The sequence below is a fragment of the Chiloscyllium plagiosum genome, unplaced genomic scaffold (genome assembly GCF_037043375.1).
Source record: "Chiloscyllium plagiosum isolate Xiang-an unplaced genomic scaffold, Cpla_swu_hap1 HiC_scaffold_19, whole genome shotgun sequence".
Taxonomy (NCBI): domain Eukaryota; kingdom Metazoa; phylum Chordata; class Chondrichthyes; order Orectolobiformes; family Hemiscylliidae; genus Chiloscyllium; species Chiloscyllium plagiosum.
Genome location: NW_028270157.1, coordinates 6,607,902 through 7,155,154, shown reverse-complemented (window position 1 = coordinate 7,155,154; position 547,253 = coordinate 6,607,902). Strand labels below are relative to the sequence as shown.

At 42.9% G+C, this 547,253-nt stretch overlaps 3 protein-coding genes and 1 non-coding gene across 7 annotated transcripts in view; 2 read left to right on the top strand and 2 right to left on the bottom strand.

Annotated features, from left to right (window-relative positions):
• Positions 1-16,308: 16,308 nt before the first annotated feature.
• trnav-aac (transfer RNA valine (anticodon AAC)) lies at positions 16,309-16,381 on the bottom strand. The gene has a single exon. It is a non-coding gene; the product is annotated as a tRNA-Val (tRNA).
• A 22,529-nt stretch (positions 16,382-38,910) lies between these two features.
• LOC122559325 (homeobox protein DBX2-like) lies at positions 38,911-55,348 on the top strand. Its single transcript, XM_043708694.2, has 4 exons — positions 38,911-39,251; positions 44,468-44,563; positions 50,382-50,581; positions 54,705-55,348. Exons 1-4 carry the CDS (start codon positions 38,948-38,950, stop codon positions 55,002-55,004), a joined length of 900 nt encoding a protein of 299 aa, XP_043564629.2. The 5' UTR covers positions 38,911-38,947; the 3' UTR covers positions 55,005-55,348.
• A 50,325-nt stretch (positions 55,349-105,673) lies between these two features.
• Positions 105,674-466,157, top strand: LOC122559324 (protein kinase C-binding protein NELL2-like). Its single transcript, XM_087997004.1, has 20 exons — positions 105,674-106,144; positions 107,368-107,496; positions 151,966-152,116; positions 164,607-164,780; positions 171,240-171,336; positions 179,858-179,930; positions 182,082-182,164; positions 188,454-188,582; positions 192,286-192,388; positions 212,153-212,244; positions 217,962-218,064; positions 220,745-220,873; positions 257,611-257,736; positions 319,922-320,044; positions 346,360-346,455; positions 418,393-418,533; positions 419,351-419,544; positions 432,458-432,634; positions 456,897-457,121; positions 465,617-466,157. The coding sequence occupies exons 1-20, from the start codon at positions 106,093-106,095 to the stop codon at positions 465,665-465,667; spliced, it is 2,448 nt and encodes an 815-aa protein (XP_087853130.1). The 5' UTR covers positions 105,674-106,092; the 3' UTR covers positions 465,668-466,157.
• A 71,129-nt stretch (positions 466,158-537,286) lies between these two features.
• Positions 537,287-547,253, bottom strand: part of tmem117 (transmembrane protein 117) — a 471,225-nt gene continuing 461,258 nt past the window's right edge. For all 4 annotated transcript variants that reach the window (XM_087997005.1, XM_043708698.2, XM_043708702.2 and 1 more), the window contains exons 7-8: positions 542,426-542,555; positions 537,287-538,291 (exon numbers count right to left, since the gene is read on the bottom strand). In XM_087997005.1, coding sequence (XP_087853131.1) covers positions 537,603-538,291; positions 542,426-542,555 — 819 coding nt within the window. In that variant the 3' untranslated portion in view covers positions 537,287-537,602. The remainder of the gene's footprint in view (positions 538,292-542,425; positions 542,556-547,253) is intronic.

Genomic DNA, 547,253 nt, shown 5'->3' with positions numbered 1-547,253 from the left:
AGGCGGCGGAAGAATTGTTCGATGTCACTCCGTGTATTGAATTCATTGACCCGAGAACGTGTGGGAACGAAGGTGAGACCTCTGCTGAGGACTGATCTTTCATCCTCAGAGAGGGGCAAGTCTAGAGGGATGGTGAGTACCACCCAGTACCCTTCCACCGACACCCTCCTTCGACTGACCGAACTGGTCCTCACCCTGAACAACTTTTCTTTCCAATCCTCCCACTTTCTCCAAACAAAAGGAGTAGCCATGGGCACCCGCATGGGCCCCAGCTATGCCTGCCTCTTCGTAGGGTATGTGGAACAATCCATCTTCCGCAACTACACTGGCCCCACCCCCCATCTTTTCCTTCGCTACATTGATGACTGTATCGGCGCTACCTTGTGCTCCCACGAGGAGGTTGAACAGTTCATCCACTACACTAACACCTTCCACCCCGACCTCAAATTCACCTGGACAGTCTCGGACTCCTCCCTCCCCTTCCTAGACCTTTCTGTTTCTATCTCAGGCGACCGAATCAACACGGACATCTACTACAAACCAACCGACTCCCACAGCTACCTGGACTACACCTCCTCCCATCCTGCCCCCTGTAAAAACGCCATCCCATTCTCCCAATTCCTTCGTCTCCGCCGCATCTGCTCCCAGGAGGACCAGTTCAAAATACGTACAACACAGATGGCCTCCTTCTTCAAGGACCGCAATTTCCCCCCCGACGTGGTCGACGGTGCCCTCCACCGCATCTCCTCCACTTCCCGCTCCTCCGCCCTTGAGCCCCGCCCCTCCAACCGCCACCAGGACAGAACCCCACTGGTCCTCACCTACCACCCCACCAATCTCCATGTACAGCGCATCATCCGCCGTCACTTCCGCCACCTCCAAACAGACCCCAGCACCAAGGATATATTTCCCTCCCCTCCCCTATCAGCTTTCCGTAGAGACCACTCCCTCCGCGACTCCCTTGTCAGATCCACACCCCCCACCGACCCAACCTCCACTCCCGGCACCTTCCCTTGCAACCGCAGGAGGTGCAACACTTGCGCCCACACCTCCCCCCTCACCTCCCTCCAAGGCCCCAAAGGAAACTTCCATATCCGCCACAGATTCACCTGCACCTCCACCCACATCATCTACTGCATCCGCTGCAGCCGGTGTGGCCTCCTCTATATTGGGGAGACAGGCCGCCTACTTGCGGAGCGATTCAGAGAGCACCTCTGGGCCACCCGGACGAACCAACCCAACCACCCTGTAGCACAGCATTTCAACTCCCCCTCCCACTCCACCGAGGATATGCAGGTCATTGGACTCATCCACCGCCAAACCACAACAACGCGACGGTCGGAGGAGGAGCGTCTTATCTTCCGACTGGGAACCCTCCAACCACAGGGGATGAACTTGGACTTCACCAGTTTCTTCATCCCCCCTCCCCCCACCTTGTCTCAGCCGAATCCCTCCAGCCCGGCACCGCCTTCCTGACCTGCAGTCTTCTTCTTGACCTCTCCGCCTCCATCCTACTCCGACCTATCACCCTCACCTTGACCTCTTTCCACCTATCACATTTCCAACGCCCCTCCTCCAAGTCCCTCCTCCCTACCTTTTATCTTCTCCTGCTGAACACTCTCTGCTCATTCCTGAAGAAGGGCCTGTGCCCGAAACGTCGAATCTCCTGTTCCCTGGATGCTGCCTGACCTGCTGTGCTGTTCCAGCAATAAAGTTTCAACTTTGATCTCCAGCATCTGCAGACCTCACTTTCTCCTCCTTAGACTGTGACCCCTGTTTATGGACTCCCCAGTCATTGGGGATATCCTTTCTGCATTTACATAGACTGGTCGTGTTAGAAATTTTTATATTACTATGAGACTCCTCCCACACCCCCTTACCCACCATTCTTCTAAGCTCCAGTGAATATAGTCATAACTGATCCAATCTCTCCTCATACATGAGTCCTGCCATCCCAGGAATCAGTCTGGTAATCATTTGTGTACTCCTTCCATAACCAGAACATCCTTCCTCAGATAAAGAGATCAAAGCAGCAAAAAATACTCCATGTGCGGTTTGACCAATGCCCTTGATCAGGATGATGAAGAGTTAAGCCTGAAACATTGACTCTTTTGCTCTTCAGATGCGACCTAACCTGCTGTGCTTTGTCCAGCGCCACACTTTATCGACTTTGACTCTGCAGCTTTTGCAGTCCTCACATCTCTGAGTTGACCAATGCCCTGCACAATTGTAGCAAGACATCCATGCTCCAAACTTCACTTCTACACGTATGGGAATATTGGAGAGTCCCTGTATCAGAAAGTCTAGAAACATTTACTTTTTACTTTGGTAGTCAATATTTGGCATGATTTGATTTGATTTATTATTGTCACATGTACCTAGATACAGTGAAAAGCTTTGTTTTGCATGCAGTATAGGCAGATCATACCATGTGAAGTGCATTAGGGTAATAGAACAGAGAAAAGGGAATACAATGTTACGGCTGCAGAGATGTGCACAGAGAGTGAGATCAACATGTAAATTTGAAATTTGAGAGGTCCATTCAGAAGACTAATAACAGTGGGGAAGAAGCTGTTCTTGAAACTGTTGGTACGTGTGTTTAAACTTTTGTATCTTCTGCCCAATGGAAGAGGTTAGAAGGGATTATAACTGGGATGAGAGGGTCTTTGATGATGTTGGCTGCCTTCCCAAGACAGTGAGAAATAAAGTCAATGGAGGTTGGCTTTAGTGATGAGGACAGCATTTCTGCTTTAAATGGGAAAACTTCAAGGACTACATGAAGGATAGACTAACTTTAATGCTCACTACGTGTTATTTTTCCCATATGTGTGCAGTCAATCAACAGTGTTGCTTGTTACAATCATGCAAGCAGCAGGTAACACATCGACAGTTGTCGAGATTACTTACAGTGTGGAAACAGGCCCTTCGGTTCAACAAGTCCACATCGACCCGCCGAAGCGCAATACACCCAAAACCCATTCCCCTATATTTACTCCTTCACCTAATACTACGGGCAATTTAGCATGGCCAATTGACCTAACTTGCACATTTTTGGACTGTGGGAGGAAACCGGAGCACCCGGAGGAAACCCACGCAGACACGGGGAGAATGTGCAAACTCCACACAGAGAGTCGCCTGAGGTGGGAATTGAACCCGGGTCTGTGTCACTGTGAGGGGGGTATGGGTTAATCATGAACCCAATTTCAGGACTGTCAAATCGAACTCTCTGCAGTTAAAGAACTAGTTTGAAGCAACGAGACAACTGATATTTCTACATCGTCCCAATATCTATGTACCAGTTTTTTTTGTTGTTCGATGTAAAATATTTAGTGATATAATTTTAGAGCTTCTCATTTACTGCTTGTTTGTCTGTTAGAATTCTTTGATGTAATTGGCTGTTTGAACAATTTAATGACAGATCTACACAGCGAATCCCTATTAAGAAGTAACAGAACCAATTGCATGAAAAACAAGTGGAGAAGTTATTACCATCAATATTGCTAGAGCTGTCAATACAACCTTCTTTGAGGTAGACAAGATCAGAGGTCACATGACACCAGGTTATATCCAACAGGTTTATTTGAAATCACAAACTGTCAGAGCGCTGCCCCTTCATCAGGTGAAGAAGAGACTGAGCTCTGAAAGTTTGTGATTTCAAATAAATCTGTCAGATTATAACCTGGTGTCGTACGAATTCTGACCTTGTCCACCCAGTCCAACACTGGCACCTCCATCCACATCATTGAAGTGAGCAGCAAACCCACTTGTTTTGCCACTGACTGCAAAATCCATCACATTTATATTCCTGAGTAGGTTGAGAAACTCTGGATAAAAAAGGAGCCATTGACTGATTGTGGGACATCTCTTAGGGCTGTGTTTTACAGACTGTCAAGTGTGATAGCCAAGTAAAAACAACAAAGTCAATCTTGCATACTTATTGTGGTGTTAGCAATGTGACTGCCTAAATGGAATAATTTGTTTGTGCTGGTTTTTACTGGATGAGTTTTTTCAGGCCGTTGCTATGCAAGTTCCTTTACTCCACTGTTGATGTGTGATTCCAGTAGTAAAGCTGATCAGTATGAAAAACTGATCAGTATGAGGAGAACTGCAGTTGCTTAAAATTTAACATGGATTAAAGCAAGTGGTGACCCCATTTGGAATTATAGGCAATGCATTGCTTCGAAACACTCGTTGAGACCTTTGTGGCCATTTTACAGCACCAGATGGCAGTATATTTCAATGCAATACCCTGTTCAGAGGCTGCAAATTACATGCAGGACAGTATTATTCTTATGAACCATTGCTGAACAGTCACTTTAATGTGTCACTCTGAGAGGTAAAAACCGTCACCAGTAAAAATGCAAAGAGTACACCAATGTCTAATCAAATTTCTTTTTTTGGAATTAAATCAGAACCACAAATTGAATGAGAGATTTTTAACAAAATGCTTGTTTAGCAATTTTTCAGTTATATCTTGTAACTATTTTGGTTCGCAATTTTCCTCAATTATCTTCTTAATATCCAAAGAAAGAGTCTCAGGTGGATATTATTTTTAAAGTCTCACCCAAGTATTTCTCGCTCTATAAAAAAACTCTGCTAAACGTTCAGAAAATGTTACAGTCATTCCCAGCTGTTCAGCTGATGTAGATTAGAGGCAGCCCACATGCATCACAGAACTCAGATGTTTTTCTAATATGCTTGCGTCCACCTGTTTCTGTTTGGACAACTGCTGTTCACCGAGAATAATTCCTCCCACTGTACTGTCGGCCAGCAAAGTAATTATCTTTTCTCAGTACGGATGGTCTGGTAAAAGCTGAGAAAATCAGCTTGCTCCTGGGGCAGCCAGGGTCATGTAAGGTAACTCCATTGCTAATTAGTTATAGCTTTGGCCTATTCATCAAACACACTTGATGACTTGATAATTGGATCACAGGATAGAGTGACCCTGTGGATTTGTGCTTCACATCGCCCCTAATGTAAGGTTACGGAGGTCAATCCCTACCAGTTCAATCTGATTCACGTTATCCAGGCTTTGCCAGACCGCCGTACAATGAGGACTCTTCGCAAAGATTTGTTGGCGCTGCACAGACTTCCCACAGCCATAGCCTAACCACAGCACATTGTCCATTCTCTTAACAAATCCTTTTATTTGCTTTGTCACAGGATCTGGGCATCGCTGTCTACGCTATCATTTATTACCCATCCCTAATTGCCCCAGAGTTAAGAGTGAATCACATTGCTGTGGGCCTGAACTCATGTGCAGGCCAGATCAGTTTCCTTCTCTAAAGGACATTAGCACGCCAGATGGGTTCGCCCTCAGCAATCAGTAATGGTTTCATGATCATCATTAGGCCCTTAATTCCAAAGACTTACTTAACTCAAATTCTATCGTGACCGTGATAGGACTTGAACCCTGGTCCCCAGGACATTATCCAGTTCTGAAGAAGCGTCATTATACTCAAAACATTAACTCTGTTTTCTCCCCCTAGATTCTGGCTGACCTGCTGAGTTTCTCTAGCAATTTCTTTTTTTGTTTTGTTTCAGATCTTCAATATCCACAGTTCATTGTTTTACATTACCTGGGTTTCTGGATTAATAGTCCAATCATAAACTAGGCCATCACCACATTCCACCCCCTCCCCCCAAACCCCCCACAACCCTTGACCAGACCTATGTTGATGTAATTCATGTCTTAGCACAAAGCTGCCAGCATTCACTGTAATTTCTTCATTATTTTCTCGTATTCATCTGATTTCTCGCGTGACAATACTGTAACTTTAAGATGTGTATTTTGTCCTTTTTTTTGAAGAGAAGTTTTAAGGCAGAGGTACTGACCTGTCTACCAGAGCCACAGCTTGTGAAGTCTCGGGGCATTTTTTAAAATTGGGAACAAATTGGGTGTGGTCAACTCCCACAGAACCAGGATTTTTAGATTAGCTTTCAGCAGTTGCTGTTGGGGTCCTGAAGAAGTGGAAGATATTTTCTCTTTCTGCTGGTTACAGCCAAAAGCTGGGGGATTCTCTTCCTGGGCTGCAGGATTGCACATGAGACAACCTGTTTTCTGAATTTGCCTTTTGCCAAGGCTGTGTTTATGGGATGTTACTATATTTGAGCATTTAATTAGTAATGTTTACTGTATCTATGGCTCTGTTAAGTTTTCAAACAGAGTTAAGTTATTCCAATTTCTTCTTTCTTTTGTTGTATTTTACCCATAGTGAATGAATAAACCAAATTTACATCTGGTATTTTGACCAATTGAATTGCATCTGAATGCAACACCTTACATTTACCGTTAAAATAAGAAAAGGTGAGGTTCTAGACTTCCTTCTGTATATTTTGAAGGGGTTGGTCTGGTCCCTAACACATTGCAACTGCAAAAGCTATTTTTATGTTAACATTCAAATCATTCACTATGACACATTATAAGAACATGACAGTGAATGAAATAGGAGCAGGGAAAGGTCTTTGGGTCTGTGGTGCCACTCACTGTCGTAAGATCATAGCAGATTAGATCCTGGCCCCAACTCCACTTTCCTGCCTGAACCTGTGGTATTTTCCCAGATAATTGCTCTTGGCACCCTGCAACTTTACCAGTGCATGTGGTACTGGATAATGGTTGTTTCAGGTAGTTTCCCGCCACCAATCTTCCTTTGTCTTGGCCTATCTAAAGTGATTAGTGGCAGAGGATACACCTGTATTGAGGAGATACTGCTCTTAGATAACAAGAATATTTATTACTCAGCCACAAAAACAACTACATTCGATCAGGTATCATAATAGAACTTGCTGGAGCTGGTACAGATTCATCTGCTCCCTTCAAAAGCTGGAGTAGAATTCCTTATTTCCACTCATACGCCATGTGTGACATCAGTAAAGAATGGATGGAGTCAGTGTAACATAAACATTAACCCATTCAGCACCATTATCTTATACAACATTACCCATAACCTATGACTACACTATGATTCAAGAATCTGTCTAATTTAGCCGTGAACATTTGACAAATGATCATCTTCAATTCTCAGGGGTAGAGAATTCCAAAGCTTCACAACCCTCTGAAGTAACAGATGTATTTTCCTTAAAACAATGCCCCCTGGTTCTGGACTAAGTGGAAACATCCTCTCATAATTCACCCTGTCAAGACCCTTCCAAATCATATCTGTTTCAATAGATCACCCCTCATTTTTCTAAACCCCAGCAAATGCAGGTCTAACCTGCTCATCCATATTTCATAAGAGGGTGGCTCAGTGGTTAGCACTGCTGCCACACAGGATGAGGGACTCAGGTTCAATTCCAGTTTTGGGCAGCTGTCTGTGTAGAGTTTGCATGTTCTCCCTGTGTCTGTGTGGGTTTCTTCCACAGTCTAATGATGTGCAGGTTAAGTGGGTTAAACATGGTAATGGGGATAGAATGCTCTTCTGAGGCTTGATGTAGGCTTGATGAGTCAAATGGCCTCTAACTGCACTATAGGGTTTCTATAAGACAAAACCCTCAATCCTTGGAGTCAACCTAGTGAAACATCGCTGAAAAGCCTCCACTGCATCTTGCATCCTTAAATAAGGAGACTGCATTATATACAGTACCATAGATGTAGTCACAGCCATAGAGTTTTTACAGTATAGCCAATCACTTCCTCGCTGGTCATCAAACATCCATCTACTATAATCCCATTTTCCAGCACTTGCTCCATAGCTTTGTATCAGGAAGGCATGATAAAGGGCTTTTGCCTGAAACATCGATTTTCCTGCTCCTTGGATGCTCACTGATCTGCTGAGCTTTTCCAGCACCACACTAATCTTGACTCTAATCTCCAGCATCTGCAGTCCTCACTTTCACCATAGCTTTATAAGCTATACCATTCCAAATGTTCCCCTAAATAATTTTAAAATGCCTTGAGGTTTCTTGATTACACCATGCTTTTAATGAATGAGTTCCAGATACTGACAATGTTTTGGGTGATAAGAAAATTTGCTCAAATCCCATCCATATCTCTTGCTCCTTACCTTAAACTGTGCCTTTTGGTTACTGATCCCCTACTAATGGGAAATGTTTCCCCCTTTCTGCCCTGTCTATGCCCGTTAGGCCTTTGTACACCTCAATCAGATCCCCTGTCAGCATTCAGTGTTTTAAGGAAATTAACTCCAGTATATTTAGTTTCTCTTCAAAGGTGAAAGACTCCAATCCCGATAAAATCCTGGTGAATCCTCTCTGAACCCTCTATCAGGCAACCCCACCCTTCCTGTAGTGCAGTGAGCAGGCTGCAGGCAGTACTTCAGCTATGGCCTAATTAACATTGTGTACAGTTCCATCAAAGCCTCCTTGTTCTTGTGCTCTCATCACTGCGTTGGCATCAATGCCTTGTACAGTTGTAACTCCAAAACTTGCTACACCCCTAGCCAAACTGTTCCAGTACAGTTACAATACAGTCACTACCCAACAATATGGTATATTGCCCAGGTATGTCCTGCATGCAAAAAATCAGATCAAATCCAACCCAGCTAATTGCTGCCCATTAGTAAATAAAATGATAGAAGGCATAATCAACAATGCTATCAAGCAGCATCTGCTCAGCAATAACCTGCTCAGTGATGCCTAGTTTATGTTCCGCCAGGGCCACTCAGCTCCTGGCCTTGGACAAAAGAGCTGAATTCCAGAGGCGACAGCAGGGATACAGCTCATGGCATCAAGGCCACATTTGTCCAAGTGTGGCACCAAGGAGCCCTAGCAAATCAAAGGGTATCAGGGTGTAAACTCTCTAGTGGTTGGAGTCGTATATGGCACAAACTAATGTGGCTGTGGTCATGGTTGTTGGAGATCTGACATCTCAGCTCCTGGACATCTCTGCAGGAGTTCCTCAGGGTGGTGTCCTTGACCCAATTACCTTCAGCTGCTTCGTCAGTGACTTTCCTTCCATCATAAGATCAGAAGTGGGGATGTTCACTGATAATTGCAATGTTCGGCACAATTCATGACTCCTCAGATACTGAAGCAATCCATGTTCAAATGCAACAAGATCCAGACAATAAGCAGGCTTCAGCTAAAAAATTGGCAAGTAACATTCACGCCACACCAAAATCCAGGCAATGACCATCGCCAAGAAGAGACAATTTAACCACAGCCCCTTGACATTCAATCGTGTTGTCATCACTGAATACCCCACTAACAATATTCTTGAGGTTACCATTGACTAGAAACTCAACTGGATTTGCCACATAAACAGTGGCTACAAGAGCAGATCAGAGGCTAAGAACACTGTGATGAGTAACTCACTTCCTGAGTCCCCAAACTCTGTTCACCGTCTACATGGCACAAGTCAGGAATGTGATGGAATACTCCCCACTTCTCTGGATGGGTGCCTTCCAACAAATTTAAGAAGCTTGACACCATCCAGGACAAAGCAGCCTGCTTGATTGACACCACACCCACAAACATCCACACCCACAAACATCCATACCACCACCCATGCTCAGTAGTAGCAGTGTATGCTATTTACATGATGCACTGCAGAAATTCACCTAGGCTCCTTGGATAGCACCTAGCAAACCCACAACCACCTCTACCTAGAAGGATAGGCCAGAAGATACATGGGAACACCACCCCCTGCAAGTTCCCCTACAAGCCACTCACCATCCTGACTTGGAAAGATATGGCCATTCCTTCAGCTGAGTTAAAATCCTGGAATTCCCTCCCTAATTGTGGATCAATCTACAAAACGTGCACTGCAGTGATTCAAGAAGGCAGCTCACCACCCCCTTCTCAAGGGTAACTAGGGACTGGCAATAAATGCTGGCCAACCAGTGATGCCCAGGTCCCATGAATGAAAAGAAAATCCACTGATATTATGTCATTACAAACATGAAGTTAAATGAAGGGCAAATAGGAAAGTATTTATGTGGATTGCGACCTGTGGTTTACCTTCGGTTCAGGAATCCTTTGTCTGTCTGCTCTTTCTCTCCAAGAGACCTCCTTCCAATGAAGATACCCTTTTTTCAGAAAGGGCATGTTGACTACTCCAACTCCTCTCTCACTGTCGCCACCTGTTGCTGGAGGTGCCAATACCTTGAGACCATAAGGCTTTCTATAGGTATACCAGGAATAAAAGAATGAATAGGGTAAGTTTAGGGCCAATGAAGGATAGTGGTGGGAAGTGTGCATGGAGTCAGAGGAAATAGGGAAAGCGCTAAATAAATACTTTTCATCAGTATTCACACGAGGAAAAAACAATATTGTCAAGAAGAATACTGAGATACAGGCTACTAGACTAGATGGGATTGAGGTTCACAAGGAGGAGGTATTAGAAATTCTGGAAAGTGTGAAAATAGATAAGAAAATAGATAGATTTCAGTGAGGCTTTTGATAAGTTTCTCCACGGTGGGCTATTGCACAAAATACGGTGGCATGGGATTGAGGGAGATTTAGCGGTTTGGATCAGAAATTGGTTAGCTGAAAGAAGGCAGAGGGTGGTGGTTGATGGGAAATATTCATCCTTTAGTTACTCACCTAGTGGTGTACCACAAGGATCTGTTTTGAGTCCACTGCTGTTTGTCATTTTTTATAAATGACCTGGATGAGGGCATAGAAGGATAGGTTAGTAAATTTGCAGATGATACTAAGGTCGATAGAGTTGTGGATCATGACGAGGAATTTTGTAGGTTACAGAGGGACATAGATAAGCTGCAGAGCCTGGCTGAGAGGTGGCAACTGCAGTTTAATGCAGAAAAGTGTGAGGTGATTCACTTTGAAAACAGTAACAGGAATGCAGAGTACTGGGTTAATGGTAAGATTCTTGGTATTGTAGATGAGCAGAGGGATCTCGTTGTCCTGGTACATAGATCCACCCAGGTTGATAGGGTTGTTAAAAAGGCATACAGTGTGTTAGCTTTTTCTGGTAGGAGGATTGAGTTTTGAAACCATGAGGTCATGTTGCAGCTGTACAAAACTCTGGTGTGGCCGCACTTGGAGTATTGTGTACAGTTCTGGTCACCGCATTATAGGAAGGATGTGGAAGCTTTGGAAAGGGTTCAGAGGAGATTTACTAGGATTTTGCCTGGTATGGAGGGAAGGTCTTACAAGGAAAGGTGAGGGACTGAGGCTATTTTCGTTAAAGAGAGGAAGGTTGAGAGGTGACTTAATTGAGACATACAAGATAATCAGAGGGTTAGATAGGTTGGACAGTGAGAGCCCTTTTCCTTGGATAGTGATGGCTAAAACGAGGGGACATAGCAATAAATTGAGGGATGATAGATATAGGACAGATGTCAGGGGTAGTTTCTTTACTCAGAGAGTAGTAGGAACGCATTGCCTGCTACAGTTGTAGACTCGCCACATTTAAGAGCATTTAAATGGTCATTGTATAGGCATATGGATAAGAATGGAATACTGTAGGTTAAGTGGATTTCAGATTGGTTTCACATCTTGGTCTTCCACCTGTTTCAAGATAGTTATAAAAGGGATCAAAAGGAGAGAGGAGGAAAATGTTCTTATTCAGCGAGTTGTACTGAGAAGTCTGTTATGTGACAGGTTGGTGGAAGGCATTAAATATTAGGTCTTTCAAAAAGGAATAGAGTTGAAAAGGGGAAATGATATGCAGGGCTCAGATGGAAGTGGAGGGTGATGGGCATAAGTGATTAGTTTGTTCAAAGAGCCAGTGTGGGTATGATGGGCTGATAGGCCTTCTTCTGTGTTGTCTGATTCTGTTTCATTGCTTTGAAGTAGATTCCACTTTTTAATTGGAACTCCCATTGACTTTCTCATTTTCTAAACTCTCGACTTTGTGTCTTCACCTGTTATAGTACCATGTTGATTATTAATATCCTGTCAATTCCCACTTAACTTACACAGAAATGGCATGCAGATAGTGTCCTATACTAACGTCCTAATTTCTGTCAGCCACTTCAGATATTAAAAAATATTTTGAAATGGTGAATGATAAATGTAGCGAGCAGTGAAATGTACATTGCAAAATGGCTTACTTTGAATGTTTCTATGAGGATAGTGGCCTCATACTGGACTGAATCCGTCTTATTGTCACTTCATGCCTATTGACTCTTTATTGACTGGCAAATTGAAAGCGACAATAACAGGAGTCATCTGTATTATAATAGAAATGTTCCTTTTCTAAAAGGATAACGTTTGCATCCAAAACAGGGTAATTCTTGTGTTTTCTTTTTTTAAAAAAACTTTGCGTTTAGTGACATTCTCATCCCTTGTGTTAATGCAAGGTCTATTGAGCTTTAGCTCATGCTCCATTACCCTCAGTCTGTGACTGAATGTGCATAAAGTTCAGGGGTCTTGAGCACAGTGTGAAAAGGCAAGAGGTTTCACTCTCACCCTCGGAGCTCATTGGAACTCCATCTAAACACAATAAATACTTGCACATTATCAGGGCTTGCACTTGAGAATATTTACTAGATTAACAGCCTGGTGTCACGGGGAATTCAATACACCATTACTGCATCTCACACAGTGAACCAGTCAAGTGACTGACAGATCTGGTGATAAGTGGTACTCAATGGCATAAAACTATCACTTTTTTGCAGGGCAGATTGCAATTTGTTTGTTTTTCTCTCCAATTAGGGATGAAACAGAAGCAAATTTGTATAAGGTAGAAAGGAAAGGGATACAGACTTGAGCAGAAGACTTTAAATGCACAGGATTTTACTTCCCCATTGCATATATCATCACTACATCACTTTAAAAATATCAGAAGGTCTTTGTGGGTAGTTGCTTGAAAATTATTTTCTGATAGTTGATGCTAACAGCGGAAATATCAAAGGCCACAACTGTGTAATTTCCACTGAGATAAGGGACAGAATGATGGATTGTAATGTCCTAAACACTAGCAAAGTCCCCACGATCCCATGAAATGTCATTCATTCAGAAATCATAAACTTGTGGCAGCATGATGAGATGTCAGGTTATTTACATAACATTTTATATGGTTAATACATGAGTCTAGTTTTAAAATATTCTTATCAAAAAGCAAGCCAATATATTTTACATCAACAGATGATTTTTTTTGTTTGCTGGCATTAAAAATGGTAATTTCGTTTAGAACTGTTCCACATACACATTGAATGCACCTAAAATCACCAAAGCCAGAATCCTAATGAATTCCCATTTAAAATCCTTCCCTGAACTGCAAGCAGTGATCTGAAACAAAACTCTTTTTGGGACATTATAGTCTTAATCAATTCAATTCTTCTATTCTTGAAAGCCCAGTCTATGGTTCACATCTTCACCCTAAGCCATCACTGACCTTTTGTACCACTGGAAGGCAATAGCTTTATCTGTATAATATAGACTTTGTGGTTATGAATTATTATGTGTCGTGTGCATTTTACACTTTTCTTGAATTAATAGTTTCCATCTATTTCCGCTTCTTCCCTTTTTAGAATAAGAATGATGACTTTCCTGCCTCAGTTGCAAACTCAGTGAGCTCAGTTGCACACCATTCACTAGAGAAAGCCTTCACTGACAGATCCCACTGAACAAAGCACCATAGAAAATCCTCTTGCACTACCACAGGCAATAGGCATGGAAAGTGATTTTTCACATTAGCAGTAGCCTGTTGAAAAATTTAGGCAGGGCAATGTCACTTTATTTTTTTTTCAGTATCTTTAGCTGTGGGCAACTTTTAAATGAGCCTACAAGCAACCTTTGGCTTTCTATCACTTTAACAATAGAGCAATTTGTTAAGGACAATTTTACAACACAGCATGTGGCTTCCAATTTTTTTTTCACATTACAATGTGGCCACTGGCTGTTCACAGCAAAACTTCTATGGGACAAAGATTTGCCCCGTTCATACAGCACCATTAATAATTCAGTTGTGGATTAAGCAGAGTGTACATGTTGCCTGCAGCATCAAATGGATGTGTTGCAATTTGATACACTACAATAAAACATAGTGACAAATAAATTATAGGAATTGCTTTGTTACAAACGTATCACTTAAACCAAACCTTGCCTTCCTTGAGCATTGGAATCTCAAACAGCAGGTTTATGACCCAGGGCTTGATTGACAAACAAAGTTGAAAATCCAAGCTGGATGATTTCACTTGTCTCTGTCTAGGTCACCTGACTGACAATTCAATCTCCGGGAGCAGGGTGGGATATTCAGACTGTATCATCCACGCTAAAGTGCTCCTCCTATGAAGGAACAACACTGACAGTGACTGTAAAATGTCGTGATCCAACTGATGGTACTGTTTTTAATTTTTAGGCAAAGCTTGAAAGTAAAAATATAATCGAGAGAAGAAAACACCACTTGGCATGTTTATAATTAAGACTTTATAACAGGAAAGGATTAGTTGTTTTGATGTTGTTTTGATTTTTTATCTCTCCGCCCCGGAAGCTCCCTGCCTCCATTCCTGATGAAGGGCTTTTGCCTGAAACGTCAATTTTCCTGCTCCTCGGATGCTGCTTGTCCTTCTGTGCTTTTCCAGCACCACTCTCATCTAGTTTAGATGTTACAATTTATGTAACACACAGATACAGACAATATCTAGTTCATCCGTACTAGATGGACTCCATGGGACAGCGGGTAGAAACATAGAAAATAGGAGCAGGGATAGGCTATTCAGCCCTTCATTTTTTTTTTGTACATTACACAGTACTGTTACATACAAAAGTGCAGACAATACAGACCCAGCAAGCCCCCAAGACTCCTGTTTATTTTTTTTTAATTCAATCTTCCACTACCTGGAAGATAGGAAAACACCCGAGTGGCCAGTGACAAGCAGTGCCCTTCACATCAAAGGGAAATCAGCCCTTCATTTTTTTTTCTTTGCATGGGACTGCTGCGTGCAGCACCCTCCACCCCAGATCCCCAACATTCCTATTTTTAAATATATAATTTAACCCCCACACTACCACCTAAGTGCGGTAGTGCTTATTTTTTTTCCCCAGCACCCATGGTGTATGTGTGCAGGTGTGAGACACAGTGAAAGACACAAAGTGCACGAATCTTTATTCAAATTCCACCACCAGGAAGATAGGAAAACACCCGGGTGGCCAGTGACAAACACTGCCCTTTCAGCCCTTCATTTTTTTTTTCTTTTTTTTCTTTTTTTTTCAATTTCCACCACCAGGAAGGTAGGAAAACACCCGGGTGGCCAGTGACAAACACTGCCCTTCACATCGAAGGGCAATGCTGTGTGATCAAACCATAATCACCTGTTTATTTTTTTTTCCTTTTTTTCTTTTTTTTTCTTTTTTTAAAAATTTAACCCCCACACTACCACCTAAGTGCGGTAGTGCTTATTTTTTCCCCAGCACCCATGGTGTGTGTGTGCAGGTGTGAGACACAGTGAAAGACACAAAGTGCACGAATCTTTATTCAAATTCCACCACCAGGAAGATAGGAAAACACCCGGGTGGCCAGTGATAAACACTGCCCTTTCAGCCCTTCATTTTTTTTTCCCTCTATTTTTATTAACCCCCACACTACCACCTAAGTGTGGTAGTGCTTATTATTTTTTTCCCCAGCACCCATGGTGTGTGTGTGCGCAGGTGTGAGACACAGTGAAAGACACAAAGTGCACAAATCTTTATTCAATTTCCACCACCAGGAAGATAGGAAAACACCCGGGTGGCCAGTGACAAACACTGCCCTTCACATCAAAGGACAGTGCTTTGTGATCAAAAACAGTGAAGGGGAGGGGAGGGACTAAATCAAAATAGAGGGGTCCCTGTTTATTTCTTTTTTATTTCTTTTCTTTTTTTTTCTCTTTAACCCCCACACTGCCACCTAAGTGCCAGTGACAAACACTGCCCTTTCAGCCCTTCATTTTTTTTTTTTTTTTTTTCGTGACTCCTGTTTATTTTTTTTTGGGAGGGAGAAATTGCAGAATTTTTTTTTTTTTTGTTTTAACCCCCACACTACCACCTAAGTGCGGTAGTGCTTATTTTATCCCCAGCACCCATGGTGTGTGTGTGCAGGTGTGAGACACAGTGAAAGACACAAAGTGCACAAATCTTTATTCAAGTTCCACCACCAGGAAGATAGGAAACACCCGGGTGGCCAGTGACAAGCACTGCCCTTTCAGCCCTTCATTTTTAAAATTTATTTATTTATTTATTTATTTTTTTCCCCCTTTCTTTTTTAACCCCCACACTACCACCTAAGTGTGGTAGTGCTTACTTTATCCCCAGCACCCATGGTGTGTGTGTGCAGGTGTGAGACACAGTGGAAGACACAAAGTGCACCAATCTTTATTCAATTTCCACCACCAGGAAGATAGGAAAACACCCGGGTGGCCAGTGACAAACACTGCCCTTTCAGCCCTTCTTTTTTTTAAAATAAGCAGTTTCTGCCCAGTTTCGAACTGGGGACCTTTCGCGTGTTAGGCGAACGTGATGACCACTACACTACAGAAACAAGCCACAGCCTGCCCTGTTTCTATTTTTTTAAATTTAACCCCCACACTACCACCTAAGTGCGGTAGTGCTTATTTTATCCCCAGCACCCATGGTGTGTGTGTGCAGGTGTGAGACACAGTGGAAGACACAAAGTGCACCAATCTTTATTCAATTTCCACCACCAGGAAGATAGGAAAACACCCGGGTGGCCAGTGACAAACACTGCCCTTTCAGCCCTTCATTTTCTTTTTTTTCTTTTTTTTTCTTTTTTTTTTCCCTTACCCCCACACTACCACCTAAGTGTGATAGTGCTTATTTTATCCCCAGCACCCATGGTGTGTGTGTGCAGGTGTGAGACACAGTGAAAGACACAAAGTGCACCAATCTTTATTCAATTTCCACCACCAGGAAGATAGGAAAACACCCGGGTGGCCAGTGACAAACACTGCCGTTTCAGCCCTTCATTTTCTTTTTTTCTCTTTTTTTTTCTTTTTTTTTTCCCTTACCCCCACACTACCACCTAAGTGTGATAGTGCTTATTTTATCCCCAGCACCCATGGTGTGTGTGTGCAGGTGTGAGACACAGTGAAAGACACAAAGTGCACCAATCTTTATTCAATTTCCACCACCAGGAAGATAGGAAAACACCCGGGTGGCCAGTGACAAACACTGCCCTTTCAGCCCTTCATTTTTTTTTTTTTTGAGAAGACTCTGAATCTCCTGTTTATTTTTTTTTTCTTTTTCTTTTTTTTCTTTGTTTTTTTTTCTTTTTTTCTCCCCCCCTTTAACCCCCACACTACCACCTAAGTGCGGTAGTGCTTATTTTATCCCCAGCACCCATGGTGTGTGTGTGCAGGTGTGAGACACAGTGAAAGACACAAAGTGCACCAATCTTTATTCAATTTCCACCACCAGGAAGATAGGAAAACACCCGGGTGGCCAGTGACAAGCACTGCCCTTCACATCAAAGGGCAGTGCTGTGTGATCAAAACAGTGAAGGGGAGGGTAGGGACTAAATCAAAATAGAGTTGGAGGGAGAAATGATGCACTCCACTCCCTGCGGCGCCCACCTCTCCCTGAACAACTCCAGGGTGTTGGTGGACACCGCGTGCTCCTTCTCCAAGGACACCCGGGCTCTAACATAACCGCGGAAGAGGGGCAGGCAGTCGGCCCTAACGACCCCCTCCACGGCCCGCTGCCTGGACCTGTTGATGGCCAGCTTGGCCAGGCCCAGGAGCAGACCCACGAGGAGGTCTTCAGACCTGCCCTCCTTCCTCCGTACCGGGTGCCCAAAGATCAGGAGCGTGGGACTGAAGTGCAGCCAAAAACAGAGGAGAAGGTTTTTCAGGAAATCAAAAAGGGAGTGCAAACGCCCACACCCAATATATTTTTCTTTTTTTTTTTTTTTTTAGTGCCTCTTCCCCAGAGAGACCGGGGGGGATTTTTTTTTTTTTTTTTTTTTTTTTTTTTTTTTTCTTTTGTTGTTTTTTTTTTTTTCCCCCCTTTAACCCACACACTACCACCTAAGTGCGGTAGTGCTTATTTTTTCCCCAGCACCCATGGTGTGTGTGTGCAGGTGTAAGACACTGTGAAAGACACAAAGTGCACGAATCTTTATTCAGTTTCCACCACCAGGAAGACAGGAAAACACCCGGGTGGCCAGTGACAAACACTGCCCTTCACATCAAAGGACAGTGCTGTGTGATCAAAACAGTGAAGGGGAGGGTAGGGACTAAATCAAAATAGAATTGGAGGGAGAAATGATGCACTCCACTCCCTGCGGCGCCCACCTCTCCCTGAACAACTCCAGGGTGTTGGTCGACGCCGCGTGCTCCTTCTCCAAGGACACCCGGGCTCTAACATAACCGCGGAAGAGGGGCAGGCAGTCGGCCCTAACGACCCCCTCCACGGCCCGCTGCCTGGACCTGTTGATGGCCAGCTTGGCCAGGCCCAGGAGCAGACCCACGAGGAGGTCTTCAGACCTGCCCTCCTTCCTCCGTACCGGGTGCCCAAAGATCAGGAGCGTGGGACTGAAGTGCAGCCAAAAACAGAGGAGAAGGTTTTTCAGGAAATCAAAAAGGGAGTGCAAACGCCCACACCCAATATATACAGCCCTTCATATCTGCCCCATTGTGGTGATTGGAATCATGGCCAGGTGGATCTCATTGACTGTGAGATTCTTGATTGGGCCTGTTAACCTGGGACAATCAGGAAAGCCCTGGCTGACTGATATACACAGGAGATTCAGAGGTCTTCTTAATTTAGGGGACTGACTCTGTGTTGGCTGGTGTTACAGTCAATATGTTACTGTTAGTTTCTGCTTCCCTTTTTTTGGAGGGGGAAACCTGACTTCTGAGCTGGCTGAATTATTTAGCCAGTTTGTTAACTGGCATTCCTTTGAGTGAGGACTGATTGTTAAACTCCTGATGCACATAATGTGTTTCAGGTGTAACTCAGTTCTCATTAGGGGGTTGTTGTTTCACTGGCTGGTTACAGCCTGTGTTACTCTTTATCCTTTTCTCAAAATGAGAAATGTTAATCTTGTGGTAGGGCTTAGCCCTTGGACTCTAGTTCTCTTTGGTTTTTTTTGTATGTGTCTTCATGGTTTTTGGTGTTTGGACTGAGCCCTTGTGGAAGACGTACATTTTACCAGAGGAGCTGTTCCTGTGGGGAGGCCTAGCCCTGGGACTGGGCCTCTGAAGATTGAACACCTGTGTGTGTGCACTGGGAGGTGAGCACTTGCTGTATCCTGGAGAAGACCTTTCCTTCAGGAGTGGACCAAACCCCTGTGAGTTAACTGCACCTGTACTATCTTCCTCTGAGTGGGCCTGGTTTTCCAAGGCTGGGCTAGGACTCCATGGAGACTGAACACCTGTGTGCTGTGCATTTGCTGCCTTCAGGAGTGGACTCTGCCCTCTGGGGACCCTGTTTTTTTTTTAGCAGTGGACTCTGCAGTTTGGAGTGGACTCCATTTTTGACAATACACCTCATAAACTGGAGTGGACTCCATTCCTGGGAATGGACTCTATATTTGGACTGTGCACCAGAAAGGACTTTTTTTTTGGTAATTAACTGTTTTGTGGTGTTTGTTGGGTCTATCACCTGCACTGTCTTGCATGTCCCTGGGTCTGGCAGGCCTTGCTGGGAGGCTCATGGGTCATCCTGAAAGCTGTCACCCCGAGAGCCGGAGGGTGGGTAGGCCATCCTGTGAACCTGAAGGTTGGTAGGCTGTCCTGAAAGCTGGAGGGTGGTAGGCCACTCTGCTGCCAATTGCCCCAAGAGCCAAATGGTTGGTAGGCTGTTCTGAGCACTGTTGTCCTGAGAAGGTGGATGGCACAGTGGTTAGCACTACTGCCTCACAGCACCAGAGACCTGGGTTCAATTCCCGCCTCAGGCGACTGTGTGGAGTTTGCACATTCTCCGTGTCTGCGTGGGTTTCATTCTGGTTCTCTGGTGTCCTCCCTCACTTCAAATGTGCAGGGTCGGTGAATTGGCCATGCTAAATTGCCTGTAGTTAGGTTAAGGGGTAAATGTAGGGCATGTCTGGATGGGTTGTGCTTCAGTGGGTCAGTGTGGACTTGTTGCACTGAGGGGCCTGTTTCCACACTAAGTAATCCTTTTTTTAAAAAAAAAAAGTTGATCAGGACAGGCTGTCCTAGAGGTGGTCAGAAGGTGTCAGAGCAGCTGAGAGCCAGAAGGTGAGTAGGGGCAGGCTGAGATCTAGGTAAAAACAATGACTGCAGATGCTGGAAACCAGATTCTGGACTAGTGGTGCTGGAAAAGCATAGCAGTTCAGGCAGCATCAGAGGGGCAGTAAAATCGACGTTTTGGGCAAAAGCCCTTCACCTGTATTCCTGATGAAGGGCTTTTGCCCAAAACATCGATTTTACTGCTCCTCAGATGCTGCCTGAACTGCTGTGCTCTTCCAGCACCACTAATCCAGAATCTGGTTGAGATCTGTAAGGATTGTGGGCTACCCTGCATGCTGTTGTCCCTGTCTTAGAGGTGGCTGGAAGGTTTGTCAGGATAGCCCACTGGCTGGACGGCACATTGGGGTGGGTGAGAGCCCAATGGTATGTAGGGGCAGACAGAGCCAGAACGTGGGTAGCCGTCCTCAGTGCTGTCACTCTGGGTGGGCACCAGGGTGGGCTGTCCTAGAGGTGGTCTAAAGGTGCTGAAGGTAAAGGTGGGTAGGCCATCCTGACCGCTGTCACCCCAGGCGGCTAAAGATGTCAGGGTGGACTGAGAACTGGACGGGGCTTAGGGTGGACCGAGAACCAGAATGTGTGTGGGGGCGGGCTGCCTTAGAGGCCGGAAGATGGGAGGGATGGGGGCTTGCTGGGTCTGTATTGTCTGCACTTTTCCTATGTAACAGGATTGTCTCATGTACAAATGTCATTGTTAATGTCTTTTCATATTTGAAACTGGGATTTGAGGTTTGTCCTCTCCCTGTAAACTGGTTGAACGGTAGGGTTTGGGGCCTGGCTTTGATGCTCCTCTCCCTTGTAAAATTGCTGTTGTATACAGCTGTAAATGTTAACTGTTTTTCTGTAAACTCTTTTGCAATCGTTTTTAATAAAATTTTAAAAAATAGAGGTTCCCTTTGATGTGAAAGGCACTGCTTGTCACTGGCCACTCAGGAGTTTCCTTTCTTCCTGGTGGAAACCAATTAAAGACTTGTGCAGCTTGTGTCTTTCTCTGTATCTCACCTGGGTGCTGGGGGGAAAAAATAAGCCCTCCTGCAAGTAGGTAGTAGTGTGGGGGTAAAATTAAAAAAAAATATATAAACAGAAGCAGCAGGGGCTCTGTTCACTATAGGAGCTGGCTCTGAGCTAGTGTGGGTCAGTGCCACATTTTTAAAAAAAATAAACGAGATTGTTCTGTTTACTGAGAGCTGGAGAAGTGTCAAGGACTCTGTGTAGATAAAGGGGACTTGGTGATGAGATAATAGCCTCAAAAAAAAAAGCAATAAATAAATAAACAGAGGTTCAGAAGGTCTTCAGTCTAGAGACTGGCTTTGAACGAGCTGGTCACAGCCCATGTAGAGTGCACATGTAAATCGTTACCTTCAAACATTTAATACATTGTCTGAGCTGAGGATGACACTATTATTAGAGGCCACCTTGAGAATGTAATTCTGTGATTTACATATTAAAGAACCTAAACCACCATATCCCATTCTAAAAAGATGAAAGACTTAAACAAATTTAGATTAAGATCTGTAACTTGGTTTTGTGTGCTTTTTAACTAAAGTTGCTTAATATATCATAACTCCATGACACTGTAATCCTTTTGCTATAAATTCTGTGTTGTATGGTCATGTTCCACAACCATCTGATGAAGGGGCAGTGCTCCAAAAGACAGTATTTCCAAATAAACCTGGTGTAGTGTGATTCTGAACCATGTAAATAAAGGGTGACTTGGTGACAGGATACTAGACTCTGCAGTTATTTCACCCATCATTCAATATGGTCTTGGCTGACCATCCAACTCAGTCCCTATTCCCATTTTCTCCCAAACCGTTTGATGCCTTTAGCCCTAAGGACTATAACTCCTTCCTGAAAACATTTAACATTATGGCCTCAATTTCTTTCGGTGACAGAGACCTCCACAGGCTCACTGCTTGCTAGGTGAAGACATTTCTTGTCATCTCAGTCCTAAATGGCCTACCCCATATCTTCACAATGTGACCCTCTGGTTCTGGACTGCCTGGTCATTGGGAACATACAGTCATAGAGATGTACAGCTTAGAAACAGACCCTCGGTCCAGGCCGACCAGATATTCCCAACCCATTCTAGTCCCACCTGCCAGCACCTGGCCCATATCCCTCCAAACCCTTCTTATTCATATACCCATCTAAATGCCTCCTAAATGTTGCAATTGTACTAGCCTCCACCACGTCCTCTGGCAGCTCATTCCATTAGTGTATTACCCTCTGCATGAAAAGGTTGCCCCTTGGTTCTCTTTTATATCTTTCACCTCTCACCCTACACCTATGCACTCTAGTTCTGGACTCCCCAACCCTAGGGAATAGACTTTGTCTATTTATCCTATTCCATGCCCCTCATAATTTTGTAAACCTCTATAAGGTCACCCCTCAGCTCAGGGAAAACAGCCCTAGTCTGTTCCGCATCTCCCTGTAGCTCAGATCCTCCAACCCTGGCAACATCCTTATAAATCTTTTCTGAACCCTTTCAAGTTTCACAACATCTTTCCAATAGGAAGGAGACCAGAATTGCACGCAATATTCCAACAGTGGCCTAACCAATGTCGTGTACAGCTGCAACATGACCTCCCAACTCCTGTACTCAATACTCTGACTGATAAAGGAAAGCCTACCAAACGCCTTCTTCACTATCCTATCTACGTACGACTCCACTTTCAAGGAGCTATTAACCTGCACTCCAAGGTCTCTTTGTTCTGCAACACTCCCTAGGACCTTACCATTAAGTGTATAAGTCCTGCTAAGATTTGCTTTCCCAAAATGCAGCACCTCGCATTTATCTGAATTAAACTCCATCTGCCACTTCTCTGCCCATTGGCCCATCTGGTCCAGATCCTGTTGTAATCTGAGGTAACCGTCTTCACTGTCCACTACACCTCCAATTTTGGTGTCATCTGCAAACTTACTAACTGTACCTCTTATGCTCACATCCAAATCATTTATGTAAATGACAAAACGTCGTGGGCCCAGCACCGATCCTTGTGGCACTCCACTGGTCACAGGCCTCCAGTCTGAAAAACAACCCTCCACCACCACCCTCTGTCGTCTACCTTTGAGCCAGTTCTGTATCCAAATGGCTAGTTCCCCCTGTATTCCATGAAATCTAACCTTGCTAATCAGTCTCCCATGGGGAGCCTTGTCGAACATCTTACTGAAGTCCATATAGATCACATCTACTGCTCTGCCCTCATCAATCTTCCTTGTTACTTCTTCAAAAAACTCAATCAAGTTTGTGAGACATGATTTCCCACGCACAACGCCGTGTTGACTATCCCGAGTCAGTCCTTGCCTTTCCAAATACATGTACATCCTGTCCCTCAGGATTCCCTCCAATAACTTACCCACCACCGAAGTCAGGCTCACTAGTCTATAGTTCCCTGGCTTGTCTTTACTGCCCTTCTTAAAAAGTGGCACCACGTTTGCCAACCTCCAGTCTTCCAGCACCTCACCTGTGACTATCGATGATACAAATATCTCAACAAGAGGCCCAGCAATCACTTCTCTAGCTTCCCACAGAATTCTCGGGTACACCTGATCAGGTCCTAGGGATTTATCCACTTTAACCATTTCAAGACGTCCAGCACTTATTCCTCTGTAATCTGGACATTTTTCAAGATGTCACCATCTATTACCCTACAATCTATATCTTCCATATCCTTTTCCACAGTAAATACTGATGCAAAATATTCATTTAGTATCTCCCCCATTTTCTGTGCCTCCACACAAAGGCCGCCTTGCTGATCTTTGAGGGGCCCTATTCTCTCCTTGGTTACCCTTTTGTCCTTAATATATTTGTAAAAACCCTTTGGATTCTCCTTAATTCTATTTGCCAAAGCTATCTCATGTCCCCGTTTTGCCCTCCTGATTTCCCTCAAGTATACTCCTACTTTCTTTATACTCTATTAAGGATTCACTCGATCTATCCTGTCTATACCTTACATATACTTCCTTCTTTTTCTTAACCAAGCCCTCAATTTCTTTAGTCATCCAGCATTCCCTATACCTACCCGCCTTCCCTTTCACCCTGACAGGAATGTACTTTCTCTGGATTCTTGTTATCTTATTTCTGAAGGCTTCCCATTTTCCAGCCGTCCCTTTACCTGCGAACATCTGCCTCCAATCAACTTTCAAAAATTCTTGCCTAATACTGTCAAAATTGGCCTTTCTCCAATTTAGAACTTCAACTTTTAGATCTGGTCTACCCTTTTCCATCACTATTTTAAAATGAATAGAATTATGGTCGCTGGGCCCAAAGTGCTCGCCCACTGACACCTCAGTCACCTGCCCTGCCTTATTTCCCAAGAGTAGGTCAAGATTTGCACCTTCTCTAGTAGGTACATCCACATACTGAATCAGAAAATTGTCTTGTACACACTTAAGGAATTCCTCTCCATTTAAACCTTTAACACTATGGCAGTCCCAGTCTATGTTTGGAAAGTTAAAATCCCCTACCATAACTACCCTATTATTCTTACAGATAGCTGAGATCTCCTTACAAGTTTGTTTCTCAATTTCTCTCTGACTATTGGGGGGGTCTATAATACAATCCCAATAAGGTGATCATCCCTTTCTTATTTCTCAGTTCCACCCAAATAACTTCCGTGGATGTTTTTCCAGGAGTATCTTCCCTCAGCACAGCTGTAATGCTATCCCTTATTAAAAATGCCACTTCTCTTCCTCTCTTGCCTCTCTTTCTATCCTGGAACATTAAGCTGCCAGTTCTGCCCATCCCTGAGCTATGTTGCCATGCTTCCTGCATTTACCCTGTCTAGTTCTGTTAGAATTTTATAGGTTTCTGTGTGATCTCCCTTCCTCAATCTTTTCAATCCCGGTGAGTATAGTCCTAATCGGTCCGGTCTCCCTTCCTGCGTCAGTGCTGCCAACGCAGGGATCAGTCTGGTCGGAGGTGGGAGGCTATCAAAAGGTTGTGAGAAGGAATTGGAGTGTGGGAAGGTGTGACATCCCCGATGCCTTCCTGCCTCCATGATGTTTTGTGAATGGGGCAAATATGACAGGCTGTATGGACACCAATTGGGATCCTTAAGTAAGGGCCTCATCCAATTGGCAGTGACATTCTTCTGACAGTGAGGGGTATCCTCTGAAAGAAGTGATGTTTGCCTTTACTCCAAGAATCACAGAATCCTTACAGTGTGGAAGTAGGCCATTCAGTCCATCGGATGCACACCAGCCCTCCGAAGAGCATCCCACCCAGACCCCCCCCTCTGCCTCATCCCTATAATCCAACACTTCCCATGGTTAATCCACATCCCTGGACACTATGAGCAATTTAGCATGGCCAATCCACCTAATCTATACATCTTTGAACTGTCAGAGGAAACCGGAGCACCTGGAGGAAACCCACACAGACACGGTGAGAATGTGCAAACTCCACACAGACTGTTGTCCAAGTGTGGAATCAAATCTGGTCAATGCAAAATGTTGTAGGCAATCCTATGGATTGCTGAATTACTTATTTTTTAATTGTGTTCTTCAGAGGTTTAATGATCATTCGGCCAGTAATACAAATTAAGGACAGTCCTTTAAGAGGCAGTTAGCTTGTGAGGAAAGGCAGTGTGTCAATATCAACAGCTGTTTTCTTTCACTTTTCCAGTAAAATAAAGGAGTGTGGTACTTTGCAGGCAATTAATTGTTCCACTTCTATTTGACTTTCAAACAAAAACAAAAAACTCAAAAATAATACTTTTTAAAAGATACCAGACAAACATTTCCCAGAATGAAGCTAAATGGCATTTCTCAGTAAGTCCTTGTTAATTACATTGCAGTCATTAATCCTATTCAGTGAACATCACAAGGACATCAAATGCAATGGTAATAGCCATTCACACTGACAGCTGCTTGTTAATACAGAAGATACACAAAAGTCATAGTAAAAAACACCTATAATTAAAATTGCATGTTCTTGGAACAGTAATATATTCGACAGTGATTACAAAGTGTTTTTTAAACAAATGTCAGTGTCAGTTATTGGCCAGAAATTGCAGTGTTTCACTTTCAGAGTTTATGGTGTCACCTACAAGCCTCAATTAAAATTACAGCCTTTCACCAGTCCCAGAGCTCCATCATTCCACCTGGAACAACTTTGATTTTGGCTGACTCCTGTGAAAAGGAGTCATTAATTCTAGATCCTTTGAGTTACAAAATTGTATTTTATCCAGTGTTCATTTATATGCTTAAGTAAATAATCAACACACAAGACACAGCCAAATCAGCATCAACAATTATTACAGAAAAATGGAACTATAGAATATTACAGTAGGGCATTAGGGATCTTGTGGCTTAGAGGTAGTATCTCTACCCCTGGGTCAGAGGATCAGCACTCAAAGTCGAAAAGGGTATCGCTGGGAAAGCACATTCCTGATGAAGGGCTTATGCCCAAAATATTGACTCTCCTGCTCCTTCGATGTTGCCTGACCAGCTGTGCTTTTGCAGTGCCATGCTTTTCGACTCTAGTCTCCAGCATTTGCAGTCCTCACTTTCTCCCAGGTCAGTATTCAAGTCCTACCTACCACAGATGTGAACTGGGCTGGTTAGCTCGGTTGGCTGGATGGCTGGTTTGCAATGTGGGATAGTGCCAACAATATACGGCCATAGAATCATAGAATCCCAACAATATGGAAACAGGCCATTTGGCCCAATGAGACCACACTGACCCTCCGAAGGGCATCCTACAGACCCACCTCCCCCCACCCTATCTCTATCCCTACATTTCCCATGGCTAATCCAAATACCCTGAACATCCCTGGCACTATGAGTAATTTAGCATAGCTAATCCACCCAATCTGCACATCTTTGGATTGTGGGAGGAAACTGGAGCACCGGGGGGAAACCCATGGAAACATGGAGAGAATGTGCAAACTCCACACAGATCGTGGCCTAAGGCTGGAATTGAACCCGGGCCCCTGGCGTTGCGAGGCAGCAGTGCAAACCACATGGGTTCAATTCCCAGCTGACATTACCATGAAACTCTCAACCTCTCTCATCTCCTGAGATGGAGAGACCCACATGTTAGAGCACCATCAGTCTCCATCTGTCCAGTGAGAGAACAGCCCAATACTATAGAAACTATACCCATACCACAGACTTATGTCATAATATGTCAGAGCAGATTGATTTTAAAAAAAGAACAAGGGCATTTGATTTATTTTGGTCCTCCACTGGATCATGCAAGAACTGTCTACTTTCCCCCATGTGTCTTTTTCTAATTTACTCAAAATTTTAATTATTTTGAAAGCCTCTAAAAACATTTCAGTCAATGATTTCCCATTAAATGTAGCTTGTAATGCGAACTTGGTTTTGCTCTCCACAGATACAACCTGACACAGGACATAGAACATAGCAAGTACAGGCCCTTCGGCCCACAATGTTGTGCTGAACGTGGCACCAAATTAAACTAATCCCTTCTGCCTGCCCTTGGTCCATATCCCTCCATTCCTTGCACATTCATTGAAAAGTCCCTCTAATGGCCTATTGTATCTGCCTCCACCACCATCCCTAACAGCATGTTCCAGACTCCTACCACTCTCTGTGTAAAAACACTCACCCCTCACATCTCCTTTGAACGTTCACCCCTCACACCTTAAATGCATGCCCCCTAGTATTAGACACTTCAACTCTGGGGAAAAGATTCTGATCGTCAATCCTATCTGCATCCCATAATTTTATAGACTTCTATCAAGTCTCCCCTCAGCTTCTGCCACTCCAGAGAAAAAAAACATGAGTTTTCTAGCCTCTTCTTATAGCTCATACCCTCTAATCCAGGCAGCATCCTGGTAAACCTCTCCTGCACCCTCTCCAAAGCCTCCACATCCTTCCTGTAATGTGGCGAACAGAATTGAAGGCAACAGTCTAAGTGTGACCTAACCAAAGATTTATAACACTGCAACATGACATCCTGATTCTTGTACTCAATTCCCTGACCATTAAAGGCATGCATGCCATTTGCCTTCTTTACCACCCTATCTATGTATGTGGCCGTTTTCGGGGAGTTATGGATTTGAACCCGAAGATCCCTCTGTACATCAATGCTGTTCAGGGTCCTGCCATTAACTGTATACTTTTCCTTAACATTTCCAAAGTGCAGCGCTTCACACTGACCCAGATTAAACTCCATCTGTCATTTCTCCACCCACATCTGCAACTGATCTATATCCTGCTGTATCTTTTGACAACCTTCTGCACTACCCACAACTTCACCGATCCTTGTATTATTTGCAAACTTACTAACCCACCCACCTACATTTTCATCTAAGTCATTTATATGTATACCACAAACAGCAGAGGTCCCTGTGGAACACCACTAGTCACGGACCTCCAGCCTGAAAAACACCCGCTGATCACTACCTCTGTCTCCGATGGGCAAGCCAATTCTGATTCCATGCGGCCAAGTCACCTTGGATTCCATGCATCTTAATCTTCTGGATGAGCCAATCATGAGGGACTTTATCAAAAGCCTTACTAAACAAAACTCCATGTAGACTACATCCACCCTCATCGATAACCTTTGTCACCTCCTCGAAAAATTCAATCAAGTTGAAAGTTTGTAGGATATTTTGTTTTACTTTCAGATTTCCAACTTCTCTGAATAATAATTGTATGGATTTGTTTTTGTTAGAAATGTATAAACTTTTTATAATGAAACCTCTGGGAAATTATCCTTTAAATTCAAATTTATCTACACAGGGTGCAGCTGATGGCGCTTGGCTTGCTTTTGTAAAATGCATTCACCGACTTAAGATTTCCAAGCTCTGTACCTTGCATTGATCTTTAGTGCAGAGTGAGAGGCAGGCAGCTTGTGGCAGTGGGGAGATCTGAAGGAATGGACACATCACTGTACAGTCCTGAGCTACCTCAACATCACATCCACAGCAAATGCCAATAGCTTATGTAGCCAACGCACTGCAACTAAATGGCCATGTGTGAAAGTCAAAGGGGAGCAGACTTTAGTGGGTGAAGGGTCAGTCAGGGTGTAATGCCACAGACACTTGTCCGACTCCAGTGCAGGATTGCCTACAGTCAGTCAGGCACTTTGTCTGAACATAGAACATTACAGTACAGTATAGGCCCTTCGGCCCTCAGTGTTGCACCAACCTGTGAAACCAATCTGAAGCCCTTCTAACCTTTACTATTCCATTATCATCAATATGTTTATCCAAAGACCAATTAAATGCCCTTAAAGCTGGTGAGTCTGACCAGGGATCCATGTCTTTCAACCTGGGGATTGGGCCTCAGTACAGTCCTGCAGCTCAAATCCATCCAACCTGGGCATTACAGGTGGGTCAATGAGACAAAGGGAGGGATTGAGTATGATGGAAGTGCTTGCAAGTGCAAGTGGTGATGCAGGAGTCGGAGACAAGCTAAGGTGGCCCCAGTGAGTGAGCAGGAAATTCAGAGGATGAAGTGGGTGAGAGCTGACAGAGGACCTGCTGCATGCAATCGCCAGTCCTTTAGTCGGGTAGAGATGTGTGTGCAGAGGCAGCTTAGGAGTGAGTGACATCCCTGTCTGTGTGAGACAACAAGGAGAGGATGTTGGCACGCACATCTCTGGAGCATGAAAGGCTATTGACCCACTCGGCTGGGTGTTCTTTTTAACCCAGGACACAGCACTGACCTGGGCTGCTCTCTGGGTCAGGGCTGGCTGTGTTTGGAGGAATGGTCAGCTGGATAAAGGATGGCTCCCTTCTCTGCCATACTGCCCACCAGCACCTGTAAACCTTCCTTGCTGGGCCACGTTCTTGGTGATAATGTTCAAGCAGTGCAGTGAGAGGGACAGTTCCTGGTTTGCAGCATCTGAAGTGATGGGCAGTTGGGCTTTAACCGTGGTAACAGCAATGTGCACACCGCAGGGTCCCAGCAGTGGTGAGCAGTCTTACCTCTCCTACCACATGGTTGTACAAGAAAAGAGCCAATGACTACATTGGAAACAGTTCAGAGAAGACTAAGACCGGGAATGATCAGATTGTCTATGAGGAAAGGCTCGACAGGCCGGGCCTGTATCTGCTGGAGTTTAGAAGAGTCAGAGGCGACTTAATTGAATCATATAAGATCCTGAGAAGATTTGACCATCTGGATGTGGGATCAATGTTTCCTCTTGTGGGAGAATATAGAACAAGGGGTCATAGTTTAAAATAAATTGTCACTCGTTCAAGACAGAGATGAGGGAACATTTCTTTGCTCTCAGAGGTTTGTATGTCTTCCTCAAAAGGCAGCGGAGTCAAAATCTTAAAGTATCTATAGGGCAGAGGTAGAATGATTCTTGATGACCAAGATGGTGAGAGATTATCAGGGGTATGCAGGAATGTAAAGTTGAGGTTAAAATCCGATCAGCTATGATCTTATTGAATGGCGGAGCAGACTCAAAGGGTTGAGTGGCCTCCTCTTGTTCCTTGTTTGTGTATAAAGAGCACTGTTACAAAATTAATGAGGTAAGGACAGGAACATTGTTGCTCTGAGCCAGAACTCATTCAAAGTTCTCACTCGACAAAGAGAAAATGGGAATATTTTTCCCATAATCAAGACAAGGCTCACAGTTCATAGCTTTTGCTGAAATGAAATATAGGAGGGTGAATGGTTAGTTGAAGAATGATACTCGATTTTAAAATGAAGTGGGGAAGTCAAAGACATTGACCTGTTTGTGGGGGCAGTGTCCTTAAGTATATTTAAAGCTGAAATGTATTCTTGATCAGTCGGGGAATCAAGGGCTATGTGGAAATTGCAGGAAATTAGACGTGAGGAGTGTTGGATCAGCCATTATCCTATTGAATGGCGAAGCAGGCTTGAGGGGAGGAACAGCCTATTCCTGTTACTATTTCTAATGATTTTATGCACTTATTTATTGTGACATTTTTATTCACAAAATTACTGACTGCTCAAGTTTATTTGAGAAGTCTGCTGAAGGAATTTTCTTTTGATTTGAATGTTCTGCTTTTCTCCACAGTGAAGTTTGACTTAGAGACACACTCACACTCCTCCTAATGGATATTTACAGAAGGTCAGATGGCAAATTACATGGTAAGATCCAGAGAGAGAGAGAGAGAGAGAGAGAAAAATCAAATATTGTCTGACAAGAACAAGTAACTGATAAGAAGTTCATAGACATAATGGATGTGATAATTGTCTCAACTTTCAGCATAACTTTTAATAATAACTGATGCTTCGAAGACTCAAATATCTCAAAGTTGCCCTTCACAATTTTAGAAAAATATTTTTGTTGTGCATTTCAAACGATTATTTGATTAGAACTTCAACAATGCACCAGGTACACCTACACCAATTAATTAAAGTAACAAATGCACTTAGCATTTCTTAAAGTAAGATTTAAAAAGAAAATCAGCTATTAAAGTATCCCATCATCATGTCATAATCATAAGTCATTATCATCATAACATTTCCATTATACAAGTGAAGGAAAGGGATTATCTGACACTACATGCAATTGTGAACTGGTAAAAATCTGATCAAGTCCTTCCAAACAATAGGTAAAAATTTCATAGGACCCCACTTTCTGCCAAATGCCTCAGAAATCTTTGACTTGTCATACTCTGTTTGCACATGGCTATTTCTTTTCCCATTTAAATTCTCTTCAAGATAAAGTTTGCTCATTTTTATTTGAAATGGACAATGAAGAACGGACAACACATTGTATGTTTGTGGATTGATTTATTCCTCTTGTGGCCATACATTTCTTTTTCAAACAAACTCTAAGCAATGAATTGTCTTACTCTATGAACTGGTACTGCAGAAGGATATACAGTTTTATAATATTTAGTCACCTCCAGGGGTCTGGACGTGCTAAATGGCTGGACGTGCTAAAAACTGAAATGTAAACTAGAAACAAGCAAATTAACTTTAGTTTGATGTGGACTGTAACGGAGTACAAAATTATCAGGGAAGGTGGGTTTGAAGATGACATTACATCAACTGTAGCAGTTGCAAAATATTTGACATTACATTTATACATTTATTTTTAATCTGGGCCCAAAGTTTCTGTTAGTTTGCTTACTGAAAAATCTGGCTGATGTTGATGAATCCCATCCACATGATGATGGCATTATAAACACACGTTACATAAAACCGTCAGCCATAGGAACAAAAGGAGATCACTCATTCCATTGAGTAGGTTCTGCCATTCAATGTGATCATGACTGATCTGATAACCTTCAGCTCCACTTTCCTACCATTTCCCCATTACCATAAGGCCATAAGATATAGGAGCAGAATTAGGCTATTTAGCCCATCAAGTCTGCTCCACATTCAATCATGGTTGATATGTTTCTCAACCTCATTGTTCTGCCTTCTCCTGATAACCCTTGATCCCCCTTACTAATCAAGGACCTATCCATCTCTGTCTTCAACATACTCAATGACTTGGCCTCCACAGCCCTCCATGGCAATTTGTTCCACAGATTCTCCACCTCCTGGTTGAAGAAGTTTCATCTCATCTCAGGATTGTCCCTTCACTCCGAGACTGTGCCCTCAGGTCATAGTCTCTATTACTAGTGTAAATATCTTCTCGACATCCACTCTATTCAGGCCCCTCAATATTCTATAAGTTTCAATAACATCCTCCTTCATCCTTCTAAACTCCATCAAGTACAGACTCAGGGTCCTCAACCACTCTTCGTATGACAAGCCCTTCATCCTGGGATCATTCTTGTGAACCTCGTCTGGACCTCTTCAACTCTTCCTTAGAAAAGGGGCCCAAAATTGCTGGAAATATTCCAAATGCGGTCTGACCAGACCCTTACATAGCCTCAGCAGTACAACTCTGCTCCTGTAATCTAGTCCGCTTGAAATGAATGCTAACATTGCATTTGCCTTTCTAGCTGCCAACTGAACCTGCATGTTAACCTTAGAGAATCCTGACCCTTCATTCTCTTACTGATTAAAAATAATCAGCATTACCTCAGCTTTGGATAAACTTGGGTATACAACAGTCCTTTGTGGTAAAGAACTAGACAGATTCACTACCCTCCATGAGAAGAAACTTTTCCTCAACTCTGTCTTCAATGTGCTACCCCTTATTCTGAGATGATACCCTCTGGTCCTGGACTCTCCCATAAGGCAAAACAACCTCTCTGCGTCTAACCTGTCAAGTCCTCCTCAGAATAAGCCTAAATTGAATTATAATAATCTTTAATTCTGTCTTCAAAGATTTCAGATGGAAAGCTGGTTCTGAAAATGAATCTGGGTGTCATTTCCAAATCAGAATACAGAACCAGACGAAGTTTTCCATTTGTGTGGTTGTTTTGGGACAAATTGAGCTAACTTTTATTGGTCTATAGTGGACACATTTTAAAACCAGTTAAATGTTTGAAAACATATAATTTACTAGAAACAGACTGGTGTACCCTAACAAAATTAGCAACTAGCTCCATATAAATTGTAAAATCATTTTCAGTGTTTTAGCATCATATTACCCATCTAGAGGGGAATTGCACCCACTTACAGGGACAACAAATACCCGCTTTAAAATAGAAATAGAAATTGCTGGAAAAACTCAACAGGTCTGTCAGCATCTTTGGAGAGAAAACAGAGTTAACATTTCGGGTCCAGTGACCCTTGCAATAATCCCATTTTCATTGGATTAGTAAAACTGTACCAATTACATCAAAGTTTTTTTATTGTAAAATTAATTTAAAAACCACAGCCTAAAATGCAAGTTGATTGCCCTGGGTTTACAGAAGATTTTCTGTTTGTGATGATGCATATAAATTTGCATGGCAACTTGAACCAAAACGTTCCTTCAGAAAACAACACAATTTTAACAACAGTTTTTATCTAACATGTTGATTGAACCCAAAGCTGAAATTATAATGCATAATGTCTAATCTATAAAGTACTTACAGGAATAGAATTTATGGAACTCATCTTCACCCTGAAACAGACTATCCACAGTCTACATAGATGCTCCAGTAATATACTGCAATATCTAAGGCAATGTTCTAATGATGAATTGTTAAATGATTTGAACCTGTAGCAAAATTTATAAACGGAGGAATTTTTTGCCAAACTTTCCCACTAGAATATACTCCAACAATATACTGTCTAACAGTTCATTCACATCATTGCTAATCCTTTCATTCGGAAGATTATGGGTTCAAGGCCACTCCATAATTTGAAGACATAAACCAAGTCTATCACTGAAACATAGTACAGAGAGGTGCAAACGTTTGGGGGAAATGTTAAACTGATGTTTATTGAATTGAATTGAATTGAATTTATTGTCACGTGCACAGTGAAAAGCTTTGTCTTGCGAGCAATAAAGGCAGATTACAGAATTAAGTAGCGTAGGTAGTAAATAATAGGTAAACAGCGGCAAAAACAAAAACACAGCTTCAGGCGAATGTTAAGAGTTTGTGAGTCCATTCAGTATTCTAACAACAGTAGGGTAGAAATTGTTACGAAACCAGCTGGTGCGTGTGCTCAGGCTTCGGTACCTCCTTCTTGATGGTAGAGGTTGTAGAAAAACATTGCCAGGGTGGAATGGGTCTTTGACAATGCTGGTGTCCTTTCCTTGATAGCAGGCCTGGTAGATTAGATTACTTATAGTGTGGAAACAGGCCCTTTGGCCCAACAAGTCCACACCGACCCGCCGAAGCGCACCCACCCAGAACCATTCCCCTACACCTAATACTACGGGCAATTTAGCATGGCCAATTCACCTGACCTGCACATCTTTGGACTGTGGGAGGAAACCGGAGCACCCGGAGGAAACCCATGCAGACACTGGGAGAATGTGCAAACTCCACACAGTCAGTCGCCTGAGGCGGGAATTGAACCCAGGTCTCTGGTACTGTGAGGCAACAGTACTAACCACTGTGCCACCGTGCCGCCCATGGATTCTATAGATGGGAGGTTGGCCTTTGTGATTGTCCGGGCCGAGTTCACCACTGTCTGTAACTGTCTCCGATCTTGAATGGTACAGTTGCCATACCAGGTAGTGATACATCCAGGAAGAATGGTTGCAATGGCGCACCTATAAAAGTTGCCAAATTTCCTCAGCTGCCTGAGGAAGAAGAGATGTTGTTGGGCCTTTGTAAGCAGTGCGTCCACATGAAGAGTCCAAGAAAGCTTGTTGTGCATGACCACTTCCAGGAGCTTGACACTCTCCATTCATTCCACTTCTGTGCTGTTAATGTGTGTGGGTGGGTGGGGTGGGGGTGGGGTGGGGTCATGAGTAATATCCAGCCGTAAGTCAATAATGAGTTCCTTGGTTTTGACGGCATTGAGAGCGAGGTTGTTCTCAGTGCACTATTTTTCCAGGTCTTCCACCTCCCATCTGTAGTCTGTCTCGTCACCATTTGAGATTTGACCAACTATGGTGGTGTCATCAGTGAACTTGTAAATGGCATTAGTCTGGTATTTGGCAACACAGTCATGGGTATACAGCAAGTACGTACTGTAAGAGGTTGAGTATGTACCTCTGGAGGGCTCCAGTGTTGAGTGTTAGTGAGGATGAAATATTGTCTCCAATCTTCACTGATTGTGGGTCAGGAAACTGAGGATAAAATTTATCCCTTAACAAAACCAGTAAAATAAATTTAAAACCGTAGTTGTTGGAAATCAGGAACAAAAGCTGAAATAGTTGGAGAAACTCAGCAGGTCTGGCAGCATCTGTGGGGAGAAAGCAGAGTTAACATTTCAAGTCTAGTGACCTTTCTTCAGAACAGATATATTTAAGACACTGGCAATAAGTGTACTCTATAATTAGTTTGAGAGTGAGAAATGTGGGTCTAAAATTATTGTTTCAGTGCCCCTTCTTCAGACCCTTCAGAATAAAATAAATTACTTTGTCTTGGGCAGTTTTTATGACCTCTGCATATAAATTAGCTGCTCTTTATGAGGGAATGGTTCGCTCAGCTGGCTAGATTAATTTATCTCTGAGAGATATTGGGATGTTTTCCATTGAGTTGAACACTTTAATTGGGCTTAGTCCATATTTTTTGATGATGACAACAACAATTTAGAAAAAATGAATTGGAGTAAACAGCAACCCGATGTAAACTTCTGTTCCTGGCAGTGTTGTGCTTATCCCAATGAGTAAATAGCGCACACCTCCGCTGGTGCTGCATCGCTTATAACGGGTGATTATCCCAGTGTAGCACCACTATGTGTCCCAAATTAACATTCACTTCGATGTAAAACTGGTCAAAAGTTCATTTAATTAACAGTTTCAATCAGAAAACGATGTTGGTAGCATCAGTGCCAGTGTAAACTCCGGGTTCGCATCTATAACATGATTTTATGACATAAATTAAACCAAATGTCTCCCGGAGATGTAAGCGCAGTACTGGTTTACTGCAAAGTGTAGCAATGATGTTAGAACATCGGTTCTCAAAATGACCAGCAGATTTTCCCTTTTGTCTCGTTGTTTGTTACTTTAACAAATTCAAATAAAGTTCGTAATGAAGACGTCAAAGAAGCAGCAGGATTTTTTGGAGAAATCTCCCCCCCCCCCCCCCCCCCCAAATCCCTGAATCGATACAAATTATTGATGGAGAAGGTTTGAAAGAAACAAAAAGGGAATTTCACTGAAATGGCGCGAAGACGCTTATGGAAGGATTGCCAGGTATTGACCAACTACCTGAATCCTCCAGTGATAACATCCAATACCCCAAGGTTTTCCCGCTGAGAACTGCCTTTCCACTGATGGTCAGGATGGACTATTTATTCAAACTTAACACCATTTCTCACTGTTAACATTCACATGGAGAATGAAGCATAGCATTGCATCGTGTCGCTAGTCTTTTAAAATACAAATTAGATTTTTAAAACAATGTCTAAATCCATAAGGAAGGTCACGAGGGGCATAGAAAATAGGCCATTCAGCCCTTTAAATCTTCTCCACATTCCAATCTGACCATAGCTAATCTTCCAACTCAGCCCCCACATTCTCCCAATTATCCTTTTAGCCCTAAGAAATAGATAAATAAATGAATACCTTTAAATAGTAAAAAAAAACTTCTCAAAGAGTGTGTTCAGGTCATGTACCAAGATGAAAATTATAATGTGGACAGTCATATCACTTCCTGAACATTCAAATTAGATTATCGCATTTCTATGGGTATGTGGGAGAGACATATAACCAGAAACGTTAATGAGAAATAAATGTAACCAGAGATGTACGTGATATTTATCATTTAGCTATGCCTTAATATACGCTTCTCTCTTTAAAAGTCGATTTTATTTCCAATTCCCAGTTACTATTTGACGAGGCAAGCAGCGATTCTAACGAGTTTGAGACGGTGACCATTTGGGGAAATTGAACTGGAGTCTAACTTTAGCACAGCCTGGAGTGTTGCTGATAACGCAGACTGGCAGCATCTAGTTTCTCAAGAGACAAGTCTCACTTTCATCACACGCTCACAAACCAGCGTCGGTGAAACACACACACAGTTAAAGTTTTACTCCAGATTTTACTCCAGTTTGTAACATCCTGATTAATATTTTATTTGCTATAAATTAGATTAACAAATTGGAAATGGTTTCAGAGATATAACTGGAAACAAAACCATCAAAAGTCTTAGGATTCCAGCCAAACACAATTTGGCAATTAATGTCTGGGGCAAATGCTTTTGGGGAACGATTTCAAATTGAACTAATTTTTATTGGTCTGCAGTGGAAAAAGTGTGTAAATATTTGAAAAAAAAAACACCTAAGAAACAGACTGGTGTAATCCAGTAAAATTAGCAAATAACTTCGTACAAATTTTAAAATAATTTTCAGTATTTTATAATATTACCCATCTGGAGGAGAATTGAACCAACTTCCGGGAACAATAAACACGCTCTTTTAAAATAATTGGTGAGCTAACCCCATATTTAATTGGATTGATAAATCTGCACCAGTTTCATCAAGAATTTTTTCATTGCAAAAATCACATGCAGTTATGTAGATCGATTGCCCCAGTTAGCAAAGCAGTTTCTATTTATAATGATGTATATAAATTTGCATGACAATTTTAAACCAAACTTTTCTTCAGAAAATAATTCAATTCGAACATTCGCTGATTTAACCCAAAATTTAAATTATAACGCACGATTGTCTATTCTGTAAATTATTTATAGGAATAGGAAATAACAAATATTCATAGAATTGGTTGGTAATACACAAAAACAGAAATTACTAGGGAAACTCAGCAGGGCTGGCAGCATCTGTGGAGAGAGAAGCAGTTAACATTTCGAGTCTCGCGACTCTTCGCCAGGAGGCAGTTTCAACTTGCTGAGTTTCTCCAGCAATTTCTGTTTTGGTTTCTTTCAGATCTCCAGCGGTTCTTCGGTTATTTTATAGGATCTTGATCACTGGACTCGAATCATTAACCCTGCCCCTCTCCCTGTCTCTCTCTACAGATGCTGCCAGACCTGCTGAGTTTCTCCAGCAATTCTCTGAGTTTGTTTCAGATTTCCAGCATCCGGCTTTTCGTCTTATTTCATACAACTTGTGAGTTCCTCGGGATGGGAGAAAACTTGCAAAGGAAAAGTTGTGTGGAAAAAAAGAGAGTAAATGAAGCATTTGAGTAACTTGCTAGCTTGAGAAAGGATGAGTGAACTTTTCCTTGAGTTGTAACGCTGCTTTGTGACAGGGACACACCTTCCGGACCCTCACAATGACATTGGTCATAGCTTTCCAAAGAATCACATGGAAAGTTTCGGGCCAATTGCATCGCAGTTTGTATTGAGAAAGCCATACTCCCTCCAGACTTTACTCCCCCTCCAAAAAAGTTCCAACATTCAGAACAGTCACTTGTCGCTCGCACCTTTAGATGTATTTGTGTCTGTAGCTGCTTGGAGTGAGAGGCTATCTCTCCACATTGGACTTGCTCTGTGTTGCTCACTCCCATCATGTTCCCCAGTCTGATCCCAACACCGTCAGTGTCCTGGGAAGAACCGGCCTCACTCCCTTTTCTGAACTCACCACAGCTGCCCGCGTTCCACAACTTGGGCAGAAGTTTCCTCATTGACAATTTGCTCCGGGTGAATGGCCCGAGCGCTGGAAACCCTTTCCCAGTGAAAGTGCCCCAAACTGCGGAACAAATCAGTCCCTCGGGAGGTCCCCGTTCAACAAGACCCTCCTTTCAGCAGCTCGTTAACCCCTCGCCTGCGCCAGCCACCTCCAGCACTCAAACTGCCTCCTACCCTGAAATAGGTAAGATTTCACTTCTTTATTTACTCAGCAGACCACATCAATGTTACCACAATTTATCAGTGCTGCAGTATTTTTGACAGTGCCATTTCTGAATTAAATCTTGTGTTTGCATCTGACCTGTAAGTGTGCCATAAACAGATGCCCCTGTTTTATATTGCTGCTGCTATTTAGTAAAAAAAGAGCTCTGTCATGGGCTGACTTGTAATATTTGGAAATTGCCCTTGTATAATTTTGCAATTTACTTCATATTCTAAGCCAGAGTTTGATGTAATTTTATTGCAATTTATTTAAATGCTCTTGCAGAAAAAAATAAAATAAAATTCCAAAAGCTAACAGTACAAATTACAGCTAAATTGCAGGTTGTGTCATTTTGGCACTGAAAGTGAAGCAAGTAAACGGTAACACAAAAGTAGTGGTATGAATCAAAATTAAGTTATTCTGAATCCAAGATGACTGTCCCAGGGTACTTGCCAATTGGGCTTCATGCTGAATGCAATGTCGTTCCAGCCCACAACAAAGCCATTATTCGGGTCTCCTAGGGCAATTTAGAACTCTAATGGAAATAGGAACACCCATGTCATTTCTACAAATAGAAATAAACTTTTAAAAATGTACATCTGTGTGAGGACAGGCACTGTAGTGTTTGTGTCTCTGATACATTGACCTGCCTGTTATTTCCATAGGTACAGGATAACCTATTGTATGTCTGACACAGAGTCTACAGCACAGAAACAAACCCTTCAGTCCAACCAGTCCGTGCCAAACAGAATCCCAAACTAGTTATTGTATAAAACATGAGTTGACGAGACTCTTATAGCACAGTGGTAATGCTCCTACTTCTGGGCCAGGAGGTCTCTGTTCAAGTTTCACCTGCTCCAGGGTGTGTAATAACATCTCTGAACACAATAACCTATAAACCACGAGTTCCCTGGGGAGCTCAGTTCTGTCAGTATGACACACTTAAGTTAAAAATCACACAACACCAGGTTATCGTCCAATAGGTTTAATTGGAAGCACTTGCTTTCGGAGTGCTGCTTCTTCATCAGCTACCTTCTCCCCAGCACCCCCGCCCCCCCCCCCCCCCCCCCCCCCCCTCCCCATTTATCTCTGCACCCTGGAGGCTCCCTGTCTCTATTCCTGATGAAGGGCTTTTGCCCGAAATGTCGATTTTTCTGCTCCTCGGATGCTGCCCCCCCCCCCCCCCGACCTGCTGTGTTTTTCCAGCACCACTCTGATCTAAACTCTGGTTTCCAGCATCTGCCGTCCTCACTTTTGCCTAGTTGATTTTTAACTTTGTACACCCCAGTCCAACACCGGCATCTCCAAATCATGACTATGACACACAGCATTGTTACTTTCTGCAGCATCACTGAAACTTGATTTTGCCCATTTCAAGCTTGTTTCTAAATTTAGAAAGCTGGCCTGATGTTGTTTGGATCCACCACATCGATACATGAAACCAAAAGAACAAAAAGCACCATTCTATAATTCCTGACACGATCAGACAGTGTTCATCCATTCTGACAATGCCATATATCCAGTGACGTTTCTGAAACACCACCAGGCCAGCTGCATCACCTAATTTGGAGAAATAGGTTCAGCTTTACATCAAGACGAACTATGGGATGTCGCCAAGAGATGTGAGGTCTCCTTGTGAAGATCATCATTGTAACAAAGTTTGAGATTCCTTAGATGTGTATTTGGAGTTCAGCCAACTTCTTGAAAAATTTGTTTGTAATGTAGCCTGCACTTGAATGGAACAGGAGTGTTGCAGATTGGTGCACTCCAAGGTGCAGAACAATGTGCAGAGGCATTAAAACTTGGAGCAGCTGATGGGAAAGGGCAATTGGGAAAAGCCACCTTCCCTGAGGGCTTTCAGTGACAGAGAGGCTGGAACATTGGTGAAACTGCTCCAGCTGTATGGTCACATGTAGTGAAAACCGTAAATATTAATTGCAATTGTAAATCCAGTAACATGCAGTGTCGGAAGAAATTGAATTGGTTCACACATTGACGTAATATCAACTTTGGAATGTCATGTAATGGACATTTATAAATTTTATGAATGAAATATATTTTGGGAGGGGAGGGAGCAGAAGTTTAGATGAGGAGAAGAGACTCGAAATATGCTTGTACACTTGCATAGACCTCCATTTTCCTTAACCAGCAGTATAATTTAGATCCATTTGTAGCAACCCCAAAGTACTTTTTGCAAGTCACAGAAATGTCTGATGATATAAAACAAAATACTGTGGATGCTGGAAATTGGAAACAAACATGGAAAATGCTGGAGAAACTCAGCAGCTTTGGCAGCTTTTGTGGAGAGAGAAACCGAATTAATGTTTCAACTCCAGAAAACTTTCTTCAGGATGTGAATGAACAGAACGTGTGATGACACGTGTTATACCAAAAAAGGGACTGGGGCTGTATTAAAAAAAAAAATCCCCAAAAAGGTGCTTGAAAACTCATTCAAACAACTCCAGCATTTGCACAAAGAATGTAAGCTTTCTCTTGAAAATGCACTTTAACTGATAAAGGTTGTTTAATTAATGTCGCCTTTGTAATATTTAACCAGCCAAGTTATAAAGTTTAAACTTCAATCTTACCCAAAATTTAAAATGCCATTTAAAAAAATCCTGCTGTAAATATATTTCTTAAAAATTGAAACAAAATCACAAATTATAAAGAAAATTTGAGTGACGGAGACAATAACACACTGGAAATATTCAGCTGTCTGACCATCCAACATTAATTTTCCAGACGCTGATCAATCTGTTGTGTAGTTTCAGCATGTTTTTTTCCAAATAAATTGGAACATTTCATATGCTTCCCTGCAATATTCATAAGTGAGCCAAGGGGAATATTTCTCTATCATTCAGATGAAGTCATGGATTACCTTTAAACTTGATGGTGAAGAATAATTTAAACATTGATCCCTGCAGTTAAACTACAGACTCCACATCAATGCAACATGGCTGTAAAGTGATAATAGATGGATGTAAGTTGTCTCAAATTAAACAGGAAGTGATTTCCTCTATTGGGCCAGTTTCATTGTTTTGATTATGTTTCGGTTTCAACTGTTTTTCAATGTCACATTTCAAATGTTTACTGGAGCAAGTATTAAAGAATAATAAGATGGTTCATGCTCTTAAAGATTTCATAGGATTTGTTTGTTGGGAATTGGAGCTCGTCTGTTCTCGGCTTACTTCCAGATCCATGATATTAAGAATTAAAAGCAAAGAACCCTGAGAATATATCAGAATCTCTGTAAAGGAACCCATGAGGGAGTTCTGTGCACTTTGGCAAATAACCTCATATAAGTAGATTTATCACTTTCTTACTGAAGAATGTAAGATGAATCAGCCTCTTATGCTTCAAAGTTAATGTGGGCATACCTTTTAATTGTTTTTTTATATATACTGTGAAAATATTTTGAAGTATTTAAAGGTACCTACTTTGAGCCTGAATTCATTTTTTAATTTCCAGACTACAACCCAATGGATAGAGATTCATCAGATGCTGATATCCCATACTTGATCAGTTTTCTTAGGTCTGGCTAAGCATTTTGATTAACAAAACAAGTAGGTCACTGTATTAATGCACCAGTAAGACTCCAAGACCAAATAAGATGCACCCAAGGATACTAAGAGAAGAAAGGATGAAAAATGTGGAGGTTCTGACAGTAATTTTCCAATTATTCATGGATACAGGTTTCTGCTGAATGACTGTAGAATTGCAAATGTTACATACTTAATCAATAAAAGATCAAAAAGATATGCCCAGTAACTACAGACCACTCTGTTTAGGCTTGATGATAGGAAATGTTTAGCAAATATGATTCAGGACAAAATTAACAACCAGTTGGGCAAATACAGGTTAATTAAGAAAAGCCACTGAGGCAAATTATGCTTAATAATTTGAGTTTTTTTGATGAGATAATAGAGAAAGGATGGATATGGTTGATGTTGTGTACATGGACTTCTAAAAATTTGAGAAGAATGAACAAAGTTAGAGATTGTGGAATAAAAAAGACTCACAAAATGGATATAAAATTTACCAAGTGAGGGAAAGTAGACAGTATCAGTGACTAGTTCTGGTTTGGATCGGAGGAATGGTTATAGTGGGGTTCTGCAACGTATTGGTGCTTGGATTTCTGCTTTTCCCTACAAAAATGAATGACCTAAACATATGTATCTAGAGCTCAATTTTTGAAGTTTGATTATGAAATAAAACTTGAAAATATTGTGAACGGCAAGAAGGAATTGTTAAACTTCAAAAGGGCATAGGCTGTGTGGATAAGTGACAGATGAAATTTAATGCAGAGAAATGTGAAATGATTCATTGTGTTGGTAAAAGAAGAGAGAAACTACAAAATAAAAAGTACAATTGTAAACAGAAAGCAGTAGCAGAGGGATCTGGGGATCGATGTGCACAGATCCTAGACAGTGACAGGAGAACTGTGCTCCCTGGAATTGTGTTTTTTTCACTATGTGGACAGTAGAGTTCTATAAGCAATGGTGACTCTGGGAGCCAGAAGTCAGTGTGTTAGCATGTTGAACTTTCTAGCAGCTCTGCGGCTGTGTAGCTTAGAGAGAAAGTGTGATGAGAGAGAGTGTGTTCGATCACCCTATGAAGTTTGTATGGTATGATCTGCCTGTACTGCACGCAAAACAAAGATTTTCACTGTACCTAGGTACATGTGACAATAATAAATCAAATCACCTAAAAAAGTTTAATAAACTATTTAGAGTGTAAAATGCTAGTCTGCCTTAAATTGGATATTGCGCCTCATTCTTAGCACCACACTTTAGGAAGGATGTATAAATGTTAGAGAAGATGCAGAAAAGATTTGTAAGCAGGGTTCCAAGGATGAGGGACTTCAGTTCCCTGGGACTACAGGAAAGTAATGGTGACATTATGGCCTGAATGGTCTCTTTCTGTGCTGGAACCATTCTTTAATTCTAAAAATATTGACTGCTAAGAATGCTAAACACCCAACAACAAAAAGGCTTACACAATGCAATGTAGTGTAACACACCCAAGAAACTCAAATTATTTTGCTCTTTGTTTTACAGCACATGTTGAGACACTAGAGTTGTGCAGAATATTTCACTGTTAATCAATTTGAGAAATATTTTTGTAGCTTTTATCATTTTAGGTTGGGTGAAGTACACTGAACAAACTTATCTCATTTTGTTCTGGTTTAATATTTGTAGCTTTATCCAAATGTTTCCTGCCGACTTTCCCCCAGGTCTTCCTGGCTTGCTGTGGTGGGTCCTGTCAGCAGTCGATCTCCCCCACTGCTTTTCCGAGTAAGTTTTTGTACGGCATCAGTAATGCTTGATTTGTTTTGTATACCGTAGCAATACGATTTCATGTGGTCTGAAAAATGATTACAAGTCAAATGCCACGTTTCAGCCTCACAATTAACGTGTCAATGTATTAATAACTCAGTCTTCTCCTTAATATTTTTAAGTTTCCAAAGACTTGTGTTCTTTACAATAGTAATGCAAAATTTTTTATCTTATTTAAAATGTATGAAAGTAATCTATTGTTTAACGCTTAATCTAATCCAATGTTTGTACTATAGTAATTATATCTCAATTTACCCTGGAGGGGTAAAAGATAACCTATATTTAAATTATTTAAAATCAATAACATCCTAAATAAATTAGGGGAAGGATTAGTATCTAATTAAATATTAAATTCATTCAACACATTAGTGATACATTTTGTGATGTTTGGTTTTCTGAAGGCTTTAAATCAAATGACTGTTGAGTGAATTCAGATTTGCAGTGACTAAATAGCTTTAAAAAAAAAAACAACTCAAAAGAAGAGTTGCCAACTTGAATGCTTCTTGACAAGTGAAGCAGCAAATTCTGGCTGTTTAATGAGCTGAGACTCTCTGAGATGTTTTCAGGGGGCTGCCACTTTCCCACAGAGCGTTTTACATGGCTGTGGCTGCTATACAATGGCCAACAGGACCATGACCAATTGCCACTTTCACTTTCTTCATCCACACGCGACCTCGTCACTATTTTTTCACAGTGCAGATGAACTTTCCAAATCAGCCTACATTAAGAAAACACTGGAAGGGGGTCAAGTAGCCTTTCGTACTGCCATAAATAAAGCTCTGTTTGCAAGTCTTAGCTTCTGTCTGTCACATTCCATTTGGGGGAATTCTGCAAACTGCAATCATTGAAACATAAATTAAATTGACTTTTATAGACTTTCTTTAACAGGTCTGGGTAGACCGTTATGTCCACCTGAATACAAGTCAGTGGTTGAACAGAGCTTAGAAGCAAAGACATGGATAACTTTTCTGATTGTATGATTAAATCTCCATCCAGCCAAAAACCCTCGCTCTCTCATCCCAACAACTGGTTGCTGTTATATTGGGCTCCTTACAGGGGAAAGGTGCTTCCAAACCTATAACCAGGAGCAGAGGAAAGTCAACAGAAAGCAGGCAGGGAAAACAATGTAGAATTGGACAGAATGTTTAGCAGGCTCATGAAAGCAGAATGGGAGTAAGTAATGGGTAGAGATTTTAGAAGGTACTTTCAAAGGGTAGGGATATAGTGGCCCAGAGAGGGTTTGCTCGTGATGGAGCAACAGGGGCAGAGAATCTAGAATTGACCTACAACCAGAGTAGTGCAAATATGGGCATGGGACTGAAAGTTAGTCTCAGAAATAGGATAGGATGAGGCATTTAAAGGAAGACAACTAGGTATGTTTAGGGATTTGGGGAGCTTGGTAAGATCCAACCAATGGAAACTCAAGCTTCACTCAGGGAAGGCTATGACAGCAGCATTATAAAGGATTTACAATGCATAGAGGATGAAAATAGTGGGATGAGGGAAATGCTGTGGTTTGAAAAGTTACCAAATTCTGACGTGCTAAAGATATAGGTTAGATTCTCACTGGTACTTCATAAATTGCAGTAAATGGAGAAATTGCTTTATTAGTTCTTGGAACATTAACTGATATTAGTCAGCTCCAGTAAGTGGGAAAATTAGTGTTTACTTATTGTCTATTTTGTCTTCATGGTGTAGTATAGGTTCCTCTATAACTTGTTGGGTCAGTTTAATAAAGGAGCTGCTGTAAAAATAGTAAAGATCCTTCTCCATTGACTATCAATCTTTCTGCATTTGTGAAACTTGTGAAATTAATGTAGTTGAAAGAACTGGAGTTCCTCAGGGTAGAGTCCGATGTCCAACCATCTTCAGCTAATTCATCAATTACCTTCCCTCCTTCAAAAGGTCAGAAGTGAAGATGTTTGCTGATGATTGTGCAATGTCCAGCATAATTTGCAACTTCTCAAATACTGAATCAGTTCATGTCTGAATTTAGCAAGACCTGGACAATATCCAGTCTTAGGCTGACCAATGACAAGTAACATTCACACCACACAAATGCCAGGCAATGACTATTACCAATAAGAGACAAACTAACCACTGCCCTGTGACAGTCAACGGTGTTACTGTCACTGGATCCCCCGACTATCAACGTCCTGTGATTACCATTGACAAGAAACTGAACTTAACTAGCCACATAAACACAGAAACAAAAACATAATTTGCTAGAAAAGCTCAGCAGGTCTGGCAGCATCTGCGAAGAGAAATCAGAGTTAACATTTTGGGTCCAGTGACCTTCTTCAGAACATATAAACACAGAGGGTACAAGAGCAGGTTAGAATCTAGGAATCTGCAGTGAGTAACTCACCTCCTGACTCCCCAAAGTCTGTTCACCATCTACAAGGCACAAGGCAGGAGTGTGACAGAATGCTCCCTACTTGCCTTGATGATTGCAGCTCCAACAACACTGAAGAAACTCATCATAATCCAAGACAAAGCAACCCTCTCGATTGGCATCATGTCTATAAATATCACCAGAGACTCGGGAGCAGCAATATTTGCCATCTGCAAGATATAGTGCAGAAATTCACGAAAGGTTCTTAAAAAAACACATTCCAAATCCGCTACCATCCAGAAGGACAAAGTCAGCAGATACATGGGAACGCCACTCTCTGCAAGTTCCCCTCCAAGCCACTCACCATCCTGACTTGGAAAGAAATCGCCGTTCCTTCACTGTCACTTGGTCAAAATCCTGGAATTTCCTCTCTAAGGGCATTTTGGGTTCAAGAAGGTAGCTCACCCCCACCTTCTCAAGGACAACTAGGGACATGCAATAAATGCTGGCCCAGCCAGTGATGCCACATTCCATAACTCACCAAAAACAATCTTACAACTATCTAGGGGTTGTTGCAGATGGGTTGATACAGATGTCAAACATATAATGGATACATTAATTATATTGCACTCTTACCTACACTAATGACATAACTACATAAAAATGATTCCTAATGTCAGTTATGAATGTAATAGCAATTTAATATGTGCTTCACCTTGACTTTCAGTAACATTAAGCTTAGTTTCATGAATAAGATCTATTTACATCCATTTTTGCATTAAATTGGCTAATTAACCTATTATTCGAAACTTCTTTTCTACGTTTCACCTCCTTATAATTTTTTTCAATAAGATTTTAATTTAAAACTTCTATTTGCTTGATGTTGCAGGCCACATAATGTTTTAATTAATATTTAATTTGTGTACAGATATGTAAATAAGACTTCCAATGAGTTTCATGATTGGATTGTTCTGATGGTTCATGGCAATCATAGCTCTCGATACATGTGTTTCAAAAATTTATTGACGTTATCATGTAATGTAAAAAAAATTCTGAAACAATCACCTCCAAACAAAAAGATGGTTATAGGATAATCTATTAATTAGTGTCTATTTTAAGAGACAATATCAAAGCTTAAACACATGAACGAAGAGACTCTAGAATCGATGCCCTACAGTATGGAAACTGGCCCTTCAGCCCTACAAGTCCACACCGACCCTCTGAAGGATATCCCACTGTTTTAAAAAATTCTCAAGGTCAGGTTCGTAGGAGAGTAGTCTGACACAGAACAAACGACCAAGAGGCGAGACTGCTAGAATATGGGCATTTTATTCCCCGCAGCGTCGCACAACGGGTCTGGCTTATACTCACTCTACATGTTACAAAAACTGGGAGCCGTCAGTTCTCGTAGAGCGGTTGCCAACAACCCACGCTCGGCGGTTAAACGTAACCCCGGAGCAGACTCACCGAACTGGAGACTTTTCCAGCTGATATACTCCCTTCCAGATATAAACATTCATGTGAACAGCAGAGCAAGGCTAAAAAACACATTCCATTCTGGTTACATACAGATAAGAAGATTCACACGGGACTAAGCAACACCTCCATTCTGGTTAGATTCACACATGTATTGGGACATAATTTTTAACCGTTTCACCACATTCCACTGCTTGGAATTTTACACCACACCCACCCAAACCCATTCCTCTACATTTACCCCTAACCGACACATCCCTGAACACTTTGGGCAATTTAGCATGGCCAATTCACTTAACCTGCACATCTTTGGACTGTGGAAGGAAACCAGAACACCTCGAGGAAACCCATGCAGACACAGGGAGAATGTGCAAACTCCACATAGACAGTCACCCGAGGCTAGAATCAAACCCGGATCCCTGGCGCTGTGAGGCCATAATGCTAACCACTGAGCCACCACGCCTCCCTCTAGCTTCTGCCTCACTGTTGTTAGACTTCTGAATGAACCTTGCTAATTTTAAATTTAATGTTGATCTCAAAGTCTGTGAGAAGATTTGTAGCTCGGGTGCTCGTTGTTGTGGTTCTGTTCTCCGAGCTGGGAATTTGTGTTGCAGATGTTTCGTCCCCTGTCTAGGTGACATCCTCAGTGCTTGGTAGCCTCCTGTGAAGCGCTTCTGTGATCTTTCCTCCGGCATTTGTAGTGGTTTGAATCTGCCGCTTCCGGTTGTCAGTTCCAGCTGTCCGTTGCAGTGGCCGGTATATTGGGTCCAGGTCGATGTGCTTATTGATTGAATCTGTGGATGAGTGCCATGCCTCTAGGAATTCCCTGGCTGTTCTCTGTTTGGCTTGTCCTATATAGTAGTGTTGTCCCAGTCGAATTCATGTTGCTCGTCATCTGTGTGTGTGGCTACTAAGGATAGCTGGTCGTGTCGTTTCGTGGCTAGCCACACATGCAGATGACAAGCAACATGAATTCGACTGGGACAACACTACTATTATAGGACAAGCCAAACCGAGAACAGCCAGGGAATTCCTAGAGGCATGGCACTCATCCACAGATTCAATCAATAAGCACATCAACTTGGACCCAATATACCGTCCACTGCAGCGGACAGCTGGAACTGACAACCGGAAGCGGCAGATTCAAACCACTACAAATGCTGGAGGAAAGATCACAGAAGCGCTTCACAGGAGGCTCCCAAGTACTGAGGATGTCACCTAGACAGGGGACGAAATGTCTGCAACACAAATTCCCAGCTCGGCGAACAGAACCACAACAATGTTGATCTCGCTCTCTGTGCACCTTCTCTGCAGCCGTAACATTATATTCCTCACTATTACTCTAATTCACCTTGTATGGTATAACCTGTCTGCATTGCACACAAAACAAAACTTTTCATTGTACCCAGGTACATGTGACAATAAGAAGGTTCATACAGTTTGCTGCAAAACAGAACACCAGTACAATATTTAATTCCACCTTCCATCCGTGCATGAATTTATTTTAAATTTGGTTTGTTATAAACAGGCGACTTTGCAAAATGTGAACCTAAAACAGTTGTTAAAAATGCCTGATACACTGAGTAATAAAGACAGAATTTGATTTGGCCAATCAAAAGGAATCAAATTCCAACTGGGATGGTCACAAACTACAAACTCTGCAATTGCTCATCAATTATAGATCCTTAAATTGGCTTTGGTAAGAGTTACCTGCAATAAATAACATGGATTATCAAGTACCCCTGATGGAATTTGTTTAAACCACAGAAATAGGAATAGGAGTAGGCCATTCGGCCCCTCGATCCCACTCCACTCCAATTTGTGTTCCCAGAGCATTAGCCCACAGCTCTGCTAGGCCAGTGACATTCCAATCAGCTTCCCCAAAGATTAATTAGTAAGTGGGAGTTTTGCAGGTCAGTTCTGAACATTTCCTACAGACCTAAAAATGTTTATTATGCTCTTTAGTTAGCAGCACTTTCAGGAGCTGTGACTTTCAGCTTTGGCCCCAGGTTAGTCACAGCAAAGTGCGAAGAGGAATCCTACGGAGAGTGGTGTTTTCTGAGGAACAAAGGAAAGCATTGGAGAAAACCTTTCAGAAACAGAAATACATCAGTAAAACAGACAGGAAGAAACTGGCCACCCACCTTGGGCTGAAAGATTCACAGGTATGATCTTTTAGCATTGATGGGATCAGTTTGTTTAATTGGCTGGTTTGCTCTCGCTCTAATGAGAGACCAGTCCTTTGGAGTTCCAGTACCTTTTTGTCAGCATCTTAACCCGCTTGGTGAGCAATTAATAGAAGCACCAACTTACGTTTATACAGCATGACTTTGAAGTAGTCAAAAGTTTCGAGATGCTTCCCAGGAGCATTAGGAAGGAAAATGTGACACTGAGCTGCCTGAGGAGATATTGAGTTCAATGATCAAAAGCTTGGCCAAAGAAGTGGGTCTCAAAGGGTGCCATAAAAAGGGAAAGTGAGGCAGAACAGAGAAGTATTGACAGTGTGTTCCAGATCTTGGCGTCCAGACACCGTTGGCGGAAAGTTGATTAAAAGATATCACGGAACCACAGAATAGTTACAGTGCAGAAGGAGGCCATTTGGTCCTGTACCTGTTCTGGTCACTAGTGACAATATCCTGTTTCTTCCCCATCTCCCTGCGCTCCATTTCCATCCAAATAACCATCCAGTGCCCCTCTTGAATGCCCTCAGTTGAATATGCCTACCCCACAGTGTATTCCAGACCCTAACTACTCACTGGGTGTTAAAGGTCTTTTCCGCATCACCTTTGTTTCATTTGCACATCACTTTGAGCCTGTGCCCTCTTCTATTTATTTTCCTTTACAAGCAAAAACAAGCTCTCCCTATCTAGTCTGCCCGGCCTACTCATGGTTTTGATGTCGTGATATGATCTTTATGGTCATTGTTTGTTTTTCAAGACCATGATAGGCCGTTTGGCCCCTTGAGTCTTCTCTGCCATCCAATAAGATCATGGCTGATCCAACATTCTTCACTTTCCTTCCCCTTCCTCTGTAACCCTTGATTCCCCGACTGATCAAGAATCTATCTCAACCTTAGGTACACGCAGGGACTCTGCTGAACAATCCTCTGTGACCAGGAGTTCCAAAGACTCCTTGAGAGAAGAACTTATTTCTCAACTCAGTTTTAGATCGGTGGCCCTTAATTCTGAGATTGTGCCTTCTGGTCCTAGATCTTCTATGAGGGGAAAGCTCCCTCTCAGGATACAACTTCATATGTGCAAAGTTTGCAGTAGTAGTAATATACAGCAGGGTCACTTTCATGTTGTAAGGAATATTAATTACACAGAACTTTAAAGGTGGCTGGATTTTACAGGCCTAGCTTTCCAGAAGATTAATTCATGATATGCTCGATTGGCTCCTGAACCACACACTCCCCTCTCCTGTTGGGTGAGCATGTTAGGCAAGTATATGTTAAACTAAGTGTGATTGGGGGAAAAGCCCCTGTCCATGTACACTGTGCATTTATTTCCTTAAACTGATGGATGCAAGGGCTGCTGAAGATGTTTATTTCAGTGTCAAAGTCTGTAATCTTGTTGTCAAGGCTGGTGTTGGGCTCAGCAATCATGAAGGAAGCACAGCCAAAAAGGAAGGAGAATGGACATTTTTCAGCAGCATGCTTTAGCAAAATACCTCAATGGAGGACAGAACATCAGCCTCCAATGTAGCATTGATGTTGGATAGATTACTTTACATTAGATTAGATTAGATTACTTACAGTGTGGAAACAGGCCCTTCGGCCCAACAAGTCCACACCTACCCGCCGAAGCGCAACCCACCCATACCCCTACATTTACCCCTTACCTAACACTACGGGCAATTTAGCGTGGCCAATTCACCTGACCTGCACATCTTTCGACTGTGGGAGGAAACCGGAGCACCCAGAGGAAACCCACGCAGACACGGGGAGAACGTGCAAACTCCACACAGTCAGTCGCCTGAGGCGGGAATTGAACCCGGGTCTCTGGCGCTGTGAGGCAGCAGTGCTAACCACTGTGCCACCGTGCCGCCCACGGTACTCACTTTGTTGAGAGTGGGTACAAATCTGCTTTATTCGATGTTTGCCCTAATTGGAAAACCTAGACGTTTTTCACAACTGGTTCAATTGCGAAAGCATATCTGGGAAATCTACAAAAGCTTGGGATTTCAGAGGTGCTCCGTATCGATCGATATTGTGATTCAGGAAAGGAGCTCATTTACTGAGACATCATCTAAGCATTTTACCCAGAGATAAAACCATTAGGGACCTGGACCACAGGAAATTTTCCACTGTATTGAATGCAGATAAATCACATCGCTAAAGTGCATGGTATGCAACTGTTTACAGTGCTACCAAATTGGGTTATAATTGCTCAAAAGCAATTTTAGTGCAGATGCTGGAAATCTGAAATGAAAACAGAGCATGCTGGAGAAACTCAACAAGTTTGGCAGCATCTGTGGGGAAAAGGAAGAGTTTTAAGTCCAATGTGACTCTTCAGAACTGAAGCGGTTTTTCCAGTGTTTTGTTTTTTTCTGCATCCCACCAGTTTCCATGCAGTAACATGACCTCAAACATCCTCATTTGTTTAGAGGACTGAGTGGTCATTGTTACAATTCTCTTGGAATATGTCATTACTTCCCAATGACTTGTTTAACCTTTATTGTGGTCCAAGTAATGAAGACTATACCCGGTCAAGGCAAAGATATTGCAGAACCTGCCAAGACTAAACTTCAAATGCACATCTTCTTTGATGTGCAATCATGAAGAATATTATCTAAACTCTGACGCAAAAGTTCATTTTCTGATGAACTAAGTGAAATTTGTATACGATATTACATTGGGATTTTTTATCAGGTTAGATTAGGTTCCCTATAGTGTGGAAACAGGTCATTTAGCCCAACAAATCCACACCCACCCTCTGAAGAGTAACCCACCCAGACCCATTTCCCTCTGACTAATGTACCTAATACTATGGGCAATTTAGCATGGCCAATCCACCTGATCTGCACATTTTTGGACTGTGGGAGGAAACACACACAGACACGGGGAGAATGTGCAAACTCCACACACAGTCGCCCGAGGCTGGAATCAAACCTGAGTCCCTGGCCCTGTGAGGCAGCAGTGCTAACCACTGAGTCACCGTGCAGTCCATTTTGTTTATTTCTTAATCTAATCACTGTCATAACAGTGAATAATGCCAATTTCCACTTGTTGCTTTATAAATTTTACTTTAAACAAAATGAAGAAAGAATGTTTGGAATGCAAACACGGTAACCCTCACAGTCAGAAGTGTATGGGGGGTCTGTCAGGATGCTGGGGTCAGTGAGGAGTGAGGGGGTGAGACAGTGATTGTGCAGGGTGGTCAGTGTGGAGCGTGTGGGGTATCAGGATAATGTGGCATCAATGAGGTATGTAGGGGTCAGTCAGTAGTTGTGAGGGGTCAGTGAGTACCGTAGGGGTCAGTCATGACTTTGGGGCATAATTGAGGGGTGTTAGGTTGTCAGTGAGATCAGCTGCCTCCGTAAAGAGTAGGCTCAATCCTTATATGAGCTGTGGTCATGAAGACCTATCTCCGCATCATCCCCATGCTTGTGGAGCAGTACCCATTAAGATTGTGTCGGTCTCTGATGGAGGGAGATGTTTGTGAACTGTAGTTAATTACCTTACCAGTCAGGAGCAAGGGCTTTAACAGGGAACATTACACCATTTTATAATGTTGTCACAATTAGCTGTTTAGTTTAAATGCAGTATTTAACTTGAAAAATTGTATCTGTTTACTACTTATCAGAAAAGTTTAAGACTTCTAAATTGAAAACATTCCATCCTAATTCTTCCCAATGATGAAATTATATTATTTTGATTAAGCTGCCTGTATAAAATGCAAGCTTAGTCTAAAACAGCCAAATCCTGGCTATCCATTGCTATTGCAATGCTAATACCAATGCTATGATGTGGAGATGCTGGTGTTGAACTGGGGTAGACAAAGTTAAAAATCACACAACACCAGGTTTATTTGGTGGTACAAGCTTTCGGAGCGCTGCTCCTTCATCGGGTAGCTACTGGGGCAGGATCATAACAATCAGAATTTATAGTTAAAAATCATAGTGTCATGCAATTAAAATGATACATTGAACAAACCTAGATTGCTATTAAGTCTTTCATCTTTTAGAATGGATTGCAGGTTTCGGTTCATTAATATGTAAATCTCAGAACTTCTTAAAGTCACATTCTCGAGGATACTAATGCTGTCTTTGACATTTTCAACTCGAAAGGTAAAAATATGGTTCCAGAATCGCAGAATGAAATGGAGAAATACTAAGGAGAGAGAGCTGCTTACACAAGGATGTCTGTTTGAGCAAACGTTACAAGAGAAATCAGTTTCAACTTCTGACAACGCCATTCCAAACGTTCCTGACAGAAAAGCAGCACACGTAGGACAGGCTTCGATGTGCAAATATGCCGCCATTTCAACAACTTCTCAGGATGGTCAGGCTGCTGAGAGCAGAGTGGCAGATCTGAAAAGAGAGGTAGCTCTACATTCTGACTCTGTGCAGCACAAAAAGGACACTTGAACCTACTTCCCAATGGTTCCCTAATAATAAACAATCTCAGTGTTAATATCCTATTTCATATGGTCTGTGTCTCTGGCTTTACTCAGTGCTTATGAGGACTGCACTTATTTGGACACATTTTCAGCTGTTACAACACCAGTACATGAATTATAATGTGTCTTCAATAATGCTGACAATGCAACTTATCAGGTGCCTTTAAACATTGATTCAGGCAAAATGTTTTTAGGAAATGTGTTGACTGTAAAATATGAATACAGTTTTTACAAAGGAATGATATTCTTCAAATTGAATTTGGCAAATGTAACATGTTGTGCATGGACTATGTTTCTTGTATAAAAACTCAACACAAAATAAAGCAAACTTTAATATAGCCATAAACCGTGTTTTGAAGTTTAACTTCAGCAAGCATTTTATAAAAGTGACTAAACACAAACATCAATATGATATTTTCCAGGGGGGTATGGCCAGAAAACTATATCAGTCTTTGAGGTATCGAGACTGGAGATTTGCAAATATCCCACACTTGTTCAAAAGAGGAGAAGCCCAGTAACTACAGGTCAACCATTTGATCCTTGGTGCTAATTGAGGTCAAAATTAATCCTCACTTGTACAAATGTGAATGAATAAAGTAAGGATTTAGTCAGACTAAACTGTATTTAACCAACACTGAGCTTTTTGATGAGATGACGTAGAGGATCGATAAAGGTAATGTGGTTGATGCAGTATACACCGATTTGTAAAAAGCATTTGACAAAGTCCTGTAAAACAGATCTGTCAGTACATTCAGAGCTCATGAAACAAAAGGAGCAGCATCAGTATGGATATGAGATTGTTTCTGGCTACTCAGACTGAGTGTATTGGTTAACATTTGCTTTTCATTGCTAGAGGAAGGAATGCTAAGTGGTTACCCAAGGTTCTGTGCTAGAATCCCTGCTTTTACTGATACATATTAATGACCTGTCCTGGGTGTACAGAGCACAGTTTCAAAGTTTTGACACAAAACTTGCAGGTATTGCGAACTGTGAGGAGGATAGTGATAAACTTCAAGAGGACATTGGCAAAATGGGCAGATGAAACCAAATATGTAGGATTGTGATGTGATTTTGTGAGAAGAATTAAGAAGCAAAACAAAATAAAGGGAAATATTCAACAAGGAGTGCAGGAACAGAGGGACCTGTGATTTATGTGCACAAATCATTGAGTGGTTCAGTGAGTGATTGATAAGGCTAATAGCATCCTGGACTTTTAAATAGGGGTGCGGTGTACAAATGTAAGGAAGTTATGATATAAAATGCTGATTTGTCCTCAGCTGGAGTATTGCATTCAGTTCTGGGCATCACACTTTAGAAGAGAACACAAAGGCATTCAAGAGGTTACAGAAAATCTTCACAAGAATATTAACAGGAGATAAGCAAGTTCAGTTCCATGGACTGAAGAAGCTGGTCTCCTTACAGGAAAGAGTATTGAGAGGAGGTTTAATAGAGGTGTTCAAAGTCATGAGGGGAGCTAGACAAGGTGGATAGAGAAACACCATTCTCATTGGACCTCAGGAGTTAGTTTATGAGGAGAGATTTTAGAAATTAGGCCTGCTTTATCGAGAATTTACAAGGTTATGAGGCGAAGTCTGATCAAAGTCTTGAAAATATTAATAGGAAAAGACAGGGTAGATAAATATAAACTATTTCCACTGATTTGGGAGTCTCGACCCAGGGGCATAATACACTATAAGACATATGAGCAGAATTAGGCTATTCTGAGAATTAGGGCCAGACTGTTCAGGAGAGATGTTAGGAAGCACTTCTCCATACAAAGGTGGTGGATGGTTGGAACTCTCCTCCACAAATAGCATTGATGTGGATCAATTGCTATTTTTAAATCTGAGATAGATAACCTTTTAGCAAGCAAAAGTATCAAAGGATATGGGCCAAAGACAGGTATATGGAGTTGGACCACAGATCAGCTATGATCTCATTGAATAGTGGAATAGGCTTGAGGGACTGCATTGCCTACTCCTCTTCCTATGTTGAAGAAGGATCAAGAGTTAGTAGACATTGGACTTGTACAATGGCAGCACGGTGGCTCAGAGCGCCAGGGACCCGGGTTCGATGCCTGCCTTGGGCAACTGTCTGAGTGGAGTTTGCATATTCTCCCCATGTCTGTGCGGGTTTTCTCTGGGTGCTCCAGTTTCTTCCCACAATCCAAAGATGTGCAGGTTGGGTGAATTGGCCATGCTAAATTGCCCATAGTATTCAGGGATGGGTAGATTTTGGTGCATTGGTCTGGTGTAAATGTAGAGCAGTAGAGAATGGGTCTGGGTGGGTTACTCTTCGGACAGTTGGTGTGGATTTGTTGGGCCAAAGGGCCTGTTTCCATACTAGGGATTCTGTAGGGATTCTATGATTCTAACAATTAATGGTAGGCCCCTGGGTGGTCATAAGGGGCATAGATCAGATGAATAGCAACGGTCTTTCTCTCTTCCCGAGTTCAAAACTAGAGGGCATATTCTTGAGGTGAAAATAGAAAGATTTAAAAAGGACATGAGAGGCAACTTTTTTACACAGAGTATGCTACATGTGTGGAATGAATTGCCAGAGGAAATGGTGGGTGCGGGTGCAGTTACAATGTCTAAAAGATATTTGACTAAGTACACGAATAGGAAAAATTTGGAGGGATGTGGGCCAGAAGATGGCAAGTGGGACTAGTTTAATTTGGGAACATGGTTGTGGTGGACTAGTTGAACTGAAGGATCTATTTCCATGCTGTGTGACTCTATAACTCTAAGGCGATTGGAAAATAAACTGCAGTGAATGGTTAGGATCTGAAAAATGCTGCTTGAGAATGTGATAGAGACATGGCGACTGAATAATTATCTGAATGGAAAAAAAAAGGCTGGTGAAAAAGCAGATAAGTGAGAGAGATTTTAAAGAGACACGAGGGTCAAATCTTTTACACAGAGGGTGGTTCGACTGTAAAATGAACTTCCTGAGGAAGTGGTGGGTGGGGGTACAGTTACATTGTTTAAAAGACATTTGGATAAATACATCAGTAGGAAAGGTTTGGAGGGACATGGGCCAGGAGCAGGCAGCTGGGACTAGTTTAGTTTGGAATTATGTTCGGCATGAACTGGTTGGACCGAAGGGTCTGGTTCTTTGCTGCATGACTCTATACCTTTGTGAAGAGTTGAATTCCCCTTATAACGAACCAGCAAAGCATGATGGACCAAACAACTTCCTTCCATGCTATAATGGTTATATGATTCTAGTCTGTTACCTTAACCTCTATTGTGGATTTTTTTATTGCATACAATGACCTATATAGCAATAGTGACTGCAATCTGAAAGTGAATTGTTGCTTTGGAAGGACGTCCTGACGGGGAACTGGATAACTTCAAGTTCCAGGTTTTGTGCAGCAGTCAATCTAACAAAGTGACTCTAGGACATAGGCTTCCAGTGGGAGAAATGAGGGTCCAGCATCATTCAATGTAAATTCCACATTTGTCCTGTAAACTCTGTTTTTCTCTCTCTCCATAGGTGATGCGTGATTTCAGTTTTGATTAGCTGACTAGGTTTACTGCCTGCTTTCCTGTGCTTGCTCCTTGCTAATGAGTAGCTTTCTTACCTCATCTATAACTGGAGGCCTCCTGTTTTAACTTCTTCATATGTTTCCCATTGAGCCATTGGAAGTGATCAGTAATCCTTACACTGGATCTTTTTGCTAACTGACCTCTTTGTTGCCCTTCCCTCACACAACAGCGACCATGTCCAGGGGGAGTCCCCAGAATTGTATCTGACATTTAACAAAAGTAATATAATTCACTTGCCCTTTAAAAAGCAGGGTTGATCACAGCTATTTGAGGAATGAAAATGCTCAATGTCATATTCAAGACACATCAAAGATAACACAACGATATTCCTGATGAGCACGGCACTTTCAAATCGTGATTAAATTATAAATCAATCATCCTTGAGAGGAAAATACTTGCTGCCAGTCCTTTGGGAAGGATAGAGGGCAAGGTAGAAATCAGCTTGAAATCAGTGAAATGGAAAGGTCACCATAATGATTGTCCAGCAGCCAGCAGAGTAAACATTTGTACGGGGGAAACAAGTACTCACAGGACCATGCAGGTCTACAGCATAGAAAAAGACCTTTTGGCCCATCATGTCCACACTAGTCAAACATAGTCACCTAAATATTCTAATCCCATTTTCCGACACTTGTCCCACAGCTTTGTTTGCCTTTGCATCACAAGAGCACATCCAAACACTTCTTCGATGCCATGATGGTTTCAGTCTATCACCCTCACAGACAGATCCCACCACTCCCTGGATGAATAGGATTTTCCTCACATCCCCTCTTAACCTCCTGCCCCTTACCTTAAATCTGTGCTCCCTCCACCCCCTCCTCAGTCATTGATCCCACCACCAAGGGGGAACGTTTCTCCTTGTCTATCCTACATCTGCCCTCATAATTGCATATATCTAAATCCTGACCCCTCTCAATCTCCTTTGTTCTAAAGAAAATAACTCCAGCCTATCTCTCATTGTAGCTGAAACTCTCCAACCCAGGTAATACCCTGGTAAACCTCCTCTGCACCCTCTCCAGTGCAAACACATCCCTCCTATGATGTGGATTCCAGACAATGTTCTAACTCTCATTTTGCTAGGCATCTCAGGGGGAACAGAAGTCAACCATTACTTTTCTGTGGCATGGACTGTCACGCTACATGTAATCCCAACATATTGTTCTGTATTTGTAAAATCTTCCTTACTGTTCTGTTTTAACACCATTACCTTGATAACATGTCATGATCTCTCTACCTTAATTAGATTTGTACAGTTTTGGATTACTTGTTACTTTGGTTAGACCCTCAGCATGTGGCTCTTATACCTATCATGTTATTCCAGTCATTTGGTTTGTCTCCAGCGCCACTTTATTTTTAACTTTTTATAATTATCTCTCTGCCTTAATTAATTGGATTATAGGTCACCCCCTTCACTTACTTGCCAGGTGCTGACACTTTACTCACACCATCTGACACTTTTGATCACCTGCCGAGACTTACTATTCAACACTCCAGTCACACCATTTCGTTTGATCTCTCTGCCTATAAATTCTGTGGTCTGTGTGCATTTCTTCACTTCACCTGATGAAGGGGCAGCATTTCAAAAGCTTGTGATTACAAATAAACCTGTTGGACTATAATCTGGTATTGTGTGACTTCTGACTTTGCTTCTGTGATATGAGTCAAGTCACCATAATCTTACCAGGCTGCAAGGTCGCTCTCTTTCTAGAAAGACACATCTGTTGGTGATTTAACTTGAGGGCCACAAAATCTCAGGAGAGGGGAGAGGTTGAGAAGGTGAGTCCTTTATGGTAACCTCAGCTGGTGTGAGAATTGAACCCATACTTTCAGCATCGCACTACTTTGCAAACCAACCATCCAAGCTAAACCAACACCCTGTGATGGGAGTGAGCAGTATTACACCAAATATTTAACTGTGATTGTTCTTTAACAAGTTTGAACCCTATCAAGAGGATTCAAAGAGTCCCTACAGTTTGGAAGCAGGCCATTTGGCCCATCAAGTCCACACCAACCGTCCCAAGAGCATCCCACCCAGATCCAACTCCCTACTCTATCCCTGTAACCCAGCATTTCCCATGGCTAATCCATTGAGCTTATACATCCCTGGACACTATGAGCAATTTCCTATGGCTAATCCATCTAACCTGCATATCTTTGGACTGTAGAAGGAAACCAAAGGATTTGAAAGAAACCCACGCAGACATGGGGAGAATGTGCAAACTCCACACAGACAGTCACTCGAGACTGGAATCGAACCTGAGCCCCTGGCGTTGTGAGGCAGCAGTGCTAACCACTGAGCCACCATGCTGCCCAAAAATAATCTGAATTTGGATTGTTCACTCATAATTGATTGATTCCTATTTCAAACATTTCCTAGTGCAACAGTTCTAAGAGATGTTCAATACATTTAATTGAAATTTCTTTTTTAAAAATTGCTAATCAACCAATTGAGATATGTTATTACATAAACCCCTGACACAGGTGAGACTTGAACCTGGATTTTCCTCTCTCAGAAGAAGTGACACTACCACCATGCCACAAAAGCTGGCAACAAGATATTTAAAGCTTATTTGAAGGTATTTAGATGTTAATCAAACTAGAGAGAAACAGAGCTTGCAGGACAAAGTTTCCACTCAGGTGACTGATGAGAAAGGTGAGAAATGTGGAAAAATATGGTGAAGATGAAAAATTCAAAATCTCAACATCGAGAACATTTAAGATCTTCTGCTTTACTCTAGAATCTCACTCTTGAGTGGCAACTATCTTATATCTGTCACTTAATTACCCATTGTGCCTCATAGAAACATAAGCCTTCGAGCCTGCTCCGCCATACAATATGATCACGGCTAATCATTCAACTCAATACCCTGTTCCCGCTTTCATCCCATGCCCTTTGATCCCTTTAGTCCAAAGAACATTCAATGTTTTGGCCAGAACCACTTTCTGTGGTGGAGAATTCCACAGACTCACCACTCTCTGGGTGAAGACATTTCTCCTTATCTCCGTTCTAAGTGGCCTAATCCATATGCTTGGACTGTGACCCCTTGTTCTGGATTCCATGCTCATTGGGAACATTCTTACTGCACTTACTCTGTCTGGTGTGGTTAGAATTTTTTTGGTTTCTAGGAGATCCACCTTCATTCTTTTAAATTCCAATGAATATACTCCTAACTGATCCAGTCTCACTTCATGCATCAGTCCTGCCATCACAGGAATCAGTCTGATAAAGCTTCATGGCTCACTCTCCATAGATAGAACATCCTCATATACACACACTCACAGCCACACACACACATGCACACTCAATCTGCCACTCCTACATGCGCACACATATAGGTTTATGGAGTGAATTTGTTTCTCGAAATTACATTTTATTTTTCTCAAAAACTGCATGAATCCATGTAAAACTCTGTAAAACTATACAGAGGGTTTGTCAGTCTGACATAGCATTGGGACACAGACAGACTTCATACCTATTGTATAAAAAGCTGAGCTATCTTAAGAATGGAACTTTGGACAAGTTCTGGGATTTATATATCAAAGAACAGAAACCAGCATCTCCCATTCTAAGATTGTTTACTGTATCACATCTCCATGACACTGGACTCCTTTAGCTATAAGTTCTGTGAGCATGATCTTAACCTCCACAACCACCTGAAGAAGGAGTGGCACTCTGAAAGCTAGTGCTTCCAAATAAATCTGTTGTGTGATTTTTAACTTTGTCCACCCTAGTCCAACACTGGCACCTCCAAGTCCAGAAAGACAGTTATGCTTCTCACCTCAATATCATAAGCAGAAGTATAGTGATGAAATACAAAGAATCTCACTAAACAAAAGAATTCACAAAGACATTGTAATCTGCGACCACACAATAATGAAAAAAGTCAATCATGAGAAAGACAACCTCTGGTTGTGACCAAAGTCAGCATGAAGGAAAGGTGAAGAAACTATAAAATGGGGAATCAGCTTTGGGTAAGTCTGAACGAGTTCCTTCGTTAATTTAGAGTTGTAGTGCCTACAAATGTGAAATCTGTTTTCAGCTGTTAAACTGGCACAGTGTGAGAGCTTGTGGGAGTTCTGTTATAATTGTAACAATTTCTTTCCAGTTAGGTTTCGTGAGCAGGAATAAAATAGTTTGCTTGAAGTGTTCTTTGGAGAGAGTTTTGGAAAAGTTTAAACGGAAACATTGACAAAATAATGATGACTCTCAGTGTTCGGAGTAGAGTTTGATACATCTAAAAAGGACATTTAATCTATAAACATCATTAGTATTTAGTGAATTGGCTTTGCTCATTAATCTATAATATTCTCCAGAGGAGAAGCCTTTAATGCATTTTAAATTCATCCATTTTATAAACGGGCTTTGCAATTGGAACAATACTATATGATTTCTCAAAGGACCCACAAGCCACAGTATGCCCTCAATGTATCTGAAATTTTGAATAAAGAAATGATCTACTGACTAATGACTGTAATGAATGGTCTATCATGCTCAGTGCTGGATTAAGAACTTTAAGCTAATTAATACACTTGAATGTACTTTGTGCCTTCATCAGCTCTCCTACTAGTAACACACTGCTTCGCATTGTTTACATTTCCTTTTGTGACGGTAATTAGGAGCTAGATTAATACTAATCAGAGAACATTATGAATATTCATTTAAAAATCATTATAAGGAATGGCTGTTGACATTTTCATCATAGTTGGGGTTTTTTTGTTGCTTTCATGCCCTTGTTAAAATTCATGTTCCACAGTATGGTGTGAAGAGAGCGAAATAGGAGAAATGAAAAGGAAAAGTGATGAATCAGGATTGAATTAGGTACAGAATGTGAAATAAAACAAGGAAGGAAAGATTGGATACTAAATAAAAATCATAAGAATTGTGGATGCTCATAAATCTGAAATAAAAACAGAAATTGCTGAAAAAGCTCAGCAGGTCTGGCAGCATCTGTGGAGAGAAACCCGAGTTAATGTTAGGGTGTAGGGAGGGTGTATGGAGTAAATGGTAAGTGGGGATTCAGGCCCAAAGAGAGAGAAGAACAATTGGACAGACAAAAGAGTGGATAACGATCTGGCTGGGAGGATGAATAGCTGTTAGCAAATACTTTGTCAAACACCAGGAGCAACGGTGAATTTAATGATGGTGGACAAGAAAACAGATTGGATCAGAAATCCCATCAGACAGAGGAGAAAAACTTCTTTAAGGTGGGCATACCTAGAAGAGAAGTAGCAGTGAGTTAAATACTCAATGAAAATTGAAAGAATTGCTTGATGCTGTAAATCAGATACAAAAACAGAAATTGCTGGAAAAGCTCAGCAGGTCTATCAGCATCAGTGGAAAGAAATCAGAGTTAACATTTCAAGTTGAGTGACCCTTCCTCAGAACGGAAAGAAAGATTGGATTTAGAGTGAGTGAAGAAAAAGAAATAAAGGGAAAGTAAGGAGCCCATTGCCCTTCTGCTGAGGCCACAAGTAAAAATAGCAATTTGAGCTCAAACTACATATTCAAAGCTGACTCTAGGTGTTTTGAGTGGGACTGCATGCTCCTTGCAATCCCTTTCCCCCAGTTGGGATGCAAACAGAGTGTTTATTTTATTGGCTTTGCTCATTAATCTATAATATTCTCCAGAGGAGAAGCCTTTAATGCATTTTAAATTCATCCATTTTATAAACGGGCTTTGCAATTGGAACAATACTATATGATTTCTCAAAGGACCCACAAGCCACAGTATGCCCTCAATGTATCTGAAATTTTGAATAAAGAAATGATCTACTGACTAATGACTGTAATGAATGGTCTATCATGTTCAGTGCTGGATTAAGGACTTTGAGCTAATTAATACACTTGAATGTACTTTGTGCCTTCATCAGCTCTCCTACTAGTTTATGGTGTTTGCTGTCACACCTCAATTGTAATGATATGACATATTTCGGGGAACATGGGGGGCAGAAAGAAAAATAATTTAATTTGATATTGCACATTTCACAACCTTAGTGTACTTTTCAGCAAGTTAAGTATTTTTGTCATACCATCATCTTGGTAATATGAAATTATTAACAAACAACAAAATATTAAAGCATCCTCTTTATTATCATTAATTTTAACTAAACTATGTAATAACAAAGAGATCTTGATCTATTGGGCCAATGCGTTGAGGAGTGGCAGATGGAGTTTAATTTGGATAGATGTGAGATATTGTATTTTGATAATATGAACAAGGGCAAGGCTTATACAGTTATTGTTGGGGCCTTGAGTAATATTGAACAGAGAGACCTAGGGATTCAGGTACATAGTTCTTTGTAACTTGCATCACAGATAGACAGGGTAGTTAAGAAGGCATTTAGCACACTTGCCTTCATTGCTCAGACCATTGAGTGTAGGATTTGGGATGTTATGTTGAGGTTGTAAAGGATGTTGGTGAGGCCAATTTTAGAGTACTGTGTACAGACCTGGTTTCCCTGTTATAGGAAGGTTATTACTAAATTGGAGAGAATTCAGAAGAGATTTACAACGATGTTGCCAAGACTAGAGGGTCGGAGTTATGGGAGCCTGGATAGGCTGGGACTTTTTTCACTGGACCGTAGGAGGCTGAAAGGTGACCTAATTGAGGTTCATAAAAACATGAGGCGCATAGGATGGTGGCGTTCAAAACTAGAGGGCATATTAAGGTGAGAGGAGAAAGATTTAAAGGGAACTTGAGTGGAAACGTTTTCACAGAGTGTGGTTCGTATGTGAAATGAACTGCTAGAGACAGTGGTAGATGCAGGTACAGTTACAATATTTAAAAGACATTTGGAAAAGTTCTTGAATAGGAAAGGTTTAGAAGGATATGGGCCAAATGCAGGTAAGTGGGACAAGTTTTATTTGGGAAACTTGGTCAGCATGGATGAGTTGGACTGTATGACTATGAATCAAGTAATACTTAGTCTGTTGAAAGAGTGAGAGCTAAACTAAGACTTGAAGATTGAGAACCAAGCAACACAAATATATTAAACTTTCAAAGAAATTTTCTTAATTCTGCTGATCGTTCTGAGTTGCATATTTTTGCAAGGTTTGGCTCTTCCAGCATCATTTCCAATAGCCCTGTTGGCATTGCTGGGAAAATGACCATCAGCAAGCCATGTTGCTTGCTTGATCAACAGCTTCTCAAGTCCTTGATAATAAAGGAATCACACCTTTAACTAGCCTTCTCCAGGATCATTGTTTTGAAGATTATTTTCTATTTCAATGTTTTGTTGAATGAAGCTTCATGGCTTCAACTTGTTAATACTTTTTATTTCTATCATTTAGTCCAACACGTGGAGTGCATATTAAAGGCTATTTTTAGGACAGTTTTTTCAAAGTATGTAACCAACATCCTGCAACTGACTTAAGAAAGCTAACAATGAGATTTAATTTAACTTTGATTTCCTGGGAGTGGAATGCAATTCTAATCATGGGTAATTTTAATTTTGTTCCCTTGAGCAAACCAGGCAATGTCAAGGAATTTGTGAAAAGTACAGAGGAAATGAAAAACAAATCAGAATGTCAATGACAAAGGTATTTCTAATTTTCCCCTTAAGGTTTAAACAGCAAGTTCAAAATCTCACTAATAGAGTTGTAGAGTCATACGACACAGAAGGGGCTGCACTGACACTAATCCACACTAATCCCACTTCCTAGCATTTGGCCCATAGCCTTGAATGTTATGATATTTCAAATACTATGTATGGCATGACCAATTGTACAGATCATCAAAATATTTTATGAATAAAGTATATTTTTGAAATAAAAGAAAACTTTTCAAGAACCTTTTAAAGGTTGTGAGGTTTTCCACCTCTACTACCCTCCTAGGCAGTGCATTCCAGATTTTCACCACCCTCTGGATGAAAAAGCTTTTCCTCAAATCTCCTCTAAACCTGCTGCCTTTAACCTTAAATAATGCCTCCCTTTTTTATTGATCCATCCAATATTCCCTGCTCTAAAGAAAACAATCCAAGCTTATCCAGCTTCCCTTCATCGCTGAAATGCGCCATCCCACGCATCATCTGGGTGAATCTTCTCTGCACCCCCTCTAGAGCAATCACATCCTTGTGGTGACCAGACTCTTACTCCAGCTGTGGCCTAACCAAAGTTCTGTACAGCTCCAACATGAACCCCCCCCCCCCCCCCCCCCACACCCCCCCTCCGCTCTTAGAAACTATGCCTTAATTGTTAAAGGCAAGTAGGCAAAAGTGAGGACTGCAGATGCTAGAGAGTCAAGAGTGTGGTGCTGGGAAAGCACAGCCGGTCAGGCAGCATCTGAGGACCCCCATCTACTGCCCTCTGAGAAAAAGAACCGGAAATGACATCACCAACCCAAGGAAATGTAAACACATAAATAGAAAGTGGGACATAACACCAGTGCTTCATCGAAGGCTCACTGATGATGTTACCTAGTATGCTGAAAATGAACCTTACAGCTCAGCAGGCAAACCTACATCCAGAGCTTCCAATTTCCTTTCCATCCCTGAGAAACTGGATGGTGACAATTCCCAGACTGTTGCCATGACTTGCGGTGTGTTTGTCCAAGCCTTCATTCAGTACTGTCTTCTTCACAACATCTCTGTGGGTTCCACAGGCACTCTCCTCCTCCAGGTTTGTCCAAGCCCGTTGGCATTGGGAAACCACCAGCTTCACTACATCAGGCCCATTCTCGGACACACCTCATACTCCACCTCAGGACCTCACTTTGAAGCTTAGGGATATCCATGACCTGCATGCTTTGGCCAAGTCACTTTGCTCGCAGGGGCACATGCATTTTGTGCCTTTGGGGAGTGGCACAGTGATTAGCACTGCTGCCTCAGAGTGCCAGGGAGCTGGGTTGGATTCCACCCTCGGGTGACTGTCTGTGTGGAGTTTACACATTCCCCCTATGTCTGTGTGGGTTTTCTCTGGGTGCTGTGGTTTCCTCGCGCAATCCGAAGGTGTGTAGGTTAGGTGGATTGGTCATGAGAAATTGCCAGAGATGTGCAGGCTCAGTGGGTTAGCTATAGGAAATGCAGGATGGGGAGGGGGGTGCTAGATGGGATGTTCTTTGAAAGGTTGGTGCAAACTCGATATGCTAAGTGGCCTCTTTCTGCACTATAAGGATTTGATGATCTACATATGATATGTCTCTGTGGGTCTTAGCTTTACTTCTTAGCATTAATTGACTAAGACTAGCAGCTGACATGGCAAAGATATTGCATGTGCTTCACTCAATGTCCAATCAAAAGATGTGACATTGACATAAAACGATGCCCTTATGTCCACCTCCTTGATAACAAGTCAATCAGATGTCCATGTACCAAAGTCAAAGTGGGTAATCCTTTAGGGTTAATTGGGGCAACAGTCATTCAAGGGGTTCATTGATTCCATTTGACCGTTTAGCCATAGCCAATAGGCCCTTTGCCCTACCTATGACTGTGGGTCTGTCTCAGTCAGGGACCCTTTTTTTCAGTGATGGAATGAGGGTAACTGTGGGTAGGCCAGCAATTATTTCCCATCCCTAATTGCCCACAGGGCAGTTAAGAGTCAACCAACCACATCACTGTGGATCTGGAGTCACATGTAGGCCAGACCAGGTAAGGTTGGTCGATTCCTTCCCTAAAGGACATTAGTGAACCAAATGGATTTTCTAACCATTGACAATGGGTTCATGGTCAACATTAGCCTCTTAAATCCAGATTTTTATTGAATTTAAATTCGACAATCTGCTGTGGCAGGATTTGAACCCGGGTCCCAGGACATTACCTGGGTGTCTGGATTAATTGTCTAGAGATAATGCCGCAAGGCCATTGCCTTCCCCAGCTTGGGCACAATCAGACCTGCAGGTCAAGTGCAATCTGTCCAGTAATTGCAGGTATGTCAATTGTGGAGACATTGGCCCAGTGAGGCAAAGGGGTGGATTGAGTATGATGACCATTAGGTAGTTTAGGGGCAGATGGGTGCTGAGGTAAGTGCAAAGGGCAGGCTTGATCAGTACCTTTGGAGAATGAGGTGCTTGAGAGTAGTTGAGCGGACATGATGTGTGCAGTTGAGAGTATGGTACTGGAAAAGTACAGCAGGTCAGGCAGCATCTGAGGAGCAGGAGAATTGACCTTTTGGGCAAAAGCCCTGCAGATCATGAGCCTTGGTGAGAGACACGTGCACTGGCAGAGTCAGAGTGAGCGTGTGATGGAGAAGAGAAGATCTTGCCCCTGGGAACACAAAAGTCATTGACCTTCTTCCTACACAGCTACACATTCTGTTTCCCCTGGGACTGTCCACTGAGCCCTGCTCACCATCCTGGTGCACATTGACGCTGTCTGTTGTCATGGGCTCCTATGCCAATGCACAGGGTACAGCACCACCCGTGTCTCCACCACACCATTCACCAAACCAAGGAGCTAGGTTGCCTTCCTGGGGCATTTCCTTGTGGATAACAAAGAACAAAGAAAATTACAGCACAGGAACATGTCCTTCGGCCCTCCCAGCCTGCACCTATCCAGATCTCTATCTAAACCTGTCAGCTATTTTCAAGCATCTGTATCCCTCTGCTCCCTGCCCATTCATGTATCTGTCTAAATACATTTTAAATGATGCCATCGTTCCACTTCTACCACCTCCGCTGGCAACGTTTTCCAGGCACCCACCCCTCTCTGCATAAAGAATTTTTCTCCTCTCATTTTGAATTCGTGACCCCTAATAATTGAGTCCACCACTCTGGGAAAAAGCTTCTTGATATCCATCTTGTCCATAACTCTTATGATTTTGTAGGCCCCCTTAACCGTCGTCTTTCTAATGAAAATAATCCTAATCTACTCAACCTCGCTTCATAGCTAGTGCCCTCCATACCAGGCAACATTCTGGTGAACCTCCTCTGCACCCTCTCCAAAACATCCACATCCTTTTGGTAATGTGGCAACTAGAACTGTATGCAGTATTCCAAATGTGGCCGAACCAACGGTAACGTGACCTGCCAATTCTTGTATTCAATACCCCGTCTGATGAAGGAAAGCATGCCATATGGTTTCTTGACCACTCTATTGACCTGCATTGCCACCTTCAAGGAACAATGGACCTGAACACCTGATCTCTCTGTACATCAAATTCCACAGGACTTTTCCATTTACTGTATAGTTCGCTCTTGAATTGGATCTTCCAAAATGCATCACCTCACATTTTTTCAGATTGAACTCCATCTGCTATTTCTCTGCCCAAATCTCCAATCTATCTATATTCTGCTGTAGTCTCTGACAGGCCCCTTCACTGTCTGCTACTCCACCAATCTTAGTGTCATCTGCAAACTTGCTAATCAGACTACACATACCTTCCTCCAAATCATTTATGTATATCACAAACAACAGTGGTCCCAACAACAGTGAAACACAACTGGTCAGAGTTCTCCATTTTGAGAAACTCCTTTCCACTACTACTCTCCGTCTCCTGTTGCCCAGCCAGTTCTCTATCTATCTAGCTAGTACACCCTGTACCCCATGCAACTTCACTTTCTCCATCAGCCTACTATAGGGAACCTTATTAAACTCATTACTGAAGAGCACATATATGACATCTACAGCCCTTCCCTCATCAATCAACTTAGTCACTTCCTCAGAGAAATGGTACAGTATCACGAAGGGCAGTTCATGCCTTCTAGCCCCTGAAGTGCTGTGAAGCTGAGTTTTTAACATGGTGCTGGTGGTGTGGACATTCCCAAGTCCAGGCAGCGATGAGATCTTCCAGGTCTCCTATTGAACAATTCCACGAGATGGATACCAAAAAGGCTGGTGGCATAATCAATGAGATGGAAAATGAAGGGTTGTTTGAGAAAAGGCACCATGGGTAATGGAAGACTGAGCGATGTGAAACTCATTCCAAATGCTCAGCCAAGAGAAAGGGAAAATTCTCCACATTGTCTTCCTTTATGTTGAGTAATATCAGTGTTGATAGTTTTAAAAATGCTCCAGTAGAGTTGTTTCAAAATCCACTTCATTTAATTCCCATTCCCTTTCATTTAGTCATAGAGTCACATAGTTTTACAGCATGGAAACAGACCCTTCAGTCCAACTCGATCATGCTAACTGGATATATCCAAATGCGGCAAGACCAGGACAATATCCAGACTTGGGCTGGTAAGTGGCAAGTAACATTGGCACCACACAAGCACCAGGCTATGACTATCTCCAATAGACAACCCATTCACACCTTGATCTTTAATGGTGTTACTATTACTGATTCCCCAACTATCAACATCCTGGGGGCTTGCCAATGACCAGAAACTGAACTGAACTCGTCATATAAACACAGTACCCACAAGAGTAGGTTTTACTGTGGAGAAAGAAATGGAGGCTACAGAACTACGGGAAATAAATGTCAATGCTTTGCAAACAGTTCACGTTACAGAAAAGGAGTTCCTGGAGGTCTTTGAAAATATAAAGGTGGATAAATCTCTGGGACCTGATCAAGTGTATTCCAGGACTTTGTGGGAAGTTAAGGAGGAAATTACAAGGCCCTTGCAGAAATATTTGTATAATTGATAATTACAGGTGAGGTGATGGAAAACTGGAGGGTGGTTAATGTTGTGCCTTTGTTTCAGAAGGGATGTAAGGAGAACTGTAGGCCTGGGAGTCTGATTTCAGTGGTGGGTAAGTTGTTGGACGTTATTCTGAAAGACAGGATTTACATGCACTTGGAGAGGCAGGGAGTGATTAGGGACAGTCAGCATGGTTTCCTGCGAGGGAAATAGTGTCTCACAAACTTGATTGAGTGTTTTGAGGAAATAACCAAGAAGCCTGATGAGGGGAGAGCGGTGGTCATTGTTTACTTGGATTTTAGTAAACCTTTGACAAGGTTCTGCATGGTAGACTAATTAGTAAAGTTAGATCACATGGGATTCAGGGTGCACTTGCCAATTAGATACAAAAATGACTTAAAGGCAGGAGACCGAGAGTGATGGTGGAGGGATGTTTTTTGGACTGGAGGACTGTGACTGCCAGTGTTCTGCAGGGATTGGTGCTGGGTCCACTTTTATTTGTCATGTATATAAATGATTTAGATGAGAATATAGAAGGCATGGTTAGTAAGTTTGCGGATGAAATCAAAATTAGTGGTATAGTGGACAGTGAAGAAAGTTATCTAGGATTATAAAGGGATCTTGATCAATTGGGTCAATGTGCTGAGGAGAACTAGATGGAGTTTAATTTGGATAAATGCAATGTATCGCATTTTGGTAAAACAAACAAGGGCAGGACTTATACAAATAAAGGCCTTGGGTAGTGTTGTAGAACAGAGAGACCTAGGGGTCCAGGTACATAGTTCTTTGAAGTTAAGAAGGTGTTTAGCACAGTTGCCTTCATTGCTCAGACCTTGGAGAACAGGAGTTGGGACATCATGTTGTATGAGACATTGGTGAGGCCACTTCTGGAATACAGTGTGTAATTCTGGTTGCCCTGTTGTAGGAAGGATATTATTAAGCTGGAGATGGTACAGTAGAGATTTACCAGGATAGATTAGATTACTTACAGTGTGGAAACAGATCCTTTGGCCCAATAAGTCCACACTGACTCTCCGAAGAGCAACCCACCCAGACCCATTCCCCTACATTTACCCCTTCACCTAACACTACTGGCAATTTAGCATGGCCAATTCACCTAACCTGCACATTTTTTGGACTGGGGGAGGAAACCGGGAGCACCTGGAGGAAACCCACGCAGACATGGGGAGAATGTGCAAATGTTGCCGGGAATGGAAAGTTTAAGTTATAAGGCGAAGCTAGATATGTGAGGGTTGCAGTTAAAGCAGTCTGTGAGCGATTGTGAAACAACAAAGGCCCTTTAACGCACTAAATGTATATCCTATTTATACAATGTTGATACTGAATTGTTACAGCGCAGGAGATCATTCAGCCCATCGTGTTTGCACCAGCTCTTCAAATGAACTTCGTCATTTAGTGCCAATCTCCTGCACTTTCCCCATGTCCTTGCAAATAATTGTCCATTGTCCTCTTGAATACCTCAGTAGAACCTGTGTCTTCCACATCAGAACATAAGAGCTAGGAGCAGGCCATTCAGCCCCTGGAGCCTGCTCCACCATTGAACTCATCTTGGCCTCAACTGCACTTTCCTGCCCCTTCACCATTACCCTTCAACCCATTACTAATTAAAAATCTATCTATCTATCTCCTCCATAAATGTATTCAGTCTCCCAGTAAGCATCGCTCTGCAGGGCAGTGAATTTCGCAGATTCATGACCCTCTGAGAGATGTAATTTCTCCTTATCTCTGTTTTAAACTTGCCACCCTTTATCCTAAACTATGACCTCTTGTGACAGGTTATCTCTGACAGGTTAACAATTTGGAACGTTAGCTTTTACTTCTGAGTATTTCCAACATCTTCCAGGGTCTTGTCTTTCTGTCTGCACACTAACCACTCGGCCACTAGATGGCACCATGATAAAAGGTTTGCTTTTGTGAAAATCCAAATGTTGAAATTTCTCTTTTCAGATTTCAAAGAATGTCTCAGCAACTTAGATATTAATCATTATTGCAATCGCGTTTATCTGCAAACCTCTCTCTCCCTTCCTTGCTACAGCTGAAGCTCTATTGTTCACCTCTCTGGTACTTCAAATCATTGAGTTGGAGAAACTAAGATATCATTTTCCAATAGTAGAGTTATTGCTACACAGCTGAAGCTGACTCAGTTGTTTCTACTGCAGGTCACCACCATAACTGCATGCAGTGATGACATTTTAAAATAAGCACTGTTGGTTATTATTCATCTTGTACATTAAAGGGCCATGTTTGGGAAACTATTTTAGCATTGCAATATTACATTGCTGCAGGAGTTATCAACACAGCAAGAATTCAGAATAGGAGAAAGTGAGGACTGCAGATGCTGGAGATCAGAGCTGAAAAATGTGTTGCTGGAAAAGTGCAGCAGGTCAGGCAGCATCCAAGGAGCAGGAGAATCGATGTTTCGGGCATGAGCCCTTCTTCAGGAATGAGGAAAGTGTGCCAAGCAGGCTAAGATAAAAGGTAGGGAGGAGGGAGTTGGGGGAGGGGCTTTGGAAATGCAATAGGTGGAAGGAGGTTAAGGTGAGAGTGATAGGCCGGAGTGTGGGTGGGGGCGGAGAGGTCAGGAAGAAGATTGCAGGTTAGAAAAGTGGTGCTGAGTTTGAGGGTTGGGACTGAGACAAGGTGGGGGGAGGGGAAATGAGGAAACTGGAGAAATCTGAGTTCATCCCTTGTGGTTGGAGGGTTCCTAGGCGGAAGATGAGGCGCTCTTCCTCCAGCCGTCGTGTCGCTATGGTCTGGCGATGGAGGAGTCCAAGGACCTGCATGTCCTTGGTGGAGTGGGAGGGGGAGTTGAAGTGTTGAGCCATGGGGTGGTTGGGTTGGTTGGTGCGGGTGTCCCAGAGGTGTTCTCTGAAACGTTCCGCAAGTAGGCGGCCTGTCTCCCCAATATAGAGGAGGCCACATTGGGTGCAGCGGATGCAGTAAATGATGTGTGTGGATAGAATTCAGAATAGTCAATATCAAGTTATCTACTGAATGTGGTGTGCATTATTCTCATTAAGCACAAACACTTTAAAAGGCTGTATATGAGATCACAGCATCTGCAAATTTAAAGTACAGAATAGACACTGCAATTTCCAACGCAATAGAAATTTTTAAAATGAAATAAAACAAAGAACAGCAGACACTAGAACTCTTCTGAAGATGGATCACAGGACTCAAAACATTACTGCTGCTTTCACTCCAAAGGTGCTGCCAGACCTGCTGAGTTTCTCCAGCAATTTCGGTTTTTGAGGTAAATTAAATAACTTGTTTTGAGGTTAACAGTGAAGCACTAAGATGTGATTGCAGATAAGATGACAGTTAGTTACAACACAAAGGACTGAGGGAGAGTACATTTGAACAAAAGAGATGTCTACATTTTCTGGCAAGGAAGCTAACAGAGAGTGTATAACATGACTTTGTGATTACAGAAATCTCTCATACTAAAACTTGATAAGTCTAGATGGAATTTTAAGGTACCTCTGGAATTGTTAACAAAGCAATGACTGAGATGTCATGCAGTTGCTGCCAAATTTTACCTCTGTGCTCCTCCAGTAAGAACATAAGATTTTGAGGCTTGGATACCCTATACAACTACATCGGCAGCTCCCCCCCCAAAAAAAAAAATTGCTGACAGAATATTTTATATCTTTCATGGTTCACTGAAAGACCAGTGACAGTACAATAGCTCGGGCATTTTGAAGGGATATTGTTGCTTCACAAAAGGAAGGAGGAGAAGAGGTTTAAAGTGATTTGTAAAAGAAGCGAAGGGTAAAGTGAGGAAATATTCTTTACTTGGTGATTAGTTAGGGTCTGCACTGCACTGATTGGAAAGATGGTGGAGACTGATTCAATTGAGGCATTCAAGAGGGTATTGGCTGGTTACTTGGATGAAAAATAATGTGAAAGCAGGAGATGGCCACCAGGAAATGATGCTTGTTTAAAGAGCTGGAGCAGACACAATGGGCCAAATGGCCTCCTTCAGTGCTGTATCATTTCTTTGATGAGTTATCCAGAAGGCCACATCAATGCCCTGGGTATATGTGTTCAAATCCCAGCTGGTGGAATTTAAATTTGACTCACCAGCCGGTTTCACAACAGTTTCTACCCTACCGTTGTTAGAATACTGAATGGACTCACAAACTCTTAACATGCGCCTATACCTGTGTATTTGTTTTTGCTGCTGTTTACCTATTATTTACTATCTATGCTGCTTAACTCTGTGATCTGCCTGTATTGCTCACAAGACAAAGCTTTTCACTGTGCCTCGGTACGTGTGACAATAAATTAAATTAAATTCAATTCATATTGTGGAATTGAAAGATCGTCTCAGTAATGGGAGCCATAACAACTATCATTGCTAGTTATAAAAAACTTCATCTGGTTAAGTCATGTCTCTTAATCATTTATGTTTATCTGGTCAGGTCATGTCACAGCAATGTGGTTGACTCTTAACTGTCCTTGCAAATGTCCCAGCAAGCAACTCAGTCCCAGGGTCATCAGGGATGTGCAAGAAACGCTGTTCTTGCCAGCAATGCTCACATCCCATAAAACAATAGATTACATGCAATCACAGACTTTTGTGTAGCACCAGTCCATCATGGAAACTTTGGGCCGAATGGCTTATTTCTGCTATAAGTGTTTTGATACTGAAAGTCCAATATTAATTATCATGATTAGACACATCTTTACGTGACCACTTGTCTGTAATCTTCTAGATTCAATTAAACACCAACATAGTGAGAAAGAGAATTGAGATTTCATGTCCAGTGACTCACCTTTAGAACTGAAAGGTCCACTGATGCAGCAATTTTTGTGTTTTTTAGTCTGAATATGAGCTCGAAACTGGACACAGATCAAAACTTCAAATCAAAATTAAATCATTAATGACACAATTTCTTGGCACTTAAAGTTAAAATAAATATGGTTCATTATTTTTCCTGGTTTCTTAAACCCTTTAAAACTCAGATTTAAAAAAATTGAGTTAACCCTGAGCAATTATAATGAAAGAGAATAGTGTTTACTGTGCCTAAACAAGTCCCAAACAATGAAACCGAGACTCTATGTGATTACACCAGGAAGCACAAGGGGTCTTATGGAGTTATTCACTATTCAAGAGATTACTGTTATCGGATCCATGCTCAATTATCAGTCTGCGAAATTATTAAAAGGTCTAAATTGTTTATAACAGTACTTTTATTCAAAGTTTATATCTTACATTCTGTTTAAAATTTTAACATTTTCCTTGGCAAATTTATTTCCCCAAGGCATTAACAGCACAATAATAGTCTCACAACTCTTTACCAGCCATTGAGCAGAAAATAGGAGCGAGAGTGATTCTCAATAGGAGCGAGAGTGACAGGGTAGCTGTTATAGGAGACTTTAACTTTCCAAATATTGACTGTGAATACTATAGTTCAAGTACTTTAGATGGGTCAGTTTTTGTACAATGTGTGCTGGAGGGTTTTCTGACACAGTATGTAGACAGGACAACGAGGAGTGGGGCCACATTGGATTTGGTACTGGGTAATGAACTCGGGCCAGGTGTTAGATTTGGAGGCAGGTGAGCACTTTGACGATAGTGATCACAATTCAGTTATGTTTACTATAGCGATGGAAAGGGATAGGTATATACCACAGGGCAAGAGTTATAGCTGGGGGACAGGCAATTATGATGCGATTAAGCAAGATTTAGGATGCATAGGATGGGAAAGTTAACTGCAGGGGGCGGGCATGATTGAAATGTGGAGCTTATTCAAGGAACAGCTACTGTGTGTCCTTGATAAGTATGTACCTGTCAGACAGGGAGGAAGTTGCTGAATGCAGGAGCCGTGATTTACTAAGGAAGTTGAATCTCTTGTCAAGAGGAAGAAGAAGGATTATGTTAGGATGAGATGTAAGGCTCAGTTAGGGTGATTGAGAGTTACAAGGTAGCCAGGAAAGATCTAAAGAGGGAGCTAAGTTGAGCGAGTCAGGGACATGAGAAGTTGTTGGCGGATAGGATCAAGGAAAATCCTAAAGCTTTCTATAGATATATAAGGGATAAGAGAATGACTAGAGTAAGATTAGGACCAATCAAGGACAATTGTGAGATGTTGTGCGTGGAGTCAGAGGAGATGGGGAAGCGCTAAATGAATATTTTTCGTCAGTATTCACATTGGAAAAAGACAATGTTGTCAAGGAGAATACTGAGAAACAGGCTACTAGAGTAGATGGGATTGAGGTTCACACGGAGGAGGTGTTAGCAATTCTGGAAAGTGTAAAAATAGATAAATCCCCTGGACCAGATGGGATTTATCCTTGGGTTCTCTGGGAAGACACAAAGAGGAATGCAGAGCCTTTGGCTTTGATCTTTATGTCGTCATTGTCTACAGGAATCGTACCAGAAGACTGGAAGATAGTAAATGTTGTTCCTTTATTTAAGAAGAGGAGTAGAGACAACCCTGGAGATTATAGACCAGTGAGACTTACTTCAGTTGTGGGTGAAGTGTTGGAAAAGTTTATAAAAAATAGGATTTATAATCATCTAGAGAGGAATAGTCAACACGGTTTTGTGAAGGGTAAGTCGTGTCTCACAAACCTTATTGAGTTCTTTGAGAAGGTCACCAAACAGGGGGATGAGGGTAAAGCGGTTGATGTGGTGTCTATAGATTTCAGTAAGGCGTTTGATAAGGTTCCCCACGATAGGCTACTGCACAAAATACGGAGGCATGGGATTGAGGGTGATTTAACGGTTTGGATCAGAAACTGGCTCGCTGAAAGAAGACAGAGGGTGGTGATTGATGGGAAATATTCATCCTGAAGTTCAGTTACTAGTAGTGTACTGCAAGGATCTGTTTTGGGTCCAGTGCTGTTTGTCATTTTTACAAATAACCTCGATGAGGGCATAGAAGTATAAGTTAGTAAATTTACAGATGACACTAAGGTTGGTTACAAAGGGACATAGATAAGCTGAAGAGCTGGGCTGAGAGGTGGCAAATGGAGTTTAATGCAGAAAAGTGTGAGGTGATTCACTTTAGAAGGAGTAACAGGAATGCAGAGTACTGGGTTAATGGTAAGATTCTCGGTAGTGTAGATGAGCAGAGAGATTTCGGTGTCCATGTACATAGATCCCTGAAAGTTGTCACCTAGGTTGATAGGGTTGTTAAGAAGGTGTATGGTGTGTTAGTTTTTTTTGGTAGAGGGATTGAGTTCCGGAACCACAAGGTCATGCTGCAGCTGTACAAACCTCTGGTGCGGCCGCACTTGGAGATTTGCGTACAGTTCTGGTCACTGCATTATAGGAAGGAGGCTGAAGCTTTGGAAAGGGTTCAGAAGAGATTTACTAGGATGTTGCCTGGTATGGAAGGGAGGTCTTACGAGGAAAGGTTAAGGGACTTGAGGCTGTTTTCATTAGAGGTTTGAAGAAAGTCGATAGGTGACTTAATTGAGACATATAAGATAATCAGAGGGTTAGATAGGGTGGGCAGGGAGAGCCGTTTTCCTCGGATGTGATGGCTAACACAAAGGGTCATAGCTTTAAATTGAGGGGTGATAGATATAGGACAGATGTCAGAGGTAGTTTCTTTACCCAGAGAGTAGTAGGGGCTTGGAACGCACTGCCTGCAACAATTGTAGGCTTGCCAACTTTATGGACATTTAAATGGTCATTGGATAAATATATGGACGAGGATGGAGTAGTGTAGGTTAGATGGGCTTCAGATCGGTTCCACAGGTTGGCTCAACACTGAGGGCTGAAGGGCCTGTACTGTGCTGTAATGTTCTATGTTCTATGGAACAAAGATCTGTGGAAGCTGGAAATCTGAAACAAAAACAGAAAATGCTGGAGAAATTCAACAGGTCAGGCAGCATCCCAGGAAAGAGGAGAGAGGAGGTAATGGTCAAGTGATATTATTGCTCGGCTATTAGTCCAAAAGCCCAGGGAATATTCTGGGGAGCAAATTGTTGCAGATGCTGGAATCTGTCCTGAAAACAAAAAATGCAGGAGATCACAACAGGTCAGGCAGCATCCATGGAACGAGAGCGAGCCAACGTTTCGAGTCACGATGATGCTGTAATTTTCTGGGGATCCAAGTTCAATTCCTACCACAGCAGAAGGTGAACTTAGAATTCAATAAACACCTGGAATTAAGAGTCTAATGATAACTATGAATCCATTTCCATTGGTCAGGAAAACACTATCTAGTTCCCAAATGTCCTTTAGGGAAGGAAACTGCCATCCTTGCCAGATCTGACTCCAGATTCTCAGAAATGTGGTTGACTCTTAACTTCCTCTTGAGGCAATTATACATGGGCGATAAATATTGGCCTAGCCATGAGTGTTCACATCCTTTTTTAAAATTCATTTACAGGCCGAGGGTGTCATTTGCTATGAATTAATTAAAAGAAAGAGAGTAACTGTGTTGCATCAAGTGGCTCTGGGTGATGTGGAACTTCTGTGTTGGTTCATCCTGTCTATCCATCAAGACCTCCAAATCTCTGCCGACAGAGATGGGGCACCAATTTGCCCACGTATCTGCCAAGCCTGGGGTAAATGTCAGGAAGTGTGTGGGGCAGCTACGGAACTGACTTTACTTGGCTGGGTACACAACTGGCTTTTAAAGATGGAGTGTTGTTCTGGAAATGGTGCGTGGGAAGGTGGGCTGGATATTGGAGATGAAAGGTGCCATGGGTAAGGTGGGAAATTAACGAGGCAGGTTTGGTAAGATTGGGTGAGAAATCTTGGTGGGTTTCACTTTGAGAAACCGCCAAAATAACCTGATGCAATTTGAGCTTAGCCAAAACATCTCATCACATTCACCCCCAATTGCTGCCAAGTGGCTTCTCTATGTAAACGTCCCGGGGATGATCAAAATGAAGATTTAAAATACACAGGAGGACATTCAAAGCTAATTGCCCAGTGTCATAAAATCACAGATAAAATAATTGCAAAGGTGTGCTATCTTACACTACCTTCTGGAATATACAATGGAATTTTGAGTTTGGAATGACATTTAAAGACCAAGCTTCTGCACATGCACTTAGACTCGGTTCAGCTGATTGTAGCAAGAGGAGTGAGGAGAAGTTGCAGTCCTGCTCTCTCTGTGCCTTCCTTCTTCACTTTAACAGCTAAGACTTGACAGACCTTGATCTGCTGGGATGTGAACTGTGTTCATTTCCTTGAAAGCAGTCGGAGAATACCACAGGATTAAAAAAAATACTCAATTCCCCGAGCATTGTCTCTGGAAGACCAGTAATGGGTGGGATCTTCATGTGATAGTTTCAACACCATTTCCAGTGGATCTAAGTTTATTTTTCTCATGGAGTACAAGAGCATGGTGTAAATTGCTCAGGTGGGATTCAGGGCAGTAATGGCCTGGGGGTATTATCACTGGACTGAGACTCAAATAATATTCTGGGGACCTGGGTTCAAATCCCACTACAGCAGATGGTGGAATTTGAATTCAATAAAAAATCTGGAATTAGATTAGGTTCCCTACAGTGTGGAAATAGGCCCTTCAGTCCACCAAGTCCACACCGACCCTCCGAAGAGTGAGCCATTTATCTCTGATTAATGCACCTAACACTATAGGCAAATTAGCATGGCCTATTCACCTGACCTGCACATCTGTTGGAATATGGAAGGAAACCGGAGCACTTGGAGGAAATCCACACAAACACGGGGAGAATGTGCAAACTCCACACAGACAGTTGCCTGAGGCTAGAATCAAACCCAGGCAGCAGTACTAATCACTGAGCCACCATGCCACCCTAATTAAGAACCTAATGTTGACCATGAATCCATTGTTGATTGTTGGGGTAAAACCCATCTGGTTGTCCTTTAGGGAGGCAAACTGCCGTCCTTACCTGGTTTGGCTTACACATGATTTATTGACTCCGAACCGTCCTCTGGGTAAGTAGAGATGGATAATAAGTGATGCCAGTGATGCCCACATCCCATGAATGAATAAAAAAAAACCCTGAACTCAGCAGAACTATTTCAACTTAATGCCATTTATTTGGGATGTGATAGCCCTTTCGAAATTATTGGGGCCTGGCCAAAGTCCATCCCCAAATGAGCATCACCCTTGCTTGAAGAACTGTCATCCGCTCTGAAACCAGCAACAGCTGGGAGCATTTAGAAATATTCTGAGGACATGTTAAAGCACTTTACCTTGTACGTTAAACCAATACTTTTACTTGTGCATCGAGATATCGATGTGGAGCATCTCAGGCTCTGCACGTGCATTGTTCCTGAAGTTGTTCAGTTCTGAAGAAGGGTCACTGGACCTGAAATGTTAACTCACTTTCTCTCTCTACCAGATCTGCTGAGTTTCTCCAGCAATTTGTGTTTTGCTTGTTCCTGAGGCTGCTTGTTTCTGATCATGAAGTAAGGCTTTTAAGCGCCTTATTTATGGTAAAACCCCTTTATTTATGTCAGTAGCGAATTATCAAATGCAGCTCTCGAATTTCATCTTTAAATTCGCTCTCCTCACATCCTTGCTCTGCTGAGCTCAGAGTCACGTGATCATCATTTTCATGAATCCCATTACATCAAAGTAAGCACTAAATGTACGTTTTTATTTTCATAAGGCTTCAATATCCTTTACGTTCTCAAATTATGGTGGAACTGGGCATTTATACCTGCCATAGCTTGGACAGAATTGTTCCAAACTCGAATAACAGAAGGTACAGTACTCTGAAAACGCTGAAGATTAATTCTTCTCTGATGGATATGATCACCAATACTTGCAGTTTGTATGACAGATGTATAAATGGTCTTAAGCACATTTCGTCAATGGTCTGCAGTCTTTCCACTGGCACGTTTGGGGGAATCTGTATGAGAAGTAATTTTATCCTGTTGCTATTTTTTGATCCTGAAAACTATTCTGTGCCATCAGGCCTCTGATTTATTACTTTCCGACATATAGTAAGTTCCATTTTGTACATCTAGAATTGAGGTGGATTGGCGATTAGAGAGGTGACGGCATTTCTTTAGGTGATGTGTTTTTGGTGCAAGGATCGCACCTAGTCAACTGGACTTTAGAAGGCGTCAACCCCTTCTGAATCATCAGCATATATCAGTTTGACTTTATTAAACTATTCCCTGTACTTACATCCATAATATATTTTGTTTGGCCTGACAAGGGAGAGACATTTCTTTTCTACATAATTTCACAAATCATCCTTATGTAGCCACTAGTTTTGCAGAAATGAAACTGCTCCAGTTATGGGATGTGATTTTGATCCATTCTAAATGTTTATCATGTTTGGAAGAGAATGTCTTATTGAATTCATAGCTTTTTCATTTCTTACAGTACAACATGTGGGAAAAACAATAACCCCCAAGGGATTGCTCTGGCTCAGTTTATTTTTTCAGCGCTTACTCCCATCCTGTCATCCTATATTTCTTTGTAAGACATTATGAAATAATAATACTAAATGAAATGCAGAATGAATGATGATGCTTTCAAAATGTCACTAATTACAAGAGGTTAAAGTGGTAACTGTGATCCATAATTGCAAAGCAAAGAAGTTGGATTGATCTCAATTTGTCCAATTATATGTGAAATTTCGTGAAATCGCTTAGTAAGTAAAAATAAATTACAATAATTCTTTTAGTGAGGTAAAATTAATCACTTGTTTGACAGTAACTCAGATATCTTATTTAATCAAGGATGTCTGTCATTTTGCTTCTTGTCCTTCACCTCCTTGTATATTTTCATTGAGTGCTTCTTGGTGAGATACATATTTATACTGAATGTTTTACACTGGAGCTAAAGTGGGAAGGTGTCATTACGTTGAGATGGCAACAAGATGTGTGTAAGATGTTGAGAGGCATAGAGAGAGTGGATAGCCACCGACATTTCCCAGGGCAGAAATGTCTATCACGAGGGTGCATAATGTTAAGGTAATTGGAGGAAGGTTTAGGGGAGATGTCAGAGGTAGGTTCTTTACTCAGAGCGTGGTGGGTGCGTGGAATGTACTGCTAGCAGTGGTAGAGTCAGATACATTATGGCTCTTGGATAGGCACATGGATGATAGTAAAATGTAGGGTGTGTAAGTTAGTTTGATCTTAGAGTAGGATAAAAAGCCAGCACAAATCAAAGGCCAAAGGGCCTGTACTGTGCTGTTCTATGTTCTATCTTCTATGGAGGAGTCTATGTAACTGGCATTTTGGACAAATTCAAGGGTCACAATTTTTCTTGTTTATTATTGTTTAGTATTATTATTCTCGCGTTTGAATCTACGCTGGTTACTTGAAATATTCAGAAACTAGACAGGGAAGTAAAAATACATCATTTTAGTCTTTCACTACTGGCAAAAACAAAATTGTCATCTGATTTACCACTTTCCACGTCATTAATTCTGATTAACTAACTCATTTTATTTCGTGATTCTCTGTTAGATTTGTTAATTGTGACTCTCCAAAGCCTACAGTATATCACTGATCTGGTTGCTGCTATAAACTCTTCTCGTAATTACTGATAAATATGTCATAACTACTAAAATTTATGTCACATCTGCATGGGTTAATTTGCACTTCAATTTTAAGTCCTCCACTCATCTGGTTATGATGCATAAAATGATAGAATCGTGATGCAAGCAAAGACCATTGTTTACTCTTGCCCAAACCTATCCAGCATGGTAGATTTGTACCAGAAAAGAGGCTGGAATACAATGGGTTAATATTTCAAAGATTGCCAGCACCATGTTAGATTTCAGATTACCTTTGCTGATATATTTTCTAGCCTCAGTCATTCAATCTTTTTAAATGGGTCCCCTGAAGTCGAGTTCATTGCAGTTCTAGGTGGCTCATTAATCAAAGGAATAAGACCATGTATCTTTTACAAATAAAGTACAATTGATCCCTTTCTGTTCGGTACTCTAGCTGTTTTGTCTTTGCTGAGATAAGGAATGATTGTAGGTTTTAGCCAAACAATTTCACAAAATTATACAACAGTTGATTAGCACATTGGTGTGGGAAGAATTGCGTATATAATACAACACCACTGACAGTTTATTATAATGATCTCTGTTACAAAGCGCCTTTGTAATTCAATTCAAAATCCCAATGCAGTTACAAGTAGAAAACTCCTCTCCTTTTAATGGAATATTGCCATGGAAGTAACATTTCAGAGTAGAAGGGTTCCACTGCACTGAATTTAATAGAGAGATAATTTCAATAAATAATGTTCCAGGCAAAATCATTAGATGGTGTGGGTTACAGTTTGTTTGGAGTTACTCCTCTAATCTAATTTGAACCCTTTATAACTTCTGATTAAAATATCTGAATTGGATTGTTGCTTGAATGACAGAATAAAGACTACGAAAGGAAACAATGCTCATTTCACCGTTATGCATTTTTCTGGCCAAATATATACAGAATAAATAACGTGATATTCGTGTGATGGTACATTTGGGCTGAGAACAGTAACTGCAAAGAAGGACTGTTAACTTGAAGACTCCTGTTATAAGGTTGAGGATCTGCCTTCCTGTCATGATGACAGAGAACACATGTTATTATTGTTATGAACTTGAGTTATAAAATAGAGTATTTTTAGTTTTCTGTTCTATGAAGGAGACTTGTTTATTTTTAAGGATCAGAAATCCAGTGGCTCCAAACAGCATTCCCAAGAAATCATGTGACAAAAGTTAAATGACCAGACAAGCTATCTAGTGAGACAATTTCAGAGTTATGACCAATGGAGAGTTATGACCAATGGAGAGAGAGGTTAGAGGCCAGGGGCAGATTCAGTTCAGAAGGAAAATTCTCTACGGAAGGTTCCAGGCTATCAGAACTGGAAAGAACTGTTAAGCTTTTTTAGCAATCCACGTATAGAACATAGAACATAGAACAATACAGCGCAGGACAGGCCCTCGATGTTGCGCCAACCTGTGAACTATTCTCAGCTCGTCCCCCTACACTATCCCAAAACCATCCATGTACTTATCCAAGGATTGTTTAAATCTCCCTAATGAGTTGACTACATTAGCAGGTAGTGCATTCCATGCCCTTACCACTCTCTGCGTAAAAAACCTGCCTCTGACATCTGTCTTAAATCTATCACCCTTCTTCAAAATCCTAAATCAGATAAAAGACGAATCTGGACGATATATTCTGATTAAAGCCCTTATAAATGGAGAGGAATATGGGATTTTAAATTTGTACTGCCCCCCGGCACACCCCTTTAAATTTATAATGGAAGCCTTCTCAAAATTGATGGCTCTTGGTGCCCGTCATACAATTATAGGGGGAGACTTTAATTGTATTATGGATCCGGAAATAGATAGGATTCCCAAGAGTACTGCAGGAGTATCTCCCAGATCTAGACAATTGGTGGATCTGAACAAAGAATTAGGATTAGTAGATGTATGGAGTTGTCTTCATCCACAGTGCAGAGATTTTTCTTTTTACTCCAATCCACATAAATGTCATACCAGAATTGATATGTTTTTTGCCCCCTCGATTTTTTTAAATTCCATATCATCCTGTAAAATAGATAGTATAGCAATTTCCGACCACGCTGCTGTATATATGGAAATCGAAGCGAGGAACAACGGGACATCCCCTCGGCATTGGCGTATGGACCCCTTCCTAATGAAAGATTGTAAATTTGTAAATTACTTCTCTCAAGAATTTAAAACTTTTTTAGAAATTAATTCAGGTACAGCTAGCAACCCATCAATGATGTGGGAGACCATCAAAGCTTACACGTGAGGTTTGATCATCTCCTACTCAGCGACCCAGAAAAAATTAAAGGGAGAACAATAGCGCCTGCTCGAAGCTCGCTTAAAAGCAGCTGAAACAGCATACGCTGATAGACCTTCTATTATCAAATTGCAAAGGATTATGGCCCTTAGGACAGCTCTAAACACTACGCTTACCCAAATGGCTAAGAGGGAAATATTATTTGCAAAACAAAGGTTATATGAATTTGGTGACAAACTGGGTAGATACTTAGCATTGCTTGCAAAGAAAAAAAAGGCCCCTCAAACTATTACGTCTATCAAGGAAAGTACGGGTATTTTGACTCATGATCATAAAAGGATTAATGCAATCTTTAGAAAATTTTATTCTGATTTATATAAATCGCAGAATTGTGAAGACAGGACTAGGAGGATGCAACCATTTTTTAAAAATTTGACCTTTCCGGACCTAACTCCGGAACAGGTATCGGTCTTAAATGCTCCCCTAACAGTCCAAGAAATACTTGACGCAATCAGGCAACTTCAGAGCGGTAAGGCACCTGGCCCAGATGGTTTTCAAGCTGAATTCTATAAAGAATTTATAGAAATATTGGCTGGTCCACTTATGGACATGTATAACTATGCATATAGTCAGGGCTGCCTCCCGCCTTCGCTGAAAGAGGCAAATATCTCTCTTACGCTTAAAAAAAGGAAAGGATCCAGAAGATTGTGCGTCATACAGACCAATATCCTTGCTAAATGTAGATTTTAAAATCCTTTCTAAAACGTTAGCATTGAGACTAGAAAGGGTACTCCACATATCATAAAGGAGGATCAGGCGGGGTTTATTAAGGGCCGTAGATCATCCAATAATATTAGAAGGGTTTTGAATATGATTCAAGCCTGCCATCAGGGAAAGATACCAGGAGTAGTGGTTTCATTAGACGCGGAAAAGGCATTCGACAGGGTTGAATGGTCATATTTGTTTTACACATTGGAAAGGTTTGGCGTTGGAAAGGTGTTTACCAAATGGGTCTCAACATTCTATAGTGATCCCAAAGCAGTTGTGGTTACCAATGGATTAGGTTTGGATAGCTTCAGTGTGGGTAGGGGCTGCTGTCAGGGATGTCCTCTCTCACCATTGTTATTTACACTAATAATTGAACCACTAGCAGAAGCTATACAGGCTGATCCTAATATAACGGCCCCAAGGATTGGTACAGGTAAACATAAAATTACCCTTTATGCAGATGATGTTCTTCTATTCCTCAGTAATCCTCTGATGTCCGTACCTCACTTAATCCAAGTTATTAATACATCTAGCGCATTCTCAGGCTATAAAATTAATTTCTCAAAATCGGAGGCTATGCCAGTGGGTGGCCTTGCTATGATACCTCACTTAGTGGACGGATCCCATTTTCCCTCTCGTTGGTCCCTGGAGGGTTTCTTATATTTAGGCATTTTTATTACCCCAGTATTTGGTCAGTTATACAAGGCTAACTTTGTGCATTTACTGGAGAGGATAAGGCAGGACCTCCAGCGATGGGGAGACCTTCCAATTTCCTGGCTAGGTAGAATAGCACTAATTAAAATGAATGTCCTGCCCCGTCTCCTATACCCTATGAGAATGCTTCTGGTGATGCTACCGAGGCTGGCACTACGTAAATTATATGGCTGGTTGGGTTCCTTTATCTGGAATCATAGATGGCCCCTCATTAAGCTGAAGAAGCTACAGCTGCCACAGGCAAGGGGAGGATTGGACTTCCCAGATCTTAGGAAATATCAGTTAAGTTCCCTATTAAGTTACATAGCTGATTGGGTCTTGTCTGATCCGCAATCAATCTGGCTGGACATCGAGGCTTCTCAAGTAAAATGTCCACTTATTAACCTTTTATTTTCGGCCAAGAGGAAAATCTTTACGGATCACTGTAAAAACCCTATAATACTAAACACAATTAAAGCTTGGAATATAATGCGACAAAATGAGGGCAACTCACATAAAACATCCCCCTATGCGCTGATAGTAGGAGCATGGGGATTCCAACCGGGGTTTACAGATGCCACTTTTAAACTCTGGAGATCCAGGGGTATCTCATGTCTAGGGGACCTATTTAAAGATGGGGTCCTGAAGTCTTTTGAACAGCTGCGTCAGAAATTCGGATTACCTAATGGAGACCTCTATCGATACTTCCAAATTCGAGATTATATACAGAAGCAGGCTACGTTATTAGATAGTCTTTATAAATCAGATAGAGAATGTAGAGTACTACGACCAATGGGAGTATCTTCCGTCAGTACTATTTGTCATTTACTACATGATGAAGTATCGGGAGATATGGACAATCTGCTTAAAACATGGGGTCAGGAATTGGGACTAGAAATCTCTATAGAAACGTGGAATGACATTTGGGAAAACGCCAGAAGAATCACCATCTGTAACAAAACTCAGGCTATCCAGCTGAAGATACTTCATTGGGCCCATATAGCACCGGATCGATTGGCAAAATTTAAGGTAGGAGCATCTCCAATGTGTCCCAAATGTAAAACAGAGGTGGGCACTCTTGTACATTGCCTATGGACCTGTCATAAGATCCGTAGATACTGGACTAAAGTAGCAAGTACCCTGACAGAAATTTTAGGAACGGAAATTAAAGTGGACCCTGTATCTCTCCTTTTGGGCTTTTCAAACTTTCCCTCCCTGGATATGCACGGGAAGAGACTATTTTTTATTCTCTCTTTCTGTGCAAGGAAAAATATTTTGGTAAACTGGGTGGCTGAGGGTCCCCCTGGACTTTCAAATTGGCACAGATTAATTATGAAATGTACTCTCCTTGACTTCCTTACAAATATGGTGCACCGAAAGACCGAATTATTTTATAAAATATGGCAGCCCTTCTTGAATTACATAAATACAGATATTTCGGCTATCCTAACAAGGGCTTTTATTTAATTGAGATTACAAACCTGGCTGGTCCGGGGCCCCTTGGGAGAGGAATGCCGCACGAATACGGGTTTTATCATATCTGATGTTAACACATCCCGAGCATGTATCTCACTACCAAATTTCTATGTTATCTGTTGTTTTTTTTTTGTTTTGTTTCTCTTTCTCTTATTTGAATAATGTAAGAGACTTAAATATACACTCTGGTTAGTTGTAGGTTACTTTAGTAGTTAGTTGAGTTTTGTTTTTTTTCTTCCTCGGTATTTTTCTTTTGTTAAATTTTGGTTATTATATATTTAAGATTTAATTGTATATCAATGTTTATACTTGAGAGTTTTGTTTATTTTTGTAAACCTGTAAAAATGTTAAATTTCTAATAAAAATATCTATTAAAAAAATCTATCACCCCTCAATTTGTAGTTATGCCCCCTTGTACACGCTGATGTCATCAACCTAGGAAAAAGACTTTCACTGTCTACCCTATCTAATCCTCTGATCATCTTGTGTGTCTTTATCAAATCCCCTCTTAGCCTTGTTCTTACCAATGAGAACAGGTTCAAGTCTCTCAGACTTTCCTCCTAAGACCTTCCTCCAGACCAGGCAACATCCTGGTAAATCTCCTCTGCACCTTTTCCAATGCTTCCACAACCTTTCTGAAATATGGGAACCAGAACTGTACACAATATTCCAAGTGTGGCTGCACCAGCGTTTTGTATAGTTGCAGCATGATATTGTGGCTCCAGAACTCCATCCCTCTACCAATGAAACCTAACACACCGTATGCCTTCTTAACAGCACTATCCACCTGGGTGGCAACTTTCAGGGATCTATGTACATGGACTCCAAGATCTCTCTGCACATCCACACTACCAAGAATCTTTCCATTGCCCAGTACCTTCCTGTTATTCTTCCCAAAATGCATCATCTTACATTTAGCTGCATTGAACTCCATTTGCCACTTCTCAGCCCAATTCTGCAGTTTATCCAAGTCCCCCTGCAACCTGTAACATTCTTCCAAACTGTCCACTGCTCCACCGACTTTAGTGTCATCTGCAAATTTACTGATCCATCCACCTATGCCTGCGTCTAAGTCATTTATCAAAATGACAAACAGCAGTGGTCCCAAAACAGATCCTTGTGGCACACCACTAGTAACGGGACTCCAGGCTGAATATTTTCCATCAACCACTACTCACTGCCTTTTTTCAGAAAGCCAGTTTCTAATCCAAACTGCTAAATCATCCTCAATTCCATGCCTCTGCATTTTCTCCAATAGAGATAGGGTTTGTAATACCTTAAAAGTTACACAAAACTGGTTTGGAATATTCACATGCTTTTTTTTCAGGGTTTGTAAGCTGATTAAATGTACAAATTAGTTACAGCATTTCTCCACATTAAATGTACTGACAGACTGAATGATGGAGTGATTTAGCATTCTTAGCCAGTGTCGCTGAGGGGACATAGTATGGAGGGTGACACCTCAGCAAGAGATGAAGAGAAACCAGCTGAATGGGAAACAGCCTCACAGATATAGACTGGACTCAAATTAGCCCCTCAAAGATGATAACTCACATACTCATCTGTCACAGAGTGTGTCACGCAATGATATATTGTCGGAGAAAAATAAATTACTTCCACAAATGGAAAGAGACTTCCATTTGTATCTATTTTTCTTAACAATGCTCATATATTTTATGGATGGAAGATGTAAGTTAAATATTTTGTGGATTCATTTGAATACATACAAAAGTTTTATAGGTTTTGGAAAATATTGCACCGCTACTAATATTTTTGAGGAGGGGTGTGTGAATTTTACACAAAGTAGATGGAACTTTCAACTCATCATAACCTTTTATCTTTATAACTGCCTCACCACCATAATGTTCCTTTAGAAGTCTTGGAAACCCAGGCTTTGCAGACCATGTACTTTATTGCAGTCTTTAATGATAAGGAAGTTTGATCACATGGATAAACTGTACATTTATTCTGAATAAATTAAGTTCGATCCCAACTTTTCTGGTTACTTACTTGAATTTATTTCACATGAAATGGTGCACAAGGCATTTTCCCATAGGTCAGCATTTTTCAGTTGCTGAAGAAAATACTGATGTTAAATTAGCTGTGGACTGGAAAAATGAGTTGTAAGGCTGAAATGTACAATCTTTGACCTTAAGACTCATCCCATCCAGTTTCTTCCAGACGAAGGGAGTTAAAAGGGCCTCCGAGTGACAGAAACCTAAGTTCTGAGGATGGATCAAAGAAAGTTAAGATTTTCAGCCTTGAAGAGAAATTACTAAGAGGTGGCCTTAGGTAAGATGGTTAAAGGCATGGAAAAAAGCGTGTGAAAAATTGCCAAGCTATTACTATACGCATGATACAGGCTCAGATTGGGAAAAGGGAAGGTTTAGAACCGATAGCAGTGAGTTTCCCTCACAAAAAAAGATCAATATGTCAAGCAGGCTATCAGATAGAGTGGAAAAGATGAAAACCATGGAAACATTTATCAGCCAATTTCATATGAGAATGTGGAGACTTTCGAATATTCTGGATGGATGTATTAAGAAGGGTTGAATGATTCTCTCATCTGTAATTATCTTGTGATAAATCATGTCCTTATTTTTTAGTATCTGATATAAATTACACTGGCAAACAATTACTTGGTTGTATAAATCATTCAATTGTACTTAACTGGAGTAAAATGCACACCAACCATGAAATTGAATAACAGATGTTCAGGTATTGTCTATATTTAATGCAAGAATTCCTTTTTGTTCTATTTTGGTATATTCATATAGAAAGGTGTATCGTATTTCTTGCCCTCCCTCAGTGAGAGAGAGTGAATTGGTCTTTCTCTGTCCTGCATATTCCTAGCATCCTTTGAGTGCATGGATTGGGAGTTCCATAGATTTAGGAGGAAGCAACTTATTATGAGCAAAGGTTTGTCCTTCCAAAGGTAACAAACTGCAGCATAATTATTTTTGAAGCCTGGACTACAAAGATGTGGTCAGTTCTGAATTGCATAACCTGTGCACTGGGGTGAACGTATAACTATCTGTCATGTGTAATGCATTAGTATCTATTCCATTCTTTAGTCTTTCCTGCGCATGTTATTTCCTGTAAAGTTCAGCTAGTGGAGCATCAAATGCAGAACAGAAACATAGAAACAAAGAAGATAGGAGCAGGAGTAAGCCATTCCACCCCTCAAGTCACCTCTGCCATTCGTTATGATCATACCTGATCATTGAGCTCAATATCCTAATTGTGCCTTTCCCCCCTATCACTTAATCCCTTTAGCCACAAGAGCAAAATCCTTCTTGAAAACACATAATGTTAACCTTAGCCACTTTGTATGGCAGTAAATTTAACAGGCTCACCACTCTCTGGATGAAGACATTTCTCCTAGCCTCTTAAAGAACATAGGACATTACAGTGCAGTTACAGGCCTTTCGGCCATCCATGTTGCACCACTGTGTGGAACCAGTCTGAAGCCCATCTAATCTACACTCTTCCATTCTCGTCCATGTGCCTATCCAATGACCATTTAAATGCCCTTAAACTTGGTGAGTCTACTGCTTATCTTTTAAGTATGATTAGTTCTGACTCTCCATTGGAAATATCCTTTCTGCACCTACTCAATCTAGTCCTGTTAGAATTTTCTCGGCTCCTATGAAATCCCCCCTCATTCTTCTAAACTCCAGTGAATACAAATCTAACTGACTCAATTTCTCCTTACATGTCAGTCCTGCCATCTCAGGCATCAACTTGGTGAATCCTCACTGCACTCCCTCTATAGCCAGACCATCCTTTCTCAGATAAGGAGATCAAAACAATATTCCAGGTGTGGCCTCACCAATGCCCTTGTTAAGTGCAGTAAGACATCATTGTTCCTGTTCTTGAATCCTCTTGCGATGAAGGCCCAAATACAGTTTGCCTTCTTCACTGCTTGCTGCACATTCATTCTAACTTTCAGAAATTGGTGCACAAGGGCATCCTGGTCTCATTGAACATTCCCCACTCTTCATTTACAGCCATTCAACTAATAATCTGGCTCTCTACTTTTGCTACCAAAGTGGATAACCTCACATTTATCCACATTATACTGCATCGATCCAATCACTCAGCTCGACTAATTTACCGTGAAGCATCTCTGCATCCTCCTCACAGCTTATTCTCATATCCAGCTTGCTGTCATCTACAAATTTTGAGATATTACATTTAGTTCCCTCATCTAAATCACTCACAAATATTGTGAATAGTTAGGGTCCTAATACAGATCCCTGTGGTACTCCTCTAGTCACTGCCTGCCATTCACATAATTCTCATTATTCCTTCTCATTACTTCCTTTTCACTAGCTAATTTTCTATCCATTTCAATCCCATGCTCTTTAATTTTACACATTCATCTCTCATGTGGGACTTTGTTGAAAGCCTTCTGAATGTCCAAATGAAACACATCCAATGCCTCCTCCTGATTTACCCTATTAGGTACATTTTCAAAGAATTCTGGTAGATTTGTCCCTTTTGTAAATTGACGCTGACCATGACAACAGCCGGTGACAAGAGGTGTTCCACAAAGCCCAGTGTTGGGATCACAACTTTTCCCTTTATACATCAACAATCTAGATGAAGGGACTGAGAACATACTGGCTATGTTTGCAGATGATACAAAGATAGGTAGAGGGACAAGTAGCATTGAGGAGGTGGGGTGGTTGCAGAAGGATTTGGACAGGTTAGGAGAGTGGCAGATGGAGCACAACATGGGAACGTGTGAGGTCATGCACTTTGGTAGGAAGAATAGAGTCCTGGACTATTTTCTAAATGGAGAGAAAATTCAGAGATCTGAAGTGCAAAGAGACTTGGGAGTTCTAATCTCTCAAGGTAAACTTGCAGGTTGAGTCAGTAGTTTGGAAGGCAAATGCAATGATGGCATTTATTTAGAGAGGACTTGAATATAAAAGCAGGGATCTACTTCTGAGCTATATACAGCTCTGGTCAGACTACATTTGGAGTATTGTGTGCAGTTTTGGATCCCATATCTCAGGAAGAATGTACTGGCCCAAGAATAAGTTCAGAGGAGGTTCCTGAGAATGTTCCCAGGAATGAATAGCTTAACATATAAATTTGAGGACTCTGGGTTTATAATCAATGGAGTTTAGAAGGATGAGGGGGATGTATTTGAAACATACAGAATACAGAATGGCCTGGACAGAGTGGATGTTGGGAAGATGTTTCAATTGGTAGGAAAGACTAGGACCCAAGGACATAGCCTTAGAGTAAAGGGAAGACATTTTAGAATGGAGATAAGGAGAAACTTCTTCAGCCAGAGAGTGGTGAATCTATGGAATTCATTGCCACAGAAGGCTGTGAAGGCCAGATCACTGAGTATATTTAAGACTGATATAGATAGGTTCTTGAATATCAAGGGGATGAAGGGCTAAGGGGAGAAAGCAGGAGAATGGGGTTGAGAAACTTATCAGCCAGGATTGAATGGCGGAGCAGACTCAATGAGCTGAATGGCGTAATTTCTGCTCCTATGTCTTGTGGTCTTATGCATTTATGTCTGATGAAGATGTGAGGAACAAAATGCATTTGTCATTAGAGGTGCCAACAAATACCCTGATACTCAGAGAAGTGCTAAACACCCCTACCAGAGAACCATTTACACATTTTAACATAAATAGATCTTGCAGAAAACCTGAGGTCAAAAGACCTTGGTAAACAATATATGTCTCTTGAGTGTTACCCTGTTGAAAATTAACTTGAATTTTCTCACATAATCACCTTATTCTACACGCCACAAAAATACTAATGGTGACGTCAGGCTAACTAAAACTCGAGTGAAACGTTCAATTATCCTGACTTACTATACAATTCAACAAAATGTTCTTGTTGAATGTAATAAAGTCATTAACTCTTTATTATGCAAAATCTCCATGCTAATAGTCCACAGTTTAATAAATCAGGAATTAGGAAATATTTCCCATGATTAATGGAAACCATGGTATCCACTGCTAAAGCCTTTAATCTTTATTCATACCATTGCTAATTTCTCTGAAGTTCATGTTCTGCGATATTCATTTTAATTCATCTTTACCAGACAGTTAGCATTCAGATCATGAAACAAAAACAGAAATTGCTGGAGAAACTCAGCAGATTTGGCAGCATCTGTGGAGAGCAATCAGAGTTAATGTTTCAAGTCCAGGGACCCCTCTTCAGAATAGATTATATTCCTTTAGAAAATATGCAGCATAGTAACCTGAATATCTAAGGAGAATGGCTTTTTTTCTCATTAAAAAGGAAAAATTCGAATTGGCTGAAACATATTTGGAGCTTTGGAAGCTGAGAGTGACCTTATGGAAGTTTATAAAATGATGAGGGGCATGGATAGGGTAAATAGACAAGGTCTTTTTTGGGGCGGAGGGGTAGGGGATTCCAAAATGAGAGACAATAGGTTTAAGATGAGAGGCGGAAGGTATAAAAGGGACCTAAGGGGCAACTTTTTCACACAGAGGGTGGTGTGTGTATGGAATGAGTGGACAGAGAAAGTGGTGGAGGCTGGTACAATTATAACATTTAAAAGACAGCTACATGAAAAGGAAAGGTTCAGAGCAATATGGTCCAAATGCAGGTAAATGGGACAAGATCAGTTTAGGATACCTGGTCAGCATGGATGAGTTGGACTGAAGGGTCTGTTTTCATGCTGTATGATTCTATGACTCTATGAGTTGTCACTTTTGTAAATCAGAACAGAGACTTGTACAAGAAAATTGACACTTGTTTCCAGTTTCAAGCCAAAGAGCCCTTAAAACATCGGGATCTTATTTTAAAACATGCTATATTATTCACTGCCTCCCTGAGAAAGCAAGGCATTTGATATCCATATTAGGAAGGCTATGAATGTTCCATGTCAAAATGGAGAACGGAAGACTAGAAAGCAAAATCGTCAAGCCAGAAAATAATAATGTAAAGGGTAAACTGGAATAACAATGGACCAAGTGGCACTGAATTATCCAGAACAGACAAAGATAGGGGTGGCATGTTGGTTCAGTGGTTAACACTGCTGTCTCACAGTGCCAGGAACCTGGGTTTGATCCCATGCTCAGGCGACTGACTGTGTGGAGTTTGCATATTCTCCCCGTTTCTGCGTGGGTTTCCTCCGGGTGCTCCGGTTTTCTCCCACAATCCAAAGATGTGAGGTTGTGTGGATTGGCCATGCTAAATTACCCATAGTACCCAGGGCTGTGCAGGCTAGGTGGATTAGCCATGGGAAATGCAGGGTTACAGGGATAAGGTGGGAGAGTTGATGTGGACTCAATGGGCTGAATGGCCTGCTTCTGCACTGTAGGGATTCTGTGAATTGAATCATAAGCAGGTGAAGATAATGTCCTCCAAAATGCCAATTGTACGATACTCAGTCCTGAACAGTCGCCTAAGTTTGTCAACTTCAATATCTTCTTAATTGGCTCTCAGGATGTGTGTGACGTTCTTCAATCATTGTCCACCTATTCATAGCTGTCTTGAGAATACAGTGATGAGCTTTCTTGAATTGATACAGTTCCGATGGTGACAGTATTCCCACAATTGTTAAATATGCTGAAATGCAAATTTTAAATTAAGTAGCAAAACGTCTTTCAGAGATTTATCAGAGTTTTATAATAAATTTATATTTAACACAAACTTTAGTTTCCATCCTTCCCTTCTGCACCCCTTGCCCTGTTTGGAAGCCAACTTCTCACTCAGGTAGAACATAGCTCCTTATATTAGGAAATAAATCCAATCACCAAAGCACCCACCAGAAGCAGTGTGACAAGAGCCAAAAGTCAAAAACTAAAAACCAAAGAGGTGAAAACAAGGACAGTTAACCCAAAAATGGTGTTTGAGGGATAAATAAAGATCATTAGTAAGCACTGTCTGCATCCTCTCTGAGGACACCCAGGTATAGACACAACTGTGAAAAAAACCACCTCTTCTTTCTTTTAAACAATAATGGTTTCACAGTCATCAATAGATTTCTGATCCTGTATTTTTGGATCCTGGCTTGTTGGGATTTGAATCTAGGTTTAATCTGTGACAATACCACTGGGCCATTGATTCCCCATCAAGCATCCAGCTTTTAGATTGTTTTATTTGGTTAGGCATGATATCACCTGGAACAAGTGAAACTTGAAGCCGAGCTTCCTGCTCTAGAGATAGTGGCACAATGAATTGCATTGAATTGAATTTCTTGTCACATATACCGAGGCACAGTGAAAAGCTTTGTCTTGCGAGCAATACAGGCAGGTCACAGAGTTAAGTAGCATAAAAAGTAAATAAACACAGGTACAGGCAAATGTTAAGAGTTTGTGAGTCCATTCTGTATTCTAACAACAGTAGAGTAGAAACTGTTACAATACCGATTGGTGCATGTGTTCAGGCTTCTGTACCCTCTCTCTGATGGTAGAGGTTGTAGAAAAACATTGCCAGGGTGGGATGGATTTTTGAGAATGCAGGTGGCCTTTTCTTGACAGCGGGCCTGGTAGATGGATTCTATAGATGGGAGGTCAGCCTTTGTGATTGTCCGGGCTGAGTTCACCACTCTCTGTAACCGTCTCTGATCTCAAATGGTACAGGTGCCATACCAGGTAGTGATATATCCAGACAGAATGCTTTTGATGGTGCACCTATAAAAGTTGGCAAGGGTATTTGCCGTCATGCCAAATTTCCTCAGCTGCCTGAGGAAGAAGAGACGTTGTTGGGCCTTTGTAACCAATGTGTCCACATGAAGAGTTCAAGAAAGCTTGTTGTGGATGACCACTTCCAGGAGCTTGACACTCTCCACTCGTTCCACTTCTGTGCTGTTAATGTGCAGGAGGGATGAGTAACATCCTACTGTAAGTCAATAATGAGTTCCTTGGTTTTGCCGGCATTGAGAGCTAGGTTGTTCTCAGTGCACCATTTTTCCAGGTTTTCCACCTCCCATCTGTAGTCTGTTTTGTCGCCATCTGAGATTCGACCGACGATAGTGGTGTCATCAGTGAACTTGTAAATGACATTAGTCTGGTATTTGGCAACGCAGTCATGGGTATACAGTGAGTACAGTAAGGGGCTGAGTACTGACCCCTGGGGACTCCAGTGTTGAGTGTTAGTGAGGATGAAATATTGTCCTCAATCTTCACTGATTGTGGCCTGTGGGTCAGGAAACTGAGGATTCAGTTGCAGAGAGTGGGGCTTAGGCCGAGATCACTAAGTTTAGTAATCAGTCTTAAGTCGATAATAGTGTTGAAGGCTGAATTGTGGTCAATGACTAGGATTCTTACATAGCTGTTCTTGGTGTCAAGATGTTCTAAGGAGGAGTGAAGGACAAGTGATATGCATCTGATGTGGATCTGTTGCTCCGATAGGCAAATTGGAGTGGGTCAAGAGTAGTGGGTGGCTGGAGTTGATTAATGCCATGACCAACCTTTCAAAGCTCTTTGTAACCACCGAAGTTCGGGCCACTGGACGGTAGTCATTGAGGGACAGGGACAGTGGCCTGCTGCAGGGAGAGGTTGAAGATGTCCGAGAAGACCTCTGCCGGTTGATCTGCGCATGCTCCGAATGCACGGCCTGGTACTCCGTCTGGTCCCATCGCTTTCCTTGGATTCACACGAAGGAAAACTGACCTGACCTCTGATGCAGTGACTGTTGGGATAGGTTCATCGGGGCTTGTCGGAACAGGTGTTACCTCTCTGCCGAAATTCTGCTCAAAGCAAGCACAGAAGGCATTGAGGGATATGTCATCGTCTGCTATCTTGCACTGCACTACAAGAGTCCTTGAAAGAACCCAGCTCATTTTCTTTTGCTGCTCAGAGATGTTATTACACACCTCTGGACAGTTTCTTTCTAATCACCACTAAATCACCTGTGCTTCAACTTAAAAGCAGGATTTCCATGCAAAGTCTGTCAGGGGCTATGCAATGACAACGAAAGTGTGAGAAAGCTAAGGAGAGAGAGAGGGGTTAATTCAAAATGGTGTTGGAGGGGGAACTAAGGTGCTCCATCCCCAGTGGTGCCCACCTCTCTCTGTTGGTGGACCCACGTGCTCCCTCTCCAAGGACACCCTGGGCACAAACGTAGCTGCAGAAGAGGGTCAGGCAAGTCAGGAAATATGGCTGTCCTCGGCTTACTGCTAGAACCTGTTGATGGTCACCCTGGCCATGCCCAGGAGCAGACCCATGAAGAGGTCCTTAGACTTTCCCTCATCCATCCACTGGGGAAATACAAAGCCTGTTGAACATTAAATGCTCTCAAACAACTCTGAAGCCGTTGCGATTTACACTTGCCTACATATCTAAGACCAGCAACAATACTGTTCAGCCCGAGTTATTGCTGGTAGGATAACCCAATTTTCTTTTAATTAAACTTTGAAGTGATTTTTTTGCACGTGGGTGATTTTTAAGTCATTTCAGCGGACATAAAAAGTCAGCATTATAATGGGGTTTGTGTCCAATGCTGGCTATTTGTATGATTGACAGCCTACCTTTACTGAAGCACGTTATTAAAATGGTTGATTTTTAAAGTAACCTGTAAGCTTCCTTACTTATTTTTATGACTTGGACTACAAATTACCAGATTTATTGATGATGTTGAGGTGCCAGTGTTGGACAGGGGTGGACAAAGTCAGAAGTCACACAACATGGAGCAGTGCTCCGAAAGCTTGTGATTTCAAATAAACTTGTTGGACTATAACCTGGTGTCATGTGACTTCAGATTTATTGAATACATTTTCACAAGAGTGGCATGCTAGTCCAGTATCTTAATCATTGGATGATCATGTATGCATAAAGAACTCAATGATCTGACTCTGATTGTAGTAGAACTACAGCTTCTGATAATTCGAGTTGAAGTTAACTAACTGTTCAAAATTGACAATTGAACATATGGAACGCAAGAGACCATTCAGTCCACTGTACAGGTGCTAACCTGTTGGAAACAAATATCCAATTAATCTCATTTCCTGACTGTTTCCCTGTAGTACTACAGCATCTTCCTTCTCTAGTATTTATCCAATTTCCTTTTGTGAGTTACTCTTTCCACCTTGCACCGAGACAGTGTATTTCAGATTACAACAGCACACTGTGTAAAAAGAAACATTCATTGTCCCTCTCTTGGTCATTTATCTCACACCGGTTGTGTGATTTTGCTCTGATCAAACTCTCTGTCAGAACACACACAAAATGATGCTCCTCTAGTTGCATTTGTATAACACCTTTCATGATCATTGGACATCCCAGCCACTGAAGTGTGGTTACTGTGGTAATGTAGGAAATGCGGCAGCCAATTTGGATGCAGTATGGTCTCTCAAACCATTCAGGGTAATGATCATATAAAATGTCTCTGTGATGTTGAGAGATAAATATTGGCATGGACATTGAAGGTGGAACTCGCACTGCGTGTCTTTGAAATAGTGGCATGGGATCTTTTAACATGTCCTGAGAGGAATTTAGATCTCAATTTAGTATTTCCACCACAGGAGGAGTAAAGAGCTATCCTTCACTTGTGCACTCAATTTCCAGACATGATCCCACAACCTTGGGATCAGTAAAAATTAGAATATGTGGTATTGGATCCACAGGATTGTTGGACTTTGTTTAAAGAAAATCTCAGCTCTGCATTAGAGAACAGTTAAACTACGATCCATTCTGTGTCAAGGCGGTGTGAAATAGTAGCCTCCAGAAAGCCTGGTACTGTTTGGCTGAGCTGTCAGAACAGGACCTTACTCCTAACCTCTTCCTGCCTTTAACCCCTTGATGTGATCTCAGTTGAAATCACTTCCACAGGGAAGTGGGGAATAACTTGGAGATTTAGGTTGATTCCTGAGCAGGAAGGGGAGGAGGCCATTCAGTCCTTTGTTCTTTGCTCAACCATTCAATCCAATTGGGCTGATCAGTGCCTCTATTTCATTGACCACCCCGAGCTCCACATAAACACCATCTAAGCAAAACAAAACTATTCATCTCAGTCAAGAAAGTGCTAATTAAAATCCATAACCTTTTAGAAGAAACATCCCTTGATGATTTGTGTGCAATGCTACTTTCATTTTCTTTGATCAATAGAGCAGCATGGTATATGTTTGCTGACTCAGGGAGATCCCTATATTGCCCGCTGATGTTTCATCCTGAGCTGATTCCTTGGAGTTTATCTTATTCATGGCAATTTGTCACTGGCACTCACTCTCAGGGTCAGGCTGAGGAGGTCACAAATCGGCCTCATCTGGAAGTGGCTATCTGATGTGAAGGTGCCGGTGTTGGCCTGGGGCGGACAAAAATTAGACAACACCAGGTTATAGGACACTCTTCCTACTGCCCCCTCGACCATGCTTGAGGACACCTCTTCCTACCGCCCCCTTGACAATGCTGAAGCCAAGCGCCAACTTGAGGACACCTCTTCCTACCGCCCCCTCGACCGTGAACCCACACCCCATCACCAAACCATTATCTCCCAGACCACACAGAACCTCATCACCTCAGGAGATCTCCCACCCACAGCTTCCAACCTCATAGTCCGGGAACCCCGCACTGCCCGGTTCTACATCCTTCCCAAGATCCACAAGCCTGACCGCCCTGGCCAACCCATTGTCTCAGCATGCTCCTGCCCCACTGAACTCATTTCTACCTACCTCGACACTGTCCTATTCCCCCCTAGTCCAGGAACTCCCAACATATGTTGTAGACACCACCCACACCCTCCATCTCCTCCAAGACTTCCGTTTCCCTGGCCCCCAACACCTCACCTTCACCATGGATATCCAATTCCTCTATACCTCCATCCGCCATGACCAGGGCCTCCAAGCCCTTCGTTTCTTCCTCTCCAGACGTCCCCAACAGTACCCTTCCACCGACACTCTCATTCGTTTGGCCGAACTAGTCCTCACCCTTAACAATTTCTCCTTCGAATCCTCCCACTTCCTCCAGACCAAAGGGGTAGCCGTGGGCACCCATATGGGCCCCAGCTATGCCTGTCTCTTTGTTGGCTACATAGAACAGTCCATCTTCCGTAATTACATCAGCACCACTCCCCACCTCTTCCTCCGCTACATTGATGACTGCATTGGGGCCACCTCGTGCTCCCGTGAGGAGGTTGAGCAATTCATTAACTTCACCAGCACATTCCACCCTGATATTAAATTTACCTGGACCATCTCTGACACCTCCATCCCCTTCCTGGACCTCTCCATCTCCATTAATGACGACCGACTTGATACTGACATTTTTTACAAACCTACCGACTCCCACAGCTACCTGGATTACACCTCTTCCCACCCTACCTCCTGCAAAAATGCCATCCCGTATTCCCAATTCCTCCACCTCTGCCGTATCTGCTCCCAGGAGGACCAGTTCCACCACAGAACACAACAGATGGTCTCCTTCTTTAGAGACTGCAATTTCCCTTCCCACATGGTTAAAGATGCCCTCCAACACCTCTCGTCCCACATCCCGTACCTCCGCCCTCAAACCACCCCTCCAACCATAACAAGGATAGAACGCCCCTGGTGCTCACCTTCCACCCTACCAACCTTCGCATAAACCAAATCATCTGCTGACATTTCCGCCACCTCCAAACGGACCCCATCACCAGGGATATATTTCCCGCCCCACTCCTTTTCACCTTCCGCAAAGACTGTTCCCTCCGTGACTACCTGGACAGGTCCACGCCCCCCTAAAACCCACCCTCCCATCCTGGCACCTTCCCCTGCCACCGCAGGAATTGCAAAACCTGCGCCCACACCTCCTCCCTCACCTCCATCCAAGGCCCTAAAGGAGCCTTCCACATCCATCAAAACTTTACCTGCACATCCACCAATATCATTTATTGTATCCGTTGCTCCCGATGTGGTCTCCTCTACATTGGGGAGACTGGATGCCTCATAGCAGAGTGCTTTAGGGAACATCTCCGGGACACCCGCACCAATCAACCACACTGCCTTGTGGCCCAACATTTCAACTCCCCCTCCCACTCTGCCGAGGACATGGAGGTCCTGGGCCTCCTTCACCGCCGCTCCCTCACCACCTGGAGGAAGAACGCCTCATCTTCCGCCTCAGAACACTTCAACCCCAGGACATCAATGTGGACTTCAACAGTTTCCTCATTTCCCCTTCCCCCAGCTCACCCCAGTTCCAAACTTCCAGCTCAGCACTGTCCCCATGACTTGTCCTACCTGCATATCTTCTTTTCCACCTATCCATTCCACTCTCCCCCCGACCTATCACCTTCATCCCCTCCCCCACCCACCTATTGTTCTCTATGCTACTTTCTCCCCACCCCCACCCTCCTCTAGCTTATCTCTCCACGCTTCAGGCACTCTGCCTGTATTCCTGATGAAGGGCTTTTGCCCAAAACGTCGATTTTACTGCTCCTCGGATGCTGCCTGAACTACTGTGCTTTTCAAGCACCTCTCTAATCTCGACCCAGGTTATAGTCCAACAGGCTACCCATTCTAAAAGATGAAAGACTTAACAGCAATCTAGGTTTGTTCAATATATTGTTTCAGTTGCATGACACTGTAATCTTTTGCTATAAATGTTGTGTCTTATGATCCTGCCCCACTAGTTACTTGATGAAGGAGCAGCACTCTGAAAGCTCATACTTCCAAATAAACCTGTTGGACTCTAACCTGTTGTTGTGTGATTTTTAACTTTATCTTAGCCACGACATTAACATTAGAATCCCTACATTGTGGCAGCAGGCCATTCAGCCCATTAGGTCCACACTGACTCTCCAAAGGACATCCCAGCCAGACCCACTACCCTACCCTACCCTATTCCTGAAGAAGGGCTTATGCCCGAAATGTCAATTCTCCTGTTCCCTGGATGCTGCCTGACGTGCTGCACTTTTCCAGCAACACATTTTCAGCCCCTACCCTACCCTACCCTACCCTACCCTACCCTACCCTACCCTACCCTACCCTACCCTACCCTACCCTACCCTACCCTACCCTACCCTACCCCTGTTACACTGCATTTCCCATGGCTAATCCACCTAACCTATACATCTCTGGTCACTATGGGGCAATTTAGCATGGCTGGTCTACCTAACTTGCACACCTTTGGACTGTGGGAGGAAACCAGAGCACCCAGAGGAAACCCACACAGACACGGGAGAATGTGCAAGCTCCAGAGTTGCCGAAGGGTGGAATTAAACCCAGGTCCATGGTGCTGTGAGGCAGCAATGTTAACCACGGAGCCATTACACTGCCCAGAATTATGCAGAACCCCATCCTAACATTTGGCCAATGGAGCTAACCAGCCAAGAACAGAAATCGCAGGGGGAACTCAGTGGGTCTGGCAACATCTCATAGAGTCATAGAGCCATAGAGATGTACACCACAGAAACAGACCCTTCGGTCCAACCTGTCCATGCCGACCAGATATCCCAACCCAATCTAGTCCCACCTGCCAGCATCCCGCCCATATCCCTCCAAATCCTTCCTATTCATATACCCATCCAAATGCCTTTTAAATGTTGCAATTGTACCAGCCTCCACCACATCCTCTGGCAGCTTATTCCATACACATACCACCCTATGCGTGAAAATGTTGCCCCTTAGGTCTGTTGAAAATCTTTCCCCTCTCACCCTAAACCTATGCTCTCTAGTTCTGGACTCCCCCACCCCAGGGAAAAGACCTTGTCCAATTACCCTATCCATGCCCCTCATAATTTTGTAAACCTCTATAAGGTCACCCCTCAGCCTCCAGCGTTCCAGGGAAAACATCCCCAGCCTGTTCAACCTCTCCCTATAGCTCAGATCCTCCAACCCTGGCAACATCCTTTTGTGATTCCTTTCAAGTTTCACAATATCTTTCCGATAGGAAGGAGACCAGAATTGCACGCAATATTCAAAAAGTGGCCTAACCAATGTCCTGTACAGCCATAACATGACCTCCCAACTCCTGTACTCAATGCACTGACCAATAAAGGAAAGCATACCAAATGCATCTGTGCAGAGAAAATAGAGTTTACCTTTCAATTTCAGTAAGCCTTCTTCAGAACTGGACTCAACATGTTAACTCTGTTTCTCTCTACACAGACACTGCCTGACCTGCTGAGTTTCTCTAGCAATTTCTGGTTTTCTTTGTTTGTGATCTCCACAGCTTTTAGTTTTGTTTGATGTAACCAGTCCCTCCCTTAAAGGCCTACCTCTCTCCTTTTAAAACTACTTCCCTCTGTTCTGGATTCCTCTACCAGGGAGGTGGTGCCATAATGATAACAGGGTCGCTGGACCTGACTAATGCTGCAGAGACATTGGGTTCAAATCCCAGTACGGTAGCTGGTGACATTGTAAATCGATTAATAAATCTGGAATTGAAAGCTAGTCTCACGAATAATGACCAGAGGTGCTATCAATCCTCATTAAAAAAGCAATCAGGTTCGCTGAAGTTCAAAGGGTCACTGGGAACTTCAGGCTTGCTTTCTCTCCACAGATACTGCCAGACCTGCTGAGTTTCTCTAGCGTTTGTTTTTAGATATCCAAGCTTTTGTTTCAGCTCTGTATCTGTGAGATGGCATCCCTTTAAACATTTTGAACAACTTTATGAAGATCGACCTTCTGTTAGAGGTGAGATCTTCTCCAAAACTAACCGGTTAAACCCTGGACCAAATCTGTGGAAGGGGGAAGTAAGTTTGGACAGAACCCCCTCTCCGCCCTTGCACGATTCCATCAGACTGAAAGCGCGATATGGCCAGGAAGCTGAGAATATAGCCTGGCTGCAAAACCAGGTGAAAGAAGGTAAGTTCCATCATTGGGTGGTGGGTGACATACTTGGTTTATCTGTGCTGGGTGTGACGGAGTGAGGGGGAGGGACGGGCAGCTGGAATTGTTAGCCATGAAATAAAGAATCAGATTTTATCGCCGAGACTCTCTCTGATCTTGAGTCAAAGTCTTCTGGCTCTGGGGCTGGAGAGGAATCACTCCAGGCGCCCTAAGGGAAGCAGCTGGATGGATTTGGAAAGGTTTCTGGATGCTGAGAGCTCCACTCCTGTGAGGAAGCCACCAGGGGATGTAAATAGCCCTGAACTGCCAGTTGTTCTCTCTCTCTCTCTCTCTCTAGTTGCAACAGAACAACGTGTCTCCCACCAGCGTCGCTGAAAGCGTCAGAGCCTCAGACAGAACACATTGAGTCCAGTGGCTGTCAGCTCCCAGTCTCTGCCCCGATTTGCCGAGCGATGCTGTGAGGCTTGGGGATGCGCTGCTGACGGTCTCCAGCGCGTTTCTGTCTCCTCAGGAACAGGTCTCCACTTCAGCCGGCTCCCGGGCGCTCCTGACCGAGGGGAGAGAACCGGGAGATGATGGACTAACGGGCTCCACTCTCTCTCTCTCACACACACACCCCTCCACACGCAATGGCCCCCGCGATCTTCAGGAGTCTCCTCGCACTTGTTCACATCGTCCAAGGTAAACGGCGCCTGCTTTTCCCCGGGGCTGACAGAGCCCCGGAGTTAGACCCGGAGTGAGTAAGGGGGTGGGGGGGGGGGGGGGGGTGCGGAGGTAGGATTCACAGCCAGTGTAGGGAGATGTAGGCACGGACCCTACAGAGATGGGCAGGAAGGAGTCATCCCCAGGTACAGAGAGTCAGCGGTGAACACATTATCAGATAAACAGATAGATCGAGTGAGCAGCTAGAGGGAAACAGGCAGTTACCGACCTGCAAGGCTTTTAACTCGTATATGGACAAGAGATTTATAGATACATAAGGGTCGACATCAAAACATTGATTACACACCATATAGATGGACAAGGGCTTTTATACTGTATTGATGCAAAATGATCTGAATTAATATATAGATAACGCTAATTTATATATAGATATATAGATTAACACTAATTTATATAGATAGATATATAGATTAACACTAATTTAACACCGTAGCAACGAATGTGTTTTAATACTCTATAGATGTACAGGGGGCTTAAACTACATATAGATTAGCATTGATTTCTCATCCTGTATATGGTCAAGTGCTTTAACGCTCTGTAGCTCTCCGAGGGGTTAAACAACGTATAGATTAGCATGAATTTCACACCCTATATATGGACGTACTTTAATCCTCTATCAATGTACAAGGGACTTAAACAACACATAGGTAAACCTTGATTTAACACTATATATGGGTGTGCTTTAACTCTCTAGAGATGTACGTGAGGCTTAAGCAATATATAGATTAGCTTTCATTTAACACCCTGTGTATGGACAAAGGCTTTAACACGTGATGGATGTACAAGGGGTTTAAACAGCAGATAGATTCGCAATGTTTGAACAGTGTAGTATCCTTCTGGTCAATCAAACCAGTGGGCAGGCTTCTATTTCAGAGAGTACTTTTTTGTTGGGGTTATTTGTAATGCAGCCCTCTGTAAGGTTGGACAGGAGGCGATTGAGGGAGACTGGAAATGCGAAGCAATGGGAATGTATCGGGAATGGGAGCGAGATGCACTGAATTGCTGTCGCTTCCTCAATGCGAGTGACGTGAAAGTTAATAAAATATATACGAATGGGTGTCTGTGGTCGAGTTTTGTTTCTGTTGTTTGGAATTGGTCGGGTCTGGTTGGAATCAGTGACTTGTTTCTCATTCCCACCTGAGCGATGATGGGAGGGGTAACTGACGGCTGCTTGCTTTCAGTTTTAGGGTTCGGTGTTGATCCAGCCCAGGAAATCGACGTTTTCTCTGCATTGCAACTGAGCGATTCAACCGAGGGCATCGTCCAGGTCCAAGGATTTCACAGTGGAAGCCGGGCATTCCTGTTCCAAGGTAACAACATAACGCTGACAGAGTCGCCACTGAAACCCAAAACCAACGCTGGAGGTTACACGCGTGGGCTTTGCTCTCGCCCTGAAGTACACGAATTCGAGAGAACGTGGGGTTAAAAAGCAAAATACTCTAATCTGAAATGGTAATAGAGACCGCTGGAGAAACTCAGCAGGTGTGGCAGCATCTGTGGAGGGAGAAACAGAGTTAATGTTTCAAACGCATGGATAAGAGTCATACCAGACTTGTAATTCTGCCAGACCTGCTCTGTGTGTGTATGTGTAAATACAGGGTTAATCCAGACAGTGAGAGTGGGACTGTGCTTGCATTGCGTTAAAATATTAAAACAAAAATAAATTGTGATTCCTTTATGCTTCCGAACGAAACACATCAATGATTTATCGAAACTTTCTTCCTTGCGCTAGAAATAGCCATTAAATTAACCCAAAGCCATAAAGCTGGTCACTGGCATTTTCTTTACTAAGAACAGAGACCAGCCTGGTCGAGCAGGTTCTCCAGATCTCGGGTTACTCAGCTCAGAAACAAAAAAATTGTACCCCTCGATGAGTTGGCAAATGCTGCTCGAGAATAGGAAAGAGAACAAATAAAAACAAAATCCCACAGAGAAAAACATTTCTGTTTGGACAGAATTGGACCGAATCATTTTTTGACAGGATCGTTTACATTGAACCCTGTTATCCTTCTCCACAAACAGCTGGAGTGACCCTAGATTCCTACCTCTGGAGATTTTTTTCTTTAGACTACAATGTGCGCCAGTTACTGTCGTCCGCTTGCCCGGGAATGACATTTCCTTTGTGTGGGGGCCGGTTTATTAAAGTTTCCCTGTAATGTTCGGAGGGTTACATCTTACATTTAAAAATAAATCCTCACGTGAGGTGGCAAGGTTATTTTCTTACTGCCCATCCCTAATTGCCCCAGAGGGCAGTTAAGCGTCACCCACGTGTAGACCAGACAGGTGAAGACGGCAGATTTCCTTCCCTGAAGAACATTAGTGAACCAGGTGGGGTTTTATGACAACAGACCTCATTGTCAAAATGCAGATTTCGTTTGAATTTCACCATCTGCTACGGTAGGGTTTGAACCTGTGTCTCACCATATCAACCTGAATGTGTTAATTATAATCTACTGACATTACCACCACCTCCCATGTAGTCAATGACATATTGGCCTAAAAACAAATAAAAGATGTCTAAGTAGAACAAAGAACAGACCCTTTGGCTCACCATGATTATACCGATCATGATCTCATTTTAAACTAATCCCATCTGCCTGCACATAGTCCATATCCTTCTATTCCCTGCCTGTTAATGTATCTTTTAGAAGTTGCTTTTACATCTGCTTGTACCACTTCCCTGAGCAGGTCATTCCAGGCACCCACCACCCTCTGAGTAAAACACTCGCCTCACACATCTCCTTTAAACCCCCCACCCCACTCACCATAAACCTATGTCGCCTAGTATTTAACATTTCCATCCTGGGAAAAATAAGACACCGGCTATCTGCCCAATCCATGCCTTTAATGATTTTATATACTTCTTTCAGTTCACCCCTCGGCCTTTGACAAAAACAATCCAAATTTGTCCAATCTCTCCAAATAGTTAATAACACTTCAATCCAGGCAACATCCTAGAAAATCTCTTTTGTACCACTCCACATCGTTTTGATTTGATTGATTATTGTCACATGTACTGAGATACAGTGAAAAGTACTGTTTTAATGTTAACCAGAGAAACCGTACCATGCGTAAGTACATCAAAGTAATAGAACAGAATGAAGAATATAGTGTTATAGCTACAGAGAAGTGCAGAGAAAGGCCAACTCGAACATAGGAGAGGTCCGTTCAAAAGTCTGATAACAGCAGGAAAAAGCTGTTCTTAAATCTGTTGGTACGTGTTTTCAAACTTCTGTATCTTCTGCCTGATTGAAGAGGGTGGAAGGGAGTATACCCAGGGTGGTGATTATGTTGGCTGCTTTCCCAAGGCAGCGAGGAGTGTAGATGGAGTTAATGGATGGAAGACTGGTTTTGTGATGGACTGGGCTGCATTCACAACTTTCTGTAATTTCCTCTGGTCTTGGGTACTGCAGTTGCAATAGCAAGCTGTGAAGCACCTGGATAGAATGCTTTCTATGGTGCATCGACAAAAATTGGTAAGGGCCAATGTGGACATGCTGAATTTCTTTAGCCTCTGAGGAAGTAGAGATGTTGGTGTGCTTTCTTAACTGTAGCGTTAATGTGGATGGACGAGGACATCCTTCCTATAGTGTGGTGATCAGGAATACACACAATACTCCAAATGCAACCTAACTCCACTGTGACTATAAAGTCACAGTGATTTTAAAATATCCAACTTAAAACCTTAGCATTCCTGATTGTATGTGCTTACTGTGCACAAGTTGGCTCCTGTGTTGCCTTCGTTAGAACAATGACTACACTGACTGGCTGCGATGTGATAGTTCTGAGATGTCATGGAGTTGTGAAAGTTGGAATACTAATATAAGTTTCTCCTTTGCTCAGCACAAGGCAGCATTAAGATTAACCTTTTTTAGATGTAGCTATCTAATCTCTATACTTTGGAAGAAAACAAAAATTGCTGGAGAAACTCAGCAGGTCTGGCAGATTCTGGGACAGAAAAACAGAATCAATGTTTTTGAGTCCGATGGCTCATCCTCGGAACTGGTTCAGAGTTCTGATGAAGTACAACTGGATCTCAAACGCTAACTCTGCTTTCTGTCCATGGATGGCACCAAGTCCTGCTGAGTTTCTGTAGTAACTTCTGTTTTTGTTTCAGATTTTCAGCATCCGCAGTTTACTCTATACACAGGAGACTTCAGCAACACTAAATACCACTTACAGCTATGCTTCCCTTCTCTAGTAAATAATGTTAACTGCTTTTACTAAGCAAAGTTTGATTAATAACAGTTGAGAGAAACACCTTGGAATGTATAACTTTAATTAAAGGTCCATATAAGTGTAAGTTTTTGCAGGTTATCAGAACTAAATCAAAATGGTGGACAAATGGTGCATTTTTGGCATAGGCATGTTCGCCATGACTTCATTACCAGAGAGTGATATTACTGACAAAACTAATGTTTATTTCACAACTTGAATTGCTCTTGATACAGTGTGGGAGTGTGGGGAGGCACTGTGTTTGAGTTCAGGTGGTAGTGATGGTTGGGAAAGTGGCAGTGGGCAGAGGCAGGAATAGGGAGACAGCTAAAGTAATGATTGCTTTTCCCACCAAAATTGGAGAAAGGATATTACAAACCATTTCAGCTTTAATGTTGCAGAATTTACAATAACATTCAACTTACTGCATGTTCTACTCAATATGATTGCTATGGTCTTGATACCTACAAAGCACACTCCATATTAGGCGTGCAGCTTGAGGGCAAACATTGGAAATTATCCAAAATACAATGGAAATAAACTCTTTCTCTCTCTACCATGTTCCAGTCTGAAATGCCATGATGTATTTACAATTCTTTTGATTCATTATAAGGCCCATAGCTTGAATCATTCTACAGCTTCCAGCCCCTTGGTGATAGGTCATTCGTGATAGGTGATCTTCCCTCATTCCAGTCCGCCAGTGATTTCTTCAGTCTTTAGTGCATCCCTCAACATGTAATCCAGGACTTTGGAATTTGTCAGTCTGAACCAAGGACAAATATTTGCACTGGAAGACCAGCAAACCATGAACAGACCAAAGAGCATCTTGCACGGAATTGACGCTCTTCCAGGTATTGTTGATGTTTGTTTTGCTGGGCACCCTTGGGAGCAGATAACCCTCGTCATGGAGTGCCTGTGATAAACCTCGACAAAAACCATTGCGTCTCTCTTCAAAATCTTCATTGCAAAGGCATATTCGACAAGGAGCTGAACAACAGTCTCTTACTCACTGCACCCTACTCAAGATCAGTATGTGTAGGGTGGTGATACTCTGAGCATACAGAATGGATTTGATAGAAAGGATAATTCTTACCACCAGGCACTGTATGTTTTGTTGCTTGTTTGTAAGTCCTGGCAATGAAACATTCTGCTGAATGTATTTGGCAAAAATCTCAATGCAAGAGCTGAAAAGAATAGGGGAGAGAGGACAGTCTTCGCTGATTCCAGATTGGATCAGAAAGTTTTGTGCTTCCCACTTGGTGATTGAAACTGCACCCCATTTGTGTAGAGCAGTTGCATCAAATTCTGGATGCCATCCACAAACTGCATTTTGGAGAGCACATCTGTCAATGAGGTGTGTAATATTCTGTTAAAGTCATTCTCCTGGTCCGGGCTGATGAGGCAAGTATCCACTCTCTTGTCTCCATATCTCTCAGAGACCTTCCTGCAAGGGTGAGTTGCCAAGCCTGCAGCAGACCTGACCCAATTAGACCCAATTGCCCTCGGCTGGAATGTTAGAGTTAACATGTGAGATGAACCACCAATTTTTAATTTCCTCCTTCTTCTCTTTGTGCGTGTAGATGAAGGTGAGGATGTTTTTCCTCATGGATTCACATATTCTCCTGAAGAGAAGCATTCCCTTGCAGCCTCTAGCTGGCTTTGGCCAAAAAATGTCACACAGAGATGAATGCAGCTAGGCCCAAGAGACAATGCTTCTGAGAGGTTTACTCTTCTTAAAGGACTTGAAGGCCTTAGTCAGCTCATCCTGAATTGGCAGTTCGTCAAGAATCGCACATAATGAGATCTGAGACCTTGGTGAAAGAGGTCACTCTCTCTGTGGGTTTCTCATTGGACAGTTTGGCTTAAGAATATTTCCTGATCCTCACACTCTCAGACTGTGATGACTTTATTCAGCCACTTCATCCTTCAGGCTGCTGATCACAGAGCTCTCTCTCTCTCTCTCTCGCTCTCTATCTCTCTCTCTCTCTCTCTCCATACCTTTCTGGGAGAAGGATGATGTTAACATTACTGCCACACAGCACCAGAGACCCAGGTTCGACCCCAGCCTCAGACGACTCTCTATGTGGAGTTTGCACATTCTCCCTGTGTCTGTGCGGGTTTCCTCTTGGAGTGAGCCTCTGATAGAAAGAAACTCACTTATGTTGTAAATAGGTATAGAAAATGGATTTTCATCTGGGTAAATCTTTGATTGGCAGGAAGACAGGTTTCATGTGCAATTAAGAGCTCCATGGGGTCTTGAAGCTGGAAGGCTAATCAGATGCTGTCTCACCCTGAGTGAGGCAGTTGTCTGGGGTATAACTAACAGAGATGACTCCTCAATATGAAGATGCCCTCTCAGCCACTTTTCAAACAAGTTAATTTAAGAAAAGCACACAGAAAAAAGTGACAAGGCCATTACTATGTGGATCTGGATCTGGGTCTGGGTCTGGGTTGGAGGAGTGGGAATTTGGAGGGCGATGGAGGTGGAAGCTGACACACAGGATAATTTTTGACTTTATCCAAGTAAACCTGTATGGAGAACTGGCACCCCCCCCCCGACCTGGCACCTTTTAGGGAGTTTGCACCCGCCCCCCACACTTCACAACCACCCCTGCGCTCCCCTTCCTCACCCCTTTGCATCAGAAAACAGGTAAGCAATCACAAAATCCAGTGACCTCCTTAATTCATCTTTAACAAGTCACCAAATACCCTCAACTGCTTGTCTGCCAGTCGGGGAAATGGGTGGTATTTCTGAGCATGGCAATCATGCTAGATGTTGGAAACAGTGCCCTGAAACTGACACGTTACTGCCAATACTGGAATTTCCAGACCTCCCCGCAAACTCTGCCTATGTCCTTGATCTCACTGGGGGCCACAGAATCAGTCCTGTACCTTTATTTCTAAAGCAATTGCCCCATATGCCTTCCTAAACCAGCTGCAAAGACTTGCATACATTCCCAGTCTTTGTTCCTGCATCACGTTTGAAATTGTGCCATGTTGTCGATATTGTCACTCCTTGTTCTTCCTCCCAAAATGAGTTACATCAGCTTTCTCCATGCTGTACCTTATCTCTCACGGTAAAAACAATGACTGCAGATGCTGGAAACCAGATTCTGGATTAGTGGTGCTGGAAGAGCACAGCAGTTCAGGCAGCATCTGAGGAGCAGCAGCAAAATCGACGTTTCGGGCAAAAGCCCTTCATCAGGAATAAAGGCAGTGAGCCTGAAGCGTGGAGAGATAAGCTAGAGGAGGGTGGCGGTGGGGAGAAAGTAGCATAGAGTACAATGGGTGAGTGGGGGAGGGGATGAAGGTGATAGGTCAGGAAGGAGAGGGTGGAGTGGATAGGTGGAAAAGGAGATAGGCAGGTAGGACAAGTCCGGACAAGTCATGGGGACAGTGCTGAGCTGGAAGTTTGGAACTAGGGTGAGGTGGGGGAAGGGGAAATGAGGAAACTGTTGAAGCCCACATTGATGCCCTGGGGTTGAAGTGTTCCGAGGTGAAAGATGAGGCGTTCTTCCTCCAGGCGTCTGGTGGTGAGGGAGCGGCGGTGAAGGAGGCCCAGGACCTCCATGTCCTCGGCAGAGTGAGAGGGGGAGTTGAAATGTTGGGTCACAAGGTGGTGTGGTTGATTGGTGCGGGTGTCCCGGAGATGTTCCCTAAAGTGCTCTGCCATGAGGCGTCCAGTCTCCCCAATGTAGAGGAGACTGCATCGGGAGCAACGGATACAATAAATGATATTAGTGGATGTGCAGGTAAAACTTTGATGGATGTGGAAGGCTCCTTTAGGGCCTTGGATGGAGGTGAGGGAGGAGGTGTGGGCATAAGTTTTACAGTTCCTGCGGTGGCAGGGGAAGGTGCCAGGATGGAAGGGTGGGTTTTAGGGGGGCGTGGACCTGACCAGGTAGTCACGGAGGAAACGGTCTTTGCGGAAGGTGGAAAGGGTTTGTTTCACCAGTCTGTCCCTGTTCTTCTGAATTTTTTATAACCTGCAATTTTTCTTACTATGTCCCTGTCTTTTGTATCATCTGCAAATTAGGCTTTCAGATACAACTCCAGATCATTATTATATATCAAAAGAAACATTTTCTTCCAGTCTAACAGACAATTGTTCACCATTACTTTCTATGTTCCCCCTGTTCCTTGATTTTTATATCCATGCAGTGACAGTCCTTTTAATCCCATGAGCTTCAATTGTGCTGAATGGTTGATTATCTGGCATCCTATGAAAAGCCCTTTGAAAGTCCGTACATTTATCATCTACATTACACTCATCAATCCTCTCCATTACTTCATCAAAGAACTCAATCAAGTTAGTCAAATATGATTTGCCTTTAAGGATCTGTGCTACTTTCGTTTATTAACTCATATTTTTCCACTGAATTAATTTTTCTAGACATTTCCCCACCCCGATGTCAAGCCATCTGGCCAGATTTATATCTCTCCCCTTTTTTGAACATGATATACATTTGCAAGACTTCAGTCCTTTAGCACAGCCCTCATAACTAAGAAAGATTATGGACTTAGCCACTGTAAATCCCATCATTTATTCCCTCAGTAGCTGGGGTCAGACTGGAATTTTTTTTCTACACTGAGCACTGCCCATCCTTTAAGTGCTTCTTTTTTGTCAATTTTTATTTTATTAATTTCTCTACTGCCTCTTCCTTTGCTACAATATCTGCAATAGCCTCTTTAGTGAAGATAAATACAGTGGTCATTTCATGCCTCATTCATGACATCAGCTTCCACATAAAGGTTCCCCTTACAAACTCTGCTGACTCCTTATCTATTTTACCAATTAGATGTTTATGAAATATTATAACTTTCCTTCAGTATTACCCACTAATTAATTCTCATACACTCCTTGCCCCCTTTTCAATTCTTTGTGCTTTTTGCCTTCAGCTTTGATGTTAAGTGGCTACAAACACAGTATTCATTATAAGCCTCTAATTTCTGTTACATGTTGACCTCGATCTCTTTACTCATTCATAGAGCTCTAACTTTGCAACTCCTTTCTTTCACCGTCAGGAATGTACCGGGTCTGAACCTGAACTCGATTGTCTTTGAAGATCTGTTGCTCATTTACTGATTTAGCACCCGACCTGACTATATTCCACCTTGGCCAGGGCTCTTTAACCCAGTGAAATTATCTCCCTTCTGGTTGAATATTTTCACATTTACTTTTTGCTTATTCTTTTCCATAATTACCTGAAATCTAATGATCCTGGGAACGCTGCTTCTCAAACATTCTCCCACCTGAACAAACTCCTGCCTCGCTTCATTCCCCAAAACTAGATCCAACTTTTTTCCTTTCCCTGTTTGGTTGGCAACAGGACGACCAAAGAAATTCTTATGCATTCCAAGAATTCCTCCTTTCCTTTGGCCTTTGCATCATTTTCTCAGACTTTATTAGGATAATGGAAGTCTCCCTTTATTGCTACTGCAAATGTTGTTGTATCTCATTGCAACTTCTCTGCAAAATTGCCTCCGCTAACTCCTTCTCATTATTTGGTAGCCTAAATTATAAACCAGCAGTGTAATAGCATCTTTATTGTTCCTTGTTCCTGATCAAATGGATTGTGCTTCTGATTTCTCAAGTAAACTATTCCTTTCAAATGTGTTGCAGTATCATCTTTGATGGACATTGCTATTCAGCACCTCGGTCCTGATTTTCTTTCCTTCCCTATTTTGTTGGGAGCCAATTTGCTCAGTTGGCTAGATGGATGGAACGTGGTTCACAATACAGCTAACAGCATTGGTATTTGATTCCTGTTCTGACTAAGGTCGACTTGGGACCTGCTGCCTTGCCCTGCTCCGAGGTTGTAAGGCATTAGGAAATGGCACACTAGGAAACCTCAGTGGACAATGAGCGAAGGACCTGAGTGAATGATCTTGCATTGATACGTCTTGGCCAGGGATAGCAAAGCTGAGATTTAGAGCTCTGTGCATTAAAAATGGGGATGGGAGTCTATGAGGGCAACTGACTCCGTGCCTCTGCTAATGATCCAGCTCCAAATAACTATGTACCAGCAAGCTTCTTGAACCTTGCTATTGAAGCTCCTACCCCCCCACTTCTCTCACTCCCCTGGACCCCTCAAAACCAGGAGAGGCTGGCAGCTCATGGATCCGAGAGATTACTGCTGGAGCCCTAGGCCTTAGGGGTTTCAATGGCAAGAATGGCAGATGAGATGGGATTTGTGGAGCGATAGGGGTACGTTACAAGGGCTGGGCTGGCATTCTGCAGGCACCTCCTTGTCCCTTTATCTTTGCTCCCTATCCCCCAGATTAGGGCAAATCTTTTAGCCCAGTTGGCCAGTTGAGCTGGTTTCCAGTTGGGAACCAGACAGCTTTCTCACTCGCCAGGGAGGCAGGCAGTTTTGCCGGAGATAAGTTGAGGAGGGTCCTAACTGTCCTTCTTGCCCAACATTCAATTATTGAGGAGCTGCAATGAGGGCGGATATCTCTCTGAGGGCAACTTGCCCTTTTGCCATCTTCCACACCACCTCCAGGGAGGAGAACATCATATGTTTACCCTTGTTCTTGTTTGAATGTAGTCTCAGTCTTTACTTTATATCATAACCTTATGTGATCACTTGAAGCTGTACCTCACTAACTTTATTTAAAGTGTTCCATGCATTTTCGCTTAATCTAAATCCGTCTTTGTCTAATCTCCATTTCCTCCATCTGAACCCTTGAGTTTCTGGGTCCATTCTTCATTTTCATGGTATTTGTCTCTCCTTTGTGCACTTCAAATCCTTTGTGCACCAAATACCTTCTGCTCAATGAATTAGCCTAATAACTTTGTGACATGCGTTTCAATCATATCCCATGGCACCACTTAACCTCTGTGTATACTCACCGGTCATTGTTGTAGTATAACCGGCCCATTTTGTACAGGTTGTTCCTTACCAGAATGGGCCCTATTGAGCCCTTCATTGCATTCTAAGACACACTATGGTGCAAAGTAGATGGTGAATTTGCATTCCAAAAGTAATTTATCCAAGATCATTTTCACTTGATGATGGGACAGCAAAGTATGACTCCGTAGCAGATCAGTCACCAATGATGAACCCTGCTTTATTTTCCTTCCCTCTGAAAATAAGAACACAAGGAACAGAAGCAGGAGTAGGCCATTCAGCCCCTCAGGCCTGCTCCACCATTAGGTACAATCATGGATGGTCTCATCTCTGCTTCAAATTCACTTTCCTGCCTGCTCTCCAAACCTGTTAATCCATTAACAGGGTGGAATAGTGCCTCAGTGGTTAGCACTGCTGCCTCACAGCACCAGAGACCCAGATTCGATTCCACCCTCAGTCGACTGTCTGTGTGGAATGTGCACATTCTCCCTGCATCTGTGTGGGTTCCCTCTGGGTGCTCCGATTTCTTCCCACAGTCCAAACATGTGCAGGTAAGGGGGTTTGGCCAAGCTAAATTGCCCCATAGTGTCCAGGAGTGTACAGGTTAGGTGGAGTAGCCATGGGGAATTCAGGATTGCAGGGATAGGGTTGGTGGAGGGGGGTGCTCTTCAGTAAGTCAGTGTGGACTTGATGGGCTGAATGGCCTGCTTTCACACTGTAGGGATTCAATTACTAATTAAAACTCCATCTATCGCCTCCTTAAATTGAAACAGTATCCCAGCATCCACCACATTCTGGGGTCTGGAATTCCACAGATCCACGATCCTTTGGGAGAGGTAATTTCTCCTCAGCTCCGTTTAGAATCTGTCACCCCTTATCCTAAAGCTATGATCTCTCAGATTGCCTCACATGAGGAAACATCCTTTCTATGTCTGCTTTGTCAATCCACTTTAGCATCTTTTATACCTCAGTTAGACCTCCCTTCAATTCTTCGAAGCACCAGAGAGTATTGGCCTAAACTGCTCAATGTCTCTTTGTAAGACATACCCCTCATCTCTGGAATGAGTGGCAATCTAAATTGATCAATTTGCATTCCCAAGGAAAAATGACAACTGACCCTGTTGTAGAAAGTGCTTTGAGAATTTTAAACCTTAATAAGACACTCCATGAACATATATGTAGTGTCTTTCTCTATGGAGGTCTTTGGCTGGTGCTAAAAGGTAAGGCAATAGTTCTGTTTTCAGGAACTTCAGGTTGACTGTTTAGAAACAGGATTTATTCAATTTCAAAATATGGTGTCCAGGGTGATTGGATTGCCATGACTTTGAAAATACTGGAATATCAGATCATATTATGTAAAAGGAAAATACTGCGGATGCTGGAAGTCTGAAACAGGATAAGAAGAAAACTCAGCATCCATAGAGACAGAAATAGAGGTAACGTTGCAAGTTCAGCATGGCCTTTCTTTGGAACTGTTGATTACATGCCTCTAATGGACCCCGTGACATTTTGCAATCAAAAATTTAAAATTGTAGGGCTATGAAGAAAGATGTTGTGAAACTTGAAAGGGATCAGAAAAGATTTACAAAGATGTTGCCAGGGTTGGAGGTTTGAGCTATAGGGAGAGGCTGAATAGGTTGGGGCTATTTTCACTGGAGCATCGGAGGCTGGGGGGGGGACCTTATAGAAGTTTATGAAATCATGAGGGGCATGGACAGGGTGAATAGTCAATGTCTTTTCTCCAGGATAGGGGAGTCCAAAACTAGAGGACATAGGTTTAGGGTGAGAGGGGAAAGATTTAAAAGGAAACTAAGGGGCGAGTGTGGTACGTGTATGGAATGAGGAAGTGGTGGAGGGTGGTACAATTACAACATTTAAAAGGCATCTGGATGGGTACATGAATAGGAAGGGTTTAGAGGGACGTGGGGCAAATTGGACCCGATTAATTTAGGATATCTGGTCAGCATAGACGAGTTGAACCGAAGGGTCCGTTTCCGTACTGTACATCTCTCTATAACTAGGTAAAATATGGGGGCTGTTTGGATTAGCACTTCAAAATGCTGTCACAGAAACAATGGGCAGAATGGCTTCATTTCTGTGCTGAATTATTCAATCAATATATAATGATGGGCATGTGATCCTCCCTGAGTTATTTTCCCATATTTGTGGCATCCACACAATTGTACAGCTGAAGATGTATGAAGGAGGGAAATGTTTTTCCTGTATTTTTATTGAAATGCTATGAATCATTTTGGTTGCTTTTTTGTTGTTTATCAACATTACACCAAACCTACAGCAGCACAAAGGGTTATCATCTCCTGCGCTGGTACACTTCTGTCCTTACATTTGAGAAATGAACAAGAGAGTTGTTAAAAACAGACTATGACTAGGATGGACCTTGTGTTTAACAATGGATATATGAGCTTAAAAGACAGGACATGGAAATGAAAATGAGGCATGAATAAATGATTCTTTCTCTAAATGATGTCCCACTTCACAACTTGATACTAACAATAAAGGATGGCCGAGGTCAAATATACAAAATATAAAGTGGAAAGCAAAGGAGAGTGAAAACAGACATTGGATGCATTTTATGTGAAATTACTTACTTTGCATCATGATCAGTCACAGACATAAATCCCAAAGGACTGTCTTTTTTAGGGGATGTGTATTTTGCACATGAATTACAGTGAGCAAAGGAAGAGATTGGATGAGCTGAAATAAAAAAGGAAATGGACAAAGAAACATAAAGAGACCTGTGAAATTTTGCTTAGTCTGAAAGAAAACAGAGAGGGAGATGTGAACTGCACTTTACCAACATGGACAACTTTGCCTGAGCAATAGATAGCAAAGAATAGAAATTGAGAGCAGGTGACAGGAGACAGGCAAGAATTCCATGAAGAAAGAACAAAGGAAAATGGGTGTGGATCGACCGCATTAATATTTATAAATGGCAACACAATATTGTTTGAATTTTATTATTCATGTTACCATCAGGCAACAGGCAAATCACAGCTACTGAGGTAATTGGATTTTGAAGGTATTCCACCCTAGCTCAGTTCAAAGCATGTTATAAAGAATTCTGAAAGCTGATTAAGGTTAATTAAGATATGGTGAAGCTGCCAGGATAGGGAGGGTGCAATGAAATTAAGCTGAGAGAACCTCGCCTCCAAAGAAGCTAATGTATTTAAATCCGTTGTCAATTACAAATGTTTTCGTGAACTCGTGTGAAATTCCTTTGTTGCGGTGGAGGACAGAGAAACGGCAATAGACATAGCTCAGCTCAATTCAACAAGATTGAAGGATTACTAAATGATAATACATGAATATTCACTTGCTGGAAAAGTAGCCAAGTGGGTTTTGAGTCAAAATAATTATGGCAATTTTGGACAGTGCAATTTTTTAGTGAAAAGGAAAACACAGTGAATTTTACAAGGACGCAGAGTATTAATCCTATGATATTTTCATTGTCAGTAAAGGTACATTTTAAGGTAGAAATACATTTTTGCAATTTTAGCTTCTGTTGTCACATGAAGATATATTTTCTGTTGTAATTTAAAGCATTTTGTTACCCGTGGTGTGACATGTCTAAGGTTACAAGTGATAGATAAGTTTACAACTTCACAGCTAGCAACCAGCCACAATAGGTTAGAAGTATCTATGCAAATGAACGCAGTATCCTTAAACACCGAGGAATTAAGACTGAGGAAGATCTCTTGCTGTACTGCCAGGGCCATCAAGTCACATTTAGCCAAGGCATAGGGATCACAGCTGTGTGTCTCTGCTCAGGGTTTTCAAGGAAGACTTAGTTATTGTAGCTGTCATTGTGCCTGACCCTGAGAGAGCTCACAGGCCAGTGTGAGAGGTAGGTTTGATTAGCTGGCAATTGAGCTTATATGAAATTAGATTTGGATGTAAATGAAACATAGAGCTTTGCCTGTTTTTAAAACCACAGAGTGGTAGGGAGCTGGAAGGGGTTCTCCTTATATAAAAGAGCGCATTGATTCAGCCAGACTCTTCAATAGGCTGAAAATACAAGACATAAATCATGTTTGGCCACTCCCACATTTCAGACTGCTAGCTCAGCTATAAGCTTGGCACAGATTTGCGAGCAGATTGCTTGCTGTGGACATTCAATTGGGAATTGGTTTTTGTTTTGTTATTGGGAAGAAGAGGAGGACCTTAAAAGAGGCATGCAAGAAGTATTGTTTCCAATAAAATGAATGAACCCTCAGATTAATTAATTGGTTAAAATGGGACTCATTTTTGAGCCTTCTGGAGTATTATCTAAAAGGAAAAAAAATTAAAAATAAGTCTTGAGTCGTCGCTTTGAGCGATGGGATTTTATTGGTCTTGATTTTTAAAGCATTTCCTGGTTGAAATCCCTCGATGTTCAATGTCTCATTGTGTAGTATATAACACATTCGCAATGGCTGAAGATGAACACTTTGATGTGATTGCTTCTGAACTGCTTCATCATTTATTGATGATTCTATTAAAGTTCCTCATGTGTTTGAATCATCTGAAGGGCTTGCACTGGCGTTTCAAAGGAATGAAATCCTATCTGCTCAGTGAAAATGGTCAGTTGACTGTTACGACTTCAGATCTTCGAAGTAAAAATCTGCCTGAGGAAGGTTATGAGCCTCGTCCCAGTTTTGCCCCTATGGTTGGAAGAACTACAGCAGGTTGCAGCAGGAAGATTGATATAAATTTGTCCTTAGTCCTTATCAGTGTACCTGCAGTGGGATGGTCTTAATTCTCTGCGGCAAACTGTCTTGCCACCCATTATCCCTCAACTAAGTCCTGGGAGTATGGCTGTAATAACTAGAGATGGGACCATAATTGCATTGTCTTTGTGGGGGGCTGACTCCTGATTATTAGGGTCCCACAGGACGGTGCTTTTGACAAAAAAGAATCAAACATTTGTTTTTAGTTGGTGGTTGTAGAGGCTGAAGAATTCTGAGTGCTCATGTCTGCTCTGGTCAAGAAGCGACCAGTTTGTCTTGGTGCATAGTTTAGACCTCAATTTTACTCATTAAAAAAGCTTAATGCCTCATTGGTAAGTTTGTCACAGCTATTGTTAACTCCGCTCCCAATTTCCATTCATGGTCCGAGTTCAAATCAGCTCTATCAAATTTGTTAACATTCTGCTCCTCTCAATTCCACATTATTTGATTTTAATTATTTGTTAACCTCCATGTCCTTTGAAGAACGTTGTTTCAGGTAATTTGTCCCTTTTCTTAACCTTATGGTCTTTGTGTAATTCAATTTTCCTCCTGCCCTTTTATTATTTGTTTCTTCTTGGAGCGCACATCACCGATTTTATCTGTTACAGAGCTAATGTTTCACCAAGGCGATGTCCTTGATTTGTAAGTCTTAGCTGTGGGAGTTTGGATTAAGTGACAAAAATTTGGCATTCGGAAGATATCTTCTTTCAGAGAATCATTGCAGTTATAGGCAGTTAATTTGAACAGTCTGTTGACAAAGAATTGGACATCATTGTTGCATTAAATATCAAGCATGGGTAAGACTTAAAACAGAATGCTCCAGTGACAAAACAACATTTTTGAGACATTAATTGTCAGAACTGATAGACAAGTAAAAATATTTTAAGCAACTTTTCAAGGTTAATAAATCCCCCTCTCAACCCTGAATCCGCTGTCTTCTTGCCTGCAAGGTTATTGAAATGACTTCATTCTGTCTGGTGTTTCTGTACTATATTAGACAGCAGAGGTCAGTTGTGCATAGCTTTCTAAATGACCTTTAATCAATAAGGTCAAACCACAACTAGGTTGCTGCTTGACCTTGTTAAACGGAAGCCATAGTTCTGTGAAACTTAACAATTCCACTTGTGACTTAACGAATCCATGATGAATGGGAATTCAAAGATATGTAAGAAAGCTTTTGTAAGGAAATCAATCTACAGGGAAATATATCCCGTGTTTGGTGATGTGTTAATAGCAGAGAACTTTAACGTGAAAACGTTGAGTATTCATGCAATGATTGTGGACAATATAATTTCTATGCTCAAATATGTTAATTTCGTTTTGCAAATAATGAATGTCCTTTCATAAAGTTAACAATGAATCATTGGAGCCATTGCGCCTAGTTTTCTCTTTCACCATATATTCAGTAATCTGGTATACCTGCTAGAGAACCCACTCAAAAATCCATGGAAATTAATATTGAGTGGGTTTGTAACAGGGAGGCAGTGTATCCCCATTAGATCACCCACCAAGTGGTAGAAATAATGAATTATTTTCTCTTATCTTCACGAAGTTGGTCCACCACACACCATTTTCTTCTTCATTATCTACTTCTCTCCCTCTCTTCCTTTATTTCTTTTCCTAAAAAGGTTATACTTGTCCTGTATTTTCCCTCTCTCTCTTTTCTTATCATTTCTCCTGGTCTGTCACATGGCCTTGATATTGCTCAGGAGTTGAGCGGGTTGAATGAGAGCCCATCAGTAAGAGGTGGATGTGCCAAAGCTGGGGGTGTTGTTAATAGTGAGGCCCTATTTACATAGACGACCACTGAGCCATACACTGAAAGCAACCAGATTGACAGCCTGGGCTCCACTGTATGACTCCATAACTGCTATCAATTTTCATAAATATCCATCTAGTTCATTAATGTCCTTTCGGGAAAGAAATCTTCCATCTTTACCTGTTCTGGTTTACATGTGACTCCAGACCCACAGCAATGTGATTGACACTTAACTGTCCACTGGGTAATTAGGGATGGGCAATAAATGATTGGCCAAGTGACGCTCATGTCCAAAGGAAAAAACATCATTAATATTCATTGCAAACCCACCCACTTGCACAGTGACCGTGACTACACTTTCTCACACCCTGCTTCCTGGAAGGACTCCATTGCATTCTCCCAGTTTCTCGACATGCCACGGGCCCTTAACTGTTTTCAGCCCATTTCTTGCACTTCTGCCCTCACATCTTACCCACCCTACCAGAATCACGGTGGGGTTCCTCTGGTTTCAATTTCCACCCCATCAGTCTCCGTATTCAGAACGTCATAGAGTGATGGGGAAGCTCCCCCCTCCACCCCCTTGAAAGTCCTAGAAACACAGGAAAATTCAGACCAATCAGCGAACATAAGGACATGCTGGGGAGCTGCTCCTCCAATTGCAGACTGGTTCTTTCCTATGCTTGCTGCTGATAGGCTCACTCATGGTCCTATCAGCAACAAATGCAGGAGGGAAATCTGTGAATGGAGATACAACGGGCAATTGGACAAGTAAGTGATAGCATTCAGATAGTCACCTGGATCCCTTTAACTGAGATTGAGGTCAAGAGGCTTTTGTAGAGGCTGGGATCAGAGATGCCTTTTGTTGAGGTCAGAACCAGGAGTGTAGATGGGGGCCTTTAGGTGAGGCTAGGATTGGTCCTAGAGCTCTGTTTGCCAGGTCCTGGGTGAGTCAGCTTTCTGGGGTGGGTAGCTGTGGAAGGAGGGGGCGAGATGCCTGCAAGACTAATGCAGGGGAAGAAACTATCTGTGAGATACATGTGGGTGGAATATGGCTTTTTGCATGTAGAAAGGTGTGCCAATTATTCAGAAAGAATGGGTTGGGAGTGGAATAAGAAAGCTGCAAGAGGATTATTGGGGTGAAGGGATCTGCAAGGAAGGGTTGAGAGAGACAATGCAATGGAAAGGGACAACTTAAACCTGTCAGCTGTGATGATGCTGTGGCTTTAAAAGGTTATTTTATCCTGGTTTTTTTGAAGAAAGTTTGTAAAGCAGAGGCACAGAGCAGTCTATTAAAGGCACTAGAGTAAGGCCTTGGGATTGATTTTTAGAAGTTGAAACAGCAGAAGTGGCTTGGATGGGTGTGGCCAGCTCTCTCACACTAGGATTTTGAGGGTTTTTTTTGGCTTTTAGGTTTAGGGCTCTGAGCTGTTGTGGGCCTGAAGAAGCGGAAGCTATCTTTTCCTCTCTCGTTTACAACCAAAAGTTGGGGGTTCGCTTCCTAGGCTGCTGGATTCCATTTGAGACAAAATATTCCAGAATAACGTGGGTGAATTTGCAGCATGGGTTGGTATCTGGAATTTTGATGCTGTTGGACATTTCAGAGACATGGATAGAGCAGGGACAGGATTGGTTGTTGCGGGTTCTTGGATTTAGATGTTTCAGTAAGAACAGAGAAAATGGTAAGGAGGGTGGGGGGGTGGCATTGTTAGTCAGTACTACGGCTGCAGAAAGGATGCTTGAGGACTCATCAACTGAGGTAGCATGGGCTGAGGTTAGAAACAGAAAAGGAGAGGTCACCCTGTGGGTGAGTTTTCTATAGGCCTCCGAATAGTTTACAAGAGATTAGATTAGATTAGATTACAGTGTGGAAACAGGCCCTTCGGCCCAACAAGTCCACACCGACCCGCCGAAGCAAACCCATCCAAACCCCTACATTTACCCCTTACCTAACACTACGGGCAATTTAGTATGGCCAACTCACCTGAACCTGCACATCTTTTGGATGGTGGGAGGAAACCGGAGCACCCGGAGGAAACCCACGCAGACACGGGGAGAATGTGCAAACTCCACACAGTCAGTCGCCTGAGGTGGGAATTGAACCCGGGTCTCTGGTGCTGTGAGGCAGCAGTGCTAACCACTGTGCCACCGTGCCGCCCACTAGTTCCAGAGGTATAAATGAAAGGATAGCAAAGATGATTCTCGATAGGAGCGAGAGCGACAGGGTAGTTGTAATGGGGGATTTTTACTTTCCAAATATTGACTGGAAATACTATAGTTTAAGCACTTTAGATGGGTCAGGTTTTGTACAATGTGTGCAGGAGGGTTTCCTGACAAAGTATGTAGACAGGCCAACAAGGGCGAGGACACCTTAGATTTGGTACTGGGTAATGAACTCAGCCAGGTGTTAGATTTGGAGGTAGGTGAGCACTTTGGAGATAGTGACCACAATTTGGTTATGTTTACATTAGCAATAGAAAGGGATTGGTAAATACTGCAGGGCAAGAGTTGTAGCTGGGGGAAAGGCAATTATGATGCGATTAGGCAAGATTTAGGATGCATAGGATGGGGAAGGATACTGCAGGGGATGGACACAATTAAAATGTGGAGCTTATTCAAGGAACGGCTACTGCATGTCCTTGACAAGTATGTACCTGTCAGACAAGGAGGAAGTTGTTAAACGAGGGAGGCGTGGTTTACTAAAGAAGTTGAATCTCTTGTCAAGAGGAAGAAGATCTTAGGATGAGACGTGAAAGCTCAGTTAGGGCGCTTGAGAGTTACAAGTTAGCCAGAAAAGACTTAAAGAGAGAATTAAGAAGAGCCAGGAGGAGACATGAGAAGTTGGTGGCAGATAGGATCAAGGAAAACCCCAAGGCCTTCTATAGGTATAATAGGGATAAAAGAATGATGAGAGTAAGATTAGGGCCAATCAAGGATAGTCGTGGGAAGTTGTGCATGGAGTCAGAGAAGATATTCACACTGGAAAAAGACAATGCTGTCGAGGAGAATACTGAGATACTAGTCACTAGACTAGATGGGATTGAGGTTCATAAGGAGGAGGTGTTAGCAACTCTGGAAAGCATGAAAATAGATAAATCCCCTGGGCCAGATGGGATTTATCCTAGGATTGTCTGGGAAGTCAGGGACGAGATTGCCAAGGCTTTGGCTTTGATCGTTAGTCATCATTGTTGACAGGAATAGTACCAGAAGACTGGAGGATACCAAATGTTGTTCCGTCATTCAAGAAGAGGAGTAGAGACAGCCTTAGTAATTATAGATCAGTGAGCCTTACTTCGGTTGTGGGTAAGATGTTGGAAAAGGTTATAAGAAATTGGATTTATAATTATCTAGAGAGGAACAAGTTGATGAGGGATAGTCAACACGGTTTTGTGAAGGGTAGGTTGTACCTCACAAACCTAATTGAGTTCTTTTGAGATGGTGACCAAACAGGCAGAAAAGGTAAAGCGATTGATGTGGTGTATATGGATTTCAGTAAGCCGTTTGATAAGGTTCCCCACAGCAGGCTATTGCAGAAAATATGGAGGCATCGTATTAAGTGATTTTGCAGTTTGGATCAGAAATTGTCCAGCTGAAAGAAGACAGAGGGTGGTGGTTGACGGGAAATGTTCATCTTGGAGTTCAGTTACTAGTAGAGTACCACAAGGATCTGTTTTGGGGCCACTACTGTTTGTCATTTTTATAAACGACCTGGTTGAGGGCATAAAAGGATGGGTTAGTAAATTTGCAGATGACACTAAGGTCGGTGGAGTTGTGGATGGTGCCGAAGGATGCTATGGGTTACAGAAGGACATAGATAAGCTGCAGAACTGGGCTGAGAGGTGACAAATAGAATTTAATATGGAACAGAGTGAGGTGATTCACTTTGGAAGGAGCAACAGGAATAAAATGTATTGGGCTAATCGTAAGATTCTTGGTAACGTAGATGAGCAGAGAGATCTTGGTGTCCCTGTACATAGATCCCTGAAAGTTTCCACCCAGGATCATAGGACTGCTAAGAAAGCCTACAGTGTGATAGCTTTTATTGGAAGAGGGACTGAGTTTCAGAACCATGAGGTCATGCTGTAGCTGTACAAAACTGTGGTGCAGCTGCACTTGCAGTATTGCGCATAGTTCTGGTCACTGCATTATAGGAAGGATGTGGAAGCTTTGGAAAGGATTCAGAGGAGATTTACCAGGATGTTGCCTGGTACGGACAGAAGGTCTTACAAGGAAAGGCTGAGGGACTTGAGAGAAGGAGGTTGAGAGGTGACTTAATTGAGACATATAAGATAATCAGAGGGTTAGATAGGGTGGACAATGAGAGCCTTTTTCCTTGGATGGTGATGGCTAGCACAAAGGATATAGCTTTAAATTGAGGGGTGATAGATATTGGACAAATGTCAGAGGTATTTCTTAACTCGGAGAGCAGTAGGGGCATGGAATGGCCTCTGTGCAACATTTACATACAGTAAACTTGCCAACTTTGAGGGCATTTAAATGGTCATTGCATTGATGTATGGATTAGATGGGCTTGAGATTGGATTCACAGGTCGGCGCAACATTGAGGGCTGAAGGGCCTGTACTGCACTGTAATGTTCTATGTTCTGTGTCTATCTGAATGTTCCAGTTTGCTAAAGAGCTGTGTTTATGTGATGTTAGTGTATTGAAACAGTTAATTAGTAATAGTTACTGTATCAATTATTCTGTTAAGTCTTTCAGTAGAATTAAGTTATTCTAAATTACTCTTCCTTTGGTTGTATTTTAACTATAATTGTTGAATAAATTGTGTTTTGCTTAATGTCGAGTAGTTTGACCAATTGGGTTGTACCTGGAACATAGCACGTTGCATTTGCATTTAAAATAAGAAAAAGTTAGGGTCTAGGCTACCTTTTTAAAATATTTAAGGGTGTTAGGTCTGGTCCATAACATAGCAAAAGAATACTCAGTTAATTAGACTCTAAGAAAACTTTAAGTAACAGAGGATGTGATTTCCATGCAAATGAATGTGGAATCTCTAGTTTAATGCTACACAAGTTCAGGAATTATTATACTTGGTAAAAATATAGTGGATTCTACTGCAGTGAACACAGTGTTAAATGCTAAATCTAAATTCAAGAATGGGATCTGATCTGCAATAAAAAAAGTATAGTAACTGCCTGCTTAACATTTTCCAGTTTTATGCATCAGCAATGGAAATGCTTCAGCTGTGACCTCAACAGTCTGGAAAAAGGGAACAGTCCCTTCTGTATACTGACAGACTTGGGTGGGGGCTGGGGAAGACGTGGAGTGATGGCTTTTTATATGTAGAAGTGTTTGTTAATTAGGTTGAGAAACAACTCTGTTACTAATTTATGCATGTTTTCTGGTACTAATTTCGGTTGGACAGCTGGTTTGCAATGCAGAGTGATGCCAACAAGTATGGGTTCGATTCCTATACCAGCTGAGGCTACCGTAAAAGTCTCACCTTCCCAACCTCACTGCTCACCTGAGATGTGGTCATTCTCAAGTTCAACTCAACACGAGTCATCTCTCCAATCAGAAGGAAGCCTTACCGACCTCTGGGACTATGACAACTGTACCTTAACCAACTTAAATACTTTGGTATCCAGGAAATTAATGCTTTCTTTATGTGTTGTGGTTTTAACTTTAAAAGAAAATTGATGAGGATAGTGGGGGAATTTTTCTAAATCTGTTTCTGTATGATACCAAAGAGCAAGTATATCAATGCTAAGGTATTGTTACTGTAAAACTGAATCACCTAATAAATGACTCAGTGAAAATGAAAACCAAACAGTAGCCCTCAAAAATCACAACGTAGCTTTGGGAAAGCCTCAAAAGAAGCCTTCAAACAAAAATAATTATTTTGACCCTGTCTCCACACTTCTACAACTTCTAGTATAATACCAACATCAAACATGTCTTCCCCAGCCCCCACCCAAGCCTATCAGTATACAGAAGGGACTGTTCCTTTTTAAATATCTGGTCTATTCTTTCACCATCCCCAGTTTCTCATCCCCTTTCCACAGCACCTTCTCATGTAATAACAGGAGGTTTTCCTTTTATGTCTTTCTTCCTCACAGCCCCTAACCCCAACCTCAAAGGTCCAGATAAAATGACAATTTACTCGTACTCCTTTCAATCTAGTCTCCCGTTTTTGCTACTGATTCTCCTCCTGGAAGACCAAACATAGAGTCAGTGATAGCTTTGCAGGACACCTTCTTTCAGTCCACAGGCAGATCTCTGGTCTTCCAATTCAACACCCATCATCTTGTTCTCATGCTTACATTTCTGTCCAAGATCTGCTGTAGTTTTCCAGTGAATGCCAAAATGAGCTGAGGAGCAGCATCTCAGTTTTTGCTTAGGTGTTTTACAGCCTTCTGGACTCAGCATTGACTTCACTAACCTCAGAACAGGAACTCCATCCACCATTTTGATATTTTTTTGGTGCCTTGTTTTCATGTTTTTTCTTTCAGTTATAGCTGACATATATTCTGATATTATGTTTGATCTCTTATCCACTACCATTACTACCCCCTTTGCCTTTTGCTCTGTGACACCTATGATCTCGAGACGTTCTTGCCCTATAACCTTGCTTTCTGTTCCTCCCGATCTTTCTCAACAATGTAAAAACTCAGCTTTTTTCCACCCCACTTCAGTTCCAAAGAGGATTTATATTGGATTCAATACGTCACCTCAGCCTCTCTCTCTCTCCACAGAAGGTACCAAATCTACTAATTTTTGGTTTATGTAGAATCCCTACAGAGTGAAAACAGGTCCTTTGGCCCAACAGGTCCACACTGTCCGAAGCATTCCCCTATATTTACACCTGACTAGTGCACCTAACCTACACCTCCCTGAACAATATTGGCAACTTAGCATGGCCAATTCACCTAACTGCGATTGTGGGAGGAAACCGGAGCACCTGAAAGAAACACACGCAGACACAGGGAGAATGTGCAAACTCTACGCAGTCACCTGAGGGTAGAAGTGGACCCTGTTCCCTGGTGCTTTGAGGCAGCAGTACTGAGCCACATGTTGCCTGACGTTCTTCAGCATTGTCTGTTTTAGTTACAGATTGACAGCCTGACACTTTTATAGACCTGTCCCAGTCTGGTTTCTGCCAGGCAAGTGCAGTAACAATCAGATACTGCATTTCACTTCTCTTCTGATGGAGTTTATTTTATTTCCTTTCTCCTTCTCTGTATTCTTCAAGCATTGTTCAATATGCCTGTGGGTCAAGATCTCACAGTAGTGGGTTGACTTTATACAAATGGGGTGTGGTGGTTGATGGATTACCATGGGTTTAATTAAATTGTCAGGTTGGTGGGACATCGGGACTCATGGTAATCAGTGAGGGGAGAGAAGAATTCCAGGCTGCAGCTATCTGGATGGGGACAGGCATCCGATATAGGATTGTAGGCAGTTGCACATAATTGGTATAGAAAGTAAATGATACTGGGAAGCACAGGCGGACAGTAGAGAGTCTAATGATCTGTGTGTTTTAATAGTAAAAATAAAAATTATCACTAATATCTCCTCTTGTCAAATAAAGAGTCAATGACAAAACCAAAGATATGGACCAAACTCTGGTCAGTAATTAACACAGACATGTTGCTACAGATTACTATCTTGTCATGTCAGAAAATAGTACCGGCAATGTCACTGACTCAGAACCCCTGAAGTATGGAAGCAGGCCATTCAGCCCGTCAAGTCTACACCAACCCTCCAAAGAATATCCCACTCAATCCCTGTAATCCCACATTTCCCAAGGCTAACCCACCTAGCTTGGATATCTCTTGATACTATGTGCAATTTAACATGGTTAATCCACCCAACCTGCACATCTTTGGACTGTGGGAGGAAATTGGAGCACGCGAAGGAACCCAAGCAGACACAGAAAAAACAGGCAAACTCCACAGTTGCCTGAGGCTGGAATCAAACCCAGGTTCCTCTACTGTGAGGTAGCAGTGCTAGCCACTGAGCTGCCATGCCACCGTAATGAAAGCTATATGGTGGAACCTGCAATTTTCATTTGGAATTTAACACAAATAGTTCATTACACAAAATAAATATTCTCGCTGGATAGATCAAAATGGCCATCTCTCAACAATATAGCTATCATGAACATTAATTTGCAGTCATTTAAAAACAACATCATAGGCCAATGCAAAACTAGGTCTGAAATTTTAAAATCGATACTTTAAAGATTTTTAATCATGAATTTTCCAGGTTTTGTGAGCTTTGATAAGGGCCCAGCCAGTTTCCTATTTTAATTTTCCCAGCATCATTTTCAAATTATTAAAACCTTCTAGAGTCTGTTCACTTCCATGATGAGATTGGTAAAACTACAAAAATGACATCAAAACAGCTATCAACTGACAGATTATAGCCATTCGTTATTTACTTGGTGTGCCCCTATATCTGTGACTATCTTGCCAATAGAGCTCCCTTGTGTTCATTTGTTTATTTCTGTCAGCTGTTTTTCCATATGTGTCTTCCATTCCTCAAAATCATCTTTTGCATTTCAATACATTTGTTCTCAGAGAACTATTCCCCAGTGTTTTGGAGGTCAGCCATTCCTCTATTTGTCTACATATATTGATCAGGGCATTGGTGAGACCGCATCTCAATGTCTGTGTACTGTCTTGGAGCTCTTTATTTATGGAAAGATGTAAATGTGCTGGAGATGGTTCAAAGGAGGTTTAGTAGATTGATCTAGTTCTGAAGCAGTCACACCAGACACTAAATGTTAACTCGATTTCTCTCTCTGCGGATGCTGCCAGACCTGCTGAGTTTCTCCAGCATCCTCTATGATTGTTTCAGATTTCCAACATGTCCAGTCCTATGAAGAAGGAATGGACAGGCTGAGCTTGTATTCACTGGAGTTTAAAAGAGTGAATGGTGATTTGATTGTAAGATCCTGAATGGTATTGATTAGATGGACATGGAAAGGATTTTTCCTCTTGTGATCAGTTCACACCTAGGGGACAATGTTTTAAAATTAGATTTCCCCCTTTGAGATCAGAGAATCTTTATTCTTTCAAAGGCTTGTGTCACCTTTTGAAACCTCTGCCTCAGAAGGTAATAGACTTCTGTTTCAATCAACTTGCTCGGAGACGTTATTGTACATGTCCGCAGCAGGTAGGCCTTGAACTCAGGCCTCCTGGCTTGGAGGTAGGGACACTACCACTACCTCACAAGAGTTCAGCAGAAGGCAGTGGAGGTTGGCTCATTGAATATTTTTAAAGATGGAAGCATTTCGATTCCTGTTAGAGAGGGAATGAAAGATTGTCAGGATAGATGGGAATCTGAAATTTGAAACACAAACAGATCAGCTATGATCCTAGCTCACGGTGGATCAGGTTTGGTCTACTTCTGATCTTAATTTGTATGTTTGTATGCTTAGACAAAGAGATAGGTTTTAAGCAGCATCTTACAGTAAAGAGAGGTTTAGGGAGAGAATTCCAGAGAATAATACCTTGACAGCTGAAAACACAGCCCCCAATTGATGAAGTGATTAAAATCGTGGATGCTCAAGAGTCCAGACTTGTTGCGACAGTGTACTTAATTGCAAAGCGTACGGCAGCCAGCAATAACGCCAGATTCCCATTGAGATGAGCATCTTTATTTTATTAGTCTCCTTTCATGCTTATTCATTGCCTTTACTTTGGAACAAAGCATGTATCACCATACCAGTGATGTACATCAAAGTAATTTCACTGTATGTCACTTTTGTATTGCATATCGAACAATTATTTTTAATGTTTTGATAGTTCCTCATTTCCTATAAGTCATTATTCCCCTTAATGCTTTGTCACTGCACCTGTTCTTCCAGTGATTAGCACGGCCTTCCCCATCCCCACTGACAAACCCCGACTTTATGCCAAAGGGCATGTCTATTTATTTTTTGACATTCCGTTTCTCCATTAGCACAATTTGAGTAGCAACGTTTTGACTATTTTCATTCTTTCAGCTTTTAATTTTTTTTTTGTCTGGGAACATTTGTTGGTAATAAGCCCTAGCTTCCTGCAGATTTTTGACAGAAAGATTTCAGAGCCCAGCAGATGTGCAGCTGACAAGTACTGAGCTGCAGCAACTCTCTCTCTGCTTGTTATCTGCTTTCAACTACACCTTAAAGAGGCACCCTGGGTGAGCTACAAAGGCTTAGCAAAATCATAGCAGCTGTTGACAGGGGACAGGGGTTATGGTGGGGGATGAGAGGTGACATTACACGGCTATTTGCATTTGGTATAAATATTGACAAGGCAGTTATTGGAATTCTTCAGGATATTTCCATGCTTTTCTGATAGTTTTCTGATGAGATGTTCAGATTTCTTCTCAAATTGTGTAATATAAAGCACTTATATCAGAATCGCATCAATGTTGGTTGTTTTTTGCAAGTAACTTAGCATGTGAGAACAAATGTGCTGCAGACCTGAATTTTGAACTACTTTGGGACTTTTCAGCTCGCATTTTTAAATCCGTGTTCCTCTGCCTTGGAGTGAAAAGTGTATTTCATTCTAAAACAAACAACTGTGGATGCGGGACATCTGAAACAAACAAGAACAGAAATTGCTGGAGAAACTCAGCAGGCCTGGCAGCATCTGTGGAGAGAGAAACAGAGCTAATATTTTGAGCCCAGAGACCATTCCGCAATTTATTTTATTTGATTATGGAATCTGGAGTCTCATGTAGGCCAGACCAAGTACGGACAGCACACTAAACCTGAAAGGATGCAGAAAAGATTTGCAAGGATGTTGCCAGGGATGGAGGGTTTGAGTTATTGGGAGAGGCTGAATAGGCTGGGGCTGTTTTCTCTGGAGAGTTGGAGGCTGAGGGGTGACCTTATAGAGGTTTATAAAATCATGAGGGACATAGATAAGGTGAATGGCCAAGATCGTTTGCCCAGGGTGGGGGAGTCCAAACTAGAGGGCATAGGTTTAAGGTGAGAGGGGAAAAATTTAAAAGGAACCTGAGGGGCAACATTTTCACACAGAGGGTGGTGCGTGTATGGAATGAGCTGCCAGACGAGTTGGTGGAGACTGGTACAATTACAGTATTTAAAAGGCATCTAGATGAGTACATGAATAGGAAGGGTTTAGAGGGATGTGGGCCAAGTGCTGCCAAATGGGCCTTAATTTAGGATTAATTTAGGATATCTGGTCAGCACAAATGAGTTGGACCGAAGGATCTGTTTCTGTGCTGTATATCTGTATGACATCAGTGAACAAGATTTTTTCTTTAACAGCAAATAGCAGTTGTTATATGGTTGCCATCAGGTTAGCTGCAGCATGGTGGCTCAGTGGTTAACACTGCTACCTCACAGCACCAGGGACCTGGGTTCAATTCACAGCCTTGGATGACTGTGTGGAGTTTGCACATGCTCCCTGTGTCTGCGTGGGTTTCCTCCCACAATCCAAAGATGTGCAAATCAAGTGAATTAGCCATCCTAAATTGCCCATAGTGTTGGGTGCACCAGTCAGGGGTAAATGAGGGGGGAATGGACTCCTCGTCGGAGGGCTTTTAGATTACTTACAGTGTGGAAACAGGCCCTTCGTCCCAACAAGTCCACACCAACCCTCCGAAAAGCAACCCACCCAGACCCATTCCCCTATATTTACCCCTTCACCTAACACTACAGGCAATTTAGCATGGCCAATTCACCTAACCTGCACATTTTTTTTGGACTATGGAAGGAAACCGGAGCACCCAGAGGAAACTCATGCAGACACGGGGAAAATGTGTGGGAATTGAACCCAGGTCTCTGGCGCTGTGAGGCAGCAGTGCTAACCACTGTGCCACCCTGCTGCCCACGGTTGGTGTGGACTTGTTGGGCCGAAGGGCCTGTTTCCATACCGTAGGAAATCTAAATCTAAGCTTTTCATTCCAGATTGTTACTAAATACAAATTTCACCAGAGTGGGATTCAATTCCCTTCTCCCAGAACATTAACCCAGTGACATTACCCCTATGGCAGCATCTTCCCAAACATTAGACATAAACGCACATTTTTATATATAGATAAAGAATGTTACATATAATGAAACATATATACTTTCTTTGACAGAGAAAAATTCAGTGTATGTTGGTGTAAATAGGCTGCTGGAAACCTATAAAATTCTAACAGGGCTAGACATAGTTGATGCAGAAAGGCAGTTGTTCCTGATGGTGGGGGAGTCCAGATAAGGGGTTACAGTCCAAGGAAACAGAGTAAACTGGAAGTGAGGGGCTATTTCTTCAACCAGAAACTGTGTGGAATTCTCTGCCATAGAAAGCAGTTAAGGCCAAAATGTTGAATGTTTTCAAGAAAGACTTGGATAAAGCACTTGAGGCTAAAGGGATAAAAGGGTATGGGGGAAAGCATGAACACGCTATTGAGTTGGAAGATCAACAAATCATACTGAATAGTGGTGCAGGATTGAAGGCCAAATAGCCTACTTCTAGACCTGTTTTCTATGTTTCTATGATGTGACATCCTGCAATATTAACACTGAACAAAGTTTGAGACACCTGAGAATTTAACATGGCTTAATATTTAGACATCCAGAGGGAAAATAAATGTCATTAGTCTTCAAATTAAAGTTTGTGTTATTAGTAATGTGCTCACATATATTTCATTGCTCAACTATTTAATAGATTTTGATCTGCTTTGCTCCATTCGAATCTCACTGAAAAGATTTTACAATTGTGACTAAAGTTCAAACGCAATTATTTTGTATTAAAATATAAAGGCTGTAGCTTTGCAGTTAAAGTTGACTGAATAAAATCAGATTGTATGAAACTAGCTTTCTCAAAATGTAATAAGTAATAGATTTTTAAAGGACTTGGCAGAGTAAATGTTGAGAGGATGGCTGCCCTCATGGGATAATCCAGGCCCAGAGAGCACTGTCTCAGAATAAAGGGGCGTTAATTTAAGACTGAGGTGAGGAGGAATTACTTCTCTCAGAGAGTTGTAGGTCTTTAACACCTTGATACAGAGAGCTGTGGGGGCAGAGTCCTTGTGTATATTTAAGTTTGAAAGAGATAGATTCTTGATTAATAGGGGAACTGGAGTGGAGTGGCCTGAAGACCCGGGGTGGAGTGGCTGAGGGGTAGCACAGAGCAGGCTGTAGATCCAGAATAGAGTGGCTGAGGGGGTGGCACAGAGCGGGCTGTAGACCCGGAATGGAGTGGGGGCGATTGTTGGTCTGGGAACTGGTGCAGGTGGTCAGTGGCTTGGGAGACCGGTTAGGCCACTGTGGAAGCCTTTGGGCTGATATACTGCAATGTAAAAGTTTCTGTAATCATAGAGTCATAGAGATTTACAGCATGGAAACAGACCCTTCGATCCAACCCGTCCATGCTGACCAGATATCCCAACCCAATCTAGTGCCACCTGCCAGCACCCGGCTCATATCCCTCCAAACCCTTCCTATTCATATACCCATCCAAATGCCTCTTAAATGTTGCAATTGTACCAGCCTCTGGCAGCTCATTCCATACATGTACCACCCTCTGCGTGAAAAAGTTGCCCCTTAGGACTCTTTTATATCTTTCCCCTCTCACCCTAAACCTATGCCCTCTCGTTCGAGACTCCCCGACCCCAGGGAAACGATTTTGTCTATTTATCCTATCCATCCCCCTCATAATTTTGTAGACCTCGAGAAGGTCTCCCCTCAGCCTCCGACGCTCCAGGGTAAACAGCCCCAGCTTGTTCAGCCTCTCCCTATAGCTCAGATCCTCCAACCCTGGCAACATCCTTGTAAATCTTTTCTGAACCCTTTCAAGTTTCGCAACATCTTTCCGATAGGAAGGAGACCAAAATTCAACGCAATATTCCAACAGTGGCCTAACCAATGTCCTGTACAGCCGCAACATGACCTCCCAACTCCTGTACTCAATACTCTGACCAATAAAGGAAAGCATACCAAACGCCTTCTTCACTATCCTATCTACCTGTGACTCCACTTTCAAGGAGCTATGAACCTGCACTCCAAGGTCTCTTTGTTCAGCAACACTCCCTAGGACCTTACCATTAAGTGTATAAATCCTGCTAAGATTTGCTTTCCCAAAATGCAGCACCTCGCATTTATCTGAATTAACCTCCATCTGCCACTTCTCAGCCCATTGGCCTATCTGGTCCAGATTCTGTTGTAGTCTGAGGTAACCCTCTTCGCTGTCCACTACACCTCCAATTTTGGTGTCATCTGCAAACTTATTAACTGTACCTCTTATGCTCGCATCCAAATCATTTATGTAAATGACAAAAAGTAGAGGGCCCAGCACCGATCCTTGTGGTACTCCACTGCTCACAGGTCTCCAGTCTGAAAAACAACTCTCCACCACCACCCTCTGTCTTCTACCTTTGAGCCAGTTCTCTATCCAAATGGCTAGTTCTCCCTGTATTCCATGAGATCTAACCTTGCTAATCAGTCTCCCATTGGGAACCTTGCCGAATGCCTTACTGAAGTCCATATAGATCACATCTACTGCTCTGCCCTCATCAATCTTCTTTGTTACTCCTTCAAAAAACTCAATCAGGTTTGTGAGACATGATTTCCCACGCACAAAGCCATGTTGACTATCCCGAGTCAGTCCTTGCCTTTCCAAATACATCTACATCCTGTCCCTTAGGATTCCCTCCAGCAACTGGCCCACCACCGATGTCAGGCTCACTGGTCTATAGTTCCCTGGCTTGTCTTTACTGCCCTTCTTAAACAGTGGCACCATGTTTGCCAACCTCCAGTCTTCCGGCACCTCACCTGTGACTATCGATGATACAAATATGTCAGCAACAGGCCCAGCAATCACTTCTCTAGCTTCCTACAGAGTTCTCGGGTACACCTGATCAGGTCCTGGGGATTTATCCACCTTTAACCGTTTCAAGACATCCAGCACTTCCTCCTCTGTAATCTAGACATTTTGCATGATGTCACCATCTATTTTCCTACAGTCTATATCTTCCATATCCTTTTCCACAGTAAATACTGATGCAAAATATTCATTTAGTATCTCCCCCATTTTCTGTGGCTCCACACAAAGGCCGCCTTGCTGATCTTTGAGGGGCCTTATTCTCTCCCTAGTTACCCTTTGGTTCTTAATATATTTGTAAAAACCCTTTGGATTCTCCTGAATTCTATTTGCCAAAGCTATCTAAGGTCCCTATTTTGCCCTCCTGATTACCCTCTTAAGTATACTCTTACTCCTACAGAGTGTTACAAGGGGACATAAATTTAAGGTGAAGGGTGGAAGGTATGGGGGGGATGTCAGGGGTAGGTTCTTTACCCAGAGAGTGGTGGGGGCATGGAATGCGCTGCCTGTGGGAGTGGCAGAGTCAGAATCATTGGTGACCTTTAAGCGGCAATTGGATAGGTACATGGATGGGTGCTTATGCTAAGACAAATGTTCGGCATAACATCGTGGGCCGAAGGGCCTGTTCTGTGCTGTATTGTTCTATGTTCTATGTTCTACTTTCTTTATACTCTTCTAAGGATGCACTCTATACCTGACATATGCTTCCTTTTTCTTAACCAAACCCTCAATTTCTTTAGTCATCCAGCATTCCCTATACTTACCAGCCTTCCCCTTCACCCTGACAGGAAAATACTTTCTCTTGATTCTTGTTATCTCATTTCTGAAGGCTTCCCATTTTCCAGTTGTCCCTTTACCTGCAACCATCTGCCTCCAATCAGCTTTCGAAAGTTCTTGCCTAATACCGTCAACATTGGCCTTTCTCCAATTTAGAACTTCAACTTTTAGATCTGGTCTATCCTTTTCCATCACTATTTTAGAACGAATAGAATTATGGTCTCTGGCCCCAAGTGCTCTCCCACTGACACCTCAGTCACCTGCCCTGTCTTATTTCCCAAGAGTAGGTCAAGATTTGCACCTTCTCTAATAGGTACACCCACATACTGAATCAGAAAATTGTCTTGTACACACTTAAGAAATTCCTCTCCATCTAAACCTTTAATACTACGGCATTCCCAGTCGAGTTTTGGAAAGTTAACATCCCCTACCATAACTACCCTATTATTCTTACAAATAGCTGAGATCTCCTTACAAGTTTGTTTCTCAATTTCCCTCTGACTATTGTGGGGTCTATAATACAATCCCAATAAGGTGATCATCCCTTTCTTATTTCTCAGTTCCACCCAAATAACTTCCCTGGATGTATTCCCGGGAATATCCTCCCTCAGCACAGCTATATCAAAAATGCCACTCCCCCTCCTCTCTTGCCTCCCTTTCTATCCTTCCTGTAACATTTGTATCCTGGAACATTAAGCTGTCAGTCCTGCCCATCCCTGAGCCATGTTTCCATAATTGCTATGATATCCCAGTCCCATGTTCCTAACCATGCCCTGAGTTCATCTGCCTTCCCTGTTAGGCCCCTTGCATTGAAATAAATGCAGTTTAATTTATTAGTCCTGCCTTGTCCCTGTCTGCCCTGACTATTTGACTCACTTCTGTTCTCAGCTGTACCCGTCTCAGATCGATCTCTTTCCTCACTACCTCCCTGGGTCCCACCCCCCCCCCCACCCTACTAGTTTAAATCCTCCCAAGCCGTTCTAGCGAATTTCCCTGCCAGTATATTAGACCCCTTCCAATTTAGGTGCAATCCGTCCCTCTTGTACAGGTCACTTCTACCCCAAAAGAGATTCCAATGATCCAAAAATGTGAATCCTTCTCCCATACACCAGCTCCTCAGCCATGCATTCATCTGCTCTATCCTCCTATTCCTGCCCTCACTAGCTCGAGGCTCTGGGAGTAATCCAGATATTACTACCCTTGAGGACCTCCTTTTTAAATTTCTACCTAACTCTCTGTAATCTCCCTTCAGAGTCTCAACCTTTTCCCTTCCTATATCGTTGGTTCCAATGTGGACAATGACCTCTTGCTGGCCCCTCTCCCCCGTGAGAACATTCTGCACCCTCTCTGAGACATCCTTGATCCTGGCACCAGGGAAACAACACACCATTCTGCTTTTTCTCTGCTGGCCACAGAAACGTCTGTCTGTACCTCTGACTACAGTATCCCCTAACACAATTGATCTCTTGGAAGCCGACGTACCCCTCGTTGCATTAGAGCCAGTCTCAATACCAGAAACCTGGCTGTTCGTGCTACGTTCCCCTGAGAATCCATCACTCCCTACATTTTCCAAAACAGCATACCTGTTTGAAATGGGTACATCCATAACAGACTCCTGCACTAGCTGCCTACCTCTCTTACCCTTCCTGGAGTTAACCCATCTATGTGACTGTATCTGAGACTTTCCCCCCTTCCTCCACCAACAGTATCCATCACATACTGTTGGTGTTGCAAATTCCTCATCGCTTCTATCTGTCTCTCCAACCGATCCACTCGGTCTGATAAGAGTCGCATCCAACAGCATTTATGGCAGATATAATCCGCAGTAACCCTTAAACTCTCTTTAAACTCCCACATCTGACAAGAAGTACATATCACTGCAAAGGCCATTTTTGCTCCTTCACAATCTGCAGACCCAGAAAATAACACCCTCTTATTCCTCTACAAAACACTGCACCAGGTTAAATTAATAGCTATGGCTTATATTTTAAGTTTAATCAAGAGACTTATCTCCAAAAACATATAATCAAGAAAGAATCCACTATACTCATGACTGCAGCCTTTCTCTTGGACAACAATTATCTAAATTGTTTCTCTAAAACAACAATTAACTTATCTGATTCTGTGCTGTGAACTTTGCCCAACAGTTCCTCCAAGATTAGTTGTGAATTTCACTGTTTGTTAATTTTCCCAGATGCACTCCGATGTCCAGTGGTACAAACAGCAAAGGCGGTAACTGTGCAGGTGCTCTCTCTCTCTCTCTCTCTCTCTCCTGCACTGTCCTCACCATGTGCTTCCTTTGTCTGCTCTTCTCCCTTTTAAACTGCTGTTGTTTTGACTTTTGTTTTTCCACAGTTCCAAAACAATGCAACAGCATATAAAACAGTAATTGCTGCTCCTGGAATTCGAGGAAATCACCTCCAGCACCTAAAATACCTCAAAAAAAGGGGCAGCTCTTACAGCCAGAAATTTTTTCTGTCCTCCATCTTGGATTACCCAGAATCCTCCTTTAATCTTTAAGTCTTTTTTAACCTTGTATTGTGAATCACTGTAACATTTTGCTTCTTTTTTTCTCTATTTTGTACTTAGGTACTTTGTACCTAAGATGGTACCATGTGGGGTGACATTGTAAACATTTTACTGTACTTCTGTACTTCCTACACTTCTGACAGTAAACCTAAATATAATTCTAAACTTATTTCTAATCAAGGTTATGGGGAAAGCACAGGAAAGTGGATGTGAGGAGTGATGGATTAACTGTGTTCCTTTTGAATGGGGGAATGGGTTTGCGGGGCTGAATGGCCTAGTGTCCTATTTCGTATGGTCTAATACAAGTCAGTAGCACTTGTAGATTGAAATAGATTTCATTAAATATGTTCTTTTGTTAGCTATTGAATATATTAAAACATAACAGAGTAAGATTGGAGTTCTAGAGAAGTGTCACTGGACTAGAAACTTTAACTTTGCCTTCATCCCAGACCTGCTGAGTTTCTCCATCAAATTTTTATTTTTGTTTCCCATGTCCAGCGTCCACTGTTCTTTGTTTTATTTCATTCAATCGGTATCAGGAGGGCAAACTCTCTGGTGGTTGGAATCATATCTGACACAGAGGGAGAAGGCTATGTTTGTTGGCGGTCAGTCATCTCAGCTCCAGCACATCTCTGCAGGAGTTCCTCAGGATAGAGTCCTAGCCCCAACCATCTTCAGCTACTTTGTCAATGACCTTCCCTCCATCATAAGGTCAAAATTGGGGATGTTCACCAATGATTGCAGAATGTTCAGCACCATTTGCGACTCCTCCAATACTGAAGTAGTCCGTGTTCAAATGCAACAAGATGTGAACAATATCCAGGTTTGGGCTGATAAATAGCAAGTAACATTCGCGCCACACAAATGCCAGGAAATACCCATCTCCAACAAAATCTAACCATCAATCCCTGACATTCAATGGCGTTACCATCACTGAATCTCCAACTACCAACATCCTTGGGGCTAACGTTAGAGGCAGGCACAGTAGATTCATTTAAGATGCATCTGGACAGATGCATGAGGAGGTGTGGAGCAGAGGGATACAGGTGCTTAGGAATTGACCGACAGGTTTAGATAGTAGATTTGTTGCTGTGGTTCTGTTCGCCGAGCTGGAAGTTTTTGTTGCAAACGTTTCGTCCCCTGTCTAGGAGAGGGAAAAAGGGAGAGAAAAAGAGAGAAAAAGAGATTAAAAAATGAGAGAAAAAAGAGAGAAAAAGAAGAGAAAAAGAGAAAGAGAAAAAGTGAGAGAGAAAGAGATAAAAAGTGAGAGAAAATTGAGAGAAAAAGAGAGAGAGAGAGAAATAGAGAGAAAAAGAGTGAGAAAAGGAGAGAGAAAAAGAGAGAGAAAAGAGAGAGAAAAAAGAGAGAAAAAGAGAGAGCAAAAGAGAGAAAAAGAGAGTGAAAAAGTGAAAAAGAGAGAGAAAAAGGAGAGAATAAGAGAGAAAAAGAGAGAGAAAAAGAGATAAAAAATGAGAGAAAAAAGAGAGAAAAAGAAAGTGAAAAGTGAAAAAGTGACAGAAAAAGAGAGAGAAGAAGAGAGAGAGAAAGAGAAAAATAGAGAGAAAAAGAGAGAGAAAAATAGCGAGAAAAGGGGAGAGAAAAAGAGAAAATAGTGAGAAGAAAGAGAGAAAAAGAGAGAGAAAAAGAGAGTGTGTGTGAGTGAGTGTGAGAGTGCAAGTGTGAGTGCGTGATTGTGAGAGTGTAAGTGGGAGGGGGAGAGGGAGGGGGCAGGGTGAAGGGAGGAATAGAGAGAGAGAGAGATAGAGGGGTTATGTGTGCGAACATGTTTATCTGTGTATGTGTGTGTGTGTTCACACACTATTCTCCAGCTTGCTTCTGACATTAAAATGAACATTACTGGGGACAAAGCACAGTACTCGTCACTTTATGTGACTACATGTGTCAACCTGAGCTACAAATCTTCTCAAAACTCACTAGTCAGTGCTTTTCTCGCAATCTATATACACACTTGCTGAACTCATTAGGAATAATCGGTGCCCAGTCACAGTACTAGCAGTGTGCTGCCCACTTTTCAGTGTGGAGAAAGTGAGGTCTGCAGATGCTGGAGATCAGAGATGGAAATGTGTTGCTGGAAAAGCGCAGCAGGTCAGGCAGCATCTAGGGAACAGGAGAATCGACGTTTCGGGCTAAACGTCGATTCTCCTGTTCCCTAGATGCTGCCTGACCTGCTGCGCTTTTCCAGCAACACATTTCCACCACTTTTCAGTGTGCCTATTGAGGCAATTGGGTTAGCACCTAATCTCCACGTCATCATCTCAGCTGTTTGCTGCTGGGAATGATCTGGCATTTGGAGGGACCACGCCAAGCAGCCAGTTTAGCAGGTTTCCCTGAAGGGGCTGGAAGTGAGCGGGGGTGGGGTTGGGGGGTAGGTGGGGGAGGGGTGTTCCTCTGTAATGGCCCACAGAGACCTATAAACCATTCTCCAAGTCTCCAAATTACCAATGTCACATGCTACTGTCCTGAAGTGGTAGACAGCTGCTGGTCTCTGGTTGGTTTAGCAGTTCTCGAAAGTGGCGGGATGTCCTGATCCAGCATGATGGAAATTCCCTCTTATACCCTGGTGCTCCCCCCAGCAGGTCGACCCTTGGGTTTTCACGCAGAGCAGTGGAAGAGGTAAAATCCACTACGTCATACAATTTATCTCATAAACTTTGTTTCTTTCTCTCTCTCTCTCTACAAAAGCTTTCTGGCTTAATCTCCTAGTTTTTCTCTCAGATAATGGGCACAGTGAACTGTTGGCTATCCCTGGAGCGCTATCTGTTGGACATCATGTGCAGCCTAACAGTTTTGGAACGACAAACAGTCCAATATAAAGACACTAATGTTGAATGAGTGTGAGAGGAATGCATATCCTATCTTACACTGTTATTACCTTGAGGTCAGTACAAAAGGAGAAAGTGAGGACTGCAGATGCTGGAGATCAGAGCTGAAAAATGTGTTGCTGGAAAAGTGCAGCAGGTCAGGCAGCATCCAAGGAGCAGGATGCTGCCTGACCTGCTGCGCTTTTCCAGCAACACATTTTTCAGGTCTGTACACAAGCCTGCCTGTCTGAGGATGTGTCAAGTAACAGCAATGATGTCAAAATGACTAATTAAGTTATTTTAGTAGCTGGGGTAATAAATAAAAACAGAGGGATCCACAATCTATGATGGTAAACAAAGCCCCTTCTTCAAAGGATTCAAGAGTAATAAGTCTTAGAATCTTAGAATCATAGAATCTTAAAATACAGAAGGAGACCATTTGACCCATCATGTCAGTACCGGCTCCCGAACCAGCTACCTGGCTAGTCCCATTCTCCAACCATTTTCATTTATTTTATTCATTCATTTTTATTCACTCACAGGACATAGGCATTGCTGGCTGGCCAGCATTTATTACCTGTCCCTGAGCTACCTTCTTGAAACACTGTGGCTCATCTGCTATAGGGATACCCACAATGCCATTAGACTGGGAATTCCAAGATTTTGATCCAGCAACACTGAAGGAACAGCAATATATTTCCAAAATTTCTGATTTCTCTCCATGGATGCTGGCGGACCTGCTGAGCTTTTCCAACAATTTCTGTTTTTGGTTCTGATTTCCAGCATCTGCAGTTCTTTCGGTTTTAATGTGATATACTTCCAAGCCAGCACAGTGAGTGGATTGGAGGGAAACTTGCAGGTGGTGGTGTTCCTATGAATCTGCTGTCCTTGTCCTTCTAGATCAAAGTAGTTGTCTGTTTAGAAAGCCCTGTGGTGAATTTCCGCAATACAGGGCGACTACCATATCTGCAGAGTCAGTTACCCGCAGCTCACCGTGGCCCGAACATATTACAAGGAATGTTACAGAACCAGGTTCCGGGGGCTGCTGGGAAGGTAAATTTTCCATTTAAGTGAATGGATTCACACCTATCCGCGGTTTTGGGATTCTGCGGTAGGCCTTGGAACCTATCCCCCATGCGGAGTCTACTGTACATCTTATAGGTAGTACACACTGCTGCTACTGAGTGTCGCTAGTGGAAGAAGTGGATACTTGTGGATGCAGTGCCAATCAAGTGGGCTGCTTTTTCCTGGATGGTGTCAAGCTTCTTGAGTGTTGTTGGAACTGCACCCATCCAGGTAAGTGTAGAGTATTTCATCACACTTCTGACTTGTGCCTTGTAGACAGATTTTGGGGAGTCAGGACGTAAGTTACTCATTGCAGTATCCCTAGCCTCTAAGCAGCTCTTGTAGACACTGTCCTTATGTGGCAAATCCAGTTGAGTTTCTGGTGAATGTTAACAAAGTACAAAGAAAATTTACAGCCCAGGAAAGGCCCTTCGGCCCTCCAAGCCTCAGCCAATACAAATCTACTATTCAAAGTTTGTGAGAAGATTTGTAGCTCGGGTGCTCGTTGCTGTGGTTCTGTTCGCCGAGCTGGAAGTTTTTGTTGCAAACGTTTCGTCCCCTGTCTAGGTGACATCCTCAGTGCTTGGGAGCCTCCTGTGAAGCGCTTCTGTGGTGTTTCCTCCTGCATTTCTAGTGGCCTGTCCCTGCCGCTTCCGGTTGTCAGTTTCAGCTGTCCGCTGTAGTGGCCGGTATATTGGGTCCAGGTCGATGTGTTTGTTGATGGAGTTTGTGGATGAGTGCCATGCTTCTAGGAATTCCCTGGCTGTTCTTTGTTTGGCTTGCCCTATAATGGTAGTGTTGTCCCAGTCAAATTCATGTTGCTTGTCGTCTGCGTGTGTGGCTATTAGGGATAGCTGGTCGTGTCGTTTCGTGGCTAGTTGATGTTCGTGGATGCGGATTGTTAGCTGTCTTCCTGTTTGTCCTATATAGTGTTTTGTGCAGTCCTTGCATGGGATTTTGTACACTACATTAGTTTTGCTCATGCTGGGTATCGGGTCCTTCGTTCTGGTGAGTTGTTGTCTGAGTGTGGCTGTTGGTTTGTGTGCTGTTATAAGTCCTAGTGGTCGCAGTATCTGGCGGTCATTTCAGAGATGTTCTTGATGTATGGTAGAATGGCTAGTCCTTTGGGTTGCGGCATGTCCTCGTTCCGTTGTCTTTCCCTTAGGCATCTGTTGATGAAATTGCGAGGATATCCGTTTTTGGCGAATACCTTGTATAGGTGTTCCTCTTCCTCTTTTTGCAGTTCTGGTGTGCTGCAGTGTGTTGTGGCTCTTTTGAATAGTGTCTTGATGCAACTTCGTTTGTGTGTATTGGGGTGGTTGCTTTGATAGTTCAGGACTTGGTCTGTGTGTGTGGCTTTCCTGTGTACCTGTGTACACATTGTGGCTACCATTATAGGGCAAGCCAAACAAAGAACAGCCAGGGAATTCCTAGAAGCATGACACTCATCCACAAACTCCATCAACAAACACATCGACCTGGACCCAATATACCGGCCACTACAGCGGACAGCTGAAACAGCCATATACACACAATTTGGAAAGTGTATATATTGATAGGAAAGTGTAAAATTAGCCTCATATTTCAGATTAATGACATAATTTTATTGCTAAGTGTATTTAAGGCTTAGATAAACAGATTTGGAGTTGAGAATCATCAGATCAATCATGACCTCATTCAATGATGGAGCGGACTCAATGCATCGAATCATCTACGTCTGCTCCCACATTTTATCGTCTGATCATCAGGTCGAGAGAAATTAAAGATGTAACAGATATCGTGGCTTAGTGAGAACTGGGAGTCAGCTTCTTTCATTTTAAACCTCTGTCAGAGTGCTCTGTCTCCTCAATAATTATCATACTGGAGTTAGGAAAATATGTACAATTAACAACAAAAGACCAAAGTTGATCAATAGCAAACTTACGCAATGTAATTGGGAATTGCAGAAATCTTGTTATAAAAATAAAACATAAAAGGAATTGATTTTGGAGGTAATGATGAAGCAGATCAATTCGCTGTGAATTTTTATCTTGCAAATTTCAAATGAAGAACAAGGCAATGGAGTTACATAACAAAAAATAACTGTTTTCTTTCTGACCCAGATGTTTCTGTCTATCTCCTCTATATATCTGCCTCACAGCGCCAGGGACCCAGGTTTGATTCCAACCTTGGGCAACGGTCTGTATGGAGTTTGTACATTCTCCCTGTGTCTGCGTGCGTTTCCTCCGGGTGCTCCGATTTCCTCCCATAGCCCAAAGATGTGCAAGTTAGGGTGAATTGGCCATGCTAAATTGCCCGTAATGTTCAGGGATGTGTAGGCTAGGTGCAGTAATTAGGGGAAATGTAAAATAACGGAATCGGGGAATGGGCCTGGTGGGATACTCTTCAGAGAATTGGCGTGGACTTGTTGGGCCAAATGGCCTGTTTCTCCACTGTAGGGATTCAATGATTCTATGATTCTATGTCCTTTTTCTGCTTCAGAAAGTACATCGAAGATACCTCTGAGATTTTATTGTGCTCTGTCATTTTGAGCTGGCTAATTAGCAGCCTGTATAAAGGGGGGTGTTATCGCAAAATGTGGTGTAATCCTGGGCTAGATTTTTCTCATGAGCTTCAAGACCCCAATCTTAGTATCCAATGGGGTTGAGAAAATCCCTGCGTTGAGAAACAGCTCGTGGCCTGGGATTTTTCCCCAAATCAACCAGTTAGTGACCAGAAGGCAGGCTCTTGGAAACAGAGAAAATAGGAGCCCTTCAAGTCTGCTCTACCATTCAGTATGATCATGGCTGATTATCCAGCTCAGTACTCTGCTCCCAAAACCAATTTCTTTTGATTCCTTTAGCTCTTGGAACTATTTCCAACTCCTCTTAAAAAACGGTCAATATTTTGGCCTCAACTGTGGCAGAGAATTCCACAGGCTCACCACTCTCTGGGTGAAGGAATTTTTCTTCATTCCAATCCTAATCTAATTCTCCCTAATTCCAATCCAATCCTCCCCCATATCTGTAGACTGGTCATTGGGAACATCCTTACTGCATTTCCCCTGTCTAGTCCTGTTGGAATGTTATTGGTTTCCATGAGACCTCCCTTCATTCCTCTAAACTCCAGTGAAGTTTAGTCCTAACTCACTCTATCTCTCCTGATACGTCAGTCCTGCCCTCCCAGGAATCAGTCTGGTAAAGCTTTGCTGCTCTCCTTCTGTGATCAGAACATCCTTCCTCAGGTAAGGAACTGCACACACTATTCCAAGTGTGGTCTCACCAAGACCCTCTACGAGTGCAGCAAGACATTCCAGCTCCTGTACTCAAATCTTCTCGCTATGGAGGCCAACACCCCATTTATCTTTGACACTGCCTGTTGCTCTCACATGCTTACTTTCAATACCCTGTTATGGGCAGCATGGGTAGGCCCTCAAAGCTGGAGGGCTAACAGAAGTTTAACCAATGGCTGTGAAGGGGACTATAGGTTAAACATTTCAGGTGGCTTGTTCGTTGGCGGAACCATTGGTAATATTTCACAGTTTGCCATCTATGGTGGCTAAGGGGAGGTCATTGGAGAGAATGGTCACAATTCATTATTTCATTGTCCGTGGCCAGGGACACCAGCTGGAGTGAGCCCATAGCTTCACTAGGATAGCAGTCATCTTCAGTGTATGGGGTGCTGTTGACGCCATTCACTTCAGCTCTGCTCTATACCGAACTGCAAAATCATGGCATTCAGAGGTGCACTCACTGCACAGAGGTCCCTGAACTTCTTGTGCTGCTACATTCAGATCCTCAGACCCTGACAATTGACATCGATCACCACTTACTGCTCCCAGTGCTTTTTGAGCGCATGTGTGGAGCTTTTCCTGACCACTTGTGAATGCAGGACATTTCTCTGTCTCCTTCACCAAGGTCCCTCGTGTGATATCTGAAAACCTTGGAATCTACTGACTCCCATGTTGGAACATTGTCCCTGAGGCTAGGCATGCTTCCTGTAGCACTCTCAGTGCCTGATCCAGCTCTGATGCACTCTCTCTTCACGGACTGCAAGCCACCATTAATTTGTATGAGAGGAATCATGCATAGGAATGCTACATTTACTGGTTACAAGCAACATACTGGAATGTGTTGGCAACTCTGAGTTATTCTGTGATTTTGATTTTCCTTCCTTGAAGCATTCTCTCGAACTAAGTGGTTGATTGATTTAGAATTGGTGAATTCAGGTTGAATGACTATAATTCAGAGCAAACGTACCATTGAAACATAAATGGAGATTAATGTAACTTTCTTTCCAAGTTGGGATGTAAAAGACATTCAATCATAGCTGACTAAAACCCATTTCTTACTTTATGTCGAGTACAATACCTGAAGCATTGTGATTTTGTTATTAATGATCTGAGGAAATATTTCAAGTAGCATTGTGCTGCTGGTGTTTTTGAAGGTCCAGGGTTTTTTAGTTTCTTAGCAAATGCATCAATGTAAAACAATGAATCAGACAGACTGCCTGAATGGGCCTTAATAACGCTGGCTACTGTTTAGGCAGTTCTACCCATCCCTTCAAGTCATAAGAATTTACAGCACAGGAAAAGACCCTTCAGCCCAATGTGTCCATGTCAGTCAAAAACAACCCCCTCACTATTCATGTCCCATTTGCCAGCACTTGACCTATAGCCTGGTGTCCCTTGGCATGACGAATGTCTATCTAAACAATGTGATGGGGGTTTCTGCCTCTGCTACCCTTACAAAAACTGAGTTCCAGATGCCCACCACCCTGTTGGTGAAAATGTTTCTCTTCAAATCTTCTCTAAACCTTCTGGCCCTTACCTTAAATCTATGTCCCTCTGTCATTGATCCCTCTACAAAGGGGAAACGTTTCTTCTTGTCTTCCTAACTATGCCCCTCATAAGTTTACACGTCACAATCATGTATCCCCTCTGTCTTGAACAAATCAACTTCGGTCTACCCAACTTCTCTCCATTCCTTATTCAACCTTTCGAATATCATGATACTTTCTAATCAACCTACTTGGATGTGCTATGATGCACCACTGGAGCCAGTGTGACTTAAATCCAGGCCTCCTCATCCAGAGGTATGGACACTATCACTGTACCACAAGAGCCCCTCCCCTCCAATAGTGGTCAAAGCTACACAAAGTTATCTTTTGCAGGTGATGATTAGTATTATGGCAGGTTTTCTCCAGATGATTTTAATTCATCAGTAGTAGCTTTTACCACAATTAATGTCCATTTTTAGTTAGTTTCAGTACCTAAGGGCCCAAACACACCTTCCAGATGCAGCAATGCTTTATCTGCACTTCACTCAATTTAATCGACTGCATTTGCTGCTCCAGTGTGGTCTCCTCTACACTGGGGGGAATGAAGCAAGACAGAGTGACCACTTCACAGAACACTGGTGTTTTTCTACAAAAAAAGACCAAGAGCTTACAGTTTCCTGCCACTTTATCACCCCACCCTGTTCCCTGGCCAACATCTCTGTCTCAGGTTTCCTGCAGTGCTCCAGCGAAGCTCAGCGCAAACTGGAGAAACAGCACCTCGTTTTCTGGTTGGGGACCCTGCAGCCCTCCAGACGCAATATTGAGTTCAATCATTTCAGGGCCTGAGTTCTCCCGTGTCCTTTCCCCAACCCCCATACACCAGACCTTATCACATGGTTTGCTGTTACACATCACCCATTTGTTAGCCACTAACAGTCCCCATTAACAGCTATTCACCCTCCCAGCCAGATCATTACCCACTCCACTGTCTGTCCAACTGTTCTTCTCTCTCTTTGGGCTCTAACTCCACCTATCATTTACCCCTTACTCCCTCCTATCTTCTGCATAAAAATCCTTTTCCTTGCTACCATCAGTTCTGAGGATGGGTTCCCCCTACCCAAAACGTGAACTCTGATTTCTCTCCACTGGTGCTGCTAAGCCCCTTTGAGCTTTTCCAGCAATTTCTGTTTTTGTTTCTGATTTACAGCATCAGCAGTTCTTTCAGATTTTTATTTAGTTAGCTATCTTCAGATGCAATGAAGCAATTGTGAACAAAATGAGGCTCTGTGAGAAGATCAGTGTAGGAAGACTGGGCTTGTTATGCCTTTTGATTGCTACCAGTAGCACAGAATAAATCACAGTAAGTTGGTTAAGAGTTAGCACTGTTAAATCTGAAGGAGGAATTCCTATCCTGCTGTTGAAATATTGGAGAAAGTAATTGTGGCTTACTGCTGACTCACCTTTTTCCCCTCTCTCTCTCTGTACAGATACTGCAAGAAATCTAAAAGCATCTCCATCTGCAGTGGAACATATTTCTCAGAAGCTGAGTCACACTCGCGAGTTTACTGTTCTGATTACACTGAAGCAAGTCCACTACAATTCAGGAGTCTTCCTGTCCATTCATCATTCAGATAAGAGGTCAGTGACATCTGGCTTATGTCACATGAAGGCTGTTCCTTCTGTCTGTTTAACGTACGTGCAGCAAACATAAGGTCAAAATTCATCCAGAGCTGCAGTTTCTTTTCCAAAGAAAACTGCATTTGGGATAATTGTAAAATGAGCTAACTGCTGTCTTCAGGAAAAACAGGCAGAAAATTGTTTACTACTTTGGAGTTTTGTCAGGATATTTTTCAAACTGTGTATGACCAAAGATTTATTTGGAAATACTAGCTTTCGGAATGCTGCTCCTTCATCAGGTAGCTGTGGTGCTCCTGTTCCTGTAGTAAAGGAGCAGCGCTCCGAAAGCTTGTGCTTCCAAATAAACCCGTTGGACTATAACCTGGTGTTGTATGATTTTTAACTTTGTCCATCCCAGTCCAACACCAGCATCTCCACATTATGACAAAAGCGAATTCTATGTGAGACAGTAAGGAGGGAACCAATGATTTCAGAGCTTTAAGGGGAAAGAAAGTGGTGGATTTGGATTCTGTCAGTATTTGCGATTCAGAGGAGAGTCATTCAAACTGCAAAGCCCAGCAGACACGTTCTATTTTCTTCAAATTGCCGCTTTATTTTTAACTTGCAATAGTCTCCTGCCTTGAAGGAGGTGAGTTGTATGAGTGGACAACTGAGAGGGATTGTCAGTTTTTTATTGCTCGACTCAATTGACCATTCTTCATGTGCCAGCCTCGACAGTGAGCTACAGACTGTCCAATCCCACAGGAGAGAAGGTGCAAAACCTGACTTTACATCCACTCATACTGATGCAACACTTTGCGTTAATCCAGCAGGGGATAATTCTGGCTGCTTCTCACACTCTGCCCAATCTACGGAACTTTGCAGCTTCTTCTGGGATAGATATCATTCTTTTGGTTGAGGGTATGCATCTCCCTACAGATTGTGAAATAAGAACAGTACCTTATTGAAAAGCAAAACAGGGAACTTTGGATGCTGGAGATCAGAACAAAAACAGAAATTGCTGGAGAAACTCAGCAGATCTGGAGGCATCCATGGAGAGAAAACAGATAATGTTTCGAGTCCAGTGACCCTTCTTCAGAGCCAGTTTCTGAAAAAAAAAGACTCTACTTTCTCACTTTACAGATACTGCCAGACCTGCTGAGTTTCTCCAACAATATCTGCCTTTATTGGTCCTTGAAAGAAAGCTTTATTGGTTTATCATTAAATGAGAAAGGAGAGGTCACAGACATTTCTGTTTCACATGCCAATAGTCAGGTGTGTTTAATCGATTGCCTCAAGTCTACTTACATGACAATGCTTTTGTCTATTCCAGTACTTACTGGTTCAACAATATAAAATTTCACGTGACTCTTCGCCCATGCTTATACTTTGCTACAATTTTAGCGTCATCTAATGCAGGAAAAGAGGAGCCCATTTGAGTGACAAATCAAAACTGACATCAATGTCCTTCAAAGAGCTTACATAAAAAATGTTCAGAAGAACTCAATCACCATATTCCCCAGTTAATGTATTGAAGGATTGCTGGATTATGTCCACTTAGTCATCCCTTTGCCTTCATATGTAAAACACAATCGATATTTTTAACAAAATTACAATACGGAACATTCCTAAAGAAGGGCTTATGCCCGAAATGTCGATTCTCCTGCTCCATGGATGCTGCTTGGCCTGCTGTGTTTTTCCAGCATCACATTTTTCAACTCAATACAAAACATGTTAGTTTTATCTGTGATTGGAGACCCAGATCTCTCAGAGTTGCCCCTTTATTTTTTTTTATAATTCACTCACAGGATGTGGCATCACTGGTTAGATAAATGCTAACATTATTTACTACCCATCCCTAATAGCTCAGAGAGTAAGTAAAAGTCAACCATATTGCTGTGGGTCTGGAGTCACATGTAGGCCAGACTGAGTAAAGACAGCAGTTTCTCTCCCTAAAGAACGTTAGTGAACCAGATGGAATTTTCTCCCAGTGATTGACAGCAGTTTTTTCATTATTACACTCTCAGATTAGATAGGATTTGTACAAGTACAGTGAACAGTTTTGTTTTGTGAGTACTACAGGCAGAACATTGCAAACAAGGATATAGGGTGCTTAGACAGTGATAGTTATACAAGGGTACAGCTGCACAGGAGGTGCACAAAAGCAAGGTCAACATCAGATTTGAAATTAGAGAGATCCATTCAGCGGTCTAATAACGGCAGTAATACTTGGGTCTGTATTTTTGTAGGATTCTCAAACCTGCAAGTAGATTTAAGAGAACATTATGAGTAATTTTTACAGACTTAGAATTTAGGTTTAAAAGTGCAAAATAGTTTTTAAAAATGTGAGAATAAGATCTGCTGTGGAGAGCTCACAAAGAGTCAACCAGTGTCGGTGCCATCTTGACTCTTAATTCTAGAATTTGACCTCAAATTCTGCCACCTGCCATGGTGGGATTCAAACTCAGGTGTCTGGATTTATAGGCTCACAAGAATACCAGTAGGCCATGCCTCCCCCTAGTAAGCTATACCTTTGAGCAAAGCCAATATAAAGGGTGAGCGCTACAGAAACCGATAACAAATTTCAAGCATAAATTCAGCCCTGGCCCATTTGTCCTCCATTTAGGTTTTGTGAACTTTTAAAATCTTCCTTAATCAACCTCAACGATTTACCCTGAATTTTCACACCTATCAGAAACTGCATACAGTTTCATGACATGTTCTTGGAATCCTACTTTTCCAACTCAATAATTTTACCCTCTTTCAGACCAGTAGAATCACAAAGATGTTCCTCTAATGGAACTTGTGTGCAGCATGTCACTGAACAGGCTATAGTGGATCGTGGAGGTGTTTTGAACAAAGCAAGAAATCAAATATAATTTCCCCCTTAAAACCATTTTCAGACTTCAGGTGATTTCCACAACATAGAGTCATAGAGATGTACAGCATGGAAACAGACCTTTCGGTCCAACCTGTCCATGCCGATCAGATATTCCAACCCAAGCTAGTCCCACCTGCCAGCACTCAGCCCATATCCCTCCAAACCTTTCCTATTCATATACCCATCCAGATGCCTTTTAAATGCTGTAATTCCACCGCTTCCTCTGGCAGCTTATTCCATACATGTACCACCCTCCGCGTGTAAAAGTTGCCTCTTAGATCTCTTTTATATCTTTCCCCTCTCACCCTAAACCTATGGCCTCTAGTTCTAGATTCCCCCACTCCAAAGGTGGGGGACTTTGTGTATTTATCCTATCCATGCCTCTTGTGATTTTATAAACCTCTATAAGGTCACCCCTCAGTGTCTGACGCTCCGGGAAAACAGCCCCAGCCTATTCAACAGACCGTACTTTTCTTTAAATGTCCAATAATCGTCCAAAAATTATAATTCCATTTTTAAAATAATTGATTCATTCCACTTTTGTTAAAATGTTAATATTAAAAGATGATATTTCCCTAATCTTGCATTACAGGTATAATCTGCTTAGAGTTTGTCAATATTTATAATGACAGTCCATCTATACAAATTTTATTCCTTGCTTGTTGCTGGGAGAAACCAAGGCAGCAGAGTGGAGGACATGCAATTAATAAAATTCAATACCGTGCAGTCCAGTTTCTGATATGAAAATGTGAAATCTCCAAAATTGATTAATTTAAATAATAAAAGAAACCTAGGAGTGATTACAAAGAGAACTGCAGATACCCAGAATTGATTGCATAGACAATATTGGTTACCTGTGAGTGATTGCATGGGAAATAGTGGAAATCGAAAATCCATTTCAGAGAAAATAACGGATATCTGGGATTGATCTCATAAAGAATAATGGATGTCTTGACTCACTTATATATATAATAATGAATGTCTGCAGTTGATTGCATACAGAATAACGAATACCTTGCAGAGATTATTACATATAAAATAATGGAAATCTGAGTGTGATTACTTACAAGTGTAATGGAAGCACGAGAGTGATTACAGAGTGGATAATGGATATAAGAAATTGATTTCACAGAGAATGAAAGAAATTGGGATGTAGTTGCTTGGGGATAGAAATTCCACTGAACAGAAATGAGGGGAAACACCTTTCTTTCTTGATAGTTAATGACCTACTTATTTGAATTACCATAATCACACATTGCAATGCCTCATTTTTCCACAATTTCACTAGTAGGGCTTTAATTATGGAGAAGCAGGTAAGCACTCTCCCATTTTTCACTGGAAGAGGAATTTAGCCCAATCTTAAATGAAATGTTACCTGGGAGTAATTGCACCACAATAGTCTCACGGTGACTTCCACAATAAATCATTTGATGGTTTGTAACTCTGCTGGGATTAAGTTACTGCCTTGTAATCACTCCAGTGTGTCAATTATATTTTAAATAAATGTTCAATGGGGGAAGGGTTATTCAGCAGAGTCTGATCTGTATGGTTTTGTTGGTATTTCACACTGAAGATTTAATGATCTCACAAGATGTGGTTTATTAGGAATAGATTTGCAGTTCATTAAGAAAATTTTCAAGAACTGTGTTCTTAGGATGTGATATTTAGAAAGAGTCATAAATTAATATAAAACCAGAAAATATTAAATGGGCACCGTAGCCTAAGTACTGATGAGCCTGCAGTCTTAATCCCTTTAAAAGACAGTGTAAAATCGCATGTAAGGATTAGTCAGGATGGCGGTGAGATTTACAATTGATTAATCCCCTAAACAGGCAAGTTATAGCTCAAAGCAGCCTAGGGTTAAATCTGCTTCATGACTTTCATAGCCTTCCTGCAACATAACATTGTTGTGACATTAACCTTTACGCTGAAAAAGTCTCCAAGGGTTTACCAGGTGACATATTTTGCTGGTTGAAATCCCAGATCAAAACCAGTATAAAATCTGTTGTTTAGTCTCGTCATGTAATGTTTTCCATCTTTACGGCAGCGTTGTCAGAGCCTATGTTGAAACAACAGTGAGGCTATCATTGATGGTGACAGCAGTCCTGGGGCTTTAAGATGAGTATCTATCTGTTTTTTGGTTCTTTGTTGACTATGAGAAACAGGAACGATCAATCAAACTGTGACCACTCTACTTTCCAAACTGATTGACTCAATGAAGCTGGGACCATTTGTTTGAAACTTCAATGGTTTGAGTCTGCCTGGGCCTGCCCATCAGCCAGCTAGCACTTGCCATTAACTTTAGACAAAATCTGTAGTAAAAAGAGTGGACCATTATATTATCTGTTTCATTGTTCAAAGGCTTGTCCTTTGAGGAGAGATGGAGCAATTTAGGGCTATTCTTGCCATAGAGATTGGAAGGAAAAGGGCAGATCTAATTGAGGTAGATAAAATGTGAAAGGGTACTGACAAAGTAGACCTGGAGCAGAAGTTTCCCTGTGAAGGGCAATCTGGAATGAGAGGTCATAGTTTTAGACTGAGGGGAGGCAGATTTAAAGTAAAGGGTGGCACAGTGGCTCAGTGACTAGTACTGCTGCCTTACAGCGCTAGGGACCTAGGTTCGATCCCAGTCTTGGGCGGCTGTCTTTGTGGAGTTTGCACATTATCCCTGCGTGGGTTTCCTTCCTCAGTCCAAAGATGTGTAGGTTCAGTGGATTGGCCATAGGAAATTGCCCATAGTGTTCAGGGATGTGTGGATTAGTCATGGGAAATGTCAAGCAAACGGGTAGGGGAATGGGGCTGGTTGGGATACTCTTCGGAGGGCTGGTGTGGACTTGTTGGGCCGAAGGGTCTGTTTCCACACTGTAGAGATTCTGTGAAAGATGAGAGAAATATGACTTCTCTCAAAGAGGTGTGAGTTTGTGGAATTCAAAGCACAGTGGATGCGGGAACACTGAATAAGTTTAAGGAGGCAATAGAAATTTTAACTAGCAATGGGTTAAAGAGTTATGGGAGCAAGCAGGACAGAGGTGTTTACATTGAGATGAGATCAGCCACAATTGTATTGAATGGTGTGACTGGCTCGAGGGGCTGAATGGCCTACTCCTGCTCAGAGTTCTTATGTTCAAAGAGATCGTGGCTGATTTGTGACCTCACTCCATGCCATTGTAATATATTTGGTTGGCAAAAGTCTACCAATCTCACATTTAAAATTAACAATTGACCTAGCGTCAAATGCCATTTGTGGAAGAGAGTTGTGAACCTTTACCACTCTTTGCTTATAGATATGTTATCTAGTTTCACTCCTGAAAGCCTGACAACATTTGGGTTATGTTCCCTCATCTTAGATTCCCAAGCAGTAGGAATAGTTTTTCTCTCTATCCACTCTGTCAGATTAGTTTAAACATGACATGGAGGTGGTGGTGTGGGACTGAGATGGACAAAGTCAAAAATTACACCACACTAGGTTATAATCCAAAGGTGTCCCCAATGTATTCTCTCTCACTTAGCTGCCTGAGGCAGGAGCAGCGCTCCAAAAGCTTGCGATCTCAAATAAACCTATTGGACTATATTCCAATGTCATGTGATTTTAGAGATGAGTTTAATACCTTCAAAACTTCAAATCCCAGGAAAAGTGAGGACTGTAGATGCTGAAGATCAGAGTCGGAAAGTGTGGCGCTGGAAAAGTATAGCTGGTCAGGTGGCATCAGAGGGGCAGGAGACTCAACATTTTGGGCTTTACACCAGAAGCGTTGACTCTCCTGCTCCTTGGATGCTGCCTGACCTGCTGTGCTTTTCCAGTGCCACACTTTTCGACTTCAAATCACACCGTAACCTATTTCATTCCATGCAATGCAACACTGGTCTGTGCAGTTTCTCATCATAAATTACTGGCTGGAGTCCAGATATCATTCTGCAAAATCTACACTGCACCCCCTTTGAGTCTTTCCTCCCTAAGATACAATATTCATAACAACACACAGAACTCCAGGTGTGAAGTAACTAGAGTTGGATATGATTTGTAAATTTGAGGTGTTGAGATACTAAGAATCAGAGTCGGAAGGTGTGGTGCTGGAAAAGCACAGCAGGTCAGGCAGCATCTGAGGGGCAGAGAATCAACGTTTTGAGCATAAGCCCTTCACCCCGAAACATCGACTCTCCTGCTCCTCGGACGCTGCCTGACCTGCTGTGCTTTTCCAGCACCACACTTTTTGACTCTGATCTCTAGCATCTGCCGTTCTCACCTTCTCCTAGACTAAGAAACAGCATAACCAGCAAGAATAAAGGTAATTGGTGTGCAAAGTTTAATGAGGATGAAGATGCAGTCTGGATGGAGACTGGTAAGGGTAAAATTATAGTTTATGGAGAATACAGTATGAGAGGCTGACCACTGATATCAGTGGGATATCTCTGGGATAATTGAGTGTATACATAGAACATTACGGCGCAGTACAGGCCCTTCGGCCCTCGATGTTGCGCTGACCTGTCATACCAATCTGAAGCCCATCTAACCTACACTATTCCACGTACGTCCATATGCTTGTCCAATGAGGACTTAATGTACTTAAAGTTGGCAAATCTCCTACCGTTGCAGGCAAAGCATTCCATACCCTTACTATTCTCTGAGTAAAGAAACTACCTCTGACATCTGTTCTATATCTATCACCCCTCAATTTAAAGCTATACTCCCTCGTGCTCGCCGTCACCATACTTGGAAAAAGGCTCTCCCTGTCCACCCTATCTAACCCTCCGATTATCTTATATGTCTCTATTAAGTCACCTTTTAACCTTCTTCTCTTTAATGAAAACAGCCTCAGGCCCCTCGGCTTTTCCTCGTAAGACCTTCCCTCCATACCAGGCAACATCCTAGTAAATCTCCTCTGCACCCTTCCCAAAGCTTCCACATCCTTCTTATAATGCGGTGACCAGAACTGTACACAATACTCCAAGCGTGGCCGCACCAGGGTTTTGTACAGCTGCAGCATAACCTCATGGTTCCGGAACTCGGTCCCTCTATTAATAAAAGCTAAAACACTGTATGCCTTCTTAACAACCCTGTCAACCTGGGTGGCAACTTTCAGGAATCTGTGTACATGGACACCGAGATCTCTCTGCTCATCTACACTACCAAGAATCTTACCATTAGCCCAGTACTTTGCATTCCGGTTACTCCGACCAAAGTGAATCACCTCACATTTGTCCGCATTAAACTCCATTGCCACCTCTCAGCCCAGCTCTGCAGCTTATCTATGTCTCTCTGTAACCCACAACATCCTTCGTCACTATCCACAACTCCACCGACCTTAGTGTCATCTGCAAATTTACTAACCCACCCTTCTACGCCCTCATCCAGGTCATTTATAAAAATGACAAACAGCAGTGGACCCAACACCGACCCTTGCGGTACACCACTAGTAACTGGACTCCTGGATGAACATTTCCCATCAACCACTACCCCCTGTCTTCTTTCAGCAAGCCAATTACTGATCCAAACTGCTATATCTCCCACAATTCCATTCCTCCGCATTTTGTACAATAGCCTACTGTGGGGAACCTTATCGAATGCCTTGCTGAAATCCATATACACCACATCAACCGATTTACTCTCATCTACCTTCTGGTCACCTTCCCAAAGAACTCAATAAGGTTTGTGAGGCACGACCTACCCTTCACAAAATCGTGCTGACTATCCGTAATCAAATTATTCTTTTCTAGATGATTATAAATCCTATCTCTTATAACCTTTTCCAACAACTGAAGTAAGGCTCCCTGGTCTATAATTACCAGGGTTGTCTCTACTCCCCTTCTTGAACAGGGGAACCACATTTGCTATCTTTCAGTCTTCTGGCACTATTCCTGGAGACAATGACGATTTAAAGATCGGCAATTGCCAAAGGCTCGGCAATCTCCTCCCTGGCTTCCCAGAGGATCCTAGGATAAATCCCATCCGGCCCAGAGGACTTATCTATTTTCACACTCTGCAGGATTTCTAATACCTCTTCCTTGCGAACCTCAATCCCACCCAGTCTAGTAGCCTGTATCTCAGTATTCTCCTCGACAACATTGTCGTTTTCTAGAGTGAATACTGTTGAAAAATATTCATTTAGTGCTTCCCCTATCTCCTCTGACTCCACACACAACATCCCACTACTATCCTTGATTGGTCCTAATCTTACTCTCGTCATTCTTTTATTCCTTAAATACCTATAGAAAGCCTTAGGGTTTACTCTGATCCTATCCGCCAACAACCTCTCATGTCTTCTCCTTGCTCTTCTGAGCTCTCTCTTTAGGTCTTTCCTGGCTAACTTGTAACCCTCAAGTGCCCTCATTGAGCCTTCACATCTCATCCTAACATAAGCCTTCTTCTTCCTCTTGACCAGAGATTTTACTTCCTTCATAAACCATGGCTCCTGCGCTCTACAGCTTCCTCCCTGCCTGACAGGTACATACTTATCTAGGACACAGAGGAGCTTTTCCTTGAATAAGCTCCACATTTCTAATGTGCCCATCCCCTGCAGTTTCCTTTCCCATCCTATGCTTCCTAAATTTTGCCTAATCACATCGTAATTGCCTTTCCCCCAGCTGTAACTCTTGCCCAGTGGCATACACCTATCCGTTTCTATCACTAAAGTAAACATAACAGAATTGTGATCGCTATCACCAAAGTGCTCACCTACTTCCAAGTCTAACACCTGGCTGGGCTCATTACCCAGTACCAAATCTAATGTGGCTTTGCCCCTTGTTGGCCTGTCTACATACTGTGTCAGGAAGCCCTCCTGCACACATTGGACAAAAACTGACCCATCTATAGTACTCGTACTATAGTGTTACCAGTTAATATTTGGAAAGTTGAAGTCCCCCATGACAACTACCCTGTCTCTCTCACTCCTATCGAGAATCACCTTTACTATCCTTTCCTCTACATCTCTGGAACTATTCGGAGGTCTATAGAAAACTCCCAACAGGGTGACCTCTCCTTTCCTGTTTCTAACCTCAGCCCATACTACCTCAGTTGATGAGTCCCCAAACATCCTTTCTGCAACTGTAATTCTGTCCTTGACCAACAATGCCACACCTCCCCCTCTTTTACCATCTTCTCTGTTCTTACTGAAACATCTAAATCCTGGAACCTGCAACAACCATTCCTGTCCATGCTCTATCCATGTAGGTAAGAGTTTCAGGGACAAATGAAATGAGGGAAAGCTAGTGATGGACAATGTTAACTAGGCAAAAGTAGGTAATGGTATCAGTATCTGTCGTAAAGCTAGCTGCAGCATGACCTTGTGTATGACTCCACCATATATCATCTTCCATTTGCCTTTTTGATTACTCATAGTCCCTGTCTACCATATCATTGAGGTCTAATGAGGATCAGATGGTTTACAGCCTACCTTGGTACACACTTGTACAAATCACACCATAAATTGCAGTTAGATCTAGCTTTTTGGCCATTTCTTCAATCTTGTCCCCTTCCTCTGATTCCATTCTTCAACCCAGCCACCATTCCCGAATAGGAGTGTAAGGCCATCAGATATATTAGTAGAATTAGGCCTTTCAGCCCATTAAGTGTATTCCACCATTCGATCATGGCTGATATATTTCTCAATTGCATTCTCCCTGTAGTCCTTGTTCCCCTTACTAATCAAGAACCTATCTACTCTGTGTCTGAAACGCATTTATTGATTCAGGCCTCCAAACCCTCTGTGGCAATGAGTTCCACAGATTCCCCACTCTCTGGCTGAAAACATTCCTCCACATCTCAGTTCTAAAGGGTCACCCCTTCACCCTGATGCTGTGCCCTTGGGTCCTAGTCTCTCCTACCAGGGGAAATATCTTCTCCATGCCCACTCTGTCCAGGCCCCTCAGTATTCTGTAAGTTTCAATCAGATCCCCCTCATTCTTCTAAACTCCATTGTGTACAGACTTGGAGTTCTCAACCATTCCTCGTATGACAAGCCCTTCATCCTGGGATCTTTTTTGTGAACCTCCTCTGGACCCCCTCCAATGCCAGCAAATCCTTCCCCAGATAAAGAGCCTGAAACTGCTCACAGTGATGCCAACTGGTGATGGGAAGTGATGGCCTCGTGGCATTATTGCTGGTCTATTGATCCAGAGACCCAGGTAATATTCTGGGGACTGGGTTCAAATCCCACCATGGCAGATGGTGGAATTTGAATATATTAACAATCTGAAAATAGAGCCTAATGATGACTATCAATCCATTGTCGATTGTCAAGAAAAACCCATTTGCTTCCATAGAGAAGGAAATTATCATCCTTACCTGGTATGGACTGCATGTGACTCTAGACCCACAGCAATGTGGTTGACTCTTAACTGCCCTCTGGACAATTAGGGTTGGGCAATATGTGCTGGCCTAGCTAATGACACCTACATTCCATGGGTGAAGAATTGAAAAGAAAGACTGTTCACAATGTGATATCCTGAGGTGACTCCACATCCATTTCATCCCATTTGCCATCAAAGCTCTCATATACACTTTCTATCATCCCTCTGTTTCATACTGGTCAACCTATCATTCTCAATCTTCTATAAACTTTAACCTCTCTAACACTCTCCCTAGTAGATCGTATCCATCGTTAATCTCGGTATTTATCTGTTCTTTCACTTGGTATATCAAATGACTTCTGCCATCACTGACCTATGCTTGCTCTTTGACCCCCAATATCTTAAATTTACAACTTTCATCTAAAGCTTTCAATACCATTTTTCTCCTCCCGATGTCATTCGCTTCCCGAACTTTCCAATTCTCTGTGTAGGGCCTCCTGTCTTTCCCTCTTATTCCCCTTACCCTTAGCCATCTCCAGTCCCTTGGGCCTTATCAGCTGAAATTCCCTGTCCCTAGTGACCTTACCCCTTTATTAAGTTTCTTTATTAAATTTTCTGTAAAAAAGAATGTCCTTGTAGCCAGGTCTTTTGTTGCTTCTCCAGACCCTTCTTTTCTTTTCTTGCCTCATCTCATTTTCTCAATGCATCTGTGAGGCGTTTTTTGACATGTTTTTATCTTAAAAGTGAAATATAAGTGCAAGATTTTGGCCTTGTTACATTTTAGTAGGCTAGTTATGTAACAGCATGCGGATGGCAAGCAATAAGCCTTGTGCTAATCCTTCACTGCTTTTGCTTTTATTGAAAAATCGGATCAAAGAAGGTGGTGTGAAAACAGATATTTTCACCCAACGAGTAGTTAGCATCTGGAATGCACTGCCTGGAAATGTGGTGGGGACAAGTTCAATTGAAGTGTTCAAGAGGGGCTTTGGATGATTGCTTTTGGACAGAAATCTGTGCACGGAGATAGGGGAAAAGCAGGAGATTGGCACTGGGCATAGAAATGGTGCAGCTATGGTGGGCCAAATGGTCTCCTTCTGTGTCATAACAGTTCTGTGATTCTGTGAGCAGAGTGGGAGGCAAGCTGTAGCTAATCAGGAATTGGTGATTGTATGATGCCAGCCTTGTCTATTAAAGTAAAATGATGGAACAGTAAAGGAACAGAAAGATTGAAGCAGACAAAGGCAACTCGGGACAGCACAAGAGGTTTATGAGACAGTTCGCAATATTATGACTGGATTCTATAGTTTCATAGTCCTTGCAGTAAAGATGCTGTTTCTTTTCTAGGTACCTGGAGGTGGAGAGTAGTGGCCATCGGAATGAAGTCCGTTTTCACTATCAATCTGGCAGCCATCAGTCTCACACAGAGGTCTTCCCATATGCTTTGGCCGATGGGCAGTGGCATCGTGTTGCCCTGGTCATTAGTGCATCCCACTTGATTTTATATGTGGACTGTAACAAGTAAGTAAATGAGGAAAGCAATTGTGGCAAGTGGCAATGCTCATTCTGCATCTGTATGGCGAAGTGCAAGGCCACCAAGTCCCAACAGTGATAGCTATTGTTCTGAGATTCATAGATTCAAAGAGGTGTACAGCCCGGAAGCAGGCCCTTTGGTCCAACTCATCCATGCTGACCAGATATTCCAACCTAATCTAGTCCCATTTACCAGCATTTGGCCCATATCCATCTAAACCCTTCCTATTCATATATCCTTCCAGATGCCTTTTAAATGTTGTCATTGTACTAGCCTCCACCACTTCCTCTGGCAGGTCATTCCATACACACACCACCCTCTGTGTGACAAAGTTGCCCCTTAGGTCCCTTCTAAATTTTTCCCCTCTCACTTTATGCCTTCTAGTTCTGGACTCCCTGACCCCAGTGAAAAGACCTTTTCTATTTACTCTATCCATGCCCCTCATGATTTTGTAAACCTCTATAAGGTCACCTCTCAGCCTCCGATGCTCCAGGGAAAACAGCCCCAGTCTATTCAGCCTCTCCCTATGGCTCAAATCCTCTTGAAAGTGAATGGGCAATTTGTTCAATTTAAAAGGTTTCTTTACTATCTTGGCCAAACATGCACATTGTTACAGATTATCTGCTCTCCCTTAAATTAGGTAATTGAATTAGAATGGAAAGAATAAATTCAATTACCCAACCAAAATTACTATAATGGCTTGCAGCAGTGTATTTTATTATGATATACACTAAACTATTCGCAAAACAGTCTACTTCATAAACATGTGAAGGACATCCCACTTGTGGAGATAGAACATACTTGTCATTTTTTGTTGTTTGAGTTTGACTCTAAGTAACGGCTCATTTCTTGTCCATTCTTAGTTGCTCTGTGAAAATGGATTTTATCTTAACCTCTGCTTGCCTTGTGTTAATGAAGTTGCCTAGGTGGTGTTAGGACTTTGAGCCAGATTTAAAAATCACACAGCTCCAGGGTTCTAGTCAAACAGGTTTATTTGAAAATACAAGCTTTCGGAGCGCTGCTCCTTCATCAGCTAGCCAGTGGGGCAGGATCATAGGACACAGAATTTATGGTAAAAGATCAAAGCGTCATGCAACTGATGCAATATTTTGAACAAACTTGGATTGCAATTAAGTCTTTAATTACTTAGAATGGGGATACAGGTTTCGATTGATTAATTTTTAAATGTCAGAACTTCTTTCAAGTCACTTTCCCGAGAAAACATAAGATTTTATCAGTAGGATAAAAAGATGACATTTCAAGTGTGAGGTTAGAGTCTGTCTGTATCCCAGCCTTGATTCAGACTGGTTCTACTTCCAAAGTAGGAGTTTATAAAATGTCACATGGATTGCCTGCCTACAGATTGTGTGCTTTTTGAGCAAAATTGAATGTATCTGCAAATACAAATTTGATGTTGTATGATTTTTAACTTGGCCCACCCCAGACAAACACCAATGCCTCCACATCACATCCTAGAGTCAAGAATAGCAGTATTTGTCCACATCATGCTGGTATCAGTTGGCTCAGTTGGCTGGATAACTGGTTTTCAATATGGGGTGTTGCCAATGGCATGGGTACTGTTACCATGAATGTCTTGCCTTCTCAACCTCATCCGTCACCTGAGACCTGGTGACCCTCAGGTTAAACCGCCACCAGTTGTCTCTCTCTGAAGGCACTATGGGGGCTTTGCCTTTTATGTGACTAATTCCCAGCCTATCCAGCCTCTCCCTATAACTCAAACCATCCAATCCTGAAAAGAGCCTGGTAAATCTTTTTTCTGAACTCTCTTTAATTTAATAATATCCTTCCTTTAGCAGGATGACCAGAACTGCACACAGTAATCCAAAAGTAGCCGCATCAATATCCTGTATAACCTCAACATGATGTCTTAACTCCTGCACTCAATGGTCTGTGTAATGAATGCAAGCATACCAAATGCCTTCTTAACCACCTTGTCTACCTCTGATGCAAATTTCAAAGAACTATGTACCTGAACCCATAGGTCTCTCTGTTCGACAATACCACCCAGGGCCTGCCCTTGTTAGTTTTACCAAAATACATTACCTCACACTTATCCAAATTAAACTTCATCTATCACTCCTCAACCCATTGGCCCAATTGAATAAGATCCCTTTGTAATCCTAGATAATCTTCTTCACTGTCCACTATACCACCAATTTTGGTGTCATCTGCAAACTTACTAACCATGCTTTCTATGCTCTCATTTAAATCATTTATATAAATGACAAGCCTGCGACCAGCACCTATCCCTGAAGAACACCCCTGGTCGCATGCCTTCAGTCTGAAAAATAACTCTCCGCCACCATTATCTGTTTACCACCAAGCTAATTTTATATCCAATTGACAAAGTCACCCTGAATCCCATGTGATCTAACTTTACTAATTGTCAAAGGCATTACAAAGATCCGTGTAGACAAGATCTACTGCTCTGCCCTCGTCAATCCTATTGGTTATGTCCTCAAAAAACTCCACCAAGTTTGTGAGACATGATTTCCCATACACAAAGTCATGCTGATTATACCTCATCAGTCCTAACCTCTCCAAATGCGTGTAAATCCTATCTCTCAGAATCCCCTCAAACAATTTACCCACCACTGATGTCAGACTCACAGGTTCTTCTTATGGTCTTTCTTAAATAAAGGCACAACATTAGCCAGCGTCCAGTCCTCTGGCACGTGGCTATAGGTAATACAAATACCTCTGTTATGGGCCCCACAGGTTCAACCCTAACTTCCCACAATATCCTGGGATACTCTAGATCAGGTCCTGGCGATTTATCTATCTTTTATGTTTTCTAAGACCACCAGCGCTGCCTCTTCTGTAATGTGAACTGTTTTTAAAGCATCAATGTTTATTTCCCTGAGTTCCCTAGCCTCCATTTCTTTCACCACAGTAAAAACTGAAGTGAAATATTTGTTTAGTACCTCCCGAATTCTGTAGTTCCACACATAGATGATCTTGTTGATCTTCAACGGGCCCTATTTTCTCCCTAGTTACTCTCCCTAGTCACATGAACTTACTGTTCTTTTTGAAATAAGCTTGACAAATTAGCTCAATGATTTTATAGCCAAATTCGAATTCTTAAAAACATTTTAAAAATGTATGAAATATTAAAATATGGCCTTCCTCCAAACTTCTCAATTTTTTATAAAATGCTTTTGGTCCTTTTCATCTTTTAAAATGTCATCCTGCCAACAACATTGACCTAGTTCCTGCCATCAGTAATAGTTAGCTCAGAAATGGTGAGACAATGTGAAACTTAAAAAGCATTCTTAAAAAATATTGAAAAAATTCTCAGAGTTTGAAAAAAAAAGGCTGAGGAATCTGGGCCGTTTTAAATGGAAAGTAGACAAATCAAAAAGCATCCAACAGCAATTTTGATTTTTATAAATATAATTATGGAAGTCTTTGTGCGAATCAATGTGATTTTTGCTTTCTCCAGTGATTGGAGGATTAATGGGTTGTAAAGTCCAGTTGGATGAGCCTCCTTGGAGGTTTTCCTCCTTTGCTGGTGAACAAGCTTCCATTAAACTCACTTTGACGTTAGGAGCTAGGTACTTTGGTGTACCCCATTTGGGTGTGTTTTTGTCTACAGCAGGGCATGTAAAATATGTTGAGTGGCCAGCACATCATAGACCCATCCACTCTGGACTTCTCCCATAATATGGAGATGGGACTTGGTTGTGGGGTTGGGAAAGGCACCCACGGAGCTCCCTGACTTTAGGCTTATTGAGATCCATATCAATTGTATACAGCCGGGGTGGGGGGCAAGACTCATCCCCACCCCCCCAAAATGGTCATCCCTCTCTACTTTCCTTCCCGTATGCCAACTAAAACTTGGCTTTCTTCCTGATAAAGGTCACATGCCCAAAACACCAACTCTCCTCTGCACCTTGGATGCTGACTGACCTGCAGTGCTTTTCCAGCGTCATATTTTTCGACTCCTCCTCCCCGCGTCCCCCCACAATTTAGCTTCCCTTCCTCCACTTCCACTCCCCAGCCTTTCCTGCTCTGAAAGACCAGGATGTACATGTTCAGGTTACCATGCGCTTCATCCAGGGACTTCCCTATGCTCCCAGCCTATGCCCTGTTACATTCTGATGTTGCTGGGACTGCTGCATTTGCTGGGTATTGATCAGGAAGTCTAACCTCAGCCTATTGAGTCCACCCTGAGTGTGTTATTGCTGCAGTGCTGGACGTTCTGAAAGTCAATCCATTTGGGATCATCAGAGAGGTTGTGAGCAGCCTATTTCCCTCTCTAATCCCAACCAGAGTCTCAGAATTGAGACGCTTCAAGAAAAGTCATCTCTGACATGGAGGTGCACCATCAGGGAAGAAGTTAGGAGAAACTTTCTATGACAGGCTTGACAGATTTCCATCCTCACTATGCAGCAGCTGTACTCTGGAGGCATGGTTAAGGAATGGCAGCTTGGTAATAATGTTAATGTGACTCGTCCAGAGGGCCAGACTAGTCCTGTGAAAACATAACCATATCTAACTCCTTGTCAAAACTGGGTTTTGAAGAAATTGAAACGTTAACCCTGTTTCTCTCTCCACTGCTACAGCCAGACCTGCTGAGTTTCTCCAGCAATTCACTGTATGTGTTTCAAACTTCCAACACACACAATAGTTTGCTTTTATCACACTGAGAGTGATTGCATCGCGGTAATATTGCTAAATTATTAATCCAGACACCCACACATTGTGGCTAGGGACACAGGCAGATACTGGAATTCGAATTCAATAATAATCTGGAATGAAGAGTCTAATGATGACCATGAAACTATTATAAGAAAGATTGTCCACTTCACTAATGTCCTTTAGGGAAGGAAGCTACCATCCTGACCTGGTGTGGCCTACACATTACTCCAGACCCACAACAATGTGGATTCTGGATCAGTGGTGCTGGAAGAGCACAGCAATTCAGGCAGCATCCGAGGACAGGCTCCCTGACCTATCACCTTCATCTCCTCCCCCACTCACCAATTGTACTCTATGCTACTCTATCCCCACCCCCACCCTCCTCTAGCTTATCTCTCCACGCTTCAGGCTCTCTGCCTTTATTCCTGATGAAGGGCTTTTGCCCGAAACGTCGATTTTGCCTGTCCTTGGATGCTGCCTGAATTGCTGTGCTCTTCCAGCACCACTGATCCAGAATCTGGTTTCCAGCATCTGCAGTCATTGTTCTTACCCACAACAATGTGGTTGACTCTTAACTACCCTCTGGGCAATTAGGAATGGGCAATAAATTCTGGCCTAGCCAGTGATGCCCACATCCAGTGACTGAATATTAAAGAAGAAACATTATTGTTTTAAGGTAACGCCTACCATACACAGAGTAAGGGGTGGAGTCTGCCCCACTCTCCTGTCCTTACTTTCTATGGCAGCTGATACATCTCTGTTTGCTCTCTTGCACCCCCCCCCCCCCCCCCCCCCCCCCAATCACCCCCCACCCTGGCAAATTCTCAGCTACACAAAGGGAGTCCTTGGTAACATTTCCATGACCAAGCACTCACTAGCTCCAGGTGACTCTTATCATGTGTCCAATAGATTAGCAAAGCACTTCCACTTTCTAGATGAAGCCTTCAGAGAGTTTGTGAAATAATCTCTGGGTGGTGTATATGAAAGCTTGTTAAAAGTTCCCAAAAGATCTCCTGGATTGTTTCAAAAGTATTCACAGAAAAATAGAAAATTGGTGCAGGAGTAGGCCATTCAGCCCATTGAACCTTCCTGTATGATCATGGCTGATCATTCCAACTCAGTATTCGGCTCCTGCTTTCTTCCCATATCCTTTATTTCTTTTTATCCCTAAGGCCTATATCTAAGTCCTTCTTGAAAATCACCTTCTGCAAACCTCCAGCAACAAATAAATAATAAAAAGTGATTAACCTTTCAGAAAGGTTCAAGATCTCAGCACCATCTGGCTGCTCCTATTCAGCTGTCTGCTATTGGGAGAGGGCGATGGTGCAAGTGCCAGTTATCAAATGCCATCTGAGCTCTTTAATGAATGCTGCCACATAATTTAAGTAATGAGTGCTCTCCTCTGGGTTCATGCTTCATCTCCTTTACCAATATGGTGTCCTGAGGTGACTTTTCAGTTTCCATGGCGCAAGTCTCCACCTTGGCCAGCTTCTTTAATGTTTCAAGTATGTCCAGAAAATCAAATCTAATCTCATAAGAATATGACTCTCTTAACCATAGACGCACCAGGACTTACAAATCATTTACACATTCCTGTTGAAGGGCTTATGCCTGAAACATCGACTCTCCTGCTCCTTGGATGCTGCCTGACCTGCTGTGCTTTTACAGCGCCACACTTTTGACTCTGATTTTCAGCATCTGCAGTCCTCACTTTCTCCCAGGATTTAAAAATCACTCTAATAACACATTACATATGGACTTCATGTTTTTGTTTCTGTTTGTAGGATTTATGAACGAGTTATTGAAAGGCCCAGTATGGACATTCCAATTGGCTCAACATTTTGGTTAGGACAAAGGAACAATGTTCATGGCCTTTTCAAGGTGAGTGACTACATAATGTTACAGTTGCTTTATTCTTTCATTTTACAGCAACACACTTTCATTAATGGATAGTGGTCTATTATTTCAAAGTGTACATCCCCATTCAGAATTATTTTTGTGTCAAACACATTGAAGTTTGAACACTGTTGACACTGGGGCATAGATATGGTAGCCATTACAGAGACATCGCTGCAGGAGACATGGATGTGAACTGATTCATTATGAGTCATCTCTTGAAATGTCATCAGTGATAGCGGGAAGAGTCATCAAGCCACTTAGGAAGCACAGAGAATAAAGAAAAGATGGAGAGATGGCTCTGTTAGTGAATGATAGAGAATATAGAAGGATGACCCAAGTTTTGGACAGCAGGATATGGAAGTAGTTTTGACAGGGATGACAAATGATTCAGGCAAAAAAGTCACCTGAGGGAGTGGGGTACTTAACAGTAACTACACAATGAAGTCGTGCATAAAGGAAAAAATAATGAAAGCTTGTCAGAAGGACATGACAATAATCATGGGAAGTTTTAATCCATCCATCAATTGAAAAGTCTGACGGGCAAACGTACCTTAGATGAGGAATTCATAGGAGGACAGTATGTTCTGAAGCTGACCATTGTAGGTTAGACCAGACTTAGGGTTATGCAAGAAGGTAGGATTACTTAATTAATTATCGCATATTGAAGGCACCCCTGGGTAGCAGTGACCATAATATGATGGAATTTTGCATTCATATTGAGGGAGAGTGGACTGGATCTAAGACAATTTCCTTGAAATTAAATACGAGTAATTATGAGACTGAAAATAGAACTGTCTGAAGTGATTTTGCAAATTAGGTCAAAGGATCAGTTAATAGAAATGTAGTGGCAGACAAATAGAATTAGCTTTATTGTCACATGTGCTCAAATGATTACAGTAAAAAGTGGCAAGTGGCCACTATGGCCATCTGAGGAACAAAGATCCCTCGGTACAGCTTTCTCGGGCTACACTTCTTGGAAAAATAGAGAAGTAAAAAGTCCAGCATTGCAGATTTAGAAATAAATTATTAAACGGAAGAGAAAAGTGTTCAGTATGATTGTCTTCTGTCTCAGTTCATGTTGGCCTAGCCTCCAGCCCACACTGGATCTTGACTGCAGACCACGCCTGGCTTCACCTCAGGGTTTAGGAGGATGGAGATCGTTCTGGAAATACCTTGAGACCGGGAGTCCACATTGAGTCCATGCCATGTCAGGCTGAGAGGTCGTCACATAGTGCCAAAGACCACCACACTGGGCCGCTGGGAAATAGCCATGCCAGGCTGAATAATCACTGCTCTGGCCGGGAGTTCGAGGCCGAGAAGAGTGAAGAGGAGGAAGAAAAAAACAAAAGAGAAATAAAAAGAGAGGGAAAAGAAAGAAAAGAATGCACAGAATTAACATATTCCAACAATTGATGGTTAACTGGAATATTAAACGTGGTATCAAACTTAAAGAGAAAGCATGTAATTATGCAACAACATGTAGCGAGTCAGAAAATTGATCAGAATATACAAAACAGCAAAGAATGATAAAAAAAACGAAACTTAGAGTACAAGAGAAACTACGAAGAGAAAGTGAGGGCTGCAGATACTGGAGATCAGAGCTGAAAATGTGTTGCTGGAAAAGTGCAGCAGGTCAGGCAGCATCCAAGGAGCAGGAGAATCGACGTTTCGGGCATAAGCCCTTCTTCAGGAATGAGGAAAGATTAATTTCCTCATTCCTGAAGAAGGGCTTATGCCCGAAACGTCGATTCTCCTGCTCCTTGGATGCTGCCTGACCTGCTGCGCTTTTCCAGCAACACATTTTCAGTACAAGAGAAACTAACCAAAATAATAAAAATGGATTGTAAGAGTTCCTATAAATATTTAAAATAAACCAGTTAAGAGATGAACAATGGTCTTTTGTTCAGAGCAGTGGGCCTGTATAAATTGTTGGAGCTTCAGACTGACAAGTTGCTTGGTCTACATGAACTTCATCTTAGGATCTTAAAATTTTTGCGAGATAGCTGATGCGTTGGTTTCGATTTTCCAAAAATCCCTTGATTCAGGGATGGTCTCATTAGATTGAAAGATAGCAAATCAAAGGAGAAAGGAGACAGAAAGCAGGAACTATAGACCATTTAGTTTAGCATCTACCATAGGGAAAATATTAGAAGCCATTAGTTAAATGAAAAGTATTATTAAGTGAAAGATGTTACAACAGGGGAATTAAAATAAATTAAACATATTTTTGATTTTGAGAAAGGGAAATCATGTTTAACCAAACTATTGGAGTTCTTTGAGGAGGTAGCCCATCTTGTGGATTGGGTGAACCAGCTGATGTACTGTACTTAGATTAGCAGAAAGCAATTGACAAAGTGTTAATTTGAAGGTTATCACAGAAGTTAAAATCACATTATGTAGCGGATGGCATATTAGCACGGATAGAAGGTTGGTTGGCTAACAGCATCATGTAGTCATACAGCACAGGAACAGAGCCTTCAGTCCAAATAGTCCATGCTGAACATAATCACAAACTAAACTAGTCCCATCTGCCTGCTCCTGGCCTATATCCCTCCAAATATTTCTTATTCATGTACTTATTCAAATATCTTTGAAATGTGTAACAGTATCCACATGCAGCATTTCCTCTGTATGTTCACTCCACACACAAACCACCCTTTGTGTAAAAGATTGCCCCTCATGTCTTTTATAAGCTTTCTTCGCGCACCTTAAAAATATGTGTTCTAGTCTTGAAATCCCTCACTCTAGGGAAAAGACATCTGCCATTCACCTTATCTATAGCCCTCATAATTTTTTAAACCCCCTCAACCTCCTACATTCCAGTGAAAAAGTCCCAATCTATCCAGCGTCCCCTTATAACTCAAACCTTCTATACCCAGCAACGTCCTGGTAAATCTCTTCTGAACCCTCTCCAACTTAATGACATCCTTCTTATAACAATGCAACTGGAACTGGACACAATACTCCAGAAGGCAGGGAACAGTCAGAAATGGTTATTTTGCATGTTAGAATCCTCACAGTGTGGAAGCAGACCATTCGGCCCATCATGTCCACACCAACCCTTTGAAGAGCATCCCACCCAGGCCCATTCCACCTAACATGATTCCTTGTAATCCTGAATTTCCCCTGACTAATCCACCTAACTTGCAAATCCCTAGGCACTATATGTAATTTAGCATGGCCAATCCTGCACATCTTTGGATTGTGGGAGGAAATCGGAGCACTGGGAGAAAGCCCATGCAGACATGGGGAGAACGTGCAAAATCCACAGAGACAGTCACCCAAGGGTGGAATCAAAACTGGGTCCCTGGTGCTGTGAGGTACCAGTGTTAACCACTGAGGGACTGTGCTGCCCACAGTTGGTAGCATATAATGAGTAGTGTGCTACAGGGATTAGTAATGACACTTCAACTGTGTACAATTTATACATACAGGGCCAGAAAATATTGTTGCTAAATTTGCTGATGTTACAAAGACAGGTAGGAAAGTAAACTGTGAAGAGGACAAAAAGGTATAGATTTGGTAAGTGAATGGGATGAGTATAATGTGGGAAAATGTGAAATTTTACTTTTTGGTAGGAAGAATAAAAGTTAGCAAATTTAATAAATAGCAATACATTGTGGGACACTGCAATGCAGCAGGATTTGGGTGCTCTCATGCATTAATCATAAAGGTTTAGTATGAAGTCCAGCAAATAATTAACTGGAAGGCTACGGAACATCATCACTTATTGTGAGGGAGTTGAGTACAAAGATGGGGGGGTTATGTTTCAGTTATCTGGGGCATTCATGATACATATCAATATTGATCACCTTATTCGAGGAAGGGTGTAAATGCATTGTGGGTAGTTCAGAGGAATGTTTAAACTCACACAACACCAGGTTGTAGTCCAACAGGTTTATTTAGAAGCACTCGCTCTGAAAGCTAGTGCTTTCTCCTTTTCTAACTTGGTGTTGTGTGATTTTTAACTTTGTCCACCCCAGTTCAACACCAGGTCCTCCACATCAGAGGAATGTTTACCAGACTAACATTTGGAATGAGTGGATTGTTTTATGAGGAAAGGTTCAACAGGCTAGGCTTGTATCTGCTGGAGTTTAGAATGTAAGAAGAGATTTGTTTTGAACATATAAAATCCTGTGAGGACTTGGCAGGGTGGACATGGAGAGGATGTTTCCTCTTACGGGAGAAGCTAGAGCCAGTTTAAAAATCAGGGCTCACTCATTTCAAACACAGATGAGTTGAATTGTTTTTCTCACAGAGTCTTGAGTCTTTGGAACTCGCATCTGTAGTGATTGTAACGAGTGGACCTCATTGAATATGAGTTCCCTGATTGGGGCTGTTAATCTGGCCCAATCAGGGAGCCTGGGGAGAACAGGGGTGTCAGGGTTCTGTTTCTGAGAGCTGGCTCTGAGGGAGCCAGACCCGTGTCAAGTGTGTGTGAATAAAGGGCGACTTGGTGACAGGATGTTGGGCTCTGTGTGGCTATTCCAACATCCGAGAAAGAAGGTGGAAGCAGTCTCCTTAAAACTTTTCAAGGCAGAGATAAGTAGGTTCAGAGAAAGGGTCGCCGGACCTTATGTCTCTTCACAGATGCTGCCAGACCTGCTGAGCTTTGCCAGCAGCCTCTGTTTTTGTTTCTGATTTACAGCATCTGCAGTTCTTTTGATTTTTGTAAATAGATTCTTGTTAAACAAAGGGGTGAAAAGTTATCAGAAGAAGGTGGAAATGCGAATTTGAGTTGCAATCAGATCAGTCCCGATCTTATTGAACACCGAGGTAAAAACAATGACTGCAGATGCTGGAAACCAGATTCTGGAGCAGAGTGGTGCTGGAAACAACTCAAGAGTTGAATGACATACTCGTGCTTTTTGTTTATATCAAGCTCTCGAATCTAACTTTACACCTCAAATTTACTATTATCGCAAAGCTCAAGCCACTTTATGTTGACATTTAAGGCAAAGTATAAATGCATCCTTGGGCTAACCTGATGCTAACTGGTTGGCATGTAGCCTGAAGGTGCTAAATCTTTGCTCAGGTTAGATCAAAAATGTATTTTGCACTGATTGGTGGAGCTGACTGGATGTTTTCATCATAAAGAAGTAGAAACTTAGTAAATTTATTAGTTATTATTGATCTGGGCACTTGAATTAAGAGAGGTTTACCCATCTTGCATGTCAACATAATTACATCATACTTATATTAACACAGCAAACCCCGAGTGTTTGAAGATCATTTGCAATTATACTTTTTTGGCTTAACTTCTACAATTCTACAAACTATTGCCAAAGTGCATTTAAGTAAAAAAATCATATTGAGCACAGAAAAGGGTCAAGATACAAATGCCTTTGAGAAACACCTGGACAAAGGAGAGCACACTGTTTGTGAGAGCATTCATGAAATCTCCTGTACGGCCAGTCTATTGAAATATAGGAGCAATTGCAAAACAGGATTCCTGATCTGAAGTAAGTAATAGGGAAAGCAAGGGGAATGTTGGCTTTTATTTCAAAGGGAATGGAGTATAAAAATAGGGTAGTTTACATAAAAAATATACAAACCGTTCGTGAGGCCACAGCTGGAAGACCAACAGTTTTTGGGTCCCTTATCTAAGGAAAGATATACTGGCACTGGAGGCAGTCCAGAGAAGGTTCACTAGGCTGATACCAGGTATGAAGGGGCTGTCTTATGAGGAGAGGTTTGGGATGTTGGGCCTTGGCATGCAGAAGAATTGAAACATACAAGATTCTCATGAGGCTTGACAGGGTAAATGCATAAAGGCTGTTTCCCCTTGTGGGAGAGTCTACTACCTGAGGCCATTACCTCAGAGTAAAGTGTTGCACATTTCAGTTAGAGATGAGGAGGAACTATCATTTCTTTCCAAGGATAGTGAATCTGTGGAATCCTTTACCACAGAGTGCTTTGGGGGCTGGAACATTACATATATTCAAGGCTGAGATAAACAGAATTTTAATCAGTAAGGGAATCACAGGGTAAAGGGAAAAGGCAGGAAAGTGGAGTTGAGGATTATCAGATCAGTCATGACCTCATTGAATGATGGAGCAGATTCGATGGGCTGAATGGTCCACCTCAGCTCCTCTGTCTTATGCGTCGTAAGTGATCCAACAGTTAGATTAACTCCAGAGTCGAGTCCCATCTTATGCCAAGATGCATAGTGAGACTTGCTACCATGATTGATAGTGCAAAGAATATCTAGAATGGTGTCCACCTGAAACAGTGGATTTATGAGGAATTCAATAAATTGAAGCAAAATGTATTTAAATGTTTTGAAATAACCAAACTCAAAAACTTCAAAAACACTGGTCAGGAGTAAACCTTTACATATAAATGTGTGTGCAGCTTTAGAGAATTTTTTTTCAGTTCATGTGGGTCACCAAACCCTTGTCTTCCCTGTCCTAGAACAATCCAATACAAGGCCAAAGTCCATTGACTATCTTCACCCAATGAAAGTCTGTGGTGGTTTGTTTCTAAGCAATTTTCAGCTTCAGTCCTCCTTTGAATGCAACCAATGGGCGGTGTGTGTTGATTACTGCAGCCTGCTGGTGGGAGATCATCCCCATCTCACACTGCACTAGGCACTGAGTCACCTTTCGGGTGGAGAAGGTGATTGAGGGAGAGAATCGCTGATGGTGGAGAATGAGAAATATACTGGGATTTTATTCTAGGTCCAGAAAATCTTGTCTGTTTCTCCTGTTGAAAAAAAGACTGTGAATAGTTTGGGCCTTTTCTTGCCTCTGGCTCCAGTTGTTCCATTGAGAACCTTCAGTCAAGCTGATCATATTGTTGTAAAATTTGCTCATGGGATGTGGATGTTGCTAGCTGGGCCAGCATTTGTAGCCCATCCATAGTTGCCCTTGAGAAAGTGGTAGTGAGCTGTCTTTTTGAACCACTGCAGTCCATTTGCTGTAGGTAGATCTACAATGCCCTGAGGGAGGGAGTTACAACATATTGACTGCTTTACTCTTTGACCTCCCCCATTCACATCCTTGAGCACCTAAACTTTGCGAATGTCAGTGCAAAAACTGAGCTTTCATATTTGAACAGCCTAACCCCTGTTTCACTTGGAAGTCATGGAGAGCTAAAAGTTGACTCTACAGTGCAGGTAAGGTAAATTGGCCATGCTAAATTGCCTGTAGTGTCCAATGATGTGTAGGTTAGGTGCATTAGTCAGGGAAAATGTAGTGTAGGAGAATGGATCTGGGTGGGTTAGGAGTTTTTATGATTCTATGATGATTTTATGACTCAGACCTTAATTTACTGAGTTAGTTGGATAGCTGGTTTGTTATGCAGAGTGATAGTAGCAGTCATAGAGTCAATGCCTGCACTGCCTACAGTTACAGTGAAATATTCTTGAAATAACTGAACACAGGCCGGAATCCTGTCACCGAGTCACCCTGTATTTACAAGTGCACATTACATGGACTCTGACCAGTAGCCAATCCCAAAAACTGAGGAGACCTTCTGAATCTCCTATTTATTTATTTATTTATTTTTTTTATTTCCACCACCAGGAAGATAGGAAAACACCCGGGTGGCCAGTGACAAACACTGCCCTTCAAAGCAAGGGACAGTGCTGTGTGATCAAAACAGTGAAGGGGAGGGTAGGGACTAAATCAAAATAGAGTTGGAGGGAGAAATGATGCACTCCACTCCCTGCATCTCCTATTTATATCTGTCAGCCAGGGCTCCCTGATTGGCCCAGGTAAACAACCCCAATGAAGGATCTCATTGTCAATGAGATCTACCTGACCCTCATTCCAATTACTACAATCCTCTTTCTCAATCTGGCCTATTGCCTGACCCACAGATTAAACTTGCCATCAGTCATTTACCTCTCAGGAGAGAGTGAGACTATGATGGTCTTATCTTTTACATTATCAGTGTTAGACATGCAGGTCTCCAAAGAATTGAACATCACAGCCTATGTGTTGATTGAAATCACCTGATGTTCAATAGACTTTGTACCTGAGAGCTGCGTTTTCCATATCGAGGGCTTGGCTACATGACAGGGATAGCGTCCAGAAGGGAAATGTGGAAACTGTTGTTTGTGCTAAACAATGGACTTTTCATTAAAGTCTTTTGCCTCCTAATTCTACATTGGTCTGCAAAATATCCATTGCACTTGTGAGACTGTTCAGGTGCCAGAGAGAGCACCGTGCAACAGAGCTCCTGTGGTCATGTTATGCCAGAAAGATGGGCAACCACAAGTTGTATTATACCCCTCAGACCCTCCCTAAGTCATACGGAATTGATGCCTATTCATTGCATAAGTTTCGATTTTGGGTTTACCATGAGGTGATTTCAAGTGATTTAAATAATTCTGCTGAGGATTTTTAAATTTTCCATGAAACGTAAAAGTGATATATGTTTGAACAAGGGAAGTGGGAGCAACTACCTTAAAACAACTGAAGTATGTAATAAGATAGAGGATTATACTTAGAACCCACTGAGGGAGTTTATAACTGATCCTGAATTATTTTTTCTACAGGGTGTAATGCAGGATGTACAGATTCTCCTGATCCCACAGGGACATATTACTCAATGCCCTGACCTCAATCGAAGTATGTTTCCTGATTATATTAATGATGTTTACATATATACATGTGTGTAAAATAAAATGTGAAAATGCTTTGATGAAATGTTCATCAGACTTTAGGCCACCCTCCTGGCCAATCTATTGCTTAACTATTAACTGCATGGCTTATAAAAAAGGGATGCCAAATGATTCAGAAAGCTATTTGGCAATAATGTTCTCTTTAGTGTGTTAGGATAAATACTACATCTCGTAAATCCTGTTTATTTGTGGTTGGGAGGATTCAGTAATACCAAATGTTATCTTAGAAAAGCAGGTACACTATGAATCAGAACATGCCGTGTGAACATAAAATCTGAAATAATGCTGGAAGTGCTCAGCAGCGTCTGTGGAGAGAGAAACAGAGCCCTCGGCCTTTGCACTTGAGTTCACGGTTTCCGTATGGGGAGAAGCAGGCTATTCGACCCATCGGGTCCTCATCCCACTCCATCCCCGTAACCTTGCATATCCCATGGCTAACCCATCTAGTCTGCACATCCCTGGACTCTATCAGCAATTTAGCATGACCAATCCACTCTAACCTGCACATGTTGGACTGTGGGAAGAAACCAGAGCGAATCCATGCAGGCGCAGGGAAAATGCGCAAACTCCACACAGGCAGGTGCCCGAGGGTGGAATCAAACTCAGGTCCCTGGTACTGTGAGGTAGCAGTGCTAACCACTGAGCCACCGTGTTGCCCAGTTAATGGGATGAATACTCACTCTCCCATGAAAATAGGGTTGGAATTAGGAAAGGGGCTGAAAGATGGTAGGTGGTAGCACTGGGACTGCCTCGTGGTACCTTCCTGCCACTGAAGGAATTTTTCCAGGGCTGTGTGGGACGCAGATTGACTGCTGTACTGAGTGAAGACGATGAATGCCCCACATTGGGGTGTTTCTGTGGTTTGCCCTATTATTTTGTGGCTGGAGGTGTGCCCACCCCCACCCGCCATGCCAGGAAGCTGCCAACTTAAGGGCAGCTGGCTCCCCCGTTCTGTGACCTCATCACAGAATGATTATCGTGCAGTAGGGTACAATTCATCCCATCATGTCTGTACTGGGTCCCTAAGCTTTTCAACTCAGTGCCAATCTCCTGCCTTTTCCCCAAAACCCTGCATAATGTTTCCTTTTTTTAAAAAAACATCCAATGCCCCTCTTGAATGCCTCAGCTGAATGTGCCTTCACTGGCCTTCTAAGCCGTGCATTCCAGACACAAAATACTCGCTGAGTGAGCGTTTGCTCTCACCTTGCATTTGCTTTTTTTGGCAAAATGCTTGAAATCTGTGCCTTCCAATTCTCAATCTGTTTAGGAGTGGTTTCTCCCTATCAGCTTTGTCCAAGCTCCTCATGATTTTGAAAATAGGTGAAAGTGAGGACTGCAGGTGCTGGAGATCAGAGTCAAGATTAGAGTGGTGCTGGAAAAGCACAGCAGTATCCGAGGAGCAGGAAAATTGACATTTCAGTCAAAAGCCCTTCATCAGGAATAAAATGTCTATCAAAGCTCCACTTCAGGGCCTTCTCCACGGCTGCCATTCCTAGCGTTAAGATGTACAGGGTAACTCACATCCATAGCCCAATGCTTTGGGATAGGGTTTCCTCTGACCATAGTTACTGGTCTGACGCAGTACTGTCCAGCTCCCCCAATGGAGCCCCATAATTAGGAGATCAAACCTCCAGGAAAATTGTGTCAGCATCAAAGTACCAGCTTGGGACCCCCATCTGGTCCAGTTATTGGGGTCTTCAACTGGTGCAGCAAGATCCAATCCATCATCTTGAGTCAACCATCTTCCATTGGAACACCAACATTAGTTCTCTCTCCAGGGATACTGTCTGATCTGCTGGAGAGTTTCCAGCATTTTGTTTTCTAATTTCAGATTTGCAGCATCCACGGCATTTTGCTTCTGAGAAAGAAAGGCAAGATCATGCACTGGACAGAACTCTACATCAGAGTTGCTCTCATCAGATAACCAGTCACAATTTGCCAGCTAACATTTCCTGTTCAAATACTGACCAACCTTTTGTATATTTCCATCACTTTTGCCTTTTTTTAAAGATATCTAATAATCATGTTTTCTTTGTTTTTATCATTGTGTCTTGACTTGCACATCACCGCTTTTAAAACTCAAATTCTATTGTTCCAGCGTGCCCTACATGCAATGACTTCCACGGACTTGTGCAGAAGATTATGGAGCTCCAAGATATTTTAGCCAAGACATCAGCAAAGGTCATTTTAATGGACAGACTTTTAGATAATCAAACTGTCGAATAGAAGTGTATTTCTTCTCTAGACATTCTGATCTGTTCCATGTTTCCTCTGTAAAGTAAACAAATGAAGCAGCCACTTTGCACACCACAAGAGACCCGGGTTCAATTTCCGCCTCAGACGACTCTCTGTGTGAAGTTTGCACATTCTCCCTGTGTTTGCGTGGGTTTCCTCCGGGTGCTCCAGTTTCCTCCCACAGTCCAAAAATGTGCAGGTTAGGTGAATTGGCCATGCTAAATTGCCCGTAGTGTTAGGTGAAGGGGTAAATGTAGGGGAACGGGTATGGGTGGGTTGCGCTTTGGCGGGTCGGTGTGGACTTGTTGGGCCAAAGGGCTTGTTTCCACACTGTAAGTAATCTAATCAAATCTAATCTAATCTTAATTCTCCAAACTGATGAACGGTCAGTTGATTTTTTTATTTGATAATATTAATGTAGGAAAAGTATTGCTGAGGGTATGGGAGAAATCTTTGCTCCTCCACTAAAGCCATCAAATAGACTGAATCTTAGAGTGATGCAATAAACGCTGTACTCTCAGTAGTTCATTCAGAGAACATTGTAAATTAAGAGCATCACAAAACATGTTCTGGATTTTGTAGGTTGCAGTACAGAAATTGTGGCTTCTTCTGAAATATGCTGAAGAAGTAACAATCTTAAGAGTTTCAATAATTTTCTGTTGAAGGCCTCTTACATATATGATGGAATGCTTACAGGATGGCTTTTTGGAACAGCTTGTCGTGGAGCCCACAAGGGAGCAGGCTATTCTGGACCTAGTGCTATGTAATGAACCAGACTTTATAAAAGATCTTAAAGTAAGGGAACACTTAGGAAGCAGCGATCATAATATGGAAGAATTCAGTCTGCAGTTTGAAAGAGAGAAGGCAAAATTGGATGTAATGGTGTTACAGTTAAATAAAGGTAATTATGAGGGCACGAGAGAGGAACTAACGAAAATCGACTGGAAGCAGAGCCTAGCAGGGAAGACAGTAGAGCAATAATTGAGGACACTGTACAGAGGTTCATCCCCAAGAAAAGAAAGATTATCCAGTGAGGGATTAGACAGCCATGGCTGACAAAGGAAGTCAGGAAATGTATTAAAGAAAAAGAGAGATCCTATAAAGTGGCCAAAAGCACTGGGAAATCAGAAGATTGGGAAGGCTAGAAAAACAAACAGAGGATAACAAAGAGAGAAATAAGGAAGGAGAGGATCAAATATGAAGGTAGGCTAGCCAGTAATATTAGAAATGATAGTAAAAGTTTCTTTCAATACATAAGAAACAAACGACAGGCAAGAGTAGACATTGGGCCACTTCAAACTGATGCTGGAAGGCTAGTGATGGGAGATAAGGAAATGGCTGGAGAACTTAATAAGTACTTTGCGTCAGTCTTCACAGTGGAAGACATGAGTAATATCCCAACAATTAAAGGGAGTCAGGGGGCTGAGTTGAGTATGGTTGCCATGACAAAAGAGATAGTGCTAGAAAAGCTAAAAGATCTTAAAGTTGACAAATCTCCTGGCCCCGATGGGCTACATCCTAGAGTTCTGAAGGAGGTGGCTGAGGAAATAGCAGAGGCATTGGTTGAGATCTTTCAAAAGTCACTGGAGTCAGGGAACGTCCCGGATAATTGGAAGATCACTGTTGTAACCCCCTTGTTCAAGAAAGGATCAAGACAAAAGATGGAAAATTATAGGCCAATTAGCCTAACCTCGGATGTTGGTAAAATTCTAGAATCCATCGTTAAGGATGAGGTTTCTAAATTCTTGGAAGAACAAGGTCGGATTTGAACAAGTCAACATGGATTTAGTAAGGGGAGGTCGTGCCTGACAAACCTGTTAGAATTCTTTGAAGAGCTGACAAGTAGGTTAGATCAGGGAAACCCAGTGGATGTGGTCTATCTAGACTTCCAAAAGGCCTTTGATAAGGTGCCACACGGGAGGCTGCTGAGTAAGGTGAGGGCCCATAGTGTTCGAGGTGAGCTACTGGCATGGATTGAGGATTGGCTGTCTGACAGAAGGCAGAGAATTGGGATAAAAGGGTCTTTTTCGGAATGGCAGCCAGTGACAAGCGGTATCCCACAGGGCTCAGTGTTGGGGCCACAGCTGTTCACATTATATATTAATGACCTGGATGAAGGGACTGGGGGCATTCTAGTGAAGTTTGCTGATGATACAAAGTTAGGTGGACAGGCAGGTAGTACTGAGGAAGTGGGGAGGCTGCAGAAGGATCTAGACAGTTTGGGAGAGTGGTCCAGGAAATGGCTGATGAAATTCAACGTGAGCAAATGCGAGGTTTTGCACTTTGGAAAAAAGAATACAAGCATGGACTACTTTCTAACCGGTGAGAAAATTCATAAAGCCAAAGTACAAAGGGATCTGGGAGTGCTAGTCGAGGATTCTCAAAAGGTAAACATGCAGGTTGAGTCCGTGATTAAGAAAGTGAATGCAATGTTGTCATTTATCTCAAAAGGGTTGGAATATAAAAGCAGCGATGTGCTACTGAGCCTTTATAAAGCTCTGGTTAGGCCCCATTGGAGTACTGTGTCCAGTTTTGGGCCCCACACCTCAGGAGGGACATACTGGCACTGGAGCGCGTCCAGCGGAGATTCACACGGATGATCCCTGGAATGGCAGGTCTAACACGGGTGGCACAGTGGTTAGCACTGCTGCCTCACAGCGCCGGAGACCCGGGTTCAATTCCCGCCTCAGGCGACTGACTGTGTGGAGTTTGCATGTTCTCCCCGTGTCTGCGTGGGTTTCCTCCGGGTGCTCCGGTTTCCTCCCACAGTCCAAAGATGTGCAGGTTAGGTGAATTCGCCATGCTAAATTGCCCGTAGTGTTAGGTAAGGGGTAAATGTAGGGGTATGGGTAGGTTGTGCTTTGGCGGGTCGGTGTGGACTTGTTGGGCCGAAGGGCCTGTTTCCACACTGTAATGTAATCTAATGTAATCTAATTACATATGAGGAACGGCTGAGGATCCTGGGATTGTATTCATTGGAGTTTAGAAGATTAAGGAGAGATCTAATAGAAACTTCCAAGATAATACATGGCTTGGAAAGGGTGAACGCTAAGAAGTTGTTTCCGTTAGGCGAGGAGACTAGGACCCATGGGCACAGCCTTAGAATTAGAGGGGGTAAATTCAGAACAGAAATGCGGAGACATTTCTTCAGCCAGAGAGTGGTGGGCCTGTGGTATTCATTGCCGCGGAGTGCAGTGGAGGCTGGGATGCTAAATGGCTTCAAGGCCGAGATTGATAAGTTCTTGATGTCACAAGGAATTAAGGGCTACGGGGAGAATGCTGGTAAGTGGAGTTGAATGATTAAATTGTGGAGTGGACTCGATGGGCCGAATGGCCTTACTTCCACTCCTATGTCTTATGGTCTTATGGTCTTATCCTTCTCATCTCGATAAAATGTTGTTCTGAAGTTGTGATTTGTTTTGTTTTAATTAGTTTAAATAAAGTTAAAGTTCTGTCCAAAATAAAGTTAAATATACCTTTCTATAAAGCTTGATTTAAGACCCCTACTTCCCAAGTTGTTAGGTTTAAAGTGAAAAGTTGTTTTTGAGCAGAGTGGACCTGATGGCCGAAAGACCTGTTTTAGATCTGTATGGCTAGGATTTGTATCAGAAATAGGAAATGATCCCTTTAGGAGTGATGGTCCAGTGCTGATAGGTTTTTGTGCTTGCCATCAAGTGTATCAGTGAGATCATGAGAAGTTGGATTGATGTGTATAATTCTGGGTGAGGCCTGAGATATCTTTTCACTATGGTCTCGGGATGTGGATGTTCAAAGTTTGTGAGAAGATTTGTAGCTCGGGTGCTCGTTGTTGTGGTTCTGTTCGCCGAGCTGGGAATTTGTGTTGCAGACGTTTCGTCCCCTGTCTAGGTGACATCCTCAGTGCTTGGGAGCCTCCTGTGAAGCGCTTCTGTGATCTTTCCTCCGGCATTTATAGTGGTTTGAATCTGCTGCTTCCGGTTGTCAGTTCCAGCTGTCCGCTGCAGTGGTCAGTATATTGGGTCCAGGTCAATGTGCTTATTGATTGAATCTGTGGATGAGTGCCATGCCTCTAGGAATTCCCTGGCTGTTCTCTTTTTGGCTTGTCCTATAATAGTAGTAGAGGTAAAAACAATGACTGCAGATGCTGGAAACCAGATTCTGGATTAGTGGTGCTGGAAGAGCACAGCAGTTCAGGCAGCATCCACGGAGCAGCGAAATCGACGTTTCGGGCAAAAGCCCTTCATCAGGAATAAAGACAGAGAGCCTGAAGTGTGGAGAGATAAGCTAGAGGAGGGTGGGGGTGGGGAGAAAGTAGCATAGAGTACAATAGGTGAGTGGGAGAGGGGATGAAGGTGATAGATCAGGGAGGAGAGTGTGGAGTGGATAGGTGGAAAAGGAGATAGGTAGGTAGGACAAGTCACGGGGACAGTGCTGAGCTGGAAGTTTGGAACTGGGGTGAGGTGGGGGAAGGGGAAATGAGGAAACTGTTGAAGTCCACATTGATGCCCTGGGGTTGAAGTGTTCCGAGGCGGAAGATGAGGCGTTCTTCCTCCAGGCGTCTGGTGGTGAGGGAGCGGCGGTGAAGGAGGCCCAGGACCTCCATGTCCTCAGCAGAGTGGGAGGGGGAGTTGAAATGTTGGGCCACGGGGCGGTGTGGTTGATTGGTGCGGGTGCCCTGGAGATGTTCCCTAAAGCGCTCTGCTAGGAGGCGCCCAGTCTCCCCAATGTAGAGAAGGAGCAACGGATACAATAAATGATATTAGTGGATGTGCAGGTAAAACTTTGATGGATGTGGAAAGCTCCTTTAGGGCCTTGGATGGAGGTGAGGGAAGAGGTGTGGGCGTAGGTTTTACAGTTCCTGCGGTGGCAGGGGAAGGTGCCAGGATGGGAGGGTGGGTTGTAGGGAGGCATGGACTTGACTAGGTAGTCACGGAGGGAACGGTCTTTGTGGAAGGCAGAAAGGGGTAGTGAGGGAAATATATCCCTGGTGGTGGGGTCTTTTTGGAGGTGGCGGAAATGTTGGCGGATGATTTGGTTTATGCGAAGGTTGGTAGGGTGGAAGGTAAGCACCAGGGGTGTTCTGTCCTTGTTACGGTTGGAGGAGTGGGGTCAGAGGGTGTGTCCCACTGCACTTGAGAAATTGGCCATGAACCAGATTCTTGAATATCTTGTTTAGCATGGCTTTTTCAGAGGGTAATTAAGAGTTAATCACATCACTGTGAGTCTAGACCAGTTAATGATGCACAGGTATTCTTTCCTAGTGAACCAGATGGGCTTTTATGACTGTCTGGTAGCTTCATTGAGTTGACTAGCTTTTTATTCCAGATTTAGTTAATGGATTAAATTTAAACTCCCTGAGATAAATCTCTGGATCAGTAGTCCATACCTCTTGATGGCTCATTGGGAATACCATCACAAAGCTTCATTAGCCCCATTCCCCAGCCCTGCCCACTCTCATGAATTGAGGAAATTCAACAGTTTTTGTTGTTGTTGCTGATTTGCAGGGATTTATTTTGTGAATGCCTGTTTAGAAAGCCCTTCCCAGGAACACATCCATGAGTCAGGTGGAAGCAGATCCCCATCAGCTGTAAGATAAACATTCACAACACAATTTTCTAATGTTTTAAATCTAAGCTGTAAAATCCCTTTGAGCTAAGGTAATCAACAGCAAGATTGTCATCATTAACAAAGATTTCATTGTATACACTTGTATTTGCAAAATAAGGCTGTTTTTACTCAGTGTTAACTGTTTAAATGGCCTTGAATGTGTCAATTTTGAATGGAATTAATTTGATGAGACTTTATCAGAACTGATTTTTTTTACAAAAATCCACTTCTGGGATTTGGGTGTCTCTGGCTGGGGCAATATTTATAGCTCCATCCCTAATTGCACAGAGGGCAGTTAAGAGTCAACCACGTTGTTGTCAGCCAGACCAGAAAAGGGTGGCAGATTTCTGTCCCTAAAGGATATTTGTAAACCAAATGGGTTTTATGTCAATCACTTCATGAACATCATTCAATCCTTAAATTCCAGATTTTTTCTATGGCAGGCTGAACTCAAGTCCCTAGAGCACTACCTGGACCTATAGCTGAACAGTTTGGTGATAATACCACTGACCTCAGATCACAGATTACATGCAAAAACCTCCCTCAGAGCAGTCACAGTATGTTCTAGTCTTCAAGCACTCAGGTACTTATAGATAAAGGTTATGTAAGATTACACTGACTGTATATAAACTGTGAAATGTTCACACAGCTGTCTTACGCTGAGGAGAAGATGAACAGTTTGGATCATTGTTACTGTGAGAAGAGCTGTAAGGTGAAAGACCTGGTCTACAGAGAATCACAGTATTGGGCTGAAGGCTGCAGGAACTGCACATGCAAGGTACCCTTAACACTGCCTCTTTAACAGCATCTAGCTAACTGCAAGCTAACTTTCCCCTTATTTTAGCTTTTTCTAGTTACCATGGTTTCTAAACAACTGATGTAGAATTGTTTTGATTGCTTTGTGAGATGAAATTAAAAACAGCACAGGAAATATTAAATATGTTGGGTGTGGGAAATATCTCCTCTCTCTCCCCCTGAACCCATTCATAATTTCAACGTGCCACAAAAAAAGGCCATTGCACAGCACCTTTGAGTTTGAAAATACCTCCGAATGTATGAGAGTGAAAGCATAGATAACTAACTGAAGGATTGGACAGTAATTCACAGGAAATATTTTGGAGAAATCTTAATTAAAAAGATGGAGCTTTCAAAGATCAAAGTGGAAAGATTGTAGAGGTTTGATGAGAGCATTTTTGTTATTAGTGTGTGTGTGTAATTTAAACAACACTTAAGATGGGTGCTGGAGGGATAGGAGAAGGGATGTAAGCTGCAAAAGGATGGATCAACGTCATCCAGTGAGTACTGAACTTAACCAGAGGTGGCTGGATTTTCAGTGGTTCAAGACAGTGGGTCAACAGTTTGGAAACAGGAGAAAATTCTCACTAACGCCATGCCATTTTGAAGAAGGATTGGCAGTAAGAATGGTTGGACACTGGCAGTGACCAATTAAGCTCCTAAAAAGCAGAGCTGCTTGAACTGTGAATCATGATCCCCAGTGAGGATGGCATGATGGGATTTAATGGTGCAAGCTCCAAGACAGTCATAGCTGCTGTGAAGCTTGGACTGAGTGTTCATGGCTACCATAGCCCTCTCAGTTCTTGAGTTTTTCTTCTATTGGTAATTGTGAACCTGATGGACAGATTGTTGGAGCCAGATTGCTGTTGCATATAATGCCCTTTAAGAAGGTAGACACTTCGTCTTTTGAATAAAACCATGTAGATCATTGCTGGTCCAAACCCCTTCTGCTGACGGTGCTAACTTTATGACCCCTCTCAGGAATTAAAATATAACCCCCACCCCGTGTGGGGTCACAGGAGGTCTGTGACATTAAAATGGCGTCACGCTTGGGACACATGGCGTTCATGACTTAATTAAGGGTTTGACCCTGATGCTGACCAGACTTTTCCATGTGTACGTGGGTTCCCATGAAATGCTATCCCTGAAAGAGTCTCAGTCCCTCTATGCAGCAGGGAGTGGCATGACATCAGAGCCAGAGGCTTCAAAATATTTGCAGGCCTCCCCTCTGAGTGTGGGTAGAATCCAGTGCTTATCATCATGGCAGATCTTCTCCTGATTTTGAAAACCGGTGACCCATTTAGCTTCGTGAATATACTGCCGTGTGCCCAGTGATCAGGGGTGGCTTGGCACTTGTGCCACGCTGTGGATTTTAACAGTACCTACAAAGTCACAGTTGAAGGATACAGGTAGGCTTTTTGGAACTGAGGTAAGGACAAATGTCTGCACCCAGGGAGTGGAACGCCTGTGGAACTCCCTACCACAGGAAGCGGTTGAGGCCAAAACATTGAATGTTCTCAAGAAGGAGTTAGAAATAGTTCTTGGGACTGACACAGTCAAAGGGTATTGGGGGGAGAAAGCAGGAACAGGGGACTGAGTTGGATGATCAGCCATGATCATATTGAATGGTGAAACAGGCTTGAAGGGCCGAATGGCCTACTCCTGCTCCTATTTTTCATGCTTCTGTGGCTTACCCACAGTACAACAAGAAGAAACAGAAGTTAAAAGTTTGGAATCATTGTGAATAGTTATCTCTGGATTGCCATCATTGCAGTACATGTATCTGAGAGAGGGTTCCCGTTAATCAGCCTTTGGGGATTGAATTTGATTTCTGATCAGACAGTCACCTGTTTTGAGTTTGGGGTAGTCACATGACCATCCATATTGTTAACTTGGCTGCATCAGATTAGTAATTATCAAATGGAACTCTACATTTAAGTGAAGTGGCCAGCTATTGACACTTTAGACCTCTGGTGCTGAATTTTCTTTCTCAATCTAAAATGGCGTACCCCACATCCTTAGACTGTGGCCCTTGGCTCTAGATTCCGCAGTCATTGGGAACATTCTTCCTGCATTTACCCTTTCCAATTCTTGTAGGATCTGATAGGGTTCTCTTAAAAAAATCCCAGCATTCTTGATGTCTTGTTTGACTAATGTCCATGCAAGGGCTAGAGGAAAAGGATGAAGATTTTAGGTTCGTTGTGTATGTATGTTGGCAAGCATAACAACCAGTGAATGGGTTGAAATGGTTTGAGCATCTGAAATGATGATATTATACTAAAATGTAAAAGGCAAAGAGCTTGCAAGGGCAGTAGGGACATCAAGCTCAGATGAGATAATGTTATAGAATTGGCTTTAGGAGTAGTGGGTGTGAGGAACATTCTTATGTTGGAAACTAATGCAATAAAGACATAAAACCAAGGTCCCGAGCCTTTTTCTTAAGGATGAGGACTACCAGTAGGATTCAGCAATATGGTTAATCCATTCTGGAACTGATAAGAATGCAGTGAATTTATTTAACAACAGAAATAGCTCCAGGTCAGTCCAGGAACCATTTTAACAACTTCCTTTCATAACTGCACCTGATCACATTGGCCAGTTCTGCATGTGAAACCAACTGCAAAAGAAATTTATTCTAAACCATTGTTAAAATTCACAGAAACGCAACATCTGCTGAATGTAAGTCTCATTTAAATTACATGGCTGATTTCATAACATGGATTCTAAAAATGGGACTGCTCAGAAGGAGACCCTTCAGTTATCAGGTTCATGCTAGCATTCTGTAAGAGTAATCTAGCTGATGCCACTTCTCTGTCCTTATCCGATACCCTTGCAATGAGTTTTCAGTTGAATTGTGTTAATAAAAGCAATGAAATTTAATGGAGCCTTTAGAACCCTGCGAGTGGGGATTTTAGCTACATCAATTAAACATTGTATGCAATGAATGGTGAAAAACTACCTGACTCCTAACTTTAAATAGACACTGGAGTTATGGATATTTTCTGAGTAATCTGTTCAGATGCATTATGACACACCTCCAGAGGGTGGGACTTAAACATAGGTCACCTAGCTTAGAGGTAGGGCCACTACCAATGCACCGCAAAACCCTCTAATATTGACACCAATTGACCAGCAGGCCATTCATCAACTAAAGGTTGGGCCAAAATTGTTACTTATTTTGTGGTAATTTTTATTATCACTTTAATTCCACTTTGATTATAAAACAATTCAGCATCTCGAAACTTTACTCAAAATTTCCACCATAACCTTCATGTAATTTTAGTGAGAGCCAGTTTGCTCTGGAAATGGGGTGCTTTGAATTTCACCAAAGTTACAGCAATGGAACAAGTATCCTTTACTTCCTGATCATGAAATGCAAAATGTACGGTAAAATAGACAGTGTTATTTGAGATATAAAATGATCCCTCTTCCTTTCTTTTCTATGTTAAGTGAGAAAGAAATTATATTCAGAAGAGATGTAGTACAATTGTTTTGTTGTCAGTGAGATTTTCAGCCAGGCACAAATTATTTTGCAATATTACCAATTTAAGAACTCAACACACAAGTGATACACAGAGCACTTGGTCTGAATGAATTGGCTATGGTTCATTATCCCCGTTAATAATGCATTGATGTTGACACATAATGAAGAGAGTCTTTAAATAACATGACATTGTTTTCTTCAGAATGGAACAGTCCAATGCAAGAGAATGATGTGCCCCACTGAGATTTGTCCTCCAGGTAATGCTCCAGTCTACACGGAAGGAAAATGTTGCAAGGAATGCCAACGTGAGTAAAATATGATCTTAATTGATACTTTAAATGATATTACAAGTCACTATAATTCAGTGAAGGGATGAAACTCAAGATGTTAAAACAATTTAAGCTTTCCATCATTACGAATCCTCACATTTGTTTTAAATTTTTGACCCAATGTGTTACCATAAATCAAAGTTCAAGCCAGCTGACAATACCACTTCGTAAACAGCAACTCTGTGGTACACAGCAGCTGGAGTCTTATTTTTCTTGTGGCTCACAAGAGAATTGTATAATTTCCACTCTCTGCCATTCCTCAAGTTGAGCTATTTGTGAGCTGAGGATGTTATTGTACCAATGAACATTCAATGGTCCAGAGGAGCGGTGAAAAAGTGTAACATGGTTTTCTAACACAGTACTGCAACCCTTATTATTTCTAATGATTATAAATGCGTACATTGTCTTTGATAGAATCTGGCCAAAGTCTAACATCAAAGTCTCTGTGAGACCAGAAAAAGCCCTTCTACTTTCTGTGTTTCATCTGTCTTCCTTATTTCTTGAGTTACATGAGGAACACTAATGTGCACCCTCCTTCCTTCTGTGCTTCATTTCTGATCCCAAAGTTACTTTCTGGGAGTACTGGCAGCTCTTGCCCATTGTCTGTCTGCATAGAGATTGTTCAGCTATTTCTACATTCCTTAACCCTACAGCTTCTTCTTGTGGCACCATTACAAGTACTGGAGAAATCAGGAGACTAATGGAAGGCACTTTACAGAGGTATTAATGGAGGTACTCCTGTAGGACTGAATGTGGCAGTACCTATTCAAGATCAGTTGGAAATCACCATCAGAGGTAGATAAAAATATTTCAGCCCAGAGCAGTGCAAATCTGGTCAGGAACAAGGCTGCACCAAAATCAGAGAAACCGGTAAAAAGAATTGGTGGGTCAAAGCAACAGTGAGGGAGAGGCAATAAGCTGATCAAAAGTTATTTTAAAAGTTAAGCAATTCACCAGCAGATCAGACACACAACAATTGAGTCCTGTGGCATAGTCCACTGCAAAGGCATCATCTTGATATCCCAATAAATTTGGGAATTTTGAAAGCCAGATTTCGCCAGTGGGAATAAAGAGCAGACACTGAAAAGCACACTTGTTTATTGAATACTAAAAACACATTCTGCCTTTATGCTGAGCCTTTCACAGCTCTAGATCCTAAAGTGATTTACAGAGAACAAAGTAAGTTCAGTCACTGTTGTCATGTAGGAAATGCAACAACAAATTTGCACACGGTAAGATCCGAAGAAACCCTAACTCTGAGGTAATCTGTTCCAGTAATATTAGCTGAGAGATCAAAGTCAGCTGAGACCTTTCCATCCAGCTCTTTGCAGTCATGCCATGGGACCTTTTACTGCCACTTGAAAAGTGAGTGTGAGCACTGCAAGGGTTACCTCAAATCTCAACTTCAAGTCTTCTCCAATTTCCATGTTGTTAATCTGCCGTCTTGGTGACTCTAATGTGTTTTAGGAACTGCCAGATTAAGGTTTCAATTCCATGATCCACTGCAAGACATTTTCTTTTACACACAAGTAAAACTTTTCATCTGACCGTGAACCCATCATGCTGACAGTTATGAATATCCAGAACCGATTCCCTGAATATTCACTGACAGTGTCCCGTGATTAAACAGCATGCAGTTGTGGGGAAAAAAAGTTAAAGGAATAAAACTTCAACAAAGGATGCAGACTTTGCTCTACAAGCAGAATTGTTGGCAGGTGTCCTTAGATACAGATTTTAATCAAAGTAATTAGAATTTATCTATCACTCCTGCAGCTGTAAAGTCAATTCATTCTCATTCTGATACACACACCGTGACTTGACATCCGGTATCACCTGCTATTGTTGGAATAATATTGAAGCCAAGGAATGTATCAATGCAATCTGCAGACTGCACTTCTGCCGAAATAGATTGGGGTGCCCTAGCAATCAACCTTTAGGTTCAGTCTGCTTCCTGGTTGACATTGTGTTATTTCATAATTTGCAGGTGCTTGTGAAAATGACACAAATCATTTTTACAGCTCTAACTTGAGTGCAACCATGAGTGAAAAGCATGCCCATAGTAACCTTGTCTTTTATTGAAGCTGTTTAACTGTCTTTCGTGCTGCATGGGGACATTTGTTTTGTTTCTGGTGACTATTTTGTTTTGTTAATAAATCTCTATGTTACAGTAATAGTACACTGACTATTAAAAAAAAAATGCTTACAAACATATGGCTTCAGATATGTTGCACTGAATTATATTTGCATTGCATACATCTCAATATCTACATCCTGACCAGGTATGCACTGTCCTGGGCTGAAGTCTTTTTCGCCACCTCCTATGGCACTAATGGTGATTTCCAACCTCACCACTGTCATTTTTGCTGCCTACAATTGACTTGGCTGTAATGCTACCCTCACAAAAATACCTTCATCAATATTTCTATAAAGCACTTTGGGGGAGTTCTCTGATAAGAGGAGACCCTAAGTTTAGGGAGAGTAAAAATGGCAGAACAATCCCTATGCAGAGAGACAATGGACTATAGTCACTTGTACTTCTGAGAATTACTTCTGAGCACAGAAGGCAGGAGAGTCCATACATTGGTGCTCCTCAAGTAACTCATGATGTAAGGAGATGCATTCTCTTCTCCCATAAAGTTCAATGTTTTGAATATTTGGGAAGGCTATCCAATATTAATCTTTGTACCCAAAGTACCTACATTTTCATTTTTTCTGGAGTTCAGGCAGTATACCAGCCTCAAACCCCATTTCCTGTGTATCACCCTGCTGCAAAGAAGTAAAATTATATCAACATTCCACTTTGCTACTCTAAAAACAAAGAATTCATCTGTCGCTAACGCCAACATTATTAAGGATTCCTCCAGCCAACTCTTCCAGTTTAAAATGGTCGCAGGTGATTTTCTCAAGTGCACTCTTGATACGGCACATAAACCTCTGCAGAAATCCCTGTTTAAATGCACATGCAGGGTTTCTGCTGATCTGACAGCTGTGGAAGTCCCAGAGGTAATTTTCTGGCATATGAGTCTTGAGTGACTTCAAGAACAGCAGGGAAAATGAACTCTTTAAACTTGAAACTCTGCATGTAGCTGACTTATGGATCTTTCAAAGCAAAAGTGGATTGAAAAAACTGAAATGATTAAAGAAGCAGTAATTTGTTAGAGAGTGTTTACTGCCTTCAGCACCAACCTAATTTTTCATATCAGGATGATAGAATGGTACCTTGTGTCCACTCTGAGACCTCATCGCCAAATTCTTAAACTAGAAATGATCAAATGCTTCCATTTGACTTAGAAATGTAGCCCTTTTTTTGTGCTTAAGTTTCAAGCTTTTAAGTGTCTTTTATCTCCAGTCGGAGCCAGTGCAGGGATAATGGGTTGAATGGCCTCCTCCTACACCAGAACAATTTGGTGATCCTGTGAATGGAGTTGCTAATTTTAATGAGGAGCCGAGGCATGCTAATGAAACGAAGGTCAGCATGGTGGCTCAGTGGGGGTTAGCATTGCAGCCTCACAGCAGCTTGAGGCGACTGGACTTCAAGAAGGTCTTTGACAAGATGCCGCACACCAGGCTACTGAGTAAGATAAAGGCCCATGATGTTAGAGACAAGGTGCTAGCATGGATAGAAGCCTGGCTGTCTGGCAGAAAGCAGAGAGTGGGGATAAAAGGGTCTTTCTCAGGATGGCAGCCGGTGACAAGTGGTGTTCTGCAAGGCTCAGTGTTGGGACCACAACTTTTCACTTTGTACGTTAACGATCTGGATAAAGGAACTGAGGGCATTCTGGCTAAGTTTGCAGATGATACAAAGATAGTTGGAAGGACAGTTAACATTGAGGAGGCAGGGAGGCTGCAGAAGGATTTGGACAGGTTAGAGAGTGGGCAAAGAATTGGCAGATAGAGTACGACATGGGAACGTGTGAGGTCATGTACTTTGGTCGGAAGAATAGAGGCCTGGACTATTTTCCAAATGGGGAGAAAATTCAGAAGTCTGAAGTGCAAAGAGACATAGGAGTTCTAGTGTCTCAAGGTAAACTTGCAGGTTGAGTCAGTTAGGAAGACAAATGCAATGGTAGTATTTATTTTGAGAGGACTTGAATATAAAAGCAGGGATTTACTTCTGAGGCTCTATAAGGCTCTGGTCAGACCACATTTGGAGTATTGTGCGCAGTTTTGAACCCCATATCTCGGGAAGGATGTACTGGCCCTGGAGTATGTTCAGAGGAGGTTCCTGAGAATGGTCCCAGGAATGAAAGGTTTAACATATGAGGAACGTTTGAAGACTCTGGGTCTATACTCGATGGAGTTTAGAAGGATGAGGGAGGATCTAATTGAAACATACAGAATACTGAATGGTCTGGACAGAGTGGATGTTCGTAAGATGTTTCCATTGGTAGAAGAGACTAGGACCCAGGGGCACAGTCTTAGAGTAAAGCAAAGACCTTTTAGAACGGAGATAAGGAGAAACTTCTTCAGCCAGAGAGTGGGGAATCTATGGAATTCATTGCCACAGAAGGCTGTGGAGACCAGGTTACTGAGTATATTTAAGACTGAGATAGATAGGTTCAAGTATCAAGGAGATCAAGGGTTACAGGGAGAATGCAGGAGAATGGGGTCGAGAACGTATTAGCCATGATTAATTGGTGAGCTGAATGGCCTAATTTCTGCTCCTATGTCTTATGGTCTGATGGTCATATTGACTGTGTGGAATTTGCACATTCTCTCCATGTCTGTGTGGGTTTCTTCCAGGTGCTCTAGTCTCCTCCCGTAGTCCAAAGATGTGCAGGTTAGGTAGATTGGCCATGGGAAATACAGGGATACAGGGATAGCATGGAAGAATTTCCTGGGTGGGGCACGCTTTGGAGAGTTGGTGTGGATTCAATGGGCTGAATGGCCTGCTTCCACACTGCAGGGATTCTACTTTAAAATAAGGGTGTGGTGTATAGTATTCGTATGTGCTGTTCAAACTTCTGTGGCATTGCTCAATTATTGGGAAACAATGGGGCGGAGTTTATCTTTTGGTGCAAATTGGCCAATTGGAGGATGGTGGGAGGAAGTGAGGACTGCAGATGCTGGAGAGTCAGAGTCGAAAGGTGTGGCACTGGAAAAGCACAGGTGGTCAGGCAGCATCCGAGGAGCAGGATAGTCGATGTTTCAGGCATGAGCCCTCCATCTGGATGGTATTTACTCTGAGTGCCTGGTCTCAGCGTTGTGAGGGCTGAGCCATTTTGAGGAGAGAATGGTCGATGTTTGAAGCAATTGAGAACAATTTGCATTGAGTCATCTTTCTGATACAGCCCCCCCTGGTTGGGAAGGGCACGATGCTGACTGGTTGGTCCTAAGGTAATCACAGGAAGGAAGGTGATCCCAGTGGATCAGGTGAGCAGCAGGCCAGAGTAATTCAGGAGCATTCCTGCTCCATCTGGCTTCAGAAAAACCAGATTGGCACAGAAGGTGACTGTCAATCTTTGCTCACCCTTCATGGTAATTGGTTAGGGCCTGTTAATGTCATGACTGAAGAGGCATCTGTGGAACCCACATTCCATCCACTTGTATCTCCGAATTGTAATTGGGGTCCAATTCTAGTACAGACATTATGGACCAAATGGCTTCCTTCTGAACATTAGCATTTATAGTCATCGAGTCAGAGATGTTCAGCATGGAAACAAACTCTTCGGTCCAACTCGTCCATGCCAACCAGATATCCTAAACTAATCTTGTGCCATTTGCCAGCATTTGACCCATGTCCCTCTAAATCCTTCCTATTCATATGCCCATCCAGATGCTTTTTAAGTGCTGTAATTGTACCAGTCTCCACCACTTCCTCTGGCAGCTCGTTCCATACACACACCACCCTCTATGTGAAAAAGTTGCCCCTTTTTTATCTTTCCCCTCTCATCCTGAACCTATGCCTTCATATTCTGAACTCCCCCACCCCAGGAAAAAAAACCTTGTCTTCTGTGATTCCATGCTATATTTGATGAAAATGGTATTTGCAAGTTATGAGACCTTTTGCTTGAAATCGGCAAATATTGTGATCACTTTGCTAAAGAGCCCTACAAAGGGACCAGTGCCAGAAAGCCAGTGAGTGTGAGGCAGTGAGCGATTCAATGTAAACTCCGTTTGCAGAGAGTGAAGAGAGCTGAAATTGTTTTAATAGGGCTGAAGGAAGCAAAAAGGTTATGTTTGTATCCAGCAAGTGTCCCAGCTTCAGCTTACCAGCTACCACAAAAACACAGGCAATCAGGAAGGCTATTGGAATGTTGGCCCTTATTTCAAGGCGGGGGTTGTAGTATAACGAAGAGGGGCATTTTACTGCAACTATAAAAGGTGCTGGGGAGACCATATTTGGAGTACTGTGAACAGTTTTGGTCCCCTTATTTAAGAAAATATATCATTTCATTGAGTTCAGAGAGGGTTCACTTGGATGATCCCTGATATGGAGGGATTGTCTTATGAACAAAGGTTAATCAGGTTGGGACTACTCACTGGAGTTTAGAAAAATGAGAGGTGATCTCATTGAAGTGTATAGGATTCTTCCAATATCACAAACCTGACTGCCCTGGTCGACCCACCTTCTCAGCCTGCTCCTGCCTCATCAAATGTATCTTCACATACACTGACACCGTCCTGTCCCCCTTGGTCCAGAAACTCTTCACATACATTCAAGACACCACCCACACCCTCCACCTCCTCCATGACTTTCGGTTCCCCGGCCCCAGTGCCTCATCTTCACCATGGACATCCAGTCGCTATACACATCCATCAACCATAACGAAGGCCTCCAAGCCCTCCGTTACTTTCCATTCCGGCTGACCCAACCAGTACCCTTCTACTGAATCACTCATTCGATTGGCTGAACTGGTCCTCACCCTCAACAATTTCTCCTTCAAATCCTCCCACTTCCTCCAGACCTAAAGGGTAGCATGGGCACCAGCTATGCCTGACTCTTCATCGAGTACGTGAAACAGTCCATCTTCCACAGCTACAACAGCACCTTTCCCCACCATTTCCTCTCCTACGTCAATGACTGTATCGACGCCACTTCCTGCTCCCATGAGGAGGTGAACAGTTCGTTAACTTCACAAAAACCTTCTGCCTTGATCTCAAGTTCACCAGCACCATCTTGGACACCTCCCTCCCCTTCCTGGACCTCTCCATCTCCATTTCCGGCAACTGACTCAACACAGGCATCTACTTCAAACCAACCCACTCCCACAGCTATCTGGACTACTCCTGCTCCCACCCTGCCTCCTGTAAAAATGCTGTCCCTTACTCCAAATTCCTCTGCCTCCATCACATCTGCTCCCAAGAGGATCAATTCTACAATAGAACACACCAGATGGCCTCCTTCTTCAAGGACTGCAATTTTCCCTCCCACATGGTCAACAATGCCCTCCAGCACATCTCCTCCCCTTCCTGCACCTCTGCCCTTGAACCCTACCCCTCCCACCGCAACAAGGATAGAAATCCCCTGGTCCTCACCTTCCACCCCATCAACCTCCATGTACATTGCATCATTCTCCACCATTTCTGCCACCTACAAACAGACCCCACCACCAGAGGTATATTTCCCTTCTCACCCCTATCTGCATTCCGCAAAGATCATTCCTTCCACGACTCCATTGTTAGGTCCATGCTCCCTACCAACACACCCTATACTCCCGGCACCTTCCCTTGCCACTACAAGCGATGTAATACCTATGCCCACACATCCTCCCTCACCTCCATCTAACGCCCCAAAGGATCCTTCCACATCCGACAGAGATTTTCCTGCACATCCAAACACCTCATCTACTGTGTCCGTTGCTCTCGATGTGGTCTCTGCTATATTAGAACACTAGAACATTACACGCAGTACAGGTTCTTTGGCCCTCAATGTTGCGCCGACCTGTGGAACCTATCTGAAGCCCACCTAACCAACACTATTCCATTCTTGTCCATATGCCTTTCCAATAATTATTTAAATGCTCTTAAAGTTGGCGAGTCTGCTACATTGGGGAGACAGGACACCAACCCACGGAATGTTTCAGGGAACATCTCTGGGGAACACGCACCAAGCAACCCCACTGCCCTGTGGCTGACCACTTCAACTCCCCCTCTCACTCTGCCAGGACATGCAACTTCTGGGCCTCCTCCACCACCAAATTCTAGCCACCTGACATCTGGAAGAAGAATGTCTCATCTTCCACCTTGGGACCCTCCAACCACACGGGATCAATGTCATTTCACCAGTTTCCTCATCTCCCCTCCCGAGTCCTTATCCCAGATTGAACCCTCCAACTCGGCACCACCCTCTTGAACTGTGCTACCTGTCCATCTTCCTTCACACCTATTAGCTCCACCCTCTGCTCCAACTTATCACCATCACACCTCCACCTTCATCTACCTATCACTTTCTCTGCTGCCTTCACCCCACCCCCACCTGCATCTACCTATCACTTTCCCTGGTACCTTCACCCCACCCCATCTGCATCTACCTATCACATTCCTAATTATCTTGCCTGCAGCCCCAGCCCGCTCCCATTTATCTCTCAGCCTCCTTGGGCCACCCTCTCATTCCTGAGGAAGAGCTTATGCTCAAAACATCGACTCTCCTCCTCCTCGGATGCTCCCTGACCAGCTGTGCTTTTCCCGCATCACACGTTTTGACTTCTTATGGGGCTTGACAGGGTATATGCTGAGACAGTGTTCCCCATCATGGGACAGTCTTGGACAGAGGGTAGAGTCAGAATAAAGGGGAATTTAAGACTGAGATGAGGAAGAATTTAGAGTCATGGAGATGTACAGCATGGAAACAGACCCTTTGGTCCACCCATCCATGCCGACCAGATATCATACCTAATCTAGTCTCATTTGCCAGCACTTGACCCATGTTCCTCTAATCCCTTCCTATTCGTATATCCATTCAGATGCCTTTTAAATGCTAATTGTAGCAGCCTCCGCCACTTCCTCAGGCAGCTCATTTCATACACACACCACTCTCTGCATGAAAACATTATCCCTTAGATCCTTTTATATATTTTCCCTCTCACCCTGAACCTATGCCCTTTAGTTCTAGACTCCCCGATCCCAGGGAAAAGACCTTGTCTATTTATCCTGTCTATGCCCCTCATGATTTTATAAACCTCTACGAGGTCACCTCTCAGCCTCCGACGCTCCAGGGAAAACAGCCCCAGCCTGTTCAGCCTCTCCCTATTGCCCAAATTCTCTAAATCTGGAAACATCCTTGTAAATCTTTCATGAACCCTTTCAAGTTTCACAACATTCTTCCAAAAGGAAGGCAACCAGAATTGCATGCAATATTCCAAAAGTGGACTAACCAATATCCTATATGGCCGCAACATGACATTGTAGAGAATTGTAAGTCTTTGGAACCCCTTGCTACAGAGAGCTGTGGACCAAACTCCTTGTGAATATTTAAGGCTGAAACAGATTCTTGATCAGTGGGGAATTGTGGATTATGGGGAAAGGGTAGGAAAGTGGATGTGAGGAATGTCGGATTAGCCAGGATCCTATTGAATGGTGAAGTAAGCTCACGGGGTCAAATGGCTTACATGTGTTCTTGTTTCTCCTGGTCTTATGTTTAAGAACCTGGCAGAGTGGGTTGTCCTGCTGTACTGGAACAAACTCCGTTTCCATTCAATTGACATTAAATTGAAATAGTTCTGTAAGTAGCAAGTGACTCATTTCATCCATTTACCATCCAAGCACTGAAGGCAAAAATTGCTCCCAAGTTTTAGAGACTACTGTGCTGTCATAGAGTCCTAGAAATATACAGCACGGAAACACACTCTTCAGTCCAACTTGACCATGCTGACCAGATAGCCTAACCTAATCTAGTCCCATTTGCCAGCACTTGGCCCATATCCCTCTGAACCCTTCTTATTCATATACCCTTCCAGATGCTTTAAGTGTTGTAATTGTACCAGCCTCCACCACTTCCTCTGGCAGCTCATTCCACACACATACCACCTTCTGCGTGAAAAAGTTGCCCCTTAGGTCCCTTTAAAATTTTTCCTCTGGAGAAACTTACAATAGCATACTTTACCATTATGATGATATTCCATTAGTCACCAACTCCAATGGCACATTGTCTGAAATCTTTGCAGTCTAGTAAGTTTATGAATTAAGTTGTTCATATTCCATAAAAGCATTTTTTTACTTTCAGAGAAAAATTCAGGCTGATTGTATCAGGTCTCCAGAGTAAGCATTTAGACCATTTTCAGTTTTTGTTTCAACAACAGATCTCTCAGAACTGAATATCTAATCATGATTTTGCCATCAAGTATGATTGGCTGCGATCATTCCCCAAATGAAAACACAGGCCACCTGAGTCAGTACTGCATTGGTCAACATTTAAGAAATTTGCCTATATTTTGGACATGGCCTGCTAGATTCCCACCCCATCTATTATCTTAACAATTCACCCTCTCACCATCACAGTGTGTAGCATCTACAAGATGTCCTGCAGCAAAACTCTTTTGTTGGTAACTTACAAATTCACAACCTCTATCACTTCAGAAAACAAGAGAAGAGATACACATGAACATTGCAACCTGCATGTTCCCATTCAATATGCATATCAGCTTGACTTGGAAATATATCACTGTTTCTTCATTGTTGCTGTGAGAGTCCTTCCTCCATAACAGTGTGCATGTGCCAGTATAACATGGAGTTCTAGCAGACAGCTCACCACCACCACCTTCTTGAGAGCAATCACAGATGAGCAATAAACATGAGTCTTACCAACAATATCCACATTCCATGGACATATAAAAAAGGACCTGTTCTTTGTCTTTGAAGCACTTTAGGATGTGTGGTAATTTGTGAAAGGCACTATATGAATGTAACTTCTTGCTTTACCCTATTATCAAAGCTTTGAAAAGAGATTAGCACAATGATCAAGGACATCTTTTCTGTTTGTGCAGGTCTTGCGTTCAAAGCCACTGCACTGTCAGATCCTTAAACATTGAGCTTTGCCAATAACGCTGCCCATGCTAATGTTTTGTGGACTCTCATTAGATTTATTTCTTGTTGCACAGACTATGGTGTGATACTATGCCAATTAACCTCTTTAAAGGCTTGTTGGGCTACCGTAGGAGTCTTTTGGAAGACAAAAGCCTTAGCATTGTGAAATGTTGCCATTTAGCTTCAGTTTTGAGCCTTCACTTTACTATATATTAATTGTTTGTGCTTTAAATAATCAACTAACAAAATTATGAAATGAATGTGACAGATTTATTTGATCAAAAAAGTAAAATTATTAAAGTGCTTGTGCTGTCAATGCATCATTTTGGATTAATATCCTTATATATTTGTACTGATGAACTGGGTGAATGAACAGAGCTCCTTGAATAAAATTATAACTTTTTGGGGTCAAAGCTCATTTTGCACCGTACTACAAAATAACGCTAGCCAATCCCGCACACGTTTCTACTCCATTAATTTTAACAGGTTTGAACCTGATCAAAGACTTATCTTTTTTACTGATCATTTATGGTTGTAGAGAAAGCTGGAGCAGTAGGCTATTTCTGTTCGATAAGGTATATTTTATAAACGTATATAACAATATCGGAGGTCAAAATCAGATGCAAAGTCAGAAAGTGCTGCAGAAACTCAGCAGGTATGGAGAGGTACAGAGTTACCACTTTGAGTCTTCAGATTGGCGCAAGATTCTGACTCAGTCTGGGGCTTGGCATAGGGGTCAATAGCCATGACCTCTGGAGGAACCCTGAGGCAGGCCTGAAGATTATGCAGGGGAGCATTTAGACCTGGGAGTTGTACTGAGTGTAAATGTTGAGGTGGAATATCATAGAATCCCTACATAGGCCATTCGGCCATAAGTCCACACCAATTCTCCGAAAAGCATCCCAACCAGATTCACCACCACCCCCCATTCCTGTAAGCCTGCATTTCCCATGGCTAACCCACCTAACCTACATATACCTGGACACTATGGACAATTTAGCATGGCCAATCCACCTAACCCGTACACCTTTGGACTGTAGGAGGACACCAGAGCACTCGAATAAAACCCATGCAGACACAGGGAGAATGTGCAAATGCCACACCGTCACCTAAGGCTGGGATTGAACCCACGTCCCTGGCGCTGTGAAGCAGCACTGCTGACTACTGAGCCACCGTGCTGCTCTTATGAAGCAATATGAATATGAAAAATTACCTGGAAACTCTGAAAGCTTATTCTTGGGGCTATCATGCACCTGAGCTCTTCAGAGTTTTTATTCCAACACCTGGTCTGGCTCCTTACGCTAAGGTAACCTAGTTTCACTATATTCTCCCTTCCAGGAAAAACTGCTCAGAGATGCATTGGAATTTCTGTCCAAGGATTACACAGAATTGCCAAAACAAAGTAAAACTGAAACAAAAATCTCTCCCTCTGAGATATTAATGTGTCCTCTAAGCTGAAAATGACCTCACTAAGTCTGGAAACTTCTAACAGAAACCTTAAAGTACAATTGTCTACCTTTCTAGGTTGCAAAATCATAATGTAAATAAAAACCCATTAGGTTGCCCAAGTTACCTTGCAAACTGTTCGAATAGAAATCACAAGATACAAAAATACTTGTGACTTAATTATTAATTTCAGACACACAGAAGACACATGCGCTATTAACTCCATATTTCAAACCTAAATGCCAAATAAATGATATTAAAAATATGTGTAAGTCAGACAGGTTATATTACAGCAGGAATACAGCAAACTGAGGGTCAGTCCATTTGTATTGTACTGTCCCGGATAGGCTGTATTTTGAAAACCAATTTGGAAAGTAATATGATGGTGATAAACTTTTTCGATGAATCATTCAACCTCTCACCTCCTCCGTCAGACTTCCTTTGTACTGATTATAATGAGGTCAGCCAGGTGGACCCATAGAATATGAGTTCCTTGATTGGGGCTGTTAATCTGGTCCCAGAGGAGAACACCTCTGGGACACCTGGACCAATCAACCAACCAAACCACCCCGTAGCCCAACACTTTAACTCCCCCTCCCACTCCACCAAGGACATGCAGGTCCTTGGACTCCTCCATCGACAGACCATGGCAACATGACGGTTGGAGGAAGAGCGCCTCATCTTCTGCCTGGGAACCCTCCAACCACAAGGGATGAACTCGGATTTCTCCAGTTTCCTCATTTCCCCTCCTCCCCACCTTGTCTCAGTCAAATCCCTCGATCTCAGCACCGCCTTCCTAACCTGCAATCATCTTCCTGACCTCTCCGCCCCCACCCCACTCCGGCCTATCACCCGCACCTTGACCTCCCTCCACCTATCGCATTTTCAAAGCCCCTCCCCCAAGTCCCTCCTCCCTACCTTTTATCTTAGCCTGCTGGACACACTTTCCTCATTCCTGAAGAAGGGCTTATGCCCGAAAAGTCGATTCTCCTGTTCCTTGGATGCTGCCTGACCTGCTGTGCTTTTCCAGCAACACATTTTTAGCGTTTTTCTCAGAGAGGTCATAAAAGCAGCGATTCCTGAAGGTCTAGGTTTGAAGGGTTTTAGGGCCAATTTAATTATAGCTAACAGATACTGCCTCAGAAAAAAGGCTTTCAAATTAAAAACAAATTTGTACAATGAAAGGGGAGTGGCCAGTCCTCCCAGCTCAGCTTTTCTTTGGTTTGGTTTGTTTAGATTTGGTTGGGTTTTAGCAGTCTGGCTATTCATTGAAAGCAGACAGTCAGGTGTGAAGCTGCTAGACCCAAAGAAGCAGGTCCATGCTGATCCTCCCTCTTTCTGACATCTCTCCTGTAAGACCCTGTGTTTGATATTACCTTTTGTACTAAGGGGTATGCCCCAAGGGGATTGTTGCAAGTATTTGGAACAGTATCATTAAATTGGGATAATCTGTTGAGTTTTCAGAAAGGTTAAGTTAGTCTATATTCTGTTCTGTTTTTGTGTTTCATTCAATAGTCTTGCAAATAAATTTGGTTTTGTTTAAAACTAAGTGGTTTGACCACTTGCATCCCTCCTGGAATATCCACTCTACACCTGATTAGAACAACTAGCAAAGTTAGGGTCTGGGCTACTTTCTTGAAATGTTTTGAGGGGGTCTGGCCTGGTCCATAATATACTCCATTTACCAAGTTTTTGCCTACTCACTCAATCAACTAATAACACTTTGCAGACACTTAGCATCTTCCACATAACTTGCTTTCCTGCTTATCTTTGTAACAGCAACAAATTAGGCTACAATACAGCCAGCCACTCTATCCAAGTCATTAATGTAGGTGATAAATATTTGAGGCCCCAGACTGATCCTTACAGTGCCTCACCAGTTGGAGATTGCCAATCCGAAATGATTCATGTATCCTGACTTTCTGTTACCTGTTAATGATCCAACCTTCAAGCTGTGCTACTGTATAAATCCCTACACCATGAGCTCTTATTGTGATGTAACATTTACATGGCACCTGCTATTACCTCCTGAAGAATAGATTCCAGCATTGTCCAATGACAGATGTTACAGCTGTCTTATAGTTTTACGTAGTATCTCTATCTCTCTCTCTTTCTCCTCCTTTCTTACAATTGCCAATTTCCAGTCCATTGGAAATTTTATTGAATCTAGGGAATTTTGAAATATTACAACTAACATGGCACGGTGACTCAGTGGTCAGCACTGCTGCCTCACAGCACCAGGGACCTGGGTTCAATTTCATTTTCTCCTGGTGTTTGGGTTTCCTCTCGGTCTGGAGATGTGCAGTTTGAAGCACTGGCCACGCTAAATTGCCCAGAATGTATAGGTTAAGTGGATTAGCCATGGTAAATGTAGGATTATAGGGGTAGGGGGTGGGTCTGGATGGAGGGTTGGTGTGGACTCGATGGACTGAATAGTATGCTTCCACTCTGTAGGGATTTTATGATGATTGTGCGAACACACAAAATCATTTGCCACATCTTTTAAAACACTACAATATGACCTTCAGGTCGAGGGACTAGTCCCATTAGCTTTTCTCAAAATGTTTTCTCCAGTGATGGTGACAGTTTTCCTTTCCCTTTTATCCCCTATGTATCTACTATCCTTGGAAATTTTTTATGTCTTCCGTTGTGAAGGCAGATAATAAATACATGTTCAAAACCCCTGTCATTTCTTTGTTAACCATTCTCAATTCCCCAGTCTTACCCTCCAGGGAAGCAAAGCATATTTTTGCCGTTCTCTTCCTATTTATATATTTAGTGCAGTATTTGTTGTCTGTTTTCATATTTCTTGTTAGTTTTACCTCCTATGCAAAATTTTCCCTTTTCATTACATTTTTAGTCATCATTTGCTGATTTCTAGAATGTTTCCAACTTTCTGGTTTATGCTGATCATTGCAGCATTGCACTTATTTTCTTTCAGTTCAATACAATTCACAACTTCCTTAGTAACCCAGAGATGGTTTATCTTTCTTTTGCAATGGAATACATCTTTGCTAAGGGTAATGAAATATCTCTGTAATTGTCTGCTTCTCTTTTGTTCCAACTTTTAATGTGTTTTCCCATTCCAATTTAGCTTACTTTGTCTTTCAACCTTTATAGTTGCCTTTAGATTGGATTCCCTACAGTGTGGAAACAGGCCCTTGGCCCAACCAGTTCACACCGACCCTCTGAAGAGTAACCCACCCAGACCCATTTCCCTCTGACTAATGCACCTAAAACTATGGGCAATTTAGCATGGCCAATTCACCTTACTTGCACATCTTTGGACTGTGGGAGGAAACCGGAGCCCCCGGAGGAAACCCATGCAGACACTGGGAGAATGTGCAAACTCCACACAGACAGTTACCTGATGCAGGAATTGAACCCGGGTCTCTGGTGCTGTGAGGCAGCAGTGCTAACCACTGAGCCACTGTGCCACCCCAGACTTTATTTAAGTCTGAGACAATAGTTTTAGACCCACATTTCTTACCTTCAAATTAATTATAGATTACAATGCTACCAGTGTCTTAAATATGTGTTCTGAAGAAGGGTCACTGGACTTGAAATATTAACTCTGCTTTCTCTCCACAGAAGCTGCCAGACCTGCTGAGTTTCTCTAGTGATTTTTTAATCTTAAATTTGTTGCATACCTATCTGTGATGTGAAGTATTGTTATTTTTGTTATTTTTTCAATACGAGTGGATGAAGTTTATTTCAACTCCTGACTTCCATCTTGTATCTGAAAACTGGGTGACTATTCTTTAATTGTCTGGTGGGATCCTTGTGTAACCTAATTGCTTTCTACTCCCAAGCTGATATTTAAATGGATACCAGCACATCCAGCAGAAACACGCAGGCTGTTCACTTGTTCTACAAATTTGGGCAATGAGGCACTGAGGGGTTTGATGTAGCCCTTAAAAGATGCCACACTCCTTTATGCCATATTACATTACAACAGTGACTATGCTTCAAATGTATTTAATTTGGCTGTAAGTCACTTCATGAGGATCTGAAAGTTGATATATCAATGCAAATGCCTCTATTCTCTATAAAATCAACTTTCCTAATTTCTCTCTTTGCTGTCTTATAATTTATTACTTAATGTAAGCTGATTTGGCATATTACAGTGTCTGCTTCCTATAACCAAGGAACAGGAGGCCATTCAGCCCTTCAAGCGTGCTCTGCCATTCAACAAGATCACTGTTGATCTATTTTGACCTCAACTCCTGCATATCCCCAATAATCTTTCACCCCCTTGCTAAGTGTGCCTATTATTTCTCCTGATCAGCAAGTTGAAGGTATTTCTAAAAAATAATTCTTTTGGCAGGTTTTGAATAAAACAGCTTGTTTCATGGTCCCACAGTTTACTTTGCTGTGTTTGACCTGATAGTTTCCCCTGGGTTTTACTCATCTATGAAGGAGGGGAATATAAAAATGTAAGAACTAAAATCTGGAGCAGGCCATTCAGTGTCTTGAGCCTGCTCCACCATTGAATTTGGACATGGCTGATCTCAATACAGCCTCCAGTTACTTTCCTGCCTGCTCCCCATAACCCTTTAATCTATCACTAATTAAAAATCTGTCTACCTCCTCCTTATATTGACTCAATGATGTTAATAAGCAATAGATAAGTGAGTGTGAGTGTTCAACAGTTGTCATTCCACTCTAGAATGCTGAAAAATATGACATTTCTAGCTATTTGTAGAATGGATTGCTATTAATGTCAGATAGTAAAACTAAGTGACAGCTGACTGTATCTCTTAAGTTACCTCCATCCTGTAACAGAGATCTTAAATCCAGGCTTTTAGGGAGATTGATTTCATAACAGGTGCAAAGTGTAAGGCTCCGAGCTTGCTTCCTGGCTCCCAAATTATGAATACATTGGATTTTTAAAATTCCCTTCTGGGATATGGGTGTTACTAGCTGGGTCCAGCATTTATTGCCTGTCCCTAGTTGCCCCTTGAGAGCCTTCTTGAACCGCTGCAGTCCATGTGCTGTGGGTAGACCCACAATGCCCTTAGGGAGGGAATTCCGAGGTTTTGACCCAGCGACACTGAAGGAATGGCGATGTATTTCAGGATGATGAATGGTTTGGAGGGAATCTTTTAGTGGCAGTATTCCAACCATAAATTAATTCACTGTGAGAGCTATTCGTTTTACAAATGCTAGTTTCTTTCCTATGCTATTTTGGAACTGCTTTTGAATTGAGTAGATCCATATTTGTTGCGATACACAATGTAGAATTTCTAGAGTATGGAAGAAGGCCATTCAGCACATCAAGTCCATACTGATCTTCCAAACAGCACCCCACCCACTCATCTTATCCTGGTAATCCCATGGTTAATCCACCTAGCCTGCACATCTTTGGATTGTGGGAGGAAACTGGAGCAAACCCACACAGACAGTCGTCTGAGGGTGGAATTGAAACGGGGTCCCTGGTGCTGTGAGGGAGCAGTGCTGACTGCTGAGCCACTGTGCCAACTTCTTCCACTCTGTCTCCATAAGGCACTTCCATTATGAGCCTATGGGAACTTTAAAAATATTGCTTTTCCTCCTCATCCACCTACTTGACCCTTGTTCCTGTGAATACTATGATTCAGCAGCACCAGACTTTTTTAAAAAAATGACATTTTGTGATATCTGAAATGAAATTATAAAGAAAAGCAATTAAGAGTAAAATGTTGCTTGACATACCTTCAAGAACAGCCAAGAATAGCTTCTAATTAATATTCTAAAGATTCCATCTTACGCCCATGTATCAAAATGGTGTCGAGTCACCAGACAGCAATTCCAACTGGCATCTGAAGGACTTACAAACATCGCATGCTGCATTTCCAAACCCTGCTGAGGATTGGAATGGAGATGGTGGGGGTGAGTCAACATGCTTGTCCCCTGCTACTATTCTCCATCTTTACAGAGGTAGCAAAGAATCAGTCAGGCTCTTTAAGGGCCTACCTGGGGCCAATCGAAAGAGACAGTTTAGGATTTTCCGGACTCCTGCAATGGCCGGTTTAACCACCTTGAGGTTGGCGTCCAACATCTGTTGGGGCACCTACACTCTAGGAGAACCCTTGAGGCCTTGTTTGCCCCCTTGAATGTGAGCACAGCACATTCCATCCCTTCATAACCACACAGGTGAGTGTGGTGTTTCAGAAAATGCCAGTGAGATGTCCCCTCCGTGTTGAAATACCTTGTCAGTGGTTAGCTCTGCTGCCTGAAAATGCCAGAGACTTGGGTTCAATTCCGCACTCAAATGACTGTCCATGTGGAGTTTACACATTCTCCCTGTGTTTGTGTGGGTTTCCTCCCACAGTCCAAAACTGTACAGGTTAGGTGGATTGGCCATGGAAAATGCAGGGATAGGATTGGGGATGAGTTTGGGTGGGATGCTTCTCAGAGGGTTGATATGGACTCGATGGGCTGAATGGCTGGCTTCCATGCTGTAGGGATTCTATGATAAAACAATAAAGAAATTGCCAGAGAAGCTCAACAAGTCTGCAAGCATGTATAGAGAGAAAGCAGAGTTCTGAAGCAGGGTCACTGGAAGACATTAATCTGTTTCTCTCTCCGCAGATGCTGTTATACCTATTGAGTTTCCCCAGCCATTTCTGTTTTTTGTTTCAGATTTCAACATCAATAGTTCTTTCCTTCATTTATATAACTGTACCTTCCTCCTGTTGGGATGGTAGGCTTCGAATAGTCACGGAGTCCGGATTCCTGAAGAAGGGCTTATGCCCGAAACGTCGATTCTCCTGTTCCCTGGATGCTGCCTGACCTGCTGCGCTGTTCCAGCAACACATTCTCAGCTTCGAATAGTCACCTCCACATTGGAGACCTGTCTAATACCCTTAACTGAACAGGAAACCTGTCTCCATGCCAATTAAGAAGCCTCCATGAAAATCTCTGTTCTGTGACTGACTTGCTTTGAGGTATGTTCAGGAGTCAGCAGAAATTCCAACTCCTGATTCCTGGCCTCAGAGACAATACAGGTCCCAGTTCATGTTGGATCCCTACATCAAGTTGTTACTTAATGTTGAGTATTGAGGGAATTTGTGATGTATTTACTTAAGAGTTTTGCCACCTGACTTTGTATCCAGCTTCTTTGACATGGGACTGGTGGATGGTTGTATTCCTGGACTGAGCCCAGACCTTTAGGAGAGATAGAAAAGTTAACTTTTAATGAACTTATTTTCAGCAGGGTATCACTTGCACTGAGCTGTTGCACGTTGCTTGGAACCTAACAAATGCTTGTTATTCACCCTACTTTCTTTCTGAGTAAGATTGATTGCTTTGATAGAAGCTGAAATACTCTGCTTTCTTTCTTATCAGCTGTATGTGTCCTTGGTAACAAGCTTTACTATAATGGGCAGAGGGTGACAGAATGGAAAGCATCAGGAGAGTGCTCTATCTTGGAGTGTAAGGTAAGAATTGATTAAATGTCATACAAATCAACTTAATTCTAAATGCAAACTTCAGTGCGCAAATGCAAGAATTTGATGCGTTTTCCAATTTGCAAATTTTTTTTTTTTAGTTGGCTTTCAGAATATGGGAGACATGGTTCTATTGTCATGATAATTGCGGCAGGCTTTGGCAATGAACAACCCACCAATAGTATCAAGTAGGCAATTCTAGGATTTTGACAATGAAGGATCAGTTAGAATAGATACATCAGAAAAATACTAAAGGACGGACCTGCCATCCATGGTTAACAAAACAAATGTCAAACATAGTAACGTACTCAAAGAAACGACATATAATTCTACAAAGATGGATGGCAGGTCCGAAGATTGAATAGAGTATAAAAAACGGCAAATAATTGCAAAAGATTAACAAGGAGGGAAAAATTAAAATATGCAAGAAAGTTAGACAAAACAATTAAAGCAGAAAAAGTTTCTTCATATATTTAAAAAAGAAAATAGTTAAAAATGTAAGTGTTAGTCCTGTGGAATATGTGTTTGAGGAATTAGTAATGGAGGGTTGTAAGAAGGCAGCCCTAATTTTCTCAGTGTGCTGGGATTTGCTTCTTTCACCTTCTTTATTGGTAGAGATCACTGGAGTCCATTTGAAACTGAAACTTTCTCTTCTGGTTTGCTGTTGCTAATTTTTGCTGAGCTAAATATGGGAAAAATTGGGAAGGTAATGTAGCTGATGGAGATTATGTTCACATTCATCATTTTAATAATCCTGAACATTGGTAAAACAACTTATCAGTGGAAATGAGGATTATGCTCATCGACTTCCATGATTTTAGTCTCAGTTAGACAAAGATAAAATTATGTTCAGGATTTACTTTTCGGCAGATCTGTAGATAAGAGAAAGTGAGGACTGCGGATGCTGGAGATCAGAGTCGAGAGTGTGGTGCTAGAAAAGGACAGAAGGTCGGACAACATCCGAGGAGCAGGAGAATCAATGTTTTAGGCAAAAGCACATCATCAGGAATGAGGTTCATTCCTGATGAAGGGCTTTTGCCCAAAACATCAATTCTCCTGCTCCTCGGATGCTGCCTGATCTGCTGTGCTTTTCCCACACCACACTCTCGACACATATCTGTAGATGTTTAGTCATTGTTAATAACCAACTATTTCTCAAGTGTTTCAAAATTCATTTTATTCTTAACTATAGTTACTAGTTTTTCATTAATAATGGTCTGTTTAAAAGAAGGTTTCTGCCATTCCACTCTGGTTGCTGAATTTTGTCTTCACCTTCATATGTGTACAAAGTTCAGCTGCAAATTGCATTGGAATTTAATTCAAATTGTATCAGATTCAAGCCTCTCCCACTCAGCCACTGGCTAGAAAGTTCAAAAGGATCAGATTGGAAAATAGATTTTCTCTGCTTCTGAAAATTCCAGCTGTCCCACAAGAGATGTGCCAGTATTTCAGATAAACTGGGCTAATCCAACCAAAACAAAAGAGACAGGTGGCAAATGCTATTTACTGACAGGAGATTTCCAGTCCTAGGAGTCTGGAACACAATAGTTCATTTCTGCAGTTATGATGCATTCAGGCCCATTTCTAGCATTGTGCTACAGGATTTGTTGCCAGAAAAAAAGATTACCTGATGGAACGAGCTGGCTATTTAGAAAGAACTGAGCTTTCTTACTTAAAGCTGTGCTGTGAAAATTTTGATGTGTTCTGTTTTCCAAATCGAAATATACTCCTAATAAGTACCATCACCGAGAGCTCCGCAGTGGATGCAACATCTTTAAATATTTTTAAGGTAGAGGCAGAAATGAAACAAGATTAAAATATGCTTAAAATATTTTCAAGGCTGAAGTAGATTGATTCTTGCTGACCAAGGGAATGAAAGATATGAAGGAATGTAGAGTTGAGGTTAAAATCCAATCAGCCTGATCTTGTTGGTTGGTGGAGCAGACTGAGTGGTCTATCCTTGCTCCTTGTTTGTTTGTTTGAACACACTCAACACCTTGTAAGGGCATAGTATTGCACAGCAATACTGAGTGAATATCATTTTGGAAGTATCCTAGCACCATTTTAGCTTAGTTTGTGATCTTTCCTTCCTCTAAGACACAAAGCACAATAGTTTGCAATAACGAGGAGGTGAACACAAAAATACAACACCCTGGTATTCACTCTCAGGCCAGGCTCAGTGTTTGAAGAATTCTCAGCTCTGCGATCCCACCGTTTAAAAATATAGCCACCCACATAGCTTCCGATGTTCGGTCTGCTGGGATTGGGTTAGATTAGACACCGGGTTGGGCGATCCTGAAAGAACCATCAAGCTTTCGGGGCTTGGAGGCAGGCTGACTGATAGACCTGCCACAGAGAGCGAACTAAAAGGCTAACTGAGAGAAACAAAGACTAGAAGCTGAACCCTATCTCTCTAACTCTCATCCATCACCCATCTACATGAACCTGTGCTAGCTCATGCCCTCTCCCTGTCTCCCTGCCTGTCATAGCCACATGACCCTCTACCCAACCTCATCAACCTCCGTAGGCCCCATGCCAACTTAGTATCAACTCATTCCAATGCATGTCTCTGCTCAGCAATTTTTTCCCTTGTACCTATGATAACAATTCAGTAAGTGTCCACCACGGGCAACCTCAGTGCCCAGGTCTAATCTGCTCACTCGGGGTTCCAAAGTAAGGGGATGCTAAAATCAGACTTGAGTGAAGGCATTTGATGACTTTGATGGCCAGCTGCCTGTACTTACAGCACGGGGACTCCAGGGGTTCTACAAGGCAGCTCACTGCCACCTGCTCAAAGGCAACTACGGACGGGGCAGTAAATGCTGACTCAGTCAGTCGTGCCTACATCCCATGGGTGAGTAAAAGACCTTGCCCCAAATCCCAACAATGCCAAATTAGGAAATGCCTCTTTTGGGGTGGAGGTGGGATTTTGATTTCCAATCATTTCCACTATTTTTGCCATTGCAGAAAAACTCACCAATACGGATAAAATCTGTGTTACTATATCTCATCCCAGGATGAATAAGACCATAAGACACAGGAGCAGAAATTAGGACATTCAGCTCTTCGAATCTGCTCACCCATTCAATCATGGCTGATACGTTTCTCAGCCCCATTCTCCTACTTTTTCCCTGTAACACTTGATCCCCTTGACAATCAAGAACCTGTCCTTCTCAGTCTTAAATATACTCAATGACCTGGCCTCCATAGTCTTCTATGGCAGTGAATTCCATAGATTCACCACTCTCTGGCTGAAGAAGTTTCTCCTTATCTCCATTCTAAAAGGTCTTTGCTTTAAGGCTTGGCCCTTGGATCCCAGTCTCTCCTACCAATGGAAACATTTTCCCAGCATCTACCCTGTCCAGGCTATTCAGTATTCTATATGTTTCAGTTAGATCCCTCCTCATCCTTGTAAACTCCATTGAGTATGGACCCAGAATCCTCAAACATTCCTCATATGTTAAACTTTTCATTCCTTGGACCAGTCTCGTGAACCTCCTCTGAACCTGCTCCATGGCCAGTGCATCCTTCCTGAGATATGGGGCCCAAAACTGCACACACTATTCCAAATGTGGCCTGACCAGAGCCTTATAGAGCCTCAGAAGTACACCCCTACTTTTATATTCAATTCCTCTCAAAATAAATACCATCATTGCATTTGCCTTCCTAACTACTGACTCAACCTGCAAGTTTACCTTGAGAGAATCCTGGACGAGAACTCCCAAGTCTCTTTGCACTTCAGACTTCTGAATTTTCTCCCCATTTAGAAAATAGTCCATGCCTCTATTCTTCCTGCCAAAGTGCATGACCTCACACTTTCCCACATTGTTCTTCATCTGCCACGTCTTTGCCCACGTCTAACCTGTCCAAATCCTTCTGCAGCCTCCCTGCCTCCTCAATGCTACATGTCCCTCTTCCTATCTTTGTATCATCTGCAAATGTAGGCAGAATGCCATCAGTTCCTTCATCTAGATCATTAATGTATAAAGTGAAAAGTTGTGGTCCCAACACTCAGCCTTGCAGAACACCACTTGTTACCGGCTGCCATCCTGAGAAGGATGCTTTTATCCCCACTCTCTGCTTTCTGCCAGACAGCCAGGCTTCTGTCCATGCTAGAATCTTGCCTCTAACACCATGGGCCCTTATCTTACTCAGTTGCCTCCTGTGCGGCACTTTGTCAAAGACCCTCTTGAAGTCCAGGTAGATAACATCCATTGGTTCTCCTTGGTCTAACCTGCTCATTGCTTCCTCAAAGAATTCTAGAAAATTTGTCAGGGATGACCTGCCTTTGATGAAACAATGCTGACCTTGCCCTATTTTAGCACACACTTCCAAGTACAGTATACACTTTCCATCCAACCTTTCAGACAACATGTCATTAAACCTCTTTGCATACTTGAACAATTGGGCAACAGTCTCTTCTGAACTTCATCTTGTTTTTACAGATTGAACTGGCAGTGCCTGTGCTTGTTACAACTAGGGATTAATGTTCCTATCCGAGTCCTCTCTTTCATTTGTGATTAGATTCCCTACAGTGTGGAAACAGGCCCTTCAGCCCAACGAGTCCACACCGACGCTCTGAAGAGTAACCCACCTAGACCCATTTCCCTCTGACTAATGCATCAAACACTACGGGCAATCTAGCATGGCCAATTAACCTGACCTGCACATCTTTGGACTGTGGGAGGAAACTAGAGCACACAGAGGAAACCCACGCAGACACGGGGAGAATGTACAAACTCCACACAGACAGTTGCCCGAATCGAACCTGGGTCCCTGGTGCTGTGAGGGAGCAGTGCTAACCACTGAGCCACTGTGCTGCCCTTATACTTCTGTTTCAACTAAATTTACTTTGATATGTTTAGAAAAGCATTATAAGCTAAGTTTAATGCTTAAACTAAAATCCTGTATTATTCTTGATTAGTAGATGAAACCTTTTTTTTAATCATGCTTTGTTCTTTAACCTCAAGAATTTGGGGTGGGATGGAAGGGTGGTATCCTTTCAATTTGACATTCAGATGGTAAAAATGACTTTGAAGGCCAACTATCAATATATAAGCCATTTAAATTGTTGAAATGACAATTGGGTGTTTTCTATAAGGGGCATCTGATCCGCATAAAGTCAGGAAAGTCAGAGAAATTTACAAAGAGAGAAAGATGTCTCTTGTATGTCAAGGGGTGGGCGATAAATACAATTTATATCTCAAGAGTGAAATAGAGAAAAAGTTTAGGTCTCAATCCAGTCCAAGTCTATTGAAGATGCCTGACAAAATAAACTGGGGCAACTTCACATGACTTCTATTGGGAATGAAACAACAGGACAGACAACCTGACTTTGTTCAGCCAATTAGTCCAAGATTGTTAAAATGAGTTGGAAACATTTCCAGTTCTAGAGCATTGATTTATTTTCCCAGCCCAATTTCCAGATATAATAAGTAGAAGTTAAATGAGGGTTAGAGTTGCCAAAAATGTCCTGTAGTCTTCCTGAACATTAACACCTCTGAGCATTAAAATGTACGATTACAAACAGTAGACATATAATATTTAAAGGCACAAAATTTAAATTTAAATGGTCATCTTTTGTAATGAAATGATTCTGTTCAATGCAATAACAAGTCTGCTTTAGGGAGTAATGATTTTTTTTTAAACAGTGACAAAGTGGTGAGTCTTTAATGAGTTTACTTAACATCTTCTGCACCACTTGACAGGACAAATTGATGCAACGTGTTCAATATTCAAGCTGTCCTTCGCTGCCCTGCTCACGATCAAACCAAATCTCCCTGACAAACAGCTGCTGCAAGGTTTGCAGAGGTAAACTGTTTAGGGTTTTTATTAAAGTTTAAACCTGACTCAGGATCATTGTAGCACGGGTGAAATCCAAATTATTCCACTTTAAGAATTGGTTACTCAAACTTTTCCAAGCAACTGTTTCACTTAAACTCCAGATGCAGTGAATACGAACAACTGCTTTGCATGAAATGGTCATCTTTTGGGGGGAAGGGGCAACACAATGCAATTCCTAAACAGAAACAAAAACAAAAATTGCTGGAAAAGCTCAGCAGGTCTGGCAATATCTGTGAAGCAAAATCAGAATTAATGTTTCGGATCCAATGACCTTTACAATGTACTGCTTACTTGATCTGTTACTGTGTGGTGCAATGTTTCTGAGAATTAAAAATCTCTGTTCCTTGTGCAAGGTAAAACCTAAACACAAAGTCATGCATGCACCATGCTATATCTAACCCAAACGCTAATCCATTGCGTGATATGGAGTAGGAGGTCACAGCACTCCATTGGCCAATCACCTTTTTGAACCAAGTCAGTTAGAGGCTTGGACAAAATGAGTCAGAAGTAGGAATAAACAAAGACCAAACTGAACTAGCTTCCTCTTGCCGAAAACTAAAGAGCACCTTACAAAAGGGAGGAGGTTACACACTTGGTTTTCACACAAGGAATGGTAGACTTTAGCAAGAGTAGGAATTAATAATGTAAGAAGAAAAACAGAGCTTCTCCAAAACCAAGAGTCACATTAGGGACTGGCTCCTGTAACTTGCTATTGCGTAAAACAAATAATGGACCAGATGTTCTACAATTTCATTAAGCTCATTGGGGAATGCCATGGCAAGAAAAAGAATTGCTTTTGGCTAATGATGGACAGGCACAAATAATCCAGTAATTTGCAAAGGATTGGAACTCATGCCTTGTCTATTTTACTGCACAGATAACTGGATATATATTTTATGGATTTGTAATAGGGAGTGATGTTAATGCATCATTCTAGTGGTGTGAATGCCCATTAAATTTCCAGACCCATTATTCCTGACAAGAGGATATTGATGATATCAATGAGGGGAGCTAGATGGAAAAATATTTCTCCAGTAAATCACTCTCCCTGAAAAAGTTCTCTCAGGGACAAACTCCAGAATCTCCTCATTTACTCGACTGTTTTAGATTAGATTCCCTACAGTGTGGAAACGGGTCCTTCGGCCCAACCAGTCCACACCGACCCTCCGAAGAGTAACCCACCCAGACCCATTTCACTCTAACCAATGCACCTAACACTACGGGCAATTTAGCATGGCCAATTCACCTGACCTGCACATCTTTGGACTGTGTGAGGAAACCCACGCAGACACGGGGAGAATGTGCAAACTCCACACACACAGTCACCAAAGGCTGCTCCAGTTGGCATTGCCAACTATGGAGACGGTCACTCTGTAAACTGATTCCACTCAAAAGAATCTCCATCTTTTGGCAATTGAAGTAGCTCATGATGAACAGGTAATCATCTGATCAGGCCAAAAAAACATTGAAGCCAACTTGAATAAAGTCATTAAGAGGATAGTCACCTTTATCTCCAAAGCACTTTAATTTGCTGTTAATGATTTTCAGGTTTATCTTTTTAGAGTCAGAGTTAAAAATCACACAATACCAGCTTATAAAAGAGGTAAAATCAATGACTGCAGATGCTGGAAACCAGATTCTGGATTAGTGGTGCTGGAAGAGCACAGCAGTTCAGGCAGCATCCAAGAAGCTCCTTGGATGCAGCCTGAACTGCTGTGCTCTTCCAGCACCACTAATCCAGAATACCAGGTTATAGTCCAACAGATTTATTTGGAAGTACAAACTTTTGGAGCGCTGCTCCTTTGTCAGGTAGCTCTGAAAGCTAGTGCTTCCAAATAAACCTGTTGGACTATAGCCTGATGCCATGTGATTTTTAACTTTGTCCACCCCAGTCCAACACCGGCACCTACACTCTATAGAATCATAGCATGCTAAGCACAGAAAAAAGGCCCTTCGGCTCATTGCATCAATGCTGATGCAAAAACAACCACCTTAGTATTATTATAGAATCGCTACAGTGTGGAAGGAGGCCATTTGCCCCATCAAGTCCATACAATCCCTCCGAAGAACATTTCAATCCAGACTCAACCTCCATCCTATCTCTGTAACCCAGTATTTCCCATGGCTAACCCACCTAGCCTACAGTTCCCTGAACACTACGGGCAATTTAACATGGCCAATCCACCCTAACCTGCACATCTTTGGGCTGTGGGAAGAAACCCACACAGACACATGCAAACTTCACAGTGAGAGCTGCCTGAGGTTAGAATTGAACCCAGGTACCTGGTGCTGTGAGGCAGCAGTGCAAACCACTGAGCCACCGTGCCATCCTAATTATAGTCCTATTTTCTACCATTTGACCCATAGACTTGGATGCTTTTAACATCACAATGCACATCTAAACACTCCTTGACGCATGAATTTAGCTGATGGGAACTGATGGAATGGTGCTCACCAAACAGAATCATAGAGACAAATGCTATGTATAATGAAATTATCCACCTTTGAGTGCAGAGTTAGATCTCAGACCTTCTAAATAGCTGTGTACTATATCAAAGCTGAGGAACACTACCTGCCACTCCTATTAGATTACAAGGAAAACTTGATCAATTAAAAAAATCACTCCAATCATTCTTTATCAACACAGGTCATGACTTTTGTGCTGATGGCCCCAACTGCGTCGAGAATTCAGAATGTGTGAATTTGGAGGCTAGTGCTATCTGCAAATGCAAAAGTGGTTTTGTGCCTCTCCGTGACGATGAAGCCTACTGTGAAGGTTAGTATGTACACATCTACTGTCTGTCCAAACCCAGGGCCATGTTCATCTGTCGTAGTGATACAACAGGAACACTGAGTCAGGAGTAAACCATTCAGCCCATCTGGCCTGCTTGCCTTTGTTAGATCATGGCTGATCTGCATCACTACAAAGGAACCTCTGTTATCCGAAGGACACGGGTGGGGAGAATTTCGTTCAGTTAATCGAATGCCGGATAACACAGTAAGCCAAGCACTGGGACCTTGCGATCTTGTTCGGATAATCTGAAATTTGATTAATCGACTGCTAGATAATCACGGTTCCTCTGTACTTCAGTTGCCTAGTTCCTTACCTAACAAGATTCCATCAATCTTAATTTTGAAAACTGTTAAGCCCCCAAATTCACACTGGAAGTTGCAAACTTGTACAATCTTAAATGCTGATGACGACATTTGTGTTACAGAACAAGTGTAAGTGAGATTTATTAGATTAGATTAGATTACTTACAGTGCAGAAACAGGCCCTTCAGCCCAACAAGTCCACACCGCCCCGCCGAAGAGCAACCCACCCAGACCCATTCCCCAACATTTACCCCTTCAACTAACACTATGGCAATTTAGCGTGGCCAATTCACCTAATCTGCACATCTTTGGACTGTGGGAGGAAACCGGAGCACCCGGAGGAAACCCACGCAGACACGGGGAGAATGTGCAAACTCCACACACAGTAGCCCGAGGCGGGAATTGAAACCGGGTCTCTGGTGCATATGTCCCATATAAAATATTTGTATTAGTCATACTTTTAAGGCATCACTTAAGAGTGAATGTTTGCATCTTCAGATCAATTTTAAACTACCACCACACGATAAAACTGGTGATGCAGCCCAACGTGCCATGATGGAAGAGTTACAAAATATATTAATATTCAAATCAATGCAAATGAAACATCAGCAATTTTCAGTAAGAGGTAGATAATCCACAATGCCGCACCTTATTACAACTTGCCCCAGTATTTCGATGCTGCAACATCCTTTTATTGAGATACTGATGTCACAATGAAATGTACAATATTGCAATAGATAAGAGTGAAGCAACAACTGCACGAGACTTCTTGAAAGTTCATTTGACTGGATGTAAGTTTTCATACGTGAGTCAACTGTATAATCCAAAATAGACAATTTGTAAGTGAGTAATTGTTAGCCTCATGTTGATAGTAAATCAATTTAAACAACCACCACCATATGTTCTACTGACTACATTGCCAGATTGATTTTTTTTTGTATTGGGTATGTGAGACTGGCAGATTGGGAATAAATAATTTAATGATACTCTGCTCAACTGTGGAAATGTGCATTTTTGTAGTCCAGGGAGTACACGTGGACTATAAGCAACAAAACTGTAGCTTGTTTAACTGTATTGGTGTATAATTGTGTTATGGAGCAGTGGTTTGAATTTCCAAGGATTCTATTCATCAAATGGAAAGTTTCTCCTTTACCAGACATAGGGGGAGCTGCTGAAAGGCAATGAGGTATTCTGTAGGGATGAGGTTGTATTAACTGGCGCAGTGTAGGCCCGATCCATACTTGAAAAGTGACGATGATTCCAGATCCAGCTATGATTAGGTTTCAAAATTCTCAAACTTATTCCCTCTCTGGATTTGTTCCAGTCCCATCTCTGTAACCTTTGCCATGTTCTACAGTTCTCCAAGAATGCTGACCCTCACTTCTGGTCTCTTGGGCATCCTCCACTTCCTTCAATCCAAACTTAGTAGTTTTACCTTCAACATTCTCAGCCCTAAGCTCTCTGGTCATTCCATCCCGAACCTTCTCCAACTCTTTCTCCTCCTATCATCCCATTAGGTCATAAAATGTAACTGCAGAAGTAGGCTGTTCAGCCCTTTGAGTCTGCTCTTGCCATTCAATGAGAGCATGGCTGATCTGATCATCCTCAACTCCACTTTCCTGTCTTTTCTCCATACCCTTGACTCTTTTACTGATTAAAAATCTATACCTCAGCCTTGAATATCCCTCATGACTAAGGCTTGACAGCTTTCTATGGTAAACCTCTAGGGCCCTCTGCTGTAAAGAATTTCACAGATTCACTACCCTCTGAGAGAAACAATTCCTAATTATCTCTATCTTAAATGGGCAACCTGAGATTCTGAGATTATGCTCTTTGGTCTTAGACTATCCCACAAGGAGAAATGATCTTTCTGCCTCTACCCTGTCTAGTCCCTAAGAATCTTTTATATTTCATTAAGGTCGCCTCTCATTCTTTGAAACGACCGTGAATAGGAGCCCAAAGACAATCCCTCCATACCTGATATCAGCTTCGTGAACTTTCTATGGACTGTCTCCAATGTCACTATATCTTTCCTTAGATAAGGGTCTCAAAACATTTCTCAGTATTCCAGCTGTGGTGTAATTCATGCCTTGTATAGTTTTAGCAAAACCTTCCTCCTTTAAGACTCCATTCCCTTTGAAATAAAGGCCTACATCCATTTGCTTTCTCTACTGCCAGCTGAACCTGGATGGTCACATTTTGTAAAGTATGCACAAGGACTTCCAAATCCCTCGATGCTTTCTGCAGTCTTCCTCCATTTAAACAATGCTCAGCTCCTCTATTCTTTCTGCCAAAGTGCATAACCTCACATCTTCCAGCATCATTCCCATCTACCAAGTTTTTGCCCACTCACTTAACCTGCCTATATCCCTCTGTAAACTCTTTATCCTTGCCAATTACCTTCCTACTTATTTTTGTGTCATTTTACATTCAATTTCATTGTCTGAGTCATTAATATATATTGTAAATGACTGTGGCCCCAGGATTGATTTGTGTGGCGTGCCATTGTTTACAAGTTACCATCCTGAAAATGGTCTCTTTATCCCAATTCTCTATTTTTCATTATCTTGCCAATCCTCCATTCAAACCAGTAAACTACTCCCAACACGAAAGGTCTCTTACCTTTTGTAGCCTAATGGGTGGTACCTGATCAAACACCCTCTGAAAATCCAAGTCTATGACATCCACTGCTTTCAGTTTATCTCTCTTGCTCATTACCTCCTCAAAGAGTTCAAATACTTTTTTTAGGAATGATTTACCATTTGCGAAGCCATACTGACTCTGCTTGATCATATTATGTATTTCTAAATACTTTGCTATTGCACCCTTTAAACAAGACATTAACATCTTCTTAATAATAGATGTTAAGCTAAAGGCCTGTAGTCACCCTTTTTAGTCTTCCCTTTATATGTGAAGGTGTTGTATTTGCATATTTCCTATGCTTTGGGATTTGAACATTTTTGCCAATACATCCACTGTCTCTTCTTTTAATATCCCAGGATGCATCCCATCAAGTCCGGGCAACGTATTAGTCTTTAGCCCCATTAGTTTCTTTGGCATTTTTTCTCTAGTGATGGGTATTATATTTATTTGCTTTCCTCCTTTTGCCCCTTCTTTATTTTCAGACTGCTATTAGTGTTTTCTATTATAAAAACGGATGCAAAATATTTATTCAACTCCTCTGCCATTTCCTAGCTCCCCGTTATTATTTCACCAGCCTTGTTCTCTAAGGGGTATAGTAACTTTGACCTTTAGTGTCATAGAGTCCTACAGCACGGAGACAGGCCCTTTGGCCCAAACTGGTCCATACGGACCAAAATGTCCATCCACTCTAACCCCATTTCCCTGCACTTGGCCCATATCCTTTTAAACCTTTCCTATCCATGGATTTGTCCAAATGCCTTTTAAATGTTGCTCATGAACCCACCTCAACCACCTCCGCTGGCAGTTTATTCCATATGCCTACCACCCTCTGTGTAAAAATGTTGCCTCTCAGATTCCTTTTTTATTCTTTCCCCTCTCACCTTAAACTGATGCCTTTTAGTCCTTGATCCTTGAAGACTGAGCGCTTTCACCCCTTCCATGCCTCTCATGATCTTATACACTTCTCTAAGATCCTCCCTCAGTCTCCTATGCTCTAAATAAAAAAAGTCCAAGCTCTCCCTAAAACTCAGACCGTTGAGGCCTGGCAACATGCTTGTAAATTTCTTCTGTACTCTTTCCAGTTTAAGAACATCCTTCCTATTGCAAGATGACCAAAACTGAACACAATTCTCCAGTGTGGTCTCACCAACATCCTATACAGCTGCAACATAACTTCCCAACTTATATACTCAGTGCCCTGACTGATGAAGGCCACAAGCCTTCTTCATTGCCCTGTCTACCTGGGACTCCACTTTCAGAGAACTGTGCACTTGAACTCCATGGTCCCTCTGTTCCACTACACTCCTTAAGGTCCTATCATTCACCATGAAACTCCTGCCTTGATTTTCAAAAATGGAAGGCCTCAAACTTTTCTATATAAAATTCCATTTGCCATTTCTCGATCCACTTCCCTAGCTGATCCAAGTCCTGCTGCAACTTCTGATAACCTTCCTCGCTGTCCACGATGCAGCCTATTTTAGTGTCATCAGCAAACGTACTAATCATGCCTTGTACATTCTCATCCAATTCAATGATATAGATTACAAACAGCAAACAAATAACAAACCAAACTCTTAGGCACTCCACTAGTCACAGACCTCCAGTCCAACAAGCATCCTTCCACTATTACCCTCTGCTTCCTACCATCAAGCCAATTGTGTATCCAATTTGCCCTGAATTCTGTGATCTAACCTTCCAGAGTAGCCTACCGTGAGGAAACTTATCAAAGACTTTACTGAAATCTACATGGTCTATGTCTACCACCCCACCCTCATCAACCTTCCTGATCACTCAGAACATAGAATATAGAAAATTACAGCACAGAATGGGCCCTTCAGCCCATGATGTTGTGTCTAGGATTAATCCTAATCTAAAATAAAATAACCTTACCTAGGCACCCCTCAATTCACTGCTGTTCATGTGCATGTCCAGCAGTTGCTTAAATGTCCCTAATGACTCTGCTTCCACCACCACCGCTGGTAATGCATTCCATGTATTCACAACTCTCTGCGTAAAGAACCTACCTCTGACGTCTCATCTATACCTTCCTCCTAATATCTTAAAATGATGACCCCCCTCATGCTAGTCATTCCTGCCCTGGGAAAAGTCTCTGGCTATTGACTGTATCTAAGCCTTGTACACCTTGATCAGAATACCTCTCTTCCTCCTACTCTCCAGAGAGAAAATTCTGACCTCTATTTGTAAGAGAAGCCCTCCAGTCCAGGCAGCACCCTCTACAAAGCCTAATAGGGTGGCTATACCTGGATACAATATTCCTAGTGTGGTCTCATCAGAGTTTTGTAGAGCTGCAGCAAAACCTCGCAGCTCTTAAACTCAATACCCCTGTTAATGAAAGCCAAAATAACATATACTTTCTTAACAACCCTATCCACTTGGGTGGCAACTTTGAGGGATCTATGCACTTGAACACAAAGATCCCTCTGTTACTTCACTCTGCCAAGAATCCTGTCTTTAATCCTATATTCAGCATTCGAATTCGACCTTCCAAAAAGCATCAATTCGCATTTGTCCAGGTTGAACTCCATCTGCCATTTCTCAGCCCAGCTCTGCATCCTGTCTACGTCGCACTGCAGCCTACAATAGCCCTTGATACTATCAACGGCACCTCCAACCTTTGTGTCATCTGCAAATTTACTCACCTACCCCTCAACCTCCTCATCCAAGACATTTATAAAAACTACAAAGAGCAGAGGCCCAAGAACAGAGCCCTGCGGGACGCCAATCAACACTGACATCCGGTCAGAATACTTTACATCTACAACCACTCTCTGCCTTCTGTCAGCCAACCAATTCTGAATCCAGAGAGCTAAATCTCCCTGTGTCCCATACCTCCTGACTTTATGAATGAGCCTACTATGAGAAACCTTATCCGATGACTTGCTGAAGTCCGTATGCACCACCTCCACTGCCTGACCTTCATCAATCTGTCTTGACACCTCCTCAAAGAACTCAATAAGATTTGAGAGGCATGACCTGCCCCTCACAAAGACATGCTGACTGCTTTTAATCATGCTATGCTTTTCCATATAGTCATAAATCCTATCCCTCAGAATTCTTTCCAAAATCTTGCTGACCACAGACGTAAGACTGACTGGTAATTGCCAGGGATTTCCTTATTACCCTTCTTGAAAAGAGGACCAACATTTGTCATCCTCCAATTCTCCAATATGACTCCCAAGGAAAGTGAGGAAGAAAAGATCTTCACCAGTAGCTTAGCAACTGCCTTTCTCGCTTTCTGGAGCAGCCTAGGATACATCCGGTCTGGCCCTAGGGACTTATCAATCTTAATGTTTGCCAAAATTTCCAGCGCATCTACTTCCTCAATCTCGATCTGTTCAAGTCTGTTTCCCAGTTCCTCAAAGTTCTCATTCATAACAATGTTCCTTTCCTTAGTGAAAACTGAGGCAAAAAACTCATTTATGGCTTCCCCTATCTGCTCAGACTCCACGCACAAATTCCCTACGCTATCCCTAACTGGCCCTACCTTCTTCCTGATCATTCTCTTATTCTTCATGTATGAGTAAAGTGTCTTTGGGTTCTTCCTAATCCTTCCCACCAAGCTTTTTTTGTGCCCCTCCTGGCTCTCTACCACCCATTTTGAGCTCCTTTCTAATAAGCCTGCAATCCTCTAAAGCTATGCTAGATCCTTGCTTCCTCCACCTTACATAAGCTGCCGCCTTCCTTTTGACAAGAAGCTCCTCTGTTATCATCATCCAAGACTCCTTAATCTTACCCCTTCTAGCCTGTCTCAGAGGAACAAATTTATGTGTCACTGGTAACAACTGCTCCTTAAACAGTTTCCACATGTCTGTTGTGCCCTTTCTGAGGAACAATTGCTCCCAATCTGTAATTGGTAAAAACAATGACTGCAGATGCTGGAAACCAGATTCTGGATCAGTGGTGCTGGAAGAGCACAGCAATTCAGGCAGCATCTGACGATGCTGCCTGAATTGCTGTGCTCTTCCAGCACCACTGATCCAGAACCCAATCTGTACTTCCCAACCTCTGTCTGATTGTGTCATAATTTTGTTTCCCCAAAATCATCAAATATCTCTAACAAAGTTGTGAGGCATGATCTCCCGTGCACAAAGCCATGCTGACTATTTCTAATCAAAACCTGTCTTTTGAAATGCATGTATCTCTTACCCCTCAGAATCTCCTTAAGTGACTTACTTACCACACATGTTAAGCTCACTGGTCTATAGTTCCCAGGTGTTTATTTGCAGTCCTTCTTGAATAAAGGCATAACATTCGTTAACATCCAGTCTTCCAGGACCTCACCCGTGGCTAATGATGATGCAAAAATGTCAGCCAGAGCCCCTGCAATTTCTTCTCGAGCCTCTTGCCGTGTTCTTGGATATATCTGGTCAGGACCAGGAAATTAATACACCTACATACATTCTAATACATCCATCACCTCCTGTACTTGTGATGTGGACTGTCCCCAAGATACGACCACTGAAGTTCCCAAGTCTTCATGTCTTTCTCCATGGTAAACACAGAGGAGAAATATTCATTGAACCTTGCTCATCTCCTGGAGTTCTAAATATACATGTCCACTTTGGTTCTTGAGGGGTCCTATTCTCACTCTCGTTATACTTTTTCCTTTAATATACTTAAAGAACCTCTTTGGATTCACCCTAATCTTCTCAACCAAGTCTATCTCATGCCCCCTTTTCACCCCCGTCTTCCTTCTTCAGTAAACTCCTGTCTCCCCTGTATATCTCCAGGGATTCCCTTGATCCCAGTTGACTGTATCTGAGCCATACCTCCTTCTTTTTTCTGGTCAAAGCCTCAATATCTCTTGTCATCCGGGGGTCCCTACCCCTGCCAACTTTGCCCTTCACCCTCACAGACCTTGAACTCTAGCTATCTCACTTTTAAAGGCCTCCCACTTGCCGGAGGCCCCTTTGCCTGCAACCAAGCTCCTCCAATCAACGCCTGCAAGCTCCTGTCTAATTCCATCAAAATTCACCTTGCCCCAGTTTAGAGCCTGAACCTGTGGGCCAGTTTTATCTGTCTCCATAAATATTTTAAAGTCAATGGAACTTAGGGGTAAATATAGGATAGTAGGGGAATGGGTCTGGGTGGATTACTCTTTGGACGGTCAGTGTGGATTTGTTGGGCCGAAGGGCCTGTGTCCACACTATAGGAATTCTATGATCTCAGCACTTTATTATTAAATCTAATCTAAATTGGGAGGGACTGGTGGGGGTGGGGGTGGCTTCACTCGGTGGGTGGAAAAGGGTGACACGGTGGTTCAGTGGTTAGCACTGCTGCCTCACAGCGCCAGGGATCCAGGTTCAATTCCAGCCTTTGCTGTGTGGAGTTTGCACATTCTTCCCGTGTCTGCATGGGTTCCCTCCGGGTGCTCCGGTTTCTACCCACGATCACATAGATCAGGTGGATTGGCCATGTTAAATTTCCCATAGTGTTTGGTGCATTAGTCAGAGGGAAATGGGTCTGGGTGGGTTACCCTTCGGAGGGTCGGTGTGTACTTGTTGGGCCTAAGGGCTTGTTTCCACACTGTAGGGAATCTAATCAAAACTCCAGTCAATGGTCCCAAAGTGCTCCTCTATTGTCACATCAGTCACCTGCCCTGCCCTATTTCCAAAGAGTAGGTCGATTTTTGCCCCTCCTGGGTAGGACTGTGCATACTGTTTGAGGAAACTTTCCTGAATGCACTTAATTCCACCCCATCTAAGCCCCATCTAACTCTATGGCAGTCCCAGTCTATGTTAGGAAAATTAAATCCCCGACAATGACAATCCTATTGCTCTTGCAAGTCTCCCAAATCTCCCTGCACATTTGTTCCTCTAATTCCCATTGACTATTTGGGGGGCTTGTTTCTTTATTTTTATATATTTAAAGAAGCCCTTGCAGTCCATCTTGGTATTACTTACTAGTTTACCATCGAAGTTTACCTGCTCCCTCTTTAATTGTTTTGGTAGTCTTGTGTTGATTTTTAAGACTTTCCAAATCCTCTGGCTTTCCGTCTTTTCCACATTGTATGTTTCTTCATTCCATGTGATGCTATCCTTAACTTCACTGGTTGGCTTATCTACTTCCTGGAAACTTTCTTTCGTAATGGAATATATCTTTGCTGTGAACCATGAGCTAATATAAAACACTCCTCAGCACCTCTCCCTTTGATTAAAAACTAGGGGATCCACCTTAATATTCCTACTTTGGTTCAGTGTTCAGTACTGACTGATTGTGTTCTTTTAAAGTAACTTGGAACAGTTTTATTAAGAAAGATGAAGGGCACTAGATAAATTCAAGATGTTGTTGCTGCAAGGTTGAGAGAATAAGGAGTAGCATACATTTGAGTGTTTGCAAAGTTTTTAGTATGGTGCAAATTATCTGCGTATCAGGTTCATTTTTTTTCTACAAATTTCCATTCACAAGAGTTAGGGAACAGGACTAGAGAGGATAAATACAGGAGGGATTTTCCTAATGACAAGGAAATTCAGAACCAGGGGTCACAGTCTAAGGATCCAGGATAGCCCATGTAGGATTGAGATGAAGAGAAATTTCTTCACCCAGAGAATGGGGAGCCTGTGGAATTCTCTGCCACAGAAGGTGGTTGAGGCCAAAACATTTTCAAGAAGGAGTTAGGGCTAAAGGGATCAAAGGCTATGGGGAGAAAGCAGGAATGGAGACTGAGTTGGATGATCAGCCATGATCAGATTGAATGGTGGATCAAGCTTGAAGGGCTGAATGGCCTCCTCCTGCTCCTATTTTCCATGTTTCTATGTTTCTAGGAGGTGTTGGTCATAATGCTCCTTGAACCAATTCTGTCTTGAAGTATGATCATGGGTTGAGAATTTACCTCAGCCCACTCTCCTATTCCATCTCCACATTCCTTCATACAACAATGACCAAAGGGTGATGCATTAATGTGTGCCACAAAGGCTGGAATTGCAAACTCGCCCTAAAATGTTCATGTAGCTTGATAAGGGGCATGGGTGCATGTGTAAGTTGAGTTTTGGATGATGGTGACCCCAACATTGAAGAGCATTAAGATTGTGTGAAGATTAAGGTTTACATTAAGCATTCCTCACAAGCTGCAGTGAGCAGTTATTTCAAGAGCACTGAGGAAGTGAGGCACAAAAGGCTTTCAGCTGGTTGTGATAGTCAATTATATGAGTGAACAACACGTAGAATTCATAGGCATGAATAAGATATCTTATTAATTGTGTGGAGGCGTAACTCCGAGGGGAATTTGATACTATTCTTTGAATTTCATTGTGGAATTGCGAACACAGATCACTAATATTATTAGCTCACACATTTGAAGGAATATTGGATTTACACAGAAGTGGAGTAATCCCACAAGGCTTTAAATGACTGGCAGAGTCTGAATAAAAGCCGGTACAAAAGGTCGTTTGGAAAGGTACAGTAATCTACTTTTCACAGTGAGCAAAAAATACATGAGGCTCAACTATCAGTAGTAAGCATTGCAAAGCTGCAGTGGATTGGGAAGACTGCCAGTATACAAGTAGCTGCTGTCCTCTTCGGTTAAAACAGTCTTTGATATTAATATTTCAGACCGAAGCATCTCAACATCTCTATATAGGCAGCTGAGATAAATGTGTCTTTAGTGTGTGTGTGTCTGAGAGAGAGTGTGGTTGTGTGTGTGTGAATGTGTGAGAGAGTGTGGATGTCGGAGTGTGTGTGGAGGGGGGGGGAGAGGGTGTGGATGTGTGTGTGTTCACACACTATTCTCTAGCTTGCTTCTGCCATTAAAACAAACGCTATTGGGGACAAAGCACAGCACTAGTCTCTTTATGAACAAAGTGAAAAATCACACCACATCGCATTATAGTCCCAATAGGTTTATTTGAAATAAACCTGTTGGACTACAATCCGGTGTTGTGTGATTTTTAACTTTGTCCACCCCAGTCCAACACCGGCATCTCCACTTTATGTGAAGTCAAAGCTACTTGAGCAGTCTGTATATACACATCCTGAATATGCATCTCAGGAATAATCTTGATAATTGATTTTAGTATCTTCTCAACTTGTACTGCATATGTAAAGCAGATATATGAATATAAAAAGCAGAGTGTTGGAAAAACTCATCAAGTCTGGTCACATCTGTGGAGAAAGAAAACAAAGTCAATGTTTTGGGTCTAGTGACCCTTCAACTGAACAGCCCTACCAGCAAAAGAAAGCCAAAAAAACCCTACAAACCGACCAAAAAAAAAAGCAGTTCTGATAGAGGGTCAACTGGACCCAAAACATGAGGTGAAAGTGAAGATTGCAGATGCTGGAGATTAGAGTCGAGAATGTGGTGCTGGAAAAACACAGCAGGTCAGGCAGCATCTGAGGAGCAGGAGAATCAACATTTTGGGCAAAAGCCCTTCATCAGAAATGAGACCCAAGACATTGACTTTGCTTTCTCTCTCCACATATGCTGCCAGGCCAGTTGAGTTTCTCCAGCAATTTCTGTTTTTATTTCACTTTTCTCACATCTGCAGTTCTTTGTTTTATGTCAATGTAATAGATGGCCCAGTTCAGAGGGCTTGTTTTTAAAACTAAAGAAAAGGCACTTGAACTGACAATCAATCAAAGTTGGGGGATAGTTAGATGCTTTTTTAAGGCAAATTTCAATCATTTTAGATTTTCTAAGCTCATTACATTCATAGCTACACTCATTCACCAGTTTCAGCGATGCATGTTTTATTAAATATATCCACCACTAACAAGGCACAAGTATGTGAGTGAGTACTCTCTACTTACCTGGACGGGGTCAGCTCCAGCAACACTCAAGAAGCTTGGCACCATCCAGGATACCGCTGGACTCACCATTCCTTTGGTGTTGCTGGGTCACAATCCTAAATTCCCTCCCTAAGGGCAATGTGGGTCAACTAACTGCAGGTGGACTGCAGTGGTTCAAGAAGGCAGTTAACCCTCACCTTCTCAAGGGCAACTATGGACGGGCAATAAATGCTGGGTCCAACCAGTGATGCCCATAATCATGAACGAATAAATATTTCTGTCAAATTAGACATTATGATCCCGTGTCTTTTTGAATAAAACAGTTATTGCCTCTTGTATGTTTTACAAACAACAGTTAAAAAGTAGCTGAAAATGTGTTGCTGGAAAAGCGCAGCAGGTCAGGCAGCATCCAAGGAGCAGGAGAATCGACGTTTCGGGCATGAGCCCTTCTTCAGGAATTCTTCCTTGGATACTGCCTGACCTGCGTTTTTCCAGCAACACATTTTCAACTCTGATCTCCAGCATCTGCAATCCTCACTTTCTCCTCAAAAACAATAAAAAGTATTTAAGTTGCGATACTATGGCACCCAGATCAATAAGGGAATGCATAGGTAAGTCTAGTTTGAGAGACTTTTTTATTCATTCATAAGATTTTTGAAATCTTTTTCTTATCCATGCGTTCCATTATTAATCAAGGCACCAAGGTATGGCAACTTAAACACTTTTCACTTTTTTTTGTAAAACATACAAGAGGCAAGAAAATGATTTTAAAAATGAAGACAAAATCCATTTCAGTTCAATTCCCGGCTCCTGGATTCGGGAAAAGACAGTCTTGCTGTGAGACTGCCTGCCATGCCGGGCTACTGGGATACCAGGCCAGAAGACTCCATGGAAGCTGCCTCAAGGAGGAATCTCATGGTCAGCGATCTTCGGAAGGAAGATGTTGCAAAAGCCACGGCACGGCGGCACAGTGGTTAGCACTGCTCTCTCACAGTGCCAGAGACCCGGGTTCGATTCCCACATCAGTCAACTGTCTGTGTGGAGTTTGCACGTTCTCCCCGTCTCTGTGTGGGTTTCCTCCGGGTTCTCCGGTTTCCTCCCACAGTTCAAAAATGTGCAGGTTTGGTGAATTGGCCATGCTAGTGTTAGGTGAAGGGGTAAATGTAGGGGAATGGGTCTGGGTGGGTTGCGCTTTGGAGGGTCGGTGTGGACTTGTTGGGCCGAAGGGCCTGTTTCCACGCTGTAAGTAACCTAAAAGGAATCTCGGGCCAAGCCATGCAATGGAATCTCGGGCCGCGCTGCTGAAGACACTGAAGCAGACCCACCATCGGGTGTGGCTGCAGTGGACACGAGGAATCGCCATCACCATTGCAGGACTGCTCCTCCACCTCTTCGATTGCGGGTCTTCATGCTCGCCCCTCTGCAAACTGTCCCCTCGCACTGCTGTCTGAATCCTGCTCTGGGCACAGCAGCCACCGCCATGCTCCAGAACCTGCCGAAGCCAACTTCCTACCGTCTTCCACCAAATAAAAATGTGGAGAAAAGAAGTAAATAAGACAAGAAGATGAAAGAAAGGATAGAAAATAAAAGAAAATGAAAGCAGATGGAGTGGATGAGCCCTTGGCACAGGAGCCTGGATGCTGCCTAGTCCACTGCCGCCATTTTGTATTGTAAATTATGCTTGAATTCATTTGTCTCTTGCATAAAGATGTAAATACGTAATTGAAGCCATTCTTTGTCGCCTCCATTATGCATCGTTCACCAGGTTGTACCTGACCCCTTCACCAAAGGCCAGCACAAAGCTTGAGGTACTGACCACGTCTGGCAGCATCTGGGGAAATAAAAACTGAACACGTCAAGAACAAAGAGCAGTACAGCACAGGAACAGCCCTTCGGCCCACCAAGACTGTGCCAACACATGACATCTTTCTGAAATAAAAACCTTTCACCTTGATGCTCTATACAATGCCTGTTCATGTCTCTGCCTTAATACCACTTAAGTGTTGCTATTGTATCGGTTTCTCCCACCTCCCCTGGCAGAGCATTCCAGGCAGTTACCACCCTCTGTGTAAAAACTTGCCTCTCACATCTCCTTGAAACTCTACCTCCCTGTAATTGACATTTCCACCTCAGGAAAAAATATCTGACTATCCATCCTATCAGTGCCTCTCACAATTTTGTAAACTTCAATGCTCGAGGAAGTGTTGGAAGCTGGTTTCAATTGCAACATTTAAGAGGCATTTGGATGGGTATATGAATAGGAAGGGTTTGGAGGGATATGGGCCGGGTGCTGGCAGGTGGGACTAGATTGGGTTGGGATATCTGGTCGGCATGGACGGGTTGGACCGAAGGGTCTGTTTCCATGCTGTACATCTCTATGACTCTAAGATCATCCCTTCAGCCTCTGACATTCAAGTATAATCAAACAAAGTTTGTCCAATCTTTCTTTGTAGCTAATACCCTCCAAACCAGGCAACATCTTGGTTACCCTTTTCCATACCCTTTTCAAAGCCTCCACTCTTCTGATAGTGTGGTAACCAGAACTACACGCAATATTCCAAATGTGACCTAACTAAAGTTCTGAACACCTGCAACAGGACTTGCCAGTTATTACAATCTCTGCCCTGACCAATAAAGGAAAACATGCCTAATGTTGAGATTGCTGGCCTTTCCCCAGTTCTGATTCAACCGCCTGGAATGTTGTGCTGGAATTTGCTGCAAAGATGGAAATGCTGGTGCTAGCACCATTTTTTAGATTAGTTACAGTGTGGAAACAAGCCCTTTGGCCCAACAAGTCCACACCGACCTGCCGAAGCGCAACCCACCCAGACCCATTCCCCTACATTTACCCCTTCACCTAACACTATGGGCAATTTAGCATGGCCAATTCACCTGACCTGCACATTTTTGGACTGTGGGAGGAAACCGGAGCACCCGGAAGAAACCCACGCAGACACTGGGAGAATGTGCAAACTCCACACAGTCAGTCGCCTGAGGCAGGAATTGAACCCGGGTCTCTGGCGCTGTGAGGCAGCAGTGCTAACCACTGTGCCACCGTGCCACCCATTTGCTAGCATACAGCCAGTGTGCAAGGTAGTTGTATTAAGGGTGACCACAGCCAGGAGGTCAGGACAACATGACTGATTGTGAGGGAAGCCAGCATCATGCAAGGTGTGAACACTGGGAGTAAGGTCATCAGAGAGGGGAGTACATTTCTAATCCAGCATCCAGCTCCCACTTTACATCAGCCTTCTTTTTATTTACTGGACTGTGGATCTAGAGGAGATGGCAGTTAAAATTGCTCTGCTGCTTCACATAATGCCATCAATGGCTCTTTCTTTTGGTTGATTACACTCCCACAGCAGCCAGCCAAGAAACAGATGTCTACGTGAAACTGCCTCCAGCAAAATCACAAAGCAGGAGCAACACCTGCAGAGATCTCCCAGGAACTGAGGAGACAGACCTCCACCAACCATTACCATCTTCCTTTGTGCCAGGTATGACTCCAACCCTCTCCTCTGCAGAGAGTTTTCCTCCTGATCCGACACTGATTCCAGTTTTGCTTGAGCTCCTTGATGCCACGCTCGGTCGAATGCAGCCTTGATGTCAAGGGCTTTCCCTCTTGCCTCACCTCTGGAATTGAGCTCTTTTGTCCATAGTTTGGACCAAGGCTGAGATCGGGAACTGAATGGCCCTGGTAGAGCCAAAATAGAGAGTCACTGTGCAGGTTATTAATTTGTAAGTGCCAAAATAGTACTGATGATGACAGCTTCTTACAACTTTCTAATGTTTGAAAGCAGACTGATGAGGCAGTAAAAGGTTGGATTTAGTTCGTTCTGATTGATGTGGAGGGGACAGACCTGGGAATTTTCCATGTTGCTGCTTAGATGCCAATGTCATATGTTGTCAGGACCCATCACCTTTCAATATCCTTTAACTGTTTCTTGATATTACGTTGAGGGAATCAAATGTTTTGAAGGTCAGCATCTGTGATACTGGCGACTTCAGATCAAGACCAAATGAACCATCCACCCGACACTTCTGGCTGAAGGCGGATGCAGACGTTCAGCCTTGTCTTTGGCACTGAGGGGCTGGGCTTCCCCATGATCGAGGATGGGGGTAATTGTAGAGCATCTTTCTCCTAACTGCCCACCACCATTCACAGTGGGATGTAGCAGGGCTATAAGGTTTGGAACCGATCTGTTGATTGTGGGATCGCTGTCTATTAGATGCAGTTTCTGCAGCTTGGCATGAAAATAGTCACATGGTAAGATTTAGGTTGACCTCTTATTTTTAGCTATTGCCTCGTGCTGTTCCTGGGATATCCTTCTGCTCTCTTCATTTCACTATAGCATTAGTCTACTTTTATTTTATACACTCATGGGACATGGTATCACTGGCTGGATCAGTATTTATTTCCCTTGAGAAAGTGAGCTTCTTTCTTGAAGTGCTGCAGTCTGCTTGCTAAGAGTATATTGTTGAGGGTGAAGTCAAGTATGTTTCTCCCCCTTGTTGGTTCATCTGCCACAGGTGCAGTCTAGCAACTGTGTCCTTTAGGACCCAAACAACTCAGTCAGTAGTGCTGCTGGCAAGCCACCTTTGATGGTTTAAGCATTGTTTGTATACTCTAAAACCAAACTTGAATATCATGATTGATGAATCAGGCATATGGCTTGTTTCTCGTTGCGTATTTGCAGCCATGTGCTTTTGTTTATAGAATTATGATTGTGGGGTGATTTAATGATTCCTTGACAAAGCTGAACACATTATGACTGAGTTTGATACTAGATTTGAAAAGAAAAAGGGAGAGTCATAGCCACAGTTTTATTCTAAGTAGGGCACACTTTGCTGGAATGAGAAATGTCTTAATTACAGCAAACTAGGCTGAAATATATGGAGATCCAACAGGCATTTGATAATGTTCTGCAAAAGAGACAATTAGCAAACTAATGCATGGAATTAAATGGGATTTTATAATTTTTTTGTTCTTGGTTGGGATATTCCCCTCATAACCCCTATGCTCCTGCCATTGCATTCTGATACCCGCTCAACCGGTATTTAATATGGACAGATTTCAGGATTCCTTTTATAAATTGGGAAGTTCTTATGATGTTCATGAAACTGTCAATAAATGTACAGCCATTCAAAAACTTCTTCAGAGCCTAAATTCTACTAACTTCTTTTAAGCTGAAAAAAACACAAAAAATTGCTCCTTTGAAACCCAAACAACAACACTTTGAGCCAAATCCATTAATTGGTTTTGGATATGCCCAATTTATTCTGAATCACAGTTGTGTCAACAAACCCTGCAGAGGTGAACATACTAAAACCTTCTGAAATTGTGTGGAACAGATAGCAAACTGTTCCATTGCTTCAATGGGTTGAACAAATGACCAACTGTCAATCAAAGAAAAGGTTAAATAACGGAGAAAATTACATTTTGAGACCTTAACCTCAATCTATTGAATGAAGATAAGCATGTCATCCACTAGATAAAATATTCTGATGCTTCTGGACACATTCACGATTAATTTGATATATACATCATTTTTAAACAAAACCCTATCAGTAATCACTCAATTTAAAAAATAACAACATACCGCGTTGCAGTATAAGTGTACGTTTGACCATATGTGTTGAATTTGCCTGTTAAAAAAACCTCCTGACTCCACACTAGGCTTTCCCCATTGTTCACATCTACCCAGATGCTGGGGACCATGTCTCCAAAGAAAATGAGCCCAAACCACAGAAATAACGTGAGGTTTAATATGCCCATCTCACAGTGGAGTAGGAATGGGGTGGAATTTCTGTGGGCAGGCTTCCTACATGGACCTTTATCTCAGAGCTATAAAATTCCCACACAACGTGGAATGAAGGTGTGAATCAAGAATCCTAGAACTGGGGGTCCTCCTACCTTTATAATACCCACCCACTTCAAGTTCAGGCAGAGGCATTAAATCCAGTCCACAGAGTCTGCTAATGATTCCAAAATACTTCAGTTGATTTCTCTCTATTATCACTTGGCTATGCCTCAGTAAAGTACAGCTTTCATCTTGGATGGTGGCCATCAAATTAAAATTGCAATGTGAGGGCAGCCTTTTACAGTTTTAGCTCTTCTCCATCAAGAAACACTTGGCAGGAAGCTAAAACTGTCCTATAATCTATCATGACTGATTCCTACTTGTAACTGGGACGTCAGGCCTGGAAAAGTGCCTTGTAATTTCTGGGTATTATTAAAGTTCTGCCATCTGTCAGTGAAATGCCTCTCTGAGGGAATTGTTTAAAACAAAATATATGATTTCCTCAATGAAAAATTGCTGCAGTTTTTCTGCGCCGCATTTTAAAATGTTAGGTACACGATAAGACCATAAGACATGGAACCAGCAGTAGGTCATTGAGCCCATCGAGTCTGTTCTAGCATTCACCGAGATCAGAGCTGATCTGATAATTCTCAGTGTAACCTCTCCAGTACAGAATGTTTGAGACCTGCCATTGCTGGATTTCAGAGTTTTCTGGATTATAAGACAATGTAAGAATGCTTAACCATAAATTTGTAAACAGAAAATGGCATCTATATAAATCTTTACCTGAAACGTAAAACAGACACTATAAAATAGCAATAAAAATTATTTTACTTATCCAAGTGCTATACTTTTCATGTTTCTACGTCTAACATGTTGCACTTAAATATTCAACAATAGACTTCCAGATTGGGGAGCCAACAATATAATCAATCTCTACTCAGGGAGATCAGAGCTTCAGATTACTGTTCTAACAGATTTGACTAACACTAATCCTATTATCAAATGGCAACTTACCCCTGAGCAAATTTCATGGTTGCAAATTTAGCCTGTTCTGTCCACACGAATAGTGGAAAACTAGCTCAGAATCCACTTCTTGCAGAGTCAATGTTGGGCTCCCTTACCCCCTTTTCTATAGCATTGGCTGCAGTGTTGTAGAAAATGAAATGTTCAGAGATTTCAATTTTGTAATTTTGCAGCCACTGACAGGAGAAGTCGGGTAAGTGGGAACTGGAGTAGGGTGGCAGGTGAGTTTAGTGGATTGGGTGTCAGGTGAGAGGGTGAAGGGCAAGGTGTGGTTTTCCATAAGGGGATAAGCCATCAGATGGGTAAGGGGATGGCGATGGTTGAGGAGGTAAGGTGACAGTTAGATGGAAAAGGTGGTATCATAGAACTGCATGGAACCAGGTCATTCAGCCCATCGAGTCTGCACCAACCCTCTGAAGAGCATTTTACCCAGACCCACTCCTTCCCTCTAACCCTGCATTCCTATGATGAATCCACCCAGCCTGCACATGGGCTGGCACGGTAGCCCAATGGTTAGCACTGCTGCCTCACACGCCAGGGACCTGGGTTTGAGTTCAGCCTCAGGTGACTGTCTGTGTGGAGTTTGTACATTCTCCCCTGTGGGTTTCCTCCAGGTTCTCCAGTTTCCTCCCACTGTCCAAAGATATGCAGAACATAGAACATTGCAGCGCAGTACAGACCCTTCAGCCTTTGATGTTGCACTGACCTGTGGAACCAATCTGAAGGCTAGCTATTCTACACTATACCATGTTTATCCAATGACTATTTAAATGCCCTTAAAGCTGATAAATCTATTACTGTTGCAGGCAGTGTGTTCTACGCCTCTACTACTCTCTGAGTAAAGAAGCTACCTCTGACATCTGTCCTATAACTATCACCTTCTCAATTTAAAGCTCTGTCCCCTCATGCTAGCCATCACCATCCGAGGAAAAAGGCATTCACTGTCCACCCTATCTAACCCTCTGAGTATCTTATAAGTCTCAATTAAGTCACTTCTGAACCTTCTCTCTAATGAGAACAGCCTCAAGTCCCTCAATCTTTCCTTGTAAGACCTTCCCTCTGTACCAGGCAACATCCTAGTAAATCTCCTCTTCACCCTTTCCTAAGCTTCCACACCTTCCTTTAATGTGGTGACCAGAACTGTACATAATACTCCAAGTGCAGCCACACCAGAGTTTTGTACAGCTGCAGCATGATCTCATGGCTCCGAAACTTAACCCCTCTACCAATAGACATCAACACACCGTGTGCCTTCTTAACAGCTGTACAACCTGGGTAGCAACTTTCAGGTATCTATGTACATCGACACTGAGATCTCTTTGCTCATCAACACTACCAAGAATCTGACCATTAGCCCAGTACTCTTTACGCATGTTGCTCTTTCCAAAGTGAATCACCTCATACTTTTCCACATAAAACTCCATTTGCTACCTCTCAACCCAACTCTGCAGTTTATTTATGTCTCTCTGTAATATCCTTCCACACTGTCCAAAACTCCACCGACTTTTGTGTCATCCGCAAATTTACTAACCCATCTTTCTACGCCCTCATCTAGGTCATTTATAAAAATGACAAACAGCAGTGGCCCCAAAACAGATTCTTGCATCCCACTGCTAGAACTGAACTCCAGGATGAACATTTCCAATCAACCACCATCCTCTGTCTTCTTTCAGCTAGCCAATTTCTGACCCAAACTGCTAAATCACCCTCAATCCCATGCCTCTGTATTTTGTGCAATCGCCTACTGTGGGGAACCTTATCAAATGCCTCACTGAAATTCTTAGATACCACATCAACCGCTTTACCCTGATCCACCTGTTTGGTCACCCATCTCAAAGAACTCAATAAGGTTTGTGAGGCACGACCTACCCTTCACAAAACTGTGTTGAGTATCCCTAATCTTAATCAGAGGGTTGGATAGGGTGGACAGTGAGAGCCTTTTTCCTTGGATGGTGATGGCTTTCCAATAATTTACCTACAAATGGAGTAGGGCTCACTGGTCTATAATTACCAGGGTTATCTATACACCTCTTCTTGAACAAGGGGACAACATTTGCTATTCTCCAGCCTTCTGGCACTATTCCTGTAGACAAATTACAACATAAAGATCAAAGCCAAAGTCTCTGCAATCTCCTCCCTGGCTTCCCAGAAAATCCCAGGATAAATCCCATCTGGCCCAGTGGACCTATCTATTTTCACACTTTCCAGAATTGCTAACACCTCCTCCTTATGCATCTCAATCCCATTTAGTCTGTATCTCAGTATTCTCCTCGACCACATTGTTTTATTCTAGTGTGAATACTGACAAAAAATATTCATTTAGCACTTTCCCTACCTCCTCTGATTCCACACGCAACTTCCCACTACTATCCTTGATTGGCCCTAATCTTACTCTAGTCATTCTTTTATTCCTGACATACCTATACAAAGCTTTAGGATTTTCCCTGATCGTATCCACCAACAACTTCTCATATCCCCATCTTGCTCGTTTTAGTTCTTTCTTTAGGTCTTTCCTGGCTAACTTGTAACTCTTAAGCACCCTAACTGAGCCTTCATGTCTCATTCTAACAAAAGCCACATTCTTCCTCTTGACAAGAGATTCAACTTTCGTAAATGACAGCTCCCTTGCCTGACCACTTCCTCACAGCCTGACAGGTACATACTTATCAAGGACACGCAGTAGCTGTTCCTTGAATAAGCTCCACATTTCAATTGTGCCAATCCCCTGCAGTATCCTTCCCCATCCTGTGCATCCTAAATCTTGCCTAATTGCATCATAATTGCTTTCCCCCAGCTGTAGCTCTTGCCATGCGGTATATATCTATCCCTTTCCATCGCTACAGTAAACCTAACCGAATTGTGGTCACTATCACCAAAGTACTCACCTAGTTCTAAATCTAACACCTGGCCGGGTTCATTACCCAGTACCAAATCCAATGTGGCCTCTCCTCTTGTTGGCCTGTCTACATACTATGTCAGGCAGCCCTCTTCCACACATTGGACAAAAATTGACCCATCTAAACTACTCAAACTATATTATTTACAAGGATGTTGCCAGGGTTGGAGGATTTGAGCTATAGGGAGAGGCTGAACATGCTGGGGCTGTTTTCCCTAGAATGTTGGAGGCTGAGGGGTGACCTAATAGAGGTTTACAAAATTATGAGGGGGATGGATAGGGTAAATAGGCAATGTCTTTTCCCTGGGGTGGGGGAGTCCAGAGCTAGAGGGCATCGGTTTAAGGTGAGAGGGGAAGGATATAAAAGAGACCTACGGGGCAACTTTTTCACACAGAGGGTGGTACGCGTATGGAATGAGCTGCCAGAGGAAGTGGTGGAAGCTGGTACAATTGCAACAATTGAAATATCTAAATCCCGGAACCTGCAGCAACCATTCTTGTCCCTGCTCTATCCGTGTCTCTGAAATGGCCACAACATCAAAGTCCCAGGTACCAATCTATGCTGCAAGTTCACCCACCTAAATTAGATGAATTGGCCTTGCTAAATTGACTGTAGTGTTTGGGGATGTGTAGGTTAGGTGCATTAGTCAGGGGTAAATGTGGAGCAATAAAGATAGGGGAATGGGTCTGGGTGAGATGCTCTTCAGAGGATTGGTGTGGACTTGTTGGGTCAAATTGCCTGTTTTCATGCTGTAGGAATTCTATGATTCTATGATCTCTGGACACAATGGAACAATTTAGCATGGCACATCTTTGGGCTGTGGAAGAAAACTGGAGAAGACCCATGCAGACACGGGGCAAAACTGCAAACTCTGCCCAGAGAGTTGCCTGAAGTTAGAATCGAACCCAAGTCCCTGGTGTTGGGAGCAGGCAGCAGTGCTAACCACTGAGCCACTGTGTTGCATCAGGTAGATAGGTGGCTGAGTGGACAGGGACGAGGACTGTTGAGGGCTCTGGTGTATTTGGGTTGGGTCTCTTGTAGTGTTGGTGGCCATTGGATGTTTCAGGAGGCAGTCACACCCAATAGATTAAGTAATTCAAACTCAGTTAGTGATCAGGAACAACAGGGTGTGACTGTAAAGTGAGGCAGGTAGGGGGATTCTGAGTTCAGGCGTGGAGGAGCCTCAGCCCTTGACCTTGTCCAACAGGTCTGAGATTTTTGCTCCCTGTATGGGTGAGGAAAAGGGCTGTAGACAGGATGAGCCAGCTGACCACGGCACCATGGTGCAGAAGGCCATTCAAGAGGAGGGAACAAAAAGACAAGTAGTTGTTATAGGGGATTCTATAATTAGGGGACAGATAGTATCCTTTGCGAAGTGGATCGGGAATCCCGCATGGTGTGTTGCCTGCCCAGTGCCAAGGTGCAGGACATCTCCAACCGGCTCAAAAGGATATTGGAGACGGAGGTAGAGGATCCAGTTGCTGTGGTCCACGTTGGCACTAACAACATAGGCAAGGCTCGGAAGGAGGACCTGTTCGGGGAGTAACAAGCACGAGGAAGGAAATTGAAGAACAAGTCCGCAAGGATCATAATCTCTGGATTACCGCCCGAGCCATGTGCTCATTGACATAGGGATAAGAAAATTAGGGAAGTAAACACGCAGCTAAGAGATTGGTGTGGGAAAAAGGGATTCCATTTCATGGGACATTGGCATCAGTTTTAGGACCGGGGCGATCTGTACCAATGGGACAATTTCCACCTGAACTGATCTGGGACCAGTATTCTAGTGAAAATTGGATGGTCACTAGGACTTTAAACCAGTGAGTCGGGGTGGGCGGGGGGGTGGAGGGTGTGGGGGAGGGGAAAGGGAAAGCAACAAGGAGTCAAGTACAAAGATAAGCAATAGATTAGCATGTGTGCAGGGTTTAGGTTCAAGGCAAGCCAGGAATGAAGGAAAAAAGGAAGGATAACTTTGGACATATTACTAGAGGTGATGGTTAACAAAATTAGCATTAAGGTGCTTAACCTGAATTCTCGTAGTATTCGTAACAAAGTAGATGAATTAACAGCACAACTCATCGTGAATGATATGATGTGGTAGGCATCACAGAGACAGCAATGCCTGACAAAGGAAGTCAGGAAATGTATCACAGAAAAAGAGAGAGCCTATAAGTGACCAAGAGCACTGGGAAATCAGAAGATTGGGAGGACTACAAAATCAAATAGAGGATAACAAAGAGAGAAATAAGGAAGGATAGGATCAAATATGAAGGAAAGCTAGCCAGTAATATTAGAAACGCTGGAAATGTGTTGCTGGAAAAGCGCAGCAGGTCAGGCAGCATCCAGGGAACAGGAGAATCGACGTTTCGGGCATAAGCCCTTCTTCAGGAAACTACTTTCCTGAAGAAGGGCTTATGCCCGAAACGTCGATTCTCCTGTTCCCTGGATGCTGCCTGACCTGCTGCGCTTTTCCAGCAACACATTTCCAGCTCTGATCTCCAGTATCTGCAGACCTCACTTTCTCCTCCAGTAATATTAGAAATCATAGTAAAAGTTTCTTTTAATACATAAGAAACAAACAAGAGGCAAAGTAGAAATTAGACCACTCCAAATTGATGCAGGAAGGCTAGTGATGGAAGATAAGGAAATAGCTGGAGAACTTAATAAATACTTTGTGTCTGTCTTCACAGTGGAAGACATGAATAACATCCCAACAATTAAGGAGAGTCAAGGGGCAGAGTTGAGTATGATAGCCATTACAAAAAAGAAAGGTCTAAAAATTGATAAACCTCCTGGCCCAGATAGGCTGCATCCTAAAGTTCTGAGGGAGGTGGCTGAAGAAATAGCGGGGGTTTTGGTTGTAATCTTTCAAAAATCACTGGAGTCAGGGAAAGTCCCAGATGATTGGAAAAATTGCTGTTGTAACCCCCTTGTTCAAGAAAGGATCAAGACAAAAAAAGGAAAATTATAGGCCAATTAACTTAACCTTGGTTGTTGATAAAATTCTAGAATCCATCGTTAAGGATGAGATTTCTAAATTCTTGGAAGTGCAGGATTGGATTAGAACAAATCAGCATGGATTTAGTAAGGGAAGGTCATGCCTGATTAAACTGTTGGAATTCTTTGAAGAGGTAGCAAGTAGGTTAGACCAGGGAAGCCCTGTGTATGTTATCCACCTAGACTTACAAAAGGCCTTTGATAAGGTGCCTCACGGGAGACTGCTGAGTAAGGTGAGGGTCCATGGTGTTTGAGGTTAGCTACTGGCATGGATTGAGGATTGGCTGTTAGACAGAAGGCAGAGAGCTGGGATAAAAGATTCTTTTCCAGAATGGTAGCTGGTGACAAGTGGTGACCCCCAGGGTTCATTGTTGGGGCCGCAGCTGTTCACTTTATATATTAATGATCTAGATGAAGGGATGGGGCAATTTGGCGAAGTTCACCGATGATACAAAGTTAGGTAGACAGGCAGGTAGTACTGAGGAGGTGGGGAGGCTACAGAAAGATTTAGACAGTTTAGGAGAGTGGTCCAGGAAATGGCTAATGAAATTCAATGTGAGCAAATGCGAGGTCTTGCACTTTGGAAAAAAGAATACAGGCGTGGACTATTTTCTAAACAGTGAGAAAATTCATAAAGCCAAAGTACAAAGGGATCTGGGAGTGCTGGTCCAGGATTCTCTAAACGTTGACTTGCAGGTTGAGTCTGTTGTTAAGAAAGCAAATGTAATGTTGTCATTTATCTCAGGGGGGTTGGAATGTAAAAGCAGCGATGTGCTTCTGAGACTTTATAAAGCTCTGGTTAGGCCCCATTTAGAATACTGTGTCCAATTTTGGGCCCCACACCTCAGGATGGACATACTGGCACTGGAGCGTGTCCAGCGGAGATTCACATGGATGATCCCTGGAATGGTAGGCCTAACATACGATGATCGGCTGAGGATCCTGGGATTGTATTCATTAGAGTTTAGAATGTTGAGGGGAAATCTAATAGAAACTTACAAGATAATGCATGGCTTAGAAAGGGTGGATGGTGGGAAGTTGTTTCTGTCAGACAGGGATATTAGGACCCATGGGCACAGCCTTAGAATTAGAGGGGGTCAACTTATAATGGAAATGAGGAGATATTTCTTCAGCCAGAGAATGGTGGGCCTTTGGAATTCATTGCCATGGAGTGCAGTGGAGACTGGGATGCTAAATGTCTTCAAGGCAGAGATTGATAAATTCTTAATCTCACAAAGAATTAAGGGATACGGGGAGAGTGTGGGTAAGTGGCGTTGAAAGGTCCATCAGCCATGATTGAAAGGTGGAGTGGCCTTACTTCCTTTCCTATGTCTTATGGTGTTATGTTTTGTTTTGGGATGGAAGAGTAAGGGTACAGTGTTAGTGTGAATGATTGGGAGTCAGTTTTATAGTTGATTTGGAGTTAAAGCAGGTTTAATATTTAACTTCCTTACTTAATTCAGAAATCTCTGATTCTAACTTGAGGACATTTTTAGATGTTTCCAGATGTAAGGTAATTGCCTCTCAGAAATTCTGGGCAATCACTGAGCAGTCAGTGCATCAAGACTTTGAGAAATGCTGATGCATATTTCTCAGAGTATGTCCAGCCTGTGACTCTCCAGATCTGAGCTGTGCTTTGAAGCTAATACAGGTCACCTCCTGAGAGTTTTACACCAGTAGAACATCGCAGTGTATTTTAAGAATAACATTTTTAGTTATTTAGAACAAAAAACGTTTCTTACATGACTGTTCTCAAAACGAGCACTGAAACATCGACAGTGTGGTTGTTGTAAGGAGGTTACATCATTTGAATGCTGTTGGAGTGTTCTTGTCAAAACCACTGACACTGTGGTCAGGAGGAACTGCAAAGTGCTGTCTGCTCCCTGCTCCTTCAAAGTGTTCATTATGATATGTGTAGCAAAACAGGTAATGGGAATCCAACAGTTTTACATTAATAAATTACAATATAAATTCAGCTTCAGGCTCCTGCTAAAATAGGCACTTTAAATATTTATTAACTGTATGCATTAAGTAACACTTGGGTTCCACAGCTGAGATTTACACAAAATGTACAGCATGTAATTAGACATTCAGGCCAACTATGGCAATATTTGTACTTCATCCCTATCTGAGTGGCCGACACTGTACATTTACCCTCGCTCTGTAAGCCCCATGCACCCATCCCTCACTCCAAAGGTGGAGTCTTTTCTTCTTCTCTGCTCAAAACATTTCAAACACTCCCATCTCTCTGCTTTCTCTCCTTACTGGCGATAACCTGGCAAGAGGCATGGGCCTGTTTGGGGAGGGTGGGGCGAATGTGGCAGGGGAGGGTAAAGAGGGTTGGGGGGGAAATTGAGAAATCTCATCCCTCCAGTGGCAGACAGCTTGTTAATCATTGGCAATGCACACTCATCTGCTCCACTGTGAAGGAGGCCTGAGGCTTTCTGGTGTTCACTGGTGGAAAGGGTTGATCTTTTGCCTGTAGTTACCACTTTGAGAGTCTTCCTTCTTTCTGATGTCCATCCAATCTGCCCTATGGAAGGCCACGTAGCTGGGAGGGATGCTGCTGCTATGGTGACAGTGGCCTGGCCTCTGCTCGTGCCTCTCTGCAGATGACGAAGGTACAAGCTGCTCTCCAGCCAGGGTGAGCCTGAACAGAGACGTGTTGCTGGTGGTGAGTTACCTGCTAAATAGGTGAAGTGCCTTTTAAGATATTGATATTTGCCTGTCAAGTACTGAAAGCCCTCTCTAAGAGAAGGAGTGTTTTGAATAGGAGTCCCTCAGTGGCCATGGCTACAGCTCTTCAGTGTAACTGATCAAAGTCGTCACAGATTCTGAATTTTGCTGAAATTGCTCTTCAAACGACACGGACATCCCGGTGGAATTGCTCTCGGGTCAGGAAATGAAGCCGTAGCCAAAAAAGTCCAGGATTTTGGTTAGGTTGGATCTGAATTGCCTTCTTAATTACTTCAATCACTTCTTAATTACTTAGTCAACAGATCTGAAAGGGCATCAGGGGCTGTGCCAGCATTTATTGAGCATCCCTAGTTGCCCCTTGAGAAGGTGGGGTTGAGCTGCCTTCTTGAACCGCTGCAGTCCATGTGCAGTAGGTAGATCCACAATGACCTGAAGGGGTGATTTTTAGGATTTTGATCCAGTGATAGTGAAGGAATGGCAATATATTTCCAAATCTGGCTGGTGAATGGCTTGGAGAGGAATTTACAAATGGTTGTGTTCCCATGTATCTGTTGTCCTTTGACCTTCTAGATGGTCTTATGCTTTGCAGGTTCTGTCTAAGGAGGCTTGAATATAAAATGAGTGCAAGGTGTGTCAAGTTACTTCAATCTGCACAGGCCTTGAACACCCCCCCCCCCCGGTAAATCTGGTAAAGCACTCCAATATTTCTTTGATCATGGTGATATCCCCATTCTCCTTCCCTGGCGAGAGCCAGAAGACAGGATGGCAAGCTTGGAGTGATTACTCAACAGCAGCTTCTAGACGGTATCACCTTACACACAATGTGTCCATGGAGCTGGGGACAATTCTGCCGTTGATTGTAAATGCTCTTTAATCATCCTGTTCAGAGATGGTGTTTACACCCCTTTGGGGTAGCTGTGTCTCCTGGTTCAGAGGTAGGGACACTACTACTGCACCTCAATAGCCCTTACAACTGATTGATGTCAGCATCCAAGGATCACATAGACCTCTCCCATTTCATTTCTTTCTCTCATCCCCTCAGGGAGACCCTTTTATTTCTTTGCTTTCTTCACGAACTTACCTATCTCAGCCTAAAATTCTCTCCTCTATCAGCAAGATCCTATCTCATCGTTACTTTTCCTTCTCTTATCAGGGGAGAAGTGCCCCAGCCTGTTCACTCTTCCCTCAGAATTATAACCTCTCAGTTCTGGCATTATCTTAATGATTCATTCTTGCAACTTCTCCAATACCTTGGTATCTTTATTAAAAGTAACAGTTGGATTTTCAGGTTAGAGATGGGAATCAGGCATGAAACTAGTCTTGCCATTACAACCCAGTCTTTGTCTTGTCACTCCCAACAGGCAGAATGTCTAGCTTCTTGGTGACCTGGACTGGAGCGTGTCAGTCTAGAGCAGGCAGGATGAAAAAGCCCCCCTCCATTCCCAAAAACACCTTGGTCCAGTTGCTTCTGGGATATCTTCTTGGGATATATCACTTGAATGGAAGTAAAAGCTTCAGCCATCCTGATGGCATTTATGTGTCAAATTAACCACATGTATTGTGCGACTGAGTCTACAATGTAGATTGTTGTGACTATTCTTGGATTGTAATGACATTCTTTTCATTAATTCATAGGACAGAGGCGTCGTTGGCAGGACCAATATTTGTTGCCTGTCCCTAGTTACCCCTTGAGAAGGTGATGGTACGCTCCCTTCTTGAATCTCTGCAGTCCATCTGCTGTAGGTTCACCCACTATTTGCTTGGAAGGGAATTCCAGGATTTTGACTCAATGACATTGTAGGAATTTATTTCCAAGTCTGGCTCAGAGGGGAACTTGCAGGTGGTGGTGTTCCCTTGTACCTGCTGCCCTTGTCCTTCTAGACATGCTTGCACTTGGCAGGTTCTGTGTAATGTGGCTTGAGTATAACATGACTGCAAGGCGTAATAAATGACTTCAATCTACACAGGCCTTGAACTCTCTGGTAAATCTGGTAGGTTGAAAGTGTTTTTCAATCATAATGAACTCTTCAGTATCTCCCCTGAGAGACTCAGTAAAATATTTGCACTTTATTGCAGTTGGTATTACATTGCCAACCAACAAAGTATCATAATAGAGCTCCCCGGGGAGAATGTTGATAAAGCATAAGAATCTAATGCAGGCAGAGCACTGAAACACAATTTAATCCTTTCTAATCACAAACAAGACAAATAATGTATTCATGAGCAATGTTCCATCATTGCCATGTGACGATCCAAAAGCTCCCCCACGGACTGCGCAACAAAAATTTAATGGGGCTGTGCACTTAGAGTCATAGAGATGTACAGCACAGAAACAGACTCTTCGGTCCAACCCATCCATGCCGACCAGATATCCTAAATTAATCTAGTCCCATTTGCCAGCACATGGCCGATATCTCTCTGAACCCTTCCTATTCATATACCCATCCAGATGCCTTTTAAATGCTGCAATTGTACCAGCCTCTACCACTTCCTCTGGCAGCGCATTCCATACATGTACCACCCTCTGCATGAAAATGTTGCCCCTCAGGTCCCAGTTGAATCTTTCCCCTTCAACCTAAACCTATGTCCTTTAATTCTGGGCTCTCCCACACCAGGGAAAAGACTTTGTTTACTTACCCTATCCATGCCCCTCATGATTTTATAAACCTCGATAAAATCACATCTCAGCCTCCGACACTCCAGGGGAAAACAGCCCCAGTCTATTCAGCCTCTCCCTGCAGCTCAAACCTTCCAACCCTGGCAATATCCTTGTAAATCTTTTCTGAACTCTTTCAAGTTTAACTGCATCATTCCTATAGGCCTCCAATGGCAATGCTTCGCAAACTGTTTCCAGCTGTGACCCCATTTTTAAGTTTGAAATTTGTCCTGCCAGTGAGAATGGTGTGAGGGCCTGTTTGACTGGATGCATTCCATACTCCGGTCACCCATTGCTGCCTTGGATCTCACAGCCCCATAATTTTGGCTGCCAAATCCCCACTTTGTGAAGCCCTGTCCTCTGCACTCCAAGCTACAACCAATCTCCACTGTCTAATCACCAATGCTGATGGCAATACAGAAACAACCTGGACTTCCCTGAATGCTGACAGAAGCATAGAAAATAGGAGCAGGAGAAGGCCATTTGGCCCTTCAAGCCTACTCTGTCATTCAAAATGATCACGGCGCATCATCCAACTCAGACCCTTGTTCCCACTTTCTCCCCATACCCTTTGATCCATTTGAACTTTATATAACTCCTTTTTGCAAACGTTCAATGTTTTGGCCTCAAACGCTTCCTGTTGCAGAGAATTCCACGATTCTGTAGCTGAAGACTTTTCTCACTTCAGTAAGTGATTTAGGTGGATTCCGGACAGAATGGATAGGGAGAAAACTGTTGCCACTTGTCAAGGCATTGAGAACAAGAGATCTGAGGTTTAATGTAAACGATAAAAGAGGCAAGAATGAAGATGAAAAATTTCACACCGTGAGTGGGTCAGGTCTGGAATGCAATGCCTGGGGGTGTGGTGGAAGCAGGTTCGGTTGAGGTTTGTAAGAAAGAGCTGGGCAGTTACCTGAGATGATGATCTGTGCAGCATTATGGGGAGAAGCCATAGGAACAACACTGGATAGTTCCCTCATTTAAAGGTCTGTTACAAACATGATGAATCAAACGTCCTCCATCTGCACCATAAAGTTTAGCAGTTCCAATAGCTTTCATGTCCAGAGAAACTATCAAGTAAGATAGAACAATTATTTTAAAATTGCATAAACAGACTATATAATGTCTCATTCATTTTATTGTCAGGTTCAGGAGTAACATTGGAAAAAACATGGGTTCATTTTAACTGTTACTACCTGCTGCAAAACCACTTAAATCTGATGTAGTAGCCAGAATGAGTTTCAAAAACTCGAAAGCCCAAAAGAATTAATCAGTTATTGAGTTTATCCCCAAATGAATCAAGATACAGATCAACAATTTGAAATGTCCAAATTACATTGATACTAAATGCCACTAAGTTTGTGACATGCTCTTATACGACAATAATCTGATATTCATGCTGACAGTGATTGGCTGTTGGATTCAGCAGCCAAGAGTATCTTCAATCATCAGTGACCACTAGCCAGATAAGACAAAGAAATCAATTATTTCATGTGTCACTGTTATTTGAGTAGAATTCAAGATCAAAAAGGCTTGTAACTAAGAAGTTTAGTCTTTCATCTCCATTATCTAAATGCATCCTGTGAGTACGGTATCCCAGTTAACTCACAATATCATTAAGCAACCACAATAAATAAAGCCCTGGGATACACAACAATTGAGCAACTGCATCTCATCTAGAATTGAACTAAAGAATCATTGCCGAGAATCTGTGAAGAGCTGATTAATAATGATGAATGACTTGGTGTATATTGTTACTGAAAAATGCAACCTTAGATTGATGTAGACGGCAGGGTGAAGCTAATCTCCTTCATCTCCACAGTCCCATTAATTAACATTGGATTATGAATGACAGAAAGGAGTTTCTCTATGCACTGATAATTAGAAACATGGGAGTTGCTCGATGAAAAAAAAGCAAGACCCATCTACTTTGTCTTCCACAATCTTGGGAGTTGTGTGATACAATAATAATGGAGTTGTTAACTTGCCACAACCATCAATCTCTATCAGTTAGACCACAGTGGACCCAGAAAACTCACAGGCTGGTAGAGCATATGAAATCTTCAGTCCAAAGTCACCTTTTCCCTCCTGAGCCTGCTATAATTACCATACCTCATGTCTCAAATCGCTTAAGTTCACTATTTCAAAATACTGTACGACTTTCTGAAGCAACTGTATCTAATTTGAAATTGAATCAATCATGACAAGCAGACCCATCAGCTCTCTAGAGAGTAAAACAGTAAATGCTGGAAATCCTGAGTAGGTTAAGCAGCAGGTTAAGTGGAGCCCCAGAAACTGACTCAATGGGCTGAATCTTCTAGCTGTGATCCCAACATCCTCTTCAATTCTCCATCAGGGACAAAGGGGAAAGGCCCTGATGTGATGTAGCTGGGCAACTTTCATGGAGGCAACCAGTTCAGAAGGCTTCTGCAGACAGGGTCCCGATTCACAGCCTCCAGGAAAACGCTTCAATGGGTCATGGAAACAACAGGCCCAGTCAGAGTGATGCTCAGCTGATAGCCTGACCATAGACAGACCCTTCGGTCTAACAATCCATGCTGACCAAATTTCCCAAACTAAACTAGTCTCATTTGCCTGTGTTTGGCCTGGGCCCCTCTGAACTTTTCCAATCCGTGTACCTGTCTAAATGTCTTTTAAAAGTGTAACCATGTACCTGCATCCTCTGGCAATTCATTCCACATACGAACCACCCACTCTGTGAAAACGTTGCCCCTTAGGTCCTTTTTAAATCTTTCTCCTCTCACCTTAAAAATACGCTCTCTAGTTTTGCAATCCTCTTCCTTAGGAAAAAGATCCTTTGGTATCCACCTTATTTATGCCCCTCATGATTTTATAAATCTCCAATAAGGTCAACTCTCAACTTCCTACACTCCAGTGAAAAATGTCCCCACCTATCTTTGTAACTCAAACCCTTCTGTCCCAGCAACATCCTGGTAAATCTCTTCTAAACCCTCTCCAAATTAATAATATCCTTCCAATAGCAGGGCAGCCAGAACTGTACACAGTACTCCAAGAATGATCTCACCAATGTCCTGTACAACCTCAACACGACATCCCAATCCTATACTCAGTAGTCTGAGCAATGAAGGCAAGCGTGCAAAATGCTGTCTTAAACACCCTGTCTGCCAATGATGCAATTTTGAAACAAGTATGTACCTGAATTCCTAGGTCTCTCTGTTCAACAACACTGTTAGGGCCCTATCCATTAACTGTGTAAGTCCTGCCCTTGTTTGTTTTACCAAAATGCAATATCTCGCATTTATTCAAATTAAACTCCATCAGCCACTCACTGCTAAGACTGAGTGATATTACAGGATCGCCCCAAGGTGGATGTCAGCCTCAGAGTAATTATAAAATTGTAAAAGCAACTGGCATCAGGCCATCAGTATGGAGGGGGAATCCTTTCCAATGGGCTTTGTGTTTGAGAAGGGCTGACGGGGCAGGGTGTTCTGTCTGCTGTTGGAAAGACACCAATGAGCTACCATTTATCTCTAACTGGTAATGTAGTTATCAGCTAACCATTGCTGTCGAGCAGGTAACTGTTGATGGTGAGTCATTACTCCCAGAAAGTTATCTCAGGAACCAACCCTGGCACAGGAATCTGTCATTTTGTCTCTTTTCCAACCTCCAAATGCATCTCCACATAATCACAAAACTTACCACATCATTTCAGGTCATTGACCTTTCATCAGAACTGGAGAAAAATGGTGCAACAACTTACATGATGAAATGGGTGATGGTGCAAGGCATGTTAAATATATTCAAGGCTGAGACAGACATGTTTAATGAGTCAGGGATTCGAGGGTTATGGGGAAAGGGCGGGAGAGTGGGCTTGAGGATGATCAGATCAGCATGTTCGCATTCTAAGGCGATGCAGACTCGATGGGCTGATTGGCCTTTGTCTTCTCGTATGTCTCATGGTGTTAAAAAGAGATTGTCACTGGGCAAGTCGAGAAACAATAAAATTCAATTCTGACCCCAGAGTAGCCATAACTGGCAACAACAGAAGTATTTCTCTATTTCAAACGTTGCGAAGTTTAAAAAACTTCAATGAAATTAAGGTAGGGATCAGGAAGTTTTCAGAATGAGCAGTTAATCTTCATTTTCATATAAGTGTGAAGTAAAACACTGGAGTAGGAAGAATAAAGAAGCCACATATTGTTAGGCTAATGAAAGACTAAATAGAACAGAGTAGCATTGGGATCTGGGGTTACAGAATTACAAATCACTAAACACAGCGGAGGCTAACCAAGCTGTTAAAGTAGCAAACTGAGCAGTGGTTTCAGGTAAAAGAGAAACAATTAAAAAGTAGGAAAATCTGGTTAGCTTAAATCAAAACTCTGTGAGACCACAGATAAAATAATGTGCAGGGTTCTAAGTCCAGATTTTAATGTTCTGTTTCTCAAAATGGGTTGGGGGCAGGAAAGGACACTGAGTGAGATGGCTGGATTTTTGTTTCGACCCTTGACCATTTTCATGAAAGCTGATGCAGGGAGAAAATCACAGAATTGTTAAGAAAGTAATGATAACATTGCAAGTCAATGGAGAGTCCTCCATAGATATGTGTTTTTCTCATTTTGATGGCTAGATTTCAGTCATTGTGGCTTTTATACAGCTACATGGAGACAGAGCCTTGGATTGGAGATGGGAGAATTTAAAAGTGAAGCTAATTAGTTTTGCCTCCATCACAGTTTATCATGAAATGTTGTAAGATGAGTTGTGTCTGTATTCAACAAGGTGACAACAGCATGATTGGAAATTATAACTGTCCATTAGTCTTCAGATAGAGGTTTTCTAATAAATAAAAAGGTAGAGTGCATTTCACACTGTTGAAAGGGTAACTTAGCATGTTAACACACCAACTACAAATGTTGAATCCTCCTTCCTTATTTTAATCACAGAGAATAGACATCCACCATTACAGTTTTGAAACCTGTTTGTTTCTTTGGAGAGTTTTATGGGCTCATGGCTGCAATTCAATTCGTAGTATCTTTCCAGTGCGGAAAGAGACCATTCATTCCATCGAGTCTGCACTGACTGTCCACAGAGCATCCCACCCAGACCCTGACCCCCAGCCTATTCCCATAACTCCCCATTTCCCATGGCTAAGCCACTTAGCTTACACATTCCTGGATATTATCGGTAATTTCCCATGGTCAATCTACCCTAACCTGCATATCTTTGGATGGTGGGAGGAAAGTGGAGGAGGAAACCCATATAGACATGGGGAGAATGTGCAAACTCCACACAGGCAGTTGCCCAGGAGTGGAATAGAACCCGGGTCCTGATGCTTTTTGTTTACTCAGGGTGTTTTATGGGTTATTCGACAGCTTCCAAAAGTTATAACAGGGCTTGGAAATTCTGTTCGTTAAATGATAACAGTTGAAGGGGGGGAGCATTGATTGATGGTGAGAGTGGTTTTAAAGTGATCAGGAGGATCAACTGTAGGTAGATGAGTCACTAATTGCCACAATTGACGCTGGTGACTGTGCAAACATCATCCTTATATGCATCTTATGCTTACTTTGGCAAGAAGACCCTCAGCATTATCAGGACTGTCCAAATCGAAATGCCCCCGGGGTCACCTGACCAAACCTCCAGGGCTAACAGCTGACCAGATCATCTCCAGGCCTTCGGCAGAATCTGACACTTAACCAAGATACAAAGGACGAAGTAAACCTACTGAGATCACTTTATTCGATTTGATTTGACTGATTGATTGTCACGTGTACCTAAGTACAATGAAAAGTTTTGTTAACAAGTAGTAGAGACAGATCATAGTAAGCAAGGACATACAGAGCAGAAGGTGAAAAAAAACTCATACAGAACCATTTAAGTTACGCCACACAGGGCGTGCGCCAGACAAGATCAACATTAACAAGATCAGCATTATTTGAAGTTAGAGAGTCCATTCATCAATCTAATAACAGCAGGGAAGAAGCTGTTCCTGATCCTGCTAGTGCCTGATGTATCTTGTGCCTGATGCAACGGGTTGTAGATCATTGCCAGGGTGTGATGGGTCTTTGGTGATGTTGGCAGCCTTTCCTGGCATGAGCCATGTAAATGGACTCCATGGATGGAAGGCTATCTTCCATGATGGTCTGGGCTGTGCACACCACCTTCTGTAGTTGAAGTCTATATTATTTGGTACATTGGCATATAACTTATAGGTGTTTGTCATGTCTTTGTTTCCTCTTAGTAATGAAACCATGTCCCCATGCCTTTGGTCCTGAGGACCAGTGGATGGGGCAATGCAGTGCAGACACCTGCCTCTGTCCAGCAGACCCTGAGGGAGCTGGGCTTGGCTCTCCATGGCAACCATCAACCTGTGCATAGACTCAGCCAGACACTCACATTGACTTGTTGGACTAGGCTAGATGTTCAATACTGGCATGTATTGTTAATGTGTCAAAGAGTGTGGTGCTGGAAAAGCACAGCCAGTCAGGTAGCATCTGAGGAGCAGGAGAGTAGACGTTTCGGGCATAAGTCCTTCATTGGAATGAGCCTCATTCCTGATGAAGGGCTTAAGCTTGAAACGTCGATTCTCCTGCTCCTCAGATACTGCCTGACTGGCTGTGCTTTTCCAGCACCACACTCTTCAACTCTGATTTCCAGTATCTGCAGTGCTCACTTTCTCTGTGCATTGTTAATGGTTTCATTGCTAAGAGAAAGCAAAGACATCTCAAGCACCTCTGTCTTCATGTGGGTTCCAATGATAGCTCAATAGAGTAGGTCAAAGAGACCAATTAGAAACTTTCCTTCCACCTTGCAGTTTTTTACCAGCTTCTAGAAGGACTGAAATAGTTCACTGTATCACACGGCATCAACGACCCACGTATCTAAATGCTAAAGCAACAATATCATCTGATTATTTTCAGCATGTAGAAACATTGGATTTCACTGATCTTCATTATTAAATTGTTTCAATACACAGATATTGATGAGTGTGCCCAAAATAAACACTACTGTCGAGAGAATACCATCTGTGTGAATGGCGCTGGGTCCTACATCTGTATCTGCAAAACGGGTTATATTAAGGTTGACGATTATTCCTGTACAGGTAAGACATTTGTTAATAAGTGAAATAATCGAGGGGGAGTGTCGTATTATCATTGGATTAATACTGAAAGGTCCATACTAATATCATGGGAATGTAGGTTCAAATCCTATCATGGATTCAGGAGGTGATGGTTTAGTGAGATTATTGCTAGATTATTAATCCAGAGACCCAGTTAATGTTCTGGGGAGCTGGTTACGAATCCTGCCATGCTAGATGGTGGAATTGACTTCAATAACAATTTGGAATTAAGAGTCTAATGATGACCCTGAAATCATTTGTGGGCGGCACGGTGGCACAGTGGTTAGCACTGCTGCCTCACAGCGCCAGAGACCCGGGTTCAATTCCCGCCTCAGGCGACTGACTGTGTGGAGTTTGCACGTTCTCCCCGTGTCTGCGTGGGTTTCCTCCGGGTGCTCCGGTTTCCTCCCACAATCACAAAGATGTGCAGGTCAGGTGAATTGGCCATGCTAAATTGCCCATAGTGTTAGGTAAGGGGTAAATGTAGGGGTATGGGTGGGTTGTGCTTCGGCGGACTTGTTGGGCCGAAGGGCCTGTTTCCACACTGTAAGTAATCTAATCTAATCTAATCATTAGCGATTCTTGGGAAAACCCATCTGGTCCATTAATGCCCTTTAGGGAAGGAAATTGCTATCCTTTCCTGGTCTGGCCTACATGTGACTCGAGACTCACAGCAATACGGTTGTTTCTTAACTGTCCTCTGGGTAATTAGGGATGAACAATAAATACTGGCCTGGCCAGTGACAGTCATGGATGAATTTTTAAAAACTCAATTCATAAATTCATAAAAATTGAAATCTAGCTTCAGGATGGTGACCATAAAACTAGCACAAACCATTAGTAAATGAAGTCTCTGTGGTTTGCTATAGCCTCTAGGGAAGGAAATCTGCCATTCTTTAGAAGCACCTGGATGAGCACTTCAAATGCCAGGGCGCAGGAAGCTATGGATGCATGTGCAGATATAAGGGATGCATACAGTTTGATATTTGTTGATTGGCATAGGCATGATGGGCCAAAGGGCCTGTTTTCTATGCTGTGTGATTCTATGACACATGACTCCAGCTCCCCTGCAATGAGGTTGAGGTCTTCAATGTCCTCTGAAACACAAGCCACTCAGTTCAAGGGTAATTAGGGATGGACAGAAAATGCTGACCTTTCAATCCCATGAAAGAATAAGTACAAAAGGACCAACATTTTTAAGAAAATCTTTCTTAATACTTCTTAATACTTTAACTTTATTGTCCAACACAACAACGTTATGCCTGAAGTTCTAAACCTATTGCATCAACACAGAATAGAACGATAGGATCCTGCAGCACAGGATTCCCTACTTTGTAAGAACTCTGCAATAAATCCCAGATAGTGAAGCAGTCCTGATATTTCAAAGCATGCAGATGCTGACAGGAGGTGTAAGGTGACAATGATTGGCAATGCTCAATGTTTCTGACTAGTTAATGATCGCCCACTCTCGGGAATAACTTTGGGTGCAAGCAAGAAATGGGTGGTTGTAACATTTTCATTTTGCATCTGAATGGTATTAACAGAATTTATGAAATGTGTTGTTAGGGCATATAGTCAGATCAGGTGGCAGCTCCATGTTGACAAAGTATTTATTAACAGTCTTCTCTCATCTTGCACGGTCAGTCGGGGGTCATTCTGTTGCGATGAATAGAAAAAAACTTTTCATTGAAAGATTAGAAAGGGCCTGTTTCCATATTGTAGGCATTCTATGATTCTATGTTTGTGGAAGAGAGTTCCAAACCTCTCCTACCCTTTGTGTGTCTAAGTGCTTCCTAACATCTCTCCTGAATGGTCTGACCCTAATTTTCAGACTATGCCTCTAGTTCTACAATCCCCAAACAGCTTATCTTTATCTGCCCTGTCTTTTCCTGTTAATATCTTGAAATCTTTGTATAATCTCTCCTCATAATTTAACCCCTGAAGTCCAGGTATCATTCTTGTAAACCTACGTTGTACTCCCTCCAGGGCAGATAGGCTTCCTCCATATTGGTGGCACAGTGGCTCAGTGGTTAGCACTGCTACCTCACAGCACCAAGGTCCCAGGTTTGATTCCAGCTTCAGGCGAATGTCTGTGTGGAGTTTGGACATTCTCCCTGTGTCTGCGTGGGTTTCCTCGTGTGCTCTGGTTTCCTCCCACAGTCCAAAGATGTGCAGGTCAGGTGAATTGGCCATGCTAAATTGCCAAAGCTTTAGGTGCATTAGTCAGAGGGAAATGGGTCTGGGTGGGTTACTCTTCGGAGGGTTAGTGTGGACTGGTTGGGCCGAAGGGCCTTTTTTCACACTGTAGGAAATCTAATCTAATCCTTCCCAAGGTGTGGTGCCCAGATCTGCTCCAAGTGTGGTCTAACCAGGTTTTGTATAACCACAGTATAATTTCTGCAGCCTTATACTCCAATCCTCTAGATATAAAGAGCAACATTCCATTGGCTTTCTTGATTATTTTCTGCACTTGTTTGTGATATTTTAAATATCTATTCACCTGACCACCACACCCCCCCCCCCCCTCTCCCCACACCCAAGTCTCTTTGGACATTCATTGTATTGACCTTCATACCATCTAGAAAGTTCCCTGATCTATCCTTTTTGGTCCAAAATGGATAATCTTTCACTTGCTTACATTGAACTCCATCTGCCATAGTTTTGCCTTTTCATGTCATCTACCAATACCCTTTGTAATTTTATGCTATCACATCATAGAATTTTATAATACAGAAGGAAGTCATTTGACCCATGTCCATACCAGTTCCTAAAAGAGCCAACTGGCTCGTCCCAATCTCCATTTCTGATGAAGGGCTCCTGCCCGAAACGTCGATTTTCCTGCTCCTCGGATGCTGCCTGACCTGCTGTGCTTTTCCAGCACCACTCTAATTTTGACTCTAATCTCCAGTATCTGCAGTCCTCACTTTTGCCTAGTTCCAGCCCTATCTCCGAAAACCTCTGAATTCATGACTTCCAACTACACATCCAGCTCTGCTTTGAAGCCTCCCATGGAATCTTCCTCCATTATCATCCCAGGCAGCTCATTCCAAATTGTAACAATTGAGTAAAGCAGCTTCTTATCTCACTCCTAGCTTGCTTACTGGCAGTCTTGGAATTGTGAGCCCTGGTTGGCTGTTTTCAAGAATGGTTTTGGACATTGTTCTTGGGGTTAAAGGAATCAAAGAGTATGGAGTTCGATAATCAGCCAGGATCATAATGAATGCAACAGGCTTGAAGGGCTATGTTTCTGCATCTCATTTAATTTAAATTGAATGCTACAGAATTATCTTGCTTACCTTATGTTTACCTGAATATCTCCTTCCTATCGGAAAGTTGTTGTGAAATTTGAAAGGGTTCAGAAAAGATTTACAAGGATGTTGCCAGGGTTGGAAGATTTGAGCTGGAGGGAGAGGTTGAATAGGCTAGGGCTGTTTTCCCTGGAGCGTCGGAGGCTGAGGGATGACCTCATAGAGGTTTATAAAATCATGAGCATGGGTAGGATAAACTGACAAAAATTTTTCCCTGGGGTCAGGGAGTCCAGAACTAGAGGGCATAGGTTTAGGGTAAGAGGGGAAAGATATAAAAGGGACCTAAGGGAGAACATCTTCACACAGAGGGTGGTACGTGGATGGAATGAGCTGCCAGAGGAAGTGGTGGAGGCTGGTGCAATTACAACATTTAATACTTCATCTGGATGGGTATATGAATATGAAGGGTTTAGAGGGATATGGGCCGGGTGCTGGCAGGGACTAGATTGGGTTGGGATATCTGGTCAGCATGGACGGGTTGGACCGAAGGGTCTGTTTCCTTGCTGTACATCTCTATGACTCTATGACTCTATGTCCTGCACTATCCACAATGCTGCCTACTTTGTGTCATCAGCATATTTGGATAATGACTTTCAATGCCACTATACGAGTCATTAATAAATAATGGAAATAATCGAGGCCGTAACACACCTTGTAGGACAGTACTTATCATTATCCTTACTTTCTATTGCCTGTCTCAACCAGTTTCCGTGCCATGTCAGTAATTTGCTTTCAATTCCTTGGGCCTCTAGCTGAGTTAATAGTCTCTTATGTGGGACTTTATCAAATACCTTCTGAAAGTCCATAAAAACAATATCTACAGACATTCTCCTGTCCACTAACTTAATCCCCTCTTTAAAAAATTTCAATGAGGTTTGGTAGGCATGATCCACTCATCCTGAATCCACGCTAGCTCACTCTGATAAATTGACAATTTTAAAGATGTTCAGTTACCCCAATCCTTGATTGTAGACTCCAGTAATTGCCCAGCACACAAGTTAGTCTAACTGGTCTGCAATTCCATGGATCTCCTCTTCCTCCTCCTTAGAAAGAAGAATGACAAGCTTAAAAGCAAAATGACATTTAGAGAGAATGCATTTCATACAGCTAAATCCAAGTCTAAAAATAAGTTAAAGGAATCGAAACAATGCAGAATGTTAAAGGGAAATGTGAGTAAAATGAGGATGGACTTGGGTTTGTTCATGTCAAAGATGCTTCAAGGAATGCTAATCTTATACCTTTTTCAATGTTTATACACACAAGAAGTGGCTATTTCTACTCCTTGTGAAAATGATTTCCTACTTGCTGATCCTATCACTGATCTTCCACTGTTAGATGTGCGGTGAAGCATTACTTTGTTGAAACAGCAAGCCATGGCCGTCTCTATGAATGCCAATGTTACAGTTAATCCACAAAACAAAATTCTAGGCACTGATAGGGAATTGCAGCCTGCTTTCTTGTTAAGTCTTTTCAGTTATTGAAGGTTTTTGGGAAGACCTCTGAACTCAATCTCTGGGCTATAACGGAGAATGAAAGAGAAGGGCATCCTTCTGAAAAATAAAAAATTGTTAGAGTTAACTTTAAAAAGAAGAACATGCTATTATATAATTAAGCGAAAGTGAGGACTGCAGATGCTGGAGATTAGAGTCAAGAGTGTGGTGCTGGAAAAGCACAGCAGTCGGGCAGCTTCCGAGGAGCAGGAAAATCGACATTGTGATCAAAAATCCTTAATCAGGAATGAGGCTCGGAGCCTTGGGGGTAGAGAGATAAATGGGAGGAGGATGGAGTTGGGGGGGAAGGTAGCTGAGAGTGCAATAAGTGGATGGAGGTGAGGGTAATGATAATAGGTTGGAGAGGAGAGTGGAGCGGATAGGTGGGAAGGAAGATTTCACCAGTTTCCTCATTTCTCCTCCCCACACCTTATCCCAGTTACAACATTCCAGCTCAGCACCTTCCTCACGGCCTGTCCCACCTGTCCATCTTCCTTCCCACCTATCCGCTCCACCTCCCCTCCAGCCTATCACCTTTACCCCAACCTCCATCCACCTATCACACGCTTAACTACCTTCCACCGAACTCCACCCCCTCCCATTTATGTCTCCACCCCCGAGGCTCCCAGCCTTATTCCTGATGAAGAGCTTTTGCCCGAAACGTTGATTTTCAAGCTCCACGGATACTGCCTGACCGGCTGTACTTTTCCAGCACCACAATCTTGGCTATTATATAATCAAGTTTAATTAACTTACTGTCAATTTTGTATTCATTAAATATTTATTACACATTTTGAAGTTAGTGGCTCCTTTAGATTTTCAATCAGAAATGGAATCGAAGGTTATGGGGAAACGGCAGGATCAGTTTGGCTATGATCTCATCGAGTCACAGAGATGTACAGCACGGAAACAGACCCTTCACTCCAACTTGTCCATTCTGACCAGATATCCCAACCCAATCTAGTTCCATTTGCTAGCACTTAGCCCATATCCCTCTAAACACTTCTTATTCATATACCCATTGAGATGTCTTTTAAATGTTGCAGTTGTACTGGCCTCCACCACTTCCTCTGGCAGCTCATTCCATACACGTACCACCCTCTGTGTGAAAATGTTCCCCCTTAGGTCCTTTTTACATCTTTCCCCTCTCACCCTAAACCTAAGCCTTCTTGTACTGAACTCCCCTACCCCAGGGGAAAAGACCTTGTCTTTTTATCCTATCCATGCCCCTCATGATTTTATAAACCTCTGTAAGGTCATCCCTCAGCCTCTGATGCTCCAGGGAAAACAGCCCCAACCTGTTCAGCCTCTCCCTGTAGCTCAACCCCTCCAATCCTGGCAATATCCTTGTAAATCGTTTGTGAACCCTTTCAGGTTTCACAACATCTTTCCGATAGGAGGGAGACCAGAATTGAAAGACAGAGCAGATCAACGGGCTGAATGGCTTATTTCTGCTCCAAAATCTCATGGTCTTATATTTGTCAATTTGAAATGAGTTCAAAGATATTATTCATGTGAATCTTTATAAAGTATCAAAACAAATTTCATCAGTTCATCTCCTTTTGTCTGTTGATGGTTATTTTCACATTGCTGCCAAGTTTTCCTTGATAGTTTATGTACCATTTTGCTTATGATTGGCATAAAGAGATTTGTGGTGGTGATCTACACAAGGTCATGTCCTCTGCTCATTTCCCCATGCCTTGTGGTCCTGAGCTTTTCGCTTCAGCTGGCCTCACATTTTCAAAATCCTTGAACAATAAGAAAACTGAGATGGTTTCACATTCCCTTTGTATTGTGTGTTTAAAGGAAATTTAAGCCCTTTACCTGAATGGTCTTCCACCTATAAGCAGCCATTGTCCCTCAAAATACCACCCCTTCCACCATTACCTCCGAAAATTCACTGCTTCCATTGTTGGCCGTGGTTAGTAATCCTGACCCTTACCTGAGCCGGGGGTGACACTCAGCATGAAAATGATTCGGGGTCCAAACAAGGAAAAGCTTTATTTTAAAACAAAAACTGAAATTGCTGGATAAGCTCAACAGGTCTGGCAGCATTTGTGGAGAGAAATCAGAGTTAATGTTTTAGGTCCGGTGACCATTCCTGATTAACTCTGATTTCTCTTCACAGCAACTTCTGTTTTTCTGATTTGCACCATCCACAGTTCTTTCGGTTTTTAGAAAGCTTTATTCTACCCTATGTATATGGATACCCTATGCTTGAGGAAGATTGTTTAATGAATGAAGGTTTTTTTACATTCTTATGCACTTGGTGATAACCATTTGTACGAGACAATACACTGTTGATGCCTCAGTTGAAATCAGACCCAGCCCCAGTTAAGATAAATGCTTTCTGTTGTAAGGCGAATTGAACTCCTGCTGTGTCCATGCCCTGTAACCATGTCTCTTGAAAATGCCAAAAGGTTCTCATTTATAGCAATTACCTCTCTGTAACTTAATGAGTATCTACTTTTATATACAATAGCATGGTTATGTCTCTTTGTCTATTGAAATAGCTCATATCACTGTGCCTGTGCAGTTCCAAATTAAGCTAACATTCAATCTGACTTGTATTAACCTTTAAAGAGTCACCCAAGGGTGATTGCACACCAACTTCCCAGCCTTCCAAATACCTGTATACCTTTCCATATATCTATCCAATTGTCTAATTAATTTCTGTACCTAATAGGCACGTGCTTTCACAAAATGACAATCATATTATACCAGAGTCATAGAGGTGTACAGCACGGAGACAGACCCTTTGGTCCATCTTGTCCACGCCAATTAGATATCTTAAATTAATCTAACACCAGTTGCCAGCATTTGACCCATACCCTCTAAACCCTTCCTATTCACATACCCATCCAGATGCCTTTTAAATGCTGCAATTGTACCAGCCTCCACCACCTCCTCTGGCAGCTTATTCCATACATACACCACCCTCTGCATGAAAAAGTTGCCTCTTAGGTCCCTTTTATATCTTTCCCCTCTCACCGTGAACCTATGCTGTCTAGTTTTGGACTCCTCTACCCTTGTCTATTTACCCTATCCGTGCCCCTCATGATTTTATAAACCTCTATAAAGTCACCCCTCAGCCTCCAATGCTCCGGAGAAAATATCTAGCCTTTCACTCTCGCGCAAACTCTCCAATCCCGGCAATTGTGGAAATTCCTTGAAATCAGACTCGGAGATCAGAAAGTAGCAATTAAAGAAATTGCTTCCACATTTAATACAACTGATTATCAATATTCAATAAATCAAAGATAACCAGTTGAGTGCTCCGAAAGCAAGTGCTTCCAAATAAAGCTGTTGGACTATAACCTGGTGTTGTGTGATTTTTAACTTTGTACAGCCCAGTCCAAACCGGCACCAACTAACTAACTGAAGTATTTTATGCCAAGATACAACTAAAAGGTTCTTTATTTTATATAATTCCAAAATACTAATGATTGTGATAATCTGCATCTTGTGGCATGCTGCATTTGTATTTTTGTACACCCTTCAATTCAAAACATGTTTTTTACGTGTTTAAGGTTGTCATTGTTATAGGGAGGATGCCAAACTACCTGAGACATTCACTTAAAATGGAACCAACTGGTTTCACTCCAAACAATGTGAACTAGGGATTGAAAAAAAGAGGCAAAGACATAACTGAGGAGGAGGTTAAGTTGGAACTGAACTCTATTTTGAATGAAAAAGAAAGGTCAAGGTGTGACAGAGAGAAAAATTGGCAAAGGTTAATTAAGCAAATAAATTAAATTAGGAAGTTGACATTAATAAAAGCACAAAGAACTATTCACTCCTGTCAAGTTAAATTGTTTAATTTTTGAGTGACAGAGGATAGGAACATGGAAACAGGAGCAGGCCATTCAGCTCCTCCAGCCTGTTCTGCTATACAATGAATTCATACAAAGAACATTACAACACAGGAACACACTATTTGGCCCTCCAAGTCTGTGCTAATCCACATTCTCTATCTAAATCAACCCTCTAACTTCTAAGGATCTGTATCCCTTTTCTCCCTGCCCATTCATGTATCTGTCTAGATACATCTTAAATGATGCCATTGTTTCTGCCTCTACCACCGTCGCGCATTGAGAGTGTGGCGCTAGAAAAGCACAGTGGGTCAGGCAGCATCTGAGGAGCAGGAGAATGAACGTTTCAGGCAAAAGCCTTCATCAGGAATGAGGCTGGGAGTCTCGGTGGGGGTGGGGGGGAAGAGATAAATGGGAAGGGGTGGGCTGAGGGGGGGAAGGTAGCTGAGAGTGCAATAGGTGAATGGAGGTGGAGGTAAAGGTGATAGGTTGGAGGGGAAAGTGGAGCAGATAGGTGGTAAGGAAGATGGACAGGTGGCACAGGTCATGAGAACGGTGCTGGGATGGAAGATTGCAACTGGCGTAAGGTGGGGGGAGGGGAAATGAGGAAACTGGTGAAAGCAACATTGATGCACTGGGGTTGGAGGGTCTCGAGGCAGAAGATGAGGTGTTCTTCCTCCAGGCGTCGGGTGATTTGGGAGTGGTGATGAAGGAGGCTCAGGACCCGCATGCCCCGGCAGAGTGGGAGGGGGAGTTCACGTGTTCGGCCACTCCACTCTTGTCTCCCACCTGTCACCATTACCCCCACCTCCATCACCTATCGTACTCTGAGCTACCTTCCCACAGCCCCATCCACTCCCATCTCAGCACCATCCTCTTGATCTGTGCCACCTGTCCATCTTCCTTCCCACCTATCCACTCCACCCTCCTCTCCAACCTATCACCTTTACCTCCACCTCCATCAATCTATTGCACTCTCAGCTACCTTTCCCCCTCAGCCTCATCCCCTCACATTTATCTCTCCACCCCCGAGGGTCCCAGCCTCATGCTTGAGAGAGTCATAGAGTCATAGAGATGTACAGCATGGAAACAGACCCTTCGGTCCAACCTGTCCACATCGACCAGATATCCCAATCCAATCTAGTCCCACCTGCCAGCACCCGGCCCATATCTCTCCAAATCCTTCCTATTCATATGCCCATCCAAATGCCTCTTAAAATGTTGCAGTTGTACCAGCCTCCACCACATCCTCTGGCGGCTCATTCCATACACGCACCACCCTCTGCGTGAAAAAGTTGTCCCTTAGGTCTCTTTTATATCTTTCCCCTCTCACCCTAAACCTATGCCCTCTAGTTTTGGACTCCCCGATCCCAGGGAAAAGACTTTGTCTATTTATTCTATCAATGCCTCTCATAATTTTGTAAACCTCTATAAGGTCAACCCTCAGCCTCCGACGCTCCAGGTAAAACAGCCCCAGCCTGTTCAGCTTCTCCCTATAGCTCAAATCCTCCAATCTTGGCAACATCCTTGTAAATCTTTTCTGAACCCTTTCAAGTTTCACAAAATCTTTCCGATAGGAAGGAGACCAGAATTGCATGCAATATTCCAACAGTGGCCTAATAAATGTCCTGTACAGCCACAACATGACCTTCCAACTCCTGTACTCCATACTCTGACCAATAAAGGAAAGCATACTAAACGCCTTCTTCATTATTCTATCCACCAGCGACTCTACTTTCAAGGAGCTATGAACCTGCACTCCAAGGTCTCTTTGTTCAGCAACACTCCCTAGGACCTTACCATTAAGTGTATAAGGCCTGCTAAGATTTTCTTTCTCAAAATGCAGCACCTCACATTTATCTGAATTAAACTCCATCTGCCACTTCTCAGCCCGTTGGCCTATCTGGTCCAGATCCTGTTGTAATCTGAGGTAACCCTCTTCGCTGTCCACTACACCTCCAATTTTGGTGTCACCTGCAAACTTACTAACTGTACCTCTTATGCTCGCATCCAAATCATTTATGTAAATGACAAAAAGTAGAGGGCCCAGCACCGATCCTTGTGGCACTCCACTGGCCACAGGCATCCAGTCTGAAAAACAACCCTCCACCACCACCCTCTGTCTTCTACCTTTGAGCCAGTTCTCTATCCAAATGGCTAGTTTTCCCTGTATTCCATGAGATCTAACCTTGCTAATCAGTCTCCCCTGGGGTACCTTGTCGAATGTCTTACTGAAGTGCATATAGATCACATCTACTGCTCTGCCCTCATCAATTTTCTTTGTTACTTCTTCAAAAAACTCAATCAAGTTTGTGAGACATGATTTCCCATGCACAAAGCCATGTTAACCATCCCGAATCAGTCCTTGCCTTTCCAAATACATGTACATCCTGTCCCTCAGGATTCCCTCCAACAACTTGCCCACCACCAAGGTCAGGCTCACTGGTCTATAGTTCCCTGGCTTGTCTTTACCGCCCTTTGTAAACAGTGGCACCACGTTTGCCAACCTCCAGTCTTCCGGCACTTCACCTGTGACTATAGATGATACAAATATCTCAGCGAGAGGCCCAGCAATCACTTCTCTAGCTTCCCACAGAGTTCTTGGGTACACCTGATCAGGTTCTGGGGATTTATCCACCTTTAACCGGTTCAAGACATCCAGCACTTCCTCCTCTGTAATCTGGACGTTTTGCAAGATGTCACCATCTATTTCCCTACAGTCTATATCTTCCATATCCTTTTCCTCAGTAAATGCTGATGCAAAATATTCATTTAGCATCTCCCCCATTTTCTGTGGCTCCACACAAAGGCCACCTTGCTGATCTTTGAGGGGCTCTATTCTCTCCCTAGTTACCTTTTTGTCGTTAATATATTTGTAAAAACCCTTTGGATTCTCCTTAATTCTATTTGTCAAAGCTACCTCATGTCCCCTTTTTGCCCTCCTGATTTCCCTCTTAAGCATACTCCTACTTCCTTTATCCTCTTCTAAGGATTCACTCGATCTATCCTGTCTATACCTGACATATGCTTCCTTCTTTTTCTTAACCAAAGCCTTAATTTCTTTAGTCATCCAGCATTCCCTATACCTACCAGCCTTCCCTTTCACCCTGACAGGAATATACTTTCTCTGGATTCTTGTTATCTCATTTCTGAAGGCTTCCCATTTTCCAGCCATCCCTTTATCTGTGAACATCTGCCTCCAATCAGCTTTCAAAAGTTCTTGCCTAATACCGTCAAAATTGGCCTTTCTCCAATTTAGAACTTCAACTTTTCCATCACGATTTTAAAACGAATAGAATTATGGTCGCTGGCCCCAAAGTGCTCCTCCATTGACACCTCAGTCACCTGCCCTGTCTTATTTCCCAAGAGTAGGTCAAGTTTTGCACCTTCTCTAGTCGGTACATCTACATACTAAATCAGAAAATTGTCTTGTACGCACTTAAGAAATTCCTCTCCATCTAAACCTTTAATACTATAGCAGTCCCAGTCGATGTTTGGAAAGTTAAAATCCCCTACCATAACTACCCTATTATTCTTACAGATAGCTGAGATCTCCTTACAAGTTTGTTTCTCAATTTCCCTCTGACTATTAGGGGGTCTATAATACAATCCCAATAAGGTGATCTTATTTCTCAGTTCCACCCAAATAACTTCCCTGGATGTATTCCCGGGAATATCCTCCCTCAGCACAGCTGTAATGCTATCCCTTATCAAAAATGCCCCTCTCCCTCCTCTCTTGTCTCCCTTTCTATCCTTCCTGTAGCATTTGTATCCTGGAACTGTAAGCACCAAGTCCTGCCCATCCCTGAGCCATGTTTCTGTAATTGCTATGCCAGGTAAAAACAATGACTGCAGATGCTGGAAATCAGATTCTGGATTAGTGGTGCTGGAAGAGCACAGCAGTTCAGGCAGCATCCAAGGAGCTTCGAAATCGACGTTTCGGGCAAAAGCCCTTTATTCCTGATGAAGGGCTTTTGCCCGAAACGTCGATTTCGAAGCTCCTTGGATGCTGCCTGAACTGCTGTGCTCTTCCAGCACCACTAATCCAGAATCTGGTATCCAGCATCTGCAGTCATTGTTTTTACCTCATTGATTTTAACCCTACTGCGAATCCTCTTGCAAGGATGCCTGCCTTGAAGATGTTTTCCTCCTCTCTCTACAAGAATCTCAGGGAGTCCCTCTCCCACTGCAACTCCCGGGTCATTTCCTCTGCCCAATTGCTATGCTATCCCAGTCCCATGTTCCTAACCATGCCCTGAGTTCATCTGCCTTCCCTATTAGGCCCCTTGCATTGAAATAAATGCAGTTAAATTTATTAGTCCTACCTTGTCCCTGCCTGCCTTGACCGTTTGATTCACGTCTGTTCTCAACTGTACCAGTCTCAGATTGATCTCTTTCCTCACTATCTCCGTGGGTCCCACGCCCGCCCCCCCCCCTCCCCCCACCTTACTAGTTTAAATCCTCCCAAGCAGTTCTAGCAAATTTCACTGCCAGTATATTAGTCCCTTTCCAATTTAAGTGCAATCCGTCCTTCTTGTACAGGTCACTTCTACCCCAAAAGAGATTCCAATGATCCAAAAATGTGAATCCTTCTCCCATAAACCAGCTCCTCAGCCATGCATTCATCTGCTCTATCCTCCTATTGCTGCCCTCACTAGCTCATAGCACTGGGAGTAATCCAGATATTACTACCCTTGAGGGCCTCCTTTTTAAATTTCTATCTAACTCTCTGTAATCTCCCTTCAGAATCTCAACCTTTTCCCTTCCATGTACACATGAAAGAAGTGAAACTATCACTGTATTCTAACAGATGAAAGGCTTAACAGACAATCAATTTTTCAATGTATAATTTCAGTTACATCACACTGCAAATTTTTGCTATAAATTCTGTGTTACATTCGAGCCCTCCACTATCACCTGATGAAGGAGCATCGCTCCGAAAGCTAGTGTGCTTCCAATTAAACCTGTTGGACTATAACCTGGTGTTGCATGATTTTTAACTTTGTACACCCCAGTCTAAAACTGGCATCTCCAAATCATTTTCCCTTCCTATATCATTGTCCACATTGGAACCAATGACCTCTTGCTGGCCCCTCTCCCCCGTGAGAACATTCTGCATCCTCTCTGAGACATCCTTGATCCTGGCACCAGGGAAACAACACACCATTCTGCTTTTTCTCTGCTGGCCACAGAAATGTCTGTCTGTACCTCGGACTACAGAATCCCCTAACACAATTGATCTCTTGGCAGCCGACGTACCCCTCGTTGCATTAGAGCCAGTCTCAATACCAGAAACTTGGCTATTCGTGCTACGTTCCCCTGAAAACCCATCACCCCCTACATTTTCCAAAACAGCATACCTGTTTGAAATGGGCATATCCACAAAAGACTCCTGCCCTAGGTGCTGACCTCTCTTACCCTTCTTGGAGTTAACCCATCTATGTGACTGAGACTTTCCCCCCTTCTTATAACTGCCATCCATCACATACTGTTGCTGTTGCAAATTCCTCATGATGAAGGGCTTTTGTCTGAAAAATTGATTCTCCTGCTCCACGGATGCTGCCTGACCTACTGTGCTTTTCCAGCACCACACTCTCGACTCTAATCTGCAGTCCTCACTTCCACCATTGCAAAACCAGCTATCCAGGCAACTGAGCTTACCACCCCCCCCCCCGCATGTGTGAATAGTTATCACACTGTTAAGAAAGATACTTGTGCTGCTAATTACCTGCTTTAATTTGCTTTGAAGAATTTAATGTCGATTTAATGACCAAATCTCATGTGTCTGGAAAAGTAACTGGGAGACAAGTGAGGTGGTATTTGCGCAAGTGACATAAATAGACTAACAAATTCAGGACGTTCTCAATTCACAGAACACACTTGGATTGCCTGAAGGTACTGACAAGCCTGAACATTAGTAGCATGACCATTACATCAGAGACAAAATCTGCCCAGTAATTGCAGAAGGAAGTGTTACTACTCGGCTGGTACTAAATTTGTTCTTGGCGAGGCTTGAGTTATGATTTTAAAAATTCCTTGGCAGTTCTTTTTCCTGTGAAATTTGACAGCGAGAGCAAGAACGAGAAAGTATTACAAGGAGTACTTTTCACAAAGATCAATCAATCATTGACTGTTCTGCCAGGGCTATTAGCAAATCTAATTAGAAAGAATGAAGCTTTTAAACAGACTTGCTGCTTTGTCTTGCAATGCTTTCGATTATTTGGGGGGATAGATCAAATGACGGAAGGAAGTGTAACAATATCACTGCCACAGACGTAATGGCAAGTAATCTCACTTTAATGAGGTGCAAATAGCTGCCTAAGTGTCTGAAAAAACTGTCTCAATTAATACAGTCTAAGCATTGCCTTTGTAATTATGGTCAGTGTATTGGGAAATAGAATTTGCCAGAGACAGGTGGCTGTGTGGAATAAACTGGAATGGTATGAGTGCTGGAGACTGTACTCTACAAGGTGTCTCTGATATAGAGTGATACCAACAACACAGGTTCAGCTCCTGCACCAGCTGGGGTTACTCTTTCTTAGATTCCCTACAGTGTGCAAACAGGCCTTTCAGCCCAACAACTCCACACTGACCCTCTGAAGAGCAACCCACCCCAGACCCACACCCCCACCCCATTACTCAATGTTTTAACCCTGATTAATAACCTACACATTCCTGAACATTATGGGACAATTTAGCATGGCCAATTCACCTAACCTGCACATCTTTGGACTGTGGGGGTGGCTCAGTGGTTAGCACTGCTGCCTCACAGCACCAGGGTCCCAGGTTCGATTCCAACCTCGGGTGACTGTCTTTGTGGAGTTTGCACATTCTCCCCATGTCTGCATGGGTTTCCTTCTACAGTCCAAAGATGTGCGGTTCAGGTGAATTGGCTATGCTAAATTGCCCGATGCATTAGTCAGAGGGAAAAGGGGTTTGGGTGGGTTACTCTTTGGAGGGTTGGTGTAGACCTGTTGGGCCGAAGGGCCTGTTTCCACACTGTGAGGAATTGAATCTAATCCAATCCGGAGCACCTGGAGGAAGCCCATTCAGACATGGGAGGTTCGCCTCATCTGAAGGAGGTTCGCCTCATCTTCCGCCTTGGGTCCTTCCAACCACATGGCCTCAATGTCGATTTCACCAGTTTCCTCATCTCCCCTCCCCCCCCCATCCCAGATCCAACTCTTCAAATCGGCACCACCCTCTTGAACTGTCTTACCTGTTCATCTTCCTTCCCATTTATCTGCTTCACCCTCATTTCCGACCTATCACCATCACCCACCACCTGCATTTACCTATTGCCTTCCCAGCTATCTTCCCCATCGCCCCTACCCCCACCCTCTTACTTATCTCTCAGCCCCCTTCTCTCTACTCCCCCCAACATTCCTGATGAAGGGCTTATGTTGACTCTCCTGCTCCTCGGATGTTGAGTGCCCTGCTGTGCTTTTCCAGCGCCACACTTTTTGATTATGGTAACTTTACTTTACTGTGCAAGCCCATGTATACATTATTCATGTGTTTCTTGATTTTTGGTCAGATTGTGTTTCTGAATCCCAACACAACCCGTAATGAAAGTTGAATTCACGAAGTATGTAGCTCAGAGAACTGACTAATATATACAAATCAAGCAAACTATTGAACACTTTTTGTCATTTATATAAATGATTTGGATGTGAACATAAGGGGTATAGTTAGTAAGTTTGCAGTTGACACCAAAATTGGAGGTGTAGTGGACAGCAAAGGTTACCTCAGAGTACAACAGGATCTTGATCAGATGGGCCAAAGGGCTGAGGAATGGCCGATGGAGTTTAATTTCGATAAATGTGAGGTGCTACATTTGGAAAGACAAATCAGGGCAGGAAATATACACTTAATGGTAAGGTTCTGGGCAGTGTTGCTGAACAAAGAGACCTTGGAGTGCAAGTTCATAGCTCCTTGAAAATGGAGTCGCGGGTAGATAGGATAGTGAAGAAGGCATTTGGTATGCTTTCCTTTAATTGGTCAGAGTACAGGGAGTTGGGAGGTCATGTTGTGGCTGTACAGGACATTGGTTAGGCCATTTTTTGAATACTGCATTCAATTTTGGTCTCCCTGCTATAGGAAAGATGTTGTTAGTCTTAAATGGAGGCAGAAAAGATTTACAAGGATGCTGACCGGACTTTAGGGTGTAAACTATAGGGAGAGGCTGAGTAGTCTGGGGCTATTTTCCTTGGAGTGTCAGAAGCTGAAGAGGTTTATAATATCATGAAGGGTATGGATAGGGTAAAAAGACAAGGTCTATTGTTAGATGGGCCAAAGGTGAGTATTTGAAATTAGGCCACAGATCATCCATCAGCAGGAGCTTGGGAATGTAGATTGGGAGAAGCTTTTTGAAGATAAATCCACATTCGATATGTGGGAGGCTTTTAGAAGAGAGGTTGATTAGAGTTCAGGAAAGATATGTTCCTGTGAAAATGAGGGATAGAAATGGAAAGATTAGGGAACCAAGGATGACAGGTGAAATTGTGAGACTAGCTAACAGGAAGAAAGATGTGTACATAATGTCTAAGCGATTTAAGTCAGATGAAGCTTTGGCAGAATATCGGGAATGTAGTATCAATCTGAAACAAGGAATTAAGAGGGCTAAAAGAGTTCATGAGATATCCTTAGTGAGCAAGGTTAAGGAAAACCCCAAAGCCTTATTCATATATAAGGAGCAAGAGGGTAACGAGGGAAAGGGTCAGCTCACTGAAGGACAAAGGAGGAAAGATATACATGGAGACAGAGAAAAATGGGTGAGATTTTTAATGAGTACTTTGCATCGGTATTCACCGAGGAGAGAGACATGGCAGATGTTGAGGTTAGGGATAGATCTTTGATTATTCTAGGTCAAGTTGGCATAAGGAGGGAGGAAGTGTTGGGCATTCTAAAAGGCATTAAGGTGGACAGGTCCCCAGGTCCGGATGAGATCTATCCTAGGTTACTGAGGGAAGCGAGAGAGGAAATAGCTGGGGCTTTAACAGATATCTTTGTATCATCCTGAAAAACAGGGGAGGTCCCAGAGGACTGGAGAACCGCTAATGTTGTCCCCTTGTTTGAGACGAGTAGCAGGGATAATCCAGGTAGTTACAGACTTGCAAGCCTAACATCAGTGATAGGGAAGCTACTGGAGAAGATACTAAGGGATAAGACATATATCCATTTGGAAGAAAATGGGCTTATCAGTGATAGGCAGCATGGTTTTGTGTAGGGAAGGTCATGTCTTACAAACCTAATAGAATTTTTTGAAGAGGTGACAAAGCTAATTGATGAGAGAAGGAATGTAGATGTCATATACATGGACTTTAGTAAGGCGTTTGAAAGGTTCCCCATGATAGGCTGATGAAGAAGGTGAAGTCGCATGGGGTCCAGGGAAAACTAAATAAACATTGTTCATATGTCTGATAAATCTTACAGTCTTGCAAGGGTTAGAAGAAACAAGAAGGCAGGTAGGCAGCAGTTTGGTTGCAATTACATCTGGCAAATACCTTTCCTCTCACAAGCAAGTGCAGAGTGGGGATAAAAGGGATCTTCTCAGGATGGTAGATCTTGGATGGTGACAAGTGGTGTTCTGCAAGGCTTTAGTGTTCGAACCACAACTTTTCACTTTATACATTAACGATGTTGATGAAGGAACTGAGGGCATTCTGGCTAAGTTTGCAAATGATACAAAGATAGGTAGAGGGACGGATAGCATTGAGGAGGCAGAGAAGCTGCAGAAGGATTTGGACAGGTTAGGAGAGTGGGCAAAGAGGTGGCAGATGGAGCACAACATGGGAATGTATGAGGTTATACACTTTGGTAGGAAGAATAGAGGCCTGGACTATTTTCTAAATGGGGAGAAAATTCAGAAGTCTGAAATGCAAAGAGACTTGGGAGTTCTAGTCCAGGATTCTCTCAAGGTAAACTTGCAGGTTGAATCAGTAGTTAGGAAGGCAAATGCAATGATGGCATTTATTTTGAGAGGACTTGAATATAAAAGCAGTTTTGCACAGTTTTCGGAGACCATATCTCTGGAAGGATGTACTTGGTCCTGGAGTGAGTTCAGAGGAGATTCAGAAGAATGGTCCCAGGAATGGAAAGTTTAACATATGAGGAATGTTTGAGGACTCTGGGGTCTATACTTGAAGGAGTTTAGAAAGATTAGGAGGGATCTAATTGAAACTTACAGAATACTGAATGGCCTGGACAGAGTGGATGTTGGGAAGATGTTTCCATTGGTAGGAGAGACTAGGACCTGAGGGCACAGCCTTAGAGTAAAGGGAAGACCATTTAGAATGGAGATAAGGAGAAACTTCTTCAGCCAGAGAGTGGGGAATCTTTGGAATTCACTGCCACAGAAGGCTGTGGAGACCAGATCATTGAGTATATTTAAGATGGAGAGAGATAGGTCCTTGATTGTCAAGGGGATCAAGGGTTACGGGGGGAAAGCCAGTAGAATTGGATTGAGAAACATATTAGCCATTTTTGAATGGCAGAGTAAACCTGATGGGCTGAATGGCCTAATTTCTGCTCCTATGTTTTACGGTCTTATGATCTCTTAAGCAAGCAGTGGCCTGACCTTGTGCTAATATCAAACGAGGTGAGATTACTGTGACATGCCACTGATTAGAACTGCCAGCGGGAATCGATCTCAGGTGATCCATTGCCTATTCTGAAACCAACAACCTTCAATATGGCATCCACAATTATCAATATAATGCTCTAGATTTAAATTAGAGCAATTCTTTGTGTAGACCTGTTCCCAGTATGAAATATTGCAAAAAATATTACTGCGTAGCTTTTTAAAATATTCTCTATGTTGCTCGAAGAAGGTTCAAAACATTTGTAAGTACAAGACATGATGGCACCCAGCTGTAGTCAATCCTCTCACTGACAAAGGGCCTCTCTTTGATGCATGCACTAGACCATCATTCTGTAAGGATAAGCACCCTACACGAGTTCTGAATGCTGATCTTGGCATCTCAATGCCATCAAATAACTGTGGCCAGCTGAGAGGTGACATGCCGTGTAAATCCTTTCATTGGCATCTGTTGTAGGCACACATGGCTTCAACCTAGTCTGTCGACAGGTTCATTTAGGCTTCTCATAGTACTGTAAAGCGCAGGGTTGGCACTGTTGAAAATTAATCCTCACCAAATAAGACATCATTGGTGCAAATGGGAATAGAACATAAAACACTCGGTTTGAAATGTTGCATCAGAAATTAATGTGCCATTTCCCCATTCTTATCTTTCTGGTTGCAGTCCCTAACTCTGCTCATTTGTGATTCACTGGACTCTTCCGTTATCTCAAGACATTGTTCAGTTTAAATACATGGAATGCTAATTTTCTTGCCCTTTACCTTTATCCTGTTTTCAATTATGCAATAATGTGAATTCTGAAAGACAAACTGATTTCCCAACCTTCAAATACTGCGCCGGGTAAGTTATTAAATATGATTATAAGGTCAGACCTATACAAATATTTCTGACAATTCATGATTTTTGATGTAAGTTTACACTTGTAAAAGTGAACTGCACAAATTTTGCAGTTTTATTAATGATATACTTACAAGTTATTTTGTTTTGGTAGACTATAACATGTCCTTTTAAGACATATTCACATTTAATTTTAGTGAAAACATAATTAGTTTGCCTGTCATAGTTTCGAACAATGCTGACATTTTTAATACACTCTTGCCTCTCAATCCCTAGCCTCAAATGAGGATACTGTGATAACATAACATAACGTTGTAAATGGTATCCATTGAAGATGGCCTACCATCAGGATTCAAATACTGGAACCCATTGATTTAGTGTGATATGCCACTGGTTGTCTGTCAATACAAAAGTGAAAAATCACACAGTACCAGGTTATAGTCCAACAGTTTATTTGAAACTGCAAGCTTTCAAATAAACCTGTTGGATTATAGTCCAGTGTTGTGTGATTTTTGAATTTGCCCACCCCAGTCCAACACCAGCACCTCCACATCAACACAAAAGTGATTCAGTTTTCTCCCCACCACTTGCAAACCACACAAATTGATAGCCAGACAGAGTTCAAGGACAATCAATGGGTGTCACTTATATCTTAAGAAGTAGGAATAGCAGTAGGCCATTCAGCCCCTCCAGCCTGCTCCGTAGTTCAATACAATCATGGCTGATCCAGCATTCCTCACACCCTCTCCCTTCCCTTTCCCTGTGACCCTTGATTGCAGTTGGATTAATTTAATTGTCACATGCACTCGATTGAGTGCAGTGAAATGTTTGCAATGTCTCCACTTACAGTGCGTTCTTAGGTACAAGTAGCCTAGGTACAGATGGTTATGTATTTGGTATAAAATAGAAAAATAATAAGTAAAAAGTTTAGTATAAAAATAAAAGGACAAATTAAAATATATACTCAATTTATTTTCCTTCCACCCCAGGCTGTGCCAGCACCTGGCCTCCAGACCACACCAGGCCTCAAAACTCGAGGCCTCACCTCTGTCCTCAAAAGGGCCTGCTTCCCCATCACAGCCTCAGTCTGGGACTCTCCTACTGATTCCCTGACTGATCAAGAATCTATCTCATCCTCAAACATACACAGGGACTCAGTCCTCACAGCTGTCTGTAGCAAGGAGCTCCAAAGATTCACAACCCTCTGTGAGAAGAAATTGCTCCTCATCTCAGTCTTAAATTGGCACCCCTTAATTCTGAGGAGAAAGTGAGGACTGCGGATGTTGGATATCAGAGTCAAGAACGTGGTGCTGGAAAAACAAAGCAGATCAGGCAGCATGCGAGGAGCAGGAGAATTGACATTTTGGGCCTAAGCCCATCATCATGAATAAGGGCTTATGCCTGAAGAATTGATTCTCCTGCTCCTCGGATGCTGCCTGACGTGCTGCACTTTTCCAGCACCACGCTCTTGACCCTTATCCCCACTTGCTACTTCCTGCCCATGAGCCAATTCTCTATCCATGTCAATACACTATTTCCAACAGCATGGAGTCTTGTCTTCTGACTTAACCTTTTGTGAGGTACATTTATGAAAGCCTTCAGAAAGTCTAAATACAACAGATTTACTGGTTCTCCTCTGTCCAGTCTGGTTGAGACATCCTGAAAAAACTCTAATAAATTCATCAGATGTGATTTCCCTTTCAATAAGTTTTGCTTACTCTGCTTGATTATGTTCTGATATTCCTAGTGTTCCGGTATTATTTCCAATACTTTTCCAACAATAAATGTGAAGCTAATTGTGGGCGGCACGGTGGCACAGCGGTTAGCACTGCTGCCTCACAGCGCCAGAGACCCGGGTTCAATTCCCGCCTCAGGCGATTGACTGTGTGGAGTTTGCACGTTCTCCCCGTGTCTGCGTGGGTTTCCTCCGGGTGCTCCGGTTTCCTCCCACAGTCCAAAAATGTGCAGGTTAGGTGAATTGGCCATGCTAAATTGCCCGTAGTGTTAGGTAAGGGGTAAATGTAGGGGTATGGGTGGGTTGCGCTTCGGTGGGTCGGTGTGGACTTGTTGGGCCGAAGGGCCTGTTTCCACACTGTAAGTAATCTAATCTAATTGGCCTTTAGATACCTGCTTTTTACCCCTCTCCCTTTTTGAATATGAGTGTCACATTAGTAGTTTTCCAAAGCTCTAGTACTTCTCCAGAATCCAATGATTTTTGGAAAAGTACAAATTATTCCAAAATTACAAAATTACTCCAGAGTCATCTGGACAAAGAAAAACAAAGAACAAAGAAATTTATAGCCCAGGAAAAGGCCCTTCGGCCCTCCAAGCCCGAGCCGATCCAAATCCACTGTCTAAACCTATCACCCAATTCCTAAGCGTCTGTATCCCTCTGCTCCCCACCTACTCATGCATCTGTCCAGATGCATCTTAGATGAATCTACCGTGCCTGCCTCTACCACCTCTGCTGGCAGCGCGTTCCAGACACCCACCACCCTCTGTGTAAAGTACTTGCCGCATGTATTCCCCTTAAGCATTTCACCTCTCACCTTGAAAGCGTGACCTCCCATTATTGAATCCTTCAACCTGGGAAAAGCTTATCTCTATCTACCCTGTCTATACCCTTCATGATTTTGTAGACATTGTCTTGCTCTCCCTCAACGGATGCTGTCTGTCATGCTGTGATCTACAAAATTTTTCCTTCAGTACAGATTCCAGAATCTGCAGTGATTTACTCCTTCATTTTCCAAGGCCCTGTGTTCAACATGACCTCTCTCGTCCTTTTCATATGTTTAAAGAATTTCTCATTGTCAGTTTTTATAATCCTCGCTAATTGCCTTCATAATTTATTTTCTCTGTCTTATTATTTTTTTAGTCCTCCTTTGTTAAATTCTGAATTTATCCCAGTCTTTGGGGCTCTCACTATCCATAATGCACTCTATGAATTTGTTGTCATCGCTATTCTTTCCAATTTGATTAACCTAATAAACATGAAATTTAAGACACCCATAATTATTACTCTATTCTTTTTATTTGTTGCTATTACTTGTTGATCTTTAGCCTATTCTACAGAATGGCTACTGTTTGGGGGGTCAGTACACTACTCTGAGCAATGCCTTCTTTCCCTCGCTATATTTTGCCTCCACCCCAGTGGACTTGACATTATCTGAACCTAGACTATCTCTGACAACTGCTCTAATTCCATCTCTAATTAATAGTGTTGCCACACCACCTTTTCCAGTCTTTCTGAATGGTCAAATATTCAGGAATGCACTGTTTGGATTTTAGAGTCATAGAGATGTACAGCATGGAAACAGACCCTTCGGTCCAATCTGTCCATGCCGACCAGATATCCCAACCCAATCTAGTCCCACCTGCCAGCACCCAGCCCATATCCCTCCAAACCCTTCCTATTCATATACCCATCCAAATGCCTCTTAAATGTTGCAGTTGTACCAGCCTCCACCACTTCCTCTGGCAGCTCATTCCATACATGTACCACCCTCTGTGTGAAAACGTTGCCCCTTAGGTCTCTTTTATATCTTTCCCCTCTCACCCTAAACCTATGCCCTCTAGTTCTGGATTCCCGACCCCAGGGAAAAGACTTTGTCTATTTATCCTAACCATGCCCATCATAATTTTGTAAACCTCTATGCTCCAGGTAAAACAGCCCCAGCTTGTTCAGCCTCTCCCTGTAGCTCAGATCCTCCAACCCTGGCAACATCCTTGTAAATCTTTTCTGAACTCTTTCAAGTTTCACAACATCTTTCCGATAGGAAGGAGACCAGAATTGCATGCAATATTCCAACAGTGGCCTAACCAATGTCCTGTACAGCCGCAACATGACCTCCCAACTCCTGTACTCAATACTCTGACCAATAAAGGGAAGCATACCAAACGCCTTCTTCACTATCCTATCTACCTGCGACTCCACTTTTAAGGAGCTATGAACCTGCACTCCAAGGTCTCTTTGTTCAGCAACAATCCCTAGAACCTTACCATTAAGTGTATGAGGCCTGCTAAGATTTGCTTTCCCAAACTGCAGCACCTCACATTTATCTGAATTAAACTCAATCTGCCTCTTCTCAGCCCATTGGCCCATCTGGTTCAGATCCTGTTGTAATCTGAGGTAACCCTCTTCGCTGTCCAACGACATCTCCAATTTTGATGTCATCTGCAAACTTACTAACTGTACCTCTTATGCTCACATCCAAATCATTTATGTAAATGACAAAAAGTAGCAGACCCAGCACTGGTCCTTGTGGCACTCCACTGGCCACAGGCCTCCAGTCTGAAAAACAACCCTCCACCACCACCCTCTGTCTTCTACCTTTGAGCCAGTTCTCTATCCAAATGGCTAGTTCTCCCTGTATTCCATGAGATCTAACCTTGCTAATCAGTCTCCAATGGGGAGCCTTGTCGAACGCCTTACTGAAGTCCATATAGATCACATCTACTGCTCTGCCCTCATCAATCTTCTTTGTTACTTCTTCAAAACTCTCAATCAAGTTTGTGAGACATGATTTCCCACGCACAAAGCCATGTTGACTATTCCGGATCAGTCCTTGCCTTTCCAAATACATGTACATCTTGTCCCTCAGGATTCCCTCCAACAACTTGCCCACCACCGAGGTCAGGCTCACTGGTCTATAGTTCCCTGGCTTGTCTTTACCACCTTTCTTAAACAGTGGCACCACGTTTGATTTTGATTTGATTTGATTTATTATTGTCACATGTACAAAGATACAGTGAAAAGTATTGTTTTGATATGCTAACCAGACAAATTGTACTTTACATAAGTACATCAGAGTGATTGAATAGAATGCAGAATATAGCATTACAGCTACAGAGAAGGTGCTGAGAGAGATCAACTTTATCTTTAAGAGTTTGGATTAGTGGTGCTGGAAGAGTATAGCAGTTCAGGCAGCATCCAAGGAGCTTCGAAATCGATGTTTCGGCCAAAAGCCCTTCTTCATGAAGGGACAGAATGTGTGAATGTCATATTGTACCAGGGGCCCATAAAAGTGGAGGGAAATTCAATAGTAAAGCAAACTTAAAGGTTTTGTATTTTAATACATGAAGCATTCAGGATAAATTGATGTCACAAATTCAATTGAATGAATATAATCTCAAATCCATTACAGAAATGTGGTGACAAGGAGATCAACTCCATCTACCCTTCCCACTGCCTCAGGAAAGCAGCCAAAAAGTGGTCTGTTTAAAAGTCTGCTAACAGCAGGGAAGAAGCTGTTCTTGTATATGTTAGTATGTGCTTTCAAACTTTTATATCTTATGCCCAATGGAAGAGGGTGGAAGAGGGTCTAACTGGGGTTGGAGGGGTCTTTGATGATGTTGGCTGCTTTCCTGAGGCAGTGGGAAGGGTAGATGGAGTTGATCTCCTTGTCACCATATTTCTGTAATGGATTTGAGATTATATTCATTCACTTGAATTTGTGACATCAATTTATCCTGAATATTTCATGTATTAAAATACAAAACCTTTAAGTTTGCTTTACTATTGAATTTCCCTCCACTTTTATGGGCCCCTGGTACAATATGACATTCGCACATTCTGTCCCTTCCTGTTATTTTCTGGCAACAATCATCCCCATCACTAATCTGCAATCCTACCTTTTCCTTTACCCTTGATTTTATAATTTTCCACCCCCCCCCAAAGATTTAATTTAAAGTCCTATCCTCAGTCCCAGTTACTCTAGTCCCTGCATGACTCAGTTGAAGCTTTTCTCATTGGAACAGCTCCTTCCTTCCCCTAATCTTTTGGAGTTATAAAGGAGATAAAGTTGGCTCAACAAAAAGAAAATTAAAAATGTTCAATGTTCAGTAATAGCAGAGGAAAGACAAATTTGGTCCTGTAATAAGGTTCTATACCCAAAGTATATGTGTCTGATGTTGTCTCTTTGTGCGTCTGTTTGTATGTCATAGAGTTACAGAGATGTACAGCACAGAAACAGACCCATCCGTCCAACTCGACTGTGCCGACCAGATATCCTAACCTAACCTAGTCCCATTTGTCAGCACTTGGACCATATCCCTCTGAACTCTTCCTGCTTATATACCCATCCAGATGATTTGGCATACATTTAGGGTGAGAAGGGGAAGATTTAAAAGGGACCTAAGGGACATCTTTTTCACGCAGAGTGTGGTGCATGTATGGAATGAGCTGCCAGAGGAAGTGGTGGAGGCTGGTACAATTACATTTAAGAGGCATCTGGATGGGTAAATGAATAGGAAGGGTTTAGAGGGATATAGGCCAAGTGCTGGCAAATGGGACGAGATTAATTTAGGATATCTAGTCAGCATGGACGAGTTGGACCGAAGGGTCTGTTTCCGTGCTGTACATCTCTATGACTCTATGACTCTAAATGTTGTAATTGTACCAGCCTCCACCTCTTCGTCTGCTAACTCATTCTATACATGCACCACCCTGTGCATGAAAAAGTTGTCCCTTAGGTCCCTTTCAAATTTTGTACTGGAATAGCTGAGGGATTGATTATTACTTTCTTAACCAGTGATTTCTAGTCCAGCTTAGAATGTATTGCCTGTAGTCAAAGTAATCTATCTCATAACAGAAATTGCTGCAGAATGTCAGCAGATCTGGCAGCATCTGTGCAGAGAAAGCAAAGTTAATCTTTCGATTCCAGTGACCCTTCCAAAGAACTGATAGCAGCGTACAGACCCCATATCCTTCAGGGATCAATATTGGGTTTAATAAATTCCAAGGAAGGGTCACTGGCCTTGAAATGTTAACTCTGATTTTTCTCCACAGATTCTGCCAGATCTGCTGAGTTTCTCCAGCAGTTTCTATTTCAAATTTATAGCATCCACAGTTCTTTGTTCTATACCTATTTATCAGGATAGGTTGACTTTGGAACGTGAAAATCGCCATCATTTGTTTTCAAGCAAATTGTGTTGCTTGACATTCCTGTGCATTAGTTTTTTTTTAATTCACTCATGGGATGTGGGTATCGATGGTTAGATCAACATTTATTGCCCATTGTTACGAGTCAACTACATTGTTGTGGGTCTGGAGTCACACATAGGCCTGATCAGGTAACTATGGCAGTTTCCTTCCCTAAAGAACATTATTGAACCAGTTGGGTAGTTTTCCTGACAACAGCTTCATAGTCCTCATTCGACTCTTAACTCCAGATATTTTATTGAACACAAATGGTACCTGCAATGCCAAGATATGAATCCAGGACCCCAGAACATTACCTGGGTCTCAGGATTAACAGGGTAGACAGGTAGGAGGCTGGAAGAACACAGCAAGCCAGGCAGCATCAGAAGGTGGAGAAGTCGGCATTTCGGGTGTAACCCTTCTTCAGGACTAACTCTTGATTAACAGTCCAGCAATGACACCACTAGGCCACAACACCTCCCCACTCCCCCCGTCCCACTCCCCCTGTCCCCCCCCCCCCCCCCCACCCCCCACCGGTGTCAAGATTCTCTTCTGCAAGATTGTAGGGATTGCAGATGGTATTAGGCATGCTCACTTGTTGAAGAGTTTGTGGCACAATTTACATGTTTTACTTTAAAATCCCTCTTTTTTTTAAGAAGCAAGAGAACAGAAAATTTCCACTGACAGTACGTTCTTGTCAGTCTGCTGAATGTACAATTGAACAGGTGATATATGTTATGAATTCTGCCAGTTCTGTTTGGTTGCTAGTTCCATGTCTCTGTTGTTGGTGACATGGAACAAATGGTGGCTTAACAAAGGGTTCAGTATTTACCATAAAGAAGGTGACAGGAAGGCAGAGGATCTTTAATTCATACCCCAGAAAGCAGCTGTACTTCATCATTTCCAATCCAACCAATCTTGCCATCCCTCTAAATTAGAGCTAAACTCCACTTTGACTTCTGTGATGAGGTTTTGTGATATATTGTTACTATTGTTTAGAGACTTAGGTTTGGACTTGTACTTTTTTTTTGGACTGTGGACTAATAAATGGGAAAGGTTACTACTCTAAACCATGGAGATTGTGTAAAAAGATGGGCGGCACGGCTGCTTCACAGCGCCAGAGACCCGGGTTCAATTCCCGCCTCAGGCGACTGTCTGTGTGGAGTTTGCATGTTCTCCCCGTGGCTGCATGGGTTTCCTCCGGGTGCTCCGGTTTCCTTCCACAGTCCAAAGATGTGCAGGTTAGGTGAATTGGCCGTGCTAAATTGCCTGTAGTGTTAGGTAAGGGCTAAATGTAGGGGTATGGGTAGGTTGCGCTTCGGCGGGTCGGTGTGGACTTGTTGGGCCAAAGGGCCTGTTTCCACGCTGTAATGTAATCTAATCTAATCATGTTTGCAGTTTCAAAAACATATTGTGGAGCAAACTGAATTGTGTATGCAGTCTTACCTTAATGCAGCTGTGAGACAAAGAATTCCAGATAAAAGGCAGTGTATGTGGAGATGGGCTTTCTACTGGCTTTTTAATTGGCACCAGTTGTGGGTTCAAGAAAGCTTAGTGTAGTAACAACCACTTGATTGGTTCCTGCTCACATTGTTACAGAGTCTTGCGTGGACAATAAAGCAGAAACATTCTGCCTGAGGAGAAAATATTCATCTTCCTCTCCCTTCTGTGTGGGGAAGTAAAAGAAAACTTTGAGTAGCCACTCACCATTTTCTGTAAGCTGCTCTCTCCTCAGATTCCCTGTTGAAAGGAAAAGGCGAAAAGCCACCTTCCAAGGTTCTGAAAAGGTGGATCCTTAACCAGTCATGAAAGACAGAGAATCAATATATCTAGAATCTGATATATTCAGCAAAGCAGAGGAATTGAAAGGGGGCCAAAAGGAAATAACTCATAACATCTTGTTGAAAATGTGTTGCTGGAAAAGCGCAGCAGGTCAGGCAGCATCCAAGGAACAGGAGCATCGACGTTTCGGGCATAAGCCCTTCTGGCTTATGCCCGAAACGTTGATTCTCCTGTTCCTTGGATGCTGCCTGACCTTCTGGCTTTTCCAGCAACACATTTTCAGCTCTGATCTCCAGCATCTGCAGCCCTCACTTTCTCCATAACATCTTGTTGTCCAGAATGGTGCCAGAAGTGTACTTCTTTGGCATTCCTTTTATTCTTTGCCTATATTTTTGTGTGTCTTAGTTTGTCTCTTTTTTTAAAAATAACCCTTCACTTATGGGATTTGGCCATCATTGAATGAATCAACATTTATTGTCCTTCCCTAGTTGCCTTTGAGAAGCTGTCTTCTTGAATCGCTGCAGTCCATGTGCTGTAGATAGAGCCACAATGCCCTTGGGTTGGGGGGGGTGGAGTTCTAGGATTTTTACCCAGCGACAGTGAAGGAATGGTGATATATTCCCAAGTCAAGATAGTGAGTAGCTTGGAAGGGAACTTGCAGATTGTGGTGTTCATGTGTTTTTGCTGCCCTTGTCCTTCAAGATAGAAGTGGTCATAGGTTTGGAAGGTGCTGGATCTTTGGTGAATTTCTGCAGGGAATCTTGGAGATGGTACACACTGCTGCTACTGAGTATCGCTGGTGGAGGGAGTGGATGCTTGTGGATGTAGTGCCAATCTAGCAGGTTGTTTTGGCCTACATGGTGAAGCTTCTTGAGTGTTGTCGGGGCTGCACCCATCTGGGCAAATGGGGAGCATTACATCACACTCCTGACATGTGCCTAGCAGATGGTGGAAAGGCTTTGGGGAGTCAGGAGGTGAATTACTCATTGCAAGATTTCTAGTCTCTGACCTGCTTTTGTAGCCGTTGTATTTATATGGCTCACCCAATTGAGTTTCTGGTCATTGGTTGTTGTCAGTGCTGATGACACCATTGAATTACAAAGGACATTGGTTAGATTGTCATTTTTTTGAGATGGTTATTGTCTGGCATTTTTGCAGCACAAGTATTATTTGCCATTTGTCAGCCCAAACTCAGATATTGTCCAGGCTGTCTAATTCTGTCCCAATACCTTGTAACCTTCTGGTTTTACGAAAATAATCTGTAAACTTAGACTGAATATGTAAACTTGAGATGTGATAACAATGTTAAAAGTTAGTCATTAAACAGTTGTTAATAAACTTTCAGATATCTGACTCGATAAAAACCTGACACTATGTGGTTTATGTGACGTCATTTAATACCGAAAAGCAGAGCAGGTCAGGTAGCATCCAAGGAGCAGGAGAGTCGATGTTTCGGACACAATGATGAAAGGCTTATGCCTGAAACATTGACTGTCCTGCTCTTCGGATGCTGCCTGGCCTGTTGTGCTTTTCCAGTGCCACACTTTTCGACTCTGATCTCCAGCATCTGCAGTCCTCACTTACTCCTATCAGTTAATATATAGAAAACCAAAGCACATCGTGGTAATAAAAAGTGGTTATTAGATGGTGACAGCAAGAATACACCAGAGAATGCTGGAGAAACTCAGCATGTCTGGCAAGCAACTGTGGAAGGAGAAACAGAGTTAATGTTTTGACTTTGATATAGCTCTTCTTCAGAAAAGCAGAAGAAGACTTGAAAGTCTTTTTCTCTCTCCACTGATGTTGAGTTCATCCAGCATTTTCTGTGTTTGTTTCAGATTTCCAGAAAGCCTTTTGCTTTTATTTGAATGTTCACGAGAAGCTAGTGACAAGTTGGTTATGAAGATTGGGAAGAAGATTTTAGCAGCGGTCATTTTTTAAAGCTCTTTTCTTAACAACCATTCATCATATGTCTGAGTTTAGAACTAAAGTTAACAATCAAACAAAGGGTATAAATGTAATATGGCTAAAAAAAACTCTCACTTTATAAAAAAAAAGGTCAATTGTTTAGAAAAAAACAGCTTTTAAAATTGCTCAAAGGACAGCTGCAATCTACCACAGAGATCATTGAACAAAATACTGAAAGAAGGCTGAAAGGAAATATTTTCTTTATTGAGGAAAGGCCTTATGAGTCCAGAGTTTGATTGATGCAACAGTTTTGCTTCTCATAAATGACAAGAAAATGAAAAAGGGGCACATTTGATGTTACTACTCATTTGTTTGGCATGAATGCTAAATACAGGCACAAGTCTACCAAACGGCAACTAAAGTTAAATAAGAAAAAGAGAAGAGAACCCAATAAAAAAAATAAAAATTATAAAAAACTCTACACTGCAATATAGATTTTTACTTTGATATTTTTAAAGAGCACAAGGGAGTTCAGCAAGGAAGGGGATGCTGTATTACATATGAAAGTTGATGCTGAACTCAACATCAACTTTGCTGTTAAGTGAAGTATTCACTTTCAGGACAAGCCCAAAATGGAATTAGAGTCCACACTACAAAGCAACATCATTCCCAAAGTTGAGCATTGCACTGATGGGTGTAATTCCATTACTTTGGTGCTTTTAACAAAGGTCCATGGTTTGATTCTGTCCATGGTTTGATTCAAGGGAACTGAACATGAAGTACTAAGAAGATATCCTACCCTGGAAAAGGTTAATCTCGGTTCTTCAAGCATGAAGCATCTATCCAAGTTTGGTGCCATGAATGGATATGAGTCCATCCATCTTTCCCCAGCATCACAGGGGTCACATAACTTACTCTGGATGAAGGCAATTTGAGTTATCTGTTGGCCAGGATATGTACCAACAATGTATGGATTGTATCATAGAGAATCTACCAAGTTGTATCTCTATCATGGATGACATTGAAGCCTTGGAAAAGCTGATTGTGAGTTTGACATAAACTTTCATCAGCAAGAAAACATGGCTGTATTTTCAATGGCAAGAAAATGTAAAATCCACTTCTTCAGGTCAATATATTCTTCAATCAGTGTTAGACCTAAACCTGCCAAAATTGAAGATTTACAAAGATGTCTACATCATTAGATTGAAAAATATCTGATTTTTCAACTTTTTATCCAAATTCAGACTTTTACAACCAGACTATCTCCTCGTAGACAGTAAGACCATAAGAGAAATAGGCCATTTAGACCACAAGACCATGAGACATAAGAGTGGAAGCAAGGCCATTCGGCCTATCGAGTCCACCACGCCATTTAATCATGGCTGATGGGTGTTTCAATTCCACTTACCCACACTCTCCAATCCATGCCAGTAGCTCACCTCGAACACCATGAGCCCTTACCTTACTCAGCAGCCTCCCATGAGGCACCTTATCAAATGCTTTTTGGAAGTCTAGACAGATGACATCCACTGGGTTTCTCTGGTCTAACCCTACTTGTTACTTCTTCAAAGAATTCTAATTTGGCACTTTGAGTCAATTCTGCCATTTAATAGAATCACATCTGATCTGACACTTCTCCCATCCACTTTCCTGTCCTTTTCCCATGAATAGAAAGATCTGCCCTACAAAGATATACCGTTCATGTGGCAGAACATCGGGACGATCGCCAAAATGCGTTCAATCCTCCAAAGATGCTTTGTCTTATAACAAATGTATTCCTTGATATTATGATCTCTTGAAGCTGACCATATTGTAATTAGATGCTTTGGAACACATCCATTACAGGAAGATAAATCCCATTGCATATCTTCCCAAAGTCCTTACAACAGCTCTGGCAAACAACTCCAACTTAGAAAGGGAAACTCTCACTTCAGAATATAAAGGTTGCATAAGTATATATCTCTGACATTTCATTACTCATACCAATCAGGTACCATTGGAAATAATGCATTGAAAACATCTTACAACCTCTTAGATGACTGCAACATCTCTTTGAGATTATCCAAGAGGAAGATTTCAAAGTGCAATATTAATCAGCCTCATAGATGGTTTCTGATGCTTTCGACAGATTTCCAGTTCCCACCAACTTCAAAGATATCCACTTAAACTTACAAGCTGATATCCTCAAATTCAAGATTGAAGATAGTCTCCACATTGATATCATTCATTTTGGCCACAGCCAAGCAGAGCATAGTAACCCACATCTGATGATATCCATCTGAAAAGCTCTATTCAGCAGATCCCTGAGCAAGAGCATTCATTATAGTCATTCAGAGGTGAACTAACACACACTTGGAATGGCATTTTCAAAGGCAAACCTTTGATTATTCCACACCTTCACGTCAAAATATGCTTGACCATGTGCATTTAGGTTACAGGGTTACAGAATGAAACCCAAGAGATTTGTACATTAATCTATCTATTAGCTCAAGATTGATAAGGAATTTGATCAACCATGTGAAACATGTCAACTCCATTAACCTCCACAATGGAATTCATTCCTCTTTGAGATTTGTTCCCCAAAGCGATTTCTTCTAAGCCGTGGTGTAAGATTTTGACTAAAGATATTTTCTATGCCTAAGGATATGTCTACATCCTGGTGACTGACTACTTCACCAAGTTCTGTCTTGTGAGCCAAATCAAGGATAGCAGTAGTGCAAACTTGTTGACAATTTAACCACCATATTCTAGCATTGTGGTGAGAGGTATGCAATTTATATATATGCATATCATTGTTGGAAAGTGGTCATGAATTAAAAAAGGAGAGGAGTGTGAGAAATTCCAGTGAAGTGTTAGGTCAGAGAGCCGTTCAGGAACAGAGATTAAATCTAGCATTTGTCCCATAGTAGGTGATTGAGGCCCCCCTGTGGTGTTAATGGAAAGATATCTGTTTTCAGTTCAAAGTAATTGAGGATTGAATAATCTTTTTTAATTCAGTTTGGGTGACATCAGAGTTGAGTTCAGAAGCAAGTTGAGTTTCTCCCCCAGAAGATCTTTTGGGGAAGTTTTCTATTCTCTTGAAAAAAAAAGCTAAGGATGATCTGATAATGGTTGGACAAGCTATGAAAGTTTAAATCAGAGCAACACAGGATGTTTCCACTTTGGGGGAGAGACCATCTTTGTCTTTATTCTTTCATGGATGTGGTCATCACTAGCAAGGTCCACATAGAACATAGAACATAGAAGATAGAAGAATACAGCGCAGTACAGGCCCTTCGGCCCTCGATGTTGCGCCGATCCAAGCCCACCTAACCTACACTAGCCCACTATCCTCCATATGCCTATCCAATGCCCGCTTAAATGCCCATAATGAGGGAGGGTCCATCACTGCTACTGGCAGGGCATTCTATGAACTCACGACTCGCTGAGTAAAGAACCTACCCCTAACATCTGTCCTATACCTACCCCCCCTTAATTTAAAGCTATGCCCCCTTGTAATAGCTGACTCCATACGTGGAAAAAGACTCTCACTGTTACTCATCCCTAATTGGCCTTGAGCTAAATCTTAGCTATTTCAGAAGGTAGTTAAGAATCAACCATGGGTCAGGAGTCAGTTTGGCCGAACTGGTCCTCACCCTTAACAATTTCTCCTTTGAATCCTCCCACTTCCTCCAGACCAAAGGGGTAGCCATGGGCACACGTATGGGCCCCAGCTATGCCTATCTCTTTGCTGGCTACGTAGAACAGTTGATCTTCCGTAATTACACCGGCACCACTCCCGACCTCTTCCGCCGCTACATTGATGACTGCATTGGCGCCACCTCATGCTCCCACAAGGAGGTTGAGCAATTCATCAACTTCATCAACACATTCCACCCTGACCTTAAATTTACCTGGACCATCTCTGACACCTCCCTCCCCTTCCTGGACCTCTCCATCTCCATTAATGACGACCGACTTGACATTGACATTTTTTACAAACCCACCGACTCCCTCAGCTACCTGGATTACACCTCTTCCCACCCTACCTCTTGCAAAAATGCCATCCCGTATTCCCAATTCCTTCGCCTCCACCGTATCTGCTCCCAGGAGGACCAGTTCCACCACAGAACACGCCAGATGGCCTCCTTCTTTAGAGACCGCAATTTCCCTTCCCACGTGGTTAAAGATGCCCTCCAACGCATCTCGTCCACATCCCGCATCTCCGCCCTCAGACCCCACTCCTCCAACCGTAACAAGGACAGAATGCCCCTGGTGCTCACCTTCCACCCTACCAACCTTCGCATAAACCAAATTATCCGCCGACATTTCCGCCACCTCCAAGCAGACCCCACCACCAGGAATATATTTCCCTCCCCACCCCTTTCCACCTTCTGTAAAGACCGTTCCCTCCGTGACTACCTGGTCAGGTCCATGCCCCCTAAAACCCACCGTCCCATCCTGGCACTTTCCCCTGCCACCGCAGGAACTGTAAAACCTGCACCCACACCACCTCCCTCACCTCTATCCAAGGCCCTAAAGGAGCCTTCCACATCCATCAAAGTTTTACTTGCACATCCACTAATATCATTTATTTTTTCCGTTGCTCCCGATGTGGTCTCCTCTACATTGGGGAGACCGGGCGCCTCCTAGCAGAGCGCTTTAGGGAACATCTGCGGGACACCCGCATCAATCAACCACACTGCCCCGTGGCCCAACATTTCAACTCCCCCTCCCACTCTGCCAAGGACATGGAGGTCCTGGGCCTCCTTCACCGCCGCTCCCTCACCACCAGACGCCTGGAGGAAGAACGCCTCATCTTTCGCCTTGGAACACTTCAACCCCAGGGCACCAATGTGGACTTCAACAGTTTCCTCATTTCCCCTTCCCCCACCTCACCCTAGTTCCAAACTTCCAGCTCAGCACTGTCCCCGTGACTTGTCCGACTTGTCCGACCTGCCTATCTCCTTTTTCACCTATTCACTCCAGCCTCTCCTCCCTGACCTATCACCTTCATCCCCTCCCCCACTCACCCATTGTACTCCATGCTACTTTCTCCCCACCCCCACCCTCCTCTAGCTTATCTCTCCATGCTTCAGGCTCACTGCCTTTATTCCTGATGAAGGGCTTTTGCCCGAAACGTCGATTTCGAAGCTCCTTGGATGCTGCCTGAACTGCTGTGCTCTTCCAGCCCCACTAATCCAGAATATGAAGGTTAGTTTAAGGAAGTATAAAAACTCCCTTCCCTAAAGGGCATTAGTGAATCAGATGGGTTTTATGGCAAATACTGATAGTTTTCAGGGTCGCCATTATATAGTGAGATTATCTTTATATTCCAGATTTATTTATTGAATTAAATTTCTCCAGTTGCTCCGTAGGATTTGAATACATGTTCCCAGAGCATTGCCCTGACTTCTGGATTAGTAGTCCAAAGCCATTGCAACTATAACACCACCTACCCAGATTGGACATGTTTCCACCTCTCACTTGATCCTTGAAGTGCCCCTGGCTCTTTGATGTGGGAGAGAAAATGTTACAGAATGGGAAGTGATGAACAGCCTCAAGCATTTGCCTTGTTTAAAGTGGATTGGTTCTGAGGCGCCCACCATTTGTGATATACATTGGCTGCTCTGTATAAGATAGTCACAAAGCAATCCAACAGAGAATTCAGAGGAAATGTCATTACTCAAAGAGTGCTGGGCATGTGGAACTCAGTACCACAGTGAATGGTTGAAGTGAACAGAATGGATGGAAGAAGGGATTAGAGGTGAACGGAATAAATTAATTTAGATGAAGATGGATGGAGGAGGGGTATGTGTGGAACAGAAACACTGACATGGAGTTATAAAGAAAGGCTGGGCAGGCTGGGACTCTTCACTGGAGCATAGGAGGTTGGGAGGTGACCTGATAGAAGTTTAAAGAATGATGAAGGGTATAGATGGAGTTAATGGTAGTTGTCTTTTCCCTAGGATGAGGCATTTCAAGACTAGGGGCACATTTTAAGGTTAGAGGAGAGAGATTTTAAAAGGGCATTTTTTTTACACAGAGAGTGGAATGAACTTCCTGGAGAAGTGGTGGATGTGGGTACAATTTAAAAGACATTTGGATGCATACATGAATAGAAAAGGTTTGGAGGGATCTGGGCCAGGAGCAGGCAGGTGGGACTGGTTTAGTTTGGGATTATGTTCGGCATGGACTGGTTACATCAGGGTAGGTTTCCGTGCTGTGTGACTGTGTAATTCTGTGACTGCTGGAATGACATAATTATTAACTAAAATAACTTGGATAAGCGGAAGGAATATATCTGGTGTCAATAAAACAAATGTTTATTTAAAATTGCGTTTGGTGAACAGATGTAGATTTCCAAGTATGCATGCAACATATTATGTTTAAAGAGCACCTTTAATGCAGGAATATGTTGTGGATGCTTCACAGAGATGTAGTTAGACAAAAACTAGACGGAAAACAACAGCAAACTTACAGAACAACCGAACATTAGCATTGCAAAAGATATCCTTGGCATATGATCTAACAAATAATGAGGCAGAACTGGAATGCTGACAGAGCTATCATTAATCAGGTTGCAGGCTATGGGAAGACTGAGCTATCAATGAGGATTTCAGTGCTTTTCCATCACCTAAAGTCTGCTTGAGCAACCTACCGTCAGTAACGCGTGGTGAACTCCATGTGCAAATGTCTGCATTCAAGGGAAGAATTTCAGATCACAACAGTGTGTGGGAGAGTTACAGAGTCGGGGGAAATAATGCATGACATTTCACCATTATCAGTGTGTGTGGGTGTTTTAGATTAATACAGAATGTCAAAGTACGACCATAGCAGCCCTTGTATTCATGACATAGACTGAGAACTCAGATCTAATTATGAGCAACTTTCATGGTGTTGCTGTTGTTAAAATATCATGGATGACTGGGAGCCCAGCTAGAATTCATCATACAGTGAGCCAACACCCTTGGCACATAGTCATTCAATACAAGTTCACTACTCTGCAAGCTACATAGATATTCCATTGAAAATCTATCGATAATGAGCATTGAATATCCCCAAATTGGTCCTTCTGAACCGGAGGTTGTTTTGTATTTGACTGGCAGTTACAGTGGAGAATCAAAATGGGAGCAGAATAAAGAGCTCATTAATTTCACTCCAAGTCTTTGTTCATTATCACAAAATGGACTGAAACTTAAAAAAAAATGCTTTACTTGGCTTCAGCTTTAATAAATCCAGGAGGAAAAAACAAAAGGGTTTTTTCCCCTGTTATTAAGTAAGCAGACTGATAATTATTCATTACTGAGCAGATGTCGATTGCTGAATTCAAAAACCGATCAGTACAGGTGAGCTTTCTTGAGGATTTCTACTCGAATAGTTATTCCAGTCATCTTCACACTCCTCCTTCCCAAAGCAGATCTCGAAGCCAAAGAATGCGAAAGCTTATAACTGAGAAGCCTTTGCAGCTCTTTCAATGGAGATTAGTAGCTAACATTCCCATGCAAGCTGGTACAATAGAGAGTACTGACCTGATAGCTCTGCCTCACAGAAAAGATGCTTACAGCAAAACTCCATCTGCTTTAAAATGGTAAAGGTACCGTGACATTGTTTAAAGAGCTGAGGAATTCTCTTTGTACAAAAACCAAAATTGCTTGAAAAACACAGCAGAATTGGTGGAGAGAAACCGGAGTTGAGCAGTTCTGAGAAGGGTCACTGGAACCGAAAACGTTAACTCTGATTTCTCTCCACAGAAGTTGCCAGATCTGCTGAGAGTTTTCCAGCAATTTTTGCTTTCATTTTTGGATGGCTTAGTGGTAGGAACTGCTGCCATACAGCGCCAGGGACCCGGGTTCGATTCTAGCCTCGGGCGACTATCTGTGAGGAGTTTGCACATTCTCCCCGTGTCTGCGTGGGTTTCCTCCGGGTGCTCCGGTTTCCTCCCACAGTTCAAAGATGTGCAGGTTAGGTGAATTGGCCATGAGAAATGCAGGATTACAAGGATATTTAGGGGAGTGGGCCTGGATAGGATGCTCTTTGGAGGGTTGATGTGGACTCGATGGGCTGAATGGCCTGCTTCCACTCTGTAGGTATTTAATGCTTCCAGTATCTGTAGTTCTGTCAGAGTTCTCTTTGTATCCTGACATTTAAATGTTGAACAAGACCCTTAAGCCAGGTCTCATTCACCTCATGGCTATGGAATCTTGTCAAGCCATGAATTAGCTGCTATGTTTAGCCATTTGTGATGCAATGGTGGTGTCCCCATCTCTGAGCCAGGAGGCCTGAGTTCAAGTTCCATCTGCTCCAGAGGAGTGTAATAACATCTGTGAACAGCTTGATTAGAAAACATTTAAGGTGCTGAAGTGCATTATCTCCCCTGCAGTGCTTTCTTCATTCCTTCCCCTCCCTTATTTCCCCACCTTTTTTGATTTCTTTTTATTATTGCGACCCTTCCTCTAGTGCACAGTGTTTGTAAATAATTCCTTGTTTGGTTGGCTAATTGGGTGAATGGGTCTTCAAAAGAAGAAACAGTTGGGTTTTTGGGGGCTCCTGTGGCGCAGTGGTAGTGTTCCTATCTCTGAGCCAGGAAATATAGCCCAAATAAGTCCACATATAAAGTGCCCACCTGCTCAAGAGTTAGAAATTAGAGAACCTAACCAATGGATAACCCATCTTTGAGCTTCTGGAAGGGGGCAGAAGTCTATAGTTAATTCAATGCAGGATTTGAATTATTTGTCTAGTTCCTAAATCAAAGAAGCTAAAAACTCCTCTATAAACAAGGAAGTTTTCTTGGTACAGTCAGCAAGTCCAGAAGGAGGCACACTAGTTCCATTAGAAATATATATTATTTAAGTAGGTCCCAGAATCAAAGAGTCACCTTGAAGGTAACAGTTGATTAGTTCAAATTCTTATTGAAAAATCTCAGGCATAGCATCATACTATGGGAGTAAAAGGAGGTACTTTGTTTACTTTTCTATGTGTGTTTGCTTAAAGAAATGGATAGTCAGTCATTCCACTCAAACAGGAAGACAGAGTGAGAGAGAGAGAGAGGGAGAGAGAATCTGACACAAGATTTAAAGCAGCTGTGAAATCTTGATATGTCCATGAACTGTGGGAACAGATAAAGAAAAAAAAAACTGTATTGGAATAGCCAGAGCTAGGATCATCAGGAATCAGGGATTCACAATTTTAAATCTAAGCCTAAATACAGTCAGGGTCAAGCTTGAGTTGAGAATTTGACAATCCAGGAATTTTAAAGAAATGTTATGGATTGCTTAGTTAAGCTGTTGGAAAGATTCCCCCTGATATCTCGTCCCTCTCAGAATAGCTAAAACACTTCAGGGAAATCAAGTGAATTCCTCAGAGCTGTAGCATACCTGAACTGGTTCCAAAAGGAAAAATTAATTAACCACAAGATTTCACTATATATCAGGAACTCTTGAACAGAATTGGGAAGAAAAAGAACAGATGTTGTGCTTTAATGCTTGACAAACTATAGTCTTAAAATAGTCATGCTTGCTTTGTGTCACAAAGTTGTTTATTTTTTTAAAAAATTAAATCTTATCACCCCACTGTGACAGCACAGTGTCCTCTTGATTGCAATGCTAAAATAAAAGCAGCTCCTAAAAAACAATTTATTTTATCCAACAAAACATTCAATATTTGAACAAGAAAGGTAAAGATGCCATGATCTTGGCAGACCATAGGGCTGCTTGATCATTAGAGAGACACAACTGAAGGTGATGCGTGGGTTTCCTCCAGGTGCTCCGGTTTCCTCCCACAGTCCAAAGAAGTTTAGGTGAATTGGCCATGCTAAATTGCCTGTAGTGTTAGGTGCATTAGTCAGGGGTAAATGTAGGGGAATGGGTCTGGGTGGGTTGCTCTTTGGAGGGTCAGTGTGGACTTGTTGGGCCGAAGGGCCTGTTTCCAAACTGTAGGGAATCTAATCTAATCTAATCTGAAGGTGTATTGAACCTGAGAGTTACCTTGCTTCAGGTGACGGGAGAGGTTGAGAAGGAGGATCCACACTGGAATTGAACCCACACTGTTGGCAGCATGCTGCTTTGCAAACTAGCCAGCCAGTCAACTGAGCTGATAAAACCCCACCTGATGTGATCATACTGGGGTCAGCCAGGTGGACCTCATAGAACATGGGCTCCCTAATTGGGTCTATTAATCTGGCGCAATCAGGAAGCCCTGGCTGACAGATCTAAACAGAGGTGTCAGAGGTTCTGTTCACTCTGAGGCTGGCTCCGAGGGAGCCAGACCAGTGTCAAGTACAATGCACATGTAAATAAAGGGTGATTCAGTGATGGGATGCTGGTCTCTGTGGACTTATTTCATCACCTTCAAAGGACAACCCTGTTTGCATGCTGCTCCTGTTTGTATTGATCCCTAACCTAATGCAGCTACATAGTGCTACCCAGTTGGCTACAGCAACTGTAAGGCGGAGGTCTAACTTTATAGTCGAGTACCATACATTTTCTTAGTGTCTAAATCCATCAATGCTCAGTAAGGTATATTCCTCGCCAAAACAAAAGCTCATATTAAAGGGAATTGTATTTGTCCTTCAGGAAAATCATTCATTGCTTCCAAATATTGACTGTATTTTATGTCTGAAAATGTGTTGCTGGAAAAGAGTAGCAGGTCAGGCAGCATCCAAGGAACAGGAGAATCTACGTTTCGGACATATAAGCCCTTCTTCAGGAATGAGGAAAGTGTGTCCATCAGGCTAAGATAAAAGGTAGGGAGGAGGGACTTGGGGGACGGGTGTTGGAAATGTGATAGGTGGAAGGAGGTCAAGGTGAGGGTGATAGGTTGGAGTGGGGTGGGGGCGGAGAGGTCAGGAAGAAGATTGCAGGTTAGGAAGGCGGTGCTGAGTTCGAGGGATTTGACTGAGACAAGGTGGGGGGAGGGGAAATGAGGAAACTGGAGAAATCTGAGTTCATCCCTTGTAGGCCACAAGGGATGAACGCAGATTTCTCCAGTTTCCTCATTTCCCCTCCCCCCACCTTGTCTCAGTCAAATCCCTCGAACTCAGCACCGCCTTCCTAACCTGCAATCTTCTTCCTGATCTCTCCGCCCCCATCCCACTCCAGCCTATCACCCTCACCTTGACCTCCTTCCACCTATCGCATTTCCAACGCCCCTCCCCCAAGTCCCTCCTCCCTACCTTTTATCTTAGCCTGCTGGACACACTTTCCTCATTCCTGAAGAAGGGCTTATATGTCCGAAACGTCGATTCTCCTGTTCCCTGGATGCTGCCTGACCTGCTGTGCTTTTCCAGCAACACATTTTCAGCTCTGATCTCCAGCATCTGCAGTCCTCACTTTCTCCTGTGTTTTATGTCTGAAAGTTAGATCTGACTTTTCTTTCTCTGCAGTGTAAATACCATTTCACAAGAAGTTGAACCACAGATACATGCTTTCTAAAATAGTTATTTTTGAACTGTGAGAATAAATACAACCAGTTGTTTTTTATGTTGTTAATTGTGCTTTAGCCTGTACATGGGAAGTTTTCCAATTGTAAGTTATTGATTTAATATATTTTTAATGACTCTGGCAGTAACTGTTACTGATGGGCAAGAAACTAAAGATCAGCAGCAAACCTGCCACCAGTGGTCATACCACTTACCAGATTTTCACACTGTTGTTGAATCTATATTTGTCTACTGCCAGTCAGAAATCCAAGTCTGCAATTACTTGGGTTATGTTTAACAAGTGCACGTCTCTTGCTAACATTTCCATACAGTTTTACAAACATTGATTTAAATTTGATTTTTAAAAGGGGACAACTAGAAATTTAGGAGGTATTTCCTGGACTAAAAGGCAAAAATGAGTGTGATCTTTCCAGCCCCTCGATAACAGTGAGAGAGTTGGAGAAAATGTGTGAGATGGCCAGCTAGGATCTTCTCAATGTTGTGATTCAAATTTCATATCCAACCAAATGTTAAATGATGAGATGAGGTTCTTGCTATTGAGTGACGAGAGGTCTATTTGTGTGTATTAGGATCTCATTATTGGTTAATCTTGCCTCATTTATATGGTGTTTCCCATTCTCTCTATAAAATGTATAAAAACCTATAGGCAGAAACCTCTAAATCCTAACTGGGCTAGATAGGGCCAACACAGGACGGATGTTTCTGATCACAGGAGAGTCCAGTGCCAGGGGTCACAGTCTAAGGATATGGGGTAAGCCATTTAGGACTGAGATAAGAAGAAATGTCTTCAGCCAGAGAGTGAGGAGCCTGTGGAATTTTCTGCCACAAAAAAAGTTTGAATCCAAAACATTGAATGTTTTCAAGAAGGAGTTAGATATTATTTTTAGTTCTAAAGGGATCAAAGGATGTGGGGAGAAAGTGAGAACAGAGCACTAAGTTGGATGATCAGCCATGATCATGTTGAACGGCTCGAAGGGCTGAATGGCCTACTGCTGCTCCTGTGATCTCTGTTTCTATGTTTCTCAGTCCCAAATAGAAACTAGATGGTGACAAATCCCAACGGGAAAGTCAGAGCGAGTACCTGGCATCTCCGGCTTGCTGCTTACTCCTCCAAACCTCCATCTTAGATGGTAGTCACCCACATCCCAGGGCTCTCTCTGTGGGCAGTGACGCCATGGTCTGCAGAGCTTGGTATCTGACATGTACCAGCATCACCACAGCCTCATGGCACATTTCCAAACCATTTCTGCAATTTGTTACTGCACTTTTCACTGCAGTGTCAGTCCAAGAACATGTTGTGCACACTGTGATTGTCAGGACTGCTCATTCACACTCTTCGAGCTTATTAACTTTGTGTAGTTCAATGCTCACAGTATCCTGACCTGACCTTGCCTTTCTGTGCTTTACTCCCTCAGGCAGAGCTGAGGGATTCACAGCACTTTGGTTAGTCTTGCTATTTAGCCATACACAAAGCCAGACACTTGTTGTGGTTCCCAGCAATGATCAGTCAGGGGGATCACAACCTGTTGTTGTATGGAATCATCAGACATTAATCTCACACCTTTTGCATGCACCAGCAATGTACATGACAAACACACCCATGTGTACCAACCAAACGGCCGTGTGTCAAAGCATAAGGGAATAGTCCTCCATCAGCTTAGGGGAGACTGTTGTCAGTCAGGGAGTCCCATTAAAGTCAATCACAGTCATCATCGGGGATTTGTTCCTTGGACTGAGCAAAATGTTGCATTACTAATAACTGCAACAAAACTACAAAACTAATACCATGTAGTAGGAATTATAAAATTATTCTTGTCAATTATTCTTTGAAAAGAGCAACTTTGAATTTTGATGAGTGCACAGTTTAGGGATCTAAAGAAGCCCAGCCCAGCATGTTCGGCAGCTTCTGTAGATTGTTAAAAATCACACAACACCAGGTTATAGTCCAACAGGTTTATTTGGAAACACTAGCTTTTGGAGTGCTGCTCTGTCATCAGGTCCACCTTACGAGAACGAGGGTAGGTCCGATCAAGGACAGTAGTGGGAGACGGTGTATTGAGTCAGAAGAGATAGGAGAGGTCTTGAATGAGTACTTTTCTTCAGTATTTACGAACGAGAGGGACCGTATTGTTGAAGAGGAGAGTATGAAACGGACTGGTAAGCTAGAGGAGATACATGTTAGGAAGAAAGATGTGTTGGGCATTTTGAACAACTTGAGAATAGACAAGTCCCCCGGGCCTGATGGGATATATCCTCGGATTATGTGGGAACTAAGAGAGGAAATTGCAGTACCGTTGGCAATGATCTTTTCGTCTTCACTGTCAACGGGGGTGCTACCAGGGGACTGGAGAGTGGCGAATGTTGTGCCCCTGTTCAAAAAAGGGAAAAGGGATAACCCCAGGAATTACAGGCCAGTTAGTGTCACTTCGGTGGTAGGCAAAGTAATGGAAAGGGTACTGAGGGATAGGATTCATGAGTATCTGGAAAGACACTGCTTGATTAGGGACAGCCAGCACGGATTTATGAAGGGTAGGTCTTGCCTTACAAGTCTTATTGAATTCTTTGAGGAGGTGACCAAGCATGTGGATGAGGGTAGAGCAGTGGATGTAGTATACATGGATTTTAGTAAGGCATTTGATAAGGTTTCCCATGGTAGGCTTATGCGGAAAGTCAGGAGGCATGGGATAGAGGGAAATTCGGCCAATTGGATAGAAAACTGACTAACCAGTCGAAGTCAGAGGGTGGTGGTGGATGGTAAATATTCAGCCTGGAGCCCAGTTACAAGTGGAGTTCCGCAGGGATCAGTTCTGGGTCCTCTGCTGTTTGTAATTTTTATTAATGACTTGGATAAGGGAGTCGAAGGGTGGGTCAGTAAATTTGCAGATGATACAAAGATTGGTGGAGTTGTGGATAGTGAGGAGGGCTGTTGTCGGCTGCAAAGGCTGCATTAGATATGATGCAGAGCTGGGCTGAGGACTGGCAGATGGAGTTCAACCCTGTCAAGTGTGAGGTTGTCCATTTTGGAAAGACAAATAAGAATGCGGAATACAGGGTTAACGGTAGGGTTCTAAGTGAGGTGGAGGAACAGAGGGATCTTGGGGCCTATGTTCATAGATCTTTGAAAGTTGCCACTCAGGTGGATAGAGCTTGTAAGAAGGCCTATGGTGTATTAGCGTTCATTAGCAGAGGGATTGAATTCAAGAGTCGTGAAGTGATGTTGCAGCTGTACAGGACTTTGGTTAGGCCACATTTGGAGTACTGTGTGCAGTTCTGGTCGCCTCACTTTAGGAAAGATGTGGAAGCTTTGGAGAGGGTGCAGAGATGATTTACCAGGATGTTGCCTGGAATGGAGAATAGGTCGTACGAGGATAGGTTGAGAGTGCGAGGCCTTTTCTCATTGGAATGGCGAAGGATGAGGGGTGATTTGATAGAGGTTTATAGGATGATCAGAGGAATAGATAGAGTAGACAGTCAGAAACTTTTTCCACGGGTACAACAAAGTGTTACAAGGGGACATAAATTTAAGGTAAAGGGTGGAAGGTATAGGGGAGATGTCAGGGGTGAGTTCTTTACCCAGAGAGTGGTGGGGGCATGGAATGCGCTGCCTGTGGGAGTGGTAGAGTCAGAAACTTTGGTGACCTTTAAGCGGCAATTGGATAGGTACATGGATGGGTGCTTAAGCTAGGACAAATGTTCGGCACAACATCGTGGGCCGAAGGGCCTGTTCTGTGCTGTATTGTTCTATGTTCTATGTTCTATAACCTGGTGTTGTGTGATTTTTAACTTTGTGCACCCCAGTCCAACACCAGCATCACCAAATCTGTAGATTGTGAAATGGAGTCAATGTCCTGAGTCAAAGGTGACTTCTTTAGAACTAGTCTGAACTGATTGCTGATGTGCCATCAGCTGCATGTAGGAATGCTGTACTTTGTCCCATCTTTGTTCCAGATGGCAGTTTCATGGGTTGACATAAGCGGAGCTTTCTTGCAAGTGGGCAGCACGGTTGCACAGTGGTTAGCACTGCTGCCTCACAGCGCCAGAGACCAGGGTTCAACTCCGGCCTCAGACGACTCTCTGTGTGGAGTTTGCACATTCTCCCTGTGTCCGCGTGGGTTTATTCTGGGTGCTCCGGTTAGAACATAGAACATAGAACAATACAGCACAGAACAGGCCCTTCGGCCCACGATGTTGTGCCAAACATTTGTCCTAGCTTAAGCACCCATCCATGTACCTATCCAATTGCCGCTTAAAGGTCGCCAATGATTCTGACTCTGCCACTCCCACAGGCAGCGCATTCCATGCCCCCACCACTCTCTGGGTAAAGAATCTACCCCTGACATTCCCCCTATACCTTCCACCCTTCACCTTAAATTTATGTCCGCTTGTAACACTCTGTTGTACCCGGGGAAAAAGTTTCTGACTGTCTACTCTATCTATTCCTTTGATCATCTTATAAACCTCTATCAAGTCACCCCTCATCCTTCGCCGTTCCAATGAGAAAAGGCCTAGCACTCTCAACCTATCCTTGTACGACCTATTCTCCATTCCAGGCAACATCCTGGTAAATCTTCTCTGCACCCTCTCCAAAGCTTCCACATCTTTCCTAAAGTGAGGCGACCAGAACTGCACACAGTACTCCAAATGTGGCCTAACCAAAGTCCTGTACAGTTGCAACATCACTTCATGACTCTTGAATTCAATCCCTCTGCTCATGAACGCTAATACACCATAGCATTCTTACAAGCTCTATCTACCTGAGTGGCAACTTTCAAAGATCTATGAACATAGACCCCAAGATCCCTCTGGTCCTCCACCTTACTAAGAACTCTACCGTTAACCCTGTATTCCGCATTCTTATTTGTCCTTCCAAAATGGACAACCTCACACTTGACAGGGTTGAACTCCATCTGCCACTCCTCAGCCCAGCTCTGCATCATATCTAAGTCCCTTTGCAACCGACAATAGCCTCCTCACTATCCACAACTCCACCAATCTTCGTATCATCTGCAAATTTACTGACCCACCCTTCGATTCCCTCATCCAAGTCATTAATAAAAATTACAAACAGCAGAGGACCCAGAATTGATCCCTGCGGAACTCCACTTGTAACTGGGTTCCAGCCTGAATATTTACCATCCACCACCACCCTCTGACTTTGACCGGTTAGCCAGTTTTCTATCCAACTGGCCAAATTTCCCTCTATCCCATGCCTCCTGACTTTCCGCATAAGCCTACCATGGGGAACCTTTTCAAATGCCTTACTAAAATCCATGTATACTACATCCACTGTTCTACCCTCATCCACATGCTTAGTCACCTCCTCAAAGAATTCAATAAGACTTGTAAGGCAAGACCTATCCTTCACAAATCCGTGCTGGCTGTCCCTAATCAAGCAGTGTCTTTCCAGATACTCATAAATCCTATCCCTCAGTACCCTTTCCATTACTTTGCCTACCACCGAAGTGACACTAACTGGCCTGTAATTCCCGGGGTTATCCCTTTTCCCTTTTTTGAACAGGGGCACAACATTCGCCACTCTCCAGTCCCCTTGTACCACCCCCGTTGACAGTGAAGACGAAAAGATCATTGCCAACAGTTCTGCAATTTCCTCTCTTGCTTCCCACATAATCCTAGGATATATCCTGTCAGGCCTGGGGGACTTATATATCCTCAAGTTGTTCAAAATGTCCAACACATCTTCCTTCCTAACAAGTATCTCTTCTAGCTTACCAGTCCGTTTCACACTCTCCTCTTCAACAATACAGTCCCTCTCATTTGTAGATACTGAAGAAAAGTACTCATTCAAGACTTCTCCTATCTCTCCCGACTCAATACACAGTCTCCCACTACTGTCCTTGATCGGACCTACCCTCGATCTCGTCATTCTCATGTTTCTCACATATGCATAAAATGCCTTGGGGTTATTCTTGATCCTATCCGCCAAAGATTTTTCATGCCCTCTCTTAGCTCTCCTAATCCCTTTCTTCAGCTCCCTTCTGGCTATCCTGTATCCCTCCAATGCTCTGTCTGATCCTTGTTTCCTCAACCTTATGTAAGCCTCCTTCTTCCTCTTTACAAGACATTCAACCTCCCTTGTCAACCAAGGTTCCCTCACATGACCATCTCTTTCCTGCCTGACAGGTACCGCTTGAGCAACACTCCATGGGGGACGTTGTGGAGTGATGGTCTCGATATCGAGGACACCACTTCTCTACACATCCCCCAGCAAAGTTCTGCCTTTCGTATCTCTGCTTTGTCTTTGCTAACATCCAGCAACAAGAAAATAAAATGCAAATAGCATAGAAGCAGTTTTATGACCACAGGATGTCCCAAATTGTTTTGTAGTTAATTAAGTCCTTTTGAAGTGTAATCACTGTTGCACTGTAGGGAACACAAGAGCCACCTTGTACACTGCAAGCTCCAACTCGAGGGACTGTAATGTTGACAAAATGATCTCCTTCAGTAATATTGGCTGAGGGAACAGCATTAACCATAATTCTGCTCTGCTGCTGTTCCTCTAAATAGTACCATGGAAACTTCTGCATTTACCTGAACAAGGTAGACAGGACTTTGGTGTCATAATCTCATCTGAACATGGCATAACTGACAGTGCAGCACTCCCTAGGTACTGGACTAAAATGTTGTCCTCGATTTCATGTTCAGGTCTACCAAAGAAGAATTGAACCAACACCATCTATAAGCAAGAATCGTACCCACTGAGCTAAAGTCAAAACTAAAATAAACATGAGCAATCAAAGCCCCAAATAACAGGTCTCTCTACTGAAAAATATCTTTCCTGAGCAGCCAGGAGAGAGAGAGAGAGGCTCAGACTAACACAATGAGGATGGACGTCACTGCTTAGATATGACTGTGGTAGCCTATAAGGCATAACAACTCAATAACTACATTTTTAAGTCTGGTGAAGCTTAAAAAAAAGAGTAGCATTTACCTTGCGTCTTCTAGAGCAAACATATCAGCTAGACTCCAATGGAATGCTCAATTTATGCCAAATATTTATTCATCATCCAGCTCTGTTAAATTGGAACTGCAGGGTTCACTGGCTCTGCTCCCAGGGTTGCTCATGGCCTAGTGCTCAGTTAATAATACCACACACTCCAGGGAAATTAGAAGTTGCCTGGAAGTTATTACAGATACTTTCACAGTTCAGTTGGAAAACAGTTTTTATCCCTCCATCTGATTAGGGGTGTGAAAACCTGTTTGATTATGATGAGCATAAAATATCCCTGCCAGGACCAGCTAAAAATAACAGCTTGTAGTGTCAGTGATACAACATTTCTCCAATTAATGTTTTTATCTATGGTCCTGTAGGATATTTCACTATTCTCTGTTGCTGTCGGAAATGCATTGCCATTTTGGACACTCTGCACTTTAATTGCCAATTGAAATTGGGTGCACCTGTTATGGTATTGTCACAAAAACTCGGCCTGTAAATAAGTAACCATCCAACTTAATTTACTTTTCTCTTTTCTTTCCTGTCCCTGTTACAAAGTGTGGCATCCATTTTTCTTGATCAGCAGAGATGTAATGAACATTGAGATGTGATGCATCTTCTCTCCTGCTCAAGACTGTGTTGGGAATGCTCTTGTCTGCCCTTTGGCGCTGAGAGTAGAGAAGAGAACAATATCGAAAAATAGCTCACAAAATTCATCTGGGAATGAGTTATGCAGTGAAAAATGATTGCAAACATTCTAGCAGCACCCAGGTCTTTGTGCATGTACATTAACTCCTGCGCTATAAAAGCAACTGTTTTTATAAAATGCTTTTGTGAGAGGGTTGAACCTTACTCTTAGGCAGTTAACTGGGAAATGCATCAGCCCATGGCAACCCATTGCCCTCCCTCCATCAAATGGGTACATGATCCAGGTCATTCTGAACTTGGGCTTTATTTCAATTTCACTGGTCGACAAAATATTCCAGTGAATCTCTGTCTTTACTCCACGTACAGGTAGGTAAGATGGAAGGGAAGGTGAATGGGGAAAGTCAGTAGTCCCAACCCAGGAATTGACTGGTCATATTCATGTGAGGGCTACTCAATTATGTGATGATGCTGCCCCTTTAAAAAGGTCATTTTGTCGTTGGTTTTTTTCCAAGATGGGTGGTAAAGACAGAGGTGCCGATATGTCCGAAAGTGACTACTTTCAACAATGACAGGGGAATGGCCAGTTCTCTCAATTCAGGTTTTTTTCTAGTTTTGTTTTCTTTATCAGGCATTCAGAAACTGCTGGTAGCAGAGAAGCTGTCACTGTGAAACAAGGTTCCATGCTTCAACAGATGCTTCTTGCTTGACTCTTCTCTCTGCAATCTCTCCTGCCTGTAAAAACCTGAGTTTGAATATATAATTTACCAAGGGGTGTTTTTGGGATGTTGTTGGAATTGGAACAGCTCCTTCGTTAAGTTGCAATTTTGAGTCGGTTGGGTTTCCAAATGGTGAAGTTATTCTAAATTCTTTTTTTGTTTTCTTTTGTTCGTCTTTCAACTGCAGTGTTTAAATACATTCTGTTTTGCTTAAAGCCAAATGGTTTGACCAGCTGCATCACTCCTGGAATATCTACACTACATCTGCCTTTAAAATAAGAAAACATTAGGGTCTAGGATACATTCTTATAGTACTTTGAGGTGGCCTGACATGGTCCATAACAGTGGGTAAACTTCCTTTCTTCCTTATAGGACTGAGCAGCAATGCCTCAGGGAACAGCTGGCTTGATTTAGAGGGAAGGCAGTGGCCTAGTGGTATTATCACTTGGCTGTTAATCCAGAAACCTAGATAATGTTCTGGGGATCTGGGTTCAACTCCCATCATGGCAGATGGTGAAATTTGAATTCAATAAAATATGCTGGAATGGAGAATCTACTGATGACTATGAATCCATTGTCAGTAGTCAGGGGGGAAAAAGATATCTGGTTCACTAATGTCCCTTCGGGAAGGAAACTGCCATCTTACCTGGCCTGAATTACATGTAACTCCAGATCCACAGTAATGTGGATGACTCTTAAACTGCCTCTGGGCAATTAGGGATGGGCAATAAATGCTGGCCCAGTCAGTGACACCCTTATCCTGTGAATGAATTAAAAACAAAAGATGGTTTGGACACATGTGTGAACTCATGCTAGTATCTCTGAAAATTCCAATTGGGATCCCATTTAAAAAAAAGGCCTGCCTTTGGGAATAAGCAGCCATTCCTGCCACCCATCAGAAATGGCAGCTGCCAGAGTGTCCGTGTAAGCAGGGCAATAAGATTACTGGATTCAGTTTGAGGCCCCAATGCCTGTGTAATGCATGTGGTGTTGGTGGAAATGATGCGGTATTCAATAAAATAAGCTGGAATGGAGATTAATTATTCCAGGGCAGCTTTCTGATGTACTTCCATTAGTGTTGACCTTGCATTGCACTGTAGTTTTAATATGTTATGCACATTGAAATATTTCACATTGGAATGGTTTACTTCTTTTTAGAATGGTAATATAGGCTGTCAATTTCAGTATGTTTAGTTCTGTTGCTGCTCTTTGATCTTGGAATTCTTATTACTAATGGTTTGAAGGGTGATGAAGAGTGGGCAGGAAGGTGGGGTTTAGACCGAGATGAAATCAAATGGCAGAGCAAACTCAAGGGGCCAAACTGTCTTATCCTGTTCCTAGTTCTTATGTTCTTAATATTCTAACTTGTTTAAATAGAGCTACCATTCCAAGTGGATGACCCAGGAAACTAGCTGTGGTGGTGCGATCCACAACATCTGATAGCATTCCCTCATGACATATTTCAGAGATCTCACAGATGTCCTGTGCCTTGGATTATATAATTCGCTACCTATTTCTGATAGATAATTTTGGTTAAGGGAAGAAAGTTATCATAAACTTAGTGAGTTCCTGCCTGAGACGTAGGTAGTTATCAAGTTCAAACATATGCTGCAGATGGAAGAATAGCGGAGGTAATGATCTTGAAAAGAAATGCTTTCTTTTACATTTTAGTCAAAATCCAATTACATCCAAATGTGCACAGATGGTGCAGATTTCGTAATTGTCCTTCTGCACATGTGCAGAAACCTTATTTTCAAGGGACGCGTGTCCCTGCAAATGGTTTTCAGCAATATTTGAATTTTGGAATCATTTAGGCTGGTGAATTGATTTTTGTCTCATTTCTAAAGCAATGTGCAACTGTCGCTTTAAGATATCAACAAAATACCACTGTAAATATTTAGTTTCTTCTGGAACTAACTGAATTGACTAATCAGTTTGTGATATTGGGAGTCAGCTGCTGTAATAGCAACAGTTAATCAATGGCTGTGTGAGGAGTGCTGACAGCAATAGAGGGCTGTGGATGAAGATGGAATTGACAATGCCGGCATTGCAAAACTCATCAAACAATCACTGGGGGGGAAAGATACTGTCAGAGGTAGTAATTATATCAGGTAATTGGTGTCATTTACCTTGTCACAGCCCACTGAATGTGACTAACGCAGGACATTTGAGCTGTCACACACTGTTAGCTTTGAGCTCTCAGAATTGCATGAGGTCTCACTCACTTCAAGAGAGAGAAAAAGTACATGCTGCAAAACAACTTTCTGAAATCTTAAAAACAATTATGTACCTAAAGAGTTTAGTGCCTGGAAGCTCGGATTTTGTTCCAAGAATTAACCCCTCACTATCTGGGTTCTATTCAAGAAGAAGTTAGACATTGTTCTTAGACCAAAATGGGCACAGGGGACTGACATAGATGATCAGCCGTGATCTTATTGCGTGGCAGAGCAGGCTCGAAGGGCCAAATAGCCTACTCCTGCTCCTATTTTCTATGTTTGTATATACAAACACGCCACAAAGAACAAGAGTAGGCCACTTGTTCTTTCAAGCCTGCTTTGTCATTCAATTAGATCACGGCTGATCTGATTTTAACGTCAACTCTATATTCCTTTAATGAAAATAGAAATTGTTGGAAAAGCTCAGCAGATCTGGCAAAATCTGTGGAAAGAAATCAGAGTTAACATTTCACTTGAGCAACCCTTCCTTCGTAGTTCTGAGGAAGGGTCACTGCACCCAAAATGTTAACTTTGATTTCTCTCCACAGATGCTCCCAGACCTGCTGAGCTTTTCCAACAATTTCTATTTTTGTTTCTAATTTACAGTATCCACAGTTCTTTAAGTTTTTATTCTCTGTTCCTTCATATCCCCAATAATTTTTCATTCCCTCGGTAGTCAAGAATCTATGTACTTCTGCCTTACAAATATTTTAAGAATATTTTAATTTTATTTCATGATTTAATCAAGTAAGGCCAAGGGATACTGGATCTGTTTCTCTGGTGCAGAATACTTACCTAAACATCCAACATGACAGATGTATCGCTCCCTTCATTAAGGCCCAGGAGACTCATGGAAAAGATGAATCTAGAGTCTGGTACCCAGTTGGGAGTAAATGCAAGAGGGTGTCTCAAATCTGTTTGAGGATCCTTTTGCAAAATTCAGTTTTTTGCAGCATAAGGATAGCTACATTCAGAAAATTACAGATGGCACAAAATGTAGTCTTGAGGGACCAATGCCGGAAACTCCTAAACAGGTGAAGGTTTTTAAAAAGTAATTACAAGCTTCTGTGCACATGGAGAGAGCAACAAGAACACTGGTGTGCATTGAGCCTATTGTTTTTGGTACGGTGGAGATGATGGCCTACTGGCATTATGGCTGTGCTGTTCATCCAGAAACCCAGGTCATGTTCCGGGGACATGGGCTCGAATTGCACTGCTGCAGGTGGTGGAATTTGGATTCAATCAAAAACGACCTGCTGATGTCCATGAATCCATTGTCAATTGTGAGGCAAAAACCCATCTGTATCACTCACACCCTTTAGGGAAGGAACCTGTTATCTTTATCTGGTCTGGCCTACATGTGACTCCAGACTGATGGCAATGTGGTTGATTTAAATGCTGCTCTGGCCAGCGACACCCTCATCCTGTGAATGAATAATCAAATAATTAATAATAAAAGGCTTGGGTGAACCAATTTCAGGGCCTAAATCTCCAAACAACATGAGGCAGGAATGGTTTTACTAACTTGGTTAACTCCACTGTCGAATGTAAAGAAAATTAAGCCGTCTATAGATGCACCATAGAAAGCATTCTACCTGGATGCATCATGGCTTGCCATGGCAACTGCTCTACCCAGGACTGTAAGAAACTACAGAAAGTTGTGAACACAGCCCGGTCCATCATGTAAACCAACCTCCCATCCATTGACTCCATCTACAATTCCTACTGTCTTGGGAAGGCAGCCAGTGTGATCAAAAGCCCCTCCCACCCCATTTATAATCTCTTCCAACCTCTTTCGTCAGGCAGAAGATACAAAAGCTTAAACACACGTGCCAACAGATTCAGGACTTTGCATGTATTAATGGTTCTTCCCCACTGTTATTAAACTTCTGAATGGACCTCTCAAATTTTAAATTTAATGTTGATCTCGCTCTTTATGCACTTCTCTGCAGCCATAACATTGTATTCCTCACTCTGTTCTATTACCCTAATACACTCTGTATGATATGATGTGCCTATACTGCATGCAAAACAGAACTTTTCACAGAACCTAGATGCATAGGACAATAATAAATCAAATCAAATCATTCAAATCCCACGGTGAAACATTTTCAAATCTTGAAATGTAAATGTAACTGCATTTTTAAACTAGAACACCAGCTGTATTGTTTGCAAAGTATTTGTGGTTTGTAAAGAGAACTCTTTCCTAGTTGAGACAGTATTTTAATGATATCAAGTGATATAAGGCAGGTTGACTTCGGAGAACTTCATGTAACATGCTGCAGTTGTCACTCATGTTGTTTGTCAGTGCATTTAATTCTTGGAAGACACAACACCTTCTGTATCCAGTGGGAGCTGTTGCAGTGAGTTTCCAATCAAAATTATATGTCAAAAAGAAGTGGGGTTGAAGAAACCAAGATGACTAGAATCAAATAACTACGAAAAACACAGAACATAAAGGTGACAGTTCAGTACGTTGTATCAAGGAAATTGTGAAAGGATTTGGAAAGAAAATCTTTGAAGTGAAATACTGGAAATGAAAGGAAGCAGAGAACAATATACTAAAACATTACATTGAATGAGGCAGAAAAATAGAGAATTTCAAGAATATGAAAATATGCATGATTTATTTTTCTCTTGTATCAGACGAGAGAGGAAAATCTAGTGGGACTCTTGGACATCCATTAGCACATTTGATTCAAGTTTGTCAGCATTCCTGCCATAAACATGCTGACTTATCAGATGGTGTCCCCATGTTGTAGGACACCAATTTTCGGTGTAAGTATGGGTGTGTGCGACCTACACCATCCATGCCAGCCCTATATGACCTGGGTGGCATTGAGTGACCAAACCAATAATCTTTAAAGGGACCATACAAAATCACTCAATAAAAGACAAGCTTTTGAGTTTCGTTTTATATGACAATCTTTTTTAGAACACTTAGACCCCGTAACAGAATCTGTGATTTTGAAGAAAATTCTAACAGGATTAGACAGGGTAGATGCAGGGAAGATGTTCCTGATGGTGGGGGTGTCCAAAATCAGGGGTCACAGTTTGAGGATTCAGGGTGGACCATTTAGGACGGCGATGAGGAGACATTTCTTCACCCAAAGAGTAGTGAGCCTGTGGAATTCATTACCACAGGAAGGAGTTGATGCTAAAACATTGAATGTATTCAAGAGCTGGCTAGATATAGCATTTGGGGCGAATGGGATCAAAGGTTATGGGGAGAAAGCAAGATTAGGCTATTGAGTTGGAGGATCAGCCATGATCGTGATGAATGGCGGAGGATACTTGAAAGGCCGAATTGTCTCATCCTACTCCTATTTTCTATGTTTCTCTGTAAAGGGGGAAATAGTAAGGGAAAAACTGACCCTTTCCAGTTACTAAGACTGAAAACCAAAACTTCTAAGACCGAAATGGGATGAAACCAGATAAAAGTATACAGACCCATCAGGGCTCAGATTGATGGTCTCAACAGAGCTGTCCATGCAGGCTAGATACTGAAACTGAGAATCGGTAGGCAGACAGTTACTAGACACTTTCTACTACTTGAAACTAAACCTTGTGAAATTTATGTGATCCGTAAGCAGAATTGAGGAAGTTCTGCAAACCTGTGTTACTTTTGTTGAAGACTGTGCTCATGGAATTCAAGTTGGCAATATGCTGCTGTCAGCCAAAGCTTAGAAGAGGAGTGAGATTCTGAAGGACTTTGTGACTGAGATTGATATCACACACGCTGAATGGATTGCTGAGCTAATGTGTAAAATCAGCTCTTAGTTATATCTGCAATATAAAGCTTTGAATTTGTTCATGGGTTTGCCAGCATTTATTGCCCATTTCTAAATGCCCAGAGGGTCATTAAGAATAAACCATATTGCTGTGGATTTGGAGTCACACAAAGATAAGGATAGCAGTCTTCCTTTTCATAAGGACATTAGTGAACCAGATGGATTTTTACAACAATGGTTACCTGGTCACCTTTAGAATCAAATACAAATTTCACTATCTACTATGGTGGAGCTTGAACCCACAACCTCAAAGCATTAATGCAGGAGCTCTGAATTACTAACATAGGGACAATACCAATATGCCATGACCTCAACCTAGTCTCTGGCTAATTCATGTTTAGTTTATGTTGATTCCCATTTCAGTGTGTACAGAGGAACCTCAATTATCCGAAGGCCATGGGTGGGGAGTATTTCATTCAGTTAATCGAATACCGGACAACACACTTTAGCCAAGCATCAGGACCTTGCGATCTTGCCGGATAATCCAAAATTCAGATAATCGAATGTCAGATAATCAAGCTTCCTCTGTAGTTGGTTGCACAGTGATTTAGTGTTTTCTTTGTTTGATTCTTACATAGAAACAAGTCATTTTGTTTTAAATTATTAAATCTTGCAACTTCATTATTTCAGTAAATAACTTAGATTCTGGAGTTCTTTTTGAAAAAAAAAGCTTACTGGCCTCACCCAAGATCAAAATATGTCTTAATATTTTCACAGAAACTGAATGATTTCCACCATCCAGAACTGATGTCTGTAAACTCCTGATGATTTCTAAACCTTACTGTGCTGATGACTCTGTGCCTGTCTGGTTTTGCTTGTAACTCTCAACCCTCCTGCAGATCACTTATTTTCCTGCTTTTTAAAAAGAAAGCATCTTCCAAATAGATATCCCTATAGACTGTTTTTTTGTTTTTGTTCTTTTTAGGTTAAAAACAGGAGTAGGAAGCAGAGATTTGTCATACAAGATCAAACACACTCCATCATTTGCCAGGATTTGGTGCACTGCATTTATAATCCCATGGTAGATTCAGAACTCTTTGTGCTGTTCATCCCTCAACTTTTATTGGTTAACAACAGATATCTGGGAGTATAGGAAGCTGCAACTGAAGGTGGGCAGCTGGAATAAAGCCTAAGAATGAAAATTTAATTGATTGGTCGACCAGCTGCATTCAAATACAAAGCTTCAAGTTCATTAATTGGAATATATTTATGGTCTTAAACAGCACACTTTTATTTTTTTTTTCCCTGACGTCTGGCAGCTCTGATTGAACTCACTCTTTCCCATGTCCATAACAAACTCAACTCAACAACCTTACGGTCTCTACACTCCTGCAATTATAGTCTCTTGAGGATCCCCAGTTTTAACCATTCTAACTTTGGCAGTGCTGCCTTCATCTGCCTCAGTCCCATGCTCTAAGACTCCATCCTTACACCTCTCCACCTCACCATGTTTCTCTCCTCACTTAAGATACTCCTTTTTCCCTCTTCAACTGATAATGAAGTATCAGTATTCCATGAGCAATCACAAATTATAAATGACCAATTGAGCCACTAATTTGGTTAATTTACTGGACTTTAACTGTTGACTATAGCAATCAGCTTTTATCAATAAAGTCATAAAGTCATAGAGATGTACAGCATGGAAACAGACCCTTCAGTCCAATCTGTCTATGCCGACCAGCTATCCCAACCCAATCTAGTCCCACCTGCCAGCGCCTGGCCCATATCGCTCCAAACCTTTCCTATTCATATACCCATCCAGATGCCATTTAAATGTTGCAATTGTACTAGCCTTCACCACTTTCTCTGGCAGCTCATTCCATACACGTACCACCCTCTGCGTGAAAAAGTTGCCCCTTAGGTCTCTTTTACATCTTTCCCCTCTCACCCTAAACCTATACCCTCTAGTTCTGGACTCCCCCACCCCAGGGAAAAGACATTGTCTATTTATCCTATCCATGCCCTTCATGATTTTATAAACCTCTATAAGGTCACCCCTCAGCCTCCGATGCTCCAGGGAAAACAGCCCCAGCCTGTTCAACCTCTCTCTATAGCTCAAATCCTCCAACCTTGGCAACATCCTTGTAAATCTTTTCTGAACCCTTTCAAGCTTTACAACATCCTTCCAATAGGAAGGAGACCAGAATTGCACACAATATTCCAACAGTGGCCCAACCATTGTCCTGTACAGCCGCCAAATAACCTCCCAACTCCTGTACTCAATGCTCTGACCAGTAAAGGAAAGCATACCAAACGCCTTCTTCACTCTCCTATCTATCTGCGACTCTACTTTCAAGGAGCTATGAACCTGCACTCCAAGACCGCTTTGTTCAGCAACACTCCCTAGGACCTTGCCAATAAGTGATAAGTCCTGCAAAGATTTGCTTTCCCAAAATGCAGAACCTCGCATTTATCTAAATTAAACTCCCATTTGCCACTTCTCAGCCCATTGATCCATCTGATGAAGATCCTGCTGTAAATAAGGAAACAGATCTTATCCTTTAACAAGTGGCAAAATGAATCACTAATTGCTAATATGCAGACTTAGACTACATTCTCTTGATATCCAAATATGTACACACATGTTTGCTCACAAATAGGACATTAAGACAGAAACTACAGGAACGGATCATATAGACAAAAAAGGATTACATTCTGTGGATCCTAATTCCAAGCCACAAGAGTTTAATGAAGTGACTTTCGTCCAGTCCTTTTGGGTTTTTGGGAGTGGTACCATGTTGTTGACTGCAGAAGATCAGGAGTCGGTCAGTTGGTCCTAGATCTTTGCTTGAATTCAAACTCTTCTTTTCAAAGTCTTTCAGTGTTGTTTTCTCTTTCTTCCAATGGATGAGGGAGACTGAGCCAGAATGGCTCTGTCTGGTTTCTTAGAGTTTCAAGTATAGCAGCCCCTTGTCAAACTGCAACTTAAACAGCCAAAAGCTGTTGCTAAGCATTTTTCAACCCAAAAACACCTGGAGCCTGCTTATCAAAACGAGCTTCTCCATATGTTCCCAACAGTGTGGAAACAGTCCCTTTGGCCCTACAAGTCCTCACCAACCCTCTGAAGAGCAACCCACCCAGACCCATTCCTTTACCCTATTGCTCTACATTTACCCCTGACTAATACACCTAACCTACACATCCCTGAACACTGGGCAATTTAGCATGGCCAATTCACCTGACCTGCACATCTTTGGACTGTGGGAGGAAGCTGGAACACCTGGAGGCAACCTACGCAGACAAGGGGAGAATGTGCAAACTCAATGCAGACAGTCACCCAAAGCTGGGATTGAACCTGGGTCCCTGGTGCTGTGAGGCAGTAGTGCTAACCACGGAGTCGCCATGTCGCCCCTTTTGACCTTAGAGTTGTTAAAAAAAGATATCTTCCCTGAAACGCAGCAGTGTCCAAATTTCCATTTTTTCAAGTTTATATTCCAAATAAAAATGTAGAACTGAAGGTTATGTTCTTTTGGATAAGTCGAATTTGCATCATGTTTTTTGGAGGGTTCGTTGAAGAATTCTATCGCTGTATCTTACCACTTTAATTGGCTTCTCTGTATATATGGCATCACCATGCCATTTTATCAGACACCCTTATGACAACAACATGTCATTCACTGGATAAACAGTCAAAGACTGGATCCTTTGTGCCCATGCCATCTTGAAAAGGTGACTGTGCGCCTGGAGAGGCCAGCTTTGGCAATCCACTATTGTCCCTCACTGACTACATAATGGCACTGTTGCCACAAAAACACATCACCCAAGGCATGGAGCCACTTCATACATACAGCCACATTCTCTCACCGCAGTCACTGATCAGCTACCAGGCTACACACTTCACCTCTCTCTAGTTACATTCTCTCTTAGCACCCTCGAAGTCAGTGCTACACAGACCCCATTGACTTCTGCACTGCCTGCATTCTGTCACAGTTCAGAAGGAAAACATTAAATACAATCGGCCAAGTACAAACAGCTTTTATCTTCTGAATGCAAAAGGGAGGTAGATGTGGTTCCTAGGGCTAAAGGAATCAAAAGGTAGACAAAAGAACAAAAGAGAAATACAGCATAGGATCAGGCCCTTTGCCTCTCCAAGCCTGTGCCCTAACAAAACTAAAAAATAAACCTTCTGCCCTTATTTGTTCCGTATCCCTCTATTCCCTCCTTATTCATGTAACCATCCAGATGCCTCTTAAATGTCTCCAATCTGCGCACTTCCACCACCACTTCAGGCAGTGCATTCCAGGCTCCTACCACTCTCTGTGTGATAAACCTTCCTCGCACATCTCCCTTAAACTTTCCCCTTCTCACCTTGAATCTGTGTCCCCTTGTAATTGAAACTTCAACTCTGGGAAAAAGCCTCTCACTATCTAACCCACCTATGCCTCTCATAATTTTATATACCTCTATTAGGTCTCCTCTCCATTTTTCCAGTGAAACCAATCAATTCTTTTTAACCTTTCCTCATAGCCAATGACATCGAGACCAGGCAATAGGTATGGGGAGAGGATGGGAATTGGATACTGAATTGGATGATCAACCATGCTCGTGTTGATAGCAGGGCAGACCCAAAGGACCAAATGGCCTACTCCTGGTCTGGTTTTCTATGTTCCTATAGTTTTGCACACTCAAGACACTAACCGTGAATTACATGGAGTCCATGCAGAGTGATCTTAAAATGGACAGGCCAAGACAACAGTTAAATATTAATAAGCCCATGGAAGACCATTGAACGTAGAACATAGAACATTACAGTGCAGAAGAGGTCCTTTAGCCCTCAATGTTGCGCTGGCCTGTGAACCCAATCTGAAGTCCATCTAACCTAAACTATTCCATCTTCATCCTTACGTCTATCCAATGCCCATTTAAATGACTTTAACGTCGGCAACTCTACAACTGTTGCAGGTAGTGCATTCCATGCCCCTACTACTCTCTGAGTAAAGAAGCTACCTCTGACATCTGTCCTATATCTATCACCCCTCAGTTTAAAGCTATGTCCCCTCATGCTAGCCATCACCATCCGAGGAAAAAGGCTATCACCGTCCACCCTATCTAACCCTCTGATTATCTCATATGTTTTAACTAGGTCACCTCTCAACATTCTTCTCTCTAACAAATACAGCTTCAAGTCCCTCGGCCTTTCCTCATAATACCTTCCCTCCATACCAGGGAACATCCGAGTAAATCTCGTCTGAACACCTTCCCAAGCTTCCACATCCTTCCTATTATGCGGTGAACAGAACTGTACGCAATACTCCAAGTGCGGCTGCACCAGCGTTTTGTACAGCTGCAGCATGAGTCATGGGTTTTTTTTAGCATGTAAATTGAAAATCTTGGAGCAAAGTAAGGAATGGGTATTTTTAGTTGTCTTGAGAAATGCATGGTAAATGAGGATAATTCAAAATTGAAACAAAAATAGAAATTGTTGGAAAAGCTCTGCAGGTCTGGCAGCATCTGTGGAGAGAGATCAGAGTTAACGTTTCAGGTCGAGTAACCCTTCCTCAGAATTCCACAGATGCTGCCAGATCTGCTGAGCTTTTCCAGCAATTACTGTTTTTGTGTCTTGTTTACAGCATCTGCAGTTCTTTCAATTGTTATTCAAACTCGACTCCTTGCATTTGGAATGCTTCACCATGTTTCTGAGAGGCTACAATAAAAGGGAATTATTTCAAAAAATAAAAATTCATAAGTTATGTGAATTTAGGAAATGCAATTTGCTTATAACTGCGTTTATTATAATGCACATGACAATTTCCTTCTCTTTCTCTTAGATCATGATGAATGTAGCACAAATCAACACAGCTGTGATGAGAATGCTCTGTGCTTTAACACTGTTGGAGGTCACAACTGCATTTGTAAACCAGGATATACTGGTAATGGTACCCACTGTAAAGGTAAGTACTGCCAATATATATCAGCAATCTATTCTTGAAACTTTAACACTGTCGGTCGTGAGACCTTAATAAAACTTTCTTTCTAAGCACCATGGCGCAATGTTTACTGTGTTCCTTAAATGGAGCCAGTCTTTTTCCACTTTGGCAGATGACCTGTCAGAGGGTTATCTTGGGGTACAAATGAAAATGCAATCAATATCAGACTGATGTTGAGAGTTCTAATTTCCAATAACTCACGAATACCTCCACCAGCGAATAAACCTTATTGAAATCTGACACAAAATCTGAAATTGTTGGAAAGACTCAGCAGGTGGAAAGAAAGTGGAGTAACATTTCGAGTCCACTGAACAAGACCTGAAACGTTAACTCTGCTTTCTCTCCACAGATTTTGCCAGACCTGCTGAGTCTTTCCAGCAATTTCTGATTTTGTTTCTGATTGCTTCTGCAATTCTTTGTTCTGTGGCTTGTCGAAATCTGAATTGGAGCTTGCCATTTCAGCTGAATATGTCAGTTAAAATTTCCCACGGTGTTTATGGAGCAGTCAGTTAAACTTACAGGCCATTCGGCCATAATGTGCGAATTCGCTGTAACACAATTGACAAATTGGGGATGTTATTTCTAAAGTGCGAACTTTTAAAACATGTGTTGGTTGCAACACGATTAAGTCACCAACACTTTAAGCGCTGTTTGTAGAGCATGATTTTTCTGTAACGCGGGGTTATACAAGAACACAGCCATTGCATTATACAGAAACTGACTGTATTACACCATAAGACCACAAGACATAGGAGCAGAAAAAGGCCATTCGGCCCATCAAGTCTGCTTCGCCATTCAATCATGGCTGATAAGATTCTTAACTCCATTCACCCACTTTCTCCCCATAACCTTTGACGCCCTTGACAATTGAGAACCTATCTAGTTCTGTCTTAAATATACTCAATGATCAATATATTATATGTATAGCTGCTGCATCAGCCAAATGAATCTCAATGTAATGTCACTGAAAGTGCAGATTTCTAAAATAAAACAGAATAATTCTGCAGTCCTGTAAATATTTCAGTGAAATCCTTCCATCCCAAAGTCTCTCTTTGATCAAAATTAACCAGGGCCAATAGATACAACCATGCTTCCAGAAATAGCCATTGGAGTGGAGATAACCTTGGTATTGTCTTATACCTGGGATAACTGAGTGGGTCAAGAAAAATGGCTTTGTTGAATTTAACAGACCCTGGGAATGCCTGGTGATATTGGCAACAGATATTTCTGCAGCAGCCTGTTTTGTCATTTCGCACCTCTGGGGCAGATGAGACTTGAATGTAGGGACATTGAGGTAGGGACATTGCCACCTTGCCGCAACAACGCTCCATGCATTTGGCTACAAAGTCAAAGAGGGTGACATTGGCCTATGGGAGCAGCAGAAATGAATCGGCAGTTACATTTTTGCTGTGTCAAGTTTTATGTTCCATTGACTTACCTTGTTTATTTACCTGCTCCATGTCCCTCATGATTTTATAAACCTTTATAAGGTCACCCCTCAGCCTCTGACACTCCAGGGAAAACTGCCCTAGCGTATTCAACCTCTCCCTATAGCTCAAATCCTCCAACCCTGGCAATATTCTTGTAAATCTTTTCTGGACCCTTTCAAGTTTCACAACACCCTTCCAATAGGAAGGAGACCAGAATTGCACGCAATATTCCAAAAGTGGCCTAACCAACGTCCTGTACAGCTGGAACATGACCTCCCAACTCCTGTACTCAATACTCTGACCAAAAAAGAAAAACATACCAAATACCTTCTTCACTATCCTATCCACCTGCAACTAACTAGGGGACATAGGTTTAGGGTGAGAGGGAAAAGATATAAAAGAGACATAAGGGACAACTTTTTCATGCAGAGGGTGGTACATGTGTGGAATGAGCTGCCAGAGGAAGTGGTGGAGGCTGGCACAATTACAACATGTAAAAGGCATCTGGATGGTATATGAATAGGAAGAGTTTGGAGGGATATGATCCAGGTGCTGGCCGATGGGACTTGATTGGGTTGGGATATCTGGTCAGCATGAACGAGTTGGACTGAAGGGTCTGTTTCCATGCTGTACATCTCTATGACTCTATGACTTAGAATGTGACCAAAATTTGTATTTTGGTCACATTCTAAGGAGTTTGAGTAATTGTTTTAAGAATGTAGTGGTTGGAACCAGGCTGGAACCAACTACGAGATCCCTGATTGGGGTTGTTAACCTGGGCCAATCAGGAAAGCCCTGGCTGACCGATATAAATAGGGGATTTATTAGAATCTCCTCAGTTCAGGGACTGACTCTGAGCTGTCTGGGTGAAAATGAGGACTGCAGATGCTGGAAATTAGAGCCGAGAGTGTGGCACTGGAAAAGCACAGCAGATCAGGCAGCATCCGAGGAGCAGGAGATTCAGGAATCCTGATGAAGGGCTTTTGCCTGAAACATTGATTCTCCTGCTCCTCGGATGCTGCCTGACCTACTGTGCTTTTCCAGCACCACACTCTCAACTCTGAGCTGTCTGGCCACAGCCAGTGTACTGTGCACAAGCAAATAAAGGCTGACTTAGTGATGGGATACTGGCTTCTGTGCAGTTATTTCAAAGAAGTGAGAAGCAAAGAAGATCAGCTTCCAGTTTTAGCATTGACCAATTTCACTCTCAGCTCCAAACTCCTAAAAAGTTCAGTTCCTTCGTGAAGCAATGATCAGGGCAAACTAAACAGCTTGTATTAAGAGTCAAGAGTGTGATGCTGGAAAAGCACAGCAGGTCAGGCAGCATCCGAGGAGCAGGAGAATCGATATTTTGGGCAAAGGCCCTTCATCAGGATGCCTGCTCCTCGGATGCTGCCTGACCTGCTGCGCTTTTCCAGCACCACACTCTCAACTCTGATCTCCAGCATCTGCAGTCCTCAGTTTCGCCTCGCTTGTATAAAGAGACTTTTTGGAGTATGTAAAAATAATCTTATCATCTGAGTACCAGAGTGTTAATTGTACTCAAAAGTGAATGAGGTGACAGAGTTTGGACCCCAGATTATTCTTGGCTTGTGACAATCACATCATTTACAATTGCCTCTCTCAGACAGTAGTGAATGTGGAATTCATTGCTGCAGAGGGCTGCTGATGCTGGGTCATGAAATAAATCCAAGGCTGAATCAAAGGCTCTGGGGAAAACACACAAAAGTGTGGTTGAGGATTATCAGATCATCTGTGCTCTCATGGAGTAGAATGGAAACTCCTGCCGAAGGGCATTTTGAATCTTGAATCTCTACAGTGAGGAAGCAGTCCATTCAGCCCATTGAGTCCACACTGACCCTCCAAAAAGCATCCCACCTAGATCCGCCCCCATGTCCCTGCATTTCCCATGCCCAGTCCACCTGACCTGCACATCTTTGGACTGTGGGAGGAAACCAAAGCACCCGGAGGAAACCCACACAGACACGGGGAGAATGTGCAAACTCCACACAGATAGTCGCCCGAGGCTGGAATTGAACCGTGGTCCCTGGCGCAGCGGTAATCAGTGTCCTACCTTGCCACCCTAACTACAGCAGTTGAACTACCATGGTTCAAGAAGGGAGCTCACCACCACCCTCTCAAGGGGCAACTAGGGATGAACAACAAAAGCTGGATCAGCCAGTGACATCCTCACCCCATGAATGAATGAAAAAAATTACCTCGAAACAAAATCAAAAGATTTAAAAGGGTCAAAATACACTGACATTTCTACGTCAGCTTATTCTATCAAAAGCAAATACAGAAAATATAGAAATTTACTGCAGGTCAGGCAGCTTATGAAGGAAGTAGGAACAATCTGGGTGAGTCTTTCATTAGGAGAAAGTGAGGACTGCAGATGCTGGAAATCAGAATCGAGAGGGTGGTGCTGGAAAAGCACAGCAGGTCAGGCAGCATCCGAGGATCAGGAGTATTGACATTTCGGGCATAAGCCCTTCATCAAGAATGAGGCTTGTGGGCCGCAGCTGAGAGATAAATGGGAGGGGCTGGGGCTGGGGGAAAGGTAGCTGGGAAAGTGATAGGTGGATGAAGGTGGGGGAGAAGGTGATAGGTCGGAGGGGAGGGTGGAGCGGATAGATGGGCAAGACGATGGACAGGTTAAGTGGCAGTGCCGATTTGGAGGCTTGGGACTGGGATAAGGTCGGGGGAGGGAAAATGAGGAAATTGGTGAAATCCACATTAATCTTGTGTGGTCGCAGGTGAAAGATGAGGCATTCCTCCTCCAGGCATTGGGTATTTAGGGTTTGGTGATGGAGGAGGCCCAGGAGCTGCATGTCCTTGGCAGAGTGGAAGGGGGAAATTGAAGTGTTCGGCCAGGGGCAATGGGGTTGGTGGGTGCAGATATCCCAGCGATGTTGTCTGAAACAATCTGTAAGTTGGTGCCTTGTCTCCATGATGTAGAGGAGACCACATCGGGTGCAACAGATACAGAAGCTGACATTGGTGGAGGTACAGGTAAATGTCTGTCAGATGTGGAAGGATCCTTTGGGGCCACGGGCAGAGGAGAGGGGAGTGGTGTGGGCGCAGGTTTTTCACTTCCTGTGGTAGCAGGGGAAGGTACCAGGAGTGGGGTGAGAGCTGGTGGGAGGAGTGGATCAGACAAAGGAATCATGAATGGAATGGTCTCTTGGAACGCTGATGGGGGTGGGGAGGGAAATATATCCCTCATGGTGAGGTCTGTTTGTAGGTGACAGAAGTGGCGGAGGATGATGCGATGTATACGGAGTTTGGTGGGGTGGAAGGTGAGAACTGCGGGGCGTTCTGTCCTTTTTGCGTTGGGAGGGGTTGGGGTCAAGGGTAGAAGAGCAGGAAGTGAATGAGATGTGCTGGAAGGCATTGTCAACCACGTGGGAGGGGAATTTGCAATCTTTGAAGATCTAGGATGTTCTTTGGTGGAATTGGTCATACTGTGAACAGATTCAACAGAGGCGGAGGTATTGGGAATAAGGGATGGTGTTTTTACAGAGGATAGAGTGGGTAGAGGTATTGTCCAGGTAGCTGTGGAAGTCCGTGGGTTTGTAGTAGAAATCTGTAGTTAGTCAGTCACCAGAGATAGAGATGGAGAGGTCCAGGAAAGGGAGGGAGGTGTCTGAAATGGTCCAGATGAATTTGAGGTCAGGGTGAAAGGTGTTAGTGAAGTTGATGAGCTGTTCAACCTCCTCGAGGGAGCATGAGATAGTCCCAATACAGTCATCAATGTAGCAGAAGAAATGAGGGGGGATGGTGCCGGTGTAGCTGCAGGCTGGAAAGAGAACCGTTTCCGAAGGCTTTGGGTTTGTAGTACGTACTGGTTGTCCTATTCAGATCCACATCCGCAGCTACACCGGCACCATCCCCAACCTTTTCCTCTGCTACATCGATCACTGTATTGGCACTACCTCGTACTCCCTCGAGGAGGTTGAACAGCTCATCAACTTCACTAACACCTTTCACCAAATTTACCTGGACTATCTCAGACACCTCCCTCCCTTTCCTGGACCTCTCCATCTCAATCTCCGGTGACCGACTAACTACAGATTTCTACTGCAAACCCATGGACCTCCACAGCAAACCTGGACAATACCTCCACTATCTCATGCTACCTTCGTACATTTTCCATCATTCCTGCTTTTATATCGCATGACTATGGTTACTTAGTCTCGCAAAAAGCAGTGGATCTAGTGTGTCAAAATGTAGGCTGCCAAGTTTAAAAACAATTTATCAAATTGAAGTGTATGTCAGAGTCAATTTATCACATGTGTGCATTTTGCTAACACTAACGTACAGGAGTTGGTTAAAATGATTACTCACGCAGATCACTGTCATTGGCTATCTACTGTTCATGATTCCATTAGGGAAATCTATCGAAGAGCTACCTGCAGTTCATTCCCAGAAGAAGTTGTTAAATGCATGAATAGTCAGGTGTAATAGCACTGTGATAATTTGAGAAACTCCTTTGAGGGGGTGTGGGGTGGGGGGTGGGGCGGGGTGTGTGTGAAGAGTGTGAAGATAAATGTGTTTCAACAGAACTAACCTGTAGACATTCAAATTGAAATGTTCATACATTCAATTCTGCATGATCTTGGTGGCAATATAGAGTCATAGAAATGTACAGCATGGAAACAGACCCTTCAGTCCAATATGACGTGCCAATAACACAGGAAAAATATTCAAGCTAGTCTAACAGATGGACATGCTTTTCTGTTCCACTTGCTCACCCAGTTTTATATTGGCGATTGTGTAAGAGCTCAATTTGCCCAAAATGATTACTTAGTCCACGACAGAGGTTCTGTTCCCAACAGCCCCACATTTGTCTCTGTCTCCTACTTACCTGCAGCATATTAGAGACCCAGGTTTTGTGTTTGAAGTTAACAGGTTCCTTCTGGATTTGTTGCTGGCAGAAAAAAGGTGCTTGTGCGACGTCTGAAATTGTACCTGCAGATCAAGAATGACTGTACCGCACATGGTGAGAGGTTGTAGAGCTCTGAGAGATCTAGGTGTCCCCAGGCATGAATTGCAGGAAGTTAGTCTGCAGGTACACCAAGTAATCAGGACAGCTAATAGAATGTTATGGTTTACTGTGAGGGGAAATTAATGCAAGATTAGGGAGGTTATACTTCAGTTATACAGGGCAGTGGTGGGACTGCACCTGGACTACTGTGTACAGTACTGGTCACTGTACTTACAGAACGCTGTTAATGTGTTGGAAGAACTTCAGCGGAGATTTACTACACTAATCCCTGGGATGAGCAGGTTAATTTATGAGGAGGGGAGAGACAGGAATTTAGGAGAACGTGAGGACTGCAGATCCTGGAGATCAGAGGGTGGTGCTGGAAAAGCACAGCCGGTCAGGCAGCATCTGAGGAGCAGGAGAATCGACTTTTCAAGCATAAACTCTTCATCAGGACTTCACCAGTAGTAACTGAACTCCAGGATAAACATTTCCCATCAACCACCATCCTCTGTCTTCTTTCAGCTAGCCAATTTCTGATCCAAACCGCTAAATCACCCTCAATCCCATGCCTCTGCATTTTGTGCAATAGCCTACCATGGGGAACCTTATCAAAGACCTTACTGAAATCCACATACACCACATCAATTGCTTTACCCTCATCCACCTGTTTGGTCACTTTCTCAAAGAACTCAATAAGATTTGTGAGGCACGACCAACCCTTCACAAAACCATGTTAACTATCCCTAATCAACTTATTCCTCTCTAGATCTTTATAAATCCTATCTCTTATAACTCTTTCCAACACTTTACCCACAACCGAAGTAAGGCTCAATGGTGTATAATTACCAGGATTGTCTCTACTCCCCTTCTTGAACAAGGGGACAACATTTGCTATCCTCCAGTCTTCTGGCACTATTCCTGGAGATAATGACGACATAAAGATCAAAGCCAAAAGCTCTGCAATCGCCTCCCTGGCTTCCCAGAGAATCCTAGGATAAATCCCATCTGGCCCAAGGTACTTATTTATTTTTACATTTTCCAGAGTTGCTAACACCTCCTCCTGTGAACCTCAATCCCAGCTAGTCTAGTAGCCTGTACCTCAGTATTCTCCTTGACAGCATTGTCTTCTTCCAGTGTGAATACTTAATGAAAAATATTCAATTAGTGCTTCCCCTATCTCCTCAGACTTCTCACACAACTTCCTACTACTATCCTTGATTGGCCCTAATCTTACTCTAGTCATTCTTTTATTCCTAATATACATATAGAGCAGTTCTTCGATTTTTGCTTATCTAGAACTAGGGGTTATAGTTTAAAGGTTAATGGGTCACCCATTTAAGACAGAGATGAGGAAGCATTTTTTTGTCCCTCAGAGGGCTGTGAGTCTGAATTCCCTTCCCTTGAAAGGGGAGGCATACAAAACAGCCAAGATCAGCGGGAAATTTTAAGGTCAACAGAAAGCCACAAAAAGAGCTATAAAGCAAAGTAAGATAGAACATGAGAAAAAACTAGCACAGAATATGAAGATAGAAAATAAAAATTTCTGTAAATATATAAAAGGAAAGAGAGTGGCTAAAGTAAACGTTGGTCCTTTAGAAGATGAGAAGGGGCATTTAGTCATGGGATATGATGAAATGGCTGAGGCATTGAACAGGTATTTTGTGTCAGTCTTCACAGTGGAGGACATGAATAACATGACAGTAATTGTCAAAGAGACGAAGGTAGGTGAGGATCTGGAAAAAAATCATTGCTACAGAAGAGGTAGTTTTTCTTAGATTAGATTACTTATAGTGTGGAAACAGGCCCTTCGGCCCAACAAGTCCACACCGACCCGCCGAAGCGCAACTCACCCAGACCTATTCCCCTATATTTACCCCTTCACCTAACACTATGGGCAATTTAGCATGGCCAATTCACCTAATCTGCACATTTTTGGACTGTGGGAAGAAACCAGAGCACCCGGAGGAAACCCACGCAGACACGGGGAGAATGTGCAAACTCCACACAGTTGCCTGAGGCGAAAATTGAACCCGGGTCTCTGGCGCTGTGAGGCAGCAGTGCTAGCCACTGTGCAACCGTGCCGCCCTCAAGTTGTTCGTTGAGCTTGAAGGTTCATTTCCAGACGTTTTGTCACCCTACTAGGTAACATCTTCAGTGGGCCTCAGGCGAAGCACTGCTTAAAATTCCTGCTTCCTGTTCATATGTTTGGGTTTCTTTGGGTTGGTGATGTCATTTCCTGTGCTGATGTTATTCCCTGTGGTGAAGTCACTTCCTGATCCTTTTCTCAGGGGGTCATAGATGGGGTCTAACTCGATGTGTTAGACCTACATCTACATCTATACCGTGTATTAAACAAAATGGGTACCCAATGAACACCATTCGCCAATTTCTCAGCAACAAACCCAAACAAGCAGACAAAACATGTTCACAAACTCTAACCACTCTCCTCTACATCAAAGACATCTCAGAAATGACTGCCAGACTACTCAGATCCCTTAGCATCATGGTAGCCCACAAACCCACCAACACACTAAAACAGCAGCTAATGAACTTGAAAGACCCTATACAGACAACAAGCAAACCTAATGTCATTTACAAATATAGTGCAAGGACTACATTGGACAAACAGGCAGAAAACTAGCCACCAGGATACATGAACAACAACTAGCCACAAAAAGAGATGACCCTCTCTCATTAGTATCCTCAAATATGGATGAGGAAGGTCACGACTTTGACTGGAACAACACATCCATCCTAGGACAAGCCAAACAAAGACATGCACGAGAATTCCTGGAAGCATGGCATTCCAACCAGAACTCTATCAACAAACACATCAAGTTAGACCCCATCTACCATCCCCTGAGAAAAGGAACAGGAAGTGACTTCACCACAGGAAACAACATCACCACAGGAAATAATATCACCAACCCAAAGAAACCCAAACCTATAAATAGAAAGCAGGAATTTTCGACATTGCTTAGCCTGAGGCCCACTGAAGATGTTACCTAGTATGGTGAATAAACATCTGGAAATGAACCTTTAAGCTCAGCGAGCAAACCTCAACCTGAGCTACAAATTTTCTCAAAACTCACTAGGAAGAGGTAGTGTTGGGCAAGCTGATGGAACTAAGGGTAGACAAGCCTCCTGGCCCTGATAGAATCCATCCCAGGGTACTAAAAGAGATGGCAGGAGAAATAACAGGTGCACTGGTAGTAATTTCCAAAATTGGCTGGACTCTGGGGCAGTTCCAGCAGATTGGAAAGCAGCAAAAGTGATGCCACTATTTAAAAAGGGAGGTAGACAAAAGATGAGGAATGATAGACCGGTTAGCTTAACCTCTAGGGGGGGGAAGACACTTGAGTCTATTATCAAGCAAGAAATAGCAAGGCATCATGATAGAAATTGTCCCTTTGGGCAGACGCAGCATGGATTCATGAAGGGCAGGTCATGCTTAACTAATCTTTTGGAATTCTATGAAGATATTATGAGCAAGGTGAACAACAGGGACCCAGTAGATGTGGTATACCAAGACTTTCAAAAGGCCCTCGACAAGGTGTCACACAAGAGACTGCTACATAAGATAAGGATGTATAGCCTTAGGGGTAAAGTATTGTCTTGGATAGAGGATTGATTAACTAACAGGAGACAAAAATTGGAGATAAATGAGTGCCGTTGTGGTTGGTAATCAGTGACTAGTGGTGTGCCTCAGGGATCGGTGCTGGGACTGCAATTATTTACAATTTATCTTTTGAGTTGGGGACCATGTATAGTGTGTCAAAGTTTGCAGATGACAATCCGATGAGTGGCAGAGCAAAGTGTGCAGAGGACTGTGAAACTTTGCAAAGGAACATAGATACTTTAAGTGAGTGGGCAAAGGTCTGGCAAATGGAATACAATGTTAGTAAATGTGAAGTCATCCATTTCTGTAGGAGTAACAGTAAAAAAGATTATTACTTGAATGGTAAAAAGTTGCAGCATGCTGCTATGCAGTGGGACCTGGGTATCATTGTGCATGAATTACAGAGGGTTGGTCTGCAGGTACAAGTGGTAATTAGGAAGGCAAATGGAATTTTGTCCTTCATTGCTAAAGGCATTGAGTTTAAAAGCAGGGAGGAAATGCTGCAGCTGTACAGGGTGCTGGTGAGGCCACACCTGGAGTACTTTGTGCAATTTTGGTCTCCTTACTTGAGAAAGGATATACCGGCACTTGAAGGGGTACAAAGGAGGTTCACCACGTTGATTCTGGAGTTGAGGGGCTTGGCGTAAGAGGAGACACTGAGTAGACTGGGATTATATTCATTGGCATTTAGAAGAATGAGGGGAGATCTTACAGAAACTTATAAAATTATGAAGGGAATAGATAAGATAGATATGGAGAGGATGTTTCCACTGGTAGGTGAAACTAGGTCAAGAGGGCATAGCCTCAACATTAAGGGAAGTAGATTTCATACTGAATTGAGAAGGAACCTCTTCACCCAGAGGGTTGTGAATCAATGGAATTCCCTGCTCAGTGAAGTAGTTGGCGCTATTTCAGTAAATGTTTTTAAAGCTAAGACAGTTTTTTTTTCGGACATTGAAGGAATTAAGGGATACGGTGAGAGGGTGAGTAAGTGGAGCTGAGTCCGTGAAAAGATCAGCCATGATCTTATTGAATGGCAGAGCAGGCTCAAGGGGCCAGATGGCCTACTCCTGCTCCTGGGTCTTACACTCTTATGTCCTCAAAAGTTAATGGATACAGATTCTTTAAATAGATTCTTGGTGTTTAAGGGATGAAAGATGATCGGGGATATGCGGGAATGTAGAGTTGAGATGATCGGGGATTTGTGGGAATGTAGAGTTGAGGTGATCGGGGATATGCGGGAATGTAGAGTTGAGGTGATCGGGGATATGCGGGAATGTAGAGTTGAGGTGATCGGGTATATGCGAGAATGTAGAGTTGAGATGATCGGGGATATGCGGGAATGTAGAGTTGAGATGATCGGGGATATGCGGGAATGTAGAGTTGAGGTGATCGGGGATATGCGGGAATGTAGAGTTGAGATGATCGGGGATATGCGGGAATGTAGAGTTGAGGTGATCGGGGATATGCGGGAATGTAGAGTTGAGATGATCGGGGATATGCGGGAATGTAGAGTTGAGGTGATCGGGGATATGCGGGAATGTAGAGTTGAGGTGATCGGGGATATGCAGGAATGTAGAGTTGAGGTTAAAAATCTGATCAGCCATGATCTTATTGAATGAGAGAGCAGGCTCAAAGGGCTGAGTGGCCTCCTTTTATTCCTTCATTGTATGTTCACAGGAGGGAAGCATTGTGCCCATCGAGACAGCTCGTTGAGAAAGCTCTACAATTCAATTAATTGTTTTCGCATTTCCCTGCAATTTCCTTTTCAAGCATTATCTAATTCCTTAATTTATCTGCTTCAATCACTCTTCCTTGGTCTGCTTTCCAAATTTTTACAATTAGCTCCATAAAAATATTTCTCATCTCCCCTTCTGGGAATTATTGTGAATCCATCCCCTCTGGTTATACCCGAAACCTTGATTATCCGAAGGACACAGGCGGACAGTATTTCATTCGGATAATCAAATGCTGGATAACATTGTTAGCCAAGCATCGAGACCTTGTGATCTTGTCCGGATAATCCAAAATTTGGTTAATCAAATGCCGGATAATCAAGGTTCCTCTGTAAACTGTCCTGTCAATGGAAATATTTTCTTCTAATTGACTTATTCAAAACCCTTCCTAATTTTGAATATTCTTTTCCTTTAGCACTTGTTCTGTCTCAGGGCTTTTTAAAACATGATTTTTTTTTTGAGCACCAGTGACCTGTGTTCGATTCAAGCCTTGGGCGACAATCTGTGTGGAGTTTGCACATTTGACCCCTGTCCACGTGGGTTTCCTCTGGGTGCTCCCACAATCCAAAGATGTGCAGGCTACGGTGGATTGGCCATAGTATTCAGGGATGTGCAGGTTAGGGTGGATTGGCCATGCTAAATTGCCCATAGTATCCAGGGATATGCAGGGTCGCTGGAATAGGGTGCTTCCACACTGTAGGGATTCTCTGATTAAGCCAGATGCTCTCATTCAGAGGTTTGTAAAAATATTCTAAGAGCCTCACCAAAGTTTGTGAATGTGTAGAAAGCAGCCTTACACATTCTGTCAATTTTTTTTTCTCTCATCAATTGGTAAACTTGCTCGAGTGTTACAACCATTCACTGCAGCATTCAGTTTCACCACTCATCTAGGCTCATGAGAGCAACGGTACAACACCTACCCAATCATCAATCTGATGTCCACCACCCGCGACAACTTCCACATAAATAATAAATATTTTTCTTTCATGGTGGAGCTAATTTCATACAGAAAGAGGGTGAGCTTGATCAATTCTTGATCTGTATCTTGACTGTCAATTCAAGAAGCAGTCATTTCAATTCATCTGTTACCAAACACATTCGGTGCTCAGTTCAGCTGACAAAATTTTCCCACCACGTCATACAATTATACATTCAGAGTCTACTTCAGGACATGAGTATGTAATCTAGGCTGATATTGGCCTGGGGGTATCCTGTATTATAGGGGAAACAAGGATTACGGGGACAGCAGCAAGGAGCCAAACACAAGGTTTTCTTGAGGGAGCAGAACAAACTTATTACCTGTTAAACCCAAGAGAAATAATGTACACACCACGTAAAGCATACAGTCACTTAGACCCTCACGTTTGCACACATACACATAAAGTTAAAGGTGATTGTATCCAGTACAAAGGGAAATTAAAGAATGTATAGTTTAGAAACATGAAACAGAGGTAGATTTACTGCTTTCTTGGCTGTAGTCAGCGTTAGAAAATGTTACAATTATTTTAAAGTTCTCAGCTCATCAATGGTCTTTCTTTCTGGTTGTTTCCCTAGGAACCTGGCCACATTCTTTGAGTAAGAGAGAGAGAGAAATAGAGAAATCAGCTTTTCTTTTAGTAAGCTTTTGAAGCTCTCAGAACCTCCTTTGAAATACTGGTTCCAGTCTGCTTTTTTGATTGTTCCTCTATGACAGCCACAATGTTAGTGTCCAGTACTTCACATTCATTAATGAGTCCTTGATTCCATAATCTATACAAACACTGAAACCTGTTATGAGATATCTCTCTTCACACACCTGACATTCCATTTGTTACCTTATTTCCACCTTGAAGTGTGCTTTATATTTTAAACAGTTTGCTTTGTCCCAATTCAACTTGCAAGATTCAACCAGTGGAACGTTTTGAGAACCATATCTTCAAAAGTGCCAGAGTAGAGACTTGTGACTCCTTCCCATCTCCTTTGATGATAAAATTATTTGTGAGGCTTGCACTCTCCCATTCAACAATAAATTCACTCTGTAAGTGAGATTAAGTCCAAGGGAGTAACGACTGTAGTATTACTCAACAACCTAAGGGAATGTATGCATGATAATTCTCAAGTTTTAGTCGAGTCATAGAGTCATAGAGATTTACAGCACATAAACAGATCCTTCAGTCCAACTCATCCATGCCGATCAGATATCCCAACCCAAATTAGGCCCACCTGACAGCGGTTGGCCCATACCATCCAAATCCTTTCTATTCATATACCCATCCAGATGCCTTTTAAATGTTGCAATTGTACTAGTCTCCACCACTTCCTCTGGCAGCCCATTCCACTCACGCACCACCCTCTGCATGAAAATGTTGCCCCTATGTCTCTTTTATATCTTTCCCCTCTCACCCTAAACCTATGCCCTCTAGTTCTGGACTCCCCCACCCCAGAGAAAAGATGTTGTCTATTTACCCTATCCATGCCCCTCATGATTTTATAAACCTCCAAAAGGTCACCCCTCAGTGTCCGATGCTCCAGGGAAAACAGTCCCAGCCTGTTTAGCCTCTTCCTGTAGCTCAAATCTTCCAACCTTAGCAACATCCTTGTAAATCTTTTCTGAACTCTTTGAAGTTTTGCAATATCTTTCCAATAGGAAGGAGACCAGAGTTGCATGCAATATTCCAAAAGTGGCCGAACCAATGTTCTGTACAGCCACATAAGACAATATTGTTTTAAATACTTTATCAGCTTTAATTCAATGCAAGAATAACTTGCTTCCACTTTTAGCTGTTATGGAGACTTAGAACTATAGAATTTTACAGTGCAGAACAAAGCCATTTGGCCCATCGTGTCTGTACTGGCTCCCAAAAGAGCTACGCAGCTAGTCCCACTCTCCAAATCTATCAAGACTTGAAGATTATCATTGATGTATTCTGGAAGAATGTTCATGCAAAAAGGTTCACAATTCTATGTCAAATTTATCTGATGAATAGAGTATCCTTTTTTTTAGCCAAATCCATGTCCTAACAATTACTTTTAAAAGAAAAATTGTGAACTAACAGAAGTTTCAGTGGGATACAATGCAATGTATATTCCTATTAGAGCTTCACAGCAATTTAAAAGCTACAACGAGTCAAAATACAAAATTAAAAATTTTTGATCATTTATTTCATGCATACAAAAAATAATTTCCCTGAAAAGTTTAGATTTAGGTGGGGTTTTTTTCACCACTGAGATTATTGATCATTTTTTTCCTACTGAATGGATTTACTGCCATCTTTTAAAAAAGGTTTGAGTATGGTCACAGAATTTGTTTTACAAACAGAATGAAATATTTTGGCTTCCTACACATCGTGAGCAGTCCATCCAGTGTCTTCTTATGCCACAGTATGCCAGCCCAGATGTGACGCATCTTATTGGCAGCTCCGGCTGGTATGATGTATTTGCTTGTCCTCTTAATGTACTGATTGCTTAAGGCAGTTCATTCTCTAGACTTTCCCTGTCTCTGACTTGGGCAATTTTCCAAGCTTTAGAAAATACATTCCCCTGATAATAAAACTAAGACTGGAAACATGGCTTATGAAAGAAGAAATCACATCATTTTCCCTGTGTTGTCGCTGATGATACATGATATTGGTGTGTTTTTATCTAAATCTCCTGTTCTCTTGGGCTGTCTACACATTGTGGTCATGGAGGAACGCATGTTCTCTCCTGGTCTCTGCTGATAATTGTCATTAGAGAAAATACTTTCCCTTCCCCCTGTCTTCCCTCCTCCGTGAGGCTTCTCATACCAGTGGAGTTGGGATTAAGATTTCAGTAGCACAAATCAATATATCCAATATATCCTTGCTCCAAACACTGCTTAACCAGTTGACTTCATGAAATATGGAAACAATGTGGCTTAGAAGGTGAGGTCACTAACAACTATCACTCAAATTTCTTTTTGATTCTTCATGTCCAAAGTCTATTTGCGGGTCAGTTATTGGGACATAGGATCATAGGGTCATAGAGATGTACAGCAGAGAAACAGACCATTTGGCCCAACTCGTCCATGCTGACCAGATACCCTAACCTAATCAAGTCCCATTTGCCAGCACTTTGCCCATATCCCTTTAAACCCTTCCTATTCATGTACCCATCCAGATGCCTTTGAAATGTTGTGATTTTATCAGCCTCCACCAGTTCCTCTGGCAGCTCATTCCATACATGCACCACCCTCTACATGAAAATGTTGTCCCTTAGGTCAGTCTCAAACCTTTCCCTTCTTACCTTAAATCTATGCCCTCTAGTTCTGGACTCCCCCACCCTAAGGAAAAGATCTTATCTATTTACCCTACACATGCCCATCATGATTTTATAAACCTCTGTAAGGACATCCCTCAGCCTCAGATGCTCCAGGGAAAACAACCCCAGCCTATTCAGCCTCTCCCTACAGCTCAAACCCTCCAACCCTGGCAACATCCTTGTAAATCTTTTCTGAATCCTTTCAAGTTTCACAACATCCTTCGGGTAGTTGTATGACACTATGATATAAATTCTGTGTCCTATGATCCTGCTCCACTAGCTACCTGATGAAGGAGCAGCGCTGTGAAAGTTGGTGCTTCCGAATAAACCTGTTGGACTATAACCTGGTGTTGTCTGACTATTAACTTTGTCCACCCTAGTCCAATACCAGCTGCTCCACATCATGGCTTCCAGTAGGAGGGAGAATTCTTCATAAAAACGTCCAGTAAGTCTTCACACACTTGTTCCTCAGTCAACAATTTAGTATCTTTCTCTTAACAAAATAAATGGATTACTAGTCCAGTGATGGTAATGCTAAGACACTATCTTCCCCTCCATCTTGTCACCAAATACGGTGCCAATAATGGAATAGAATAACATGTGGCACTGCACAGCTATGTTGCAAAGTTAAATGATGTCGAGACGCTGGTGTTTACTGGGGTGGACAAAGTTAAAAATTACACAGCACCAAGTTATAGTCCCCCAAAAGCTAGTACTTCCAAATAGACCTGTTGGACTATAGCCTTGTGTTGTGTGATTTTTAGTAAAGCATGAAAATGTGAGATCAAATCAGGATATACTAGGGAGGTTTGGTGGTGGTATTGGGGATGATAATGTCACTGAATTCCTCATCAAGCACCTCAGGTTGATATTATTAGACATGGGTTTGAATCTCTCCATGATAGATGGTCAAATTCAATAAAGTGAGATCCATTGTCATAAAAACCCATTTGGTTCAATAATGTCTTTTGGAGAAGGTAATTCAGACCCTGTCTGAGCCTGCTTGGGACCAGCAACAGTGTGGTTGACTCGTATTTGCCTCTGTACCATTAATGATGGGCAAAAACATGACCTTGCCATGACACTGATATCTCGAAGGAGGATATTTTGTCCACATGACTGAAAGCTTGGTCAAAGAGAAAGGTTCTAAAAAGCATCGTACAGAAGGAATGACAAATAGAGAATTGAAAGGTTTAGGAAAGGAATTCCAGATCCTTGACTGAAGTAATTGAAAGTGTGACCACCAATGGTAGAGCGATTAAAATCAGAGATGCGAGAGACTAGAGTTAGAGGAGAGCCAATATATTACAGGGCTGTGGGGCTGGGAGAGATTACATAAAAGGGAAAAACAAAGCTATACAGGGATTTGAAAATAGGAATAAGAATTTAAAATAACACCATGACTTAAATGGAAGCCAGAGGTGAAAGGTAAACAGGATTTCATTTTTACAAGTAAGAATGCGATTTGTTGAGTTTTGTCTGTGGCTGACAGAATGTGGAAGGACAGCTGTGAGTATACTGGAGTAGTCAAGCCCTGAAATAACAAAGACTTGGATGGTGGCTTCAGCAGCAGAGGAGTTAAAGTAGGGCAGAAGCAGGTGATATTATAAGGTACAAATAAGTAGACTTGGTGTTGAACAGTAATAGGGCCAGATGTACATTTTGGAATCACATACAACCCTAAGGTTATGAGCAGCTGAGTGCAGCCTCAGAATATTACAAGGGATTTGAATGCCAGTGGCTAGGCAACAGTGTTTGTAACAGGGATGGAAGAAATGACTTCAGTCTTCCCAATATTTAATTGGAATAAGTTCCTACTCAGCCACCACGGGATGTCAGGCAAGCAATTGATCATTTCAAGGCAGTGTAGGAGGAGAGAGAGATTATAGATCTGGGTGTTTTTCACTCTGAAAAATCAGATAATTTTGCTGAAGCGAACCATGTAACTGAGAAATCATTGAAGGAATCAGATTTGGAAGACATCAAAGACAATAGTGCAGCAAGAGAAGCATTTGGTTAAAGTCAGAGGTACAAAGATGGAAATGGGTCATTAAAATTTCACTCAACATGACAATAGTGGAGAGGTGTTGGTGGAAGCATGAGTTGTGTGGATAACCTGCAGAAACTCCAACATCTCTCTTCCATTTTCTAACTTATGGAAAATCCCAACTTGTATGTACCTATTCAGAGCCAGATCCTCTCGAGCAATAGCTTCACATCCTACCCTATAAGACCATAAGACATAGGAGCAGAAATTCAGCCATTCAGCCCATCCAGTCTGATCTGCCATTCAATCACAGCTGAAACATTTTTCAACCCCATTCTCCCGCTTACTTCCCATAACCCTTAATTTCCTAGATACTCAAGAACCTATCTATCTCAGTCTTAAATATGCTCAATGACCTGGCCTTCACAGCTTTCTGTGGCATTGAGTTCCATAGATTCACCACTCTCTGGCTGAAGAACTTGCTCCTTATCTCCATCGTAAAAGGTCTTCCCTTTATTCTCAGGCTGTGACCTTGGGTCCTAGTCTCTCCTACCAATGGAAACATTTTCACGCCATCCACTCTGTCCAGCTCATTCGGTATTCTGTATGCTTCAGTTAGATCCCCCCCATCCTTCTAAACATCATCAAGTATAGACCCAAAGTTCTCAAATATTCCTCATATGTTAAGCTTTTCATTCCTGGGACCACACTCATGAACCTCCTCTGAACCCACTCCAGGGCCAGTCCATCCTTCCTGAGATATGGGGCCCAAAAGTGCACACAATATTCCAAATGTGGTCTGACCAAAGCCTTGTAGAGCCTCAGAAGTACATCCTGCTTTTATGTTCAAGTCCTCGCAAAATAAATGCCATCATTGCATTTGCCTTCCTAACTAATGCCTTAACCTGCAAGTTTATCTTCAGAGAATCCTGGACTAGAGCTCCCTAGTCTCTTGGCATTTCAGACTTCTGAATTTCCTCCCCATTTCGAAAATAGTCCCTGCCTCTATTCTTCCAACCAAAGTGCATGACCTCACACTTTCCCACATTGTGCTCCATCTGCCACTTCTTAGCCCACTCTCCTAACTTGCCCAAATCCTTCTGCAGTCTCCTTGCCTCCTCAATGCTACCTGTCCCTCTTCCTATCTTTGTATCATCTGCAAACCTAGCCAGAATGCCCTCAGTTCCTTCATCTAGATCATTAATGTATAAAGTGAAAGGTTGTGGTTCCAACACTGAGCCTTGCGGACACCACTTGTTACTGGCTACCATCCTGAGAAGGACCCTTTTATCCCCACTCTCCGCTTTCTGCCAGACAGCCAAGCTCTATCCATGCTGGCACCTTGCCTGTAATCTTACTCAGGAACCTCCTGTACGACACCTTGTCAAAGGCCTTCTTGAAGTCCAGGTAGATAACATTCATGGGTTCTCCTTGATCTAACCTGCTCATTACTTCTTCAAAGAATTGCAGACAATTTGTCAGGCATGACCTCCCCTTGATGAAACCATGCTGACTTTGTCCTATTTACCATAATCTCCCAAGTATTCAGAAATCTCATCCTTCACAATGGATTCCAGGATCTTACCCATGACCGAGGTTAGGCTAATGAGTCTGCAATTTTCCATCTTTTGCCTTGCTCGCTTTTGAAACAGGGGTGTTATGTTAGCGATTTTCCAGTCCTCTGGGAACCTTCTTGATTCTAGCGATTCCTGGAAGATCACCACTAACACCTCTACTATCTCTTCAAATATCTCCCTTCGAGCTCCGCCTGAAAAGTCCTCATAGCTCCATTCTTCATCACCCTTCTCTTCTTTCACAACTACTTCCTGTTTCTTCGCAAGTTTGCACCTGTATGTTAACCACATTCAACTCTATCTGCTTAGCATCTGCCTGGGCCTTTCCATTGCCATAATGCTATCATTCTACTTAGCAATATTCAGTCTCTGATAAACCACTATTTCCTTCAGCTAACCACTGAGAAGCCTGAAGCTATTGTTTTTGGCTTCCAATATAAATTCCGTTGTTATTCCTGTTCACTGTGACAGGCTCTTTGTGAAACCAATGTTCTATTTGACCATGTAATTTCACCAGATTCATCCCTGGGCTGGTTGAAGTCAGATATGATATTGAGGAGAGTGGACTTTATTCTCTAGAGGTTCAAAGAATAAGAATAATCGCATCAAAGCTTCTACGTGGGGTGGATCTAGATAGATTGTCTCCCCTGGAAAGACATGAAAAGGAGTCAGAATAAGGGGCAGCTATTGAAGTCAGAGATGAGGAGAAATTTCTTCGCTGAGAGGCTGTGGTATCTTTGGAGTTCTCAGGGCTGTGGAAGCTCAGTTATCGAGCACGTCCAAGACAGCAATTGACAGATTTTGGGATATTAACAACATCAAGAGATATCGGGATAGCGTAGGAAACTGTCATTGAGTTAGGTGGTCCTCTATACTGTATGTGAATGGCAGAGCATACTCAATAGGCAGATTCTACCTTCCTGAGCCACGCTTTTAACAGGGGGGACTTGGTTAGCTCAGTTAGCTGGACTGCTGGGTTATGAAAGTTGAATGATGCTAATACTCTGGGTTCAATTCCTAGGATGATCCTGCCTTCTCAGCCTCACACCTTGCCTAAGGTAGCTCTTAAGTTAAACTCACCAGCAGTTATCTAATGAAAGAGCAACACTGCGGTGACTTTACCTGACCCTTTTTAACTCCATATCATTGACATTTGTTTTGATATTTTTATTGCATTTGCCTCAGCTTAATCTGCTGACAACGAAAACAACGACTTGCCAACTGCAGCCTTGACTATTCAAATGCTGTCCTAATACTCTCCACTTACCCTCCATAGTAAACTACAACAGATCCAAAACTTAACTTGTGGTATCCTTTCATGCAACAAGTTTTATTTGCCCATCACCTCTGTATTCTTTGACAATGACAAAAAGTCTGGCGCTGTAAAAGCATTACAGCATTACAGCATCATGTAATCAGGAATGTGGGGTCAGGAATTCCTGATGAAGAGCTTATGCTCAAAACGTCAACTGCCCTGCTCCTCGGATGCTGCCTGACTAGCTGTGCTTTTCCAGTGCCACACTTTTTGGCTCGGATCTCCAGCATCTGCAGTCCTCACTTTCTCCTATTCTTTGATAATGTTGACTTGATTTCTGATCCCCAGTATCTCTGTCAGCTCATCAATTAAATCTAGACCCATGAGTAGCCCCAGTCCTTTGTATCTTGTCTATTAGTCCCCCTGCTGGGACTAACCTCCTCACCCCTTCTGTTTTCTTCCTCAAAACCCATTTCTTTGACAACATTTTGAGTCATGCAAGCTATTCCTTCCTCTTTTTGTCTGAGCAATATTCCTTATACCTACAACAAATTTTGAGATGTTTCTGCTTTGCCGATCCAATTTCTTTTCCTCTTATATTCTTGTTAGATTTTGGATACAAAGGGAATTATGGGTGATTGGTATAGTGCAGGAGAAGTATAATAGAGGTAGAAAAGTCAGTCACGATCATATCTAACGACAGACCAAGTATGAAGGGTAAAATGGACTACTGCTGACTCAAAACTAATGTTCCTATATAAATGCAAATTAAAGTGATGTAGAAGACCTAGGAAAAAGCTGTTCTAACATTAAGTTTTCAGATATAAATGTATAAAGGAATATTGGGTGTAAATGAATAATATAAAAGCATTGTCAAACGTACCTCTAGGAACAGCAAAGCTTTTCTTTTTTTAGAAAAAAAATCAGATTGGCAAACAAAATCATTGCTATAAAGTCCGCATTCAGATCTGGTGCATTTTATCATTTTTCCCAGTACATTTTGCAAGTGTTTCAAACTTTGAATCTGAGTAAACAAAATTAATACAAAATTATAGAATTAGGGTAAATCGATTTCTTTGACTTAATTGACACAAGCAGAAAGTAAACTTTGATCTTCTAACACAGTACAAAGTGATGTGGTTAAGGAAGGTTTGCAGTGTCAGGTGAATTGCTGCTCCCCTTTGAGCCACTGGTCATATACCACTGAATAGCCATTGAAATCATATGAGACATTCATTGAATTATACTTCAATCAAATGTGTTTATCATGTTATGACAGCAAATCATAGATTGTACATTCTTTTATGAGTCTGTCAGCTTGTCTGTGAGTGCTGTATGACAAATTGGACAAGTGAAAGAGTTTCATAAGAAATGATGTCACACATGCATTGAAAAATGCATTTGTAATCATGCTTTAAGGAAGATAAATGAAAGGAGCAGATAAAATATTGACAGTGAGTGTTCTGCACTTGTACAGTTTTACCCTTGTGATTTATTTTCTTTTATAAAAAAATTGAAAAACGTATATTAAACAATTATAAGTTATCTTGAAAGTGGCACTTTTAAATTATGCCTTTCAATTTTGGATGTGCATTGAAATGAGACAGCATAATGTGCAGTGTGCATTAATGCTCTCCCTTAAATAATGCTGCTTTTAACAAGGACAGTATAGTTCCTGACTTGTTTGCTGTCTCTTTTGCCTTGCCTTTTATAGCCTAATATTTTCCAGGCTGGCATTGCAATAATCTCCATTAGCTTTGGCTATATTTCCCGATGAAACATTGTGGATTGTCCTGGAAAGATTTCACTTGCAGCAATTTTCAAAGATTATTGTCCAAAGCATCTGATTCTGACTCAGGATCAGCCATATTCATAGGAGAGCCCTGAGGAGCATGGGAATTTTCCATCAGAATTTCAAACTTCCTGGGTAATTCTCACATAGGTCCATGCATCAGACTTCAACAGAGTCCCAACACACAGCTTCAGTCATACATCTGGTTTCTTATCATCTTAATAATTGGAATATTTCACTCTAGACTTTTAAAAAGTACATCATTGACTTTCAGCAACACTGAAGGAATGGCAATATATTTCCAAGTCAGGATGGTGCGTGATTTGGAGGGAAACTTGCAGGGGTTGGTTTTCCTATGTGTCTGCTGCTCTTATCCTTCCAGATGGAAGTGGTTGTGAGCTTGGAAGGTGCTTTCTAAAGATGTTTGGTGAATTTCTGCAGTTTATCTCATAGATGGTACACACTGCTACTACTGAGCGATGGTACTGGATGGAGTTGATGTTTGTGGATGTGGTGCCAATCAAACAGGGCTGCTTTGTTCTAGATGGTGACGAGCTTCTTGAGTGTTGTTGGAGCTGCTCCCATCAAGGCAAAGTAGTGAGTATTCCATCACATTCCTGACTTGTGCCTTGCAGATAATGAAAAGGCTTTGGGGAGTAAGGAGATAAGTTACTTGTTGCAAGATTCTTCATCATAGAGATGTACAGCATGGAAGCGGACCCTTCGGTCCAACCCGTCCATGCCGACCAGATATCCCAACCCAATCTAGTCCCACCTGCCAGCAGCCGGCCCATATCCCTCCAAACCCTTCCTATTCATTTAAATAATATTCTGCTCCTCTATTCTTCCTGCTGAAGTCCATAACCTCACATTGTATTTCATCTGCCAAGTTGTTGGCTATTTGTGTAACTTGTCTAAATCCCTCTATTCTTGTAGCTAGAGTATTTGTATAGCTAGGAGGAGAAAGTGAGGTCTGCAGATGCTGGAGATCAGAGCTGAAAATGTGTTGCTGGAAAAGCGCAGCAGGTCAGGCAGCATCCAGGGAACAGGAGAATCGACGTTTCAGGCATAAGCCCTTCTCCAGGAAGGATTCCTGAAGAAGGGCTTATGCCCAAAACGTCAATTCTCTTGTTCCCTGGATGCTGCCTGACCTGCTGCGCTTTTCCAGCAACACATTTTCAGCTATTTGTATAGCTAGTATAGTTGGGTTTCTGTTCAGTGTCAACTCCCCAGTGTTTTGATAGTGGGGGATTTAGTGATGGCAACACCATTGAATGTCAATTAACGATGGTTAGATTGTTTTTTTCTTGGAGATGGTCAATGCTTGGCATTTGTATAGTGCAAATGTTACTTGCCACTGGTCAGCTCAAGCCTGGATTTTATCCAGATCTTGTTGCATTTGGACATGGCTGCGTCAGTATCTGAGGAATCTTCTGTTAGTATTAAAATATTTCTGTTATTACCTGGACATTTATGAAGATATTTAACTTCAAGGTTGCCAATAGGCTCCAGAGGCAACTTCCCTAGATATTTAATTATTTCCAGCTCAAGAACTGTGAAGCTAAGTTGTTAGAAGTACCTTTTTGTAATAACATCAAGTGTAAAATACCTAAAATACAAGATGAAGTTGTAAGCCGATCAAACTGGGCAGGAGGAGTGAAAATCAAAGCAACACATTTGACACTTGTTTCTGGTGTTAAGAAAACACCTGTTTTAAAATAAGCAGCAATGACACCTTCCTAATTAAAGCAACAATCTCGTTAATGTGTGCAAAATTGGGGATCTACCACAAAAATAAGAGTGCAATGCTGCTGCTGATTGATTTAGGTTGTATGCTCTAGAAAGGCAATTCAGTAAAACTTGCTAAATGCCCGGCTAAGACTCTGTAAGGAAAGTGTACAGCATCTGGGAGCATGGTCTGGATTTTAGGTGGGTGGGATAATGTGATTGAAAACGTGGCCTGACTTGCTGCACTCACCTGGAAACGTGCTGCAAATGCCATGATGTTTGCTCCTGTGGGGACCGTATATGTGAGATGTAGTCAGGCCTACTCCTGACTGAGGTAAGGCTGCTTGAGAGGTCTGTCTTGCTTCTCTAGGATTTGGGCCCAGTTGTTTGAGTGCTTGACAACCTAATCCTCATTTCTCACCCCATCATCTTCCCATCCGAGCCACATCCATGACGATTCATGTAGTAAGTAGTGACCCTAAAATAATCCATGCAATCCTGCTATGGCGGAATTTGAATTCAATAGTACTTCTAAAAGTCTGGAATTAAGTGTCTCGTGATGACATTGTCAATTCTCAGGAAAAACCCACCTGGTTCTCTGACGTCATTCAGGAAAGGAAACTGTCATCCTTACCTTGTCCCGCCTACATATGACTCCAGACCATGTGGTTTGTACATAACTGCCCTCGGGGTAATTAAAGTTGGGCAATAAATGCTGAAAATGTGTTGCTGGAAAAGCGCAGCAGGTCAGGCAGTATCCAAGGAACAGGAGAATCGACGTTTCGGGCATAAGCCCTTCTTCAGGAATGAGGAAAGTGTGTCCAGCAGGCTAAGATAAAAAGTAGGGAGGAGGGACTTGGGGGAGGGGCGTTGGAATTGCGAGAGGTGGAGGGAGGTCAAGGGCAGCATCCAAGGAACAGGAGAATCGACGTTTCGGGCATAAATGCTGCCTACCCAGCAACATCCTCATCCTGTGAATGAATAAAGAAAAAAACCCTCTCCATGACTCCTTACAGCGGAATGCTAAATTTATGAATAATTCATGCCCTTCATATTCTCAATGCCAACTTATGCCTCACCAACCATCATATAGTGTCCTTTTATTGTCCATGCGAGCTCAATCACTTTTGCCCCGACTGACTTCACGGGTTACATTCAAATAAAATAAAAGAAAAAGTTCAAATATCTATTAAGCCATTATAACAAACAAAACTCCCATTCATGAGAGTCCATTCAAAACATTTAAATGCTCAAGTACTTAATTCATTATATTAAAAAAAATTGATAATCCTTTAATAATCTCAGCTAGTCCCTTAAAAATCTTGTTGAACTGCCAATCTCCAACTCAGATAAATTGTAGAAAGCAACTAAGCATTCATTGTAACATTAGGTCATTACTCCAAGAGGATAACTATGAAAAGCTGTTATAATTGCTGGATCAGGTTTTCTTTTTAGCCCTCACTGACACAGGCTGCCTTTTTCCCATTCTGAAGCTGGGGTTTTAAATAACTTAACTGTTTGACAATTTTACACTCCTCATGAACACTTTTCTCCATGCTCCTCCACCCCACAGACTGTCTAAAACAGCTGGTTAGAAGTGATGGTATAGTTGAACGATATTAAAATTCAAAAAGGAAGACATAAACCAATGTGTTTGACTGAACAAATGTATTAATTATGAAAACTCATTGTTTATTAAAATCATTTGGGATTTTCATGACTTGATTCCACGTAGGTGCCAACGTGCATGCTTAATTGTTTGCATTGTAATTTTAGGTTTGTAATTTAATTAGAAAGCTAATTCCATGTCCTTACATACACAAATGCCTTAATGGATGAATCAATCTGTTGTTTGTTGTGAGATTAATTTCTGGAAATGTCAAGCTAAAAATTGTTTGATGTCTTCGCCAGCATTCTGTGAGGACGGCTGCAAGAATGGAGGCACTTGCATCGCTCCCAAGTTTTGCGCATGTCCCCAGGGATTCACAGGGCGACTTTGCGAAACAGGTAAGCACAGGAGCTGCTTATGCAGTAATTACAAGATGTTCTATGTATTGCCACGGAAGTTCTTTTACTCCAAAGAATTAAATAGTAAACAAAAAAAAACCCAAAGAACAGCAGACGCTGGAAATCAGAAACACAAACAGAAACTGCTTGAAAAACTCATCAGGTCTGGCAGCACCGGTGGAGAGAAAGCAGAGTTAATGTTTCAAGTACAGTGACCCTTCTTCAGAACTGAAGGTAGCTAGGAAAAGGTTGGTATGTCTGCAAAAGATGGTGTGGGGAAGGGGGAAGGAGTAAACGACAGGTGGAGATGGAGCTCAGAGAGAAAAACAGCTGAGCAGACACGGAGTGGGTAATGGTCAGCCTGCGGGAAGCAATAGCTGCTAATGGGGACTATTTGTGGCTGAAAATTGGTTGTTTGTGGTAGCCGCCCATATGATGACAAGGCCTGGTGTGTGGTAAGGACGTGGGAGAAGATATTCAGGCCCTAAAGTTATTGAACTTGATATTGAATCTAGAAGACTGTAGACTTCCCAAGTGAAAAATGAGGTGCTGTTCTTCCAGGTTGCACTGAGCTTCACTGGAGCACTGCAGCATTCCTGAGACAGAAATATTGGCCAGGGAACAGGATGGGGTGTTAAAATGACAAGAAACTGGAAGCGGGCAGTTGCAAGTGGTGTACATGTCCCACCTCTCCAAGTTTGCATGTTATATATTCCTACAGAGTTGAAAAGCATGGCGCTGAAAAAGCACAGCAGGTCAGGCAGCATCTGAAGAGCAGGAGAGTCGACGTTTTGGGCATAAGCCCATCATTAGGACTGTGGAAGGAGGGGAAGGGGCTGAGGGATAAATAGGACGGTGGGGGTTGGGGTGGGGGGAGGTACCTGGGAAGGTGATAGGTAGATGGAGGTGGAGGATGATGGTGATGGTTTGGAGCAGAGGGTAGAGTGGATAGGTGGGAAGGAAGATTGTCAGGTAGGATAGTTCACGAGGGCAGTGCTGATTTGGAGGGTTGGACCTGGGATAAGGTGAGGGGAGGGGAGATGAGGAAACTGGTGAAATCCACATTGATGCTATGTGGTTGGAGGTTCCCAAGGCAGGAAATGAGGTGTTCTTCCTCCAGGCATCAGACAGCTTGAATTTGGCAGTGGAGGATGCCCAGGACATCCATGTCCTTGGTGGAGTGGGAGGGGGAGTTGAAGTGGTCAGCCAAAGGGCGGTGGGCTGTTTGGTGCCTGTGTCCCAGGGATGTTCCCTGAAACATTCCGTGAGTTGGTGTTCTGTCTGCTCGATGTAGAGGAGACCATATCGAGAGCAACGGACACAGTAGATGAGATGGGTGGAGGTGCAGGAAAATCCCTGCCGGATATGGAAGGATCCTTTGGGGCCTTAGACGGGGGTGAGGGGGGAGGTGTGGGTGCAGGTTTTCTCTAATATATATTCCCACATTAAATCTTGACCACCTGGTGTCCATTTTATGCTATACTTCCGCTACCTTTAACTTCAGCATGTATGTAAATATGGTTACGGTAAATCGAACCATAGTAACTCAAATCAGCAACTCAACAGTCAGAATGATTTTGCCTGAATGTTGGTGAGAGATTTCAACGCTCAAAATTAATTTTAATCGTACTAATCTGTTAACCACCTCCTTAATATGATGGAATCCATCAATTTGACCATACACTGGCGTGTACCTGTGACCAACTGTACCACTTTATTAAGCTGCCAGTTCTGAGGTAATCTGAGTGCAATTCCCCTGAAATTTATATTTTGGCCATGCTGGTCTTGTAGGAATTATTAAATGGCTAGCCCACTCTATCCACTGACGGTTTCCCTGAGGCGAAACCTGCTTAGAGATTCTTGTCATGTAGCCTGACATGGATTTGGATTTCTGCTGTCCTGATCTGCACTGCGGTCAATAGGTGATAGTCTTAAATTCACCAAGATGTAAATCCCTTTAGGTTGCTCAGACTTCACTCTTTTTTTGGTACAGCTCTGATGAAAAGCCACCGAAAATGAACTTCGGAGGCTGTAATATAAACAGGGATTTAGGGATTCTTCTGGTAAACGCAATGCAAAGGAGTCAGCAGCCACAGAAAACCGTTGGCAAGGTTGATAAGAGTTTTATTTGGGATATATGGTCATTACTGCCTGTGAGAATCCCACAATCAGCTAGAGAGAACTCAACTTTCATAATGCTTAAATGCTTCTAATGGTCAAACAAAATTCTATTACATCTTTTATCACGTTGAAAATAAACTACCAGTTAATTCCACTGTAAATGCTAAATATTCTCAGGAACAGTGTAAAACTAATTATGAACCTCTGATAAGTAAACCTCAGTGACAGATGATGATAATAAAAACTGCACTAATGTAGCAGAGCATTGATTACAAGAAAAAATGCTTGCAGAAACATAATTTATTTGCTTATTTTCTTCACTAAAAATGTAACTTTCACCAATTACATTTTAATTTAAATTGCAACAGGGCAATATTAAATAAAGAAAGCAGAGTTTTCCTTTGCAATTCAAGCTAGGACCAGGTATTGATAATCGCACAATTTCTACTTAAGAAGTGAGTTTTTTAATCACTACACAGAGAATCAGGGCAACATTAGGCCCAGATTTATCTGAATAAGATTGCTTAGTCAGATTCAGTTCATTCAAAATCTTTTTGCAGGATTAATGCAGTACAAACATTTTTCCTGCCATTTTAAAAGAAAATTCTCTTTTCAAACTGCATGTAATCTGAGGAGGAGACCTGTCCCCAAGTCTTTGTCAGTGACTTCACCTGCTTCAATATGTTGCAAACCTAACTCATGTTTAATTTCCCACTTCACCCCCAGTGCCCATACTCAATGTCCCTGGTACAAGACACAAACACGGAACAGGAGAAGGCCGCTCGGCCCTTCGAGCTTGCTCTGCCATTCAAAAAGACCATGGCTGATCTGATTTAACCTCAAATCTACATTCCTGCTTATCCTTTGATAATTCTTCATCCATTTGCAGAATTAAGAATCTATCTAACTCTGCCTTAAAAATATTTAAAGATTCCACATCCATTGCCTTTTGAGGAAAGGAATTCAAAGCTTATAAAACCACGAGGGGTATAGGTAGAATTAGGGGAATTTCAAGAAAAGGAGGCACATTTTTAAGGTGAGAGGAGAGGGATTTTAAAAAGACATGAGGGTCACATTTCTTTGACACAGAGGGTGGTTTGCATGTGGAATGAACTTCTGGAGGAAGTGGTGGATGTGGGTACAATTATAATGTTTAAAAGACATTTGGATAAGTCCATGAATAGGAAAGGTTTGGAGGGATATGGGTCAGGAGCAGGCAGGTGGGACTGGTTTAGTTTGGGATTATGGTCAGCATGGACTGGTTGGACTGAAGGGTCTGTTTCTGTGCTGTATGACTTTATGACTCACAATCCTCTAAGGGAAAAATATATTCCCTAATCTCTGTCTTAAATGGGCAACCCTTATTGCAAACTGTGATCGCAAGTTCTAGATCCTCCTACAAGAGAAAATATTCTTTCAGCATCTACCCAGTCAAGTCCCCCCAGGATCTTCTACATTTTAATTAAGTCATCCTAAACTCTTCTAAACTCCACAGGCCTACCCTGTCTAGCTTTCCTGATAAAACAATCTGCACATTCCAGAGATTAGTCTAGTAACAAAAACAAAGGATGCTGGAGGATCTCAGCAGATCTGGCAGTATCTGTGGAGAGAAATCAGAGTTAACATCCTGTGGGCCCTTCTTCAGAACTGATTGTAGCTTGGAAGGGGTTGGTATACAGAGGAACCTCAATTATCCGGCATTTGATTCGCCGAACTTGGGATCATCTGAACAAGATCGCAAGGTCCCGATGCATGGCTAACTATGTTATCCGGCATTGATTATCCAGCATTTGATTAACCAAACAAAATATGTTTCGCCTGCATCCTTTGGATAATTGAGTTTCCTCTGTATATGCTGAAGAGGGGGTGTGAAGAGGAGGAGGAGTAAATGATAGGTAGAGATGGAGCCAGAGAGAGAGAATAGCAGTTGGACAGACAAAGGAATGGATGATTGGCTGCTAATAGGGACTATCAGTAGCTGATAATGGGTTATTTGTGTTGGCAGTCTGTGTGATGACCAGGCCTGGTGTGTGGGGGTTGGAGTAAGGACATGAGAGGAAGTTCTAGGCCCTGAAATAGTTGAACTCAGTGTTGAGTCTAGAAGGCTGTAGAGTTCCCAAGCAGAAAATGAGGTGCTGTTCTTCCAGCGTGCACTGAACTTCACTGGAGCACTGCAGCAAGCCTGAGACAGAGATGTTGGCCAGGAAACAAGGAAGTTTACTTTAAATGTGGTTAAAGATTACTGCAAAAGTCATAAAATTTTGTTGAAATATTAGACATTTAGGGATTATGAATGTTGAGTTTTCTCTCAAGACAAAGCTTTTCACTATGCCTCGGTACACGTGACAATAAATTCAATTCAACATTCAATTCAGTTCTCAGCTGACATTGGGATTCCCATCAGTGGTAATAACCACACATTCCAGTAATGACATTTCATCAGAACATAGTCTCATAAACCTTCCCTGAACCACTTCCAATGCATTAACATCCTTCTGTAAGTATGGTGACCAGTAGTGTACATAGTACTCTGGTCTCCCCTACGCCTAGAATGAATCAGCTGATGCTTACCTTTGATACTGACCATGCTAAATGAATATGGTAGATCAAAGATTTGAATTTGGGTCTACCATTCATTACTGCATATAATGGTTCTTACACTATAATTAATTGCACTTAAAAATTACAATTAAATTGTAACGAGTCAAAGTCAGACATTACAAAATTCCATTTGTCTTGAATTATCAACTAGTCCCATTAGCAGGACAGGAAATCTAACAGAAGGATGGCAATGAATTGCAATTCCAGATTGGCTGAACCCAATCCAAGCATATCATGTGACATCAATCAGTCGGAGTAGAGTTAGGCCACATGACAGAACGAAATTACAGGCAAACCATCATGATCGATGTCGAGGTCTCTCTGTGAAACCTTGACACTAAACCTGAGAAACCAACCACAAAAACGCTGTCAATTGGAGACACCGTGAAGGTAATTCGACAAAAGGCATGAAGTGGATAGCAGACATCACCAAGGAAGGGGAGAGGGTTGATTCCACCATTGGGTAAAAACAAGGACTGCAGATGCTGGAAACCAGAGTCCAGATTAAAGTGGTGCTGGAAAAGCAAAGCAGGTCAGGCAGCATCCGAAGAGCAGGAAAATCGACGTTTCCGTCAAAAGCCCTTCATCAGGGATAGGTGATTCCAACATTGGGTCTGTCCATCAACAGTGGACATATTGGAACAATTTGACAAACAGGCACGGAAGAGGATGCGAACAGATGTCTCCCCCAGTGCTGAGCGGGAAACGTTCCCCCTCTCCAATCCAATCCTGCAGGAAAGGGGAGTTGTCCTTTCAAAGAGACGGGCTGCAGGAAGGTTAGTGATGGAAGGTTAGAACTGATTCAAGACAAGACAAAGTGTCAGGTTCCGCATGGTCCACAGTGAGGGTGCAGCAGTTACAACAACGATGGGGGATTAGCTGCAGAACTGTCTCACATCCTGAATGGGAACAGGATGAAACCAGGCAGTTTTACCTTCTTTTCCCAGATGGCATTCTAACGGTTCCTGATGAAATGTGTAATGGTGGAGATGGACCAGCATGAGGCGAACAAATTGTCTGGCTCAGCTCTGACATTCTTGAGGTACGGTTCAGTAAAGTGGACAAATGTATCAAATGGCGGAAAAGGATGATTATCATCACCACAGCCTGACATCACTGACCTCAAAAGCCTCAAGTTTGACCTTTTAAGCCCATGGCCAAGCTCCAGCTAATAGATCAGAGGGGGGGAAGAGTCATAGAGATGTACAGCGTGGAAACAAACCCTTCGGTCCAACTCGTCCATGCCGACCAGATATCCTAATTGAATCTAGCTAAAAATCACACAACACGAGGTTTTAGTCCAACAGGTTTATTTGGAACAGGGGACAACCACCTGATGAAGGATCAGCTCTCCGAAAGCTAGTGCTTCCTGAGGAGCAGGAAATCGACGTTTCAGGCCAGAGCCCTTCATCATCTGCTGTGCTTTCTCACCAACACACTCTCAACTTTGATCTCCAGCATCTGCAGACCTCACCATCTCCTTCCAAATACAACACCTGGTGTTGTGTGATTTTTAACTTTGTACACTCCAGTCCAACACCGGCATCTCCAAGTTATAAATTCATCTTGTCCCATTGGCCATCACCCGGCCCATATCTCTCCAAACCCTTCCTATTCATATACCCATTCAGATGCCTTTTAAACGCTGTAATTGGACCAGCCTCCAACACTTCCTCTGGCAGCTCACCCTCTGTGTGAAAACATTGTCCCTTTGGACCCTTTCTTATCTTTCCCCTCTTACCGTAAATCTATGCCCTCTACTTCTGAACTCACTAACCCCACGGAAAAGACCTTGCCTATTGACCCGACCCATGCCTCTCATGATTTTATACATCTCTGCAAAGGTGGAGGTTAAGAATCTGAAAGCCGACACCAACAGCTGCCGATCACTCAGGCCATTGAAGTCATTGAGACGAATCAGAAATATGGCCTGGTTCCTCTCAAGGTCATGGATATGGTAAAGGAGAAATGAAAGGTAGTGATGAAAGGCACATTGACCAAACTGGCTCCACCATGCTGCATTCAACCAGGTCTCAACTGCAGGAGATACTGAGAACAAGTTGGAGAGGGGCAGGACTAACTGACTCAATGGGGAGACTCTTCTGCTACATCCAGAGACAGCCACAGAAGGTCATGCAAAGGTGTGCAACACCAGATTCTGAATGACTGACTGAACAGGTGATTGTAGACGCAGCAAGTTCCTCATTCGATAGGCCAAGGAGGGCGGTGACCCTCAAGAGCCTGATGAGTGGCTACCCAACGCTTTCCGAGCTGAATCCATAAAGGATGTGGACATGCTCTGGGATTTCATACAAAAACGCGGAAAAGATGTTGGCGTAGTGACGACATGGCGGATCATCCCAAGTTATTGTAATAAACAGAAGAAGATGACTGCATTTTTCCAGAACTATGTCCATGTATTTTTCAAGGCCTTTTGCTGTTACAAGATGAAGCAATTTAAGGTGTGAACAAATTGAAAAAAATACATTTTAGACATCTACTGTGTCACTGTGTTTTCATTTTTATTTGCTATTGAGCACTTTTGTAGAAAAACTGGATTGCATCGGAACCTCCTTGGCTATCTCGGAGCTCCACTTAATGCAGGTTTGTGGTGTGATTTAATTTACCGTGATTTAACTGTATAGTGCCTTCACATACCCTGAGAAGTGCTAATTATGACAAATCATCTCTTTTACATACTTTGTAACATAACTAAAAGTAACTAGGTGTTCAGTAGCATAGCTGAAAATGTGTTGCTAGAAAAGCGCAGCAGGTCAGGCAGCATCCAAGGAACAGGAGAATCGACGTTTCGGGCATAAGCCCTTCTTCAGTAGCATAGACCCTGAGTATTGCCAAAAAGGTACATTTTGTCAAAGTTTTCATCCTGCACTCATCAGGACAATTTGCAAGAATACAAATTAAAGGGGAATATCAATATAATTTATGGCGTGAAAGGAGGGTGCTAACTGGTTGGCAAGTTAACTCTAATTGCTGGAGACATTGGAAAGTGGAAAGTGTATCATTAATGCTTTTTCTCAGCAATAAATAATAATGGGTTTTTTAAGCTTTTGATTTGAGCCACATTTTCTTCAAATATTCTGAGAGAACAGAGTTCAAAGACTGCTCTAATCACATCAAAATCACTTTTATTTAAGAAAGATGTAATTGTGGACAGTTACAAATCACAGTATTAGTCTGTAAAAGTATGTTATGATAATTGAAGAAATTATTGATGTGTTGTAAAACTAATAACAAGGACTCTTGGGTTAAAAAAAATTAAATCATATTGCGAATCTTGGAATTTTGAACCTGTAACAGAAAGGTTTAGAGGAAGTCGGAGAGTAAAATAATGTCATTGGTAAGTGATCTGTATTGTGGATGTTGAAAGTAATAATATTTCTTCACAATAGATATCTTATTCAAGTGAAATATGAGAGCAAGAAAATAAAACACCAAGATTGGAAATGAATTAGCTAGCTAATTGGACCCAAGGTAATTTTATCAACTTCCAGTTGTCTAGCTTAAGCACCTGTCCCCAGGAATGCCCAGGGGACTAGTCAGAGATGGTCATGTCGTAATATTTATTAGTGATGGACTTGATCTGAAGAAAACACTACGGTTCAAAGAGACCCCCAGAGGCTGAACAACTGCACAGCTGGATTGCTGACGGTATTTACAGGTGCTAGAAATCTTCATGTGCCACCAGCAATAGCAAAATCGCTAATAGATCCATGTAAAAATAGGGTCAATCAAAAAAAAAACACAAGGAATTAACAAGTGGAATTCTACACCTGCTGCCTTGTCAGTCCTGTCATTTTGCATATGGATAGCTGAGCAGAAAGGGATTCTCATTGCCACCCTCCTGCTGACTGTTTCTATTTCGAGGACAGCATGGTACACAGTGACGGATGCAGCACGCTCCCTCTCATATCTGTCACTTCAGCCGACCTTCAGTCAAAACGCAAGGAGAGAGGATTTAAGAGGACTGATGCTGAAATTATTGAAAGGTTAAATTATTCCTTAAAATTCCCTCATGTTGAATTAAAAGATCAAGCTAAGGTTGCAAGAGTGAAGCAATTATCACTCGAATTGTTACAGCATGGAAGGAGGCTATTTGGCCCATTGTGCCAGCACTGGTTCTATTACCTGATGCTGAACCCCTGCCTTTTCGCTAGCTCCCTGCACACTGTTTCTGTCCAAATCATCATCCAGTCTTGAAAGCCTCAATAAACTGAATCGTGTTGTATAATTTGCTAGTTGCTGTCAGGAGAAAGTGAGGACTGCAGATGCTGGGGATCAGAGCTGAAAATGTGTTGCTGGAAAAGCGCAGCAGGTCAGGCAGCCAACCCAAAAAGGAATATCAAGCTCAGGTCTTGACCAGACAACAGTTAGGACCCTGAAGAAAACACAGATTTGAATATGTCACAACAGGACATGCACGATGATTCCCAATTCTCGTTTAGGAAGAATCTGGAAAATCAGTACAACTACAAATGGTTGCATTTATCTATCTCCTTTTTAATATGGTAAACTAACTCAAGGCTCTTCAATTAGGCCAAAAGGTTGAAACCAGAATCTGAGACTTCAGTCGGGTCTCCAAATACTTGGTCAAAGAAGGAGGTTTTAAGGAGAAGAGACGTACGTTGAGATTTAAGGGGAAACTTTGTGTGCTGCGGGTGTAGCAGTCAATGGCAGGAGATGTTTGTGGGGTTAGTGATGAGGGGATGTGAGTGGGATGATGTCGTGGTGCAGGAATCCAGCTTGAGGGTTCTTGGAATGTATTACAGCTGAAGGAGACAGGGAAGGGCAGGTCCCTGCAGGGATTTGAACACCAAAGGTAGGAACTGAAGATTCAAGGCTTTGGTGCATTTGGAGTGAATATAGAGCAGGGAGCCCAGGAATGATACATGAACAAGGCACACTGACAGTACAAATGAGGGCTTTATCAGGACCATAAGATAAAGGAGCAGCATTAGGCTATTCAGCCCATCGAGTCTCCTCTGCTATTCGATCGTGGCATTTGCTGAGGGAGGGTAGGGAAAGGTAATATTTCTGAAGGGGAATTTATTCACAGAATATGGGCATGGCTAGTGAGGCCAGCATTTATTGCCCATCCCTAGCCGACGAGAGGGCTTTAAGAGTCACCCACGTTGCAGTGGGTCTGGAGGCCCATGTAAGGATGGCAGTTTCCTTCTCTAAATGACGTGAGTGAATCAGATAGGTTTTTATGCACCAATCAACAATGGATTCATGGTCATCATTAGACTCTTAATTCCAGATTTTTAAAAACTGAATTCAGATTCAAAGTTTGTGAGAAGATTTGTAGCTCGGGTGCTCGTTGTTGTGGTTCTGTTCGCCGAGCTGGGAATTTGTGTTGCAGGCGTTTCGTCCCCTGTCTAGGTGACATCCTCAGTGCTTGGGAGCCTCCTGTGAAGCGCTTCTGTGATCTTTCCTCCGGCATTTATAGTGGTTTGAATCTGCCGCTTCCGGTTGTCAGTTCCAGCTGTCCGTTGCAGTGGTTGGTATATTGGGTCCAGGTCGATGTGATTATTGATTGAATCTGTGGATGAGAGCCATGCCTTTAGGAATTCCCTGGCTGTTCTCTGTTTGGCTTGTCCTATAATAGTGTTGTCCCAGTCGAATTCATGTTGCTTGTCATCTGCGTGTGTGGCTACTAAGGATAGCTGGTCGTGTCGTTTCGTGGCTAGTTGGTGTTTATGGATGCGGACCGTTAGCTGTCTTCCTGTTTGTCCTATGTAGTGTTTTGTGCAGTCCTTGCATGGGATTTTGTACACTACATTGGTTTTGCTCATGCTGGGTATCAGGTCCTTCGTCCTGGTGAGTTGTTGTCTGAGAGTGGCTGTTGGTTTGTGTGCTGTTATGAGTCCTAGTGGTCGCAGTAGTCTGGCTGTCAGTTCAGAAATGTTTTTGATGTATGGTAGTGTGGCTAGTCCTTTGGGTTGTGGCATGTCCTCGTTCCATTGTTTTTCCCTTAGGCATCTGTTGATGAAATTGCGGGGGTATCCGTTTTTGGCGAATACATTGTATAGGTGTTCTTCTTCCTCTTTTTGCAGTTCTGGTGTACTGCAGTGTGTTGAAGCCCTTTTGAACAGTGTCTTGATGCAACTTCTTTTGTGTGTGTTGGGGTGATTGCTTTCTTGGTTTAGGACTTGGTCTGTGTGTGTGGCTTTCCTGTGTACCTTTGTGGTGAATTCTCTGTTCGGTGTTCTCTGTACCCTCACGCCTAGGAATGGGAGTTGGTTGTCCTTTTCATCCTCCCTAGTGAATCGGATTCCTGTGAGTGTGGCATTGATGATCCGGTGTGTGTTCTCTATTTCTGTGTTTTTAATGATTACAAAGGTATCATCTACATATCTGACCCAGAGTTTGGGTTGAATTTGCGGTAAGACTGTTTGTTCTAACCTTTGCATTACCGCTTCTGCTATGAGTCCAGAGATGGGTGAGCCCATGGGTGTGCCATTGATTCGTTCATATATGTGGGATGTCTAGAAAAAGAGGTTGCACATTTGCCTAAAGGCAAACAGATGCCTAAGGGAAAGACAACGGAATGAGGACATGCCACAACCCAAAGGACTAGCCACACTACCATACATCAAAAATATTTCTGAACTGACAGCCAGACTACTGCGACCACTAGGACTCATAACAGCACACAAACCAACAGCCACTCTCAGACAACAACTCATCAGGATGAAGGACCCAATACCCAGCATGAGCAAAACCAATGTAGTGTACAAAATCCCATGCAAGGACTGCACAAAACATTACATAGGACAAGCAGGAAGACAGCTATCGTCCACATCCTTGAACACCAACTAGCCACGAAACGACATGACCAGCTATCCTTAGTAGCCACACACGCAGATGACAAGCAACATGAATTCGACTGGGACAACATTACTATTATAGGACAAGCCAAACAGAGAACAGCCAGGGAATTCCTAGAGGCATGGCATTCATGCACAGATTCAATCAATAAGCACATCGACCTGGACCCAATATACCGGCCACTGCAGCGGACAGCTGGAACTGACAACCGGAAGCGGCAGATACAAATCACTATAAATGCCGGAGGAAACATCACAGAAGCGCTTCACAGGAGGCTCCCAAGCACTGAGGTTGCCACCTAGACATGGGACGAAACGTCTGCAACACAAATTCCCAGCTCGGCGAACAGAACCACAACACTGAATTCAGATTCCAGCGTCTGGATTTGGGAAATACATACTACACACATAGGAATTGCTAACCTGGAAGATAGATGACCAACCAGTCTGGTGAATGAAACTACTACTGAAGAATCAGAAGGTCATAAGATATAGGAGTAAAAGTAGACCATTCAGCCCATCAAGTCTGCTCCAACATTCAATGAGATCATGGCTGATCTGATAATCCTCAACTCCACCTCCTGCCTTTTCCCCATAACGTTTCCCTTCCTGATTAAAAATCTGTCTATCTCAGCCTTGAATATATTTACTGACCCATCCCAACAGCTCTCTGTAGTAAAGAACTCTAAAGATTCACAAGAAGAGATTCCTCCTGAATCTCAGTGAAAAATGTGCAACCTCTTTTTCTGAGATTACAGCCTCTGGTTCTAGACATCCCACAAACAGAAACAGTCTCAGATTGAATATAGCAGATGGGACTTCATGTTACAGTTGTTCAGGACATTGCTGAGGCCACGTTTGGAGTACTACGTACATTTCTGGTCACCCTGCTATAGGAAAGATATTATTTAATTGGAAAGGGTGTAGAAATGGTTTACCAGGATGTTACCGGGACTGGAGGGTTTAAGTTATAAAAATAGGCTGGGACTTTGTTCACTGGAGCATAGAAGGTTGAGGGTTGACTTTACAGAGGTTTATAACATCATGAGGGACATAGATCAGCTGAAAGCAAAGGTCTTTTCTCTAAGGTAGGGGAGTTCAAAACTAGAGAACATAATTTTATGTTAAGCTGAGAAAGATTCAAGAGACCAGAGGGGCAACTTTTTCACACAGAAAGTGGTCAGACCACATTTAGAATATTGTGAGCAATTTTGGTCCCCATATCTCCGGAAGGATGTACTGGCTCTGGAATGTGTCCAGAGGAGGTTCATGAGAAAGGTCCCAGGAATGAAAGGTTAAACATATGAGGAACGTTTGAGGACTCTGGGACTATACTCGATGGAGTTTAGAAGGATGAGGGGGATCTAATTGAAACTTACAGAATACTGAAAGGCCTGGACAGAGTCAATGTTGGAAAAATGTTTCCATTGGCAAGAGAGACTAGGACCCAAGGGCACAGTCTTAGAATAAAGAGAAGGTATTTTAGAACAAAGATAAGGAGAAACTTCTTCAGCCAGAGAGTGATGAATCTATGGAATTCATTGCCACAGAAGGCACAGAAGGTCATTGAGTATATTTAAAACATCGATATATAGGTTCTTGATCAGGGGATCCCCTTCTTCTGGAGATCAAAGGTTACGGGGAGATGGCGGGAGAATGGGGTTGAGAAACTTATCAGTCAGGATTGAATGGCAGAGGAGACTCAATGGGCTGAATGTTGAGAGTGTGGTGTGGAAAAGCATCTGAGGAGCAGGAGAGTCGACATTTCAGGCAAAGGCCCTTCATCAGAAATGAGGCTGGGAGCCTTGGGGGTGTAGAGACAAATGGGAGGAGGGGAGGGCTGTGTGGAAGGTAGCTGAGAGTGCAATAGGTGGATGGAGATGGGTGTCATGGTGATAGGTCAGACGGAAGGGTGGAGCAGATAGGTGGGAAGGAAGATGGACAGGTCATGGGGGCAGTGCCAAGAAGGAAGGTTGGAACTGGGATAAGGTGGGGGGAGGGGAAATGAGGAAACTAGTGAAATCCACATTGATGCCAGGGGGATGGAGGGTCCCGAGGCAAAAGATGAGGTGTTCTTCCTTCAGGCGTCAGGTGGTTAGGGAGTGGCAATGGAGGAGGCCCAGGACCTGCATATCCTTGGCGGAATGGGAGGAGGATTTGAAATGTTCAGCCACGGGGTGGGGATGTCCTGTAGATGATCTCTGAAGCGCTCTGCAAGTAGTTGCCCGGTCTCCCCAATGTAGAGAGAATGCATTGGGAGCAGTGGATACAGTAAATGACATTCTAGACGAGAGTGGTGCTGGAAAAGCACAGCAGTTCAGACAGCATCCGAGGAGCAGGAAAATCGACGTTTCGGGCAAAAGCCCTTCATCAGGATTCCTGATGAAGGGCTTTTCATCAGGATTCCTGATGAAGGGCTTTTGCCCGAAACGTCGATTTTCCTGCTCTTCAGATGCTGCCTGAACTGCTGTGCTTTTCCAGCAACACTCTAGTCTAGAATCTGGTTTCCAGCATCTGCAGCCCTGGTTTTTACCTACAGTAAATGACAAGTGTGGAGGTGCAGGTGAAACTTTGACAGATGTGGAAGGCTCCTTTGGTGCCTTGGACGGAGGTGAGGGGGGAGGTGTGGCCGTAGGTTTTGCAATTCCTGCGGGGGCAGGGGAAGGTGCCAGGAGGGGAGGGTAGGTTGGTGTCGGGTAGACCTGACAAGGGAGTTGCAGAGGGAATGGTCTTTACGGAAAACGGATAGGGATGAGGAGGGAAATATATCTCTGGTGGTTGGGTCTGTTTGCAGGTGGTAGAAATGGCAGAGGATGATGGCGGAGGTTGGTGGGGTGGAAGGTGAGGACCAGGGGAGTTCTATCCTTGTTGCGGTTGGAGGAGTGGGGTTCAAGGGCAGAGGTGTGGGAAGTGGATGAGATGAGCTGGAGGTCATCATCAACCATGTGGGAGGGGAAATTGCGGTCTTTAAAGAAAGAGGCCATCTGGTATGTTCTGTAGGTGGAACTGGTCCTCCTGGGAGCAGATGCGGCAGAGGCGGAGGAATCGGGAATAAGGGATGACATTTTTACAGGAGGCAGGATGGGAGAAAGTGTAGTTCAGGTAGCTGTGGGAGTTGCTGGGTTTGTAGAAGATGTCAGTGTTGAGTCGGCCACCGTTGATGGAGATGGCGAGGCCCAGGAAGGGGAGGGAGATGTCTGAGATGGTCCAGATGAATGTAAGGTCGGGCTGGAATGTATTGGTGAAGTTGATGAACTGTTCAACCTCCTCATGGGAGCATGAGATGGCGCCGATACAGTCATCAATGTAACTGAGGAAAAGGTGGGTAATGGTTCCTTCCCACCTATCTGGTCCACCCTCTCTCTGACCTATCACCGTTATCCCCACCTTCATCTACCTATCACACTCTCAGCTACCTTGCCCCCAGCCCCACCCCCGTCCCATTTATCTCACCACCTCCTCGGCTCCCAGCCTGACTCCTGATGAAAGGCTTTTGCCTGAAATGTCGATTCTGCTGCTCCTCGGATGCTGCCTGACCTGCTATGCATTTCCAGCACTGCACTGTTAACTCTGATCTCCAGCATCTGCAGTCCTCACTTTTGCCTTGTTGGGCTGAATGGCATAATTTCTGCTCCTATGTCTTATGGTCTTATGGTTTGTATGTGGAATGAACTGCCAGAGGAAGTGGTAGATGTAGGTACAGTTACAACATTTAAAAGATATTTGGACAGGTGCATGAATAGAAAAGATTTAGAGGGATATGGGCCAAATGCAGACAACTGGGACTCGTTTAATTTGGGAAAACTGGTCAGCATGGACGAGTTGGACCACAGGGTCTGTTTCTGTGCTATATGACTCTATAATCTCTCTGTATCTACACTGTCAAATCCCCCAAGAATCTTTCACTAAAGTCTCCTCTCATTAAGAACAAGAAGATCAGGTTGTTCTTGGTTTTGCATCCAGGAAGGTGGGAGATGAAAAGGATTTTACCTTTGATCTAGAAATAGACTGTCAAAAAATCTAGGTCATAGATCAACTGTGTTGATAGCTCAATAATTATACATTCTGGGTTAGTGGTGCTGGAAGAGCACAGCAGTTCAGGCAGCATCCAAGGAGCAGCGAAATCGACGTTTTGGGCAAAAGCCCTTCATCAGGAATTACACATGACTGGTATAAACCAGTTGATTATTGGTGTGTATTCTAATCCCTAATTTGCATAAAATGATAGGCACATAATGGATGTCTTCTGAAAAAGAGTCATACAGGACCCAAAATGTTAACTCTGCTTCTGTCTCCACAGATGCTACCAGACCTGCTGAGTTTCTCCAGCACTTTCTGTTTATATTTCAGATTTCTAGCTTTTGCAGTATTTTGGTTTTATTGGAATATTTGTGTGGTGCTGAACTGATGCTTAACTTCATTGCTTTGTGCTTTAGCTTAATAAATAGACATGTTTGGAGAAAGCATCAATGGTCATCTCAGTTACTGACCATGTTACACTATGCATGCAGGTCCCTGGTGCTGTGAGGCAGCAGTGCTAACCACTGAGCCACTGTGCCATCCTGTTATAGCACACCTTAAGGAGGACATGAAGATTTGAGAAGTTTTATCAGAATGGGTCAGATGATAAGGGATTACACAAAATTCAAACTAATGAACTAGAGTAGATGTAGACTATTTGGCCCTTCAAGCCTGCTCAACTTTTCAAAAGGATGAAAGCTGATCTGTTTGTATTTTGAAAGCAGCATTCCCATCTATCCCTGATAATTCTGAGTGCCTCACCTAACAAGAAGCCATCTACCTCCACCTTAAAAATATGTAATGATCCTGCATCCATTACCTTCGGAGTAACATGAATAAACTGGAGAAGATAGAATTTTTCTCCTAAGAGCAGAGGAGATTAAACTCAGATTGGATAGAGGTACATAAAATCACAAAGGGTTTAGATAAGAGTCAATGATGGAAATTATTTCCTATGCTGAAAGTTCAGTGACCGCATGACTGAGTTAGCAGAAGAACCAGAGCAAACTTAGGATCAAGCTTTTTTTAAAATTGTAATGAATGGTTCAATAGTGGCCTTCAAATAGGAATTGGTAAATGATTTGAAGGAGAATAAAATACAGGGATCTGGGGAAGTAGTGAGGGGATGTGGAACTAAGTGGATCACTGTTAAGATAAGCTGGTGCAGACTGATAGACTTTGTGGCCTCCTTCTGTGCTGTATGAGTCTGTTTCTATGAGTGGAGTCAACAGGGAAGGCTGGAGGCTAGCAGATGTCCAGAGAGCCCCAGTCCCACTAAGGGAAAGCCAGAAAAGACCTGGACCACCATAAGATAGGAGTTGTTTTTAAATTCATGTTGTATTTTAGCTCCTTTGCACTTAGGGAGCAGCCATGAATATCAGTTGGAGAGGTTAAATGGATGGAAAGGGTAATGGAAAACACTGAAAGGGAGGTGATGAGCTTGTAGTATTACCACTGGACTATTAATCCAGAAATCCAGGCAATGTTCCAGGGACCTGGGTCTGGATCACACCATAGCAGATGGTGGAGTTTGGAGTCTAATAATAATCAGGAACCATTGTCAATTTTAGGGGAAAACCCCATCTGCTTCACTAATGTCCTTTAGGGAAGGAAATTACATGTGGCAAATCTTACATGTTCTGGCCTACATGTGACTCCAGACCGACATCAATGTGTTTACGCTTAACTGACCTCTGGGTAGTTAGGGCTGGCTAATGCTGACCTGTCCTGCAACATACACATGGGTAAATAAATAAAACAAAGAAATTTAGGAAAAGAGGCCTGTTGAGATGCAGTTTTAAAACAAAGTTTCTTTTCGAACAATTTAATATCTCCAAATGGTTTTCATTTTTGCTGATGCTAGTGTAATACATTTCTGTTGCTAAGAATTACAACAGCGTATAGCCATTTTATGCACCATAAACTATGGCAGTTTTATAGCTCCATGGGAATTTTCAAATTGGACTCTAGTTATTCACTTTCCTTTTCGAGTGTTACTTGCTGGAAAATCTTGACACAATCCAAATGCTGTAGAATACATTGCAGCTCTCTCTCTGCTCAGTAAATCCTGTTGAAACATAGAAAACAGGAACAGGAGTAGGCCAATCAGCCCTTCAAGCCTGCTCCACCATTCAATTTGATCATGGCTGATCATCCAACTTAGTCCCCTGTTCCCGAGTTCTCCCCCATACGCTTTGATCCCTTTAATTCTAAGAGCTATAACTTCTTCAAAGCATTCAACATTTTGACTTCAACTGTTTTCTGTGGCAGAGAATTCCACAGGCTCATCACTCTCTGGGTGAAGATATTTCTCCTCATCTCAGTCCTAAATCTCCGACCCCGTATCGTTAGACTGTGACCCCCTGGTTCTCGACTCCCTGGTCATCAGGAACATCCTTCCTGTACTTACACAGTCTAGGCCTTTTAACAATTTATGGGTTTCTACAAAATTCCCCCTCATTCTTCTAACCAATTCAGTGTCTCTTCACACGTCAGTCCTGCCACCCCCTGAATCAGTCTGGTCGATAATACATTTAAACTCCCACTGTCAGTCAGTGATTGTGCTGGACCTCAGCATGAAGGTAGGACATAAATCTGGGCCACGTTGCAAACTGACTTCAAAACATCATTTGAGCTCAACGATTGTGAAACTATGAAAAGTAACAGGCCAAATCTGCTGCAAAAGTAAGGACAAGACCAATAGTATTTATTTGTGTTTATTGGGATATGAAATAGCAACTTTTACGTGCAAAGATGCCATGTTTAAATGTGAAAGCCCTCTGTATTTGCAACTCAAATTTCCACTACTTTCCACTATCAGCTTTGCAGAACGTTGTCTCACTCGCGACTCCCCCAGTTTCTTTTTGGAACTGACTAGGGTAGAAAATCATTCACACAACATTACTTCTAGCAGCTTTTTCCATTTCTAGAAATGCCCATGCCCCAGGAAATTGGTTTAGATCTGTGTAGTGCAGTTAGAAGTGATGCAATGTAAATGAAATTCATCTCTATTGTGTTTACCCATTAATTGTCCATTCAAATCATCATAGAAAATTAAGTTGCCCCACAAGGGATTGTCTAATCTCTAGGTTTATTTAAAGCAGTAGAAGTCTAGATTGCTTTATTATAAATGCAAGCAACCTTTTAGTGATAATGATTGCCAATCAACTTCTCTAACACTGAGAATGTAACAATTACAAATGTGGAGTTTCTTTCTTCAGGTTTTGAAATTTAGGGAGATCAAACATGCAACGTTTGAAAAAGTATTTGATTTTTCCTATCTCTTTTTCTTGCTCAGACTTTAATCTTTCTTTCCGTCTCTTGATGACCCTGATTACTATTGAATTTGCGCCTCTGGTTCAGCTTCATTCATTTTTCTCCCTTTATGTACTTTCCAATGCTATGGAGCTGAAGGCTGCAGAGAAATTCTAACTAATGGTGAGCATCATTAGTTGCCCTGCTCCATCAAGCTCTGCTGTTCAGTTGCTCCATTGGGCTAACTCAGTGCTTTAGATACTAACACTATACTCTGTTAATTTTGAAGGAATCAAGCACTTGATTTTCAGAACATGAAATATTTAGCATCCAAGGACTTTGTATATTTGCAACCAACTAGTCATATGAACCTTCTGAAAGATAAAATCTGTCTTGGGTTGTATTTTATATTCAACAGCCATCTGTCTCATACTGCAACTCAATTTAACTGCAGTCTTATAATTAACTAATATTTGCAACAAAGTTTTGAAGTCAGCATTCAATACAGTGGGTTATGGTCTAACATTGTGGTGTAATCCTTCAAAACCTATCAATGATAAATTGATTTGAAGATATGAGTATGTGATATCGGAACTGGAGCTTCTTTCACACTACAATTGCATTTGAAGCTTCAATCTCTGTTTAAAATCAAATTTACAACTTAGATCAAATATGTCTTGGTTTGATCCATATTCCATATGGTATTTTAATGACATTTTTGATCCAAAAGCAATTTTCTCAGTTCCTTGGAGGTACCTTTTCATAAAGTGTACTTGAAACTTTCCACAGAACTTATAAAACTGTGGCATATAATTAAATTTTAAAAAACTCCTGAAATTTTACCTGTTAATCAACTGACATCCTTTCTAAATGAAAAATTTCATGTCAGAAATGATGAAAAAGAACAATTCTCAATACTTAGAGTGTCTCTTTTTCAACATACTATCTGCGTTCCAGGGAAAGCAACCTTAGAACAAATCTGTTTAACTCTGATAATATAAACTGTGACATTTACTTTTGTGTTCATCAGAGCAGGACTTCTGTATGGCAGACAATTGCACTTCTTACCATGCATTGATTTGGTTGTAGAAATGGACATTTCAGATGTGTTAAGAGGAGCTGTAGTCCATTCACTGGAAGCTGATGTCCAACATGACAATGCTCAATAACCTCTCCCCGTTTCATAAATCATTTTGGAGTACCTTTGTTTCGGCTGCCTCAAAAATCGAGGGACCTGGGAAAATACTACTCATGTGGGAGGTCTCAGCATCACAAGCAATTCCCCTGGCGCCCTTTGCCCAATCACTGAAAATTGTTATTCTTTTAAGTTATACCCTGCATCTCATATTGTATCTTATAGAGTCATCATTATAGAGTCATTCAGCATAGATACAGACCTTTCGGCCCAACCAATCCATGCTGAACATAATCCAAACCTAAACTCGTCTAACCTGCTTTCCCCGGTCTATTTTCCTCCAAACTTTTCCTATTCATGCACTTATCTAAGCATCTTTTAAAAGTTGTAACTGTACCCACATCCACCAGTTCCTCAGGACGTTCATTCCACATGCGAACCACCCTCTGTGTAAAACATTTGCCCCTCATGTCTATCTCTCTCTTCTCACCCTAACATTTGCCGCTTAGCCTTGAACTCCCCCACCCTAGGGAAAATACACCTCTATTAACCCTATCTGAACCCCTCATTATTTTATAAACTACTATAAAGTTGTCTTTCAACCTCCTGTGCTCCAGTCAAAAATGTCCCAGCCTGTCCAGCCTTTTGGTATAACTCAAACCTTCCACACTTGGCAACATCATGTACATCATAACAACAAAACTTGCTCTTACCAGTTGTTGGTCGAATTACAACCAGCATGAGTGTAAATATTAGCATGGTATAAAATATAAATTTGCATGGTTCATTGAACACAGTGAAAAATTGACCATCCCATCAGCTCTTATATTTCACAGAGAGTTGGAGACCTGGAAGCTCAAGCTGCATGTTTTATTTGTACTTTAAGATGACACAAAGCTGGGTGGCAAGGCGAGCTGTGAGGAGAATGCAGAGAAGCTTCAGTGTGATTTAGATAAATTGAGTGAGTGGGCAAATGCATGGCAGATGAGGATTAATCTGGATAGATGTGAGGTTACCCACTTTGGTAGCAGAACCAGGAAGGCAGATTCGTATTTCAATGACAACAGATTGGGAAAGATGGTGATGCAGCAAGACCTGGGTGTCCCTTGTACACCAGTCACTGGAAATAACCCTGCAGGGACAGCAGGAGGTAAAGAAGACCAATGGGATGTTGGCCTTCGTAGTGAGAGGATTTGAGTACAGGAGCAGGGATGTCTTGTTGCAATTGTACAGGGCCTTGGTGAGATCACAGCTAGGGTACTGTGTAGCTTTGGTCTCCTTATCTTGAGGAAGGATGGTCTGGCTGTGGAGGGAGAGCAATAATGGATTACCAGACTGATTCCTGGGATGGCAGGACTGGCGTATGAAGAGAGACTGATTCGGTTAGGAATAAATTCGCTGGAGTTTAACTGGAGGGAGGATCTTACAGAAACCTATAAATTCAAACAGCAGTCGACAGGGTAAAAGCAGGAGGGATGTTCCTGATGACTGGGGAGTCCAGAACCAGGGGTCACAGTCTGAGAATATCAGGCACGCCACTTAGGACCAGACTGAGATGAGGAGAAATTTCTTCACCCAGGCAGTGGAGAATCTGTGGAATTCTCTGTCACAGAAAGTGCTGGGGCCAAAACATTTCGGATGAAAGGGTATGGGGAGAAAGCAGGAACAGGGTCTGGCATTGGATGATCAGCCATGTTTGTACTGAATGGTGGAGCAGGTTCAAAGGGCCAATTGCCGTATTCCTACTCCTATTTTCGATATTTCTATGTGGATATATACGGAACACTGGATCTCCTGATTAGACAACAACAAGGGAACTTGTATGAGAGTTCTCACACTACTGTAAAGCAATTTCAATGTGATAATAGAATCAACTGTATCATTGACTCCTACAGTATCCTCAATTTGTTTTGACCACATATTCTCACCATAAGCTTTTAATACCAAATCATTCACCTGCTGTGTCACCAGGGTTTCATGTGTGGATGAGTATTTCAGAAAGCCAGGGAAAATAACACTCTCATTGTTTACAAATGCTGTGGTTAGCAGCACTTTTACTTTCCCAACAAATAGTAACCTGCAGAATGTAAATCTGCTTCAGAAGTACCCTGGGAAACAAAACATGCTGTAAATAAAATTATCAGGAGCATTCTTTGTGTACGTACCCTTTTTTTTAAACAGTATCATACACATTCTAATTCTACATTCACATAAAATATATATAATTCTTATTCCATATAATCATAAAAATATAGATTGTTTCTATATTGATAGTTGTCCTGCAGCATTTATTGTTACTACCAGCAAAAATATTCCCAGGATTCCATGATTTCCAAAGCAGAGAAGCTCCAATGCTTCTCTCTATATGACTAAAATATCTTAATTGCTTAGCCATTTGAAATTTCGAAGATACTAATGGCTCAGTTTTTCTAAATAGTTCTGTTTATTAACATCAAAGGGAGGGAATGGAGAGGAAATTGATACAATAGGTTAGGAACTAGTTTTACAAGAGTCTTGCAGCATGGCGGTAGTGTCCCTATTTCTGGACCAGGAGACCCAGGTTCTAATCCCACCTGCTCCAGAAGTGTCTAATAACATCTCTGAGCAGGTTGATAAGGAAAGTATCTAGAAATGAGCTTCCATTTAACCTGAGGAGAAAGTGAGGTCTGCAGATGCTGGAGATCAGAGCTGAAAATGTGTTGCTGGAACAGCGCAGCAGGTCAGGCAGCATCCAGGGAACAGGAGATTCGACGTTTCAGGCATAAGCCCTTCTTCAGGAAGGGCTTATGCCCGAAATGTCAATTCTCCTGTTCCATTTAACTTGAGCCAATGAGGTGGAGGTTTTGTCCAGCTCTGAATTATCATTATGGTTATTTTAATCAAACAGTCCCAACATCCTCCAACATGACACTCATCTGGACCACGTCGGTGTTGAACCTGGAACTTCTGGTCCAGACAATTCTAAACAACCTGCTCAGACATGTTGTAACACACTACAGGAGCAAAAAGCACTTAATCCTCGGTCTCTGAGCCTAGAGGTAGGAATTCTACCACAGTAGCGCAAGACCCTGTTACATGTTGAACTCAGATTTCTCCATATGCCATGGTAGGATTTGAACCCATGTGCCCAGATTATCAGCCTGATGTTCTGCATTACGAGACTGGTGACATTGCCACTACTCTCCAAAATCAATGGTTTCGGACATCCTATTTTCCTAATTAACCTGTTTAGAAATGTTATTACATCCTTTTGGAGCAGATGGGACATGAACATGCTCTTCTGGTCTAGAGGTATGGACACTACCACCATGCCACAATAGTCTTCTAAAACTAGTTCCTAACTTACTGCATCAATTTTCTCTCTATTCCCTCCCTATGACGGTAATGGACAGAACAACAATATCCACTCGTAGTCAGTATGCAGTGAATTTCAGCAGTTGCAATTAAAGTCTTTGAAGGTCATCCCTATAAACACAAACTGTTTACAATTCAACATCATGTTTTTGATGGGAGACCGTGCCAGAAGTGGTACCAGCCACAGAGAAGTGTCATGGAGATGCAGTGAGCAATGCTCGCTTAAACTTGGCAAGTTATTGATTGAAACAATACTTTGCAACTGGCTTATCGATATTGCCAATGAAACAGAATGAAGTCAATCACTGACAGCCCCTTAGCTTGAAAATGACAAAGAAATGAATCAGACAATCTTTTGAATTCTTAGGGTAACATTGTCAGTAAATAGTCCTGTTGATAAAATTGACCATGTAGCCAGTCCATGCACTATGGCCTGGTGTAACTGTTTAAACAACTACACTATTCCAGTACCATGATGAAGAGCTTCTCTTGGGTGATGCCAACTAGGAAGTGCTTCCAAGAGAGACAAATCCCATCACATCGACAATAGCCCCATTTAAAGTTCTGTTTGCGAACCATTAGTTTGGTGAAAAGGAACCTGATTGTTCGAGAAAAATTTTGAAGTCCTGTGAAAATGAGGCAAAATATAATAATGCACCATTTGGATTCTGCAAATCCTGAATTCATTGGTTTGTAAAGTATCTTGCAGCCTAAAGATAACACACAACGTTTCAGCTTCTCAAGAGCAATTAGGGAGGGGCATTAAAGGACAATAACACTCATGAACAAAGAAAAGATTTTTTTCTCACTTTTCGGAATAAAACTAATAGCTGTGGTGAGTATTTGATAATAACAACGTAATTCTTTTCCCCCACTAGTTAATGGAATTTCCTGGTGGGATTAATTTCCCTTGGTCAATAGGTCTATTTCCATGGAAACCACATTTCAATGTTGTGTTTTACACGAGTGTGATAAAGAGGAGCATTAGGAAGAGAACAGTCAAGAGATAAATGAATTGCAAAGCTTCAGGGCTATTTACAAACCATTGTTTATAATAACATGTTGCCAGCAGAGTTTGTGACCTACTTTTTGACTAGTCACAGTTTAGCAATGAGTTGCAGTCGCTTGGTTGGGCATATGCAAAGCATGGGTAAGAACTGCCTCTAATGAGAGTCAAATTCAAATCATGGATCATTACCCTACATTCTTGATAATGACTACACTGACTGGGGGAATGTGTTTTTCTCCTTTCTGAACAACTTTGATAAGATTAACCATGCAATACTGAGTTGCACATTTCCAATCTATCAATTATAGCACAAATAGCTGGAACTATATTAACATAATAAAACATCAGAGATCCATACATAAGAAATTATATACATCCATTTCCAAGACCGAAATACATATCTATTCTCTACGGCAGCCAGTCTACATTCATGGAGGTAGGCAAGTAAGAAGATTCATGAGCAATGATATAGTTACAACAAAATGGAAGAATATATGGTAAATGATAAATGATGTCAAGCATGGCAACATATGCTTGCAAATAATTAATGATCACTCTGATTTCTTAAATTTAATGATAAATGAAAGCTAGCGTTAATAGAGAGGTTGCCAGTTTGATACAATTGATGACTCCAACATAAATTACACTCAATTAGGAAGTCACCCCATAAACCGAGATTCCACCAAGAACCATTTAATTATTGTCAAATGCAAGATCTGCATTGAGCTGGTGTCATTGGACATTCAACAACGATAGTTTTGACAATTTTTTTTCTTTAAAGTATTGTTCTTTGGCATACTTAATAGTGATAACCTGGTAAAGATTGACTAAGTAGCAGTAAATAAGTAGACCACAAAAAAAAATTAAATCAGTGTCAACCCATTACTACCTGTGAGGAAACTGATTTTGAGTAAACCACTGAAAATGATTTAAATACAGGGAACAATATTCTTGATTGGGATTGATGTTGCTTCGGTGAAAATTATTTAAAAATATGTTATTTCAAATCTTTCAGATGTTCCTATTGGTTAGCTTGCAGTCAAAAACACCCAGGTTTTGTTTTAGTGGTGAGGGGTCAGGGTGAGAGAAGACTGTCCTCAAAGATCTACAACCAAATTTGGTTAGTAAGAAATACAAATGGTGATTATTTCAGCCTGGAAAAGTAGTCAGTTTTGTAGGGTGTGACCATCTTTTAGCACAGTGTGGCCCTGACTTTCTCCTCCCAATAATCATAGACCAGATGCACCCCCTGAGATGCACAACTGAATCTCTCAGAAGCTCCAAACGAACTGATACTAGTGGAATCATCCAGAAAGGTTAAACTTCCAAGAGGCGATTGCCCTACTCCCTGGACCCCTCTCTGAGTTAGAGTCAGGGGCTTAAGACAATTTAAAACAACTTACCTGGATAGTTAACAGGAAATGTTAGGTTGTAAAATCTCAGTCCAACTTCTCAATAATTACACAATTGATCCCAAATCACTCAGAGAGAACCCTCACTGACATTCCCTCAACTCAACCCAATCTGACTCTCACAACCTCCTACCTTCTTTACCCAGCTGTTCACCTACTGACTGACCTGTCACCTTATCAGCCCATCTTACACACCCTATTCATCTTCTTTCCTTAGCTTATCAAAACAACTTCACAACATATATAAGGCCTTTATTTACTGGAATATGGTGGTTAATGCCATAAAAAGGAGGTATGGGTCTGTGTCAACCTTGAGCCAGTTCTGAAGGACTCTCCATTAGAAGATTGCTTCAAAAAATTGGAGGAAGTGAAGTCTGTATTTTTGTAAACAGAATAATATAGCACAGCAACAGGCCCTTTGGCCCACCATGTCTATACCAACCAGGGTGCCATTCTAAACTAATCCCATCCACATCCACATGTGGTCCATATTGGAAACACAATTTCCAAACCAAAATAAAAAGTCACACTTAACATTAGAGGTGTTTTTGGCGTGAATCTTCAGGCCAGGAGCTATCTCACCAGAAAGAGTCCAGGCCAGGATTCCACACAGCTCTACAGTGAAATCATGCCCCTTTTTCATAATTAACTATCACCCTATCAGGGATCTGGAGGGTGTGCAACTAGTGCAGGTAGAAATTCACAAAACCTCACAATACACTGAATTCAATTCTGAATTCTTTTGCCCCAGACTCATCTCTATCAAATGAATTGTGGGATCAAACCAGTGGAATTTGAGAAACAAATTGATCCAAGAATATAAAAGCACGATGTATGAGACTAATGCATTGCAGTTTAAATGTTTTGTTTGCACTGGTGATACTGTTAATCATGAGACAGGTCAGGCAGGAATGTGATTGGGAGTTCAGCATTTTACAGAAGGGGCATTTGCACCAAAGATGTTTATTTTGGCATTCAGACAAAGTATAATTTCTCAGTTGAGATAATCTAACTGCAGATAAGAATTCTTCAAAGGGAGGAGTATTTATTTTACTGTTTGAATCTGCTAAAGGCCAGTAATACCATAACATGTCGCAACTTATAGATATGCAGAGACAAATATATGTGTGTACAAGATAATCATGGCAAATTTATATAATTCAAGAAGACTTTAGATGATTATTTAATATGCAAGGGTCTGGCAAAAAGGTAGAAGAATGACACTTAGTTGTGATTCTTGATGGGAGAGAGTTGGTGCAAACATGATGGGCCCAATAGGCTCCTTCTGCAATCTAATACTTCTGTGGTTCTGTTGTCAAATTTTATTTCGGAAAGATCTCCAAGCACTTTAAAGAGCACAGTGGTAGAATTATAAATAAAAAGCCCAAAAATAATTTTTAAATCATGTTTTTCATGTAAATGAAAAGGAGCAATGTTCTCTCAGGGAAAAAAAATCTCATCAGATAGGGCTTTGCTTTAAACCTCAGTGTTTAATTGTCTGATCTCAGTCACTAACTGCTTGTGCATTTATTGCCTCTTTAAAAATATGTGTGCTTGAACATTATGATAGATCCCGAGACAGCTTGAGAGACAGATACAATTACTCTGTATTTTAGCATTTAGCCGAGCAGAGGACCCCTGCTGTTTCTCTACTCATGACCTAATTTCACATCCTAGAGTGCACAATTTCATTATAATATACTTTTGATAAGCACGGGCATTTATAATAAGCTGGTGCATTGTGGGGTCGTACATGTATGTAGCTGATAAATTCTGGGCATTGTTCTTTATATTAAACCACAGTGAATTTCAACATAGCAATGGAAGGTTTAACACATTTGAAAAAAGTATGGCTACATAACTAGCTGAGAATTGTCCTGATGTTCCTGATTATAGAAAGTTACAATCTGACAATGAATAAAATAAGATACAAATTCTCAAATTGTAATGTAGTTATTTCTGATAACCAAACCAAAACAGAATGAAAATCTACAGAGGTTTGTCCAAACTGCCTAGAAATGTAATCGTAATGCAGCCAGAATAAACGCAGGAACACAGGCAGTGCACTGTGGATCAGGCAGCGTCCATTGGGAAAACATGAGAGAACTGACATTTCATTCGAAGATCTTCCCTGAGAAGTGAATACAAGTGATTTCGCTAATGCTATTCTTAGTCACACAGAGTATCTGTTCAGCCGAATAGTATTCTCGAAGAGGTTCAACCATATGAATCGTAAACATTTGCTGTGTTGAATCTGAATTAAAGCTGTTTTTTAAGCCAAAACTATGGATTTAATTCTCGTTTTAAAAAATTGCTATCTTAAAGTGCTGCCTGCAATTCCACACAGTATTCTAAAAGCTGTGTCATACTTTAAACTAAAACATAGGTTTGACTCATTCCCATTTCAGGTCTCTGAAGTGGCTGAGAGTTAAAACCATAAAGAAAAGGGAATTATAATGAAATGATGACAAAAGGAATTACAATGCAATTGAATTACAATGTTTTCTTTTATATAGATGTGCTATTTCACTGTAACTGAATGAACTTACAGGTAGGGTCTAGATTAGAGTGGTGCTGAAAAAGCACAGCAGTTCAGACAGCATCCGAGGAGCAGTAATTTTGTTGTTCCTGTTCTGTTATCCCAACCCAACTAAAATTAATTACATCCCCCACCCTGCGGTCCCCCTCTTGTCTGATGTTAGCTCCAATCTGCCACTCACTGGAGCTGGAGGTGCTTGCTGCTTCCACTGCCTGGATAATCTGGAATAGACTCTCCTCCCGGGCACTGGCAGAATGTTTACAATGTAATCGAATACCCGGACAAGCGCTGGCAGTTCAGAGCAACCTCACCTAGTGTTGGAGCTTAGCCTCTGACAGGGCAACAAAGGGGGAAATTGGTGCCCAACTTTGTGGGCAGAGAAATGGAGATCCTAGTGGACACTGTGGTGTGGTGTTTGTGAGTCGTGGGGGTCAGTGGGGCATTGTCCACTTCCCTCAGGACTGATTGAGGAGGCCACAACACTGGACCGGTCTGAGCTTGCCACCTGGGTCAGTGCAGTCTCCATGGACAGCAGAAATGCCCAGCAGTTCAGCAGGAAGTTCAGTTATCCTCCCTGTTTTGCCAGGGTAAGTGCCATCATCTCTCTGCTACCTCACATTCACTCTATGTCTGCTCCCGCTGAGACTCATGCTCTGCGGTCTCACCATTGTATGCAGCACCTCCCTCACTTGCTCACAACCACCCAATGCCACCACAGTGTCAAACCTCTGTATCTCCACAGGGAGACCAGGGACACCTCACCACCTTTCTCCCACACATGCCAACCACTTCCATATCACTAAGTTCCTCTCTTTCTTTTCAGTCCAGGAGAAAACAGACTATAATAAGGCAGCAAGAGTCAAGACAATGGAGTGGGGTGACCATCATTCAGCACCTTACAGGGTCAGTGTCCTGACCTTGAATGCTCCAAGCAGCCATCCGAAGATGTGCGAGCCCTTGCGCTAACATTAGAGGCAGCTCTTGCCTCACTCTGTTGGGACCTCCCCCGTATCTAAAGACCCTCTCCCTTAATATGACTGAACCATACTCTACTGTGACTTGGAGACATGGCCATTTGTTTGAAACACATGCCACATCAGCTGCTGCCACATGATACAGGTGTAATACACTGTGTAGCAACTTGTCTTCTCCCTTGGTGACAACTGTGAACAAGCTGCCTGGCTTTGTGCCTGTGCTAAAAGGCAAGGACAGGGAAAGGCAGAGCAAGGAAAGGCAGGGCAAGGTAGGACAGAGCAGGGCAGGGCAGGGAAAGGCAGAGCTGAAAAATGTGTTGCTGGAAAAGCGCAGCAGGTCAGGCAGCATCAAAGGAGCAGGAGAATCGACGTTTCGGACATAAGCCTGCCCAAAACGTTGATTCTCTGCTCCTTTGATGCTGCCTGACCTGCTGCACTTTTCCAGCAACACATTTTTCAGCTCTGATCGCCAGCATCCGCCGTCCTCACTCTCTCCCAGGGAAAGGCAGAGCAAGGGAAGGCAGAACAAGGGAAGGGCAGACCAGGGCAGGGCGGAGAAGCTGATTTAGCATTAGGAGAGCAAGTAAGCAGCACCAAGATTCAGCCTAGTCCAATTTGTGAGATTGATGCAAAGTGTCCATACAGCAACCTTTAACTGAGAGATACCAATATGCCCTGAAGTGCAGCATTAAAGTGTGGGACAATACTGTAAACCAGAGATGTGTCACGATGATACACTGCTATGTGTTGGATGCCAATGTCCATGGACATGAGCTGCCCATGGAGTGTGTCCTGACACGTTGGTACTGAGTTACCAAGACAGAGTGTGGAGGAGTGAGCAGGGAGCTAGAATCACAGTTACCTGTCCTGACTCTGTCAGGAATTCTCAGTGACTATTATATATCCAGATGAAGCAAGGTCGGAAACCTGTATATAAATGAGGTGAGATTCAGTGTTTTTGAGAGTACTACACTAATCCCCATTCATAGGTGTTGCACCACTCCTGAAAGAGAGTCTCGCTTTGACACCCGAAACTCTGATGGCAAATGAAACTAGTCGCTCCCAACATGGAGAAAGACCTCATTGGGGTCCTCACACAATTTTCCCACAATTTGCACCATATCCCAAATCATTGTGAGCCCTCTAAAATCCTACTTATAACCGTTGTAATCTCTGTATGTTTGACATTTTGAATAATTGGGGTATGTGAATCTGCTTTGTCTCCACAGATGCTGCTATTCCCGCTGAGTTTTTCTAGCAATTTCTGCTTGTTTCTGATTTCTAGCATCCGCAGTTCTTTAGTTTTTTTTTAGTTCAAGTGACCCACTCTGCTTGATTATTTCCCAGGCAGCTAAGTTAAAAATGGCTCCATTAAGTCTTCACTTCAAAAGTATTATTGCAACTTCCTCAGCTGACAAATGAAAAGATTAGCATGTATCAGAAATATCCAGATTTTCTCTGAGGTAACCACTTGACATTAATGAATTCATCATTCAACTCATACTCTTTGCACTGAAGATGATATTGTATAATTACTTTAATTAGTGATCTCTCCTGTGCTTTGTAAATGCAGCAAAGTCCTAGTCAGAAATAAACTCACAGTAACAAAGTGCAAACATTTTTGTTGCATGATGGAATTTTGTGTGCATTATTTAGTCAGCAATTCAAGTGTGCTGCTGGATTTGGTCATGGAGAAAACTGTAGGCCTTGGTAATCCAATGAACTCCTGCGTTCCATTTATTTCCTTATCAACCTGTTATGACACATGTCTGGAGCAAGTGGGACGTGAAACCCGGCCTCTTGGTTCAAAGAGAGGGTCACTACCACTGGATCATAGTGCTCCTCATACTCCTGTTTTTAATTGTCTTTTCTAACCAATCTGCTCAGAGATGTTATTACACACCTCTGGAGCAGATGGGACTTGAACCCAGCCCTTCTGCCTCAGAGGCAGGGGCACTACCACTGTGCCGCAAGGTCCACCCACTCCTGCTTTTAAGTTTTTTTTATTTAACCCATTTTTCTAGCCAACCTGTTCAGAAATGTTATTGCGCACCTCTGGAGGAGCTGGGAATTGCCTCTCAGTCCAGAGATAGGGACACTACCTCTGCATCAAAACGCTGTTGTTAATTGTGAGTAGCTGCTTTTTATAATGGAGGAGATTTGTGCCTGAGCATTGCACAACTTTGGATTGAATTTGCTGGAGGCTTTCTTTGTTTTTGGAAATTATGCAAAACACAGTGCATTTGGTTCCAATTTATAAAGCTGAACACCTGCAGTTTCTCCATTTGCCAAACAGTATACTTTCCAAATTACTTTATCACATTAAATAGCTTCACAGTAAATACAAACTCCACACCGATAAGACCCATGAACATTTGACCTTCTTTTGTCAATATTGTCTTCAATATTCATTATTATAAGGTCCAGGAAATGGATTGCTTCCCATTTTGAGTCTCCAACTTCTGTATCAAATGTGCACAGTGCAGATATGACTTATTTATACAGACATCAGGGATAGGATGGGGGTGTGGGTCTGGGTGGGAGGTTCTTTGGAGGCTCAGTGTGGATTTGATGGGCCGAATGGCCTGCTTCCATATTGTAGGGATTCAATGATTCTATGATTAATATTAATGTTAAACATGCAGTCCCATTCTTGGGTTATCCAAACTGCAATGTCATTCCTCTGAAACTCGGTAAACATAGGAACAGGAGTAGCCCACCGAGCCTGTTCCACCATTCAGTGAGATCATGGCTGATCTGTACATAACTCCATAAACCTGCCTTTGGCTCATATCCCTTAATAACTTTGCTTACTAAAACTTTACCTAACTCAGATTTAAAATTAACAACTGATCCGGCATCCACTGCAGTTTGTGGAAGATAGTTCCAAACCTTTCCAACCTTTTGAAATGCTTCCTAACATCTCTCACTCTTGAAACTCAGAAACACCATTCGTGTGCTTACTTTCTGCTGATTTGGACATTGATGGGTTGAGAAGTTTGGGAGAGGCTGCTGTCTCATTGCTGGATAACTCCTATGCCAGAGCACCAAGATCCATCTGTTTCTGTGATTAATCTAATTGAATGTGGAGGTGCTGGTGTTAGACTGGGGTGGACTAAGTCAAAAATCACACGACACCGGGTTATAGTCCAACAGGTTTATTTGAAACTTTCAGAGCCATAAGCTTTCAGGCAGCTAATCGTTTCAAATAACCTGTTGGACTATAACCCAGTGTCTTGTGATTTTTGACTTAATCTATTTGAAGTGTTAGAGTGTCCTGAAGAAGGGTTACATCTGAAACATTGACTTCTCCTCCTCTTGACGCTGCCTGGCTTGCTGTGCTCTTCCAGCCTCCTGCCTGTCTACCTTAGGATGATTAAAGCAGTCTATCGACTAAATAGAGAGAAACTGTTTCTTCTTGTGAGTCAGAACAAGATCACAGAGGTCGGCTGTAAAGGAATTTTGTCACAGGTATTTATTTACAGAAAATGTAATGGAATTCTGAAACTCTCCCCAACATAAAGCTGTTAGGCCAGCTCAAATGAAAATTGCGACACAAACTGATAAGTTCTGACATGTTATATCGGACTTCAAATGTTAACTCTGTTTCTCTCCCCGCAGATACTGCTGAGTTTTTCCAGCATTGTCTGTTCTAATTTCAGTCAGTTCTTGTTGCAGTCAATTGATGGAGATAAGATACGAAACAGCCACGATCTAATTAGATAGTATAAAAGGCTTGTAAATCTTCTCTGCACCCTCTACAAATTCCAGTGCAAAGATTTTCCAATTCTAAACACACTTTAGGAAGCATATGGATTCAAAATATTTATGGAATTTCTCTAGAGATAATGATAATAAATTTAGTATTTTGTAAATGATCAGGTATCAGTGTAGAAAGATCCATTTGATGACACATTCTTTTTATTCTTATGCTGATTTTTAAATTTATTATATCTTCTATTTTGTACCAATTAATTAAGTATTTGTAATGAGGTGTCTTGTATCTCAGATGGCACTGTAAATGGTGACATTGTAAACTTTTTACTGCACTCATTTGAGTGCACATGACCATAAAGCTAATTCAAATAGAGTTATAGAGTCATAGAGATGTACAGCACAGAAACAGACCCTTTGGTCCAACTTGTCCATGCCGACCAGATACCCCAACCCAATCTAGTCCCACTTGCCAGCACCCGTCCCATATCCCTCCAAACCCTTCCTATTCATATACCCATCCAGATGCCTTTTAAATGTTGCAATTGTACCAGCCTCCACCACATCCTCTGGCAGCTCATTCCATACACGTATCAACCTCTGCGTGAAAAAGTTGCCCCTTAGTTCTCCTTTGTAACTTTTCCCTCTCACCCTAAACCTATGCCCTCTAGTTCTCGATTTCCCCAACCCAGGGAAAAGACCTTGTCAATTTATCCCATCCACGCCCCTCATGATTTTATAAACCTCGATAAAATCACATCTCAGCCTCCAATGCTTCAGGGAAAACAGCCCCAGCCTATTCAACCTCTCCCTATAGCTCAAATCCTCCAACCCTGGCAACATCCTTGTAAATCTTTTCTGAACCCTTTCAAGTTTCACAACATCTTTCCAATAGGAAGGAGACCAGAATATACACTGGACATATCTTCAAAATATCTGACTATTGATGCCATTGTTTATATATAGCGTTGAAACAAAGAAAATGGTCAATGAATGTTAAATATTTAAGATTACATAGCCTAGATCAATACTAGAAGTTCCAGGATGCTGGAGTTTCTGCCTATTTGATGATGAATTGATTAGAATTTGCTATGCTTAATTATTTTTGCTGAATTATTAACTTCAAATGTTTTGAGCGCCATTTTACGTGTACAATCTATTTCTAATTAGAGTACATCCTGATAAATGATTGCACATCTCTATTGCCAAAAATGTTTTCACAGAATCCCTACAGTGTGGAAGCAGGCCATTCAGCCCATCAAGACCACCCCCCCCCACAAAGAGGATCACGCCCAGATCCACACCATCCCTATAACCCTGCATTCCCCATGGCTAACCCACCTAGCCTGCACATCCTCAGACACTGTGGGCAACTTAGCATGGCCAATCAACTGAACCTGTACATCTTTAGACTATGAGAGGAAATCAGAGCACCCATGCAGACACATGATGAACGTGCAAACTCCACACAGACAGTCACCTGAAGTTGGAATTGAACCCGGCTCCCTGGTGTTGGGAGGCAGTAATGCTAACCACTCAGCAACATGCTGTTTTAGGAGCCATTGCACTTTGCAGGATCATTTGAATGCTCCTTGGAGCCATTTTAACCATCAAACATTTCTCCACTAGCAACTGTTCAGCATTTAGTCAGTGTCGCATTAACCCACGACCCAGATACAACTAGCAGCAGTTAGCATTTCCTTGGAGACATTGCAAAACAAATGACAAAACAACAAGGCCCAGGTTTTAAGTAATTACATTTCATTGCTCACAATTTAATCACTTTCATTTAATCTTAGAAGCTTTGCACATCACAGAGCAATTTATTTATTTATCAGTACCGGAGTAACCAACACTTTGAATTAAGCAATCAATTATTCTCTTTTGTCTTTTCGTTATTTGTTCATGGGATGTGGAAATTGCTGCGCAGACCAGCATTTGACGTCCATTTCTAAAAGCCTTGAATGGAATGGCCTGTTGGTACATTTCAGAAAGTAGTTACATTGCTGTGAATCTGGATGATGTTGACCAGGTCTGGTACGGAAGGCAGATTCCCTCCCCTAATGGACATAAACCATTTTTAATAACAACAAGTGACAATTATAATGTTTGTTATGAGATGATGTTTATATTCCAGATTTAGTAACTGACATTTTACTAATCTGTTCATGGGATATGGATATCAATGGCTGGGCCAGAATTCCCAAAAAATTTAAAAAGCACAAGAAGGGGTAACTACAGAGAGTGATTCATGTATGAAATGAAATACTAGAGGAAGTGATGGATGTAGGTACATTTGCAACATTTAAAAATCATCTGGTTGAATACATGAATAGGAAAGGCTTGAGGGATAGGACCAAATGCAAGCAAGTTTGGAAACATGGTCGGGGTGGTCTGGTTGGACTGAAGGGTCTGTTTCCATGCTGTATGACTAAATCACACTAGCTGCTGTGATGGTATTTGAACCAAATCCCGAGAGAATTATTAGCCATTGGCTAATGAGAATAATGAGATTATCACCATTTCCACCATCTCCCCTTGTGGTGGAGTCTAAAACAAGGAGCCATCTTTATAAAATGAGACCTAGGGCTGTTCAGGAAATTGGGAAATAAAGGAAATCCAGAACTATCCTCCAAAATGTTGTTGAGGTGAGTAAGTTGAAAACTGGAAAGTTCAGCAATCAGAGAAAGACATTTGTGAAGCAAGAGCATGAGGGATTAATGAGCTAAGATGATGAATGGAACTCGGATACAGATCAGATATGATCAAATTGAATCGGGCCTGAGTTTTGTTCCTGTTGTGATGGGGATAACTGAGGATGAATTGTAATAGATTGTCAGATTCATTACAAAATTGTTTTGTTTTTCTCTATCACCCACATTATCAGATTAATTAGAAAAACTGAACATTTTCGAAGTTAGAATCTGTGTCTATGTATTTACTCAGGGAAGAAAAACAACATTAATGCATCTATATCAGACTCAAACAATCAGGAGAATCAATAAAATGTGACCAGTCAGGATTCTGTAAATTCTGGATTAGTGGTGCTGGAAGAGCACAGCAGTTCAGGCAGCATCCAAGGAGCTTCGAAATCGACGTTTCGGGCAAAAGCCCTTCATCAGGAATAAAGGCAGAGAGCCTGAAGTGTGGAGAGATAAGCGAGAGGAGGGTGGGGGTGGGAAGAAAGTAGTATTGACTACAATAGGTGAGTGGGGGAGGGGATGAAGGTGATAGGTCAGGGAGGAGCGGGTGGAGTGGATAGGTGGAAAAGGAGATAGGCAGGTAGGACAAGTCCGGACAAGTCATGGGGACAGTGCTGAGCTGGAAGTTTGGAACTAGGGTGAGGTGGGGGAAGGGGAAGTGAGGAAACTGTTGAAGCCCACATTGATGCCCTGTGGTTGAAGTGTTCTGAGGCGAAAGATGAGGCGTTCTTCCTCCAGGTGTCTGGTGGTGAGGGACCGGTGGTGAAGGAGGCCCAGGACCTCCATGTCCTTGGCAGAGTGGGAGGGGGAGTTGAAATGTTGGGCCACGGGGCGGTGTGGTTGATTGGTGCGGGTGTCCCGGAGATGTTCCCTAAAGCGCTCTGCTAGGAGGCGCTCAGTCTCCCCAATGTAGAGGAGACCGCATCGGGAGCAACGGATACAATAAATGATATTAGTGGATGTGCAGGTAAAACTTTGATGGATGTGGAAGGGTCCTTCAGGGCCTTGGATAGAGGTGAGGGAGGAGGTGTGGGCGCAGGTATTACAGTTCCTGCGGTGGCAGGGGAAGGTGCCAGGATAGGAGGGTGGGTTGTAGGGGGGCGTTGTCCTGACCAGGTAGTCACGGAAGCCACGCTGGCCTATTACCTGCCCTCGACCTCTTCATTTCCAACTGCCGCCGGGACATTAACTGCCTCAACCTGTCTACCCCTCTCCCCCACTCCAACCTCTCACCCTCACAACGCGCAGCCCTCCAATCCCTCTGCTCCAATTCCAACCTCACCATCAAGCCAGCGGATATAGGGGGTGCAGAGGTAGTCTGGCGCACTGACCTCTACACCGCTGAAGCCAAACGCCAACTCGAGGTCACCTCTTCCTAATGCCCCCTCGACCATGACCCCACCCCCCATCACCAAACCATCATCTCCCAAACCATACAGAACCTCATCACCTCAGGAGATCTCCCACCCACAGCTTCCAACCTCATAGTCCGGGAACCCCGCACTGCCTGGTTCTACCTCCTTCCCAAGATCCACAAGCCTGACCACCCTGGCCGACCCATTGTCTCAGCATGCTCCTGCCCCACTGAACTCATCTCTACCTACCTCGACAATGTCCTATCCCCCCTAGTCCAGGAACCCCCCACATATGTTCGAGACACCATCCACGCCCTCCACCTACTCCAAGACTTCCGTTTCACCGGCCCCCAACGCCTCATCTTCACCATGGATATCCAATCCCTCTACACCTCCATCCGCCATGACCAGGGCCTCCAAGCCCTCCGTTTTTTCCTCTCCAGACATCCCCAACAGTACCCTTCCACCGACATTCTCATTCATTTGGCCGAACTGGTCCTCACCCTTAACAATTTCTCCTTCAAATGCTCCCACTTCCTCCAGACCAAAGGGGTAGCCATGGGCACCCTTATGGGCCCCAGCTATGTCTGTCTCTTTGTTGGCTACGTAGAGCAGTTGATCTTCCGTAATTACACCGGCACCACTCCCCACCTCTTCCTCCGCTACATTGATGACTGCATTTGTGCCACCTCGTGCTCCCGCGAGGAGGTTGAGCAATTCATCATCTTCACCAACACATTCCACCCTGACCTTAAATTTACCTGGACCATCTCTGACACCTCCCTCCCCTTCCTGGACCTCTCCATCTCCATTAGTGACGACCGACTTGACACTGACATTTTTTAACAAACCCACCGACTCCTACAGCTACCTGGATTACACCTTTTCCCACCCTACCTCCTGCAAAAATGCCGTCCCGTATTTCCAATTCCTCCGCCTCCGCCGTATCTGCTCCCAGGAGGACCAGTTCCACCACAGAACACACCAGATGGCCTCCTTCTTTAGAGACCGCAATTTCTCTTCCCACGTGGTTAAAGATGCCCTCCAACGCATCTCGTCCACATCCCGCACCTCCGCCCTCAGACCCCACCCCTCCAACCATAACAACGACAGAGCGCCTCTGGTGCTCACCCTCTACCCTACCAACCTTCGCATAAACCTAATCATCCGCCGACATTTCCGCCACCTCCAAAAAGACCCCACCACCAGGTGTGTATTTCCCTCCCCACCCCTTTCCGCCTTCCGCAAAGACCGTTCCCTCCGTGACTACCTGGTCAGGTCCACGCCCCCTACAACCCACCCTCCCATCCTGGCACCTTCCCCTGCTACCGCAGTAACTGTAAAACCTGCAAACACACCTCCTCCCTCACCTCTATCCAAGGCCCTAAAGGAGCCTTTCACATCCATCAAAGTTTTACCTGCACTAATAGCATTTATTGTATCCGTTGCTCCAGATGCGGTCTCCTCAACATTGGGGAATCTGGGCATCTCCTAGCAGAGCGCTTTAGGGAACATCTCCGGGACACCCGCACCAATCAACCACACCGCCCCGTGGCCCAACATTTCAACTCCCCCTCCCACTCTGCCGAGGACATGGAGGTCCTGGCCTCCTTCACCGCCGCTCCCTCACCACCAGACGCCTGGAGGAAGAACGCCTCATCTTCCGCCTCGGAACACTTCAACCCCAGGGCATCAATGTGGACTTCAACAGTTTCCTCATTTCCCCTTCCCCCACCTCACCCTAGTTCCAAATTTCCAGCTCAGCACTGTCCCCATGACTTATCCGGACTTGTCCTACCTGCCTATCTCCTTTTCCACCTATCCACTCCACCTGCTCCTCCCTGACCTATAACCTTCATCCCCTCCCCCACTCACCTATTGTACTCTATACTCCTTTCTCCCCACCCCCAGCCTCCTCTAGCTTATCTCTCCACGCTTCAGGCTCTCTGCCTTTATTCCTGATGAAGGGCTTTTGCCCGAAACGTCGATTTCGTTACTCCTCGGATGTTGCCTGAACTGCTGTGCTCTTCCAGCACCACTGATCCAGAATCTGGTTTCAAGCATCTGCAGTCATTGTTTTTTCCTCAGGATTCTGTAAATGATATGGAATTTGTTGTCAATGGAATATTCCTCACTGAAGTCCAAATCTTCATTTTAAAAAATCATTCTGTGTCCTTACTTTGCAAGTTTCTTTCTAAGATAAAAGTGATTCTAATCTCAGTTAAACTACTTATCTTTCGTACATTGACTCAAATATGATCGCTGTACAAAAGGACCAATAGCTTTCTCAGAATAACCAAGCTGTGGAGGTGCCAGTGTTGGACAGTGTTGGGTGAACAAAGTTAAAGATCACAGCACACTAGGTTATAGTCCAACAGTTTAACTTGAAATCACAAGCTTTCAACACACTGCTCTCTCACCTGACAAAGGGGCAGTGCTCCAAAAGCTTGTGATTTCAAATAAAACTATTGGACTATAACCTGGCGTTGTGTGACTCTAGAATGTCTAAATAATCTCTATTAGCTACAACACAGAGGCTGCTGAAGACGAGAGAGAATCAACAACTTTAGAAGGTCATAGAACAGAATCTATATTTGCTCTTTGCTCCATCATTTAAATAGCAAAGCCAATCCTGTTATTCACCACAGTTCTGCATCTTTCCCCATTTCAGATGTTTATTTATTTCTTCCTTTAGAAGTTACTATAGCCTCAATATTAACTGTCCCTTGTAGAAAACTACTTTTGTAACTCAGTATTACAAAATACATTCCAGATATTCTCAAACTGACAATTCCTTGTTACGATCCAATTTGAGGAAATTGTCTTTCCCTATTCCGTTTACTAAAAATAGGTAATAATTTTATCCTTCTCACATATACCTTCTGTCATCTTTCTCTGTTTCACCAGAAGAAAGATGTTTTAAATCACTGCTCATGCATTGAAGTGTGGGAACTCTAGGTACTGACCAAGGTGTTCAATTCACTCCCAACTTGAAAAGGTTCAGAAAAGATTTACAAAGATGTTGCCAAGGTTGGAGGATTTGACCTATAAGGAGAGGTTGAACAGGCTGAGGCTGTTTTCCCTGGAGCATCGGAGGCTGAGGGGTGACCTTATAGAGGTTTACAAAATTATGAGGGGCATGGATAGAGTAAATAGGCAAAGTCTTTTCCCTGGGGTTGGGGAGTCCAGAACTAGAGGGCAAAGGTTAGGGTGAGAGGGGACCTATGGGGCAACTTTTTCACACAGAGGGTAGTACGTGTATGGAATGAGCTGCCAGAGGAAATGGTGGAGGCTGGTACAATTGCAACATTTAAGAGGCATTTGGATGGGTATATGAATTGGAAGGGTTTGGAGGGATATGGGCCGGGTGCTGGCAGATGGGACTAGATTGGGTTGAGATATCTGGTCAGCATGGACGGGTTGGACCAAAGGGTCTGTCTCCATGCTGTACATCTCTATGATTCTATGACTGTAAGTTAGCACTTGTGTCTGGTTAGTCAGGCATCAGTTCATGCCTCCTTCAAGAGATTTAAACATACAATCTAGGCTAATAATTCTAGTCTGGTACCAAGGGAGTACTGCACAATCACAGATGCTTCATTTGGGATCATTCCTCCAACTACTTTTTTTGTGTGAAATATATCAGGGCATTGTATAGCCATTATCTAGCCCTTAATCACTAAAACACATTACATTGTTATTTATTTCATCACTGTTCATGAGATTTTGTTTACTGGTTGGATGCTATGTTGTCACAGAAGAGGTCTTCCAGCCCATTGAGTCTGTGTCAACCTATGTACACTAGTCCAACCGCTAGCACTTGGCCCATAGCCTTATGCTACTTCAAGAGCTCAACCAGGTATTTTGTGAGTTTACCACCTCATCTGCCCTCCCAAAGAGATAATTCCAGACCCCCAAAACCCTCAGGATAAAAAGAATTTCTCCTTAAATCCCCTCTAAACTCTCTGCCTTTTACCTTAAAGTTATGCCCCCTTCATATTGATCCTTTAACTAAGGAAAGCAGCTGCTTTCTATTCACCCTGTCTACCCTCTTAATCTTATACACATCTATCAGGACCGCCATTCAATCTCCTCTGCTCCAAAGTAAATACCTGAGCTTGTGCAGCCTCTCTTCCTTGCTGAAACGTTCCATCCCAGGCAGCATCCTGGTGAATCTCCTCTGCACCCCCTCCAGTTCAATCACATCCTTCTTAGAGCATGGCGACCAGAACTACACACAGTACTCAGCTGTGGTCTAACCAAAACCCTATTCAAAACCAACATACCCCCACTGGTCTTATAATCTACATCTCAATTGATAAAGACAAGTGTCCCTCATGCCTTTTCAATCACTCTGTTAACATGTCCTATTGCCGTCAGGGATCTGTGGACAAGTGTCCCACTTCTGAGCTCCAAGTGTCCTGCCATTCATTGAGTACATTGGCTACAAAGGGCTTTGTAATGTCCTGAAGTCCCAAGAGTACTATATAAATTCAAATTCTTTACTTTAACATCCTGATTAGTTTCTGCTCTACAGTGTTTTTTTCCTTTAATATTCTTTCTATAACATAGTTCCCAGAGCTGGATTCAGTACCAATTATCCTGGACAGAGTGGATGTTGGGAATATGTTTCCATTGGTAGGAGAGACTAGGACCCGAGGGCACAGTCTTAGAGTAAAGGGAAGACCCTTTAGAATGGAGATAAGGAGAAACTTCTTCAGCCAGAGAGTGGGGAATCTGTGGAATGCATTGCCACGGAAGGCTGTGGAGACCAGGTCATTGAGAATATTTAAGACTGAGATGGATAGGCTCTTAAGAAGCAAGAGGATCAAGGATTAAGGGGAGAAAGCGGGAGAATGGGGTTGAGAAACCTATCAGCCCTGATTGAATGGCAGAGCAGACTTGATGGACTGAATGGCCTAATTTCTGCTCCTATGTCCTATGGTCTTACGATTACCTTGTAAATGATTATTCTCTCATCATTTGTGTTATTTGTGAAATAACTCCACAAAGGCCAGTATCCTGTCACCAAGTCACCCTTTATATACACGTGCATAGTAGTTGACACTGGTCTGGCTCCCTCAGAGCCAGCTCTCAAGTGAACAGAACCTCAGATACTCCTGTTTATACCTGTGATGTGGAGGTGCTGATACTAGACTGAGGTGGACAAGGTCAGAAGTCACACGACACCAGGTTATAGTCCAACAGCTCTATTTGAAATCACAAGCTTTCAGAGCGCCGCCCCTTCGTCAGGTGATGTCTGTTGGACAGTAACCTGGTGTTGTGTGACTTCTGACCCTGTTTATGTCTGTCAGCCAGGACTCCCTGATTGAGCCAGTTAATCTGGTCCAATCAGGAACTCATTCTGTGAGGTCTATCTGCCTGACTTTGCGACAATTATTGCACTTTGTATGGCCATATTCATAAAGGCTTATTCAACAAAGCTTAACATTATAGTGAGGATAACATAAACAGCAGAACTTCACTTTGGTTTTGTTACTTATCGTTTTTTTTAATCTTTGAGGATTAGCACACAGTGCAGAAGCAGGAAATCACTGGTAATGTCAGTACTGGGACATCCCCTCCACTGCCACCATCCCATCCACCCCCACCCCCACCTGGAGATCATCCCATCTCATGTTTCCTAAGTTGGCCTCCACCTCTCCATCTCTCTTGCTCCCTATCTAAGGTGCATGACGCCTCACTGTCCAAAAATAAGGCAAACCCCATCCATGATGGTCATGCTACTTAAAGAGAGCCTATTATTTGGTTAAAAATCACACAACACCAGGTTATAGTCCTACAGGTTTATTTGGAAGCACTAGCTTTTGTTTCTCAGTTGCAACTGATTTCTGTTTGAGATTGGGAAGGGACATGAAGATTACAATCCTCTGAACCCATATACAATTCAGCCTCATGTGGAGATACTAGAAATTGCTATCAGTTTTGCAGAACAATGACAACGACATTACCACTTCAGAATCAGATGTGGAAGTTAAGCCAAATTAATAAACCTTTCCTTACACCACATCAGTTAATCTAAATTTTAAAAAAAATTGACATTGCAAGAATCTGCATTCTCGTTGACATAGTTTCATCTATACAAATACCTACAGATATTTCATGGAACAGTTTTATTTTAGTTTATTTGTTCATGGGATCGCTGGCTGGATGAGTGTTTATTGCCCCTCCCTGGTCAGCAATTAAGAGTCAATCACATTGCTGTGAGTCTGGACTCACATGTAGGCCAGACCAAGTGAGGATGACAGATTTCTGTCCCTGAAGGACATTTGTGAACCAGATGGGTTTTTGCAACAATTGACTGTGCTCAGCACTGTCACCAACAAGCTAGATTTGTCTTCCATATTTTTACTGAATTCAAATTTCACTATCTGCTATGGTGGGATTAAAACCCAGGTCACCATAATGGGGTTCTGGATTACTGGTCGAGTGACATTCTCAACACCAACCCCCCCACAAAGGTATGGTTAGGTAGTGTATTATACAAGAAAATGCCAGTCATTTCCAGATTTGCAGTGAAAGTGATGATGCACTGAATTAACTGCACTTGGGCTGGTATCCCATCACCAAGTCACCCTTTATTTAAATCTGGTTTGTACCTTGGCCCCGACCAGCCAGCGCAGAGCTAGTCCCTCGATGTTCTTTTTTTTTTTCTTTTTTTTTCTTTCTTTTTTTTTCTTATTAATCCCCACACTACCACCTAAGTGCGGTAGTGCTTATTTTTTCCCCAGCACCCATGTTGTGTGTGTGCAGGTGTGACACAAAGTGAAAGACACAAAGTGCACGAATCTTTATTCAAATTCCACCACCAGGAAGATAGGAAAACACCCGAGTGACCAGTGACAAGCACTGCCCTTCACAAAAAGGGCAGTGCTTCCCTCGATGTTCATATTGGTCAGCCAGGGCCCCTGATTGGCCCAGGTTAACAGGTCCAATCAAGGATCTCACAGTCATTAAGATCCACCTGGCCCTGGTTCAAAATACCACATATGCAAAGTAGAAATAAGCATAACCCTAAAGAACCAAATATAAATAAGTAAGACCTCCAGTGTGCGTGATCTATGATGTCTACTCTTCAATACTTCTAGATTATGGGAGTAAAATTTTCAGATGGCATAAAATACTTGAAGCACAATAGAGTCATAGAGATGTACAGCATGGAAACAGACCCTTCGGTCCAACTCGTCCATGCCGACCACATATCCCAACCTGCCAGCACCCGGCCCATACTCCTCCAAACCCTTCCTATTCATATACCCATCCAGATACCTTTTAAACGTTGCAATTGTACCAGTCTCCACCACTTCCTCTGGCAGTTCATTCCATACACACATCACCCTCTGTGTGAAAAGGTTGCCCCTTAGGTCCCTTTTTAATATTTCCATCTCACCTTAAACCTATGCCGTCTAGGTCTGGACTCCCCCACACCAGGGAAAAGACTTTGTCTATTTACCCATGCCCCTCATGATTTTATACACCTCTAAAAGGTCACCCCTCAGCCTCCGACGCTCCAGAGAAAACAGCCCTAGACTTTTCACCCTCTCCCTGTAGCTCAAACCCTTCAACCCTGGCAACATCCTTGTAAATCTTTTCTGAACCCTTTCAAATTTCACAACATCCTCCCAATAGGAAGGAGACCAGAATTGCGCACAATATTCCAACAGTGGCCTAACCAGTTAGCAGCCACAACATGACCTCCTAACTCTTATACTCAACACTCTGTCCATTAAAGGAAAGCATACCAAATGCCTTCTTCACTATCCTATCTACCTGCGTCTCCACTTTCAAGGAACTATGAATCTGCACTCAAGGGTCTCTCTGTTCAGCAACACTCCCCAGGACCTTACCATTAAGTGTATAAGTCCTGCTCTGATTTGCCTTTCTTTCTTTTTTTTTCCTCTTCTTTTTCTTTTAGAAAGTATGATAGATTAGATTAGATTACTTACTTTAGATTACTTACAGTGTGGAAACAGGCCCTTCGGCCCAACAAGTCCACACCGACCCGCCGAAGTGTAACCCACCCAGACCATTCTCCTACATTTACCCCTTCACCTAACACTACGGGCAATTTAGCATGGTCAATTCACCTAACCTGCACATTTTTTTTTGGATTGTGGGAGGAAACCGGAGCACCCGGCGGAAACCCACGCAGACACGGGGAGAATGTGCAAACTCCACACAGAGAGTCGCCTGAGGCGGGAATTGAACCCGGGTCTCTAGCACTGTGAAGCAGCAGTGCTAACCACTGTGCTACCATGCCGCCCCTGATTTGCCTTTCTAAATGCAGCACCTTGCATTTATCTAAATTAAACTCAATCTGTTACTCCTCAGCCTTTGGCCCATCTGATCAAGATCCCAATTTACTCTGAGGTAACCTTCTTCGCTGTCCACTACACCTCCAATTTTGGTGTCACCTGCAAACTTAATAACTATACCCGCTATGTTCACATCCAAACCATTTATATAAATGTACATAAATGACAAAAAGCAATGGACCCAGCACCGATCCTTGTGGCACACCACCTCCAGTCTGAAAAGCAACCATCCACCACCACTCTCTGTCTTCTACCTTAATGCCAGTACTTAAAATATTTTACCTGAAAGTTAATTTGCAGGTTTGCCAACAAGAATCTTTACTCTGTATCATTAGCACAGACAACCAGCTAGATCATTCAGTTTTTTCAATATCTCTGTGGCCTTTTCATCACAGTGATGTTCTCCTTTAGATGCACATTTTCTTTTTCAAACTTTTGAAGTGAAGTTACTCAACTAATTAAAAGCAAAAAAGATACATGAGCTGTAGTATATATCTATAATCTGATATGCAGTATTTACATTTGAATCCTATCACTATAAAACATATTAAAACTTTGCAATGTTTATGGTCTATTAAATCATACAACATAAAAATGCTTCATAATAAGTGTGCTACAAAACCAAGTATTTGCTTAATAGATCTCAGTATACTGCTTATCTAGCAAATAATATTAAGTAAATTAGATTTATAGTTTGATTAGATCTCATAAAAGATGATGGATTAAGTATCTGAAAATGACAGCTTAATCAGATTTTGTGCAAATATGTTGAACCGATCAACCCCAATTCTCTAATTAAAACTGCAGCTTAAGACCCAGCAAAGTACACAAATCAGCAGCTTCCACCTTCCTATACGAATATCTTGTACATATACATTAAAACCACATCATTGTTGCTTCTTACTAACAGTGACGTGACCCCAGCAATTAACTGCACTAATAAAAAAACAAGTGACATTTAATGACTGCTTAATTTAGAGCACATGTAAAGCACATCTACTGTTATGTCATGCATAAATTGTATGCAAAAACACGAATGGTAAAAAAAGGTTCTCATTAACATGCAAATAGACTGAACTGACAAAATCATTACAATATATATTGTTTGAAAAAAAAGACAGCCATAATTTCAGTGGTACGCCAATTCAATGGACTTAATTAAAGATGCCTGCCCATAGCTATAGAATCCCAAATGGTTATATGAGACAGAAGAATATACTTAGGAAACAAAAAGCATTTTGTTCAATGAAATTTTAGAAAAATTATGGCCTGTATTAGTAGCCAGTAGCACAGCTAAGCTTGTAAACCAGACTTTGATGATTGGAACTTGTCAAAATAAAACACTTGCTACAATTTGAACATAATCTTCCTCTGTCAGGAAATGAAAGGAGATCTGATGAAATGGTGCTTTCTACTTCATCCAATTTCACTTTCTATTCAAGTCAGTAAAACTTGTGTCTTATATAGCCCTGTGAGTTTCCCAACAGAGAGGTAGGTTAAAATTATCCCAGTAGAGTTTCTAAAGATTAAAGTACAGAGTAAATTGTGTCAGCTCAGTGCTGGAGTGCAAATGGCAAAATATAGTTTGAGATTTGCCCCAAAGCCATAGCTAAATATCACCCTGCTGTAAATTCTTTTGCTATTTGAGGAAAATAGATATTTAGTGTTCAGAGTTGTTGTTACTACTCCACATCTCTGGAGTTATACAATCACGTGTAACGATCTGGAACAGACGCAGACCTCCTGGCTCAGGGATAGGAATACTACCACTGCACTACAAGTGACCCCAGGTTGAGAACAAAACCAAAGACAGTGCTATAAACATCAGTAGGGCTGAATCACCATGAACTATCTGTTAACTTTAGGACTTGCATGGATCAACCATGCAACACGACTGAAATACCAAATGACGGTGCACAGAGAACACTGGAGAAACTCAGTAGGTCTGGCAGCAGAGACAAACCGAGTTAATGTTTTGAGTCTGGTGTGACTTCTTTAAAAATGAGACAGCATAGTTTGTGTTTGCTTCCGATTTCCATTGTGTGCAGTATTTTACTTTTATAAAACCTGTAACATGTCAGGTTCAAATTTCAAAAGGACATTTCCAACATTTGTATCTTCATAAATTAATGAGGCAGTTCACAAACTTGGTGAACAGGTAATGACTAAATCTGGATAGAATGCATGGAGGGAATGAGCCAAAGCAAACATCTGAGAGCGCTGAAATTGCAACGATACAATATTCTTCAGTATTATATATGACAGAGATATCATCCAAGAATGTATAGTCATTGAGGGTTGTCCTTCCATCCATAAAGAGTAAACCATGATCAGGAAGGGCAGTATTAATGGCCAATCATTCTATATCATTGCAATCTCTAACCTGTTTCTTCTAGCTCCAATTAGTTTATAGCTCACAACGAAATCAGCATTATTACAGTTGAATTATAACATTACTTTACCAACATGATAAGAATTGTAAGTCAACTGCACCAACAAGGCCAGCGTGCAAATCTGATGCAGAAATTGAACAAAATGTCCAGCCTTGTCAATCAGATTTAACATTATGTTGTAACTATTATTTAAAGTCATAATAAGGTGATGCAGGGTTAGTGTCCTACTTGTCACAGAGGTGTGTAAGAATATGTCTGAACAGGTTAATTAAAACTAGTTACAGAATTACAAGCTTGTACATTCAATCTTTTCTAACAGTGTACCTTAATTATCCCAAATATGCAAAGTAATTACATCCAAAGCAAACACCATCCATTTAATAAACATTGTAATCTACTCCCGTTACCCTGACTATATTCAAACATAATCCCTTATTACTGTATTCATAAAGTGAATGGCTGACTGTCTGAAGATTTGGAGAGATTGCTTCATTAGTTTATCAATTAATCCCAATTTCTTAAGCGATGATCGGCTGATTGTCTTTGCAGCTGCAGTCAATTTGCTTGATGTTTAGAAAAATGACTATCAATAATTATCAGAATTAATTCTCACTCCAGCTCTGAGGCAGTTTAAATTATTGGTTCCGAGGGACCTTTGCTCATATCCCTACCTCGGAGCTAGAAGGCTCATGTTCGGGTCCCACCTGTTCCAGAACAACATCTCTGAGCAGGTTGATTGGGAAGTATATATATGATCTAATCCTTTTATTTAAGCAGCTGATGTCACCTTTCCATCCATAGACTAAAAGTACTTAACCATTTTCCTCTTAAATTATAGCACCTTTAGGATAGCAAAATATCTTTAAGGCCTCCATAGGAGTGTAATCAAATTAAAGTTGTTCTTGAGCCACATAAGGAGAGGTTAGGGCAGAGGACATGAAGCTCTGTATTTTAAAGAAAGAGAGAGTTGGAGAGGGATCTCCAGTCCCAAGAACGTCAGGAGCGAAAGCACAACCTCTTGTGAATCAATTAAAATCCCTGACAATAAAGAACCAGAATTAAAATATTGAAGCTATGGTGAGGGCTATACAACTGGAGGACAGTAAAACACAATGCCCCACTTAGACTTGAAAACAAGTCTCAGGGCTTTTCTGTCAGACAACGATGTAACTGCAAATTTAACAGGTCCCATTGAAGTTAACCCTTCCCTGGCAGGGCAGCATTATGGTATTTTCTCCCTGTGAAATTAACACTATCATGTCATAAATGTCAGATCATTGTGTCCTGATACATTGCCAAATATTTTGCAAATGTATTTTATTCTCCTTTATTACCTGAATCCTGACAGATTTCAACCACATAACATGGGATTGAAAATCTTGAATTTATTCTATACCTTTTAATAACTCAGAGTATGCCAAAGACAGCCAGTGAAGTTCATTTGCAGTGTAGTCACTGTTGGAGTGGGACATTTAGCAAAATGTGCAAACAGTTTTAAAGTCACAATCAGAAAACAAGTTTGATGTTTCCTTCTAATACCTCTTGACTTGTTTTATTTTTCTATCTGCATTCATTGTGGAAGCAATATATCACATATTTATTACCATTTTTTGCAAAAATATTAGATGTGGTTCACAAAATATGTACTCCAAATTAACTGAGTCCTTGCTAAGGTTAAACAAATATCGTAACTTCTAAGGAAAGGTCACTGGACCTGAAACATTAAGTTTGATTTCTCTCCACAGATGCTACCAGACCTGCCGAGCTTGTCAAGCAATTTCTGTTTTTGTTTCTGTTATAAGTATTATTTGTCACCTTTATGTTTGTGTGATCTTGCAATGCAAACTTTAACTGCTCTCATTATTCATTACTTGTGACTAGGCTGCAAATGTAACTAGTTCAAATATTTGGAATATTGTGAAGAAATGAAAAGAACTGTAGAAGGGCATTGTTAATTCTCCCCATGAGCTAAATAGATTGCCCATTCTGATATTTTTCAGGTTTTATTAAAATATTAACATGCTCCCTGCTTAACATTTCCATGCAAAAAATATTTAAAACTGCTTGAGCATTTCTGGAAGCAGAAAACCAATATGTTTCTGAGATAGTCTGCTTCATTTTTTATCAATTCCATCAACCCTGTGTTATTCATAATTAACTTCAATGTTAAACAGGCTGTAAACGTAACAAAATTCTGGATGTTGATAATCCGGCGATTATCTTTAGTTGAGATTGCTATGGCTTGAGGAGCATTCAGAACTTGTAAATTAACAGAATAAAAACAAAATACTGCGGATGCTGAAAATCTGTAACAAACACAGAGAAAGCTGGAGAAACTCACAGGTCTGGCAGCCTTGGTGGAGAGAGCAACATGTAAATTAATGGGCTGTGTTTTTGACATCTCTCCTCTTACCATTACCCACATACCCAACCTCTCTCCCGTAAACGCTGCTGGCCATATTCCTTGCTGCATGGCACAACTCAGGGAGTGGAGCATTGAGATGCTGGATGGGACACTGAGGGTCTGTTTGGAATGCCCCTCTGGGTGTAAGATTCTCAAATTCAATGCAGGAACATTTCCTGCCTGAATGCTTTAGCAGTACGGTAATGCAACTTTATTAAAACCACTGTCAAATCTATTCTATCAGACCATCGAGTTCAGTCAGGTGACACTCAAGGGTTTGTTTGCAAAGTCATGTTTTTGCACGTGCGCTGTCAATACATCGAGTAGTGATTTTGGCAATGAAACTCAGCCGTAAATTAGTGTGGGTTTCCTTCAGGTTCTGATTTTCTCCCACAGTCCAAAGGTGTGCAGGATGTGTGGACTGGCCGTACTAAATTGCCCTTCGTGTCCAGGGATGTGCAGACTAGGTGGGTCAGCCGTGGGAAATGCAGGGTTACAGGGGTAGGGTAGTGGGTGGGTCTTGGTGGGATGATGTTCAGAGGCTCATTTTGGACTTGATGGGCTGAATGCTCTGCTTCCCCGCTGTGGGGATTCTGTTATTCTATTAATAAATTAGATCAAGAAAGCGATCTTAATAACCACTGAAAAATGAACTAATATTGACTTAGTAACCAAATAATATTTCAGAATTAAAATCATGAATAATCAGTTAAAAATATACTTGAAAATGCTATTATTCAAAATTTTCAGTAGATAAATCTAAATATTCATTTTTCAAATACTTAAAGCTCATAATCCTCTTCTGATGGCTCTTTTGTTATTTTAGAATATACTTAACAGTTTTAATACAAAGTGTGTCAGATTTATAGTTTAAAACAGTACTGGATAATTTAGGTCAACACAGAGAATCAGAAAGCAACCACAATATTTATTATAGTTTCAAGTCCGACTTAAAGAAATGTTTATCTGCCATCTCAAGCGATAAGAATTTATTTTGACTGGCTATAAAAGTTTAATGCTGAGTGCTACAGTCTTCAGGAAGTAACATCGCAAGATACTGGGCCACTGAGCAATTGCCATCTGGGTCATATAAACATTGATGTCTGATATTGTAATGTGGATTATTGCTCATAAGATGTTCATTGAACTGATAAACCAATACACTGGTGAGAGACCATTGCGAAAGTTTATAGTAAAGAAATCACAAAGCTTTACCCCACAGGTTGTAAATATGACTCCGTTAATGAATGAGTTGATGTGACTGAGGAGGATGGAAATAGCCAGAAACTTGCCCTCCCATTCTGGTTTGTGTTTTAATTCATTTGTGGGATGTGGTTGTCATTAACTAGACCAATTTATTACCCGGAGGACTGTTAAGAGTCAACCACATTGCTGTGAGTCTGGAGTCATGTGAAGGCCAAACCAAATAAAAACAGCAGTTAACTTCCCTAAAACGCATTGATGAGTTAACAACCAAAACAGTTTCATGGTCAGATCTTAATTCCAGATTTTCACTGAATCCAAATTCCACATCTGCCATGGCATGATTCGAACCACTGTTCCTGGGAAATGACCTACATCACTGGATTGATAGCTTATTAGTAATAGCCATCGCCTTCCCATTCTCATGAGGACGTAGCCCAGAGAAAAGGAGAGATCGCTCCCTGTTTGGTGGACGGGAATCTGGAGGGGTTGATGGATGGGCTGGTGAAAAGGGGGGCTTCTGTTATCCTGCAGGCTCCCACACAAAGCCACACCATCAGGCCAGGCTGTTCTTGACCCTATTTACAGCCCAGATCGCTGCTGTGACCCAAATGAACAGCAGTGCAGAAAGAAAGTCAATGATCTTCTACACTCCGCAAGGCATAAATGTCACCACCTTCTCTCTGCTACCTCACACTCACTGGGCCAGCACTCACTCTAACTCTGTCACTGTAGATGCCTCTCCCCAAGGATCATGGACAGTCACTTGCAATATTGCATGCATCATATCCACTTGATGAATCTCACCCAAATCATCTTCCCGAACATCTCAGTGTGCCTCCCACTGACTCGGCACTCCTGACCACCTCATCTCTTTGAGCATCACCAAATAATTCCCCTCTATCCACTTGCATTGTACTCAATCCCAATCAGTCTCAGTGCAGGAAGAATGGATTCACCTCCCTTTCCCACCTAAGACTGATATCTCCAAAACACTACTCCCTAGACCGGTTGAAGGTCTGACTATGGTCCAGTCACTAGATTGCAATGACAATGATAGAATTAAGTGCCTGCTTGACTATAGCCACCCTTTGGACTGGATGAGGATGAACCCTTGCCTGACTGTGACAGTCTCACAGTCTGATCATAGCATCCCCTTCGCCACACTAAGGACTTTGACATTCACACGTGGCCATTTACCCGAATCATATGGCAGCTCTGTACTGATGGTACAAGTTACTTTTCACAGTGCCACACCCGCAGCTCCTCCTCTCTTTGACTGTTTTACCCATGCTCCACCCTGACAATCTGCCAGCGCCTCCATCTGCGCTGAAGAGCAATGTGAGCTCCACCGAGTCTGGCAGCCTGTAAGTAAGTGCTGAAGCCAGTGAGTATGATCTAATAGAGCAATGTGAAATAAACAGAGACTGGCAGCTTTGAGTAAGTGAGTAGGCACAAAGAAAGTAAGATAAGAGCCTAAAGATTCATCCTGTGCTGATGTATGAAATGTGTATGTCCCTATGCACCACATAACCTGCTAGAAGATTGTAAGACAGAAGTGCCTCTGACAAGGTAAAGTATTGAAGGGTTGAAGTGATGTGAGAGGTTGTCTGAGAGGTTGTCTGAGCATAGGCATGGCGATGCAGTGAGGGCGATGATTCATCAATCTCAGTGCCAATGTGTGTGGATAAAGTGTTCAGGAGGGCACTGACCATGGCATGTTGTTACACAGAAGCAGCAACATGGTGGCTGGTGAGCTGTTGGCTCACTGGTTATTTGCTGGTTACCCCCAGGTTACCCACTGGTGAGTTATGTGTCAGGACATTTTCCCCATTTAGTCTTTCAGGGAAGAGTCATCGAGTCACACAGCATAGAAACAGACCTTTCAGTCCAACCAGTCCATGCTGACCATGTTCCCAAACTAAACTAGTCCCACCCACCTGTGCTTGGCCCATATCCCTTCAAATATTTCTTATTCATGTAATTACCCAAATATCTTTTAAATGTTGTAACTGTACTTCCAAACACCACTTCCTCTGGAAATTCATTCCATACAGGAACCACTCTTTGTGTAAAAAGACTCCCCTCTGTTTTAAATCTTTCTCCTCTCACGTTAAAATAGCTCCCGCTCGTCTTGAAATCCTCCATGCTAGAGAAAACACGCATGCCATTCACTTTATCTGTACCTGACATGATTTTATAAACCTCTGTAAGGTCACCCCTCAATCTCCTATTCTCCTGTGAAAAAAATCTCAGCCTATCCAGCCTCTCCTTAGAACTTATACCTTCCATTCCTGCCAAGATCCTGGTAAATCTCTTCTGAAACCTCTCCAGCTTAATAAAATCCTTCCTATAACAGGAAAAACCAGAACTGAACAAGAAGGAGAGGAAAATTTGAAGTGTTGTATAAATAAAAGGAGTTGGGGCTTTAATAATTTGCCAGGACGTGAAAATTGCTAAGAATAGTTAGGTATTTGCTTTTGACTATTCTCAATCTTAGAAACCCTATCATGTGAAAACAGGCCATTCAGCCCACACTGGCCTTCTGAAGGGCATCCTACCCAGATCCTCTCCCTATAATTCCTAACCTAAACAATTTAGCATGGCCAATCCACTCTAACCTGCACATCTTCAGACTGCGAGAGGAAACCACACAGGGAGAAAGTGCAAACTCCACACAGACAGTTGCCCAAGGGTGGGATTGAACCAGAGTCCTTGGTACTGGCAGGTAGCAGTGCTAACCACTGGGCCACTGTACTGCTCCATGGGCTGATAGACTTTTTATGGCTCGATGAAGTTGTCACTGCAAGATTCTAAAGTCATGTTTACAGGTCAAGGCAAAAAAATTGCATTTTTCTTGATGTCAAAATGCAGGTTTTCTTCATTTCCCTGATTTTTCCATCATTCTTAACATTATTCATGGCACAACAGGGCAGGGAAAATTCCACCCAAAACCTCTGAGGACAAGTGAAAAACACTGCAGATCCTGCAAATCTGAAATAAAATCAGCAAGAAACAGAGTTGACGTTTCAGTTTGGTGATCCTTCATCAGAACACAAGGAATTTTCCCTTGTTAATCATTGACTTTATGCTTCATTTCCAATCAGATCAGCTGTGATTTTACAGTAGTCTTGTGAATTATGATTTAAATTCACTAACATTACTGGAGCCAAGATGGCCAGCTATGATAAAAATGAAAGAACTGCGGATGCTGTAAATCAGGAACAAAAGCATAAATTGGTGGAAAAGCTCAGCAGGTCTGGCAGCATCTGTGGAGAGAAATCAGCGTTAACGTTTCGGGTCCGATAACCCTTCCGCAGAACTTCCTGTACTCTGAGGAAGGGTCACCAGATGCGAAACTTTAACTCTGATTTCTCTTCACAGATGTTGTAAGACCTGCTGAGCTTTTCCAGTAATTTCTATTTTTTGTCGGCCATCCCTAATGTTGGGTTTACTAAACTAGGTTTTGCTGAAACTACACAAAGGCATTATTCAGACCACAGCTGGAATACTGTGAACAGCTCTGGGTCCCTAATGTAAGGAAAGATAAACTGACACTAAGAGGCAGTCCAGAGAAGGTTTACTCAACAGATATCAGGAACGGAGGGATTGTTTTATGAGGAGTGGTTGTGTGGATTGAATAAGCCTATTGAAATTTAGAAGAATGAAAGGTGACTTTATTGGAACATGGAAGATTCTTAGGAGACTTGACAGGATCGATGCAGAGAGGTTCTTTCCCCTTGTGGGAGAGTCTAGAACCAGAGGGTATGATCCCAGAATAAGGGGTCTCATGTTTAAGACAGAAATAAGCGGGAATTTCTTTTCTCAGAAGATAGTGAATCTGTGGAATTCTTTATTGCAGAAGGCTATTGAGGCTGGGTCATTAAATACATTCAAGGTTGAGACAGAGTTTTTATTAGTTATGGTATTAAGGTTTTTGGGGAAGTGGCAAAAAAATGGATTTGAGGTTTATTAGACCAGCCAGGGTCTGATTGAATGGCGGAACAGATTCAATGGGCTGAATGGCCTACTTCTGTTCCTATGACTTATGGACTAATTTGCCACACTACTGTACTCACCAGCACCCAACTGCAATCCCTTACCCTGGGTAATAACTCTGTCATAAGTATCAGCTGAATTAAGAGTAGTGAGTTGGGGAAAAAGCTTTACAAAATTTTGTCTCTTATTGAATAAATACTGAAGTGGGAGATTACATGGGTTTGAACAGGTCAATCCTAAAAGAAATCATACATAATCCAGATGGGGAAATCACAACCATTCATATTTTCTAAGGCTGCAAAAGTGGGCACTAGCAGCCAGGGATGATGTTGTGGTTCTGTTCGCCGAGCTGGAAACTTTTGTTGCAAACGTTTCGTCCCCTGTCTAGGTGACATCCTCAGTGCTTGGGAGCCTCCTGTGAAGCGCTTCTGTGATGTTTCCTCCGGCATTTATAGTGGCCTGTCCCTGCCGCTTCCGGTTGTCAGTTTCAGCTGTCCACTGTAGTGGCCGGTATATTGGGTCCAGGTCGATGTGTTTGTTGATGGAGTTTGTGGATGAGTGCCATGCTTCTAGGAATTCCCTGTCTGTTCTTTGTTTGGCTTGCCCTATAATGGTAGTGTTGTCCCAGTCGAATTCATGTTGCTTGTCGTCTGCGTGTGTGGCTACTAAGGATAGCTGGTCGTGGCGTTTCGTGGCTAGTTGATGTTCGTGGATGCGGATCATTAGACGTCTTCCTGTTTGTCCTATATAGTGTTTTGTGCAGTCCTTGCATGGGATTTTGTACACTACATTAGTTTTGCTCATACTGGGTATCGGGTCCTTCGTTCTGGTGAGTTGTTGTCTGAGGGTGGCTGTTGGTTTGTGTGCTGTTATAAGTCCTAGTGGTCGCAGTAGTCTGGCTGTCAGTTCTGAAATGCTCCTGATGTATGGTAGTGTGGCTAGTCCTTTGGGTTGCGGCATGTCCTCATTCCGTTGTCTTTCCCTTAGGCATCTGTTGATGAAATTGCGCGGGTATCCGTTTTTGGCAAATACCTTGTACAGGTGTTCCTCTTCCTCTTTTTGCAGTGTGTTGTGGCCCTTTTGAATAGTGTCTTGATGCAACTTCGTTTGTATGAGTTGGGGTGGTTGCTTTCATAGTTCAGGACTTGGTCTGTGTGTGTGGCTTTCCTGTATACATTTGTGGTGAATTCTCCGTTCAGTGTTCTCTGTACCATCACGTCTAGGAATGAGTGTGAATAAATTCTTTAAAAAGTAGCTATTTGCTGTTTCTGATTTAGTGCCCCAACTACACCACAGTGACAGCACAGTAAAGTGCTGTTTGACCCAACCGCACTCTGCTAGAGTTTATGCTCCATGCAGCTCCCCTCTCACTGATTTACTTCATGTCTCCCTGACACTATAATCATTTCTCTCTTTTCTGACCTTTAAATGAATCGATAATATTTGCCTTCAATATTCTTATGTGGTAACAGCATACATTTTCCTCACTATAGTTTTGCGGTGGACATTGGGTCCATTTTCTAAGGCAGTCCCTCCCCAATAGAAATCCTAGGAAACAAAATAAGGCAGTCTGTAAGTAATGGCATGATGGACCAAATGGACTCCTGCTACACCATAACAATTCTCTCCTGGCAAGACAGAACTCATTCCAAGCCTCTGTTGATGAGACAGATCATGAGCCATTCAGCTCATATCCAGAGTTGTTCAAATTACTGGTTAGTGTAAAAAATTAAAAGTCAGGAGTCTAATCCGTTTTTAGTCCATGTTTGTTTAGGGTAAAGTTATTTTAACTAATGCATTTTCAGTTCATACTCCCTTTATCTAGAACACATTAAACCTGCTAAATGAGTGATAAATATATTCAGAATCTGCTGAAGTGTTGCAAAGGCTTTAAGATCTATTTCCAGATAACTTAGATAGGCATCATCTGGTAGGTCTCCATTATAACATTTCTCCTTCGACAGTATTGCCTGATTCCTTATTCAATAACAGTTGAAAACAATGAAATTTATAAGCCCAACCCCTTCGACGTAACTATCCATCAATTTAATGAACTGGACTGAGGCCATGTAATCCATCAGTGAGGTATAACAACAGATCCACCAGCTCCAAGGGGAGTTAAAACCTGTCATCTTTCTATAGCAATTGTCTTGTTTGTTGTTGGTTTTCCAAAAACCATACCAGCTGGCAGCATTAAAAAGCAGGAGATCTCGAACCCTGATTAAATGAAAGATACAACTACAACGGCACGGTTATCATACTTTTGCAACTCAAACAAATTCATCCTGTGAACCATGACCAAAGCTTCAGTTAAGGAATGGTGTGTAAATTGGATATTCATTCACATTTCACATTGAAATCTTTTGAAATTAGATGCGCAGCACTCAGCGAAATAAAATAAAAATTGACAAGCTTGTGACGGGTAGGGACGGCAAGGCAGTACGGACTCCCAAGGAAGCATTCCTTCGATGATAATTATACTGAACTGTCAGGATTACAGTATATATAGCTCCTGCTATGTCATCCCAGGACACTGGTAATTTGACGAGGCTGAGCTCAGAAAGGACGTTTTGCATTGACAAAACATTTGACTCAGTATTAAGTGGACAAAAATAAACAAAACGCAAAGTAAAGTCAAATGATTATAGCTGTCTTTGTTCAGATTAAGTTAGAAAGATCTATTTGTGTAACATTTTTCCTGTGAAGTGTGGATTGTGTTTGTGGAGCATACAACTGGGTTTGGTAATATTTTATGTGCATAAAACCATAATATGCAAAATATAAGATGGAAATCAAGAAAATGGGACTCAAAATAGAAAATCTCAGATATACTCAACACATGAGGCATCTCTATGAAGAGAAAAATATAATTGGCCAATTGTCAGAATAGTCATCAATCTGAAACACCGACTGTTTCTCTCTCCAGCTGAGTAATTCAGGCATTCTCTGTTTGTCTCTCAGATTCCCAGCATCTGCAGTATTATACATTTGTACCCAAAAAATTGAGACAGTGTGTACTAGAGACAACAGGAGTCTCTGTGGCTGACTGAGACACCAGAGAGAGCTCTGTATCACATCTCCTTGGACAGGCCTGCCCAATTAAGTGCCACTTATGAATTTTTGATTTGATTTATTATTGTCACATGCACTGAGACACAATGAAAAATGTTGTTTTGCATGCAATTCAAGCAAATCATACCTAACATAAGTACATCAGGGTAACAAAACAGAATGTAGAATACTGTATAGTGTTCCAGCTATAGAGAGGGTGCAGAGAAAGATCAACTCGATATATATGATAAGTCTGATAACAGTGAGGAAGAAGCTGTTCTTGAACCTGTTGGCATGTGTTTAGAAACCTTTGTATTTTCTGCTCACTGGAAGAGGGTGGGAGGGCTCTTCGATTAGTTGGTTACTTTCCTGAGGCATTGTAAGGTATAGACAGAGTCAGTGGATGGAAGGCTGTTTTTGTAATGAGCTGGGCTGCGTTCGTACTCCCTGTAGTTTCTTGTGGTCTTGGGCAGAGCAGTTGCTGTACCAAGCTGTGATGCTTCAGATAGGATGCTTTCCATGGTGCATCTATAAAAATTGATAAGAGTTATTGTGGACTTGCCGAATTTCCTTAGCTGTAATTAGGCAGTGCACTACCTTCCCAGGATTATGGATCCAAGGATGGAGGTCTCTCTGACCATGAGCTGACAGCCAGTCAGAAGCCTGCAGCTCTATTCAATAGTAGAGCCATTAGCTGCCAACATGACACTCTTCTGAGACCTAGGATCACCAAGAGCTCAAGGTATTGGTGGATGGTGGGGTGGGGGGGGTAGATTGTGAAATGGGGTCACAGGGTAAGGTGACAGTGGAAGTGGTGGAGGGTGGTACAATTACAGCATTTAAAAGGCATCTGGATGGGTATATAAATAGGAAGGGTTTTGAGGGATATGGGCCAAGTGCTGCCAAATGGGACTAGATTAGTTTCGGATATCTGGTTGGGATCGATGGGTTGGACCGAAGGGCCTGTTGGTGTACATTTCTATGACTCTAAGTGGTGGGAATGGTTCTCAGAGGGCACCCAAGATGCTGGGTATTTTGATCTGGCACTCAGTGCTTTTGAAAAGGTCTTTACCCTCAACTCTGACAACCCTAACATGGTTTGCCTGTTGTGCTTCCTCTGATAATGCTATGGTCAGTGACAACAGATTGGCATGGACATATTAGAGTGGAGATGGGAAGGTAGGATAATTCTCACACTCCCATCTGATTAAATGCCACCAAACTTGCTGAGGGAGGAGATTCTGATTCTGAATCAATCTTACTCAGTCCCATTCAGATTGATTCCCTTCTTAAACTCGTGCATTGTGTTCTGCATAAAGCATGGATTACGGATGACCGGTAATTTCAGTTATTTCCAAAATGTAGAGACGCCTATAAAGAAACTTGAATATTTCTGAATTGACATAGAATTTTGCAGCACCAAAGCACATCGTTCTACCCCAATTGAAGAATTACCCAAGTAACCCATTCCCCCAGTGGGGGTTAGTTAGCTCAGTTGGCTGGGCAGATGGTTTGCAGTGTGGATTTAATGCCAGATGTGGGCTCAATTCTAGCACCAGCTGCAGTCACCACGAAGAATTCACCTTCGCAACCCTATCCAAGGTGTGCTGACCCACAGTTTAAATTGCCAGCTGTTATCTCTCTTTGTTGAGAGAGATTTTACCCACAGTAGCACTGCAATCTCTCTTGTTCAAAGCATCAAACTTGAGAACTAATCAGAGAGTGTTCCAGCATAGAAAAGGGTCTCCAGCCCATCAAGTCTGTAACCAAACATAAACCAAATACCATACCCATTTTCCAGCACTTGGTCCATTGCCTTGTATACCTTTGTGTGGCAAATGCCCATCTAAATACTTCTTATATTTAATAAGGGTTTCTACCTCTCCCACCCTTACAGGCAATGAGTGACAGATTCCTGTCGTCCTGTGGGTGAGAATGTATTCTTCACATCTCCTTAAATCTGTCCCTTAAATCTAAGCCTCCCTGGTCAATGATCCCTCCCCCAAGGAGAAACGTTCAGTCCAACCTTTCTCTGCTCCATGGTGGCTCAGTGGTTAGCACTGCTGCCTCACAGAGCCGGGAACCCAGGTCTGATTCCACCCTCGGGCAGCTGTCTGTATGCAGTTTGCACATTCTCCCCATGTCTGCGTGGGCTTCATCCAGGTGCTCCTGTTTCTGCCCCACAGTCCAAAGATGTGTGGGTTAGATGAGTTGGCCATGGGAAATGCAGGGGTTACAGGGATGGGGATGGGAGTGGGTCTGGGTAGGATGTTCTTTGGATGGTTGCTGTGGACTGCTTCCACACTGTACAGATTCTATTCATGCCCCCTCAACCCCAGTCTCCTCTGCTCAATTCTAACCAGATAAAGCACTCAAATCTCATGTGAAGTCTCCATTCTCAAAAACAATGGTTTTAAGATACAAAGAATGGTAATTTCAAAGTTTTGTTTAGCTTTTAAAATCAGAACAGGCTTGCAGTTTTAAATCTTTATTCTGAATGCATTTGCTATAATTTGCAGTTGAGTTATTTTCAACTATATTTCATTGTGATATGTCCATACAGTTTGTTCATTTAAAAAACTATTAATCCAACATTCTCATCATATCTTAAAAGCATTGGTGTGACATCAGAGTTAAGTTTCTCATAGTAGTCCTCAGCTCAGACCCAATTGTATGAAAAGATTTAAATGTTTTAGCTAATGCAACTGTAAAATATCCTAAAATGATGTTAGTTGGAGGAAGGGGGTGGATGTTTTAAAAGCTGCAAAACAATTACAAGAATTATCAAAAATTTATAAACCACTTGAGCCTCATTTGGATTAAGCAACAAAACAATAGAAAGCTGAGCATGAGATGGATAATGCTGTCTTTTCAGCTACAATTTCTGGATGACATTTGATCTTTTTTGTTTGCTTCCCATCCCATCCCAATTTTCTGTCCAACTGATTTATGAACTTCAATGTTTTTCAAATCCCTGAAATAATCTCTGCGCTGGTATGAGTTACTAGCCATATTGTATACCAACATTTATCGATGGGTGAAGATTCAGCCTTGTGAATCATGATGTTACATCTATTCTTTCACTTGGGTCAGTGCCTTGGAATCCCCTGCATGATTGCTATCAGAAATTGATGAACTAGTCTTGGTTCAGATATTGCAGTTCAGCTGGATCTAAAAACCAATATGATCTGCTGAAAAGGTGCAAAACTCAACCAAGTGTCTAAATGCTTTATTAAGTTCTGTTTTTTTTTATTTTCGGCTCAACATGCCTTTGTTGGGTTTATATGAGCTGTTCAGACAGAGTCTCGTCATGGCATTTACAAAAAGCTTAAAAGATAGAAGGAGATGATCAAGATGGACCTCATTTGCACTTACTACCTGATTCGGCCACATGTGTTACCATAGCCCATATCACTCCGATCCCGAAAAGATACTACCCACAGTGGTTTCATGTAGAGTGTAGGTTATAGGGTAAAGTCATCAGGATCCCATCGGGCTGTTGTCTCATCAGAGAGAGATAACTGATGATGAGTTGAACCTGTGGGTCACCATGCCTCAGGCAAGGGGAAAGGTTGACAAAGGTTCAGAGTGAGCTCAGCTGGTGCAGGATTGAACCTGTGCTGTTGGTGTCCAGCTGGTCAAGCAACTGAGCTAACCAACCCCCAAGCTTTGAGTAAATAAATGCTGCACAAGTATAAAGTTAAGGATAAACAGATTGTACAGCAGTAATTATTATCTAGCGTGCCATTAGAAGTCCAGTTTCACCTCATTCAAAAAGACATAACACTCCAAAGAGACTTACTTTCATCAAGAATGGAGTTTGAAAAGTGGAAGTTCATGTCAGTTCAGTGCTTTACAATTGATTTTGATTTTGCAAACACCTCAGCAGCACGCCCTGTGGAAGAGTGAAGAATCTCTGTTTGCCACCTCGGGATATTTTGCATTTAATTGTGCATAAGTCGATGTCAGAAATCGCTGTCAGTCTGTCACCAATGAATGATTGTGAGCCTTGACAGTTTCGATGGTTAGAGGCCAATTGTCAGTCTCCACCAGCTATTCAGTCAGTCCCTTGCAAACTATTACAACTTGTTGTTTTTCACTCCAATTTTTTTTCTGATTCTTTTTTGGGACATAGAGTCATAGAGATGTACAGCATGGAAACAGACCCTTCGGTCCAACCCGTCCATGCTGACCAGATATCCCAACCCAATCTAGTCCCACCTGCCAGCACCCGTCCCATATCCCTCCAAACTCTTCCTATTCATATACATGGGTGTCACTGGTGGTCAGTATTTATTGCCCGTCCCTAGTTGCCCCCTTGAGACGATGCCTTCTTGAACCGCTGCAGTCCATGTGCTGTAGGTAGACCCACAATGCCATTACAAAGGGAATTCCAGGATTTTGACCCAGCGATACTGAAAGAACGACAGTATATTTCCAAGTCAGGATGGTGAGTGGCTTGAAGGGGAACCTGCAGGTAGTCATATTCCCATGTATTTGCTGGCCGTGTCCCTCTAGATGGAAGTGGTGGATGGTTGAGAAGGTCTTCTCCAGGGATCTTTGGCAAATTTCTGCGGTGTATCTTGCAGATGGTGCACACTGCTGCTACAAAGCATTGGTGGTGGAGGGAGTCGATACTTGTGGAAGTGATGCCAATCAAGCGGGCAGCTTTGTCCTGGATGGTGTCAAGCTTCTTGAGTGTTGTTGGAGCTGAACCAATCCAGGCAAGGCAGGCAGGGAAATACAGTTAGCAATCAGATCAGCCATGATCTTAGCAAGCAATGAAGCGGACTTGAGAGGCCAAATGGCCTACTCCTGTTGCTATTAATTGTGATTTTATTATCTTGTCTTGCATCATGAAATGTGCAGTATAACTGCAGATATTTGTTTGTCTAGTTGTATCTCTTCACCCACACATTGGAGATACCCAGGAATAATCAGGGTCCCAATCGAGGCAAATTGTGAGATGGTCTTATAAAATATTTCCAATCAAAAAGTACAGTCCAAAAATTCTGAATGACTTGCTCCTCACATCATTCCTAAGAGCACAGTTCTGACTGTCTTTTGCTCTAAGAAATGGTTTTGCTCTAAGAAATGTTAATCCATAAATGGAGGTTCGAATCCTGCTATGGAAGATGGTGGAATTTGAATTCAATAACAATCTGGAATTAAGAGTCTAATGATGAACATGAAACTGTTGTTGGAAAAGCCCATCTGGTTCACTTCCTTTCGGAAGAGGAACTGCTGCCCTACATGTGACTCCTGATCCACAGTAATGTGGTTGACTCTAAACTGTCCTCTGGGCCATTTGGGGTGGGCAATACATGGTGAGCAAATCAGTTTTGGTCATAGCCTATGAATGAAACCAAAATGACCAGGTTCTACAACATCACTTTGAGGTTGTTTTTGAAAGATTCAATATGGTTTTGCCTCACATGCTCACTTAGGTGTGAGAAAGAGTGGCATGATGGTTCAGTAGTTAGTGCTGCCACACTAACTACCAGGCAACTATCTGTGTGGAGTTTTCCGTGTGTCTGCGTGGGTTTCTTCCGGGTGCTCCGGTTTCCTCCCAAAGTCCAATCATGTGCAAGTTAGGTGGACTGGCCATGGGAAATGCAGGGTTACAGGGATGGGTATAGTAAAGGGATGAGGAGAAAGTGAGGACTGCAGATGCTGGAGATCAGAGCTGAAAATGTGTTGCTGGAATAGCGCAGCAGGTCAGGCAGCATCCAAGGAACAGGAGAATCGACGTTTCAGGCATAAGCCCTTCCTGAAGAAGGGCTTATGCCCGAAACGTCGATTCTCCTGTTCCTTGGATGCTGCCTGACTGCTGCGCTGTTCCAGCAACACATTTTCAGTAGTAAAGGGATGAGTCTGGGTAGGATGCTGTTCAGAGGGTTTGTGCGGGCTGAATGGCCTGCTTCCTGTGAAAATGTGTGGGAAGCCCAAAAGGGTGGACATATAACCAGGGCAGAAGTTCTGCTTCTGGCGGGAGGGCATGGGCAACAGAGTTGGGATTGTTTCTGAATCCCAGGCCAGCCCCAATACAGAACATGTTTTAGGAGTTTTACAGGAGCAGGCTCTCTGTCTATTCAGAATGGCTGCTGGCCTCTCAGTGCAGGAGTAGCTACACAGAATTTTCAGGCCCCATTCAGTTCTCATTTCTGACCACAACAGCACATGCAAACTGAACCTCTCGGGATATGATTTTCTGTCTGTCTAAGGTTGGCTCACACTGGGCATGATGGCCAAATAAACTGACTGCTTGGCACCAAGATGGCAAAGAACCTTGGACAGTAATTTTCTTTTTCGAAAGGCAGAAAGTAAATTTAGTGTGTTTAAAATGAAATGCTGATATCCCTTTTGTACAGACTCAGCAACCTCAAGTCTGCTAGTCATATTTCAAATCATAACTTTGCTGTCACTTTAGAGCATATCGTTACATTTTAGTTCAAGAAGAAAAGAAATGTGTTCAACAATTACATATAGTCTTTCTTCCACAGTCTGCAGTATTGGGAGAAAATAATGCATGGAGTCTATCATTTTTGACATTCTTCAAAGCTGCAACAGTGCTTTTATCAGCATATTTCATGGTATTAGACTTGTACCTGACAGAATGCTGTTCCTGCTATTTTCACCATCAATGAACTGCTTTAAATTCACACAGGGCTAACTTTTGAACTAATTGTTGTATTAGTTGGTTGGTATGACAGTATTTCATCTGTAAGTTAGCCATTTTTCTGAAATAAAATATGGGATCGGAATTATCTCTGGACATTATGGTTGTCATGTCTTCTTTTCCATTTCAGTTCAGGTTTTCTTGAATGAATCAGATTTCAATAGTTAGGAATAAGTTTGAAATACATTTTGTTTCCTGATTGTGTCGGGCTTATTCCCCAGTCCAGAAGAAAGGCTGACCCTCCCAGATCGGTCAGGGTCGTGGTAAATCAAGACACCTACCTTTCTCTGCCTCTTAATTGAAGTGGACAAAACTGCACAGAATAATAATCCTGCAATCCCTCCATGCTTGTTTGCTCACAAATGCTTGGAAGACAAGCTGGAGGCTGGAAGAACACAGCAAGCCAGGCAGCATCAGGAGGTGGAGAATTTCAGGACTGAAGAAGGGTTACACCTGGAATGTCGACTTCTCCACCTCCTGATGCTGCCTGGCTTCTGTGTTCTTCCAGCTTTCAGTTTGACTACCTTGGATTCCGGCATCTACAGCTTTTAAAAAAAAATCTCTAACAGATGCTTGGAAAGCATGTGGTGAGGATAAGAGTCTGAGGAGGGATGTAGGCAGGTTAAGTGAGTGGACAAAAACCTGCCACATAAAATGCAAAGTGGGAAAAAATGACTTTATGCACTTCGGCAGGAAGAATAGACGGGCAGAATATTATTTACATGAAGAAAGACTGCAGAAAGCTGCAATACAGTGGTATTTGGGAGTCCTTGTACATGAATCACACCCAAGTTCACCGAGTAATAGGAACAACAAATGGAATGTTGGCCTTTATTTCAAAAGGAATAGAATATGAAAGTTGGGAGGTCTTGCTAAAATTGTACAAGGCACTAATCAGACCACAGCTGGCTTACTGTGAGCAGTTTTGGGCCCCTTACCAAGGAAATGACATACTAGCATTGGAAACAGTCCAGAGAATGTTCTCTAGACTAATATTAGGTGTAGGAGAGGTCTTTTGAGGAGAGGTTGAGTAGGTTGGCCTATACTCAGTGGAATCTAGAAGAACCACAGGAGACCGTATTGAAACGGACAAGATGCTGAAGGGATTTGTCACAGTGGGTGCTGAAAGGCTGTTTTCCCTTCTGGGAGAGTGTAGGACCAGAGGGCATCATCTCAGAATTAGAGGTCATCCATTTACAATATAGATAAAGAAGAATTTCATCTCTCGGAGGATAATCATCCTGAGGAATTCTTTACCGCAGAGGGATGTTGGGTCATTAGGTATATTCAAGGCTGAAATAGACAGGTTTTTAACCAGGAAGGGAATCAAAGGTTTGGGGGAAAAGGAAGGAGAGTAGAGTTGAGGATTATCAGAGCAGCCGTGATCTCATTGAATGGTGGAGCAGACTGTTGGTTACGCTTCTTACGTCTTATGTTCTAATGGAATAATTTAAGAGTAAAATCAAGCCCTATTTATCAAATCTATGTTTTGATTCCAGATCGATGAAATAAGGTGAGGAAAATGCTTTAGCAAATACCATTGTGCACAAAAGGTCCACTGAACTCTAAGCCTTCTTGCATAATGGTTGATGATCTCATCGAGCATAGTGAGCTTGCTGGTGTCATGATGAGTTAACACTTACTGGAAATATTATATTCTATTTGATGATTTAAACTTTATAAAGAGTTACTTCAAGGAGTAAATTTCCAGCTTCACTGCCTGGGTGGAATTAAGGCACAACATCATCAATATATTATCTAAGACCATAAGAAGTAGGAGCAGGATGAGGCCAATCGGCCCCTTCAGCCTGCCCCACCTCCAATTGGATCATGGCTGATCTGACATTTTTCATGTCTGCCATCCTGCCCTTTCCCCATAACCCTTGATTCCCCGACCGATCAAGAATCTATCGATCTCAGCCTTAAATCTACACAAGGACTCTGCCCATCCCTCCCAGCTCTCTGTGGGAAGGAGTTCCAAAGATTCACAATCCTCTGAGAGAAGAAATTCTTCCTCATCTCAGTTTTAAATTGGAGCCCTTAATTTTGATACTATGTTCTCTGGTCCTAGCCTTGCCCATGAGGGGAAACGTCCTCTCAACATTTAACTTCTTACACCCCTTAAGAATCCTACCTGTTTCAATGCGACCACCTCTTATTCTTTGAAACTCCATTGAATCCTATTAGGATCATTGGCTGCCATTTCCACCACCTCCAGCAGAATGCCATCACCAGTGAACCTTCTGCAGGGACCTCTCCCTCTGGGACACACTGGTCCACTCCTCCTTCACTCCCAAAAGCACATTCTATATTCCCACAGAACCTTCCTCTCTAGCTGCAGAAGGTGTAACACCTGCCCATTTATGTCCTCCCTCCTCAGTACCCAAGAGCCCAAACATATCTTCCAGATGACGCAGTGCTTTACCTGCACTTCACACAATCTATTCTACTGCATTCGCTGCTCACAATGTGGTCTCCTTTACATTGGGGAAACAAAGCTTAGACTGGGTCGAGAGTGTGGTGCTGGAGAAGCACAGCAGGTCAGGCAGCATCTGAGGAGCAGGAGAGTCGACGTTTCAGGCAAAAGCCCTTCATCAGGAAGCAGAAAGACGCCAGCTCCACGACCATCGCAGACTAGGTGACCACTTCACAGAATATCTATGTTCTATTCTCAAAAAAGATCCTGAGCTTCCAGTTGCCTGCCACTTCAACACACCACAATGTTCCCTGGCCAACATCTCTGTCTCAGGAAGGCAAGCAGGAGGCTGGGAGAACTCAGCAAGCCAAGCAGCACCAGTAGGTGGAGAAGTCAACGTTGACTACTCCACCTCCTGATGCTGCCTGGTTTGCTGCGATCTCCCAGCCTCTTGCTGTCTACCATGGATTCCAGCATCTGCAGTTTGTTTTTGTCTCACATCTCTGTCTCAGGCTTGCTGCAGTGTTCCATTGAAGCTCAGTGCAAGCTGGAAGAACAGCACCTTATATTCCACGTGGCGACCCTGCAGCCTTCTGGACTCAATATTGAGTTCAACAACTTGAGGCACCTTCTCCCATGTCCTTCCCCCAGTCCCTGCGGTCTCCTCTACATTGGGGAGACTGTACGCCTCCTAGCAGAGCGCTTTAGGGAACATCTCCGAGACACCCGCACCAATCAACCACATCGCCCAGTGGCTCAACATTTCAACTCCCCCTCCCACTCTGCCGAGGATATGGAGGTGCTGGGCCTCCTCCACCGCCGCTCCCTCACCACCAGACGCCTGGAGGAAGAACGCCTCATCTTCCGCCTCGGAACACTTCAACCCCAGGGCATCAATGTGGATTTCAACAGTTTCCTCATTTCCCCTTCCCCCACCTCATCCTAGCTTCTAACCTCCAGAAACTCGATCCCCTGACCTGTCCGGACTTGTCCGACCTGCCCAGCTCCTTTTCCACCTATCCACTCCACCCTCTCCTCCCTGACCTATCACCTTCATCTCCTTCCCCACTGACCTATTGTACTCTATGCCACTCTCTCCCCACCCCCACCCTCCTCTAGCTTATCTCTCCACGCTTCAGGCTCTCTGCCTTTATTCCTGATGAAGGGCTTTTGCCCGAAACGTCGATTTTGCCTGTCCTCGGATGCTGCCTGAATTGCTGTGCTCTTCCAGCACCACTGATCCAGAATCTGGTTTCCAGCATCTGCAGTCATTGTTTTTACCTACACATTAGGCCTTGTTATCACATGGTCTGCTATTACACACAATCCATTGTTAACCACTAATAGTCCCCATTAACAGCTATTCATTCTGGACTGACCATTATTTACTTTTTTATCTGTCTAGCTGTTCTTCTCTCTCTTTGGGCTCTATCTTCACCTATTATTTATTCCTTACATCCTTCCCCCACCTGATTGTCTGCATAAAAAACAACCTTTTCCTAGCTACCGTCAGTTCTGAGGAAGGGTCACTGGATCTGAAATGGTAACTCTGATTTCTTTCCACAGATGCTACCAGACCTGTTGAACCTTTTCAGCAATTTCTGTTTTTGTTTCCAATGAGTCCCAATCCATTTAACCTTTGCTGTTAAAACAATCCCTCCATACTAGGGATCATCCTAGTGGGTGTAGGATAATGCAATTTCTATTCCACTAGACAGGAAATCCTGACTCTTGTTTGACTCGAAAAAAAAATTGTCTCATGAAACAGCTCTCCAGCCAATGTCACGGTTCATAAATCAATACTTACAGAATTAGGTAAATTTGCTTTGAGTCTATTTAGCTTATGGGATGAATAGTCAACCATTAGATGCATGGAGGGTGGTGGTTTTAGAAAGTTATTTTTTAACAAAATTAGGTTATATTATAACTTTGTTTTACTTCTGAACACCATGCAATTGAGAATATTTTATCCCAGATTTGCTGTTCCTTAAACCAGCTCTCCAATATTACAGCAACATCAATATAGTTAAATGTCAGTCTGTGTTTGTAACTCTCAAATATTATTAACTTTACTTTGTGCAGACACATACCATAAAAATAACCCTAATTTAGATTTTATTTCTTTCTGACTCTATCTGTTAACTTTCCATTCTTTATGTTGGCAGTAATCTGACTCTCCAAGCATTTGAGCATCTGGTATTACTTTCTGATTATCTTGCCTGCTTCTCATCACCCCAATGAGTTAGTACAAACCTTCCCCAACCACATTAGTGAAATGGCCCACAACAAACTCAATCTTATCGCAGTTCAGATGCAACCCATTCATTTAGTACAGGTTCTATCTCCCCAGAGCCAGTCCCATTGTCCCAAAACTCTAATGCCTGCCCTCCTGCACCTTTTCCCCAGCCATTCATTCATTTGTCTTATCTTCCCATTCCAGTAGTCAGTTGAATATTATACTGTGAGCACAGGTGATAGTGGGAAAATGGACTAGTGATCATCAGTAAAGTGATGGAAGGTGTCATCAACAATGCTATCAAGCAACACCTACTCAGCAATAACCTGCTGAGTGATGCCCAGTTTGGGTTCCATTCAGCTCCTGACCTCATTATATCCTTGGTCCAGACATGGACAAAAGAGCTGAATTCCAAAGGGGAGTTGAGAGTGACAGCCCTTGACATCAAGGCTGCGTTTGACCGAGTGTGACATCAAGGAACCTGATCAAGACTGGAATCAATGGGTTTTGGAGAAAACGTTCCAGTGGTTGGGGTTATACCTGGCACAACGAAAGATGGCTGTGATGGTAGTGGTCAGTCATCTCAGCTCCAGGACATCTCTGCAGGAGTTCCTCAGGGTAGTGTCCTAGGCCCAACCATCTTCAGCTGCTTCATCAATCACCTTGCCTCCATCATAAGGTCAGAAGTGGGGATGTTCGCTGATGATTGAATAATGTTCAGCACCATTCGTGATGCCTCAGATACTGAAGCAGTCCATGTTCAATTGAAAGATCTGCACAGTATCCAAACTTAGGCTGACAATTGGCAAATAACATTTGTGTCACATTGCGAAATATTCTGCCAGGCTATGCCCATCTACAATAAGAGACAATCTAACCAACATCCCTTAACATTCAACAGTGTTACCATCACTGAATACCCCACTATCAACATCCTTGGGGTTACTATTGACCAGAAACTGAACTAGGGGAATTACCACATAAATACAGTAGTTAGAAGAGTAGGTCAGAGGCTAGGAATACTGTGGAGAGTAACTCACCTCCTCATCCCCAAAGCCAATCCACCATCTCCAAGGCATAAGTCATCCTCGAGCCTGGATGGGTACAGGTACAAGAACATTCAAGAATTCACTTCCTGAGGGCATTGTGAGCCAACCTGCACCAAGTGAGCTACAGCAATTCAAGAGGCAGCTCACCACCACCTTCTCCAGGACAATTAGGGACAAGTGATAAACATTGCCAGCCTGTGATATCCATGTCCCATGAATGAATAGAAAAAAAGATGTTTGGAAATAAGATGAGAAGAAATTTCTTCACCCAGAGGATGTTGAGCCTTTGGATGTCTGTGACATAGAGAGCAGTTGAGTCCAAAACATTGGGTGTTTTCAGGAAGGAGTTAAATATAAGCCAGGATCACATTGAGTAGACAGGCAGGAGGCTGGAAGGACACAGCAATCAAGGAAGCATCAAGTGGTGCAGAAGTCAATGTTCGGCTATAACCCTTCTGCAGTACTCTGATCATATTGAATGGCAGAACAGGTCTGAAGGGCTGATGACCTACTCCTGCTCCTGTTTTCTATGTTACTGTGAGAAACTGAAAATATTAGTTGCGGGGCCGGTCTGCAAGCTGATTGCATGCAATACAAAGTTAAAATCACACAACACCAGGTTATAGTCCAACAGGTTCAATTGGAAGCATTAGCTTTCGGAGCGCTGCTCCTTCATCAGATGATTGTGAGCCACCTGATGAAGGAGCAGTTCTCTGAAAGCTAGGCTTCCAAATAAACCTGGTAAAAACAAGGACTGCAGATGCTGGAAACCAGATTCTGGATTAGTGGTGCTGGAAAAGCACAGCAGTTCAGCCAGCATCCGAGGAGCAGGAAAATCGACGTTTCGGGCAAAAGCCCTTCAGGAATAGAGGCAGAGTGCCTGCAGGGTGGAGAGATAAATGAGAGGAGGGTGGAGTGGGGAGAAATAAACCTGTTGGACTATAACCTGGTATTGTGTGATTTTAACTTTGTACACCCTAGTCCAACACCAGCATCTCCAAATCATGCATACAATACAGTGTCCTTTATTTTGGCTCCAACTACAGATTTTGTGTTCGTGTATTGGATATTCAGTATGACTGAACTTTGAGTGACAATTTTTTATTCTGTTTTCTTTTCGGGTTTTGTATAGACATTGATGAATGTGCAGAGGGCTTTGTTCACTGTGACAGCCGTGCTAATTGCATCAACCTTCCTGGATGGTACCATTGTGAATGCAGGGACGGATACCATGACAATGGTCTGTTTGCCGCAAATGGAGAGACATGTGAAGGTCAGTGTATTTAAAAAAAGCTTCTAATTTTACTAGTTCTCACCAGAGAACTTCCACCATCCATTAAGTTGAAGGAAATGGAGCAAAATCTCTAATGGACAGAGCTCTATGGTGGCAGAATATTTCTGAAAGCTATTGCATTACAATTGTTATTAGCAATTTAGCAGCTATATTAGTCAAAGTGAATCATTTAGTAATCACAAAGCATTGTGGCATGGACACTCTAATAATGTGAAATGCACTGGATAGATGTCAGTTTACAATTGCTTTTATTGTACTGTATTGAAGCTGTAATTACATCAAAGTGTAATCATAATAAGGGAAACCATTGTTGCCTTTAAAAAAGGTTAATTCCATGTTAAAGATCTCACTGTCTCAGAATCAATTACACGTTTCGTTGGAGTGTTTAGGGGATTGAATATTGTGGGGTGAATTAATTTAAAATTTGGAAGCTTTTATGAGGGAGAATTATTGATTTCTTCTGCAGAGGAAGCATGGTGGCTTCGTGATTAGCACTGCTGCCTCACAGCACCAGGGCCCTGGTTCGATTGCAGCCTTGGGTCACTGTGTGTAATTTCCCCTCTTGTCTGTGTGGGTTTCCTCCAGGTGCTCTAGTTTCCTCCCACAATCCAAAGATGTGTAGATTCCATGCATTAGTCAGAGGCAAATGGACAGTGGTCGGGGAATGGGTCTGGGTGGGTTACTCTTTGGAGGGTCAGTGTGGACTTGTTGGGCTGAATGGCCTGTTTCCGCACTGTAGAGATTTATTTTAATTGAAAATGCTCGAAAAAACAAATGTGTGAGTGTTTTTTCACAGATATTGACGAATGTGGAACCAGGAGACATACTTGCACCAATGACACTGTTTGCTTTAACCTGGAAGGAGGTTATGATTGTAGATGTCCTCACGGGAAAAACTGTACAGGGGACTGTGTTCATGAAGGCAAAATAAAGCACAACGGACAGATCTGGGTTTTAGAAAATGATCGCTGCTCAGTCTGCTCATGCCAGGTGAGTTTATCTTTCAAATATTATGCTGCCTTCTCCTACTCTCAGTCAAACACGTTTTAGGACAAGGGGGCATAGCCTCAAAATTAGGGGCTGCAGATTTAGGACTGAATTAAGAAGGAACTTCTTCACCCAGGGGGTTGTGAATCTATGGAATTCCCTGCCCAGTGAACTGGTTGGTGCTACTTCAGTAAATGATTTTAAAGCCTAGGTAGTTTTTTTTTGAGCAATGATGGAATTAAGGGATTCGGTGAGAGGGTGGGTAAGTGGAACTGAGGCCAACAAAAGATCAGTCAAAATCTTATTGAATGGCGGAGCAGGCTAAAGGGGCCAGATGGCCTACTCCTGCTCCGAGTTTTTATGTTCTCACGTTCTTATTTTTTCCTCCGATGCTAGCCATTGCCCTGTTGGTTACACTGTAAGTCGGAAAGTTGTGGAATCAAAGCTCACTGCAGAGTGAAAAGAATCTGTGATGACGCTTCAGTGTTGATAGTGCCACCTAAACCAAGTCCCTCTCTGCCCTCTTTCCTGGGTCATTCTCGACCAAACCCCAAAGTGGTGATTAACTACAGTGATTTTCATGAGCACCATCGCCTCCCCATAATTAAACCAGGCAAAACAAGTAACTTTACTATACATCCAATTGATTTGTTTACAAGCATAACATCGAGGCCAGCATTTATCGTCCATCCCTAATAATCCAAATTTCACCCACAGTGGGGCTGGAATCATATGGAGGACAGACCACAGTAAGAATGGCAGATTTTCCATTCTTAAAGGATATTAGTGAAGCATTTTATGACAATGGTTACCATCAGGCTAAGTTTCTCATTGAAGTTAAAAATCACACAACACCAGGTTATAGTCCAACAGGTTTATTTGGATGCACTAGCTTTCAGAGCGCTGCTCCTTCATCAGATAGCTGTGGAACGGGATCATAAGACACAGAATTTATAGGAAAAGATTATAGTGTCATACAACTGAAATTATATATTGAACAAACCTAGATTTTTGTTAAGTCTTTCATATAATGTGTCTTATGATACCATAGGAGCAGCACTCCAAAAGCTAGTGCTTCCAAGTAAACCTGTTAGACTATAACCTGGTGCCGTGTGATTTTTAACCTTGTCCACTCCAGTCTAACAATGGCTCCTCCACATCATTTCTCATTGAACTCAGATTTCACCACATGTCCACACAACATTAACCTGCCATTCTGAATGAATAGCCGAGTGATATTATGGCACTATGGCACTATACTACCCTACTATATTTTGCATATCCAAAGCAACTTAAAAGATTCAAAAGCAATACATAATTAGAGTCATAGAGTCATAGAGATGTATAGCATGGAAATAGACCCTTTGGTCCAACCTGTCCATGCCGACCCGATATCCCAACCCAATCTAGTCTCACCTGCCAGCACCCGGCCCATATCCCTCCAAACCTTCCTATTCATATACCCATCCAAATGCCTCTTAAATGTTGCAATTGTACCAGCCTCCACCACATCCTCTGGCAGCTCATTCCATACACGTACCACCCTCTGCGTGAAAAAGTTGCCCCTTCGGTCTCTTTTATATCTTTCCCCTCTCACCCTAAACCTATGCCCTCTCGCTCTGGACTCCCTGACCCCAGGAAAAAGACTTTGCCTATTTACTCTATCCATGCCCCTCATAATTTTGTAAACCTCTATAAAGTCACCCCTCAGCCTCTGATGCTCCAGGGAAAACAGCCCCAGCCTGTTCAGCCTCTCCCTATAGCTCAAATCCTCCAACCCTGGCAACATCCTTGTACACCTTTTCTGAATCCTCCAGGGAGGAACTTATGAGGCATTAATAGTTCATGACAGGGAGAGAAAAAAATAATGCAGTAAATGGATTGGACAAAGAACTGGCTCAAAGGTAGGAGACAGAGGGTGTCAGTGGAAAGTTACTTTTCAGACTGGGGACCTGTGATCAGTGGTATGTCACAAGGATTGGTGTTGGGTTCACTGCTTATAAATGATTTGAATGTGAACATAGGAGATATAGTTAATAAGTTTGCAGATGACACCAAAGTTGGAAGTGTAGTGGACAGTGAAGAAAATCTCCTCAGAATACAATGGGATCTTGATCAGATGGGCCAATGGGCTGAGGAGTGGCAGATGGAGTTTAATTTAGATAAATGTGAGGTGTTGCATTTTGGAAAGGCAAATCAGGGCAGGACTTATACACTTAATGGTAAGGTCCTGGAGTCATTGAAATGCAGGTTCATAGTTCCTTGAAAGTGGAGTCTCAGGTAGACAGGATAGTGAAGAAGGAATTTGATTATGCTAGTCCTTTTTGGTCAGTGCATTGAGTGTAGGAGTTGGAGTCATGGTTGGTCACTTTTGGAATACTGCATTCAATTCTGGTCCCCCGGTGTTAGGAAGGATGTTGTGGAACTTGAAAAGATTCAGAAAGGATTTACAAGCATGTTACTAGGGTTGAACGGTTTGAGCTATGGGGAGAGGCTAAATAGGCTGGAGCTATTTTCCCAGGAGTGTGAGAGACTGAGGGGTGACCTTATAGGGAGTTATAAAATCATGAGGGACATGGATAGGGTAAATAGACAAGGTATTTTCCCCAGGGTAGAGGAGTCCAGATCTAGAAGGTATAAGTTTAAAGTGAGAGGGGAAAGATTTAAAAGGTACTTAAGAGGCAACATTTTACCACAGAGAGTGGTACGTGTATGGAATGAGCTGCCAAAAGAAATGATGGAGGCTGGTACAATCACAACAGTTAAAAGGCACCTGGATGAATGGGAAGGATTTAGAGGGATATGAGTCAAGATTAGAGTTGTGCTGGAAAAGGACAGCAGGTCAGGCAGCATCCGAGAAGCAGGAAAATTGATGTTTCAGGCCAAAGCTCTTCATTAGGAATGGTGATGATGAACGGCTTTGGCCCGAAACCTCGATTTTCCTGCTCCTCAGATGCTACCTGACCTGCTGTGCTTTTCCAGCACTACACTAATCTTGACTCTAATCTCCAGCATCTGCAGTACCCACTTTCACCTTAGAGGAATATGAGCCAAGTGCTGGCAAACGAGACCAGATTAATTTAGGATATCTTGTCGGCATGGATGAGTTGGACCAAAGGGTCTGTTTGCACATTGTACATCTGGTGATTTGCACCAGGGCCATTGGTCCTTGCTAATTGAACTTTGGCATCTCAGTGATGTCACCTTGTCTCCCTGCACAATCGGAGCATGTACATGATGCTGAGGAACTGGGTGGTTGGGGAGCAGTTGTCTGAGGAATCCCTCCATGTGGACGATAGAAATCAGCTGCACCAGGAGCTGTGAACCATCATGGAGTGTACTGCTGTTGCCGAAGGAGCCAGTGTTTGGTTTGTATTGTGAGGGTGAGCTTCAGCCTCTGTTTGATTTGTTGGTGTTTGTTTCCTGTGGCTGGAACTAAAAGTGGGTGTTTGGAATTGGTGGCCTGTCTGTGATGTTCCCCTCCCGGGCAATAACAAGATGCAGGTGTCAGTGGGCATTGGGGACGGATTGTGGTGGCTGAGAGAGGGAGTTTGGACAGGATGTAGTTAAGGGCAGGTTAAACTATGTGACCTGCTGGTTAAACAGTAACTAGGGTGAACGGAAGTGATTGTGTGTGAGTGTGTGAGGGAGTGTCAGCCATACCAGCTCTGTGTTGTAGGCAATGTGGCTTTGTATCTAGTGTACCATACCATTGGCGGTGAAGAGCAACATCAGATTGCTAACATTTGTCTGAGGTATTCAGGCCGTTCAAAGATGGTGAGGGGTATCCAGAATATATCCAGTGAGGGGTAAGTTGTTCTAGGAACAGCATGTATTCAGATGGCAATAGAGATGGACATGAAGAATACCATCAGGGAAGGGTAACCAAAAGAGAAAATGCTGGAAAATCTCAGCAGGTCTGGCAGCATCTGTAAGGAGAGAAAAGAGCTGACGTTTCGAGTCTTTGTCAAAACTTTGACAAAGGGTCAGTCAGACTCGAAACGTCAACTCTTTTCTCTCCTTACAGATGCTGCCAGACCTGTTGAGATTTTCCAGCATTTTCTCTTTTGGTTTCAGATTCCAGCATCCGCAGTAATTTACTTTTATCAGGGAAGGGTAGGTCATTTATGAGGTGCATTTGGTAAGAAGCAGTGGGAAATCCTGCTAGGCCTCCCAGTGAAAACCCCTCCAAAAAACTTGATTTAACTCACACTTCGCCAAAAAAAATAAGCTTCAGCCTATAATCTACACCCTCTATGATTAACTCCTTTGCTTTGCTACAGTCTATCTCCAGCTCCGTCTTGGTCCTTGTTGGAAGCAAGGAGCTTTCCCACAAATCATTTTCTTAAAAAGCCTACTTTTGACAGGGACCATCACCTCATCATGAAATATAGGCGTTTCACCAATGTGAGCAATATGTTGGGATAATAATTGTTAAAGGTAGACAATAATGTAAAATTGGACTTGTGAATCTATAACAAGGGGATGCCTGTGATGATTACCGGCAAATTAAGGCTGAAGTTAGAAATATCTTCACAGGTGGGTTACCAATTAAATGTAATACTTGCTGACAGGATGGCACTATGAACTAGAAAATACAGGGTCCCTAGAGACAAAACTCACTTGAAGGATTGGAGAATGGATATAATGCAATAATTATCACAAGTGAGTGAACGTAAAACATCATGAACATTTAATAAATGTCTTGGAGAGAAAATGACAGAGTTGTTTGTGAAGAGGAATGGAGAGGAATCCTAATTCCACTTCTATGTTTGTGAGCAGATTCATGCTTTCACTTCTCCTGGTTCTGTCAAAAAAATCATCGACCTGAAACGCACACTCTGTTTCTCTCCCCACAGGGGTTTGCTGACTCTCTGAGTATTTCCAGCAACTTCCGTCCTTATTCTGGGTCTTTCACTGCCTGGCTTCATAGGCATCTATATTGTTACAATACCCTGGGATATCTCTAATGTCCATGTCTAACTATCAATTAACCATTAGAATTTCCATTAAGCAATGTTTTATTGGAGACTTTGGCTCATTGCACAGTTCACGACAGCTACAAAAACAAAACTTCCTGGGAAAACTCAGCAGATCTGGCAGCATTTAAGATCCATCCGTGGAATTCAGAAAGGTGTGGATACTGGAGAGGCATTCTGGAGCAGCATGGATCTTAATCTCAAAGGAAGAAGACATTTGGATAAGTACATGGATAGGAAAGGGTTGGAGGGATATGGGCCAAGCACAGGCAGGTGGGACTGGTTTAGTTTTGGAACATGGTCAGCATGGACTGATTGGACCGAAGGGTCTGTTTCTGTGCGGTATGACTCTATGTCTCTAAAAGCAGCATGTAGGTTCAGGCAAAGGTTGGGAAGAGGTCATTTACCTGGTGTTGAACAAAAAAAAATATGATTTCTGTCCAAGAGAATAAAGATCCAATATCAATGTGGAGGGGCATCGAGAGTTGTGGAGTACAGGTTGATAGTTCCTTAAATGCCATCAATGCCTCCTCTCTTGTTCAGCATTTTTTTTTGAAATAGGATATAAATTGGGGGAAAGATTTGGTATTGTTCTTTCTGGTTTAAATTCACTTTAATTCATAATGGAAGATTTTGATTTATAGAAAACCTTCCATGATGTTCAGAGATCTTCAAGGTTTTTGTGAAGATTTGTAAAGTCCTTTACGACCATTTAAGAATTTTATGGAGTACAATCATTGTTATAAGGTAGGAGAAACAACAATCAGCATGAATTTAGCAGAGACCATAAGGTGTCAGAGCGGAAGTAAGCAATTTGGCCCATCGAATCTCTCAGCTGTTCATTGAGATCACAGTTGGTCAGATACCATCAACCCAATTGTCTTGCTTTTTCTCCATTACTTTTGATTCCCTAGCTGATTAAAAGTCTTGACCCTGAGTATATTTAATGACGAAGCCTTGACAGCCCTCTACAAGTAAAGAATTCAACAGATTCACTATCGCCTGACAGAAGAAGTTACTCTTCATCTCTGTGATAAATGTGCAGCTCCTTATTCTGAGATTATACGCTCTGGTCTTAGATTACCCCACAAGGGGAAACAACCTGCCCGTATTTACAGTGCCAAGTCCTCTAAGAACCTTTTATGTTTCAATAAGGTTATCTCTCACTCTTCTAAACTCCAATGGGTACAGGCCCAACCAACTCAACCTCTCCTCATGAGATAGGCCCTTCATACCTGGGGTGATCTAATTGAGGTCCAGAAGAAATTAACAAGAAAAAAACAGGGTAGATAAACTATTTCCACCAACTGAAAATTCGAGAATCAGGGGCGTGAAGTAGGAGTTAGGGCCAGGCCATTCAGGAGAGATGTCAGAAAGTATTTCCTCCATTTCTTCCTCTCATGTCATCCCTTACACCAACACCCTCACTGGCCTGGCTGAACTGGTCCTCACCCTCAACAACTTCTCCTTCCAATCCTCCCACTTCCTCCAAACCAAAGGGTCAGCTATAGGTACCTGCATGGAGCCCAGCTATGCCTGCCTGTTTGTCGGAAAGTTCATCTTCCGCAGTTACACTGGCACCACCCCACACCTGTTCCTCCAATGACTGTATCAGCGCTGCCTCGTGCTCCCACGAGGAGTTGAACAGTTCATCAACTTTACCAACACATTCCAGCCCGACCTCAAATTCACCTGGACCATCTCAGACACCTCCCTCCCCTTCCGGGACCTCTCCATCACCATCTCTGGTGACTGACTAACCACAGACATATACTACAAGCACACCAACTCCCACAGCTACCTAGACTACACCTCCTCCCACCCTACCTTGTGTAAAAACGCCATTCCTTGTTCCCACTTCCTCCGCCTCTGGATGACCAATGCCACCTCAGAAAGTCCCAGATTGCCTCCTTCTTCCATGATCACAACTTCCTTTCCCATGTGGTTGACGATGCCCTCCAGCTCATCTGCTCGACTTCACGCACCACCGCCCTTGAACCCCACCCCTCCCAGCGCAACAAAGACAGAACCCCCGCCACCCTCCCCCACCCCAGTCCTTACCTTCCACCCCACCAACCTCCGCATGCATTGCATCATCCTCCACCACATCCACCACCTCCAAATGGACCACACCACCAGAGATTTATTTCCCTCCCCACTCTTATTAGCATTCAAAAAAGACCATTCCATCTGCAACTCCCTCGTCAGGTCCACATCCCCCACCAGCCCACACCCCACTTCTGGCACCTTTCCCTGCCACCGCAGAAAGTGCAAAACCCATGCCCACACCACTCCCCTCACCTCCATACAAGGCCCCAATGGATACTTACATGCATCAGAAATTTACCTGCACCTCTCCCAATGTCATCTACTGTATCCGTTGTACCCGGTGTGGTCTCCTCTACATCAGGGACACAGGACACCTTCTTGCAGATCATTTCAGAGAACATCTCTGGGACACCCACACCCACCAACCCCACCACCCCTGAGGCTGAACACTTCAACTCCCCCTCTCACTCCATCAAGGACATGCAGGTCCTGGGCCTCCTCCACCGCCAAACCGTTACCACCCGATGCCTGGTGGAAGAACACCTCATATTCCACCTTGGGGCCCTGCAACCACACGGAATAAATGTGGATTTCAACAGTTTCCCCATCTCCCCTCCCCCCACATTATCCCAATCCCAAGCCTCTAACTCGGTACTGCCTTCCAGACCCATCCATCACTGCCCCCTCTGATGTATCACCTTCTCCCTCACCTTCATCCACCTATCGCTTTCCCAGCAACCTTTCCCAACCCCCCCCACCCCACCCCGTCCCATTTATCTCTCAGCCCAGGTCCACTAGCCTCATTCCTCATGAAGGGCTTATGCCCGAAACGTCGATTCTCCTGCTCCTCGGATGCTGCCTGACCTGCTTTGCTTTTCCAGCAACACATTCTCGACTCTGATCTCCAGCATCTGCAGTCCTCACTTTCTCCATGTTAGAAAGCACGTCAACACACAAAGAATAGTGGGTGGCACAGTGGTTAGCACTGCTGCCTCACAGCGCCAGAGACCCGGGTTCAATTCCCGCCTCAGGCGACTGACTGTGTGGAGTTTGCACGTTCTCCCCGTGTCTGCGTGGGTTTCCTCCGGGTGCTCCGGTTTCCTCCCACAGTCCAAAGATGTGCAGGTCAGGTGAATTGGCCATGCTAAATTGCCCGTAGTGTTAGGTAAGGGGTAAATGTAGGGGTATGGGTGGGTTGCGCTTCGGCGGGTCGGTGTGGACTTGTTGGGCTGAAGGGCCTATTTCCACACTGTAATGTAATCTAATAGTAGTGGTTTGGAACTCTCCTTTTCAAATGGTAGCCGATTCGATTGTTAAATTTAAATCTGAGACAGACACATTTTTATTAGGAAAGATATCAAGGGATATAGGCCCAAGGCAGGCATATGGAGTTAGGCCATTGAGCAGCCATTGAGCAGCCATGATCTCATTGAATGATGGAACAGGTTTGAAGGGCTGAATGGCCTACACCTGCCCCTATTTTTTATGCTTTCACCTCTGCCCTCTCTAGCCCACACACATTGTCCTTCCGGGAGGCTGAAGGACATGCCACCAGATGCTGTGACCCTGGATGAGGAGGTGGGGAAGGCAGCGTGGTGACCAGTGTGGGACAGATGGTAGCCTCCTTGAAGGAGCTGTTCACCGTTCTGCGCCTCTTTGTCATCACCACCACCTGCCAGATCTCCCCAGTCCAAACCTTGGGAACTCCCTCCTTTAACAGCATTGAGGGTGAACCTACAGCACATGCACTGCAGGGGTTCAAGAAGGCAGCTCACTACTACCTTCTGAAGGGGCAATTAGGGATGGACAGTGAATGGTTGCTCGACCAGGAACACTCACATTCCTTCAATGAGTAAGGAGAAGTTGATGATTTGGGATGGAAATTGAAATCCCTGAGGGTGAGAAGCCTGACTGCTAAGGTTGGGGGTCCAGCAGCATGGGTTCAACTCCTCTATCGGCTGAGGTAACCATAAAGGTCACATCTTCTAACCACACTCCTTTCCTGAGGTATGGTGATGCCCAGGTGAAACCACCACCAGAGACCTGCCCAAGGGTCTGATCGGGCTATGGAACGTTAACTTTTGAGGGCAGGAAAATCATTGTCGAGAATGAGGATTTTAAATAAGAGAGGAGAAGGTAAAAAGCAGGTGACCTTCTGACAAGGGCCTGGAGAAGTTTCTAAAATGGCAACAGAATCTTCACACAGTCAGCCATAATCCTATTGTATGGAGAGGCAGGATAGAGGGGCTGAATGGCCTACTCCTGTTCCTATTTCCTATGGTCTTATTTGTTTCATCTTGTTCATCCATGGAATATCTACGTCACCAACACCGTCAATATCTTGCTCCCAGTAAACATTATTGCTAAAATTAAGTCTTTTACAGGAACAATTAAGGCTCAATCAGAACTACATAACAACATTGCAAAATCTGGCAAAATTTCTAGTTTAGCGACTTTTACTGTTCTTATTCTGCCTTGGAGCTGTAAGTTGATGTAATTAACAGTCTAATGGCTTGTGTCATGAAAACAACATATTGCAGCTTATTGACTGAGTTCAATTTGGGATATGTTGGAAAGAATTTTAACGCTGTTATTGTTAATCACAGATTGGCGGAAAACTGTGCGTTCAGCATATGTTACAACCTAATTACAGAAGTGTGATAGTAGAGTCATTTTTCAACAGAGTGACTGATTTATTGATACAATCCGTCAATGTTCAGCTTTATTTGACCTGTTTCCAACTCCGGCAGTCGAGAATATAATTTTAACCTTACAGGAGATGTATTTGATTTTCAATGTGAATTATGCAAAAGGTAAATAAGATCAACTCATACCTTTCCATTATTTATGTTTATAAGCAAAGGGGATGGCAAGCAGAATAATGAACCATGCATTTTACATTTGAAGTATTAGAACAAAGAACAGTACAGCACAGGAACAGGCCCTTCAATCGACCAAATCGACAGATGACATGTTTCTAAACTAAAATCGTTTTGCAGTCCATTTTCTGGATGTCGTGCTCCAATAATTTTACAAAAAATAATTTTACAATTGTAAATGGATTAGATAGGTAGTGACAGAGAATATGTTTCCTATCATGAGTTATTCAGGTACAAGGGTATATCATTTTAAAATCAAAGCTGGATGATGGAAGAGAAGCTGAAGTAGCACTTTCCACACAAAACGTAATCAACATCTGGAATTCTCTTCAGAATACAGAAATTTGGCAACACAGGAACCAGGAGCAGGTGTAAGTAGCGAGTCTGCTTCAGGACATGGCTACGACTCGCCACCACAGCCACATCGCCTTCCTCTCTGCCCTAGAGCGTGTGTAGTCTGTTCAACCCCTCGACCTTGCTCCACCATGATTGTCAATACAATCATGGCTGATCTCATCACAGCCTCACCTCCACTTTCCTGCCTGCCCTTCATAACCCTTTAACCTTGTAGTTAACTTGGAATGAGGTTAGCCAGGTGGAGCTCAATGAGTACGAGATCCCTGATTGGAGCTGTTAGTCTGGGCTGTTAAACAGGAGTCTCAGGGGTTCTCCTCACTCTAGGGACTGGCTCGGAGCTAGCTGGTCACAGTCTGTGAACTGTGCACATGGAAATAAAGGATCATTTGGTGATGGGATACCTGCCTCCATGGAGTTATTTCAAACTTGTTACCAATTAAAAACCTGTCTATCGCCTCCTTAAATTTATTTAGTTTTTTCATTGAGCCTTTTCAGTCTCAGTACTCTTTTAAAACATTCCTCATTGACTATGCTTCTGTTACAATGTCTCTTCATGTAGTTTTGATCAAATTTGATAAGGGATTTAGATGAAATGTGGTAGATTTAGCTTTACATAAAATGCTTTAGATTATGTTAAAGACATGACATAGACAAAAACGTGATCTTGAGGTGCAGAGCAACTGAGGGATGATTGCCTCACTCTTCTCTTGTATTCCTAAATATTCACAGTCCATTCTCCCAGCCTTTAATCAGACTATTCAATGGGAAAACTTGCATAAGAAAGTTAGTACAGAGGAAGCAATAAAACTTGATCTGCAGAAATCCAAAATGTTGGGATGTTGCTGTAGTTAAAGGAGAAGCCAATTTTGCTTGATGCTATCTGTGTCCTGTTGGTGGTAGATTAGATTCCCTACAGTGTGGAAGCAGGCCATTTGGCCCGCCAAGTCCACAGGCAAGAGTAACCCACCCAGACCCATTAGGGGCGGCATGGTGGCTCATTGGTTAGCACTGCTGCCTCACAGCACCAGCGCCCTAGGTTCAATTCAGCCTTGGGCGACTGTGTGGAGTTTGCACATTCTCCCCGTGTCTGCGTGGGTTTCCTCTGGGTGCTCCAGCTTCCTCCCACAGTCCAGAGATGTGCAGGTTAGGTGAATTGGCCAAGCTAAATTGCCCATTAGTCAGATGGAAATGGGTCTGGGTGGGCTACTCTTCGGAGGGTCAGTGTGGATTTGTTGGGCCGAAGGGTCTGTTTCCATACTGTAAGCAATCCAATCTAATTAGATGATTAATCATTAATGATTTATCCATTTTCAGACCTTTCAGTTTTTCTAGCACCTTCTCCTTGGTGATGGCCCCCCTCTCTGCACCCCACCCCCGCCCGACTCTCTTGAATTTTTGGGATATTACTCACGTTTTCCGCCATGAAGGCTGACATAAAGTACTTGTTCAGCTCCTAAGCCATTTCCTTATTCCTCATTACTATCTTTCCAGCAGCCTTTTCCATCAGTCCAATGTCCACTTTTGCCTCTCTTTTGCCCTTTATATACCTAAAAGAATTCTTGCGAGGTAAATTCCAGGACTGTCTCCCTGGCCGGTCTCCGCCCGGAATGGCTGTCTGTGCACTGCTCCGGGGCTGCTTCCCCACTCACTGTTCTGGGTCTCGCAGCTCACACACTGCTCTGCCTGTTGCTGGTCTCGGATTTGCCTCCAGTGCTAAGGGGAGGGAAGAAGGAAAAAAGACAGAGTACGAAAGAAAGGAAAAGAACAGGGAGAGCAGAGGGGTTCCAGCAGGAGTGTCCTACTCTGCTGCCACCTTACTGCTGTTTGAGTGGTTGTGGTGATTCACAGCTTGCCTGTTCACTCCAGCATTAAACAATCATAATCAAAGGGGAAGGCAGGACCACTGCTATAACACACTGGAATGGATGGGACAAACTTGTAACTCTTGTTCTGTTGGCTTTAAGCAAGAGTTCGCCCAGTCAAAAATAAGGAGAATGTGAGGACTGCAGATGCTGAAGAAGGGCTTATGCCCGAAACGTCGATTCTCCTGCTCCTCGGATGCTGCCTGACCTGCTGCGCTTTTCCAGCAACACATTTTCAGCCCCAGTCAAAAATAAACCCACTTTTTTAAAAAAAAGACAAAATCAATGGTAAATTATTGTACAGTTGATAAAACACAGCCCAGACCATCACACAAGCCAACCTCCCATCCATTGACTCCATCTACACCTCTCGTTGCTGTGGAAAGGCAACCAACATCATCAAAGACTCCTCTCACCCCAGTTATAATCTCTTCCAATCTCTCCCATCAGGCAAAAAATACAAAAGCTTAAACACACATGCCAACAGATTCAAGAACAGCTTCTTCTTCGTATTAGACTCCTGCATGGGCCTCTCAAATTTCAAATCTGATGTTGATCTTCCTTCTTTGCAGCTGTAACTTTGTGTTCCTTGCTCTGTTCCATCACCCTATGTTCTTGGTATGGTATGATTTGCCTGTACGGCACACAAAACAAAAACAAAACTTTTCACTGTACTTAGGCACACATGACAATAATAAATCAAATCAAAGTCTGTAAGAAAGCTCCTATTGCACTTGACAAACAGTAATACTATCTGCTCTATCAATTTATTGCTTTTATCCCACAACAGACTGGCTCAGTGCTGTGTCGACGGATGGTCTGTGACTGTGAAAACCCTACAGTGGATCTTTTCTGTTGCCCTGAGTGTGACCCACGACTAACCAGTCAATGCCTGAATCAGAAAGGAGACATGACCTATAAAAGTGGAGACTCTTGGGTGCAGGACTGCCAGCAGTGTCATTGTGTGGTAAGCCATAGGCTTGTTCAGATATTTGCGACACTCCTAAATAAGTACGCAAGTTCCTTCATTAAATTTAACACATTGATATAAAATAGGCTTGCACAGATCTCAAAAGAAGCTGCTACGAGGAAAGTAATTCCAAATACTGTATAGAAAATGAGTTAAGTTCATAAATCATTGAAACGTGGAACTTGATTATTGTATGATGGAGTGGAAAAAGCAGCTGATGTTGTACAAAGTAAAGTATATTACCTTTTGCAGCCTTATATAACATTACAATAGACATTAGAAACATTGCTTTCACACTATTTTTGTGCTCTGAACTGTAAGTTTCTTCAGTCACAAAGCCGTTATGCCACCATGCCATTCATCATCTCTGTTTGCTTTCTCTTGTATTCACTCATGGGATGTGGGTATCGCAGGCTGAGACAGCATTTCCTGACCATCCCTCAATGCCCATGAGAAGGCTGGGGTGATCTACCTTCTTGAACCATTGCAGTCTATTTGACTTGCAAATGAAGTTATATGGTCTGCTTTCAAAGTTGAAGGCTCAGGCATTAAGTCAGAATATAGTACACGACAGGATCAGTAAGGGAGGCCATGAACACCTGACCATATTTGCACATTATAGGGGCAATACACAAGGTTAAAGGGTTGTCACTACTTATTATTAATGTACAGCACAGTCAACGTCATTGGTCAGAGTTCACATAAAATTGCCTGCAATCTGTGTGGAAGAGCTTTGTATTAAATGTTGTTTCTTGCTGTCTAAATTGCAATCATACAGGACATAGACTGAGCATTAGTGTATGGGTATTCATTTCAGATCATATCAGTTGTCAAACATATCGACATTGGCTGGGATTTTCAGAGGTAGGAAGGACTTCAGGTCTGAAAGCTGGACTGGAATATGGAGAAGCGAGCCAGTTTGGTGGGAGACAGGACTCACAAGTACACTATATGCACACTTGTCAATTAAGGCTTGCACCACCAGGAGTGGTGGCCACTGTTGGTACTACACACAGAGGAAGCGAACTCAGCAATGGGTGTCAGGGTTTAAAAGCACGACACACCAGCTAAATCATGTCCACTCCCTCTAGCAGGGTGCAGTACTGTCACCACTGCAGCATAGCAGGGTGCAGTACTGTCTCCACTGCGGCATAGCAGGGTGCAGTACTGTCTCCACTGCGGCATAGCAGGGTGCAGTACTGTCTCCACTGCGGCATAGCAAGGTGCAGTATTGTCTCCACTGCGGTATAGCAGGGTGCAGTACTGTCTACACTGCGGTATAGCAGGGTGCAGTACTGTCTCCACTGCGGTATAGCAAGGTGCAGTACTGTCTCCACTGCGGTATAGCAAGGTGCAGTACTGTCTACACTGCGGTATAGCAAGGTGCAGTACTGTCTACACTGCGGTATAGCAAGGTGCAGTACTGTCTACACTGCGGTATAGCAAGGTGCAGTACTGTCTACACTGCGGTATAGCAAGGTGCAGTACTGTCTACACTGCGGTATAGCAAGGTGCAGTACTGTCTACACTGCGGTATAGCAAGGTGCAGTACTGTCTACACTGCGGTATAGCAAGGTGCAGTATTGTCTCCACTGCGGTATAGCAGGGTGCAGTACTGTCTCCACTGCGGTATAGCAAGGTGCAGTACTGTCTCCACTGCGGTATAGCAGGGTGCAGTACTGTCTCCACTGCGGGATAGCAGGGTGCAGTACTGTCTCCACTGCGGCAAAGCAAGGTGCAGTACTGTCTCCACTGCGGTATAACAGGGTGCAGTACTGTCTCCACTGCGGGATAGCAGGGTGCAGTACTGTCTCCACTGCGGTATAGCAGGGTGCAGTACTGTCTACACTGCGGTATAGCAAGGTGCAGTACTGTCTCCACTGCAGCATAGCAGGGTGCAGTACTGTCTCCACTGCGGTATAGCAGGGTGCAGTACTGTCTCCACTGCGGCATAGCAAGGTGCAGTACTGTCTCCACTGCAGCATAGCAGGGTGCAGTACTGTCTCCACTGCGGCATAGCAGGGTGCAGTACTGTCTCCACTGCGGTATAGCAAGGTGCAGTACTGTCTCCACTGCAGCATAGCAGGGTGCAGTACTGTCTCCACTGCGGCATAGCAGGGTGCAGTACTGTCTCCACTGCGGTATAGCAAGGTGCAGTACTGTCTCCACTGCAGCATAGCAGGGTGCAGTACTGTCTCCACTGCGGCATAGCAAGGTGCAGTACTGTCTCCACTGCAGCATAGCAGGGTGCAGTACTGTCTCCACTGCGGCATAGCAGGGTGCAGTACTGTCTCCACTGCGGTATAGCAAGGTGCAGTACTGTCTCCACTGCAGCATAGCAGGGTGCAGTACTGTCTCCACTGCGGTATAGCAGGGTGCAGTACTGTCTCCACTGCGGTATAGCAGGGTGCAGTACTGTCTCCACTGCAGCATAGCAGGGTGCAGTACTGTCTCCACTGCGGCATAGCAGGGTGCAGTACTGTCTCCACTGCGGTATAGCAAGGTGCAGTACTGTCTCCACTGCAGCATAGCAGGGTGCAGTACTGTCTCCACTGCGGTATAGCAGGGTGCAGTACTGTCTCCACTGCGGTATAGCAGGGTGCAGTACTGTCTCCACTGCAGCATAGCAGGGTGCAGTACTGTCTCCACTGCAGCATAGCAGGGTGCAGTACTGTCTCCACTGCGGTATAGCAGGGTGCAGTACTGTCTCCACTGCGGTATAGCAGGGTGCAGTACTGTCTCCACTGCAGCATAGCAGGGTGCAGTACTGTCTCCACTGCGGTATAGCAGGGTGCAGTACTGTCTCCACTCCGGCATAGCAGGGTGCAGTACTGTCTCCACTGCGGTATAGCAGGGTGCAGTACTGTCTCCACTGCAGCATAGCAGGGTGCAGTACTGTCTACACTGCGGTATAGCAGGGTGCAGTACTGTCTCCACTGCAGCATAGCAGGGTGCAGTACTGTCTCCACTGCGGTATAGCAGGGTGCAGTACTGTCTCCACTGCAGCATAGCAGGGTGCAGTACTGTCTCCACTGCGGCATAGCAGGGTGCAGTACTGTCTCCACTGCGGCATAGCAGGGTGCAGTACTGTCTCCACTGCGGCATAGCAGGGTGCAGTACTGTCTCCACTGCAGCATAGCAGGGTGCAGTACTGTCTCCACTGCGGCATAGCAGGGTGCAGTACTGTCTCCACTGCGGCATAGCAGGGTGCAGAACTGTCTCCACTGCGGTATAGCAAGGTGCAGTACTGTCTCCACTGCAGCATAGCAGGGTGCAGTACTGTCTCCACTGCAGCATAGCAGGGTGCAGTACTGTCTCCACTGCGGCATAGCAGGGTGCAGTACTGTCTCCACTGCGGCATAGCAGGGTCGCAGAACTGTCTCCACTGCGGTATAACAGGGTGCAGTACTGTCTCCACTGCGGCATAGCAGGGTCGCAGAACTGTCTCCACTGCGGTATAGTAGGGTGCAGTACTGCCTACACTGCGGCATAGCAGGGTGCAGTACTGTCTCCACTGCGGTATAGCAGGGTGCAGTACTGTCTCCACTGCGGTATAGCAGGGTGCAGTACTGTCTCCACTGCGGCATAGCAGGGTGCAGTACTGTCTCCACTGCGGCATAACAGGGTGCAGTACTGTCTCCACTGCGGCATAGCAGGGTGCAGTACTGTCTCCACTGCGTTATAACAGGGTGCAGTACTGTCTCCACTGCGTTATAACAGGGTGCAGTACTGTCTCCACTGCGGTATAGCAGGGTGCAGTACTGTCTCCACTGAGGTATAGCAGGGTGCAGTACTGTCTCCACTGCGGCATAGCAAGGTGCAGTACTGTCTCAACTGCGGTATAGCAGGGTGCAGTACTGTCTCCACTGCGGTATAGCAGGGTGCAGTACTGTCTCCACTCCGGTATAACAGGGTGCAGTACTGTCTCCACTGCGGTTTAGCAGGGTGCAGTACTGTCTCCACTGCGGTATAACAGGGTGCAGTACTGTCTCCACTGCGGTATAGCAGGGTGCAGTAATGTGTCTACTGCAGTATAGCAGGGTGCAGTACTGTCTCCACTGCGGTATAGCAGGGTGCAGTACTGTCTACACTGCGGTATAGCAGGGTGCAGTACAGTCTCCACTGCGGTATAGCAGGGTGCAGTAATGTGTCTACTGCAGTATAGCAGGGTGCAGTACTGTCTCCACTGCGGTATAGCAGGGTGCAGTACTGTCTACACTGCGGTATAGCAGGGTGCAGTAATGTCTCTACTGCGGTATAGCAGGGTGCAGTACTGTCTACACTGCAGTATAGCAGGGTGCAGTGATGTCTCTACTGCGGTATAGCAGGGTGCAGTAATGTCTCTACTGCGGTATAGCAGGGTGCAGTACAATCTCCACTGCGGTATAGCAGGGTGCAGTACTGTCTCCACTGCGGTATAGCAGGGTGCAGTACTGTCTACACTGCGGTATAACAGGGTGCAGTACTGTCACCACTGCTGTATAACAGGGTGCAGTACTGTCTACACTGCGGTATAGCAGGGTGCAGTACTGTCTATACTGCGGTATAACAGGGTGCAGTACTGTCTACACTGCGGTATAGCAGGGTGCAGTACTGTCTACACTGCGGTATAACAGGGTGCAGTACAGTCTCCACTGCGGCATAGCAGGGTGCAGTACTATCTACACCGCGGCGTAGCAAGGTGCAGTACTGTCTCCACTGCGGCATAGCAGATTGCAGTACTATCTCCACTGCGGCATAGCAGGGTGCAGTACTGTCTCCACTGCGGTATAGCAGGGTGCAGTACTGTCTCCACTGCGGTATAGCAGGGTGCAGTACTGTCTGCACTGCGGAATAGCTGGGTGCAGTACTGTCTCCACTGCGGTATAACAGGTTGCAGTACTGTCTCCACTGCAGCATAGCAGGGTGCAGTACTGTCTCCACTGCAGCATAGCAGGGTGTAGTAATGTCTCTACTGCGGCATAGCAGGATGCTGTACTGTCTCCACTGCGGTATAGCAGGGTGCAGTACTGTCTCCACTGCGGTATAGCAGGGTGCAGTACTGTCTCCACTGCAGTATAGCAGGGTGCAGTACTGTCTCCACTGCGGTATAGCAGGGTGCAGTACTGTCTCCACTGCGGAATAGCAGGGTGCAGTACTGTCTCCACTGCGGTATAGCAGGGTGCAGTACTGTCTCCACTGCGGCATAGCAGGGTGCAGTACTGTCTCCACTGCGGTATAGCAGGGTGCAGTACTGTCTCCACTGCGGCATAGCAGGGTGCAGTACTGTCTCCACTGCGGTATAGCAGGGTGCAGTACTGTCTCCACTGCGGTATAACAGGGTGCAGTACTGTCTCCACTGCGGTATAGCAGGGTGCAGTACTGTCTACACTGCAGCATAGCAAGGTGCAGTACTGTCTACACTGCGGTTAGCAGGGTGCAGTACTGTCTCCACTGCAGTATAGCAGGGTGCAGTACTGTCTCCACTGCGGTATAGCAGGGTGCAGTACTGTCTCCACTGCGGCATAGCAGGGTGCAGTACTGTCACCACGGCAGTATAACAGGGTGCAGTACTGTCTCCACTGCGGTATAGCAGGGTGCAGTACTGTCTACACTGCAGCATAGCAAGGTGCAGTACTGTCTACACTGCGGTATAGCAGGGTGCAGTACTGTCTCCACTGCAGCATAGCAAGGTGCAGTACTGTCTACACTGCGGAATAGCAGGGTGCAGTACTGTCTCCACTGCGGCATAGCAAAGTGCAGTACTGTCTCCACTGCGGTTAGCAGGGTGCAGTACTGTCTACACTGCTGTATAGCAGGGTGCAGTACTGTCTCCACTGCGGTATAGCAGGGTGCAGTACTGTCTCCACTGCGGCATAGCAGGGTGCAGTACTGTCTACACTGCGGTATAGCAGGGTGCAGTACTGTCTCCACTGCAGCATAGCAGGGTGCAGTACTGTCTCCACTGCGGTATAGCAGGGTGCAGTACTGTCTCCACTGCGGTATAGCAGGGTGCAGTACTGTCTCCACTGCGGTATAGCAGGGTGCAGTACTGTCTCCACTGCGGCATAGCAGGGTGCAGTACTGTCACCACGGCAGTATAACAGGGTGCAGTACTGTCTCCACTGCGGTATAGCAGGGTGCAGTACTGTCTACACTGCAGCATAGCAAGGTGCAGTACTGTCTACACTGCGGTATAGCAGGGTGCAGTACTGTCTACACTGCTGTATAGCAGGGTGCAGTACTGTCTCCACTGCGGTATAGCAGGGTGCAGTACTGTCTCCACTGCGGCATAGCAGGGTGCAGTACTGTCTACACTGCGGTATAGCAGGGTGCAGTACTGTCTCCACTGCAGCATAGCAGGGTGCAGTACTGTCTCCACTGCGGTATAGCAGGGTGCAGTACTGTCTCCACTGCGGAATAGCAGGGTGCAGTACTGTCTCCACTGCGGTATAGCAGGGTGCAGTACTGTCTCCACTGCGGTATAGCAGGGTGCAGTACTGTCTCCACTGCGGTATAACAGGGTGCAGTACTGTCTCCACTGCGGTATAGCAGGGTGCAGTACTGTCTCCACTGCGGTATAGCAGGGTGCAGTACTGTCTCCACTGCAGCATAGCAGGGTGCAGTACTGTCTACACTGCGGTATAGCAGGGTGCAGTACTGTCTCCACTGCGGTATAGCAGGGTGCAGTACTGTCTCCACTGCAGTATAGCAGGGTGCAGTACTGTCTACACTGCGGTATAGCAGGGTGCAGTACTGTCTACACTGCAGCATAGCAAGGTGCAGTACTGTCTACACTGCGGTATAGCAGGGTGCAGTACTGTCTCCACTGTGGCATAGCAGGGTGCAGTACTGTCTACACTGCGGTATAGCAGGGTGCAGTACTGTCTCCACTGCAGCATAGCAGGGTGCAGTACTGTCTCCACTGCGGTATAGCAGGGTGCAGTACTGTCTCCACTGCGGAATAGCAGGGTGCAGTACTGTCTCCACTGCGGTATAGCAGGGTGCAGTACTGTCTACACTGCAGCATAGCAGGGTGCAGTACTGTCTCCACTGCGGTATAGCAGGGTGCAGTACTGTCTCCACTGCGGTATAGCAAGGTGCAGTACTGTCTCCACTGCGGTATAGCAGGGTGCAGTACTGTCTCCACTGCAGCATAGCAAGGTGCAGTACTGTCTACACTGCGGAATAGCAGGGTGCAGTACTGTCTCCACTGCAGCATAGCAGGGTGCAGTACTGTCTACACTGCGGTATACAGGGTGCAGTACTGTCTCCACTGCAGCATAGCAAGGTGCAGTACTGTCTACACTGCGGAATAGCAGGGTGCAGTACTGTCTCCACTGCGGCATAGCAAGGTGCAGTACTGTCTCCACTGCGGAATAGCAGGGTGCAGTACTGTCTCCACTGCGGTATAGCAGGGTGCAGTACTGTCTCCGCTGCGGTATAGCAGGGTGCAGTACTGTCTCTACTGCAGAATAGCAGGGTGCAGTACTGTCTCCACTGCGGTATAGCAGTGTGCAGTACTGTCTCCGCTACAGCATAGCAGGGTGCAGTACTGTCTCCACTGCGGTAAAGCAGGGTGCAGTACTGTCTGCACTGCGGTATAGCAGGGTGCAGTACTGTCTCCGCTGCGGCATAGCAGGGTGCAGTACTGTCTCCACTGCGGTATAGCAGGGTGCAGTACTGTCTCCACTGCGGTATAGCAGGGTGCAGTACTGTCTCCACTGCGGTATAGCAGGGTGCAGTACTGTCTCCACTGCGGCATAGCAGGGTGCAGTACTGTCTCCACTGCGGTATAGCAGGGTGCAGTACTGTCTCCACTGCGGTATAACAGGGTGCAGTACTGTCTCCACTGCAGTATAGCAGGGTGCAGTACTGTCTCCACTGCAGTATAGCAGGGTGCAGTACTGTCTCCACTGCAGTATAGCAGGGTGCAGTACTGTCTACACTGCAGTATAGCAGGGTGCAGTACTGTCTACACTGCAGTATAGCAGGGTGCAGTACTGTCTACTCTGCAGTATAGCAGGGTGCAGTACTGTCTCCACTGCAGTATAGCAGGGTGCAGTACTGTCTCCACTGCGGTATAGCAGGGTGCAGTACTGTCTACACTGCGGCATAGCAGGGTGCAGTACTGTCGCCACTGCGGTATAGCAGGGTGCAGTACTGTCTCCACTGCGGTATAGCAGGGTGCAGTACTGTCTCCACTGCAGTATAGCAGGGTGCAGTACTGTCTCCACTGCGGTATAGCAGGGTGCAGTACTGTCTCCACTGCGGTATAGCAGGGTGCAGTACTGTCTCCACTGCGGTATAGCAGGGTGCAGTACTGTCTCCACTGCAGTATAGCAGGGTGCAGTACTGTCTCCACTGCGGTATAGCAGGGTGCAGTACTGTCTCCACTGCGGTATAGCAGGGTGCAGTACTGTCTCCACTGCAGTATAGCAGGGTGCAGTACTGTCTCCACTGCGGTATAGCAGGGTGCAGTACTGTCTACACTGCAGTATAGCAGGGTGCAGTACTGTCTACTCTGCAGTATAGCAGGGTGCAGTACTGTCTCCACTGCAGTATAGCAGGGTGCAGTACTGTCTACACTGCAGTATAGCAGGGTGCAGTACTGTCTACTCTGCAGTATAGCAGGGTGCAGTACTGTCTCCACTGCAGTATAGCAGGGTGCAGTACTGTCTCCACTGCAGTATAGCAGGGTGCAGTACTGTCTACACTGCAGTATAGCAGGGTGCAGTACTGTCTACTCTGCAGTATAGCAGGGTGCAGTACTGTCTCCACTGCAGTATAGCAGGGTGCAGTACTGTCTCCACTGCGGTATAGCAGGGTGCAGTACTGTCTACACTGCGGCATAGCAGGGTGCAGTACTGTCGCCACTGCGGTATAGCAGGGTGCAGTACTGTCTCCACTGCGGTATAGCAGGGTGCAGTACTGTCTCCACTGCAGTATAGCAGGGTGCAGTACTGTCTCCACTGCGTATAGCAGGGTGCAGTACTGTCTCCACTGCGGTATAGCAGGGTGCAGTACTGTCTCCACTGCGGTATAGCAGGGTGCAGTACTGTCTCCACTGCAGCATAGCAGGGTGCAGTACTGTCTACACTGCGGTATAGCAGGGTGCAGTACTGTCTCCACTGCGGTATAGCAGGGTGCAGTACTGTCTCCACTGCAGTATAGCAGGGTGCAGTACTGTCTCCACTGCGGTATAGCAGGGTGCAGTACTGTCTCCACTGCAGTATAGCAGGGTGCAGTACTGTCTCCACTGCGGTATAGCAGGGTGCAGTACTGTCTCCACTGCGGTATAGCAGGGTGCAGTACTGTCTACACTGCGGTATAGCAGGGTGCAGTACTGTCTCCACTGCGGTATAGCAGGGTGCAGTACTGTCTCCACTGCGGTATAGCAGGGTGCAGTACTGTCTCCACTGCGGTATAGCAGGGTGCAGTACTGTCTCCACTGCGGTATAACAGGGTGCAGTACTGTCTCCACTGCGGTATAGCAGGGTGCAGTAATGTCTCCACTGCAGTATAGCAGGGTGCAGTACTGTCTCCACTGCGGTATAACAGGGTGCAGTACTGTCTACACTGCGGTATAGCAGGGTGCAGAACTGTCTCCACTGCGGTATAACAGGGTGCAGTACTGTCTACACTGCGGTATAGCAGGGTGCAGTACTGTCTCCACTGCGGTATAACAGGGTGCAGTACTGTCTACACTGCGGTATAGCAGGGTGCAGAACTGTCTCCACTGCGGTATAGCAGGGTGCAGTACTGTCTCCACTCCGGTATAACAGGGTGCAGTACTGTCTCCACTGCGGTATAGCAGGGTGCAGTACTGTCTACACTGCGGTATAGCAGGGTGCAGTACTGTCTCCACTGCGGTATAACAGGGTGCAGTACTGTCTCCACTGCGGTATAGCAGGGTCCAGTACTGTCTACACTGCGGTATAGCAGGGTGCTGTACTGTCTCCACTGCGGTATAACAGGGTGCAGTACTGTCTCCACTGCGGTATAGCAGGGTGCAGTACTGTCTACACTGCTGCATAGCAGGGTGCAGTACTGTCTCCACTGCAGTATAGCAGGGTGCTGTACTGTCTACACTGCGGTATAGCAGGGTGCAGTACTGTCTCCACTGCAGTATAGCAGGGTGCAGTACTGTCTACACTGCGGTATAGCAGGGTGCAGTACTGTCTACACTGCTGCATAGCAGGGTGCAGTACTGTCTCCACTGCAGTATAGCAGGGTGCAGTACTGTCTACACTGCGGTATAGCAGGGTGCAGTACTGTCTACACTGCTGCATAGCAGGGTGCAGTACTGTCTCCACTGCAGTATAGCAGGGTGCTGTACTGTCTACACTGCGGTATAGCAGGGTGCAGTACTGTCTACACTGCGGTATAGCAGGGTGCAGTACTGTCTACACTGCGGTATAGCAGGGTGCAGTACTGTCTACACTGCGGTATAGCAGGGTGCAGTACTGTCTACACTGCGGTATAGCAGGGTGCAGTACTGTCTACACTGCGGTATAGCAGGGTGCAGTACTGTCTACACTGCTGCATAGCAGGGTGCAGTACTGTCTCCACTGCAGTATAGCAGGGTGCAGTACTGTCTCCACTGCGGTATAGCAGGGTGCAGTACTGTCTCCACTGCGGTATAGCAGGGTGCAGTACTGTCTCCACTGTGGCATAGCAGGGTGCAGTACTGTCTCCACTGCAGTATAGCAGGGTGCAGTTCTGTCTCCACTGCGGTATAGCAGGGTGCAGTACTGTCTCCACTGCGGTATAGCAAGGTGCAGTACTGTCTCCACTGCGGTATAGCAAGGTGCAGTACTGTCTCCACTGCCGTATAGCAGGGTGCAGTACTGTCTCCACTGCGGTATAGCAGGGTGCAGTACTGTCTCCACTGCAGCATAGCAGGGTGCAGTACTGTCTCCACTGTGGCATAGCAGGGTGCAGTACTGTCTCCACTGCGGTATAGCAGGGTGCAGTACTGTCTCCACTGCGGTATAGCAGGGTGCAGTACTGTCTCCACTGCAGCATAGCAGGGTGCAGTACTGTCTCCACTGCAGCATAGCAGGGTGCAGTACTGTCTCCACTGCAGCATAGCAGGGTGCAGTACTGTCTCCACTGCAGCATAGCAGGGTGCAGTACTGTCTACACTGCGGTATAGCAGGGTGCAGTACTGTCTCCACTGCGGTATAGCAGGGTGCAGTACGGTCTACACTGCGGTATAGCAGGGTGCAGTACTGTCTCCACTGCGGTATAGCAGGGTGCAGTACTGTCTCCACTGCGGTATAGCAGGGTGCAGTACTGTCTCCACTGCAGCATAGCAGGGTGCAGTACTGTCTCCACTGCGGAATAGCAGGGTGCAGTACTGTCTCCACTGCGGTATAGCAGGGTGCAGTACTGTCTCCGCTGCGGTATAGCAGGGTGCAGTACTGTCTCTACTGCAGAATAGCAGGGTGCAGTACTGTCTCCACTGCGGTATAGCAGTGTGCAGTACTGTCTCCGCTGCAGCATAGCAGGGTGCAGTACTGTCTCCACTGCGGTATAGCAGGGTGCAGTACTGTCTCCGCTGCGGCATAGCAGGGTGCAGTACTGTCTCCACTGCGGTATAGCAGGGTGCAGTACTGTCTCCACTGCGGCATAGCAGGGTGCAGTACTGTCTCCACTGCGGCATAGCAGGGTGCAGTACTGTCTCCACTGCGGCATAGCAGGGTGCAGTACTGTCTCCACTGCGGTATAGCAGGGTGCAGTACTGTCTCCGCTGCAGCATAGCAGGGTGCAGTACTGTCTCCACTGCGGTATAACAGGGTGCAGTACTGTCTCCACTGCGGTATAGCAGGGTGCAGTACTGTCTCCACTGCGGTATAACAGGGTGCAGTACTGTCTCCACTGCGGTATAGCAGGGTGCAGTACTGTCTCCACTGCGGTATAGCAGGGTGCAGTACTGTCTCCACTGCGGTATAGCAGGGTGCAGTACTGTCTCCACTGCGGTATAGCAGGGTGCAGTACTGTCTCCACTGCGGTATAGCAGGGTGCAGTACTGTCTCCACTGCGGTATAACAGGGTGCAGTACTGTCTCCACTGCAGTATAGCAGGGTGCAGTACTGTCTCCACTGCAGTATAGCAGGGTGCAGTACTGTCTCCACTGCAGTATAGCAGGGTGCAGTACTGTCTACACTGCAGTATAGCAGGGTGCAGTACTGTCTACACTGCAGTATAGCAGGGTGCAGTACTGTCTACTCTGCAGTATAGCAGGGTGCAGTACTGTCTCCACTGCGGTATAGCAGGGTGCAGTACTGTCTCCACTGCGGTATAGCAGGGTGCAGTACTGTCTCCACTGCGGTATAGCAGGGTGCAGTACTGTCTACACTGCGGTATAGCAGGGTGCAGTACTGTCTCCACTGCGGTATAGCAGGGTGCAGTACTGTCTACACTGCGGTATAGCAGGGTGCAGTACTGTCTCCACTGCGGTATAGCAGGGTGCAGTACTGTCTCCACTGCGGTATAGCAGGGTGCAGTACTGTCTCCACTGCGGTATAGCAGGGTGCAGTACTGTCTCCACTGCGGTATAACAGGGTGCAGTACTGTCTCCACTGCGGTATAGCAGGGTGCAGTACTGTCTCCACTGCAGTATAGCAGGGTGCAGTACTGTCTCCACTGCGGTATAGCAGGGTGCAGTACTGTCTCCACTGCGGTATAACAGGGTGCAGTACTGTCTACACTCCGGTATAGCAGGGTGCAGAACTGTCTCCACTGCGGTATAGCAGGGTGCAGTACTGTCTCCTCTCCGGTATAACAGGGTGCAGTACTGTCTCCACTGCGGTATAACAGGGTGCAGTACTGTCTCCACTGCGGTATAGCAGGGTGCAGTACTGTCTCCACTGCAGTATAGCAGGGTGCAGTACTGTCTCCACTGCGGTATAGCAGGGTGCAGTACTGTCTCCACTGCGGTATAACAGGGTGCAGTACTGTCTACACTCCGGTATAGCAGGGTGCAGAACTGTCTCCACTGCGGTATAGCAGGGTGCAGTACTGTCTACACTGCGGTATAGCAGGGTGCAGAACTGTCTCCACTGCGGTATAGCAGGGTGCAGTACTGTCTCCGCTGCAGCATAGCAGGGTGCAGTACTGTCTCCACTGCGGTATAACAGGGTGCAGTACTGTCTCCACTGCGGTATAGCAGGGTGCAGTACTGTCTCCACTGCGGTATAACAGGGTGCAGTACTGTCTCCACTGCGGTATAGCAGGGTGCAGTACTGTCTCCACTGCGGTATAGCAGGGTGCAGTACTGTCTCCACTGCGGTATAGCAGGGTGCAGTACTGTCTCCACTGCGGTATAGCAGGGTGCAGTACTGTCTCCACTGCGGTATAGCAGGGTGCAGTACTGTCTCCACTGCGGTATAACAGGGTGCAGTACTGTCTCCACTGCAGTATAGCAGGGTGCAGTACTGTCTCCACTGCAGTATAGCAGGGTGCAGTACTGTCTCCACTGCAGTATAGCAGGGTGCAGTACTGTCTACACTGCAGTATAGCAGGGTGCAGTACTGTCTACACTGCAGTATAGCAGGGTGCAGTACTGTCTACTCTGCAGTATAGCAGGGTGCAGTACTGTCTCCACTGCGGTATAGCAGGGTGCAGTACTGTCTCCACTGCGGTATAGCAGGGTGCAGTACTGTCTCCACTGCGGTATAGCAGGGTGCAGTACTGTCTACACTGCGGTATAGCAGGGTGCAGTACTGTCTCCACTGCGGTATAGCAGGGTGCAGTACTGTCTACACTGCGGTATAGCAGGGTGCAGTACTGTCTCCACTGCGGTATAGCAGGGTGCAGTACTGTCTCCACTGCGGTATAGCAGGGTGCAGTACTGTCTCCACTGCGGTATAGCAGGGTGCAGTACTGTCTCCACTGCGGTATAACAGGGTGCAGTACTGTCTCCACTGCGGTATAGCAGGGTGCAGTACTGTCTCCACTGCAGTATAGCAGGGTGCAGTACTGTCTCCACTGCGGTATAGCAGGGTGCAGTACTGTCTCCACTGCGGTATAACAGGGTGCAGTACTGTCTACACTCCGGTATAGCAGGGTGCAGAACTGTCTCCACTGCGGTATAGCAGGGTGCAGTACTGTCTCCTCTCCGGTATAACAGGGTGCAGTACTGTCTCCACTGCGGTATAACAGGGTGCAGTACTGTCTCCACTGCGGTATAGCAGGGTGCAGTACTGTCTCCACTGCAGTATAGCAGGGTGCAGTACTGTCTCCACTGCGGTATAGCAGGGTGCAGTACTGTCTCCACTGCGGTATAACAGGGTGCAGTACTGTCTACACTCCGGTATAGCAGGGTGCAGAACTGTCTCCACTGCGGTATAGCAGGGTGCAGTACTGTCTACACTGCGGTATAGCAGGGTGCAGTACTGTCTCCACTGCGGTATAACAGGGTGCAGTACTGTCTCCACTGCGGTATAGCAGGGTGCAGTACTGTCTACACTGCGGTATAGCAGGGTGCTGTACTGTCTACACTGCGGTATAGCAGGGTGCAGTACTGTCTACACTGCGGTATAGCAGGGTGCAGTACTGTCTACACTGCTGCATAGCAGGGTGCAGTACTGTCTCCACTGCAGTATAGCAGGGTGCTGTACTGTCTACACTGCGGTATAGCAGGGTGCAGTACTGTCTACACTGCGGTATAGCAGGGTGCAGTACTGTCTACACTGCGGTATAGCAGGGTGCAGTACTGTCTCCACTGCGGTATAGCAGGGTGCAGTACTGTCTCCACTGCGGTATAACAGGGTGCAGTACTGTCTCCACTGCAGTATAGCAGGGTGCAGTACTGTCTCCACTGCAGTATAGCAGGGTGCAGTACTGTCTACACTGCGGTATAGCAGGGTGCAGTACTGTCTCCACTGCGGTATAGCAGGGTGCAGTACTGTCTCCACTGCGGTATAACAGGGTGCAGTACTGTCTCCACTGCGGTATAGCAGGGTGCAGTACTGTCTACACTGCAGTATAGCAGGGTGCAGTACTGTCTACACTGCAGTATAGCAGGGTGCAGTACTGTCTACTCTGCAGTATAGCAGGGTGCAGTCCTGTCTCCACTGCGGTATAGCAGGGTGCAGTACTGTCTCCACTGCGGTATAGCAGGGTGCAGTACTGTCTCCACTGCGGTATAGCAGGGTGCAGTACTGTCTACACTGCGGTATAGCAGGGTGCAGTACTGTCTCCACTGCGGTATAGCAGGGTGCAGTACTGTCTACACTGCGGTATAGCAGGGTGTAGTACTGTCTCCACTGCGGTATAGCAGGGTGCAGTACTGTCTCCACTGCGGTATAGCAGGGTGCAGTACTGTCTCCACTGCAGTATAGCAGGGTGCAGTACTGTCTCCACTGCGGTATAACAGGGTGCAGTACTGTCTCCACTGCGGTATAGCAGGGTGCAATACTGTCTCCACTGCAGTATAGCAGGGTGCAGTACTGTCTCCACTGCGGTATAACAGGGTGCAGTACTGTCTCCACTGCGGTATAGCAGGGTGCAGTACTGTCTCCACTGCGGTATAGCAGGGTGCAGAACTGTCTCCACTGCGGTATAGCAGGGTGCAGTACTGTCTACACTGCGGTATAGCAGGGTGCAGTACTGTCTCCACTGCGGTATAGCAGGGTGCAGTACTGTCTCCACTGCGGTATAGCAGGGTGCAGTACTGTCTCCACTGCGGTATAACAGGGTGCAGTACTGTCTACACTCCGGTATAGCAGGGTGCAGAACTGTCTCCACTGCGGTATAGCAGGGTGCAGTACTGTCTCCACTCCGGTATAACAGGGTGCAGTACTGTCTCCACTGCGGTATAGCAGGGTGCAGAACTGTCTCCACTGCGGTATAGCAGGGTGCAGTACTGTCTACACTGCGGTATAGCAGGGTGCAGTACTGTCTCCACTGCGGTATAACAGGGTGCAGTACTGTCTCCACTGCGGTATAACAGGGTGCAGTACTGTCTCCACTGCGGTATAACAGGGTGCAGTACTGTCTCCACTGCGGTATAGCAGGGTGCAGTACTGTCTACACTGCGGTATAGCAGGGTGCTGTACTGTCTACACTGCAGTATAGCAGGGTGCAGTACTGTCTACACTGCGGTATAGCAGGGTGCAGTACTGTCTACACTGCTGCATAGCAGGGTGCAGTACTGTCTCCACTGCAGTATAGCAGGGTGCTGTACTGTCTACACTGCGGTATAGCAGGGTGCAGTACTGTCTACACTGCGGTATAGCAGGGTGCAGTACTGTCTACACTGCTGCATAGCAGGGTGCAGTACTGTCTCCACTGCAGTATAGCAGGGTGCAGTACTGTCTACACTGCGGTATAGCAGGGTGCAGTACTGTCTACACTGCGGTATAGCAGGGTGCAGTACTGTCTACACTGCTGCATAGCAGGGTGCAGTACTGTCTCCACTGCGGTATAGCAGGGTGCAGTTCTGTCTCCACTGCGGTATAGCAGGGTGCAGTACTGTCTCCACTGCTGTATAGCAGGGTGCAGTACTGTCTCCACTGCCGTATAGCAGGGTGCAGTACTGTCTCCACTGCGGTATAGCAGGGTGCAGTACTGTCTCCACTGCGGTATAGCAGGGTGCAGTACTGTCTCCACTGCGGTATAGCAGGGTGCAGTACTGTCTCCACTGCGGAATAGCAGGGTGCAGTACTGTCTCCACTGCGGTATAGCAGGGTGCAGTACTGTCTCCACTGCAGCATAGCAGGGTGCAGTACTGTCTCCACTGCGGCATAGCAAGGTGCAGTACTGTCTCCACTGCGGTATAGCAGGGTGCAGTACTGTCTCCACTGCGGTATAGCAGGGTGCAGTACTGTCTCCACTGCGGAATAGCAGGGTGCAGTACTGTCTCCACTGCGGTATAGCAGGGTGCAGTACTGTCTCCACTGCAGCATAGCAGGGTGCAGTACTGTCTCCACTGCGGTATAGCAGGGTGCAGTACTGTCTCCACTGCGGAATAGCAGGGTGCAGTACTGTCTCCACTGCGGTATAGCAGGGTGCAGTACTGTCTCCACTGCGGTATAGCAGGGTGCAGTACTGTCTCCGCTGCGGTATAGCAGGGTGCAGTACTGTCTCCACTCCGGTATAACAGGGTGCAGTACTGTCTCCACTGCGGTATAGCAGGGTGCAGTACTGTCTCCACTGCGGAATAGCAGGGTGCAGTACTGTCTCCACTGCGGTATAGCAGGGTGCAGTACTGTCTCCACTGCGGTATAGCAGGGTGCAGTACTGTCTCCACTGCGGTATAGCAGGGTGCAGAACTGTCTCCACTGCGGTATAGCAGGGTGCAGTACTGTCTCCACTGCGGTATAGCAGGGTGCAGTACTGTCTCCACTGCGGTATAGCAGGGTGCAGTACTGTCTCCACTGCGGCATAGCAGGGTGCAGTACTGTCTCCACTGCGGTATAGCAGGGTGCAGTACTGTCTCCACTGCGGTATAACAGGGTGCAGTACTGTCTCCACTGCAGTATAGCAGGGTGCAGTACTGTCTCCACTGCAGTATAGCAGGGTGCTGTACTGTCTCCACTGCAGTATAGCAGGGTGCAGTACTGTCTCCACTGCAGTATAGCAGGGTGCAGTACTGTCTACACTGCAGTATAGCAGGGTGCAGTACTGTCTACTCTGCAGTATAGCAGGGTGCAGTACTGTCTCCACTGCAGTATAGCAGGGTGCAGTACTGTCTCCACTGCGGTATAGCAGGGTGCAGTACTGTCTACACTGCGGCATAGCAGGGTGCAGTACTGTCTCCACTGCGGTATAGCAGGGTGCAGTACTGTCTCCACTGCAGTATAGCAGGGTGCAGTGCTGTCTACTCTGCAGTATAGCAGGGTGCAGTACTGTCTCCACTGCAGTATAGCAGGGTGCAGTACTGTCTCCACTGCGGTATAGCAGGGTGCAGTACTGTCTCCACTGCGGTATAGCAGGGTGCAGTACTGTCTCCACTGTGGTATAGCAGGGTGCAGTACTGTCTACACTGCGGTATAGCAGGGTGCAGTACTGTCTCCACTGCGGCATAGCAGGGTGCAGTACTGTCTCCACTGCGGTATAGCAGGGTGCAGTACTGTCTCCACTGCGGTATAGCAGGGTGCAGTACTGTCTCCACTGCGGTATAACAGGGTGCAGTACTGTCTCCACTGCGGTATAGCAGGGTGCAGAACTGTCTCCACTGCGGTATAGCAGGGTGCAGTACTGTCTCCACTGCGGTATAACAGGGTGCAGTACTGTCTCCACTGCGGTATAGCAGGGTACAGAACTGTCTCCACTGCGGTATAGCAGGGTGCAGTACTGTCTACACTGCGGTATAGCAGGGTGCAGTACTGTCTACACTGCGGTATAACAGGGTGCAGTACTGTCTCCACTGCGGTATAACAGGGTGCAGTACTGTCTCCACTGCGGTATAGCAGGGTGCAGTACTGTCTACACTGCGGTATAACAGGGTGCAGTACTGTCTCCACTGCGGTATAGCAGGGTGCAGAACTGTCTCCACTGCGGTATAGCAGGGTGCAGTACTGTCTACACTGCGGTATAGCAGGGTGCAGTACTGTCTACTCTGCAGCATAGCAGGGTGCAGTACTGTCTACACTGCGGTATAGCAGGGTGCAGTACTGTCTCCACTGCGGTATAGCAGGGTGCAGTACTGTCTCCACTGCGGTATAGCAGGGTGCAGTACTGTCTCCACTGCGGTATAGCAGGGTGCAGTACTGTCTCCACTGCGGCATAGCAGGGTGCAGTACTGTCTCCACTGCGGTATAGCAGGGTGCAGTACTGTCTCCACTGCGGCATAGCAAGGTGCAGTACTGTCTCTACTGCGGTATAGCAAGGTGCAGTACTGTCTCCACTGCGGTTAGCAGGGTGCAGTACTGTCTCCACTGCGGTATAACAGGGTGCAGTACTGTCTCCACTGCGGCATAGCAGGGTGCAGTACTGTCTCCACTGCGGTATAGCAGGGTGCAGTACTGTCTCCACTGCGGTATAACAGGGTGCAGTACTGTCTCCACTGCGGTATAGCAGGGTGCAGTACTGTCTCCACTGCGGTATAACAGGGTGCAGTACTGTCTCCACTGCGGCATAGCAGGGTGCAGTACTGTCTCCACTGCGGTATAACCGGGTGCAGTACTGTCTCCACTGCGGTATAGCAAGGTGCAGTACTGTCTCCACTGCGGTATAACAGGGTGCAGTACTGTCTCCACTGCGGCATAGCAGGGTGCAGTACTGTCACCACTGCGGTATAACCGGGTGCAGTACTGTCTACACTGCGGCATAGCAAGGTGCAGTACTGTCTCCACTGCGGTATAACATGGTGCAGTACTGTCTACACTGCGGCATAGTAGGGTGCAGTACTGTCTCCACTGCGGTATAGCAGGATGCAGTACTGTCTCCACTGCGGCATAGCAAGGTGCAGTACTGTCTACACTGCGGCATTGCAGGGTGCAGTACTGTCTCCACTGCAGAATTCACCAACACTCCTTAGATAGCACCTTCCAAACTCCTGATCTCTTCCATCTTGAAGGATTAGGGCAGCAGATACATTGGGACACCGCCCTTTGCAAGTACCCCTTGAAGTCACTCACCATCCAGACTTGGAAATATATCGCCGCTCATTCTGTGTGGCTGGGTTAAAATCCTGCAATTCCTTTCCTAATGGCACCAGGGGTCTACTTACACCAAATGGACTGCTACGATTCAAGAGGATAGCTCACCTCCATCATCTATAGGGCAGCTAGGTATGGGTAACATGTGCTATCCTAGCCAGCAATGCCCACAAGCTACAAGGGAATAAAAAAAAGCCAGGTATTTGTAGGAGTTTCAGTGAAAGCAGGCAATGCCAATGCTATTGAGATGGTCATTTCCACTCTGCTGCCTCTTTCATAGGCTAAGGAGTGAACGAAAAGGAGGGCCAGCCCCTGCAGACTGTCGGAGAGCACTAGTGTTTGCTTCATGGTGTTCTCATGTGGCAGAGAATCCCTTCACTCCTGACAAAATGCCAATGGGTCCAGGAAGAGACCCTTAGTGAACCACTTAAGTGGCACAGTTGGCTTTCAAAATGGCTGCCTGCCACATTTCCTGCTCTTTGGCAAAATAATGCAGCAGCAGAGCCTGGTACATTCCCACTTTACCAATCTGTCCACCTCTGAGCCCATTCCCAAAGGTTCCATATGATTAGAATCACTATGGTGCAGAATTCGGACCATCGAGTGCACACTGATCCTCCAAAGGGTGTCCCACCTTTTCTCTGAAACACCATACATTCTATTATCCTGGCCAATCCACCTAGCATGCACATGGGAGGAAACCAGAGCATCCAGAGAAAACCCACACAGACACAGGGAGAATGTGCAAGCTCCGCACAGAGTGTCGCCCAACGGTGGAATTGAACCTTGGTTTGTGGTGCTGTGAGGTATCAGTTCTAACCACTGAGCTGCCCTAATTTGTCCCCTTGTTTCTGGAAAGGTTTAGAATAAAGTGTCGGCTAAGAGTCATTCTTCCAACACTTACCCCACCTCCCCCCCATACTCCTCCTCCTCCCCCTCCCCTTCCCCCTTCAAAAACTCCATTCCTGACATCACTCACCTCATTGCCAGGGATCCGTTCCATTCTAAGGCCTCAGATTCCTTTCCATGTGGTGCTGCTGAGGCTGGCGATGGTGACCTCTGCCCATGGGGTCCGCGATCCCTGGGCAGGGTTGGGGTCAGTGCCCTGCTGCATGGTGGGCCTTACTTAAATTCCTGATGAAGGGCCTTTGCCCGAGATGTCGATTTTCCTGCTCCTTGGATGCTGCCTGACCTGCTGTGCTTTTCCAGCACCATTTTAATCTAAACTTCCCTAAAGAGGCCAGAGGTGAGCGGGGGTGGGAGGAGGAGGTTCCACTCAACTGGCATCCAAGATCAGCTCCAAAGATTGGGTCACAAGTCTCATCAAGATCCCTATCAAAGCATACCCAGGAGCTGAGAGCATCACTTGATGCAGATGAATATCCATAACTAAATCTTGTTCTACCTTTGTATAAGTGTTATAATTCAGATCGATATGCCACTGGCAACAACTGTGAAACTGTCAATCCACTTTATTTCTTTATTTTCTTGTACCCTATGATTTCATTTCAGGAATGCATAATAGTCAAAAATTGACAGACATGAAAATATAGAAACAAAGAAAATAGGGGCAGGCCATTCAGCCCTTCGAGCATGTTCTGCCTTCGATTGGATCATGGCTGGTCATCCAACTCAATCCCCTTATCCCACTTTCTCTCCATACCCTTTGATCCCTCTAGTCCCAAGAACTATACATCTTTCTCCTTGAAAACATACAATGTTTTGGACTCCACGCTATCTCTGACAGACAAATTTGATAAACTAATGTTTCTGTTGGTGTTCTCAGAAGATTAAAGAGACATGTATGTATGGGCTTGAAATGGTTAGATTTTGATTGGGATTCATTAATGGGCCCAGATGGGTAATAAATAGACAGTTGTAAATCAAGTGGCCAGTAGAAATTGCCCCTCAGGCTTATTGCTTATTGCTTATTGTCTACAGGAGGCTTTGGTGAGAACATTACAGCTTGTAGAGTCCTCCACACAGGTTGGGTCTTCACTAGATAGGGGAGGCAATAGCCTAGTGGTATTATCGCTAGGCTATTAATCCAGAGACCCAGGCAATATGTGGTTTGAAGTTTGCCATGGTGGTATTTGCATTCAATAAAAATCTGGAAAGTCTAATGATGACTGTGAGTCAATTGTCAGGAAAAACCCACCTGGTTCCCTAATGTCCTTTAGGGAAGGAAACTGCCATCCTTACCTGGTCTGGCCTACATATGACTCCAGACTACAATCAGTGTGGTTGACTCTTAAACTGCCTTCTGGGTAATTAGAAATGGGCAATAAATGCTGGCCTAGCCAGAGATGCCTACATCCCATGAAAAAAAAGCTCACCTGAGCAACTAACATCAGTATTGGACTGCCTGCCTTATGCAACAGCAGTTGAAAAGTGTGGTGCTGGAAAAGCACAGCTGGTCAGACAGCATCCGAGGAGCAGGAGAGTAGACATTTTGAGCACAAGCCTTTCCTCTGGAATGTGGTGTGGGGGAAGGGGGCTGAAAGATAAATAGGAGGGTGGAGGTGGGGCTGGGGGCAAGGTAGCAGGAAGGTGATAGGTAGATGCGGGTGGGGGGGGGGGTGATGGTGATAGGTCGGAGCAGAGGGTGGAGCAGCAAGGTGGGAAGGAAGATGGACAGGTAGGACAGTTCAAGAGGGCAGTACCAAGTTGGAGGGTTGGTTCTGGGATGGGGTGGGGGTGGGGAGATGAAACTTGTGAAATCGACATTGATTCCATATGGTTGGAGGGTCCCAAGGTGGAAGATACAGCGTTCTTCCTCTAGGCATCAAGTAACTTGGATTTGGCGGTGGAGAAGGCCCAGGACTTGCATGTCCTTGGCAGAGTGGGAGGGGGAGTTGAAGTGGTCAGCCACAGGGCGGTGGGGTTGTTTCGAGCGTGTGACCCAGGGATGTTCTCTGAAACGTTCCATGAGTTGGCGTCCTGTATCCCCAATGTAGAGGAGACTACGTCGAGAGCAATAGACTCAGTAGATGAGGTGGGTGGACATGCAAGAAAATCTCTGCCAGAAATGGAAGGATCCATAGGGGCCCTGGATGGAGCTCAGGGGAGAGGTGTTGGTGTAGGTTTCACACCTCTTACGGAGGCAAGGGAAGTTGCGGGGAGTGGAGGATGAATTGGTTAGGAAGGGGCATGGATCTAATGAGGGAGTCGCGGAGGGAATGGTCTCTGCGGAATGCTGACGGGGTGGGGAGGGAAATATATCTCTGGTGGTGTGATCTGACTGTTAGTGGCAGAAATGGCGGAGGATAATACACCAGCACCCAATCAAGTCACAGGACCATTATATTGGAGGAGGTGGGGTGCAGTTATGTCCTTCCACCTCCAGGGGTCACTACTTTTAACTTTAAAAAAATGCTGCAGGGTTTGGTGCAGAATTCTGATCAGCATAGACCCAACCCAGGATTCAGTCACCCCAATTACTCTCCAAGTTTCTGATGAAGGACTTTTGCCTGAAACGTGGATTTTCCTGCTCCTCGGATGCTGCCAGACCTGCTGTGCTTTTCCAGCCCCACACTCTTGACTCTAAACACCAGCATCTGCAGTACACACTTTCGCTCAATTAATCTCTTGTCAAACTTTAGATTCTTTAAGTGTGAAATTACAAACCCAAATATTTGTTTTTGGCATCCATCAGAGACATTAAACAGTCTCAGCCAATCTCGCTGTGAAACCAAATTCTGCTCAGATTGGGCACTAGACCATTCAACTCTAAATAGACATAATTTGTACCTGTTTAATCCCTGAAAAAAGGGAGGATTCATGTCAACTTCCACTCCAGAATCATTCTTAATTCCTGAAAATTTGGGCGTGAAACTTCATTATGGAACTTTGTTCAGGCAATATATAAAATTTTTGAAGGAGAGCCATACTAGACTCAAAATGTTCACTCTGTTTCTTTCCCCACAGATGCTGCCAGACCTGCTGAGTTTCTCTGTGTTTGTACCATTTCTGTATTTTTTAATATCCTTCCTTTGACAGCACTTTCCAAGCCCATAATCTCTGATGTCCCGAAGGATAAGGGCAGTAGAGACATGAGAGCATCACCATCTGCAAGTTCCCCTCCAGCGCCCTGATTTGGAATTGTATCACTGCTCCTTCAGTGTCGCTGGATCCAAATCCTGCAATTCCCTTCCAAACAGCTCTAATAGGGTGTTCAAACACTACAGGGACTGCAGCAGTTCATGAAGGGGGCTCACCATCACATTTTCGAGGATAATTAGGGACGGGTAATAATTGCTGGCCCAGCCAGTGATACCCACATCCCATAAAAGAATGTTAAAAAACGTGTTCCATCAATTCAAATAGATCAAAACAGCTAAACCAAAAGAATCACCACACAGCATGGGAAGTACATTGATTCTTGGTGGCATGCACTTTGTAAATTACTATATTTACAAGTGATGTGCTTTTTTACCAATCGATTGTGTTTGGAGCAGCTGTAATTCCAGTTCATCTCAGTCATAAACCACACGTTTCCCACAGGCTTCACATGTAAAGGAGATGTGACACAAGGCACTAAGTATTGACTTTGTAATGCAATGCTTGTATTCACTTCAAAATGTTGCTTTATATTGACTCTGACCAGTTGTGGAATGGCTTAGGTTTGTAACTGTGTCCTTTTGTTTGTTTTTTTTTTCCCCTTTCAGCAAGGTGAGGTTGACTGCTGGCCTCTGCTGTGCCCGGAAATCGATTGTGAATTTAGCACAATCCCGGAGGGTGAATGCTGCCCGCAATGTACCACTGATCCTTGCCAAGCTGACAAAATCCGCAATGACATCACCAAGACCTGCGTGGATGAGCTTAATTTGGTCCGCTTTACAGGATCTTCATGGATAAAACATGGCACGGAATGTACTCTCTGCCAATGCAAGGTCAGCCAGCGACATTTATCAATCTCAACCTGTAACAGTTCAGCAGGAACGTAATATTTTTCCAAAAGGGAAAAAAACTCATACAGCTCCTTTGGTAAAATATTTTATGGCAAATCAAACACCTTTGAATTATGGACTGTACTATAATGGAGGAAATCAGGGGACACTGCAGAGAACGTGTGTGAGGTGCTGCATTTTGAGAAAGCAAATCTTAGCAGGACTTATACACTTGATGGTAAGGTCCGAGGGAGTGTTGCTGAACAAAGAGACCTTGGAGTGCAGGTTCATAACTCATTGGAAGTGAAGTCGCAGATAGATAGGATAGTGAAGAAGGCGTTTGGTAGGCTTTCCTTTATTGGTCAGAATATTGAGTACAGAAGTTGGGAGGTCATGTTGCGGCTGTACAGGACATTGGTTAGACCACTGTTGGAATATTGCGTGCAATTCTGGTCTCCTTCCTATCAGAAAGATGTTGTGAAACTTGAAAGGGTTCAGAAAAGATTTACAAGGATGTTGCCAGGGTTGAAGGATTTGAGCTATAGGGAGAGGCAGAACAGGCTAGGGCTGTTTTCCCTGGAACGTTGGAGGCTGAGGGATGACCTTATAGAGGTTTACAAAATTATGAGGGGCATGGATAGGATAAATAGGCAAAGTATTTTCCTTGGGGTTGGGGAGTCCAGAACTAGAGGGCATAGGTTTAGGGTGAGAGGGGAAAGATATAAAGGAGACCTAAGGGGCAACGTTTTCACGCAGAGGGTGGTTTGTGTATGGAATGAGCTGCCAGACGAAGTGGTGGAGGCTGGTACAATTGCAACATTTAAAAGGCATCTGGATGGGTATATGAATAGGAAGGGTTTGGAGAGATTAGGGCTGGGTGCTAGCCGGTGGGACTAGATTGGGTTGGGATATCTGGTCGGCATGGACAGGTTGGAAGGAAGGATCTATTTCCGTGCTGTACATCTCGATGACTCTATGACTGTATGTAGGCATCACTGGCCTGACCAGCATTTATAGCCAAGAGTGTGGTGCTGGAAAAGCACAGCAGGTCAGGCAGCATCTGAGGAGCACGAGAATCAACGTTTTGGACATAAGCCCTTCATTAGGAATGATTCCTGATAAAGGACATATGCCTGAAATGCCGATTCTCCTGGTCCTCGGATGCTGCCTGACCTGCTGTGCTTTTCCAGCACCACACTCTCGACTCTGATCTCGAGCATCTGCTGTCCTCACTTTATCCCAGCATTTATAGCCCATCCCTAATTGCCCAGAGGGCAGTTAAGAGCTATTCCTTTCACTGCAGTCACATATAGGCCAGACCAGGTAAAGATGGTAGATTTCCTTCCCTGAAGTGTTGTGCAAAAGAAGCAAGGGTGATGTGAGAAAAACACTTTCACTCAGTGAGTAGTTAGGGTCTGGAATGCACTGTCTGGGAATATAATGCCAAACAAAGACATGCATGAGAATTCCTAGAAGCATGGCATTCCAACCGGAACTCTATCAACAAACACATTGAGTTAGACCCCATCTACCACCCCTGAGAAAAGGAACAGGAAGTGACTTCACCACAGGAAATAACATCACCATAGGACATGACATCACCAACCCAAAAAAACCCAAACATATAAATAGAAAGCATGAATTTTCAACATTGCTTTGCCTGAGGCCCACTGAAGATGTTACCTAGTAGAGTAACGAAACATCTGAAAATGAACCTTGCAGCTCAGTGAGCAAACCTACATCCAAAACTTTAACCTGAGCTACAAATCTTCTCAAAACTTGTTAACAACGTTATGATGCTTATATGAAAAGCCAGAGCAAACACAGCAGACCAAATGGCCTCCTTTGCGCAACAACTCTTCTGTAAAGAAAATTAATGAACTAGATCATTATTTTTTAATAACAGTTGGCAGTGACTACATGGTCACCATCAATTCAGAGTTCGCCATCTGTCATGGTGGGATTTGAACCCGTGTCTCCAAGCATTATCTTCAGGCTCTGGATTACCATAGTCCAATGATAATACACAGCATCTCCTCCTCCAGTAATATCACAGAAGTAATTATCCAGAGACCCAGGCAATTTCTCTGGGAGCACTGACTCAAATCCCAACATGGCAACTTATGGAATTTAATTTCAATTAATAAATCTGTAATTGAAAGTGCATCTCGGTGTTGATGACCAGGACAATGACCATCAATTCTCATAAAAACTCATCTGAATCTATAATGGGAGGAAAATCTGCTGACTTTACCTGGACTACCGCACATTACAGAATCAGATGAGTTTTTATGAGAATTAATGGTCATTGTCCTGGTCATCAACACTGAGATCCACTTTCAATTCCAGATTACAGCAATGTGGTTGATTTTTAACTACTCTCTGAAATGTTCTTCAAGCACCATTTGTAACCCTTCAGGTACTGAAGCAGTCCATGATCAAATGCAACAGGATTTGGACAATGTCTAAGCTTGGGCTGATAAGTGGAGAGTAACATTCACGCCACATAAATGCTAGGCTCTGACCATACCCAATAAGAGATAATCCAACCACCTTTTCTTGGCATTCAATGGTGTTACCATCACTGAATCCCCCACTATCAACATCCTGGGTAACTATTGACTAGAAACTCAATTGGACTCATTTGTCAGAAACACATAAATACAGTGTCTTTAAGACCAGGTCAGAAGCTAGGAATACTTCAGTGAGTAACACTCACCTCCTTACTCCCAAAGTCTGTCCATCATCTACAAGGCACAAGTCAGGAGTGTGATGGAATACTCTGCACTTGCCTGGATGGGGGCAGCTTTAACAACACCTAAGAGGCTTGACACCATCCAGGACAAAGCGGTTCGCTTGATTGGCACCACATCCACAAACATCCACTCCCTCCACCACCCATACTCAGTAGCAGCAGTATATACTAACTATAAAATGACTGCAGACTGTAGAAATTCACCAAAGAATTCTTAAGACAGTGCTTTCCAAACCCACAACCACTTCTACCTAGAAGGACAAGGGCAGCAAATATGTGGGAATGCCACCCCGTGCAAGTTCCCCTCCAACCCACTCACCATACTGACCTGGAAATATATCGCCGTTCCTTCACTGTCGCTGGGTCAAAATCCTGGAATTCTCTCCCTAAGGGTATGGTGGGTCAATCCACAGCATCTGGACTGCAGCGATTCAAGATGACAGTTCACCCCCACCTTCTTAAGGGCCCCATAGGGATGGGTAATAAGTACTGTCCCCAGCCAGCAACATACCACAAGGAAATAAAAACAAAGACATGCAGTTCAAGAGCAATTAGAGAGGAACACCAAATGATAGCCTTATGACACCCATACCCCACAAAGAACACAAAACTCTACTTGAATAAATTTGGTTGAGGATGAAATATTGGGAGGGTGACCAGGGAGAATTTCCTAGCTCTTCTTTGAAATAGTTCCATCCGTCTGGGTGCCAGACAAGATGGTGGCATTCAAAAGGTGGAAAATTAATGAAAAATTAGAAACACTGAACACTAAAATATAAACAAAAAACTACAATCAATCCTTCAATATCTGAAAAGACAATGGCTTGGAGTTTCTAATTCATGTCTGAAACCCTATTTCCTACCCCAATATAATTAAAAATGACTCATTCTGAGTCGGAGATTCCTGAACAGGGACACCTATACAAAATCTGCTCAGGAATCTATGAATCCAGCAGCACAGAAGATTTTTGGAGATACTGCATCATATTTTGGAACAGTAAATGTGCATGTTCTGTGATTTAAATAGCCCAGCAGCTCAACCCAACCACTTTGCCAACTCCAGTAAAAGGTTAAGAGTATAAGCTAAGTATGGGGTGAAGATAGGAGTTGTTTAAGGAGTTAATCTGCTGGGTGGCTGAGGGAGATATAGTATGCTGGGTTGTTGAGCAGATGTGTCATGTGGTTGAGGGGAATAGTGTGCCAGGTGGGTGAGGGAATAGTATGCTAAGTGGTTCAGGGGTATAATATGCCAGGCGTGTGAGGTTGGGGGAGCTTAGCTACGAGGAACTGGTCAGTAGTGAGTCCAGGGGTCAGTTTAACAGCTACCTGAGTGTTATACTAGGTTTTTAATCCTTAACCTTTCCTGGGTAACTATTAAGCTATTAACAGTCTCACTTCTCAGATTGTAAGGAGCTTTTTGCAGAGGGTTTCAGAGACAGGGAATTGCTCATCAAAAGTTTCAATTTCCCAAGTAATTCCCATGGAATATACTGTGTCAGCTTCCTATACAGTCCCAATGCACAACTCCAGTCTGTACTATTCCAATGACCTGGACAATATTTAATCTTTAGTAAGGATCTCAGGCAAAGTAGGCTTTCTAGTCAAGTTTTGCTCATCTAACATATGCTGAGCCATTTGTCACAGAAAGACCACTCCGTCCACCATAAATTAAAGCAGACTATCTTACCTGATATATGTAGGACAAAAATATTTTCAGTTTTCCAGGAATACTTTGTTTAACCAGGAATAATTAAAAGGTAATATGCGGTTAGGCATCAGGTATGTTATACACTTAGCTTTTAGCTATCACCTTCACCATAGATTATTTTACAGGTTACAAATCACTTTCACGTATCAACATTATTTTCACAATATGTATTGAGATAGGGAGCAATTTTGTTGTATTTTTGCCACTAACTGGTTACATGACAGAGCACTTATTTATCCATGATGTTGTGATTGTGAAAATGAATTCATTTTTAAGTGAAAAGAAATCAATTACTAGAAAATAAGAGTGAAAATTTGTGTGTAATAGTATTAAAATCACTCAACAACTTTTAGATCAATTTAATGATTATTTTTCCTCAATGTTGTTCAGAGCATATTTTTTCTTCAATACCATGTAGCTTAGTTCTAGTTTAGAACTTCACGGATTAAAATGTTGCAAGTGATTATTAAGTTACAGAAAAGTGATTAGCTACTTATTGAATTGTAATGCAGTCAGAACGGGCATATTCAGTTCCACAGGCTCAGTACAGGCAGTTCCCATCTTGCATACAGGTTCCATTCTAGAGTCTTTTCACAAGTTGATTTGTATACAAGTTGGAAAACAATGCAGGACAATGCACTAATAGCCATTTGTGAGGACAGGAAATGTACATATATTGGATCTTTAAAATTACACCTCAGTTATGGGATTGCATTTGTAAGTACAAGCTGGATGTTGTAAATCAGGGACCCCTGTGTATTTGCTCTCTGTGTGCTAGGTGAATATAAATCTTTGTCTTCTAGTTTATAAGGAATCAGTATTAAAAAATACATAACCTGAAATTTGTTTGGTGTGAAACCACTACAATATAGAACAAGACATTATGGCACAGATTTAACTAGGCCATTACATCATTTTCCACAATTTAATGATTCAGAATATGTAATTAATCATCTCTTTAATTGAGAGGAAGTTCTGCTTCGAGGGTAATTGGTTCATGAATCTATATCTAAGAAGTGTGTGTTTAATAAATCACCGTTAAAACGAAATAGGGGTGAACAAATAAATTATTTTAAGTAGTGGATACATGAAATTAACCACCTCAAAAAAATAGTAATATCTCTGTTTTACTTCCTTCTAAAAGAACCAGATAAGTATCTTATTAGGAACAAGATTGACAGTTAGAGGAATGAGAAAAGAACAAGACTGTCAAATACAGTATAGAATACAATGATTTTTACACTGTTGGGACCATGGAAATGTCATCCATGGAAAACAACCGGCCGAAGTTGAATAATGAAGGTGTACATCTCAATTGCCTTAAGGGTTTCAGGGAAACATTACACCAAACTTCCTATCAGCAGATTAAGTAAGTGGAGCAGAATCCATGATTGAATGCTTGTTGCATGGTCACAAAACAAATGAGTTGGTTTCCCATCAGTAAATTATAATAATCCCATGAACTGATAGCTTCACCTGATGAAGGGGCAGCGCTCTGAAAGCTTGTGATTTCAAATAAACCTGTTGGACTATAACCTGGTGTCATGTGACCTAATAAGTGAGGGGTAGGTTTTTCACACTGAACCTAGACAACATATGGGCCTGAAATACTCGTTACTACCTCAATGAGAACTCCTTAATATTTATCCATTTAAACAATAATGCAACAGAACAGTTTTTCAGTTTGTATTTAGGACACAGCTCTGTGCAATTTTAAAAACACACAGAGAATACTGGAGAAACTCGACAGGTCTGGCAGCATCTGTGGAGAGAGAAAACCTCTCACATACAAATTTCCCTCTCCACGGATGCTGCCAGACCTGCTGAGTTCTCCAGGATTCCCCTGTGTTTGTTTCAGATTTCCAGCATCTGCAGGGTTTTGCTTTCTGTTCAATTTTAGCTAGAACGCTCGATACCACTAATAAACTATTGATACAGGCAACACATTTAAAAGTGAAGAACTGTGGATGCTGGAAATCAGAAACAGAAACGGAAATTGCTGGAAAAGCTCAGCAGGTGTGGAGTGAAAGTGGAGTTAATGTTTAATGGTTTAGTGTCCCTTCTTCAGAAACAGATTACAACGTTGACACTGCAATGAGATTCTGATTACGTATGCATGACATTACCAAGGCTGACAGCTTTCAGCACCTGATGGGCCCCAGCCTTTCTTCATCTGCTGCTGAAACACTAACCTTTAACTTTGTCACCTCGAAACTTGATTATTTTAGCCTTTTCTTGCCAGCCACCCATCTTCCATTGTACTCTGCTCCCCACGTTCAGGCTCACACATTCATAAATAAAGACAGAAATTGCTACAGAGATTCAACAGACCAGATAGCATCTGTGGAGAAATTTTGTGCAGTAATTTGCTTTTATTATAGGAACTGTAGATGCATGTGTTTTCCAATTTATATTGGCTTCACAGACCAAAAATGCCTCAGTTTTAAAATTCTTATTTCAGTTTTCAGAGTCTTTCACAGAGTCAGCCATCAACTCCCAATGTCCCTCCAAACCCAAACACCTCCCTCCTGCCTCCCCCCACACTATCACCTCTCGCAGTGCTAGAACTGTATGGTTGATATCTGCTCAGTTCCATTTCTGGTTTGCTTTGGCAACCCCAATTTTAATGATCCTGCTGTTGTCAGCCATGCTGTCTAATATCAGAAGCCTTTCCAAAACCACTACTGCTCCCTCCTTTTAACGTATTTCATAAGGTCACCCCATGACCACATTTTGATCATCTATCTGTATATCCAATGAGGCAGATACTGTCTGATCTTGTTTGATGTGAAATGCCTTGAGACATTTCACAGCCTCAAAAGCACTATGGGTGGCTCAGTGGCTAGCACTGCTGCCTCACAGCACCAGGGACCCGGGTTCAATTCCCGCCTCGGGAAACTGTCTGTGTGGAGTTTGCACATTCTCCCCGCGTCTGTGTGGGTTTCCTCCAGGTGCTCTGGTTTCCTCCCACAGTCCAAAGACGTGCAGGTTAAGTGAATTGGCCATGTTAAACTGCCAGTAGTACTAGGTGCGTTATTTAGGGGTAAACATAGGGGAATGGGACTGGGTGGGTTGCTCTTTGGAGGGTCAGTGTGGACTTGTTGGGCCGAAGGGTCTGTTTCCACACTGTCGGTAATCTAATCTAATCATAAACACAAGTTGTTGTTGGTGGTCTCTTCGAGTCTATTTTAGCTCGAGTTCAGTAACTTGATAGACATTTTCTCATCACTGTATTCAGAGGGTGGTAGGTGCCTGGAATGCGTTGCCAGCAGAGATGGTAGAAGCAGGCATGGTAGATTCATTTAAGGTGCTTCTGGACGGATGCATGAGTAGGTGGGGAACAGAGGGATACTGATGCTTAGGAACTGGGCAACAGATTTAGACAGTAGATTTGGATCGGCTCAGACTTGGAGGGCCGAAGGGCCTGTTCCTGGGCTGTAAATTTTCTTTGTTCTTTGAGATATTATCACACAGCTCAGCAGCGGGTAGGACTTGAATCTGTATCTCCTGGTTCAGAAGTAGGGACATTACCACTGAGCCACAAAACCCATTGGTTTTTGCATGCAGATCTTTGCCTAATTTGTTTAGAGATGGAGCAGGTGGGACTTGAACTGAGGCCGCCTGATTGAGAGAGGAATACTACCACTACATCACAGGAGCCCTTATTTAATAGATTCATATACAGTCAGTTCTGCTATAACACATGTTTCTTCAACATGAATTGGCTATAAGACAATGGAAGAATTTAGACCCTTATTGATAGAAGGTGAACTTGCGTTACCTGTCTTGGCTATCACATGAATCCGGCCTCATAGTTTAAATGGCACGGCTAATGCACAATTTTATTAAAACACAAGATCACATGAGAACAGAACTATTGCGTTTTATCAGAACCAACTGTAATTCTGTTTTATGACCTTGCTATGTTTATGCATCTGCACTAATGTCTGTCTGAAAGTCCATGGGAAGGTCATGACTTGCAGTGTGACTTTTACCCCAGCTCTCTCTCACATCCTTTCTCTTCTCTTCCTCCAGAATGGTCACGTCTGCTGCTCAGTGGACCCTCAGTGCCTTCAGCAACTCTAAACCGTAAAACACTCTGTCTAGCATTTGTTGTGCCATTTGTATGGAATTCCTGTTAATTCTACAGGGCAAGAGTTAACATCAGTACAAAGCTCTCTATAAGAACAACTTTCCTATCAGAAAATAACGTTTATACCAAATACATATTTATGTTCAACCAAATCAGAAGCTGTTATCATCAAGAGGAAATTACATCCTAGCAAGGACCGAGAGTGCTGGAGCTAAATGTGGCCAGTTTACAAACAGAGAAATCATTTGAAAGCAAGTACAAACTTGGTAGATTGTATGTGAAAAAAAATGTTTTAACACCAAGTTTAGAAAGAGTATATGTACAAGCATGACTAGACGGTAAGGATCTCAATGCAAGGAAAGTCATGTAATGTATTTTTTTCTGTTATTTGTTTGAATTGATGTTTCCCAGTTCCAATGATTGCTGACTTGCTTGTCTTAGTGCAAATACGTCGAATTTAAATTAAAACAATTTTCATTCAATTTCAAAATGACGTTTTCTCTTCAATTTAACACAATGCCAACACTTCTGTTCTCAGAGGTATGGTGCACGTTGACTACCCTGACCCCAGGGTTGGAATGTTGTCAATATAGCTAACACTACACTAACAATGTAGGCTAACACTTTCTCAGCTGTTTGTGGGACCCCTACTCACCACCTCCCCACAAAAACAGGTGCTAGTTTACAACAGACTATCACCTCCTGTCCCTTGCCTGGGATCAGTAGGTTAGACATCTCAGCTTTAAGTAATTTCTTACCTTCCGCTTTAGGAAGAATATATTGGCATTGGAGGGAGTACAACATGGGTTTACAAAAATGATGTGTGGATTTCAGGGGTTAGGTTATACAGAGAGATTATACAAATTAAGCCTGTTTTCTCTAGACTTTAGAAGGTTAATGGATAATCTGATCGCATTCTTCAAGGCATTAACAGGAAAATACTGGTTTTTAAAATTCATTCACCGGATGAGGTTATCACTGGCTAGGCCAGCATTTATTGCCCATCCCTAATTGCTCAGAGGGCAGTTAAGAGTCAACCACATTGCTGTGAGTCTGGAGTCACATGTAGGCCAGACCAGGTAATATTCATTCCCTAAGGGACATTAGTGAACCAGATGGGTATTTTCTGACAATTGGCAATGGCTGCACATTCATCATTAGACCATTACATTATGTAATAATAAACTATTTCTACTGCTTCTAGATTCTAGAACTGGGGGCATAGTCTGAGAATTGGGGCCAGACCGTTCAGGAGATATGTTAGGAAGCACTACTACTCACAAAGGATGGTAGAGGTTTGGAACTCACTTCCACAAATGGTAATTGATGTTAGAAAAAAAAGCAAAAATTGCTGGAAAAACTCAGTAGGTCGAGCAGCATCAGTGGAGAGAAAGCAGAGTTAATGTTTCAGGTCCAGTGACGCTTCTTCAGAACTCTGAGCAGTTCAGACAGCTCTAAAGAAGGGTTTCTGGACCCAAAGCATCAACTCTGCTTTCTCTCCATAGATGCTACCAGACCTACTGAGTTTTTACAGCAATTTCTGATTTCAGCAGCTACAGTTTTTTTTTAGTAATTGATGCTAGATCAGTTAATAATTTTAAATCTGAGATGGATAATTATTTGTTAGCAAAGATATTAAGGTAGTTTGGCCACAGCTCAGCCATGATTTCATTGAATAGTGGAGCAGGCTTGAGGGCCTAAATGGCCTACTCCATTAGTTTGTTCTTCAGAGTCAGATCCCAACAGTTTCAGTCTGGGGCTAACACTAAATGTTTACTCTATGGTAATCAAGTTCACTGTACTGAAGAACATTAATCTATATAACCACGTATATCCAAGGACCTCACAGCACTGCTCAATTCAAAGAAAAAAACAAAAGTAAAGCCTCTGTCTCAGAGCTATGGAGAGAGAAAACATCTTCTAAAGATCTCTAACAAAGCTTGAGGCTCCATTAACAAACAATCTGAGGTCAACAAAGATCCATTAGTGGTGCATAAGATGCAATTATTTTCAAAATAGGTCTCATAAACTTTTTAAATAGAAATCACCATGGCTACAGGAACACAGACAAGTTAATTCTTAATGTTAGAGACAAGGCAAACCCACATGTTTGACCACAAACTGAAATGCCAAGCTTACAATTAATGTGTATTTAAATCACATAATCTAAATTGCAATGTGTGGAAATAAGACAGACTCAGGATAGCAGAAATATTGCTAGTCACACACACAAAGTGATCCACACAATGGAATACTCATCACCATTAGAAAAGTGACCTGGATTTACTGAGATACTTCCATTGGTGAAGATACCTGAGGCATTCCTATAGCAAATAGCAAATCTAGATGAGCCACAAGAGACTCAATTGGCTACATCAATGTACATCCCGTTCATTTTATGCTTGATACGGGAGTATAGCTTCCCTATCAGACCAGCTGCTATGGATAAAGATGCAAGAGGTTACAACCCACAGTGATACAACTACATGCCACAGCTGAAATAATTGTCAGACAGATAGGAATGCTGCAGGTTACATTACAACACAATGTACATAGGTGAGTTGAAGATATGTACATTATTCACAATCAGAAATCTTTAGCTTTGAGCCTGCACACATCTCAATTTAACATTCATCAGAAAGATTGGTGGCAATTGACAATCGCCCGGAGAACAACTGGTTCCAAAATAAACAGCTGGCCCATAGGCAAACTGTTCTAGACCAACCAGCAGCAGACCTTAATGGGCTTCCCAGACCCATGGCAGAAACCAAACAGAAGAACTAATCCAGTGAGGTCATGTCTGTTGACATAAAGAACCTTTGAAGAAACACAGACTTCACAGAGTAGTAGATATGCTCAACCTTCTTGTTTTCTAAAGCAGAACAGTTAATATCAGTGACAGATATAGTGCTGAGTGAGCAGCTATCGTTCAGTGACACAATTGAGAGTCTGAAAAGATTCGGGGACTGGTTTGTGGAGCACCTGCTCTGTCCACATATTAACCAACTCGAGAGTGTGGTGCTGAAAAAGCACAGCAGGTCAGGCAGTATCTGGGGAGCAGGCGAATCGATGTCTTGGCCATAAACCCTTCATCAGGAATGAAGGAATCATTCTTTTCTATACGCCATTTTCACAAGAGTTCATTTGTAATTTTAAGTTTCCCTCCATTTGAATGATGAGGAATTTTCAGCATATGTCTTAGCATCTACATTTCAATGATGTCTTTTTTTAATATTGTCATTAGATATTGTCCACCTTTGTGATGCACAGAGAAACATGGATGGAGAATTGAATCTCTTTTCCCTTGTTAAAGGCTTGACCTTTTTATGTTGGTAACACATCCTTCATCTTCACAAAATCACTTCAGGCTGTCTCTTTCCTTCTTCTAACTTCCGAATCATACCTGCCATTATCTGTTATCATTTGCGACAAATAGAAAAAACTATTTATTGTTCCAGTGTGACACTGTCCCATTGACTCTTTACTCTTGCTTCTTCAAGTACATGCCATCTCATTTCCACTGTTTGGGGGTTATCGTGGTCATATTCAACCCATATTCTAAACTTCTAGATGTTCCTTTAACTACAATATGTTGTAAGGTCTCTTAAGGCCATTAGACCATTAGATATCAGAGCTAAAACAGGCTATTCAGCCCATTGATTGTGCTTGATTTCTTGATTTTCTATTGATTAAAAATTTGCCTTTCCCAACCTTGAATATTTTTAATGACCCAGTCTCAAGAATTCTATGCACTAAAGAATTCCATAGACTCACTCAGTCTGAGAGAAAGGAATTCCTCCTCATCTCTGTCTAAAGTATGGACTCTGGCCCTAGACTCTCCCACAAGTGGAAACAATCCTCTATATCTACCCTGTCAATGAATCCTTTATATTTGAATAAGCTCGCCTCTAATTCTTCTCAATGTCAGGGAGTACCGGCCCAATCCCTACTCAACCTCTCCTGATATGAAAATCCCTTCATTCCCAGGATCAACACAGTGAACATCCTCTGGGCTGCCTCCATTGCCAGTATCTCCTTAGATAAGGAGCCAAAATCGATTACAAGGTAAGGTCCTTTTTCACATGTGCTCATTATCTTCTGATTTATTCTCTGTCCTACATCATAGCTCCAGTCAGGCGAACTATAGATTACTCTCACCAGTGCATTCTTTCCCTTATTATTACTCACCTCCATCCATATGTTATCTATATCTTCTGACCCAAAATTGTTTCTTGCTGTCACATTTATCCCATTTTTTTGTGCTAACAAAGCTACTCCATCACCCTTTATGATTCTGATTGTCTTATGATTAGGAAAGAGCACTGTGTTACCATAGTTTCTTTCTTGCCTTCATTTTCTATCCCTTGAAGTCATTCTCTGACTATTTGTTCTTCATATGGATTGAATAATTTTGGTGAGAGAATACAACCTTGTTTTACTCCTTTCTTCAACTGAAACCTACCCGATTGAACTTCTTCAAACCTGAAACTTATTGATTGCTTCCAACATAGGCTCAAGAAAAATCTTTATATCAATGTCACATTTCAGCGATGTATCTTAATGTTTGGAGATGGACACAATCAAATATTTCCTTTCATAGACTATGAAGACATTGCAAATATGGATTAAATTTGGAATATCAGTCCTGATTAATATCGTTTTCTTTTTACTTTCTGAGTTCCAATCAGCATCTCACACTTCTAGATCAGGTACAGCAGAATAGTTACAGAATTAGGCATCATCAACTGTACCCCTAAATTTTTCTAATCCCCCGTATTGAGTAAATAAAGCCCCTAATGCATCAGTTCTCATATCAGCAACTCATGGAACCTTAAAAAGTGAATTTGCTAATTGTATCATAACTAGTGGCAATTTTTAAAAAACATATTTAATGTTATCCACACTTCAGTGAGTTCCAGAGCTGAAAAGACACTGTTATAACCTATTGCAATAACCATGCTTACAATGCTGTTAAATTAAACATCCATGAAGAACTAGTTGCAATGATTAAATACGATGTCCTCTCAGCCTTGCAGTCATTCAAAGATTCACATTAATGGAATTACACAATTATAGGAAGAATATGATGATAATAATTGTTGCAAGTTCTATATCATGTATTCTAAATCACTAAACAGAATATTTAACACTAAACAGATTTTTCCTGTTTAGATTATAAATCATTTTCAAAAGAAATGATCAGTTTTGTTCAAGGACAATTTTAAAGTAGCCATGTGTTAACCAAGGGCAGCATTTACCATCTACTTCTTCCCTTTAAGAATGTTCTGATGAACCTCTGGAACTACACAGTTCGTGTAGTAAAAGTAGGGAGTTCCAAAGTTTCAATCCAACAGCGATGAAAATGGTGATATTTTTGTCAGGATTGTGTGTAATGTAGAAAGAGGTGTGGAGGTGATCCTGTTCCTGGGCACCTGCTGCCCATGTTCATTAAGGTAGTGGATGCTTGGGATGGATTGCAGACAAGGCCCTGGTGCCTCCTGTACAACATACACCCTGCAGCTATGGAACACAGATACTTGCAGTGATAGTAAAGCAACAGGCTTTGTTGTCCTTCCAAAGCATTGTTAAGAGCTTCAGCCCAACATTCCTGACTTTCTAGATGGTGGACAAGATTTGGAAACCAGAAAATAAGTTACTTGATGCAGAATACCAATCTCTGACCTGCTTTTTCATTCCAGGGATCATCCTAGTGAACCTTCCCTGAACTGCCTCCAATGAAATGATATTGTCCCTTAAATAAAAGGACCAAAGCTGCTCACAGTGCTCCAGATGTGGTCTCCCCAGCGCCTTGTACAGTTGCAGTAAAACTTCCATACATCCATACTCTTATACACTAACCCCCTTGAAATAAGGGCCAACATTCCATTATTTTTCCTGATTACCTGCTGCCGCTGTGTGCTAGTTTTCTGGGTTTCATGTACAAGTAATCCCCAAGTCCCTTGGTGTTACAGCTTTCTTCAGTTTTGCTCCATTTAAACAATGCCCTGCTCTTTTAGTCTCCTTTTGCAAACGAACAACTTGACATTTTCCCACATTAAACTCTATTTCCCAACTTTTTGACGACTTACTTAAATTGTTTGTATCCCTCTTGCAACCTGCCCTTTCCTTTTGTTTGGCATCTGCATATTTGGCTACAGTGCTTTCACTTCCTTCCTCAAAGTCACTAATACGTATTGTAAATAGTTGCAGTCCCAGAACTGATCCCTGTGTAATCCACTGGTTACAGGTTACCAAGCTGAAAGGGAACCCCTTAACCACATTCACCATTTCCTGCTCATGAACCAATTTTCTATCCCTGCCAATATCCGACCTCCAACACTGTAGACCCTTATCTTCAGACTGAACCTTTCATGAGATACCTTGTCGATACCTTCTAGAAGTGCAAATACAACACATCTACTGGTCCCTCTCTATCAACTTTGTTTGAAATTTCTTTGATAAACTGTAATAATGTAGATAGATGTAATTTCCCTTTCATAATCTAATCAACTCTGCTTGATTAGATTATGAATTTCTAAAGGCTGGGCTATTATTTCCTTAATAATTAATTCCAATACTTTACAAACAATAGATGGTAGGCTAATTGATCCATAGTTACCCTTTAAATAAAAATCAAAAGAACAGTGGATCATATAAATCAGAAACGAGTTTCTGGAAAAGCTCAGCAAGTCTGGCAGCATCTGTGAAGACAAATCAGAGTTAATGTTTTGGTCTGGTGACCCTTCCTCAGAATTATTACCCTCTTTTTGCCTCCTTTCATTTTTGAATAGGGGTGTCACATTTGCAGTTTTCCAATCCTCTGATACTATTTACTTTTTTTTAAAATTCACTCATGGGATGTGGGCATCAGTGGCTAGACCAGCATTTTGTAGCCCAGCCTTAATTGCCCTTGAGAAGGTGGTGGTGAGATGCCTCTTGAACAATCTCAGTGCATGTGCTGCAAATAGATTCGCAATGTTGTTAGGAAAGGAAATTCAGAATTTTAACCAGTGATAGTGAAGGAATGGTGATATAGTTCCAAATCAGGATGGTGAGTGGCTTGGAGGGGAACTTGCAAGAGATGGTGTTCCAATGTATCTGCAGTCTTTTTCCTTTTAGATGGAAATGGTTGTGGTTTTCGAAGGTGCTGTCTGAGGATCTTTAATGAATTTTTGCAGTGCATCGTGTAGATGATATACACTGCTGCTACTGAGCATCGTGGTGGAGGGAGAGGATGCTTGTGGATATAGTGGCAATTAAGTGGGCTGTTTTGTCCTGGATGGTGTCAAGACTCTTGAGTGTTGTTGAAGCTACACCCATCCAGGCAAGTGGGGAGTATTCCATCACACTCCTGACTTATGTTTTGTAGATGGTTGACAGACTTCGGGGAGTCAGGAGGTGAGTTAGTCGCTGCAGTATTCCCAACCTCTGACCTGCTTTGTAGTCACTGTGCTTATGTAGGGGCTTAAGTGTTGTGGACCATCGGGAGATTTGTGGCAGAACCACATGAGGTTCAATGAGGACTACTTTGAAATTGGGAGTATCTCACTGCATCTTTAATGGAATCGCTAAGCAACAAGGCAAAAGTTCATCACAAGGCATTCAGTGAATTGCAAATTAAGGAGATACTATCTTGGTAAACACCACATGACCACTATAACTTGCCTGAATTAATATTCAGCTTCCTTATGGACCATACTAAAGATGTTGGGAATTGTTGATGTGGAACTCTAGAGTGGTGACTTCAGCTCACCAGTGGCTGTAACCAGCCTCCATGGTGCTCAGAACCAAACAGTAGCTCACGGACACCAGCTGCACTTATCTCTCATCCACAGACATGAGCATCCAGCATTTGCCAATTCCTCATGACCGTGTGCTCTAGTCCATCTGCAGGTCATAATACTCTGGGACAGTCAAATCTCCAGGCTGACTTAAAAGGCATGGCAAAGGTTGAGGCTCTATTTGCTCACCTATTCAGCAGCCAAGTGAAAGTTATTGTATTTAAATGTATCCATGGAATCAATGTGTCCAACAAGCCCTGAAGGTTTAAAATTTGAATTTTCAGAGTTGGACCCTAGGTCATCTATCTCTCACAACTGTCCTAATTCCATCTCTCATTAATAGCACCACGTCACCATCTCTCCCATCTCTCTGAAAGGTCAAATATCCCTGAATGTCAACTCCCCCATTTTGACCTTGTAGAACCTTGTTCCTGTAGTGACTATGAGATTGTATTCAGTTACCTTGATTTATGCTATCAGTTCATCTACCTTATTCTGAATGCTTCATGCAATAAGGTAGAAAGCTTTCAATTTTGTTGTATTATTGAATTCCCCCACATTTTTATGGGCCCCTGATACAATATGACATTCACACATTTTGTCCCTTCCTGTTATTTTCTGGCAACAATCATCCTCATCACCAACCCAACTTCTCCTTTATCTCTGATTTTATGATTTTCCATACAATTGAACCCATCCCTTCACTATTTAGATTAAAGTCCTACCTCCTGCCCTAGTTATGCAATTTACCAGAATTCAGGTCTCAGCCTGATTCAGATGGAGCTCATCCCATTGGAATAACTTCCCCTTTCTCTATTTGCTGCAATTTTCCTCATCCATTATTCTCACACAAATGGCATGTTAAAAATTAAAATTCCAATTTTTTAAGGCAGTCCCTAAATTTCTTCAGTATCTAACACATTGACTGAAGCTAAAACATTGAAAGACCAAGATTTCTTTATTCACTAATTTTAGCAAAATTTGTTAAGCATAAGTAAATTAACATTAAAATTAATCACTTCAAATAAATGAGTCCATAATTCTCTCTTACTAGCCTAATTTGGAATCTCTAGTAGTGTAAGGGTTGAGTTCTTTTTTATTTATCTAATTTCTGGTTACAAACAGGAGACATACCTGTGCTAAATTTAAAGACACACACAAAATTTAAAGTGATTATTAAAAATATTTTACTGCACCAAGGAGTTGTAGCATTTAACTTCCTTGCTATTTTTCAAATTTTCTTTCTCCAATGTACACCGTCATTGCCAATAAGTAACAAAAACCTCTACTGTCGGGGATTTCAAAAGAACGCATTTTTTACAGATGTGAACTTGATTTGGAGTTTTCATTCACTTGAACAATTATAAATGAGTGTTCATTCATTAGAAACCATTCCAAGGCCAGTCTATGTAATTCTGTGCTGGCTACTTGAACAGAGACGTTCAAAGTACAATTCACCTCAAATATTCACAGAAGTAATTCATATTTTATTTAAAAAGCATTTTAATCTAACAAGTAATAATTACCAGGGCACAAAGTTCAAGGTTTCAGCTCTGAAAAGTCATATTTTAAACCTTCAGGGCTTGTTGGACACATTGATTCCATGGATACATTTAAATACAATAACTTTCACTTGGCTGCTGAATAGGTGAGCAAATAGAGCCTTAACCTTTGCCACGCCTTTTAAGACAGCCTGGAGATTTGACTGTCCCAGAGTATTATGACCTGCAGATGGACTAGAGCACACGGTCATGAGGAATTGGCAAATGCTGGATGCTCATGTCTGTGGATGTGAGATAAGTGCAGCTGGTGTCTGTGAGCTACTGTTTGGTTCTGAGCATCATGGAGGCTGGTTACAGCCACTGGTGAGCTGAACTCACCATTCTAGAGTTCCACATCGACAATTCCCAACAGCTTCAGTGTGGTCCATAAGGAAGCTGAATATTAATTCAGGCAAGTTTTAGTGGTCATGTGGTGTTTACTAAGATAGTATCCCCTTAATTTGCAATTCACTGAATGCCTTGTGATGAACTTTTGCCTTGTTGCTTAGCGAATCCATTAAAGATGCAGTGAGATGCTCCCAATTTCAAAGTGGTCCTCATTGAACCTCATGTGGTTCTGCCACAAATCTCCCTATGGTCCACATCACTTAAGCCCCTACAAGACGTTTTCAATCACATGTGCTGTGACATACATCTGGGGCAGGTAGGACTTGAACCCTGGCCTTCTAGCCCAGAAGGATGGACACTACCACTGCACCACAACAGCACCCAATACTCAAACATTTATGTGGGAGTCAATGTCATAGAATCACACTGTGAGATATATGGTTTTTGTTATGCAAAACTACTAGGTGCAGAACTAAACAGAATTATTTACTTACTGTTCCAAGCTAATGCTGCAGTTTAGCTCAATATACACTGATTCAAGAGCTTGAGTAGTCGGTTACACTAAGATTACACGTACATTTTTTGACTACTTTCATTAAATGAAGCCTGTCTCAATCATTGTATCCACAAACTCCAATCGTCATAAAATTAACCAGGTAATTAAATGCCGACTGGGTTTCTCCAGTGTTTATTACATTTAGGTAAAATTCTGTAACAGGTAAATCAAATATTTTTTCTGCATCGCGTTTTTAGTCCAACAATGTCGATTATATCTCTGTATCTAAGAACTCTCCTCTGTGGCAGTGGAAACAATGTCTTTCTTTATTCTTCCACCTGCCAGCTCGACAGAAAGGAAAGAGTTCAGGAATTATTTCAAAACTCTTCATCTAATTTGCTGAACAGAGAAAAAGGCTTCTTCCTTCTTGAAACTGGGATTCATTCGATAAAGATCAGGAAACCAGCAGATGCCATCTGGAATTTCAATGAAATAGTCAAGAGACACAGGGCTAGATGGGAAGAGGGGAGGGTGATTGGTGAAAGGGAGTGATCAGTAGAGACAATGCTGCTCGCTCACCCCTTTATTTTCAAAATAAGGAACACTTTGCTAACACCAAAACAAAACTCGTAAATTACAATTGATGCTCAATAAGATTGCTGCATAAAATTGCAAATGACTTTGTATCATAAATTTTAAATCTGTAATTTTCTGCTCAAGCACCTCATGCAAGAAGCTGATAAGAAAAGAATTGCCCTGTATCTCAATGCCGCACTGAAGAATGTTGCTCATCAGGCTTTCACTTTGATGAGGATGGTTGGCTGCTGTAAAATGGAAAGCCTCAGTCGCACAAATTGATCCCACAGTATCTCCAGCATCACCCAACAGCAGGAACTGACGCTGAAATATCAGTGTATGCTCTGTGTTAATTAAGGTAATGTTGGTTTGAAAATCACTTTATACCCATCGTAGAGGAGAAAGTTTTGAAGCCTTGCTCCCTCACTTTATAAACAGAGCAATACACAATGAGGTGATCAGCAGCACAACACCACCACTGACTGAGACAGAAATTGCTGGAGAAACTCAGCAGGTTTGGCGGTATTTGTGTAGACAGAAACAGAGTTAACATTTCAAATCCGGTGGCCTGGGTTTCTCCAGCAATTTCTGCTTTGTTCCTCAAGCATCCACAGTTCATTGTTTTATATTATCATCACTGACTGCATCTGCAAAAACAATATTTTACTCACTGCTGCATATTGTGCCTAAATATGACAGTGATGTGGAAGTAAGAGTTTTCTGAGCAGTACATCTTTGTGAAAGTGATATATTTTTGATTTCAGTGTGTTTTTCAATACTGTACCAATCAGAGAGTGAAACAACTGAGTACTTCCATCTCTGTAACATTCTTTATTTTCACTTCTTTCTTGGTGCAGTTTGGGCCCAGAATACCTACAGAGTCAACCATTCCAATACTTTCAAAGCCCCATTCCCATGCTCTCCTTGGTGGTAGTGATGGTGGTGGGGGAGCAGGGGATCTGTTAGCTCAGTTGGCTGCTGTGTGTTGCTGAATGATGCCAACAGTATGGGTTAATTCCCATATCAGCCTAGATTATCACCATGTCAACCTCTCCCCTCACTTGAGACATGGTGACCTTCATGTTAAGATCATATGAACTCTCCAATGAGAGAGCAACTCTATGGTCTGGTAAGGCAACGGCAACATTACCTTTTATTCTCCACTCCAATTCTGTTACTTAGATTGAAATGCAATCATGGACCTTCTAGTCTGCTGTAGTCATGTGACCTTTCCCATGAGGAGCACTGGAGGTAGACACAATAAAGCCACTTCAACAAAGTCCTCGTGTTATACATGCTGCCTTGTTCAACGCTCGCACAAAGAGGCAGAATCTCTAGGGGCCTAAACAATGAGGGCTATGGTGGGAGAAGCATGTGAGCAGTCAGGTGAGGCCTTTCTCGATGTTGGGACAAACACAGTTTGGCATTTTCAAACCCAGTTCTGGGCGTTCAGGTGAGCTTCTCACTAGGGAGTGGTGAGATGGTCATTAAGATGGACTGTTACTTGCTGTTGGCCTCATTAAGTTCAAATTGCACTCCATGAATATGCAGCCTCCTGACTTATTACCCGCCATGAGGAAATTAGGTGCTGAGAACTCCCGACATGAACCTCAGAGCAAGTGACCAACAACTCCATTCACAGCTTTCATAGAATCCCTACAGTGTGGAAACAGGCCATTAGGCCCAACAAGTCCACACCGACCCTCTGATGAATAGACCATTCCCATTCACCCAGACCCATTCCTCTACCCTACATTTACCCCGACTAATGCACCTAATCTACCCATCCCTGTACACTATGTGCAATTTAGCATGGCCAGTTCACCTAACCTGCACATCTTTGAATTGCGGGAGGAAACCCATGCAGATATGGGGAGAATGTGCAAACTCCACACAGACAGTCGCCCAAGGCTGGATTCAAATCTTGGTGCCTAGACCTGCGATGCAGCAGTGTTAACCACTGGGCTAACATGCAGCCCATGATTGCTTCTTGAGTAAAAACTGCATCTCAGGGCTGTTTACTCACTATCTTCACACTTACTCAATGTGAGCCCACCTACATCCTCACAGCATCCATACCTCTGTGCCGTTTTGTGCTTTGTGTACTCCATAGCCCCCACAGACCCCACCCAGAGCTCCAAGGCTCTTGCCATTTCATACAGACTCAAGGTCAGGAGATTAGATAACTTACAGTATAGAAACAGGCCATTCAGCCCAACAAGCCCTGAAGAAGGGCCTGTGCCCGAAACGTCGAATCTCCTGTTCCCTGGATGCTGCCTGACCTACTGTGCTGTTCCAGCAATAAAGTTTCAACTTTGATCTCCAGCATCTGCAGACCTCACTTTCTCCTCTATGGTGCAGGTGAGAGTAAAGGGAATGAGGTGTCATGAGGAGTGGGCAGTATAGAGGGCATGCTACGTTAATTGTGTTCGGGACAAAATGCTGGAGAAACTCAGCAGGTCTGGCAGCATCTGTGGAGAGAAAGCAGAGCTCACGGATCGTATCCAGTGACCCTTCCTCAGATATGTTCTTCTACTGCTGCTGCTGCTGTATTCTTTAACGTTGCAAACACTTTGAAAAATCACCCCTTTTGAAGCAGCTTGCCCCTTTCAGCTTGTAAATTGCTTGGATCTTTACCGCGATAAGATGACACCAACAGTTAAGGAATCTGCCTAGAGAATGCAGTCATTTCCTTGAAATTTAATAACCCCAAATGTCCCAGATGATACATCTGAATGTCCTCCAAAGTCTATAAATTATCCTTTAAAAATAAGAAAGGGGAGTAACTCCACAATAACCCTTAGTGCCTAAAATAAATTAAAGCTCACAATAGCTAAACAAATTTACACACATAAACTCATAATTTAAATTACAAAATGGAACTATTTTAGGTTAAAAATCACACAACACCAACAGATTTATTTGGAAGCACTAGCTTTTGGAGTGCTGCTCCTTCAGGTAGTTGTCCAGCTGGTTGTCCACCAGATGAAGGAGCAGTGCTCTGAAAGCTAGTGCTTCCTATTAAACTGTTGGACTATAACCTGGTGCTGTGTGATCTTTAACTTTGTCCATCCCAGTCCAACTCCGGCACCTCCAAATCAGAACTATTTTAAAGTATCTATCTCTATTGAATCTATTTTCCTGCATCCACAGTTCTTTCAGTCTTCATTTGCCTTTGGCCTCATGGGATTCTCACATGAATTAGCTGATTGACTAATGACCTTTGTGGTGCAGTGGTAGAGTCCCTACCTCTGAGCCATGAGCCCGGAGTTCTAAGTTCCCTCTGCTCTAAAGGTCTGTAATAATACCTCTGAACAGGTTAATCAGAAAATATCTGTGTTAAATTGAGTGATTAACTACACTCAAACAGAATATAATTTCCTTTTTCACTTGCTCAACCAAGTCAAAGTTACGAATTATTGAAAAATAACTCAGCCCTACACTGCATGTTACCAGCATGAATGATAATGCTCTCAGTCACTGAGGTCTCAAACTGACATTTGTAAATTCTGCCCTTTGTCTCTTCTGCTTGAAAAGCTTCTTTAAAACCAAGCACTTCAACAAGGTTTTCTACAACCTCATTATTTCACTTTCCACTATTATTTTTCAGCTGCATCAGTGCTTATTTTTACGTTAACAGATGGTAGCTCATTGCAAGTTAATGCTATCCTTGATGTGACTGGGTGTATAGTGTGTGCACAAAGAATGCAATTTGTAGGGAATTATTGATAAAATCAGCAAACTGAGTGAAACATAAGACCATAAGACTAAAGCAGCAGAAATTAGGCCATTCAGCCCATCAAGTCTGCTCTCCATTCAATCATGACTGATAATTTCTCAAACCCATTTTCCCCGTTTCTTCCCATAACCTTTGATCCCTTTGGCAATCAAGAACTTATCTATTTCTGATTTAAATACACTCATGACCCGACCTCCACAGCCTTCTGTGACAATGAATTCTACAGATTCCCCACTCTCTGGCTGAAGAAGTTTCTCCTTATTTCCATTCGAAAGGGTCTTCTCTTTACTCTAAGGCTGTGCCCTTGAGTCCTCATCTCTCTTGCCAATGGAAACATCTTCTCAACGTCCACTCTGTCCAGGCCATTCAGTATTCTGTAAGTTTCAATTAGATTCCCTCTTATAGTTCTAATCTCCACTGAGTATAGTCCCAGAGTCCTCAAACATTCCACATAAGTTAAGCCTCTTATTCCTGGGACTATTCTTGTGAACCTCCTCTAGACACACTCCAGGCCAGTACATCCTTCTTGAGATATGGGGCCCAAAACTATGCACAATTCCCTAAATGTTTATCTTGAGGGAATCCTGGACTAGAACTTCCAAGTCCCTTTGTACTCCATGATTTCTGAATTTTCTCCCCATTTCGAAAATAGTCTCTGCCTCTATTCTTCTGACCAAAGTGCATGACCTCACACTTTCCCACATTGTACTCCATCTGCCATCTCTTTGCCCACTGTTCTAACCTGTCCAAATCCTTCTGCAGCCTCCCCGCCTCCTCAATGCTACCTGTCCCTCTACCTATCTTTGTATCATCTGCAAACGTAGCCAGAATGCCCGCAGTTCCTTCATTTAGATTGTTAATGTATAAGGTGAAAAGTTGTGGTCCCAACACTGAACCTTGTGGAACACCACTTGTCACCGGCTGCCATCCTGCGAAGGACCCCTTTATCCCCACTCTCTGCTAGACTGCCAAACATGCACAGATTGAATTATTAAAGCTTCTTGATTTTTTTTGATTATTTAAGAAATACCTATTTGTATAATTCCATTCAGTCAAATTGCTGCCACGTCAGTGGATATCAGAATATAGCTATTGAAATCGAAGAGGATGGTACTTAAAGGGACAAAGCGAAAAAGGCTTGCATTTCTGGAGATCACAGAATCATAGAATCTCTACAGTGTGGAAACAGGCCATTTGGCCCAACACGTCCACACTGACCATTCAAAGACCCTCCACACCCAGACCCATTCCCCTATCCTATTACTCTATATTTCCCTGACAAATGCTCCTAACCTACACATCCCTGAACACTCTGGGCAATTTAGCATGGCCAATTCACCTAACCTGTGCACATCTTTGGACTGTGGGAGGAAACCGGAGCACCCGGAGGAAACCCATGCAGAAATGGGGAAAATGTGCAAACTCCACACAGACAAGGCTGGAATCCGAATCCGGGTCCCTGGCACTGTGAGGCCACCTGAACTTTATTAGAATTAGATATTCCACATGCTCCAGTTGAGAGAGATAAGGAAAATCGGACCCAGCTTTTCTTTTAGCAAAGATTTAGAAAGATGAAACAAACAAAAACAGAAACTGCTGAAGAAATTCTACAGGCCTGGCTGCATCTGTGTAGAGAGAGGCAGAGTCAATGTTTTGAGTCTGGTAACCCTTCCTCAGTCACTGTACTCAAAACACTAACTCTGTTTTCTCTCTATACAGATGCTTCTATACCTACAGAGTTTCTCCAGCAATTTCTGTTTGCATTACATCTCCAGTATCCTCAGTTCATAGAATCATAGAATAACTCCAGAGTGGAAACAGGCCATTCAGCCCAACAAGTCCACATTGACTCTCCAAAGCGTATCCCACCCAGATTCACCCACCTACCCTAGCCCTGTAACCCTGCATTTCCCATCATTAATCCACCTAGCCTACATGCCTCCAGACACTATGGGCAATTTAGCATGGCCAATCCACCTAAGCTGCACATCATTGGATAGTAGGAGGAAACCGGAGCACCCAGAAGAAACCCACACAGACATGGGGAGAATGTACAAATGCTACACGGTCAGACACCTGAGACTGGAATCGAACCCGGGTCTCCTGGTGTTGTGAGGCAGCAGTGCTAACCATGGAGCCATAGAGTTATACAGCATGGAAACAGACCCTTTGGTCCAACATGTCCGCGTCGACGAGATATCCTAATTTTTTCTAGTCTCATTTGCCAGCATTTGGCCCATATCCCTCTAAACCCTTCCTATTCATATACCCATCCAGATGCCTTTCCAATATTGTAATTATACCAGTCTCCACCGCCTTGTCTGGCAGCTCATTCCATACACGTACCACCCTCTATGAGAAAAACGTAACCCCTCAGGTCCCTTATGAATCTTTCCCCTTCCACCTTAAACCTATAGCCTCTAGTTTTGGACTCTCCTACCCTGGGATAAAGATCTTAGTTATTCACCTTATCCATGTCCCTCATAATTTTACAAACCTCTTTGAGGTAACCCTCAGCCTCTGATGGTCCTGGGAAAAACGGTCCCAGACTATTCAGCCTTTCCCTATAGATCAAACCCTCCAACCCTGGCAACATCCTTGTAAATCTTTTCTGAATCCTTTCAAGTTTCACAACATCTTTCCTGTAGCAGGAGACCAGAATTGCACAGAGTATTTCAAAGTGGCCTAACCAATGTCCTGTACAGGCGCAACATACCATCCCAAATCCGACATTCAACTGACCAAAAGCCTTCTTCTACCTGTATCCACTTTCAATGAACAAAGCACCTGCACTTCTAGCTCCCTCTGTTCAACAACAACCCCCAGGGCCCAATCATTAAGTGAATAAGTCCTGTCCTGTTTGCCTTACTAAAATACAACACCAGTTTAGTTTACCTAAACTAAATGCCATCTGCCACTCCTTGGCCTAATAACCCATCTGAACAAGATCCCATTGCACTCTGATACAACTTGCCCACTACGCCACCAATTTTGGCATTATCTACAATCTTTCTAACCGCACCTCCTATATTAACATTCAAATAATTTATAAATGACATACATTGTGAATATACAAATCAAGGGTGCACGACCAAATGACTAACTTAGAGAATGTCTATTGATTTTGCAAGGCCAGCATTAGATTTGAATGGATTAGCAAATAGCTCCTTTTTAGATTTAAACAATCCAACAATAGCAAACATATTAGTACAGATAAATTGTATGTTTTGTTGATGTGTATGAGTGTGTGCAACACAATTTAAAATGCAGGCATCATTTTTTTGTCAGTGTCCTTCATATCATCTGCCATCTTTTGTCAAAACAGCATTTTGATAATAATCTAGGTCTTAACCTGAACTAATTTAATGAATCTTATGGCAATGTCTTGCATGATTGGAGAAGAACTATGGGGATCAAGAACTGATGCTTGAGCAGTTCCTTTCACACGTGCTATTGATTAACTTTATAGCGTACACTATGACAGTGTCCTTCACTATCAGTCACAAAGGCAGAGGCACTGTAAGGTGTAGTTAAAGCAATAGTAAAAACCTATTACTGTGTCTTTGGTTGGCATATAATTACCGGATCTGATTTAAGCTACAAACTTTGTGTCACATAATTCAACAGCTACTTGTAAAGAATTGCTTCCTTGCAGCTGAGCAATTGCTTGTTGTGTAATAGACCAAGAAAGGCAGAAAATAGAGCTGTGATTGCAATTTCTAACATTGTGTTGTTCTCTCACTGAAAAGAGTTAAATAATGCAGAAGTTGTTTATCTTACTTATTTCAGATTTTGCAAAGTAATTATGAAAGGGCTGTGGGAAACACGCCTGTCTAAGATAACACTATTACAAAAATCATTGCATGTTAATATAAAGATGGTATTTCCCTAGAGCTGACCCCTGGTTTTGAGCTCTGCAATCACTATCCATTGGATTGCTCTTCAGCACATTCTTTGACATTTGCTTGTGTTTAAATTTTAATGCTTGGATGGAAATCCAAGTGAGCATTTTGCTCCTTGTGCAATCATTAAAGCTTGTAGTTTATATGGTGGATGAGACTTAGATTGAAATGTTCAATTTTTAGCTTTGTGTTGTTATTACAATTATAGTTGACCTTTGATTTATTATTGCCCAAATACAAGGCCATCAAATTCCTGTTAAAAAAGAATTTGGAGCGAATTATGTGGCTCTGTCATATAAGAGAACACTTTCAATTTTGCCGACACAAATGGACAAAAGTCACTGCTATTTGCTGAATGAAATGGTCCCACATGAAAGAAGTTCAGGCAGTCTAAGTCCCTTCCTTTCTCAGCAAAGAAAAATCAAGAATTGGCAATCGCACTGTCGAGCTGATCCAGAAAAGAAAAATACATCACCCTCGTGCATAAGACACTGATGCTGGGACTGAGGCACATTGTTGTGGAAGGGTGGAGGTTGCTTTCCTCCAAATTTTATTCTACTATTACTTAAGATTTGGGTGGTATGGTGGCTCAGTGGTTAGTACTGCTGCTTCACAGCGCCCAAGGACATGGGTTTGATTCCAGCCTCAGGTGACAAAAGACAATAGGTGCAGGAGTAGACCATTCAGCCCTTCGAGCCAATACCACCATTCATTATGATCATGGCTGATCATCCACAATCAGTATCCTGTTCCTGCCTTATCCCCATAACCCTTGATTCCATTATCTCTAAAAGATCTATCCATCTATTTCCTGAAAGTATCCAGAGACTTGGCCTCCACTGCCGTCTGGGGCAGAGCCTTCCATATATCTCCCATTCTCTGGGTGAAGAAGTTTCTCCTCAACTCTGTTCTAAATGATCTACCCCTTATTTTTAAACTGTGTCCTCTGGTTCTGGACTCACCCATCAGCGGAAACATGCTTCCTGCCTCCAGAGTGTCTCGATCAGATCCCCTCTCATCCTTCTAAACTCAAGTGTATACAAGCCCAGTCGCTCCAATCTTTCAAGATATGATAGTCCCACCATTCCAGGAATTGACCTTGTGAACCTACGCTGTACTCCCTCAATAGCCAGAATGTCCTTCCTCAAATTTGAAGAACAAAACTGCACACAATACTCCAGATGCGGTCTCACTAGGGCCCTGTACAGCTGCAGAAGGACCTCTTTGCTCCTCTACTCAATTCCTCTTGTTATGAAGGCCAGCATGCCATTAGCTTTCTTCACTGCCTGCTGTACCTGCATGCTTGCTTCTATTGACTGATGTACAAGAATACCTGGATCTCGTTGTACTTCCCCTTTACCTAACTTGACTCCATTTAGATAGTAATCTGCCTTCCTGTTCTTGCCACCAAAACTGTCTGTGTGGAGTTTGCACACACTCTCTGTGTCTGCCTGGGTATACTCTGGGCTCTAGTTTTCTCTCACAATCCAAAGATGTGCAGGTTCGTGGATTGGCCATAGGGTAAAATCCACATGTGGAGTGGGTCTGGGTGGGATGTTCTTTCAAGGGGCAGTACTGACCTGATGGGTCAAATGGCCTCTTATCTGCACTGTAGGGGTTCAATGAAGAGTATTTAATAACAATATGGATGACAGGAATTTTAGCTGCTAGTTGTCTCGAGCATGATAGTTGATGGGCACAGGGGTTGGTAACATCAGCCAACATGCAACTTTCGCATCATCGTCCTGCCCCAGGGCATTTCCCTGAGGAGAGCCGGAGTGGGGTTCAGGTTTCTTGGGGTTTGGGGGATTCCCCACCCTCATGCAGCAATCTTTGATTGTCTATTTTCAGAGCTCTGGATTCTATTGATAAAGCCAAGGACACCGTGTGCTTTATTAATACTCTGTCCCCCTGTACTCCACCATAAATAACCTTATTTACATCCAGTTCCCTCTGCTCCTGCAACCCCTTTCGAATTGTATTGGATCAATAGTAGCTTCACAAATCAAGTGTGTGTTTAAAACTTATTAATACGTTACTGAGGACTTTTGAGCTGGACCAGTAATATTCTCACCAAAGCCTCCTGTAGACCAACACAATAAGCAATGCATTACCAAAATGTAACAACAGGGTGTAATGTCCATCATCACTGCTTGGGCAAAGAATTGGCTGAGCAGATTGCCCACCAGTGAAAAAATGTTCACTGATTTTCAGTACGTTAAATGAAATAAGGTAAAAATTAGTTGAGTTTCATACTGCCATTCCATTCCCTCCCATTATCACATGAACAGTAACAGTGAAAATTATGCCGGACTACTCAGACCCCTCGGCATCATGGTAACCCACCAACACACTAAAACAGCAGCTAATGAACTTGAAAGACCCCACACAGACAACAAGCAAAACTAATGTAATCTACAAAATACTGTGCAAGAACTGTAACAAACACTACATTGGACAAAGAGGCAAAAAAAAACTAGCTACCAGGATACATGAACATCAACAACCATAAAAAGACATGATCCTCTCTCACTAATATCCTTACATACAGATGAGGAAGGACACCACTTTGACTGGGACAACACATCCATCGTAAGACAAGCCAAACAGTCACGCACGCGAATTCCTAGAAGTTTGGCATTCCAACTGGAACTCTATCAACCAACACTTTGACTTTGACCCCATTTACCACCCTCTGAGAAAAAGAACAGGAAATGCCGTAACCACAGGAAATGACATCACCAACCCAAGGAAACCTAAACACATAAATAGAAAGTGGATCACTAACACCAGTGCTTCACTGAAGATTCTCTGATGATGTTACCTAGTATGGTGACGAAATGTCTGAAAAAGAACTTTGCAGCTCAGCGAACAAAATTACATCTGGTGTAAACTATCCCCAACATTTCCAATTAATCCATTGTCCTTGGACTTGGGTGATCTAATCTCATTTAGAATGTTAAGTAATTTTCCATAAAGGTTAATTGAATGGTTGTAATACAATAGGCTATTTTCTTTTCCAGAATTGTCGAATTGCGACTTGTAACATTTGTGCAATGCTAATAATTCTACAATCCGTGAGTCTGTTCCGAATAAGGCAAGGGGAATAATAAATGCTACTTGATCTCCAAACGTCCCCCATTATTATAGGCTCAATTAACTCATCCCAGAAATACAAACGCAAACTAAAAATGGATTCTTTGTCTGGATCCTTCTGTTCCAACCGATATTTATGTTTACCATTATGAAGACTGCAGATCAATAATTCAGCTAAGATGATGTTTTGATTTTGACATGGGATGGGAACATTGCTGGTCAGATCAACACTTATCACTCATCCCTCAATGACCCTGAGAAAGTCATAAGCTCCTTCTTAGAGTCATAACGTCATATAGCATGGAAACAGACCCTTTGGTCCAACTTGTCCATACCGACCAGCTATCCTAAATTAACCTAGTCCCATTTGCCAGCATTCGGCCCACATCCCTCTAATCTCTTCCTATTCATGTACCAATTCAGATGCCTTTTAAATGATGTAATTGTACCAGCCGCCTCCGCTTCTTCTGGCAGCTCACTCCAAACATGTACCTCCTCAACTCCCTTTTAAATATTTCCCATCTCACCCATCTACCCTATGTCCTCTAGTTTTGGACTCCCCAGCCATGGGAAAAAGACCTCGGCTATTCACCCTATTCCTGCCCCTTAGGGTGTTATAAACTGCTTTAAGACCACCCCTCAACATCCAATGCTCCAGGAAAAATAGCCCCAGCCTATGCAGCCTCTCCCTTTAGCTCAAACCCTCCAAAACCAGCAACATCCCTGCAAATCTTTTCTGCATCCTTTCTTGAACTGCTAGATTCTTTAAAATGTAGGTGCACCCAGTGTTGCTGGTGAATTAATGCCCGCTTCAAAGAGTGAAACATTCAACAAGGTTCCCTGGCAAGGAAATTTCAAATGCTTTTGAAAGCTGTGTTTTTGTTTTAGATGCTGGGTGTTATTAACAGCCCTCTATATTAATGATGTGATGAATGATCCTTTAAAATGCAAAGCAAATACAAAATGAGACATTTGGTTGAGTGACACTGGGACTTGGTAATGTGCTATCGCTGGGTTCTACCACTTCAGAGACTCTCACAGTCAATCAGGACTTTGACATAAAGGTTAACCACTTGCTTGGTTCCAGTGGCTGTTAATGCTGAGTTTCGACAGATTTACTAAGTCTTGATCTTCATGGACAAGACAGCAGGTGGTGGACTTGCAAATCAGGAGATCCTGTCATTAGGCCAAGCCTGCCCATGTCCATGGTAATTTTACCAGGAGGCATCAATGGGCCATCTGCCCTGGCCCAATTCAGGCCCTTAAGTGGACAATTAATTCCCAGCTCAGAGTTAACAGGCATCAACAGATGTCAGTGCTTAACACATAGCTCACAGGTTTAACCATTGGAGGCTGCTGGACAGTTAATGTGGGGTAGTGGGCTGACACCTCAACATCATAGGAAGGCCACATCCCTTACATGAGTTTTGCAACCCCCAAGACCACCTTCCCCGATTGCCCTGTTCAATACCCTGAGTAGACAGGTAGAGGGCTGGAAGAAATCCCAGGTTGTCTCCTCAGCCCTGAAGCTCTTCAGCCACATCCTGAAGCAGACTCACTATCATAGCCACATCTCCTTCCTCAGTGCCTGCCCTTCCCCCCTCCCATTTATCTCTCAGCCCCCTTGGGCCTCCCCGGCATTTCTCATGAAGAGCTTATGCTTGAAACATCGATTCTCCTGCTCCTCATGCTGTCTGACATCTGTGTTTTTCCAGCGCCACATTTTTCGACTCTGATCTGCAGTACCTGCAGTCCTCACTTTCTCCCGGCTGGAAGAACACAGCAAGCCAGGCAGCATCAGGAGGTGGAGAAGTTGGTGTTTCAGGTGTAATGTCAACTTCTCTACCGCCTGGTGTTGCCTGACTTGCTGCGTTCTTCCAGCCTCCTGCCTGTCTCCTTTGGATTCCAGCATCTGCAGTATTTTGTCTCTGTTCAATACCCGGCCAGTCTGGCCCAGTGAGATCTGAACATCTGAATCCACCTCTGAACACCTTGTGGATCTCCCTGTATTACTGACAATGGCTCCTGATGGCGCTGTCATTCCATAGAGCTGCTGGTCTCCAAATAGTCAACAGTTCTTGGAAGCAAGCTATTAGCTCTGGATATGGCGGGAATTTCACCTTGTGTTAATTAAAGGTCCAATATACAACTAATTAAAACAGGTTGGACCAGCTAAACCAACATGGACTCAGTATTTACACTGGGTTCCACTGACTTGTTCCCCATCTATAATCCAGTCTTTTCCTTTACAGTGACTGCATTTAAAAGATTAACTGGAATTTCCTGAGAGGCAGGGGCAGGAGAAATTATTATTGAAAAGAAAGAAGTGACAGAGAGAATGAACAACTATTTTTCACAGTATAGGACACAAATTACATACCAGAAATATGGGCTGATAAAGTCAGGAATGTGATTAATATCAGGAAAGAATAAGTATTAGAGGAACTGGAGACTAAAATCTGACAATTCCTCTGGATACAAAGATGATCTGCTGTGATACTTGTAATCTCTGCAACATAAGAACAAGATATGGGTCACAATGTACTAAAGAATATAACAAACCATTATTACAGTACCTGGCACATGCACAGGCACAGACACAGGCACGGACACATCTGGGCTCAACTTTGTACAACCAGATACAGCATGGGAAACTTCCTGCAGCCTGTCATGCTACAAGAGGACTCAGTATGATGAAGTCTGCAAGCTTTATACCATTAGGTCACATGCCATAATACAGTGATGACATCATGCTCCTTAAATGCAGAGTGCAGATATGCTGTGAGACATAACTCAACATTCCACCTTTTCCAAAGAGAAGAAATCCCATGCAAATATACATCAATTAACAGAAGCACATGTTGTCAATTCAACAATTATACAGACATGTAAGAACAGATTGAACAAGATTAATAACTCAGATTTTAATGTCAAAGGTCACATAGAATCATAGAGTCATAGAGATGTACAGTGTGGAAACAGACCCATCGGTCCAACCTGTCCATGCCGACCAGATATCCCAACCCAATCTAGTCCCACCTGCCAGCACCCGGCCCATATCCCTCCAAACCCTTCCTATTCATATACCCATCAAAATGCCTCTTAAATGTTGCAATTGTGTCAGCCTCCACCACATCCTCTGGCAGCTCATTCCATACACATACCACCCTCTGCATGAAAAAGTTGCCCCTTAGGTCTCTTTTATATCTTTCCCCTCTCATCCTAAACCTATGCCCTCTAGTTCAGGACTCCCTGACCCCAGGGAAAAGACTTTGCCTATTTATCCTATTTATGCCCCTCATAATTTTGTAAACCTCTATAAGGTCACCTCTCAGCCTCTGATGCTCCAGGGAAAACAGCCCTAGCCTGTTCTGCCTCTCCCTGTAGCTCAAATCCTCCAACCCTGGCAACATGCTTGTAAATCTTTTCTGCACCCTTTCAAGTTTCACAACATCTTTCTGATAGGAGGGAGACCAGAATTGCACGTAATATTCAAACAGTGGTCTAACCAATGTCCTGTACAGCTGCAACATGACCTCCCAACTTCTGTACTCAATTCTCTGACCAATAAAGGAAAGCATACCAAACGCCTTCTTCACTGTCCTATCTACCTGTGACTCCACTTTCAAGGGGCTATGAACCTGTACTCCAAGGTCTCTTTGTTCAGCAACACTCCCTAGGACCTTACCATTAAGTGTATAAGTCCTGCTAAGATTTGCTTTCCCAAAATGCAGCACCTCGAATTTATCTGAATTAAACTCCGTCTAGTCAAAATCCTGTTGTAATCTGAGGTAACCTTCTTCGCTGTCCACTACACCTCCAATTTTGATGTCATCTGCAAAATTACTAACTATACCTCTTATGGTCACATCCAAATCATTTATGACAAAAAGTAGAGGACCCAGCACCAATCCTTGTGGGACTCCACTGGTCACAGGCCTCCAATCTGAAAACCCTCCAGCACCACCCTCTGTCGTCTATCTTTGAGCCAGTTCTGTATCCAAATGGTGAGTTCTCCCTGTATGCCATGAGATCTAACCATGAGATCTGTCCTTTGTGTGATGCCCACATCCTGTGAAGGAATAAATGAAAGACTGAATTGTTCTTGGATGTGGTCATTACTGGCAAGGCTAACGTGAACTATTCATCCCTAAGTGACTTGAGAAGGCAATGATGAGACTTTACTTTGAACTGAGGTGTCCATACCAGATTTAAAACAGACACAGTGCACGAGACATGATGTACCATTTTGTCAGTAAAACAAAATGCGATTGAGCACATGGTCATGCTGCGTAAGTATCAAATGGTTTATTACATGACACAAAAGCTGCAGCATGAGCAGGCTGGTCTGTGGTCAAGGTTAGTTAAAATCATGAGATAAGCCTCTTCCCAGGGAACACAAGCTATTGTTGTAATGAGTGGAAGATCAGCCAAACGAGGAAGATGACACATTTGTAATGTTTTACAGTGGTCAGGCTGATCAACCATTGAAAATAGATCATGTCCACGTTTGGCCACACCGGCTGCTTGTATGGGGAGGAATATAAGAAAGTGTCTCTCAGAGCAATAGCATTAGCTCAGGCACAGGAATTATCAGATCAATGACATTTTCAGTCTGATCCTTGGACAAATCCATTCAAACCAGTTCACCTGTTATTTAAGTTCACTTGTGGGATATTGGCATCTCTGGTTGGGCCCAGTATTTATTGCCTGTCCCTAGTTGCCGCTTGAGAAAGTGGTGGTGAGCTGCCTTCTTGAACTGCCGCAGTCCATATTGTATGTGTAGACCCACAATGCTATTGGGGAGGGAATTCCAGGATTTTAACCCAGTGATAGTGAAGAAACGATGATATATTTTCAAGTCAGGATAGTGAATGACTCAGAGGGGAGCATGGGGTGGGGAAGTACTGCATACATAAATTTGTGTTGTGTTACTATTATTGCAGTATTTTTGTAGTGCACCAATGTTCAGTGAAGAATGACTGGGTACATCATATATTAGAACTTCCTTGGTTAATTGAAATCCAGAGTAAACACAAAACAATAATAAAATCCTGCAGGGTTTAGCACTGTGTGAGGTACGACTTAGTCCAAAACATATAAAAATGAACTTTACTTTGTGTCCCCTTCAGAGGACTGAAATGCAGGTTGTGTCACTTTCACTCTGAGGAAGTTTAACATCAATTGTTATAAGCATTCCAAAACTGTACTACGTTAGACAGCTTAAGAGTTATTAAAAAAAAAAGCAAAAAAAATTATTTTGACATGTTTTGAATACATTCCTTTTAATATCCAAGAGAATGTTGAGAAATTTCTTTGAGGTATAATTATACGTTACTCCAGAAAGATACTCAGAATATTGAACTCATCAACTGCAACAAAAGGGCAACTTTGGATTGTCCTGGAGCTTGAATAATTAGCTTGTGTCATGCTGCAGCTAACGGCCTCCCAGGGTGTGTAATGCATGGCTGGGAGAGGAGCACCAGATCCTAGCAGAGTCACATAATGTGTATTCACAGTATAATCAGTCAGATAATTGTTCTCCCAGTACATTCCCCAATAATAAAGCCTAAATTGGCTTTTAATGCTAAAATGTGACCCAAATAGGCAATTCACTATTGCCTTGATTCAATATATATATGCTTGATTTAATTTGGAAATTCTAAGTATTGATACCAGGCAAATAATGGACCAAACCAAGACTATTACCCCGAACTTCCACACACGACAAAGTATTATTCATTCATAATGCCAGGTTATGGTCCAACAGTTTTCTTTGGAGGCACAAGGTTTAAAGCACTGTTTCTTCATTCTTCATGAAGCGCTCCGAAAGCTAGTGCCTCCAAACAAATCTGTTGGACTATACCTGGTATTGTGTGATTTTTAACTTTGTCCACCCCAGTCCAACACCGGCACTTCCAAATCATTCATTCATAATCTTATTCATTAGAGATGGAAAGGGGAGCTTAGTTTACATTATTGTCAATTCCTGCTGCCACTCCACAGAGGTTGTGCACTACAATCCACTGGGCAACAGTCTCACTTCTCACTTACTGAATGAGGCATCAAGCTGAGGCCCCATTGTAAGATTGGATGGATATTAAAGATCCCATGGGAATAGTTGAAGCAGGGGCAATTGTCATCACAAAATCATGGCAGAAGTTCTTTGCACACTTGAAACCAGCAAACTCCATCAACTGCCCAATAATAAGACAAATAGCTGTGGATGCTGGAGATCTGAAACAGACAAAAATGGAGTGTTCTGGAGAAACTCAGCAGGTTTGGCAGCACCGGTGGAGAGCGACACAGAGTTAACGTTTCAAGTCCAGTGACCCTTCTTCAGAACTTAGGCAAGGACTGATTAGGGATAGTCAACATGGTTTTATGCGTGGAAAATCATGTCTCACAAACTTGATTGAGTTTTTTGAGGAAGTAACAAAGAGGATTGATGAGGACAGAGCGGTAGATGTGATCTATATGGACTTCAGTAAGACGTTGGACAAGGTTCCCCATGGGAGACTAATTAGCAAGGTTAGATATCACGGAATACAGGGAGAACTAGCCATGTGGATACAGAACTGGCTCAAAGGTAGAAGACAGAGGGTGGTGGTGGAGGGTTGTTTTTCAGACTGGAGGCCTGTGACCAGTGGAGTGCCACAAGGATCAGTGCTGGGTCCTCTACTTTTTGTCATTTACATAAATGATTTGGATGCGAGCATAAGAGGTATAGTTAGTAAGTTTGCAGATGACACCAAAATTGGAGATGTAGTGGACAGCGAAGAGGGTTACCTCAGATAAGGGACGGGTGCTGGCAAGTGGGACTAGATTGGTTTGGGATATCTGGTCGGCACGGACGGGTTGGACCGAAGGGTCTGTTTCCATGCTTTTTATCTCTATGACCTTATGACTCTATATTGCTGTCTGTGTGACCTTGTGTATAAATTCACTGCCTCAGTGCCTTCGAAAGTGACTACACTTCAAAAGCAATGTGATTGTTGTGTAGTGCTTCGAGATATCTTGAGAAGGTGAAAAGCATGATACAAGTTCTTTCTGCTTTTTTTATTGAGAAATTTCGGTGATGGATGAAGACAAATAAAATAAGCCACCACTAAAACTGAAAGAGCTGAAGAACAGACCTTGCCAGTATGATTTACTTCGCAAGGTATAAGAAATTCCACAATGTATAAATCTTTGGTGGGGAGGGAGAGGATCAGGGAAAGTGTTGAGAAAACAGTATAAATAGCAGAGGTGGGGGTGAGATATGATTTGTGAAAAAAAAGGCCACGTTCAATAGCATTGATAACAAAAAGTGATGCTGTGAACTTAGAGCTATAGAGTCGTAGAGATGTACAGCATGGAAACAGTCCATTTGGCCCAACTCCTCCATGCTGACCAGGTATCCTAACCGAATCTAGTCCCATTTGCAAGCACTTGACCCATATCCCTCTAAACGTTTCCTATTCATATTCCCATCTAGATGTCTTTTAAATGTTGTAATTGTACCAGCCTCCACCACTTCCTCTGGCAGCGCATTCCATACACACACCACCCTCTGAGTGAAAACATTGCCCCTTAGGTCACTTTTAAATCTTTCCCCTCTCACCCTAAACCTGTGCCCTCGAGCTCTGTACTCCCCTACCCCAGAAAAAAGACCTTGTCTTATTATCCTATCCATGCCCTTCATAATTTTGTAAACCTCTATAAGGCCATCCCTCAGCCTCCAATGCACCAGTTCAGCCTCTCCCTGCAGCTCAAATCCTCCAACCCTGGCAACATCCTTATAAATCTTTTCTGAACCCTTTCAAGTTTCACAACATCTTTCTGATAGGAAAGGGACTAGAATTGCATTTATCTGAATTAAACTCCATCTGCCACTCTTATTGGACAGGAGCTCTTTAAATCAACTGAACAGTTTGGCTACTAAGTTACACATGTCATAAAACAAGCTGAAATCTGACAAAAAGAAGTGGATCATCATGTCATCTCCTCACCCTTACCAAAGCTGTTTAAATTTAGCCTTAGTATTTTCTAAAAGATTTTGAAATACCCAATTAGCCAGCATTATGGCAGCAATGTTAAGGTGAAGCTCATGGTAAGGTTCTTGGTAGTGTGGATGAGCAGAGAGATCTCAGTGTCCTGGTACATAGATCCTTGAAAGTTGCCACTCAGGTTGATAGGGTTGTTAAGAAGACATACACTGTGTTAGCTTTTATTGGGAAAAGGATTGAATTTCAGTACCAAGGTCATGCTGCAGCTGTACAAAACTCTGGTGCGGCCTCATTTGGAGTATTGCATGCAGTTCTGGTCACCGCATTATAGGAAGGATGTGAAAGCTTTGGAAAGGGTTCAGAGGAGATTTACTAGGATGTTGCCTGGTATGGAGGGAAGGTCTTACGAGGAAAGGCTGAGGGACTTGAGGCTGCTTTCGTTAGGGAGAAGGTTGAGAGGTATCTTAATTGAGACATATACAAAAATGAGAGGGTTAGATAGGGTGGACAGGGAGAACCTTTTTTCTTGGATGGTGAAGGCTAACACAAGGGGACGTAGCTTTAAATTGAGGGGTGATAGATATAGGACAGATATTGGGGGTAGCTTCTTCACTCAGAGAGTAGTAGGGGCATGGAACGCACTGCCTGCAACAGTGGTAGACTCGCCAACGTTAAGAGCATTTAAATGGTCATTGGATAGGCATATAGATGATAATGGAATAGTGTAGGTTAGATGGGCTTCAGATTGGTTCTACAGGTCAGCACAACATCGAGGGCTGAAGGGCCTATACTGCGCTGTAATGTTCTATGTTTAATGAAGTAGAACATTGTGCAATTGGCTCTAAGATATTATTTGCCTTATTTATAAAACTCAGGAAGTATGTATGAATTTTTTTTTTGTCCTGGTGTAGCAAATAAATCATGGTATTTCATCTTGTTGCTAGCCCCATGCTTCTCTACACCCTTCATGCAACTTATGCCCATGTACCCAGATGTATCTATTCCTCTCTACACCCACATGTTACTCATGGTCCTGTACCAACCAATGTTCCCCTATATTCCCTATATTCACCAGCCCAAAGGAACAATCAGGCTTCTTATCTAACAGGTGATTGATTCACTAGTATCTGTTTCATCCTCAATATATTCATTATAATTCTATTAGACATGAAATTCTAATGAGATAAGGCATAAGAAAATCAAAGTAATGAATATAAATGGAAATATAGCTCTTGTTAGGCAAGTATATCATTACTGAAAAGTGTGGTGCTGGAAAAGGCACAGCCAGTCAGGCAGCATCCGAGAAGCAGGAGAGTTAACACATTCCTGATGAAGGGCTTATGCCCGAAATGTCGACTCTCCTGCTGCTCAGATGCTGCCTGACCTGTTGTGCTTTTCCAGCACCACATTTTTCGACTATGACTCTCCAGCATCTACAGTCCTCACTTTCTCACAGTATATTATTGTGGTCACTCCAGGTTCAGATCAATAAGGAGAAAGTGAGGACTGCAGATACGGGAGATCAGAGCTGAAAAATGTGTTGCTGGAAAAGCGCAGCAGGTCAGGCAGCATCCAAGGAGCAGGAGAGAGGAGATGACCTGGGGGGTGCAGTGAGAGAGGGACTCACTGAAATCCTTGGAGAGAGAGGAAGAGAGCTTCTTCAAGGATTCCTGAAGAAAGGTTTATGCCCAAAACGTCGATTCTCCTGCTCCTTGGATGCTGCCTGACCTGCTGCGCTTTTCCAGCAACACATTTTTCAACTCCAGATTCAGAGGCAGCAAATGTAAATGTTGTGAGTGACCTCTGTAAACTGTCTTGTGACAGAACATTTTACTAATCCACAAAGTGTATTAGAAATTGGGAGATCTTGGATCGACCTTATTAAGGATTTTGAGCACAAGTTGACCTCCCTTTCAAGTTGCAAATTTCTTGAAACTTCAAGATGGTTTAAAATGGATTTTACTCTCCAGAAAGTTGCTCAACTCCACTTACAAAGGGACAACTGGACAATGGTTTACCTAATGGTAATAATGGGTGGAGTTGTCTGTGAGACTCACACTACAAGAACAAATGGCATTGGGTGAAATAGTTTTCACTCATTTCTTTCCCAACTCAGTCCACGTGGCTACAATATAAATGCTAAGATGTAAGATCATACTAATCTACCCCCCAACCCGACCAGAGCACTGGGGCCTGTTTCCTGGTTTACTGCCTGATTTTAGCAGCTAGACAATTGCTTCCTGCTGACACTCTAACGTTTGGTTGTAACATTGGCAACTGAATGAGGCCTGGGCATTAATTTGCCTTGCCCGCCCCTTCTCACCAACAGGCTGGTTTGCTGCTTTGCTATGTTTCCACCAGGAGGTTAAAAAAAGACAAAACTCCCTTACAGCTGTTGCATCTTTCTAATTTGATTTGAATTCAGTGCCATTTTTATGTCAGCTCAGAATATTGTGACTTCTTTGGCTCTTTCTTCACTGATTGCAAAGTGGAAAAATCAATAGCTCATTTTTCACATCAGTAAGACTCATGAACTTGGCAAAAGCATCAGCAAAGGACTTACATCCTGCTAAGGATAAAAAAACATGTTTTTCTCATCTCCAGACCCACATTTTACAAGATGCTATCGACTACTTTATAGTGCCTGTTCCAGGTGATATCCATCATGTTAACACATTTGTTTCAAACTGAATCACTCAGCCTTTATCATAACCTTAAACACTGAACTCACTAAGAAGGATTATAAATCCGCTATCATTCCTATTATTACTGAACAGTCGGCTGCTAAGTATCAAGTTAGATTTGGATTTGGAATATAGATCAATGGGATTCAACAGAGCTGGAATTAATAATAACTTGTGTTTTTTGAAACTTCCTTAGCTTGATATCTAATCTAACATGATCCCCTAATTTGGTTTCTGAACACATTTTGCTTTCTTTTCCGGTTATTGTGGTGTCCACCGAAAGCCATCTTTTCATCTGCCATCTAATAGCTTTATTGGTAGCTTTTGTATAGGTACCATGTGTCCACTATTACTGCCACATTTTATTCAACCAGTCAGTGGCTCCTCTAGGATTTACTGCAGCCATCAAATTATCACTGTGTCGAGCTATCCAGGCACACTAACAACACTTTACAGAGGTCGGCTTGTCTCAACAGTGTAGCACCCATGAGTTTGTTAGACAATAAAGTATATATGTGAGAAAAGGACTTGCATATTTGACAAGTTTATTCTTCCTTTCTGATACCACATTTTGAGATAGCTGAATTTCTTTAAAAAGTCTATGAGGATGAGGAACAAGACCGAGAGTTTCCTGGCCTTGGGACATATCAGTTGTATGCAATAGAACATAAAGGCAAAATCACCATAGTCTCATCAGGCCATAAGGCTGATCCCTCATTACAGAGAGACAACCGATGGTGGTTTAACCTGAAGATTACCACACCTCAGGTGAAGGGAGAGGTTGAGAAGGAGAGTCCTTCATGATAATCTCAGCCAGTGCAGGAATTCAAGCATCATAGGATCCCTGCAGTCTGGAAACAGGCCATTCGGCCGATCGAGTTCACACAGACTCTCTGAAGAGTATCCCACCACAGTCCCCCCTCCCTACCCTATAACCCTGCATTTCCCATTGCTAATCCTGTACATCACTGGACACAGTGCACAATTTAGCATGGCTAGTCCACCTAAACCTGCACGTCTTTGGAGTGTGTGACTCTCATGCAGACACGGGGAGAATGTGCAAACTCCACACAGACAGTCGCCTGAGGCTGGAATTGAACCCGGGTCCCTGCTAACCACTGAGCCATCGTGCTGAATTGAACCCATGCTATTGGTATCATTGTAAACCACTCATCCAGCCTACTGAGCTAACCGACCCCCAATAGGTAATAATTGTTCCCACACAAACATCAATGAGAGTTTGTTTAAATAAGACCTGGACCCCAGTTTTGTTCTCCTTCTAAATGGAAGGATAGGCTAGCCTTGGAATTGGTGCAATAATGATTCAGAGTTTTTGAAAAGATTTGTAGCTCAGGTTGTGGGGAAGGTCGTAGATGCGTTCGCCAAGCTGATGTGTTTTGTTGCAGACGGTTCATCACCTCGCTGGGTGGCATTGTCAGTGCACCTCCGTAGAAGCATTGGTGGTCTGTCCTGCCGGATATTTATCTGTCTCCATTTTCTGGTACTTCTGATTCTGTAGCTGAGTGGTTTGGACACAGGTCCAGTTCAATGTGTTTATTGATTGAGTTCTGGGTGGAGTGCCAGGCTTCAAAGAATTCTCTGGTGTGTCTCTGTGTTGTCTGTGCTAGGATGGGTACACTGTGCCAGTGAATTTCTGTCCTTCCTTGTCTGTAGTGGTGGAAATGAGAAAGTACTGGTCATGTCTGGCAGTAGAGAGCTGATGCTCGGGCACTCGTCTGGTCAGTTTTCTTCCTGATGTGGAGCAGCCGGTGTTGGACTGGGGCAGACGAAGTTAAAAATCACACAACACTAGGTTATAGTCCAACAGGTTTAATTGGAAGTACAAGCTTTCGAAGTGCTCCTTCATCAGGTAGCTAGTTTTCTTCCTGTTTGCCCTATGTAGTGTTTTTCAGTCGTTATAGGGCATCTGCAAGATAGATGGTTGGAATGAGAGGACTGTTCAATGATGAGATATTGAGTACAGTTGGCTTATGTTCTCTGAACTTTAGAAGAATTGCAGGTGTTCTCATTGAAAGGAAGATAAGCCTGAGGAGCCTGACAGGCTGATACTAAGAGATTGCTTCCCCTGAGGGTCTCAAATGAGAGTACAGAGACCCTGATTTTCACATCTAGATTGGGAGTGCAGAGACAGGGCCTAATCCTGTGGTGTAATACTGACCCAGGAAACCAGTCTGGGAGCTTCCAAGTTGGCTGGGCTCCTTGGACATTGGCAAAGCTCAGAATGAAGGCAGCAGCTACCCGCTATGGAAACATTCTGGGCACAAGGTATATCACTGTGAGCTGGCATATCCAGCTGATTAATTAAATAAAACTAATGAAACCAAACTCCTTCCTCTAGATCAGCTCCTTATGCACAGTCTCTTTCTCACACACTTCCATGTCCTATTCATGTCATCTTGCATCCTGTATCTAAATCAATATTCCCCCAAACCCTTCATCCAACCTATGTCTAGGTTGGCATTTTCTATCCATTATGCTCTATACCACCTTATACCATTATACCTACTAATGTTCTCCTGTACTCCCACATCAATCCATGTCTCCATCTCCCATTCATTTCCTTTGCTGTTTATAACCTCAGTAACAAATTAATGCTGACAGACCAGCCCAAGCCTCTATCCAATCCTTTAGACTTACTACCCCAAAAGCTCATCTATTTCCACCTGTCCATCTTCCTTTCCACCTATCCACTCCACCCTCCTCTCTGAGCTATCACCTTTACCCCCACCTCCATCTACCTATTGCACTCTCCACCTATCACCCCAGCCCCACCCCTCCCCCCCCAATTTATCTCTCCACCCCCTTGGATCATAGCCTCATTCGTGATGAAGGGCTTTTGCCCGAAATGTCAATTTTTCTGTTCCTCGGATGCTGCCTGACCGGCTGTGCTTTTCCACACCACACTCTCGACTCTAATCTCCAGCATCTGCAGTCCTCACTTTTGCCTATTTCCACCGTGACCCAACCTTAAGAGGTACAACAACGTTATAAGGTCTAATGTTGCAGTCACTATTTTAAAAATGTTCTACTTGAGAGAAAATACATCTAATACAATGAAAGTCCTTCAACAAATCTCTTACAAAAAGGTACATATGCGACAGTTCCAATTGATTAATCCGTTTTGTGGGCACATCTCCTAACCGCCTCAAAGTTCAGCTTCCTCTCCTACTCAACAACCATCCCCTTCCGACAACTGCCCCAACACACTCAGCAGCAAGCCAAGGTTTCCTGGAACCACATCTAGAGACAGACATTGGATCTCCAAAACAGTACTATGTACATCCAAAATAAAACTTACTGAAACAGGTCTGCACTACTCTGTTTGTTCCAGGTTCCAAACAGAAAGAATACCAAACTAGGATTTCAATGGAACATAGCTGATTATTTAAATAGTTTGCTGTTTGTTTTTTTGAAATGGACATTGTTGAAGTTTAGGTGGTCCCCAAACCTATCCCCATGAAAATCAGAAATTCATTGAAATCCCTGTTATCTGATACTTAAGCTTTCAGAATTCTCATGCAAATGACAAAAATATTGAAGAAAATTTACAATTGTTTTTAATAAAGTTTCTTCAAAAGCTTGGGATGCTTAGATCCAATGCTCAAATGTTTACCCATTCCCAGAGTTTCCAGAACCCAGTGAGTAAAGCACACTGCCCTTTTGATATTCAGATTTAAGTTTTTCATGGTAATACTAGAGTGTATTATGTAGGGTTTCTATGAAGGATTTCTCAATCAAACGGCAGACTCATGTAACCAACATCCCCCACTATCTATACAGGCCGGATCATGGGGAGTTTACTGTAATGTGTTTGGGAATAGGACCTTTCTTGGGATTTTTTTACCATTTTCACCATAATAAAGCAAATTAGAATTAGGTTTATTTTCATATACTCAAGTAAAGGGACACCTGAGTACAGCGATAAGTGTACAAAGTCACCATTTCCAGCGTCATCTTAGGTTCAAAGGTACCTAGGGACTAAACCTTAAATATAAATTAGAAAACTGAAGAGGTAAAGTTAAGAAATGAGCATTACAGTCCTTACAAGGCCAGGTGTGAAGACACCTAGGTACAAAATCTCAGGTGTAAATTAGAAAACTAAAGAAATAAAGGGAAAAATTCAGCATTAGAGTCCTAAAGTTTTAAAGCAGGGAGTCTGCACTGCCCTCACCTCAAGGCCAGGAGTATGCACTGCCTTCACCTAGAGACCAGGAGTATGCACTGCCCCTCACCTCGAGAGTGGGAGTACACGCTGCCCTCACCTCGAGGCTGGGAGTCTGCACTGCCCTCAACTCGAGATTGGGAGTACGCACTGTCCCTCACCTCGAGGCCAGGAGTAAGCACTGCCCCTCACCTCAAGAGTGGGAGTACATGCTGCCCTCACCTCGAGGCTGGGAGTCTGCACTGCCCTCAACTCGAGGGTGGGAGTACGCACTCCCCCTCACCTCGAGGCCAGGAGTACGCACTCCCCCTCACCTCGAGGCCAGAAGTCCCTGTCCTGGTGAAAACCTAGGCCTGACTCAACAGAAGGGGGTGAATCATTTAAAACTGTGAAGAAGAGGAATTTCTTTTCACTCAGACGTTTGTGAATCTTTGAAATTCTCTCCTGTAGAGGATTGGCTTCTCAGTTGTTGAGTATATTCATGGCTGAGAGAGATGGAGAATTGGAGCCGAAGAGAATTAAGTGTTATGGAAATCAGTCATAAAAGCAAAGTTGGGGTTAAAGATCAGGTCTAATCTTATTAAATGTGGAACAGCCTCAAGGGGCTCTATGGTGTATTTCTTATATTTCTTAGTCTTACAATAAATTCCTAGGAGTGCAACATCTGAACGTAGGCTTCACACACACAGTCACAGATACACAAGCACATGCACACACACTCACACAGACACACATGTAAACACACATGTGCACACCCACATACACATACACAGATGTATGCGTATACACACACACACACATTTAAACAATAATAATCGATATCGGTGCAGCATTGAGATAATTTTCCTCTAAAAAATGTCAACATTGACAATATGATTATGGAGAAATCTGATTCCCCATCTGATCCATTCCTGGGTTTAAAACAAATCCACGGAGATGGGAGGATTTAATGAACACTTGAAAAAAATCGAAATTCTGAAAGGTCTTGAAGAGGGAAAGGAACAGATACAGCAATATTGATCATGAATATATAAATTCATTTAATCTGTCTCTACAATTTTGATACGTAATGGATTTTGATGAAAACTATTTTGCTTGATTGCTCAAATTAGCATTTGGAACCACACATGACCCAAGAGAGATGACAAAAATCATTACTTTGATATCCTACGTTTGTGGCTTATTTAACAATAAACATTTATTGCCAGCTCTGTTTTGATTATAAACTGTTGCAATATTTTTCTCAAATTATATAATTGCAAAAGATATTTTAATTCAGAGACACGTATCTATTAAAACTGATGGTAAAAGAGTTGGCTATGTTAATAACTTAAATGTTGAAACAAATATGATTTAATGGTGAGTGCTAGTCAATTACAATGCTAAAGCATTAGTGCCCAAGTTTAACAGCAGCCTAGGGTAAAGCAATGAAAGTCATCTTTTACTAACAGCATAAAGGTCACAGTTAATAGAGTTCTTGCAATCTCAGCTGAATGCTTGTTGGTCACAAATCCACAACATAAATCTGTCTCATATTTAGCGATAATTTAATTCATCATCAACCACGCTTCTAAAAGCTTGAGAGGGTGTAATAGGACTGGACTTAGGAACATGTTGTGGGGGTGAAGCAGTGGGGGTGGGGGGGGTGTGCAATCTCAAATGAAACTGCTCAGCAGATACCCTCTGTACAAAATGTGGAACTGTCATTCTTTGGTACTATAATGCTGTGATCTTGCACCTCAAGAGAAAGGAACCAAACCCAAAGTGCAAAATCTTAAAATACATGCAGAAAAATGTGCTATGTTTATATGAAGCTAACAGATTCTTTCTTTGTATTTAGAACAGGTGTGAGTCACTTCACAAAGCAACTTGTAATTACTGCTTTCACAAATAAATGAGGTGTTTTGTGTGTATAAGTTTTCACAGATCCAAGGGATAATCTTTTGCATTGACACTTTTTGTAATTGTGCTGTGCTCTTATTACCATGACATATCAAAATAAGGATATCTCCTTCAGCAGATTTCTGCCTATTCTTTCCTCAAGTCATCAGTCTTTATCTAAATAACCTCCTTAAGTAAATTCTCAGCTGAGAAGATGGAGGTCATGTCACTGGAGAGTTCGCTATTAATATTCCACATTCATCAACACTTACTGCCCATTAACTTTGCTGCTTACAGACTGACTTGGATAAATTGCACTTCAAGAGATTATCAGAAGCAAAAAGAAACCTTCCTCATCAATTATTCTTCCTAATAAAGCTCTTGCATGAGCCAAGAAAATAATATATCCTTACTGCCCATTTACAAATTGGTGACTTTTTAATTTGTTCTTTTTTACATGTTCTCACCAGTCTTATTTAGGAGCACTGATTCAAAGAATCACAATTATTATGCCACAGAAGGAGGCTATTTGATCCATTGAGCCTGCACTAGCTCTTCAAATGAGCATCATTACCTAGTAGCATTCTCCTGCCTTTTCCCCGTTCTCCTCTATCCAAATAACCATCTAACCCTCTTTAATGCCCAATTGATCCTGCCTGCACTGCAATGCCAGGAAGTGCAGTCAGACCCTAACTATTCACATCACCTTCCAGCTTTTGCACATTCCACATCAAGCTATCAAGCCAACTGGAGAGATCTGTAACTTTTCAAAGTTCATGGATTAGTTAGACATCAAGAATGCAGCATTCATTGAATTGTTTAGAAGTAAGGATGAACATTCTTATGTCTAGCACAGAATTGCTTGCTAAAAGGACTGCAACACAGGAGCTGAGGTAAATACAGACTTTTTCCCGGCAAAGTAATTAGTTTGTGGTCACTGCTTCAGACAGGATTAATAGAATGATGGAAATGATTTTAAAAGCTCTTCTATGATTGAGCTCCATCATGAAGAAACTTAAATTTTAAATCTGACAAAGGGACAACTGGAGAAAAAGAAATGGTTCCATCCAGATATTGAACTTTCGGTCCTTTTTTAAGCTTGCGTGATGGCATTTCAATTTCCAGTGTGCAACTGCTTGTCACTTGAGAAATACCACACAGCAGTTCACAGCTCACAGTGACACTGACACATTTATTGAGATGAACTGCACTTTCCTTCTGTCTTCATTGTGACAATTGTTGCTGTCCAGAATATTTTCAAATTGATTTCAAGTTTTTAATCGGATATGGAAGACCAGGTAACGGTTATAAACTGCTCACCACCATCTGAAGCCATGGCTCAGATGATTCTGATGCAGCTGAAAATGTGTTGCTGGAAAAGCGCAGCAGGTCAGGCATTCAAGGAGCAGGAGAATCGACGTTTCGGGCATGAGCCCTTCTTCAGGAATGAGGAAAGTGTGCCAAGCAGGCTAAGATAAAAGGTAGGGAGGAGGGACTTGGGGGAGGGGAATTGGAAATGCGATAGGTGGAAGGAGGTTAAGGTGAGGGTGATAGGTCGGAATGGGGGTGGGGGCAGAGAGGTCAGGAAGAAGATTGCAGGTTAGAAAGGCGGTGCTGAGTTTGAGGGTTGGGACTGAGACAAGGTGGGGGAGGGGAAATTAGGAAACTGAGAAATCTGAGTTCATCCCTTGTGGTTGGAGGATTCCCAGGCAGAAGATGAGGTGCTCTTCCTCCAGCCATCATGTTGCTATGGTCTGGCGATGGAGGAGTCCAAGAACCTGCATGTCCTTGGTGGGGGGATTTGAAGTGCTGAGCCATGGGGTGGTTGGGTTGGTTGGTCCAGGTGTCCCAGAGGTGTTCTCTGAAACATTCCGCAAGTAGGCGGCCTGTCTCCCCAATATAGAGGAGGCCACATCAGGTGCAGCGGATGCAGTAAATGATGTGTGTGGAGGTGCAGGTGAATTTGTGGTGGATATGGAAGGATCCCTTGGGGTCTTGGAGGGAAGTGAGCGGGGAAGTGTGGGCGCAAGCTTTGCATTTCTTGCGGTTGCAGGGGAAGGTGCTGGGAGTGGAGGTTGGGTTGGTGGGGGGTGTGGACCTGACGAGGGAGTCACGGAGAGAGTGGTCTTTTCGGAACGCTGATAGGGGAGGGGAGGGAAATATATCCCTGTTGGTGGGGTCCGTTTGGAGGTGGCGGAAATGACGACGGATGATATGATGTATATGGAGGTTGGTGGCGTGGTAGGTGAGGACCAGTGAGGTTCTGTCTTGGTGGTGATTGGCGGGGCGGGGTTCAAGGGCGGAGGTCGCGGGAAGTGGAGGAGATGCGGTGGAGAGCATCGTCGATCACGTCTGGGGGGAAATTGCGTTCTTTGAAGAAGGAGACCATCTGGGTTGTTCGGTATTGGAACTGGTCCTCCTGGGAGCAGATGCGGCGGAGACGAAGGAATTGGGAATATGGAATGGCATTTTTACAGGGTGCAGGGTGGGAGGAGGTGTAGTCTAGGTAGCTGTGGGAGTCGGTCGGTTTATAGTAAATGTCCGTGTTGATTCGGTCGCCCGAGATAGAAATGGAGAGGTCTAGGAAGGGGAGGGAGAAGTCTGAGACGGTCCAGGTAAATTTGAGGTCGGGGTGGAAGGTGTTGGTAAAGTGGATGAAGTGTTCAACCTCCTCGTGGGAGCACGAGGCAGCGCCGATACAGTCATCGATTTAGCGAAGGAAAAGGTGGGGGGAAGATGGACTGTTCCACATATCCTACGAAGAGGCAGGCATAGCTGGGGCCCATGCGGGTGCCCATGGCTACTCCTTTGGTTTGGAGGAAGTGGGAGGATTGGAAAGAGAAGTTGTTCAGAGTGAGGACCAGTTCAGTCAGTCGAAGGAGGGTGTCAGTGGAAGGGTACTGGTTGGTCCACTGGAAGAAGCGGAGGGCTTTGAGGCCTTCGTGATGGGGGATGGAGATATACAGAGACTGGATGTCCATGGTGAAGATAAGGCGTTGGGGACCGGGGAAGCGAAAATCATGGAGGAGGTGGAGGGCGTGGGTGGTGTCCCGAACGTAGGTGGGGAGTTCTTGGACTAAGGGGACAGGACCGTGTCGAGATATGCAGAGATGAGTTCGGTGGGGCAGGAGCAGGCTGAGACAATAGGTCGGCTGGGACAGTCAGGTTTGTGGATTTTGGGCAGGAGGTAGAAACGGGCGGTGCGGGGTTGTGGGACTATGAGGTTGGAGGCGGTGGATGGCAGATCCCCTGAGGTGATGAGGTTATGGATGGTCAGGGAGATGATGGTTTGGTGGTGGGAGGTGGGGTCATGGTCAAGGGGGCAGTAAGAGGAGGTGTCCGCGAGCTGGCGTTTAGCCTCAGCGGTGTAAAGGCCGGTGCGCCAAACTACTACCGCGCCTCCCTTGTCTGCCGGTTTGATAGTGAGGTTGGGGTTGGAACGGAAGGAGTGGAGGGCTGCATGTTCCGAGGGTTTGAGGTTGGAGTGGGTGAGAGGGGTGGAGAGGTTAAGGTGGTTAATGTCGCAGCGGCAGTTGGCTATGAAGAAATCGAGAGCAGGTAAGAGACCAGCACGGGGTGTACAGGAGGATGGAGTGTGTTGGAGGTGGGAGAAGGGGTCGTCAGAGAGTGGGTGAGAATCCTGGTTGAAGAAGTAGGCACGGAGCCGAAGGCGGCCGAAGAATTGTTAATCTAAGAGCGTAGGGGAATGAAGGTGAGGCCTCTGCCGAGGACTGATCTTTCATCCTCAGAGAGGGCTAGTTCTGGAGGGATGGTGAACACACGGCAGGGCTGGGAGCTAGGGCCTGGTGTGGGGCTGGAGCTGGGAGTGGGGGCAGGAATCGGGGAGGGGACGGAGATTGGGGCGGGGGTGGGGTTCGGCGTGGGGATGTAGATCGGCGTGGGGGCGGGGTTAGGCGTGCAAACGGAGATCGTCATGGGGGCGGGGTTAGGCGTGGTGACGGAGATCGGCGTGGGGGCGGAGACGCATGCGGCGTGGTCATTGTGCAGGTGAGTGATGTCACTGGGGGTGGAAGTGGTTGCGGCGACAGCAACCCAGGGGGCGGAAGTGGCTGTGGCAACGGCAGAAACGGTGTTGTTCCCTATAGCTGTGGACCCTGTGGAGGCCACGAATCTGTCGGCGATGGTCTTCCTGGCGATCGTGGAGGCGGTTGTCTGGGCCGCGATCGCGGAGGCTGCAAGGTCGGTGAGGGCGGAAGTGACGTCATGAGGAAGAGCGCCTCATCTTCCGCTTAGGAACCCTCCAACCACAAGGGATGAACTCAGATTTCTCCAGTTTCCTCATTTCCCCTCCCCCACCTTGTCTCAATCCCAACCCTTGAACTCAGCACCACCTTTCTAACCTGCAATCTTCTTCCTCACCTCTCCGCCCCCACTCCGGCCTATCATCCTCACCTTAACCTCCTTCCACCTATCACATTTCCAACGCCCCTCTTCCAAGTCCCTCCTCCCTACCTTTTATCTTAATCTGCTGGACACACTTTCCTCATTCCTGAAGAAGGGCTCATGCCCGAAACGTCGATTCTCCTGCTCCTTGGATGCTGCCTGACCTGCTGCGCTTTTCCAGCAACACATTTTCAGCTCTGATCTCCAGCATCTGCAGTCCTCACTTTCTCCTCGATGATTCTGATGCAGCCATCATTATAGTTTCTTTAGTGAAAACACACACTGGCCTGGAAGTTAACATCTTGGCTGTCAGTCAAAACACAGAGTCATAACAATCAATGACATGTGCAACATGGAAACAGACCCTTTGCAATTTGTCCACACCGACCAGATATCCTACATTAATCTAGCCCCATTTGCCAGCATTTAGTCCATTCCCTCTCAACCCTTCCTATTCACATACCCATCCAGATGCCTTTTAAATGTTGTAATTGTACCAGTCCCCACAGTCTTGAGACATTGGCTCAAATAGCAAACGACAAATGCTGAATAATAATTTTAAGAGATTGCTAGCTTCGGGTGACAGGAATATTGACCATTTGGGACTTGAGCAGCAACTGCAGGCAGCTAGTGAAGACCGGGTGTGGTGTGAGCCCGAGGGCATTGGGCTGAGGGCAAATCCTGGTGGAGGAGGCTCGTGAGTTCAAGGGCAGAGAGATGCACTTCTCATCCATTAGGCAACACCTAAGGCTTTGGGAGAAAGTGGATCTGAGGACTAAGAACCTCCAGCATCTCTTGAGGGATGGACAGTCTGGAAACTCAGAATTCAGGTAGGTCCTAAAAGATGGGGGTGGGGATGTGGGAGCTGCTAGAGAAACTGTTTCTAACTCTATGTCCTCTCATAGAAGGAGGTGACTTGATGAGAATGTTGCAAGGCTACATCAACAAGTGTGTGAAAGACTTATCCTGTTAATAAACCATAGCAAGTACCTTTCATTGAGCACTCTAGCCCCAAATAGTTACTCCGAATCCTTGTCTGATAGAAATCTTATCGAAACCCCAACATTGAATTTCACCTTCTAAGCTTTTCCATTATTCTCCTGAACTGCAGTAAATTACTTTTCTGAATTGCTTTATTGTACACTTCTTTTCTTCCCATAGACCTCTACTGATGTTGGACAACATGGATTATAAGGTTGGAAGCAGACTAACTGTTCCTTCCCAAAGCAAAGCATCCATGTGTAAAATGTTCAAATTGACATTTATACTTTGTGGTTCTGGGAATGCTCTATGTTATTTGGAAGACACGAATGCAAGATATTCAAGCGATTTATGCTAACAATTAACCATGGCCTAATCTATTCTTCACTGTGATGACAATATCTATCCTGGTAACAAGTAACCAAGGTTTTGCAATCTTTTCAATAATGATTCCTTACGACAATAAATTTAAACATGATTCTTTTGCAAAGCTTCTTATGAAAATCACATAGTTTAAATTCTTTGCAAATACAGTGTTATTTAAATGAAAGCAATGAACTTGAAATTGACCAAACCAGTTGGCATGAAGCAGGTCATTTTTGACTGTGAGAAATTTCTAGTTTAGAGAACAGAAATTTTTGATAGCACTACATAATGAAAAAAGTGACAGTAAAAATAATTGGTTCATCAGTATTTAATTTCTATTGTATGGAAGAAACTTTGCTCTTCTTAGTTCTACATGTTAATATTGAGCAAGGTAACTGAATTCAGTGCACATTGCAAACATATTGCAATAATCCTATTCTCAAGGTCATTCAATGGAAATTTAAATTGAGAGGATGGTTGGAACCTTACAGGGTCTCAGTGACAAAGGCCATGTCGTGATGCAGGGAAGAAATGGGTAAGAACTGCAGTGAGGCCCATCTTGGCATCAAAATCATATCACTCCATCTTTTATGTTTTCCTCAAGTTGAGATTTTCGTTGGGCAATTGATGGTTACCAATTAACAATGCTTATTAAATTTCTTGTTAACACTGCAATTCCCCCAACTAATCAAACTCGTCAAAGATGTTAGACATTAGGAAAGCTCAGTCGGGGAGCCAGAGTGTCTAACCAGCGGATTCAGCTCACCCCTTGCTCTGAGTGACCTCAATGTTGCCTGTGAATGAACCAGCGGCCAGGCCATAACAATAGGCCCGTCACACACACACACACACACACACACACACACACACACACACACACACACACACACACACACACACACACACACACACACACACACACACACACACACACACACACACACACACCCCCCTTCGGTCCAACTTGTCCATGCCGAACAGATATCCTAAATAAATCTAGTGCTATTTGCCAGCATTTGGCCCATACCTCCCTAAACCCTTCCAATGCACATACCCATCCAGATGCCTTTTAAATATTGTAATTGTACCAGTTTCCACCACCTTCTCTAGCAGCTCATTCCATACATGCATCACCCTCTGCATGAAAAAGTTGCCCCCTTAGGTCCCTTTTAAATCATTCCCACTCTCACCTTAAACCTATGCCCTCTAGTTTTGGATGCCCCCACCCTGGGGAAAAGACCATGTCTATTTACCCTATTCATAAACCTCTATAAACCTGAGAATCCTCAGCCTCTGACACTCTCGAGAAATCAGCCTCAGTCCATTCAGCCTCTCCCTATAGCTCAAATCCTCCAACTCTGGCAGGGTAGGGTTACATAGTACTTTGCTCAAAAACTGCATGCATTCATGTAGAACTCTGAGCTCAAAAACCGCATGAATTTATGTGAAACTCCGTTAACTCACTTTTTAGATTAGAATCAATCTAAACATCATGGCATAGACAGCGAACACAGGGGGCCAACACCTTTAACATATTGTCTAGCGATCATCATTGTTAACAGCTAACCCGAGAATGCAACTTTTTTAAAAAAAAGGTTTTGTGATTTACACATGAAAGAAGTGAAACTATCACTGTATTCTAACAGATGAAAGGCTTAACAGATGATCAATTTTTCAATGTATAATTTCAGTTACATCACACTGTAAATTTTTGCTATAAATTCTGTGTTAGGATTGAGCCCTCCACTACCACCTGATGAAGGAGCGTTGCTTCGAAAGCTAGTGCTGCCAATTAAACCTGTTGGACTATAACCTGGTGTTGTGTGATTTTTAACTTTGTACACCCCAGTCCAACACCGGCATCTCCAAATCACAACGCTGGCAACATCCTTGTAAATCACTCACACACACACACACACACACACACACACACACACACACACACACACACACACACACACACACACACACTATTAGGGGAAAGTCCAATGTGGTTCTCATCAGGGGGAGCTCGGCAGAATGAGCCAATGGGAGCCTCTGATACCAGGGCAGGTGCTTGGCTGTAGTTGGGTGTCTGCTCAGGGTGTTTTCAGTGGGAGTGGCCATACCTCTGCAGTCTGAGCAGCAGGCCACAGTCAGTTCATTGGCTCTGTAGCAGCAAGGGTTTTGGGTGAGGTGATTGTGGAGATTTTTGGTACCAGTTAGGGGTTTGGGCACATCTCCCCCTGGCTGTGCGGTCATGTAGGTCAATGGCTGGACCACAAACGGGTTCATCCACAGAAACTGAGGGTTTTGGGAGGTGGAGGGGTTCAACTGAGGTCATTGCTGCAGGACTGAACCTCAGCAGGTTAGCTCTCCTGACTGGTGGCCGTAGATACTGGTCTGGGCAGGGGTGCAGCCCGATAGTGTACGGTGCTAGGGATAGGGTCCACATGGTAAAACACGGTTGGGAAAGGTGTAATGTGGGGGTGAGGGGTTTTCCAAGGCCTGGAAATCCCCAGTTGCAAGAGGAAGGGGTGTCAATGAAAGGCCACAGCAAGGACATATTCCAGGGACTGGGTGGGAAGGGGAGGGGAGTGTAGCCTCGTGAGGGAGGGTTGGGAAGGGACTGGGGAAAATGTGTTTGACCACAGGGCAGTGGGTTTGAGCTGTATGATGTGGGAGCTGGCTGATAGGAAGCGGCACAGAGGCCATGCTGAGGTAGCAGTGGGGGAACTTGGGAGGATTTGCTGACTGATTGAGGGAGGATATTACAGGCAACAGTGAGAGAGATGGAGCTTGAGCTGTGGTGGGATATGGGTGCATTGGCAGAGCAAGACGGAGTGTGAGATGACAGAGAGAAAGGTTTGGCACTTATCATGGCGGAGCGAGGAAGGTCATTGACCTCATTCCTGCATGGCTAGCCATTTCCCAGAACCCTAGAGACGGCACCGACCCAGGTGGTGATGCCGGGCCAGGCTGGCAAAGTTCAGGTGTCACTGCCTCCTCTGCTGTTCTCTGGAAGAGGACTCCTGATACCTACTGGAGAATCATTATGTCAGCCCTGACTGAATGGGGCATCCTCAAAATGCCAATGTTCGTCAGGGGGCACAGCAGGATTTTAAAGATGGCGTAGATCCAAGAACACTTGGTCGAGCAGATATCCACAGAGTTGTTTATCATCTCCGTTTATGTTGTGACATTCTGATAACAGTTAAACATCAGGATCACAGAGATTGAATAGGACCTGGTTACCTCGTCATTCACTGACAAGCATTTACCAGACAATGTAAAGACAACAGAGTTGTTTCCCTGAAGGGCATTAGTTTGCCAAATTGGTTCTACACAGAATCATAGACGCACATTCTGTACCACCAAAAATACATTAAATCTACACCAGTCCCACTGTCTAGCATTGGCCCATAGCCTTGAATGTTTAGAAACTTCAAAAGCTCATCTGAGTCCTTTTTAAAGGTTGTGAGGTTGCCCACCTTAAATATGGTCCCAGGCCATACATTCCAGACCCCCGCTACTGTCTGAGTGGAAAAAATGTATCCCCAAATCCTCTCTAAACCTCCTGCCTTTCACCTTCAAATGATGGCCCAAGTTAATGACCCTTCAACTAAGATCAACAGCTGTTTTCTATCCACCCTGTCTGTGCCCCTCACAATCTTATACACCTCTATCAGGAACACCACCCCCCTGCCCCCAACCTTGGTCTTCCCCAAAGAAACCAGCCTGACCTTATCCAGCCTCACATCATAGCTAAGGTATTTTATGAAACTGATGGTAGTTTCATTACTGAGAGCCATTTTCAATTGTTAGAATTATTAATGGAACTTAAATCCCACCAGCGGTTTTTGGAGCTTTGAACCAGCATCTTCAGAATCTTTCCTGATTTTGATTTTGAATATTGAGCGGAAATGTGAAAAATTGACAAGGTGGAGAGATAGCAAATTAATGACATTGTGTTGTTCATAGCTGAGTTTTTAGATTGCTACATTCTGCATTCAAGCAGCCTCATTCCCCATAGAACCAGACTGTACACAATGTGTGCTCTGATGGAATTTGATCCGAAATGGTAACTATGTACTCAACATTATGAGTTTAAACATGATGTAAACTTCCGTCATGTAAAATGTAATTGAAACTGTTGACCTTTATCTTTCCTTTTTAAAGTACTTCCATAAATAATAGGATAATGACAGTTTTGTTAAAACAAATTTGGTTAAAGATATGCCAAAGTAAAAGACTGAAAATTAAATTATGGAAAATTATGAGACAGACAAAAACAGTTAGAAGATTAAATGAGGAACAGAGAGTTGCAAGAATAATCAAAAGACTGAGAAATTAGATTAGATTCCCTACAGTGTGGAAATAGGCCCTTCGGCCCAACAAGACCACACCGACCCTCCGAAGAGTAACCCACCCAGACCCATTTCCCTCTGACTAATGCACCTAACACTATGGGCAATTTAGCATGGCCAATTCACCTGACCTGCACAACTTTTGACTGTGGGAGGAAACCGGAGCACCCGGAGGAAACCCACACAGACACGGGGAGAACGTGCAAACTCCACACAGTCACCCGAGGCTGGAATCAAACCTGAGACCCTGGTGTTGTGAGGCAGCAATGCTAACCACTGAGTCATCATGCCGCCCCTTGAATGAGGAACAGAGAGTTGCAAGAATAATGAGAAATTTGGGGTCATTTCTGGACATTTAAGAATTAGTTTATGATCACATGCAAGATGGGGGTTACCTTGTGACAAAATCCTACAACCTTAATTAAGATATGAAGACTAAAAACAAAAACATAAATTGCTGGTGAAATTCAGCAGCTTCTTTGTTTTGTTTTATATTTATGAAGATTAAGAAGTTGCAGTTGAAACTAGACATCCAAGAATTATAGCCAAACCAACAGGAAATGTTGATCTGCTTCAGAATCCGAAGCAAAGGATTGTACCGCAAAAAAATGTGGTGCTTTCTCATTTGTCAACAGAAAGAATCTGTAGCTCAAACAGATTTCTGAATTTAAGAGCTTTTGAATTTAAATTTTGACTGATTTTTAAACTTCATAATCTAATGGTCCTTTTATTCCCCACAGCTTGGAGCCATCAATTCTTCTTCAGAGCCATCAATTCTTCTTCATGGTATAGAATTGTTAGAGAACTGGATGTGGTGGATGCTGAGAACACAAACGCAGAAGGGATTGGATTGTAAGATGCCAAGGGGCAAACTGAGATTGGCATTACAAACATAGAAGCAGAGAAAATAGGAGCAGGAATAGCCTGCTCCCCCACTCAACATGATCATGGTTGACCATTCAACTCAGTCCCCTGTTCCCATTTTTTCCTCATCATGAATGCTCCAACAACACTGGGGCAGTACTGGTTAATAACTCAAAGAACTGTGGATTCTGCAATTCAGAAACAAAAACAGTTCTGTGATGGTCTGACTGGTTTTTATTTTAAAAAGTCGGAAAGTAATTTTGAACAGCAAACCTAAAACAGCATTTACAATAAATCATACAAGTAACTAGCAAGAAATCTGGGGATATAATTTCTAAAGTATTTGATGAATTGAGTTATACAAATAGCAGAGAAAGAGAGAGAGAAAAAGAGAGATAGACAGAGAAGGGGCCAGAAGATTCATTCATTCCAAATAAGTCCATAACAGCAGAAATGCAAACAGTCAGCACCAGTGGGAAGGCCCGAGAGGTGAATAAGTCAAAGTTAAGAAAGCTCCAAAACCAGAAGTCTGTGGGTGTGTCAGAGAGGAAAACATCTTAAAAGGCTGATGAAGACGTGAGTTTAGGGGACCAATGTTAAGCAATAAGTGAGCTGAGTTAGCAGTTTGTTTTAAGGGTCATGGAGGGACGGTAACATTACCTAAGAAAATAGCATTGATTGAATGCACAGCAGGATTTTGCCAAAAGGAAACAGTTTACAGCTGTGCTGGCTGAATGTAAAGCGTTTGCATAGAGAGTTAGGTGTGGCTTGTCACCAAGGGTTTGAGTGTCTGTTAGGTTATTGCTAGGGTAAAAGAGATAGTCATGATAAGATTGTCTCTATAGTTCCTGAAGAGTGCAATATAGTTGATGTTTTATTTTATGCAAGGACTTTCTATTGTTCAAAGTTCACTGGCAACTCTTGTAAATATGCTTAGTGATGGCTCTCCATGGTAAATAAAAGAAAAAATAAATTTATGATCTATCAAGACAGGTTTTACTCTGGGATTTGGCTTGTCTAACTACCATAAGATGTGATCCTAACAGATGAGATCACAAACTGAAAATGGACCACTTGTTTTCCACCCCATACTCAGTTCCTTCATTCCAACCATCCCTGGTGAAACTCTGATATCCACAAATATCTGCCTGCTCAGGTAGAGGAGTCCCAGGAAGATGAGCAGAAGGAACAGTACAGCAGTAACAGAGAAGCCCTGTTGCCTCCGTGGATATTTGCAGCAACCAGCTTAGCCACTGGCTGCCTTGGAGGCCAGTGTACACTTTCAATCAGCTCCTGAGGAGCCACTGGGCATGAGTAGCCAAGGATGAATAAGGGTTCAAAGCAAAGTAGCAGATGGAATCTGGTGCAAAGCACCTAGACCTCAATGTGCTGGTGTACAGGGTAGCACGAGCATCAAAACACTGGGTGCATTAGCAGCTGGCACTGTGAAAGAGGATGAAGACTTTTGGTTCCAACTTGGCAGAGGACATGGTGCTGAGCTTGCCCTCTGCTCCATCCCTTTGTTGTGCTGCAGACATGGAGGGACAGCTGCCCCCTATCTGTTTGTTAGTGTGTGTGTGTGTTTGGGTCTGTGTGTGTGTGTGTGTGTGTATGTGTGTTTGGGTCTGTGTGTGTGTACGTGCCAGTGTCTCTATGTGTGTGTGGGGTGTGGAGAGCTCCCTCCTCCTTTGGCACTTGTGAGAATACTTTAACATGCTCTGGCAAATCCAGGAACTTGCCACAACGTCTCAAAAAACACCCTAATGCTTACAGATGCTTTGTGACAGAAAAGGTATTAAAAAAAATATTTTGCTTGCAATTAAGGTTTATAAATATGCCATCAGCTTGCAGCTTCACACCAGATTTTTGTTTTTGAGTGGTTTTGGTCTGTATATATATTACACAACAGCTGGCCTGGGCTGTTTGACATCGGGTCAGCATTGAATGCACTCACCCAAGAAATGCTTCTGAACAAGAGTACTGCATAGCAAGCAGTGAAGAGGTTGCAGCTGATGCCACATGAACCTCAAATGCTCTCAGTGCGTTTCCAGCATCAGATGCAAGAAATCATGTGATCACCTAAAAGATGCTACTCCTGCCCTCCCCATCTGGTGCTGATGAATAATGACTGAATGGCAAACTGGGAAAGGCGATGCAGTGTTCCCGGTCGAAGCCCAAAAGAAAACAGATGAGTGAAATTGGCATGTGACCATCAGTGTGATTAACCAAAATCTACCTCAGTTACAGCTGGGACCAAAGATTGCTATCTTGGTATAAGTGCCTCAGGGCAGAGACATTGTCCTGATCTGTCCCAGAGGCAAGCACCTGCCATTAGTGTGATGATTGAGATTGAGAAACCAATACACTGGGCCAACTGCCTAAAGGAAGGTTTCTTTGGCACCAACAGTGTGCTTGAGCAATGCATTAAAACATGTGGAAATATAGCTTGCTAAGATACTAATGTGGTCAGTCGACCCAGAAAACAGGTGTCCTTGGAAGAGTTGAGTCACCAGTGAGCTTTTGAAACAGTGTAGTGTTACATTACATTCACACCAGGTGCAACAGTTCAGGTGGGTTATACCACCCTGTAGGAGTGGGTGGGACTTGAACTTAGCCTTCTGGCTCAAAGATATGGACACCGACATTGTGTCCTGGATTGGTTACTCATTATATTACACACCAGCCTATTATCTGTCATGGGTCTTGCTGTGAACCTTCACTGAGTGAGACTCCGGTACTTCCAGATTGGTCTTGAATGCTAAATATTGAGTTATAATCTGCTACAGAGACAATTGTATTGAAGGAAAAATCCCTTGCACAATAAAATTGCAAACCACACATTTTTTTTCAAGATGTGTTAATATACTTTCAGGAATTAAGGACTTTTGCCCGAAACATCGATTTTCCTGCTCCTCAGATACTACCTGATCTGTTGTGCTTTTCCAGCACCACACTCTTGACTCTAATCTCCAGCATCTGCAGTCCTCACTTTCACCTAGGCAATTTCCCATGGCCAGTCAACCCTAACCTATACGTCTTTGGACCATGAGAGGAAACTGGAGCAAACCCATGCAGACACAGGGAGAATATGCAAACTCCACACAGACAGTCGCCCAAGGCTGGAATTGAATCCGGGTCCCTGATGCTGGGAGGCAGCAGCAGTAATCACTGAGCGACCGTGTCACCCGGTGAAAACGTGCAACTGATTCCTCATAAATTTCAGTGTAGTGAATCTATGGAATTTGTTACCACGGAGACCTGTCAATGACCTTGAAAGTATATTCAAGGCTGAGACAGACATATTTTTAATCAGTGAGGGAATCAAGGGTTATTGGGAAGTCGAGTTGAGGATGATCAGATCAGCCATGATGGTAGTGACTGGCAGCGTAGACTCGATGGGCTGAATGGCCTACTTCTGTTTCTGCATCGAAAGGTGCGGCACTGACTCTGCCTCTCCAGCATCTGTAGTCCTCACTTTCTCCTCATTCTGGTTCTGTGTTTTATGACCTCATAGCACATTAGGACTATAGCAGATTTGCAAGAAATTTTTAGGACATTATTGGGAATAATATTGGAACGTCTAGGAATACTTGTATCTGAAATAAAGAATCTTGATCTCAATTAAATATCAATGGAATCACTTCGTTACCATCAGTTTACTAACCTTCAATGAAAGCACTGTTTTGTTCCGATAAATTTAAAAATCACATTTAATTCATTTTGTCAGTGGCAGTTTCAATGCCACCTTACCCTTCTGATGACGCTGTCCATGAGAAAATTCCATTCGATGGCTCAGTGTACCATGTAATAGCCATGACACCTCTGGGTGCTGCTGAAAGGTTTCAGTCTGAAAGGTTGTAACACCTACACCTTCCATAGATTAATTCAGTGCCTAGTATTTATATTACAGTCATAGAGATGTACAGCACAGAAACAGACCCTTTGGTCCAACTTGTCCATGCCGACCAGATATTCCAACCCAATCTAGTCCCATTTGCAAGCACTTGGCCCATTGATCTTTGTCATGCTTGTTCGAAACCAGTTTGAGTCACTCTTATTTCTGTAGAAAGCTCTCTGGTAGATTTATTCAAGCATGTTTTCTAATTAATAAGAATTTTTAATTTTCTTTCAGAAAAGGTTCACCTTCCCCCTCTCACCTACAGTATTTGCTTCCATATCTTCATTTCAGAGCATCTTTGTCAGTAGAACATAAGAACTAGCAGCAGGTGGAGGCCATTCAGCCCTTCAAGCCTGCTCTACCACTCAATCCAATTATGGCTGATCTCACTTTGCCGTCACTTTCCTCATCACCCTGTTAACCTGTTACCAATTTAAAAGATCCATCTGTCTCCTTGTTAAATGTATTCACTGCGCCAGTGTCCACTGCAGTGGACTCCACAGCTTCAGGGCTTTTCAGAGAAGTAATTCCTCTTTCTCTCTGCTTTAAATTTACCAGCCCTTAGCCTGAAACAATGACATTTCATTCTGGATTGCCCAACAAGGGGAGACATTCTCTGCACATCTACTTTGTCAATCCCCTTTAGCATCTTGTCTACTTCAATTAGGTCTCCTTTCCTCCTTCTAAACTCAAGTGAGTATAGACCTAAACTGCTCAATCCCTCCTCATAAGACCAGCCTTTCTGGAATTAAGCCTCCATTAAACCAGTGAACCTCCTCTGAAATGTCTCCAATGGAATTTCATCCTTCCTCAAGTAAGGGGACCAAAACTGTACACAGTATTCAAGGTACAGTCCCACTAATGCCTTGTACATTGCAGCAGCACTCCCTACTTTAATCTTCATTCCTTTAGCAGGAAATGCCAAAATTCTATTTGCCTTTCTTATTATCCGCTGTACCTGTATACAGAAGAACCTCGATTATCCAAAGGATGCAGGTGGGGAGTATTTCATTCGGTTAATTGAACTCCCGGATAATTGAATGTCGGATAATATAGTTTAGTCAAGCACTGGGACCTTGCAATCTTGCTGGATAATCCAAAATTCAGATAACTGAATGCCGGATAATCGAGGTTCGTCTGTACTAGTTTCTGTGATTCAGGCATGAGGACACCCAGACCTCCCTGCACCAAATTTTGAATTTTATCTCCATTTAGACAACACGTTGCTTTTTTGTTCTAAATGGATAACTTCACACTTACCCTCGCTAAACTCTGCCAAATTTTGGCCCGTTCACCTGACCTATCCATATCCATTTGTAAATTTTGTATTTATCATTGCAACTTACTTTCCCATTTATTTTACTGTCATCTGCAAATCTGTAACATGAACTAGGAAATGGGATTAGGCCAAATTATTTTTCAGTGGCTTTCACATGCACATTGTGCAGAATGCCTTCCTTCTGGGTCATACATTCTCTGATGATACGCAAACAATATTTTTAAAAATTGTTTTTCTTTCATTTCTCTTTGTCACTTACTGTATCTGGAACCAGATAAGGGGATATATGTAAAATTAATTTCAGTGCTTACATGTTGCATTGCAATACTGTCCTCTTCTAATACTCCCTCTGTTGACAATAATTCATTAGAATCCCTACAGTGTGGGAGCAGGCCATTCAGCCCATTGAGACCATACCAACCCTCTGAAGAGCATCCCACCCCTATTGTATAACCCTACATGGCCACTCCACCTAACCTGCACACCTTTGGACTGTGGGAGGAAACTGGAGCATCCAGAGGAAACCCACACAGACACGGGGAGAATATGAAAACTCCACACAGACTTTCAAGGGCGGAATCGAACTTTAGATTACATTACAGTGTGGAAACAGGCCCTTCGGCCCAACAAGTCCACACCGACCCGCCGAAGCGAAACCCACCCATACCCCTACATTTACCCGTTACCTAACACTACGTGCAATTTAGCATGGCCAATTCACCTGACCCTGCACATCTTTGGACTGTGGGAGGAAACCGGAGCACCCGGAGGAAACCCACGCAGACACGGGGAGAACGTGCAAACTCCACACAGTCAGTCGCCTGAGGCGGGAAGTGAACCCGGGTCTCAGGCGCTGTGAGGCAGCAGTGCTAACCACTGTGCCACCGTGCCGCCCAACTTGTGTCCTTGGACGCTGTGAGGCAGCAGTGCTAACTACTGGGCCACCATGTCAATGTCTTTGACTTTCCATCTGCAAAGAAATAGAGATTGACCACCATAAAACAATATAAAGACAGGAAGGTTCCTATCTGTCGCAGTGTATAGTCCGGAGTGCAGTAAGAGCAGTCGAATCCAAAATTGTTTGTCATCTCGCACCAAAACCCTGAATATAATTTTTCATTAATCTCCCAGTGGAACTCAAATTAAATCAATAACTGTGGCTAAGCTGTGTGTAATGTATACGTAAACTATGTATTTGAAGTTGACATGATACCATTTAAACAGGAAAAGATCAACTCCACAGTTTGCAGTGAGTGAGACATTGGGACTGAAAGATCTCATTTTTAACCTGCAGCTATGGCTAGTGTATTAAAACAATGTGGTCAAGTGATGACAGGCCCAAAATCAATCATTCTAAATTGACCCACAGCTGGAGACATCAGGCCTGACAGACAATTGGCCCAAATTAAATTAAACAGCAGCCAGCAGTTATCAGCTACAGAGAACAGTGGAAACCAAGATCAAAGAGGTCACAAAGGTTCAGTGGAGATAGCTATAGCCTGAAAGTTACGTATTGGAGAAGTATCGACCAGACTTTCTGGCACCTTGACTTCCAGCCAGTGTTTGAGGTCATGTGCATTGCACCTTGTCAGCATAGCAACAGTGAAGGGTGTTGGTGCGACCACTTTGGATGTTTTCAACCTTGAATAGGATCCTATTGGACAAAGGCCACAGAACATTCAGGAAGATCCAGGCCGAGGGGTTTGGGAATACATACCTGAAAGCCACGCACTCAGTGAAGGTTCACAGCAAGACCCATGACAGAAGACTGGTGTGTAATATAATGAGTAACCAATACAGTGATAGTTTCACTTCTTTCATGTGTATTCTTTCACTGTATTCTAACAGATGAAAGGCTTAACAGATGATCAATTTTTCAATGTATAATTTCAGTTACATCACACTGCAAATTTTTGCTATAAATTCTGTGTTACGATCGAGCCCTCCACAATCACCTGATGAAGGAGCGTCGCTCCGAAAGCTAGTGTGCTTCCAATTAAACCTGTTGGACTATAAACTGGTGTTGTGTGATTTTTAATTTTTAAGATAGTCACTTATATAGACAGATATCAATATGTTTTAACAATTCACATCTACTCAGTTTTTGGTAGCAATTAGAACAGGTACTTTATGTAAGCATCGGTATCTTCAAGCATCTGCACAGGGTAAGATGAAAAGGGTTTGCACTAGAGACTCAGGGTTTGAACTAGAGACTAACCAGATGTGTGAAAAGTGTCGACTCTGAAAGCTGGTTTGATTCCCTTGTAAAGCATAATTTCAAAACATGACTCTTGTCATAAATCTCCTGCCTTGAGGGTGAAATACACTTATTGATCTCTCACTAATGACTAATTCCTGTTGATCAATATCCCAAAGCTAAGAGGTTTTATTCAATTTGCAGACCGAGTATCTCAAATAACTGGATGTGATAATGCTACAAATTAAAATCAGAACGTGAATCAAGATCCAAATACTGATAATATCCTGGGCTACGGTGTTATCCAACATGAGAGGCGCTTCCTGAGCATGACCATTTTCTAGAGACAAAAATAGAAATTGCTGGAAATCACTTGATCCGAAACACTGATTCCCCTCTGCAGGGATGGCTAGTACTGCTGCCTCACAACACCAGGGTCCCAGGTTCAATTCCAGCCACAGGCAACTGTCTGTGTGGAGTTTGCACATTCTCCCCGTGTCTGTGTGGGTTTCCTCCCACAGTCCAAAGATGTGCAGGTCAGGTGAATTGGCCATGCTACATTGCCCACAGCGTTAGGTGCATTAGTCAGAGGGAAAAGGGGTTTGGGTGGGTTACTCTTTGGAGAGTTGGTGTGGACTTGTTGGGCTGAAGGGCCAGTTTCCACACTGTAGGGATTCTAATCTAATCAGATGCTGCCAGACTTGCTGAGCTTTTCCAGCAATTTCTATTTTTGTCTCTGATTTACAGCATCCATAGTTCTTTCGGCTATGATTATTTTCTAGTTACCTTCATCTTATTGCCCCTTCATTCATCACTCTCTCACATTTGGACTAGATGCTGCTATGGGATGGCTGCAAGGAGCCTTCCACATCCATCAAAGTTTTACTTGCACATCCACTAATAGCATTTATTGTATCCGTTGCTCCCGATGTGGTCTCCTCTACATTGGGGAGACTGGGCGCCTCCAGCAGAGCGCTTTAGGGAACATCTCCGGGACACCCGCACCAATCAACCACACCGCCCCGTGGCCCAACATTTCAACTCCCTCTCCCACTCTGCCGAGGACATGGAGGTCCTGGGCCTCCTTCACCGCCGCTCCCTCACCACCAGACGCCTGGAGGAAGAACTCATCTTCCGCCTCGGAACACTTCAACCCCAGGGCATCAATGTGGACTTCAACAGTTTCCTCATTTCCCCTTCCCCCATCTCACCCTAGTTCCAAACTTCCAGCTCAGCACTGTCCCCATGACTTGTCCGGACTTGTCCTACCTGCCTATCTCCTTTTCCACCTATCCACTCCACCCTCTCCTCCCTGACCTATCACCTTCATCCCCTCCCCCACTCACCCATTGTACTCTATGCTACTTTCTCCCCACCCCCACCCTCCTCTAGCTTATCTCTCCACGCTCCACACTTGGATGCTGCCTGAACTGCTGTGCTCTTCCAGCACCACTAATCCAGAATCTGGTTTCCAGCATCTGCAGTCATTGTTTTTACCTCTGCATCCACCAACAGATGGTGGTGGGGGGTGGTATAGTGGTGTGTGACCATTCAGTTTCTGAACTGATTTGAGCACCTGCCCTTACTTTGAAACATTCATCCGTACCACAGTGAGATCGTGGATCAGTTCAGCGAACAAGATGTGACTCTATATTCAAGTGATCTGGGCTGGCTTAATGCAATCGTTTAATAGAATATAATTCTTCCCAGTAGCATGCTTTGTAGGCATTGGTGGTAACACAATTCCTATCTTCCCACCATATAGCCAACACAGTCTCTCTCCACTTCTAGACAGTTGTGTCACCTGTGAGCGACTCCTGACCAACACAAAACCCAAAGCTGCATTCCTAGTATTCTTAACATTGCATCGACAGATACAAATCTTTCCGAAGAAAGCAACCTGCTTTTGAAGCTTTTCATCTCGCACTAATCAGGACAGAATCTCAAGAATACCAAATCTCAAATGAAACAATGATTTATATTGCAGGAAAGGAGGACCCTGGTTGGCTGACAAATAGACTCTGGGAAGGGTATAGCCATGGGGAATGATCCAGGGAACAGTTCATGCCAAATATTTTGTTTAAGTTCCCACAGGTCAGTGTGATAAAAGAATCGTCTCATCAGCAACGTTGTAAGTAGCAACTAAGGCAAGCACTCAGAGTGCATGCTTGACGCTGAAGTAGGGTTCAATAATAGCTACAATAAACAATACAATAACACGTTATGCACATTCAGGACTGGGCTAAGGCTACCATGTGCTGACTCCACGTCAGATTACTTGGGTTTGTCAGCTGTAATTCCCAATGTCTAGAGAATTGGATCAAATAACACAACACTTTGGCTGTTCACAACAGGTAGATTACCCACCTGAGGCAACCAGCCTGTGCTTATAAACTCAGAACACAGTGTCCAAATTTACATGGGATTCCACTATTGGACAATACTTGCTAAATCCCTGAATGTGCTAAGAATTACACTAACATTAAGATTATCCATCAGCCTTGCAGTGAGACTCATTTACAGGGCTAGAAGCTACATATATTTGCATTCAGGGATCTGTATGCTGCAAACAAAAACAAATATTACAAGATACAAACAGATATTACTTGGTCTGGCACATGAATCCCAAAATTGGAAAAGCTAATGTTCAGGACAATGCACCTCTTCACTTTTTCCTCATACTCTTAAAGGTTTCTTAAATCAATTGGAGCATGAGTGCCTCATCCCGTTCTGTGAAGAGATTTTAAGTCAATTCCTGAATCACATGCTCATTTTCCTAATGTAATGCTGACAGAGCTTCCTTCAGCTACCTCCTTGTGAAATCACACTGAGACAATGTGCATTTAATGTTGTGTACCTCTTCCCAACCAATTCCACAATCACCTTCACTTTCTTTTCTTAATTTTAGTCAGTCAGTTTACCTTGACTGGTATACGAGAGACAAAAATAGAAAGTCTGAATCCATTGATTCCTACTTATTCTGTGTATGGCTCAGAGTCGGAAAATACTTCATTACCTATGTCACCAGCAAATTTGAAATGCTCGGTATTCTTTTGGGAACTGTCCTTGGGGAAAGGGAGATGTCTTCAAAGTTTAATACAACAGACACAGTCTCATTCAATTATACTATAACATGGAATATGTGGCCTCTCAGGTGAGTGTAGCACTGAGAGCCAGGCTTCTGGTACTGTAACTGGCTCTACTGTAATGAGGGGTATGTCAGGTTCCAAGCAATCGATTGTAATAGGAGACTGTCTAGTCTGGGGCATGGACATTAATTTCTGCAGCCATCAGTGAGGCATCAAGTTGGTGTGTGCCTCCCTGCTGCCAGGGTCAAAGATGGTCACAGGTCACTGGGTGCAGAATATTCTGAAAGGGGAGAGTGACCAGCAGGAGGTCATTGTACACGTCGGTACCAACGACATAGATAAGGAAAGGGATGAGGTTCTGCAGAGAGAAGAAAGGGACTGGATAGGAAGTTAAAAAGTAGGTGCTCAAGGGTAGTAATATCTGGACTACTCTTGGTGTTGTGTGCTAGTGAGAGTAGATGAATGAGTACCTGAGGAGCTGGTGCAGCGGCAGGGATTCAGATTTTTGGACCATTCAGTTCTCTTCAGAGGTAAAAATGACCTGTATAAGAAGGATGGATTCCACTTGAATTGGAAGGGGACCAATACCCTTGCAGGATGATTTGTTAATCTAATTCAGGAGGCTTTAAACACCAAAATGAAGGAGAGAGAAAAGGCTGAGGCTGGTACAGTAGGTAAAGTGAGCAGGGTAGGCATGAGCTTGGCAGAGAACCAGGTAAGACTGATAAATTAAATTGGATTTACTTCAATGCAAGGTGCCCGGCAGGTAAGGCAGGTAAACTTAGGTCATGGTGGGAACATGGGACATGAATATCATAGTTTTTGCAGAAACATGGCTCAGAGACAGACATGACTGGTAGCTTAACGTTCTGTGGTAATAATGCAATAAGATGCTTAGAAAGGGAGGCAAGAGAGGAGGAGGAGTGGTATTTTTGATTAAAGATAACATTAAATCTGTATTCAGGGTAGATATTCCTGTGAGAATATCCAGTAAAGTTATATGGGTGCAACTGAGAAATATGAAAGGAATGATGACCTTGTTGGATTTGTATGAGAGGCCCTCCAATAGTCAGTGGGAAATTGGGAAGCAAATATGTAAAGAGATCTCTGATATCTGTAAGCATAATAGGGTTGTAATTTTTACTTTCCAAACATGGACTAAGATGGTCATAGTATTAAGGGCTTAGTTGGGGAGGAACTTGTTAAGTGTATACAAGAATACCTTCTTACTGAATCTGTGGATAGACTTACTAGAGAAGGAGCAATATTTGAACTTCTATAATAAAATAGGGCAGGTTTGGAAGTATCAGTGGAAGAGAACTTTGGGGCAAGTGATCTTAATTCTATTAATTGTAAAATAGTTATGGTAAAGAATAGATCTGATCAAAGAGTTAAAGTTCTAAATTGGATTAAGGCCAATTGGGTACAAAATTGACTTAAAGTTAGAAGCCAGAGGATGTTGATAGAGGATTGCTTTTCAGACTGGAGGCCTGAGACCAGCGGTGTGTCACAAGGATCACTGCTGGTTTCACTGTTTTTCATCGTTTGTATAAATAATGTGGACGCGAATATGATCGGTATGGTGAGTAAGTTTGTGGATGACACCAAAATAGGTGGGCAAAAGTGAGGACTACAGATGCTGAAAATCAGAGTCTAGATTAGAGGAGTGCTCGAAAAGCACAGCAGATCAGGCAGCATCCGAGAAGTAGGAAAATCGACGTTTTGGGCCAAAGTCCTGATGAAGGGCTTTTGCCCGAAACGCTGATTTTCCTACTCCTCGGATGCTGCCTGATCTGCTGTGCTTTTCCAGCACCACTCTAATCTAGACCAAAATAGGTGGTGTAGTGAACACTGAAGAAGGTTACCTCAGAGTACAATGGGACCTTGATCAGATGGGCCAATGGTCCAAAGAGTTGCAGATGGAGTTTAATTTAGATAAATGCAAGGTGCTGCATCTTAGTAAATGTAACTAGGGCAGGACTTATACAGTTAATGGTTAGGTCCTGGGGAGTGTTGTTGAATAGGGGGACGTAGGGGTGCAGGTGCATAGTTCCTTGAAAGTGGAGTCGTAGGTAGAGTGTTGAAGAAGGCTTTTGGCACACTTGCCTTCATTGGTCAGTCCTTTGAGTATAGGAGTTGGGATGTCATACTGCAGCTGTACAGGACATTGGTGAGGCCACTTTCAGAATACTGCATACAGCTTTAGTCGCCCTGTGAATGCTGTTAAATTTGCGTGGGTGCAGAGAAGATTTATAAAGATTTTGCTGGGACTGGAGGCTTTCAGTTGTAGGGAGAGACTTAATAGGCTGGGGCTTTTTCCCTGGAGCAAAGGACGTTTATAAAATAATGAGGAGCATGGATAAGATGAATAAGCAAGACTTCTTTCCTAGGATGGGGTGAGTCCAAAACTAGAGGGCACAGATTTAAGGTGAGGGGAAAGATTTGAAAAAGACCTGAGGGGCAACTTTTTAATGCAGAGGGTGGAGTGTGTATGGAATGAACTGCCACAGGAAGTGGTGGAGGCTGATACAATTACAGCTTTTAAAAGGCATGCGGGTGGGTTTATGAATAGGAAGGGTTTAGAGGGATATAGGCTAAATGCTGACAAATGGGACTAGGTCAGATGGGGACTTCTGGTCAGCACAGTAGGGTTGGGCTGAAGGGTCTGTTTCCATGCTGTATGACTCTACGTCTCTTTCTTAAACGAGTGAACCCTCATTCTGAGATTATGCCCTCTGGTCCGAGACGTTCCCACTGGAGCAGCAATTTTCCATATCTTAAAGTTCCTTAAGAATTTTGTCTCTTTCAATAAAATTATCTCTCATTTTTCTACACTTCAATTAGTATGAGCTCAACCTATTCAATCTCTCCTCATAAGACACTTTCAACATACCTTGTATCTGCCGAGTGAACTTTCTCTGGACTGCCTCCAATGCCAACATATCCCTTTAGATTAGGGGCCAAAAAGTGTTCAAAATACTCCAGCTGTGATTTGACTAATGCTTTGTAGAGTTTTAGCAAAACCTCACCATTTGTATATCCCATTCCCTTTGAAACAATCCATTTGCCTTCCCTACCACCTGAAGCTTGAATATTAGGCCTTTGACTGCACGTCATCCCCACCACCAGAGATATATTTCCTTCCCCACCCCATCCGCTTTTCGTGAAGACCGTTCCCTCCACGACTAGTCCATGCCCCCCAAATACCCACCCTCCCCTCACCTCCGACAAAGGCCCCAAAGGAGCCTTCCACATCCAATGTTTCACCAGCACTTCCAGACACGTCATTTACTGTATCCGTTGTTCCCGGTGCGGTCTCTTCTACATTGGGGACACCGAACGTTTTCTCACAGAATGCTTCAGAAAACACCCGCACCAATCAACCCCACCGCCCTGTGGCCGAACATTTCAGCTCCCCCTCCCCCTCTGTCGAGGACATGCAAGTCCTGGGCCTCCTCCACCGCCACTCCCTCACCACCCAACGCTTGGAGGAAGAACGCCTCATCTTCTGCTTCGGGACCCTCCAACCCCAGAGCATCAATGTGGATTTCACCAGTTTCCTCATTTCCCCCCACCCCACCCCAGTTCCAACCTCCCAGCTCAGCACCATCCTCATGACCTGTCCCACCTGTCAATCTTCCTTCCCACCTATCTACTCCACACTCCTCTCCAACCTATCACCTTCACTCCCATCTCCATCCACCTATTGCACTCTCAGCTACCTTCCCCTAGCCCCAACCCCACCCCCCTGCCATTTATCTCTCCACCTCTGAGGCTCCCAGCCTCATTCCTGCCTGAAACGTCGATTCTCCTGCTTCTCAGATGCTGCCTGACCTGCTGTGCTTTTCCAGCACCACTCTAATCTTGGCTTTTACTGCACGCTGTCAAGTTTAACAACATTTTTCCTACAGCAGGCAACAATAACAGCACGCAGTATTCTAAAAATGGCCTCACCAATGTCCTATATAGCCGCAATCTGACATCCCAACTCCTGTACTCTGTTTTCTGACCAATGACGGCAAACATGCAAAAACCTTTCAACACTAACTCCCAAATCCCTTGTGTGGTGTAGCTTTCTGTAGTCTTTCCTCATTTAAATAATACAGTTCTTCTTCCTGCCAAAGCATGTAACCCCACATTTACCCACATTCTATTCTACCTACCAAGATTGAGGCTTGACCTCAATGTTTGTTTTCAAACTATTTATTAAGACAACATACATAGTGATCTAGCAGCTAGCATCTCTGCCCTAAACTGCTGTAGTTCCAACCTTTTCTCACAGAATATCTCTCACATGACTACTTATGTCATATTTGGATCATGTCATTCCTCAGAGGCTCTTCTGCATATTTATTAAATGCTGTCAGTACACATGTCCTGATGAGAACTCTTCCATCAGTTTACTTTTGTGAAAAGAATCCTGAAGTGTTCCTTCACTCCAGGGCTTTAAAACATTTCTTTTTTACATTTATAAAAGAATCCACCTGGTTCTTGCAGCCATCAACAGTACGTTCCAACAAGAAGTTGGGAATTTTAATTCACACATCCATTCCCCATGCACATCATACAAAACGAGTTATACATTGTGTTGAACATTGATTTTGGGAAAGCAAATCATAGCAGACTTATCCACTTAATGGTAAGGTCCTGGGAGTGTTGCTGAACAAAGAGACCTTAGAGTGCAGGTTCATAGCTCCTTGAAAGTGGAGTCACAGGTAGATAGGACAGTGAAGAAGGTGTTTAGAATGCTTTCCTTTATTGGTTAGAGCACTGAGTATAGGAGTTGGGAGGTCATGTTGTGGTTGTACAGGACATCAGTTAGGCCACTTTTGGAATATTACATGCAATTCTGGTCTCCTTCCTATCAGAAAGATGTTGTGAAACTTGAAAGGGTTCAGAAAAGATTTACAAGGATGTTGCTGGGGTTGGAGGATTTGAGCTATAGGGAGAGCTGAACAGGCTGGGGCTGTTTTCCCTGGACCATCAGAGGCTGAGGGGTGCCCTCATAGAGGTTTATAAAGTCATGAAGAGCAAATAGGCAAAGTATTTTCCCTGGGGTGGGGGTGTCCAGACCTAGAGGGCATACGTTTAGGGTGAGAGGGGAAAGATATAAAAGGGACCTAAGGGGCAACATTTTCATGCAGAGGGTGGTGTGTGTATGGAATGAGCTACCAGAGGAAGTGGTGGAGGCTGGTATATTTGTAAAATTTAAAAGGCATCTGGATAGGTATATGAATAGGAAGGATTTAAAGGGATATGGGCCAAATGTTGACAAATGGGACTGGATTAGGTTGGGATATCTATTCAGCAAGGACGAGTTGGATCGAAGGGTCTGTTTCCGTGCTGTACATCTCTATGACTCTATGTAAGAGATTGAAAAATACAAGCGGGACAGGATTTGAACCCAAATCTGTCATAAGCATTAGGAAGTCACTTTAATTAACCAAGTTAGTTTGCTCATCCCATCTATGATTTTGAAAGCAACCAATAGAATAGTGCTGTGTAAAGTTCATCAATAAATGTCAAAATTGAATTCATTTCGTGCTTTGATTTTCCAAAAAAGGGAATAAATCTCCGACATTACCAGAGATATAAGTACATTATGCTGAGATACTGAAATCATTAAAAGCCATTTCATGGACATAAAAGTCTATTAGCATTTTTGTGGCTTCCGAAGGTAGTTATCTTGTCACTGGTGCTGACAGGCAACCTTCAAATAATACTGCATTGGAAGACATTTAAACGCAGTAGTGGTGTCTCTTAGTGATGAGTAAGACTTTTAGCCTTTGCTTAATATTGTTTCACAACATTTTAATAGGAAAAATTCTCAAAGAAATATTACAATCTCATAGTTTTATTAATATAGAATTCTATTAGAGTCACTAATAGTTCAAGGTGCTTCACATAGGACAATGTACTCTGAAGTATAGTGATTATTGTAATGTGGAAGATCACATCTCTCAAATATTTCCATCATTTCATATATGGGAATTACTTTGAAGAAGCGATTATGATGTAGAAAATACAGCAGCCATTGATTATATCTCCCAGGAATCTTTTGAAATGCTTCAGCAAATGAAAATATAGAACAGCAGCAATATTGTGTGTAAAGGATGGGAGGGACAAAGCAATAGAACAGAAATAAGATATTAATCCTATCAGCTCTACAACCTCTATCATCTGAAAGGTTGAATGTATTTGGTTTTGTATAAAAAGCTTTGGGAATAGAGTGAAAAGCTGGGTTTCCAATTCCTAAATTTGGAGCACACAACTTGCCTCATGCCATAAAATCTGGAATGTCACTTTTTCCCAACTCTCAAATCCTCCCAACCACTCAGCTATAAATGTCATAGGGGTGCCTCCAATTTCCATATGTTTACCTACTTTCTTGTTCCAATTTGTTTCTTCAAACACTGGAGTGCATACAAATCACTGCAATTCAGTTCTTCCTTAAGACAGCACACTTCACAATTCCAGTAAGAGTACATGGCTTTTATTGAACTCATATTACATGATGTAATCTGAGTGCTCAGGTACACCACATACCACACACCACAATCTGGTATAAGTATTGTTACACCATACTCTACAGTCCAGTTAGTGTATAACAAACAGTAGTTCACTGACGACTTTTATGTTAATTCTACCTTTGAAATCTACATTCCATGCAGACTATCGTTAAATCAAAATATCAATGATATATCAAGGTGACATCAAATTAGAGAGAGCAAATGTATGCAATTCTTCTCAATCACAATCATTGCATTACCATGATTATATGAGCCCCTTGAGCTTCAGTATTACATTTACTTCAAACACCCTTCAGAATAATTTTACAGCTGTAAGAACAAGTGACCAGATTAACTTTGTATGGACCATCAAGACACCAATGACTGAATTTCACATATTTCATCATCACCTTACTGCTGAGACAAAACCTTGTCTTAGTCCAGCACAATGAATCCTACACTGAGCTGAAAGTCATTTTACTTCCTTGTTTGTTGATTGCAGAAGTAGCCCAAAACATTGAGATTCTTGGTTTATGTTCAGCTCCTGTTCCCATTCCATGCACTTAAAGTTTAGCTTGCACCCCTGTTGATTCTGATAAAACACGTTCTGAAAATTCATGTCAAATGGCATAACACTTTCTTCTAACACAGGATTTCAATAATATTTAATAGCCATAGCCTACATTTTGGAAAATAATGTTGACAGTGCCTAATCAGCTTAAAAGATTCCAACTATAGAATAACTGCTTCCTGGATTAGGATGTCAATAACACTTACATTATTGACTTCTGATCACTGTCTTGTGGTTACATTAAATGATGTATCCCCTTATTTTCATCTATTTATAATACTTCCATCCCTAGTTGTACAATTCTAGAATGTACACAAAGTCAGTTTCCAGCAGAAAATACTGGAAATAGTGGGGAAAAGGGAAAAGGCTCCTAAAGAACTTCCCAATCCACTCAGTTATAATTCTCATGCAAGTCCAGCGTATGTAAAGTGGTGATTCTAAGCATGTGTACTTATGGTGTACAACTTGTATCAACAATCTTCTGTCTCAGAGGTAAAGAATTATATCAAAATGCTGATATGATTCAATAGACAGTATTTCAAGGTTGGTTATGCAATAAAAGTATTTATCAGCATTATTTTTGTCAGGCTGATAATTATAAAAGGTGTTTTAATAAGGTAAATATTATCTTATATTGATTTACATTGTAGTTAGATTCATTCTTACTATAAATAGCACATCAGACTTGTAACCAGGTGGTGGCTTATACTTCTATTTAATCAAATAGTAAAATGATATTAATAGTAGTAACAAATGCAACTGTACAACAATCATTGAAAATTAAATGACTTCCAACATAATGACTGCAGCCAACTACAAAAAAAAATCAACAAAATGTTGAATATTTTTCAAAAGGTGGATATAATTACGAAACAGTGAAGCAGGAATACAGTTCACGGAGAGTGCGCTCCTGAGGAAATAGCCTGTGCCTTTGAAAATTGACTCTTAAGTTAGACAGCATTTCAGTAGTTGCTAACAGTGAAATAAGAAAAGGTACTGATGTGATAAACCAGGTTAGATATCACCAGCCTAGTAAGGATTAAGCCTGTAGATTGCAGTTTGTCACAAGTCCTCTCACTTGTAAAATTGATAAAGATTGCTTGTGACATTGCTAACAGCAAAGCTCTCCAGTGAGATGCACGCATTGCTAACTGCGAGACTGATGACATTCCTTTCTCACTGTGCTGCTCAAAGCTGTGCACAAAAACTAGGTGCATTCAAATTAATTTGGGTGATTTGCGAACCAAAGCAGCCTATGATTACCTAATTTTATGGGATTCGCTTTGAGCTTCTGTTTTGTGCAGCACCTTTAACTTGATTAAAAACCTTGTAAAAAAAAGGAAGCAATCATTAATTTAGACTCAAAGTTACAAAACTATGGAAATAATAAACAGGTTAATTATGCCTGTGCATGTAATTAAAAGAACAAATAAACAATGGATCCACATTGCAATATTCAAGAGCTTCAGATAAAAATAAGATAATTGCTTGCTGCAGCTACATTACACTGACTTTATCAACAGTTACAAGACCACATCAGACTTAAATTCACAGAAGATTGCATATCATTATTTTCCTTATCACAATTGAGCAAGGGAAATTACACTCAGTATAATGCTCTTTTATTTAACTGGCTTTGTTTTAATGGGCCAAATGTTTTCCTTCTGTGCGGTAAAGTATAACAATTGAGGCTACCATGTATTTATCAGATAAGAAAATTTACTGGTAGTTATATTTGTTCAAATATCAATATTTATTTATACCCTTACCCTAAGTTGCTGCCAAACTGGATCTCTTTTCACTACCATCATCATTCAGCTGAATTCTAAATCTATTTGTGAATAGCCGATGTTTTAAAAACTCAACGTTCGAGATCATTTTACATTTCTTTAAAGTTATTGAATTAAAGTCTAGGCTATTATACTCTGGAGAGGCATGAAATTCCTTAATATTTCCAATGTGGCTTTGATGTGTTACGTCACATGGCACTACAAAACTAGACAGGCTTTTCACTTTCAATCTCAACTTATAAATTGAGGTATGTCACTTTGGTTAAAGTTGTCAAACCAATTTCAATCATAATTTTCTGCTCAGTAAAAATGCAAGCAAGGACTGGAAAATCTAAACCAGTAATCACAATTAGAGATTTGGATAAAATTAGAACATGGGCTAATGGAAGTGATTGACTTGTGGTATGGTCATAATGCTAGCAATCCAGAAATCCAGGTAATATTCTGAGACCTAGAGTTTACTCCCACTGTGGCAAATGAATTTTGAATTTTTTAAAACTCCAGAATTAAAAGTCTGATGATGACCATGAATTGTCAATTATTGTAAAACTTTATGCGATCCAGAAATTTTTTTTAGGAAAGGAAAACTGCTCTCTTTATCTTCAGCCAGTTCAATGCTCTCCCTGTAATATCAAGAAACAGCTGAAGGAATTGAATATTGCAAAGTCATAGAATCCATATTGTGTGAAAACAGGCTCTTCGGCTCAACAAGTCCACACCGACCCTCTGAACAGCATCCCCTGCCCTATTACTCTACATTCACTCCCAGCTAATACAGCCCTGAACACTACGGGCAATTTAGCACGGCCAAGTCACCTAACCTGCACATCTTTGGATTGTGGGAGGAAACCCACACAGACACAAGGAGAATGTGCAAACTCCACACAGACAGTTGCCCCAGGCTGGCATTGAACCTGGGTCCCTGGCATTGTGAGGCAGCAGTGCTAACCACTGAGCCATTGTGGTGCTCCAATGGGCCTTGACAACATTCAATAGTACTGGAGATGTGTGGTCCAGATTTTTCCATTCCCCTGCTTAAGCTATAGCACTGGCATCTCCCTGACAATGTGAAAAATCACCCAAGTGTGTCCTGTGCAGAAAGCAAAATAAATTTAACCTGATCAACTACTGCCCCATTGACTTACTTTCAATATTCAGTAGAGTGATGGTAGCAGTGCTTCATCAATGACATTGCCACCATCATAAGGTTAGAGGTAGTAATGTTTGCTGATGATTGCAAACTGTTCAACTCAATTTGTGCTTCCTTGAATACCAAATCAGTCCATGTCCAAACGGAATAAGACTTGGATAACAGCCAGGCTTGGGTTAACAAGTGACATGTTGGAATTGTGCTACACAACTGACCATCCCCAATGAGGGAATCAATTCATCACCCCTTGTCATTCAATATCAGTATCATTGCCAAATCCCCAACTGTCAACATCCTGGGGGTTACCGCTGACGCTGCTCGTTGGATGCTGCCTGAACTGCTGTGCTCTTCCAGCACCACTGATCCAGAACTGACCAGAAACAGAACAAGAGTAGCCTTTTGAATACCGTGGTTTCAAAGCAGAGCAAGATAAGAGGCTAGAAATCCTTCCCAACTCTCCAAAAGCCACAATTCAGGGGTGCGGTGGAATATTCCCCATTAGCTTTGATTGGTGCAGCTCCAAGAACTTTCCAGAAGCTTGACACCATCCAAGTAAAAAGCAGCCGACTTTATTGGCACCACATTGTCAAGCATCCATGTCCTCCATCTCCAACACTCAGAAGCCACAGTTTTGTAACCATCTGCAAGATATACTGCAGAAATCCTCAAAGTTACTTAGACACTACCTTCCAAACCCACAGTTACTACCATTTGGAAGAACAAAGGCAACAAATAGATGGAAATATCATCACCTAAAAATTCCTCTCCAAACCACTCAACATCCTGACTTTGATATATAACTCAGGATCACTTAGTCAACATCCTGAAACTCCCTCGCTTAATGGCATTGTGGGTCCACCTATAGCAAGCAAATTGCAGCTCTTCAAGAAGGTAGCTCACCACCACCTTCTCAAGGTAAACAAATAAATGCTGGCCCAGACAGAGACAATTACATTCCATGAATTGTAAAAAACAAAATAAAACATTGATCATAAAAGACTTGCAGCAGCAAATGTGCTGTTATATTACTGTTGGAGTTCCTCATAATCAGAGTGGGAAAGGATTAATTAAATTCACCAAACTTTATATCCAGTAACATTCCTACTAGCCTACAATTCCATCTTTTAGACTAACTCATTCAAATCTGTCTGTAGCTAACCAGTTACGATATTTAAACAGATAGATCTGATTTGACTGCTACACGATGAAGGGATTGCAAAATTGGTGTCTTACCAAATAAAATCTCAGGTATCATTTCTTGCTTTTCTTTAAAATAAACTGATAATCATTTTAGCTTTTTGGTTTACGATTGTTGAATTTGACAGAAATCACATGCAGAAGTTGGCAAGAATGGTACAGCTGGCACATTCATTTAAGCACACAGCTGTGCTTATTTTTAAAGGAAGTCATGTGTCAGAATAGTCGACAGTTTTAAATCATAATAAGGGCTTGCAAAGAACAATGAACATAAGTTTAAAGGGTTACACCATTTATTCGACATCTGTAGGTAGTTATTATTTTTACACACATAATTGGTCAGATGTTTGTGCTTTAGTACAAATTTTGATTGTGAAATATATCCTCTTTGTACACAGTGATCCAAATACAGCAGTACTGTCTCCTCTTTGTCACCTTCACTGCTTTCTTTGGCAGGCAGCCAATTCACCATTATTATATAAAAAAAACACTGCTTCTCTAATGTGCTGTTCAGGTGTCAATATTATCTGCGCCATCACCAATTAAGCATTAGGATCACATTCACAAGTGGAGCACTTGCAGTGGCAAAATCAATCTTAGAAGAACCCAGCATTACATGTAAAAGTTCAGCAGCCTTGCAAGTGGTCTCTTTAGAGCATTAAGAATTGCTAATATTTTATTTTGTGAAGTTGGAAATCAAACACCCTGTAAAAAATCCTTGAGACAACAGTACAAAATGAAACTTCTCAAGGCACAGCTAGTTCAGTATTTATCACTTTATCTGTGTGTTAGAGATGGATACTATATCACTGTACACGTTAATACAGCAGTGACATAAATTGCGTGCCATTGCAAAAGGCAAGACATAAAGGAATGTCTAGATGTAGGCACAATATTATGCATTCTTTAAAAATAAAAGCGATTGCTGCTTCACTGCAGAACCACCATCTTCATGTTAAATCTAGCTCTGTAATTTTGCAAGTCAAAATGACTGTATCACCACATATATAAAGATCTATAAACATGTAAAAATGTAAAGGTAAAATCCCATTTAAGGCCTGTGCTTGTAAATTTAAACATTAATATATTTGTCGGGTAACTGTTTTGTCGATGGATCAGAAAGAACTGTGGACATGTGTTCTTCATCTGGCTTTGTGTCATGCTTGATGTTACTTTGTGAATTCTCAAGGAAAGTATTCTGGCCTTCAGAAGAAGTAGAGGTAGTTGTGTGTATAGTAGCTGTTACCAATTCTGACCCTGTGGCCATCAACGATTCATCCTTTGTAGATCCAGATGTGTGTGTATGTTCTGCAGACTCATTTAAATCTTTGCTAAATTCAGATGGTGATTTCCTCTTGATCTTTACGTACAAATTATCTTGTTTGCTCCCAATTAATTCACTTTTTTGAAATCTTCCAAAAAACCAGATGAAGAACCCAAACAAGATAAATGCCAAGATGCTTGGAATAAAAGCAAGGCATTTAATCCCAAGTCTAGCACCTATATATCTACTGTGCAAAAGCAAGTCACTCTGGGCGTAGGTTCTGTTAGTGAGTGGATCAGTATTAGTTGATCGCCATTCCCAGTTTAGGGTTGTTTTGTTTAAATTTTTCAATGTGTCTGGATCACCCACCGTGTAGATTTTTTGTCCTGGTCCCACGTACTGACCATATTCAAATGGCTGGTAAAATATTTGATTCTTCCACATGTTCAGGTCCAAAACCAACACAAGAAAGATGATGCCATAGTTAAACCATTTTCCTGTAAATATACATGATAAATATTGTAAGTATGAGATGGAAAACTATCTCAAACACAAATTGTTTCCAACATTCACAGACAATTCTTCTCGTTTTTTTATGACAAGGAGTTTGAGCAGCGAAACAATTCATTGAAGCAAAATATATCAAGCTAAAAATGGCTAAGCTCCATTTTTTAGCATAGATATGCAAGTCATGATCTTCTCCTATTGGTTCTGGGGAAGGAAGGTAACATGTAAACTCAATGCTGCTCATTTCACTGGCAATTGCATTGGGCTGTTTGGCTAGCTACCGCAGCACTCAGTAGGTTGTAATACAGCACTGAGCTGATAACATAGCTCATCTTTTTTTAAAATTCATTTGTGGGATGTGGGCGTTGCTTGCTGGCCAGTATTAATGCCCATTCTAGTGGTGGTCAACTGCCTCCTTGAACTACTGTAGTGAACCTGCTGCTCTTAAAGGAAGTCAGTTCCCCTTCATAGAAGCTGCAATGAATTGTGGAAAGCTGCCATTGAATATCACTGTTATAAATCTCTATAGTGACATCAAGGAAATTGAAGGAAAGGGGCTCCAGGATTGCAGGTATGAATCTGGAGTCCTTGGTGGTGGTGGAGGAAAGGCAGTGGGCTCTGCAGAGGTCTGAGGGAATTCAAAGACAACACTCAGAGATTGGGAGAAGCTAATCAGGGTGGTCAATTCCTGATATCAGGACTTGGTAACCTTATACTGATAGTCAAGATCTGTGAATATATTTTCTCAAGGCATCTCCTATCCACCACGTACCAGTCTGTATGCACACAAAGATGCTGCGTACATTAGTAGATCTGCCAGACAAATTCCTGTCATTCCTGAAGAAGGGCCTGTGCCCGAAACATCGATTCTCCTGTTCCCTGGATGCTGCCTGACCTGCTGTGCTGTTCCAGCAATAAAGTTTCAACTTTGATCTCCAGCATCTGCAGACCTCACTTTCTTCTCAAATTCCTGTCATTGTCAACAATCCAGTTGCAAGTCACCATTGGCATTGTACCTTCTACTCCATCAGCCTTTTGTGCTGCAAATCCAGAAGCACTGCAGCTCTGTTGCAGTCTTTCTGTGGACAAGTCACTGAGTACTTTCCTCTGCCTGTGAATATATAGCACACTCTGTGCCAAATCCAGTAACTCACCACAGTGCATTTAAAAACATTCCAGAGTATGTTCAAACACCTGGCAATAGCAGAGGCTTTTCAAATTTACCAAACCTTCAAGTTGGATGCCTGGCACTTTTAAGTCATGCTTTGTGCCGTTCTCCTCTTACAACTGAACATTTCACGTTAGCGAGTGCTGTAAAAATTTGTTGAATGGACTACACAGTCCAAAGTAGGATAAGAGACATCACATAAATCAGTAGGCTGACCAACCTTAGATAATAGCTGGAAATGTGTTGCTGGAAAAGCTCAGCAGGTCAGGCAGCATCCAGGGAACAGGAGAATCGACGTTTCGGGCATAAGCCCTTCTTCAGGAATGGGGAACGTTTGTCCAGCAGGCTAAGATAAAAGGTAGGGAGGAGGGACTTGGGGGAGGGGCGGTTGGAGGGGCGGGGTTCAAGGGCGGAGGAGCGGGAAGTGGAAGAGATGCGGTGGAGGGCATCGTCGACCACGTCAGGGGGGAAATTGCGGTCCTTGAAGAAGGAGGCCACCTGGGATGTGCGTTTTTGGAACTGGTCCTCCTGGGAGCAGATGCGGCGGAGTCGAAGGAATTGGGAGAATGGGATGGCGTTTTTACAGGGGGCAGGATGGGAGGAGGTGTAGTCCAGGTAGCAGGACAGAACCCCACTGGTCCTCACTATCAGCATTCCGTAAAGACCACTCCCTCCGTGACTCCCTCGTCAGATCCACACCCCCCACCAACCCAACCTCCACTCCCGGCACCTTCCCCTGCAACCGCAGGAGGTGCAAGACTTGCGCCCACACCTCCCCCCTCACCTCCCTCCAAGGCCCCAAAGGAAACTTCCATATCCGTCACAGATTCACCTGCACCTCCACACATATCATCTATTGCATCCTCTGCACCCGATGTGGCCTCCTCTATATTGGGGAGACAGGCCGGCTACTTGCGGAGCGTTTCAGAGAACACCTCTGGGACACCCGGACCAACCAACCCAACCACCCTGTAGCTCAACATTTCAATTCCCCCTCCCACTCCACCAAGGATATGCAGATCTTTGGACTCCTCCATCGTCAGACCACAACAAAACGACGGTTGGAGGAAGAACGCCTCATCTTCCGGCTAGGAACCCTCCAACCACAAGGGATGAACTCGGATTTCACCAGTTTCCTCATTTCCCCTCCCCCCACCCTGTCTCAGTGAAATCTATCAAATTCAGCACCGCCTTCCTAACCTGAGATCTTCTTCCCGACCTCTCCGCCCCCACCCCAGTCTGACCTATCACCCTCACCTTGACCTCTTTCCACCTATCACATTTCCGACGCCCCTCCCCCAAGTCCCTCCTCCCTACCTTTTAACTTAGCCTGCTGGACAAACTTTCCCCATTCCTGAAGAAGGGCTTATGCCCGAAACGTCGATTCTCCTGTTCCCTGGATGCTGCCTGACCTGCTGCGCTTTTCCAGCAACACATTTCCAGCTCTGATCTCCAGCATCTGCAGACCTCACTTTAACCTTAGATAATACCTGGTCAGGATACCCAAAAGAAGTTCCCTTCTCAAGAGGGTACATCAGGCTGGCCATTGCAGATGCAAATGGTTGTGCAGTGCACAACTCCAGGGAGGGATCAAAGGTGTTAATTTAACACTGAAGAGTGTGGGTTTATGGGCTTTGCATAAAATATGTATGCGTATCAAAAATTGAAAAGAATACTGATGAAAGATCATCAACGTGAAAATTTTATTGTTTCTCTCAAAAGATGCTTCCAGATCTGACTATTCCCAGAATTTTCTGCCTTTATTTCAGATGTGCAGCATACAGAGTTTTGCTTTTATTTATTAAAGCTTATGCAGATTTTAAACAAAATCATGTATGATTTTGCAAGCTCCCAATTACTTCGAAAATTATTGATCTTTGGAGAACTTTAAACACCAGGCAAATACTATTAGATATAAAAGATGGCAAACAGCAATAGAAATACTTTTAACATTTAATCTGTGATTGTCCAGTGGTTAGCATTGCTGCCTCACCACGCCAGGGACCTGGGCTCGATTCCACGCTCGGACGACTGTGTGGAGTTTGCACACATTCTCCTCGTGTCTGTGTGGATTTCCTCCGGGTGCTCTGGTTTTCTCCCATAATCCAAAGATGTTAAGTCTGTAAGTTAGCCCGCTGAGCTTGAAGGTTTGTTTTCAAACGTTTCGTCACCATGACGAGGTAACATCATCAGTGAGAGTCTCCGGTGAAGCACTGGTGGTATCTCCCGCCTCTTTATTTATACATCTTGGTTTTTTAAGGTGGGGGATGTTATTTCCTTTCTTTTTTCTAGCCATTCCAACCAGAACTCCATCAATAAACACAGCCACTTAGATCCTATCTACCTTCCCTTGAAAAACAGGACCGGAAATGACATCACCCACCTTAAGAAACCAAGACCGATAAAGAGAGAGCTGGGAAATACCACTAGCGCTTCACCAGAGACTCTCACTGATGATGTTACCTAATATGGTGACAAAATATCTGAAAACAAACCTTCAAGCTCAGTGAGCTAACTTACAGACTTATCATCAACCTGAGCTACAAATCTTCTCAAAAATTGCTAATCCAAAGATGTGCAGGTTAGGAAAATTGGCAATGGTAAATTGCCCAGTGTTCAGGGAAGTGTAGGATAGGTGCATTAGTCAGGGGTAAATGCAGAGTAATAGGGTGGGGGAATGGGTCTGGGTGGGATGCTCTTTGGAGGGTTGGTGTGGACTTGTTGGGTCAAAGTGCCCACTTCCAAACTGTAGGGATTCTATTCTACGAGTACTCATCAACTTCCATGGTGTTACAAACAGTGAGAAATAAGTACAGTATTAGGTGAAATAAGGTTAGCAGGGTCAAGTCAATTTGGATCAAGGGGCACGTTCTCCATTCTTCACTGGAAAGTTATGCATCTTCCCTTACTATAACTTGTCCATTAGAAATACTACGTCCAAATTAAGCTTTCTTACCTGTTATACAAATGAGGTATTCTTCCTTGAATATCTTCTGGAAACGAGGCAGTCTTAGGTGAATATGTGAGGTTGGAAGACCAGGTAGATTGATTTCCAAATTTTCCATAAATTGTGGAAACTCCCAATCCTAACAAAGAAACATAACATTTTCAGCAACAAGTTGCTGTACAATACTGTTCAGCAGTAAATAAGGAACTTACTGCCTGATGTCCTTTAATCATTGTGCCTTGGTATGCTCTTATTAGAACAAAGAACGAAGAAAATTTACAGACCAGGAACAGGCCCTTCAGCCCTTCAAGCCTGAGCCGATCCAAATGTACTGTCTAAACCTGTCAGTCAATACCTAGGCATTTGTAACCCTCTGCTCCCCAACTACTCATGCATCTGTCCAGACACATCTTAAATGAATCTACCGTGCCTGCCTCTACCACCTCTGCTGGCAACGCGTTCCAAACACCCACCACCCTCTGTGTGAAGTACTTGCCACGTGTATCCCCCTTAAACTTTCCACCCCTCACCTTGAAACCGTGACCTCTCGTTATTGAATCCTTCACCCTGGGAAAAAGCTTGTCTCTATCCACCCTGTCTATACCCTTCATGATTTTATAAGCCTCAATCAGATCCCCCCTCAATCTCCCTTTTTCTAATGAAATAAACCTAACCTACTCAACCTCTCTTCATAGCTAGCACCTTCCATACCAGGCAACATGCTCGTAAACCTTCTCTGCACCTTCTCCAAAGTGTCCACATCCTTTTGGTAATGTGGTGACCAGAACTGTACACAGTATTCTAAATGCGGCCGAACCAATGTCTTGTACAATTTTAACATAACTTGCCAGCTCTTATACTCAATACCATGTCCAATGAAGGCAAGCATACTATATGCCTTCTTGACCACTCTATCCACCTGTACAGCAACCTTCAGGGTACAATGGACCTGCACTCCCAGATCTCTCTGCCCATCAACTTTTCCCAAGGCTCTTCCATTCATTGTATAATTCACTCTAGAATTAGACTTGCCTAAAAGCACGTCCTTTTGTTGTTCGACCCACACTCTTTGTTATGCTCCCACTTATCCGTAAAACAGAATTTATTAGTACTTTAAAGCATGTTGGAAACAGAATATTTTGCTTTTAAAAATCACACCCTGTCATATATTATCACCAACCTATCGCACTGTGGGCTCATTAAATTTAATATTATCAGTTATAAGAGACCGATACAAGGATTTTAAACTCAAAGTGCCAATCAAATTTCTATTAATTTTATTTAAAACCACTATTTTTTTCTTTTCAGCATATTTGGTTTTCAAATATTTAACACAAACCTACAATCTCACTGATTGCAATTTCACTTTCTTCATTTTTCTTCCCTCATTATTCACTTCCAAACCAACAGATGACAATCTGATTAAGTTGCAAGCTCACACGCATTACACATCTAATTGCAAGGCTACACGCAAATTATGAGGGTCAGTGCTCAGCACAGCATTCAGAATTCCTGCTACATTCTGTCCAACTCTTCTTTGTATCTGATGACACAACTCAATGCATAGCTCCTGCTAAAATATCCAGTCAGTCAGCAGCACTGTTAACACTGGTTGGATGCTGACATATCGAGATGAACAGGCAACACCAAGATGGCCTGCTGTCCATGTTGTATTTATCTTCATCAATGTCTTCCCTCATTTCTGTCTGTTGCCTGTGCTCAGCTTGTTGCAGTGCACAGTCCCTTTAAAACTAAACCATATCTACTCATGGTGCGTAATAATGGGAAATTTGTTTGTGAATTGTATGTGTGTCGCCAATTTGGCATATTCGCAACTTAGTGCAGCTCAGATACTGGCACAGTTTAGAGGAAACATTTGTCATGATCCCTGTGCCCATTTATCTGGTTGGCATGGACAGATTGGACTGAAGGGTCTGTTTCCATGCTGTACATCTCTGTGACTCCAAATTTAGCTTCCACTCCTCTTCAGATAACACCTAGAGTATTTTTAACTGATTAAACAGCCTGATAAAGAAAATAAATAGTGAGAGAAAAATGAATACAATCTGAAACAGCACCAACTACATACACTGTCAAAGCTATTAAACATGACAATCTGACCTAAAGCAAATCCTGATGCAGCATCACTACCTCATGTTACAACATGGAACTAAATGAGAGACTAGGACAGTACAAAAGATGAACAAATCTGTGTCACTGTTCTCCCTCCATTATTGTAATAGAAGCATAAAGCAAAAGGATTAATACTGACAGTAACAATATAGAGTGGCATTTGATATGGGTTCCTTCAGCATTGACAAAACGGAAAGGATGCAATCTTGTCAGCTGGGCTGAGAGAGAAAAACAATCAAGCTGAAAGATAAATAAACACATCTCTGTGCTAGAGCTCAAAAGTATGATTCAGTACAAGTTAGTATCAGAAGATCCACAGCAGATACAACACAGTCTTTTTAACCCTTTTCATTTTTTTCTGATGGATGATCTGGGAACTCCTTGCTGAATGTTTTCAATCCACCAGGGATTCATACAGAGTCACTTTAGGAAGCTCCTCTTTTTGTGTCCTGCAGCAACATTTGATTTTTTTTATCCCACTTCCACCTGTGATTACCATTGAACTTTATCACCAAAAACCTTATTTAATGGACTCGGCCGAGCACAGAAGAAAATTGTGTCAGAAGCTCCTGCACAGACATGAATTTTTCAAGATTTTTTATTCCCACATTTACATTTTAGAGTCTTTGCTGCTGGCCCCATAAATCACATGATTAATTTTCCAGAAACCAGCATTGCAAGCGTGCATGGAAATATGATCACTGGCCTAAAGCAGGGACACAAAATAAATCTAACCAATATTTCGGCAGAATGGCTACTAAGCTTGACAATTGTATTGTATAGATCATAAATAATGGAAATGGAAACAGTAAAACACATCCTTACTTTCAATCTTAATGGCAAAATCCCTTTCAGGTTTCAACATTCTGGCATTACTTTTGCATAAAACTATTATTTTGTATTTTCTATCACCATTACCTATGGCTAATCATTCTCCGAAAAGCAAGCCCTTCAAGACCAATGTACATTGAATGAACAAGTTATCAAATATTTGAATGAATAATGAGAATTCAGGATAAATAATTTGTCATCTAATCTATTGAAACAAATTATAACAAGTAATAAAATGCTGTTGCAGTTGGCAGGATTACATCAAACAAATGAGCAGACAACACTATCATGTGCTTTAGGAAAATGGCTCTAACATAATGAATCTAGAGAGAGTGCACATTCATTAATGCTTCAAATCAATTCAACAATTAAGGCTGGAGGGAAAATGTTGGCTCCCACACAAGGATAAGCATGGAAATAACTGGACACAACTTTGTCCAGCTGGCTGGCAAGCATACTTTCCAGCACCATCATATCCTCACAACATTATCCTGCAAGAGGCATCCAGAACAGAAGGGCTATTGACTTGCAAGTGGCAGGTAGCCAGTTATAGTAGTTAAGTAGCTACTTAATGAAATTAACTATCTATTATAACTAAATGACAATTGAAAACAATTACAATTTACAGAAGGTGACTGAAATCTTCCAGTCAGCCTGTAGCCCCCGCCCCCTCCACAACAGCATTGGCAGCCAGCCTGTCCAGCCGCAGATGTAACCACGAGTCACCCTGTCCAGGCCTTTTCCCTCCGTGTTGGCCAGCTTCTGTGGCATGCTTTAAATGTTGTAAGGTGGAAGTATCACATCCCTACCATTAATGGAAGGCTGTAGCTCCTGCCAGGTGCAGCTCCTCCTATTGGCCCTTCAGTATAGAGATCCCAGCCATCATCCTTGATTGATCAATGAACCCACCCTCTAGCCATTCTTTGTCCATTTGAGATAAAACAGCGCTAGGTGACTGTGTTCCTCAAAGGGCAGTATTCTGACATAAGGGTCCGGAACCATATTTGGTCTGAATAACTTAGAGCATATCTTGTTCCTAGGTGCCCTGTGATCATCTCCTATTTGATGGTGCCATTCAAATGTGTGTCACTGCCATTGTTTTCTCTATTCATATAATAGCATAGATTCTCTGTTTGAGATAGGCTTGCCTGGAATGGAGACAGTGTCCAAAAATACCTGTCCAACTTGGAATATGATGATTATGAACATGGAAATATTTGAGAGAGCAGCTATGTTACAATGTTGTGACTGAGCTTGGGGAATAGTTGTCAGCTCAACTTTAGTAGCTGGAAGATCCAGCATTGCTGTAAATGTGAAGGACTCCAGTAGAACTTTGGGACAGCTATGGTAATTTACTGATTAGCATGTCATCAAGCTAATTCTGAAAGAATGAACATCTGTACAAGGAGGGCAAAAAGACAGTCATCCCTTTCTTGGGTAGAATCATTGAAGGACCAAATATAAGAACGTGATTAAAATACCACAGGAAGGGGGGGGCAAATGTTTGATAGAAGCTGGTAAACATCCTTCAGCCAACGGACCGAGAAGCAGATGCAGAAAAAAAATTAATAATCTTACCAGGTCAGCAAAGACAGGTGATGCCATAATTACTTGCCATTATTGCAGGATATTAAGTATATCTGGCATTTAAAATTACCTTTTCCTCACAATTTCAACTCTTTTATCAATGTGCATTACACAAAGGTTCACTTTGTATTCTGAGTCTTCTTCTGGAAATGTACCTTCAGTTATAACCTGAAGTGCATTCATTACAAGTAAATCATTTCACTTGATGCAGCTGAATATTTTATATAACTGTCATCAAACTCATTAAGGGCTGCATCTTGGCACTTGCTTATTACTGCATAACAAT

What these genes read in the sequence shown, in the direction of transcription:
- LOC122559325 (XM_043708694.2), top strand. Translation starts at nt 38,948, where the DNA reads ATGTTCCCCAGTCTGATCCCAACACCGTCAGTGTCCTGGGAAGAACCG. An exon ending in TGCCTCCTACCCTGAAATAG is followed by an intron (nt 39,252 to 44,467) that starts GTAAGATTTCAC and finishes TAATATTTGTAG; the next exon opens with CTTTATCCAAATGTTTCCTG. An exon ending in CTCCCCCACTGCTTTTCCGA is followed by an intron (nt 44,564 to 50,381) that starts GTAAGTTTTTGT and finishes TATGCTCTTTAG; the next exon opens with TTAGCAGCACTTTCAGGAGC.
- LOC122559324 (XM_087997004.1), top strand. Translation starts at nt 106,093, where the DNA reads ATGGCCCCCGCGATCTTCAGGAGTCTCCTCGCACTTGTTCACATCGTC. An exon ending in TTATATGTGGACTGTAACAA is followed by an intron (nt 164,781 to 171,239) that starts GTAAGTAAATGA and finishes TTCTGTTTGTAG; the next exon opens with GATTTATGAACGAGTTATTG. An exon ending in TAATGGTACCCACTGTAAAG is followed by an intron (nt 320,045 to 346,359) that starts GTAAGTACTGCC and finishes TGTCTTCGCCAG; the next exon opens with CATTCTGTGAGGACGGCTGC.